General features: G+C 40.7%; 1 protein-coding gene and 3 long non-coding RNA genes across 16 annotated transcripts; 2 read left to right on the top strand and 2 right to left on the bottom strand.

Moving 5' to 3' along the window:
* Positions 1-85,038: 85,038 nt before the first annotated feature.
* Positions 85,039-126,703, bottom strand: LOC311596066. Its single transcript, XR_014778695.1, has 3 exons — positions 126,379-126,703; positions 91,535-91,612; positions 85,039-85,941 (listed from the first exon to the last, which is right to left on the bottom strand). It is a non-coding gene; the product is annotated as an uncharacterized lncRNA (long non-coding RNA).
* A 47,387-nt stretch (positions 126,704-174,090) lies between these two features.
* Positions 174,091-180,332, top strand: LOC311596149. The gene is made up of 3 exons (XR_014778733.1): positions 174,091-174,273; positions 175,092-175,184; positions 180,086-180,332. It is a non-coding gene; the product is annotated as an uncharacterized lncRNA (long non-coding RNA).
* Positions 180,333-210,304: 29,972 nt separating this feature from the next.
* On the top strand, positions 210,305-562,416 carry DTNA (dystrobrevin alpha). Of its 12 annotated transcripts, none has more exons than XM_084780871.1 (23): positions 306,441-306,556; positions 306,783-306,924; positions 376,948-377,074; positions 440,897-440,964; positions 445,327-445,407; positions 469,167-469,380; positions 484,566-484,651; positions 492,513-492,667; positions 496,306-496,411; positions 498,552-498,718; positions 500,652-500,776; positions 505,794-505,877; positions 513,687-513,764; positions 514,358-514,450; positions 523,226-523,313; positions 523,806-523,903; positions 527,360-527,473; positions 534,154-534,250; positions 545,551-545,710; positions 548,781-548,870; positions 549,427-549,592; positions 553,625-553,760; positions 561,282-562,416. In XM_084780871.1, the coding sequence occupies exons 4-23, from the start codon at positions 440,898-440,900 to the stop codon at positions 561,420-561,422; spliced, it is 2,346 nt and encodes a 781-aa protein (XP_084636997.1). In that variant the 5' UTR covers positions 306,441-306,556; positions 306,783-306,924; positions 376,948-377,074; position 440,897; the 3' UTR covers positions 561,423-562,416. The 12 variants fall into 12 exon arrangements, with proteins under 12 accessions (XP_084637004.1, XP_084637001.1, XP_084637002.1 ...); XM_084780881.1 differs by lacking the exon at positions 306,441-306,556 and adding an exon at positions 555,986-556,034 and having other exon boundaries at positions 306,591-306,924; positions 561,282-561,422; XM_084780880.1 differs by lacking the exons at positions 306,441-306,556; positions 561,282-562,416 and adding exons at positions 555,986-556,034; positions 558,487-558,651 and having other exon boundaries at positions 306,591-306,924.
* LOC311596963 lies at positions 410,900-419,409 on the bottom strand. 2 transcript variants are annotated; one of them, XR_014779044.1, is made up of 3 exons: positions 419,316-419,409; positions 418,039-418,229; positions 410,900-413,436 (listed from the first exon to the last, which is right to left on the bottom strand). It is a non-coding gene; the product is annotated as an uncharacterized lncRNA (long non-coding RNA). The 2 variants fall into 2 exon arrangements; XR_014779045.1 differs by lacking the exon at positions 410,900-413,436 and adding an exon at positions 416,188-417,011.
* Positions 562,417-576,716: the final 14,300 nt, after the last annotated feature.

The raw sequence follows: 576,716 nt of genomic DNA, 5'->3' as shown, positions 1-576,716 counted from the left end.
ATGCATAGCTTTAATTGTGTATCTGGGATCAGAAGATGTGAGCCAAGAAACACGCAGCAGACACACACACACACACACACACACACAAAAACACACAAAGTCATCTGAAAACAAAACAGTCAGAAGTCAACATACATAGAAGTTCTAAATGATTCTGTGAGCAGTGTTAATATCAACATTTTTTATTAATTTATTCATATTACATCTCGACTGTTAGCCCTTCCCTTGTTTCCTCCTATTCCTCCCTCCCTCCCACTTCCCCCCTTCTCCCCTCCCCTATGTCTGTGATTGAGGGAGACCTCATCCGGAGAATATAGGCAGTAAACTTCGAACCCCTACCAAAACCTAGCCACGAACAGGATATTCTCCACCATTGAGTGGAGAGGGAGATCTGACTCTCACATGAACTCTGGTGCCCCTTTCCTGACCACGTCCCCTGGATGGGGAGGCCTGGCGGCACTCAAAGGAAGGATAGTAAGTTACCAAGAAGAGACTCGATATTCTAATATCAACTTTTTAAGTAGTGTGTGTTATTTTTTGAAAATGTCATACTTTTTATAATGCATATCGATCACACCCGTCCACCACTACTGCTTCCAACATCCCCTAATGCTCCCAACAAATGTCCCTCTCTGCTTCACACCCTCTTTTCATTTTTTATTTACTTTTGTTTTAGATTTTGTTATTAATAACCCCAAGACTAATTATTTTTTTTCATGTGTACGTGAGTTCTTTCTCATACACAGGGGCATGAACAACACACAAACTCCCATATCCATAAAGTGACATACCCGCCCTCCTTCACAGCAATTTCAATTGCCAACATCTCCTCCTTTAGGGGCAATGCCTTGGGCTCCTCCCAATTCATGTTGGATTTTTGATCTTGTGCTGTGCAGGTTTTGTACAAGTAACTACAGCTGCTATGAGATACAGCATTCAACAGCCATGTCATGTCCAGAAGTCAACATTGCACAGCTCTCTTCATTATCATCTGGCTCTTACATTTTTTATATGCCTTCCTCTACAAAGTTCCCTAAGCCTTGGTTGATGGACATAAGTGACCTATGGGCTGATCCATATTCAGACTTATTTATTCTTGGCACTTTGGCCAGTTATGAGTCTCTGCATTGACTACTCCCCACTTAAAAATCAAACTTCTCTGACTGAAGTTCAGAGCAGCACAAATCTACATGGTATACACATAAATATTTAGGGTGCACTTTGGCTACCTGACCATTTAGCAAAACAAAAACAATAGGTTTCCACCTAGAACCTATGCTCTCCCCAGTCATGGGCTTTTGATGAGGTCGTAATACCAGGCATGAAATCCTTCCTATGGAGCAAGCTTCATGTCCAAACAGAAAAGGGTTGGTTCTCCCTGTAATTATTGCCCACTATTGCACCAGTGACCACATCTTACAATCCAGTGCTGCATAAGACAATAGGTGGATTTTCTTCCCTAGAGCAGCCTACCTAGTGTTTTAGGATACTATGTAAGCTAGTCAGCAAGGAATGAATTTCCTGGTCAGTTATAGGTTGATTTTTGTATGTCCTACATCCAAAGTGAACCACAGTAGGGTCTTTTCATCTACTTATGACAGGCAATCGAGGGCAGTGGCAATAACCTGTGTGTATTTGGGTGCCTGGTGCCTCCCGGACCAGTAACTCATAGGGATGCATCCGATACTGGGTACTAAGATATATATATATATATATATATATATATATATATATATATATATATATATATATATATATATATATATATATATTCTTGTTACATCTCAATGGTTATGCCATCCCTTCTATCCTCCCATTCCTCCCTCCCTCCCATTTTCCCCTTACTCCCCTCCCCTATGACTGTTCCTGAGGGGGACTTCCTCCACCTATATATACTCATAGGGTATCAAGTCTCTTCTTGGTAGCCTGCTATCCTTCCTCTGAGTGCCACCAGATCTCCCCCTCCAGGGGACATGGTCAAATATGAAGCACCAGAGTACGTGTGAAAGTCATACCCCACTCTCCACTCAACTGTGGAGTGTGTTCTGTCCATTGGCTAGATCTGTGTAGGGGTTTGAAGTTTATGGCCTGTATTGTCCTTGGCTGGTGCCATAGTTTGAGTGGGACCTCTGGGCTCAAATCTGCCTATCATAATGTTCTTTTTGTAGGTTTCTAGGACCCTCTGGATCCTTCAACTTTGCTATTCTCCCATGCTTCTCTCATCTAGAGTCCCAATAGGATGTCCTCCCCTCTGTCCCAGACTTTCATTGAATAATTACTTTTTCCTGGGAGCAGTATTGTGCACTATGGCTCAATATTAATTTTACAGATAGTCAGTAGGCTTGGGATTTGAGCAAAGTTCTGGGGATGTGACTGAAAAGTCTGTAGCAGCATAATACCTTGAAACTAAAACAGTCATGAACTTGACCTTGACATCTACCTTTGGTTAAAACAAATTGACACTCTGTGTGCAGAGGGAAATATCGACATTTTAAGGTATCTATTTTTTTATGCCATATTAGTATCAACAAACTGTAAACACATCACCAGAGATGACCAAACTTACTAAAATAACCAACCATCATCTTGACATGCTGGAACAAGTAACAAATAAGACTAAGCTGTTAGGATGTCTTTTCAATGTCAACACTGGAGTAAACTCAGGACAGTAGCTGCTGTTGTGTGCTGGGTAAAGGGAAGTTGTGCTTTCTCCCTGAGGTAGCAATGACACATGAGGCATACTCTGTGAAAACTCATTAAGCTCTATCATTATTATCAGCAAGCTTTCCGCATATCTGTCAGCCTTCAATTTAAACTTTTACTTTAAATAAATAAGAAAGTCTAGAGTCATTGATAACAAATCTTAAAGGTATAATAATGTGCTAAAAGGGGAGGTAAAAATGGAATCATAGAAAATGAGTAATTAGAATTAGAGAACAGAAAAGGGAGAAAAAGAGAAGATGAGAGAGAGCCAGCAAAAATAAAAACAGTATTAATGGCACAAGAATACAAATATGGAAAATATCGAACCAGTTCTATCGATTAATCTCCTTAAGTGTGAGCTGTGTAAATGCACAAAAATCAAAGACCCAAACAGTCACAGGGGAGAGAAGATTGAGAGCCAATTGCTTATAGCCCACATGAAACTCATCTAAACTAATGAGTATACACATAGGCTAAATTAAAGAGTTGAGAAAACATAAGCCATGTTAAAAGTATCAGAATAAAGTTGGACAACTACATTATTGTCTAGCAAATATGTTTTAAATGTGTTCTCAGGATTACTGTGGGCCATTTGCAATGCTGGAGTGGATTGTTCTTCAAGCACACACCCTTTATACATGGTACCTAAGAAGAGGGCATTAAAAGTGTCAGTAAAAACTCTATGAGCATATACAGGGGGAGGTAATCCCCCTCAGGAACAGTCATAGGGGAGGGGAATAAGGGGAAAATGGGACGGAGGGAAGAATGTGAGGATGCAAGGGATGGGATAACCATTGAGATGTAACAAGAATAAATTAATAAAAAAAAACTCAGTACAAGTATTGAATGGGTAAGCTAAGCCACTGTGAAGGGGGGGATCCACCCCATGACTTCCGCATCCCAGTCAGTTACTCAGAGATAAACAGTAAAGAAAGCAAATGACCCGAACAATACTATAAACCAACTTGACCCAAGTGACATTATCAGACTGCTTGCCCCAACCACAGCCAGACACACATTCATTTCACTCTCTCATGGAACACTGCTCAAGGTGCGCCAAAGTCCAGGGTGGAGGACAAGCCTTTTAAAAAATGCTAAAATAAAAATATATTGCCAAACCCAATTAACTTAAGTTGTACATCAGGAACAGAGGACCTTGGGAAATGGCTCAGTGGGTAAAATTCCTGCCCCACACATAAGCAAGAGGACTTGAATTCAGATCTCCAAAACCCATGTGAAAAACCAAAAGTGCATGTTCAGGAGTCCAGCCTCACAGGAGCAGAGAAGGGCAGATGTCAGAACCTCATTGATTGAATCCAAATTGTCAAGTGTCAGTTTTAGTAATAGACAAAAAAATTAAAAATATTTGGGAGCTGGAGAGATGCTTTCCAAAGGACCCAGGTTCAATTCTCTGGGTAAAGGCTCCTATTTTGTTCATCTTCTAGTAGCCAGTATCTCATCCAGAAACTGCTACAGAAAAGGTCTCAAAACACCTTCTCAAACATCTTGTTTGCATAATTTAAAACAAATTATCACAGTCTTAATCTTAAAATAAATTTCTGTATTTTATTTAAGCCAGGTTAATATATTAAAGGTGCTCTCTTAATTTCTTTTCCTATCTCTGTGATAAATTACCTTGATAAAAGCAACTTTGATGAGATAGGCTTTATTTCAGGTTACAGTTCAAGTTCATCACATCATGGAAGTCAAGGCAGCTGAATCTTGAAGCAGCTGGTCATATCAAATCCATAGTCAAGAAACAAGGATGAACAAACACTAGTGCATCTTGCCTTCTCTATTTTTGCAGACAATCCAGGATTCCCTGCCACTAAGACAGCATCTTTCATTTACCTGATTGAAATCAAATCAAGACTTTCATTTTAGGATTAAGACTGTGATACTTTGATTTAAATTATATAAACAAGTTGGCTGTAAAGCAGGCCTTATTCCATGGCAGTGTCTGGGTGTCACAATGGGCTATGATTCTCAACTCAATTAATATAATCAGAATAATCAGTAACAGCCACACACCCTTGTAACCTTGTAGACTCTGTCAAGTTAGCCATCAACCCCAACTATTACTGATCTGGAGTAAAACCCACTTTATCTAGTATGACATAAGTAGAATGCTAAAGTGCATACATTTTGAAAAAGAGCTGATACATCCAAACCATTGTGTGTGCTAGATTCATCATTACTTTTTAAGAAAAGAAGTGGAGCATACAACATAGTCCTATTCCAACTTACTGTGTAAGATGGACCTGAAAAAGGTGACCTTCATTCACACTGTATTAAGGTGTGTCTGTGTATATTTGACTGTTAATTACTGAATGGCAGTGAGCTAAATGCTAACAGATTCTGGCATTGTCACTGCTATTGAGGAATCTCTTGTCTGTGTGTTGTGTAAAAAAACATTCACCAATTATCTCTGATTGGTTAATAAAAAAGCTGAAGAGCCTATGACTGGGCTGAGGAGACAGTTGTTGGGACATCCATTCCCAGTAGGGAATGGGGCAACACTGGGCCTAGGGAAGACCCTACCTCCCTATAAGAACTCAGCCAATGAACACTAAGAGTCCCTATGAGGACAAAGATGGAGCTCAAATGGCCAGGGAAAGACTAGACAGCAAGTAGCATGGGACTCACGGCTAGCAAGCCGCCAGGATAGGATAGATGGGCAAGAATAGATCAGTATCTGCCCAGTTATAGTGCTCTAAAGCTTAATAATAAATACAATAGTTCTCGGTCTCATTATTTTGGGAGCTAGAGCTGGTATAGAAAAACTATTCATTCCAACATGGACCTACGTGTTCTTAGAACCAAAGGGACTCACTTCTGAAGCAGGTTTAAAATAGTATTTTTATACTTCTCCTAGGTCTTGTGATAGTTAAAAGAGATGACATAGGAAAGGACAGTGCAAAAATCACACAAGAATAGCTTACCATTTACAACCCACAAAGCATCTCTGTAGGTTCCATTTGGTATTTGCAGAGAGAGGTTGACTTACCCAGGTACCTAAGGTCTTAGGGAAAATAATCTACTTTTTAAAAATGTAATTCTGATTTCTCTGTTCTGTTCTTTAACAGATGGGTATCTATTCTTTGACCATGACTGTGCTTTTTTATTGTTGTTTTCTGTGTAAAGATATACATATTTATATATTTGTGTACTTTGCTTTATTTGGAGTAAACTCATTCTATCAAATCTCCATCTTTTAGTGTTAACTTATGTGAGCATTCATATTTAAAGTAAACTATGTGTAAAGGAAGACACATCCTTGAGTATCTTTGGTTATTTACTCTGCCATTTGTTTATACATTTCAATATCTATATGTAAGTGATTAAGGATGTAATTGAGCTATTTTATGCCATTTTAAACTCTTGTTATTTTACTTACTTACTTACTTAATTAATTAATTTGCATCCCAGCTGCAGATTCCCCACTCTCCTGTCCTTCCACCCACTTCCTCTCTCCTTATCCATTACTTCTCCGTTTTCCTTCAGAAAAGGAGAGTTGTCCCTTGGTTATCAGCCAGCCTTGGCATACCAAGTCTCAGTAAGACTAAGGAATCTTCCCCTGTTGATGCTTCTCCTTTCCCCCAGATCCCAGTATGGGGAAAGGGTCCCAAAAGCAAGCAACAGAGTCAGAGACAGCCCCTGCTCCAGCTGTTAGGAGTCCCACATGAGGACTCAACTATTGCAGTTAATTTATTAGTAGGAATAATAATGTTTATCATTAGCCCTAACATATTATTACAGGGGTATTTTCTAACACACTGACAGTCAATGAAGACACAAACACCTGTTATTTTTAAAATAGCCTTTGTTAACCTGTGGCAGGGCAGATTAATCCCCTAAACTACCTCTCATAGAGGGGCAGGTAGCCCATAACAGCCCCAATCCCATTCAATCTGCTTCTAATAATTTCTATCAATCTACCTCCCATCCGTAATACTAAATACTTACTAATTATCATCATCTGGGCCAAATCTCCATCCACGCTGGCCTTGTGTTTCTTATTGGACCTCACCCATGGTGCCAGACCCTTTCTTCCTCTTCTCTCCTCTGGTCTCTCCTCCCAAGATTTTCTCTACCTCTCACAGCCCAGGAACCTTAGCTACACCTGTCCTATTTTCCATGCCCAGGTTTCATGTCCTTTTATTGATCAAACAGGAATAAGCTCTTAGACGAGGTACTAGTTGGGGCACAAAGACAGCAAGCAGTAATTAGCATCAAAGTATGTCAGACCAATCTCCAACATCCAGCTACACACAACAGTTACACATGTGCACTGGGCCTACTCAGTCTCATGCACGGCCTCTGGTTGGCATTTCAGTCTCTGTGAGGCCTTATGGGCCCAGGTCAGTTGATTCTATAGGTTTTCTTGTGTCCTTGATCCATTTGGCTCCTACCGTCCTTCCTCCCCATATTCTGCAGGATTCCCCAAGCTCTGCCTAATGTTTGCTGTGGGTCTCTGTGCATCTGTTTCTCTCAGTTGCTAGGTGAAGCCTCTCAGATGACAGTTATGCTTGGCTCCTGTCTGCAAATATAGCAAAATATCATTAGCACTGTCAGGGGTGGGCTCCTTCTCACAACATGTATCTCAAGCTGGACCAAGTGGTTGCGTTGGGTAGCCATTCTCTAAATTTCTGCTCCATCTTTACCCCTGTACGTCCTGTAGGCAGCAGGACAAATTGTAGGTCAAAGGTTTTGTGTTTGGATTGGTGTCCCAGTTCCTCCTTGCCTGGTTACAGGAGATCGCCAGTTCAGGCGTTATATCCCTCATTCTAGGAGTCTTAGCTAGGGTCACCCTCACAGATTCCTGGAATTTTCCACTGCCCTGGGTTTCTAGCTTGTCCCAGAGATGCCCCCTCCCCCACCCTGACTCCAGTTGTCTCTCCCTCAATCTTGGTGGTTCAGTGTCTGTCCTGTCTTGTCCTGTTCATGTTGTTCCAACCTCTCCCCATCCAACCACTAAATATCCTCTATTTCCCTATCTCAGTGAGATTCACACATAGTCCCTTGGGTCTTTTTTTTTTTTATTTAGCTTCTTTAGGTCTATAGATTGTAGCTTGGTTATTCTTTATTTTATAGCTAATATTTACTTATACATGAATGCATATCATGTTTGTCTTCTTGGGTCTGGCTTACCTCACTCAGGATGATCCTTTCTAGTTCTACCTATTTGCCTGCAAATTTCATAATGTCACTTTTTAACAGCTGAGTAGTACCCCATTTTGTAAAAGTACGACATTTTATTTATCCATTCTTCAGCTGAGAGACATCTAGATTGTTCCCAGTTTGTGGTCTGCCATGTTTTTATTCTCTATTCATCCTATTTGTCTTGAGCATTTTTCTCTGCTTTTTTTTGAAGTTTAGTTGCATGTGAATCCTTTTGTATTTCTTCTCTTAACATACCAAGTATGCTCCTTTAAAAGTTTGAATTATGGCTGTAGTAAATAATGTACACTTACATATACAAAACATACTATACTTAGACATATGTTCATATTTAAATACTCTAATTTACCTACAGGTAAAATTAAACTTAATGTATCCCGAAAATGTCTGATATAATACAATAGAATATCACCAATTCTTCTCTCATGTCATTCAAAACTTGGCATTTGTCTGTATAGTAAACTAACCAATACCATGTTATTAATATTGCTTTAATAATAATTTTGCTTATGATCAATTAAGAATGATACAAATGTGTCATTTCATCTTAATTCTTCTCTTTATCATTATTTTCAATATGTCTGGGTTTATGACTTCTAAAATTTCCCTTCATTATGAACAGACCATTTTGGTATTTCTTTTAAAGAAGATTTATTAGCTATGAACTACCTTAGACCTTCTTGGAAAAGTTTTTATTTATTTTTGATCATGGATTTTGTTGTATATAAAATTCTAGGCTGGTAGGTTTGTTGCACCACCACTCCCACAGCATTCACCAATGTTTTTTTAATTCTCCTGCACAGATAACATGCATTTTAATTCCCTGGTCTCTTTCAAGATAGTCTCTTTGTCTCTGGTTTTCCCTAGTTTTATTTGGTGTTCATGGGTTTTTTTCTTGGCCTTTTGTTTTCTTTATACTCTTTGTGCTTTTTGAACTCCCTTTCTTTTTAGATTATTTGTATTTCACTAGTTTGGGAAAATTTGTGGTCACTGTTACTTCAGTCATTTATTGTGAATGAAACATGATTTCTTCCTTCTTCCTACTTAGTAATGTGTATGCTGTACTTCCCTGTTCTAAGCTGCTAGCTTTCCCTTGCTATTATTTCAGACCGAGTGGACTGGACTGTCAGTCTCCAAGTACAACAGTTCTTACCTGAAGATGATCATGCAACTGGTAACCTAGCAAAGGACTTCCCCATTTGTTTCTAACATTTCCTTATGCTTCTTTGTTTCTTAGAATTCTTATCTCTGTCCTTATAGTTCTTCTTGCCCATTTTTTGAATCAATATTTTTTACCATAATCATCATTAATTATATTAAATTTTGCATTTGTCATCTCTAATTCTGGCTATAATGATAACTTTAACTCTTTGTATTTAATTTTTCTTGCTTTTGTTAGCACAATTTTTTATTGTTTTAAAAAGTGGACAAAGATTAGGAGTGGAGAAAAGAGGTCTTTAGCATGTGATATCCTTGGTGGCAGTCAGGCTATATTTAATGTTTTCTGTAGCTGCACAAGCTAGAAACTTCATAATCTTCTTGCTCCATTTCTTGTTTCATTCCTTTTGTTTCCCCTCTTGAATTTTATCTTCCCTAAGTACTGTTTCTTGGTGATAATCTGTTTACAGCTCTCAGCAGTAGGCATTGATATTATACTTTCCTGTGTGGAAGATGGAAAGGTGAGACTAGGGACTTGTTAAAAGTTTGAAATTAGATATTACTACTTTTTATCATCTTGTATCTTGAGGATGTGATCATTCATAGTGGTTTGTAGTGGTGGACTTTAATTTTCTTTACTATATCATTCATTTCCTTTATCTAGCTTTGACAGTGTGTGTGTGTGTGTGTGTGTGTGTGTGTGTGTGTGTGTGTACATGTGTGTGTGCATGTATGTGTGTGTGTTCAAGTATTACAGATGAACCTCCTTTTTTTTTCTTCTTTTAGAGATTGTGTGTACATGTGTGCATGTATGTGTGTGTGCATGTATTGTGTGTGTTCAAGTGTTACAGATGAACCTCCTTTTTTTTTTCTTCTTTTAGAGATACATCTTTTATTGAATGGAGCTTGCAAAAGAATTAGACTAAGCTCATCTGCCTGGTTGGGAATTTTGAGAGATTTGTCTGTGTATGCCACCCCCCACCCCAGTCCTGGGATTACAACCATGTGGCATAATACCTGCCTCTTTTCAATGTATGCTCTGGCATTTGAACTCAGGCTTTCATATGTACAAGGCAACTAAGTCATCTCTCTGTAGCAACATTCTTAATCTATCTTCCCGATGCCTTAACTTCTACTAGCTGTTTTCTTTCCCGTCCTTAAGAAAGACTGATAGGCTAAAACAGTGGTTCTCAACCTTCCTAATGCTGCGAGCCTTTAATATAGATCCTCACGTTGTGAGGACCCCAACCATAAAATTATTCTGTTGCTACTTCATAACTGTAATTTTGCTATTGAATGTAAATATCTGTTATGCAGAATATCTGATTTGCTATCCCCAAAGAGTCAGGACCAACAGGTTTAGAACTGCTGAGTTAAAAAGAGCTGTAACCAAGGAGCAATCTTTGCTGCCAGGATAAGTGTCTGAGAAAGTCAACCTTTGTTTTAAAGTATGCTGATTATTTTTGCAATATTTTTTTCTTTCTCATTATTCTCCCAATCTTTCAAGTCTATATTTATAAGACCTTCACTTTGACATACGGATTCTTTTGTAATTTTTTTTTAATTTTTGAGATTACAATTACATCATTTTCCCCTTATCTTTCCATGCTCTATTCCCCCATGCCTATCATTTCCCTCTTTCAAATCCATGGCCTCCTTTTCATTAAATGTTGTTACACACGTACATGTATACATAGTCATGCCTAAATATAACCTGCTCAGCCTGTATGCTAATTGGATGTTTTCAGGGTCGACCATTTGATATTGGATGACCAATTGGTGTGCTTTTGGCTGGATAAGACTATTTCTCCTACTCTCAGAATTTCTTAGCTGTCTATTTAGTTCTTTATGCAGGTCTGAGGCCTCATGGTCTTTCTTCCATCCACTTTGGCATGCCTGTTGTTGTTTGTCTCTCTTTAGCGCATGTTCAGGTAGCCATGTTGATGAGAATCTATAGGCACAGTTACCGACATTACCAGAGACACATTTGTTAGCCAGCACTGTTCAAGAGAATATCAAAACACTACAGACTGTTGCTATCTTACTTGGTTGCCCTGAAAAGGTTCAAGGTAAATCCCTATTGGTGAAGGTGCCTTTATTTCAGACACAGGGCCAAGAAGTTACTAATCTGGAGCTGACCTGAATGCCTTCTCTCTGAGGACTAGATTTCATGGTACCAGAAGATACCTATGCATTCAAGTGCCCATGGAGGCCAGAGTCATCAATTCCCCTGGAGTTGGAGTCAAGGTGTTTGTAAGCCACCATGCCAGCCTGGGTGCTGGCAACTGAAATAAATCCCTTTGCAAGAGCAGTAAATACTCTTGAATGCTGAGCCATCTTCCTAGCTCCCTGTTTTGTAATATTTTTTACTCTTTATTAGTTCTGGGGTAATAATGGCTGCCTAAACAATATCCAGAAATGACCATATTAATCGACATACTAATGAGGAAGGGGAAAAATTCTCAGAGCACCTCACCTCCAGACAAAGAACTACAGACAACTAATGTCACTGAGAATTAGCCTCTCCCAGTGATGATACCCTAATATTTTACACAATACAAAGTGGTCAGCCCTGAAATCACATACCCACAAGTAACAGAACCAGTTAGCAAGCTGTGTTTATGTATTAGTGCATATCTATCTATCTATCTATCTATCTATCTATCTATCTATCTATCCATCTGTATATATCTCAATACATATATAACAACAACAATAATATGTATTTACTTTGAGATAGAAACAAGGAATAACATGGGAGGGGATGGAAAGAAGGGACATGAGAAAGATGGGGGAGAAAAGGAAGGGAGAAATGATGTAATTTTATTTTAATAAAAATATGTTTTCTAAAAATGCCATTAGAATAAGTGTTCTTAGATTTGCTTGCAATTTTCTAGACTACTCAGTGCAGCCTGAAGTGATGATAAATCAACTCTATAATTTCAAACCCGTCTTCTACACCAATGTTTGTCCAAGTGAGGTCCCAAGATTAGTCTTGTCAATTTTACTAGAAGCATAATAGGAATGCCCATTCTCAGTCTACATTCTGACCTGCTGAATAAGAGACTCACAGGTGGCCCAAAGGTATATGCATTTTAAACAGCCTTCCACCACCCACGGGAGAGCAACTGAGGCTTGGAAAGTACCTTTAAGGTGCTGGGGCTGTAGTTTTGTGGTAAAATATGTGTTTAACTTGAGGAAGTTCAGAGATCAACCCTAGCACCACCTCCCCCCTAAAACAACCTCTACTAATAAATACTAAATTATAACAGCATTTGTCTATTCCTGTTACAGTGTGCAAATTAAACTGACTGTTAGTTTTGTACCTGTTATAAAAATGTGTTACTCAATTAGTCACTATTAATGATTCTATTACTCGAGGGATTAACACACACACTCACAAAGAAAGCTCCTTTTACAAAATTTTACAAAAATTTGAATGTGTGAAAATAGATGACAGATTTGCAAGTTTTAAGTCATACAGGGATTGGAAAGGAAAGTTAACTTTCAAGAGACAAAATGTTTTAAAACTAAAATACAAATTTAATTTTTATTCTCAATCATTTTCTTTTGTAATAAATATGTACTTCCAAAAATAGTACAAAGAATTGTCATTCAGTCTCCATTAGGTTTCCCTCCTAGTTAATATTTATATAATCATAGTTATGATACTACCAAAAAGTAAAAATGCATATGAATAACCTGCCTATATTTAAATTTCATCAATTCTTCCACTCTTGTCTATAATAAGAACAACTTTTTTTAATTAATTTTTATTTTTTTAAATTAATTTATTCATATTACATCTCAGTTGTTAGCCCATCCCATGTATCCTCCCATTCCTCCCTTCCTCCCACTTCCCCCCTACTCCCCTCCCCTCCCCTAAGTCTGTGTATGAGGGGGACCTCCTCCCCCTGAATATGCTCATAGGGTATCAAGTCTCTCCTTGGTGACCTATTATCTTTCCTCTGAGTGCCACCAGGCATCTCCATCCAAGGGACATGTTCAAATATGGGGCATCAGAGTTTGTGTGAAAGTTAGATCTCCTTCTCCACTCACCAGTGGAGAATGTCCTGTCCATCGGCAAGTCTGGGTAGGGGTTCGAGGTTTACTGCCTATTTTTTCCTTGGCTGTTGCCATAGTTTGTGGAGGACCCCAGGGCCCAGACTCGCCTGTAGTTTTCCAGGACCCGCTGGAATAAGAACAACTTTAAAAGAGCGTGATCCCCCTCCTCTGTGTTGTCCTCCTTTTCACCACTGTGACAAAAAGCTTTTAACAATCAACTTAAGAAGAAGAAATATTTATTTTGCTTCACAGTGCCAGACAATGTGTGGCCTATTGGCCTCATTGGCTTTGGACCTAGGGAAAAGAAAAAGGACAACATAACAGGAGTCAGGGGCCATAGTAGCAGAGAGTTTCTGCTGGATTCTTGGTGGCAAGAAACAAATAGACAGACAAATCTAAAGACAGGGCTTAGACTCCCATTTCCTTCAAGGGCATGCCTCAGCAATCCAACTTCCTTCCATTAGGCCTCTGAGAAGTTCACGACGATCCAGCATGGCCTTCCTCATCTAAAGAACTGGCTCTCAATATCTGAGTCTTTGCGGGAAGATCTGTGATCCCAACAACCACCCTCGACAGCAACGGATTGCTAAGAGAGCTTCTAATGTTGGTCCCTAAAATAAAGGAAAAATGTATGCCTTCCCCACCCATGTCAACCATTTCCCTACAATAAGTAAACTATCATGTATGAAATGCTTTTAAATGTATCAAAGTGTTTTTTCCCCATGATTCTTGTTCTGTTCATTTTAGCTTCCATTAATGATCCTCAATGGCAGGTATTACTGTATTACTCAAGAATATTAAAACGTGTCTTTTCTACTTTGTTTTGAATTTTTAAAATAATATTAGAAAGGTAACTTTCCTTCCTTTCAATTGGTATTCAATTACATGTAGATCGTAGAGTGCTATCGCAGCAACATTTTGCTCTATGCATTATTCTTGCTTGACATCATTTATCCTGGTTCTCTGATTGTCAGAGATGTAGCCACTGGGTGTTCTAGCCTTTCCAATGGGATCTTATTGTGTTCTGAGCATTTCTTTACCATCTGACACCAAAGATACTGCAAGTTTGTTTTATATTTTCACTGTCTCAACGCTGGAATCAGCAATTTCTTAACTAGTCACAGGTTTATTTTTACTAAATAATGTTGTTTAGAAAGTGATCTTGGCATTATGTGTGCACGTTGCTGCTAGCTGATTCGCACTCCTAGAAACTATTGAAATGCAGACAGCTGAGAAACATTCTTACAACATCTGTGTCTTATTTTCATGTCTGTAAATTAGTCGGTCTGTTTATCTACCCACCTATCATCATCATCATCATGATGTATTTATCTATCATTCAACATCTATGTATCAACTATCATCTGTTATCTAACACTATCCTCTATCATTTACTTAATTATGCATATATCATTTTATACATAACATATTATCTATTTATTATCTATCATCTACCCATAATCACCATCTATTTATCTATTATTATACCATCTTTATCTACTTTTATCAGTCATAACTATCTATTGCCTATTATATATCTTCCTTTCAAAGTTAATTGATATTGATACTTCTGTAGTATTTGACGTTAACTACCACATGATTCATTCTTTTTTTTTATTATGTGTAACTGCTTCCCATTCTCATTATTTACAATGTAATTGTTATTTTTGATCCCAAATATACATAAATTAATTCAAACACTGCTAATATATACATCTGTGAAAAGTAAATCACAGTAGAAACAAACTACTATGGAGTCCTACTTGATTTATATTCAGACAATTACATGTCTGTTTCTAGAATGTATGTTGCTCGTTTATTACTGCTATTTAAACTCATAGCTAACAATCTTTATTCTGGGGATCATTCATCTGGGCCAAAAATTCTCTACTTTCACTTCTAATTTTCTCAAGTATGTAAAAACTGTATTATTTTATACTTTTTATATTATCCTATTGGGACTCTAGATGAGAGAAGCATGGGAGAATGGCAAAGTTGAAGGATCCAGAGGTTCCTAGAAACCTACAAGAAGAACATTATGATAGGCAGATCTGGGCCCAGGGGTCCCGCTCAAACTATGGCACCAGCCAAGGACAATACAGGCCATAAACTTCAAACCCCTACACAGATCTAGCCAATGGACAGGACATTCTCCACAGTTGAGTGGAGAGTGGGGTCTGACTTTCATGTGAACTCTGGTACCTCATATTTAACCATGTTCCCTGAATGGGGAGGCCTGGTGGCACTCAGAGGAAGGATAGCAGGCTACCAAGAAGAGACTTGATACCCTATGAACATATACAGGGGAGGAAATCCCCCTCAGTCATAGGGGAGGGGAGTAAGGGGAAAATGGAAGGGAGGGAGGAATAGAAGGATACAAGGCAGGGGATAACCATTGAGATGTAATATGAATAAATTAATAAAATATAAAAAATTAGTTTTTCTATATTTTTCTCATCTTTGCCCTTTAAAGTACAAAGTGCAACAGAACATAATCAGCAGCTCCCTAGTTGGACTTAAGGTCTATTGGAAAAGATGAAAGTCATGCCTGGTACTGGAAATTTAGCCAGCTATCCAGGGCAGTGAAATCATGGATCTTGGAGAACTTACAACCATTACTTTAGTAAAACAACAAAACCCTTAACTACACGCCAGATATGTATTTGTATACAAACAGGTGAATGTAGTTTTCACTCCTCATCAAGGAAACTCCTCTTTACAGTAGATGTATATCATTACAGAAAACCACAATGTAAACGTAAATGAAACGCTGTGAAGTCTACCTCCAGTGGATACATCTGCAAAACACTCCCACACCTAAAACTCTAGGATCATTATGGAAGAAAGAGTGAAGAGCCAGAAGACAGAAAATTGCTGTGAGAGTGTCTCCTTGGAATGCCAGAACTACACTCAGAGAACATCACCAACATGATCTGAACAGGCACAGCCTGATAGGCCTGAGAATGGTAATGAGGACCCAGCTCTACACAAAGAACTACCTTTGACCAAGGAATGCAGAGAGCAAGAGAAATCATCTTCCTCAGGAAAAAGAACACCAGTTGAATATCCAATACCAAAATGTCCATCCCTAGAGACACATCTATTCAAGGAGTACTGTATAGGCTGTGGAACCTTATGAGTCCTGCTTATTGGATTTTGTGGGCTGTGTCCTTCTGACATCCTACACCTTTCCTCTCCCTTTTCTTTGAAGTTCCTGAGCTCCACCTAACATTTGGCTGTGGGTCTCTGCATGTTTCCATCAGCTGCCAGAGGAAGCTCCCCTAAAGATGATTGTGTTAGACACCAATCTGTGAGTATAGCAGAACATCATTAGGGATCATTTTATTGACTTTTTGTGTGCATATAAACAACTAATGAAAAAAAGGACATGAATTTGAAAGAGGACAGGTATGTGTGAGTGTCTGGACAAGGGAGAAGGGAAAAAAGAGTAAGAGTTTGGAGGAAGGAGAATGGAAAAAAAATGAAATGATGCAGTTATATTATAATCTAAAAATAAAAGAAAAAATTCAGAAAAATAAATTATTTAATTTGATTCATATGTCTGTGGGCCTGAGCGTATATGCACATGTGCATGCTCTTGCCTAGGCAAACCAGAAGGAGGTGTCAGGTAACCCCTGAAACAGGAGTTACAGGCACTGTAAGGTGCCTAAAGTGGGTCAGGAATTGAACCCAGGTCCTCTGCAAAAGCAGCAAGTGCTCTTAATCACTGTGCCGATTCTCCAGTTCCTCACACACTTTAAAAATGTTTATTAGCACAAGTAATGTCAGACACTTCAGAAGTTAGGTATTGGGGCTTCATTTGGTTCAAGGTAGTATGTTAGGCATTACTTCCTTTGCAAATCCTGGGCTACTTCACCATCCTTAAGGCTGCTTTTAATCCAGCCATAAAGATGGTGGGTCAATTATTTCTGGTATCCTTTTAGATACCTGAATTGTGCACAGCTGGTTCCCAGTTCACTGCAACATATCTTCATTCTTTCAGGGCTTATTTGGTTCCAACACTACAAGTTGTATGAGCCTCACTGTATATGTTCTTTGAGCCAGTATGTCAGCCACATTTCCAAAATGGTATGTAGACACCACAATCTAGTCATGAAATATACCCACAAATGTTGTTTTTAAGTGCATGGTTAGGTCATCAGAGAATTAGGAACTTCTAGAAGCATCTAGAGGCATGATGGAGCAGCTATGGTGACATATACTTCAGGCTTTAATGAACCACAAGCACTGAGAAAAATGAAAATCAGAAGGTGATTGTGGAAGCAAAATGACCAGACAGAGCCTAGAATTCTGACAAGCAGTGATATTTTTTTGAAATTGACAGCAGAGGAGGAGGAGCAAGGGTTATGGGAGAATATTTGCTCAACCTAGAAATTTCCTTCTGGTAACTTCCCAAATATGCATGCATCATTACTCATGACTGGAAAAGAAATTAACTAATACTGAGCACTTAGTCCACAAATCCTTAAGCCAACCATTAAGTGATCCCACTGCATATTTTACTACAGAAAGAACAGATATCTCTGAAGCAGTGACTTTTAAATTTCAGTCTCAAAAAATTATCACATAAATAGGAGAAGGAGAGAGAGAAGAGAGAGGGAGGAGGAGAAAGGAAACTCATGTGTGTCAGTCAATCATCCAACCACTGAGCTACATCACCAGCCATAGGAGGGCACACTACCTTAACAAAATAAAACTTCAATAACAGCAAATGTTGGTATCATCAGGCTAAGCATACCAGAGAAATAAGATGACAGGAAGACTGGCAAATGTATAATATAGAATATAAGATTGTTTTTAAAAATACTGACAAGATCTTCAAAACTTCAAAATAAAATTTTAGAAATGGAAAAAAATAATCAGAGAAATGAGAAATTCAGTAGAAGAGTTGAACACAAATTATTGGGCATTGAACAAAAAGGAAATTCATGAAGTAGAGTATTGAGTTTAAAACCAGCCAAATATAACGAGTTACAAAGAAGCAAAACATGAAGTGGAGCTTAAGAAATGCTGAGGACAGAGCTATAGGACTGCATCCCTAGTCTAAGTTCCTGAGGGAAGGACAGGAAGACAGGCTATAGACAATTTCACATTGAAAAGAGTCAAGAATTTTCTAGGACTAAAAAAAGGTACCAATTCTAAGATTTTAAAAGTCTTATAAGTTGGGGCTGGAGAGATGGCTCAGTGGTTAAGAGTGCTGCCTGCTCTTCCAGAGGTCCTGAGTTCAATTCCCAGCAACCACATGGTGGCTCACAATCATCTATAATGTAATCTGATACCCCCTTCTGCAGATAAAGTACTCATATCCAATAAATAAATCTTTTTTAAAAAGTCTTATAAGTTAAGTTCAGCTAGGGACTCTAAGTGAGAGAAGCATGGGCGAATGGGGAAATAGAAGGATCCAGGGGGTTCTAGAAACCTACAAGAAGAACATAATGATGGGCAGATCTGGGCCCACGGGTCCCGCTCAAACTATGGCACCAGCCAAGGACAATATGTGCAGTAAACTTAGAACTCCTACCCAGATCTAGCCAATGGACAGGACATTCTTCACAGTTGAGTGGACAGTGGGGATTGACTTTCACACGAACTCTGATGTCCCATATTTGACCACATCCCCTGGATAGGGAGGCCTGGTGGCACTCATAGGAAGGCTAGCAGGCTACCAAGAAGAGACTTGATACCCTATGAACATATACAGGGGGAAGAGGTCCCCATCAGTCACAGTCATAGGGGAGGGAAGTAAGGGGAAAATGGGAGGGAGGGAGGAATGGGAGGATACAAAGGATGCGATAACAATTGAGATGTAATATGAATAAAGTAATAAAACATATTAAAAAATAAAGAAGTCTAATAAATCCACAAAATTATTATTAAAAGAAATACACACCCTCACAGAGAACATAGGCACGACAGAGGAGTGGGAGAAGTCATGAAGGGCAAGCTAAAGGCAGTCTGAGGGAAATGGCACACTAAGAATGTATTTTTGTCTGTCTTTGTGAATGTGCATGAGTGTGTATGTGAGAGAGTGAGTTTGTATGTGTGTGAGTGTGAGTACGAGTGTTCCTGTGTTCAGGTGCACGCATATCATGATATGTATGCATAGGACAGCTGTGGTCCTATGGACAGTCAGTTTTCTCCTTCTATGTGTAATCTGGGACTGAAATCTAGTTGTTGCACTTGCAAAGAAAGGGCTTTGGCCCACTGAGCCTTCTAACCATTCACAAAAGACTTTCTCTTTTTTAGATAAAGGAAAACAAAACATCCTGAAAAGATAGCTGAATGTGGGTCTCTATGAAGAAGAGAAAGTATACATCAGCCAGAATGAGCATCCTCGGAAGCTGTGATGCAAGAGTGATGGCCCTACCATGGAAATATAGTTACAATACCTGATTTGAATTATAGTATCAGAAAGGCTTTGAATAATATGATATGATATGCTATATTCCACAAATAATGTGTAAAATTCTAGCCCTTACAGGGTAATGCACCTTCTCAATATCTAAAGTAAAGATTGATAAAAGCCTTCTAGTGAAATTGATACATCCCCATCATAGCAAGATATTTATTGTTGCTTTCTTGGTTATTGATAGACCAAGCTGACACAAAAACTAATGAAGATATGTAAGATTTATGCCCTTGTTTTCCTGTGCCGGGGATTAACCTGGATGTTATGCATGCTATGCAAGCATTCTGCCACTGAGTTATATTCCTCAACCCAAGATACATAAGATATAAATACATCCATTAGTAAGCATGCTCTATGGAACAGATACACTCTAAAATGCAAAATTCGGTTCTTACACACATAGAGAGCATTGGCAAAATACTGGTCACTTAATAAACCATACATTAGTATCCCTAAATTTCAAAACATCATGACATAACGACTGTATCTTTTAGTGACTATGTTTAAACTGAAAATAGGTTTACAAAATTAATTTTAATCACTTACACACTTGGATATTTAAAAATATGCTATTAAATAATTCAGATCATTGAGAAAATCCAAAATGAATTAGAAAATACACTGAAACAATGATAATAAAACTACTATTCACCAAAAAGTATGAGATGCTATAAAAGCATTACTAATGGATTTAATATTCTTATACTAATTAAGAGGCTATAAAAAGAATAACAAAATAAACTGAGATTAAAATTTAAAATGTAAGAAAAATGATATAAGACAGCTCCAAAATTAATGAAAAATAAATATAACTATAATTTTTGAATCACCATACTTGGAAAATACCAATATATGTTTTTTCTTATATTTATTCCTATGTGTATATTTAATTATATGCAATTTATATACAAGCATATACATAATTGATTTTTTTATCATGGCACATATGTTTCCACCCTGTTTGGTTCCAAGTGTAATCATTTGTGGTTTGATTTTCAGTTTCCATATGGTTTGAAGGGGTCAATGGTGCACAAGAGTTATAAATCACTCTTATAACTTAAGTATTGAATTTAATAGTTCTAGGATCATCATCTCTTCCTTTACCTGGAATACTAAAAAAAAAAAGGTGATGATTTTTATTATTTCAGAATTGCTGGAAAGGAACTAGTTGACAAAAACTATTACATTCCCCTAGTCACCACAAAAACATCACATTAAACTATGCACTTTTAATTTATCTGCAAGATCTCACATAATTACCACAATAGAAAACATAGTTAAAGTTTTCCTTAAAAATACAAAGTCTCTTAACTGTTGGTTCCTGTAAAACCAAAAACAAATTACATATTTTCTTATTCCAAAAAGGAAGAACCAGGGAACAGTTAGAGTCAAATCAAAAATCCAACAGAATAAATAGCTCAATGTCTAACACCTGGACCTCAATAATGACCTTCTCGGTCCCAATAGTCTTAGACACTCACATCTATGTCATACACAAAAGAGTTTGTCCAGTTGGCTCAGGTACTGACCCTGAAATTACTTGACAGGAAAGTGTGTCTCACTGATGCCAGCCTCCTTCAGAAGGTAGCAGTTATTGGACTAGCTGGATCACAATTTGTAAATCACTCTAGCAAATCATATGTATCATTATGTAGATATAGATAGATAATGGTAGATAGATAGATAATAGATAGGTAAATAGATGATTGATTGACTGATAGGTACATAGATAGATAGATAGATGGATGATAGACACATAGGTACATAGCTACATAGATACATAGATACACAGATAATCAGTTCTGTTCCTCTAGAGAACCCTGGCTAGTACAATATACAAGTCAGCCAGACCACCCCATTCTTTCGATCTCAGTAACCCACACAAGACAGAACTTATTCCAAAAAGTATACACTGATTTAAAAAAATAAATTACACCTCTCATAATAGGAAGCATATAATAACATAAACAAATCTCTATTAATGATTGCAATCTTTCATTTAAAATGTACAAAGCAATATCCAAGGATCAATACCTATTGGAAGAAAACCAATAGCAGCTCTGAACAGAATCAAAATGAAAAAAGCAAAAATTAATCTCATAGGAAACAAGAATGACTTAAGAACCCAAAGGAAAGTTAAAAATAATTCAATTAACCCCCTCAGAGAAGTGTAAGAAGATATTGAACCCATAAAGTAAAGACTGAAGCCACCAGAGAAAAAGGGTTAGTAGAAACCAAAAATTTAATTATAGTTACAAAAGAAATTAGTCAATGCACTTAAGAAAATATTCAAGCAAGACCAAATTTAACATTAAAAATAGTGAAGAAGTTTCTAACAAAGCCTGGTTTTTGTATTTATAAAAGTTGTATGTGTATAGCATATGTACATTTAGAGTGTATATTTTTATTCTGGAGAATCAATCCAACTATATTAAGATATTAATCTAATAAGTATTGTGGGTTTACAAGCATGGCAGATACAATGTAATATGCCATAAATCCACATACTGATAATTTCAGTGAAATTTCAAGCTTCAGAGACAATGAAGAGATCAGAAAATACTTCAGAGAAAATATAATAAAACGATGTATACAATAAATCTAATCAAATAGAAAAATGTATGCTCAAGGCATGTACAGCTATTTTTTGGCTCTCTATAAAGCCACATAAAGCAGGCAAAATTATGATATTTGAATGGGAATTTATTACTGTCAAGTAATTTCAGGGTCAGTGCCTGAGCCAACTTTGCATATAGTTAATCTTTCAATTAAGCCGTCCAAGAATAAGGAAGTTTTTAACAAAAAGAGCCAAGATCTGAAAAACTTATTACTCGCTGTGAAATATAAATATAAAAGTAAGAAAAATGCAAAGGAAAGAATTACAAAATGTTCACCATGGTTGTAATGTGTGGTTCCTCAAAATATAAGACATACTAAGACCTCATCTGCAGCTTTTACTAGGACTCATTTCTACTTAGAAAGAACATTAGTAGGGCTGGTTATGTTCCAGATTTTGCCAAGGAGTGTAGACATACAGACATGTTGATTTTGCTATGTTTAGTCATAAAACATATACGTACCTAAATTCTACTTTGTTTCATTAAATAAGAAAATTCTAGCATTCTGTTCAAATAAACCATGTTTTTAAACCTGTTCCTTAGGTCATTATAATTTGCACCTCAAAATTGAACAACTGTCCCCAGAGAACATATAATGAACCTAATTTTGTTTGAAGCATAGTATACAAGTTTAAGATAACCATATTCCTAAATTCATAGCATATTAAATATGCCTCCTATTTTTTGTTTTTTAAAGATTTCTTTATTCATTAGTATACAGTTTTCTGTCTGCATGTACACCTGCACAACAGAAGAGGGCACCAGATCTCATCACAGATGGTTATGAGCCACCATGTGGTTTCTGGGAATTGAACTCAGGACCTTTGGAAGAGCAGCCAGTGCTCTTAACCTCTGAGCCATCTTTCCAGTCCAATATGCACATACTTTTACATAAATGTGTGTATGTATGCATATGCGTATAATGACAGCTAGAGTAGTAGATAGATACATACATAGACAGTTGCTTGGTTTTTGTACATAGAGATAGAAAGCCAATAAATAGCTGTACATGCATACATACGCATTGTAATATAAAATAGTTACATAGATTCACAGATATATAGACAATTGTCCTGTAAAAGTGTGATGGAAGCAGGGCATGTAAACATGCAGCTCATGTTTAATTAAAGTTAAAGTTTAAATAAGTGTATTTAATAGTGAGTAAAATATAAAAAAATGAATGAAATACCACGGGAAGTGTGTGAGAGAGATAAGAAGGGGTAGGGAAGGAGAGAAGGAGAGAGAGAGAGAGAGAGAGAGAGAGAGAGAGAGAGAGAGAGAGAGAGAGAGAGAGAGAGAGAGAGAGAGAGAGAGAGAGAGAGAGAGAGAGAGAGAGAGAGAGAGAGAGAGAGAGAGGGATCCTTGGATACAGGAGAAGTGAAGAACCAATAGCCCAATATCAGAATGGAAAAGAAAAATGTGTTCACCTGCGTGGACTGCTATGTGTAACTAGCTTAAGGGAAGCAGGAGGGACGGAATGGCGGTAAGCAAGACAGAGGGGAAGGCTTAAAAGCTAGGACGTCCAGTATCACAGTGGAAATCCACTTGCCCCAGAAGGCGACTTGATGGGGACAGAAGCGTCCTTATCCATAGTGAACAGTGCAAAATCAGAGTGGAGACACAGGTTCCATCGTCTCTTTTGGTTTGGGTTTTGTTTTCAACCTCCTCCAGTGTGAGTGGGTGCAGTCCATGGCCTGCCCCTGAAGCTGGTGCTCTCCACTTATGAGGAGGCTCTCTGCAAGAGTCTGGACAAGCCAGGAACTCGTAGAGGTCCACATTGCACAGAGGTCACCTGTGAGGAAGGCAATGTTTGGGGACCCACTGGGTCTATCAGGTTGGGCTCTGGGGCCAGAGAGGAAGGCTTGGGAGCTGTGGAAAGAACGTGGCTCACAGACTTGGAAGTGGGAAAGGATGTGCCAGGAACAAGCAGCTTTAGTGGGTGACTGGACGGTTTTGAAGTCAGGGCATGGCCCAACCAGTATAAGGGTCCAAGAGTGTAGAGGGCGTAACCAGCGGCAGCCAAGCAGGCAGCAGACTGTACTAGGACCAGCAGGTGAGACCAAACTCTGTGTCCTCTGCCACAGAGACATACCTAGCCACTGCCCCAAGAAAGGAAGAAGCCCAGTTCACTGTGCTGCCCCCAAAGTGCCCAGTCCTGTCCTCAGCTATGGAGATGGAAGCAGGCTGGCATCTAGAAGCCCAGCAGAAGCTACGGGCCATGCAGGGAGATGGAACCGCACAAGCTCTACAAAACCCTGAAAAAACTCTCTTCTCTGCCCATCCTGTCCAACATCCTGGCAGAGATTGGTTTCAGGCAAACCATCAATGGCTTGAGGAAACAGCAGATCCTGGTGCCCTTTGCCAAGGACTCGGCGGCCAGGTGGTTACAGAGGTCTCTGCTGGACCCCAGCCTGAGGCCGACTCAGACCTGGACCGGTACCCACAGGACTCAGCCTTGGTGAGGAACCTGAATTCAGAGAGCCCGAGAACCTCTACAGAAGAAAAGGCACCTGCTCCCACATCCAGGAAACCCAAGATAACGTGAGAGAGGTCTTAGAGGTCAGCAGTGGCAGCCCTGGCCCCAGCAGGAAGAAAAGCGCACACACAAGCACAGAGGGGACCACAACTGGCAGTGGAAGTGTAGAGCCACGAGGAAAGAGGATCCGAGGATTCAGAAAGATCCCACTCTACTGGTCTAAGGAGGATGCCTTGGGTGGGTTTTTGAGGCATGACTCAACTATGAGAGGTCACCTTCTCCTCCATTGCTGGCTCTGCCTTCCCTGCAGCCCCTGCCACTCCTGCCACCCTACGAGAGGAAGAGGAAGAGGAAGAGCTCCTGGAAAGCTGAGGTCCAGAGCCCTGGGGCCAAGGTGCTTTTAGGCCAGTCTTTAAGCTGCAATGATTTTAATCCAAGTGCTCTGAGTCCCACCCCAGTCGCCAAGTCTGCATCCCGCTGCATGGATTGAGGCACTCTTCCTGGAACACTGACCAAGAGGCTGAACTGTGAGCTAGCAGGGTGAATTTCCAGGTCCCAGGCCTGTCGGTGGTCTCCCTCAGAAATCCCACCACGGGATGATGATCCCACTGGTACCTGGGGTGCTCACCACCGAGCAGCCCAAGCTAAGACCTAGGTAGCTAAATCTGGGCAGCCATAGGAGGACTCCCCGCCCCTGGAGACCCAGCCCTGCGAGCAAATCCACAGTCAGACTGAGACCCGAACACACCTGCAGCTCAAGGAGTCCTCCATCTAAAGCAGACAAGCCAAGGCAAGGCAAGGACGCCTACAAACCAAGATAGCCGCCTTCTACACCCAGGTCAAAAACCCAGACCAGCAGGAAGAGTCAGGACCCCAGGAGGGGGCACCTTTCTCTGAAAACCACCTGCTCCCTGAGGCCTCTATCCACAGCCTCATGCAGGGGGCTCCCTACTTGCCATCTGGGGTAGGCAGCAGCAACAACAAGAGAAAGGCGAAGAAGAGACTTGCACCTCTCATGGCAAAGGCCCTCCGAGATTATCAGAAGAGCTTCTTCATCAGGCGAACCTAGGTTGCTCTCTGCATGACACTGCTTGGGGATTCCACTGGATTGGACAGACCCAGTCTCCCCTCACGGAGCACCCAGACTTTCCAGCACATGCACCTGGGATCCAAGGGTCATTGGGTTCCTTGAGGGCCACTCCAATCCTCATTACAGGATATCTCTGACTTCTCATAAAATTGCATCAACAGCAACCAGGAGCAGCAGGGGCAAGAGGGCACCAGCAGCCTTTCTCTGAGCCCCCAATCTGGCATTTATTGGCACTGGAAAAGACCATGAGCCCCCACATGATGTAGTTCCCAGATGAGAAAGATCATGCACCCTCTCACGATGTATTTGTCAGTTGTGGACAAACTGGAGCAGCCTCAATATCCCACATCTGAAAGATTTTTCCATGAGGGCTTCTTCTGATAGTCATGAAAGATTTGAATACCACCATCAAGCTACTGTTGGTTCATAGCTCTTTCATGTACACTGTGATGCTCACATTTTTATCATCTCTGTATGGAATTAAGTAGTTGTGGTGGCCACTCTTGGTTGTCAGCTTGATATCTGGAATGAACTAAATGCAGAATCGGAGAACACACCTGTAAGAGATTTTCTTCTCGGTTTGAAGGGGATGAATGCACTTCTAGTCTGAAGTGGCGTTGAAGACACAGCTCTGATCTGAGTCGGAGGCTAGAAGACAGCACAATATGCCTTTGAAGCAAACCTTGAAGCAGGGAGACACACTTTTCATCCGGGCCACATCCTTGTGCCCATATAAATGCACGGAAGAAGCAAGGTCTCACTCTGCCTGCTTGCCCTTACCTTGCTAACACATTTATTCTTTTTTTTTCCTTGAAAAATTTTTATGTTTCTTTTTTAACGTATACATTTATATTATTACACACGAGTAAAATAAACTACATACAGCAGGAAGAACGATGAGACAATCAGAAATTATATAAATGTTACATTCATACTGACTTGGCCATTTGTATTTGGCAAACTTTAAGTAAACATCTTTCCTATATTGTTGGGTCTAAAATTCTGAATGAAAATCCATATTTGTCATATCTCATCTCTATTAACTTAAAACATCTATCTAGATCTAAAAAACATCTTTACCCCTAACTAACTAAGATTAACTATAAGAATAAACTATCTGGCTTTTAAGTCCATCAGAGACTTGAGAAGGAATAAAACATAATTACCGGGGTGAACAGGAAGTGCAGGTTAGCAGCTTCCAAAACAAACAAACAAACAAAATGACAGAGACAGTTTACTGCCTGAAAAATCATCCAAAACTCTCTACAACATTGGAGCATAATCTTTAGCCTTCTGGCCCAATATAACAGACAGACATATTTGCAACGCAGGAACTATTGAGGACTTGAATACCCTGTCTTGGCAGAGTTCAGCTGTCGACTCTGTCTGCATCCAAGCTTGCCCATTTTTAGGCAGAATTCTCTCTGTGGCAGAAACATGGACATTTTCCCCAGTTGCTGGTTTGCCACATTTGAAGCCATCTCCATAAGGAGGTTCTTAGATGCTCATCATCTTCTTTGAGGTAGATTGGGTGTTGCCAGGAGTTAGCCTGTCTTCTTGTCAAAGAATCTTTAGAATAATAAAAAACAACTTTAAATGCTATATTCTGTATGTCTCAGAGACTTTTGAAGACCTCATCTATTTTACATTATATATCTATAGAATCATCTATCTGTTAGACCTAGGATATATATTCTTGTGATAAAATAGACTAGTATTTGACATGACCATGATTTGTTCAACTAACAATTAGCTTGTATTACTTAATTATCTTAAGTGTCCTGCAGCACTACTTTCAAGGTATTGGAAGTAAACCTTGTATTATAATTGAATTGGTTGGGTACAATACCTCCTATTAGGAACCCACATTCTTAAAGTGAAGATAATTCTTAAGCATGGTGAAAGTGCTGAATTCTGGGTGCTGTGCTATGTGGCCAACCTGCCATTTCATGTCTCCTGCTTGCTTTGCTCTACCACAATAAGCAGAATGCTATTTGCTAGGTTGTATTTCTCAGGATTTGGTTATCTTACTTTTGCTGGATTCTTCCAAAAGAGGTTTTGGCAAAACATTGGAAAATGGCACAGTAGACTGAATGAATAAAAAAGTAAGGTGTTAAAAAGTTCATAGCTGGGGAAAATGAGTGTACGTAGGTAGTAGAGTTGGTGGCAGTATTCTAACCTACTCTTTCCTCATTATCCTATATATAACACAGACAGATCAGCTCATTCATCATCACTTATCAGGTCTGGAATTGGGACAGATTCACAGGTAAATTCTAAGGAGATGCTCAGAACAATGAAAGATCTTTGGACATGCAGAAAAAAGAGAACTTGATTTCTTATTTGGTATACTAAAACAATAAACTGCAAGACACATTAAGAGGCTTCAGATGAAGGCTGAGATGCTAAAGCGGGGGTAGGTTAGGGAGCGCTTAGGACTTACTGTGCCTAGAAGTGAAGAATTCTGTAAATTGCAATCACAAGAGAGGAACATTCCAAAGCTTCTGCGGGCATGATCCTGGGAGACAGAAGACTCTCTGCAGGATGGGAAGCCCTAATAGCAGATGTGTAGATGCCTCCTTTCATCTCATTGAATTCAGAACTGTTTCAGTGACAGGAGCTAGACACTGGACAGGCACTTTTCTCTGAGTTATATACTCCAGTGCCATTATGAAGAGTCTAAACTAGAGAAAATCTTCTCTGTAAAGGTATATAATAAATGAAAAATAGCCATTGATGTCTTTTTCTTTCCAGATTACACACTTTTTTTGCTGAGAAAAGGCAATGGAATAAAGATTATATAATTATAGGGATGTCATTTTAAATCAACAAACATGCTTCTTGTTGTGGTTTTTCTCAAATTTAAAACAATTCCTCCCCTCCCCCAGTTCCTACAAATCTTCCCCTACCCAATTTTAAGTTCTTTCTCAAACAACAAACCAAGAAAACTAAATAAAACTACTCCAAAAAACAAAACAAAAAATGTAACTATACCAAATAAAATTACACACATACACACACACACACACACACACACACACACACACACACACACACACCTGTGGAGACATACAATATGTTGGTCAGGTACTCTACTGGAACAGTTGTAATGCCCATTGTCAGTACACTAGAGAAAACTGATTTTTCCCTCTCCCATCAGTTGTTAAACAGTTCAGTTATTAAACTTTGCCCTTGTGGTTAGGTTTTCATTCATTCATTCTTTCTTTCATTTATTCATTTTAATGACTGCAAAATAAAATACATTATGATAAAACAAAAACTATCACTTTGGAGTTAAAACAAAAACTATCACTTTCGAGTTGGACAAGACAAACCAACAGAAGGAAAAGAGCCCAAGAGAAGGTACAAGAATCAGAGACCAACTTCTTTGCTCATTCAGGGAGCTCATAAAAGCACCAAACCAGAACCCTAACATATATGCAGAGAACCTAGTGCAGACCCATGCAGACCCTGGGCTTGCTGCTTCAGGCTCTGTGAGTCCACATGTGCCTTGATTAGTTTTTTTTTTTTTACCATTTTTTAATTAATTTATTCATATTACATCTTGATTGTTAGCCCTTCCCCTGTTTCCTCCCATTCTTCCCTCCCTCCCACTTCCCCCCTTCTCCCCTCCCCTATGTCTGTGATTGAGGGAGACTTCCACCCCCTATGTATGCTCTAAGATTATCGAGTCTCTTCTTGGTAACTTGCTATCCTTCCTCTAAGTGCCACCAGGCCTCCCCATCCAGGGGACATGGTCAGAAAAGGGGCACCAGAGTTCACATGAGAATTAGATCTCACTCTCCACTCAACAGTGGAGAATATCGTGTTCGTCAACTTGAAGATACAATCTTTATGCCTTGATTAGTTGTAAAAGGGCCTGTTCCCTGTTGCCCCCATTCCTGCTGCCTCTTACACTCTTTCCACCTTTTCTTCCTGAGTGCTCCCAGGTCTCTCATTTTCTGCATAATGTCTGGCTGTGGGTCTCTATATTTATTCCCATTTGTTGCTGGAGGAAATTTCTTTGATGATAACTGACCAAGGCATTGATCTTTTAGCAGAATATCATCAGGGATCATTTTATTACTATATTTTTCTTTATTTATTTCTTATTTTATTTATCTTTTTAGAGTAGTATTATTTTGTTTTCTCCTAGGTCTCTGGGCTACCTACTTTCAGGTTCTTGCTCACGCAAGCAATGTCAAGTATAGGTTACATCTCACAAAGTGGACCTTAAGCCTTTATTCAGATCACTTACTGGTTGGTTATTCTCTCAAGCTGGTGTGCCACCATTGCCCTAGCATTTCTTGCAGGCAAGCCACCATTGCACATAAAGGGTTAGTCTTTGCCTTGTTCTTTATGTTACTCATATCATGCAGATCTATGTAGGCAGCAGCTCCGCATCTCTATGTTCTATGCACATGTTGTCTTCAGCCTTAGGACCTCAGTGTATGAAGAGCAATCTACAGTCTTGGTAAACATCCTAGGTCGTTTGGGAGTTCCCAAGGGACACCTATGGCCAACATTTCAATTAGATATAACTCAATCCAGATGCTGGAATTTTCATTGGATGATAAGAAATGGCCAGTTGTGATTCTGTTTAGCTCATGTATTTAGTGATTTCATTTAGATTACCCATTTAGATTACTCTAACTGTGTTAGAGTTCCATACTATTCCTCAAATGTGCCTTAATTTCAGTTGTCTCTCCATGTATTCCCTCACACAACCCCCTTTCCCTCCCCTTCCGCACATGGTCCTCCTATTCCAAGTCCCTTCCACTATTTATTTTATTTTATTATTTCTATTTTATTTTATTTTTCTGATGAGATATTTCTGCTCCCTCTAGTCCTTTACTCTATATCTACTCTTTGTGGCTCTATGGATCATAGCTTGTTTATATCAACTAAACTGCTAATATCCACATAGAAGTGAATATATACCATATTTATCTTTCTGGGTCTTGGACATCTCATCCAGAGTGATTTTTTTTCTAGTTCTATCCATTTGTTTGCAAATTTCATGGTGTCATTTTTTAAATATCTGAATTATTGTGTATATGTACCACATTTTCTTTGTCTACTCTTCTATCAAGGCGCATCTAGCTATTATGAGTAGAGGAGTAATGAACATGGATGAGCAAGTGTCCTTGTGGGAAGCATCCTTTGAATTATGCCCAAGAGTGGTGTAGTGGATTTTGAGGTAGATCAATTCCCAAATCAACACACTGAATTCCATAGTTGCTGTGTAAGTTTGCAATCCTACCAGCAATGTGTGAGTGTCCTTCTGACTCCACCTTCTCACCAGCATGAGCTGTCCCTTGTTCTGTTGATCTTGGCTACCCGGTGAAATGAAATATCAAAGTAGTTTTAATTTGCATTTCCCTGATGCCTAAGGATGGTGAACATTTCTTCAAGTGTTTCTCACCCACTTGAGTTTTCTCTACTGAGAGCTCTCTGTTTGGAACTGCATTCCATTTCTAACTAGGTTATTTGTTTTCTTGATACCTAGTCTCTTGAGTTCTTTATACACTTTGGATATTAACCCTCTATCATATGTGTAGTTTATAAAGATCTTTTGCATTCTGTTGTTCTTTAAATGTGAGGGATGTTTGAAATTGATATAATCACAGAAAATTGTACCCAGAGTTCTGACTGGTTAGTATGTAAATTAAGAAAGGAAAAATTTATAGTTAACTGTGCCTATATAATAAAGACAGCAATAGGGATGGTGTTCTATATGACTTTATATACTCTAAGGTTATTACCCAACCAACAAAATCAATTAAACACTATAAAATTCTACAAATACATGATCATATGAAAGTATGATTAAGTGAACTGTGTTAGGTATCAAGTCCTGACTGTGCACTGCAAGTACCTTGAAGGGACTCGTTTGAAACACACGAAACAAACTTAAGTATTCTTACCCACCCAATGAGATACTCACAAAACCAGAACACATTCCAATGAAGTTCTTTTCCTCTTCACCCAAAAGTGTCTCCCAGAGATCACCAGACTGAGATAATGCTGCCATCTTGACAATTGAAACCATCCTTGCACCAGCTAGTCAAATGGATGACAGAGAAACCATCATTCATATAATTGTCATTGTGTAATGTTGGCAAGGAAAGAGACTAGGGTCCACGGACATTTTGGGATGTAATCTTCCAACAACCACAGTGCTGGCCAAGGTGGGCATAAGATTTACACAAATGCCCCACTGTCTTTGACCGTTTATTTCCTCCACCACTGTACCATTCCTCTCTTTTACCATTTTTCGCTCATAAAATTTCTGTCCTATAAATTCCAGGGCAATGGTTTTGTTTTCGTTTTTGTTTTTTGTTCGTTTGTTCGGCTTTGTTTTTTAATGGACAGCTCGTCCAGTTGCCTGATGCATGTTTCTTTATGTATGAATGTGTAGGGCCCTGAAATCTCTGCAGTTTTATCTTATCTGATGAGCCATGTGGGACCAAGGCTGCCCAGGCCTGGCTTTAATGACCTGATCACCATGAGGCCACCCCAGGAAAGCCAATAATTCCTTTTTTAAAAAATTTGTTCACTTTACATCCCAACTGTAGCCCCCTCCCTCATCGCCTCCCACTCCCATCCTCCCTCCCTCACACCCCCTCCCTCCCTCACATCCCCTCCCTCCATCCCCTAGTCCTCAGAAAGGGGAGCCTTCTTCCTCTAACATCTGACCACAGCTTATCCAGTCTCATGTGGACTACCTGTAGCCTCTTCTCTGAGGCCTCCCAAGCCTGCACACCAGGGGGAAGTGATCAACAGGTGGGGCCAGAGTCCATGTCAAAAGTAATCCCTACTCCCCATATTATGGAATCCCCGAGGAGACTGTGATGCCTATCTACTTCATCTGAACAGAGGGGCTAGATCCTCAGCATGCATGGTCCTTGATTGGTTTATCAATTTTTGTATCACCCCTCTCCTTTGCCCAGATTTTTTTTGGCTCCATTGGTCTCCTTGTGGAGCTTCTAACCCTTCCAGGTCCTTCTATTCCCTAACTTTTCCATAAGACTCCCTGTGTTATACCCCAGAGTTTGCTTGGATCTCCTGCTGGGTGGAGTCTTTCAGAGGACCTCTGTGGTAGGGCCCCTTCCTGGTTTTTCTCTTCACCTGCTTCCAATGTCTATTCTGTTTGTTATTCTGAATGAGAATTAAACATTCTCCCTAGGGTCCTTCTTGTCATTCAGTTTCTTTAGGTCTGTGTATTATAGTGTGGTTATCTTGTATTATGTGGCTAATATCCACTTATAAGTATACACCATGCATGTCTTTCTGAGTCTGAGTTACCTCACTCAGAATGATCTTTTCTAGTTCCATCCATTTGCCTGCAAGATTTACTTGTTTTTAATAGCTGAGTACTATTCCATTGTGTAATGCACCACAGTTTCTTTATCCATTCTTTGGTTGAGGGACATCTAGGTTGTTTCCAGACTCTGGCTATTGCGAAAAAAGCTGCTATGAACATGGTTGAGCAAATGCCAGCAATTCTTCAGTGGTTTTCTCCATGAGCACAGGGGAGGAGGGCTTTCAAGGAACAGAAGGAAGGGCCAACCTTCCCATTCTCCATCTTCAGTCTTATTACTGTTCCCCTCTAGTTCCTGGAGTCAGACGCTCTCTTCTGCTTTTTTTTTTTCCTGACAATAACATAAGAGGAATAACAAGCCCAGACCATGTAGAGGTCGAGTGAGAAAGAAAGAATGCCTAAAATGGCTCCCTAGTTAGCCTTGAGAATGCAAAGGGATGCCCAGCTTGGCATGACAGCACCAGCCTGGGTGGACAAAGACCTGCACAGACACAGATGCCCGAGCTATTGTATCCAGTCTATTTCCTGTCATTTAAACCCAGTGTCGTTTGTTATTCAACGCAGACTGTATTTTGGAGATTCAGTTTGTAGGGTCTATCCACACATGGTGAATTGGTGTAAATTATCTCAGTTCATTTGCTTGAGGACAGGTGTTCACATCTAAGAACCAACAGCCCATCAACAGTAATTGGTGCCTTGGCTGGCAGTCTGAGCCTAGAGGGCAAGGACTAAAAGTGCATGAAGAATGAACTAATAATAATTTCCACATGAAGCATGGCATATTTTACTTGAGGCTCTCAAAGTACATTTTTAGGCATTCATTCTTTCACACTCCAGCACTACCCGGCTGTGGCTTGCTATTCCTCTCATTCTGTTGCCAGAGGGGGAAAAAAAAAAGGAGCAGGGAGCAGGAAACTCCAGACACTGAAGGAACAGTCGCAGGACTGGGGACAGAAACTGGGCAAGCCTGCTCCTTCCTTCTGTCCCCTTAAAGCCCTCCTCTCCCATGCTCGCTGGGCTCACTTATTATTTAGTATCTTAGCGAGGGGACTGAGGGATGTAGGCTAGAGAATTCAATTTTGCTAAGGTTAATTAATCAGAAGCTGCTTGAAAGGCTGTAGAGTGGACAAAGCCATAAAAAAAAAAGTCACAAATAACAGACCCAAACACACAGTTTCTGAAAGCTTCAAATGTTTCTAAAATGTAAATAAAATCACTGTCACACATTGCACAAATTTGCAGTAACACACAGATTGTGTAAGTGTTCCAAAGTGATGGGATAATCAGTCAGTCTGAGTCACATCTAACGATCTGTGTGAAGAGAAGAAATTCCAGAACTGAGGTATTATCTTAACTACACTGCTAATGCCATTTCAGAATACTTTGCATGCTAAATTCACTTAAAATATGAAATTAGAAAGTCTGGTGCTAGTGGGTTCTATTAATAATGAGCAGAGAGAAAATGGAACTTGTGCCCTGCAGCTCAGGTGAAAAGACATAATTAAAAATACTGCACTGGAAAGTGGTTTTCCACTTCCCAGATGGCATCTGGCTTCTGCATACTTACAAATGGCCAGGTATAATACAACCAACACTTTCAATTAAGCTCTTTCTATTTGTAACAAGTGTAGTTATTTATCACGAATGGAGGAATTTCAGTGGATACACTGAACACATGGAGAAAAAAGAATTGATTGCCAACTTCTCTTTTCATGGTTAAGTGTACAAACATGAAATAAGAAATCCAAAGAAATGAAAATTGTCCAGGTATGGTAACCCAAATCTACGATACCCATATTTGCAAGGCTGGGGAGGAGGATTGCTGAGAGTTTAAGGCTAGCCTAGCCTGTGGGATGAAAACCTGTCTTTAAAAACGCAAAAAGATTTAAAAAGCCATAAAGAAAAATATATACAGTGACTAACAGCAGGAGCCTGTTTGCAGGCTAACGGGTGCATGCAATGCTAACCCGAAGAATGTCCCAGCACGCACCTGCCTGAGGATGAGGACTCTGGCACTGATGGGTAGTAATCAACTATTTAGGGAAAATAAAGTATCTTTTCCACTCCATCCGATTGACCTAGTTAAAGCTCAGAGCTTAAGTGGACAAGGGGAATATAAAATTATCCACATTTCTTCATAAAGATTAAAGGTTGTCAGTTTCTGTTTGGCATTAGTGTAGTGAAGGATCTCCACCATGAAGATATTAATCTAGTTCTCATTTAAATCTAAAACAAAGTGGGAAGAAAGGTAGAGGGCCAAATCCATGCATGGGAGAGTACAATTGTAGGTGGAGATGGAGGAAAGCCGAGTAATAGGTCCATACAGATAATCAGAGGATCTAGGAAAGTGTGGATATGCCCGTGGGCCATGTTTTCCCTTTGGCCTTACAGGTGCCACCTGTACAGGTTTCACACCATTGAGAGGTCTAGCCATCTTAACTAATGAGCTTCCTGGTAAGCTGGCTTCCACTGAGAAGCTAGAAGGAAGCTCTACTTGCAGCATAGGTCCCATCTCTGAGACCAGACAGCAAAGAGGGACTACACGCAAGTTCCTAGGAGCTCAGTGTTCTCAGCTTTGTATGGCATATATCGAATATCTGAGTTAAACCAGCAGAGACCATATAGGGTTTATTCATCTTGTGGGATTATTAGTTCCCATGTACAGTCACTTTGATGCATTGCTTTTGGGCCTGAGGTGGGCTAGAACACCACAGTAGAGATGATGCAAGTGTCAAGTGTAAAGTGATTTGTGTCTCACAATTTGTGTCTGTCTCACCTTAGGGAGAGAGAGAGTGGGGACGGGAAGAAGGAGAGGGCAAGAAGGAAGGAAGGAAGGAAGGAAGGAAGGAAGGAAGGAAGGAAGGAAGGAAGGAAGGAACCACTAGAACATTCCCTAGCTTTCTGAGGCACACAACCACTGACCCATTTCCTCCAGCTGGATGTTCCCACTACTTTGAAATAGCCCAACAGCACCACCAGCTGGTACCAAGCATTTAACAATGAAGACTTCTCACTGTGGCCTCAAACTTCTTGAAAGACTAAATGTGTTCCTAGTTCTGAGCACAGAGTACCCCCACATTATATCCCAGCTACTATGGTCACACATTCTGATTGCTCACGTCTCCCTCCCTCCCTTCCCCTTTTCAGGCGTTTGCTTTTTGCTTTGCTTTATTCCCTTGCCAGAACCTGCCTGTTTCTGGACCTCTACCTGGCACCATGTTTAGCTCCATTCAGCTTGCCAACACCGGCATCTGCCATCGGGGAAACTAGTTCCCTAACACACTCATGCACAGAAGAAGCAATTGAGAATTTGAAGAAAGAAACGGGAAGAAATCTGCTTATGTTTATTATAGTATTATCAACTTTACTGATAATCTCCCGCATTGTCTTTATCTTCATCCCCCACTTAGGTACCTGTAAGAAAGATAAATATGGAACTCACTTCCTGGCTCCATGTGGTTTTCCTTCCATCCTTTTTCCTTCTCCATCAACAGACCCATTTATATTCTCCTTAATTCAGCTGCCGTGGGTTTACGAGCATATGTTCGCTGTAAGGTATTTAAATGATTGTGACCTTAGATTGGAGTGAGTAAAACCCTCGTTATTTAAAGAATTTTATCATATTCAATGAGGTAAATGTTGAGTAAATCATGTGCAGACCAGGCATGTCTCTATTTATTGTTAATAAAAGTGTATAAAATGAATTTTGACGGCTGCTGTTTCTAATAAAAGAAGAAGACAGTCATGATAAGACACAGCTGTCATGTCTAGAGTAGCTCCAGGCACATACAAAGTTTAGTAAGCTATTGATGAATTCATATCCTAGTGTATTAGCCACTTTGTTGTTCCTGTAATAAAATTCCGTAAACAAAAGCAACGATGACCTCGTGTATACTATTCCAGAGCAATAGAATCCATAATGGCAGGGAAGACAGGCTGTACCAGCAGGGGCAGGAGGCTGGATTGTCACATGGCCATGCACATATAGGAAGCAGAGAAAGAACAGGAAGTGGGGTGAAGTTATAAACCCCCAGAGGCTTCCCCTAGTAATGTACTTCCTCCAGCAAGGCTCCACCTTCTCATGGTTTCGTGACCTATAAAAACAGTGCCACCAACAAAGGTCCAAGAATTACAATACGTGAGTCTTAAACCACCAGGTCTAGGTAACAGAAAGGGTTTAATTGCCATTTCTTCGATCTCCAGTGCTCCACCCCTCCCCCATATGAACAGAGTCAGAGCAGGAGGATGATACACAGCAGGTTAATGAATTAGTAAATGGAAGACCCAACAACACCAGCTATCCATTAGTGGTGATTCAAGTATATTTAAAGGGTGCATATGTAGACAGAAAATGGAAGGCAAAAAGTGGGAATGGAAATGGTTGCTACTCTGTGTTTATATTTTTGTTTTCATTCTCTGATTAGCATGAATACTTTTTACTATGAAGACAGTCACACCCATGATAAATGGAATTGAAACAATATTAAATTTGTGCAAATAAAAACACTGATTTCATTCTAAACCATGCTCCCCAGGACAAATATTTTTTAATATTTGCCACACACAGACACACACATGCACACACACACACACACACATTCACATTCACACACAGACATAAACACACTCAAACACAGAAATAGACACACACACACACATAGACACAGATGTTAGGGGATGGTCTGATGTATTTTTATGCTAGTTACAGCTTGCTGTCTCTGTGGCCCAACTTTTGCTTAATGAAAAGCCATCCCACCTGGGCTGGGAAGGAGATAGGTGGGGCTAGGAGAGAGAGGAATTCTGGGAAGAAAGACCACCACGAGGAGAAAGGAGAGAGACCTGAAGTAAAGAGAGGAAGGCTGCCATAGGTTAGATGGAGGAGAAGCACATGGCCCGTGGCATGGATGGGGAATCCAGCCCAGATGAAGAATTTGAGCAAGTATATCAGGTTATGGATGGGAAGTAGCTTGATAGAAGTTATTGGAAGCAGATGGCATGGGATTGAGGCAGGGATCCCATGCCTGTCCCACTGTGATTGGTAGTTTAGAGTCTTGCCCCAGGTTAACTAAGGCTATTTTAAAATATAACAAATGTCTGTGTCTTGATTAATTGCTACCTGGTCCTATAGATAATACAGATAATTTAAAAAAACAATACACAGACACACACATAGGCACAGACACACATAAACACATACTATTTATTTATATGTGTTTCCTTATTTAATGATCATGATTTACCTACATCTCAATGTTTTATTAGACCACAATTATTTTCTTGAATTGACACACTAAAAGTTATTCTATTTATGAGGATTAATTATGTCATTTAGAACTTTCTGACTGTCATTAATATAGCACTTCATGCTCGTCAAGTTATTGTGTCAAATATTTCTTTGAATGTGGATGCTATTTAAAAGTTCTGATCACAAAGATTTTTATGTGCTTTTGAGAAAGTTCCTCAGAAATAATATCAGTATGAAGACCAATGTACATTTCAATTTCTATTGGAGTGTTTTGCTTCTCTATAACATTAACTTAAATAAGACATCAAGAAACATATCATCTTTGTTTACTTGATGAATAAAAATATTTCATTCCTTTAATTAAAAATTTTAATTAGCATAAATTCGTGTCTTAATTTTATTTGGTTCTTATTTTATTGTCAATTTCACTTTATAGTTTGCTCAATGTTCTTCAAAGATTAAGTGGCTTTTTTCCTGGTTTAAATACCGTAAAAGGATGCTAACTTTATTTCCATAATATATATTAAAGATATTTTTCTCACTAATTCATTGCCACTCAACAAAGTCCTTCAAATTCTTTGTCATTCATAGATTAATTCTTCTTATTTTATACTGCAAGTTTATTAGCATTTTATGAGTTTAGCAAAAGTATTTTCTACATCAAGACTGTTAAAATACTCTAGTACTTTTATATAGTTATATTTTAAGTCTACATAAATTCGACATGTGTGTGTAATGAGATGCAGACATTTGAATTATTTTTCTTATCAAATGAGAATCCACCATTTTTATCATTAATTGAATAAATTGTTTCCAGGCACTTTCAAATGTTGCTGTACTGCACAGACGCATGTTCTGGCATCTACTCATCCTAAATCTATTACACTTTATATGAGTATGTATATTAACTGTGAATTTCAAAACATATTCAAGTGTTACATGAACAGTCAAACCACAAAACAATATGACTAATCCAAGACGCACAAAATTATGGGGTTTCTCAATGGCATTATATGTCTCAAGATCTCCTGCCTTTCTCTCTGCAACTTCCCCCCCACCGCACCCCCAGGTCATTTGTAATTTCTTATTCAGCAGCTATCTCCTCTGAAAATTATGCCTTTGAAGGCAGAACATCTAACTTCCTTATCAGTCCTTGAATCCCAATGCAGAAACTGCTTAACATTTATCAGTGACTTTATCTCACTTACATACTGAATGAATCAAATGACCTTGAGCTTGTGGAAGAATTAACAGCTGGATATATTTTTAACGTCTGAAAAGACAAAGCAAAGAGTCAAGATGGGCATTATAGTGAAAAGAAGGAGGAGTGCCAAAACATTTCAGAGAATTATTCAGCTTCTTACTTGATGATCTGGCCTGAAACCGAAGTAGTAGGTAATAAATTATAGAGGTATTTGATTAGATGCTACAACAAGGAATGGCATTGTTTGGCTAAACAACATAGTACAAACTTTCCCTTAGCATAACTTGAATCCCTGATAATACCAGAAAGGATGGGAAGAAACCACGCTCTATCGAGATGTCACAGGAACTGTGATGGAGAGACTATGACATATATTTGATCACTTCAGCAAGATCTGGATTACAGAGACACTTACAAGCTTAAACTGATGCCACTTTGCTAGGTAGTTCTGTTCTTAAGGGGAAAGCAACATTGTTAGAAAAGGAATGGTAGGGGCTGGAGAGACAGCTCAGGGGTTCAGAGTGCTTGTTGCTCTTACAGAAGATCTCAGTTCATTTCCCAACATCAATATCTGGAATTTCACAGTAATCTGTACCTAGCACCAAGGGATCCAGCAGCATAAGCAGTGCCCTCACATGCACATAATCCCACACACACACACATGTACATAATGTTAAGATGTTTTAAAAATGAAGCTAATATCCAAAACTCTTTGGAGAGCACAGCTGAGATTTGCTTCCCCATGATTTCTAAAAACAATCTTCTTGCCAGTGAAGAGTTCTCAAGACAGGTATGTTTACGTGTTGTAGGCTTAGTCAGGGCCTAAACAATAAAGACTAGGTTAAAAATAGATCTTCATTCCTGTCTGAAACTACAAAATTTAACTGGATTACACAATAAAACTAAGACTATGATTTTAAGGGATAATATAGAGATTTCTGTCCTTGAGAGAATGTTAAAAACAGTTTTTATAAAAACAATACTCTTAGAAATAACCACAAGATGTTGAATAATTGGAATTATCAAAGTTAAAATTCTGTGCTCTTAAAATATACTTTCAAGAGATCAAAAAGACATATCACAAGTTCAGAGGAAATAGTTAGAAATCATATGTTTCATAAAGCATATATATATATATATATATATATATATATATATATATATATATGTTTAATTTTGGGTGTACAAGAGGGCACAGTATACGGTACCTGTAGAAGTCAAACATGTCCAATCTCCTGCAACTGGTGTCACTAGCAGTTGTGAGCCATGTATGTTATGTATGTTTTGGGATCTGATCACCTCTGCAAGATATATATATATATATATATATATATATATATATATATATATATATATATACTTTTAACTGCTGAGCCATCTTTCCAACCCTAAGAACATCTTAACTAATGAAAATGTTCTGTATTTTGATTGTGTGAACACGATCATCATGAGCACAAATCATAAGACATAAATTTGTGACTCAGGTTTCTTCAAGAATGAATTTCACTATATAAATTGGGCCCTAATAGAGCAACAGTAGAGTGGAGAATAGGATATTACTTTCTCACATACTCTGGTGCCTCACATTTGAGCATGTCCCCTGGAGGGGGAAACCTGGTGGCACTCAGAGGAAGGACAGCAGGTTACCAAGAAGAGACTTGATACCCTATGAGCATATACAGGGGGAGGTAATCCCCCTCAGGAACAGTCATAGGGGAGGGGAATAAGGGGAAAATGGGAGGGAGGGAAGAATGGGAGGATACAAGGGATGGGATAAGCATTGAGATGTAACAAGAATAAATTAATAAAGGAGAAAAAATGCAAAAAAAAAAAAGCGGAAAGGCAAAGATAGACATCAGATCACACATGAGCTTGTCCAGCATGTAGGACTTCAGTAGTCCTCTAAGTGCAGTGAGAAGTGTATTAGCCTGTTTATACGCTCTAACAAAACAGCATAGACGTATGAACAATCAGGATTCACTGTTTGCTATTCCGGAGACTGAAGATGCTAAAATCAAACAGCCTGCAGACTCAAGAGTCCTGGGACAACTGGCTACTCATGCCTTCTTGTTGTCTTTTTGTCACATCCTCACAAGATTCCCCTAGGTGCTTTGACAAGGAAGAAGCCCACCCTTGTCACCTATGCACCTTAAAGGAATCCACCACATAATATTGTGCCCTTGATTGGTAGATTTCAGTAGATGAACTGTAAAGGGTCACATTTAGACTCTGAGAGATTTCACTCATACAAATACTGTAAGCCGCTGTACATTTTTAAAAGATCGGTTTGGATACTGCAGTGTGAGAGATTGAAAAGGGCACAAGATGGGATAGGAAATGATTATGAAACAAAAGCTAGGTAGGAAAGATAATGGAAACATGGTCTGGTGTGGTGCTGATGGAGTCAGAGAGGAAGCCAACCTTGGATGTACTTGGAACATCAACTATGTAAATGAAGCTAATAACAAAGTTATATCATGAGTTTGTTATGAAGATAAAATGCATAAATAATATTGTATTCTTGCTTCATTTGTTATCAGTGCTGAACACATGTTACCCATCGATTAAAATTATGAAAATAAATGGCTTTTCTTTATTCATTTTCACTCTCATATCCTTGTAAATGTCTACCAGACATGGAAATTCCCAATCTCTTACACATTTACTTCTCCTCTGGTCATTTTTTAAAACCATACATCTACTGGGAACTACACTCATAAAGAATACTGATTACTGAGTTTCTCACTCAAGTTATAGTAATAGTGCATCAAGATTCTTAAGACCTATATCTGAACCTCTAATTAAATTGAACAGTCACCACATGGTATCTAGATAATATTAAATTGATTTTATTTTGTTTTTCTCTCTCCTGAAGTCTTCTCTTCTGAAGGGGGCATAATGACCCCTTTGCATGACTCTTCAGTCATCTGTGTTTACTTTCGTGATACTATCAAACCTATTTTTCTTTTTTTAATGTTATTCCCACCAAGCCTATTATAATGACGGAAATGTAAATAATTATAGTCTTGGTAATGAATACAGAAGAAACGTGAGGTAGGAAAGAAAGATATTAAAATGAATTTGGAGAAAGCATGCAAAGAAAGCATAAGTACAATAGGATACAAAGGTCACGGACATAGAAAAGTCAACAACTCTATTTTCCACCTCTACTGGTCTAGGTGAAATGTGGTCCCACTGGTCATGGAAAAGTCAGGAAAATAATATTTTAGGGTATAGAAAACAAGTTAATAAATTATATTTTTGAGGCAACAGTAGAGTTTTCAAAGAGATGTATTTGGAGGCAACTGTAAGTTATTAGATGGGGGTGCTGTAGCTGAATGTGCTAAATGAGACGGCTGAAATCAGGTAGATCCCTCAAGGAAAATGGCCCTGCAAGGTTGATTGGTAGGAAGAACACACACTACCTATCAGGCAAAGGCAATGGTTGAGTCCTGCTCAAGGTTCTGAAGGCAGCTTGGCATATAAAGAGGGAAACAGTAGAAACCCCATTGCTAACAATTGCTAGCTGGAACCACTCACTCATTTTTAGAGAGTTTTAAATAATTATCTAGACATTTTTCAAGAGGCTACAGGGAATATGTACATAGAATTAGGCCAGTTAATCAAAAAGGCAACAGGAATCAATAATCCAACTGCACCCATATACATCCATGCACACACATGAACACAGTCGAACATGGACACACACACAAACACACACACACACACACACACACACACACACACATGCCATACACAGAAAGGATTACATGTATTTTAGCACAAAATGTGTGAAACACTAAGAAAACGTAATGTCAAAGAGCTAACATGTATTACTTTAAAACTGCAACAAGATTAGTCAGTCTTATTAAGACATGTATATAAGCGAAAATTTGAGAGAAAGATGGAAAAGTGGACATGGGAAAGTAAAAAACAACTCAGAAGAAAGCATATTTCATGGAAAAGTATGAATAATAACAATCACTTACCCAACAGGTATCACATATTCTGCTAAGCACAACAGTGAAATATATATTGAGAGGGGGGAGGGAAGGAGGGAGAAAGGGAGGGAGGGAGGGAGGGAGGGAGGGAGGGAGGAAAAGAGAGAGAGAGATTGAAACAGAGGATCAGCAGCAGGTAAGGTCACGTACTGCTTTTACAGGGACTCATGTTTGATTCCCAACACCCATTTCAGGATACATACAATCATCCATCACTCCAGCACTGGAAATCTGATGTCCTCTTCTTGACTCTGCAGGCACCTATACTCACACATGCACAAATCTAATGCAGACATGTACACATGTGCCTAATTAAAAATAAAACAAATCTCTTACAAAAAGGCCAACTTACTTATTATTATTAAAAGCCAAGGTTTGGTACTTATTTATAATGTTTCATTTACTAAAATGTTATCCACAATTTTATGAAGAAATAGCAGGAGACAGGCTACAACAAGGCTTTTTTTTAATGCCCTAACTTACTTGTGTAATTATAGGTTTTGATCTTTTTAAAACCTATTTTATTTGGGGTTCTGTAGTGAAAGTTTTTGTTTCTTTTATATGTTTTTATTTTCATTTTGGCCCCAATTGTGAGATGTAGAAACATTTTTAGCTCATTCCCACTTGAAAACAAACTTGTGAGAAGGCACACGGTCTTGGTCAGCTGAAAACAGACTCATGAGAGGCACGTATTTGTTAGCTAAAAACAGCCCCGTGAGAGGGCAAGAAAATGTTTTGCTGGAAGCTGTCTCATGAAAGGGGCATGGTTTTTTTGCCAGCTGGAAAAACATCCTTGTGTGGACTCCGTTATGGAATAAATAGACACCCATAGACAGTGAGAGAGCATTTTTGCATAGCTACACTTTGCAATGGTTCACATCACTTCACTGGTCTTCATTTTTCTACTTTGTTTTTTTGCTTTGCAGAGAGAAACATCCAGAAGGCTTCTCATGGCAGTTGAGCCTTGCCGCTTCTACTGACTTGCGCAGATTCGGTGGAGTCTCGCTCTCTCTGATGGATCACACTACTGCTGTTAATTCATGTTGCTGCTTTGATGTTTGCTATTTGATTGGACTTCTGGTATTCTGACAATGAAGAGTGAAATCATCCCAAGGAATTATTTCTACTAACCTTCGTTCTCCAGTACCTCTGATCAGTCAGTTGGTAAGGAGGTAAAAGCATTTAAGAACTCTAAATAAAGTAGGTTTTTTGAAAAATCTAAGTGTACAAAGCTCATTAAAGCATCTACCTACCTTCCAACCCATCAACCTTAGGTAGGAGAGAAAGATGGTTCATACGGACAGGAGACATAGACCTTTGTAGACTCAGTTCCCTGGGGGTGAATCCATTCTTTATGGTCAGGACTCCAGCAGACCTATTAAACAGCAGATTATAAGTTTAGCGAAGGTGACCACAACTACAGCAGCAGGAAACTCGAAACATTCTCTAGAAGCATTTCTCTCTAGGAGCAGCTCGAAGCGAAGAGGTGCAAAGTGAAGAAGCCAAGAGATGTGAAACGATGCAGCTTTGCTTTTTGAGCTATTTATATCCTCTTCTATATTCCATTCAAGATGATTTTTCAACTGGCGAAGACCATGCCCCCCCGCACGAGGCAGTTCCCTTTATTCTCCAATGCTATGAAGTATTCCCTTCCAATGGACTTATCAAACTAACTCGCCCATGATACTTAAGCTGAAGATCTACTAACAAGAAAATAAACCATGTGTTCTATGCTCTTCCTCTTCCTTTCTCACCATGCCAACAGGGCAGAATCATCACAAGCAATACCCTCCTGTGAAAAAAAAGGGAAATAGGATATGCACAGCAATCTGTGATTCAGAGTAATTCTGAAATCTTGGGGCACAAGTATTATAAAAGCCTTCCATTATCTACTTGCTTCTTGGGGTGCTTTTGGCTCTGGAGTGTAGCTCCCTAGCCAATAACTAAAAAAAAATCATTTATTTTTATTTCATGTGTATGAATGCTTGCCTATATATGTACATTTATGTATGTATGTATGCAAATGTGTATTATGTATGTATGTATGTACACCATGTACCTGAAACATTAAGAGAATTGCAGAAATTAAGATACAGGAGGTTGTGAGCCACCAAGTGGTTGATTGAAGTTGGCATAGGTACAGATCCCTTGCAAGAGCAGGAAGTACCCTTAATTGATGAGCCATGACTCCATGAGATGTGTATGTGCATGTGTGCATGTGTACTTGTGTGTGTGTGTGTGTGTGTGTGTGTGTGTGTGTGTGTGTCCACACTGTGCGTGTGGATGTCAGAGGGCTGCTTTGAGGAACTAGTTCTCTCCTTTCACCGTTGCATGAGTCCTAGGGGTTGCACTCAGGTTTGGGTGGCAAATGCTCTTACTCACTCACCCATTTCACCAAATGCAAAGCTTTTTAACTAATCGAGTTTTCTTCCATTGCACAGCAACCACATCAATGATGCGGCCTTTCAAAATAACTCTTTCTCTAGATATAATAAGACTAGCAATTCACCAGACATCCAGCTGTTTAGTCATTTTTGCCTGGACACTTGCTTGATTCTTCTAAAAAAAAAGATTAACTGTTTGTTATCACAGTCAATTTCAAGTTTTTAAAACTAGTATGAGTCTTTAAAATTAAATTTTATTTATTTATTGTGTGTGTGCACATGAGTGTGTGTACATATGTATGTGCATGTATGTGTTTACGTGTGTGTGTGTGTGAATGTGTGTGTATATTTTGTATATGTGCACACAAGTTTGTATGGGGCAGTATGGGTGTGTGTGTGTATGTGTGTACATATGTATGTGCATGTATGTGTTTACATGTGTGTGTGTGAATGTGTGTGTATATTTTGTATGTGTGCACACAAGTTTGTATGGGGCAGTATGGGTGTGTGTGTGTATGTGTGTACGTATGAGCATGACAAACAGAGGTAACAGGACAACTTGCAGGCTGGAGTAGGTTCTCTTCTTCCACCATGTGAACTATGGAGACAGAACTCACGTTGTCATGTTCAGCAGCAGGTGACTTTACCATCCCACAAGTACCAATACAAGTATTCTAACATTAAGACATCCTGGGATCTCTGGCTTGTTCATGTTCTCGTCTACTTTCTTATACAATGCATCGCTTTCTTCTTACAGGACATCTATTTTCTGAGAATCTAGAAAACAACGGAGGCACACATGCATCATAATTTCCTCAACATCTTGTAAAGCTGTCAGCTCCTCTGACATGCCACCTACTTTTAGGTAAGCCAGTGAAATGTATTCCCTTTGCATAATGTGTTTATGTTTTTGGTTTCATTATGTCTGCATCTAGCGTCCATATATCAGCTATTATGTATTATATATTATATATTATAAAGCATTGGTGATGCTGTAACAAATACTAAAGCCAGTACACAACAATAGAATCCTGGCCTAATAAGAATTCTGTTAGGATTTTGGGTGCAGGTTCTAATGGTGGGTGGTAAGGAAACTCTTTATGGGCCAAAAGTTTCCATTTTATAATAACCTTTAGTTTCTACTTATCCCACTAATAAATAGGACAAGAGAATTACAGAGTATTCATGATAATTACAGAGTATTCATAATAATTGATAATTACTAAGGCACATTATCCATCCAATTGTCAAAGGCTTCTGAGAAAACTTAACTGGACAAAATTAACCTTATAGTTGTTGGATCAAAATGTACTCTGGGAGTCATGAACCATTCATTCCAAGAGGCACAGGTTACAGAAGGCTGGGCAGCATTACTTGCTAAGCAGGGCACATTCTGTACTTAGAACGTAAGACAATTTACCCTGCTTTCCACACAAATCTGCAGAATTCTAGCCCCAGGTGAAGGGACCTGACAAAGTCCTGTGTTCCTCTGGGAAAGAATTTGCCATTGGTGAGCAGTTTAGAAATGGTGAGTCAGGAAGGCAATGGAAGTTTCCATCATCAGCTTTTTTTTTAACCTAAAATATTTGCACATTCAATAGCAGCCCAGCTTTCCTTATTCTTCTTATCCCCCCAGGCATTTAGTCTACTGGCCTCTGCTAGGTTATGATTTAGCAAACTTTGCCAAAATAGAACAATTTAATCAGCTTAAAAAATAGAATTAAAGAATGACAGACAGACAAGATTTTATTTTCAGGAGGAAAAGATGCAAAGTTGTGGCTTTTTAGCTTTGTTGCTGTTGTTGTTGAACAGGTACATCTACTTGGCTAATGTGTTTCACAGAGCCCAACAGAACATTTGCATATAAGATCCTTTGATGTCTTCCTGATGCCCTTAAATATGAGGAGAAATTTTTGCTGGCAGCTGGAGAAGTTTTGAATATAGGAAGGGATCGGGTCTATGCATTACCTGATTGCAGTCTACTGTGGGCAAGTTTCCTTTGAGCTGACGCCAGACAGCTGCTGAGTTGCCTTAAGTATGGCGCTATATGAATACAGATGCACTTTGAGCGAATGTACCAAATGGAATTGAGCTCCCTTCTCTCTAAATGCTTGCCATGGGGTACAAGAAGCCATCTGCACCCCTGCAGCCCCCGCCCCGAGAATTGCTATACTGCTTCACTGTGGGATCGCGATGCCCATAGGAGGAGGCTCTCACTGTGCAGTTAGTCTAGTGATGCCCTCACTCTTTTCACTTCCATCTCTGTAGCTTCATATTCCTTCCGTTCCTTCCTGTTTATTTTCTTTTGTGTTGATGTGGTTTTCCTATTCATCTCTTCACTTGAACATCAACAACTTGACTTTAGAATTGAGCTTATCCCTTCAGTTAGTGGAGGACTAGACAGACACAGACAGGGTCTCATACAGCCTTGGCTAGCCTTCAACTTGCGGTATAGCCAAGGACGATCTGAACTTTTAATCCCTGAAATCCACCTCCCAAGTGCTGGAAATATAGGCAAGTGCCATGCAGTTCAGTTTGGGTAATGAGAATTAGAGCCAGGGCTGCCTGGACCAGAAGCACTTCCTGTCCGTGTCTGTTTTCTTATCTGTAGTTTCACTTTCAAATTACACGCAAACTGATTTCTGAACTATTGAGGCTTCCATGTCTGTAGGCAACAGGGAATCATGTTTTCCAGTGCCCACAGAAGCTAGAGGGGAAGTTATATACTTGGAGGGAACATTATAAACTTATTATAATTTCCATCAGTAGAAGTATAGAGAGTATAAGAAAATCTCTATAATGTTATGTGTATGTGAGGTTTCCTTTATTCCAACTGCATTTGGTCCTCTACACCAGGCCTGAGCTGAATGTCTGGACATGGGAATGTTGTCTTTGTAGTGCTCAAGAATTTCAAGTTCATCTGGACATAAACATGGAAACAACTAGTATTTCACAATATTTTTCTAAAAGGTTCTGTTAGTTCAGTTATAAGAGTATAATTGAAACAGGTTTTGTTTCAATACGCTTTAGAAATATTTTTCAGATATTTTGAAAATTAAAATTTTAAGTAGTCTGCCAAAATATCATGTTCTCATATATGGGCATTATATATGTATCTTTTGAGGGTTTCTTATTGTAGGGGTTTGATATTGAACCTCATTTGAAAAAAATAGTAAGCAAGAACATTTCACAAAACCGAAGATATTAAATCTTTTTTACAGTGTTTGTAAGATGTAAGAAATGTTACCTTTAACTGGAACTGCTCAATTTATTTTAGTTGTTTTTTTTAATTTATATTTTACTCACTTTATATTATGGTCATAGCCCCATCCCTCTTTTCCTCCCAGATCCTTCCTCCCTCTCTCCCCTCCCCTATTCTCAGAAAAGGGGATCCCCTCTTCCTACCTACCCCAGTTCACCAATTCCCACCAAGACTGAGCTTGGCTTCTTCTCCTGTGGCCTGGCAATGCAGTCCCACAAGGCAAAGTGATCAAAAAGCTGGCATCAAGGTCCATATCACAAGCAGCCCCTGCTTCCCTTACTAGGGGACCCACACGAATCCTAAGCTGCCCATTGACCTCATCTGTGTAGAGGATCTAAGTTTAGTCCCTGCATGGTCCTTGGTTAGTGCTTCACACTCTACAAGCCAATCTGGACCCTGGTTAGTTGGCTCTGTTGGTCTTCTTGTGGCTCTCCAGTCACCTTCAGATCTTTTTCTCTTTTACTCCACTTTTCCATAATATTCCTTTTGCATCACCCAATGTTTAGCTGTAAGTCTCAGCATCTGTTTTGAACTGCTGCTGGGTGCAGCCTCTCAGAGGACAACTCTGCTATGCTCCTTTTCTGCAAGCATAGCAGATTATCTTTAAGTGTCGGGGGTTGGTTCTCTCTCATGGGGTGGGTCTTTGGTTGGGTCAGACATTGGTTGGATATTCTCTCAATCTCTGATCTATCTGTTCTATCTTTATTCCTACACAACATGAGAGCAGGGTAAATTCTGAGTGTATGTTTGTGGGTGGGCTGGTATCTCCCTCTTTCTACTAGGAGTCTTGTTTAGTTAGAGGGTATTCTCTTTAGCCACTATGGCCCTGCTACTAAAAGTCTTCACCAGAGTCCCCTTCATACTCTCCCAGGAGCCAGCCCTAACTTAAGTCACCAACGTGTCACAAAGATATCCCATCAACAGTTTCTCTTTTCTCTTTTCTGTCAGATCAGATCCTGACCCTCCTCTCTCTCTCCCCTCCTTCTCTCTCTCTCTCTCTCTCTCTCTCTCTCTCTCTCTCTCTCTCTCTCTCTCTCTCTCTCTCTCTCTCTCTCTCTCTCTCCTCCCCTCAATCTCCTACATTGTTTCCTCTCTTTAACCACTACCTCTGTGTTTTTAATTTCTCCATTTGAACATGCTCCCTTGGATCCTCTTTGATAGTTATCTTCTTTGGGTCTGTGGAGTTTAGTATGTTTATCCTGCACTATAAAATCCACTTATATATGAGTACATACCATGTGTATCTTTCTGAGTCTGGATTACCTTACTCATGGTGATCTTTTCTAGTTCCATCCATTTGCCTGCACATTGCAAGATTTCCTTGTTTCTAATAGCTTAGTAGTATTCCATTGTGTAAACGCACCACAGATTCTTTATCCATTCTTCAGTTAACAGATACCTAGTTTGTTTCCAGATTCTGGCTATTATGAATAAAGCTGCTAGGCACGTAGTTGCACAAGTGTCCTTGTTGTATAGTGGAGTGTCTCTTGGGTATATACCCAGGGGTGATATAGCTGGCTCTTGAGGTAGAACTATTCCCAATTTTATGAAAAAGCTCCAGATTTATTTGCAAAGTGGTTCAAATTTGCTCTCCCAACAGCAATGGAGGAGTGATCCCCTAGATCCACATCCTTGCAAGCATGTGCTGTCACTTGAGTTTTTTATCTTAGCCATTCTGTTGTGTGTAAGATGGAATCTCCATCATTTTGATTTACATTTTCCTGATGACTAAAGACTTTGAGCATTTCTTAAAGTGCTTCTCAGCCATTCAATATTCCTCTGTTGAGAATTCTGTGTTTAGCTCTGATCCTCATTTTTTAAATTGAGTTATTTTGTTTCTTGGTGTTTAATGTTTTGAGCTATTTATATACTTTGTATATTAGCTCTTTGTCAGATTGATGAGGCTCTTTTCCCAATCTGTATACTGTTGCTTTGTTTGTTGACAGTATCCTTTGTCTTACAGAAGCCTTTTAGTTTCAAGAGGTCCCATTTATTAATTGTTGATCTTAGAGCCTGAGCTGTTGGTGTTCTGTTCAAGAAGCTTTCTGTGCCAATGAGTTCAAGACTCTTCCCCCACTTACTCTTCTAATAGATTTAGTTTATCAGATAGTATGTTGGGGTCTTTGTTCCACTTGGACTTGAATTTTGTGCATGGTGATGAATATGGATCTATCTGCAATTTTGCTACATATACATATCAAGTGAGACCAGCACCATTTACTAAAGGTGCCAGTAAAATGAAGCTTTTATTACTTTGCTCTGTAGTATAATTAGAAGTCATGGACAGAGATACCTCCAGAAGGTTTTTATTGTATAGGATTGTTTTAGCTATTCTAGGGTTTTTGTTTTTCCATATGAAGTTTATATTTTTTCTTTCAAGGTCTGTAAAGAATTGTGTTGGTATTTTGATGGAAACTGCATTGGTTCTGTAAATTGTTTTTGGTAAGGTGAACATTTGTACTGTTAATCTTACCAGATTAACATGATCTCTGGATTAACATGAGCATGGGAGATCTTTCCATCTCCTGATAGTTTCTTCAATTTCTTTCTTCAGAGACTTGAAATTCTAGTCTTACAGGTTTTTTTACTTTCTTGGTTAGAGTTACATCAAGATACTCTATATTATATGTGGCTATTGTGAAGGGTGTTGTTTCCAGCCCTTTACTCTGAGGTAATGTCTATCTTTATTGCTGAGGTGTGTTTCTTGTGTGCAGCAGAATGATAGATCCTGTTGTTTCTGCATCCGTTCTGTTAGCCTGTGTCTTTTTATTGGGAAGTTGAGGCTATTGATATTGACAGATATTAATGAACAGTGATTGTTAGTTCCTGTTATTTTGATGTTGGTGGTGGTAGAGTGTGTGTGTGTGTCTGTGTGTGTGTGTGTGTGTGTGTGTGTGTGTGTGTGTGTGTGTGTGTGTATCCTTTATTTTGGTTTTACCGATGTGGGGTTATTTACTTCTTGTGTTTTACTGGGTGCAGTTATCCTCCTTCATTTGGATTTTTCCTTCTGATATCTTCTGTAGGGCTGTATTTGTGGATAGATACTGCTTAAATTTGTTTTTGTCATGGAATATCTTGTTTTCTCCCTCTATGGTGATTTAATGTTTTGCTGGGTATAGTAGTCTAGGCTGACATATGTGGTCTCTTAGTGTCTATAAGATATCTCTCCAAGCCCTTCTGGCGTTCAGTGTTTCTATGGAGAAGTCTGGTGTAATTCTGATAGGTTTGCCTTTATATGTGACTTGGAATTTTTCCCTTGTAGCTTTTAATATTTTTCTTTGTTCTGTATGTACATTTAGTGCTTTGATTTTATGTGGAAGTAGGATTTTCTTTTCTGGTCCAACTTATTTGATCTTCTATAAGCTTCTTGCATGTTTATAGGAATCTCTTTTAGATTGGGGAAGTTTTCTTATATCATCTTCTTGAAAATATTTCCTGGGCCTTGGAGCTGGGAGTTGTCTCCTTCTTCTATGTCTATTATCCTTAGATTTGATCTTTTCATAATGTCCCATATTTCTTGAGTGTTTTGTGTCAAAAACTTTTTAGATTTAACATTTTTCTTTGACTGATATAGTACTTTGTTCAATTGTATCTTCTACCCCTGAGACTTCCACATCTATTTCTTCTATTCTGTTGGTATCCTTGTGTCTGTATTTCCTGTTCTCTTCCCTGTTCTCAGGATTGCCTAAGATTATGTTTTCTTTATTGCTTCTATTTCCATTTTTAGGTCATGAACAGTTTTATTCATTTCCTTTCCCATTTTCTTGTATTTCTTTAAGGGATTTATTCAATTCCATCACCTGCTTGACTGTATCTTCCTTTTTGTTTTCCCCTCTAAGGCTTCTATTACTTTCATAACTTCAGATTTACGATTTTTTTTTTTTTTTGCTTCAAACATGATAGTGTCTTCAGAGCTTGTGGTCATAGGAGAGCTTGTTTCTGGTGATGTCATATTGCCCTGGGTTTTGTGCCTTGTGTTCTTACTCTGACCTCTAGCCATCTGGTTGTCTCTGGTGTTCCTCTCCTGGCCTTGTCCCAGGTGGGTCAGGCTCACCTCTGCTGGTTCGGCTGACTCTCTGCTGTCTGTGTCTCAGATGGGTCAGGCAGATTGAGTCAGCAGTAGAAAGGGCTCTAAGCTGAATGGTGCTAGGGCCAGACACCTATTTTAGTTTTTTTATGTTTTTTAATAAGCAATATATGATTGTGGCTAGAGAAATAAGGCCAGGTATGCAGTAATTTAATAATTGAGCAATATAAAACTGAAATTGATATTCATAAAATATGAGCATGTGAATGGAAAGTGTCTATGATGGCGATACAATAAATCAGATTTCAAATATCTGACTTAAGACAAAGTTATCAGATAAAATTATGGAGTACGATAAATCTTAGAACTTAGTTGCACAATTATTCTCAATGTGAAACAGATTCATATTTAATAGTTGTGTCTAAGGCAGTGGTTCTCAAACTTCCTAATATTACAGCCTTTTCAAACAGTTTCTCATGATGGGGAAGAACCCCCAACCATAAAATTATTTTGGTTGCTACTTTATGGCTGTATTTTGCTACTGTTATGAATTTTAATGAATTTTAAATATCTATGCTTTCTGATGATCTTAGGTGACCCCCACCCCCACCCCTGCTCAAGGGGTCATGACCCACAGGTTGAGAACCACTAGTCTAAGGAGCTATAAATGTTTTGTAGTTTCTTTTTTTTTTCTAACAAAAAAAACCCCACATGTTTTTCTTTGTTTTACCATGGGCAGACTGATATGGTAAAATAAAGAATAGAGTACCTTCAGTACCACTGGTAATGAACACATCTTTGCCTATGCTGCCTTAAAATACCATCCTAAAATATCTCTCTGAGGCTCATTTTGTGATGTTTTCTTCAATTTTATACTTGAAATCTGAACTTGAGTCACTCTAATTGACTTACATCCTTGTAAAAAAAATTCAGCATTAATTTTATCATCCATTTGCAACACACTCTGGTATTCATCACTTGAAGGATACTATTGAAGGGGAACTTAATTGGATGAGATTGATTTCCCTACACACATCATTACACATGCTATATAGAAATGTGTGTACAGCTAAAGGAGAAATGGGGGAATAGGCTTTTCTTTCTTTGGCATACTATTTAAATAATATTATTACCTTATTAATCAGTACCGAAAGTGACATGGAACATAGTGCTTTGATTTTTCTGAATTCTAATTGAAACTGAAAATCAACTAGTAGCTCTTTTGAATTGCTAGTCACTGATTTAGAATGAATGCAAATTTGTCTGGAATAAAATAAAATCTTCCTGAACAATCAATTCAGCACAATTATTTATGGAGAATCAGGCTGTTTCTATGAAACTCAAGTGATCACACTGAAGCAAGGGTAAGCTGATTATTCAAGTTTGTAGTCAATTACTAATCCCATGTTATCTATATATTTATCAGAATAATATACATTAAGTTATAAAATACTTGGGTGTATGTTTGTGTGTACACACATATTTCTTTTTAAATGCCTGTACGTTGTCTGTTGATATCTGGGAGTGGATAATGAAGGTAAAGTACGGTAATGTCATTTATTTTGCCTTCAAAAATGGATCTACAATTTACATAGACGTTGAAACCTAGCATTTTGGTGAATGGTAGGGAGACATCAGTCAGACAGGTAGTGAAACCAACTGCACACAAATTGAAGCAAAACCCAAGGCAGTAGAGTACAACACATACCTAATGCTGAAGAGTCTGAGCACAGTAAAGACAAGAATATATGAGTATGAGCCTGCATGGGCCACACAACATGACATGGAAAGGACACACAGAGAGGAAAGAAGTTATATTGGACAGCATCTGTTGCCATAGTTGCTCCACGATGCTGAGACCAAAGCAAAACTTGGAGTTGAGGTATTTTGAAAACCAAGTCAAAAGAAGGAAAGAAAGAAAGGAAGGAAGAAAGGAAGGAAGAGAGAGAGAGAGAGAGAAAGAGAGAGAGAGAGAGGAAGAATAGTGAAAATGGAAGGAATGAAAGCCAATTAGTGGGTCTGCATCAGACATGTTCCGGTGGGAGCTTCCTAAGCTCAGTTCTGTTTAGGTGCTTCAGTGGAAAAAGAAGTGTTATTCCGTTGGCTCCTAAACTCTGACTCAAGACATGCAAGTATCACCATAGTAACTGGGGCCAAAGATGGGCTGATCCAGAGCAAGTGGATATGTAGAATGACCTGCCCCTCATACCACAGAGACCTCACAGCTTCTCACATTGGACGTAACAGACGCCCATCACAGTGGTGGTTTCCTGCAGTATGTACAACTGACTTATCATAGTCTTGGCTATTGCAACTTAACACATTTCAATAGCTTGTCTTGCTCCTCTAGAACCTATCCAGAATGTTCTTTGAGTTTGGATTGCTTGCTTGATGGTTATGGGGGTGGGAGAGGGAAACTCAAATGGTTTTCTTAAAGGATACAACTTTTTAGTTTCTTTAGCCCTATGAGGACATGGTTGTTGACAATGCTCATTTGCTTTTATCAGCATGTGTTGCTTCACCAACATACACTCTGTGGGCTTCCCTGACTCCAGAAGAATTCTTGGTAGCAAACTTCTGTTAGCAGCACCAGATATCAACAGTAATCACATTCAAATACTCCATCCAATATGGCATCTCCTGTTTTAACCCTTAGCCTTCAACTTGATCCTACCCATCCATGAAGGATGATGGCATGGTGACAGTCCATTGTCAGATCCATCAATATGCATAGCCATTTATTTCCTGAACCACTTGTAGGCTTTTTATTTTATTACATGAAGTGAACATATATTTCCCTCTATAAGGTCATACTGTTAGTTGCAAGCAAGGGAAGGGGAATGTAAAAGAAGTGACTGGTGTGTGACTCTAAACCACACCTTCATGATACTTAATGATGCCTTCTGAACCTACTAAATCCAGTCCCAAGTTTGCCATTTCCACCCACGTCACATTTTGTTATTGCACCTGACCATTCTTCTCACCTGGTTGTTATGACAAAACCCACTTTTTGATATGATATATTTGCTATATAGTAATTCGATACCCCATGATCAGACACCCCTACTAGGACCAGGCAGCATGCTGGCAGCATTTGGTTTATATCACTTTATTCATGTTTCTCTGTCTTCCTGGCTGCATTCAAATGTCCAGTCATGCTCCCTTAGCTTCCTGAGTACTTTGGTCACCTTTGCCCCATCCACCTTGTATAGATGTAGGAGCCAGGCACTGTCTTTAGAAAGCATCTCTGGCCAGAGATAGGATATGTTGTTTCATTTCGGTGTTGGAATTCCTAGCCCTCAGAACTAGAGGAATTAATTTCTACAATGTATAAGCCATCCAGTTTATGGCATATGAGGTGCATTAGTTATTTTTCTGATGCTGTGTAAAACACCATGATCAAGATATCTTAGAGAAGGGAGGGTTTATTTAAGCTTATGCTTCTAGACGAATATGTGTCCATAACTGTCATAGGAAGAGGTAGGTATGGTAGCAGGTATAATAGTTGTAGCAGAAACCTTACAGCTTATATCATGGACCATAACCAGGAATGTGTGTGTGTATGTGTGTGTGTGTGTGTGTGTGTGAGAGAGAGAGAGAAAGAGAGAGAGAGAGAGAGAGAGAGAGAGAGAGAGAGAGAGAGAGAGAGAGAGAGAGAGAAGGGGGGGGAACTAGGGGTAGGGTTACACCTTGGGCTCTTAAAGTCTCCTCTTCAGTGCCATACTTACTCCAGCAAGGCTACACCTCCTAAACCTCCTCAGTGTCAACACCTGGAAACCAAGTGTTTAAAAGCCTATAGAGGAAGGGGAATTATCATCCAAATTACTACTCATAACAACACAAGTAGACCAAGAATGGCTTAAACTCTACAGTCCCTCCTATATTGTAATTTCTATTTTGGTGGGGCTGGGAATTTGGAGAGTGGTAAAACAATGACAGAAATTGGAACCTTCCCAATTGACCAGTTCCAATAATAATTCCTGTCCAATAATAATTCCATTCCAATAATAATTACTGTCACTTCACAGATCAGGGAAGCCTTCTATTATTTGTCAAGTTATAAATCTCCTAACTCTGCATCAGCTTGCTATTCTGAAGAATATCATCACATTATTTTAACATATTGATACCAATATCTTAATCCAAGAAGCATAAAATATCGTGTGATATTTACTCAGCGAAAACAGATCAGAAAGTAGAGGAGTGGAAGATGAGGAAAATTGTTCTTGTGTTGTTTGTCAACAGTGCTGCTAAGTTCTTCTTTAAGGGGACCGTTCTTGGACCTGAGTGATTGTCTTAGAACTGAAAACTGACAGAGACCTGTAAAGCAGTGTTGTCCTCTGCTGAACTATGTCTGGGAGCAGCATCAGTTACCAAGACTCTCATGGTTGATGGGTTGAGCTGAGTGTGGGGGAAGATGAAACAGTGGCTTTTGTAATAACAAGGGCACTTCATAGTACAAGGACAGTGGTGATTCAAAGGACTATGAATCTGCTTGCCTTATGTAAGAGCTTTTAGAGGCATTGGGAAGAGGAAACTGAAAACTTAGGTTGAACAGCTAAACAAAGAAAGATACATAAAAGTGCACAATAAGTGACAGTTTTTGACGTCAGTTGAAGGTTGTTTATTTAGACCTATACTTTCTACCTGACCCTACAGTAGTTCATGAGGTGGTTACTTGTTAAAACTACATAAATAAAAATATCATCTCAGATATAACTGACCTGTTTCCACAGTACTTTTCGTCATGTGACACCTATCTGGTTTTGTAGATATAGAAGAATGAGTGTTATTGCTAGTCTGTGTGCTTGGGTGTCATGGATAGAGGTTGTAACTGCATCTCTGAAATTAACATAAGCACATAATTTGGCAATATAACAAATGAATAGAGAAAAACGTGGGTTGTTTTGTGAAAAGACATTGTTGAATGTCTCAGAATAAGAGGTAAGAGAAGAGATTAGGTGAGTCTATTCTTGTGCACCCACCTCGTGGATTGGAGTTTCTTCATCTTAACCACAATTTCTGTGGTGTAATTTTTAAAAGCACAATGTGATTGACTCAATATCAGAGTAAAGGGGCTCTCAATATTGGATGGTGAGAATGCATGGAATTTATTGGTAGGGGAGAAACAGGTACAATAGACAAGAACACTTTCTGTTAATGTTTGGAATTTCCATAAGTGTATTACCTACTTTAAATAAAGAATCAACTTTGTTGACCATCTAAAGAGAACTGGTCAACCTTCTAGGAGACCCCTCATCACACATCTCAGCTACCATCCAGTAGAGAAAGTGTTTGTCAACCCTTGTTAAGTCTGCCTTTCCATCTGTAACTTAAGAAATATTTAAAAGTTTTAATTGGTTCATACATACAGCTTCTTCCAGCTCCAATGTCCAGGACCACCATGATTCCAAGAGGTCAACTTATATAAGCCCTGTAGAGATGACTTTTAGGCTTGGCCTGTGTGTCACAGAGTCTTCACTATTGTCTGTACGGTGGCAAGGTAACAGTTACTTTTGATGAGTTCTCATAAGTAAAAGATGAGTTGCTTTCCCACCTGAATCTTCTTGCTCCTAGACTGATTTGATTGCTGTCATACAGCCATTTCCTCTGAATGGTCTATCCCTTCCCTTCTAGCTCACCTGTGATCATAAATCAGAGCCCTGGCAAAGAATAATCCACCGTGGCAGAAATTAATAGCTCCTGGTTTGGCTGATAGGAATTTTATTTGATTGTTTGTTTATTAAATTATATTATTCAGATTACATCCCGATTGTTATCCCCTCACTTGCCCTTGCCTCTGAGATGGCTTCCTCTCTGTGCAGAATTTTCTCCTCTAATTACTTCTCTGACATTTTAATTTGTTCTCTTCACCATGCTTTCTTACACACAAAAAAAATCTCATCATCAGTATTGCTTTAAGAAGAGTCTTCTAGCCCTCCACAACAGCCTCTGTCCTTTGTGTACTTCCATGCCTGCATTCTGGTGGTCCTCAGGTGCATACCGTCACTCACAAGTCCCATTCCAGTACACCAAGACATTTCCTCTGCTAACACTAGTGTTCTGCTTGCAAAAGACAGAGTGCAAGCATACCAAGATTTTTTACCATCTCTCCCTCTTCTCAACCTATTGATTTCAAGCACAGCCTGTGGTAGATGTGACTTACAGTACCATGGCTCACTGTTACAAAGGTCAAGTCAATGTGGGAAGTATTCCTATTGAGGTCTCAGAATTCCTCATTAAATGACAAAAGAATCATTTCTGACCCAGAGAAGCTGAGTCATGTTGCTGGAGTAGACACCATAACCAGGGTCTATCATACAATTGTTTTGGATCTTTGCCAAGGCCTGCTAAAGCTTTGTACAGAGGCAGCCACACAGAGGCACACAGCAGAAGGGGAGCCAGGCTATCCAGATGAGACCTGATAAGCTGTGGTCATATGATGGGGGAAGAGGTCCCCTTCTGTCAGAGGTCTAGGGGAGGGGAATAGAATAGAAGAGGGAGGGAGGATAGAAAACAGAAAATACAAGTGAGGGGATAACAATTGGGGTGTAATCTGAATAAATTATAGTATTTTTAAAGGAGAAACACACACACACACACACACACACAGACATTCAAAACTTGATAAGATCTGACTGTGAATTTACATTAAGCAATTTTGCTTTTATAATCAACTGTTAATGAAATAGTAACTACTCTATTCTCTATTTAATGCATGCTCAAGACAGCAGATGAAAATAAGCTCCATTTAAAAAGTATTTTATATTCTAGGCCTAGTATTTCATTATTATTACATGAACACCTGCAAAATCAGTGGTTTATTTTAGATGATAAATATTAAGCTCAGTTTCTAAAGTAAATGTTGAGGCTGTGACTGAAGACTGGGGACAGGCTTATTTGGCAAAGTGCCCACCATGAGCATGAAGACCTAAGTTCAGATGCTCAGAAATCACACCAAAAGCTGGGCATGTGGAGCATGCTTGTGACCCCACATTGGCCTTGGGGTGGAGACAGGTAAACCAGTCAGCCAGTCTAGACAAAGTGATAAACAACAGGCTTGCTAAAAGACATTCTTAAAAAAACTGAAGGATAGCAGGCTACCAAGAAGAGACTTGATACCCTATGAGCATATGCGGGGGGAGGAAGTCCCCCTCAGGCACAGTCATAGGGGAGGGGAGTAAGGGAAAAATGGGAGGGAGGGAAGAATGGGAGGATACAAGGGATGGGATAGCCATTGAGATGTAACAAGAATAAATTAATAAAAAAATAAAAGGGAAAAAAAAGAAAGAAAAAAAAAACTGAGGTGACAAGGGATCAAGAAAGGACACTCAGTGTTGACCTTAGGCTCACTCCAAACATATACAGACATATGTGCATGCATACCCGTGAGCACAAGTACATAAAACACACACACACATACACACATGCACAAAACACACAACATACACATACATACACCACACAGACACACACATTACCACTACCAAAACAAACACCTTACACTCAGACCTCCCAAAGCTCAGTTGCATAAAATCAAATACTAGACAAACAGGCACCAGAGCCCCTCAGCTCTGTGTGTACAGTGAACACAAAAACTTAATTATGCCTGCCCCAGAGACTGAACCCCCTGGGAAGAGTCAGGTTTCCAGGTTCCTTGTCAAAATGAAAGGATTGTGAAATATATTTATCTTTTCATCAGCCTTGTTTGAAACTGTGAATTAATGCTATTTTTTTCCTGTGGGTTTCCCTCCTTTCATTCTGTTTGCAGTGTTCATAAGGACAATTAAGACTGGGGAATGTAATAAGGCATATGTTGTAAACAACTGCAGACAAAGGAAGTGGTTTCTCTGGCAAGTTGGGGGCTGAGGAAAAGGAGGGGACAGCTTACAGAAGCCATCCATCCCACTCAATAGAGAAGGGAGCTTTTTCATTCCCACACCACCCTGTACATACTGTGTGGCCTTGGGGCTAAAATGATTGGCTTTGTAAGTTGGCCTTGAAATCAGATGATAACTAACTTATTGTTAATATTCTAATTACTTCATTTAGGTTTTGACTATATGCATTCATAATTTTTTTTCCCAGTAACACTTCATTCTAAAGTAAGATCCAATAATTATAGCCCAGGGAATCAGCAAAAATTCACCGTACTGGGTTCCTTCCTTGGTACATTTTCAGAGTCACATACACATATTCACACACAGGTAAGTGTGAAACGCATGCGCACACACACACACACACACACACACACACACACATGCCCAAGAATATAGTGCATATGCCTGGGCACATTCACACTTGCATGTGTGTACACAATATGCATAAGCATACTTCCACATACACAAAAGTGTACCCTTAGACACATACAGACAAGTGCACATCCAAAAACACACACACACACACACACACAGAGAGAGAGAGAGAGAGAGAGAGAGAGAGAGAGACAGAGACAGAGACAGAGAGACAGAGACAGAGACAGAGACAGAGACAGAGACAGAGACAGAGACAGAGAGACAGAGAGACAGAGAGACAGAGACAGAGAGACAGAGACAGAGACAGAGAGACAGAGAGATGATACACAAACATACAGGCCAACACAGAAACACAGTGTCTAGACATGTATGAGACACCACACTCAGCTGTATCTATTATATGTACACAGCTAGACAATAACACACTGTCACTTAAAGACAGAAAAATACAGAGGCACACTGATACACATGCACATATGTTCATCAGCACACACATGTACACAGACGTGAGCACACAAAATATAGTTGCACTGTTAAACTAATAAAATGCATAGAGAAGTACAAGGAGATATAAAACATATATACACATATGTATCAATCATCACACACATGTCTAGACACACACCCTTAGGGATACTGACATGTGTACATGTACTTAAAAATACACATTCATACACCAATATGAACTTATCACAGTGACATCTATGTGCACACATGAGCACATGCATCCTACTTACATACATACACACACACACACACACACACACACACACACACGTGCTTTCACAGATGCTCAGTCCTATACAGCCTGCATGCTCATGCATGCACACGTGCACATTGAGAAGAGCTATGAAAAGAGCTGTCTGTCTTCTGGTTGCTGTTTCAGGTCACTAGGCTTCTGAGCTCAGGCTCATTTTCACTACTGAAAATAGTTATGTTCTACCTACCTCCTGGTGCCAGGGGAAGGCTCGGTCCTCCCCTGCTCCTCCCTTAGTGCTGGGGGAAGGCTCAGTACCCCTCTGGACAAGGGCAGGAGATAGCGTAAGCAGTCACATAACATGACATCTTCCTATCTTCTTGGGGGAAAAGCTCATTTAATTATCTTATGTTTCAAAAAAATATGATATTTGATGACAGTTAAAAGAACCTAAGCAATGCCATGCCTTCATGTAGTGCCCGAGCTTGGAAGATGGTTTAAGTTTCCTGCCTACCATTACCTAGAGACTGGATTTCTAGTAAGATTTTTTTAAGATGTTTTATTTTTAATTGCGCATAGGTGTGTGGGCGATGGCGGATATGTGCATGCAGGTGTAGGTGCCCATGGATGGCAGAGGTTTTTGATCACCCTCAAGTAGGAGCCACAAGTAGTTATGAGCAACATGACACAGGTATTTGGAACTACATTCAGCTTCATGTGTCAGTGTAGTATTCACTCTTAATGCTGAGCTATCTCTCCACTACCTTTAGTTGGGTTTTAAACCTTTATCCAAGCACTTCATTCTCATGTGTAAGTGGAGGTAATAGCTATTGCAGAAGCTTTGGAATTCAGGAAATAGACTGCATAGTTATTGTTAGTGTTGATCCTGGAGGCATTAGCAATAAAGGAGGTATGACTGATGGTGGGTGGTAATGCTGCGTTATGAACCAGGAGACAAAGGCTTAGAGAACATAAGAAGTGGTACTCAGACCTTCTGTCATGACTGGCAGTATCAAGTTGGGATCCACATCCCCAATTCCAGGTCTAGGATTTCTAGCACAGTAGATATTTCCTCTCAGAAAAAGCCATGTTGTGCATAGACTGCCCCCCACAGGTTCATGTATGAAAGTCTTGGCCTCATCTGGTAGTTATTATTTTTGGAAGTGTCTAAAATTATAGGTTGTAGGAGCTAGTTAGAGAAAAAAGGTCCCAGAGGAATGATACGCAGAGGACACGCATGGTTCTCAGTCTTCTCTTTGTTTCCTTTCTGGCTTCCAGGAATTGGGCAACTCTGTTCCAACGTCTCCTTTCTTCAACAATATGAAACCCTACATTCCATAAGATAATATTGTATGTATAACCATTTCTTCTGAATTGAAACGTTCCCTACAAGAGAGAGAATGGACATTCATAAGACTCAGGAAGTAAAGTCCCAAGTCACAGGAAACTCCCAGAATTCACAAGATTAACAAGGCTGCTCCCCTGTGTTATATACAGTAACAGCTGCTGAGGAGAGGAGACTCTGATGGCTGAAGTTACTGCTAGTTGTACAGAGAATTCTAGGTATGCAGGGCTCGTGAGTTATTGCCAATGCTGATATGCACAAGCCAGCAGTGCAATGGGTCATCTATGCTTCTGTAAGCAATCCCAAAAAACTAGTTCACTAATCTAGAGGTAAATGGAATTGTTTCTCTGGTATGTTTATCAGCTTCCCATCTTGGGTGTTCACATGAAAAGTCAGCAGTCAGAAGATAACAGTTAGAGGTAAAACTCTCCTTCTACTGTGGATGTCAGGGATAAAATTCAAGTAGTCAGGCATATGCCACAGGCAACTTTACCCACTGAGCCATCTTGCCAGCCCCAGCATATAATTATTATTCTGAGTAGCACTAAAAAGATCATAGTGGCCTATGGTAATTTATGTTTAACAAAATAAACCCAAACTATAGAATCCCAAAGTCAAATAACACCTATTATTTCTTATAGTTCAGACTGGCCATGTAATTTCATCTCTCATAATTGTCCACGTGTGAAGCCAAGAAGATAACACCTACCTTGCTGTGTGATGAATTAATTAAAGAATATAAATCAAAATGCTTTGCAATACACAGTAACAATGACTGGATGGTATTCTTTCATAAATGTATCCATTTTTATACAATAGCTAGTTCTTAATAATCCTTTCAGATACAGAATCTGATCCAGTAGGGGAGTAATTATCATATTCATAATGCATTCTGCATATGTCAGAACTCAGTATGAGAGACTAGCTCAGGAAACCAGAGGGTTCACTGCCTCTCTCTGACAACCACTATAGCCAGGGTAACACCTGGCTTTTCTAAGCTGTCAGTCTCATTACCCTGGCAACCAGAATGTGAAGGGTGTAAACGAAGCTGAAAGTTTAAAACACAAGGAATGGTCTTGATAACAAAAGCGAAAGTAACTAGAAAGTGGAGTAAACATTTGAAGAAGTTGGAGTCTGGTGTTCTGATCATGGAGGGTTTTTCTGTGTGTGTGTTTACCTCCTCTAGAAGGGCCTCCCTCACATACAGAGGACGAGGATGTCATATCTATCAGCCAACTCCTGACCTGGGTATCCAAAGGCCTGCACAACAGTCTTTCGTACAAAGTGAGCTTTGGGGAAAGAGAGATCGGGGAAGAATACTTGCTGCTCTTGCAGAGGACTTGCATTCGGTTTCCGCGAATACACGTTCAACTCCGGTTCCAGGGTACCCGGTACCCTTTCTGGCCTCTGGGTGTGTCTGACAAAATAAACTATGGGGCCATTTCAGAGCTCAGGCTTTACTGAGGCTAATCACAGATGTCAGACAAATTCCTTAGGCTGGGCCAGGGACAAGCAGAACCATGCAGAACCATGCAGTGGATGGCCTCTTGGGGGCCACATGGGAAAACTCTGGGAGTGGCCAAGAAGGGGCAAACTGGTCTCAGACTGACAGCCAGCAGAAACATGTGGAGCTCAGTGACCCCCAAGGAAAGAATGTCCTCAGCATCCCCTGAGCTAGGAAGCCAATTGACTCCAACCTTGAGCAATTCAATGCTGAATTCATATACAGTCATAAAGTCTTCTGACCTTACCATGCATACCCACTCTCCTGATCTACAAAATCTATGGTCTATGGAGTAATACACAGGTAATTGTTAAGTCAGTAAATTCACAAATCCTTTTATACTGCAGTGGGAATCGGAAACACTTCCACTAGAGAAAAACACAAAGAAATTAATAGGCTTATGTTTTACTTTTAAAAAAAAAAAAGCACCTTGAACAACTTAGCTGGATGTTCTGCTTTATAGGCAAACACCTTCTGCAAATGTCCTGTCAGAGATAGCCAAGTCTTTCTCCATGTGTTCATAGTCAGACCCTTCCTCCACCACCGGATAAATTTCCTCGGGGGAAAACGACGAATCCAGATTGTTCTCCATTCTAAGATAATTTGCTTTGTGGAGATTTAAGGTTTAAATATCCTCCTCTCATGAGTCCATCCATTCTCCCCTGTGTGATATTCACACATCTCATTTTAGGTTGGGGAGGAAGCAGTGAGAAGGGAGGGGCCAAGAATTCCCTGGGCAAGGTTCCTGAATGGGCAACAGAGGGGCAGTAGCAAGAAGACATCAGGAATGTCATTAAAGCAGCTTTCCATTGTTCAGAGTGAGGCAGGGTTTGCCAGCCCTTCCCATTTGCTTCTTGGTGGCTGCTGCAAATGCCTCAACAAAAATAAAGATCTTCTGCAGGCTTCTAAAGCAGAAAAACTATCACAAAAGGATCAGGGAGAGAGAATACTTCTTTCCTCACAGTTAACTGAGAAGTAAATCTATTTTAAATTATTATAATAATTATTATTATTTATTATTATTATTAATCTTCATATTTTGAACAACCATTTTTCTAAAAAGAAAATGAAAAAAAAAACAGGCAGTGTCACTAAAGGCACAACCACAGCGCCACCATGTGGAGGAGCCTTTATGGATTCACAGGTGCTCAGGAAGTTTGCACACTAAGATCAAACAGCAACTCAAAACAATCTATAAGATGGTGAAGAGAGTCAGAAAAATAAGTGATCAGGAACATACATGCCTTCAAAAGTTTGTGCATGCACTTGAATTTTTTAATCAGTTTATTTTTAAAAGATGTGACAATGACTCCGAACTCCAGGTTGTATGCTGTATACATTATGTATGCATAATATGTGTATATATGTGTATGTATTCATATATATTTGTATTTAAAGCCTAATTATTTTATTTAATATCCTTTGTTATACCTAGAGAAACGTAGTTGGAAACAGCCTCATCGTGCAGAAGAGTATTCTGTCTGGTTTATGAAAGGTACCATTTATTCAGCCCAATGCTGTCATCTGCTAATCTGTAAGCATTGTTCATAGTGGCATTGGTGGTTTCATATTGGTTTGAGTGTGGAGTTGTAGTTGTTGTTTTTGTTTGTCACTCAGTTCTCCCAATATAATAATCATTTCTAATGATTTTATGTCCTTGTATTGTTCTGCTGTGGGTTCTATTTCTGAAAATGAATCCTTGAACTTCCTTGCATGGCCCATTTTCCACAGGATTCTTGAGTTAGAAATACTCCATGTGATGGAAGTGTAAATCCTTCCAAAAAAAGGAAATGTAGGCTGAGAGGAGAAATGAGGAAGGAGATGAACAGTGAGCATGAAACATGCTGTCGTCTCACATGTTATCCCACCCAAGTCATTCCTGCAGAGCAAAAACAGCATACGTGCAGTGATTTCAGGTGTCTGCTTACTGGTGTATGCTGAGCCTCTTTCTACAGTGATGTTCTCTGGACCATGGGCAGTCAGCTGGTACAGTTTTCACCAGTGAGTATTTTGTCATCATCGCTGAAGTTACCTAACTGGTTGAAAGCTTCCTAGATAAATCTCAGAGTCATTCCTACATCAAGGTATATGTTTACCAAGTGTGTGCCTGATGCTACCAGAAGACAGAAGAGGGCATCAGACCCCCAGAAATTGAAGTTACAGATGGTTATGAGACACTATGTGGGAACTGTGAACCAAATAGATTCTCTGCGAGAGCAACATCTGCTGTTATCTACTGAGCCATCTCTACACCCTGCTGTATACTGTTTTTAGTGTTGTGTTTTGATTTGAGACTCAATTCCCATGCAGTGTCACAGGTGTTGCCTTTGTCCAGAGTGGCAATGCCATTGTGCTCTTTCCAAGGAAAAGCATGCTTGATGATAAGAAGAAGACTCTCATAGTGTCTGAAGATATTTTAATTATTTTCTTTGATATTCTGCATTTAAATAATTTTGCCTCAAATTTCCCCTTTCTTTGATGCCTTATGACTGTTTTTTTTCTTTTGATATTATCAATCTACTTATAGGTGGGAATGGACCCTTGTGATCAGTGTACTAAACTAGAGAAGGAGAGGCTACTGTATCTCTGATCTCTTTCACTACAATGAAAGTACCAACAGATGGTAACATCCTTCCACTGTATCTTTACATGATCCCCTCACCCAATGTATCTAGAATGACACCCATGCCTGGCACCACTATTGGGCTACGAACTTGTGGCTGGTCCTTATAGGAGAACCTACTGCAAAATGGGTGTAATAGTAAACTGACTCTTAATAACGTATACCCTAGGTCAGTGCACCTCCCACTCCTCATCTGAGAAGCTTTGATTTGCAGCAGATGATGTTAAGCACAATGACCCACAACTGGCCAAGATCCAAAGAATAACAGATTCAGGATGCTCAGCCCTGAATGTAAAATATATACCACCATCTCATTCCTAAGGCAAAAGGATCATTGCAGAAAATGAGCCGAAAGAGTGTAAGAGCCAGAGGCAGTAGATAACTACAAGAACCAATATCTGCTGGACACAACAGGGTACCAGCTCATCTTAGTTAAGGTTTCCATTGCTGGAAAGAGACACCATCATCACAGCAACTCTTATAAAGGCTAATATTTAATTGGGGCTGGCTTACAGTTTCAGAGGTTTAGTCCTTTACCAAGAAAAATAGCAGCTTACGGACAGAAATGGTACTAGAGGAGCAGCTGAGAGTTCTCCATCTTGATCTGAAGACAGCCAGGAAGAGAGTGGATTTGTCTTACTGTGGGTGTAGCTTGAGCATTTAAGATCTCAAATCCCTGCCTCCTCCCCAGTGACACACTTCCTCTAACAAGGCCACAACTCCTCCAATAAAAACCACACCTCCCAATAGTGAGTCTATGGGAGCCAAACCTATTCAAACCACCACATTGCTCACAATGAACTCACGGTGGTTATAACAGTATACATGCAAAGCCTGTAAAAGCCCAAACTAGACCCTATAACAGCAACCCCACGCCTAAAGCTCTAGAGCTACTGACAATTGAGAGATGCAAGGAGGGAGAGGTGGAGAGAGATGGAGGGGGCAGCGGGGAAGCAGAGTGGGCTCCTCTAACAGTGTGGTTCCTCCAGTGAAAGATCACACATGTAAGAACTTTTGGGCATCACAACTTACATTGAATGGTTCAAAAGGCAAACAAACAAAATTCAAACAAACATAAAAACCATTTTAAGAGACTGCATACTTCCAGGGACTCTGCCATTATTTGAAACTTATTCTACTATCCTTTGAGGGAAATTCCTTCTCATTGTATGGCAAAAGAATTTTTAAACTCATATTCACAGTCTTGAGAAAGAGGAAATCAGTTCTTTTATGCATTTTCCCTACTAACTTAGTAGCACATGCAATGAATAATACAGATAACAAATGGAAGATGTTAAGGCAAAAAAAATCATTAAAAAGAAATAGTCTGTTTAGACTTGAGATGGGATCACTCAAATTTGGAGTTCTTTTCCTGTATGAGATACATTTAGAATAATAAAAATATGATGTTTCAAAAATATTCTGGTTATACAAGACCAGAAGAACACAATCAAAGCCCTGTACACGTACAGCAAATGTTTACAGATTACATCCAGCCACACATTCTCGAAGTCCTAGAAAACAGATATGAACTCTTTCTTTGATCTTCAGACCAAACTGAGACCTAGGAGCATCAATCCTCATCACATATGCAGCACGGTGTCTCCTTGTAATCATAAAAGCAGCAGAAGGCAGTGCTGTACAGACGTGGGATCCAGAAGCAGAGGAAGATTTAGCTGGGACAAGGCTGAGGCCAGCAGTCGACTTGAGGATGGACAATGAAGTATGAATCAGAATGCACTTCTGGGGCAAGCGCTCAGCTATTGAAAGGAAGGCAGTGACTTTGGTGAGGGTCCAGTTGGTACAGCTCTTGCTTTCCCAGCATGAGGGTCCATAGAAAAAATTACTAGGCATGGGGGTAGGTGATTTGTGCCAGTACTGGGGAGGTGGAGACAAGAAAATCTCTGGGATTTGCTAGCCAGCCTAACTTAGTTAATGTTTTTTGGCCAGTGAAAGACCTTGTCTCAACAATAAAGTGAGGATGGTTATCCTCTGGACACTACATATATGGATGCCATGTGATCACGCAGTCATACACACAGGTGCATCTACACAGTAGCACGTGTACAAAAAGAATAAGCCAGGAGATCAGAGAACACGGAAGAAGACAGAGGCATTCTTGCTCTCCAATTTTTATCTTCAAACGTGGATTCCAATCATGATCTTGGGCTAAGTATTCCCTCAAAAAACGTTCCTAGGTTCTCTTTGTTCACAGAGGAGGGTCCCATTTAGGAAATAACTTCCTTAAACTGGGGCATATCATAAGTTTTTCTCTGCTGTCATGGCAGTCAGCAACATATCCGTCCATTGTGTTTACCTATGCCACTTCTGTCATTTTGTATTGGAGAAAGTATTTAAGTCCATATACTTACACTAGAGCTACTTTCTCAGGCCCGATAGTCACTGACTGACATCTGGGAAACTTCTTCAGTGACATTTTCTCTTCTGTTGCTCTCCTTCTCCCAGTGTCCATAAGAACACTACATGACAGATGTAGATGAGAACTTGCTAGGAGACACCCCCTGGAATAATGTTGATATTTACAGCCACAATCACCCAAGGTCCTGATTCATCCATACCCTCAGGAGAATTTGTAGTGAGGCCAGCCTCAAGGATACACATGTTGGGGACACAAATTAACCTTGTTCTTTCTTTTTTGTGATTCTCATGTGCAAATGAGAAGACAAAGAGCACTGCAATTCCAAAGCATAGGTCTCTGCATACTGGCAACATTGTTGTAGACACAAAAAGCTTTACCGAACATAACAGGCAGTAATGGTTGTTTTGCTGGCAGCTGAAATCACAAGCTCTTCCTGACATTCAACTGCCTGTAACATTGTTAAAGATGAAAAGGGGGGATCCAGAGTGCTGGGAGCATTAGGTGTGTTGTGTAGAAAAGGACCCTGGGAGCACCTGTGCTTTGAGCACTGTGGGCCACCTCGGACCCCAGCTGACATACATGTCAAGCAATGAAGAAAGGCTCTGTTTACAAGTTGGAAGCCCTTTCTTTCTGCCACCCCCTTTCTCATGCCTCTCTGAGAAAGAATGCAGCCCTTGTCCCATTCCTAACCAATTAACCTCTAAAATGAAGTAATCAGCAAGAAAGAGACATTTGGTGATAAGTTTCCAGATAGAATTATTAAACTGGAAGCCACAAAGGCTACAACAATAAAGGGAACCAGTGTCCTTCTCTACCCGCTAGATGACACAATCCAGAAACTGGACCAGCACTCAGACCTGTGTGCATAGGAGAACTCCCAGGTGACTTGGAAGATCAGCCAGCTTTAAGAAGCATTGCCAATTCTGTTCTCCCCACATTTAATGAGAAAGAAAAATAACTTCTTTAAAACAAAAACAAAGTTCCTTGGCTTGTCTATATAAGACATAGCTATGTCCATAATTTCATGAAGGCTGTTATAAAAAAAATAGGCTGTATATCTATATTCTACTTAAATGAACTTAGGTTAATGACTCGTTCAGAAAAGTCATTAATTAAAAAATTACAAAATGGTTTTCCTTTTGTGCTGAGGGGGCGAGGTTAAATCGAGGCTATCCCTGAGGCCCTGATGTGTGGAGAAGGAACATGGCTCCTTCTCTAAAACTACAAATATGCCTGGCAGGTCCAGTAATGGCGGATCTGTAACTTCAGATCCTTAGAAGCCAACTTTTCCAGCGTGATGGGCATGTAGTTATCAGTGCTAAGGCCACTGTGTGCACAGTCCGTGACATTTTTGAGATCTCCTGTGTTCTCCTTGTGCAATGTTGTTTGACTAGCCTCCGACTGACTCCATCCAGTTTGTCACAGCTTTTTGATGACATTGTCCCGTTTTTCTCCCTCTAAACAGTATATAAGATGCTGCACTTCTTAATAAACTTACCTGGTATACGATGTACCTTGGCAAGACCTCCTGAGTCTATCTGCTCATTCTTCTTCACCTCTGATCCCTTGGCCCCTCCCCCCAGGACCTAGTCACTGAAACGTGACCTGCTGTCCCTGGTCATTTCACTATTATTACATTGCATCTTGAAAGACATAGGTAAATATAACCGTATACAAATTCAAGAATATGTCACCCCCAAATGGAATATTAATGTTTTCACATCTAACGATCAAGAGTGAAACATGAGCCTTTGAGAAATATTTCATATCATCCCATAACAACTTAGATGGTTCTTACTGTTGTGTGGAAAAATAAAATATGGGAGCGATTCTTAAATTGCCCCTTTTTTCTCCATTCGGATCTGTTAATATGGCACTTTCTCTTTTCCACCATAATAAACTCTACCTAAAATTTACCATATGAACAGTTTTCAATTGTATACTTCCAACACGTGTCTATAACTAACACGAGTATATGCATATAATTTTTATAGTTACACAAGTATCACAGTGTAGCATTCTGAAACTTTAATTTTTCTTTGTTGGTACATATAATGAATTCATTTTTTAAAGATTTATTTACTTATTTTGTACACACTGTTCTGCCCACATAGATGCCTGCACACCAGAAGAGGGCACCAGATCTCATAGATGGTTGTGAGCCACCATGTGGTTGTTGAGGAATTGAACTCAGGATCTTTGGGACAGCAGCCAGTGCTCTTAACCTCTGAGTCATTTCTCCAGTCCAATATACTGAATTCTTTATTCTGAACCTTGTATGAGCATCTTTCCTTATAAATATACCACTATACCATATCTGTATTTTCTTACTTGAACATAAATTATTGACTGCGCAAAGAAAACTGCTGGACAATTGATACATTTCCTCATAATCACTCATATACAAGTTTGTCCAAGTATTGAGATAAATTATAAAATTGGACCATTTTTCAGACTTTTCACTTGAGAAATGTCTAGATCTAAGACTTTTTCCTTTTTTTTTGATGAACGCTTTCTCCTAGTTAGCATTTATTGCCAAAATCAATGGATTTATTTAAGACAAGAATTTGTCTTGATAAGAGGATCCTGAAATCAATGAAATGAAAACACTAAAGCACTTCATTTTATAACTTACCAAGTTCCTTAAAAATGACAATATGACATTATGTGCAGTTTAGGCTGGTGAACAATGAGGTTTTAAATGTTAGCTCCATCATTCAAAGCTGGATGTACAAGTACAGTTTCTTAACCTAGTACAGCATTCTGAGCACAGTGCATATCTTGTTCTAATGGCCATGAAGTTCTTGATGATGGTACAATGGTGGTGGTGACTGTGGCCATCTACATTCCCCACAGCACCAAATCAGAGTGAAGATGACAAGCTCGGGTTATTAGAAAGTGTTGAATGGAAGGAAAGACAAGGAGACTTGCCACATGGATAAATCATTAAAGGATCGTGATTTGCAACGACTGAGTTTCAACAGTTACAAATCAGATTATAAAATATTTTCTTTGATTTGTATGTAAATGTAAGGACAAGAATAAGGAGTAAGAGGTGGTATAGGCAGACTTTTAGAAAGGAAAAAGAAGGGAAGAAAAAAAATCAAAGAATGGTCCCTGAAGCTAAGCATGGTGGTACACGGATTTCATACCAGTACACGGGAGGGCATTCCAGCCTGGTATCCACAGCAACACCCTGTGTCTAATAAAAGATATTATACAAATGAAAAACAATCCTTAGAATAATTATAGGTATTTTTTCACTTTAACTAACACAATCCCCATGTAATTTGTAAAGACAATACGAGTTTACCCAATAGCCAACATGAAAGAATGTGAACAACTAGCTGACGGTCACATACCAGGAACTGATGTAGCAAAGATCTGAACTCATGAAATGAAATTTCAGAAATAACTTTTCAATCACAATGAAGGAATGTCAATAGAATGTCAATGTCATCATCAAGGCAAGTGTGTCTCTGCCATATTACTTTGCATTAATTGTTTAGTTTTGTTTTCCTTCTCTATCTGGTAATTGGCTAGCTTTTTCACTTACATATACATCCTCTCACTTACAATGTCCTACAGTGATCCATTAACTTATAATTTATTCCAATTTTGCATGTGAAGCAACCAGGAAGCATCAATTCAATACCCCAGAGTCAAGCAGTTACTAATAAAGCCAGGATTTTACTCCATATGTGTTTAGCTCTGGAATCCATTATAAAGGTGTTTCATTTTGTTGGTGGAAAGAAGGGACCTTACCATTATACCAATAAATCAATGCATTTCCCAACTTTCAATTAAGAGGATTCTATTCAAAATAGATGGTGATCTACATGTCTGGCCAATGTGCAGAGAACAAGAGAATACAGGATTCTCAGTTCTACAGAGAACAAATATATCACACACCTCTTCCACCCAAGTCTCTGGGATCATCATGAATAAGGGAACAGAGTGTAAGAGCCAGAGATGGTGGGCACCAATATTAACGTTCTCTTCTGCACACCACAGGGGAGCTGCACATATGAACTTACAACACTGTGTACAAAACCTGTCCAAGCCGCAGTCAGACTAAGTCCTAGTGTAGAGAGAGGATTTGAAAACACAATCCCAGCACTATCCTTGAAGACATTGACAACTGTTAGCTTCTGGGAGAGGGAGAGACAGTTTTCTCTGAGCCCCGGCAAGTTGACCATTCTCCAGTGGAAGGCCACACATTTGGGCAGAACAAATTGGTCTTGAAGGTTTAAAAAAAAAGACATAAAGATAAATGGGTAGGGAATGGGCGTGTTCTGGAAAGAGGGGAAGGGGTTGAATATGATGTAAATACATTGTATGAAACTAATTGATCTAAAAAAGAAAAATGTTTCAATTTGATAGAGGACTTCGTTTTCTGGCAACTTGATGGCCTTACCTCTTACGCCATGTCTTCTCTGAGATAAATATATCATTTTTTTAAAAGTCCTCATTGTTTATAGCATCTTATGCTAGGATCCTTTGAAAATTCTTCATGAACCTTGCCTTATCTAATTACTTGAGTTGGCATGCAGAGGTTTTTGGCAATTTTGAGAATCTAGTGGGAAATTTGCCCAGTGTCTCTTACATTCTGAATTCCCGTTTAGCTTGTCAATGCCATAATTACCCTGTTAAGAGCCGAATGACTGGACTTGCTTACGTTTAATGTGCTTCTGATGTGAACAATGGATTCTGCCTGTGCTCCCTTTATTTCTGACTTTCTACATTTTCTGTTTGTATAATTCGCTTTATGAGTATCTTAAGAATTATTACTTTTATCAAGCTTAAATAGTATGTTCTAATTGTTTGATTTTAAGTTCAAAGCACTTTAAATACATGCAATTAGTTAAAAATTTAAAACTTTTTCTAGCATATTTACCCAAGAGAAAAATTGTATGCAGACCACAGAGCATTTTGCATGAATTATAATTTTATTTCTTATCTCTATTGAAGAATACAACTTAAAGATTGTGGTTATGATGTCCCCTGGACAGGGAGACCTGGTGGCAATCAGAGGAAGGACAGCAGGTTACCAAGAAGAGACTTGATACCCTATGATCATATAGAGGGGGAGGTAATCCCCCTCAGGAACAGTCATAGGGGAGGGGAATAAGGGGAAATTGGGAGGGAGGGAAGAATGGGAGGATACAAGGGATGGGATAACCATTGAGATGTAACAAGAATAAATTAATAAAGGAGGAAAAAATAAAAAAAATAAAAAATAAAAAAAAGAAAAGGAAAAAAAAAGATTGTGGTTATGGGGATGAAGAGATGGCTCAGCAGTTACAGTTACAACCACTTTCTGTAATTGTAGAGGACCCAGAATCACTGCCTAGAATCCACCTGGTGGTTTACAAACCCCTGTAACTCCAGGTTCAGAGGATCTGAATTCGTCTTTTGGTCATCTTAGGAACCAGTGTATGTATGTATGAATATATATATATATATATATATATATATATTCATATATATTCATGCCAGCACATGGTGCACACATGTTTGCCAGCAGTCACTCATACACATAACAATAAACTATCTAGATGGTTTTTAAAGCTACACTGTTCTAATTCTTTTTTTATACTTTTATTTTATCACATATGTATAAAACAAACTACATACAGCAGGGAGAACCATGTGACAATCATGAGAATAATGAGTTCTATTTACGTTACATTCATAGTGACTTGGCCATCTGCATTCGTCTCGTTTGAAGTAAGTGTTTTTCCTGTCTTGTTGGGTCTAGATTTCAGAATGAGAATCAGTACCTATCTTATCTCAACTCTAATAACTTAACTTCTTTATCTTGATCTAAAACAATCTTGTCCCCTAACCAGCTAAACTTGGTTATAGAACCATATTATCTTGTCTTCATTGCCCCTCAGAGACTTGAGAAGAAATAAAACTTAAATTCCTGAGTGAATCAGCAGTGTGGGTTAGCAGTTTCCAAAATGTACAAATTGACTTAAGACAGTTTACCTCCTGACTAGTCCTCCAATATACTGTATAACATTGGAGCCTCATCTTCAGCTTTCTGGCCTAGTATTTCTGCCAGACTTGTTTGCAGGGCAGGAACTATTGAGGACTTGCTTACCCTCACTTGGCAGAGTGTGGCCATTGACTCTGCCTGCATCTAAGTTGACCATTTTTAGGCAGATTCTGTTAGTGGAGGAACGAGGATATTTTGCCCTTTGGTTATGGGCTACCTCAAGTATTGTTAGCAATGTATGAATGTCTATTTCTCACAAGCATGTAAAGTTATATAACAAAACTCTAAAAGCTAGAAGAATCTAAGCAACTTTCAAAGTTCATCCTCCTATAAATTCTTAAATATATTTTTGAAAATGTTTACCTCATTTTGTTGGAAAATCATCACATGAGCCTTTTATTTTTACAAAGATAAATCTAGTGTTACCCTGTTTTATTATGGAGACTTTATATGTACTATAATCTAAATAAAATTTTTGTGCTCTAAGCAATAAATAAATACACACGAACTCTGGAAGCCCATGTGAATTAGCCACAACATAGACTTTGGTCCTGTGTTTTAGTCTTTTTTGTATATGTTTAGTGATTTCTATATAATCATGAATACTCTGTGACTTCAAATGAAGTTTCATTTACTAGTATATATTAATTGAACAAAACCCACTTTCATTATGACATCTTCATGTATATAATTTGTATTAAGTATATCTCTAACAACCATAATTGTCTGTCCTTCTGGCTGACTTCCTGTGTGTATCATAGAAGTCTTCCTACTTTCAGTCTTTATTTTTTGAGTCCACACTTGATGAAAAACAGTCAATATTTGTCTTTCTAAGTCTGGCTTATTTTGTTTAACATGTTGACGTCTGGTTACATCCATTTTCCTACAAGGAACATGATTTTGTGTTTCATAATGGCTGAATGACTCTGCTTTGTGTATATTTACCACATCCTCATTATCTACTCATTCAGCTATGGACACATAAGGCAATCCTGTGCTTTGGCTATTGTGACTGAATAATACTGCCAAAATCATGTGTCTCCCTGTATCTCTATTGTTTACAGCCTTAATTCCTTTGGGTGTAACCCCAGGACTGATATCACTGTATCACAGGGTAGCTATACTATCATTTATATTATTGTATTTTCCTATTATGTCTTTTGCTTTTTGAGATTTACAACGTAAGTTATATTGTTTACTTCCTTCTATTTCCTGCATGTGAGTCCCTCTATATATACCTCCCCGTTCTCTTTCAAATTCCTCATATCTTTTTTCATTCATTGTTTTTACAAGCATACATTTTCCAGTTCTTAATACATTTTAAGAAGTAAGTTTTTAAAAAATTTAGTGTGTGTGCATGCATGTGGGTGTGTATGTGTGGGTGTGTATGTGTGGGTGTGTATGTGTGGGTGTGGGGGGGGATATGCGTACAAAGGTTAGAGGAGGGCATTGATTATCTGGAACTGAAGTTATATGTGGTTGTGAGCTACCTGACATGGGTGCTAAAACTGAATTCTTAACTACTGAGCTAGGTCTCCATTCCTTACTATAGTTTTTTACTTTTAACTTCTATATTGATTTTGACAGTGTGTATACTAATTTAAAGTCCCATTAATAGTAGTTAAGGATCCCCTTTTCTTTGTATTGTTGCCAATATCTATTATTCTTGTGTTCTTAACAACAGCCATTTTGACTGGTGTGAGATAGACTGCCAATATAGTTTTGATACCCATTTTTCTAAGAGCCAAGGCATTTTGTATTTCTTTGTAAAATGCCAGTCACACTCAAATTACAATTGCTTTCTTTTTCAGAGCTGTAAAATGCAATCCCAAAACTCATATGAAAGAGCAAAAGCACCCCCAAACAGCCAGAGCAACCTTAAAGGGAAAAAGGAATGAAGAAATGTGAGGTACCACATGCCTCAACTCAAATCATACCATAGATGCATTGTACAAAAACACCCTGATGCTTTCAGGAGTAATACTGACTGGTGAGATAGTACATAGAAGCCAAAAATAAAACCCATATACTATATACACCTGAGTATTTCAAAAATATATGTCTTGGTAAAAAAGACTATCTCTTTAAAGAGTTGAGCTGAGATGCCATCCTGAAAAATGTAGTTAAACCTTGTCTCAAACAATGACAATAAAATGTGATGCTGATCACAGCAGTCGATAGAGAGGGAAAGAACAGGAACTTAAACCTTGGACCTTCCAACTTAAAATCTGATGCTGTATTGACTGAGCTATCCAATAGCCTTGAGCTCATTGGCACAGGAGACTATTTCCTGCACAGAACACGAACAGCTCATAAACTAAGATCAACAATTGATAAATGGGACATAAAGCTTCTGTAAGGAAAAGGATACTGTCAATAGGACAAAATGGCAGCCTGCAGAATGAGAAAAAATCTTCGCCAACCCTACATCGGACAGAGGGCTAATATCCAAAATATATAAAGAACTCAAAAAATTAAACACCAACAAATCAAATAACCCCATTAAAATGGGGTACAGAGCTAAACAGAGGATTCTCAACAGAGGAAACTAATGACTAAGAAGCACTTAAAGAAATGGTCAAGGGATGCAGAGATGGCTCAGCCATTAAAGGTTAGACTCACAACCAAAAATATAAGAAATGTTCAAGTCTTTAGGCATTATGGAAATGCAAATCAAAACAACTATGAGATTACATTTTACGTTCATATGAACAGCTAAGATAAAAAAAAAAACTCAAGCAACAGCGCATGCTGGTGAGGATGTGGAGAAAGGGGAACACTCCTTCATTGCTGGTGGGAGTGCAAACTTGTACACCACTTTGGAAATCAATCTGGTGATTTCTCAAAAAACTGGGAATAGGGCTACCTCAGGACCCAGCTATTCTATTCCAAGGTTTGTAAGGAGGTAGGGGCATGGTGAGGGTAAGGGTATGTGAGGTTTCCTTTTCTGAGGAGGAGGGAAGGGCAAAGAGATGAGAGAAGGGAAAAAGATGAGGAAATGGGATGTGACTGGGATGTAAAATGAATGAATAAACAAATAAGCAAATAAATAAATACATTTAATAATTTTTAAAAGTGATCCTGAGCCTGCCTGTAGAGGCATAGCAGGTGTGGCTGTTGTGTCACATGTGTGTCAGTAGGTGGCAGAGAGGAGAGAGGCTATGTCTAAGCATAGTGCTCTGACCTGTGAACAATTGAATGATTAGGAATCTAACAATTCATAACCCTGCCTGAGGTCACAGGCCTCAGGCAGGAGTAAACCCAAGACAGACAACTGTAGCACTGGACCACTCAAGCAGGCACAGGAAGGAGCAAGCCTGAGATGACTACCCATCAATAATATGGGGCCTGGTGCCAGTGACATAATGCATCAGCAGAACATACTACTCCTGAGAGCACTCCTCAGACAACGCTAGACACTCAGAGACACAGGTACCACTAAGAGGAGCAAGTAAGTGATGGAGAAAGGGAAGAGAAAAAGAAACAGAAGAATGTGGGCAAAATGAAGAGAGTCAGAACTGGAGATCTGACATCCATGAGGAATAGCCTGATGTGAGTAGCCTGTGAAACCACCTGGGACCACGGTGGGGTGCTGGCCTGTGCTGCCACAGGGGGCCACGTCTTGATCCATGGCCCTGCAGCAGTAGGGTTCTGTTACCACCAAAGGCCAGGAAGACATCTCTGGTCTGGGCTGCCACCCAGGGCCATATTGATGTCTGAGGACTGTGCAGAACTGGCCCCACCCCTCACACTGTGGGCATCACGGGAGAGCTGGCCCGAGGGCCATGAAAGCAGGAGAGCTGGCCCTGCCCCTAGCCAGCTGCAGTACTCTGGAGATTGATCCCTGTACATAAAAGAAATTGTAAGTGAACCAGCCCCAAGGTTGTGAGCATGGAAGAGCTGGTCCTACAACTTGTCTGCTGAGTGGCACTGTGGGCAAGGGAGAGATGCCCTCCCTCCACCCTCTCCCCTTGCCATCAAAGGCAGGTGAGAGAGCTGGTCCTGGGGTCATGAAAGCAGGTAAGCTGGACCTGCCCCTCACCTACTACAGCACTAGAGAGAGTTAGCTCTGCACTTAGCCTGGGCAGTGCAGCACAGTAGAGCTGGCACTGGAGGGTGTGAGTGCAGGACAGTTGGCAAACTGACCAGTTCAGATACCTCTCAGGTCCAGATCCATGGATTTGAATTGGTCCATCCCAACATCTACCATATCAATGAACTGCAGGAGTGCATGAAAGGGCTGGTCCAACAGATAAAAAATACAGGATCTCCATGACACCAGGCAACAACAGGATGTCTGAGAGCAGTTTCAGTAAGGTTCTAGTATTGACAGAGTGGCAGAAGCCAGAGACCCTGTAGAGACCAACGACTCACTGCAATAAACACTGGTAAGCAAAGAAATGTGGGCAAAAGGTTATAGTGTGTGACACACTGTGATACAACTACAGCTTCCATAAGGAGATTGAGGGAGGGAGGTTGCAAAGGTCAAGAGTGGGTTTGAGAGGAGGGAAAGATATGTGGGATTGGAGTGCATGATGTGAAATTCACAAGAGGACATTCTAGTGGGACTCTAGATGAGAGAAGCATGGTAGAATGGCAAAGTAGAAGGATCCAGAGGGTCCTAGAAGCCTACAAGTAGAACATTATGATAGGCAGATTTGGGCCCAGGGGTCCCGCTCAAACTAAGGCACCAGCCAAGGACAATACAGGCGGTAAACCTTAAACCCCTACCCAGATCTAGACAATGGACAGAACATTCTCCACAGTTGAGTGGAGAGTGGGATATTACTTTCTCACATACTCTGGTGCCTCACCTTTGACCATGTCCCCTGGAGGGGTAGACCTGGTGGCACTCAGAGGAAGGACAGCAGGTTGCCAAGAAGAGACTTGATACCCTATGAACATATACAGGGGGAGGTAATCCCCCTCAGGAACAGTCATAGGGGAGGGGAATAAGGGGAAAATGGGAGGGAGGGAAGAATGGGAGGATACAAGGGATGGGATAGCCGTTGAGATGTAACAAGAATAAATTAATAAAGGAGAAAAAAATTGGTAACACTCAATTTTGACCTTAAAATTAAAAAAAAGAGACAATAAAACATTTTTAAAAAGTGATGTTGAGAAAAACTGGATATCTAAGTATAGAAAATGAAACTAGATTTCTACCCCTCAGCCTATGCAAATATCAACTCAAATTAAATTAAAGAACTTAATATAAAGTCCTACAACTTGGAAAGTAACACATGAGCCCAACCTCCGACATTGTGACATGAAACTGCCATCTACAAAGTTTGCACTTGAGAATCTCCCAAGTAATAAAAATCACATACACAAAAATCTCATAATGTTTTAAGTAACTTTTATAATTTTGTTTTGGGCCACATGTTTTACATGTCCAGGATGAAAAAAAATTGGTAAATGCTTTAAGATTTTAGCATATTCCACAATCCTCTAAGTAGGATTCTGATGTTTAGGAAGTAATTGAAAGAAATGACATCTAAAATTGCAAGAAGCTGAAACCTTCTCCCAAGAAAAGAAAACAATTGCTAAGACAGAGATGGTGTACAGAATGGGAGAAACCTTCTTCAGCTATGAGCCTTATGGGGGGGGGCATTAATATCCAGAATATATAAAGGGCACAATATTTCACAGCAAAAAAGAATATCCCATCCGATAAATAAGTGGGAAGATAAATTGCACTATGTCATTTATCTTACAAAAATCATATGTACAGCTGGTCACATGGAGTCTACATGGACATGAAGGCATATTCCTGACATTATACTGAAGGATGTAAGGAGTGTGCCTGATGATTGATGGACAGGCACAAGAGAAGCATTGGTTGGTTTCACCTTTCCTCAGAACTGCAAAGATAATCCTGAGATCAGGTTAGTTTATTCTAATAAGAGTTATTGTTTTCAGTATGGGTCCTAGAAGGCATAACTCTACAGCTAGAGGTATAGTTTATATAGTTTATTATAAAGAGGACAGATGGATTTGATGGCATGTCTAAGCTTGCCTTCTCTCTATATAATCAGTCCCATAATGACATTTAGTCCTGGGTTTTAAATGAAATATACACTCGGCCCTTTGAAATTTTTACCTTCAGTAGTTCAAACCCCTCCATATAAATTTGATATATTTATGACAATAAATATTCACTGGAATGTGTTTTAGTTCCACATAATTCTGTCTTTCTAGTCACAACCCAAAGCCCCAGGAACTATCTGAAATCCCTGTCTGTGCTCATAATCCACATCGGTTACATTTCTCAATTCCATCTTCAAACTATGTCTATGATCTGATCCGTACTTATCTTCCCTACTCCTACCACTTGGTCCAAAACACCAGCTACCCCTCCAGCCTGCGATGGCTTCCTAAATGATGTCAGTTCTTTGTCCTGCCTCCCGCTGTGGATCCTTGTTCACATGTCAGCCTGCCAAATCTCATTTACATGGTGCTCTCTGCTCAGTGCTCTCCCTGCTCCCTCGGTGAATTTACAATGATTCACACATTCCTGATGATTCACGTCTCCGCATGTCTATTATAGCCATGCTCAATCTCATCCAGCTGCATCTCTGACTTCTTCTTCTAAGATGCCCTTTGTATCACATCAGTACAGACACGTTGGCTTCTTTTGCTGTTCTTCACATAGTGGAATATTACTCAGATTGTGGCCATCACCCTGTCAACCCTTTCATCAAAAATGTGCTTCCTCCGTGCAATGAGGTGGCTGTTTTTGTCCTCCATGTGTTGAAATCCCGATCCTTAACACAGTGTATTCAGAAGCAAAGCCTTTGAGAAATAAGTCATGGGAATAGATCCTTCCGCATGCGTGTTCTAATTAGAACTTTCTACTTCAAACCATACTATAGAACTACTAAAATTAGATGTTCAAATATAGTCAATGTTATAACATTATTTCCATAGGCATATTCTACCAAGGAAACAGATGTTTGTTTGTTTTTTTTAAAGGCAAGGAACCCTCCAAGTTCCTTCATCAACGAAGTCAATTTATAAGGATGAATGGGGGCCACAGATGCTATAACAAAGCAATTATGAAGCCCTGGGTCCTATCCACACACTTGAAAGTAAGCAATTAAGTCAGGAAATGAATCAATGAGAAACCAAATAAATAACAATGATAAAGGGCACCAACATTGCTTTTCCTTATGATAATTGAAAAGGAAAAATTCACAACAAATAACAATCTCAACCCGAGTATCATCACCATTATCAGTCTAAAGGTTTTCCAGAATAATTCTGGATATCTGATCAAAAATCATGTCACCAATGTGACACTCAGGGCATGAACCATAATAGTTAGGTTACACTTGATGAGTGCTCTGACCACTGCAGTTGGTTGGCCTTACTCAGAATGGCATAGACTCATAGGGGAATTAGGATGAAGTATATATGAGTAATACATATGTAATCTCATGATTCTATAGGGAATGAGAATAGTGTGTCCATGGTAAGATACTGTGGGAGAAAACCTATGAATAGAGCTATAAACACAACTAAGCGAATGGAATCATTATCTCTCTTGCTAAAGAGAACAGTAAGAGAAGCTTAGGGCTCTGAAGTGGAGGACCAGATCCACTGGGCAGCTCACCTGCAAGTTAGGCTCGATGATGTTCTATGAACAAAGCTGTCATGTACTGTCTCCCTCTGTGAGTTTTACCCACTGTAATTGCCCTTGAACGTAGGTCCAGTTGTTTCTAGGTTTTGCTTAGTACTTTGCAAAAAGAGTTATATGGTCAAGGGTTTGTGCTTTGTTTCAATAAGCAGAGCAGATGAAAATCATTCATCAGACACAGGACAACCATTAACAATAATCCACTGACCACAGTGAAATCAGTGTCTTAAGTTTCACAAGGGTAGCAGGGCTCCACCAGTTTCTATGCTACGCAGAAAAAAAAAGGGTGGAGGAGGAAGGAAAACAAAAGGGATTAAGGAAAGTTGCTTCTGCTCTCTTATTCCAAGCATGCCCTTGGGATGCTGCCTGTCTTGCTTCCTGCCTACACAGTGGCCCTTGTGGGAGAGATGGAAGTTTCCCAGGAGGCAACACAGCAGCTATAACAGTATACAGGAAGCTCAGAGTCTCAGCCCACACCAGGGAACAGTTAATCTCCTGCGTGCTATAGCCTCCAGAGCACAAATGCCATCCCCTTAGGTCATCTCCTGTTTGTTCTCTCACTGGTGACTGCTCCACATGGCTCCTAGCTGAATCATCCATGGCCTACACTTCTCCCCTGGTTATCCTGATAACTAATGCTGAAATTTTATTGCATGCTGTGGACTGGGTCTTATGTCAAGGATTAGGCATGTTGGTTTTATGAAGTGTTTAGTTGTGAGGGAGAGATCATTAATTTTTCTGTTTAGCTTTGGCCTTTTTTTCTCTTTGAAACAGGGTCTCCTGTGAGACCCCAGCTGTCCTTGGATTCAGGAGCCTCCTTCTTTAGTCTCCAAAAAGAATAGTGTGAGACAATGTGCCTGGCCAGGGTGAAGTTTTAGAACTTCAAAGAGAGCAATCTAATGTTCCTCTAAGTAAGAATTGTGACCGTTCTGTCTTGGGCCTATCATAAGCTCTTAGCACTCTTTTCCTTTGTGTATTTTCCGCTCTGGAGTCTGTAGTTGCTTTCGTATTGTGGTGACCAAAATATCTGAGAGAAGCAGCTTAAGAGTGGAAGTGGTCATTTTGCATTTTGACTCACGGATTCAGAAGATCATAGTCCATCTCAGTAGGGAGGACATGGAAAATTGGTAGCTGTTCACCTGACAGCTGTCAGGAAGCAGAAGACAGCATACCTAGAGTGTGGATGACTAGTTTTCAAAGGCTCACCCATAGAGATTCATTTCTGCCTGCTGGACCTCCATCCTCCATGCTACACAGCTTTCAAATTGATACTAAAAGTTAGCAACCAAGCATTCGAACCAAGGTCCGTGGAGGACATTGATTTAACCAAGCAAATATTCTTTCTCATAAAGTTCACATGCTCAGGTTGAGGGATGAGGCTTCTGGTTAACTGTTACACAGGCCTCCTGCTGGGCATCAGCCATCCTTAGAGGACTGAGGTATCTGATCCCACACCGCCTTTTCTTCATGGATGAACTATCTCACACGCTATTCATTTTTATGCAACTATCTGCATTACTGTGGGGATTTCTACAAATATGCAAATAGGTGTATTTTTAAAATCTATTTTTATTTTGCTTTCTTCTATCTCATTCTCCACTCTCCACCCAAACCCTTTCCAGCACTCCAGCACCAAGTAGGAGAGAAAGCAGGTTAGGGGAGAGAAGGGGTCTAGTTTTCTTTGCCTACTTCCTGCTGCTTAGGGTCCTGAGGTTCTTTGGGCTAATACCAACCAATCTGCATGTTCAGGATATTCAGCCAGAAACAGCAAAAGCAGCAGCAGCCTTCTCTTCCTCCTCGAACCATCTCCTTCAGTTGTTCTTCTCACAGCCCTTCCCCCTTCTCAGATTTCATATTTTTTCCAACTGGAAAAGACCATCCTGTGCACGAGGAGGCACTTTCCTGTTGACAAAGATCACGTGCCTCCTCATGAGGCCATTAACAGCTGTGGACAAACTGGAGGAACCCCCATATCCCACACTAGGGATTGCAGTAAAACGTGTTTACATAACAGAACTGAGGTTTTAAAGAAAACCCAGAACTTCCACAACGTGTATAGAGCACATACGTCAATCTGGCTGCACAGTTCTTTGACTTGAGTCATTGTAATTATCCCCGCTATTCCTCTCTTCGGCACTATAATCATCACTGTGCCACTACAGAAAGCGTGTGCACCAACATCTACCGCAGTGAGTGAGTCTCCTTTGTGATGTCCTCTCAGCTCTTGCCTCCTAGAGCCTCAGCTGACTGGCTGTCCCATGGTTGCTCTTGTCCAATTTCTCATGTGTTCACCCTGCCAAGGGCTTCACTTCCTTCTGTGCTCTCCCTGGTCCACAAAGCACACTACGTTAGGCGTTATTCCCTACCCCTTTCAAATCCCTTTTCTTTTTATCTGTTCTTTTCTCATACAGTTCAACTCAATTGCAGTTTCTCCTCCATCCACTCTTCCCAGTAGTCCCCAACCTCCCCTCCCCCGCAGACCCACTGCTCCTTTTTCCCTTCAAAAAGAGCAGGACTCCCAGGAATAGCAACTGGTCATGGCATAACAAGAAACAATAAGACCAGGCACTAACCCACATAGCAAGGCTGGATGAGGTAACCCAGTGGGAGGTAAAGAGTCTCAAGAGCAGGCAAGAGTCAGAGACACCCTCACTCCCAGTGTTAAGAGTAACTCCAAGCTAAGTAACCATACTGTTTGTAGAGAGGCCCTAGCTCAGCCCATGCAGGCTCCATGACTTCCACTCACTTCAGTCTCTATGAGCCTCTGTGAGCCCTAATTACTTACTCTGTGGGCTGTGTTCTTGTGTTCTTCTTTACCCCTCTGGCTCCTACAATACTTGCTCCCCCTTTTCTACATGGTTCTCTGGGCTCTGCCTAATGTTTGGCTGTGGGTTTTTTTCATCAGTTCCCATCAGCTGTTAAAGGAAGCCTCTCTGGTGATGATTGGGCTAGGCACTGATCTAAGAGTATAGCAGAATATTACTAGGAATCATTTAATTGACCATTTTTGGCCAGCCATCTTTTGTTCTACTTTTGGGGTAGCTCCCACAAGTTCTGAGCCACCATGCCCCAGCGCACAAGAAAATGACGTTAAAAGCAACTTTGTGAATATTATGGAGGTCCTTAAAGAAGACGAGAAAAGAAAGTCTCCTCACCACATAATAATCAAAACACTAAGTATACAGAACGAATAAAGAATATTGAAAAGCTGTAAGGGAAAAGGCCAAGTAACATATAAAGGTGGACCTGTTAGAATTAGAATAACATCTAACTTCTTAATGGAAACTTTAAAGATCAGAAGGGTCTGAGCAGATGTCCTGCAGATGCCAAGAGACCACAGATGCCAGCTTAGACTACTATACTCAACAATACTTTTAATCACCATAGATGTAGAAAACAAGATATTCATGATAAAAATCAAATATAAACAATATCTATTCATAAAATCCAGCCTATCATCTGTGATCTTTGCATCTGTACTATCTTACTTTCATTTGTAAGTACTTATTTACATTGCAATGTATCTTATGAAATAAAAGTAAGTATAGTACTGGAACACCATTAATTACTTAATAATTGAGTCTGTTGAAGCCTCAACATTTCATTCATAAAAAGTCAATAGGTTTTATTTCTTTATAGCCTATAACTACTTCATCTGAGCTGACAAAAATTATGAATTTTCTAAAAGCAGAATGTGATTCAAGACTTCAAATCCACCTTTACCACATCCATATATTTTTGTAATATTTCAAAAATACTATTTTTAGTGTTGTAGATCAAATGCAGAGCCTCACATATGCTAGACATGTGTTCTATAACTAGGCTATATCTCTAGCTGTATTTTTCCTTTGATTAATTACATCTATCACCTATCTATCTATTTATTTATCCATCATCTATCTACATCTGTCTAGTGGCATGCCATAGCATACATGTATAAGTCATGGAACAAATCGCAACAATTAGTTGCCCCTTTCCACAGAGTGGGTCTCAAAGATCAGACTTAAATTCATAGACTTTGCCAAGCATGACTTTACTAAATGAGCCATCTGGCAAGCCATTGTGTTTTTTATTTGCTTTCTTGTTTGTTTGTTTGTTTAGTGGGATTTTTTTTATGTAGTTCAGTCTGGCTATAAGTGCTCAGATTTCTTTCTTTTGTCTCCCAATTGCAAGGATGACAAGTACTGTGCAGTTTCCTGGGGTGATGTGGAGAAAAATAATACTGTTCATGCCAGCTAGAATACTTAAAACAGACTAAAGGAAGGATTCCACCCAAATCTGCCTCGTTGAATCAACTAGTTTGTTGGGATTTGTGATGGATAGTTTTATATAAACTTGACACAAGCTAAAATAATCTGAGAATGGGGACTCTTAATTAAGGAAATGTATCAATAAGGTTTGTCTGTATGCTATTTTCTTAATTAGTCATTGATCAGGGAATAACCAGCCCATTATGGGTGCTGTTACCCTTCATATGGAAGATCTATAAGAAAGCAGGTTGAGTAAGCCTTAGGGAGCAAGTCAGTAAACAGTACCCCTCTGTGGCCTCTGTGTCAGCTCTTGACTGAGGCTCATGCCCTAATTGAGTTTCTGTCTTCACATCCTTTGATGAGGAACCATGAGTTGGAAGTATAAACCCAATAAACCCTTTCCTCTCCAAGTTGCTCTCATAATGGTGCTTCGCGACAGTAATAGTAACCCTAACTGAGCTCGGATTATTTACAGAGTGGGTGACTCGAGGCTATAATACCAAAAAAGTGAACCTCAACATGAACGGACTCTGGAATTCAAGGTGATTCTGTTACAACTTGGAGCCATTCTGGGTAACATAAGACTCTGTTTAAAAAAAAAATTCAATCCCCAAGCAGAACAGAATACAAATGAAGTGAACACACAAAGAGCCCAAGGTGGAGGGTCACGACTCCTGTAGCTTTCCGAGCTTTTGGAGTCTTACATGTTTCTATTCTTTCCTGAATCTCAGATATTCCCCTCCCCCTCTTTCTTCCTTCTTTCCTTCCTTTCCTCCTTCCTTCTCTTTTTAATTCACCTAAAACAGCGACACAGCCACAGTACACAACACACTCAACCATCCCTACCTCCACAATGTTTTAAAACGTTTTCTTTTCTAAGTTTCTAGTGGAAACTGCTTCGGAAGTAAAGTAACCGGTTGTAAAGGATGTAGAAAGCAATAAGACCACTCCTCCGACCTTGACAACAGTGTGTCTAACAGTTATACAAGCTAAGTTCTCAGACCTTCTCCATAGATTCCACGTTATCGTTGCTGGCAGGACACGGGCAGTGGATGCCTTCTAACTAAACTTTGTAAGCAGCCTCCCCATAAATCCCCAAAGTTAATCATGACAGAAACCAATCTTGTTCATTCCTTTTAAAAGCCTGAAGCAATTTGTTCAGCAACCACTTCCTCTGCTGAGGAAGAGATAAAGGAAAGACACATCGAGGGCAAGAAAAAGGATCCAAGCATGCGGGGGAAGGGTGGGTACAGAATGAAAACGGGGATGAGGAGGGACTGCTCAGGATCACGTCGTCATCTTTTTATTTCAGAAATCTGAAAAGTTATATTGTTAGTTTGTTAGGGGAAAATTCAGTAATGGAGACTTTAAGGTACTAAAGCCCGCCTCATTTCACTTTACTGAGAAACTTCTTTGATCGTCACTACTTCTGATTCAAAATCAAGGGAATGGAGCTCTTGTAGTCTGTAAATTTAAAAGCTAAGAAATGGTAAGCAGAAAAGAATGTGAAACAAAACACAGGCACTTTCTTCATATGAACAAGAAGCACTTGTTTTCCAATAATTAAAAAAAGACCAACAATCTCTACATGCCAGAGTCACTTCTTATCCTTATTGCCGAGCAGCTACCAATGCCCGGCTAACAGCAATTCCCTTGTTTCCCTGTTTAGTCAGCGATATGAAGTGTCCAAGGTTCTCAGTGACAATCTTGGATTCCGATTCAATGGAACTTTATCAAAGCTCTTGAAGAAGCGTGCCTCCCCTTTGAATTCATAAATGGTAACAAAGATAGCTAAAGTCACAGCAACAGAGAAGAAAACTTAGACTTCTAGGGTTAATAGTGAAAATTCCCTTTTTGTGCATCGTGTATCACGTATGTGATTCCTAGGTATTGGGTGGGTGATATTATCTTAGGTAGGGCTACTATTGCTGTGAAGAAACAGGACCAAAACAACAAATGGAGGAAAGGGTTAATCTAGCTTATGCTTTCACAACACTATGCATCACTGAAGGAAGTCAGAACCAGAACAAGGCCATGGAGTGGTGCTGGTTTCTGGATTTCCCCTCATGGCTGGCTCAGCATGCTTTCCTATAGAACCCTGGAGCCCCAGCTACATAGGACCAAGCACTACATACTGATCAGGACATACATCACGTTTTGTAGGGCACTGCTCCACCCCTACCGACTACCACATCCTAGCTGGTCCCATAAGAACATACACAGACCCATTTTAGCATTCTATAAAGCCAGCTTTTCTATGGCCCATTGGCAAGTCAGTGCATTCTGTAAACATGGTCTTACTGTTGAATTTAGTGTTCAGAGAAGTGATTTTCTAGGATATAAGCAACTCTTGTGGATGCCATCATTATGGCATAGCATTCTGTAAATCCATAGGTGGTAGTTTTATAAGAAACTTTCTCAGTAAGGAAGGACGGTTTTCAGGACAGGTGTAGTGCGCAGCAGTGGATATAACAAAGCTATGGCCAGGGAGTGAAAGGCCACAGAACCAAACCCACATATAACTTCTTCCATCACAATGATCTTGTATCCAGAGCTCAGTGATGGCAAAAGAATAAATGGACGGAGAGAGCATCTTACTGACATCTTCATACTGGGTTATCTTATCTACGTACCTATTAAAATATTCCCTTTAAAGAACGTTCATATGGGGCGCGCGTATCTTCTAATTATGTGGCACTCAGAGAGGTCTATCTAATGCATCTTCACTGGAACTCCGGGTTTATCTTGTCAATTTGGTTGGGCTAAGAAGAGGATAAGAGATTTGTAAATCCCACCTAGGGGATGCCTATAAGAGTATTTTCATAGAGGACTAATTAAGAGAGGAAAGACCATCCTGCATGAGAACAGAATACTTTTTACAGGCTGGGATAAAATGAAATTGGGAAAAGAGAAAGCCGACTACTACACGCATACTTTTTTTTTTTCTGATTTCTGGCTACAATCATGTGAGTTCCTCTGCTCTGCTCCACTCTCCTTACCACAAGGGGCTGAAACTGTGAGCTAAAACAAATACTCATTTCTGAAGTGGAACTTTCTGGTTTTTTTTAAAGACTCAGTTGTGTCATGTGATGTTTTCCTGGAAGAGATCTTGTGAGAAAGCACATGATGTTTTCCTTGGAGTAAAAACGTGAGAGGGCTGTGATGTTTGGAAGGGTATAAATACAACTCCATGGACAGGGGAAGAAGGCTTTTGTATTGCTACCCTGCTGTACAACACTTCACAGGTCTTTGCTGGTCTTTGTATCAGAAAAGGAAATGTTCCAGAGAGCTTGTTGAGGTACATAGGTTGATTCTGGCCACACGAGTCAGTGGAGCCTTGGGGTTTCTTCTGGATTGTGCCATCACTAAGGATTTGTGTGACTGTTTAGTGTTGATTACTGGACTGGACTGCTTGTATCTTGACAATGTAGAATGGTATTGGCCCGAGGAACTATGTTTAAATAGATCCACAACCCCCTTTTTCTATTACCATTCTTCATCCCCTTCCAGTTGGTGATTAGAATAAAGCGGTGTAGAAAATCTAAGCTTACAGTTTCTTAACTGATTTTCCTAAGTATTTTGCCACAGTAACTATAAAAATAATAAGTAAATTCCAATTAACATTATGTTCTGATTACATCCTTTCCAAAAGAAAGATTTCCAACCAACCTTTTAGGTAAGTCTAGGACTCAATATTGTTTTGCAGCACTAGCCTTAAGTGCAAGGCCCTGGGTTCGGTCCTCAGCTCTGGGGGGGGGGGGGGGGGAAGAAAAGAAAAGAAAAAAGCAATGAGCCATTTGAATGCATCTGTCTTTATAACTGCTTCTATGGGTGTCCCGAGGTTGGATTATCCTGTCATAATTATTTACATTTGAGTGTTGTCTCTACTCTACGTTTAGTAAAAGTATGTGTTAAGTCAAGTCTGCTTTATTTCTCTGGTGGCCACTTGTGGTTCTGGGATATGTGTAAAGCAATGTGAAACAAACAAAAAGAAGTGAGCAGCATGCATGTGTCTGTTCATGCTCCACTAGTTCATCAGACTTCTCTAAGAGATCACAAGCCAAAAACAAAACTATTAAGATTTTGAAGACAGAAACATGAGAGAATGAAATCAAATGGGAAGCCCATTTAGGGAGGAGACTCTGTGACACTGACTGCTGTCCACGGAGCTGTGACTAACATCAGGAGACGTTCCCTACTCCTACTGCACAGAAACTAAAGTTCATGCAAACCATTGTTACTACCAGGCTTCTAACAACTGAGAACTGAGCGTTTACCAAAACTAGGTGTGGTAGTACTGTAATCCCAGCACTCAGAGGGCTGAAGTGGGAGAATATTAAGATCTAGGCCAGCCTGGGCTTCACAGAAACACAGCAACACACACACACACACACACACACACACACACACACACACACACACACACACAAAGAGAGAGAGAGACAGACAGACAGACAGACAGACAGACAGAGACAGAGACAGAGAGGTGGAGGGGACTAAAATGTAATTTACTATCGACAAACAGTAAACAGACGAAAATGTTTATGGAGCCTGAATGACATTTTCATAATGTTAATATTTTCATCAATCATAAAAACTAGTTGAAATGCTAAATAGTGAGTAAATATAAATTTTAAAATATGAGCACATGTATTCATGAAAGCATTGAAAGGAGAAAAATTAGGTAAAAGGAGAAGGCTCACACATGAAAAAAAAAGTGTAAGAATGAAGTATTTAGGCTTGGATTTTGCAGTAGCCCAATCTAATATTGTGAGCAGACTCTTTTGTGAAAAGAGGAGACACAAGTGGGAGGGCCTGTTGGGAAGAAGAGTTTCAGTAGGAGGAGGAGGAGAGTGAGAAAGGTTTATGAGTGTTGCAAATGACTACAGTTCATTATAGACCTGTATGGGACTTCCAGTGAATAAAAATAAGCAAATAAAAAAGAAAAACAAAGGAGGAGCCCGGGCTGGCAGAATGAAGTGGTTGATAGACTCCCTGCGGGACAAGCCTAATGACACACTAATAAATACACAACATTTCAAATGGTGAAGTATAAGAAAAATTTAAAAATAAGCCCCAATAGCTAACAATTTAATTACTATTCTGTGGAAATGCTATGTTGAAAGATAAGGGTAACAGAGAACAAAATAACGAATAAAAATTGTCTCTAGTGATGTGACTGAACGTGAAAGGAGGTGAGTGCCCCAATGACAATCATTCTCAAAATTGTGTAGGAAACCCTTTAGAACTGAAACAGGTCAACTCATAAAATGTGGACATATTGATTATTTTATTTTGGGAAACATGCCTAGAGAAGTAAAAATTTAAGAAAAAAACTAAGCCGGGCGTGGTGGCGCACGCCTTTAATCCCAGCACTCGGGAGGCAGGGGCAGGCGGATCGCTGTGAGTTCGAGGCCAGCCTGGTCTACAAAGTGAGTCCAGGACAGCCAAGGCTACACAGAGAGACCCTGTCTCAAAAAACCAAAAAAAAAAAAAAAAAAAAAAAGAAAAAAAGAAAAAAAAAAGAAAAAAACTAAGCATAATGATGATTCTAACAACATTGTGAAAATTAAAATACTGAAAAAATTAACTCTAAAAGAATAGTTAATAAAGTATTATACATAGAATGCCATGCCAATTAGAAAATAACTGGGCTATGTTCACGTGCCACAAGGGCAGACAAAGAGAAGCAGCACATACTGTTCTGGAGGGCTGAGAACAGCCAACTTCCACACCATACAGCAATCAAGAATGGACAAAGAGAAGAGAAATAGTGTGGTGAGGCATGCTGCTGTATATGGAATAGTGCACTGTGGAACAGAAGCAGACAAAACGTTCACATGGCCTTCAACAAAGACAAAAGATATTCCATAGTGGATGGACAGCTGTTTGTTTGTTTGTTTGTTTGTTTGTTTAGCAAATGGCACTAAAACGCCTTAGTTAAGGTTTCCATTGCTGTGAACAGACACCATAGCCATGGCAACTCTTACAAAGGAAAACCTCTAATTGGTTCTGGCTTACAGTTTAGGAAGTTTAGTCCATTATCATCCTGGTGAGAAGCATGGCAGCATCCAGGCAGACACGGTGCTGGGAAAGCTGGAGAGTCCTACATCTGGATTCTCAGGCAGCAAGGAGGAGACTGCATTGGACACTAGCAGAGCTTGAGCATGTATATGAGACCTCAGAGCCCACCCTCACCGTGACACACTTCCTCCAATAAGGCCACCCTACTCCAACAAGGCCACACCTCCTAACGGTGCCACTCCCTAAGAGCCAAGCATCCAAACACACTAGCCTTTGGGGGCTATACCTATTTATTTACTACATAAAATGACCAGCTGCCCATACAAATAAATCAACAATCACCTTTACATCATTTCAAGATAGTCATCTTGAACAAATAATTCATAATTAAAATTTTTAACTGAATAACACAATAAACCACCTAGGCTGCAAGGACCACCAGTCCTGATGTATAAATCAGAGCCATATCTGAGGACATGTGTCCACGCTGACCGGGAAAAGTTAACAGACATCCTTTATGCTTAGCACTGGCCTCATAATGTAAGTAACAGAATTTTATCTCTCTAGCTTGTTTCAAATTAATCTAAAATTAGCTCATAGATCTTCATATGCACAAAGGTTGCCAATGAATCTGTGCTGCCCCTGGAACAAGAATGAGGAGAAAATATCACAGAAGCCTTACCTTTAAGGAAGGGATAATTCTGCATGATATTTTCAGCTGTTTCAAATGGAAGCACATCTTACACTGAGCATCTCCACATGGGATCCTTTACCCAAGGAAGTGTATGAAGAGTCTACATTTTCTATGCCCTACAATGTGGCATCAGATCTCTTTATTACTATCAAAGTTCCAGGAAATGATGCTGTTGGAAATAAGTAGCATTGCAAATGTCACCACACTGCAATTCACAGTGCACACATAGTCTAAGATGGAATGAAGGTCCCCATGCTGCAAATGCCATGAGAAACAAACTGAGACAAAGTTGTTCTATCGCATTTAGAAAGTATGAATGCCTGGGAAGGAGCTAGGAGATATCTCAGTTGGCCTGCGTTGAAGATCTAGAGTCCAGTTAAAGAAAAAAGAAAGACTCAGTTTAAGGGTTACACTTATCATTCCAGAGTTGGGGAGGTAGATGGAGAGTCCTAGCTTATGTGACTCCATTTTGAGACTGCCCTTACGTTTATCTCTGTTACTGGAAAACCCACAAACTGTTTCAGGAAGGAACCACCCTAGGCTATAACCAATGAAGTACGTACAGCCTCCAGATGTTATAGATAGAGTGTCTAAGCATTTCGAGGTCAGACTTGACCAATCGCCTAGTGCCAATTCAGTTTGGCTAAATTCCAGCCAGTCCTGTAACTACCAAACTGGAAACTCCAGTTCCTTGCTGTAAACATAATAAAAACCCTGCCTAACAATGGTTCAGGCTTCTCACTGCTGATCTGTTGCATCAGTAAGGTCTGAGGGCCCATGAACTCAAGCTTGAATAAAGGCTCCTTGCTTTGCATATGGCTTCAGTCTTCTGGTGGTCTTTGGGGATCTAGCATTCTGAGCATAACAGTAGAGCCAAGATGAAGTCTCAAGTCATTGAGACTTGCTGATCATTTCATCTAGACTAGTTGCATAGTTTCAAGCCAGTAAGCCAGTGAGACAGTGAATGACCCTGTACAGAAATTGGAGGATGTCTGAGAACTGACAGTAGAGGTTGTCCTCAATGCTTTTCAAGCTCACAAACATAGTCCATGCAGTCCCGAGGAAACTGAGCAAGTCATAATAAAGCACCTGCCAGTCTGACATCCATCTCTGATCTCCTTTAAACTGAATCCCCTTGAGAATTCGAGAGTCACCCTGAAAAGAATGTGATTCAGGAAGAAGCAAGCTGTTTCCCACTTAATATCTCATCAGACATTCCACACAAGCACATGAGTTGGCACAACTTGCGCATGGTTAGATGTGTCTCTTCCTTTGTCATCACTGACCTTATCTCTCAGATGTCCAAAGCAATTATAAACCAAAGGGTTTGGTATTTAATATTGTATAGTGCCTTCACTTTGTACATCAATTCTACACATCTGTAGTCACATAGACCTGAGTACCATATGGAGGGGTCTGATCATGTATTATTTCTTGCATATGACAATATCAATTTAACACAGGCAAGTTGGCAGATGGTTCCTTTCCTAGGGTCCCTTTCCCAGACCGTCACATTCTTCCTCAAAGTATGCACAATTGATGTTTGTATTGGAAAATAGTTCATTGACCCAATGACCTCTGAGAACATAGTGAACATGAAAAATAGCCTCATTTAGCTTCATAACTAGCAGGTTGAATGTAAAATTATACACCATCATTAGTGGCAGTAGACCTGTCTTGTGTTTTATTTACCATGCTCATTTGTCACCATTTAAGGAGAAATCAGAACCATGAACTCAGAGTAGTTTGTTCTGCCTTAACAAAGTCCCAGCTAAAATCTTGTGAAAGTGGTAATATTTGTTCAACAGATAGCAAACACTAAAAGAACATCCCATCATCCACTGAGGCACAGGGGGCAGCCTCTATCTTGTTTCTATTCCACTTAGAGCAGCTCACAAATATTCAGTGAACACAGTGTCTGCCAGGGGGCAGCAGAATGTAATGCTTTGTTTCCATGGGATTCCAGGCAGTTGTGAAAGCTGCTGCATGTTTGGACAACTAGCCAGAATTAAAGCCTCATGGTATCCATGTTGTATTACATATAGTAACAAAGATTTGTCTGAGGTTTTCATATTAATTCTCATTCACTAAAGCTAAATCTCCAGACATAAAATGAAATGCAAATCTGTTGGGTTGAGGTTGCTTATGTCATTTGTTTTCTAATTCTGCCCTTTGCAGCTCCCTTACTTCCCTTGCTCTCTTGAACCATTTTGCACATGTACATGACTTTCATGAGCAGACTATGATATTAGAAGGATGCTCTTTAAAGAGCACCAGATCCAGTCCTGTAGCCAGTTCCAGTTTTTGGAGCTGATTTCACAAAGTTTATAAAGTGAGCCTTCAGATTTACCTCTTTGTGAGTAATTAGTTTTAATCTATTTAAAGGAACTATTTATTTTGTCTACAGTGTTCTTCTCTGAGTAAAAACATCTTCTCAGAAAATGGCTTCAAGGGATTTCTGGTTCAAGGTAGAAAAAAAGTAATCCTTAAGAACCTTGAAAATCACAACACCAAAGAAACATGAGAGAAACTAATCAGAACAGGTTCTGAAGGCTGAAAAGCAGATTCATGGAGTAACTTCTTGGAAAACTCAGGAAGGATGAAACCTGAATTTCCATGGCAGGAATTGTACAGCAGTAGAATCTGACCACAGAGTCACAGAATGGTTCATAACAATAGCTAAAGGTGATGCCATGATTGTAGGACAGAGGTTCATCAGATACCACCATAAGAAGCAGTCAGACACTTCAGTGTATACATTTGCTGTGGCCCTAGGAGGTTGCCCATGCTCTGCCCAGACTGAGGCACTGCACTCTACTCTCTGGAAGGAAAAGAGATGGAACCTTAGACCAGTTATGCCTTTGGCTTTTAGTTTTGGTTTTAGGTATATTGATTTGTTTTGTTCTATTAAACACATTTTTAGAACCATCTATTTTGGCGTTAGTATGGAGAAAAGATCTCAGCCGATACGATTTTCTTTCTGATACACTTAACTATGCTGCCCAGGATGGAGGCCATGGAGAATGAATTGCTTAGATACTTTTAATGTATACCATCCTCATTTGCCTGGATATTCTGCTTGGATTGTTGGGCCAGCTAGGGAATACCTCCACCCACATTGCCACTCCACATAGTTACTTTGACTTCATCTACTTTGGGGGATCTGGAAGGTACGAAAGTTTTGCGGAATGGCCATCAAAGGGAATGTCTGGTCCTGGTGAGCACAGGGAAGTGTAAAGCCAAGAAATTAAATGAAATATTAAGGGACTTCCAGAATTCAAACACCTAAATTCTTATTCTCAAAATAATTTGGAAGAATTTTTTCCTCTGGAGTCATAAACACACAGACAATGGATGCCACCCACAGAAATGGCACAATAGGGCAGATCAGACCACTCAAAACAAAAATGTACCAGTTACCAAGTCCTAGTTATATACAAAATGCTTCAATTTAGTTTGTTATGGCCCATTATTAAGTAGATTGTGTAGATCCCCAAAGACTAAATTTTTTAAAACGGAAATGTATAAACAATTGAAAGTGAAGGAAATCTCAAAAATACCATTAACACTATGCAAGAAAAGGAGGGAGTCTAAGTGACTTTTTTATTACTGTGACAAAAGAACATGACCAAGGCGACACATAGAAGAAGGAATCTTGGTGATACTTAGAGTTTCAGAGGCCACCATGTTCATGATCGCCATGACGGGGAGCATGGCATCAGACAGGCACGCATGGCACTCGAGTGGTGCTGACACCTTATATACGCATATGCCACTAGAAGGAAGAATGAGCTAACTGAGAACAGCATGGACTTCTGAAACCTCAAAGCCCCACCATCAGTAAAGCACCTCCTCCGACAAGGCCACGCCCCCTAATCCTTCTCAGACAGTCTACTGGCTGGGCACCAAGTATTCAAACATATGAGCCAATGGGCGCCATTCTCATCCAAGCTACCACAGTGTGAATGGAGAATTCCTAGGAAACAAGAACAGAACAGTATAAAATTCACTACAGCCAGAGAACGAAAAGAAACGCATAGAAATTATATGCAGAGTCTTAATTAGTACGTGAGTAGGAGAGGTACTAAAAATGACAAATTAGAACACTGGAATATAAATAAACATACAGAGAAAAATGTTAGTGAGAAAGAAATTCATTCCTCGTGCTCTGTGATGTTCTAGAGAGAACAAACAACCACACGGAAAGCAGGTAGTACCTTTTTCCCCCAAAGGGTGGTGTTTGTGTGATTGTGACTCCCAAGAGATGCTGAAGAAGGGTGGAAGCGCACAGGTGGGTGAATGAAGACAAACACACCTATTGTGTAAGAAAGAAAATGTAATGTGCAGGATCGCCACAGCTACTGCAATGTATGCACTGAATAGTAATTTAAATAAAACTTGTAACGAATTAGAGGGGATTATGTGGGTGGTAGATAGAATTGAGAGCGCATTAAAGCTTAGAGTGAAAAGTTAGCAGATAATGCTTACAATTAAGAAAATGTTAGAAATGTAAAACTAATGTTCATGAGTATAAAACAACAATCTGAAAATGCTGAAACAGGAAGAGAAGAAAAGATCAGATGCTGTTATTTTTTTATCTCAAGTCTTGTAAGGTATTTTATACACATATTATATATGCACAATCTCGTGTGTGTGTGTGTGTGTGTGTGTGTGTGAGAGAGAGAGAGAGAGAGAGAGAGAGAGAGAGAGAGAGAGAGAGAGAGAGAGAGAGATTGCTGATGAGATGGCTCAGCACGTAAAGAAGCCTGACATCAAGCCTGGCAACCAGAGTTTGATCCCCCAGTGAGAAAACTAACTCCTGAAAGCAATCCTTTCACCTCTACACACATGTGGCAAGCACGCACACATGAACATGTATACACGGGCACTCACAATTAATAAATCAATTAAAACACATGAGATAAAGAGTTTAGACAGAATAAAGAAGAACTGATGACGTATAGAGGTCACTCTGTAAGGAGTTTCTCTAGGCCAGTGCATCTCAAAGCACAATATGACTAGAAAATTCCTGAGATTTTGATAAAAAGTACAAACTGAAGCAGAACTTCATATTGCCAATCAGCCACAGCCTCCTTACAGAAGCTGACCATGTTGATTTTTTTTATACATTTTGAACACCCAAGATTTAGAAAATTATTTTAAAGTTCAATATTCATATTTGAGTTATATGGTAAATGATTTAAAATCTGTGTGCAGGAAAGACAATTGATAAAAGACCAGAAAATGGGGACACTTACCCATTAGAAAGATTTAACAAGTGTGATTCAAGAATCCACAACTACTAGTACCCGAGTGCTATAACCTTCCAACTTTAGGACAATAAAGAAAAAAAATAAAGAATATTCCAAGTGATGGAGTGCTATCCCATGCTTGGATAAGCAGAAGCAACATCTGACAAAGGCTATATTATCAAAAAAATGACCAACAGATGCAATTCCTTTCAATATTTCAATGTTATTTTTAACAGACCTAGAAAAATTGTACCAAAACTTCTCTATAAACACAAAAGACACACACAGCCTAAGGAACCCTAAACAGAAAGCACACTGCTGAAAGAATACCTGACCTCAAATTAGTCTCTGCAACTATGATGACAAAGACTCCATATTACTGTCACCAAAGCAGCCATGTAGACCAAGGCAATAGAGTAGACCAGAATAGACCAGCCAGCTATGGTCATGTAAGTTTTTGACAAAAGCATAGAAAGCATGCAATGAAAAAGGCCTGTTCAACAAATGTGTTGGCAACACTGGATACCTGCAGAAAGGAATTCAATCTACATCTTGAACCATGCACTAAAATCAAATTTTAAAATGGATCAAAAACCTTCATTTAAAATACTAATACTGCCAGAGAAAACATTTCAAGTTACTGATGTATGTAAGAACTTTCTGAATACAGTTCCAGTGTACAGAATTGTCCCAAGGTCAACCAAAAAAAACTATATGAAATAAGCAGATTTTGACCATAAGAAAACAAACAAGCAACAACAAAAACCAGCTATCCACAGAGTTAACAGGCAGCCCAGACAGTGTGGAGATCTTTCCAGCTATGCCTCATGGAAGAGATGGCTCATTAGAGCATATTAAACAAACTACAAAAAAGAAAAGTACACTAACAGAACCTTACAACAATAAATGGGATAAAGAAATGAACAGATACTCCTCAAGTGAAGAAAGACAAATGGGCAATCATTTAAAACATGTTCAACATCCTTAAGCATAAGAGAAAGGAAAGTTAAGACAATCTTTTCAGAGTCTGTCCCAGTCAAAATGGTTATGATCAAGAAGGCAACGGATAACAAATGATGGCTGGTTGGAGGGGGAGGAGGAGCCCCTCATCACTCCCAGTGGATGTGTTAATTCATGAAGCCATGATAGAGCTCTGTTCTTCAAAAATTAAAAGTAGAACTGCGATATACGACAGTTCTATCACTTGTGGGTTTACATCCAAAGGACTCTCTATTCTTTCCATGAGGCATCCATGGCTATTTCTGCAGTATTCCCAATAGCAATAAAATTGGTGGCAGTCTAAATGCCTAGCCAAGGAGTAAATAACAAAAATGTGACATAGGTACAATAGAATTTTACTCAACTGAAAAGAAAAAAAAAGAAATGTATGAAAATTTCAAGAAAATTGGTGCATTTTGAAAGCATTATACTGTGAATTGTCTCAGACTCAAAAAGACAAAACCCTCATGTTTTCTCTCAGACACAGCTCCTAACCTTCAGCGTTTTGTATGTGTGCAAATAAGGATAATGAGAATAAATACAGACCAGCAATTTAAATAGAAGACCAGAGCAGAATTAGAGAACAAAGAAAGTGCACATATGGAGGGTGGGGCAAAAGGGACACATGATGTGAAAGTGGGGAAAGGCTGGCTACAGGGAACGTGAAGGCACAGGGAACAGAGGGAGATGGAGAAGAGAATTTTTGTAATACAGTTTTTGCTGGGAGATGGTGACACACACCTTTAATCCCATACTTGAGAGGCAAAGACAGGATTTCTATGTTCGAGGCCAGCCTGATCTACAGAGTGAGTTTCAGGATAGCCAGAGTTACACAGAGAAACCCTATCTTGAAAATCCAATAGATAGATAAGCAAATAAATACATAAATACATACATACATACATAAATGATAGATACATTTAATTATTTTTAATAGCCTTAATTTATTCAGATTACAACTCAATTGCCATCCCATCACTTGTATCCTCCCATTCCTCCCTCCCTCTCTCCCTTCCTCCCTCCCTCCCTCCCTCTTTTACCCTATTCCCCTCCCCTAGGTCTATGACCGAGGGGACCTCCTCCTCCACTATATGGTCATAGGCTATCAGATCTCATCTTGGTAGCCTGCTTATTCTTTCTTTGTGTGCTTGGAGAGATCAGGAATACAAAGCATATACCTAACAAAATAAATTAATTTTTTGTTAAAGTTTTGTTTAAAAATGCTATACTGAAACCCAATTTTAAAACCTAATTTGCATATTAATTTTAATTTTTTTTAAATGCTGCTACCTGACACCACAGAGCTGGCCTAGCACCCAGTGACCTGGCCTTTCCATCAGGGCTACCCTCCTCAGCATGACCCATATTTCATTTATTTTATTTTATTTTATTAATTTATTCATATTACATCTCCATAGTTATCCCATCCCTTGTATCTTCCCATTCCTCCCTCCCTCCCATTTTCCCCTTACTCTCCACCCCTATGACTGTGCCTGAGGGGCACTTCCTCCCCCTTTATATGCTCATAGGGTATCAAGTCTCTTCTTGGTAGCCTGCTGTCCTTCCTCTGAGTGCCACCAGGCCTCCCCATCCAGGGGACGTGGTCCAATATGATGACCCATATTTCTATGGCCCCTAATTGCATGGCAGAGGTTACACAACTGGAAAGCAGTACACAGCCACTCACATTAGTCCCCCCAGAACTGTATGCTGAGAGATCTAGATGTTCCCCCCACCATGGCATAAATTAGGCTCCAGGAAACAACACACAAAAATAACTCACTTGGACTGTGAACGTGCTTCTCCTGAACAGTGATTCCTACCAGCCACCATCTTATTCTATAAACTGTACTCTAGCTAGTGTCCAGACTGTTGTTCTCTGAAGTACACTGAATAAACTGTTTGTTCTACTCTAGCCTAAAGGCAGCATCCATTTACTTTCTACCAATCCTGCCTCTGCTACTGAAGTGATAGTGAGCCTGACAGAATGTGTGAGTAAAAGCATGGCAGTGTATGTTTGTAACTGAAATACTCAAGGTGAACTTCCCATATCAAGAACACCAAGGTTATCCTTAGCTATATACCAAGGTGACTATCAGCCTGGGCTACATGAAACTCTGGCTTAACAAGTAAAATCAACAAAATTATGTTCCTTCAATAACTTCTAAGCTCAGACTCTCTTATTCAGAAGCCAAGCGGTAATCTGCTTCTACAACCTTATTTCTTCCACTGATTCCAATAGTTTCCAGTTGTACCCAAATTTCCCAATTGGTCAGTCCAATGACTTAAATATCACCTATGCAAATACTTATGGAAATAGAGCCTTGTCTATGAATTGATGGTCAAGAATTAATCCTAAAATAATTGTAAATGAAGTTGAGAATACTACCTCAGGAGAAGAAATCATAGATCAAAAGTCCAGGCCACCAGAGCCGAATATGAGAAAAGACAAAAATAATTTAGTTTAGTTCTTGTAGCTAAGACTCTTTAGTCAATGCCAAAATCATGGCACCTGTGCTTTATAGTGGAAGCTTCAAGGTTCTGTGTTTGTTTATTTATGAATTAGATTTTCAAAGATGACTCAGGAGTGCTGCAAGCTCTGTTAAAGCTGCATCCTCCATAGGGATGATACTTGTCACATATATCAAGGGAGGTTATATTTTTATTTCAGTCACTTATTTCTTATCATAAGTGCAAATAGTCTAGAATAGATTGAAAATGTCATTAAGTTTAAATAATAATAAAAATCACCTATGAGCATTTTTACTCAACCATGCCTGACAGTTTATGGTCTTTCCCCTCCTTCGTTTTGATGTGTATGTAACAGGAAAGGTATTCTAGCAGTCACTTCATTGGTTGCCCTCTAGCCACAACCTTTCCAGAGTTATTGGTTCTGTTGCCATGGATAGATGTATACAGCACAAAAGAGAGAGTGTGATCACACACATTTGAATTAGCATTAAGGGAACTATTTGTCACTGAGTCTGTGTTTTTGTGTCCCCAGTGCTTGCAAGGAAAGGATGCTTTCCTCCCAAGTATTAAGGTCTCTCGGTTCCTTCCTCCTATCTGGTTTTCTCGAGGCCTTCTTCTCTATCCTGCCCAGCTCCAAGTCTTTCAAGCAGAAGAAAAAAAAACAGCTTCTCCAGCAAGCCCGAGAATATTTTTATGCAGCACTTCAGTAACTTGCAGATTCTGTCTTTGAGATTTATAGTCAGAGCTGTTTCTGAAGTGAGTATTCAGTGAAATTGGCTGGGAAAAGGGGTCCTTGGAATAACACAGTTCTGTGGGCTAAGGAGAAAGTCTCCAGTGAAGCATCCACTGATACAGAAGGATAATCTTTTGTGCATGCACACACTTTTATTTTATATAATCAAAGGCATGGATAGAGCCTCATATGTCAGGATGAATTTTTATGGACCTCTGTCTGTAAATAGCATTAGCTAAAGCATGAAATATTCTTTGAGGACTATTTTAATGCGTGTAGAATATTGCATCTCATGGTCTTTGACCTGCTTAACTGGTTGACAATCGGTAACGTCATGCAGTGGGAGAGAGCAGGGTCTGAATTCTGATGCCTAGTCCAAGATTCCAAATTCTTCACATATTTACACAAGCTTGTAATGGGTACTCCACACTTCCATGCCTTATCTGCAAAATTATTTCTTTGCCATACTAAAAATGTTAGTGTTTCAATAAATTTATCCTACAAAATAATTAAGAGATGTGAAAGACACACATAAATAGATATGCACAATTTATGTATGATTCTTGCTACAATTAAATTTTAATTTTTCTATTTTTATTTTTATAAATGTACCTTATAATATACGTACAAATATTTTCTCTCTTTTTGAAATTTATTTTTATTTTATATGTATGAGTCATTTGCCTGCTTGTATGTATGTGTATAATGTGAGTGTCTGCTGCCTCTGGAAGTCAAAATAGATGATGAGAACTCGAGGAAATGGTGTTGTGGGCAGTTAGGAGCTGTTATGTATGTGTTGGGAACAAAATCAGGGTCCTATGCAAGAGCAGCAAGTGCTCTCAACCAGCAAGCCATCTGTCTAGCACAATGTATTTTCCTTGTTTACCTTTTCAATAGACTTGAGAGGCAAAATTTAAATACGAAGGGCTGTAATATTTGAAGGATCTCTATTTATTTTTGAGAATCATTTATCAAAGATGCTATAAAAGTTTATGCCCATACAGTACCGAGTTGTTCTCCTCTCAATGAAATTCACAATCATTAAGAAAAGTAATCTGTTTAAAAATAATAAATCACAGTCATAGGGAAGGGGAGTAAGGGGAAATAGGAGGGAGGGAGGAATGAGAGGATACAAGGGAGGGGATAACCATTGGGATGTACTATGAATAAATTAATAAAATAAAATTTAAAAAAATAATAATAATAAATCAAGTCGTTCTACCAATCGTTAGCCTGGAACTGGCCACCCTTCTGAGGCTGCTTCCCTTGTCTTTCCAGCTCCTCTTCAGTTACTGTGTGTTGGCTCACTCTCTTCAAGAGTCTCAAGTTCCTTCCCATTATTCTATTTTCTTTTTAAAGTATTTTATTTAATATTAATAAACATATAACATGTGTTTTGAGGGTGTCTTGTTTATGTTTTCATTGTTGTTGTAAGATTCCAGGACTAAGGCAATAAATATGAGAGTTTGTTGGAGGCTTACTTACTGTTTCAGAGGGTGAGTCCATGATCACCGTGGCAGAGAACATGGCAGCACTCAAGCAGGCATGGTGCTGTAGCTGTGACTGAGGACTCACATCTTCAGACAACAAACATAAAGCACAGAGAGAGCTAATTGCAAATGGTATGGGCTTTGGAACTTTCAGAGCTCACCGCCAGAGTCATACAACCTCCAACAAGGCCATAAATCCTAATTCTTCCCAAACAGTTTTACCAAGTAGAGACCACACATGCCAATGTGCCTGTTGTACCATCCTCGTTCAAACCATCACAGGTTAACTCTCTCCCCTCAACGTCTCTCCCAAACCCCACTATGTTCTCTCTGTGTTTCTGTGTCTGTCTGTGTCTCTGTGTCTCTGTATCTCTGCCTGTCTATCTGTCTGTCTGTCTGTCTGTCTGTCTCTCTCTCTCTCTCTCTCTCTCTCTCTCTCTCTCCCTCCCTCTCTCTCCCTCCCTCCCTCTCCCTCCCTCTCTCTCTCTCTCTCCCTCCCTCCCTCTCTCTCTCCCTCCCTCTCTCTCTCCCTCCCTCTCTCTCCCTCCCTCTCTCTCCCTCCCTCCCTCTGTCTCCCTCCCTCCCTCTCTCTCTCTCCCTCCCTCTCTGTCTCCCTCTCTCCTTCTCTCTCCCTCCCTCCCTCTCTCTCTCTCTCCCTCCCTCTCTGTCTCCTTCTCTCCTTCTCTCTCCTTCCCTCCCTCCCTCTCCCTCCCTCTCTCCCTCCCTCTCTCTCCTTCCCCCCTCTCCCTCCCTCCCTCTCTCCCTCCCTCCCTCCTCCTCCCTCCCTCTCTCTCCCTCCCTCCCTCCCTCTCTCCCTCCCTAGTTCATAGGCTAGCCACCATGCCCATCTAGCTTCTCAGATAGATGTGGAACTTCAGGAGCCCCTCCCCCATCCACGCTGGGATACTTTTTTGTCTACATCTCTAGTTTTTTGTTTCCTGTTTAATATTGTTCTTGTTTATTATTTTATGAGAGAGATAGAGAAAGGGTGAAAGAACATAAAGTTGGATGGGTAGAAAAGTATGGAGAATCTGGGAAGAGTTGGGGAATGAGAAACAGGATAAAAACATATTACATTAGACATTTTAATACAAAATAAAAATTTTAAAAGATGCAGAAAGTAAGAGACCATTGAATGCTCTAAATGGAACATCTATACAATACTCTCTCTCTTCTCTCCAAAGCTTGGGGTTTCTTTCCATTCTTAAACAAGTCAAATATCTTAGAACCTATTTAAGGAGGTAGGCTTAGACACCCTATTTCCTGCCCCACACACACACATGAGAATGTTCTAGTCCCTCTTCTCCATACTCTCATCACAGTCTTTTTATACTTTCTAACATAAAGTACAAGTATAATTCATTATATAGTTGAGTAATGGTTCCTGCCCCATGTCCCACAGAACAGGACCTGAATGACCTCATGAGGAACAAGCTGTTCTTAGTCTGTGTAATTTAAAAATATGCCCCCTGGTGGGACAGTGCATGAATGCTATGGGGATAACCAACCACTTCTTAAGCTTGGATTTTAGTCCTGCTCCACAACATGTAGTGCATACCCAGCACTCACATCAGGGCCAAGAACCTGTTTCTAGACCAGTCACAAACACCAGGGAGAACCTACTACCAGTATTCTGCCAAATGGACACAGAATTAAACTAACTCCACTGGCTTTAATACACAAATACACAGTAGTAAAAATGTTAAAGCAAGGACACCTCTATGTCAAATGCAGGGCCTGGCTTAACAGATACTTGAGTTGAGTCACTGATAAAACACAGATGCCCTTGGATCTGTTAAATAAAACAATCAACATCAGACAAGAAATACAGGCTTCTCCACTCACTGGATTTTTTTAAAATACATCATCTACAGTTTTTGGAAACATATGTCAAATGAAGATCTATAGGTAACATGACACATTAGACATTAACTCTGTGAAACTCAGTGAAAGACAAAGCTAGTGTGTAAAGGCAATAGGCCCTCTTAATGTGACAAAGAACTGAAGAAGTAAGTCTGGGTGGGATTTTCAGCACATAAAATTAACTAAGCAGCCTTCCCCAGTCTGGGATCAGAGAAGTAAATGCAGTGAGGTGTTCTCCCAACATGGATAAGGATATTTCAAGGACACTGAGCTGAAGAGACAATGTTCCAGGTGTGGAGTTGAAACCAGGGCTGGATTCTTCATGTACAGACACTGATCCAGCAGGATAGACTGTGAAGACAGAGACAGATGCAGGGGAAGCCTGAGGCTGGGACTCTCCCCATGTGTCTAGAAGTTAGAAGTCTGAGAGGCATCATTTCTACTGCTGCTGAAGTGAGCTACACAGGAACAGGGGACATATTCTTTCTCAGTTCTGTCCAGTGTTCTGATGAGAATGACCCAGGAGAGGCCTCCCAGTGACAAAAGCAAACACAGAAAAGTTTACACATTGGTATTCCAGGTAAAGGGGACCTCCCACAAGGACCATGCATAGAGAGGACCTAAGCCCCATGCTCAGATGTATCCCATAGGCAGCACAGTTTCCATATAGGTCCTCTATAAAGGGGAGCAGGAGTTTTCTGTGACATGGACTCTGTTGCCTGGTCTTTGATCACTTCCCCCTGGCTGGGTGGCCTTAACAGGTGACAGAGGAAGAGGATGAAGGCAGTCCTGATGATACTTGATAGGCTGGGATCAGTTGGTAGGGGAGGAGGGCCCCCCCTTCTTGAGGGCTAGGGGAAAGGTATCGGAGGGGGGGAAGGGAAGGAAAGTAGAACCAGGAGAAGATGAAGAACGGGGCTACCACCAGATGTAGAGTGAATAAATTAAAGAAAATAAATTTAAGTTTAAAAAAAGAATTTTTTCTGAGACAGCGTTTCTCTGTGTAGCCCTGGCTGTCTTGGACTCACTTTGTAGACCAGGATGGCCTCAAACTCACAGAAATCCACCTGCCTTTGCCTTCTGAGTGCTGGGATTAAAGGTGAGCACCACCATGCCCAGTGTGGAATCTTTCTTTCTTTCTTTTTTTCTTTCTCTCATTCTTTCTTTCTTTTTTTTGTTGTTGTTGATTTAACTTTCAGTTTTTAATTTTGAATAGCAAGTTTCTTAGCAAAACTATTATCAGGGTTTGTACTTAATCCTCTTGTTTATTTTAAAACATTGATTTCATTTTCATCTATGTATGTCCATACATTTTTTTATTAATTCATTCATACTACATCTCAATAGTTATCCCATCCATTGTATCCTCCCATTCCTCCCTCCTTCCCGCTTTCTCCTTACTCCCTTCCCTTATGATTGTGACTGAGGAGGACCTCCTTCTCCTGTATATGCTCATAAGGTATCAAGTCTCTTCTTGGTAGCCTGCTATCTTTCCTCTGAGTACCACCAGGCCTCCCCATCCAGGGGACGTGGTCAAATATGGGGCACCAGAGTTCTTTAGGTGAGAGAAGCATGGGAGAATGGGGAAATAGAAGGATCCAGAGGGTTCTAGAAACCTACAAGACCACCATTATGACGGGCGGATCTGGGTCCAGGGGTTCTGCTCAAACTATGACACCAGCCAAGGAAAATACACGCAGTAAACTTCAAACCCCTACCCAGATCTAGCCAATGGACATGACATTCTCCACAGATGAGTGGAGAGTGGGGACTGACTTCCACAAGAACTCTGTTGGAATCTTTCTTATCAGGAAGGATGCACTGGCTTAAGTTGTTTGAGGGTCTGACAACAGCAGTTTTTCTTTTCACCTCTTGCTTTCAGACAATAATATAAAAATAACCTAATGGGCGAAGCCACACACACCCTGCCAGGAACAAACTCCGAGTGAGTTGTAATGCCTCTATTTTATTTTATTTCTCATTTTATTTTTAATTGTATGTTTTTATATTTTATTTATACATTTGTACTTTATAATTTTTACTTTTACATGTATGAGCGTTTTGCTTTTATGTTGGAGTCCGTGCAAGAGGAACAGCAAAGGGCTCTAGAACTCATGGAATGCAACCCACCAGTTAGCACATCCCCAATGGGCGTGGCTCAGTGTAGTGTAACGATAAGAACTACATGTCCTGAGGACGTTATGTTGCTATGGAGCATGGCTCTGCTGGTTGCCCCTGTGGTCTTCACAATCCTCCTAGTCTATGAATTCCGTGAAGAAGCTTCCAGTCCCTCACTGGGCAGTATCATTGGCACTCACAGTAATAATGCTTGATCTCCTTCAGGCATTGCTGCTGGAGCAGATTTTGACTCAACCACCACCCTTGAAAAGGACCTGCAGATGTAGATTGCTATCAATGACCACTACCCTTAGAAAGAATTTAGAAAAATAGATTGTCTAGCAAGGTTACATAAAGATGTGTTTGCTAGTGGCTCTGATGTAGAGAATGTTAGGAACAATTTGAAGTTCAGGAGTATGCTCTCAATAGTAAAGCTAGGGATCTTTTGAGGTTGGTGAACCAAGACAATACCCCGATTAGCATAGCTGATGTGACTCTCACTGAACCTGGAGTGACTAATTTCTTATACCTATCTTTGCCCTCAGCTTCCTGATATTATTTACTAAAAAAAAATATTGATGAGTAGATGTGCACCTTGAGGATTTAAAGTAGAAATGGCTGGTTGTTTTTTTGTGTAGAAGTTTAGATTTGTGATTCTTTTAAGAGTTTTATAAGATTACTGAAGTGGAAGTTTCTGGTTTCTTTCAAGACTCAGTTGTTCCACATGATGATTCTCTGGAAGATATCTTGTGAGAAGGCATGTGATGTTTTGCTGGGAGCAGCCAAGGGAGAAGTGGTGTGGTGTTTGGAAGGGTCTCGACAGAACCACGGACAGTGGGAGACGGCCTTTGCATTGCACAATGCCGCGTAATGGTCGTTGTTGGTCTTCACTGGTTTTTGCTTCACAGAAAGAAATGTTCCAGAGAACTTCTCATGGCGCTCCAGCTAGCTAATGCTGGCTGCTTCCACCGACTCATGCCGATTCGGCGGAACCTGGTGGTTTCCTCTGGGTTGTGCCACTGCTACAGATTCCTGTGGCTGTTTGATGTTGGCCACCGGACTGGGCTGCTGGCATCTTGACAAGGCAGAGTGGTACTGGCTCAAGGAACTACATCTAAACAAGCCTACAACCCATTTTCCTATTAACATTCTTTCTCCCCTTCCTCCTGTTGGTGGATTAGAAGTGATGGTGAAGTGTTTAAGAACTGTAAATAATGTAAATGTAGAAGATCTAAGCCTACAGATTACTTTTTAATAGAATTGGTTCTTTTTTTTTTTTGTAACCACAAGTTGCAGTATGCTGGTAAAGAAAAGCTGTCTGAGAAATTACCTTGCTTTTTCATACTCAGTTAATATAAACAAGTTGCTTAGTTACAAACTTATACGGGTTCTTGGAAATAACTTGTTCTTCGTGTTTATTTCTCACCCCTAATACATAAGACATTTGATCATGTGAGGGTACATGTTTATCTACATATACTCATTGTAATCATTCATGTACACAAAAATAAAATATAGCCACATTGTGAATTTTGTACTGCTTGAAATATTTTGCTAGGATATATAAGCTGTTGGACAAAGAATAAAAATATGGGCTGGAGCACACTCTTCGGAGTTTGTTCCATCCATCAAATGTATATATGTACATATGTGTATATGTACAGTAGCAGGCTATTGGAAATCACTCTTTGGAGATTGTTCCATTCACCAAGATGTCTGTATGTGTATATGTATGTGTATAAAGTTTTCGGAATCTGTGTCCATCCACCTAATATGTGAATATGTGAATATGTGTATGTATGTATGTATGTATGCATGTGTGTATGTATGTATGTATGTATGTATGTGTATGAGTAAAGTTAGATGAGCTTGTAGAAGAAGCTGGTTGAAACCGACCTGCTGAATTCTGTCTTATTTCATCATCAAATAGTGTGTGTGTGTGTGTGTGTGTGTGTGTGTGTGTGTGTGTGTTTTCTCTCCGTTCCTTTCTTTATTAGATGCTTTGCCACTACCAGGGTAAATCTTAAACTAGAGCCAACAGCCTTAGCACACACTTACATAACAGGTGTAAGCTCCCACCCCAAGTAGCTCTCGGCACCAGCTGATGCCAGCAATTTAATTCTGGCCCTTCAGTTTTACCACTATCAGTGGAAGCCGTGCTGGTAACAATCATTTCCAGCCTGGAAAATTGCCCTCTAAAAAGTCTGCAGGGTCACCAGCCAGCCACTGGACCTATGTTCTGCCTCAATTTCCCCAGCTGATCTCGAAGCGCATCTTTGATACCTTTATGTAAGTAATTGTATCACATGCATGCAATACCCACACAAGCCAGAAGGGGGCATAGGATCCTCAGTTACAGGAGGCTGTGAGCTCTGATTTATGTGCTGAAAACCAAACCTAGGTCCCCTGCCAGAGCATTTCATGTCCTTCACCACCTCTCCAGCCCCTATTTACACTTTTGTGCTTTAATTGTTAGTTACTGTTATTCCTTATCTGATTTTGAGACCTCAGTTATAAATAAAAAGATATAGGTAAAGAATCTCTAGACAGCATGAAACTCCAAATATTGATACCTTCTGAGTGCTGTGTGATTATACTGTACACTCATTTATGACATCCTTCAGCTAGCTGCATGGGTGGATACAAGTCCTTCAATCTCCCATAGGCTTCTTGACAGAACAGCCAACACTCACCATCCCCTACATCCATTGTCCACAACAGAGTGACTCAGGCTTTTCAGGAAAAGGCACCTACTGTTTTGAGGCACACTGAAGTTGAATAAAGATTTCAAAATCATGTACATGGCCTGAAGAACACAAAGACGATTGTGTCTTCAAATGGTTCTAACGCTTAAGTTTGAAGATCTCCTTCTGACTGCATCGTCTCTCTGTGTAAACTCCCACTCTGCCCTGCCCCACAGTGGCAAGTACAATGAACATGTTTCAGTCTGAAACATACCCGGTTTTACTGATGTAATCGCTCGTGTGGCATGAATTAGTCACCTTTTGAAATTATGCAGGGTGTCTCCTTAGACATCATTTAAACATCTCTCCCCGGCTCTCCCTCTGTATCTTTTGTCCAGGCCATGTGAGTAAGTTATACTGTACAGATGTACATTTAAGGAAGATATTTCTAATACCACAATAACAAAAATATGACAAAACCCTTTACAAATTGTCATATAACTTACAAACTATTATGACTGAAAGATAATTAATTCTACAATTTGTTCAGTAATGATTTTTACCTAGTTTTCTCAAACAATATTTTTATATACTAAAGGAAATTTATATTGTACATCCCAGTGCAATTTATAAAAACAATTTTATGATTCATACAGTATTTTTATGTGTTTTTACATATATATTACCCATTAAAAATAAATAACACTGAAAAATTAGGAGAATGACATTTATTGTGGGTATATTTCTGTTTCTCCAGTTATGTGGATGAAATTTTTATTTTTATGGAAATCAGTTTCATGGAACTCAAGTAAAAATATTGAAATATGGCAGATATATCTCCCTAAGCAGAAATCAATGTCTGAAAGAAAATCTCAACAAATGATGAGATTTCTTTTGCCTTCTCTGAGTTTTCTCATTTGTGCCACACAGAAATAGTTTCATTTTGTTGTAAATTATTTTCATGCTGGATTTTTTGAGGTTTATTTCTCTGTTTATCAAAAACAGGGAAATGTGTCTGAAGGCAAAGATAACTTTAAAATTCTTATTTTCTCTTTCTCTCAAAAATAGTCTTCTCTATTTGAAAATCCTCCTTGGTGTGTGATGACTTCAAATGGGAGATTAATCCTTACAAAAGAGTGAAATTCCTTATGAATAGAGCCTTGATGGCATCTATAGGGAAGCAATGATTTTTTTTTGTTCTTAAGCCCATATATTTTCCCTTGGGATGGTGAAATAAGAGTGCATGATCATATAGGAAATCCAAAGTTATAGCTGAGAAAGCAGGTGCTTAGGGAAGGCATTCCGTCGACTTCATCACGGAGTCCAATGCTGTCCTTGTGGTAGGATTCATTTAGAGAGTTGTTGTTTACACCAGGGAGGAAAAGGTTCCCCCTGTTTTTCCTTGACATTTCCCAGAAGTATATGTTTTGATTCATTCATCTTCTGCCCATAAAACAATGAGTCATGTTTCTCCTATGAGCCATAACTTCCTTAATAAACTCAACGGGCTTGTAACTCCTACAGAGTCATAAAAATTGGAAGTTAAGAGCATCAGTAGCTATTATAAAAATTTGTTTAGAATGAAAAATAAATTCTGAAAAAGTATAATGTATACTGAATCATTCAATAAATATTTATTTGCATTAGTCATAAGTTGTATAAGCTCATGCTGTACACATATTTAATTTAGGGAAATTCAAATCTACAATTTCAATAATAACTATAATTCTGTGTGAAGATGTTGACTATATTTTATGAGACTCAGCTTGGCCCCTGAAGTGCAAGCAAACGTGTTAATGTGCTCTGCAACCAGCTATCTGCTTTAGAGTTAAATAGAGGTATGGTGCAGATATTGAAAAATGTTGCTTTTTCTCATCTTCTATTAGTGATAAGTGTATTTACAGCAGCACATCACATGTTGAATTCCTGAGTGCCATAGCTATGGTCAAAGATTGGGAGATAGACTTCCATTCCTTCCTGATGCTGCCCAGTATTCAGATGATGAGTCTACTTACTGCATTAAACACTCAATGGGGAAGAGAGGAACATGAGAGAACAGCTGGAGCCAATGAGCTTATGATAAAAAGACACGCATTTTATGTTAGCTCTGAAAATGAGGCAATATTAGCTTAATAGTCACATAAATGGAGTCATGGCGACCTTAACATCACCTCTAGGTAGAAGATTAATTAACTTTTTAAAAATCTCAAGTAAAATTTTGAGGAAAAGAAAAATGATAATGAGAAAAATTTATAGTCATGTATATACAAATGATTAATGAAATGCCATCTCATATGTTTTATATATCTATAAACAGTTTCATCACTTGGAAATTGATTTAACCATAGCCATCTGCTTACCAGTATAACAGGTATATCTGAATACCAGCACAATTTTGTAAACAAATTTTATGTGATTATCTGTCTGATAGGTTGTAAAATAACATATATAATTACACTTATTATATCCAAAATTATGTCAAGAAACATCTCCATTAGAAAGGCACACAGAAAATCTGAGGACCCTTCTACCCTCCATGAATTTTTTAAAGCTCTATTTGTTATGGGAGAGATTGTATTTCTAAATTGCCTTTATGAAATTTTAACCCTAGCACAAAACAGTTGTGCTTTTTTTGCTTATTTCTGTTTGCTACATGAGTTTCAAAATTGGCTGTGAGGGAGGATACAAGGGATGGGATAACCATTGAGATGTAACAAGAATAAATTAATAAAGGAGAAAAAATTAAAAAAATTAAAAAAAAAAACAAAATTGGCTGTGAGATTTTACAAAAATTATGAAATGTTAGAAAAGGTTAATCATAAAGTTCCATTTGTGGAATTTAATAAAATTTAAGTTTCTGAAGAGTTTTCCATGTAATTTAAATGACTGCAAATGTCCAATTTAGTCTATCCTATTTCAAAGACCAGTCAAAACAATTTTATATCTTATTTAAATGCCTCATTCTTATCCAAAGCACTCATTTATACATATACTATAAATATAATAATTTTGAGGGAACCAGGTGTGGTGCCAGATGTCTTTAATCCCAGCAGTTGGGAGGCAGAGGCAGGCAGATCTCTGTAAGTTTGAGGTCACCCTGGTCTACAAAGCAAGTCCAGGACAGTCAGGGGTACACAAAGAAACCCTGTCTTGAAAAACCAGAAAGTAAAAAACAAAAAGTTTTGAGAATGTGACCAATGTGTTCATCTTTACAATATTAACATAAGAAAAATAGTTTAGTTTATATATATTGCAGTATTACTTATCCATAACTAGAACAATCAATAACAAACTGAGGTGTACACTATTAAGAGTTACATAAAGATGAACTTTCTGATATATTTTATCAGTTTCTGTAGTTAAAATAAAATTGAACATTTCTGTCATGTTGTCTAACACTGTTACTGTAGAGCTCGTTAGATTATTTTGAGAGTTGATTCCATTCTTATCATCACCTACCCAAAACTCTCATTAGTTAATTGTTATGAACAAAAGTCACTTTAGCTATGTTTGGGAATAACTCAACCCATTGAATATTTTTTTTTAATTAGCCATTTGTTCTTAGATTTTCCTATTAGTCTCATAAGGTAATTTCTTCAAGAGATGAGTGTCTCAGTGTAAATCTACCTTCTCTTGCCTCAATGTTATCATAATATCCTACATTTTGTGGGGAAGTAGTAGGTTTTGGTTTGAATATCTTGCAGTGCCCTGTAGTAGACAAACAAAGCCCTGACCTATTTAATACTTTTGTAAAAAGTCCTAGACAAACATATACTTGAATATCTTCAGAATGGGTTCAGGCACATGGTATCAGCCAATTCCAGGAGATACCCTTCAGTTTTAGTTGGGAAATCAGAAAGCCTCACCCGACATCCTGAGCTTGAGCAGCTCATGGGGTAATCACCTTTAAAGGTGGCCTTCTCTTCATGCTGTGATTTTCCACGATTGTCCTTTAAGAACAAGGGTGTTCAGTAGTTATTTATTCTAGAATTGGAAAGGTTAAAAAAAAAAAGATAAAAATAATCCGTGAAGCATGAAAGAGATGGAAAAGTAAGCAAGCAGTTGTGGTACACCAGGGGTAGGAAGAGGACAAAGCATACAAAAGAAAAGATCTGCACCTCAGTAGAGAGACAGTAACTATGGATGCCTTGGCAGAAACACTGAGTGTCATTTTTCCTTCAGCATCACTTAACAGAATTCTCTTAGTGCAAAAAGCAGGAACACATCAGGCCAAGAAAAACGCCCCCAGATCTTCATGTTCAGGACTTTTAGAATGATACAGCATAAAGGTCAGAAGACCTTTATGGCTCATGATTCCTGTAACATTTGAGTTGAGAATACCTTTAATATTTCATATTGTTGTGGGCCTGGGGAGAAGGAGAAGAATATGTCATGGCAAAACAACATTTTATGAAATTAAAGTTCAAATATTGGTGAAGTTTTATGGCTCTATGACCATGCTCTCTTCTGTATTACCTAATGCTGTGGTTTTGGTGATACAATGACAGTCAAGTAGCTGTAGCAAAGACTTTGGTTACAAAATCACAAATATTTACTAAGTTTGTAGCAGAGACTGGAGTACTGCTGTGATAGGCCTGACCATGTTATATGTTGGTGGAAGGTGGGATTCTGGACTTTGGATTAGGAAGCAATTAAATACTTTAAGGAGGCTTAATGGGCCATCCTAATAACATCATGGAAGACAGCGCTGAGGGTGATTTGAACTGTGGGGACCCAGCTTTAGAAGCTTCAGAGGGGAAGAATATGTGTATATGGCCTAGAGACCTTTCTTATGATATTTTGACAAAGACAGCTGCCTTTTGCCTTTGTCTGAAAAGTTTGCCTGAGGCTAAATTACAGAGTTTTGGTATTAATGACATTGGCAGAAGGAAGTATGATGGAGCTAACTCCTGTACTCAAGGAGATGACACTAAACAGGAATAAAGGGTGTGGTGACCTTAGGGCAAGAACCCAGCCAGGAGGCTCCCAACATATGAAAAGGAATTAAAGAAAAGTTCTAGCCAGGCATGATTGTGCATGTCTTTAATCCCAGCACTAGACAGGCAGAAGGAGGTGCATCTCTGGATTGGAAGCTAGTCTGGTACAGAGAGAAAGTCCCAGAACAGCAAAGCATAGGCAGTGAGATAAACTCCGTTATAGAGGGGAAGGCATGAGGGTGCTTAAGGAATCTGTCCCTTTCTATTTACAGTCAAGAAGCAGAAAGATAATCGTATTAGAGATCTATCTGCATCCTCTTTTATTTACAGTCTAAGGTCCTTCTTCACTCTATGATAGAGCTGACATTCATGGTGGGTTTCCCCTCTTAAATTAAGTGTTTCAGGAAATGCCTTCACAGACACACTCAAACATTATGTTACCAAGGTAGTTTTAAATACAGTCAAGTTAGCAATAAATAGTTATCATCATAGATGTCATTTATTGAAATTAGAAAGGGGTTGAGAGGCAAACTTCCTTTTCAGGTGGATTCATGGGTCTACATTTAAAAGGAGATATGTGATCTTATGCAGCAAAGGTGTAGCAACGGCCATAGTATAGCATAGGTCTAGGCATGAACACTAAGGGTCTTGGTAGCACAGGTCTTGAAGTGTGCACTAGAGAGCTGGGTAAGGAGACGACTGTGTTAAGTGAGATATCTTGAAAATACCTGCTGTTCGGGGAAGAAAGACACAGGGAAAATGAGAAATCAACGTGTCCTATCATTTGTGTTCCTGTCCCTCATGTTACTACCTCCTCTCAGCACTTCAGCAAGCTCAGACCCCCTACAATGAGAGAAACTCTTCTTTAACTATAGCTAACACAGATAAAATGCAATTCAGTCTTCAGAGCTCTGCTTAGAAAACCATAAATACGTACAAAATTGGAATAGTATAAATTAAATATTACAGTAATACGGTGTTGTGTTAAATACATACTGAATGTTAAGTATGTGCACACATGTGTGTGTGTGTATATGTATAGTACCTTCTTAAATAAGGAATTTAGATGTTAAGGAACCTAAAGTTATATGACTACTAAGAGTTAGAATCCCAACTGCCTGAGTCCAGAATCTACATGTGTCTGTATGTGTGTGTATGTTTGTATGTATGTATGTATGTATGTATGTATGTATGTATGTATGTATACTTATGTGTGGTTGCTGTTGTTTTATATTTAGGAGACAGAACCTTATGTATTCCAAGCTGACCTCAGACTCACTGTGGATCCAGTGGTGAACATAAACTCCTGATTCTCCTGCCTCTGCTCCAGAGTGAGAGGATTATAATAGCACACCACCAAACCTGCTGCTGCGCAGTGCTGAGAATCAAGTCCAGGTTTCATGTATGCTAGGAAATGACTGGGCCAACTGAGCTAGACTCTATGTGTACAGAACAGTTCTATAAAGAAGCCACCCCTGGAGATCTGTCCATAGTGCTTCCGAGTGAGTCAGCATTCCTCACAGCCTGTCTCTGCTTTCTCAGAACATGCAGCATTGGGGGCCTAGACTCAGTCTGCTCTAGAGCGCTGGAACTCCCCAAAGCCCCAGTGCCTAAGGGCAGAGTTTTCAAAGCCCAGCCAAAGACAGGTTAACTGGCTATACCTACACTACCTCAAACTGATCCTCGGACTGCAGAGCACGCACACTGGCCGCTTCTGACCCAGGGGGGAGCCCAGGGTGCAGAGCAAAGTCCCCTGGAACTGAAATCAGGTCACCTGCCTGAACCAGGGAAGGGCTCCCTGATCCCCACAGGTGAGGGTTATCAACCTATAGACACTCATCAATGAACTGCTCTCAATGACCAGTTAAGGACGCCAGAAACTACTTCCCAATGCCATAGACAGCAAGATGACTAAGCCAGCATAAAAAATGCAAACAAGACAAACCAAAACGATATGGCTTCTTCAGAACCCAGTTATCCCAAAGAATTCAACCCTGGAAACTCAAACACAACTGAAACACAAGAAAATGACCTCAAATCCTTAATAGTGAAGATGATAACGGAGGAAATCAATAAAATCCATAAACAAATGCAAGAAGATGCAGCCAAACAGATTAAAGACATTAAAGAGACCTATAGAGAGGAAATGAAGATATCACTGGAAGATTCAGGAAATACAAACAATCAGATGAAGAAAATCAATAAAACAGTTCAAGATCTGAACATGAAAATGGAAACAATGATAAAGGCACAGACAGAAGAAAGCCAAAAAGAGTGAACTTAGAGAAGAAAGCAGGATATGCAGAGGTAAGCTTCTCTAACATAATTCAATAGTTGGAGGAAAGAATCTAGGGAGTAGAAGACACAGTTAAAGCACATGATGCATCCATCAAAAAAAAGTTAAATGTGAAAAATTCCTGAAACAAAACATCCAAGAAATCAAGGACACCATGAAAAGATGAAAGATGAAGATAATAGGAATTGAGGACAGAGAAGAAACCTGGTTCCAAGGCCCAGAAAATATTTTCAACAAAATCATAGAAGAAAATTTCCCCAACGTCAAGAAAGAGGTGCATATAATCATATAAGAGGCTTACAGAACACCAAATATAATATATCAGAAAAGAAAGGCCTCCTGTCACATAATAAACAAAATACCAAATGAATAGAATAAAGAAAAATATTAAAAGTGGCAAGGAAAAAAGGCAAATAACATATAATGGAAAATCTATCAGAATTACACCAGATTTCTCAGCAGAGACCATAAAATCCAGAAGGGTCTGAGCAGAGGTCTTGAAAACACTAAGAGACCACAGATGCCAGTCCAGACTACTATACCCAGCAAAACTTTCAATAACCATTGATGGAGAAAACAAGATACTCCATGACAAAAACAAATTCAAACAGTACCTAGCCACAAATCCAGCCCTACAGAGTTACTAGAAGGAAAATTTCAACCCAAATTTATAAACTACAACCAAAATAACAAGGAAATAGGTAACTTCACTGTTACAAAACAGAACCACACAACCACTCTACAGCAACCAACATCAAAATCAAGGGACTTAGCAATCACTGGTCATTAATATCTTCCAACATCAATGGTCTAAATTTTCCAATAAAAAGACACAGATTAACTGAACAGATGCATAAACAAGACCCAATATTCTTCTACATTCAAGACACACATCTCAGCCACAAGGATATGCATTACCTCAGGGTAAAAAGCTGGAACAAGGTATTCCAAGTAAATGGACACAAGAAGCAAACTGGTATAACCATTTTAATATCTAATAAAATAGTCTTTCAACCAAAATTAATAAAAAGAGATGAGGAAGGACACTTGATATTCATCAAAGGTAAATTCAATCAACATGATATCACAATTCTGAACATCTATCCCCCCAATACAAGGACACCCACATTTGTAAAAAAAATGGTAACAAAGCTTAAACCACACATTGATCCCCACACATTAATAGTAGAAGATTTCAACATCCTACTTTCATCAAAGGATTGGTCAATGAAACAGAAACTAAACTGAGAAATAAGGACACTAAAAGATGTCATGAATCAAATGGATCTAACAGATATCTACAGAACTTTTTACCCAAACACAAAAGGTTATACCTTCTTCTCAACACTTCATGGAACCTTCTCCAAAATTGATCATAGTAGGTCACAAAACAAGCCCTAACAGATACAAGAAGATTGAAATGATACCTTGCATCCTATCAGATCACCGTGGACTAAAGCTGTACTTCAACAACAACAGAAATAACAAAAATCCTACACACACATGGAAACTAAACAACTCCCTACTTAATGACAACTGAGTCAGGGAGGAAATAAAGAAATTAAGGACTTCCTAAAATTTAATGAAAATGTACACCCAACACACCCAAATTTACGGGACACATTGAAAGCAGTAGTGCTAAGAGGAAAATGCATAGCACTAAGTGCCTTCATAAAGAAATTGGAAACATCTCATAGAGGCAACTTAACAACACATTTTGAAGCCCCAGGAAAAAAGAAGCAGAAACAACCCAAGAGCAGTAGATGGCTGGAAATAATCAAACTCGGGGCTGAAACAAATAAGTTAGAAACAAAAAGAGTAATTCAAAGAATCAACAAAACTAGGAGCTGATTTTTGAGAAAATCAACAAGATAGAGAAACTAACTAAAAAGCAGAGATAGACTACCCAAATCAACAAAATCAGAAATGAAAAGGGAGACATAACAATAGACACTCAAGAAATATAAATAGTCAGTGGCTGGAGAGATGGCTCAAAGGTTAAGAGTTTCATCTGTTCTTCCAAAGGTCCCAAGTTCAATTCCCAGCAACCATATAGTGGCTCATAACCATCTATAATGAGATCTGGTGTCCTCTTCTGGTATGCAGGCATACATGTAGACAGAATACTATATAAACAATAAATAAAAATAAATCTTAAAAAAAGAAATACAAAGAATCATTAGGTCTTACTTCAAAGGTTTATATGCCACAAAATTTGAAAATATAAGGGAAATGGACAATTTTCTTGATCAATTCCACTTGCCAAAGTTGAATAAAGGTCAGATAAACAAATTGAATAGTCTTATTTCTCCTACAGAAATAGAAGCAGTCATTAGAAGTCTCCCAACCAAAAAAAAAAAAAAAGCCTAAGAACACATGATTTCAGTGCAGAATTCTACCAGATCTTCAAAGAAGAGCTAATATCAATACTCTTCAAGCTGCTCCACAAAATAGAAATGGATAGAATATTACCAAACTCATTCTATGAGGCAACAGTCACATTGATAGCTAAACCTCACAAAGACTCAACAAAGAAAGATAATTTCAGACCAATTTCTCTAATGAACATTGATGCAAAAATACTCAATAAAATACTTGAAAACTGAATTCAAGAACACATCAAAGATATCATTCCCCATGACCACGTAGGTTTCATTCCAGGCATGCAGGGATGGTTCAATACACAGAAATATATCAATGTAATCCACCATAAAAACAAACTGAAAGAAAAAAAACCACATGATCATCTCCTTAGATGCTGAAAAAGCATTTGACAAAATCCAACACCCGTTCATGTTTAAAGTTTTGGAGAGATCAGAGATACAAGGCACATACATAAACATAATATAGGCTATATAAAGCAAGCCAATAGCCAACATCAAATTAAATGGAGAGATACTTAAGGAAATTTCTCTAAAATCAGGGACCAGCCAAGGTTGCCTACTTTCTCCATATTTCTTCAATATAGTTCTTGAAGTTCTAGCTAGAGCAATAAAACAACACAAGGAGATGAAGGGGATCCAAATGGAAAAGGAGGAAGTCAAAATATCCTTATTTGCAGATGAAATGATAGTGTACGTTAGTGGCCCCTAAATTCCACCAGAGAACTCCTACAGCCAATAAACACCTTCAGCAAAGTGACTGGATACAAAATTTACTCAAAAAAAAGTCAATAGCCTTCTTTTGTGCCAATAACAATCATGCTGAGAAACAAATTTGGGAAACTACATCCTTCAAGATAGCCACAAGTAATATAAAGTATCTAGGAGTAACTCTAACCAAGCAAATGAAAGACTTGTTTGAAAAAAAAACTTCAAATCGCTGAAGAAGGATATTCAAGATGACATCAGATGATGGAAAGATCTCCCTTGTTCATGGATCGAGAGAATTAACATAATAAAAGTGGCCATCTTACCAAAAGCAATCTACAGATTCAATGCAATCCCTATCAAAATACCTACACAATTTTTAAAGACATTGAAAGATCAATTATCACCTTTATATGAAAAAACAAAAAAACCCAGAATGCCTAAAGCAATCCTGTACAATAACAGATCCTCTGGAGGTATCTCCATACTTGATCTCAAAGTGTACTGTAGAGCAACAATAATTACAACAGCATGGTACTGGCATAGCAATAGGCTGGCTGATCAATGGAATTGAATCAAAGACCCAGAAATATTTCCACACACCTATGGAAGCTTGATACTTGACAAAGAAGCCAAATCTATTCAATGGAAAAAGGATGGGATCTTTGACAAATAGTGCTGGTCTAACTTGATATCTATATTTAGAAAAATGCAGGTGGATCCATATTTATCACCATGCACAAAACTCAAGTCCAAGTAGATTAAAGACCTCAACATAAAACCAGAGACACTAAATCTATTAGAAGAAAAAGTGGGGAAGAGCCTGGAACTCATTGGCATACGAGACAACTTCCTGATCAGAACACCAACAGCCCAGACTCTAAGGTCAACAATTAATAAATGGGACCTCATGAGGTTGTGAAGCTTCTCTAAGGCAAAAGACACTGTCCACAGAACAAAGAAACAGCCTACAGACTGTAAAAAGATCTTCACCAACCCTGTTTCTGACAAAGGACTAATATTCAAAATATATAAAGAACTCAAGAAATTAAACACCACCAAACCAAATAACCCAATTACAAAATGAGGTTCAGAATTAAACAAAGAATTTTCAACAGAGGAATATTGAATGGCTGAGAAACACTTAAAGAAATGCTCAATGTCCTTAGTCATCAGAGAAATGCAAATAAAAATGACTCTAAGATTCCATCTTACACCATAACAATAGCTAAGACCAAAGACTCAAGTGACAGCACATGCTGGTGAGGCTGTGGAGAAAGGGGAATACTCCTTCATTGCTGGTAGGAGTGCAAACTTGTACAACCACTTTGGAAATTATTCTGGCACTTTCTCAGAAAACTGGGAATAGGGCTACCTTAAGACTCAGCTATTCCACTCATTGGAGTACACCCAAAAGATGCTTTACCACACAAGGACATATGCTCAAGTATGTTCATAGCAGCCTTATTCATAATAGCCTGGAAATAACCTAAACATCCCTCAGTCAAAGAACAGATAAAGAAACTGTGGTACATTTACACTATGGAAAACAAAGAAATCTTGAAGTTTGCAGGCAAATGGATAGAACTAGAAATGATCATCCTCAGTGAGTTAACCCAGACCCAGAAAGATACACATGGTATAATTCTCTCACAATTGTACACTAGCACAACAGGGATGTCCCTGAAAGTCTTCACTTAGCAGGAGATTGGGATAGATGCTGGGACATCCTGTTGGGACTCCAGGTGAGAGAGCTATGGGACAATGGGGAAATAGAAGGATCCAAAGTGTCATAGAAAACTACAAGAAGACCATTAAGGCTGGCGCATCTGGACCTAAGCTCAAACTACTGTACCAAGCAAGAATGCTACATGCAGTAAACCTAGAAGCCGAGAGTAGCACTGACTCAGATATGAACTCTGATGCACCTTATCTGACCACCTCTCCTTTGTGGGGAGGCCTGTGGCACTCACAGGAAGCGAAAGCAGGCTACCAGGATGAGACCTGATAGGCTGAGATCATATGGTGGGGGAGGAGGTCCCCTTCTGTCACAGACCTAGGGGAAAGGAATAAGGTAAAAGAAGGAGGGAGGGGGAATGGGAAAATACAAGTGAGGGGATAACAATTGAGATGTTATCTGAATAAATTAGTTAAATAAAAAGCTGCTTTTGCACATGACTTTTCTTGGCTTCCTCTTTCCTTAAATAATAATCCTTGAAGTCTTTTTTAAAATTTATATTTTTTCTATTTCTCATGGTGCTTTGAATAAGAATGGCCTTCATAGCTTCATATATTTGAATGCTTAGTCATCAAGGAGTGGCACTATCTGAGAAGGATTAGTAGGTATGGTTTTTTGTTTGTTTGTTTTTGTTTTTGTTTTTGTTTTTTTGGAGGAAGTGTGTCACTGGTGGTGGGCTTTGAAATTTCAAAAGCCCACATCAGGACAAGTCTCTCTCTCTCTTTCTCTCATGTGTGTATTACAATGTAGAACTCTCAGTTACTTTTCTACCACCATGTCTACCTGCATGCTGCCATGTTCCCTAGCACGATGCTAACAGATGTAAGCCTCTAAAACTGTATCAAGCCCCCAACTAAATTACTTCTTTTATAAGAGTTGCCTTGGTCATATACACTTTACACAGCAATAGAACTGTGATTAGGACATTTCTTATAGATTTAGTGTTACTTTTGAAATTATTGTCGAGGGATGTGCATGTGAACACAAGTGCCCACAAAGGTCAAATGGTTTGGCTAACCCCTCCCCCCCTGGAACTGAGGTTACAGACAGTTGTGAGCTACCTAATATTGGTGCTTGAAACTGAACTCAGGTTCTGTGAAAAAACAGCAAGTGCTTTAAATCTCCAGATCCAGCCGGGCGTGGTGGCGCACGCCTTTAATCCCAGCACTCGGGAGGCAGAGGCGGGCGGATCGCTGTGAGTTCGAGGTCAGCCTGGTCTACAAAGGGAGTCCAGGACAGCCAAGGCTACACAGAGAAACCCGGTCTCGAAAAACCAAAAAAAAAAAAAAAAAAAAAAAAAAAAAAAAAAAAAAAAAAAATTAAATCTCCAGATCCAGAATTTCAGCCTCATAGTAATGCATGTATTTATATTAACTCTAACTCCTGTAACTTACTCTGCTAAAGTTCATTTTATGGCCTATACAATTTTATAGATTATATATACACATATTGAACACACAACTAAAGGTTACTTTGCTAGACATATATTTTAAAAATTACTCATTATGTTGAGTAGCTACATACTTATGTAAACAAATAACTATGACTTTAAAAATTCAGTGTGAAAATTTTTACAATGCATGAAAGGTTAATAGAATGGACAGCAAGACTGATGTGTCTTTTGAAATGAATATAAACATGCTTCTGTTTTGTGGGATGGAAACAGACTTGTGAGAGGACACGTGGTGTTTGTCCCCTAGAAAGGGAACTGCCTCATTAATAGTGCCTTGGGTTGGCTTCTGCTCAGGGGCCTATCAAAGTTTTCCTCTGAGAGGCTCTACCCAGCAGAAATTCAAAGCAGATGCTGAGACTCACAGCCAGACATTGGACAAAGCAAAGGGAGTCTAGTGCAAAAGTGCAGGAATGAAGGAAGGGACCTAGATGTGACAAGACCTCCACAAGAAGACCAATGCAGCCAACTAGCCAAGTGCCAGAAGGGCCTGTTGAGTCTGAGACACCAATCAAGGACCATACAAGGCCTGGACCTATGTCCTTTACATAGATGTAGCTGATGGGCAGATCAGGTTTCCTGTGGGTCCACTGGTAAGGGGAGTGGGGGACATCTCCGAAATCGACTCTGTTATCTGATTTTATTATCATTTCCCCTTAACAGGACTGACTTACCAGGTCACAAGGGAAGAGGACCAACTCAGTCGTGATGCAACTTGATGAGCTGGGGCAGGAGGGTGGGGGCTATCCTTTTCTGAGGAACAGGGGACAGGGAGGAGGAAGGGAAGGTGAGACTGGGAGGAGAGGAGGGAGGGGCCTATGACTGGGGTGTAAAATGAATAAGTCAATTAATAAAAAAAGTGGAAGTGCCTATTGTGCGGATATAATCTTTACCAGTTAAAAACCCATTCTGTACAGACTTTGGATAGTATAAATAGTCCAAATAAAAAGATCAATCACTTTCGCTTTGCTTCACATCACTTGGCTGCTCATCACTCCCAGTTAGAGACCTTCTAGGGAGAAACACTCCAGACAATGCTTTGAGGTTCTGAAGTTACAGCTGCTGTGGTTACGGTCCCTTTTCAGAATTGCTGGTTTGTTGTTTAATGGGTCTGCCGGAATCCTGAAGACAAAGAGTAGAATTACCCCCAAGAAACTGAATCTAAAAGGCGTACTTCTCCTGTCCCTTTTTCTCCTATCTAGAGTAGGTGGGTTGGAAGGGAAGTAGAGGTATTAAAAATCCACAGATAAAGTAGGCTTAAAAGATCAAAGCCTATAGCCTTTCTTACATAATAATACTATGAGGTTTATCTCCCTTACATATGAATGTTAGCAGTGTGGTCTAGTCAGCCTGGTCTGAACTGGTGAAATTGGATGAACTACTTCAAACTATTATTTCACTTTGTTCTTCATACATAAATTCTCTTTATTCACATTTCTACATCCAAATTTTTAAAAGAAAATAATTCACTGACACTGAAAATACAACAGTCCTAACATGTCACGGATGTCAAATTTTGAGAATATTAATAAACAGGTATTTAAATGCTTGTGAGGCATTTTCATGCTGAAAGGGAATCACAAAAATTATATCTTAGGAAATATTTGAAATTGTGGGCCCTTGGTTCTCTTTTATAATGGAATATGCCACCCATTGCATACTCAGCTTGATCCATTGACTGCCCAGAACTTTACCAAATAAAGAATTTTTTTCTTTTTTCTTTTTATTAATTTATTCTTGTTACATCTCAATGGTTATCCCATCCCTTGTATCCTCCCATTCTTCCCTCCCTCCCATTTTCCCCTTATTCCCCTCCTCTATGACTATTCTTGAGGGGGATTTTCTCCCCCTGTATATGCTCATTGGGTATCAAGTCTCTTCTTGGTAACCTGCTATCCTTCCTCTGAGTGCCACCAGGTCTCCCCCTCCAGGGGACATGGTCAAATATGAGGCACCAGAGTACGTGAGAAAGTCATATCCCACTCTCCACTCTACTGTGGAGAATGTTCTGACCATTGGCTAGAAGATGCTTGCTTCTCTGTCCTCAAGAGTATATCAGGTGCCTTGCCCGGTCTAACTATAGCTATAGTACCAGTCCCATGGCCTATCAAGGCAGCAAACATGTTGCAACTGCAAATCTATAATGATAGCATACTGAGAACCTCAGAAGAAATATCTCATTCCTTATCCTCTTGCCAGTGCCTAGAATATTCTGTGTCATAGGAGAAGCAATGAGCAGTCCTTGAATAGAGAGTAGCTGATGTCACTCTACAGACAACTGAACTGAACAGAAGATTAAACTCATCTACAAACTATGTCTCCTAGAAGCTCAAAAACGAGGTACTAAGTATAGAACATGCTGGATCGTTTTATATAAAAGACGGAGTTGCTTAAATGAAACTGGAGGCTCATTTTCCCTCTACTTTAACATCCATCAACAACATTCAAAGTAAGAAAGTCATTGCTGAGTATAACTGTGCAGCTCATTTGAACACAGAAGAAATGTATTGGAAGCAGTCACTTTAATATAGTATAAGCAATCAGATTTATGCAGAAATATGTTTAAGTTCTAGCTAGCTAGCTAGCCTGGATTATTTACTAGAATCTCTCTTTTTTTTTCTTTTCTTTTTTTATTAATTTATTCTTGTTACATCTCAATGGTTATCCCATCCCTTGTATCCTCCATTCCTCCCTCCTTCCCATTATCCGTCAACAAAACTATCAGCCTATCATTCAAAACAAAGATTTTTGTGAGCAATATGGCAACTATAAAATAAAATTTAAATGTTTAAAAACAGAAGGTAAAGTTAAACTAAGTATGTATCTAATTAATGGCATCTCTTGTGCCCATGGGACCAGGCACAAAATTTTCTATCTGTAACATCACATTACATCACATTTCCTACTTTTTCAATACATTCTAGATAGAGAGCATTTGGTACTTTAGCTTTGTATTAGAGATGCCCAACCTATACAACTGTTTCAGGTATAGAGAAAGTTATTCCAGCTTATCCAACACACTATAATTCTGCTACCCCACTGAGTTTAATTAAAGGACAATGAAAATTATTGAAAAAAAATTAAACTACTTCAACATTGTTCTTGACAGTATTACTGGGCAATTCCATGCTATTGCTTGGGAACACTATTTTATTTGTGAATTGTTGAGTAAAATAATTGAGCAGTGATGTAATTTTATTTTTATATATTCTAGTTTTATTATGTACAGTGTGGCCATAAACCAGCATTCCTGACTCATGCTGAGGGAGTATGGGAATGAAATTCAGAGAGAAGTTGTTAGATTATTTCTTTCATTTTGTAGTCTTAAATATTATTTATCCAGTCTCTTCTTGGTAACCTGCTGTCCTTCCTCTGAGTGTCACCAGGTCTCCCCCTCCAGGGGACATGGTCATATGTGAGGCACCAGAATACGAGCATATACAGGGGGAGGTAATCCCCCCTCAGGAACAGTCATAGGGGAGGGGAATAAGGGGCAATGGAAGGGAGGGAAGAATGGGAGGATACAAGAGATGGGATAACCACTGAGATGTAACAAGAATAAATTAATAAAAAATACAACAAAAAAGTAAAAAATGTTATTTATCCATATCAATAAAATTCACAGTGACATATACAGAAATATTTTTTACATGTGTCCCCATGTTTTCTTATTTCCTTAGAAAAATAGTTGCAATGGTGAAACCAGTAGAAATGAATGGCATGGCTTGAGACACTAATTTATAGTTGGAATCATAAAAGTAATAATAGTTAACTTCATAAGAGTAGTAAAAACTGTGCTCACCTTGGAGAATCATAAAATGTCACACCATTTCACTACCTAAAATATTGATAGATAATGAGGAAACACTTTACTTGTGTTTTCTATAAAAATTATTGCATTGAGAAACCAAGTGAGGGTACGTCTAACAAATTTCTGGAATGCATGTTTTTTAAAGAGATTGTATTAGGCACTAAGACAAATGATTGCTGACATCACCTAATGAGAGTCAGCTAGACGTAGAATGCCTGTTGGAAGAATTCACTCTTTTGCTGAGGCATTCAACCCTGAATGCAAGCAAACCTCCAGAGCTAACACTGCCTGACAGAAAATGAGCACCACAGTACTCTGTGATGTGTGCAGTACAGATTCAGTAAATTCCAGGAAAGCATATCAACTACCCACAAGATTAAACAAGTGGAGAGATGAAAAATATACATGTTATTGCAATGGCTATGAGTAATTAAAGCCCCTTCCCCACAAAATTTTATTTGCTTCTATTGTAAAAATATATGCCAAAGACATAGTAATTTTCTTCATAGTACTAATTAATATGGCCAGCATGAACTACATTCTTTTGGTAATACATTTTTTCTTTTATATTGTCCATGGAAGCTTTGTATTACTTATGGTAATTTATGCCTTTAATCTTTTAGTTAATATACCCAGAGGCCATGGAATTTGGGCAGCTAAGAAGACAGAAATAATATCATATATAAATCCCAACAGTTTACAGACTCTGTTTTTGCTTTCTAAACTTAAGCAGGTCAAGATCTCTCTCTCTCTCTCTCTCTCTCTCTCTCTCTCTCTCTCTCTCTCTCTCTCTCTCACACACACACACACACACACACACACACACACACACACACACACACACGTCCCATTTCCCCCTTTTACCACTAACTTTTGTTATCATTTATATGACTTGCAACTTTGAGTGATGATCCTACTGTTTATTTTGTTTTACTCAGTTTTTAAAAGCGAATATTTAAGCTCAGATTCAATTCATAAATCACATTTCAAACTTTCCAACCAGCACATTATTCTTATAGTGCTAGGGTCCTTGGAAATAATGCTTTAACTCTAGCATTTCTGGGAAGTTGATTTCCTGATCAAGCACTCACACAAATCCTAAGGCTCTGTGATCTACTTTGATCTAACTGCATCCTTTCCTTTCCTTCACATTCTCCTGCCGCAGCCTGTGGGAACTGCTATTTTCCTCTTTCCTTCTGAGTATGAGAACTTTTGGATTTCATATATGAGTGAGATGATAAGGTGTTTGCTTTTCTGTATCAGTTTATCTCCTAAGTATGATGTCATCTGCACTCATCACATTGCTACAAATGACAGGATTCCTGCACTTTTAAAGCTCATGTTCAATTAAAGATTCTCAGTACAAAAAATATTATATATGCTAATGAATACATTAATTGTCCTGCGCTGATAATTCCAGAGTATATACAAAGGTCAAAAACATCACTTAAATGCAAATAATTATTATCTATCAATGAAATATACAAATTAGTCATCCCACATAAGGTATCACTTAATGAGATTTCATTCATCTGCAACAAGCAGCACCATTAAATGGCCTCTCTGGCTATAAAGCTCAGGCTCCTCCAGACTCAGCAGAATAATTTCTGGATGGATTCTGGCTGATAACTCCCAGGTTTTTGACTGTGAGCCCTCGGTGTTTCAGAGAAAGGTAATCCTCTTCTCTTCTGAGTTATCAAGCCAATTTCCACTCCTGTACTTTACACTCATCCTTCTCCCTGAGAGGAAAAGATAACCATTATTCTCCTACCAGAACACCTTGATAGAAATAATTATATACATCAGGATGATGCTAGTTTCTGGTGTTGTGTTCTACAAGGAAATGGCAGCTCATGATCATACACAGGCATCTTCTCTACCTGTGCCACTCTTAACTCTTTCTGTGCCATTCAAATGATTTACACATACCTGAAAAACTTTTACCCTTCATTAATAAAATCAGTAGCAAACCACTTCTCTAAATGAACAGCAGGCAGATTCTTTTTTCTTTCTTTCTTTCTTTTTTTTATTAATTTATTCTTGTTACATCTCAATGGTTATCCCATCCCTTGTATCCTCCCATTCTTCCCTCCCTCCCATTTTCCCCTTATTCCCCTCCCCTATGACTGTGACTGAGGGGGATTACCTCCCCCTGTATATGCTCATAGGGTATCAAGTCTCTTCTTGGTAACCTGCTGTCCTTCCTCTGAGTGCCACCAGGTCTCCCCCTCCAGGGGACATGGTCAAATGTGAGGCACCAGAGTACGTGAGAAAGTCATATCCCACTCTCCACTACCCAGATCTAGCCAATGGTCAGGCAGATTCTTTTGAACTCCATTCAAACAAGTAAAACACCTTTATGCCCTTTCCAAGGATCAACTGGAAATGCAAATGATCCTCCTCTTCTAAGACTCTTAGACCATAACAGTGAGACAAATCCTGTTAGACTGAGTAAACCTTCATTGAGACCATTTTCTCCCTTACAGAATGAAAAAAAAATTGATTCTTGATGAAATGTCACTTATCATTGAAACTGATTAAATGACATCATTTTCCTGATCTCTAAACTCAAAGTAACTGATAAAAAAGATAAAGGGATTTAGCACAATTTACAAAGTCACAGAAGTAGAAAGCACAGCAGCCATTGTTCATGTGCCTACAGGGAGCATGCGCCTACATCTGCAGCACAGGGAGAGCTCAGTATTTATGGGTTGAATGCATACATGAATGAATATTATTGCGTAATATAACGTCTTGGGTTTTACTTCCACATCCTTCCAGCCAACCACATTGTGAGATCTTGGGAAGTAAGAAATGTGTCTGATGCCAGAATGCCATCTTAATCTTAGGAGTTAATACATTTTGAAGGATCAAATGCAATGAGCAAGCCTAGTTCAAGGAAGTTGAACTCTCTTGAACTTGTCAGACTGTCTCATCCATGCATATTGCTATTTTTGATTTTCTGATTCTTCCACACATAAAGAATTGCAATGATTACTATATATACACCTAATTCTTTAACATAATCATGTTGTAGTAGTTATATGTCCTTTAAAGTGGAAAAATAGAAAGAACTAGAAATGATCATACTGAGTGAGTTAACACAGAAGCAGAGACTCACATGGTATATACTCACTTATAATTGGACACTAGCCCAAAAGGCATGTCTCATGAAATTCTTCACTTACAAGGAGATTGAAATAGATGTGAGGACATCCTGTTGGGACTCTAGGTGAGAGAAATATAGGTAATAGGGAAATAGAAGGATCCAGAGGGTCCTAGAAACCTACAAGAAGAACATCATGATGGGTGGATCTGAACTCAGGGGAGTCTGCTCAGGCTACTGAACCAACTAAGGACAATGTATGCAATAAACACTGAACCCTTGCTCAGATCTAGCCAATGGGCAGGACATTCTCCACAGTTATGTGGAGAGTGAGGACTGACTCTGACATGAACTCTGGTGCCCCATATTTGACCACTTCCCCTTGGTGGGGAAGCCTGGTGGCACTCAGACAAAGAATAAGTAGGCAAACAAGATGAGACTTGATAGCCTATGACCATATAGTTGGGGAGTAGGTCCCTCTCAGTCATAGCCCTAGGGGAGGGGAATAGGGTGAAAGCAGGAAGGAGGGAGGAATGGGAGGATACAAGTGATGGGATAACAATTGAGATGTAATCTGAATAAATTAATTAAATTTTAAAAATTAAAAAATAAAGTCATCTAGTATTTACTACCATGAAATTAAGAGATGACAAAAATAATAAAATACTACAGAGTAATTTCCTAGTTACTATTTGTCTCATTTCTACATTGTGTAAGCTAAATCACTGAATTCATTTATTATTTCTAACCATATTTTATAGAGTCTTTAGGTACCTCACGATACAGAATCTGGTGATCCACAGATGGAAATAGTTTTTTTCTGATTTGGATGCTACTGATCAGTTGGTCGATTGATTAATTTTTCAGTACTAGGAAGCCCATTGTGATGGCTATTAGCCATGGTTAGATTCCACCCAGTCCTTGTTTCGTTTTCTTTACTTAACCAAGTCTTTAATTTTTTCATTTTTAGTACAATAAATATGAGTAAATTGACATAAATCAAAGCTTTGGAATCCCAAGGCACTGTTGAGGTTGTAAGGACATGCTGCGACTGACAATGGAAACCGATGTGTTGTAGCCAATTCCCTTTAGTCACACTGGCTGGACAGAGCCTCTGAATTCTCATGCACCTGACAATGACCTGGGCCAGGTGTGAGCATAGGGTCCCCTTTCTTTCCTTTGCTTCAGGCTAGTTTTGTTTTTTGACCCATCCGCTTGCAGAGTGGAGATGGACATCTAGGTTTTCTTAGTGAGCATGTCCCAGGGTTTGTTTCAGAGTGAAAACCAAGCCTACAGAAGATGAGCACAGAGCTCTTTCACAAACTCCACACACAACATCTTGACATGAGGCCTGCTGGGTGGCTTCTAAACCCCTCTTTGCAGCACAGAAAGAGAAGCCTGTAGAAGCTTCCATCATCGCCCAAGAGCATCCATACAGGTGACCAAGACCTGCCCAAAAAATATTTTGATTTCTGACTTTGTAATGATTCATGTGAGATAGTCATTAACAACCACACTGATTAAGCTAATTAAAAGTTTTAAGTCTCTTTTAATTGATGACCAGACCAAGAGCCAGCTTGCACCTCTGAAATTTCTCTTGGTACCCAAGTTCAGGTGTACAGGGCTATTAAAGGCAAAATTCACAAAGACCACAATTTACATCAAGTTAGAAAAGGGTCAGAGTAATTTTGCTATATTCATTCCTGGCAGAGCATAGCAGCTATTTTCAACATAGCATGCTGATTTATTTGGTTAATTCTTCTGGACCATGGTCAAGGCCATGGAAATCTCCAAGTGCTACTAAGGTAGACATGTCACTCTGGAGAAGGAGTACAGAGTTGTCTACGAAAACATAAAATGGACTCAGAACAGTGTGGTGTTACCTTAGTCATTTCAATTCCAAACATGAGAATTGGCATTCTCAACAAGTAGTCCAAATGATTGTAAAGCAGATACTATCTGGACCAGGTAAAGAAATCACTGCCTTGTTGAAAGTGTGTCTCTACTTTCTACAGGGAAAAATACAAGAGAAAAGTGCTACAGAGCTCAATGTTAAGGGCTATGGGATCACATGCAGAGCAACTGTTGACTGGTGACTTCACACAGAGCAAACAACAGAACAGATAATTGCTCTAGTTAAATTGGAGATGCAGAAAAAATCACTAACCAATCTGGACCCTATAGGTGGGTGAGTGGTGCCTTCAACCACGTTCACGGACACTAACACTGATGGGAAATGAATGCCAGTCTCCAGGTTCTGATGAGTTTGCCTGCCTTTCCTTAGCTGTGAAGTGTCACTTGCTGGCTGTACTTACATCAAGTGCCCATGACAGTAATATCTGAGTGCCCTTTACAGTCTTCAGAAGTGCATCATTCATTTAACTGTGGCGTGAAAGTGACTGCTGTCCCTCCTCCTCTTCACAGAAGCAGAGCAACAATGCAATTGCAGATAGAGTGGAAAAGCACTAACACTATGCCGTATCCCATTTAATTTGTGTGGATAATGATTTTCAGGATGAAAAAGCATCAATATCTCATTGTTGCCCTGTCATAAGTGATCAAATCAGCATTTTACTCCCTAGGTTTGGTTACTGTACTAAACTCTTAGAGTGTGGTTTTCTGCTGCTTCTTCTGTTTACCCTTATTTTCAGGCCTCACTCCAGTAAGCACATTCCAGGCCTCCTTATATTTTGCCACGCTAACACCACACTCCTCTTCACTGAGCCCTGTCTGATGCTTACGTTTCAGTCACGTGGCTCTCTTGAAATATCACTTCCATTTCCACATACCCACACTGTCAGTGTGTTCCCCACATTTTGAATGAAATGACCCACAACCGCTTAAAGACTTAATCTACTCTAAGAAACTGTGTTCATCTGTTTAGGATAGCCATGAAAGAGTCAGAGCCCAAGTCTGAGCATTTACTGGTACCTTACCTTGTAACTACCAGTTCCTTCTAACCTGTGAAACCCAGAGATTAGCTATTTCCCTAGAAGGTGCAATGCACTTTCCTAAATAAAAAGCAAAACAAATAAACAACAATGATAAAAAGCAAGCAAGCAAACAAACAGTAGAACAAAGCACAGGTCAGGACTGGTTAACGTGGATCGCCAAATTCCCATCAAACCAGTGGGGTGGGAGTGGTCACAGTTCCTCCAACCAGCCTTTGAATCACAATGAAAGTAGGAACAGCTAACAGATTTTTCTTTACTGTTACATCTGCCAAATACAAAAGTACCCAATAAGTCATGTGAAGCATAGTTAAAGGGGACTGCAAAGATGGCTCAGCAGTGATGGCTCAGCAGTGATGGCTCAGCAGTTCAGCCAGAAAACCATTCTCACCAAAGGCCTGAGTTTGGTTCCCATCAACTTCCTGAAACTGGAACTCTGAGAGTATCAAATACCTTTGGCCTCCATGGACAATATGTACACAAATATTTACATACACATTCATATACCACACACACACATACACACACACAATGCTACATATGTACACATACACACACATACTACACCACATGTGTACACATACCACACACATATGTTCATATGCCACACAGCACAAAACACATGCACACATCACCACCACACACACATATACTCACACACTCACAAATACACACACTACATAACGCATGCACATGCCACACACACATACACACAAATACCACACACATATACACACAGCAACATCACATACACACACCACAACTACCACACACACACACACACACACACACACACACACACACACACACATACACACACACATAATTAAATAACAAAAACAATCAAACGTTTAAAAGAGAAGTTCAAGGATGGATAACACACAGTGTGCACTGGTGAAAGACGTGGTGTTACAATTTAAGTTATAGACACCACAACGTCATACCATGCCCCAGATCTCACATGAGAGGTTTTTTGAGGTGGAAGGTATGCAAAGACTATCTCTGGGTGAGGGAAGGAAGGGAAAGAAGGGAAGAAGAGAAGACATTGTCTTTTTATAAGGGGACATAGCACATGCACATAGGGAGAATATTTCAAGTCTTGGTGACAGTGGAAGTGCGTCACATTTTGAGGCTGATGGTGAGGTGGCCCGCTAGGTTACTGAAAGCCAGCTTAGAGGTGGGGTTTTCCAACGTATGGTACCTGGAAGTCCCGATGTTCTGAAACCTTTTAGGTTCTGCCCCTTAATAATGCTGCGTGTTGTGCTTTGTCAGAGAAGAACCCAGCCATCCAATTTGAGAAGCTTGAATTATTAGAGCACTGTTCTCCAATGTGTTTTTAGCACAGAACTGGGGATTTTAAAAAAATAAACTGTATCGTTGGCACCCAGTCTCCTTCCTGACTCTACTTTTGAAGAGGTTAAGACAAAACTACATAGAACACTCTTCAGAAGGGAATTAATCAAACCCCCTCTGAAGTTGTTTCATCTTAACATTCTTCAAGTCAGAACACTGAAGAATGAGTCTCTTTATATCTATTATTTAATCAATAAGAAATAAAACTTCTAGCATTAACAAATTGCCATTTCTGCAAGAAGAGATTCATTTAGTTTGGCACTTGGTTCCTCAGCATTAACATAAATGCAAACAAGTTTGGATTTTTCACTCCACTGAACAAAAAGTATTTTTTTGCCAACCTAGGGAATTATTTTTCATTATATCGTATCTCTTTAATTAAAACTAGCCAGAAGAAATTCTCTACCCCACATCACTGTATGTATTAAATTTCTAAGAATCCTAAAGCAACTCAAGAGACTTTCAATTTTAGAAAACAGACAGACATTAAAATCAATAGATGAGCTCACACTGCAGTTACTATAGTAGAGGTCTCTGATGGAAAAGAGACAATCTGGTATTAACAACTTGGTATTGCTTCTGCCAGTTAAAGAAATGTCCATGTCTATGTTTTGTTAAATAAACTATATAACCAGGACCAGAGAGTAAGGACTTGTGTTTTCATTACAGTAATATTAATTAGCCTATTTATTTGGTACAAGAGGATCATTAATTCAGATGTGTGGATGCTGCTTCTGTATATAATTCACAAGCAAAGATACATCCACTGGTAAAGAGAGACCACGAAGGGTTATCCTGGACTTCTCAGGAGAGACCACGAAGGGTTATCCTGGATTTCTCAGGCAACAAAGTTCTGAATATTTACCACCATTAACTCCTGTGTTGCTTTTTCACAAAGATAGTTAAAAATGGAGGCATTTAATCCTCTGATATTTATGTTGTACTATAAATATATTCAGTTTATTTTAATCCCAAGTCAAATGTAAGATGTTTAAAGCTGTGTACTCATTTCTGCAAGGCCAGTAGGGGATACTCAGGTGATCTCACCTGGATCTTGGTACAAAGGAGACCACAGATTGTGTAGTTGGAAGATTCCTATCCAAATGCTATGACACCACAGGGATTCCTAGAGAGAGTTGTGTGCCAATCAAAGTAAGCAGTACCTTGGTTTATGTCTTACATAGTTTCAGAAAGATCTTGAGCAAAACACATGAAACTCAATGTCTCAAATTCCTAACTGAATACAGGAGTTATATCTACTGTGCAATGTTGTTTTGACAATAAATAGGCTTGTGACAAATAAATGGGATAAGGTGTTTCACGTATAATCACTGACAGAGAAGGACCTACTTTCCCATCATTATACAATATTCTAATTCCAAAGCTTATGCATGTTCCATTCAAGGAGCTAAATTATCTTCAAGGGCAGTCCATGCACTTATATGACTATGAAAACACACTACATTCTCACTAACTAATTACATTTGTTAGTACTTTGATATTTGTTTTTAGATTTAATGCTGGCTCTTTTATTTAATGCATTAATAACAAAATACATAAATAACTGTGGCTTACATTTTAAACATTTTAATAACTCTTTTCTAACATTATTAGTTCCCCTTATAGTATACGATTTTAGGTTATTAAAAGCATTATTTCAAGCAAAGCACCAAGATTACAACAACTTTTACAGAATGGTCCATGGTGAACAGTTAATCCTACCTTGTCACAAGGAAAGTTGATATCAAAATGGTACTAAGATCTGTCTGGGCAGAAAACCAAGAAGAGAAACCATACTACGATGCAGATATGATCGGGTATTTGTTAGACCTCTGGATGGATATGAAAGGCAAGAGTGGGAAGATAGAACTTGAAATACTTAAATAATCTTGGGTGAACTTTTTTAGATAACACTTCATCTCCTAGGCTCCAATTCCTTTTTTCCACTAGCTCAGTCCAAAACACATTAGAATCTTCCAACAGTTCCCTTCAAACCCTGGCTGCCCTGTCTTGAAATCATATTCAAGTTTCAAGTGCTGCACCCTTTCTGTCTCTGCTTCATGAATCCACATATGTAATCATAAGTCCTACCTGCTTATCAAAGAAGGTTGAGGCCCATTTAACAGAGATACAAGGCTAAAAATTCTTACAGAACCTGGGAGGGACTGCCTCTCGGAGCGCATTCTTAGAAATTTAAAATTTTCAAATGTTTGGGGTTTTGTTGTTGTTTTTGTTTTTTGAGACAGGGTTTCTGTGTGTAGCCTTGGCTGTCCTGGACTCACTTTGTAGACCAGGCTGGCCTCAAACTCACAGCGATCCACCTGCCTCTGCCTCCCTCCTGAGTGCTGAGATTAAAGGCATACGCCACCACCACCTGGCCAAAGATTGCAAATGTAACAATTTTTTTTTTAATCTCCAAATATAAGTAAATAAGCCCCTGTATGTGGCCTTGGAATCTTGAACTCAACTTTCTGAGCATATTACAGAGTCTGTTGCTATGGAATATCCAACCTAGCAGCATTCCTGGGAAGGCTACAAAGGCATGATGATTCTGAAGCAGCCTCAGGACCCTTGGGTCATGAGTTTTTCGCCAAAGGGATCCCGTGGGATCCTCAAGTCAGGCTGCTGCCAAGGCTGTCATTATCTCCCCACAAGCTGACAGCAGGACCCATTGACGAAGACAACACCTACACAGCTCATTAACGTGGAGAAGTCCAGCTGGTGCCTACCTGTGCGTTCACCTCTATGTGTCAGAACAGAAAGGTACCCTGCATGCTGCCAGAGGAGAAATGTAAACATCGACCCAGCTGCAAATGCTCTTACTAACGAGGATGCTCTACCTGTGAGATATGCTAGTGCAATGATGGCACAAATATTGTGGAAGAAACAGCTAATATCTGATTTGGCTGATAGAACCCATATCCAACATTGCTTGAATGACCAAGAAGCTGAAACTAGATACCTCAGGGACATAGGGGAAAACCAAATGCTACTATTCTACAAAAGGAATGCAGCAATAAAATGACTCTTACTGACACTCTGCTATACTCATAGACCAATGTCTTGCTCAGCCATCATCATAGAAAGTTCCTCCTGCAGCAGATGTATGTGTGAATATGTGTGTATACGTATATATGTAGTATATGTGTATATATGTACGCATACACACATGTGGCTTTAAGTATTTTGTGTTTTTTATGGAATTTCTGGGTGTACAAATGAGTGGATCTCTGCATCTATATCTGTCTCTTATGCCTTTTCTTGGGCTGTTTTCCTTCTGTTTGTTATTTTATTTCATTTTATTATTATCCCTGCACAGCCTATTGTCTAATGACAGAAAGGGGTGGATCTGAATAGAAAGGGAGGAAGGGAGAATCTAGGAGGAGTAAGGGAAAACAAAACCATAATCAGGATATATTAAAAGAGAAAAATCTATTTTCAGTAAAAGAAAAGGAAGAGAGAAATAGCCTCAGGAAGATGGGGAAGGAATTCTCAATTAGGTATGCTCCTGGCTTGATTTCAATTCTCCAAAAATGGCAAAAAGCAACTTGATAAGGAAATCAATTATATGTCTTAGTGGTTCGTGGAATCATGTAGGGAAACTGAGGCAGGAACTGAAGGAGAGACTATGGAGGAGCACCGCCTACTGCATTGCCTTTATGACTTGCTCAGCTACCTTTTGTTTGTTTGTTTGTTTTAGCTTATTTATTTATTCACTTTACATCCTGATTGCAGCCTCTCCGCCCTTGCAGTTCCCCAAATGAGGGACTCTGCTGGATAAGGTAAAAGTCGACTTCTCTGGATAAGCATTTCATGTTTGGTCTAAGAAGATGGACTCCCTTTCTTCTTCCACTCCCTGTCCTCAGTCCACCTGATCTGGTAACCTCAGATTTTGTTAGTGGTATCACATAGTCTTAGAAGTCATCCCCTTACACACAGGATAATTAGGTACTGTTTTCTCCTTCTTGTGATAGGGTACCATGGTATTGACTGTAAACAAGGCACTGTGTGTAGGTTAAGTATCGGGGCACCCTCAGCTCTAGCAATTCAGACACATTCACTCTCACAATCCCTCACCGCTGCCTAAGGATTACAAATCCCTGATTCACAAGTAAAGTTTGGCTTATTTTCTCACTCCACCACAACCCTCTCAGTCTCAAAGGGCTCTTGAGGGATGTGCCGGCTTGCAAAATTACCTGCTCCATCATGGCAAGACTGGTGCTGGGGGCTGGGGAAGCACCCACCAAGCCTGCATCTCACAGGGCTTTGCTTTGGACATCTGCCCACTTCCCTTGCTGTGCCTGGCAGCACAGACAGACCAGAGAGCTATAACACTGTTACACCATCATAGGTCTTTGGAATGTGTTCTGGTACTGACAATTTTGCTTCCTTTTGCCTGGTTTTAGGCATTTGTCCACTTTCTATGCCTTGACTTCAGCAGGAGGAGCTGTTACACTTGTGGAGCTCCTGAATCTCCACTGCCTTCCAAGACTTGTAGTCTTATTCTATAAAGAACTAAGTGTTAACATCTGGTGTAGGAACTCATTTCCCTCTTCCCCCGGAGAGACTGGGAACCTGGCTTTGTGCCCAAGCCACAAGCCTCACCCTCAAAGCGCTCTAGCTGCCCGAGTGGGAAACAGGACCTCTGAACTCCAGGTCTATTCGTTCTCATCTGGAAGCCAGCAGTGCCTGGACTGACTCTCCAGAAGTAGGACCCAGACCCACTGCCACCAGATGCAGAGGCAGAATGATACCCAAGCGTACCCCTTCCCCACACTCTCCCCTCTCCTTCTCCTTAGAGAAGGGGAGGCTTCCCAAGGGTACCATTCTGCCATGGCCCATTAACATTGTAGAATTAGGAGCATCCTCTCCCACTGAGGCTAGACAAGGCAGCCCAGCTAAATGATATGGATCCAAATTCAGGCAACAGAGTCAGAGATAGCCCTGCTCCCATTGTTAGGGGACCCACATGATGACCCAGGTGCATATCAGCTACATCTGTGTACGGGGTCTAGGTCCATGCTATGCATCCTCTTTGGTTGGTGGTTCAGTCTCTGTCACTTACCTTTCTTATATAGAGTTTCTACTTCCAAGGGGTGGCACTACCCAGTGTGCTGGCAATAAAGAAAATGCCCCCCACAGACATGCACAAAGGCCAACCTAACAAAAGTTAGCTCTCAATTGAGATTTCTTTATTTCAGGTATGTCTAGATTTGTGTTAACCTGACCAAACTATAACAGGTTCTGACTACTTTTCCAAAAGAGGGCAACATATGTCTTAATGATTAATAAATACATAATGATTAGACATGGTGCATTCAAAGATTTTTAGAAATCTAAGCAGTATTAATGAAGAAGAATGTGATTTTCATAAGAAGCTGTCATAAAATTTTATTTTTTTAATTTTGATTTATTATTATTAATTCCCATTATATCCCAGTTGTAATACACTCACTCTTGTCTTCCTTGTCCCCTCCCTTTTCCAGTCTATTTCCCTCCCCATGACCACTGATGTGTGGTGTCCTTCCTCCACCATCTGATCACAGCCTATCAGGTCTCATCTGGATAGTCTGCATCCCCTTCCTCCACGTTCCAACAGGTCCTCTCCCCTAAGGAGAATTGATCATATTGAAAGCACCTGAGTTCTCGTCAGAGGAATTCCTCTGTTCCACAACATGTAGAGAATGATCTGCTGCTCATTGGCTATATCTTGATCAAGGGGTCTGTGTCCTCTGCCTGCAATGTCTTTGGGTGGTGCATCAGTTTGTGCAGGCCCCCGGGTCCAGATCCTCCAGCTTTGATTGTTTCCTTATGAAGCTCCTAACAACTCTCCCTCCTGCTCTTCTCATCTTTCCATCCCCCAACTCTTGCATACAATTTGTAGTTCATTGCACAGAATCTGGCTGCATGTACCAGTGTCTGTCCCAATCCCCCACTGGGTAGAATTTCTCAGAGGACATCTATGTTGGGCTAATATCGACTTATCAGTGAGTATCAGTGAGTATATACCATGCTAGTCTTACTGGGTCTGGGTTACCTCATTCAGGATGATCATTTCTAGTTCCATGCATTTGCCTGCCAATTTCAAGATTCCCTTGGTCTTGGTAAGTGAATAGTATTCCATTGTGTAAATGTACCACAGTTTCTTTATCCATTCTTCAGGAGAGGGACATCTAGGTTGTTTTCAGATTCTGGCTATTACGAATAGAGCTGCTATGGACATAGTTGAGCAAATGTCCTTGTTGTATAGTGGGGCATCTTTCGAGCATATGCCCAGGAGTGGATTAGCTGGATCTTGAGGTAGCCCTGTTCCCAGTTTTCTGAGAAAGTGCTGGATTGATTTCCAAAGTGGTGTATAAGTTTGCACTCCCACCAACAATGAAGGGGTGTTCCCCTTTCTCCACATCTTTGCCAGCATGTGGTGTCACTTGAGTCTTTGACCTTAGCCATTCTGATGGGTGTAAGATGGAATCTCAGCGTCGTTTTGATTTGCATTTCTCTGATGACTAAGACCATTTCTTTAAGTGTTTCTCAGTCATTCAATATTCTTCTGTTGAGAATTCTCTGTTTAGCTCCCTACTACATTTCTCTATTGGGTTACTTGGTTTGGTGTTGTTTAATTTCTTGAATTCTTTATATATTTTGGATATTAGCCCTTTGTCAGATGTAGGCTTGGTGAAGATCTTTTCCCAGTCTATAGGCTGTTGCTTTGTTTTGTTGACAGTGTCTTTTGCCTTACAGTTTTTCAGTTTCATGAGGTCCCATTTATTAGAGACTGAGCTGTTGGTGTTCTGTTCAGGAAGTTGTCTCCTGTGTCAATGAGCTCAAGGCTCTTCCCTACTTCTTCTTCTAACAGATTTAGTTTCTCTGGTTTTATGTTGAGGGATTTAATCCATTGGACTTTATTTTTGTACAAAGTGATGAATATAGATCTATTTGCATTTTTCTACATGTAGCATCCAGTTAGACCAGCACCATTTGTTGAAGGTGCTTTTTTTCCCATTGTATGGATTTAGCTTACAAAATTTTCTTATGTCCTATATCACTTCCACCCTTTCACAAAACAGAGAAGTTACCCAATAGTGAGTATGAGCTATGAGCTAAGCATCCAAAGCCAAGTTCCTGTCTTCCTCTTTCATCTATTGAAAAAGAAAACATACTGTAATTACAGAGGTCACCCAATTGGTGATGGTGTTCTAGGAGGAGTGAATTTACTATTACCAGTCAGCAAGGAGCCACTTACCTTTCCCTTCTTCTTGGACTCATTTCTCACTGGTTGTAAATCTCCTGTAGAAAATACTTGTTTATTTGTTTTGTTCTCCTGCCAGCTACTTACAGAAAATTCTATTGTGTAGCTATTTCCTCTGACTTGAGATATTCCCTCCTGGTGGTTAGAGGGAACTCGTAAGACTCAGGAAGTTCATGAAACTTACAAGCCCAGGATGTTCAGCAGTCAGTTCCCTCCACAGGTAGTCGACAACCACTGCAGCTTCCTACAAGTTGTGCAGGGAGTTTCAGGGATGCAGCTTCTGTGCAGTGCTGGCTTGTCTTGTGCTTTTCAACAATATAGCTACCCTGGAGTCGTTCAAGTTCCTCTTAGTAACCCAAACAACCCTATTACAAACCTATCAGTTAACTAAACTACAATTGGACAGAGGGCTTTGTTTTTGTTTTGCTTGTTTGTTTTGGAAGTTTTTTTTTTCTAGTTTGTTTTTGATGCTCTATATGAAGTGCCTAGACCTTTGTCTTTGTCCCTCTAGGAAGTTACACACAGTTTCTGTAATAATTTATTATAGAAAAAAGTGAATGATACAAGAAAAACCATAAGGAACAAGTGCCATGACAGAGGAGAGAGAAGTGAGGTTAGTGTAAAGAAAGTGTCCTGAGAGAAAAGAGGCAGGTGTTCCATAATACAAGGATTTAGATAGGAAACAACCTAAGTAGCCAGACACCAGGTGGCCAAGAACAAATAAAAGTTGTGAGAATGCAAGCAGGCCATATATACACACATCTGACAGTTCCGTATGGCTGATCCACAGAGCAAGGACATAGGATCTAGCCCAGCTCCTGACACTGAATATGTAAAGAATAATATTCAGGTAGCAAACTGTCTCTGGCATCTTCTCATCTGGAAAGCTACTAACCTGAACTCCCAGTATACTCAGGTAATCAGGTTTATTTATTCTTTCTCAAGTCTCTGATGGGGTTGAAGACCAGGTAGTTTAGTCTTAAAATGAAGCTTAGATGTTTAGGGTTTAAGATGATCAGCTCTGGAGTACTGGGGACATAATCTTGCTGTCCTCCCCTGCAGGGTCTCTGCACCCACCTGCCCCACTTTGTCTCCTCTGTCCTGCGACTTTAAGAGAAGGGGCTTCTCAGATTTTATGTTTGTTTGTTTCCTCCCCTTAGCAGTAGGACTTGATATTTTGAATTTTGGAAGAACTAAAAGATAAATAAACTAAGATTTTTGTTTTGTTTTGTGTAAAAAAAATGTTAAAGATATTTTTAGGTCTATATGGGTTTGAAGACCATGTAGTTTAGTTTTACAATGAAGCTTAGTTGTTTAGGGGTTAAGCTGCTTTTAGGTCTAGATAGATGTTTTAAGTTGACAATGACAAAATGTGATTGAGATTGATTTACATTCAGAATTTTAGACTCACTGAGATAGGGAAGACATTTTATTCAAGGCGGTCAAATACAAATAGCCGAAACAGTAAGAATGTAACATTTATATAATTACTGATTGCATCATGGTTCTTCTTGCTGTAGGTAGTTTATTGTACATATGTATAAATGCATATGTAAAAAATAAGAAAATAGTTAAAAAATAAACGGATATTTAAAAATTCTCAAGTAAAAAAAAATCCACTGAGCACATGTCAAAAAGGCCTAGACATTGGAGTCAGAATCCATGCTGGGTGCTTCTTGAGATGTCACGGAAATCTTTAAAAGGCTGTGTTTACTGGACACAGTGCTACTTTTGGAGTTACAGGAAGTAATATGCCCTCCATGAAAAGATTCTGAAAAGCTCAGAAAGCTCTGTACTTCTAACTGTTATGACCAATGTCATGCAATCCAATACTACACAACTGATAACCATGAGGCTTTGTGTAGATTCCCACCACTGCCTGGTGTCACCTGATTTTAGACTAAAGAGGTCCTCATCCTGTCCCTCATTGAAATTATCTCACTTTTTGGTTTATACAGGACTACATTTTGCCTTCAGCTTTGAGCAATGCCTAGGGTGCACAAGAGTCTTGATTGACTAAAACAATTTTGCTTTAAGCACTTTGGCTGCACAGTTCAGCTTCCTTCTTTATATACAGATGGGAAGTATATTAGTAATTACATACAAGAATGCTTGTGAGAATTAAGTGGTGTTTTGGTCATTGTCTAAGCTACACTGAGAACCTGGAAATGCAGGCTTTCGGTTGGTTAGCCTTGAATGACACAGACAGAGAAGAAGATGATAAGCCATATATCCTCTACTGGAGCAGGAGGGACTGAATACTCCAGCATCAAGGTTAACACATGAGACGAGGCCACATGGCACAGAAAGACTGGAAACCTTCCTGCACCTGGACATCGTGTAATGAAAGAGGTATGCTTTAAAAACAACAAACAAACAAACAAACAAAAGCCTGTGCTTTGTAAACCCTAGGCAAGAAATGCTCTTGTATGTCATGTGAAGGGTCACATGACATGTTCTGTGAGCCCATGCTTCATAACAGACTCTGTTTCTCTGTCTCTAACTATGTCAGCCTGGTACAAGTCTTTGCTCTGAGACACAGACTCTAGACACAAGGGCCTCTTGTACATCCTGGTGGGTAGGCTCAGATTCAAATCTGCACCTCGAGGAATTCTTTTGTGTTTCATTTATAATTTTAAAAAATAAAGATTTTGGAAATCAATATGATGCTTTCTCAGAAAACTGGGAATTGATTTACCCCAAGACCCGGGCATACCACTCCTGGGCATATACCCAAAGGATGCTCCACCCTACCACGAGGACTCTCGCTCAGCTATGTTGATAGCAGCTTTATTCATAATAGCCAAAACTGGAAACAACCTACATGTCCCTAACTGAAAGATGGATAAAGAAACGTGGTACATTTACACAAATGAGTATTTCTCAGCTATCAAAAAAAAATGACTTCATGAAATTTGAAGGCAAATGGATGGAACTTGAAAAAAAATCATCCTGAGTAAGGTAGTCCAAACCCAGAAAGACACACATGGTATATACACACTTATAAGTGGATATTAGCTATAAGGTAAAAAAAAAAAATTCATGCTGCAATCCACAGATCCAGAGAGGCTAAGTAACAAGGAAAGCTTTAAGGGTGTGTGTGTGTGCAAGGATCTTCCTGGGAAGGAGAAATAGAATAGAGCAGACTGAGGCAGTTGGGGATGAGAATAGGAGGTGAGGGACCGGGGGGGGGGGGGGGCGGGGGGGGAGAGGATACTGGGAGTCATGCTGGGAATGGGGGTCACTTTGGGAGTGAGGTAGAAACATAGTGTAAAGGAATCTCCATGGAATCTATGAGGGTGACACTAGTGAAGACCCCTAGTAATGGGGGACACAGAACCTGACCAGTCATCCTCAGTAACCCAGTCTGACCTCAAGTAGAGGGATTGGGACACCAACCTAGCCACAGAAACTTTGGCCTAGGGTTTGTCATATCTTCATGATGTACTGGGATTAGAACCTAGCATAATCATCATCAGAGGGACCAGAGAGACCTCATCCAGAAACTGATGGAAGAAGGAGGGGAGGAAGGTATTGGAGGAGCCAGAGGTATCAAGGATACAAAGTGGCCTAACAGAGATCAGGGAGCCTGTATAAGTATGACCCAGGTCCTCCGCATACATGTTATAGGTGTGTAGCTCAGTGTTCTTATGGGATTCCTCACAGTGGAAATTGGAGCTGTCTCTGGCTCTTTTGCCTGCCTTTGGGATAATTTTCCTCCTACTGGGTCCCCTAATCCAGCCTTGATGTGAGACTGTATGACTGGTCTCACTGCAGTTTGTTGTACCATATTTGTTTGTTGTCCTGAGAACACCTGCTCTTTTCTAAGGAGAGGTGACGTGGGGAGTGGATGGTGTAGAAAGGGATGTGGGGAGATACTGGGGGAGGGGAAAGGAGGGGGGAGGGGAAGGGAGGGAGGGAGGGAGGGAAAACTGCAGGCCAGATGTAATATATGAGAGAAGAACAAATAAAAAGGAAAAGATGAAAAAATAAAGATTTATTTACAAAGCACATATGCTCAACACATATCAATTCCCACTTATAATTCTCTGTGTTGAGAAAAACCAAAGCGGAAGCGCAATGATTTAACCGAAATAGTCGTGGTGATAAATTGAATTGGCTTTAGATTTATTTAAATAAAATGTTCCTATTTTAAAATCTTCTCTCACCTTGAACTATCTTGGGTTCATACACAAGTCTTCTCCCCCATCTGTTTCCAGACTATTCTTAGCTGGTGTTAATTACTCAACCTTATCTGTCTTCTCAGCTCATATCAGAAGAAAGCATTTCTGCTGTATTCAAGCAAAATTGCATGTAGGCTTCCCAGAAACCGAGGATATGGAGCGGCTTCTTCTGCACTGCCTCACCAGCATGCTTCTGCAGTTGACTTAGATCCTCCAAGTAAGTGGAATACCATGGGTGGTGAGGGTTGGTCCTAGTCTGAGTAGACAACGACTCCAAACAATGTGTGTTCGGGTTTCCTTTCACACATCCGAAGGCCCACCTCTTAAGATGGAGTTCATGGCATTGAGCTTTCCCTTGGAAATGTCTTGGGATCAGAAAATCATGATGTTTCTTTGTTATTCTTATGTGCACTGACATCTTGGTGCCTGTCTTCAGCATGAGAAGAATGCCATATGATTATTCCATGATTCTTGTGAAAAAGCTGCCTCAAAAAAATGATGGTTCTTTGTTGTTTTAGAGTTTTAATGAAAGGGCAGGCGAGAGGATGCCTTGATACAGAAGCTCACTGAGTTTCATCCCTCAGTTGGCAGGAGTTCTGTGTTATAACTTTAAGTATAGACACCTAAGTTATGATGTGATCAAAGTGTTTGGGAAGACACTACTTAATTGTGATGAGAACTTCCTAGAAAAGACAGTTGTATCTCTTATGGCTTTATTTTGTTTGACTTAATAGAATATCTCTAATTATAGCAAGAAATATAATTTATGTATCACAGTTTACATATTTGTTATGTACATAGAGCACCTTTTAAATTTTTTACTACACTGTATTTATTGTGTGTGCGTGTGTATCTGAGAGTGCCTGCACAGCAAATACTGGCAAGTGGTGATCAGAGAATCCTGGGAATTGGTACTATCCTTTCACCCTGTGTCCCTGTGGAAATACTTAGGCTGTCAGGATTGGTGGCCAGCGACTCTCCAGCCTCAGTTTCAGTTGTACAGGAAAGAAGAACTGTATATCCTGTGACATCTGCAAATGATATTTTTTTATTATATGTGCCCTTCTCACACTATGATATTGTTAATGAATCTGTGTTTTTAAAATGTAAGTATAAATTTTAAATTTCAGTTAAAGAAAACAATAGTTCTTGCAGTTTCATTGTTTCTTTTTTTAAGGCAGAGTGTCTTATTATCTCATGTAGATGTCTCAGGAGGCTGGCCTTAAATAGGTGATCCTCCTGCCTCAGCATATAACATTTCACTAATTATTTTCTATTTGAAAGAGCAGAAACATGTGTGCTTAAAATCAGGAACTGGTTATTTGACCATGTAGTATAATACACAGATATAATGTCACCATCTTATTTCGTTCCTTTGATTTGATCCTTTGAAGTGCTTTGTTAAATTAACAACAATCAAAAATTCACATTTACTTTTCAAGCCTCCATAATTTTGAAAAGATTGGCCAGTTTTTTTTAACTCTCCCTTTTCAATTGGTCTTAAAAAGTACATCAACAGTGTTGTGAAGCTTCTATAATTTAGATCAGTTATTTAAAATATACCTATTCATTAGATTTTTATAAGTGATGTCTGCTAATTACTCTAGACTTACAAGTTTCTATGTTGTGGATTATAGTCATTGATGAACTAATTGTCTCCAAAAAGCTCCCACAGGCAGACTATATCTTTTATGAAGAAAAACTGAAGTTCACAGCCCTAGTACCATAGGAGCTCTCTGTTGAGAAAAACGCAAGCATTTGCAGTGTTTTCCCTCTAGCACATGCAACTATTAAGAAGGACACACTGTTAGTCAGAAATGGCGAAGTCTCTCCCTGTGATTTTTATTTGGTTCAGCAGTAGACGTTTTCCTTACATACTGACACTTGGGTCTTTGTCAACCTCCTGTCTGTATCTACTGTATGATTGTACATGTGTGACTAAAGAAAATGAACCATTAGAAGTGCTTATGCCTTTTTGATCTTCAAATACAGAATCACATGTTTATTATACACTTTGTGGGTCATAAAAGAAAAGGTCCACATAAGCCTTAGATAAATGACAACAGAGAAAGAAACCAAGGATTCCTATCCTTCCAGGAAGGAGTGTTCCTATTCAATCTGGAAACAAAGAGAAATTTATTATTACAAACCTTGAAGATGACAAAGACACATAGCTTTCAGGAGCATGGTGTTTTTCTTTTACATCATGGTAGTAAATACCCCTCATCCCACATTGTGGATTTACCTTCAGTCCTTAGAAATTGGAGCAATGATTGCAGGCTTTGGGCAGGAAATAGCTCCCTTTTTTTTATTCTTTCTCATAATAGGATATGGTTTTTTTTAAATGTGTACCTCTGCTGAACACAATATTTTAGAAATTAATGTAGCACATGCTACTGCTATTACTCAAGGTTATACTTTTATTACATTATAATTCTCCACAGTTATATATTTTAAAACATAAGCAATTCTCATCTAAAAACACATTTATGTTCCCAAACACGATTCTCTAATCTTACTCCATTTAAAATAAGAAATCTATTTACTGATAGAAATAATATTACAAATGGTTAATCAATCAATTATTTCCTAATTAACGCCAAAAAGACCTTATTTCATGATGCAGCCAATGTATAAATAGGCAGGTTCTAATTTCAAAAATATAAAGTTAAGTTCATTTTCATGTATTATTTTTATCCCAAGACTCCTTTAAAATAAATACCTATAAGAAACTCTTATCTGTGCCTAAGGCAATTGTGTCTGGGTTTTAAATACAGCAGTGTTGGTGATTCCAAAGCCTCAGAAAGTACATAATATTTGTTGACAAAGAACGGCAGGTAGATTGGTGATGTGTTTGTAATTTTTTACATGGAGTTATACATTGCAACATTAATGCAGCGAAGAGCTCTGAGGCCTCTAATGTAAAGGAGGTATATAATATACCAACATAGTTGAATTGCAATACCTATTATAAAAAGGAAAAAATGAGATGACTAATAATTCTTATAAAACAAGATAGGCTAGTATGGCATGGAACACAGGTGTAATTTGGATAAAGTTATAAACCATCTGATATGGTACATAACATAGATCAACATGCATTCATTAAGTAAAACTGTACACACACAGGATACAAGACTGCACACTCATAGTGGAATTTTAATCCAGTAACATGGCTGCTGCGATCACATCCAAAGACCTTCCCGGTCTGAGTAACGCACCTGGAGTGCAGAAATGCCCATAGTGCACACCGTTAATTTCCAACAATGGATGTAAGGTTGATGTGTAGGGGGAAGAAACCACCCATGTTCAAAAGTGATGTCTAATTGAGGGACGAAGGGGAGAAGTCAGAGAAAGATTTGACAGAATGAGTCAGAGATTCTGACTCTCATAGGAATCTCCCCAACTTTCATGAGAAGAGACAGAAAAGGGAAGCAAGCGAAGTGGAGGTGAGGGTAGGGAGAGGGGGGAGAAAAAGAGAGGGCAGTTTTATCAGGAGAGTTGTACAGGAAGAGAAAACAAGCTAGACACAGGTGAAGACAGGGTGAGCCAGAGAAAGAGGAGGAGCCAGAAGATTAGAGCAGATTGCCAAAGTTCGTACAAGGCCAAGCAGAGCAACTCAGTCAGAAGCCGAGAGAAGCCAGATTAGATCAGTGAGCACTTGGAGAGCAGTTTGAGGCAGAACACCTGAGTTGAATCAACCATCAAGAGTTCATAAATAGCTAAAAAGGATGAGCTTGTTGAGCAGAAAGTCTCAGAGGATGAAAACATTCTAAGCCTTTATATAATTCTATAATCTTTCAGGCCTTGAGTAGCATACAGAACCAGTACACCTCTGAGACAACAATTACATCTAGCAAATAAAAGTTATTTTTATGCTCACTTAAGGATAGAAGCACTGTCTAGAAAGAAAATATGATAAACTTTAGAGAAGAGAAAAATTTAAATATATCTGCAACATTTGCTTTTATAAAATCTTATGCTGAGTGTAGAGAAATGACTCAGCTGTTAAGAATACATCCTGAGCCAGACATGGTAGCACACGCCTGTAATTCCAGTATGCAAGGAGGCAGAGGCGGGTGGATCTCTGTGAGTTCGAGGCCAACCTGGTCTACAAAGTGACTCCAGGACAGCCAAGGCTACACAAAGAAACACTGTCTCAACACACACACACACACACACACACACACGCGCGCGCGCGCGCGCGCGCGCGCGCATTCTCTTCTTGCAGAAGACCTAATAAGTTCCTAATACCTATATCAGCTGGCTCACAACCTCCTTTAACTCCAGCTCCAGTCTCTGTTATGCCTTCTTCTGGGCCACAGAGGCACCTATACACACATGAATGACTACCCACTCCCTTGCCCGACAGGCACACAATTAAAACTTTTAAATCTTTAAATAAAATTGTATACTTTAGAGTGTCACGAGAGCTCAAACACTTTTCCTAATAGCGCTAAAGTTTCTTCTTTTTCATTGTACTACTCTTTAAAGATGATTTGCTTATTTAAGTTTATGTATTAAGTTTAGGTTGTGTGTGCCTGAGTGTTTAGACGTAAGCCCTGTGCATGGTAGAGGTCAGAAGAGGTTTCAGATCCGCTGGAACTAGTTTCAGATGGTTGTGAGCTGCCATGTGAGAGCTGACAATCAATCCCACATCTTCTAGAGGAGAAGCCAGTGCCCTTAAATACTGAACCACTTTTACAGAGCCCTGTCCTAGTCTTTTTATGTGTATACATTGTACAAATGATGCGTACAATACAAGCATCTCAGCTTGACTAAAGCAGTTGCACTACTTTATCAGTGTCTTCAGTGCTTATATAAAAAATTTTTTTAAACTTAGTTACATACCGCTGTATTCTTGGGCACAGGTTTAGCTTAACTTAGGGTTACCATGTTTTGATTAATGCCTACATTATATGATGCATGAATTAGGGTAACTTTGTAGACATCTACTGAAGATTGAATAAACATTAGTGTCTTATCTTTGGAAAATGAACAGATGATCTTCCTATTCAAAAGGATTATTCTTTTATGAAAAAGTTCGCCTTTTGGGTAAATTTTACACCTGTCATCATAACCATTGCTGCTTTCTTATCTGATAAGAGAAATAATGATTTTTACTATACTCAGTTAATAGAACCCTCGTCTACTGTATGAATCCCTGGGTTAAATCCTGTACAAAACACAAAGCTGGACATAGTGGTACATGCCTGTAATTCTGGTATCCAGGGAATATAAACAGTAGTCCAAGATCATCCTCTAGTCCATAAGGGTTTTGACACCAGCCTGTATCTACATAACATCCTGACCCCAAATAAAATACAATGTTGTATAATAAAATGTATCAACATTTCAAATATCTACAAAACTCTAACAACTAAGTTTATATAATGCTGAAAGAGAAGAATCCATTCCATTGTAACCAAGAATGTAAGAAACTGAGCTTTAGACAGCATATTGCAAATAATCTAGGAAATTACTAATTGTGTTTTGGTGTAGTGCCACTGGTTATTTATAACTTTCTGAGATTATTAGTAAAGTAGAGTTGAATTCTACTTTTCAACTGTTCATTATAGGGTATGGCCAGCACAACCAACCAAATTAGGTTTAATGTAGATGTGACAATCTGGCTGCATTTCAGTGACCAAAACACTAAAGAGACTCACAGACATAGGAAACAATGACAATCTCTTAACTAAAATGTCAAACTACAGAAATATTTGAAAGAAGAAAAATAAACTGTTGATGAATCCATTCCCCACAAAAGCCAGAACGACTTCTGGATATATTTCACTCCAAGCACCTTTGAACTCCAACAATGTTAGTCTCTTGTCCCTGTGGTAGGACCAAATTATGTTGTGGGTGGTTTTTCCTCCTGTCCCCAAGCTCCCCGAATAGCGACTCATGAAACTCAAGATAATTATTTACAAACACCTAGGCCATATAGCTAGGCTCTTCTCTTACTAGCTCATAACATAAATTAACTCATTGTACTAACCTAAGTTCTGCCACACGGCTGGTTACCTAAGCGTAGGCACCATGCACCATTTGGCTCACATCCTGCCAGCTGAATCCCATGCACCTGGCTCTATCCCAGAATCCCTTCTGCCTGCTGGAAGTCTCATTTCCTGACTCAGCCATAGGCCAGAGTTTTTTCTTAATTGCCAGTGTTGTAGCCAAACAATACACAACAGATTCCTTCTACATGTCCCCAGAGGCATCTTACATACCTGATATTAGCTGATAAAGAGTGGATGATGCCTTTCTTCAGGCAAGCCCACATGTAAGCAAGTTAGAGTTCCAGCCTATAGTGATCAAGAGTCTGCTAACCTCAGAGTCTACTGGAACTCTGTGGAAAGCTGGGCAGTGCAGACCTAATTGAACAACCTGGTCATTGAGCATCTTTTAAGAGTGTTCTGGCTGCCCTTTCTCTTAGCTCAATCCTCTCAAGGGTCTTGGAATACCCAGTGAGTCCCACAAGCCTGGCTTTTTGTCTTTACACCCACTGTATGTCTTCATTTGTATCTTTAGCACCATCATTCTTCTCATTACTTCCCAGCCTACACACACACACACACACACACACACACACACACACACACACACACTCATGCACGCACTCACAGACACACACACTCACACACACACCTACACACACACTCACACACATACACACTCACACACACACTCACACATACACACTCACACACATACATACTCACACACACAAACACACATACACACTCACACACACAAACACACACTTAAACACACACATACATACTCTCACACACTCACACACACAGACACACACACACCTACACACACACTCACACACATACACACTCACACACAAACACACATACACACTCACACACACACACACACACACTCACACACATACACACTCACACACATAAACACTCACACACATACACACTCACACACACTCACACATACACACTCACACACACAAACACACACACTCACACACATACACACTCACACACATACACACTCACACACACAAACACACATACACACACACACAAACACACACTTAAACACACATACACACTCTCACACACTCATACACACACACACATACACACACACACACACACACACACACACACACACATACACACACACACGACATTTTCCACAGCCACATCATTTTCCTTGTAGTTGTGGAACTTGTCATAGACTTCCTTTCAACCTCTACTCAGGGCCCGAGTCAATGGACAGGCTCACTTCCTCTTGTTCTTTGTTAAATGAAAAAGGAAAGAAAGGGTGATGGGCAAGAACAATGAATGAGGGGAGAATGAAAGGGGGAAACTATTCTGATTCTTACAGGCAATGGTTATCAGTTCTCCCAGCTTACCAAATGATACGTCTTCCTACTAGAGAAATTTTTTCACAGTGTACACAACATGTATTAGCAGGAACACAACTTCCTCCAATATTTCTATTCACTGTAAGTATCTAGATCCTAGGAAAGAGGAGATCTGTGCACTTTCACAGCAGCTGTGGTACTTGTGATGGGTGCCCCCAGCCAACTCTACCAGTCTATGCCCTCATGTGTGCTTCCTCCCCGCCACTGCATTCCCTGACTCTAGTACCTTGATTCCTTCAATCGCTGTAGCCTTTCACTCACTGAGGGCTGTGCAGAAGACTGGAAAGCCCTCCACCATGTTGATCGGCAACTGAATTGTGTATGTAGTTTGAGTACAGTTTCTTAACCAAGAATCCTTACCACTGTTTTGAACTTGTTATTTCTTCTTAATAAAGTGACAACACCCTCTCCGTGTTGTCCATCTTTCCATTAAGGACCCTCATTAACTCCCCTTAGAAGGGAAATGGCAGATGTTTATGGACAGCGTGATGAAGTAAAAAACCTGATGTCAAGTTATTTGCAAGGCTTCTGGATTAAGTTTCTTTCCTTTTCTTTCTGTTTTTCTTTCTTTCTTTCTTTCTTTCTTTCTTTCTTTCTTTCTTTCTTTCTTTGAATTGTTAGGACTCAGATTTGAATAACTGACAAGCCAATTCCAGTTTAAGAACAGAATGTCAGCTTATTAATTTCAATTAGGATCCACATCAATACTTTTGCCCAGTAGCTAGGACAAACCTTTTCCCATAAATCAGACCTTTAGGAAGTTAATCAGAAAAATCTATTCAGTGAAAGTAAAACAACTGATCACTGGGACACTCTTGGAAAGTGTTTCGCTCAGCCTGGAGCAAAGCCTATTAATCCTCCTTTACAGACAAGGTAGAAAATTCTACCAAACTGCTTTTCCCCTTTCCTTCTCAAAATGCTCTGTATGCATGTACACTTTGCCTGCCACTTGTTTGAATAGATAAGAAGAAAGCATATGTATATACGCACAATTTCAGTAGATTAAATTACACTGTGGCACAGTAGCACTTGGTTTTGTTTATATATGTATAAGTAGTCAATAGAAGTTATGCATAGTCATTAGACTTTTGAATATCATTGTCTATAATATAATTAAGATAACTTTCTTGAGCTGGAGAAATGAGTCAGCAATTAAGAGCACAGTCTCTTCTTCTAGAGGTCCTGAGTTTAATTCCCAGTAACCATGTGGTGGCTTACAACCATCTATATTGGGATCTAATGCCCTCTTCTGTCAGAAAAAAAAAGAAAGCTGGATGGTGGTGGTGCATGCCTTTAATCCCAGCACTTGGGAGGCAGAGGCTGATTGCTCTGAGTTCCAGGACAGCCTGGTCTACAGGTTCAGTTCCAGGACAGCCTGCTCTACAGGTTCAGTTCCAGGACAGCCAAAGAAAAACACTGTCTTGGAAAAAAAAGAGGAAAGAAAAAAGAAAGAAAAGGAAAAAAAGATACTTTCCTTTTCATATAAATCACAATATTCCAAGACGCATATCTGTTTCAAATTATTTAATCTAATTTCTCACTAAACTATAACCAAAAACATTCATTATATATTTGTATTTGCATATATATATAATGTAGGCAAAGATTTATCACTATTTTTACATCACTTTAATGTTAGCAATTTCTGTAGTATCAATTTAGATGATGGAATGATGTTTATGAGTCCTGTGAAAAGTGTCTATTATATTTGAGATAGAATTTCATGATGACCGAATTCTATGACTGATAATTTATCTCCCACTAGGTTCACGATTTTATAGTAAGTGGGCTAAGAGAGACATGTAAATATTAGAGATGAAATATCACACAATTTTGAACTTTACCGCATATATAAAGAGAACAAGAATGAGATACTTCAAAGTAATTCAAGAATAGCCTGAAAACTAGGCTATGACGCCATCTTAGCCTTCATCTGCGCCGACGTGCCCATCTATTTGAAAACGAACCCTCACAAGGCTGAAGAGGTGGCTGAGTGGCCAAAAACAGCCATTATAGAAGACTTGCGTTCAGTTTCCAGCACCCACACGGTGGCTCACGACCCTCTGAATTTCACTTCCATACACACCGGGCACCCATAAAGTACTTGTGCATGCAGGCAGACATAACACACAAGGACGTAAAACAAAACAAATAAATCTTTAAAAATAAGTAAGAAACACTGCCTAGTTTATTCTACTCCGTCTAATATTCCTCACAGATGAGCTAAATATTTCAGCCTGAAGTAATTTTATTGTAATGAACATGGATGTTCACTCCCCAGCACCCTGAGATGTGTTTCTCCTATTGTTTGTTTGTTACCAGAAACACTTCCTCATACCCAAGTCTCCCTCTCCTAAATCCTCACCCATGTGGCTGTAATCAAATAGACTCCTAGCTGAAGCATCTGAATTAAGATTTCTCACTAGCGCAGGTATGTAACCGTGTCCAGATGAGAGTCAATAAAAGTAGAGATGCCATAGCCAGCACAAATGCAATCACCATAGCTCTTCCTCGTGTCAGTGGATAAGAGGCAGCTACGCGAGGCTTGGGGGTACCTTAGATATCTTTATGGCTGGGACTGAATATACTACATGAAGGGATGTACGTGAACATGAACATGTACCACATGAAGGCTTCATGAGCTACAGGAAGGCGTGAGCAGAAGCACAAGGGAGAGAAAAGGAGTGAGGATCTTGGTCTTATCATTTAAACACGCAGATCATTTCTCATCCTACATCTGGACTTTAGGACTTTATATAAATGTAAAGCCAGTATCTAAGTTTTGTTCATTCATTTGAGCTTTGGCTATTGCATTCAGTCAAAATATTTCCAACACAGAAATGGACGGACTTGGCTTCAGAATTATATTAGCGTCATTATTTGCATATGCCCTTAAGAAAAGCATAGCACAGAAATTCATGTCTTCTTTTAACTTTTTGAATAGCTCTTTATTCAATTAAGGTCGCGGTGCTGAATCAGGCACAGAACACATGGGGTCCCTGCCCACAGAATCTCCTGCTTACACTCTGGCTGATAGGATGTTTCAAACTGAACTTTGATTCATACACTTTAATCTTGAAAAGCTTTTGACAGGAGGGAAAAGGTTTTAATGGGACTAGATCTCACCTGACGTGTGTTTTCTTTTTAGGAATTCCACGACAAATAAAAAATGACTTAAAAGAAACCAACTTGTCCTTAGCCTACACTCTCTCTGTTGGCTCTTAGAAAACGCTCTTTGGCCTTAGCTTCTGATGGTCTCCGGAAATTTCTGGCAGTCTTTGGATTGCAGCTTGAGGTCTCCTGTCTTTGATTTCCAATTATAATGTCCTCTTCCTTGTGTGCTTTTGTATCCTAATATCTCTCATCATGAGGTTAAAACTTTTAATTCATTAAGAGGAACAGCTTTCTCACAGTAGACTTCAGTGAAAAGAGTGTTGCCAGGAAGGGCCTGGCAGGTGCATAGACACGCATTTCCTGGTTTACACTGTGTTTGGTACCATTATACCTTTATGGCCTTTTAATCTTTCGCATCACCTGTGTTATCTTTAGGCTTCAATCCAGAGCACAACACTTTCTGGGAAAGTAATGCAACTAAAATTTTCTCCCTTTTTCTTGACAACAAGGCTACATTTAATCGTTGTGTGATTATTTTTCCCCTGTGCAGAAAACCAAACCCCGAAACTTGGCAATGTACTCCAGCCCTAGGCTAACCCCTAACCCCTTGCTGTACTCCAGCACTAGGCTAACCCCTAACCACTTGCTGTACTCCAGCACTAGGCTAACCCCTAACCCCTTGCTGTACTCCAGCACTAGGCTAATCCCTAACTCCCTGCTGTACTCCAGCACTAGGCTAGCCCCCTAACCCTCTGCTGTACTCCAGCACTAGGCTAGCCCCCTAACCCCCTGCTGTACTCCAGCTCTAGGCTAACCCGTAACCCTCTGCTGTACTCCAGCACTAGGCTAGCCCCTTAACCCCTGCTGTACTCCAACACTAGGCTAGCCCCCTAGTCCCCTGCTGTACTCTAGCACTAGGCTAGCCCCCTAACCCCTTGCTGTACTTCAGCACTAGGCTAGCCCCCTAACCCCTTGCTGTACTCCAGCACTAGGCTAGCCCCCTAACTCCCTGCTGTACTCCAGCACTAGGCTAGCCCCCTAACTCCCTGCTGTACTCCAGCACTAGGCTAACCCGTAACCCTCTGCTGTACTCCAGCACTAGGCTAGCCCCCTAACCCCTGCTGTACTCCAGCACTAGGCTAACCCCTAACCACTTGCTGTACTCCAGCACTAGGCTAACCCGTAACCCCCTGCTGTACTCCAGCACTAGGCTAGCCCCCTAACTCCCTGCTGTACTCCAGCACTAGGCTAACCCGTAACCCTCTGCTGTACTCCAGCACTAGGCTAGCCCCCTAACCCCTGCTGTACTCCAGCACTAGGCTAACCCCTAACCACTTGCTGTACTCCAGCACTAGGCTAACCCGTAACCCCCTGCTGTACTCCAGCACTAGGCTAGCCCCCTAACCCCTTGCTGTACTCCAGCACTAGGCTAGCCCCCAACCCCTTGCTGTACTCCAGCACTAGGCTAGCCCCCTAACCCTCTGCTGTACTCCAGCACTAGGCTAACCCCTAACCACTTGCTGTACTCCAGCACTAGGCTAACCCCTAACCACTTGCTGTACTCCAGCACTAGGCTAACCCCTAACCCCTTGCTGTACTCCAGCACTAGGCTAGCCCCCTAACCCTCTGCTGTACTCCAGCACTAGGCTAACCCCTAACCACTTGCTGTACTCCAGCACTAGGCTAACCCGTAATCCCCTGCTGTACTCCAGCACTAGGCTAGCCCCTAACCCCCTGCTGTACTCCAGCCCTAGGCTAGTCCCCTAACCCCTTGCTAGTTGTTTTTATCTTTGAAGAATATGCTTTTTCTCTCTTATTATATTTTCTACCTTTAATTTTCACTGTTACCCCTAAACTACTCATATGTAAATGTTGTAAATTGTGCAACCTATTTTTAAGTTTTTTCAACTAAATGTTTTCAAAACACAATTTAGAAATGTTGTTATTAACATTTCCCAAGGGATCCTGGGCTTAGTCACCCTAAATCAGAGATCCTGTTGCTGAATAACAGTGTCTATCGAGAAGACAATCTTTTTTTTTCATGAATTTTATTTTATTTAAACTTTAACACATTTCTTTATTATTTTTTAATTTTTTTATTAATTTATTCTTGTTACATCTCAATGGTTATCCCATCCATTGTATCCTCCCATTCCTTCCTCCCTCCCATTTTCCTCTTACTCCCCTCCCCTATGACTGCTCCTGAGGGGGATTTCCTCCCCCTGTGTATGCTCATGGTTACTAAGAAGAGACTTGAGAAGACAATCTTATCAACATGTAAACATGAAGCTTTCCTTCTCACCCACAGGAAGCTAAAGGTTCACCAAATTTTCTTCTATAAATAATTTGCTCATGTGCTTTACTTAACATATTACTACTTATAGATGATGAGGAAAAGTCAAAATTAACTTTGAAAATTAATATTGTGATTTTATAATCATAAAAATGAAATATTAAACTTTTTAAAAATTGTCACCATAAGTATAAATAGTATATTAGGCTATGAAATTTAAAAAAAGTGTTTCCTATTACTTATGAGCACAACCCAATTTGTCTCTATTGAACCAGGTGTTGGGTACATTCATTTTGCTGTCTAGTTGTTACACAGCTAAAACTGTCAGAACTATGGTGAAAAAAAAAAAAAACGGTTCTGTTCAAGCAGAGAATGCAAACCTCAGTTCGTCCATCTTTAACTTTTATGTTTATTTCATCAATGACACAACTCTCTCAAAATCTCCCATACAGAAAGAACAATACTTCAACATTTTAAAAGTATATATTTCATCTTCTTTTGACCTAAATCCATTTTCTCTTAGTTAAGTGCACAGATAAAACTAAAGTTACTAAATACAGCCTTTCTCCTCATCATTAATGAGCACATTTATTTACTACTTACTGTGAGCATAGCCTAAATGCTGATGTCATTCAGAGCACAGACTAATGGGTCCAGCCATCAAAGAACTTATAATTTGTAAAGGAAGTCAAAACATACTGCTTTACAATACGGGCACCTAAACTGACCGTCTCTGGGCCCTTGGGTGAAGTCTAACCATACATTGCTACATTATCCAATCTCACTCCTCTGCAATGATGCAGAGAAGCTATCAAAAGTTGGTTCTGGAATAAAAGCATAAGCACTCTCCTCTGTCCAGAGGGCTGAACATGTATTGATTGGACAGAGATGTTTATAGCAGAATGAGAAGCACTTTTAAATCTATACTTAGAAAACAACCAAAATAAATAAATAAAATTTAAGCCTGTGGCTATGATAATAGTAGCCTGTGCTTCACCAAGGCTAAATCAATAGCTTGTCATAAGTACATTGGTTAATATTAAACTTTGAACTCTTAACATCATAAGTATCATCTTGAAGGGTTTTTTTATATGCTTTAAATAAGTTTCTTAGATCTTTACAACCAACATAAATTTTAAACCTTTTTTCCACTTCATCTGGAAATATACAGTTATTTACCATGAGACATAGATGCTTGACTACTAAGAGCAGCCACTGAAAAACAAGTTTTATGTTTGTGTGTTTTAAGTGAAGTAAAATTAAGCAACAAGTTTGTAATTTTTTTTATTTTTCAATTCTTAAATGACTAGTTTTTAGTTAGTAAAACAGAATGATAGTTTGAGTTTGTCTTTTATTGAAACCTGTTTTGTATTTTACCCTCTCTAGCAAGAGGACTCTTAGCAAGGTAAACCTATGAGTTTAAATGCAGTGGCGCACACCTTTAGTCTCAGCACTCAGAAGGCAGAGGCAGGTGGATCTCTGTGAGTTCGAGGCCATTCTGGTCTGCAAAGAGTCCAGGACAGCCAAGGCTACACAGCCAAAGAAACAGTTGTCTCAAAAAACCTTAAATTATTTTTTCTAAAATTTTTATTTTGTATCATTAGCAAAGCAACTTGTACAACTTTTGCACCCAATGTTACTATAAAGACACAATGTTTTAAGGAGAAAGCAGACTCTATGAATGGGCTGAACTGGAGCTGCAGCCCAGGGCCAGAGGTTGGCTGAAGTCAGATTACGGATACTAAACTGTTTGATAAAGCTAGGGCCCACCATCAAGGCCATTACAAATGTCTGAGAAGGACAGGATCAGGGAGTAAAAACCAAATGGCCTCTGTATCACTTAAAATGACAGAGACTTGCCTGGACAGACAGCCTGGGCCTCTCCATGGTGTCTCAATGGCTTTGTTGGGGACCGAAGTTTTTTGTCTTTGACCATGTCACAGAGCAGTACTAAGTCTTAGGCTGTCACACAGGGCAGGCAGCATTAATCTTTGGCTGCTCTACCTAGAAGATCTATCTGAGAGATTTTTCTGTAAAGGAGGAACTTTCAGGACTGGCCTACTTTGGAGCAGAGTAGAACAGTTTATGCAACAGCATCCACAGTTTGGGCAGACCCTGCTGACTGTAAGGAAAGCATGGGGCATTTCTTTGTCCAGAGGCCATTTCCACACTAGACACAAGTTCAGGGGATTCTTCTTTGGAAATAACTATAGGGCTGCCAAGAGCTGATATTGATGTCTATCAGAGGGAGCCCTTTTCACCAGATAGTTTAAATGCCACATTCAGAGATCTGTCTGAGGGGTTTGAGGCCCATCATCTGATTAATTATGTCTATCTGCTTTTAAATAAACTACTTGTTTTTGTTACCTCCTCTAGGATTAATTTTGACAACATATGCAAACGGCTAAAGCCTGTCTCTGTAAATGAATGGCATTTGTATTTAGCATGACTACAAGTGTAGTTCTGAGCAGATTAAAGTATTTGATTAATGGGAACGTGACTGACCATTAACTTGTGTATGTTAATGATCTTTAACAGTTTATAACAAGTTAGTAGATTTTATAAGATTAGTATCTTATTGTCTTATCCCTGTTAAGTTTGAGCCTTAAATTTTTGAATTGAAGATTTAATCGGAGATCCTTTAGCACCAAAGTAAAACTTTGAATCACAATTACAGTTCACAAAGAGATTGGAAACTTACTTTCCTGATTTCCTTACAAAGTTAGCAAAGACAATCAGGATAGACATACATCTTTAAGTCTGTTTTGCTAGCCTGAAAGGACATTAGAAATTCATAAATCTTATTTATCAAACATATATTTTTTCTTATCTAAAATTTCATAGAAGCCCGATGTTGAATACAGCAAAGACACAAGTGATTAGACATACATCTCTGAGTCAGTTTCTGTTAACTTGAATAAGACCATTATAACTTTAGAAATTTATAAACCCTAAATGTCAGCCATATGTATGTTGTTTTTACGTTCTGTTTTCCATAAAACTTGTTAAAGGTTTTGTCCTCATCCATTATTTTTCAGTCTCATGGTAATAATTATTACATACAGAGTCACCATAATCCAAAATATCGTGGAGACCTGCTGGTACATCTTTAACATAAGGAAAATAAAATCAACAATCTCAGAAGTTGCCTGTGTTGTCTCCTGAATCTAAGAAAGATGATACAATGAGAAGCAGAGAGTTCGGTAGGATTAAGAAGTTTTATGAGTACTGTCATATTTGATTTATACCACATAGTCACTTTAATCTAGATGACAGTAAAGTCAAAAGCTATACTCACTCTGTGTAACCTTAGTAAAAATGGCTGCCAGTTACATGGTTGCTTCCATCCTGATGAGGTCATCAGCCAAGATGGTAACAAGCCACATGGCTGCTATTTACTCCAAGGCACACATCCTACTAATAGACACTCCATTTTCCTAAGTAAGTGTTGAATCCAAGTTACATACAAGCATGTTGTCACAAATTAAAAATACTCATGTACATACCTTTAAACAATTAATCTTTTCTGTTACAAGTTTAAGCTAATCTTCATCACGGATTTTTACAGATCTTTTAGGCAACCTGCAATGAATTTACAAATTCTGAGACACATAAAGTTTTCATAATGGTCTTAAAATCTGGACATTAAAGAAAATATATATTTTAGAAAAACATTTAGAGATATGGAGGTAGTTAGATAGTTAAACAAAACCCCCAAAAGGAGTATGAGAAAAGAAGCAGTAGTAATCCCTACAGAAAGTAATTTATTCTTTAGTTGCTTTTAAGCACAGAGCCTTATGTGTCTTCTGGATGTCTGCTTTGCTCTCCTCCTCCCTGTCAGGTGGCCTTCCTGACGCAGAACAGAGACTTTGGAAGATAATTTTAAATAAGTGTACTTGGATTTGGAGAGAGCAGGCCACAACGCAAACCCAGAGCCAGTTGTTTTCTTTTCAATAGAGTAGAAGAGCAGTTGACCATTTGAAATATTATTTATATGCTCAAAGCACTGACTATCTCTAAGACTGAATTCAGGGATCAGAGGGAAGGGCTAAAGTGAACAAGGAGGAAAGAAGACTCTGAGGAAAGATCAGCACATGGGCCACAAAAGGTGTGGGGCTAGATTTGGTTTGGTTTGGTTTGGTTTGGTTGGTTGGTTGGTTGGTTGGTTGGTTGTTGTTTTTGGTGAGATGGTTTTTATTTTTTTGTTTTTATTGAGTGGAGAGCAGAGAGATCTCAGAGATATAAGATTTGGGAGATCATTTGCTTGTATCATGACAGAAGTTATTTTAAACTTTTGGAATTTACAAATCAAGTGCACTCTTTTCTGGCCATTTAGACTGATTGTCTAGGTTGTATGGAGGCCAAGCCATTTGCAGCAAGACAGCAAAGTTTTAGTGAAGTCTCTGAACCCTAGGAGGAAAAGAGATTAGAGAAAACAATTGAGGAGTCAATGAATCTAATTATGACTGGTAAGACACCATGGTTAGAGAGATGAGTGATCTGAGAGATAAGCCAGGTAGGAAAGAAGACATTCTTCAGAAGCACAGCAAAGAAGAGGTGGGAGAGGTTTAGGGGAAAGGGTTGAAAGCAAGAACTCTGCCAGAGGGAGTATTCACACATCACAGAGGCCCAAGAGGACATAGTGAGGCTCCCTGCTGTACCTCTACAATGTAGAGTACGCTCTAGGATCTGAGAGAGGCAATGATAGCAAGCCAACAAGCAAGCCAACAAGAGAGGCAGGAGCAGAGCTTGCAACTACACCGTGGGATAGGGCAGACAGGTGGTTAGCCATGGTTAGAGACAAAGCAAGCTCCATTGGAGCTGAGAGACAGATGGGGATGGATCCAGGAGCAGAGCAAAGAGGAGATGGGAGAGATTTATGGGTGGTTTCAGTGCCATGGTAACAAGAATTTCAATCGAGGGTGTCCCCAACTGGACCACACACTTGTGGGAGAGGCTCAAGATCAGAGTAGGAGTGTCCCTCCTCCGCATGACGGGGCACCCCAAAGTGCACAGGGAGGCTAAAACACTGAGAGATGATTTGTGGTAGGATCAGGCAGTCTCCAAAAAGACACTTAGAAAGTAGGTGAGGAGAGACAAATAGAGCAGGTAGAGAAATGGCTAAAGAGACAGACTTTAAAATTTGGACTTGAATATGATGGGTGTCAGGAGCCAGCAAAGGCAAGTGATCTGTACTCAGGAAGGTTTTTTTTTTAAATCTGCAGTTTTATTTAGCTAGGAGAAGGGGTTTGGGGGCATCCAGTGTTTCTTCTGGGTTTCAGCACCAAATGTTAGTGATGGTGAAGAGAAACTTCTAAACTACTGCTCCAAGAGTAGAAAAGAAAGTCTTGTTGGGAGAGTCAAACTGCCAAAGCCATCTCTTGGGGAGGGGTACAGGGAGAAGAGCAACTTAAGCTCCTCGACCTTTTTTTTTTAATACCAGTACTTGTATTTATTGAGATCTTTTATATTTGGCAAGTGAAATAGGTACATGTAGAAGAATTTGAATTCAGAAGATGACTGCTCTGGCAAGAGATTACATCTGAAGAATTCTATGTTTGTGTGATCTGGCTGGAACACAAATTTACCTTTAGTCCAGGACATAAAGGCAAGAAGATCTGAGTTTGAGGCCAGCCTAGTATAGAGAAAATATCAGGTAAAGACAATCTTAGGTCCAGGTGTAATGGTACATGCCTTTAATCACAAACAATGAAGGTAAAGTTAGTTTGTAGAAGGAAGCACCCATGTTTAAAAGCGAGTGGCAGAAAAAGTGAAAAAGTGTTGACAGAATGTGATGCCCCCACTTCTCACAAGAACAGGGAGGAAAGGGAAACTACTTAAGGGAAAATAAATGCAGAGGGGGGGCAGGAGCAGTTTTACCAGGACAATAATAGAGAGACAGGTTACAGAGAGGAGAACTCAGGTGAAGACTGAAATGAGCCAGAGAATAAGACAGAACCAGGAGATTAGAGCAGATTACCAGAGTTAGTTTGAGGCCAAGAAGAGAGATTCAGGGGTTGAGATACAATCCAGATCAAAAAGTAGATGCAAGAAGAGTTTGATCCAGAATAGCTGAGTTGAACCAGCCAGATTTGAACTCAGAAAGAGCAAGAAATCGGGAGCTTATTACACAGTAAGTCTCAGAGGCTAAACACATTCTAGGCCTATAAGCTAGAAGCTAGAAACTTCCAGGACCAGCTCCTCAATCTTAACCCCCACCATACATGAGCCTCTTTCTCTTACATTCTAGCTAATGGCTATCCAGAAATACAAGTTTTTAGATTTCTCAGCCTCACTGAGATCACTGCCACCTCTTACAGCCACTTGACCAGGTTTATGGCAGTCCCCCTTGACTAAACAGTTGGTGCCATTAGAGCAGCAAGTAGAAGAAATATTGTCTCTTAAGCCAATAAACAGTTAATCCTGCTGGATGGTTTAAGCATGGTCAAGGTAGAACAAGAGTACTTGATGTCCTCTATTGATGTTACATTTTGATGGTTTGACTGATGGCTTTCTACCTATTGCTTGGTTGACTGCTCGATTGAACAGCCAGTTTCCTGGAGGAAGTCATCCTTTGAAAAATAGCTTGCTATAAGCAAGTATAGGAAATCTATGACTGCAGCTATAGTAGGATTTGAGGTGAGGGTCCTTTGTGATGTAATACTGTGTCCTAGGTAAAAAGAGATAAAGACTGTTGTGTGTTTTTATTGATAGAGCTCACAAGTAATTCTATATAATCAAAGATATATCCTTATGTGTCATAGAAATATCATATAGGTCTAGACACTCCATTAATTAAACAGAGTCATTGTGGTGGTTAGTTTTCTTTTCAACTTAACACAACCTCAGGTTACCTGGAAGAAGAAATCTCAACTGAGGAATTGTCTTGATGAGGCTGGCCTGTGGGCATGATATGGAACTTTTCCTTGATTAATTATTAATGTGCCCAGCCACTGAGAATAGTACCATGCCTGGGCAGGTGGTCCTGACATTAACTGAGCAAGCAATGGAGAGTAAGCTAGTAAGCATCCTTCCTCGGAGGCCTTTTGCTTCATTGGCTGCTTCAGGCTCTTGCATTCCTACCCAAAATTCTCCCAATGATGGACTTGAAATATCTTTCTTACCCTGAGTTGACTTGGTCAGTGTTTTAGGAAAACAGCAGAGAAGACAACTAACACAGTCATATGCATACCCATCTCTTCTAATTACACTCTTCATGTGAGGTGCTTTCAAAAAATGCTTAAAACATATTAACTAGTCTACTAACCATCATCCCTCATAGATTCCAGCATGGATGATGATGATGATGATGATGATGATGATGATGATGATGATTATGTAGCAGAAAACTGCAATGTAGATTCAATGACAAAATTTAGGAATTTTCAAACAACAATTTAATACCTTTTCTGTTCCATGGATGTTCACATTGTGCTTCTGTCAAATAAAGAATTGTGCTACATCTGAACATCTGACAACCAACTTTAATTTTATTTCTAATATTCAATATCTCCAGCAGATGTTCATACAGGATTTCTGTGACTCAGACTGAGACTTTGCAGGCTAACAACAATATAAGTGAGATTTTAACGAGAAAGACTCCATATAAAGCCTGTTCCTTGGTTGTGATCATGGGTTTACAACCTGTGCTTTCAGAAATCACTTCCTTGCAACTTTTTTGTCTTTTAAAATTGGTTCTTTCTTCCTCTTTTTCTTTTAATGGAAGTAGAATTTTTCAGACAATATTCTGACTATGGCTTCCCCATCACCAACAACTCCTCCCAGATCCTCCCCACCTCCCCACCTCCCCAGCTACACAAATCCACACAATTTCTTTCCCTTGCAGATTAGAAAACAAACAAATCAGAATAGAAAAAAAAACACCAGAAATAATGTCAAAGAAAAAGTACAAGAACCACATACAGATCCAAACATGCACATATTTGCATACACAAAATCTCATAAAGCATAAAATCATAAGCAATAATATATAAACAAGAGGCATGTAAAGTTAAAATACCCAGACAAATCATTATGTAATATATTCCAAGAATATCACTGAGTTTGTTTTGTATTGGCAGTCTACTACAGAATTCCACAACTGGACGATGTGCAGAAAGTGGGAGACCTGGGATCACTCATTCCTAACTAGGATGTCTCCATCAAGTCTTTCCTCCACTCAAGGCTTAGGGATTTCCTCTGGAGAGGAAACAGAAAGAATGCAAGAGCCAGGGGGTATGATGGCATCAAGGAAACAACCTAGGCACAATATGGCTGACACACAAGTAAATCACAGAGACTGTGCCAGCACGCACAAGTCTTTCATTGGTGTAAGCCAGCTGGGGTCCTAGGACTGAGAGGGAAGTGAACACAAGGCCACCCCTAGCTCAGAAACTATCCCCAACTGATGACCATTCACAAAGTAAAAATTAGTTTTCAGCTCCAGGATCTCACTGTTGTATAAACTACCTTTCTCTCCAACTTAAAGAGAAGGCAAAAGAATGCCTCAAGAAACATTCCTTAAAGTACTAAGGTTTCTCTTTTTCTACAAACTAAAATGACAAGACCCTGGGAAATCACAAGGTAACCAAGGAAAGGAGAGTTTGACAAAGTTGGTTGGAGGCTGTGTGCTGCTCAGCATTCCTTTTCGGAAATTAATGTCCAGAGGTCATCAACTCTCAAAAGTGAAAGTTTATCCGGACTCCTGTCTCCTCAGTTACCACTTGCTTGGCCCTGTTTGTTGCTTGGCTTGTTAACAGGACACTATGTTATAGTGGGTTAGGGCTAGCAGCCCATTTCATGAAAGGCATGCTATCCCCTTCAGTGTGCACCCTAATTCTAAGTGATGCTTCTTCTGGAGACCAAACTTTCAGTGCATGAGCCTTTGGGGAACTTTTAAAATCTAAACTATAGCAGCTGTGTGTGTCTTCCACCTTCAACACTATCCCCGCAGCAGTGCAGAACATTGTCTAACAGTGGGATCTCTATGCTGTGTTTGACTATATCCCACAGAATCTTAACCAACAGGAGAAAAACAGGAGGGATCTAATATAGTGCAACCTTGAGGCAAGGAAGCATGGTTCTTCTTTTGGATGGAGTAAATCTTTGGGAACAGGCTTTGAGTTCTTTGGGTTTTAAATGGATTTTTCTCCCAAAGAGCAGCTTTTCTGTAAAGCAGAGTCATTCTAGTGGATCTGTGTCAGGTGTGAGGCCAAAAGATGAAAGATAAATGTTCAAAATAAAGTGACAGCGTGTCATAAGAGGGACATTTCCTTGTTCAAGAGCTCCTACAGAAGGAGAGTTAAAAATAGAAAATAAAAAGCATCAATGGGAGGAAGCCTCAGCAGCAGTGCCTGGGTCCCCAAGAACCAGCCAGGAGAAGCGACATTCCCTTCAGTACCTTCTTACACGGCCTCAAGCTTAGTGAGACAAGAGTTCTAAACAGCCCACAAAGAACAACTTTGAAAAGCAACACAGAAGAAGAAGAAGAAGAATCATAAAGACTTTGTGAGGAGTAAATAATGCTTTCCTCCATGACTGTAGACTCTAAGCCTGACCAGAGAAAGCTTGAGTGACTTAACATTGGGCTCATTGCATTGGAGCAGATATTTATTGCTGAGATGAGGTTTGTTCTGCACCTAAAAGGAATGATAAAAGTTTTGTGGCATATTAGAGAGCTTATGAAGCAATGAATAAGAATAAATTTATTGGGAAATCTTAATAAGCAAGAGTAAAAATATATACCATTGATAAGTATCAAGTTATTCTAAATTATCTATATATATATATATATATAAGTTAATTACTATGTACCAGAAGGTAGGTGACTTAGAAATGTGGATATATGTATAAATACACATATAGATACCCCAAAGATACATGCTGATATATAATAGATAAATAATATACAGATGGTGGACAGAGAGAGGAAGATATATATTATAGATACATAGATTATAGATAGATGGTGATAGATGATAGACATAGATAGAAAAAGATTAATAAATCTTATATCTCCATGTCGACCTATTTCCCTGTCTGTTTACCTACCTCTGTTTATGTATCTATTTTCTCTTTATAGAAGAGCCAATTAGCTACTTTTACAGATTAAAACAAATTAGAACAAATTTAAAACAAATGTCAGAGATCTTACCCAAGTCCACTCAGATGATAAAATGCAGAGGCAGAAATCCTACAGATGCTGCCTCCACTCTGCCTAAAGCTCAGTGTATGAGATACTTCCATAGTCATTTTCCTCTTCCCACCTCTGAAATGTGGAGGAACAAGGAAGTAAAAGGATTATGAATTTTATGGCTTCACCTGCCCTAAACAAGTACTATTTGTGATACACTCTACATACCAACTGTGCTATCAAAATGCCACGAAAACATATTGATTGATGTGCCTGCTGTTATTTCACAACTAGTGAAACAGATCCAGAATTCAAATCCATGTCTGTGTAATAAAGAACTGCAAACTTTGCACTTATTGCCTCCCACTTATTTAGATGGCTATTTAGGATAAAGATTAATGAGGTCCTAAAATTCGTCCAGATTAATTAACAAAATAAGCCACTGAATGAATAATTTGGAAGGAGTAAGTGCCTTTCACATACTCAATACTTGAGATATAGAATAATTACCATTTTTTGTACGTTTCCCTAATGAGATAATCAAGTACCCTCCCCAGGTCAGAATCTCTGTGAGTGCAAAGCTAACAACAGAGAGAAAAACTACAGCCTCTATATGCTAAATCACATGCTAAGTCTATTAAAATACTTTATCTACTAATATAGAGCTTATTAGATGTGAGTGGCAAGGAACTCAGAGAGGGCTTTAAAGCCATGGAGTTCTTCTATCTGTTCACATAACATTATGTATAAGCACTATATCAATTCATCTATTTCATTCTCTAAAAAATGGATAGACAACTTCTAGTATATACTTCTATATAAAATTACAAGCTATTGACTGCTGATGAGGTATGTAGTTTTGTAGCACAACAACCAAATTATCTCCTTCACAAATTCTTAGATCAGAACCTATAACCTACAATGATTACCAAGACAATCTGAAAATTGAAGATAAGAAGCTAGAAATTATCCCTATGATTGACCCTTCATTACCTGCATTTACATAATATTTTACTGTAATTCTGCACAATTTTACTTATATGCAGAATTATAAAACAAATAGCTTTACTTATGTTAATAGCATTTTCTTCTTTCTTATAAAATGAAGCCCAAAGCACGCATCAATTTGTCTGGGTTTAAATTTGCTTAGTTACTTTTCAGTTTATGGCTTAAATTATATGGACATTCCTGAGGGGAGAAAAAACATCATATTCACTCTTTATATATATTCATATGTAATCTTCTCGCATGATCCACCAACTTACCTACTTTCCAGAATTCAAACAGGTATTATTTTCTTTGGCTTTGCTTAATAATGCACTGGAAGCACTGATGTTTCACAGGTGTGAATGGCAGGAGGTTAGCCTTGTCGTTTTAGACTCTCACAGCCAGTGATCCTCAGCTCCCCTGTGCTGTGGGTCCTACAATCATTCTGGGTCTCTGAATAAGCGTTGGCTCAGGCCAAGGTATCCACAGCCTTCTGGGTCCCCTGCCAAGTCCAGCCAGGGACACTGGGCCCGAACCAGGCACCGAGCTTAGCTAGATTCTCAGGGTCTGAACCATCTGCCAAGCTCAGCTAGGGATTCTGGGCCCAAAATGCACACAGGTTACAGCCAGAAATTTTGGGCTGGGACTGCGCACCAAGCTCAGCTAGGGGCTTTTGGCCCAAAGTGCATGCTGTGTTCAGTTATTGACTCAGGGCCTGAACTGTCTGCCAAGCGCAGCCAGGAATTCTGGATTCAAACTGCACACTGTGTCCAACCAAAGTCTTAGAGCCGGGACTGTGCCAAAAGCTCAGCTAGAGTCTCCAGGCCCAATCTGTCTGCCAAGCAGAGTTAGGGACTCTGGCCCCAAACTGCACGCCGAGCTCCACCCGAGTCTCCGGGGCGGAATTGTGCACCAAGCTCAGCCAGGGACTCTGGACTCACACGGAGCACTGAGTTCAGCCCAGGACTCAGGGCCTAAACTGTGTGGATAGTCCAGCCAGAGTCTTAGGGCCGCCAAGCCTGTGTGTACAGCTCAGCTAGAGTCTCTGGACCCAATTTGCCCGGCAATTCTAGCTAGGGCCTCTGGGCTGAATCTGTGTACTGACTTCAGCCTGCATCAGTGCCCCAGAACTGCCTGCTGAGCTGAGCTAGTGTCTTGAGCAGAACTGCTTGCTGAGGTGAGCTAGCACCTCCAGTGGTACTGAGTGCTCCACCTAGCCTGCATCACAGCAGGAGAACTGCGGCTGCGCTGAGCTAGCGTCTTCGGTGGAACTGAGTGCTCTGCCCAGCCTGTGTCACAGCAGGAGAACTGCGGCTGTGATGACCTAGCACCTCCGGTGGAACTGAGCGCTCCGCCCAGCCTGTGTCACAGCAGGGGAGCTGCCGCTGAGCTGAGCTGGTGCCTAGGGTGGAACTGAGCGCTCTGCCCAGCCTTCGTCACAGCAGGAGAACTGCGGCTGCACTGAGCTAGCTCCTCGGGCAGAATTGCTTGCTGAGTTAAGCCAGCGTCTCTACGGCACTTCGCACTGAGCTGAACCCAGGACTCTGGGGCTGAACTGTCCACCGAGTCCAGTTTGGATCTCAAGGCACCACGTGACCCAAATATTGTCCACAGTCCCCTCTCCCACAGCAACTCCCACCGGCCACCACACCAATCACCTCCACCGGAAGGCTCTGAGCTGCAAACCTCAGCCACCGCCGCTGCTGACACTGGTGCCGCTGGTGCCGCTGCTGCTGCTGCTGCTGTTGCTGCTGTTGCTGCTGCTGCTGCTCTGATCTGATCTGAGAAAATCCGAGCTCCTCCCGTGTGCAGGGGCATGCAGGTCCTCCACACCCTGGTCCCTCTAAACCGTGGAGCACTCCTGCTGCCGGCCGTGGTGTGGGGACCTTGGTGTTTCTGGCTCAGAAATCTGTGCAATTCCCTGAATTGTTCACTGGAGCTTCCAAACACAGTCCACACTGCTCGCTGCCATCTTGGATCCCCCAAGAATGTAAGTTTTAAATCTGTGTTACTCTCTCTAAAACTCAGTTCTTTTACTGCTACTGTTTGTCTCCTCAGAATTTATCATTCCTCCTACTCACAGACAACAGACTAGATAAAGGCAAGAAAACTGATATTTGATGTTCATTTTTACCCACCTCAAATTGCTATTAGCATTTTTGGACTATAAAAACATGAAGAACATTAAGGACAGCTTTAATGCTTCCTTGACAAATCATTATTTTATTGTCTTGCTTTATTACAGTGGCTGCATCTCCAGCACAATACTAAGCAGTAGTAGTAAGAAGAAACAGCACAACATTGGTCCTGCCTGAAGATTTTATTCTGGCTTTCACTATTAAGAATAGGATTAGATGGGCTGGAGAGATCTCTCAGCACATGCCACTCTCTCGGAGGACCAGTGTTCATTTCCTGGCACCTATGTTGGGAGGCTCACAACTGGCTTTATCTCCAACCCCATTGAATTTGATGCCCTTTTCTGGCCTCTGATGGTGCATGAAGACATAAAATAAATCTCTTTTAAAAACATAAAGCATCAACAAAAACAGTGTTTGAAGCATTGCATAGATGACTTTTAATAGGTAGAATAAAATTCTTTTCCATTCCTATGCTCTAAATAATTTGTATTAGGAATCCATGTTGAATCTTATTAATGTTTTTTCACACACCTATTAAGATAATAAAAGTTTATAGCATGAATTACAGTGACTGAAATTGGAGTACTATAAAAATCAAATAGTCCTTGGACAAAAGGCATTTGACCTTTCTTTCATTGTGCTGAGCTCAATTATCTACATTTCCGTTAAGGTTTTCATCTGCCCTCCTGGAAGATGCTGCTCTGGAGTATTCTACTCTTTAAATGCTTTTGTCTGCCTTCTGTATCAAGCTATCACCAGCCTTGTGAGTTTCATTTGTTTCATTTGCTCTATTTCTCATGCAAGTGTGTGTCATTTTGCAATTTCCTAAACATTTGGTAAAATTTATAAGAAAAGACATTTTGACCATAACTTTATTGATAGAATAATTGTACATAGTCACTGTAATTAAGTTTCTTTAATACATACACAATTGTTCAGCTTAATTAGTTTCTCATGAGTGAACTTAGGTAGTTTTGGATTTCAATATTTATGTTTTTACTTCTAATGTTTGATTTAGTTGGCAAATTTATTCATATTAATTCCTTACTACTTTTTCCTATTCATTTAGACATGCTAATATTTCCTTTTTTATTGTTGATACTTGCATTGTTATTGTGTCTGTTTTAGGTTAAACTGGTTTAATTGGAAATTTATCTTTTTTAACATCTTAGACTTTTTAGTTTTTTTTAATGTATTCTGTTTGTAAAATTTTTAATTGATTTTTAAATTTACCTTCTCTCTGTTTAGTGTGCTTATCTTCTCTTTTTTTCTAGTTTCTTATTTTTCTAGTTTCTTACAGGTGAGATTATTAACTTAAGACTTTCCTTTTCTTTGGTACATAGGTTATAATGCTGGGAGTTGTCCTTTAAGCCCTATTTTATCTGCATATTACAACTTTTGATAACTTGGGTGCCAAAACAAGCTTTTAAAGTGAAATTACACAGAGGAAAGACTTATTTGAGGCAAAGTATAGCTGGAAAGAAACTGAAGGCCTTGGAAGTTTTCAAACTAGGATGCAAATGTGACACTCTCCAAAGAGTGAGAAGGAAGGGAATACTGGTGGAGCACGGAGAAAAATCTCAGCAGACTGCGTTGAAGGACTCGGGGAGATGGGACCAAAAAACTCTTGACTCCAGACAGAGTCCCGGTGGCTGACCAAAGAAAGGATTTTCCAAAATCCAACTTGACAAACCAAGGAGTATTACAGTAACTTGTAGGAATATAGGTGAGGGCTTGCTTGCACAAATGTGGGTGACTCAACAGATTCCATCACCACTTCAGCAGATGTAACAATTCACGAAAGCAGAAACCATGGAGCCTTCTGCACCACTGGCAGGCATTACAACAAGTGGTTAGTCTTCCCTCCCAAGCTGTCATTTCTGCTTGTGTAACTATGGGGAATATTCTGCTTGTGTGGGGGCAGTATTAAGAACTTCCTGAGATGGGTGAGTTGTGTCTGTGTGTTGAGTCTTCAGGGTGGACTGTTTCAATATGGAAGAAAATGTTATACAACCAACTCTTGGGGAGCTTGGTCTTGGTACAAATATTGGCTGTTAGAGGACACTTCCATTGAGAAAGATAGACTGGATTTGTATCTTTTTCAATGTATTTTATTAATTTATTCATATTACATCTCAAATGTTATCCCATCCCTTGTATCCTCCCATTCCTCCCTACCTCCCATTTTCCCCTTACTCCCCTCCTCTATGACTGTGAATGAGGGGGACCTCTTTCCCCCTGTATATGCTCATAGGGTATCAAGTCTCTTCTTGGTAGCCTGCTATCCTTCCTCTGAATGCCACCGGGTCTCCCCATCCAGGGAATATGGTCAAATATGGGGCACCAGAGTTCATGTGAAAGTCAGTATTCACTCTCCACTCAACTGTGAAGAATGGTTTTGTATCTTGACTGGGTTTCTTAATAACATAGGAGGAACCTAGGAAATTACTGCCTTGGGAAAAAAAGAAATGCTGTTATTTGTTCTGAGTGAGTGTGTGTGTGTGTGCGTGTGTGTGTGTGTGTGTGTGTGTGTGTACACATGTGAAGGTGGGAATGTGGGAGTGGAAGGGAGTGTGGGACAGTGTCCTGAGGGGCTAGAAGGTGGCTGTCGATGCCCTGGTACTGGGGATATTGGTGCTTGTAAGCCATTGGATATTGGTGCTGAGAACCAAACTCAGGTCCTTTGTAAGAGCCCTGAGTGCTCTAAAGCACTGGCCATTTCTCCATCCCCTATTCTACATTCTTACTAAGTCTCAACAAGCCACACTTCTCATAGCCAGTTTTCTCTTGACCTGGGTAGTAAATTCCATTAGCTGCCCCACTTCTACCTTTGTCTAACATAAATATCCATATCTTCCTTTGTTTTCAGAGTATAACTTTGTCTTAATTTCCATGAATCTTTCTGCGTGTGTCAGAACACTAGAAGGATGCAAACGAGGTGAATAATAACCTTCATCTCTTTCTTAGTCATTGGACCATTGGCTCCAGTCTTTATCTATGCTATATACCTTGTCAAGATCACACCCCTTTGAGGAACAAGACATTCAACCAAGCAGGTCCCTGAGTTGCACTGATGGGCTGCACCAAGTCTTCTAGCTGGTCATTGAGAGCGATGAGAAACTACTTTTGTTTCGACCTTAGCTTTCCAATCCACATAGACACATGTACAAGGCCTGACAATTGATGAATCTTCCTCGTGGCAAAACAATGCCTTTTATCTGGTACCTCAACTGTGTGTTCAATAAGTCATCTCTATTCTTTTTTATATGTATATTTTTCACCAAACATTTTTAGCAATCCAGTTGTGATCTATCTGCTGTGTCTTGGTTCTTTCCACTTACCTGTTCAACGCCCTCTTCCATGGTGTTCTGGCTCAGTATCCTCTGACATCTTAACCTTGCTGTCTGTTTTCTCAGTTCAGCAGGTCTCTGATATGAGCTGGGGCCTCTCCTTTGAAACAGCAGCCTCACAGCAGCTGGATATATTATGGAGATAATTTCATCTGCTTCTCTTCTTTTAATACTCATAGCATTCTGGTCTCTTTTCTGATGCTGGAAAAGCATTGCTTTCATATTTGACTCGTTTTTCCTGCATTTTACAGAAGTGTGCCCCTGGCTATTAACTTTTGAGGCTTCAAGGAGAAATCCAGCTCAAATGAAAATATATTCACGAATAAATAAATGTACAAAATAAAAAGTCTTAAACCTCAGTTATGTCCAGAGGCATGGTAGATGCATGTCATTTGAAATTCTATTCTTATGTGAAAACAATCATATGAAAACACTCTTTTGTTTTTATAAAAGTGAAAGTATACACATATTTTTCTTAAAACAATTTTTCATCACTGCATTTTATCATGTTCGTTCTCTTCCTTTTCTCACTATGCCAAAACCATAAACAAACAAACAAACAAGAAACGACAAAACAAATAAAGACAAAAATATTCAAAACAAAATGAAAGACACACAGAGTCCATTTTGTGTTGGCAAAATACTCCTGGGCCTAGGGCATGCTCTGGAGTGTGGTTGATATATCTACTGACATTCCACTGGAGAAAACTGATGTTCTCTTCCTAAGGAGTTCTCAGCTGGAAACAGTGTCTTGATTTTGGGTGGGACTTTGTGTCTACCTCCAATTCTCTGTGCTAGAGATTTGTGTAGCTTGAACTTGTGCAGGGCTGTGCAAGCTGTCACAGTCTCTGTGAGTCCATGCACGCATCAGTCCTGTTGTGTCTGGATGATGCTGTTTCCTTGGTGTGATCCACCACCTGTGGCCCTTACAGTCTCTGTGGCCCCTAAGTCTCTCACTCTCTGCATACTGTCCAGATGTGAGTCTATGTGTTAAATAATTAAGAATAAGCTTCTCTGATAATGTTGGGCCATGAACTGATCTATGGGCATAGCAATATGGCATTAAGAGTTATAGATTTTTTTTTATTCAACCAGTTCTTAAATAAATGTATTATTGTTTTTTTGCTCAGTTGAGTCAAAACAACAATTTAAATATTATGAAATATCACTAGATAACCTAGGTTTTAATAACACAATACACATAAGTTTGCATGCATGTGGAACCACTCACTGATTTGACATAATTACAAAAAGTCACTCTTGCTATCCAAAATAAGCGTTCAAAATAATTGAGTAGACATGTTTAAACAAGTGATTAATGAAAGACAGATTTTCAACCTTGAAAGCCTTCTTTCTCTAATGGCAAGCGACTGCTTCATTGTCAATTATGTGTTTCTTAATATATCCCATCCCTTTTGTAGAATTTCCCATTTTGCCAGAACAGTACACCTTAATATATTCCTTTCATTTTAATAATACCTGTGCTGTGATTCCTTTCCTATTTTTATCTCAGAGTTCTATATATAAACCTGATCTCTCACCCTACATGCATAACAAATCTTTCATTGGACCAGCTGGAGTTCAAGCCTAGATGACTGTGCTGAATACACAGCATGCTAAAGCAATTCTTTAGCATTCTGCTAGGTGGGGGGGGGGGGTGATAAGGAATAAGGAGGCTGATTTCTGGCTTTTGGCATCCTTGTGAATGATCAAAAGAGATAAAGCACAGGAGATATTATATGAGAGCAGGTATTATCATTCAGTCCCTAGGCAATTCTGGCTTCACAATCAAGGTGATAAAAGGGGAAGCATCCACAGGGTACCACACTCCACAAGAACTATTTTCATGGATGGAGGAGGTGGCTCAGTAGGTAAAGGCACTTGCCATCCAACCCAAGAACTGGAGTTAGGTACCTGGAGCTGGATGGTGGAAGGAGAGGATCTATCCCCCATAACATGACCTTTGGCCTCCACACATGTGCCATGGCATGTATATGTACACACTCATACACACACACACACACACACACACGCATAAGGTAATTTTAAAAGAAATCATTACAGATTATAAAATATGTGAGCTTAAATGATATGTACTTACATTTTAGGACTCAGTTTCTAGTCCCCATCTTTAAAAAAGCTCTTTAAAGTTTATAGCAACCACTTATATTTGGCCATTTGATACATTCAAGAGACATTTGTAAAGCATATGTGATAACTCAAACATCATTTTTAGAATCACAAGAAAACAACAGTGAAATTAAACACATAAAAAAAATCTCAGTTCTCACAGTGTTCTCTGTCTCTTATACAGACACAAGGACCAATCAAAAGCACAGAAAACACTGAGAACTGAGGCTTCCTCCAGACAAAATTGCATCTAAAGTCTCCGCCAGCACAGCCATTGCCTTTGTGTGAACCCCCGAGCACTTGTGGAAGTGGAACCTATGAACGTGATACAGTATCACTCATGTGATTTTTAAAAACCTTATATGAAAATAAAAAAAATTTTATAGATGTAAGGATGGTCTGGACTCAACTGGACTTAAATTAGGGAGATTATCAGGGTAGACCCAAGCAACAATTCCCAAGTCCTTTTATATCTGGTTACTGGAATCCAAACCACAGAAGTTACTTGTTTAGGGGTGGCACACCTCAACGTGAAGACAAGACTCTGATACTGCCCAAGCACAGGCTACCTTGCAAACACTTCAAAGCAAATGCAGGAAGAGAGAATAAACACTTGTTGACAAGCAGAAAACAAAGACTTCTGCAACGGAAACAACTGGATTCTATGAGCAACCCAAGGCGAATTCCTCTAGAGCCTCCGTGAAAATTAGGCTTGCCAATACCTCAGTTCCAGCATCGGAAGAAATGGGCAAATCACTTAACTGCACTGTGCAAAAGTTGGGAGTAAGCAAGTGCTTGCTAATAAATGGTTACTGTTCAAGCTTGCTAAGTGATTGTAAATTGCCGTGCAGAAATAAAAATTGAATATGTTATTGTGGGGATTAATCAACTCTGTGTAAGAGAGTAAAAGACACGATAGGGCATGGTTGGGATGGGGTGTAATGAGCAACAAAATTGAATACAATGTAAATTGGCATGAGGGATGCAACCTTGTGCTGAGGCATTCAAAAGAATTCCCTAGCAGTGGCTACATCTACAAATGAGCTTTTACTACATGATTATGTTGTTCTAGGGGGCAGAAATACGAGGCTGGACATGGAGAATATGGCAGTGCTCTCTGAGCTGACTAGTGAAAGCCAAGGGGAAGTCAGTGTTGTTACAAATAAAACAAACCATAATAGAGAATGCACAGGAAGGGTGGCTGGCTCGGCTCTGATGACCTGGACACTGTTTGTCTAAATAAGGGAGGTCTCGGCTGAAGGCAGAGGAAAGGAGGCACAGGAATCCTTGGTTGTTAGTGGAGGGAGACTAAACGCCCCCCAGAGCTGATCAGAGTGGGGCATGCTCACAGGAGTTCCAAGGTAGAGCTGAAGTATGCAGGGCAGGAACATGAGGTGAGGAAATATTAAATAACAGAACGGGATATGTGGGGCTTAAATATAAATGAGCTTAAGTTTTACTCTAAGATAAGCAGAAAGCCACCAAAGATTTAAATGCAGTTTTGTTTTTGTTTGTTTTTCTCTTGGGTTTTTTTTTTTTTTTTTTTTTTTTTTTTTTTTTTTTGCTTATAAAGTTTCCGGTGATGACGTGCAGTGCAGACATTCAGGGGTTTTAATGATTTATCAAATGTCAACGTGATGGATTTAGAAACACTGATGAAATACGCCTCTGGGAGTGTCTAAGAACACGTTTCCAGAGAGACTGAATGCAGGAAGGAAGAGTCACCCTACAGATGAGCAGAAACATCTCCTCACCTGGAGAAATAGAAGGATTGAAAGGGAAACAGAAGAAAATGATCTGGGTACCATTGTCATGCCCCCCCCACACACACACACACACTGTTTTGTGACTGTGAACAGATGTGACTAGTGGACTAGTGTTCCTGCAGCCATGCCTTTTCCACCAGATTAGACTGTGTCCCCTCAACCCATGATCTAAAAGTAAAAACTGTCTCTTCCTTAAGCTTTTTGGGAGTTTTGATATTCTGACACAGAAACTAGGAAACCAACAAAGCATGAGAAGGAAATCCCACACGCCATGAAACATGGGTGTGCTTGTTGTATTGATTCACAGGAATTTATCAGGGAAGTTAAAAGTAATGTGGTGTGGAGGGATGAAAGATGATTCCATTGTGGGTCCCACATTTTTTATATGACCTACTGTGTGAACATCAATGATTGTACTGTGTCTAAACAGCTTAGTAAATATAAGGTATATCATCAAGGTAAATGGGACTGTAGAAACCTTGAACCAGCTAAGAAGACAGGGATTTGAACAGGGATGATGTTAATGGAGATGTTTAAGAAAGGGTGGAGCATCATTTGCGATTGTAGAGTAGGGAGCATTTGGTTGTAGAAGACAAAGGATCCTCCGATGAGCAGAACAGTCTAAGTAACTGTCCAATGCTGTTAAAGAATAGACCAAAAGAGGTGAGTGGAGACAGGCCTTTATTGGGGTGTCCAGTTTCAGTCAGCTGAATACTTAATGCACAAAACACATATCCAAAAACTGAGAGAGAAGATGTTGTTTCAAAAACTCCAAGGTCGTGTTAGTGACATCATTTGTCAAGGCACAGTTTTATATTTATTAACTAGGAAAGAAGAACAGACAGAGTCCAAATTGTGAACTACAGCCATACATTCAGAAAGAACAGACATTGGTGGGAAAAGCTCAGTAGCAGATCTGCAATGGAAGATCCCTGATGCTGCAGACAGAAAGCTCACGAAACAGTTGCATCATCTCCTCAACCCAGATGAGGTTTTCAAGGAATTCTGTGAGAAATCTGGGACCACATGATACTGAGAAGTTTGAGGACAGCAAGGATGATTCTTATCAGGAAAATCAGCCAGCAGTTGTCAGAGCAGCAACTAACAAGAAGTTAAAAGCCCAGATTCTAGAAAACATGTCACCAGGCACAAAGCAGAAACTCTGGTCAGGGCAGAGCAAGCTCACCAAGAAAGTCCAAGTGGTCAGGAAAAAGGAGAAAAACCAAGATCCACTTTCTTTAAGGAGAGATATTGTAAAAATTAGGGCCAGGGAAGAACACTAAAGGCTGGCCTAGAATCAGGACCCACCATCAGAAAGAGGGGAATGGTGTAATAGTTTACTTGGCAACTGCACTTCCTGGTTAAAGTGAGAATGGATTCTTGCAGACTTATAGACAGAGAGAGATCTGTTTGGAGTCACCTTGGGATACTGGTTTTTTGGTTAAGAATGGTTATAAACGCTGTAACAAACTATTGAGAACTGCATGAGTTCTGGCACTACAAGGCCTGAAAACAAACCCCACTTTAATAAGCATCTGCTATAATTTAGGGAGACAGCTGTTGTCAAGACCTTTATTATCTTTGGTACTAAAATAAACCTCACAAGAAACTAATGATATATAGATTTTTTTCCTTTATTAATTTATTCTTGTTACATCTCAATGGTTATCCCATCCCTTGTATCCTCCCATTCTTCCCTCCCTCCCATTTTCCCCTTATTCCCCTCCCCTATGACTGTTCCTGAGGGGGATTACCTCCCCCTGTATATGCTCATAGGGTATCAAGTCTCTTCTTGGTAACCTGCTGTCCTTCCTCTGAGTGCCACCAGGTCTCCCCCTCCAGGGGACATGGTCAAAGGTGAGGCACCAGAGTATGAGAGAAAGTCATATCCCACTCTCCACTCTACTGTGGAGACTGTTCTGACCATTGGCTAGATCTGGGTAGGGGTTTAAGGTTTACCGCCTGTATTGTCCTTGACAAGGAAAGTCCACATCAGAGAGATTAATTTAGTACATAAATGGCAAGTGGCAGAAGACCTGAAACAGAGCCCTTGGGAGTGGGGAGATGGCTCAGTGGGTAAAGTGTGGCTTACATGTGAAGACTGGGATTCATACCCCTGCACCCTTATTAGTGCTAAGTAGGCATGGATGCCAGTCTATAGTCCCACAGCTTGGCAGAAGTGGGACAGAGTGAGGGTGAGACTGGATCCCTAGGCAAGTCACATCACCCAGTCTTCAATGCAACTGTAGACCCTCCTTAAATATAGTATGTGGAAAGCAGCTGAGAAAGACACCCATTTCCAGTTTCTGACCTTCACATCCATATGCACATGTGTGCATGTACACTTGCATAGACATATGAACATGCATTCTCATTTCAAAAGAAAAGAAAGAAAACCTTTCTGGCTTCCAATTCTATATTTATTCCAACCAATACCTACAGTGCATGATTGATAAGCTAGAGTTACAAGTGAGAAAGCCATAGTGGAACTGGAGATTAAGAAATGAATCCACGAAATCTTCCCAAGAAATATGGAAGGGAAATATGGAAAAGAGAACAGTGGTCTGCGGCTGTCATATACTATGATAAAGTGGTTAGCCTGCCAGACTGAAAGACTGGAGTGGACCAAACAGAGAAACCTGGAGGGAAATTGTATTTAGTGATAAGTTTTGTGAGTAGGGGTTATCATATGATTTAAAGGAGGATAAAATATGCTGAAGGTGTATATTTTGAACATAATCAACTAACTGTAAGTTAAATGTTAACTTATATTAGTATTTTTACTAGCACTATATTTTTATTAGTTCTTTGAGAATTATTTTTAATTTTTGAGGCTACAGTATAATAACATTTCTTGTTTCTTTTTCTTTCTCCCAAAACCTCCCATGTATCCTTCCTTTTTTTTTTCTTCCAAATTCATGGCTTCCTCTTTCATTAATTGTTGATTAATGCCAAGAAGGTGCTGGAAGGTGTTGAGGTTTTCTAGTCTCCTTACAAACGCCGATGCCAGGCTCAATCAAGAGACTTCTCTTTGCAACAAGTGACAGTAAATGAGAGAGAACAGACTCATGGCTACTTAAGGGACTGAGAATAAGTGACAGTTGAATGCTTAGCCCTAAACAAGACATTACATCACCTTCTTTAAGGCTCTAAGGCTGGGTATCATCACAAAAGAGCAGGTAGGAAGGGTAGGCGAGGGCTGGAAGATAAGAAAAGAGCTGTAGGGGGACCTCCTCCCCCTGTATATGCTCATAGGGTATCAAGTCTCTCCTTGGTGACCTATTATCTTTCCTCTGAGTGCCACCAGGCATCTCCATCCAAAGGACATGTTCAAATATGGGGCACCAGAGTTTGTGTGAAAGTTAGATCTCCTTCTCCACTCAACAGTGGAAAATGTCCTGTCCATCGGCTAGTCTGGGTAAGGGTTCGAGGTTTACTGCCTATTTTTTCCTTGGCTGTTGCCATAGTTTGCGGGACCCCCTCAGACACAGACATAGGGGAGGGGAGGGGAGTAGGGGGAAGTGGGAGGAAGGGAGGAATGGGAGGATACATGGGATGGGCTAACAACTGAGATGTAATATGAATAAATTAATTTAAAAAAATAAAAATTAAAAAAAAGAGCTGTAAAATGCTGACTCCTGGACATAGAAGGGCCAATATAATCATGACCTCACAACAGGTGTGGTAGCCTGCAATATGTCTTTCCAAACAGCCAGCTGTAGATCATGATGGGGAACATGGGACCCTCCACTTCTTTTGAACGACTGAGAGGTTCTGAGCCAGGAGTAGTTACCTGTACTTAGCTACAGTTGTGCGTCCACTCAGGAGCCCACCAGACTCAAATGGATAGTTCCAAGCCCAGCCACAAATTGAATGCTCTGGCTAAAGTCAGTGTGTCTCCAAAAATAGATATGAATCCTGGAAAAAGGGCATATATTAAGGTTGGGAAAGCAATAAGGTTGAAGAGAAATTAGAGAAGTGAGCAGAGGTTACAGTAATCAAATGTACTTTATGTTATGAATTGCCAAAGGACAATTCAGTAAAGTAGTTTTAGGAATTCATATCTTTATGTGTGTGTGTGTGTGTGTGTGTGTGTGTGTGTGTGTGTGTGTGTATGTGTGTGTGTGTGTTTGCTTTCCTTCCTATATGTGTGTACACTATGTGTGTGCAGTTCCAAAGAAGGCTAAAAAGAGCACCATGTCCTCTGGTTGTGAGCTACCATGTGGGTTCTGGGAATTGAACTCCACTCCGGTGAAAAGGCAGAGTGTTCTTAACCACTGAGCCATCTATCCTGGCTTATGAATAAATTATTTTTAATAAAGAGAAGAGCTGTATATTGGAAGGCACATTTTAGTTTAATTCTATTTGTTAAATAAAAGTTGTACCTGCAGTAAATTAATAACTCCAGATCTCAGGATAATTTTTATTATTTAGACTGTAGGAATAATACACTCAGATTGTGTTTTGTGTATACTATCTTCAGATGACATATGTTGCCTTAATCATATACTATACATTTATGTGAACATGTTTGTGTGTATTGAATATACAGAAATTCTCAGTTTGTATGATATACAGGTTATATAATATACCCCACATATATGTTTTCTATACAATATTTTCAATTAAATTTATTATACTCCAAATCAAACCAATTTTTGCCCTTCATTTTCTATCCTATCAGTAAGATACATACATATCTCTATGACATATAGTCTGCTTTATGTAGTTTTAACTGTTTCCTTTAAGATATTATAAGAGCGTATCTAGCCTGAGCCAGAAATTGCTGGGTCTAAAGATTTCAAGATTCTGTATAGAATTAAGAACACACATATTCAAGTTCCGTGCAGATTTGAGAAGACAGATCTAGGGGTTAGAAAGGACTGCTGAATTCACTCCTGTCAGGGATGTCCTTGATTGGAAGAGTACAGTCATGTTAGCTGGAACGGGAGTCTGCCTCTTCCAGATAGGAAAAGACTGTTTGCAGGGCTCTCTTCTGTGAGAGATTTGCTTCAAGACTCAAAGTACTGTATGTGATAAGATGTCAGATAATGCTGCCTTTGACTCTGAGGCATATAAATTTTATGAGCATACCAGAACTTAAGGATGATGAGCTTTTCTGAAAAATCAAGGCAATGAGTTAGAAGAAAAGCAGAGGTTCTGAGGAGATGTCAACACCAGTACTCCTGGTTTGCACTTGAAACCTTTTAAGTGTTTTGTATTGCTACACAAGTAAACTGTTAAGAAAGCAGTGACCATAACATGAAACTGAACCTGAGTGAAACTGTGCTTTAGAGTGCAATCACACATGGAAGCACAAGTCCCAAGGATCCAATACATGCTGTTTTTACAAGTATATACATTAAGATCAAAATCACTGCATAGTAAAGAATTAGCCCTTTGTGTAAAAATGCTGCTGATGGGTGCGATGAACACACTTAATGGCCAACTCCATTAGACTGAAAAGCACTGAGAAGAATAAACCATATCTCCGGTGTGTCTGAGGTTGTTACAGAGGGGGTTGACTAAGGGCAAGACCTACCCTGAATGTGGGAAGGTGGCCATCACTGATCTAAAGGCTGAGGACCAAGATTAAAAAAAGAGAGGCAAATTCTCTCTGTGTGTCTCTCTCTTTCTTCTCCTTACCCTCCTCTTCCTTCTTCCTCTCTCCCACTTCCTCTCCATCTTCTTCCATCTCTTTTCTTCCCTCCCCCTGTCTGCACCCTGGAGGAAGCCACCCTGTTATGCCAATCCCTCCCCACCATGATAGACCAATGCCTTGATAGTAGAAGCCAAAATAAATTCTTGATTCTTTAAATTTCTTCCAGATATTTGTAAAGTGACAAAATTAAGCTGATTACATGAGGCAGAAGATTTACTAGAATTCTAAAATTAGTGTCAACACAACAAAACAAACAAGCAAAAATACATGTTGCTTTAATTTTTTGTTCCCAGAAACATTGAGACTAGGATTGAGAAAAGTAATTCAAATGTACCTGAAGATGAGGTAGAAACAATAAAACACCATTTTATTTTTCCCTTCCAATGGAAATATACCATGGTAAAATATGGATTCTGACCCTGAAAATAACACACACACACACACACACACACACACACACACACACACACACACATAAATTATTTGGAGTCAGGCAGTGAGTAAGGATTCTAGGAAGGGCATTAATCTCAGATGTGAACATCAGCAAAGAAGCTGCTGAAAGTTGTTTTAGTTTTGTGGACAAAACAGAGCCCAGTTTAAGGTCCCGTGAGCTACAGATGGAAGAAATTGGCTCTTGGTGAGGAAAACTGAAATACACCAATATTCAGAACACATAAATTCATAATAATATTACAATGAACTAATTGATCATGACTGCAATGTGTTGTAAACTAACTCAATACTTTAAAAAGAGAAAAGGTAATTTTACCATGGAGCATTTAATGAGAAGGTTTGCTTTGGTTCTTATGGGAATTCTCCAGCTGATAAAGGCAGAAGATAGACCCCACTGTATTTTGCAAAACTCAATGTATCTAGGCTTGGGAGACTGTGGATGTTGACAATATTTAAAGAAAAGAAACTGGAAATTAGGTATATTTCAAAGAGAAAATCTGCTATGATCATCTATGAAATAGTCCACAAAAACTAAGAAACAAGATATGATAAATGTCCTGTCACCTACAACATGTAATTTATAAGAAATACATAATTTAGAGAGATATGTTACAGAAAGAATCAAGATGAAAACAGGAAATTTCAAACTGTAGGAAATTACCTCTGCAATAGATTTCATACCATCAAAACATAATTGCAAAAATTTGAACAATATATTTGTGATATTAAGGAAATTTTTATTTGTAACAATGGTTCATAGATAGATAGTTTTGAAGATCTTGATCTTTTAGAGAAACCTGATGATATATTTAAGTTTGCTGAGACATAATATGAGAAAAAAAAAGCAAATGGATTAAGAAATAAACAAAATGAGATTGATAATGACTGAGACTGAGTAATGCACAGATGTGAACTGATTGTGTTATCCTGTCAGCTTTTGCATGTGTTTGAAATTCTCCAAAGTAAAAAACACTTCTATAAGATTGTGAACAGACATTTATTTTACATAACTGGTAAGAATTGATCTAAGCATCAGCTTGAATTTCAGATTGTATTTTCAGTGCAGATTATCTTTTCTAAGACATGAAAATGCTCAATATAGCACCAACTGGTATTGAAATCTACTCCTTGTGGAGGAAAAAGACAGATGATGCAGAATCTGACTTTTTTAAAAGGGGAGATTTGGACCCAAATCAGGAATGACATTTTCATAGCTGCTCTTAAATTAGTATGTTATTAGTGCTCTAATTAGAAGCCATGTCCAGCAGTATTCCTGCTGGGAACAAATGAGAGTCTCAAAATCACTTAACTAAAACAGGAAATTGTGAGACTAGAATGCAGTGAGAACCAGAAAGGAGCCTAGAGAAGATGGGGCAGATTATGAGCTTGTCTCTCTGGATGTCCTCATGCAACTTGTCCCATTCACCCGACCAGGCTAAAGCCACTCAGCCACCCAGGCTAAAGCCATTCACCCAAGAGAGAAGACAAGGACAGAATGTGAACAGTTAGGCAATGCAACCAGAGGCAGTAACTGACAGTAACAACCAGGTGCATATGCTAACACTATATTTAATGTATCTTCTATCTTAATGTTAATGTTTATACTTATGGAAGAGAGAGAGAGAGAGAGAGAGAGAGAGAGAGAGAGAGAGAGAGAGAGAGAGAGAAAGAGAGAGAGAGAGAGAGAGAGAGAGAAAGAGAGAGAGAGAGAGAGAGAGAGAGAGAGAGAGAGAGAGAGAGAGAGAGAGAGAGAGAGAGGTCCCAGAATGCGGAGTATGGACTCAGTTCATCTTTATGCCTAGTTTTTTAATGTATTAAGTCTAAATCATAAGAAAATAAAATATCTTATCGATTATGAAAGTATGCTCTGCTTTAACAAACATCTAAGGGATTAAGGATTAAAATAAAGAGTCTACTATTACCCATAAAAGCAACAGATTTTTCTATGGTTCTTTATACATATTGTTTTCCACAGTGAGGTGCCTTGTTCACACACATACACACACACACACACACACACACACACACACAGCACATACACACACACTCTTAATGAGAGCACAGATTTGTTTCACTATTTGTTCTGTAGGAGGCAACTATCACAGAGACACAGTCGCATCATTAATAAAATCTGAGGAATACTTAAGGCTTAAGCTCTTGCAGGCTCTGCCTGACCCACAGCACTCACTTATTCACTTTGGTGCTGCTTTTGAACATTTTTACATGTGCATGGGAGTTTGGCATGCATGTATGTGGTGCACTGAATATTTCATGGTTGAATATTCCAGAAAAAGTTATTACAGCCCCCCCCAAACTGGAGTTACACGCTGTTGTGAGCCCACATGTTGGTGTTGGGAATCAAATCCAGGACCTCTGGAAGACTATTCAGTGTTCTTAACTACTGAGCCATCTCTCCAGCCCTGATCTCCAACTTCTTATTCAAATTAATAAACTTGGGGCTGAAGATATTGCTCAGTGAGTGGATTTGAGCCTAGCATCCTAGTAAAATGCTACAGGAGAGGAAATAAGAGAACCTAGCTCCAACCTCAGTCATTGTCTCTCTCTCTGTGTCTCTCTGTGTCTCTCTGTCTCTCTGTCTCTCTCTCTCTCTATATATATATATATATATATATGTGTGTGTGTGTGTGTGTGTGTGTGTGTGTGTGTGTGTGTGTAACCAGAAGGAGAGTGATAGATCTGTCCTTCTTTGGTGTCTATGCAGCACATAGATGGGAACACTCACTTGTAAGCACACATAAACATACACCACACACACACACACACACACACACACACACACACACACACACACACATATATATATATATATATGTACTCACACATATGTATACACACACAAGAAATACACAATGAACTAACAGATGATGTCACACTATTCAGGGTGGTGAGTGCATAAGCACTCTGATAACATGAACCTGCCCATTGACTATAAGTCTGCATCACACCTCCTGTATTTGCACAGAGAAAGTGACATAAGAACATTTATTTCCCAGTAGTTGCAGCAATCACTTCAGCAAATAAACAGATATGAGCAATTGGGTTCATGGATAGTTTGGAAAAATCTTAATGCAAAAACTTGAATGAATAGATTATCAATAAAAATATATATTTCTCATGGAAGTCTGGTTATACACAAGCTAATAGTTATAGCATATTTATAGGAAATCTGTATTTGAAAAACCGTGGGAGAATATATCTGAACTGACAATAGTAAGTTCTCTAAAGTGACATAGGTTGGGGTAGGAAAAAGATGGTCAAAAGAGCTTTAGATTTATTATTGTATGTGGACTCACATTAGGAATATTTATTCATGAGGCATTTGTGTGATTAAAAATTTATACAGTTTTTAAAAAGAATAGAAGTCCGTCTGACCAGAAGCCAGTATAGGCATACAGAAATTACACATCAGAGAAACCTTTTAACTTACCAGGACCTTTCCTGGTTAGTGCTTCTTCATTTAAGCCAATACAGTTTTACCAATATTTAATGCCATTTTTGCTTATTGAATTATTGGAGTTTGGAATTAATCATTTATTTCCCACTAACTCTGAGTCATATCAAATGCTTGAATGGTAAGGATGCAAAGATCTGATCATTTGCACTGATCTGTGTCTGTTCATTCCAGACATAGTTTGCCCTGAAATGACAATTACTGACATAAATATATTTATGCTTTACAGTGACCCAATGTTTTTCTATGAATAAAAAAGGTATCAACAAGCAATTTTTAGTTTACTCTGAATAGTTATGTGTAGGATTTGAAATGTAAGTTATAAAATTAAAAATCACTGATGGAAACAGTACTCTTTGGAATAACTTAAAATTCAGAGTGGGAGATAATCCAAGCCTTAGATGAAAGTTGAAATAAAGCCACAAAGTGAAAGTAGACACAGTTTGGTGAAGGGACTGCCAAATTGTACTCAGAAACAGGGATTTATTTAATGGGCTTATGAATACACAATTGTTATATCTCTACACATGGTGAAAAGTACAATTATTACTGTTATCAGTTATGAATATTTCATGCTTCAGAGAAGGAGAAAATGATTTGGCTCCACGGCTATAGTCTTTTCTTGTTATCCCCAATTCAAGATACAACTATAAATTGACACTCATGGTTCATCTGAAGGTGGAAGGTAGACATCCATACTGGATGAAAATGGCCCCCATTTGATCAAGAAAGCCCAGTGGTAAATCCATATATCTGATGTCATCAAGATTCTCAGTCAACTCAAATCATCAGTTGGATATTACCATGCTCAGAGACTATCTATTATTAATGTAGCCATTTAAAAATTATGAAGTTATGTCATGCATTATGCATTGACCCTGACTTCAAATGTATCATTAAGTTGATTGGTTATATTTGCTCAGAATGACAGCATAGCATTTTAGAGTTAATAATAATATTGAATAAAAATTTAATTTCTATATAATTTTTCACATATTTTAGTCATTTGTATTTATCAGCAGTGATACCATAAAAACTACCATTTGCTTTTTATTTTTACCACCAACTCCAGATATTGTTCTCTATATTCAATAAAATCCTGCTAATAAAAATCCTACTAGTTTGAAAACTAATATTTTAAAATTCATTTTACTTTTAAAATATAGTAGCACTATTTAATATATTTCAAAACTGTAATTAGTGAACTTTTTCCAGTCCCTAATCACTATATTCTGCAAAAATCAATTGATTCTATTAGGAATAAAATATGAAAATTAAACTTTCAAACTAAATTAGTATCCATTTAACCTTCAGAAAGATGTGAACAAATTCCAAGTAGCATCTGTAAGCAAACTTAAAGATAATTGATTTTACTTTTCTGAAAAAACATCCAGGTGCAGTGATGTACACGTTTAATCCCAGCACTCAAGGAAGCAGAGGCACACAGATCACTGTGAGTTCTAGGCAGCCTGCTCTATTAAAAGAGTTCCAGGACAGCCAGGGCTACACAGAGAAATCCTGTCCTAAAATACCAAAAATAATTAATTAAATAAAATAAATAAAAACAGTTAAGTAGATGGTATAGCATTTTTCTTGATAAACTTCAACAATTCTAATGGTAGACCAGTTGACCAACCTTTCCATTCCTTTCCTCTGCTGTCACCAAGGGGCCTCAGCACTTTCTCATTTTTCCCTCCACTGGAGGCAACCTCATTCACTTCATTATTCTCATACTAGGCAGTATTGACAGAGAAAGGGAAAGTATGAACAAGTGTCTTTTTTTTTTATACTTGACCTTTACTTCTAGAATGTTATATATAGTTACTGTTTTTTTATTAATTTATTCATATTACATCTCAGTTGTTAGCCCATCCCATGTATCCTCCCATTCCTCCCTTCCTCCCACTTCCCCCCTACTCCCCTCCCCTCCCCTAAGTCTGTGTCTGAGAGGGACCTCCTCCCCCTGAATATGCTCATACGGTATCAAGTCTCTCCTTGGTGCCCTATTATCTTTCCTCTGAGTGCCACCAGGCATCTCCAACCAAGGGACATATGATGGACCAAGTAGCAGTCTTCAACTTGGCCAACATTCTGAGAAACTGTAAGATAAAAATGAGTCTCTTTGACCACATAGGTGTTTCAATGAAGCAGCCTTTCGAGTACATACATGAATTTTGAACACAAATGAATGAATTTAAATTTTTACAAATAAAACTTAATCTCAACATTAACTAAAGAGACTGTTAATTTTAACAGATTCCTCAGCCAATCAGATGTGTGCACATCTTCATAGAATCCCACTGTCACTACTAATAGCCATATTTTCCCTCCGCTAGACTTGGGGAACAGAATTTACCTTGGAATCTGTGGCTCATCGTGGACTCAGTGTTTCCTCATTGTTCATTTATACACTGAAAATTTACTGAACCTTTAAATGCAGTAGCAATGCCATCAATTTGGATGGTTACTAAGCAGTAAAACCTATTTTCCAGACCCCTTGACATCGCATTTTGTCAACAATTCCTCTTGGAATATCCTAGCTAACAAAAATGCTATACAATTGAGGATACATTAGAGAAAGGGGTTTTTAAAGACAAACTTATACCAAACATGCTAACCAAGTCTGAAAACAATCCACTCACCAGAAAACACACACCAATTGGGAGGAGATCGCCATTATATTGTTAACCATTTCTCTACTCAACAATACTCCTTTACTGCCTGGTATGTTCCTTGTACTATGCAGACTAAGTGGGAAGAAACATACACAGTCAGGTGCTCAGTACTGTGGCAGAGAGATACTCATAGCATTGCACAAATGCTAAGACAAATAATAGAATAGGAGAGTTGGGGTCATAGAGGAAGACATACTAAGAACACGTATGAGCGCTGAAGCTAGGAGCTGTGTATCTTAATGTGTTGTGAGACCATCAGGTTTCACTCTTCAAATGAAGGTCCTGAAAGAATGATCTAGTAGAAAAACAAGGAAGTCCTACACACATGTGGTTTCTCCTATTTGTTTGTAACCTATTGCATCAGGAGAGAGATCATCTTTAAGCACTAGAAATAGGCAAAGGTTGGAAATCCAAGGCCATCTCCAAGCTCATCTTCTTTGTAGGACACTTTTATGTGCTTTTATCAGAAGAAAAGTCATCAAGAGCCGTGATGTTTTTCTTTTGTCATAAGCATCTCCTAATCTTTGTGCTCTTGGATCAGCTCTTAATTCTGCACTTGATCAACTAGGACATTTTTCTCACTGTAAAAGCTGATGCAGGTTTCAATACTGAAGCGGGAGTTTGAATGCCGGCACATCCAAGCAGTGGCATATGAAAACTGCATTTAATACTAAACATTTCGATCTGAAAAAACAATGAGAAAAATATTGGACATGTTAATCTATTAGCCCAATATTGTATAACCTTTGTGATTAATTTAAAATGCTCTGTTTATAATCTTGGGCTCTGCTCAGTGTCTGCTCCAGACATGCTAATAAAAACCTAATCTTCTATTCAACTAAGTTCATTTCTAGTTAATAAACAAATTTTGTGGGATAACATAACTTAGAAAGCATTAGACAGATATTTTATTTGTAGACATAATTAGTATTTTAGGCCCTTATATAATCCATGTGTAAGTAGCAACCCTAAGTGCTTCTACAGCTTAATACCTGCATTGGTTTCTTATTCTTTCTGTAACAAATCACTCTATGTCATCCAACAAAAAATTTATTGTTCTACTACCGGGTCCAAAATTTCCTGATAGGTCAACAGTGTGAGCCTCTATCTACACAGCTGGAATATTTCTCTAGCCTTTCTATTGGATAGAGGCTATGCCAACTGGTTGTCACATGTCTCCCCCACCCTCTTCACTCATGCCTTCGCTTTATTTCCCCTTAAAGAAACAGAATAATCAAATTGAGACTTCCTGGATAATCCAGAGCAATGCTACTCTATCATTTACTCTATATGACTGCAACCAAACACAACAAATTAAGGGAAGAAAGACTTATGTTTACCTCCTGGCAGGAAAGGAGCATAAAAGGCCAGGGGGAGCTATAGTCGCCAAGAACAGGGCCCAGGGATGTTTCCTTGAACTAGGCAATACCCTTACCTCTCATTAACTCTCCAATATATCTTCCTGTTCTAAGTGGACCTATGGATCAATCCACACATCACACCTAGGTCAAACGGAACTGTGCCTCGCTAGACCCCTAGGTTTGCTCAGTCTATTGAGGAGCCCACAGAACCCCAATTCCAGGTCCTTGTTTGTATTTTAAAACTCTCCTTTTTTCCCCTCACAGTTAGAATCTACAGGTCTAGAGTTAGGAAATTATACTGCCTTTGCAAATCAGTCACAGGCCTTAAGTTCAGATGTTGATGTCATAACATCTAGCAGCCCACAATGCACTTGTCTTTGGTAAATAAACTTAAATACAATCACTACAGTAGACCTTAAAAGCAATATGGCTGATGAACTTATGAAAGAAGACTCTGTGTGTGTGTAAACAGAGGAAAGGCAGTGAGCACCCGGTCATCGTATCTATAGCTAAGAGCAGTGAGGTGAATGTGCATGAGAGCGATTGGAGGGGAGGATGGAAAAGGATGCTGCAATTATATTATAATTCAAAAACTAAAAGGTATTACATATTTTATATATTTAATATATATGTAACATATAATTTCCAGTACATGAAATTGGGAAGGAAAGTAGTAGAGAACTAAGGAAGAACTAGAGAGGAGAAATTGTGGCTAGATTTAACCAAAACAATTATGTGCATATATAAAATTCTCAAATAATAAAAAAAAAACTAAGAACCAAATTAGTTACCCTGGTCCTCTCAGCTTAATAGCTTATTTCCAACCATTCGTGAATAATTATTTCATGGCGTGGGTCTATTCAGTTTGTTCATTTTCTTATTGATTTTTTTTCAGTTTGAAGTAAATATGACTAAAATTGTTAGAGAATTCAAATGCAGATTGCAGTGGTCATGAATCTTCATTGGGTTTTGATATCAGTGCCATTACTGGCCTCGACTAATGAATTACCACGTATTTCCTCTGCTTCTCTTTCCTGGGCCAGATTGTGAATACCTGATGCCGTCTCCTCTTTCCACCCTTTTTTGCCTTTTAAAAAAAGACTATTATATAATTATAACATTTCCCTTTTCCTCCCTTCACACCTTCCCCATGCCCCAGCCCCCATGCTCTTTTTCACATTCATGGCCTCTTTTTTCATTAATTGTTGTCGCATGCTTGCATGTACATGCATAAAGATTCCTAAATAAAACCTTCTCATCTGTCTGATGTTACCTATAGGTATTTTTCAGGGATTACATAGTGGATAGCCACTTGGTATGTTTTTCTCTGTGGAGGATTATTTCCTTTTCTGTCAGTATTCCTTAGTTGCCTGTAGTTCTTTGTGTAGGACTGGGGCCTCATGACTTTTGCTTAGTCTACATTGGCATGTCTATTGGTGTCTTTATTCAGCTCACTTCTTCTGTAAGCATTCAGTAGTCCTCACACAGGAAACCTACTTTGAACCACTTTCCCTAACAAGTTACTAGTACTTATTCTGTTTCTTTAGTAGATACAAGCTGATTCAAATGATCCAATCTCCGCAGTCATAGTTGCTTATCTTGGATCTTTCGAGAAAGTTGCAATTCTATTAAAGCTACCCTTCTTAGGTACATGGATGTAAGCTGTGCCCAGTACAGGTGTGTGTCTCTATCACTGTAACTTGTCTTTCCAGAGACAGAAAGCTTAGCAGAAGTTGGTGTGGAGCTGCAGGCATATTTGGCCCAGCTGAAGAGAGGCTGCGTGGGAGAAAGGGACTTTGTTACAAGTGCTTGCAGGCAGGTGTATTGCACGGTGGTATCTTTCCCTTTCCCCTTTCTAGAGTCATGGTTGGGGGGAGGGACCATTCATAGAGGTAATAATAATCATAATCTGTGGGCCCCTCAAAGTGCAGCTCCCATGAATACTCTCTCACACCCAGCCTCCAATGACTCAACAAAATCCCCACTCAAACCCTTTCACAAACTCAGTTTTTAAAACATTATGCATTCATGGAGTAAAGTGTGAAGGTTTACTATATGTTTACATTGTTGAAGGATTGATTATTCTGTCCTGCTAACTAACCTCTCACCTAACTTTCCTCATTTTTGTGGATGGTGGCATGTTTCTTAAATCCAAGCACTCTCAGGAAGTAGGCAAGGGCAGGTCTCAGTAAGTCTGAGTCTAGCCTGCTATATGTGGTTAGTTCTAGGCTAGCCATGGCTACTCAGTATGACCATGCCATATATATATATATCATTGGTGATGTGTTATATTTAATAATGCTCACCATGCTCTGAAGGGCATTCTGATTCTTCCTTTTCAGCTGAAACTGGACCTTTAACCAAATCTTCTCTTACCCCAACTCCCCCTATTCAAGCCAGTGCCAGCTATTTATATTTTACATATGCTATCATTTTGTATTTGTTTTCTGTATATGATTTATACTGTGATGTCCTCCAGGTTCATCAATACCAAGAGTGACAGGGTGACCTCTGTTTCAGGAAACGGATGCTGTTTCATTGTATATGTGTACTACATTCTCTTCTTCCATTCGCCAATAAGTTACAACTTCAATTCTGATGGACCCAAGAGATGATATCAATTATACATCCACACACAATATGTATAAGCATGTACGTGTGCATATGTATATGTACCACTGTTCATGTTTAGGATTTTTGGATTAAGAGACTGTAAAAAGTTTTGACCCATTAGGAATAAAACTGTTGTGAATATCTTTTTCAGCAATTTAAGGTTTATTAATCTTCAGTTTTATAATTCCAGGCCCAAATTGAACAGTGCTCTCAACAATGTACCTAGATATAATTGAAGCTTGTTATAGAAAATTTGTCACCAGCAGCATAATCAGTGATGTAACTCACTAAACGGAATGACTAGATTCACTGCAAAAAATTAGAGTTGAGTTGAATCCCTAACTTATTGATTGCTAGCCAATTTCTTCCTGAGAACCATCATTTTTTATAGCATGCGCTATGGACTTGGGTGTTATATTACAAGTCTCTAAAGGACCAAATCTATAGGATGAATCTACTGTATGAAAGAGACTTATTAAATTGGATTGTGTGATAATTCAAAATGTCTGTCAACATTTTGGAGCAGCTGGGAACCTGGGAGATACTCAGAGTGTTCAGTCCAGGAGGCTGGATCACCTTTCATTCCTAATCTGGCCCTCAGTGCCTTTTGGCTCCCTGAAGAATCTCCGATCTTCAATCCACATTAGAAAGCCTAAGAATCTGGGTTCTAATGTCTGTAAAGGATGACAGCCATAACAATAGTAGTATAGACATACTTACCAGCAAGCAGTGAAAACTGTGTTTTATCTACTTTCTGTTGCCGTGATAATGTGTTTTGACCAAAAGTAAAGCTGAGAAGGAAATCATTTATCTAGATTATACTTTCAGGTCATAATCCATAAATTGAAGAAAGTTAGGGCCAGAACTCACACAGGGCAGAAACCCCCAACAGGGCAAAAACTTAAAGCAGACAGCGTGGAGGGATGCTGCTTACTGGCTTGCTCTCACCTTACATTCAGGTACCTTTCTTGTGGATCAGAGCTACCTGCCTAGAAATGGTACCACCCACAGTGGACTGATCCCTCCTCTATCCATTAGCAATTAAGAAACTACCCAAAGACATACCAATAGTCCAAGCTGGTGGAGGGAAGTTTTTAGCTGAGGCTCCTTATTCTCAGATATGTCAAGCTGACAACCAAGATCAACCATAACAGTAAGGGAGAATCACTGTTTTCCCCTCAGAGTTGTTTCTATCTGGACCACCACTGGAAAGTTCTCATCTACTCCGCTTGGTTAAGCATTCAGGTAACACCCTGACAGGCACACCCAGAGGCTTGTCCCTTTGTTCCTTCTGCATTCCATCAAGTTGATAATTAAGATCAACATCCTAGATATGCAAACTCCTTTATTTTCCTAGAAATATGTTTCTATTGGGTCCTTGTTTAACAGCATGTACAACCTTAGCCATTTTCAAATAGGTTCTATTGATTCAAAAATTTGTAGTCAATAAGCATGACAAATACACCTGATTCCCATTGTCTCTGCCATATGCCTCCCCAGTTCTAAGTTCTGGGGAGTAATAATGTCACTAAAGTGCAGAGGAAGTGGCATCTGATGTGCTACACTGACATTCACTGAGCAGAACATTTTCTTGCAAGTATCGTTCTCTCACTGGTGTTGATTATTTTCTGAAAATTTGCATACCATTTTATTATAGATTGTCAACGGAAGGCATTATGTCCATAAATTCTAAAATGTTAATATTAAATACATACAAACGTTGTGTTTAAGATTCAAGCCATGGTCCACCAGGTGTCTGAAAGCCTTGCCTCTTCTAAACTCAAGTCAGACAAAATCGTGACACTTGCCAGTGATTCATTCTATAATAATGCCACATGTGTAACAAAATACTGCATGAGAAAAAAAATGTCATCGGGCTCACGATACTGTAGGGTGAGTGAAGAATATTTGTGTTTGGCATATTCCATTTTCTTCATTATAGGAGAATAATCCTCTTTTCCTCTCTAGATCCTTTAGAAAGTGCTATTCTTACTACTTATTAGTAGACCAATTTTTATAATTAATTTTTACCACAGATCTACAAACTAATGAGTTCGGGGGTTGTAAATGGCACTAAAAGTACTCCTTCTACACCTGACTGGACTGTAATCATGATACTGTTGGTGTATGAAAATGAACACCTGCTTAGGACCAAGAAAGATCTTTCAATAAACAGTGAGTTCAGAGCTTATCTCTGTCAAGTTTAGTGAATATGTGGGAAATCTGGCTTCATTTAAATTTTCTTGAAATAGCTAATGAGTCATATTTATTAAATCTGGAAAAAATCTTTAAAATCTTTAATTTAATATAAAATTATATAATTTGTTAGATAAGGAATGAACACAAACTTCAAAATAAATTATTTTCCATAGCAGTGTCTATCAGCTATTAGAAATTACTGAAATTTTATACGTTTTCATTTCCACAGTGCTAAAATGGTGAAGACAGTAAGACCCTAAGCTAAATTAACTCTAAGGTACAATTGCTTCAGGGTTTAGCTCCATCTAAGTTTATCTCCACAGGGATAACATAGGAGATAGTCTATACAAGGCTAGAAAGAATGGCAAAATACACAGAGGGGAGAAAGAGCATGCACATCTGCATACAGTCAGGAGACAAAAGGAGGGGATCTGTGTTAAAGTTAGAATGAGGAGTAAGTCCACACTGTGGCCAATGGCAGCCAAATTACAAAGATACTTGAATAGAAGGGAGGCTCCGGAATCTGTGTTTCATGCTACAGATAAGGGGGAATTCTTGCAAGGTTTTAAAGTTATAATGGTTTTTCAAAGGACTGACTTGGTGTTTCGCATCAGGGCTGAAATAAAAGTGAAGTGGTTCAGGAGAGCAAAGAATCAATAGAGGGGATGTTTTCTAGAATAGGTGTGAGCTAATGATAGCTCGAGCAAGGTGATGTCAGTGAGATTCAGGGTAAAAAGCTTTGAGAACAAAGGGACCTAGTGCAGCTAGCTGGCACACCAGGCTAACAGAAAGAGGCCATGACCAGTCTGATTTTGTGTTGGGGGAGGGGACTGCATTTCAGTTAGTTCAAGTGAGAAGTGTATAGGGAACAGAGAAATAAGATTTGAAGCATAAGCAGATATGAGAAAAATATATTGTGCACAGTGGAAAATACAAGCCTAGGTGATGAGCACCCAGGGACATATCCATTCTAATTTGAAATAAAACATTGCTTTAAAAAGTAGACAAAAGATGTTGAGGTAAGGTTTCAAGCTAGACATCACACTAGAAAAGAAAAGTCCTAGTCATTTGTATGTGTTGCTGGTTGTGCTTTTAATTTATTCTCAGGCGTACTTCATTTAATAATGTCTGTCTTATGTCAGTGCCTTGCTGAACCACTGTAAGCCAGGTCTTCTGATTTGACAGAGCTTACCTCCTTTTTTATGTAGGAAGCTTTTTATCAAGACACTTAAAGTGTTCTTGGTTGCAGTAATCAGGAATTTAAAAGAGAGGCAGCAGTAGAAAACATCCAGTTAACAGAGCAAATCGATGGTAAGACAGCAAACTAAGTGTATTATCAAAAGATAAGCTTTGTTGTGTGACTAAATGTATACTCGACCACTAGCAAGCTGAACTGTTCAAACTTTGTTTGATTTATTGTAGAGAAAACAGAAATGGCACTGTTAATAAAGCAATATTTCCTGAGTTTAAGAGCAATCTGCTCTACCTAGTAAGTCAGAGGCCAGGCAGGGGTCCCCAGTGAGACCTTGTCTTAAAGAAAGATATGGAGGGGGCGGTTCCCATGCTTCAGGAGATAATCCAACACCCCACACACATATGCAGGTAGCACTAAATGTATTCAGTGGGTACTGAAGTAGAGAGAGTGAAGAAGAAAGAGACAGAGACAAAGAAAGACACAGGAAGTTCATTGAGTTGGGAGGAAGAAGTGGTAGAGCATATACGGGGAAGAACTGAAGGGGAGGAAACGTAGGGGTGGACTTGAACAAAACACATTGAATGTATGTATGTATGAATGTTAAACAAAATATATTTAGAAGCAAGCCTGACAGCTTCTGAAGAAACTCAGCTGAGGCTGTTCTCTGACCTACATGCACACACACACACACACACACACACAAAGTACATAAAACAAATAAAACAGAAAACTTGAAACTAGTACTCTAATTATATTGATACAGCACCATGGTTGGTTACAATGTACAAAGCTTTGCTATCGTTGATTGTTGTCTGCATGTTTACAATTTTGATTTGTTGTAGAATAATAATATTTAAACCCTCCCCACATCTCCAATTTAACACTACTCAGGAAATCACATACGAAGCTCAGAGGAAACACTTTTCCAAGGTATTCATAGTGAGTTTTTATTTATGATACTGAGGGTACAAATTCAGGCCTTGCATAAGTCAGGCAAGTAAGCCCCAGAAGGAAAAATATGAAAAACAATCCTTATCTGCATATCACAGATAAACTGGTAAAAAACCAACAAGAGAAAAAAATCTTAACAGAAACTAGTTAAGTGGATTAAATGAGTAGCTTTACCACAGAAATTACAGAGGACAGACAATGGCACAGTGCATTTAATGCATTTGAGAAGAACAAAAAACAAAATTGACAAAACTTGGCCTCATAACAGCAGAAAACTACCTTTATCACTAAGGGAACAACAAAGCTAAGTAATTTTGTCAGTGACAGCAGGGTGGAGGTGCAGGCTTACTCTGTTGCCCAAAGCAGCCAGTTGAATAACTTCCTTTAACCTTTTATGGACCACAACTCAGGTAAAACTGGATATTTCATTTTGACATAGAGAATTTCAGGATGAGCTAGTATAAGGTAGAATTAGAGTTTAGTAAAAGACAATATTATATTTTAATAATAAGAGCTACTCAGAAAAACAGTAAGATGTTCTCAAGTGTAGATATGTATAAATGTAAAATGAGAAATTATACATAAACTTCAAATTATTATACATAACTTTAATGCTGTCATAGGAATATATTTTAAATTAATACTTTCAAGAGATTAATAATGAATAGAAAAATTACTCTCTCCTACTTGGAGCAAGATCATGTCAAAACTATCCATTTTCATTTAACTATGAAAGCAGACACTGTTTTTTAATATATTTTATTAATTTATTCATATCACATCTCAATTGTTATCCCATCCCTTGTATCCTCCCATTCCTCCCTTCTTCCCATTTCCCCTTACTCCCCTCCCGTATGACTGTGACTGAGGGGGACTTCCTCCCCCTGTATATGCTTATAGGGTATCAAGTCTCTTTTTGGTAGTCTGATATCCTTCCTCTGAGTGCCACCAGGCCTCCCCATCCAAGGGACATGGTCAAATATGGGGCAACAGAGTCTGTGTGAAAGTCAGACCCCACTCTCCACTCAACTGTAAAGAATGCCCTGTCCATTGGCTAAATCTGGGTAGGGGTTGGAAGTTTACTGCACATATTGTCCTTGGCTGGTGCCATAGTTTGAGCAGGACCCCTGGGCCCAGATCTGCCCATCATAATGTTCTTCTTGTAGGTTTCTAGGTTCTAGGTTTCTCTGGATCCTTCTATTTCCCCCTTCTCCCATACTTCTCTCACCTAGAGTCCCCATAGAATGTCCTCCCCTCTGTCGCACTTTCCTGGTAAGTGAAGACTTTCATGGGACATGCCTCTTGGGCTAGTGTCCAGATATAAGTGAGTATATACCATTTGACTCTTTCTGCTTCTGGGTTAACTCACTCATTATGATCATTTCTAGTGTAATATATTTGTCCACAAATTTTGGGAATTCCTTGTTTTTAAAAGCTGAGTAGTATTCCATAGTGTAAATGTACCACAGTTTCTGAGGGACACCTAGGTTGTTTCCATGTTCTGGCTATTATGAATAAAGCTGCTATGAACATGGTTGAGCAAATTTTCTTGTTGTGTGCTGGATCATCTTCTGGGTATATTCCAAGGAGTGGAATAGCTGGGTCTTGAGGAAGCCTTATTCTCAGTTTTCTGAGATTGTGCCAGATAGATTTCCAAAGTGGCTGTACTAGTTTGCATTCCCACCAGCAATGAAGGAGTGTTCCTCTCTCTCCACATCCTCACCAGCATGTGGTGTCACTTGAGGTTTTTATCTTAACTATTCTGATGGGTGTAAGATGGAATCTCAGAGTTGTTTTTATTTGAAAGCAGACACTTTGTATTGATGGAATTGTAGATTCTGAACAGGGTACAAATGATGGGTTAAAATGGGACGGTTATAATGTCTAATAGGCAAGAAATATCTGTATTATTACCACATATTTTTAGACGATGTCCAATCATGAGTTTTTTCAGAGAATGAGTAAGATGGGCTAGTGAATGCTCTTAGAGTGGTGGTAGAAGAAAAAGTAGTAATCATGTGGGATGGACTATCGTAATCACATACTTAATATATTCCTTAAAGTAGACACTTTTCAAATACACTCCATTTCCTCTAATGTAAACTATAAACTATGTTTAATGCCTTTTCCTCCAGTCATTTGAGATCCAAATACAAATAAGAGAACTTACAATATTGTAGGTATTAAGTTGGAAAACATATAACAAGGAGAAATAGCTCCTGGTCTAAAATATTTAACCTAATACCTTTATACATACACAACCATGTCATTCAAATCTCACTTTTTTGTTGAAAAAATATTTTCATGTTATTTTGATCATGCTTTCCTCTACCCCAACTCCTTTCAGATCCTAAACATATGCATAAACAAAAAATCCAAGAAGTACACACAAACCACAACAGAACATAAACATGAAAGCCAAAATATACAAGCAAAGGATAAATAAGACATCAAAAACTGCCCAAACAAAGCAATATGAAACAAAAAAAATCCACAAACTATCACTGAGTTCACTTTGTGTTGACCAATGTCTCCTGGGCATGGGCCTACCCTGAGAAGAGGCCTCCGCACATCATTCAGTGGTCCCCAAACATGCTGCTCGGTGTCACAGGTATGTTTCCACTTCCTAGGAACATACTTTGGGTTACTCAAAATCTGTACCCTAGAATCTTTTCAATAATAAGTTGAAAATATGGGTGTGTGTACATATTTATTACTCACTGGCAAAGATCACAATTAGGTCATCACAATTTAACTTTATCTCCTTTATTCCTTTTTTTTTTTTCCTGTATGTACATTCCATAAAATGTAGGGCTTTTCAGCATAAAATAAGTTGCCTGGTATTTACAGCAAGCAGTTTCTATCAAATTAAAAAGTATCATAATCAACATAGGTGCTAACAGTCTGCAGATGTTTGGGCCGTTGTCTACATGATATTTAAAGCCTCACTGGCTGAGCATGGTAATGCACACCCGTAAGCCTAGCAGTAAAAAAGTGAAGGGTTGGAGGTCTGAGGCAGCATCCTTGACATAGCAAGTTCAAGGCCAGTCTGGATGACCTGAGACAGTCTTAAATCCCCATCTGCCTCCTGTCTAGGAGGAATCATGATTAGATTTTATTTATAAATGATCACTAAAACATGTGACATCTCCTTAGAATGCGTGAGTGTTGATTAAGTTAATTAATTCACAGTAATATCACAGTCTTTTCTTGGTCTTTACCAACTTAGATAAGTCCATTACATTGAGAAAATTTATTTTCTATTTATATTCCTGACTTAACCTAATATTATCCTTGGTTATATGTATTGATATATTTTATATTCTTGTCCATACAGTTCCCGTAACTCAACCAAGAAGCAATTAAAATAGGGATAAACAGTTTTAGCAGCAGTGCAGATACTTTCCAAGCATCCTCCAAAGACTGGTATTTAGTAAGAAGCTTTTCCTCTATATATCCTCATTGTGAGAGTGCATTAAAGTTTCACCTAAAACATTTGTGTTTTGTTTATGGACCATTGAGAAAATAAATGCTCCCTGGAATAAGAGAATGCTGGCATAATGCCACTGAGAGATGTGAGCCACCATAATGTGTATTTAATAAATTGCCACCATAAGGTAGAACTATAGCTGCTCTAAGTGACAACTTTTTATTATAACACTAGAAAATAAAAATACCTGATCACACATACCTGTATTTAATTTGTATTCTCCCCTTTATTCACATACACTAAAGTCTCAAGAGAATATGAGAGAGAGAAATAGTCAGCTTCCTGAAGGTATTAGTTGAGAAGGGAAGACCCTGGCTGAGCAGATCACTAGACACCAACAACAGCTCAACAGTAAGGCACTGCCTGTGAATAGAAACCATCTTTATCTAAGAGAGAAGAGCCTAGGAGGGTAAAAGTAAGCCTGGAACACTGTCCTTTTACCTGAGATTTCCCTTTGTATGGTTTCAGTTACCCGAAGTCAGCCGTGACTGTTTAATTCCAGAAACCAGCAGCTCACCAAGTTTAAATTGCATCCCATGGAAAGTAGCTTAACGAAACCTTACACCACCTAACTGTCCTGCCCGGAATGTGAACTACCCTGCTATGTCAATCCTGCATGTGGCACCCACTTATCCATCACTTGGTAGCCCTCTGGGCTTCTGATTAGTTCAGGAGGCATTTCTGTTTCATCTTTAAATAATGTATATTTCCTTTCTAAAGGCCCCAAACTACAAGAATAGTTAGACAGCTAATTCACATATGCCAATGAGAAATCCTAAAATGTGTCCTGTAAGTGAAAAGGAGAAAGTTGGTTGTTATAAGTCTGTAAGGTAGAGGAATAAAATCATAGTGTATAAATGACTCAGTCATAAGGGAGGGAAGGAAGGGGAAAATGGGAGGGAGGGAGGAATGGGAGGATACAGGGGATAGGATAACAATTTATATGTAATATGAATAAATTAATAAAATATACTTAAAAAAGAAATTGTGTCAGGTTTCCCCAATTATCCATGTTAATATGTAATTATTATACTGAATGTGAACAAGTCTGAGAAATGGTAAATAGGAAAATAAAATCTGTCCTCTCTAAAAAAAAAATGGCTTAGTACATTTCAGTTTCCCACATTGATTAGGGGACTTGGAAAGTGACCACAAGAAAAACAAGGGGGCACTGGCTGCCTTAGCACTGGCTGCCTAACAGCTGACTGGACCAGGCTTCACTGGAGAGTTTTTCCAGAAAATGTATATTAACTTTATATACATATGCATCTTGAGGTGACACATAAGAAAGCAGAGGGGACACCCTTGCTGTTTATTAACGAGACACTCAGATGCGCTTCACAATTATGAGTGCTTCAGGCATGACTGAACCACGTCAGGTGTGGGTCAGAAGGCGATGCCCTAAGTCTGATGGGTCCCATAGTAGAAGCTAAAAGGAAGCAAACAGGTGAAGGCTGCTGAACATTTTAGGTATCAGAAAGAATTCAGAGCATCTGCCAGAAGAGGCTGAACAATTTTTACAATGCAGAAGGATAATGTCAGTCTTCAGAAATATGCTAGGAGCCTGCCTTGGCCTCAAAACATTGTATCTCACACACATGGGCAAAAGCCCTGTAAGTGTATTAAACCACTGTCCAGTTGGTTGATTTATTTCCTTTGTTTGTGTTGAGCTTAGTGTGCTTTTCATTCTTGAGATCTAGTTAGTAGCTAAGAAGAACAGAATTTGTGTTGTAGCCTTCACTTGTGGGGCAGGAGACTTCCTAACTCATAGAGTAGGTATGTCTCTGCATTTTTTTTAAGTCTTCTGAATTCTTTTTCTTGTCATGTGTCTGAAACACTCCAAAACTATTAATTCTGTAAGCCTATAAATGATTAACAGTTCATAGATAATAATTACCATCATATATGGCCTATAACACACCTATTATGTAGAAGCATATACTTAATATTCAACAAGTTTTCTTGGGCATAAAGTAAAGCAAGTTATATAGTAACTATCACCTGTTTTCCAAAAATGAGGATTATATATAAAAGCCCTTTATTTTCCAGGGTAAATGTAACCAGAAATCGTATTTTTGTTAACATTGTTAACATTAAAAATGTTGCCCAGGGTCTGAAGATATGGCTCAGCATTACAGAACTTTCCAGAGGACCCAACTTCAGTTCCCAGCACTCATACTTTGTAGCTCACAACCACTTGCGACTTCCTTGGGCATCCACATACATGTATCATGTACGCACAGAGAAACATTTACACAAATAAAAATAAATCTTAGAAATATTTCCACCATTAAATATCTCTATTGCACATGTAGAAGAAGAAAGAGAATTATCATATTGCTTGTAAGTCAAGCACACAGGGATGTCTACTTCAACTTATTTCAAGTCTCAGGAAATACTTCTAAAAAGCAATGGAAAAAGTCTGCAATTTTTTTAAAAGTACGAACTACCATTGTTTTGCTTTAAGCTTGAGAGCCTGCCTTTTCATTAGGAACATGTACTTTATGCTTTGGGGTTCGATTCTTCTCCCTGGATCTTAGTGTTCACTTCTTCTACTATGGCTTTGCCTTGATTTCCACTGTCATTCTTCCTCACACACCTCATTGGTAGACCGGCCTATTCATTTCCTTCTTTTTTTCACTTCCATCCTTTAACATTTGAATCACGCAGAGGGGCCTCTTCATGGGTAGCCTTGTCAGCAAATTCCCACGAGATTATAAAACAAACCAACCAAAGGTTGATTAAGAAAAGTAAGAGACTCTACCATTTCCTGAATTTACTTTTCATGCATCAAAATTTAGAAAGCACTTACACTCACACGAAACTTGTTCTTCTGTTTTTATTTTTTGAGATTATGACATAATTATACTCTCCTCATAGCCTTCCTTGCTCTCTTAAATCCATGTCCTCTCTTTTCGTTAATTATTGTTACATGCATATACATTCCTGCATACAAACAAGCTTGTCCATCCGTGTGGTGTTACTTGTGGGGATGTTTTCAGAGCTGACCGCTGTGCACTTGATAACCAGCTAGTGAGCCCTAACAAGAGAAGACTGTTTTACTATTCCTCCCTTCAACTCCGACTCCTTTCCAGTGGTTTTATCACTCTACTACCGTCACAAAGCCTCGCTCTTACCGTTTTTCTTATCATTTGATTATCAGAAGTCCAATTTGCTGCTATTTTTGTTTTATGTACACCTGAATAGAAACAACCGAATGTGCTTTTCCCAAGAACTTTTATAATGGTAACGCTTGGTGTTTGTGTCAGCCTGGCTCACCCACAGAGGGATGTCAAGGGGAAACACGCTGTCTGGGCGTTTGGAAGCCAGGTCTTAACTGACAAACATGGGACACAGAAGATTGACAGGATTGGACCAGGAAACCGGCATCATCAAGTGAAAGGAGAGGCTGCGTTTTGCGATGAATCATAATACCCAAAATACTGAAGCCTGTCATCTCCAGTCAGTCGGCATATGCACTGCAGTATGAGCTGGTGGAGAAGAGTTTCCATGCACCAAAGTTTTTCATCTACTTCAAACACAACACAGCTCTCCACATAATGCCAGGCATTAAAAAGGGTTTGCATGAAACACAATTCTGAAATTGGTGACTACTTCAAATGCTTTGACTGAAATTGCTCGAAATTGCTATCTAGGTAATTTTAAAATGCAAATGAGTATGGAAGCACACATACAAAAGAAATCAAATTATATATAGATATAAAACTGGAGATATATGCAAATACACAAAAAGGATTATATGCAAGCATACATACAGTAAAATGAATTTCTAATTTCAGTTGATAGAAAACAAAAAATAATATTGTCATTATTTTCAGTAATCTATCTTCTAGGAATTGATTATGATGAATAAGGAGCCTTTGGGTGGGAGTATAATTAATATTTATGGTAAGATATTGACTTGTGTGCTTGCATAGGTTATGTTCCCTTACCTATGCCTCCCTGTATCTGAAGTGCCAATACTATTCGCCTTCACAGGCACCTCCTCTGCAAAGATGTTCTGTAAATAAATGAGGTAATGCTTGGGAAATCTTTGCAGCTTGGGATAGAAAACCACCGCACACATACAAGATATACTTGCTATTCCATATTCAAGCCTGGCATGCCCTTGCCTCTATTTTAAATGGTAATTGCATTGTTTGAGTCCTTCAGATTGGATCAAAATCTGGGTCAATATAAAAGGACCATTATTTTTAATTTTAATATGAACGCTGTTTCAAAACCCTGCACGTGAGGATAGAAAACTGTAGGAAATAAACAAAGCACATAAATCAAGCTTTGAAGGAGAAAAATCTTCATCTGAAAGGATTTTCTCTTTTTTTTCAGTGAGTATAAACACTGTATTTCCCAGGAGAAATATTTGGGTCCAGAGAAGAGGCTTGTACCACATAGTGTGAGTGCGTGCACGCGCGGGGGTGTGCACGCGTGTGTGTGTGTGTGTGTGTGTGTGTGTGTGTGTGTGTGTGTGTGTGCTGTGCGTGCGCGTCCGTGGAGAGGGGCGGGGGAGGCGGATGAGGAGGATGAGATCATAGCTTCAGGATCCTCAGGAAACCCTGGTACAGGCAGCAGCCAGCCTCCGCTGTGCCCACATGACCCACAACTCTGGCAGCGGACCCGGCACTTCCAACATTACTAAATAATCAGAGAGCGGCTCCCACTCTGGGCCCACACCTCCCTGCAGACGATGGACACCTTCTAAGAGTTTGGCGAATAGGTGACCCAGGCGCCTGACCATTGCAAGGTGTGTGTGCACGTTGACTGCTCCCTTGAGGGCTTCGGGTGAGAGAGAGCTCAGGGGTTCAGGGGGTCGGGGTGCCAGGCGAGGAGCCGGTGCAGGGACTATGCTGTGGCGCTGTCCCTCACCCAGAGCCTCTGATCCTTGGAGGCGCCAGGACCCGCGGCAGCCTCTGCGCAGGGACCCGGCGCCCTAGCAAGGGCAGGCGCCAGGCAAAGTCTGGAGCCGGGGCGGCGGGGAAGGGCTGCGCCCCGGCGCCCACTCTTGGGTTTCCCACCTGTGCGCCCGCTCCCGGCGTAAGCGGGGTACCCGGACTGCGGCGGCACCTCCCAGGGCGGCGGGGCGGCGCCTTGGGCCCGCGGGGCGGCGGCGGCTGCGGCGGGATGCGCGTGGCAGGTGGATCCCCCTCGCTGCAGCCCACCCGAAGCCAGGGCTGCCCATGGCTCCCCGCGCGGGCTCCGCGGGATGAGGTGTTCCGTCGGGATCTGCCCTCGGGGTCGCTGTCGTCTTGGGCTGTGTTGCGGGGAGGCAGAGTAGCCAGCCCCCGCTAGGGATAGCACCGAGGCTGGGGAAGTCTGGAGGAGAGTGGGGGAGGCGCCGGGGTTGACCGGGAAACCCGCGAGCCGGTCTCTCCCGCGGCGGCGTGGGGCGGGCTTTGCAGTGCGGCGCGGGGCCGCGCGGAGCGCCAAGCACGAGTGGGCAGTGGGGATTGCGGGGGGGGGGCTTCCCGTTTGCCTCCAGCCTTCCTAGCCTGTTGCCCACTTTGGAGTTCTGGGCTGGACAGAGGGCAGCTGGGAGGGTCATTCTGGTACCTAAAGTGGGAGGTAGAGAGATGACTTTGTTGAGTGCCCAAACCAGAGGAGACTGGCAAAGGCATGCTGGGAGGCAGAGGTATCATTAGGTCTTGACCTTATAATTCGGCTCTTGGATGGCCTTGGGACTCGGTGGCTTTGGGAAGATAAGAGAGGAACTTGGGACTGAGGGTGGGACGTGTACTAGCAATAGATAGCCCCAATGGGTTCATTTTTGCTCCAAAACAGAGCTTTTGAGTTGAGTTTTACACTACAGCCTTCCTTTTTCTTCTCATCTCTACTGGTGTTTACTGTGGTTCTGTGTCCGTTTGACATAAATACCTATATTGTTGCAACATTATGTAGTATATGAAATTGTTTTTGTTCTTGTTCTTATTATTTTATTATACTTGGCTTATTTCAGTGAGTTCACATAAACAGTTTGGTGTTGTTTAGTTTAATACTTTTCTGAGTTCTCCCACTGGCATAAGAGGTAGGCTATATTATAGCAGCCACCTTTTTTTTTTTCTTTCCCACAAAGGATATCCAGACAAAATCTCTTTCACAGGGTTGAATTGCTATTAGCTGCCTGAGCTTTGAGTGGCGAGGAGATGCTCAGTAACCGAAAACTTCCTAAAGATGAATCCCTTCTAATTCTTTTTTGTAATTCTTTTGCCATGATTACAGCAAATATCCATTGGCTAGTCTACTCTTGACACAGTTCACCAAGTTTCATAAAATTATTATAGATCAATGCAGGATGCCACAACAAGATTAAACCCGGTAGTTGCTATCTCTCAGTGACATAATTGATCAAGTAGGTGGCTCAACCTATGTGTTTGTTTACAGTCTACTTGTTTAAAGAGCATATTTTCCTTACCTCATTTTCTTGTTCATGATTTTCTTTCGAATACCATTTTCATTTTGCAGAACATTTTTAATAAGTTTCACTATCTTTCATGCAATCAAGCTGACAAGGGTTTGGGCAGCCAAGTAAAACGGCTTATGAAATTCTCTTTCAACTGCCACTGATAAGAGGACAGGCTGTATTCTGAGGGCATTTATGTATGTCCTGTCTTTTAACCAGTTGTCTGTACTGTCTACACAATTCTGTAGAAATGAAGACCGAAACCACGTTTTCTCGTTAGTTCTAAGTCGGCATACTTTTAAGCACATCCACTTGTTTGAAATGAGCCATGATGAAAAGGAAAAAGTCTCTGAGGGCTCAACCCTGTTTCACGTGTGTAGAGCGTAACTCTTCATTTGAGTTGATCATGGAGTTTTTTATAAGATACGCTTTTGGGGACAGACGTCTCTCATAAGTCTTCATCTGTTACTTTTAAAGTAAGTTTAATTGCTTCTTCACGTAACAAGTTTCTAACTTATTTTGACATTCATGGATTGCCTTTCATTCTTTCACTTGAATCAAACTCGGCTTGCATAACTTCAAACTCACACTCTCAAAATTGTGAGTAAAAGATCCTTATAACCCAACTGAATTATGCAATCATGAAAACAAGCTCTGTAGGTGTGAGCTCTAACCCAGCTCTGCAGTGGCCAGCGCTCCTGTGCCTCCACACCCCTAGTTGCAGCCTCATGTTTATTTGTGACACTGGAACCCAACATTGTGATCAGAGCATTGCATGCCACCAGGAGCAAATATTGTGATGCTGAAGGTTCTTTTCTTTTTTTTTTTTTTTTAACATTTTTTCATTTCATTGAAAATATATTTTTCTTACAAAATAGATCCTGATTATGGATGCCCCTCCCTCTACTCCTCCCAGTTTCTCCCCACCCCTCTTTCCATCCACACCTACCCATTTCTGTTACTCATTAGAAAACAAACAAGCTTCTAAGGGATAATGATAAAATATATATACTATAATAAGGTATAATAAGGTAAAAGAAAAAACTAATACATCAGAATGGATCAAAGAAGACAAACAGAAGGAAAAGAGCTCAAGAAAGGGCAAAAGAAACAGATATAGATGCATAGATTCTCTTTGTTATTCAAACAACACACTAGGAATCCCATAAAAACACTAAATTAGAAGCCATAATATATACACGAAGGACCTCGTAAGGTGAAAAAAAGAGGGGAAAGTAAAATAAAATAACAGCATAAATAAAATTAAAATAAATAAAAATTAATTTTAATTAAATTTTTAAAATTAATTTTTAAAAAAAGTCCTGACATGATAGCATGAGATTTCTCAAAGTCTTTATATCAAATGCTGGTTGTTCTGAAGGCATAAATACCCTGATGTATATCAGTATCATTTTATAACTGATTCAAAAATGTTCCAGTTTTCTGGCCTCTGATACTTATTTTAGAGATGCATTCTCTTGCTACTTTTATCTAGTGTTGGGGTTCTGACCTGGTTTCCATTCACTGTCCCACCCCTCTGGTTTGGGGAAGACTTTTGTATTACTTCTTGTGGGGATCAGAGTGCCCTCTCTGCCTGGTGCTGGGTAGAGGACACTGCATACAGGGAGGGATGGGTTGATGTGTGAGCCCTGGCCCATCAGAGGTGCCACTTTTAGAAGGTCGTCAGAAAAAAAAATGGTCTTGTTAAATAAATGATTTTCTTCAAGAGGAAATGTTAACTGAGTGACAATCCTCATTCCAGGACCCCTGGATAGGTCACAGAAGTCAAGATAGGGCCCAGGAATAAGTGAAAAGTGACCATGTTTGTAGAGAAGTTGTGTGCCAAGAGGTGATCAGGTCCAGTTTTCTTCCGCAGAGCTTGCAGAGCAACTTTCTGAATCATCTTCTGAGTCAGAGACATGAGTTTCCCTTTAGTTATCCCTTAACCTTTCTTTTCGTTCTCCCCTGTGGACATGGTGGGGGACTGCAGAACTCCTATTACTTTTCAAAGCACACGGAGAAATTGCTACCTTTATTCGGTTATTACGCCATTCCCAAAAATCTATGTAAGTTTAATCAACAACAGTCATTTTCTTTCCTTGCAGAAACAACTGCTTTCAAACTAAATGGTGGTTTTCTTTTTCAGCTGTGGTTAAGGTCACAAAATGTCTCAAATAGAATTTTAATTGATTCATCACTTGGTTCTTAAGATTTGCTGAAATGCCCAAGGGCAGTGTAGAAGTTTCAGAGTCAGAGAGGGAGGGAGGGAGGGAGGGAGGAAGGAAGGGAGGAGGAGGGGGAGAGAAGGAAGAGAGAGAGAGAGGGAGGCAGGGAGGGAGAGAGAGAGAGAGAGAGAGAGAGAGAGAGAGAGAAGAGAAAAGAAGAGAAGAGAAGAGAAGAGAAGAGAAGGGAAGAGAAGAGAAGAGAAGAGAAGGGAAGGGAAGGGAAGGGAAGGGAAGGGAAGGGAAGAGAAGGGAAGGGAAGGGAAGGGAAAATGCGTGTGTGTTAAAGTAACAATACCGAAATATTTATTGAACATTTTCTATGAGATGAATATTATCCTATGAGCTCTGTATATTTTAATTGACATTTACTTCATAAAGCATCCACATAATGTTTGCATTTGTTGTAATTATCTACCTTCCTTTATTTAAAGAAGGGAAGACTGAAGCGTAAGAACAGTAGCCATGACCTCAGTCAAAGAGTTAGACAGGAGCTTTACACTTGAGTGTGGAGGCTCCGGGAGGCACTTCCATCAGTGCTGGAAAACATGAGCCCTCAGAATTGGTTTCTTTGTTCCCTTAATACAACTTAATGGAAAGAAAACAATGTTTTTTTATATCAACACATTTTGCTCATATTTTACCAGTTAAATATGTAATATATATATATTGTATGTATATATATATGTATGTATATATGTGTGTATATATGTATATATATATAAATGATATATATGATTTTATATACAATATCATGCCTGAATAAGAAGAGATGAGTGCTAAATTGTGAGAAATTTCCCATTTCATATTATGTGTATGTTTAAATTTTAAACATGACCCCTTGAGTACTATAAACAGTGATGTTCTCTAAGTTAAGAGTTTGACATTTAGCATTTCAAATTATTCAGGAAATATCTGTAATAGCTAGAGCCTCTATGACTGGGAATAAACTCAGACTTTGCAACCACTTGTACCATTTTCCCTAATGTCTGTCTAGACTGAGTACTGCAAAGAGATTATAGAGTACAATGTAAAACTTCCATTAAATTATCTTGTTAATTTGTACATTGAGATCTTTTGACATAAATCAATGTAATTGTTGTGGTAAGAAGTAGAGAAAATTCCAAATAAGGTTAACCTAATTCTGTGGGACATATCATTAACAAAGAGAAATGATGATTAGCTAAACATGGTAATGCAATCAAAGGCCTTAGCACCTAATGATAAATGTTAGTGAATGTTGCTGAGAAGCTGATAGGATTAATATCAAGCATGAGTTCATGCATGGTGAACATGTGCAGTGTTTGTGTCTCCTCTTTGAAGTTCTTGGAAATGCTGAAGGTAGCAGATATATTTCCCATGACTTATGTGTCCCCTAGAAGCCTGTGATATATTATTTCTTTGTGTGCTCTGCTTATACAAAGCCTGGTATCACAGAGTAATTGTGGTTCTCACTTATTTAAAATAAATAAGTTTACTGTAAGTAATTTATTCACTGTAAATAATAATACACAAGACTTGAATTTTACATTTTTCTTGGTTTTATAGTATGTATGTCTTGGAGTAAACAATGCTAGGAATAGCACTGTTGAATAATACATTAAATGTAATTTACAGCTTAATGCTATAGCACAGTGTCCTTTTGTAGGGTTTTATGTATAATATATAAGTAATTAGCACAGCTATGTTGTAGTAATAACCACAAAATCTCAGCGAGTGAAAAATGACAGTTTTTTTCTTGCTAATGTTATAATTCATAGTGGGCAATGTGAGCTTCTATCTTGCATCTTCCTCATTCAAGTATACAAATGTATAAATCCCTGAATATCAATATCTTTCACCATGGCACACAAGATTATGTTTAAACACTACCATTTGGAAAAGTCTTCACCAGAAAGTGGCACTCAATGATTCCTGTATTTCACTGGCCTAGAAAAGTCATATGACCATGTCCAACCCAACACCAACCCCCAGAAGTGCAATTCGTTCCTATCCTTGTTAAAAAAACAAAATAAAACCTGAGTGGATACATCTAATGAGTACCACATAAAAATTACCGAGTTTCCCTCATCTAATGTTATTTATTATTTAAAGTAAAAGTAGACTTATTAGTGCCTGTGTCATAGAACTTAGCAACTGGGGTATTACAGAAAACCTCAGCAAGGAAGTCAAAGGATACCAATTGTGAAATCTGTGCTGCCAGTGTTTTCCAGCAGTGTCTTTCATTGGGGAATGATGATAGAAGCTATGCTTTAGGAGAATGTATTAGACAGCCTATCTGAAAACCAGTACAGGCTAAGACCAAAAGGATCAAGCCTGGATCTACTGAACTTCTTTGATTCTACCAACATTATGCAGAAATCAAAACATGTATCTGGCCACTTCACTCATGTGGACAAAATAGTTTTGCTACCATGTATTTTCTATAAAAAGAAATGCATGTTAAAAAAAAATCCCAATTCATGCTGTGACTGTACTCTTTGTTGGTAGATATAACTTGCACAGTTAGAATGTGACCAGTCACAGTTTAGACCAAGCTTTATATGTTAAGATAACCCAGCACTTGCAGTTGTAAGGAGTGGCACAACAAGAACCCATTGCCCCATGGCCTATCTACCCAGCCTTTCAACAGATTGCAACAACTTGCAAAACCACAGCACTATATTACAGCAGAATTCTGACACTGATATAATGACAAGCAGATTTCATCACCATGTGGCTAACTCACGCTGTGCTTTCATGGCCATAACAACTTTACTCCATTTTCCTCCTTTCCCAGTTCCTTGAAGTGAATAACTTATTGCCACATCTGCAATTTTGCCATTTCAGGAATGCAACGTAAGTGGAGTTGCACTATATGCAATTTCAAGGTTTGCTTGTGCATTCTATTCATTTCTCTCAAGATTTGTGTGTGTAGATGAGTATGTCTCACAAGCTTTCTAACTTTTATGGATAAGAAGTATTTTATGGCATGCATGGTGACAGTTTAGACATTCAAATATCAAAAGCACCCATTTTCTCAGATTTTTTTACTACTAAAATAAAAATTACTGTGACTATGCATACACACATACACGTGTGTGTGTGTGTGTGTGTGTGTGTGTGTGTGTATGTGTGTCTGAATGTAGGTGCTATTTTGAGGGAATAAAATATCAGGAATTGCTTGTACATTTTTATTTGAAACTGTCAAACTCTTCCAACAGTATGGAGATGAACTTATACTGTTAACAATAATGCATGAAGGACTGACTTTGATTCTTCACCGGAATCAAACAATATTGTTTTTATGACAATTTTATTGATTCTGTTATGTAGGTAGTAATGTCTTACTGTGGTTTTCACTGGCATTTTTAAATGTCTAGTGATATTAACTATGTTTTCATGTCTTGAAATCATGTAGACGGAGTCTTTCCACTTTAACCTCAAGTTTCTTCAGCTACTCTAGTTCCTTTGTTTTTACATGCAAATTTCAGAATGATTTGTCTGTCAGTCTCCAGGTCACATTTCATTAATGAGCTACTGTCAGTGGGTAGTTGCTGGAAGATGGAGAATTATTCTTTTTAAAGATGTGACCATTCATAGGTTTCCCATGCGGCAATAGATAGCCACACCCTTATGCACACTGGTCAACACTGATTGGACTTTGTGAATAATGGGGCGGAGGAGGAAACGATGAAGTTAGGATGCTGACATGTCAATAGGAATGTGGAGGAGAAAACTGGTAGCAGGTTGCTATCATACTGCATTGCATACATGTATGAAATTCTCAAAAATAAAGACAGAAACCATAATAAACTAAAAAAACAGAGCAATAGAAAATCCTATTTGTTAATGAAGTGTTTCTATTTGTGGGAATAACACATTCCATTTCTTCATCGTTCTGTCTTTCATCATTGGTTTCTTTTTACATTATTATTTAAAACTTCCAAATTCTTTTATTCTCATCATATTCATAACCAATATTGTATGTACTTTGTGGTGCTGTTATCAATATTCGTGTCAGGAGCAAGAGGGATGCTCTTTTATCAGAATTTAAATTATTAAATCAGTCATTTTAGTACTTGTGTGATGCTTAATACTTATCAACCTGACGGGGTCTAGAATCACTGAAGAAACAACATATTCATATCTACAACCTAATCATATCTGTAAAGGATTCTCTATATCAGCTTACCTGAGGGGGGAGGATCTGCCTTCAGTGCGTGAGGTACAATTCCATGGGCCACGGTGTCCTGCGCCCAATCAAAAGGAGAGAGAGAGTCATCCAAGCACAAGCATTCATAGCTCTTCTTCCGCATTGTGGATACAATGTGGCAGCTGTCTTGAGCACTTGGCCCAATGACTTCATGGCTATGATGGGTTACACCTTCAAACTGAGCCAAGACAAGCCCTTCCTCCCTCAGGCTGCCTCTTGTCAGGTATTTGATGACAGCTGTGAGGAAATGCAACCTACATCATTAGTCTAGGGCTGCCATAGGAAAATACTACAGACTGAGTGACCAAATTACCATAAAGATCCTCTAGCCAGTTGGTGGTGATGCACTTCTTTAGTACCAGCTCTTGGGAGGTAGAGGCAGGTGGATCTCTGAATTTAAGGCCATCCTGGTCTACAAATCAAGTTCCAGGACAGCCTAGCCTAGACAAAGAAATCTTGTCTTGAAAAAAGAAGGAAAGAGAGAGAGAGAGAGAGAGAGAGAGAGAGAGAGAGAGAGAGAGAGAGAGAGAGAGAGAGAGAAGGAAAAGAAAAAATCCTCACAGTTCAGGAGGCTGACAGGTCACTATCAAGCTTTTGGCATATTTTATTTTGTTGGTCTTGGGGTTTCTTGCTTTGATTAGCAAATGACTGGTTTTTCCTTGCTGTCTCCTAACAGGAGCTTTTCTCTACACGCCAGCAGCCAGGGCTCCCTTTACAAACACTCCTGTGCTCCTATGGACACGTGTCACATTGCATTAGGATCCTCCGTAACAACTGAATTTTAACTCAACCACCTCTTCAGAGGACTGAGGCTTCTGCACTGTCACATCCTGAAATGCTCAGAGTTAAGGCGTCATGGTGTGGATAAAGTCAGATGCTCAATAAGGCAGTGTTAGTCACAGTACAATTCTAGCGTCCTTCATGCTGTGTTAGCTGTGGAAATTTAAATTTGGGAGGAATTTGTCCACTTTATTTAACATATTGAGTATATTTGTATAAAATAATTCAAGTGCTTTTTTAATATTATTTTGAAGTCAGCAGAGTCTCAAGCGATATCTTTTGTCTAATTACAGCTGTAGTTAATTTGTGTTTTCTGTCTTCTTTTAGCCTTATGAGAGGTTGCTCAATTTATTTCTGTTGTAATGAAACATATTACTTCATTTACTTCCCCCTGCCCTCTGTGGTTTTTGTTTGTTTGTTTTTGGTTTTTTTGTTTGTTTGTATTTTGAGACAGGGCTCTCTGTGTCAGCATTGAGCCTAGGCTGTCATGGTATACCAGGCTGGCCTCAAACTTGCCACCATGCTCGGCTTCCCTGTTGTTTTATCAGTGTGTTTTGTTTCACTAATTTCTGCTTGTATAATAATTTTCCAGTTTTCTTTCCTTGAGTTTGTAGTGCCCACATTTTTTATAATTCTGGTGAGAAAACACAAGGTATCACTTTAAAGTTTTGTCTACTCCTCAATTATATGCATTTAGTGTCATAAATTTCTCGTTATTTCCCTCTTTGACACATGTGTTGTTCAGAAGTGTCTCTGCATTGCGGGTGCTCACCGATTTTCTGCTAACTGTTCTGGTTTGGGTTTCTGGTTTCATCCATTATGTCATAGAAAACACTTTGCATGGTTTCCATTCTTCTAATTTGATTGACACTTATATTTTGTATTTTTTATTAATTCTTGGCTGAGTTCTCCTGAGTATGAGCCTACTCTGGAGTGTTATCAATATATCAGTGGTCACACCGTTAAAGAAAACTTCCATTCCCTATTCCAGCAGCAATCACGTGCCAAAGGCTCTGTTGAGGGCTATTTTATGTTTGAACATGTGGTGCATTTGGGTGTATGCACCAAAGAATCTGGAGTGGACTGTTTCAGTGAGGTGATCTGTTGACACATAGAAAATCATGCTGGCTGACTGTATTATTGTATTATCTCCATTTTACTTCAATTAATTGTCTACACTAGTGAAAACGTGCAATGCTTGCAGTTACTTCTCCTTTAACTTCTACCAATTTGGATTTGTATATTTTATAACTCTTATTTGGTGCATATACACTTAAGATTGCTAAACTTTCCTGATATGTTTACTTTACTCATTACATAATATTCTTTGTTGTATCTAACAATTTTGTTTTCTTTGATATGTATTTTATTGACAAGAATATTCACTAGTTTCACATTTCTTTTCCCATCATCATACTTTGTGTCTGCTTAAGTTGTTGCAATCCATTTAAGCTCTTTATAGATAAATATGATTGGATCTTTTTATTGCTGCAAATCTATATTTTAGTTTGTTTATTGTGCCATTTATATTTATTACAAAATTTTAAATATATTTTATTAATTTATCCATATTACATCTCACTTGTTATCCCATCCCTTGTATCCTCCCATTCCTCCCTCCCTCCCAGTCTCCCCTTACTCCCTTCCCCTATGACTGTGACTGAGGGGGACTTTCTCCCCCTGTATATGCTCATAGGGTATCAAGTCTCTTCTTGGTAGCCTGCTATCCTTCCTCTGAGTGCCACCAGGCCCATCTGTTTTTTTTTAAACCTACTGTTTTAGTTTCTGTTTGTTCTTTCTTTTTATTTTCTCTGGTGATTTTTCTACTGTCCTCCTAGCTATTAGGACACTTCCTTTTTCTTTGTGCGCAGTGCTCCAAATGTACAGCTTTTCATAATAGGTTTTTAGCAACTGTGCTAAGCATCAAATCATAGTTATAGAATACTTCAATGTCTATTGCTCTGATTTTTAAATTTGAGTAAAACATAGAAGTTTTACATCCCTCTACATATCTCATTTATACTTATGTTAGCTATTTCCTTTGCACATATTTAACACATCAGAGAGTGTTGCAGTTTATGCCTCAACTGTAAAATGTTATTTAGAAAGTTCAAGAAGACAGTAAAGACTCCATCTTATTTAGCCATATTTTTGTTTGCCATGTAATTTTTAACCACCATTGATGTTCCAAGATTACTTACTTCTTCTTTCTTTTTGTTGTTTGTGTGATGAGGGGTGTGTGTGTGTGTGTGTGTGTGTGTGTGTGTGTGTGTGTGTGTGTGTGTGTGTGTGTGTGTAGGTCAGAAGCTGATATGGCTTCCTGGCTTCCTGGATACTTCTCCACCATATCACCCTATCTCCTTGTCTTTGGAGATGCTCTCTTACTAATACTGCTCATAGATTAGTCAGATTGGCTTCTCAGTGAGCTCTAAGGATCCTCCTGTCCGCAGTACCATCCCACTGTCACTACACTTACAGATATACATGACCATGCCTGGAATTTTATATGCTGTTGGGCATCTGAACTTAGATTCTTGATTCTTTATTATTTCTTCTGCTTTTCCTTTTATTTGGAGTGCTTCCTTAGGCTGTTCTTTTGTTTTGTCTCGGTTTTTGTTTGTTTGTTTGTTTGTGTACAAGAGATTTACCGTATTCCTAATTTTGAATACAGAGTTACAGACTAGTGATTTTTTTCCCTCTTTCTACCCCTCCCCCTAAACATACGCACATATTATGGAGAAAATTTGCTTTTCAAATCATTTGCTCTTTAAAACCATGGCCTCATTTTTCATTGATTGTTGTTACATGCATATATGTACATACATTATATTTCTAAATATATCCTGCTCAGTCTGTATAATGTAGCTTGTATATGTTTTTAGGGCTGACTGTTTGGGTGCGCTCTCCCCTGGCAAAGAATATTCCTCCCGCTCTCAGCATTTCTTAGGTGCCTGCAGTTCTTCCCAGCGGTCTGAGGCCTCTTAGTGATCCCCGTCCACTTGGGCATGTCTGCTGTCCTGAGTCAGCTCATGTCTGGGCAGTCATGTTGGGGAGACTTTACATGAATAGTTTCTGATGTTAGCAGGAGACACAACCTCATGGCCACCTTCCACATTCTAGCCCTTCCAGTCTTTCCACCCATCTCACGTCAACGTTCCTTGAGCCTTAGATGTCTTATAAATGTGTCCATTGCAACCGAGCCCCACAACTCTGTATTTTGATTGGTAACAGTTTTCTGCAATTGGCCTCCATATATGTTGAAAAGAGAAACTTCCTTGATGATGGGTGAGGCTTAATACTTACCCATATACAAGGACAAATATTTAGAGTGTAGTTAGAGATTGTGCTGTTTTAGTAAAGTGGCGGTTGTAGGATCTTCTCCAAGATCCATGGCACTACTAGTCCTGGCTAGTTAGCTAGATTTCCAGTACTGGGAATGATTTCCCTCTTGTTGAGTAGATCTTAAGTCCAATTAGAGAGTTCTTGGTTACCTCTAAGGTGTGTGTGGCACTATTACACCCTATAGTTATTGTGCCTAAGGCCATCCTTCAAAAGCACATCACATCTGTTAGTAACAAAATAAAAATCTTTGCTTTCCTAGAAACACCTTGTTCCTTTCCTGGCTTGGAGATTGTTTTGCTAGATAGTACTCTATGATAATGATTCTCATTTGACAGTGCTTAAAGTGTGTTATGTTCCTTCTTGTGCCCGGAAGCTCTTTGATAATGAATCCATCCCATCCTTGTTGGTTTTCTCCAGTAGGAAAAGAGATTCTTGGCTGAAGTTTTTAAGAGATTTCACTCTGATATGCCAAGATAGTATTTCTTTATTTGGGGTGGGACAATACTGAGTCTATTCCTTAATTCCTGAGTTTTATGTCTTTTCTCAAATTTGGGAAGAATTCAAGCCATCAGTTTTTAATCAGTTTTTCAATCTGATAATTTGGGTTTCTTTCCTTCCCTGTCTCTGAGGCATGGTTCTTAGATCTGTTGTCATAGTCCTACAATATGGAAGTCTCTTGTGCCTGAAGTAGCTGATGACTACTTGCTTGTGCCTGACAATAGACTTGCTCAGTTCGGGCCAAAGTGAGAAATCAGGCTCGCAGGCTAAAGTCGAGCTGTCGGTAGGGCTTCTCCCGGTGCAGGCTTTAGGGTACAGCCTGGTCCCTGCCCTGATGCTGAAGGTCACCTGAGTTCTTTAACTTTACATTCACGTCTTTGGATCCCTTCAACCTACAGCTGTTGTCATCATAGCCCCCATTCTCTTGCCACAGCCAATTCTTCTCTACTTCTTTAAGGCCATTGTGTTTAAAGCAGTAAAGGTTCCCATGAGTAACCCAAGACATTCTCCTTGGACAAGATCTGTAACTTAATATATCTACAAACTTCCTTTATCTGTAAAAGACAACATCCATTGTTTCTCTGGATTATAATCTAATATAAATCTCTGAACCCTTATCTGGCCCACCACACATTTCCTTACTTTTCTTCTTCAGTCTGATTTCTCTTTATTATTAAAATTTGATGATCCCTATGATTCTATTTTCCAGCTCTGAAAATATTTCCTGTCACTTCCATCCTGCTATTGAGCCAACCCACTAAATCCTATACCATTCTATTGGTTTAGCTTTTTTTTTCATTCTAAATCTTCTATTCTGTTCTTCCTTATATTTATTTTTCTTATCTGAACTTTCCACTTATGTCCATTTATAATGAACATAGTTGCAGTAGTCAGCATTACCTGTCAGCTTGACACAACCCCAGAATGACCTGGCAAGAGTTGCAATGAAAGACTGTCTACATTGCTGTGGTCTATGGGCATTTCTGTGTGGAATTTTGTTTTCTTAATGAAGTTAATTGACATGGGAAGACCCAGCTCAATGTGAGTGCACCCCTCTTCAGGCAGGGAGTCTTAGAATGTATAGGAACGGAGAAACTGGGCAGAACCACAAGCAAGAGAAAATGTCTTTTGATGTATGAAGCAACAGAAAAGATCAAGGAATTTCATTTCTTGGACTTTTCGGCCCTACAGCTAGCTTTCCTTCTTTTCTCCAACTCTCAGGGTCTGTATGTCTGTCTTATGTATAGAATCCGTGGTTTTGAGTTGTAAGAAGAACAAGCAAAGTTTCCATTACATCACTGTAGACATAAAATCTATGCATTTCTGTAAATGTAAACTGAAAATTAGCACTCTATATGACTTGGGGGATGAATCTCAAAAGAGACACAGCTGGTCTAGTTCCAATTAACAACAGCTTTATAGATCTGTGCCTTGGTATAAATGAGTGGTTAGATGCTGATGTTAGGAGGTTTGCAGGGCATGCCACCACTCTAGGCTGCATAGACCACAAGGAAAGACTCCAACCACTCCATAACACTGGCCCCACCCCACCCAACCCACACCCCAGTGCCAAGTCAGTGATCTTCCCTGGGCCACTGTACCTGCATAGTGTAGTAAGTAAGCCTGGACATCTCCTCTGCTCCAGTGGCTGCCTTCTCCTGCAGCATCCCGGAAGCATGCTGTTCTGGGTTGTCCTGTGTTCTCAGTTAGAGCTGTCCATTCCTGGAAACATCATTTAAAACTAAAAGTAACACTAAAACAGAAAGAAAAGAACTAAACACCAAAAACAACAAAACCAGTAGTGAGTAGAAATCCGTGTTCAAATTCATAACACCACCTAGCCATAAGCATCCTTTTTCCCTTTCTTTTATATAAAATTATATATTGAAAATATATAGAGAGATTTTTTTCAAGTTGTTGGACCACTCCTTGTTGGATTAAATACAAAATATGTGGCATAAGAGCCCAGTAGGCTGACCAGTAACCAAAGATAGTAAAAAAGATCTCAAAAGCAATGGTCTTATGAATTTCTCTCCAGAGACAATGTAAGTGACATTGTTGCTGGCCCCGGAATTCTCCCTGTATTAGAGCAACTAATCTCAAAGTCTGATCTAGAAAGAAGCTTCAGTGCAGATGAGGAACTCTGAGAATGCAAACTCTAAGAGACTACCCCTCAGGGAGAGGACCTAGCATCTGCTTTGTAGATGCTTTCTAGGCAACTCTCACGTCTATGAATTCCCCAACCTACTGTACTAGAATTAACTTTTCCGATTATTATAGACTATACCAAAATCATGCCCTTAACAACCCTCCGCTCATTAAGTTTGGAGACATTTTATCAATTGAAATTAACATTATCTGCTTTGATGATTAATGTCTTTTCAAGGGACTATAGTAAAGAAGTTTAAAATGAATTCACCCCAAAGCCATCTTTCTGGTTAAATACATATTATTTGCATAATTGGTTCCTATTCTCAAATCAAGTCTATTTCATGTCTGATTTTTGGCAGTTGTCATCAGAAACAATGAGCTACACTTAGCATACTGCTCCTGTTCCCCATAGCTTCCATGTCTTTGGGCATCACAGCTGCTCTTGTGTTTTCTAGAGCTGACAGCGGTCTTGAAGGTCTTTGGAGGTGAGGGTGGTGGCATCTTTGCATCCTATAAAGAATACGCTTTTGGGGAGGCCTTGTCACCGTTTATTGTTAGTGACAGATGCATATGCAGATGACTGAACTCATCACTGTCAGGACCACATCAGATCCACCCCGGGGGATTCTCTGTCTCCCACACTCTAGCAGGTTCCCCTGGAGTCATGTAAGATTAAAAGAAGTCTTAGCTACAAGACCGCCCTGAAGAAAAAAAATAAAGTACATTTTCCAAATAGAGCTTTAATTATTGGTGAACAGTTCCAAACCCTACAACAGGGAAAGACAAAACTGACATGAAGTCAAAGGTTAAAATATTTTAAAGTGTCCTGTGAGCATAAAAAAAGAGAGACGCATACGAAGTTGGGAAGTAGTCAATGTCTCCTACCTGCCACAAGATGTCGTTCAATTTTATTTTAGGACGTGTTACATAACTTTATGCTGTCAAGAAGCAAATAGCTAAGCCTAGAAAATATAACAGGTATATGTTTTCTTGATATCTACTCCCATGACCAATATTTCAGGTTTTTGATTAGTAAATAACAGTTTCCTAGGCGTAACTTTAGGCTGAAATTTTAAAATTTTCTTTAAATCATTTACATTTAAGTTTCAATATTACCTTTTAATAGACTATTTCTATTGGGTTTTGAGATGATAATATAATTTGATCATTTTCCATCTTTCTTTTTCTACCTCCAAATCCTCCCATACCTGTGCTTGGTCTCTTTCAAATTCATTGCCTATATTCTCAAGTATATGAATATGACCTGCTCAGTCTATATAATGTTATGTGTATGTATGTTTTCAAAGCTCAACATTAGTATTGGATAACCAATCAGTGTGGTCTTCCTTGGGACGGAGTAGTTCTCACCTGTCAGCATTCCTTGGCTCCTTGCAGTTTCTTGTGTGAGGTCGGGGCCTTCTGAGCTTTCTCTCCATGTTAGCAGGGCTACTGATATAGTCCTTGTTCTGATCACAGTTGGGCGGCCATGCTGGTGGGTCACTATCGAGGTAACTCCTGAGATTACAAGGGGATGGAGTCTCACCACAAACTCACTGATCCTCTGGCTTTTATTTTTTTTATTTATTTATTCAATCACTTTACAGCCTGATCCCAGCCCCTCCTTCCGCTCCTACCAGTACCACCCTCACACCCCCTTCCCTCAATGCCCCACCTCTTTCCTCTGGCTCTTATCATCTTTCTGCCCTCTCTTCTGCAATGTTCCCTGAGCATTAGATATGTCAGTGGTTCTCAGCCTCTGGGACACGACCCCTTCGGAGGTGGGTGTAAAAACAAGTATTTTGAATGTAGTTAGGAATTATCTTGGTTTAGTAAAGTAGCTGTCATAGATTCTCCTCCAAGATCCATGACTTCCCTAGCCTTGGTAGTGGGCTAGTTTTCTTACACTAGGCATGACTTCCATCTTGTTGAAAGTTCTTAAGTCCAACTAGAGAGCTGGTGGTTACCACCAGAGTATGTGTGCCACTACTGAATCCTTAGAATTATTGTATCATGCTGGTTTCTGATGTGGTTTAGAGGATTCATAACTGCATAGAACTGTTGGTTCCCACCCTCCTTTGGAAGGTTGCATGACACTTTCTGGTACCATGAAAGCTAGTCCTCGGGGAGGGAGCATTCAGGTCAGTACCAGCTCAGGGCCCTTGGTGACCTATGTCTAAAGTGTGCGGTGTACTCAGGATTTACCTTCCACCTATGGGGAGCAAGCATCAATAGCAATAGTCTGTAATGTTTCAGAAGCTTTTGGGATAACCCTGACCAACACCTCAACAAAGGTCTTCTCCTGCCTGTTGTTGTTGTTGTTGTTGTTGTTGTTGTTGTTGTTGTTGTTGTTAGATGAACTTTGGCACTTGACAGGATTATTGTCATTCCAAATGAGAAAATTCCATTTAAACTATATGTGTTGACATGCATTATAAGAAAATATAAGAGTTTAAAAGTATATCATTAATAGTTTGGTTCCTAATGACTTTTCAGACATCCTTACTACATTTTACTCTCCTTTTTCTTCTATCTTTATTTATCTTTCCATCTCTAATACAGTCCATTTTTTCCCTATTTTTCCCTCCTTTTAAAAGCTGACTTTTAAGTAAGTTGAAAGAATAGCTTGTGACTAACTTACTTGCCTTCCATTGAACATTTTACACATTTTTGGATGATCAAAATACGACTGTCTTATTCTTTCACTGTTTTTTTATTTAAACACATTTTTATTGAAAAATAAAATAATTCATACTACATCTCATTTGTTATCCCATCCCATGCATCCTCCCATTCCTCCCCCCTCCCGCTTTCCCCCAATTCCCCTTCCCTATGATTGCACTGAGGAGTGCTTCCTCCCCCTGAATATGATGCTATGGTATCAAGTCTCTTCTTGGTAGTCTGCTATCCTTCCTCTGAGTGCCATTAGGCCTCCCCATCAAGGGGACATGGCCAAATATGGAGCACCAGAGTTCATGTGAAAGTCAGTTCCAAGTCTCCACTTAACTGTGGAGAATGTTCTGTCCCTTGGCTAGATCTGGGTAGAGGTTTGATGATGACTGCACGTATTGTCCTTGGCTAGTGCCTTAGATCGAGCAGAACCCCTGGTTGCATATTTGATTCATCCTTTCAGGTGTGTTTGTGTGTGTGTGTGTGTCTGTCTGTCTGTCTGTCTGTGTCCGTCTGTTTGTGTGTATGTTTGTGTGTGTGTGTGTGTGTGTGTGTGTGTGTGTGTGTATGCATGCATGCACACATTCTGCCTAATTATATAGTGCCTATTTACTTACTTTGTTTGGGTGTTTAAATGTTTGGCTTTCTACAGCATTTAGGGATTAGACTTCCCAATCACCATTATGTTGTGTCTATTCAATGGCACTGTGTGGGAGGCAAATCCTTTTATTTGGAGCAATGAGTCTAACACAAAGACTCATTGGTTCTAAAATAAGGGCCCCAGCTCTAGTGGGACTAATGAAATGTCTTCTTTCTTAAAGTAATTGCTTGCTTGGCAGTTTTCAACTATGGCAAGCAAATCACACTCACAACCCTTAGGCAAGGCTTTAATAAAAAAAGAGAACAAGAAAATTCAGATCTTATGTCATCATTATAAAAAAAAAGGTCAAGAAAAAAGGAATTCAGAAAGGTAAAAGATGCTCATGGTATGTGTGTGTGTGTGCATTTGTGTACATAGTTACATATTGGTGGGTGACTTGCACATGTGTGCACATGCCTCTGTAGTCTAGAGGACAACCTTGAGTAAATGCCTCACGATCCATCCTACTTACTTTGAGAGGCAGGGTCTCTCAGTAGCCTAAAACCAACCAAATAGGCTACACTAGATGGCCAGTGAGGCCCAGAGATCCTCGTGTCTCTGCCTCCCTAGCACTGTGATTATAAGTGCATGCCTCCACTCCTGACGATCTACATGGGTTCTGAGGAGTGAACCCTCACGCTTGCACAGAAAGCACTTTATCTACAGACCATGTCTCAGCCCATCACAAGATCCTCTGTTGGTAAATACAGCTTCCCTGCTGCAATGTCAACTTTTATTTATAAGCAATAAATGCATTTTCTTTCCAGTATGACAATAAGTTCCTCTTGTCCCTTTAACCAAAACACTCTAAAAGTAATATTTACTGCTATAATGTAGATAACATAAAGGTTCTGTTTTTATATCTCCTATCTGGTCAAATTGATTTTGAGGACTTTATCTATATTTTCAAAGTAGAACAACATTTCAAAGAAGAGGGCTATTTTCTTCAGTATCAATGCGGTGCTCACATCCTTTGTTTTTGTGTTTTCACTGCCTTGCTTGTGGTTTTTTGTTTGTTTGTTTGTTTGTTTTGAGTTGTTTTTCTTCCTGCATCTTCATGGTGGCTGGAAAGTGAATGTTTTCTAACAATCATGTTAAAGTTAGGCATCAGGTTGGGACTTTGTTCCGTGTTCTTACAGCTTAGGCCTTGTTGAGAAAACAACAGTGACTAAAGTGAGACCAAAGGAATGAGTATCTCATAACCACTCTGCTGTGACATAAGTTTTTTTAATTAACAAAAAGCTGGAGACAATGGTGCCCATGTGTAGAACCAGCATCCTGAGGAAACAACTGATGGTGAGGAGTCCAGATCCAGCTTGGGATACACAGGAATCTTCTCCGAAACAAACAATGAAAAGATCCAAGTTCAAATTGAAGTGTAAAGGACTTTTTTTTAAGTCCTGCATTTCCCATGACAGGTGTGTGTTTTGAGGCTCTGGCTATTGAGTAGGGTGGAAGAAGGTGACAGACATCAGGGCTTCATTGTTTTTACCCATATGGGAACAGATGATTATCTAGGCCAGTTGTCCTTCTTTCTCTTATCAGTTTATCTGTCCTCTCTACTTAATCCATTTTTCTGTTTCTATGAGAAAATTCCCTGGAGTTGAGTAACTTTGTAAAGAAAATGCTTTCGTTCAACTTACATCTCTTGAAGTGCGCGGGCATGCTGCCAAGTTCTGCTGCCTCTGGCCAGAAAATTTTGATGGATGGCATCACAGCGGTAGGGATGTGCCAGGAGGACATGGCAGAAAGAGACTCTGGATGAGGCAGGCTGGCAATGGCCTCCCACTGAGCTCTATCTCTTAACAGCTTAACCAGTTGTTAATATCAACTCCTATCTGGGGAGCTGTTGGCCACAGGTAGCATTGAGGAGAGGGAAAATCAGTTTTCTCATGGTTTTCCCATGCTCCAGCTGGTAGCCTGAGCCGTGTATGTGTGAGTGTGTGTGTGCGCGCGCGTGCGCACGCGCACGCAGCAATACTTAGATTTCATGAACTATTAAAAACTAATGAAGAAGACATGGAGTTGGGAAAGGGGAATGATGAGGGTGGCCAGACAGAGGTGGAAGGGAGAACAGAAGATCAATATGACCAAAATACATCATGTAGGTGTATGATGTTCTCAACCGACACATTCTAAAATAAAGAGTAAAGGTACATGAGCCTCATCTTTTCTCCTTTTTTCCCTTTTTTATTATTTTTACATATACATTTATATTGTTGCACATATATACAATAACCTACCTATAGGAAGAAGAACCATGACATAATCAGGAATTATATAAATGTTACATTTTTAGTGTATTTGCTATTTGTATTTGGCAGCCATGAAGAAAACATCTTTCCTATCTTAGTGTGTGTAAAATTCTGAATGTAAACTAATATCTATCATATGCCGTCATTATCAACTTAAAACATCCATCTAGACCTGAAAACATCTTAACCCTTAAACAACTAAGCTTATTTGTAAAACTAAACTATCTAGTCTTCAACCCCATCAGAGACTTGAGAAGGAATAAAATTGGCTACATGTGTATACCAGGAGAGCAGGTCTTCATCTTAATGTCATCTGTTGTCAGAATTTCTCCTTCTGGCCTTAGGACCTGAAGGCTAACACTAATGATGGGAAATGGTCCATGCCTGTGAAGACCTCAGCCCCATGGCATGCATTTAAATAGCCCGGAAGATTCAAATAAGCATTTGTTTCAATGTAACAACCACAAAAGAGCTGTGGACGTTCAGGGGTAAGAATGACAGCTGGTACTTTCATTGAATTCATGAAAACCCAAGGATGGATAGTGTATAAAGCAATAAACCAATGCTTGCTCTCAAGGGCATCAATATAATCAGCAAATTCATGAAGACCTGGGTACCAAATTATTCTAATTGATATGGCAATTAGAAGGGCTGTTGCCTGTGAGACTGGCATGAGTGTAGCATACTGAAGTATACTAAAGGATGATAAACATGGCATAGCCTCCTTGCAGAAGGCATCTCCACGAACTGGCACTAGGATAATGTAAAACAGCTATACACAAATAATGGTCACACACTGAAAACTTAATACATATCTGGTACTGTCCTAAACATTTCATCTGTGTTACCAGCTCATTTCTTGCCTCCCAGAAGCCCTTGGTGTAGTAGTTGCTCTGATTTCCAGGAGAAGAAAATGACAGAAGAGAAGCTTGGCAACTTGTTCAATATGACAATGTACCATGTGGCACAGCTGAAATCTTAGGCTCTGTGGCTATATTATTAGTGAAAAAGGAAAGACAGTTCTGTATAACCTCGTAACTAGCTGGTTAGTGAAGAGCAAGCATGGGGGCTTCTAACTTGAGAAAGAAAAAATAATAATGTACAAACTATTGCTTGTATGGACAAGATGATTTCAAGTCACAAGTGGTGAGGATAACACACTCCTGGGAGGATGGAGAATGTGATGCCACAGCCAGAAGCTTGTGGTTTAAAACCAAACAGTCGTCTTGAAGAGAGATATCTACATAACCAAATTAACTCTGAAATATTTTAAATTTATTTTAGGTAAAGTTGTGTTCCTCTGTAATCCTAGCAGGACTTGAAGACTGAAGCAGGAGAAGTTAAAGGCCAATCTTGGATACATAGCAAGTTTTAAGCAAGGGCTACATGAAGCTCTGTCTCAACAAACCAAAATGTTGATTGATTAATGATAATAGAGTAACAGAACATGGCTAAAAGCTCAGTTAAAATAACTAGCTGTAACTATGAAGAAGAAAAAGGGGCATATACAAAGTTAATAGTTATGTGTCTGTGTGTCAGTTTTCAAGATGTCTACAAAACCTGAGACACGTTGTCTCTGAACATTTCAGCAACTGGCTCAAGTCACAAGGCCAACTCAGGCATCCTTCTTGTTGTTTTAAGAGATTTCCATGAAGCACACAGCTCTCACATGTCTCTGTTCTACGTCTCTGCACCTTATGAGGGCTTACTACTCATCCTGAGTCTTGTTCTAAATCATAACACCAACTTTAATAATGCTGTTGAATATTACCCTGGATCCCTCCAATCCTAAAGCACCACCAACTAAACGTTAGGCAGGAAATAGGCTATGCTGTAGGTTTAGGGCAATGGAGCTGAGTGACGGGACAGCAACATATTGGATTTTCCAGAACTATAACTCACCTCAGCCATCTCATGGCTTTTGTCTTTGACTTTGATTTTTCTGAAAAATCAGAATGTGTCTTTTAAACTTCTTTCTTGGCACCTTAGGCTGTGAGAAATGGTGTTATTTCTAAGTGTACAGATTTATCTCTAAATGCCAGGAAACGCTAATAAATCATATTTCTGACATACGGTTTTCTCTAGTTGGTTTGCTGGGAAATGTCTGTCTGATTCTTAGATACTATTGAAATGTAACCTTTACTTACATGCATGCACAAAGACTCAGCCACTGGTGCTAACTCTAGTGGGCAAATGATATAACTACAGCATGTTGCCCTGGAAACCTGTGTTTTAACATCTTTTAAATCAGGGACAGTAACCGTAATTCCACAGTGATGTTGCCGCTAGTGTTTACATGCACTTTGGAAGTTTGTGATCAGCTAAAAGTGGAAAGCATTGGGATCCAACATGTGAAATTGACTTCTTTCAAAAGCAAATCCAGGGGCTGGAGAGATGGGTTCTCAACAAGCCTGAAAACCTGAGTCTGTATCCTCGGAACCAGTAACACTCAGCTGTGACCGTAGGACTCCTGCAGGAGAATGCTCCTGGAAGCTCACAGGCTAGCTAGCATGGAGTAAGTGACAAAACAACAAGAGACACACAGCCCCAAAACAAGGAGATAACCCATTCAACCCATCCTCGGACCCCACATGCATACAATGTCACACAAGAGCCTAAACTGACAATCACACCATACACACATACATACATACATGAGGGAAGAGAGAGGAGCAAAGGAGAAGAAAAGAGAAGATGATGGTAAGGAAGGGGAAAGGAGAGGAGGGGAGGGGAGGGGAGAGAAGAGAAGAGGAGGGGAGAAAAGAGGGAACAAATGCAATTTGAAACAATCCTTGCCAACATTAGAAAAGACTCTTATGAATGCTTAAATAACCAATGTTTATATCTGTCAGTCATGGTTTGCATATTTGTAGCAAAATATGCACTGCCCTACTATCATAGAACGTAATCAATACTTGAAGACATTTCGCAAAGCAGTGGGGAATCACAACAACATGTCGCTAAGAATGACCACCAGTCTAATGATCATGATGACAGTGAATGAGCTTCACTTGTACAGTGGGAAACTTTAGTGGCTGCTTAAGATGAACAGGAAGTGTAAACTTGACACCATTTCAAATTGCCTTGCATTTCTACAACTACGGTTTTTAGAACTCATTTTGCTTTCCAAAAATAAACTCCTATGTCTTAAAGCTGCCAAAGCGTGCACTGCTGTGGATTCTTTCTTTCCATCTCCATGTCCTCGGCCCCTGAAACTACTAATGGAGACTGATGCCAATTCATAAGACAGACATAGCTTAGAACATTCCACACTCAACTCCTGCAGCACCAAGGAGTTTGCATCTTTACATAGTGATAATGTAAGAAGAAAATGCTGCAGAGCCCAGGTGTAAAAGTATTTTATTGATGGCATAATTTGTCTTAGCCATGCTTGGAATCTTACTCAAGCTTTGCCAGATGCTGAGTTGACAGAGGAATGATTTACTCGAAGTTCTCATTAGAAAATCCATCAGTCGGTTGCAAGGTGACATCCCACCTGCCTGCATAACCCATTATTGGACAGGGAGAAGGAGGAAGCATCCATTCATCAACATTGACATGGAGTCTGGACCACACTTAGCAAGTGAAGAGGACATCATCCATTTCTCCTCAGGAGCTTAGGTTCAACTTAGAAGAAGTGACTGCAAAGAAATAATTAGGCCTGGAAAGATGGCAAGTGGATGAAGTGCTTACTGCATAAGCATAAAAACCAGAATTAAAATACCCAGAACCATATAAAAGCCTGACAGGTGTGGCCACCCAATTATAAATCCAGCACTCAGGAGGCAGTGATGGGTGAGGGTCCCCAGGCAGCTTGCCTGCTAGACCAATAAAGTCAACATGCTCTGGGTTAGTTGAGGTACCTAGCCTCAGTAAATAAAGTGGACTGGTCTCACAAAAGACACTCAACATCAGATTGTAGCCTCCACACACATGTGTGAATCCACACCTTCGCACACATGCACACACATCATACAGTGAAGAAGCAGCAAACAAGAGCTCTCTGCCCTTCAGATGCTCTTTGTGTGACTGACTGTATCTGGCTGACTGACATAATACATCTTAGCCACATCCATAACTGCTAAAGACATTAACACAACTGCTGGAGGTCATTTGATGCTGAGTTTTTTTTTCATGTGGAGACTGACCTGCAGTTTTAGGAGATGTCAATTTTAAGAACATTGAACAATCTCTACATCTTGAAGAATTTTTTTTTATTATCTTTCAAAAAGTTTGAGTAATTCACATTTAGGTTCATGATCTACTTAGAGTTTGGTTTTAGTATAAGGTATGAGATTTCTTTTGAAGGTTTAATTTTCTACCCCCGAATTATCTTCTAATTTGAAATGAAGGCCATTCAGTGAACATTTACGTATGAGAAGCAGCTGTATCATGAAGACAGAAAAACTGTCTGGAGTACCCCCAGGGTAGCTGGGGGAGACGTAGGCAATTTCAAATTTGTAGATCAAATTATAAGTCGGTTGATCACACAGGGGAAAATGCTAGAAGGACACCGCAGTAGAGACAGGAGAACAAGAGCAAGCTGCTATAATACTCACCCGAGAGATACCATAGGTCAAATAGAGAAATAAATAAGTCAGGAGAGCTGGAGCATAGGGAAAGGGAAAAGGGAGCACATACTTGCCCAGGATCATTTCAGAAGAGACTTTGACTCTAGACAGTCAGGTGCTTGGTACGGTCCCAGAAAGAGAACAGAGGGACGTGGCTGAGATGATGGGGATAATGTTTCATAAGCTGACAAGACCCCCACAGACACAGAGGTGGATGTGAAATAGTAATAGCCTTTGCATCTGAGGCTGGTGTTTGTGCGAGAATTTGATGGGAGGTAGTTATGGAAAACTCTCTGAAAATTCAGTTTTTATTGATTCAGTTCAAAAAGCAAAAACCTAGATGAGAGAAGCATGGGAGAATGGCAAAGTTGAAGGGTCCAGAGGGTCCTAGAAACCTACAAGTAGAACATTATGATAGGCAGATTTGGGCCCAGGGGTCCCACTCAAACTAAGGCACCAGCCAAGGACAATACAGGCCGTAAACTTCAAACCCCTACCCAGATCTAGACAATGGACAGGACACTCTCCACAGCTGAGTGGAGAGTAGGGTCTGACTTTCACATGTACTCTGGTGCCTCATATTTGACCTGAATGGGGAGACCTGGGGGTCAGAGGAAGGATAGCAGGCTACCAAGAAGAGACTTGATACCCTATGAGCATATACAAAGGGAGGAAGTCCCCCTCAGTCATAGTCATAGGGGAGGGTAGTAAGGGGAAAATGGGAGGGAGGGAGGAATGGGAGGATACAAGGGAGGGGATGACAATTGAGATGTAATATGAATAAATTAATAAAATAAAATTTAAAGAAAAGAAAAAGCAGAAACTAAGAAATACTGGAAGAACAAAAGAAAATATTACCTTTCATGTAAAAACTGTGGATGTTGTTTCATGTTAAGTCTGATGAAGAAATAAGATATTTCATTTCTAGTTATGAATATGGATCAAAGAATGGTTCCTATACATGTAAGCCTCCATTTCCTTTACCTGAGATGGATACATTTGTAAGCAAAGTTCAGATGACACTCCAGTGAAGTCTGGAGATGACAAGTCTGTGAGGCTTTACTGTTTGGCATCTCAGCTCACAATCACTCCCGTTCCTTATATGAGACTTCTCACATGATGGTGATGTCTTTCAGCATCTTTTGTAATGAAGAGAAATGTTTCCCCAAGTTATATCTGTCACCATTTTATCTTTACAACAAAACATGTAAGAAAACCAACTCATAGAATTAAAAGGCTCATTTTGGCTCCCAATTTTGAGGCCACAGTCTCTGACTTAATGGCTTCATTGCTTTGAATCCATTGAGAGGTAGCACATCCTAGTGGAAACACGTGAAAGGAAATGCTAATTGATCAGCAAGCAGAAAAAGAAGAAAGGAGGTAGATAAGGATCCCACAGTCTTAATCTAGGATCTGTTCCAATGACAAAAAGACATATCCTAAAGGCTGACTACTCCTCAATAGTATCACCTGAGTATCCAACATCTAATGTGTGGCCTTCTTAGAAACATTATCCAGACAAATGGAAGACTGTTAAATCCAAAACTGTCTCCTCATTGACCAACTTTATTATTGAAGCAATAATATGGGAAATTGGACATTGTGACTGTCATCAATACAGTAGAACTCTGAATTTATGAATGAAATAGTTGTATTCAAAAGAAGTAAAGGTGAGCAAGATGGCTCAGCAGGTTAAGGTGTTTGCTGCCACTCCTGATGACTTGTGTTCAATCTCTACGATTCATATGGTAGGAGGAGAGAAACAGCTCCTGCAAGTTGTCCCTTGCAGAATATATGCATGCTTGCCATGGTGTACTCACATACACACAAACATACACGTACACACACACACATGTACACACACATGCACATACACACACAATGTAGTAAGAACTGAAAAAAGGAATGATTAGTCTTCCATGATTTGTGATCTGTTGAAGACAGACCCTGATCTCAGCTAGTTAACCTAGTCCCTGCCTTATCTTGTATGAATTCCCATGGTACCTAAAACTAAATAATATACATGGTTATGGGCAACTGTAACCACATCTACAAAGGAAATTGGTGCCTCTGCTATTCCTTGAGAAATGATGCCGTTGCCATCACTCATGGCTTAGAAAAAGCACAATTCTAAGCAAGCAACCCTCATTTTGATCGGATTGTTGTGTTCTATTTAAGACCTAAGCTTTGTGTGTCTGTACCATATAAAAGACAGACAACACAATGTTCTTTCTATCCTTCTCTTTGACAGACAATTTTGGCAAGCATTGCATGTCTTGGTTTAGAAATGTGTGTCCTTGGACAGTGGTCCCAAGCACACAGTTACCCAGGCAACACACTAAAATGGTCTATTCTAGGACTTGCTCCTAAAAGATTCTGCAAAGCAACACAAAGTACATCTTTTCCACTGTGGTTTTTACAGATTCCTAGACAAGGCTAGACCAGCCAAGTGACTTTGCACTGGACCATATATTTGGTTCTTTTTATGGGAGAAGAACATGTATTTGTAGCCGTCCTTCACCATGTTAGCTTAATCTATTCATCTACCATTGCCTGAGAAACATTCCAGAAGCCAAAGATGGTGAGTGAGTGAGTGAGTGAGTGAGTGAGTGAGTGAGTGTAGTGGTGTGTGTGTGTGTATGTGTGTGTGTGTGTGAGAGAGAGAGAGAGAGGGGGGGGAGAGACAGAGAGACAGAGAGACAGAGAGACAGAGGCAGAGAGAGACAGAGAGAGACAGAGACAGGTTACTTACTGAGCGTTCACTATGAGACAGATGCTCTATTAGTTTTTTGACTATATTTCTGGTTGATAGAAGCCAGAGCTATAGGTTTTTATTTACAAGTGCCTAATCAGTCTTTCAAGTGTGAATTCTGGTGACTCCCTTTTCCTGTACTCCCTGTCTTCGCTCTTGTCTTTTCTTATCTCACTACCCCGCGACAACCAGCCAATTGCTGATCCCCAACACTGAGTGTTACTCTTCTCTTCTTTCTCCCAGTGCCCCATCTTCCGTGCCGCAGAAGACTCTGTCAAATGTGCCCTCAATCACACCACTTCTCTCAAACTCTAAGACTCATGCGGTAGTGTAAGACACCATTGTCTCTCACCTTCATTTGGTTTTCCTGTCATTTCCCATGGTTATCAAGAATATCAAGGTTAAAAATAATGGTTGGAGGTGATGCCACTCATCCTGAGGCCCTTCAGTCAGCTGCTGTTACACTATGCCACAAATGGAAGCCTTTACAAACACGCTGATGAGTCCTGGACGGCCTTATTTAGTCCTCTGTCTCTATTTCCATCCCCTGCCCCTTTATTCTTTGCCTGTCTGCCTTCAAATTCATTTCCGCTCCTAAATAAACTGAACATGTGTTTACCTCAGGGCCTTTGCACTTTCTATTTCTCCTCACTGGCCCACTCTTTCCTCAGAGCTCCCCCATGGCTCCTGGTTTTGCCTCATGTAAATGTCTGTTCTCATACCATCTGCAGAGCAGCCTTCTAACTGGGGCCCGAGCTCTCCAGCTACTGTTCCTCCTTCACGTTTTCTTTTATTGTAAGTATATTTTTCTCATATAATGTACTCTTATTATGATTTCCCCACCCACTGCTCTTCCCAGTTCCTCCCTACCTCCCCTCTTATCTACATCCATCTCTTTTCTGTCTCTCATTAGAAAGTAAACAAGTTTCTAATAATAAAATAAAATGAAATCAAACAAAAACTAACACACCAGATATGACAAAAACAAATAAACAAAAAACAGAAGGAAGAGAGCCCAAGAAAAGACAGAAGAAACAGATATAAACAAAGACATACTTGTTTGCACACTCAGGAATCCCATGAAGAGACTAAAAGAACATTATAATATCTAAAATTAGAGGAAAAAATTAAAACATGTAAATAAAATACAGATAAGATTTAAAAAATTTTAAAAGCCATGACACATTATGAGACACTGAAACTCCAAAGATGCTATTGAGTGTGCTCCATTTTATTTTGTTTTGTTTTGTTGTTGGCTATCTCTTAACAGTGATTTGTTTCCTCAGTGAGACTACTTTGGAGGAAACTACATTTTCATTTGCAAGAGGTTATCAACTGAAGATAGCTTCCAGGTTAAGGATGTGGACATGTGTCCACTTCTTTCAGCTCTAGGACCCCATCTCGTGCAGACCAGTGCAGGGACTGTGCATGCTACCTCAGTCTGTGCGTTCAAATGTGCATCAATTCTGCTAATAGGCCTTGGTGTCCTCCATCCCCTCTGGCTTTTACACTCTCCCTTCCTCCGTTTCCACAGTGTTCCCAGACCCCTGAGGGGAGAGATTTGATGGAGTGATACTGTTCAGGGCTAAGTACTCCAAGGTCTCTCACTCTCTACGTTTTGTCGTTCTGTGGGTCACTGTGTTTGTTCCAATCTGCTGCAGGAGGAAGCTTCTCTGATGATGACTGAGCAAGTTATTGATCCAAGAGTGTAGCAGAATGTTATTAGGAGCCATTTTATTGTTAGATTCTTTTGGTAGAACAATAATATTTGCTTCTACTTTGGGTCCCTGGACTAATTAGTTTCAGGTTCCTGGTCACCTAAGCAGTATCAGGTTTGGGTTCTGTCTAGTGGAGTGAGTCTTAGATCAAATCAAATATTAGCTGGCCACTCCCCACAAGCTTTGTGCCACTATTGAACTAGCTTATCTTGTAGGCAGGACATGATTGTAGATCAAAGAGCTTGTGACTGGGTTGGTATTTACATTTCTCATTTGGTAGCTTACAGAATATCTTCCTGCACCAAGAGGGATAGAGTTGGGTCTTGACATAGGATCAATGCCCATTTTCCTGGTGAACCGCCACACTAATTTCCACAGTGGCTGGACAAGTTTGCACTCCCATGAACAATAAATGTATATTTCCCTTACTCCACATCTTCACCAGCATGAGCTATCATGTGTTTTACTGATCTCAGCCATTCTGAAGGATGCAAGACCAAATCTCAAAGTAGTTTTGACTTGTACTTCCCTGATGACTAAGATTGCTGAACACTGATTTAAGTTTTTCTCAGCCATTTGAGTTTCCTCTTTGAGAATTCATTGTTTAGATCTCTACCCCATTTTTAATTTAATTTATTTATTCAGATTACAACTTAATTGTTATCCCATCACTTGTATCCTCCTGTTCCTCCCTCCCTCCCGTTTTTACCCTATTCCCCTCCCCTAGGTCTAAAACTGAGAAGGACCTCCTCCCCTCTATATGATCATAGGCTATCAAGTCTCTCTTGGTAGACTGCTTATTCTTTCTTTGAGTGACAGCAAGCTCCCCACCAAGGGGAGGTGGTCAAATAGGGGGCACCAGAGTTCATGTCAGAGTCAGTCTCCACTCTCCACATAACTGTGAAGAATGTCCTGTCCATTGGGTAGATCGGAGTAGGGGTTTGATGTTTACTACTTGTATTGTCCTTGGTTAGTGCAATAGTTTGAACACACCCCTCTGGTCCCAGATATACCCGTCATGATGTTCTTCTTATAGGTTTCTAGAACCCTCTGGGTCCTTCTATTTCCCCATCTCCTATATTTCCTCTTACCTAGAGTCCCAGTAGGATGTCCTCACATCTATCCCAATCTACCCCATTTTTTTTTAACTTCGATTATTTGTCTTCTTAGTATCTAGATTTTGAGTTATTTATATATTTTAGATTGTTGTAGAATAAGGCTGTAAAAACTCTAGAGGAATTCTCTACCCCAGCCAGTCCCCAGATAATCAAGGCAAAGACCTCTTGGAATTTTAAAAGCTTTAAAGCACCACAATTGGCCAGTGATCAACACTGTAAGCTATTTTTACTATTTCCTAGATTATTTGCCATAATTGTTCCTGCCTGGGCTGCTTCTTTTCCATCAGGTCAGCCCTCATTGCCACATGTTCATGGTCAACTCTACCCATGGTAACTTCCTTCTCACCTCTGCTTCAGCTTCCCCTTCCTCTCTCTCCTCAGGGCCTCGTGGCCCCTGTCTAACCACAAGCCTGAGACCCTAACCTATCTGCCTATTTCTCTCCTGTCCAGCTCTACGCCATCAGTTTCTTTCTTTAACCAGTCAGAGAATATTAGAAAGTAAAGTTTGTACTCTTCTAGGCAGCAACCAGATCTTAGAGACCAGTCATTAGCATTAGAATACATAGCACAAGACCAACCTCAACATAGGATTATCCCACTATTGAACATGTAGTTGACAAAAATCTTTTCCCATCCTTTATGTTGTTTTTTTATCAGAATGAAAGTGTCATTTGCCATATAGAAGCTTTTCAGTTTGATGAGGGTCCATTTTTTACTTATTGATTAGTGCCTGTGCTAGTGGTGTTCTGTTCAGAAAGTCTTCTCCTGTGTCAATGAGTGCAAAACAATTCCCCACTTTCTCTTCTATCAGGTTCAAGTGTATCTGGTTTTATGTTGAGATCTTTGGTCCATTTAGAGTTGCATTTTATACAGGGTAATAAATATGCATCTCTTTGCATTCATCTATGTGCAGCCATCTGTCAGCACCACTTGTTGAAGTTTTTTTTTTTTTTCTGCAGTGTGTATGTCCGGCTTCCTTAGCAAAAATCAGGTGTTCATAAAGTGTGTGTATTTAAGTATTGGTCTTCAACTTAATTCCACTGATCATTGTTTCTGGTTTTTGTGCTAGTACTATGTTGTCTTTATTATTATAGGTCTGTAACCCAACTTGATATCTGGGATAGAGATACCGCCTTCTTTAATTGTCCAGAAATGCTTTGAGTTCCTGGGTTTTTTATTTCCCCATTTAAAGGTGAGACTTGTCCTTTCAAGGTCTGTAAAGAATTGTGTTGGAATTTTAATGGAGATTACATTGAGTCTCTAGATTGCTTTTGGTAGGACAGCCATCTTTACTATATTACTCCTACTGATCCATGAGCATGGGACATCTTTCCATCTTCTAATATCTTCTCCAATGTCTTGATGTTTTTATCATTCAAGCCACGTTTTTTTTGTTTGGTTTCAGTTACTTATTACATTATTTGGGGATATTGTGTAAGGTGTGGTTTTCCTATTTCTTTTTCAGTCCATTTGTTGTTTGTATATAGGAAGGCTACTGAGTTTTGTGGGTTAACATTTTACCCATTTTAATTGTTGAATGTGCTTATCAGCTGTAGGAGTTTCTCAGTGGAATTTTTAGGGTCGTTTATGTATACTATCATATCATCTGCAAACAAAGATACTTTAACTTTTTTCTTTCCACTCTCATTCTCCTCTAGTCCTCTCAGTGCTTTATCTAAGGCTTCAAGTACTATATTGAATAGGCATGGGGAGAGCAGAAAGCCTTGTCTTGTTCCTGATTCAGTAGAATTGCTTTGAGTTTCTCACCATTGAAGTTGATGTGGCTACTGGCTTGCTGTAACCTACCTTTATTATGTTGAGGTATGTCCCTTGTGTCCTTAATCTCCCCAGGACTTTTATCATAAACAAGTGTTGGATTTTGTCAAATAACTTTTCCACATCTAATAAGATATCTTTCAGTCTTTCCGTCTATTTATATTGTGGATTACATTTATCAGTTTACATATGTTGGACCATTCCTATATCTCTTATCAAGTGATGAAGAGTACTTGACTGTGGTGGATGATTTTTTTTTTGACAGGTTCTTAGATTTGATTTGCAAGACTTTTTATGAGAATTTTTGCTTTTGTGTTTATAGGTAAATTGGTCTGTAATTCTCTTTCTTTCTTTGATCTTTATGCGGTATGGGTATGAAAGTAACTATGGACTCCTAAAAAGTACTGGGCAATGTCCCTTCTATTTTCATTTGTGGAATAAATTAAGGAGGGTTGCCATTAATTCTTTCTCAAAAGTCTGGTAGAGCTGTTGACTAAACCATCTGATCCAGCCTTTTTTTTTGGGGGGGGGGGAACTTTAAATTACTACTTCTACATCACAAGGAGTTTAGGTCTGTTAAATTGCTTAACTGATCTTGATATAACTTTGGTAAGTGGTGGTATGTCTTGAGTAAGTTATACATTTCACTTAGATTTTTCCAAGTTGGAAGATTACAGATTTTTAAAATATGTCATTATGATTCTCTGGATTTCCTCAGTGTCTATTGTTAATTCCCCCTTTTCATCTATAATTTGTAGATTTAGACATGCTCAGCTTTTTAGTCAATTTAGATAATGTTTTTTAATCTTGTTGATGTTTCTTTAAGAACTATTTTAATGGTTTTAGCTCTGAGTTTTATTATTTTCTTCAGTCTTCACCTTTGAGGTGTGACTTCTTTTTGTTCTAGAGATTTTAGGTGTGCTGTCAAAGTGTGTTTCATGTAGGCACTTAGTGCTATCAGCTTGCCTCTTAGAGCATGCTTCATTTTGTCCCATAAGTTTGGACATGATGTATATTCATTTTCATTCAATTTTAGAAAGTCTTTCATTTGGTTTTTTTTTTTAATTTCTGTCTTGACCCATTTTTCATTCAGTAGAATGTTGGTCAGTTTCCAGGAATATGAAAATGTTCTGTTGTTTCTGCTCTTGTTGATATCCAGCTTTAATCCTTGGTGGCCTGATAGGATGCAATGAGTTATTTCCATTTTCTTATATCCACTGAGATTTGCTTTGTGTCCAAGTATGTGGTTAATTTTGGAGAAGCTTCCATGAAGTGCTGAGAAAATGGTATATTCTTTTGTTCTTGGATAAAATATTCTGAAATATATGTTAGGTTCATTTGGTTTATAATATGAGTTGGCTTCCACATTTCCCTATTTAGCTTCTGTCTGGATGATTTGTCTATTGGTGGAATGAGGAATTAAAGTCTCCCACTATCAGTGTGTGAGAGCCAATATGTGACTTAAACTTCAATAGTGTTCCTTTTATGAACTTGGGTGCTCTTGTATTTCGTTGAGACTTGAAATGTCATGTTGGTGGATTTTCCCTTTGATGCATATGTAGTGTCCTTCCCTGTTTCCTCTGATTAGTTTTACTTTGAAGTCTATTTTGTTAGATATTAAAATTACAATACCATCTTGCTTTGTAGGTCCATTTGTTTAGAATAACTTTTTCATGCTTTACTCTGAGGTGGTGTCTGTCATTGATGTTAAGGTGTGTGCTTTTGGCTTTGGTTTTGGTTTTTGATTCAGCAGAAGTATAAATCCTGTTTTGCATCCATTCGGTTAGTCTGTATCATTTTTAAGGTTTATTTATTTATTTTATGTATATGAGTTCTTTGTTTTCATGGGCACCAGAAGATGGAATCAGATTCCATTATATTAATTGGTGTCTTTTTATTGGAGAATTGAGAAGACCAAGGTTAAGAGATATGGTGTGTGTGTGTGTGTGTGTGTGTGTGTGTGTGTGTGTGTGTGGTGTTACCCTTCTTTTTTAAAATTAATTTTATTTACTTAATTGCTTTATTTACAGTCTGACCCTAGCCCCACTGTCCTCTCCTCCTAGTTCCTCCCTTAAGTCCTCCATCCCACCACCTCCCCCTCTCCTTCTAAGAGAAAGGGAGGCCCCCTAGCGGGTACCAACCCACCTTGGTACCTCAAGTCACAGCAGAACTAAACAGATTTTCTTTCACTTAGGCCAAACAAGGCAACCTAGTTGGGGAAAGGGATCCAAAGGTAGGCAATAGTCAGAGATAGCCCCTATTCCTGTTGTTAGGGAACCCATGTCCCCTAGAGATATGTAGGGAGTCTAGATCCAGTCCTTGCAAGGTTTTGTTTTTGTTTTGTTTTGTTTTGTTATTGTTGGTTTGTGCGTGCGTGTGTGTGTGTGTGTGTGTGTGTGTGTGTGTGTGTGTGTGTGTGTTTTGTTTTGTTTGTGGTTTAGGTTCCATGAGACTCCATTGGGTGAGTCCAGCTTAGTTTACTCTGTAGGTCTTCTTGTGGTGCCCTCCAGTTCCCTCAATCTTTCCTCCCACTCTTCCACAAAGCTCCCTGAGCTTGACCTATTTGGCCATGGGTCTCTGCATCTGTTTGCATCAGCTGCTGGATGAAGCCTCTCAGAATGCAGTTATCCAAAGCTCCTGTCTGCAAGCATAGCAGAATATCCTTAAGATTGTTAGAGGTTGGCTCTCTCCCGTGGGGTGGGCCTCAAGTTGGGCCAGTCATTGGTTTGCCATTTATTCAATCTCTGCTCCATCTTTATTCTTATACTTATAGGAAAGGCAGATTTGGGGTCAAAGGTTATAAGAGAGGGTTGTTGTCCACATACCTCCACCAGAATTCCCACCTGGTTGCAAGAGGTGGCTACTTCAGGTTCCATGTCCCCTGGTGTTAGGAACTCTGCTAGGGTCGCCTTCTCTCCCAGAGATGCTCCCTCACGGATTCCCATTCTCTCTCCAGCTCCTCCCTGTCCAGATCACTACCACCACCCCCATTCTCCCCAAGCCTGCTGCCTTCCCCCATTACCTTCCCCACCCTTTCTCCCATACAGCTCCCTCCCTCTCTCTACTTCATATGTCCGTTTTATTTATTTTTCTGCATGACATTCCAGGTACAGGATAACCATGCTACAACCCACAGACCCAAAGAAGTCTTCCCCCTCTTTGATATGCTGGTCCAAGATTTGTTTCTGTCTTGTGTTTTCTTGGAGGTGGTTAACCTCTTTAAGTTGGTTTTCCTGCAAGCACCTTCTGTAAGGATGGACTTGTATATAGATATTGCTTAAATTATGTTTTATACTGGAATGTTTTATTTTCTTCATCTATTACTACTGAAATTTTTGCTGGGTATGGTTATCTGGGCTGGCATCTGTGGTCTCTTAGAGTCTTCAGGGCATATGTCCAGGCCCTTCTAGGCTTTAGTCTCCACTGAAGTTAGATTAATTGTAATAGATTCGTCTTTCCATGACACTAGGTCTTTTTCCCTTCCAGCTTTCAATGCGTTTTCCTTGTTCTGTACATTTAGTTTTTGACTGTTATGTGCTGAGAGGAATTTCTTTTCTGGTCCAATCTATTTGGTTTTCTGTTTGCCGCTTGTACCTTCCTAGGCATCTTCTGTAGGTTAGGGACATTTTCTTCTTTGATTCTGTTGAAAATGTTTTCTGTGTCTTTGACCTATTTCTCTGTCTTCTGTTTCCTCTGTTCCTATTATTCTCAGATTTAGTCTTGCCATAGTGTCCCACATTTCCTAGATGTTTTCTGCTAGGATGTATTCAGATTTAACATTTTGTTTGACCAAGGCGTCATTTCTTCTATCATTTCTTCAATGCCTGAAAGTCTTTCTTCCATCTCTTGGATTCTGTTGCCTCTGTGGTTCCTGTTTGTGTTGCTAAATTTTTCACTTCCATATTTCCCTCAGGTTAGGTTTTCCTCATTGATTCTATTTCTAGTTTCAGGTCTTGCAGTGTTTTATTTCTTCTCCTCCACTGTTTGTTTGTTCATTTGTGTTTTCATAGATTTCTTTAAGGGATTTCTTCATTTCGTCTTTAAGGACCTCTATCAGAGCTATAAAGGCTTTTTAAAGGTCTTTGTCTTGTGGTTCATCTGTGTTATAATTATTGGACCTACTGTTGTAGGGTTGCTGGGCTGCAGTGGAAATACATTGTCCTGGCATTTAATAATTGTGTTTTTACACTAGCATCTAGGCAGCTGTGTTTGGGATGATGGTAATCCTAGGTGCTGGTATGTGGTCTTGTCTTTGTTGGGTGAGTGGTTTGTTCCTAGGGTTCTGCTGCCTTCTCTAGTTTTTAGGCTAGTGTTCCTTGGAAAGGAATTCTGAGAATCTGCTAGGTTGAGCCACTGGGGTTTCCAGGTAAAATGTATTTCTAGGAATTAGAAGCTGACACCTAGGAATGGGAGTGGGAATGGGGTTGCTGAAGGGATTCGCCAGGAGTGAGGAGAGCTCAGTGTCCCAACAGGATCTGCATAGCCTCCCAGTAGTAGGCAGAGAATGAAGAAAGGACACAGCATGTGGTCTGCTACAAAGCTGGAGATGAGACTGGGGCGCTGGATTTGGAAGAGAGAAGGGAGAACAGACGGTCTGTAGTTAGCCTACCTGCATCCTTGGCTGGAGTTTTCACTTTTTAAAATAGTGTTTATTGTTATTTGTGTCATGCATTCATTCATTGTTTTATATATGTCATGTTATCATTTCTAGTCTTGGCCTTTGTAGTGAGTGTTCATCAGACCCATGCAAGGATGAATATTTTAGCCCATATCATCTGGACGTCCAGTAACAATGCTGTCAGTTTGTGGGCCCCAGACTTCTATGACATCTCTGCATATCTTTCTCTGTGTCGTTCATTTTATTTAGGATCTTGTTTGCTGTTTGCTATTGTGCTTCATGTTTATAAAGAGCAGGGCTATTCCTACAGCAGTGAGTCCTTGATGTCCTCCACTGTAATCTCACTATTCTAGAGTCTCTCAGTGTAATTTTCCATCCTTTTACTTGATGTTTTCAGATTTATAGTAAAACTTTTCACATATAATCTAATTTCTAGAGCTTTTACTAAAGAAGAGCTAAAACAAATCAAAAGACTAAAAACAATAAAAATGCTCAGGAAGATTGACCAAAAATAAATAAATAAATCAAGCAAACAATGAATAAAATAAAATGACAAATGTCAGTATTGTTGATGGCATTAAATATGTTCAGAGTATAGGTCAGTGGTATAGTACATATGAAGTGTTAATTTACAGGTGTCATGTATATTGAGTTGTTATGTATGTTAAAGCTAATTGAAAGAAAGACATGATATGTATGTTATATCTGGGCATAATTGACTATTACTTATATATTAAAATATATGATCTTAACCCCAAAGAGCTGAAGCTAGAAAGAAGACATGTTACACGGGGCCTCAGTGCTCCACACTTCAGATATTCTTTTATCTGTCCTAGACATCCACACAACCCTGCGATAAAGAAGCGTGAACCTTTATGCAGAGCAGGGAGGTTTGCGCATGTTCCACCTTCACCAGTGCCTGAGAGGCTAGTGCAGTCTGCCCCCTTTTGACCTACCCCAGGTGCATTTGTCTTATGACACACGAGCACCAACATGCGTGCTCAAGTGTAAACAGATCCATATGCAGGCTGATGGAGGGCTTTCTGTGCAAATCTAGCTCTCTGCACACTGTACATACTCACAGCCCCTCGGAAAGCTGGCAGCGCTGTAGCAGTGAAATGGGCCAGGTTGCCCATGGGCATCTTGCCAACAGAGCAGATGGGCCCAGCAGGGGCAGGCAACAGAGCACGCATGTTCTTTCTGGACACATGTATATTTAGCATTGTGTCTTTCATTTACAAGAGAAAAATACTTGAAGAGAAAGGCTGAGTTTATAAAAATAAGAGTCAGAAAGGGTGAGCTCTTAGCCTGAATTAAAACATTCTCGTAACGGATCTTGGAGAACTCCTCTCACTAAGAACTCTTACAGAGGAACATGGTACACACCTGCCGTAAATCTCTCCTCACAACAGGGAGTGATGCTGTGTCCTTTCTACTTTAGGACCTCACAAACTCTTAAGGAAGCTCAATCTTCTCTTGGTTTTAAAGACCAAATATGTTGGAGAATCATGGCTGGCAATGAAAATGTTCTCATCAAGTATCCGTTATTTGAAAATATTATTAGAATAAGTCTCTAAAACTTTTTTATTTGTTTATTTTAATAAAGAATTAAATCTCTCACTTCCTTTTCCTGGAGGTGACACCGTGGAGAGAAGACACATGCTGGAGAATAAGCAAACATATTTACACAATGAGAGCCTATTTCACTATCTTCTGAGTCATGTTCCATTTGTGCCAGGCAAAAACTGGAAAATCAGAACAAGAGATTTGAAGATATGGAAATTACCTTAATGCCTAAACATCTTATCATTCTAAAGAAAATAATCTCCACTGATAATCCATACTCACCCTACACAAAATTCAAGGATATTGAGTGTATGTGTGTGTGCACATGTATGTACATGTGGTGTTCATAAGTGTATGCGCATGTGGTATGTGTATTCATGTGTGTGTAAGTGTTTGCAGGTATGCATGTATGTGGAGGTCAGAGGTTGACATTTGGTATCTTCTTTTCCACTCTCCTCTTATGTCTTCAGACGGTCGCTCTTGCTGAATCTGGAAGCCACTGATGCTGGCTGGCTCACAAGCCACAGGGACCCTCCTGTCTCCGCTCCCTGTCCGGGAGGCAGGGACATGCTTTCCTTGTAGGTGCTGGGCACATGAACTCATGTCTTCTTGTTTGAACAACAAACACATTATTGACTGAGCCATTTGCTTAGCCCTTGGTGATAGCTGATCATAATTCTGCACTTTAATAGAACCTTTACCTACCTGACACAGACTTCATAGACACCAGTTCCTCAGTCTTCAAATAACTCATGAGGGGTTAAGGCAGCCTGGGGATTCTTATGTTACAAGTAGGAAACCAGGGATCAAACAGGCAAAATGATTCAGACTGCAAGATCATCTAGCATTTATCATATTGACTTCATTTTTTAAATGTTTGTTTATTTATTTGTATTTGTGCATGTGTTTTGTGTGTATATGTGCATGTATGTGTGTGTGTGTGTGCTCATCTGTATGAATTTATCTGCACCACATGCATGAAGGTGCCTGAAGGTACCAGAATAAAGAACCAGATTCTCTAGAACAGAAGTTACCAATAGTTATGTGCCACGATATGGGCGCTAGGAACTAAGCCAAGGTCCACTGCAAGAGCAGCCTGTGTTCCTAATAGATAAAGCCATCCCTTCAGCCATAAGCTCTTATTTTGACATGCGAGAAACAGCACACCCAAATTGTTTACAATTGAAAAACACACTCCTCTGCTTTTGGACAAGAGGCTGCTAATGCGATATCAAATCTTAAGAATCAATAAAAAATCTTTTGAAAATTGGCTCAAGCATATTTCAGTTAAATGCTATCTTTGGGATAAGATGTGGCCATTGTGATATTAGAATTGATATCTGATGTTGGGTTTGGGCAAAGCAAATGCTCTCTTGTGGCCGGTGCTGTAGCATGCAAAGTTAATGTGGCTGTCTCTTGTTGGGGGCTTGAAGAAAAAAATCAGTTTAAAATGTTGTAAAGATGCAAAGAGGATTTCTTTTAAAGGTTTATACATTTCACAGAATCTGAAAGAAAAAAAATTCTAGCAAGCAGTGGTGTATGATACAGAACTAAACTTGATCACTTACGCAGAGAGCTTGGCGCTCAGAGACAAACGAGTTTGGGGCACAACGAAGCTGGACACACAAGATAAGCTACTGTGTGGCTGGGATGAAAACTCAACCTCTGAAACCCACTAACTCTGTAATTCTGCCTCGAGGTCATGAAAAGAGAGACAATTAAATAAAAAAAAAAAACAGCATGACATGTGTATGAAAAAGGTCAGATTCTGTGGTAGCTTCTGAGTAAGTACAGAGACAACTGTTCTCCTGGGTGCTGAGATGGAGCTACTCACTGTCCACTCCGTCATACACACAACCCCCCAAGAAGAGTGAGAAGTGGAACATGGCCAGGGCACCCAGAGCTTTAGGCACACTCAGACCATCCTCATACCATTTGCTTCTAGGTCGTCAAAACCTGGGGGAAGCATCCTGAGCTGTCGGTCCTCCCTCCACTGTGCTGTGTCCTCTCTCATCCTCTTTGCTGTCTGTTTCTGTGTTTCCCCAGTTTGCTTCCACCTTTCACCCTCTGATGACCCCTCAGCTGCTTCTGAAGCTCAGTTTATCAGCATCTACCTGACGGGATGCTGAATGCTGCGCACACTTGCTTTCAGGAATGTTTGATTCCTTTGCAAAGTTTGAAAAAGGCTTTGTGACATCAAAGACTACTCCCTGGCCTTCAGATCTTTTGTTAAAGGGCCAGAATCAGCAAGGAGAGTCCTTTGAGTAGACAGTGCCACTATTCCAATAAAGCCACTCCTCCAGCAGAGAGTGGGAGAATCCCTTAACCAATTTGTGAACCTATGAGCAACAAGTAGGTTTTATAAGACTCCAAAGAGAGTGACGATTATAATACCGTCTGTGGAATCCTTTTTGGACATGGAGACAAAAATGAAATGAGTTAGCTAGTCAAGTTATCTTACAAGAAGCTGAAATTAACCGTGGCGATTAGTTCTTTTATGACAGCTTTTCCCTTAGAATTACTTGGGAAGAGGGTCCCAGTGAGGATTTTCCAGAGAAGGCTGGCCTGTGAGCCTGTCTGGGGTGGGTTATTGCATTAACCTACATGGGAAGTGGCTCATAGACTCTGCAGGTGAGATGAGCAGTAGGCACGCTTGCATGCATTTTTCTCTCTGCTCTTGTCCAGCCTTCACTCCCCTGCAATGATAAACTGGAGGTGGGAATTGTGAACTAAACAAACCATTTTCCTATTAGAGTTTTAGCTCTTGTGCTGGATATTTTATCAAGCAATGGGAATAAAGCTAAACATTAGCAGGTGTTCATCATGCCTGCCAGTGGGCTACTATTGCTTCTGCACTCTAAGCTGAGGCTGAGTTTCATGTCCCTTGTGACCTGCCCAGTTGCTCTTTTTTGCTGGTCCCCCGGGGTCACAAGGGTAAGGACAGACCCTTGAACTCAGCGCTCCTTTCAAACTCCGATCCACAGCCTTTAACTGAATGTCCACCACTAGACAGAAGTGGATGTGATTCACGGCAAAAGAGTATGGCCACATCCTGTTCAGTGGGAGAGCCAACATTTCATTATTTACTTGGACATCTGCTGTTTGAGTCCTGAAAGATAGCCATAATGTCATAACACTTTGTTTTATATTAAAAAAAATAGAACACGAAAAAAAATAGTTGTGGCTTGTCTTCTTGGCTTCTCTGCCAGTATTGAGCTTTTGGCTCATTGATTTAAATTTTGTGTCTTTGAAATCTGAATAATCACAGTACAAATATCAGGCATGTGAGGATCAGACATACACTGAATGGAAAAATAATGTGAATGGTGTCTGGTGTGCATTTCCATAAACATTAGCTATTCTTAATGTGATTGTTAACAGGAAACCATTAAATCCCCATGTTGATATTAAAAATATTAATTACAATACCAGGAACGTGCAAGATTATAGTTTTGTAAAACTATACTTATTGGGTCAAGTCGATCTGATGAAAATGACATCTGACTACTTCCAGGATAATATGTTGATCTTGTTGCTTATTTAAGACACACAGCTTTTGCTTCTTGTCCATTTTCAATTTTTATTAGTAAGTGTTTACGTTGAGTATTTTCTGCCTCAGTAGGTAAGTCCTCACCAGAGAGATGGCCCAGTCAGAAAAATGCAGGCATGAAGACCTGAGCTGACTGCCCAGCACACAGCACACTGGCAGACATGGGGAACCACGTGTAATTTTAGCACTCTAAATGGAAACGCAAGATCCCCGGAACAAGCTGGATCCATTATCTCTGGGTTCAACTGAAGGACCATGTCTCGAAAATCAAAATCAAAAACAAAAAACAAAGTAGAGAAGGATTGAGAAGGACTCCTAATGTCAGCATGTAGGCCTCTACCTACATGCACACACACACACACACACACACACACACACACACACACACACACACACACCACAATTGTTACAAACACAAGGGGGAAGTAAACTGTTTTTATGGAGGCTGCTTCTTCCCTTTGGCTTATCTCTGTGACTTAGGATTGGAGTCTCGCGTTTCACAAGCTCTCTTGGCTTTCATCTGTGAAAGGCACAGCAAAGAATTCCCAGTGCTGGTCACTTGGCTCCACGAAGACAGACCCTGAAGTCTGATACCCAAAAGTGTCTCGTGCTGCTTTCCTCAGCCTTGCTGTTTTCTGCGCATGTCCTTGTGGTTTTGAGTGTCCTTCTTTTTGCACGTCCATCCTTTCTGTGACTCCCTAAAGGTCTTCCGCAAAGGTTCAAAACCAGGAATATATAAAAGCAGGAATACGTGTGAGTGCGGAGGTGGGCACCTTGGAGTCCACTAGGCCTTGATTGATGAAAGAATGCAACCGTATGACAATTCAGACAGGGATTCAAAAGACCACCCAGTCGGACCTTCTCAATCTCAAGTCAAGCCTCCCCCAAACTAAAGAGAATTGTCATCCTTTAGTCCCAGATGAAAGGATATTTTCAGTGGTTCACCAGGAGCTGGGACAAATTGATGAAGAGTGACATTTTAATGCTAGACTTTCTAGACAAAGACAGAAACCTCAGCAAAACAAGGCAGTGTTTCATTTTGTTTTTCTTCAAGGCCCAGAGCTTCCCACATAAAAATGAAGTCATTTAAGTGGCAGAACAAGTCAGTTATTTCAGGTCCAAAATAGGATAAGACACTGGGGAAGCTACATTGTTGCTAGCTTAAGCCTCCCAGACGCCTTGCCTGTATGACCCACTATTTCTTAAGGTTACTGCTGTCTTAGACAACAAAGGCAAATGTCTGGAAAGGCAGTTCTAGAGCCAAGCAACTAGTCCAAGGTCTGAGAAAAAAAAAATCATCCAGAGGACTGTGTTTGGAACAACCAGTTTATGCCATCGAATGCTTACTTAGATGACAATGACATGAGGAATTAAAAACACTATGCCATTGAGCAGTGTTCTGGTCTCTGCTTGAGTCTGCATCAAGCTAAACAAAGTCTCCTGTCTGAAAACTCTGCGGATTCCTCCTAAAGGTACACTGACATCCATCTGTTGAATATTGAAAGGGAATTTTCCCCCCAACCTTCCGAAGACAATTGCAACATGAGTGATTACTTTTCTCTTTGAAGTATACAAGAGTATTGATTTATTATTTAGTTTAATTTAGTTACTTCCTGGGTCATGAAGTGAGAGTTCAGGCTGCTGTTTCCAAAGCTCATCTATTTCTGATAGAGAGCTGCTCTGAGAAAGAGCGTGGGAATCTGAATTTGCTCCGTAGAGATGGCATATTGTGCAAAGCCTTCAAGTTAGATAAGTGACTGAGCTTGGGGAAATCCTGCCAGGTCTGTCAGAATGCACAGCGACATGAACTGAAGAAGAGCATTCATTTCAGGGCTAGGATTTGGTTCTACCAAAAGAAAAACAGCATATACATTTAAAATTACGTTTTCAAAAATTTGAGAATTGGCCGCCATGGCTTGAAGTCTCATCTTTGTAGTCTTGGGTACTTTGTGTGAAAGGTACTGGCCACTACACAAAACATGGCAATTGCAACGAAATGATAACTCCTGGTCATGGGTTCCTACCAGCTTTACCTGCAGTGGTTCAAACACGTTCAACGTGTTTCTGATTTGACTAAAGTTACCTGCATTAGGATTTCACTTTGGGTCGCTGGAAGAGGCTCATGGGATGAGGACATGGCTCTGTGGATAAAGAGCCTGCTGTGCCAGTGGGGAAGACCCACTTGTACAGGTCTCTACTGCTGGCTGTAGTGGCTTATATCTGTAGTCCCCGTGCCCCTATTGCAAAATGGGAGGCAAATATAAAAGATCTAATTATTAAGGCTGTAGACAGATAATAAAGGCGGCGTAATACCTTCCTTAGCTTCAGTTCTGTTTGCTTTGATTTTTGTCAGGTGAGGGTTTAATTTTTGTGGTTGTTTGTTTATTTTTTGTTGTTGCTGTTATTGTTTTTTACCTTAAATTCATTATTCTGTTTATTGGGCAAGCATTTTAAGCTATCTGTGGCTTTGAGCGTCATTTTTAAGAGCTAAGGAGCTATGTTAGTCTGTGAAATGTCTTATGAAATGCCACACAACCATGAGGACCTGAGTCAGATCCCCTAGAATGCATGGAAAAAGAGGCTGTGTCAATGTGGTCCTGTAAGGTAAGAGCTGGAGAGGCAGAGACAAGTGGATCTTCCAGGTAGCTTCATGGAATCAGAGGCTGTAAGTTCAGTGAGAGACACTACCTCAAAACCTAAGTGATGGGGTGATTAAAGTACCTGGCATCAACCTCTGGCTTCCCAGTGCATGTGCACGCACAAATGCACTTACTTGAACATATACTCAAAACACACATGTACACACAGGCATTACACATACACATTTTTTAAAACTGAAAATCTCCAAAACAAAATAAATTAATAGTTTGCACATGCTTTTTTATGTTGCCAAACTGATATTTCCCCATTCCTGTTAATACTCAACTCCCTCGGGAAGAAGAAAAAAGAATCAAAGTTCTTTCACCAGGGAGCTTTTCCTCAAAAAAAAAAAAAAGGTACCCAAAGAAAGGGAAGAGTGAAAATGCCTTCCCAACCACTTAATATTCAGTTCTGGCAGCAGTTGCTGAACACTTTCTAGGCACCCATAGTTGTGAAATTCTCTCTAGTGGGTAGACAGTGAAGGAGATCCTGGTGCTCTGTGGTGGGAGGGAAGGATGCATTCGGACACAGACCCCTCCAAAGCAGAACTCACTCACGGGGTAATGCTACATCCAGTGACCAAGGAGGAAACTTGAAATACGGGAAGTATTAAGCTGTTCTTTGAGAACTGACTAAAGGAAGAGAGCCTGGGCCCCGGGAAGTAAATGAGTAGAGAAATAAGAAGAGAGAGGCGTGGGAAGAAAAGAAAAGAAGCCTAGCATTTGTGCTCAGGGCATCTTGCATAACTTTGAAGATCAGGCTCAGGTTGGCTCACTTTAGGGAGATGATTGGCTGATTGCAAAACTGCAGCTGGAAACAGGTAATGGATTCTGTTTTGTTCTGTGTTTGACAGTAACTAAGAGGTAGAGTAGGAAGGCTTTATTGTTATGACCTTGCCTCACTCTGTTGCTGCCCCTTCCCCAAGTCCACAGACCCCTGTGTGTGACAGTACAATAATAGCAGGTATCACATGGCTAAATTCACGTCACAGACCTGCCTCCCTGAAAGACCTGCTTCCATCAAGAGCTGGAACTTCAATTTGCATTTCTCTGATGCCTACGGGTGATGGCTGGAAAACAACATCCACACACATTCACAGAAGCACTCAAAATAAGAAGCCACGAGGTCAGGGTTGTGAGTTAAGAAGAGGAATTTGGTGACAGTGCATAAGATGGAAAGAAGTGGGCATGGGGAGAAGAGTTGAACACAGGGAGCAGCTCTGCATCTCTTTGGAGGGGGAGGGAAGAAGATTCTGAGCCAGGTATGCCATATGGACAAGATTCAGTGATGCCTTAGGTTCAGAGCAGAAAGGGCTTGGGAGAGTAAAACCTTTTGGGAGTTTTCTCCTTATGTGGCTGGGAACTACCAGATTGGTGGGGAGCTGGATAAAGTGAGCACACAAAGGAGCAACACGAATAGAGGGAGATGAGAATTCCATCTTGGGTGTGGTACTCTGGGTTCTCATGCTGTATTACCTCATCTTTGCAAAACCTGCTGGCTACCTCCCACTTCCCAAAACCCCCCATCTACAATTGTATAGGTATATTTACATATTTAAATAAGTATTTCTAAATAAGCACATGACAGTTATCTTTCTGAGTCTTCCTTGATCTTCTTAACATGATAGTATTCAGTCCCACCCAGGAAAAGGATGAATTTTAAAGAATAAGAATTTGTTTGGGTTTTAGTCTTATATGAATTTAATGATTTTGGACCTTAGTCTCCAAAGCTCAAAGCAGGAATAGAGGGAACTTCAAAAGTAGACTCATTATTAAGACAGCTGATTGGGTGGGGCTTTTATAAATATGGTTTTGTATGTCATTTGGAAAAAGGTTTTAAGCTTAAGTACAACACTCAACTTATAGGTAAGAGAAATGCAAAGCAAGGAGGCCACATGAGTTCAGCATTTTCTTTACCATCATTATAGAATTAATATAGGGCCAGCTAGGGCCAGGTGGCTCATCATAAAGACACTTGCAGTACAAGCCTGAAGATCTGAGTTCAATTCCCAGATCCCTTGCAAAGGTAGATGAGAGCTGATAACCTAAAATTGTTCTTTGGCCTTCACACAGATGTGTGTACCCACATACACACGATATCATACAGAAAAATATAATCAAGTTTAATGCATTGCATTGCATTGCATTAAGTACATCTATCTACACAGATACCTTGGGAGGAAATATACTATTATTTCAAAGTCTGTTACAATATTAGCAGTGAGGCAAGAATAGGTCAGTTCCTTTCCTTCTGCCCATGTTTTCCTCCCCAGCCTTGTCGGTCCCATGTCTAAGAATATTCTGGGTCGCAATATTGATGGTGCTGATAAAGACAGTGACAATCCTAAGGACATCATGTCTCTTCCCATTTTTAAAATCTGTCTTTGCACAGATTTTCCAGGGCATTTTCAGAAAGTTGAATTTCAACCATTTCCTATAACAGAAACATTTCCCTCAAATACTGAGCATTTTTTAAAGATTTACTTACGTATTATTATTATTATTATACAGTGTTCTGCCGCCATGTACACCTGCACACTAGAAGAGGACATCAGATCACATTATAGATGGTTGTGAGCCACCATGTAGCTGCTGGGAATTGAACTCAGGACCTTTGGAAGAGCAGGGGGAGCTCCTAACCTCTGAGCCATCTCTCCAGCCCCATACTGAGCATTTATAAGCAGTGGTGTTTCATGAAAATGTTGGCCTTCATTATAGTCTAAAGCATGCAACAGGTGACAAGATATGTGTTTCTGTTTACTCATTATGGGGGTGCAGAATTGGAGATGACAGTTATATTATGTAGGATAATTTGTGTAATGAGCTACTTTTCTAGAATTTGCTTTCCTACCCATCCCTATTGCTTTCCATTCTCAGACTTTCTCCCACCTCCCTCATAGCTACAAGCTTTAAAGACTAAGATGGCATAGTCCTAGTCACCAAATCAGTTACCAAAGGACTGGCAGCCTTTGAACCAGTTGCTCTTCCAATCCCCACTTGTCCTTCCCCGTTCACTTCCTCGGATTCTCTTCTGTAATCACTGGGGGGCGTGGTGTTCTGAAAATACTCCTCAGAGTTGTCACTGGGTTTGAAGTTTGAATAAGATTCAACCACAAGCATGTAGTTGAATTTCTGAGCCCTGTGGCTATGTATCTCCGTGTGTTGAGTAAAGGCTGTTTGCACTTTTCAGTTACCCAATTCTTTTCTTCTTCAGATACTGGCCAATACTCAGCCTGACTGAGACTCACACCCCCTTCATCTTTTCCTCTTAGGTTTTACTAAGCGGCCGATCAAGCTCTTGAGTTTAGACATGCTGTGATTCTTAAGTCTATCAAAAATCAAAATCCAAGCCAATGTTCCAACAGAGAGCAAGAAGGTGCCCATGCAGTCAATCCCTACCTGAGCAGCTATTGACAATTGATTGTTACAGAGAGAGGGAGAGCCAGTTTTCTTCAGTAGTGTGTGCCCCGGTGGTAGTTTGTGCCTAGATTCATGAACCTGTGGGTAAGACTAATTGGGCACAGTGACTAAATAAAAGGAGGGGGAAGGAGGGGAGTTGAGAGGGAGTTTGGGGGGGGCGGTCAGAGTCAGAAGCAGTTGGAGGGAGAAGGGGGAGGAGTGTATATGATCTACATACATTGTATTCATGTGTGAAAAAAAAAGATAAATGATCATTTTAGCTTGCAGCTTAAGAACTCCTGTAATTTTGAAAATCCATTGCTATGCCTTCTTCTCCTAAAGTGACTTTCATAGCCCATTTACACACAGTTCAAGCAAAGCATCCTCTTGATATACTTCGGTAGACAAAGCTGAGAGCTGGTCACAGATACACCATGGATGTGACAGCAACCGAGACAGGCTGACACCCACATGTTGCTGCGCACATCTTACACTGAGAACTCACAGCACCTAAGAGGCTCTGTGATCAACTGTATGACTTTCCAGAGTGGAGGATGCAACTTTTTTTTCACAAAGTGTCCTCAATTCCCATGACATATTTCCCTGCTTGTGCATTAAATCTGCTTTATGTTTTGACTATAGTACCAGATAACAGTAAATAATAGGTCACTGATATGAATGGCTCACAAGTAATTTAAATATCTTGCGGAGTTAGGGGAAAAAAACCATGTGAAAGGCTAATACTGAATTCTGAATTATAAACCGAAGGAGGGTCCCTGTCTCCTAAGAACTGCTCAACTAGTCAAACATACTACTTTTCTCTAATTTCAAGCAAAGTTTTCTGCTATAGCGTTGTTTTGTGCTATTGAGTTGACGAATTATTTTACTTGTGTTGTGATGCTAAGTTGTTTTGAGCCATCTAATCAGGGAGGAACATTGGCTATTGTTACTTTTCTCTGTGCACTAAAATAAAAATATTTATATTTTAAAAGGTGAGATGGCTTATCTTTTGGCCTTTACTTATGTGTACTATAAGAGGAAAAAAGAGCAGTCAACAATGTAACAAATCCAAGCAAGCAAAGGAATAAACTGTGCTTGTGAGCTATGGTTTTTTAAAGAAAATGGAGCATAAATACATTTCCCATTATTATTATGTGTATTAGGCACTAGTACCATTTTATTCTCAATTATGCAAATCATTCTACATGTAACATTTTCCCACTAAGCTGGAAATACATGCTTTTAATTTATAAAGACATTCTCCTATTAAACAATATATTAATTTATCCTAATTATTTCAATGAAGAGAATGTGGATTTGTCTGCTTCGGACAAGCATCTTTCATTGTTCTTTTTAATTGATTACTGGAAGTGGAATTTCACGGATACAACCAACCTTTCCAGTAAAGTAATTTTTCCTAGGGGAACCACAGGAAGAGCAGACTGTACTGTGTGTTTACTGCTGCACCATAAGCACACATTACTGATGCATTTTCCTGTCCTGTCAATCAAATCATGAATAGCAATGGCTCATTATTGTAAATCCTATTGACTCATGATACTGAGCATCTTTTCATATATTTGTTTTCTTTTGTATCTCCATTTTGATCTAATAAGTTATTTTCTTTCACAATGTCATTATATTTTTACTTTTCTTGAGTGTCTTAGACTGGAAACTTTTGAATTTTATATAAGCAAATGAGTAAAGGTTGGCTTTCATATACCAGGATCTTCCTTATCCAAAGAAGACATATAATACAACCAATGTGCTAATAGAGATGTGAATTTAGGTCTTAAACTGCATAGATTTCAGTCTGTTACATGGAAAGAGTGTCCAAATATAATCAGCAGTTATATATGGCTATTTACCATAACCTAGGCATTACACTAAACATATAAATGAACTATCAGATTTAATTCTCCTGGCATTTCATACAAGAAGCCCTTATTTTTCCCACCTGCGTATGAGAAAATTCAAACACATATAACTTACTCAGGGACCTAAAAGCCAGTGTCAATGCTGATGTGAGCTGAAACATGGAACCATGGGGCCACATCTATTCCACTGTAAGACTCCAGGACACTGCAAAAGTTGCACTGGTTTATTTGTACACAGGGTCGTTGTCGGTCAATTTGTAAAAACTCTGCTGTGGTCACGTGATCTATGTCCTAATCCACAACCTTTGGAGAAACCTTGGATCCAGGATATGTATACAGAAAAGTCACTCCCAAGCTTCTGAAGGAACCACACCCCCTTCTGTAGCTTATTAGAGCACGGATGATGGGACCTAGCCTTGCTATTGCTTTCGGCAGGTCTGAGGTGCTGCCCAGGGACCTTCCAGCTGTTTGGTATTTAGAAGCCAAACTTGTTTTCTTTACAACAGCACCAGCTATTTGTTTTCCTTCTTTTCTATTTCAGTCTCCATTTGCAGGAATGTAGCTTTTGGTAAACAACAGAGAACCGCATATCGAAAGCAAAAAAGAAAAAAACTTGGACTAGTGATTTTATCTACTCAGAGCAGTTATGATTGAAGTTAATACAGACTTATTCCTTACTTTAAAAGGCTCAGCCGGGCACAGTGGCTCATGCCTATAATCCCAGCACTCAGGAGGCAGAGACAGGCAGATCTCTGTGAGTCCAAGGCTAGCCTGGTCTACCAAGAGAGTCCAGGACAGCCAGGGCTCTGTATAACAGAGAAACCCTATCTGAAAAAAAAAGAAGGTTCTCTTTTGCTGCTCTTTGCCTGCTTCTATATATGTATATATAGGCATACACATAATTTAAATATATATTCTAACATTCTATACTAATGAATATATTTAAACTGTGTGCATATATTCATATATATTTAAATTTGTGTGTATGTGTGTCTGTGTGCACATGCATGATTTCGTGCATGTAGGTGCTTGCAGAGGCCAGAAGAGGGCACTGGATAGCTCAGTATGAGTGCTAAGATTTGAACTCTGGTCCTCTGCAAAAGCAGCAAGCCCTCTAAACTGCTGAGCCATCTCTGAAGCCCCTGTTTCTTATCATTTTTTTACATTAACCAATTTAAGCTAGGTGGAGGCTACTCCTGAGTCCCAGGTGCTAAAAAATCTGAAGCAGCAAGAGTCTTTGAATCTAATAGTTCCAGATCAGCCTGGCAATATGGTTCAGACCTTATTTCAAAATTAATACTACTAGTAAGTATAAATCAGTCACTTTATATTTATTTGGTATTAGACCACTGATGTGTATATATATAACATTTTAATAATTACTTTTAAACTTAAATTCTATTTTTCAATGCTATAGAAAAGAGTTTTACATCATGATTGCCAATGTCGTGCTTATTGCCTCTGCATATTTACTTTTATCTGCCCAAGCTACTTGGCCTTTTTTAAAGCAACTAACTGGCTTGGTTATGTGATTTCTGTACCTGAAACTAAACAACGAATCCTTTCCCTTCTTTTTATCATTCATATATGTGACCACATTTTCATGAGTTGTAAGTATATTACTGGCGTAGCATAGAGAAGTGAATAATTTGGCATATGGGTTTTTTCCTTCTTTAATAAATGGAATGTGCATTTTCTAATACACCATTGAACAGAATCTCCAAATTAGGTAATACCTATACTTCATTATCACATAGGAGATTCACTCCTAAATAGAAGAATATAAACAGAATATATTTATTTGGAATTGAAAAAAATCTGTTGGTTTATTGATTGGTTGGTTGGTTGGTTTTAGGAGATCAAAATAAACTTAAGAAAATAGAGGCATGAAAATCATTGCTCAGGCATGTATTTATCTGTCGTATTAATAACCACCATAACATGATCTCTATCTGAGCAGTCTTCAGACCTGTACCTCTACTCATTCAGACAAACCCCATGTCTCACAGTGTCGCAGCCCCGGAAGCTCACTGTAACCACCATCAGCTAAACCAGTGCTACCTGGGCTGGAAAGGCTTCTCTCTGACCTCCACATAAACACTGTGGTAAGCATGTGGTCACATCCATGCACCTCGCTCACATTCACACATACACATATGTGTGTACACACACACACACAGTAAAATTACACATGTATACACACAATAAAAATAATAAATACATTTTTTAAAGAAAAAGTAATAGTATAAAGACAAAGCTTAGGGCTACTTTGCAGAGACTTCGAGACATAACTGCAAGCCATGCAAAGGGCCTTGAGAACGGCAGCTGTAGAGTGTATATGGGTTTTAAAGAAATCTGAGAATAATTCTGCACTGCATTCCTTACCTAAGAGAATTCTAGGAGTCATTTTTGTTTCTTTGATTGACATTTATTGTTTAGGTAGATAGAAAATATAAATTCATGTGTCTCTTTCATGACTGCACCACGTACAGATTAAATGATCCAGAACATTTTTAATTTGTTCATTTTTTTTAATTCAAAAAAGTAGAAATTACAAGTAGATGCTTGAGACTGTGTGAGCTAGGATATTATCAATTAATGCACCATTAGCTGTGGTCTGAATCCCCAGGTACGTACCCTCTGTCCTAAGGGAGTGTTGACATGAGAAATGCAGTGCATACAGCTCACTGATTCCGTGAAATGGCAACAGCTCAACACTGGCAAACTGGAAGCCACACAAAGAACATTAGGCATACAAGGAAGGAACAAATTATTCCCAGTTCCAGAAACAAACATGTTTACTTTTGTATATTTTTTGTAAGGCTTTTTTTTTTCAAATAGTACTTTCACAGATTTGAGATCATTAATTTTTATTTATTTTTACAAAAAAAAAGCAAAATTAGGAGTTTTGCTAGTGATATTTTAATATACCGTTAAACATGGTGGTTAGAGAAAAAGAAGTGAGAAAGTAAGACAAGCATGGGTGTGGGCTCTCCATGAGGTAGCTAAGTGACTCTAAGCTCCTCTCCATGAGGTAGCTAAGTGACTCTAGGCTGGGATTGCATTGACATCCCCAATATGTGGCCCCTTTTATGGGTTCAAGGTGTTCTTACTATTTCCAAGCTTGGAGAAAAGAATGGGATTAGGGAAGTGTGCACTCATATTTTAAGAGAAGACCCACACAGTATGTAAATATAAAAAGTGGCCCTCATCACTCCTGCTCTACCATGTTAGCTGGGTGTGGCTGGCTGAGCCTCGCCATGAAGCAAGCTGAGTTTCGTAGATGAGTACATATATGGCCACATAGCTAATGTAAAAGAAAGAGAAAAAAGATTCTGAGTTAATTACATCTTCAATTAGGATATTGAGGGGCTCTCCAAATATAAGCCAGTGTGCAGGCTCACTTGGAGTGACCTCTTACAATCAGCTCATTTAAATTCCTATATCCAGAGAATTTTCTTAAAATCGATTTTGTTTTACAATTCAGTTGATGACTTGAAAAAATGTATTGATTTGGCCTTAATTAAAGAATTTTTGCTTCTTACCCTGGGGAGAATTTTAAATTGGGCTACAGTTTCTTCCATTTAGGCTTAGAAAAAATGCTTTTAAAAAACAAAAACAAAGATTTCTTCAATGGCCACTAGAAATACATGAGCAAGGTCCTTTCAAGTACTATAACAAAAGGAAGGACCAGAGCCAGAAGTTACAGGATACCCAGGGCTGTTCAGTCACAGCTGCCAGGCTGACATTGTGCTGAAATGCTGAAAACTTCATTTCTCCTAACAGGGTGTGTGTGTGTGTGTGTGTGTGTGTGTGTGTGTGTGTGTGTGTGTGTGTTATGATGTATTATATTTTATATTTAAAATGCATTTTTCTTCCTAGAATTTGAACTCACAAGAGATCTCCTCCTGCCTCTGCATCCTGAGAGATAGGAGTAAACGTGTGTGCTACCATGCACATTCTTCCCTAGAATCCAGTTTAGTATTTATGGACCATATTCTAACAGTCTCAATGGAGTGGGAAAAGAGATCAGTTTGAGTTAAAGGGAATATAGGTAAGGAGCGCAGTAGCTGGAGGACACAATATGCATGGGCTCTGTGTGTGTGTGTGTGTGTGTGTGTGTGTGTGTGTGTGTGTGTGTGTGTGTGTCTGTGTGTGTGTGTGTGAACATTCACAGTATGTTTGGTTTATTAATGAGTAGAAATAGTAAAATTAAGGACAAGGAAAGTTATTGCAGAATCATTATCTTTGTCCTTACAATGTATCATTCACTATAGTGGAAGAGAAAATAAATTGCATGGCTTTAGATAGAGTGGAACTGATAAAAGTTCTGGGTCACACAACAAGGATGCTCTGTCGTATTGTTTGTGTAATTTCAATGGAATCAAAAGCAAGGCCCTGAGCTTGAAGTAGAGGAATGGGGAGAAGGGAGAAGAGTTGGACAAAAAATAATAATAGTGAATAACTTGCACATGTGAAAGTGAAAACTAACCATAGAAAAGAAGTGATATCAAAGACCATTCGCGATTGCACATCAAGAGGCGAGTATACCTGACTTCTGGTCAGTAGTCCAATTTCAAGTTGAGTCAGGCAAAAGATTTTATCAAATGAAGACTTTGAAACGGGTAAGCCAGGAAACATGGTGAATCTCATAACTTATGGCATATGCCCCCAAAACTGTTGAGTTAGTTAATTACCTAGTTAGGTCATTCATTCATTCCTTTGCTACCATTGCTCTCTTTAAGGATAAAATGGCCTGGAAGACATGGTAGCACATTGATTATTCTACTGCGGCCAGGGTGGAGAGCTACTCTTTCTATTGGAATCATTTCAACCACTACAGGTAATAGGAACATTTAAGAAAGGCATTAAAATTACAGTTTCACTTCTGTTTTGTTGCTTTAAGGCAGATCCTAATGTATCCAATGATCAGACCAGCAGAGGTCAGGATGAGTATGAACCAGTCTTCCATCTCCAAGGCCTGCGTGCATCTACAACATCATCTTAGGAAGTCTGGGGATCCAACCCAGGACATCTGTTATGCTAGGCTGGTCCTCTACACCCCAAGATATATCCACAACACCATTTAAATTAGGTACAAAGGTTTTTAAAGTTGGTGGAAGGAAAGGTTCGAAGGCTCATTAAAAGATAAAAATAAGATAGCACGCAAAGCTACATAGAGGAAATGGAGGATGGTGCGCTACAGGAGAGCAATGACAGGAGCTGTGACTTCTGGTGACAACTAGAGTAAAAATGATCAGTAATCCTGGCGGTAGATTTGGAAGTGCAAGTAATACTGAATGCTGCTTCTTTCTGTCAAGTAAGTTCATCTTAGAATACTGCAGCATAGAGAACAGGGAGAGGCCAGGTTGGGGGGTGGGGATGGGAAAGGGTCATCTATCTCATAGGAGGAGAAAGAAATCTGTGGGTCTTCCTGAGTCTAGCTGTGGGCAATTCTTGGCTTGGCTTGGGAGTAGTGGGTAGAAAGAAAACTCTCTAGAAATGTAGAAAGCTGTGATATTTTTGCTGCCATCCCATAATTTCTATTCATTATTTCTGCCTTGTATTTTAAAAAGTATCGTCTGGTAGCATAAATCTAAAACTCTGTAAAAAAAATCACTTTTATCATAGTAATTTGCCACTGAGACCCCACAATGTAGGCCTGCAGAGGGATTTCAATTGCTCCCATGGTTCTGTGCTTACAAGCATTTCCCAACTCCCTGAACGGAAATTTCACAAAATTGGACAGGGCTGAATCTGTTCTGTGGTGACAAATTCTCACCCACGGACCATTTTACTTCCTCCTGAATTGAGCACTTCCTTGATTTAATGTCTATTCATTGGTGCCTACATGATTACTCACTTTTGATGAAGTCTAATCTACTTAGCCAGAGTACGTCAACTCACCATACACCCAGATGCAGAGATGAAATCCCAGGTTGCTTACAATGATCATTCATGCTTCTGATGCCTTAGAGCTGCTGCAGACGCATGCAGGAATTATGGAAGTTCTACTTCCTGTACACTCACAAGTGAAGAATTGGGAGCTAATGTTAGTGGGAAGGCACATAGATAATCATCACCAGACGTGGGATGGGGGTATATACCTAAATAACTCTCTAAAGTATAGATTGATGCTGAAGAGATGACTAAATGTATAAAGTGCTTGCCATGCAACTATGAGGATCTGAGTTTGGTTCTGGGCACCTACATAAATGGTGGGCACTTCATCACACACCTGTAATCCAGCACTGGGGAGGCACAGCCAGGGGAGGCCCTGGGCCTTGCAGAACAGCTGGTCTAGCCCTACCACCAAGCTCCACGTTCAGAGACTCTGTATCAAACAGTAAGGTGGAGAGCAATTGAATAAGACACCTGACTTTGACCTCTGATCTCCACAAGCCTGAGGACAGACATGCTCATACACATGCATGCACAAGTGCACACACAAATGAGCACGTGTACAGACATAGGCACACAGCTTAAAAATGGGCAAATGGGAGCAAAGCCACTAATTGCTTTGAAGACAACACCCATTTTCATCAACATTTCAGAACTTCATTAAGGAATTCGTTTGCCTTTTAAACTGACCACCTATCATTAAGAAAAGCACATGATTCCCTTAATTATTATCTTCCTTATAATTTAGTACTTCAAAATCTCGGGGTGGCATACAACAAACATCAATCCAAAGTCAAACTGATACTTCTGGCCTTGGACATATTCACAAATATGATCTCTGATGATATTAGGTTGTGATATGATGCAACATTACGTCCTCCACCGTTCTGTCTACCTTGTTATGACCTCTTGGAGCTTCAGTAAAATTTCCAGAAATGTCCATGGGATCTATTTTAAGATGTCCTCCATGAGGAGATCTATTGTAAGAATGTGCTTTCTATTCCTCAGAGAGTTATAGCATGCATGTCTGTTATAATTCACACACCACATATTTATCTTAAGTATAATTCTATAAAAACACCAAATTAATGTTGAAAGAAAATAGCAAACAAAACATTCTGCTTCCTTAATATTTTCTTTTCTTATATTTCATTTTATTTTCTTGAGAATAAATGTCCATGTTGTAACCATTATGTGTACCCCCATGTTGGCCAGCTTTGCTACATCTACATAATATGATAGCAGATTCCCTGGGCATATAGTCTCAGGTTTAAGAAATGCCTAAAAATTACTACATTTTTAGTTCCACTGAGAATGGACACCAACTTTCCTGTTAACATCATTCTGACAATCTCAGATGATGGGGAGTTGGTTATTTTTCTATGAAGATGTATTATCTGTTGTTGTACATGAAGTTAACTCTATGTTTTCTATAGGCAGTACAGCATTGTATAATTTCTACATATCCTTCTATTTTTAGGAACTGAGCCATGTTAATAAACTCAATGTATATCCATATAATGGCTTTTGACTATACATAATTCCTCCTGATAGGTTTCTTCCAGGTTCAATTTCTTCAATTATTTTATATTTACCGCAACATTGAAGTTGAGACTAAGGACGTGTGCTATTCCACAGACAGTACTTCAGTTCCCTCTCTGTGGCTTGAATTCCTTAATGTGCACCATGTAGATGTAGCCCCCAGAAGTCTTATATTCCTGTCAGCACAAATCTGGTTCACGTTTTAAATTTTTCTACGATTGTCATGATGGTCAACTTGATTAGGTTAAGCCAAGACTTAAAGGAGCACACTTCCGGCTGTGTGTGTGGCGGTTTTCTGGAGGTAATTAGAGCACACTTCTGCCTGTGTGTGTGGTAGTTTTCCGGAGGCAGTTAGAGCACACTTCCGGCTGTGTGTGTGGTGGTTTTCCAGAGGCAGCTAGAGCACACTTCCGGCTGTGTGTGTGACGGTTTTCCAGAGGCAGATAGAGCACACTTCTGGCTGTGTGTGTGGCAGTTTTCCAGAGACAGTTAGAGCACAAGGGCTCTGGAAATGAATGACTTGGTTCCTGATAGCTTTAGAGTATGAGAGCTCCACTGGGAGACGCTAAAGGAAGAGACTTAGGGCCAAGTCGGAGGACGTATAGCATTGGAGGAGTATCTTTTATGTCCTCTATCTGGTCCCATCCTGAGTGCCCCTTTCTCTGTGTCCATCACGATAACATCCATTCTGTCTTCCAGTCTCCTCCATTATGGTGGCCTGACACCATTGATACCATGAGCGTATCCCTTTAAAAGTTATTTTTCTAGGCGTTTGGTCACATTGACTTTAAAAGAACTAATACAAGTATTTGTCAATGTAAAAGAATATGTTAGGTGCTGTGTGATACTAAAGTGATTGGGGAACAGATTTTTATTGATTCCCCACCCTCAGGAGATGTGCTTAAATGCTCCATTAGATGCCTGAAGATGTACATATTACTATTTTACTCCACATTCATACTTGAGATAATATTTTATGTTTTCTCTGTCTTAACTAAGCTTTTGTATACTGTGGCCCTAACACTTGCAGCTTGCCATGTTTGCATATCCTGGGATTTCTTCCAGTCTTCACAACTTAGCCTATAGAATTGGCTTCCCTAAAGCATTGTCAACTCTGCAATTTCAGAGATATCCTTAACTTACTCAAACCGTCAACCTCTCTTGCGCTTTGAACTATTATTTAGTATACTGAGGGTAAATTAATCATAAGTGTGCAATGTCATGGCAGTTTATCTGACTATCAACATGGCTCAGTGACTAATAGACAAGCAGCACACACACAGAGTGGATGCACTGTACAGAGAAGTTGGGACATCCATATAGGGTAAAATTACAAAAAAAAAAAAGGAATGTGGGATTTCATCAATCTAGTGACTTAAGAAAATGAACCATTTTGTATTATTTTATCCTCCAGAAATCCTTCCTCTAGGTAATGCCCACCATTTCATGATGAGGTTTTATGTGGGATCTATTTCATTGCTAGGCTTTAGTCTGCTTTATAATGGTAAAATGATCATTTGACTACTTACACACAACTTAACAAAACTTACAGTCTGTTGCTGATTACACAAGTCACATTTGGTTGATTATCCTGTAAGTAATTTGAACATATTATCTCACTTAAGACACCTGATAATCCTATCAGCATGCTCATTTTGCACATGACACAATTTTCGGGATCTAGGGAGCTGGCTCAGTGGTTCAGTGCCCTGGCCATGAACGCGGAGAATCCACGTTCAATTCCCATCATCTACATGGTGGCTCACGTCTACCTGTGATTCCAAGTCCAAGGCAACTGATTACTTTTTATGCCTTCTGAGAGCAGTAGATTCACAGGGTACGTATATGTGAATTCATACATTCATACATACACATAAAATAAAAATAAATAATTCTAAAACCCTGAGACCCAGAATGGTTCCTACACAGTCAAGGCTACCAAGGATTGAATCCAAGATCTAACCCAATGCTAAACTTTTGGAAAGATGCTGCCTTGGATATTTCAAATTCCTACATACAGCTGCAGAATTTCAAGAAGCACAGAGCCATCAACCAGCACACAGACAATGCATTATTTCTTCCACAAGTTAAATAGATTACAAAGGGATTTATGAGAAATCTGTCTTTTTTAGGGGACAGTAATCAAATGCAGAGCACGAATTTCCAAAGATAGCTAAAAGGCTCATGTGATGCAATGAGCAAACAGCATTTCTCTTCTTGAGAAAAGCTCTCCATAGGTGCATTACCTACACCGCGATTGACTTCATGCATACTTATTATGGCTCTTGTCTGTAGATGAGCCAAGAAAACGGTGCATTGCCCCATGATGTAGCTATCTGTGGCACAGGGAAAGAGGATATGGAAGCTCCTAGCCACATTCCTGAACATGGTGAACCATGAATGTACATGTATTAAGTCTAGAATACCACTGATGCACTGTATTTAGAAGGCATAAATGACTGATAATAAGATGAGTCACACCAGATAGAAATATAACTATACATTGTAGTGTGTGTTATAGTCATGTAAATACGACAGAATACTTAGAATTTAGTATTTTATTCACTGAACATGATCTTCAAACCCAGAACCAGAAGACACCTGGGAACATATTGAAAAAATGAGGAAAAACTACCTTTCACCATGGCAATCAGATGGGACAATATGGAAGTTTCCTGTACATGAAACAGGACCAGCGGTTAACCTTAAGAGGCGGCTTGCTGCAGAGTGATGGGTGTGGCAGCAACAGATTCACTTAAAAGCTCATTGCATGTGTAAATAAATAACTACTGTGTCAGGTGGAAATCATTTTCTTCCTGCGTTGGTGTTTGTCAGCTATACTGTAGCTTCTGGCCATGTGGCACTCATCCCCGCTGACACCAAGGACAGACACAAGGGACATGAGAGGTAAAGCCAAACTAGAATCTGTCTTGGAAGCCATCTTGAACTACACTCTTTGCATCCTAAACTACACACTGAAATTCATAATGTGTCCTTTTCCCATGTCTACAGTTACTGTCCTGAGCCAATGATTTAATAGGACACTTTTTGTGGTGGTAGAAAGTCTTGTTCTATCCAACTGTATCATTCAGCAATAAGAGAATTTTGCTTCAAAGAGCCTCATCCCTTTACACAGGAGACAGCATGATGCTTGAGGCTAAAAAGTCACAGGGGAACTTCTCTTAGATCATAAGACAGCTAGAATAAAAGCCAAGGGACGCAGTCTCAGTGGAGTTCTCCATGTAGTTGTAATCCTTTTACAGAAAGTAAAGTTCACATTTAGTTATGGTAGCAGGTGTTTCAAGTCAGGGTATATGTAATTAGATTGCATGATATATAACTACATTGGCATTTATATCTCATCTAGAAAAATTACCTTTTCCAGACAGCCATTTTCACATGTGAGAATCCAGTAAATGCCCAGTACCTCTGCCGTGCATTTGGCCGTGGTAATAATGCTGTTCCCAGTGGTGATCATTGCTCAGACTGCTGGGAGAAAGAATTCTTGGACTTTAGTACCAAGGCTGACCTCTGGAGACTTGAGCAGATAAAATGTCCACTGATTAAAACCCTTTCAGACAAAATTCAAGCAGTTGATACTGGTCACGTTACCCCAAACTATAGCAGCAACTTCAAAAGAATGTAGCATTGCCAAAAAGTGTGTTACCGGCAAGTGGCAGGGATAATGAATTAACCTTTTTTGTATAGCAGGATTGCCTAGAGATGAGTGTGGAAATCAGGAGTGACTGGAAGAAAATGCACACATCATTAGCAGGATAGCAGATTTGTTGTTGTATATTTACTATTATGTGATGAACTCAACTAGGTACTGCAGTGATTAACAAGAAAGAAATGTTAATTGGTTAAAAAATATAGACTACATAACAATAGGCAAATATAGAAATTTATTCTCACAGTATCATGCAAAGCTGAAATGGTCAACAATTCGCCTTTTATTTGTCGTTTAGCAACAGGGTGTCACATGTACAAGTCTGAATGCTAGAGCTATTCCTACCTTCAGCTCAGTCTTCTGCCCAACTCTCAGACTTGACAAGTTACATTTGAGGATATAAAACGTAAAGATATTGTTATGAATGACAACAGGCAGACGTTGATGAGGTTTGCTCAACTCACCGCCCAGCCCACTATTATTATTATTTTATAGTATTATTCTAAAGAAAGATAGAGAAACTGTGTTTTGTTTTCTTTTAGGTTGTTAAGCAAAGTAAATAATCTGAGGAGGAGTTAGTTCCCTTGGTGTCAACCCTCTCAGCCTCCAGGCCCCAAGTGTGCAGGGCTTTCTCAGAGCATGGTGTGTGTGTGTGTGTGTGTGTGTGTGTGTGTGTGTGTGTGTGTGTGTTTATTCTGCAATTGTTCTTTAAGGCAAATGGAAAGCCCAGGGCTCTACAACACACAGCCAGAACACTTTGTAAAATATGACTTTCCTGTAAAATGCTCATGAGAGCATAAAAGATGAGCAAACTCTTTATGAAATGATTCTATTGTCCCACGATAAGGAAATCACAGAGTCCCCTCCCTTAGCAGTGGGAATATGTCTCACCTCATGCATTATTTAAGCAAAGCATGAATTTGAAGTTACCCTAAGTTGACTCTGAAACCAAGGAAAGACCCATGGCTCTGGTTAGATTAGCTGGAGATGTGCCCAGTTAGTTCAATGCTGGGACAGCATACATTCTTCACCCTAGAACACTCCCCTTCCTTTAAGCTGTGCCTAGTTTCTTAAGCCACCCTCTTTACCCAAATCAGGGGCTGTCTACTAACCATCTTCACCTTCTCAGGCATAGCTATGAGCAAGTCTGTACTAATCTGTCACGGGTTCTGCTAGAGCCGAATTTCTCCTGCCCTGCTCATATGTCAGTAGACAGCCCTGTTCACTGGATGCTCTGTAGCTCTGTGTTAATCAGGCCTTGGCAATTAATGAGAGAAATCACTAGGGGATTCATTTCACTCACCAAGGATGCAGGATAATGCCTACTTGGTGCCTGTCTAACTCTGTGAGTGCACAAAGGTACAACTAAACATATTTCTGGCACCATTTTAACTTCTTCCAAAGGGCTCAATACCAATCGTATAATCAATGCCTATCACATTGTGTCATAAACCAAAATGATCAACCAAACCTTCAAATACATCTGCAGAAACTTCTGGTAGGTAAAATGTATGTCACTAAGAAAGCACCATGAGAAAGAGGAATCTGTGCAGTAATTGCCTGACATTATTTTTGTTCTAATTACTGCCGTTATACACCTGTTACTATTTATATTGTCTAAAACTGTGTACAGAGCAAAACTGCAATATAAATTAATATGTACTGTGGACTGAAGTCAAATTGTGACAATTTTCATAAAAACGGAAGATTTCATTTTATTTTTAGAAATAAAGTCTCATATAGTTGGCATGTGTCAAATTTACTGTATGATGTAGGATGACCTTGAACTTTTCATCTCCTGCTTCCACCTTTGGTGTACTGGGATTATAGGCATGTGCCACCATATCCAAGTTGTGTGGTGCTAGTGACTAAATCCAGGCATTCTTCCAAGTGAACTATATCCCTAGGCCAAGACTGGAGGGTTTTCTTTATAAGAATTGTTTTTTAGGGAAACTGCTTCTTTGCCTTTTTAAAATTTAATCCTAAGGTCCCTCTGGATCACCAGTAATATCTTTTTCCTCTCTCTCTCTCTCTCTCTCTCTCTCTCTCTCTCTCTCTCTCTCTCTGTGTGTGTGTGTGTGTGTGTGTCTGTCTGTCTGTCTGTCTCTCTCTCTCTCTGTCTCTCTCTCTCTCTCTCTCTCTCTCTCTCTCTCTCTCTCTCTCTCTCTCTCTCGTGTGTGTGTGTAAAAATGATAAAAATTATTCTTATTCTATCATAAGGGTACTGGAAAGTCAGAACAGGAAAATCAGACATCAGCCTGGACAAAAGGCAAGAGAGGCTGGTGTGCCTGTCACAGAAGAACAGGTTTTATATCCCTAATGACATTTCTATGCATCTCTAAGTTTTCTCTTTTTTAATTTTTAAATTAAATGTATTTATTTACTTTATATCCCAACCGCAGTTCCTCCTCCTTCCTCTCCTCCCAGTCCTTGCCCCCTCCCCACCTTTTCTACCCCCTCATCCATTTCTCCTTCCTTTCTCTTCAGAAAAGGGGAGACCTCTCCTGGATATGCACCAGCCTTGGCATAGCTAGTTGCAGTAAGCCTAGAGGCATCTTCTGCTGAGGATAGACAAGTATACTCAGTATACAGAAAAGGATACAAAGGCAGGAAACAGAGTCAGAGACAGCCCCTGCTCCTGCTGTTAGGAGTACCATATGAATTCCCAGCTGTACAACTGTTCCATGTGTGAAAAGGGCCTAGTTGTTTAGTCCTGTAGGTTTTCTTGTGGTGTTCTTGACCCCTCTGGCTCCTAGAACCTTTCTTCCCCCTTTTCTGCAGGACTCCCCAAGCTCTCCCTGGTGTTTGTGGGTCTCTGCATCTGTTTCTACCAGTTGCTGAGTTCTTTTGACATTTATGCTGGGCTCCTGCCTACAAGGATAGCAGAATACCATTAACAGTATCAGGGGTGGGCTCCCTCTCGTGGTATGGGTCGCAAACTGGGATAGGCATTGGCTGGTCACTCCTTCAACTTCTGTTCCATCTTTACCCCCCAATACATCTTGAGGCAGGACAAATTGTAGGTCGAACATTTTCTGGCTGGGTTGGTGTCCCAGTTCCTCCATTGGAAGTCTTTCCTGGTTACAGAATATGGCCAGTTCCTGTTCTGTATCCCCCATTACTAGGAGTCTGAGTTAGGGTCACCCTCACCCTCACAAATTCCTGGGAGTTTCCATTGCCTTAGTCCTCTAGCTCATCCCAGAGATGCCCCCCCCCCAATTCCAGTCGTTGCTCCAAGTACTCTCTCTCTCTCTCTCTCTCTCTCTCTCTCTCTCTCTCTCTCTCTCTCTCTCTCTCTCTCTCTCTCTCTCTCTCTCTCTCTGCCCTTCCCTAGCCTCATCTCTCCTGTCCCCGTTCCCTGCCCCTGTCCACCCATGGTGTCTGTACTTCAAAAACTTGTCCTCCACAAAATTGGAAAAATCTAAAATAAATGGACAATTTTCTTGAAGTGCTTCAGTTTTTTATTGGCTGAGTTCTTTTAGAGGGGAAATATCTTCTCTGGGCCTAGTGTTGTCCAATTCCCAAAGTCCTAAAGTCCCAAAGTCAGTCTCTCTCCCTCTCCGCCCCCGACTCTCTCTCTCTCTCTCTCTCTCTCTCTCTCTCTCTCTCTCTCTCTCTCTCTCTCTCATACAGAAAATATATTTTTTAAATTATGACAGTATTCACTGATGTTGTTTAGGTAGAGTCTTACTGTATTTCCCACTATAGCTTTGAACTTATAATATTCCTGCCTTAGCATCCTAGGTGTTAGCATTACAAGAAACTTGTATGTAAACTTGGCATATTTGTATATTTTTAATGATTAAATCTCTAATTCTTCTTGCCACAGAGCCTCAGTCAACCTGACTTTGTCTCACCTTTCCTCCCTTCCCAATTCCCCAAGTCCACCAGAAAAAATAAAGCCAAGCAGAACAACAACAAAAATGATCTTGCTACACATTTTTCTCCGAGCTGCAACCACTCAGAGTCAAAGAATTCCACTATTGTGTCACTCCCGGGTTTCCTTAGAGAAGTTTTACAAGGCAAGATTTACTTTGTGTGCTGACCTGTAAGCATAAGGCCCAACTCCATGAAAATTATAGGCTGTCTTTTTGCTACATGAGTTTATAAAAGACATCCATTATTATGTTTAAACTGCACTGGGCTCTTACAGTTTCCCTTGAGAGAATTGTTTTCCATTTTTCTTAGTCACAAAACAAAACACTCTTGTGTTATTCCTTTGAAGATATATTCAGACAACTTCAACATATTAAAAGGTCACTTCTAAAAAGGCGTAGTCCTGAGCTGAGATGACAAAAGTGAGAGTGGATCATTAGAACAAGGAATAGGAATTATCCTGCTTTAGCCTTGTGAACATGAATTTTAATTTATGGCAGTTGCAATATGCCAGTCACAGCAAGCAAATGGGGTGACCACCTGCCCAGAAATTCTCTTAGATGCATGAGAGCAAGAGAGACAGAGACAGATAGCTAAAGAGAGAGCAAAAGCAAACATAAGACAGAGAGAGAAAAAACAGACACAGAGGAGTCACAGACCAGACAAGGTGTTGGTGACAACAGCTGGCATTGTTCTTTGTGCTCATCTTAGAGGCCCTTTATGCTTACACAAGAAGGAATTTGGACTAGGGTTGGGTTTTTTTTCTGTAAAGAATGTGCTGGAATGTGAGGACTAGATTTATCTGTAGATCCGGTTTTATAATATAGCCATTTTCACAATATCTGTCCTTTAGCAGAGGAGGTCCAGTGTCTATAATTTCTTTCTTCAGCCTTCTAAGATCCTTTTCACCTCACTTATTCAGCTTGTTTCTAGTTGTTTTTCTTGTTGTTTTGTTTTGTTTTGACAATATTGGGATTGTTTATTGTTTTCCTATTAATTTTGTATCCTGCCACTTTTCTAAAACTGTTTATCACTTCTAAGAGTTTTCTAGTGCAATCTTTAGGCTCTCATATGTTTAGAATTTTATTCTTGACAAGTAGACATACTTTGACTTCTTCCTTTTATTTCTTCTCATGTCCAGTTTTTCTAGAGAAGGCTACCAGTACTGTACTGAACAAAGATGAGAAATGTGGGTACTCTTGTTAATAAGTCTTCCATATTTGTTATAATACTGGCTAATGATTAGTCACAAAACACCTTATGTGTTTAAGACAAAATCTTCCTATTCTTAGTCATTTCTGAACTTTATTATGAAGAAATGCCTGATTTTGTCAAGGACCTTTTTGTGTCCATTTAGATGAGCATGTGATTTCTTTCTTTGAGTCTATTGGTGGGATATGTTACAGTTATTGATCTGTATATCTTTGCATCCATGGAATTAATCTGACTTGAAAATCATTAATTGCATTTTGATGTGTAGTTGAATTTCATTTTCAAACATTTGATTGAGAATCTTTGTGTCTATGTTCATCAGAGACAATGACCTATAGCTTCAATATTTTGTTGTTCTTGTGTCTTTTTGTATTCTGGCTATCAGGATAATATTTCTTTATGAAATTTGAGCTTGATAGTATTTCTTCTATTTTTATATTAAGAGTAGTTTAAAGAGAATTCATATTAGTTCTTTTGTAAGGGCTCATGGAATTAAACGAGGAATCTCCATGGGCCTCAACAATTTTTTAGCTGGAAGAATATCATTGTTTTGTTTTTTCTACTTGTCATAGATCTGTTTAAGTTGTTTATGTCCTCTTCAATCAATTTTAGTAGATCTCATGTAGCTAAAAAATTATTCTTGTCTATTTTTAGTTTATTGGAATATAAGTTTCAAAATATGTCCTAGTGATCCTCGGAATTTCATTAGTGGCTGTTGTGATGTCTCCTTTTTCATCTGTAATTGTATTTTTGGGTCTACTCTTTCCTTTTTATATTAGTTGACAGCTTGGCTTATGTTTGTTATCTCTTGTAAGAGCTGTGAGCTTCATTGGCTCCATGTGCTGTTCTTCTCATTTCCATGTCAATAATTGCTATACTGGTTGTTAATTATTTCTTTCCATTAGCTGACTTGGAGTTTGGCTTTTTCTTGTTTTTCTAAGATAATGAAATGCATCCTAATTTACTTGCAGTTTCTATAATGCCCCTCAAAGGCACATCCAGTGAACAGGGCTTTAATTCCTAAATTTCTACCATCTCTCGAAATAATGTTACCGGCTGTGGATCAAGCTATCGACCTGTGCACTTATAGGGGTTATTTCATGTTCAAACTGTGACAACTCTTTAAAATCAGTCAGTTCACAACTACAAAAGTTTTCCAAGTCATAGGTAACTCTGTCATCATACCTGCAGGCTTTTGTTTCAGTTTTTATTATTTAATCAATTAGGTTAATATTTATCAAGTGCTGGTTAGGAGCCATTCACCTCTCCAGGCAGAGCACACTTTTGCAGGAGCAAGCTAAAGGTCTTGCTTTCAAAAGCTTACACGCTTCTCAGCAGTGAAAACCAGCAAATGCACAAGAAGTAGATGTGTAAGAGAGCGTGCAGTGACCATACAATTGGCAGTGATGCAGAAGGGGGAAGTGACTGGGGCCTACTAGGGAGAGAGAAGAGACGCACATACAGAGAAGGGTATGAAAGAATCCTTTGTTATAAGGTGGTATTTGAGCAGAGATTAAAAAAAAAAAGTAAAGGGTCAAACCATGCAACTATCTAGGAGATACAGCAGGATTAGAAAAGTACACTTGTCCTGAGAGTGACCATGTGCGTCATCACTGAGGAACAGCAAGACTTGGCGATGGAGAAGGTCACGCTAAATGACGAGGTCACTGCTAGAGTGGCCACACTAAGACTTGTGATGAGCATCTCTGATGCCTGTGATCAGGACAGACTGCTTGTCACAACTAGGCCTAGCCACCTTTAATGTTGGAGCATGCGGACTCCATCACCAGGCCGGGGGAGCTACACAGTGAGCTTTACAAGTGAGTGTAACAAAGACAAGGCATCTTCCTGCTTTCCCCGGTTTGCTCTTGGAAGGCAGACAGAGTGAAGAGAAAATGAAAGGAACTAGGGCATATTATTTTTTAAAAAGGTAATTACAAATAACCCTAAAAGGAAGTGAAATAATTGTTTCAATGTTATTTAAAATTGCAAACTCATTCATTTGTTCTCCTATAAGGCAAAGTCACCTGGGTAAGTAGCAGGGCCAGGTTCTGTAGATAGGTGGGGGGTGGGGGGAAGAGAACAGATAGTGAAGATTCCAGAAACAATGAACTGACATTTAAATATATAGGCTTTTCATTTTTACTTTTTAACTGAAATATGAAAAGTGAACTTAGGCTATGTTTGTGAAGGACTGTGTTTTCAGTATCTAGATAAAAGACAAAAATTAACTGCCATGTCTACGCCTGCAAAGAGATCCAGTGACCACTCAGAGGGAGGAGGAGTTCAACCCCTAGAATGTTCTCAAATTCTGTCCGTGTATCCAGGTTTCTACAGTGGAGAACTACAAATACAATGTGGACTAAGCACTACACTTGGCTGAAGCAGAAAGTAAAACGTTCTCTCCCCTTTCTCACGCAAGTCCACCTGAATCAGAACGAGGCGCTGGCACTTTGTTGAGTCTTTGGTGAGGATGGTCCCTCTGAGGTCCTTGGTGAGGATGGTCCCTCTGAGGTCCTTGGTGAGGATGGTCCCTCTGAGGTCCTTGGTGAGGATGGTCCCTCTGAGGTCCTTGGTGAGGATGGTCCCTCTGAGGTCCTTGGTGAGGATGGTCCCTCTGAGGTCCTGGGTGAGGATGGTCCCTCTGAGGTCCTTGGTGAGGATGGTCCCTCTGAGGTCTTTGGTGAGGATGGTCCCCCTGAGGTCCTTGGTGAGGATGGTCCCTCTGAGGTCCTCAGTGAGGATGGCCCCTCTGAGGTCCCTGCTGAGGATGGTCTCTCTGAGGTCTTTGGTGAGGATGGTCCCTCTGAGGTCCTCGGTGAGGATGGTCCCCCTCAGAGACAAGCTTCTCATACTCTTCACCACACATTTATTTCTCTCCTAATTAATTAAGATGAACATTCTATGCTTTCTGTCACTATAAACATCATGCCACCAAATATTGTAGAAAGCCACAAAAATACAGTGCATTTTGTAAGATGTGTTTATTTTATAACTGTCATGTACAATGTAAGGATGCTCACCTTAGAAAATGGAAGGGGAGCCTCTAATGGCTCTGATCTTTATTAGTAACAAGATATGGACCATTCACCTCCACTCTTCCCAGTTGGCCTCCCTGGACTGAAGGTTTTTGTAACCCCTCCCATAAAATGACCATATTGTGGAGAGCTAATGCTGATTTGGGGTGTTTGTTTGTTTATTTGTTTGTTTTTTGGTTCTGTGTTGCTCTGCTTCAGATATGTCTTCTTTAGTAAACGCCAAGCCACTGGAAAACAAGCGATGGTGTATGATAATATTAGGACCACATAATGATCATGGGTATAGTAATCCAACATGCCAGTCTTTTAATATGGGGACACAATGCTCTCATCTGCTTAATTTATTTTTATGTGAAACTGAGTGACCAAAAAAAAAAAAAAACCAAACAAACGAACAAACAAAGTAAAATAAATCACCCAATATTTTCAGTAAGTTTAGGATTTTGTGAGGGCTACACTCATAGCTGTTCTGGAGCAGATGTCACATTCAGGCCAAAGATAGAATGTGCCAGATACAACCTCAAAAACAAGAATTATATTATTAAACAAAAACAAAACAGTGAGACAGTTCTGGTAAATCCTAAGGCTATTTACTACTTGTAATTCCTTTTTTAAAAAATCAACTAAGTATTATAAATAACAGAAATGAACGCACATATTTCTCATAATTATTCGGATATCACTACAGATGAATCAACTCTGCAAAATTTACAGCAGATAAATTCATCTTACTTTTTTATGATTACTCAGTAGGAATCTACAGCAACTTAAAATCTGAATAAAATTTCTCGGTGCTAATTGTTCATTAAGTATTAACATAAATCAAAACAAAGTACAATTATTTGATGTGACATGTTAAGTACTGTATTATCCTTGTCTACCTGTCTGAGTTGAATACTAATTATAATCTACACATGTATTTGGGAGTTATAAAATATGTCATGAGCTAATGAAAAAGAAGGCATTACTAGAAATAAAAGAATGTATTTCTTTGCTCAGTATGTAAAAATAACTTTGTAAACACATTCCAGTTAACATGACCATGTAAATTTCAGATTTGGGCATGGATTTGAAAGATAAAATGGATTTCCCTAAAAATATTCTGCTTTTCTAGCGTCCTTAAAAATACATCAAGATGCAATTTGAGACACTGTTATTCTTGGACTTTTTATGAACTTTGTGGAAGTCCTCATTACTGAAGCCACAGCCTTCTTGGTGTGTGTTTCCATGTATTCTAAAGCACACATTAGATACAAGATTACACTGCAGAAGGATGAAGGCCTACCAAAGGAGCTACTTCTTTTCTTTTCTTTAATTATACGCTCTATTTTCCTGCCTTTGCAACATCATGTTAGAGTCTAAATGGGTGAAGGTTTCCTACAATGCTCTTCAAATTTAAATTTGCTTTGATTTAGTAGTTTAGAAAATAAGTCACTCATGTTTTACCTCGTAGGGGCTAGAAAAAATATTACAATGTTGTTATGCACATTTATTTTTCATGTTAGAGGAAAAAAATTATAAAAGGATGCTAAAAAACAGCATCTGGACATAGCCCGTTCATTTGTTCAAATGTTATAACTAGTATGGGTTTACGAAGAACTTTAATATTTTTAAACTATGTTTATCTACTTACATTTGTGCAGGGAGTCAATAAAAATACTGTGCTGCTACTATTTAATTACAACACATTTAAATTTTAAATCAAGTTAAATGGTTGCCTACTTTTTAAACTTTTATTCTCCAAATGGTCTTCACTTGTGTTTAAAGCTACTGCCTTTTAAGAAGCTCTTCTCATACCCTATATTAGCGCTTATGTTTAAGTTGTATTATATTTTCTGTGAAACAAGTGGGTAAACAGTAACTCTTCCTCTTGCTTCATTGTTGAAGGATAGTAACTTATTCAACAATGTTGTCTAAGATAAATAAAATGTATCAAAACACTTCAAAGGCTAAAAGTCTTTTAAAACATCACACACATTAATAGACTTAAGTTAATAAGAGAATAAATAACCATGGCCACAGTTTCATGGTATTTGTACTCTCTACTGAGAAGTTCTTAAAGACCCCTACCCTAGATTTTGAGAAGTAAAACTATACACAGAAAGTATGAAAAAGAACTCTTCGTGTTTTGTAGACATAAATTAAAGCAAACTAGCGAGAGGTTGGTGTGCCCCACTACATTGTGTTCTTAGGAGTTTTTACTGTCAGAAGCTAGTGGTGGGTGTATTTCATCACCAGTCATGGTACCGCCCTCCTTTTCTTTCTTTCCTTTTCTTTCTTTTTTTGGTTTTTCGAGATAGAGTTTCTCTATGTAGCCTTGGCTCACTTTTAGATCAGGTTGGCCTCGAACTCACAGAAATCTACCACCTCTGCCTCCCAAGAGCTGGAATTATAGGTGTGTGCCGCCACGTCTGGCTCCCTCTCTCCTTTTCTTTCTTTGTTAAACTTGTTTTGCCTTTGAAAATTGTCATGGAAGCAAGGAACATGGCCATGAGTGAGGAAGCCTTCTTTCCTTCAAGTAAGAGCCACTAAAGCTACATATAGGATAAGACAGTGACTCTTGAAGGGTCATCAGCAACTTCACACCAGCTTCACTTGAGACTTGTTAGGAGCACAAATATCTGCCTCCTGGGTGGGACCCACAAGATCTGTACTTTAATAAGCCTCCAATTAATCGAGGAGTCTCTTAAAGTCAGAGGATCACTCGTTTATAAGACAATTCCCATAAGAATCAAGTACTAGTTGCTTAAGACAAAGAGTTCGCTTTCCTTGAAACACAATAAAGAATGAAGGATCTTGCCTTGGACATATTGCAAGTTAGAAAAATGTGCCCCTGACTGAGTTTAACTGTGCCCCTCAATAAGTTTAAGTTAAGTTTCATGATGAAGTATAATGTGAGATTTGAGAATTTGGAAAACTTGAAAGGGCACTAGATTGAGTAGCACACCCCTGAGCCATGTCCATGATGAATTGAGACTGGGGACTGACTTTCACACGAACTCTGTGCCTCTTATTTGGCTATGTCCCCTTGATAGGGAGGCCCGATGGCACTCGGAGGAGGAAGGATAGCAGACTATCAAGAAGAAACTTGATACCCTAGCATCATATTCAAGGGGAGGAGGTCCCCATCAGTCACAGTCATAGGGAAGGGAAATGGGGTAAAAGTGAGAGGGAGGGAAGAATGGGAGGATGCACGGGATAGGATAGCAATTGAACTGGAATATGAATGATTTTATTTTTCAATTAAAAAAAAAGAAGTAGGGTCTTTGCAGATGTCAGTTACGATGAGATCCCATTGGCCTGTGAAGGACCACCAGCTCAGACACACGGGATCAGGACCATGTAAGATAGAGGTACAAACTGGACTCAGGCTGCCACAAGCTAAGGAGACCTCCAGAACTGTGATGATATACATTTTATGCCATTTGCTTTCTATTTCATGAAAACTTCCTCTTCCTCCTCTTCCTTCTCCTCCTCCTCCTCCTCCTCCTCCTCCTCCTCCTCCTCCTCCTCCTCCTCCTCTTCTTCTTCTTCTTCTTCTTCTTCTTCTTCTTCTTCTTCTTCTTCTTCTTCTTCTTTGACATTATAGTTTGCATGTACCCCTGGTTATTTTCTTGGCCTTACAAAGACCTTCTTTTATATATGCACTAAAAAGAAGTTGGCCAACTTTCTCATGAGCTCCACCTTATTCATTGGCCACATCCACCCTATAGCTGTTTTTTTCCTCCAGCATCACCAGCTATAATTCATAAAAATGTTATGTCAAGGTATATAAATTGATGTTTTGATATATATGTATTATGAAATAATTTTCACAATCAAGCTAATTGACATGTCTTGTCACTTGAGCATGAGAGCATGTGGTTGAGTGTGTGTGTGTTTGTGTGTTTGTGTGTGTTTTGAGAACAGTTAACGTCTATTTTCTTAGCAAACTTTAAGTATAAATATATAATGACTGCTCAGTATAACCGAATTAGGTCTCTAGTGTATTATCATCTTGGATCTGAAAGTTTGTTTCCTTTGACCAACATCTCCATATTTTCAAAAGATATTTCAAAAGTTCAGCTTCAGCTGGCAAAGTCAAATTCTTATTTATTATTGTTAAGGAGAAAACTCTGCTAGGCGAATACAAAGTACAAAACACATTTTATTGTAGAGAAATAAAGCATGCGTGTATTTTTGGTTAGAAATTATGCTTATTATCTCCATCCATCTGTCTTTCAATAAAATTTCAGATTGAAGAGGATTATGCCTTTTAAGCTGCTTTATATGCACATTTGTTCAAACACACAGCAAGCCTTTTAATTAGACCATTTGACCATTTTATATGCAAATAACTAATACCGTTAAGTGTATCTGGGTCTCCTTCTGTTGCTGCTCTGATGTGTCAGAGATGCACTGACCCTTCTCCAACAGGGTTAATGAGAGAGCATGCACGTGAGTGTGTGAGCGCGTGGAAGCTGCCAGCTGTAGATCTAAGATAAAGACATGAGATTTTCCTGGCAGAGCTTTTTGTGTCCTAAACAAAACACATGCAATTATGAACAGCATATTTAGGGAGCCTGCCTTAAGGAAATGAATTCACAGTCTCTGTTCTTTATAGTAACAGCTCTTGAGTTCTTTTGTTGCCTTTCCCGGCCAACTGACTTAGCAAAGTGTCTGTGGTTTTAATATATAAGTAGGAATTTTAAATTGGGAATAAGTGGAATGTTTAACAAGACAGCTTTCTTTTTATTAAATGTATGTTTTATTTATCTGTGTGTATATGAATGGGAGTTTATTCTCTCTTTTTACCATCTGAGTCCTGGGGAATTGAACTCAGGGTGTCAGGCTTGGAGGCAAGCATGTTTACTGGCTGAGCCACCATGCTAACCCAGATAATAACTTCCTAAAATAATTTTTATGACTTGAAATAATGACTTTTACCAAGCATACATTTGTGCTAACTCTGCAACACTTCAAATAAATAAATATACGAGCCCCCCAATAGTTATTGATTTGTATCAAGCGTGAGCTAAATGTTAGGTAAAATGGTGAAAAACAAAATCCACAATCCTGTATTGAAGCAATAGATGTCTAAAGAGAAAAATATGCTTTAAAAAAAAACAATTTAAGAAGTATAGAAGGCAACCCTGGAGCGTGGGTAAGCTAAGTAAGAGCACCATGTGAGTCCCTCAATCTGAAACATCAATCACCACCAATGCAATGGGTTGAAATAATAGAAATGTATTTGTTCTTAACCAGGAAGCTACATGTTAAAGTAGTTAAAATTGTCAATGAGGCAATGCTCCCTGAGGGCTGTAAGGAGGGTGGTGGCCACATCCTGGTGCATCTGAACCTTTCTTTGCCAGTGTCAAAGCACCTCCAGTCCTTGACTCCATGTTCATGAAACACCTCTGTCTCTCAATGTCTTTTCCTTTTCTGTTTCTTGGAATAGAAAGTGTCAGTGGGTTCATTGTCCATCTTAATCCAGGAGGGTTTCACCATGAAAGATCTTAATTCAATATTACATTATTTGTAATGACCTTTTCTCCAGATAGAATGCTTTTCTGGATTCTAGATGAGATATTACTGGTGAGCAAGGTTAAATGACCTGAGTTCAGAAGAGAAGGTGACATGTCCATTATGGAACACATTTGAGGAGGGAAGGGAGACAGGTAATGAGTCACCCTTATGCATCACTGCACAGTGCCAAGCAGCAAGCAATGACAGGGAAATTAGGAACGGAACAGCTCATGAAAATGTTCCCTGGTCAGGTGCACAGAGGAGTCTACACTTCAGGAAAAGACTGACAAATGGGTAAGGTTACCAAAGAAGATACATAAGGACCGGAAGACAAAAATAGGCTCTAGACACTGTGGAATTCTGCAGAACTCTCTGAAGGAGACCTTGAGTGACAGTTTAGGAAAAACTAAACAGAGGGGAAACTATCAGAGGATGGTATAGGAAACAAGAAAGAAATCATCTTTAAGAAATCAGATCAAACCAAAAAGAGCATTGGTTTCAACAGGCTAAGTAATAAAGCCTGAATTTTAGGTCTTTGATATTTGACAAAAGCACTTTTAGAAGTCAGAAATTCAATTATGAATGGATGAATATCAAAAAAAATCTGACAGGCTTTTCAAAACTGCACCCTGGTGAAAGCAAACAAGTTAATCTAGTACCAGTGTAAATCACTCAACTTGTAACTTCTGGCTTTTTTGATGGTTTGATAGAGGTAAACTCTATCAGGAAAAACTCTCTTTTGATTTGTAGTCTTTTCCTGACCTACTGATATATGGTGATAACTCCTTGCAACACACAGCAGCAATGAGCCATGGCTCCCAGACAGACACAGGACCAAGATGGGGGACCATCAGACTCTCCTGCATACTTAGGAGAGGATAGTGCCTGCATTTCCATTTAAAAATATTTTCAACCTACACTGGATAGATGCATCTCACTGTAGCCTCCTTTTGTGTTAAGGAGTATTTTTTGTAGTCTCTCCTTCATAATGCCCATTATATGTGTCTATGCAAGGACCTCTGACCTTTAAGCCACAGAGACTTATTGCACATGTTTCAAGATCTTTAGAGTTGCCACATAGGATGGAGTCTTAAATCCTTAACATTGCTGCTCATCATAAGATAACCTGTCACAGTCCCACTGTAAGAACATAGTTTCCCTGCTCTGATTCTCCCTCTGGCATTTCATATAAAAGAATCCCTTCAGCCATCTCACTGTATCCACTGTAATGACTTTGGGGGTCAAGAATACGTAGCATGAAATGTAGAGAGGTGGTTAAGGGGTTATAAGTACTACCTGCTCTTTAAGAGGACCAAGTGTAGCTCCTAACCATCTGTAACTCCTGTTCAAGGGAAACTGACATCATCTTCTGACCTTTGTGAGCATCGAACACATGTGGTAAATATGTATACATGCAGGCAAACTCTCATAAAATAATAAAGGTAGATAAATCTATTTTGAAAGGAATATATAGCACAGGTGTGATACCTTCTTGACCAGGAATGCGGTATGTGTTAACCATACAAGAAGGCTTTATGCTCACATGAGAATAAGGTATAAAATCATATTTATTTAAAGCCATTATTGGTTCTGATCTTTACAGTAGAGAAAGCTGTTTTCCTTAAGTTAATATATGAAATAATCTAGTGATTCTAATTTTATCTTCCAGAAAACTATTTAAAAAACTCTTCTAAGGGCCTAGGTATGCAGTTGATAAGTCATAAATTTAGTTTTTCAATTCTATGTAAGGAATGGCTGACACTTTCATGTCATATTTATGTTTATTTCTTAATTTTAAATTCCTCCTGAACACTCTTGGATTGGTAACAGTGGTGACCATGCACTGGCTTATTCGTATCAACTGTTTTATTTTAATTGAAGGGAGGTAACTTTAGGCAGGACTTTAATTAACCACAGTCATTAGTAAGTCTTAAATAATTTTCTTAGATTTATGGGCTGAGGTCACAGCAAGTGCCTTAATTTTCACAAACTACAACATTTTACACTCTTCACCTTAACAACTTAAGCTTTTAAAATCAGGTAAAATTCAATATCACATTTAAAATAAACAATTTCCAGGCTGTATTCTTAAATGTAAATCTTGATGATTTGGATAGGGAATTTTTATAAGTTAGTGTTTTTCAAATATATTTTATTAATTTATTCATATTATATCTCAATTGTTATCCCATCCCTTGTATCCTCCCATTCTTCCCTCCCTCCCATGTTCCCCTTACTCCCCTCCCTTATGACTGTGACTGAGGTGGACCTCCTCCCCCTGTATATGCTCATAGGTTATCAAGTCTCTTCTTCATAGCCTGCTATCCTTCCTCTGAGTGCCACCAGGTCTCCCAATCCAGGGGACCTGATCAAATATGTGGCACCAGAGTTCATGTGAAAGTCAGTCCCCACTCTCCATTCAATTGTGAAGAATGTCCTGTCCATTGGGTAGATCTGGGTGGAGTTGGAAGTTTACTGTATGTATTGTCCTTGGCTGGTGCCATAGTTTGAGCAGGACCCCTGGGCCCAGATCTGCCCATCATAACGTTCTTCTTATAGATTTCTAGGATACTCTGGATCCTTCTATTTCCCCATTTTCCCTTGCTTCTTTCACCTAAAGTCCCAATAAGAAGTCTTCCCCTCTGTCCCACTTTCCTGGTAAGTGAAGACTTTCATGGGACATGCCTCTTGGGCTAGTGTTCAGATATAAGTGAGTATATACCACTTGACTCTTTCTGCTTCTGGGTTAACTCACTCATTATGATCATTTCTAGTTCAATCCATTTGTCCACAAATTTGGGGAATTCCTTGTTTTTAATAGCTGAATAGTATTCCATTGTATAAATGTACCACAGTTTATTTACCCATTCTTCTACTGAGGGACACTTAGGCTGCTTCCATGTTCTGGCTACTACGAACACCAACAGCCCAGGCCTTAAGGTCAACAATTAACAAATAGGACTTCATGAGACTGAGAAGCTTCTGTAATGCAGAAGACACTGTCAATAGAACAAAGCAACTCTACAACTGGCAAAGGTCCAATATCCAAAATATATAAAGAACTCAAGAAATTAAACATCACCAAACCAAATAATCCAATTGAGAAATGGAGCTCAGAACTAAACAGAGAATTCGCAACAGAGCAATATCAAATGGCAGAGAAACACTTAAAGAAATGCTCAGCCTCCTTAGCCATCAGGGAAATGCAAATCAAAACAACTCTGAGATTTCATCTTACACCCATCAGAATGGTTAAGATAAAAAACTCAGGTGACACCACATGCTGGCAAGGATGTGGAGAAAGAGGAACACTCCTTCATTGCTGGTGGGAATGCAAACTAGTGCAGCCACTGTGGGAATCTATCTGACGTTCTCTCAGAAAACTGGGAATAAGGCTTCCTCAAGACCCAGAAGATGCTCCAGCACACAACAAGAACATTTGCTCAACCATGTTCATAGCAGCCTTATTCATGTTAGTGTCTTTTAAATACGTGGTGGCAGACTTTGAAAAGCAAAACTTTAAAGTATGTGGGTTTATACAAAATTAAGTTGTAGTGTGCACAAAATCTGCCTATGCATTTCTGTGTCACATTTACAAGTGAGATATATTAGGCCCTGTAATCTAACATGAATACTACCAGGTCAGTAGATAAACAAACAGTATTGCAGTCTTCTTCTTGTCTGCCTAACTGCTATTTTGGCATCACATTCAATTGGGAAGTAAATTTAATCTATTTGTCTATTCTTTTAGCATGTCTATTCACAAACTACCTATATTGACTAATTAGAATTTAATAATCCTTTCATACAAAAAAGCTAAAGGCTCTTCTGTGAAGCCTTTATCCTTGCCCTGCCGATAATGTCACCATCGGGTTCTTTATGTTTCACGTTTAGTTTTTAAAGATGTAATTAAGTGTTATTTTCCTGCATGTTGCAATTAGACAACCCTCTTCACATGAATGTAGCTCTCTACAGAGAATATGCTTTGAAATTTCAGAAAAAAAATAGCTATTGTCTCTACAAAAATAGGGATTCTCTGTGTACAATGGGTTGAAAATGAGGCACTGTCAGTGTAAGGCTGAGACTATGTTGGTCATATTAGATGAAGTGATTTTATAAAAACAAGGCCACGGGAAATGAAACCTGGGGTCTCTTGGTTTATTGTCAGTCTGACATTTTATGTCAGTAATTTAATATATTATAACTTCAAAGTCCAGTCTGCGTGTGTGTGTGTGTGCATGCATGCATTTGCACACATACACACACGTGTAATATGATTTTTAATACATCCAAACAATGACACAGTGAATGGATATTAAGATTTCCACTGGACTTCGGCTCTAAGTATTATGATTTTATAAAGAAAAAAATAGTCAGGGTTTAGAGAAAAGTTAGTTTTTTTCTGCCTGTGTTACTCTGCCTCCTGATATTACAAACACCTGACCAGGCTGACTTTAAGAAGAACGCAGGATTACTTTGCTCTAATTTCTACAGGTCCAAAAAACACAAGCTGGACTCCAGTGAGAGCCTCACAGTGATGAGGTCTTACGTGGAAAAAAAAGAACATTTCTCCAGACATAAAGCCAGAGAAGTACTCAGGGATCAAATGTATCCTCAATATTTGCCCTATCTAGAGAGAGAGCTAGGGTCCCAAAAGAACCTAATCACCTCAAAAGATGATGCTCCCAGAGTCTTGAGGCACCCCCAGTTTAGCTCCACCTAAGGCTCACACTTCCAGCAGTACCATGCAAATGACCAAGTCACCAATACACAAACCCCTGAGAAGTACAAGATATTACAATCATGCCAGGTCCCTGCTTCGGTTCACCCTGCCCATCCCAACCTTGTGCCACTTACGCTGCTTCTGTCCCCTGAACCTCTTTCCCTTCTCTCGTTTGTTCTGTGTTTTCCTTTCTCTGATTTAGTTTCACCATGCATACTTACAGGGGGCAACATTTATTATAACGCTTATAAAAATGAGTCTCCAATATCATTGGGTTATTTACTTCTCTCATCACTCGGTTGAATACCTAACAAGCAATTCCAGGGAGGACGGGTGTACTAAGGCTCACAGTTTGGGGTATGAGAGTATCATCAACTCTTTTTTAAAATTTGTTTGTTAATTCATTCATTTTACATCTCAATAGTTATCCCATCCTTTATATCCTCCCATTCCTCCCTCTCTCCCGCTTTCACCCTACTCCCCTCCCCTATGACTGTGACTGAGGGGGGCCTCCTCCCCCTGTATATGCTCATAGGGTATCAAGTCTCTTCTTGGTAGCCTGCTGATTATAGCATCAACTCTTGACTCTGGTGACAGGACCTGGAGGCTCCTTGCTTTGCCTAGGCAGATCAGGAAGCAGAAGTGAGACAGGAAGTGGGGTCCATCTATAAAATACAAGTCCAATTCCCCCAAAATACACTTTTTCCAGAGAGGTCCTTCCTATGAATTTTTCACCACCTCCCTGAACAGTATGACTAGCTAGGAACCAAACGTTCAAACATATGACCTTATGGGGAACATGTTACATCCAATCCATAAGGGCAATCATTTATTATGTGATAACTCATTAAAGATGTCAATTAATCATGTAGATCAAGGCAAACTCATGTTACTGTGTTGAACTCAGGATCTTTCTAGCTACAAACTGTGACCCTTAACAGTAACTGCAGTAGTGAGAATTCAAGTAAAATGCACATGCAGCTTGTGGAATGGCTCAGTAGGATCTTTTATCAGTTACATTTCCTTGTTGCTGTGATGAAATGCTTGACAAAAGCAACTAACTTGTAGCTAGAGTGATGGCTCAGCAGTTAAGAGTACTGGCTACTCTTGCAGAGGACCTAGGTTCAGTTCCCAGTACCGACATGGTGACTCAATCATCTGTAACTCTAGTTCAAGGGGATCCAGCGCCATCTTCTGACCTCCGTGGGCACACATGTGACACATGTACTTACATGCAGGCAAAACGCTCACACATGTAAAATAAAAATAAATCTTGTTTTAAAGAAACATAAGGATAGAAGGATTTATGCTGGCTTACAGTTCACTCAAAGGCACAGTCCACCAAGGTGGGTAAGTCATAACATCAGGAATATGGGTAGCTGATTGTACTGTATCCATACCAAGGAAACACAGAGAGATGCAGGCTGCTGCTGCTCCTGTCACCTTCTTCATAGTCACCCTAAAAGCTTAGCCAGGGGCAGTGCCACCTACCTCTAGGATAGGTGTGTCTTCTTCACTTGAGTCTTGCTGGGGAAACCCTCCTAGACACATTGAGGTGTGCTTCGTGGCCATTCTAAATCCAGCTAGCAATGAAGCTTAGCAACCACAGAGTTGATGAACTCTGTGTGCAAAAGTCTGTGATCTCAGGAAGGCTCAGAACATTCTCTCTGTGTTCTTAAACTACGGAGGGAGTGAAGGCCTTTCAAAGAGAACAGATCTGAGCAGAGTGTGCCTTTCAGTTTTCAACAATGTGAGGCCAGATTGTCCATGAAAGAAACCTTGCTTTTCTTAGTGCTATAATGGTCAGACTAATCAAATCACAGTGCAGCGGTTTTTACTACTTAAAGAGTGCAACAAGAAGGAAATAATCCGTCTCTACAAGCATCCAGCTTCTGCGGGCCTGTCTGATGGGTCCGCCTGATGTAAAACACTCACCCTCTCACTCTAAACTCTGTCTGCCCTGAGCAGTTAACTTCCTGTGAGTGTTCCTTTCATTTTATTGGCACCATTCCACCTTTTGGCTTTCGTTGAGAATTCAAGCTTCTCTTTCTGTGCTTGCCCTCAAGACTGTCAATAGAAATTGTACAGAAACATCCGCCTTAGCTAACCTCACCCATCTGTTTGGTTGTTGTTTTGTTATGTTTCTATTCTGTAAGAAAATATCTGATTGGGGGTATACATTCCTTCAGAGATTCCCACCTAAGGGAATTTTGGACCCTTTGGTAACATCCAGTGGCCATCTTTTATGTCACCTCCAACAAACACTGTTCCCTCCATACACTGACTTCCCTCTGTCTGTCCTTACATCCTCAGCTCCATGAGTGAGTAGGATTCCATTTCCTAAGGACTGGATCCTGGGTTTAACCTTTTCTTAAATGATATCTATAGCTATGTTTTATACTCTGGTATGAATTAGAAGTTCAGTTTGCTGTGAGCCGGTGAGAGAGGATGGATTCCAGTGTACTCGATCCATCTTGAATGGCAGCTCTGCCTCATGCGGGCCTGTGTGTTTACATTTCTCTTCCTTGTTTTTCCCTATAAGTCTATTTTAACTTCAATAAAGAATGGAGCCTATTCAGTTTTTAGATAACTGTCTGCAGTCGCAGCATTTTAAATGGCTTTTTTTTTCTTCCTTTTTGGTCTGACCTTCAGTAAATGGCTCTCCTGGGCTTCATAAACTTCCTTAAAGTGACGGAGCCAATCATAAATGTTAACATTTTCTTCATACAAGACTGAAAACACAGGCAGGCTCCTTCTTCCTCCATTATATGATGATCTGGTTGCTGTGAGAGCACACTGCTATTACCTTTCTATTCTGCCCATGCAAGGGGGGAAATCTCCAAGCCCTGTGCTTGGGCAGGGCTCATGTAACCATGGAGACCCCAGCCCCAGCAGCACTGTACCAGAGGAAGCTATAGCCAAACCTGTGCCTGTAGTGAGGGTTTCCATGGCACAAGTTGCAGTCACACAACTACCTCAGGTTACTGCCTCCTGTTGGCTACAGCTCATGGCAGGAAATCCAGAACATTCTAGTATGAACCCAAGTCAACAACTGACAACAAAGACAGGTCATCAGGGAGACTGTCAAGCCAGCAGTCTTGATGAGTGGCAGGGGTTAGGGTTGTAATGCTACATGTATAGAGACATATAGGCCCAGAGCAAGGAGGAAGCGATCCTATTCCCGCCAGTCTCGGGATGAGATTTTCAAGGTTTGGACAGGTCCAGACCTCACTCTTACTGCAGATTGGCTCCCCTGGTTGCACAGCTTCCTGGGCCTATCCCACACTTACCACTCTCCCAAAAGAGTAAGAGCCTAGACTAAGAGCCATCGAAGAGAACTCTTTAAAAATTGTGATAAAGATGCTGAAGTGTAGCTCTCCACAATTGATGGCTTCTGGCAGGGCTGTAGGTGAGGAGAGACTCCATTTTCTTTAAGAGGCTGGCCACTAAGAGTTTGACCATGCTCCAGTGAGTTTATGGGCAATACAAGTTGCATTTGTTTGTGTTTGTTTCGTTTTTCTTCTTCTGTTTTGTGGGGAGGGGGGCTTACAAGAGAGAAGGTAAATGTGGGAAGACTGGGAAGTGTGGTCAGGGTTCATGATACAAAAATCCCAAATAATAAAAATATAATATAATTCACACACACACACACACACGTGTGTATATATGTATATATAATATTTCTCACCAACAATATAATTTAATTTACGGTTTTTTTCAGATTGTTAATAGAATGTTGAGTACTTTTGCATTTGATAAAATATTCACTACCAGTAGATTTGAGTCTTGCCATTGTTTCCTACTTATATTATCTGTTTTATGTCCACATGTTCTTATTTCTTTACCTTACTTAAGATTAATTCCATACTTTAGTCTCCCATCTTATCTTTCCTGTGAATTTTATTTTAATTTAAATTTAGTTTCTAGTAAGAACTAGAAACCTACAACTTCATTGGAGTGAAATTTTTGTTCCTTGAGATCCTTAAGAAGAGAAAATATGCGTCTTGGTCACTCACTATCTTTAAGTTATATTATTAAACTAATAGTATAAACCATAAGTTGTGTAATTCTATTTAACTTCTGCCATTTGTTCTTTGCCATTGATTTTATTTTATGCACCAGAATATAACACAAACAATTTAATTTTGCTTTATTGTTCACTAGTTTTAAAAATGTAGATAAGAACATAGAGGGGAGGTTACAAGGGAGTAAGTAGGTGATAGTTTTCAAAATATTTATTTTTGTGTATGTGTTTGTGTGTATGTGTGTGTGTGCATACATGTACATGTGTACATATTTACATCCATGTGGACACAAGAGATCCATGTTGGGCATCTTCCTCTGTCACTCTTCATCTAATACTTTTAGGAGATGGTATCTCACTGAATTTTAAGCTTAGGAGTTCAGCTAGGCTGGCTGGCTACAAACCTCTGGAGACCTACTGGTTTCCTCTCCTCCATGGGTACACAGATGCACATGCCCATCCTAGGCTTTAATGTGTACTCTGGGGAATCTAATCTCGACTCACCATGCTTATATCACAAACAATTCAACTACCGAGCCATCTTCCTGGTCCTTACTCTAAGAGTTTTTATATTTACCCAAATATTTAACCATTTCTCTATTCTTCTCAGGCTGTTTATATTCTTTCCAATAAATCCAAGAATAATTTCGCTTTAAAAATTTTCCACTTATCGGGTATCAAGTCTCTTGTTGGTAACCTGCTGTCCTTCCTCTGAGTGCCACCAGGTCTCTCCCTCCAGGGGACATAGTCAAAGGTGAGGCACCAGAGTATGTGAGAAAGTAATATCCCACTCTCCACTCTACTGTGGAGAATGTTCATAGGGGAAGGGAATAAGGGGAAAAGAGGAGGGAGGGAAGAATGAGAGAATACAAGAGATGGGATAACCATTGAGATGTAACAAGAATAAATTAATAAAGGGAAAAAAATGAAAAAAAATTCCACTTATCATCTTTTCATAGCATTTATCTCCTGGAATAAGCTCCCAACTCTCATCTTCCTGTTGGAAATATTTTGCTGAACATGGAGTTATGTGTTAATAGATATTCATCTCTTTTTCTTGGTTAAAAAAACAGGATACTGTCTTAATAAATCTAATTTTGTGGATGAAAACTCAGGACTCATTCTAAAGGTTCTCCTCACAGATGCCTCTGGCACTGTGAGCTACTGGTCATGTGTGCAGCGAACTGAACTTGAATCTTCTGCAAGAGGAGTGTGTACTGGCACCTGACGAGCCCTCCCCAGCACTGCCACTGCATATCTTTAAATGTGCTCACTATCTTTAAAACCCAGATTCTTGTCCACTAACCCCACCACTTGGATGAATGATAGATTGACTTTGGTTTCTCATTGTCTATTTAAATAGCACATTACTCTACTTTTTCGTGTCTTGTTTTAATCATCTATCAGCCTTTGTGGAAGAAACACAGTGGTCACTAAAATTTAGAAAAAGGCTTACCTCTTTCTCTCCCAAGCTGCTGATATGTGTATGTGTGTATGGACAAAAAGAAGAACTGAGTCAAGGTAATCTGCAATATATCTAGAACCACTTTTACCTGAGCTACAGTTAGATTTGCTTCAGTGATTTTAGATCTGTTAAGGGAGGGAAAGGACTTTTTTTTTTAGCAAGATGGATTGGTAATACTCCAGAGAAGTCTTCAATCTTAAATCCTAGCTGCCAACATATCTGAAACGCAGAAGACCCCTCTACTTCTCTGCCCAGTCCAGGCCTAAGAACACTCAATAAAACTTTGGAGAGCTGGACCATGCATTAAATCAAGGCCAGTCAATTACAATAGCCCTCATCCCTTAACTTTGACGTGCAGTAGAGGACTGTGGGAAAGAATGGAAGGGCAGATTCTGTCTCTGTCTGTGGTTGTGGTACCCAGGATCTTCAGAGAGAGAGAGCTTTCAGCCATTAAGGTTTTGGTTTGGTTTGGTTTGGTTTTGGGTTTTTCAACACAGGGTTTCTCTATGTTATCTTATCCTTTCTTGACTCGATTTGTAGACCAGGCTGGCCTTGAACTCACAGTGATCTGCCTGCATCTGCCTCCCAAGTGCTGGGATTAAAGGCGGCGTGCCCCACCATGCCCAGCTATTAAGGTTTTACCAGTTGAGCAATATATTCTTTTATGTCCCTGTAACGAGTGTCCTCTGGAATTTCAAGAACTACAGAATTTTTCTCTACAAAAAGAATTAACCCCATTAATATATTCATTTTATGGGGGGTCTTTGGTTCTCTAGTGGCTTAAAGACATGACTGTGAGGCTTCTTTCTTGGGGCAGATATTCTTGCAAGGCAAACGTGGGAGCTGCGGTTGTCAAGCCCACTTAAGACATTCCCAGGGTCTGGAGCAGAAGTAAAAACTAGGAACCTACATAGACAAAGTATCTAAATATTTAAAAGTTATAAATCAGACGTACAATCCATCAAGTCATATTGTTTATCCTTCTCTAATAAATGTGCCTTGATAATGATTTTTAGAGTGCAAGCTCAAATTGAAATTGTCTTAAAGTGGCAGCTCAAAGGAGGCATCCAGACACCACTTCTCTTCCTGCTCCCAGTTGCCTGCCCACTGCTCCTAGGATGATTGGAGCGCTCAGCACACACATTGTACTGAGTCACCATCCCCTGGGTTTCAATATATGTGTATGAGAGGCAGATCCACCCTGGACGACACTTAAAAGCATTCAGTGCCTGATGAGCAGGAAGCCCTGCATCTTAAGACCTTGTAAAGGAGTATGGAAGAAACCTCTGGCTCTTCTATCTCAGCTTTGTAAGGAAGGGACTCTATACAACGTAAGAGACAAGAGCAAGCTCCTCCCTCCCAGCTTCTCACCCTGTCCAGTATTGATGGAAATATAGTATGTTGGAGATGGGTGCACAAGCTTCATAGAAGGTAAATACAGAAAAGAGGTAGAAGATGCTAAAGATGCCATTGGATTCTTTGTAATGATTTTTATAGCTATAGAAATAATAAGATGCATAATCCCCCCAAGAGCTCTATTATTGATAATGATTAAAATCATTATCAAGGCACATTTATCAAAGTAGGATAAATAATATGACTTAATGGATGGTAAGTTTGGTTTATAACTTTAAAATATTTAGACACTTTGTGTACATTTGTTCCTAGTTTTCACTTCTGCTCCAGACCCAGGGAATGCCATAAGTAGGCTCAACAACCATAGCTCCCACATTTGCCTTGCAAGCATATCTGTCTTCAAAAGCAAGCTGCACAATCATGTTTTTAAGCCACTAGAGAACCTTAGACATAACTTAATGTTGACTGAGTAGAGCACAATGAATCTTCTGGAAATCTGATATCACCAAATTGTCGTGGAAAGCAGAGCTCATATACAAAACCATTCAAGACAAAACTCATCTCAAATATTAAACATACAATGTGTCTATATGCTAAGGGCCATGAAAATTGACAAGGAAAATTATTTCATTATGAAAATTTTTTATTGTCATTCAATCAAATAGAAGCACAAAGAGACTGCCAAGGCTACTTTAAGATCATTTTTTTTTTAATCTTGAATTTGTTGAGGTCTGTTCAATAATTTGAGTAGAACTTCAGGGACAAAAATGTATCTTTACTTCTTAAAATGCAGAGATTTTACAAATGAGAGAGTTGTTCATAATTATATATGTGCTTGCAGATTTAATGTCACAGAGATGTGATGAAAGCGTTAACACAGGGGACCACAAGAAACTTCAGAACAAAATGATTTCTTTAATTAAATGTTATGCTTCAACATGTCTTAAACAGATAATTATATACCTTGTAGTGCTTAGCTTTAGTGTGAGCATTGAATGTGCTTGTGAAGAAATATAAAGTATTACACTGCACCCTCACTCAAACACACACACACACACACACACACACACACACACACACACACACACACCTGCTAATTTTACTTGGCGGAATCTTTCTGGAGCAACACTTGCACATCAGTTCACCATCAGTTCCTTTGTTGAGACCATACTGAAGAGTAAAGGCAGAGAATTCAGGTAAATTGGTGATGGGACACACTCAGTTTCACCATGACCCTCACTGAGCAGCACTTATAGTGACTCTCTAAGAATTCACTAGGATAAACAAAAGGGGAAAACGCAAAAACCCAAAACAATTGACATCTTTCAATGAGGAAGAAATGCATAGACAGTACTTGATTATTTAGCTATCAATATGGACACATGGGTGCCTGCAGAAGAAAGGCTGCCAAGAAACGAGCCGAGGCTCCACAGAGCATCTTAAGAAGACACAATGACTGGAGGCAAAAGGATAATTGAATCCAGGGGAGGCTTTCGGCGGCGGGGGGGGGGGAGGGGGATCAAAGCAAGAAATGTGGAAAATCAGAAAGAATAGGTGGATGTCAATACTTCCCCCAAACCCACGGAGGCCAACAGCTACCTTCCTATCCCCTGTACAAAACACAGATTTGGAATTGCTGTCTAGATTAACTCAAACAGAGCTGCGGACTCAGCAGTGCTGGGGAGATCAGCAGCAGGGAGATGTGGGATGAGATCTTGGGGGCTGGGCAGTCAGGTGGGACTCTGAACCCTGAATAAGTACCAAATGCCCCTATCTGTTTCAGGACATCTCAGTTAGCTCCGACCTTAAGGTTGCAGCATGGGGGGTGTACTTCTAGAGCGTCCCGAGACAGGCAGGTGGGACACTTGTGTGGAATGCCCAACTATCTAAAGGGGTAGAAATCCAGCGGCTGCTGACGGCACCGGCACCATCGTGAAATAGGTCAGCATTCTAAACCATTCTATGACATCATTCCACCCAGAATAGTGCGTGGCTTACGCAGAAGCTAAGGAACACCCGGATGTAGAAAAGTTCTAACATAAAGAAACCAAAGAAGTTAAATGAACTAACAAAAAAGTAAAATAAGCAGATTTTACAGCAAACACACACACACACACACACACACACACACACACACAATTCTAAAATCTATGCTACTACAAATATTAGAAAAGAAAATGTGCCCATGAAACTAAACACGTCAGTGTAGTGGAAAAGGAGCATTTAGAGACAAAATTCTTAGAAATTTAAAATATGTTCATAGAAATAACATATTCATCAGAAAAGAGATGAGAAAAAGAAAATGAATAAAAGAGAAGTTACTAGGAAATGGGGACAAGAGTTTCAGAACAAAAGCACAGAGGATGGGAGCCATAATTTGATTTAAAAGTAAATAAAATTTCCCAGAACTGGAATAATGAGAAAAAAATGCCTTGAGTTTTCAACACCATAAGCTGGATGATAAAAATGAGTGTTATACGAACGCGCGCCATCAGGAGCTTTTTCCACGTTGAGAGGAGGAGAGATGAAAGAGAGACAGAATGGCAGCGGGGTGGGGGTGGGGAGGCGGGAGAGGGCAGGGATGGGGAGGGGGGAATGGAAAGCCAATAAAACAAATCAAGTCAACGAAAATTTCTCTAAGATAGAAGTTGTTTAAACATTTTAAAACTTAGCTACTATGTAGTATTTGTGAGGCACAAAGTATCGCCTCAATCATGTGCATAATATAAAATACTTAATGTAGGTCTCATGCCATCACCCAGGTGTCATTTCTTTACATTAGAAACATCCACAATGCTACTCCTAGCTTTTTGAAATGCTCTATTCAGCACTGTCAGCCATGGTTATCCCACTGTATTTTTTAAAAGTATGCATTCTATAAAAAACATAATGTAGAGAAAAGATTTGAAAATAATTTCAAGCGTGCGAGGTCTCTACACACCGGTCTCCCCATTGAGCATCTGTTGAAGAATCTGAGTCTTGTCGCTGTTAAACAATCCTTTTGAAGGAAAAGGCTCCACAGCCAAGCAAGCAGCAAGTCCGAAGCATGCTCACAGGATGTGCTCACCTGATAAAACCTGCTCCCACATGGCAGCTGGATGTGACCACAACACATCTGCTCTGCTACCAACTGGCAGTTTATTTGATCACAGAAAACAGAATTGTCCTATTTCTACCCTGATGTCATTAGACACTCAGATTAGAACCAATTATTCAGTTGGGGCGTAAGTGTAGACCAGATATTTGATTATGAAAAATGAAGCAAGATTATAACGAAGACATTACATGAATGTACACACTTTACATCCCGATTACAGCCCCCTCCTCTCTTCCCAGTGCCTGTCTCGCACACCCCTCCCACCATCCTCCCTCTCCTTCTCCTCAAAGAAAGGGGATGTCCCCCATGGGTACCAACCTATCCTGGCACATTAAGTTGCTGCAGGACTAGGCTCATCCTCTCCCACTGAGGCCAGATATGTCAGCATAGTTAGGGGGCTGGACTTAAAGAGAGACATCAAAGTAAGAAGACAGCCCCCTCTCCAGTTGTTGGGGGAATCCACAGGAAGGCCAAGGTATGCATCTGCTACATACGTGCATGGAGCCTAGGACCAGTCCATGCATGCTCATTGGTTGGTGGTTCAGTCTCTGGGAGCTCCCATGAACCCAGATTAATTGACTGTGTAGGTCTTCTTGTGGAGTCCTTGACCTCTCTCGCTCCTTCAGCTGTTCCTCCAACTCTTCCATAGAACTCTCCAAGCTCCGCCTAATGTCAGGCTGTAGGTCTCTGCATCTGTTTCCATGAGGTGCTGGGTGAAGCCTCTCAGAGGAGTTATGCTAGAACAAAGTTTTACCCTAGGGTTATAAGAGGCATTGAACATTGTATGTGCTGACAGAGTTCCACATACAGAAAGCGTCTCTATGGCCAGGGTGAGGTCAGATCCTCTACTTTCATCCAGAGGTGGCTATGATGACCAGACTCCAGCTAGGGTTGACTTTAGATGAGCCAAGGAAAACTACAACCCTATTCAGTGGGAAAATACAATAATTACAACCCAGTTAAACAGAGAATATTGTAAAGATTTTAATTTTAATTTTTGCCTACGTGTGTATGTCTCTCTGTATGTATGTACATGCAAGCACAGTACCCACAGAAACAAGAGGAGGGTGTAGAGTCCTCTGGAGCTGGAGTTACAGAGGGTTGGTTGTGAGCTGCTCCGCATGAGTGTTAGGAATAAAACTCAGATTCTCTGTAAAAAAAACATTGCATGCTCTTGAGCACTGATCCACCTCCCAGCCTCTAGACAAACATATGAGCCCATTTGTACATGTAGCCTTGTCATGACTGGAGTTACTTTCACATGACGGGCACCTGAAGGGGAATCTACTTCACCCAATTTTGTCTGATGATGTCTACTGATTGTACAGAACACTGCTGTTTTCATTTTTGTTGTATAGCTTAAAGTGTGTAACATGAAATGCTTGATAATATAGAGCTGTAGAGATGTGGCTACTAAAGTCATGCAAATACGTGCACCGCCATCTCATGTAGTTAATGTTCTTTTGGTAAAGTAACAGCTTCTAAAACAATATTATTAACTGTAAGTCTTCTGCTCTGTGGTAGGCCTTTAAACTTATTCCTACAACACGACACGTGTCTTTCAACCTACTTTTTCTTACCATACCCTGCTCTCTTTCTACCCTTGTGACCACATCATTTTGTGTTCTACGGTTTGTGTTTGTTCTTGGTTTATTTTCTTAGATTTCTTATTAAGATAAGATTTTACAGTATTTTTCTACTTGGCTCATTTTCTTAGCAGAAAGTCCTCTGGATTAATGTTGCCTTCCAATGAACGGTTCTCCCTTCTTGTTTGCACAATACAGTATAACAAGGACGTACTCTAGAATATCTTTGTTAATTCATCCGCTGGTTCTCACTGCAGTTGTTTGCCGCATCTTGGTTCATAGTGAGTCAGAGGCAACGTTGGCCATGTGGGTATCTTTGTAAGTTCATAACTCCATTGCCTTCGGGTGTCTACCCCACAGAGACGCTGTAAAGCATAATGCCAGTACTCTGAATGCCTTCTCACTCGGGCTCCTGTTTTCTAATGCTGGTGATGTATAGTTTTTCTATTGTCTTGGGTAGAGTCTACTTCAATTACTTTTCTTTCTTCCTTCCTTCCTTCCTTCCTTCCTTCCATTCTTACTTTTTTCTTCTCCTTTCTTTCTTTCTTTCTTTCTTTTTTTAAACAGGATTTCTCAGCTTAGTCCTGAACTGGAACTTTCTCTATAGACCAGGCTGCCCTTGGACTTAAAGATCTGCCTGCATATGCCTTCCAAGTGCTGGGTTGAAAGGCATGCACCACTGTGCCCGGCTTTAGTTACTTTCTAATACCTCTGTTCATAATTATTTCTTTGCTTTGGGAAGAAAGTCCTTATTATTACATTAATACTATATGTTTTTAAATTTTTTATTAAAATTATGAGTTGCATAATAAAATGTGACATTTGTATCCATTTGTAGTTTCATTTTTTTCTTAAATCAAAATATGTGTCTCTTGTAAATAAATGTAAATTTATGTTAGCACAATAAATAAGATACAAAAAAAATTAAACCAACGGCAGTAATGTACAGTGGCACATGTGAGAGAAGCAGGCAGGTCTCTGAATTTGAGGCCAGCCTCGGTTATACAGCAAGTCTCAGGACATCTAGGAATACATAGTAAGACCCTATCCCCCAAAAAGGAAAACAATTGGAAAGTTATCATATCTAAATACTAACTCCATTCATTCGTCTCTTAAGGCAGCGGTGAAGAAAAATAGTGGTCATGTCCATCTGCTTTTGAGTTACCCAAATTTAGATATACATAGACACCTCACAGATCAGTGAATACCTGAGCTTGAGCCATTGTCATCTACTGTGAGGGAGTCATGAGTGCTACTTCCCCTCAAAACTATACTAGTACATTCTATTCTGGAGAATGGAGCAACGATTAGCTGCATGTTCCAGATAAGCCAAAGGCACAGGACTTGCCAGTTCTGTGCCCAGGGTGCTTTTGGAAGCAAGCCCTGGAAGCTATTTTCCTGATCAATCCCATGTCTCGGGTTAGGGCTCACAAAAGAGCAAAACAACATTTACTCATGATAAAGACCCAGTTCCCGCCATTGTAAATCTTATCAATTGCCTTGTGAAGGTTAGTGGAGAAAAGAAAATCACTTCATTGTGTTCACTTAACCTTGGGTCTGAACTTAGACTCTGATACTGCGTGGGGGACTTCTAGGATGTGTGGAGACCAAACTGTAAGTCTGGATAAAGTTAGGAACTTTAATTCATTCTTTTATAACATAATTCATCCAATTAAAGAACATTATACTCTGAATAATAAGTCAGTAACAATTCAATTAGAAACATCTCCTTTTCTCTCAGTTTGTCTTACAAGCCCAGCACAAGGAACTTTAATAAATATGTATGGCAGGCATTTGGAGTAATGCACATGCTCAAACTTATATAATGAACAGGGTCCCCTGCAAAGTGCTACACAATACACAATTCAATATACACTTCATACGATCTCAGTTTGTTGCTCAAGAACAGGGGTGTTTGTCCTAGAATTAGGTAGAACAATGTAGGAGCTAAAAAGATGCTCAGACATTAAGGGCACTCACTACTCTCACCGAGGCCCCAGATTCAGTTCCCAGCACTCACATGGCAGACTATCAACATCCACAACTCCAGTTATATGGGATCCAGTAACTTCTGGCTTCCAAAGGCACCAGAAGTGCACAGAACACACCACATATATGTACAAAAATACACTTAAAAGTAAAATTCAAAAAAATAAAGAAAAAAACAAATAAATTTGCAACAGAGAAGACCAACATAGTCATTTTCCCCACAGGCTAACATACAGATTTTGCACAGGATGTGTTTTGGGTTCAACAGGAGCCTTTTTGGAATCATTTTTGCAGTAGTAGCATCTAAAGACACAGCAGAAACCAGCATTGTCCTGGCCATGAACCAGGGCTGGTGACAAACCCCAGGCATTCTTCTTTTTTTAATATATATTTTTTATTAATTTATTCATATTATATCTCAATTGTTATTCCATTCCTTGTACCTTCCCATTCTTCCCTCCCTCCCGTTTTCCCCTTACTCCCCTCCCCTATGACTGTGACTGAGGGGGACCTCCTCCCCCTGTATATGCTCATAGGATATCAGGTCTCTTCTTGGTAGCCTGCTATTCTTCCTGTGAGTGCCACCAGGCCTCCCCATCCAGGGGACTTGGTCAAATATGGGGCACCAGAGTTCATGTGAAAGTCAGTCCCCACTCTCCACTCAACTGTGGGGAATGTCCTGTTCACTGGCTAGATCTGGGTAGGGGTTCGATGTTACTGCACGTACTGTCCTTGGCTGGTGCCATAGTTTGAGCAGGACCCCTGAGCCTAGATCCGCCCATCATAATGTTCTTCTTGTAGGTTTCTAGGACCCTCTGGAGCCTTCTATTTCCCTATTCTCCCTTGCTTCTCTCACCTAGAGTCTCAATAGGAAGTCTTCCCCTCTGTCTCACTTTTCTGGTAAGTGAAGGCTTTCATGGGACATGCCCCTTGGGCTAATGTGTAGATATAAGTGACTATATAGCGCACCGTGTAGCAGAAAAGGAGTCTGGGACAGAAACGGCTCCTCTCTGCACCAGGGATTTATATTCCTCTCCTCATATGTGATCTGGTTTATGAATTTTACAAGTGTGAACACAGCACGGACACTCAAGGAATGTTTCTCGAAACCAAAACCTGCTGCTGTGTGACTGTGGGGCTTTTCAACCACAGGAGGCAAAATCGTAGATGCTCCCATTTTGCCTGTAGTTTCCCTAATTAACTTTGAGGCTAAAGTATAAAATGTTTCCTTCTCCTTTTCCTCCCTTCTAATGCTTTTGTTTAAACATGTAGGAACGGAGTTAGACGAAGTAGCAAGTAGTTGGCAGGCCACCAACATATAGAGGCATCAAGTATGAGTGACGTAAGTTCATACTGTAGTAAGCAGTCAAGCAGGTCTTCCCTCATGATTTCTTACACGTGGAAGAAAATAACAAAACAAACAAACAGAAACCTAAAGGATTTAAAGCCAAGGAAATCAGGAAAGCTGTCCTCTGGGGTCCAGCATTTGCCATTGAAAATGTTTTTGAGATGTTCCTGTGAGCCCCGGGGAGCAGCTGCTGTCACGGCACCATGAGCCCAGCCAGCTGACAGTTGCCCAGATCTGGCAATGCTTCATCCTGTGATGCATCAACCACCAAAGTTACAGTGCCTTCACCAGGCCTTTGAAGAGGCTGCGTGGTCCATCAAGTTGCATACAGCACCCTGAACATAAAGAAGCATATTCTCAGTAACAGACAACATTTGGGACCCAGTGACCAAGAAGTGAATGCCCAGCATAGGTTATTTGTTCTGTTAAAGAGACTTCACATTCCTAATCACTGTCAGGCTCTCTTTGATGGGTTTGATGAGTATTTTGCAGGGGCGAGGGGTTGGCTTGGTTGACTTTTCTTTTGTTGTTGCTGCTGCTGCTGTTTTTTAATTTATCAGCTTGACACACAAGAGAGTCATCATGGAAAAAGAAATGTCAGTTGAGGAATTTTCACCATCAGATTGGCTTGTAGGCAAGTCTGTGGGGCATTGGTGTGGAAAGACTTAACCCTTTTAGGCAGCACCATCCCAGGGCAGTTGGTGTTGGGTTAAATAAGAAAGCAGGCTGTGCATGGCGTAGGGGGAGCAAGCCAGTAAGCAGCACCCCTCCATAGCTTCTACCTCCAGGTTTCTGCTTGATTCCTGCCTTGATTTCTCTAAAACAACAATAACAACAACAACAATCAGGCTGTGATTGCAACATGTGAGCCAGTTAAATCCTTTCCTCGCCAGATTAGTTTTGGTCATGGTGTTTATCATAGCAATAGAAAGCAAAGTAGGACACTTAGTTTCCCTTCACACACACACACACCTCCCTGTCTCTCTCTCTCTCTCTCTCTCTCTCTCTCTCTCTCTCTCTCTCTCTCTCTCTCTCTCTCTCTCTCTCAGTCTGTACTAAAGTGTTATAAGACAACCCTGAAAAAAGAAGGCTTTCTGGGAAAAAAGAAGTGTCCCTTCCATGTTCCTTTATGCTCCATGTCAAAGCATAAAACAGAAGCCAATGGAAGTTCATTTCCCCACAATTCCTATAAGCACTTATTTCTCAGGAAATCCACCCATTGGCCAGTGGTCCTCAGGACACTGTGAAATGTCGTTTGTGACACTTTTCTTTTTCTAGTGAGTCCCAAAACAAGATTTATTCCATGTTTGATAATAGTTCTGCTAGCTTGCAGTTTCACTGTAGCCCTAGACATCCTGGGTAAAATGATAAGTGGGTAGAAAAAAACATGAATGTTGAGCTTCAACAGAAATATCTTTAATGTCTCAACATAGTTGTTAGTTTCCTTAAACTGAAAATTTTTTTTAAAAAAATCCAGGAAAGTTACTTGTTTGTGTTGTGTATTCCTGGGAAGCCATTTGCCAAGCTCTGGCTGCCTGGCTGCCTGCCTCCAGGAATGCCAATCAGAGGACATTCTTTTTCAGGCAGCCAAGTTTGGAAGTCAGTTGGTTTCTGTCCGTGAGGTGGGGGTGGGGTGACGGCAGAGGAAGCCAGCGAGTCCTCAGCTGATCTGCAGCTTGCAAAGGTTTCTGTAATAGCCTTCAATGAAAGCAGTTCCTTTTACCCAGGAGGAGACAGGTAACAGGACAGCTGAGTAAATCAGCTTTAGAAGAAATGGGCGGAAGCTCCCTGCGAGGGAGGGGTGGAGGGAGACCTTTGAGAGCCTGCCATTGGTGAGTTTACCGAAGGCATCTGCCAGTGGGACTTCAGTGGAATGTGAAACCAAATCGTTTTCAAGTTAAAGATAGACACAGTGGACGCCAGAATCTGGAAGCCGGGTTTTTAAACTCCTGTCTCTCCCTAGAATTTCAGAGTTGGTTATGATCTCGGGGGCAATTAGCAATTTGGCTAAATCTGACCTTTCATGAACGTGCTAGCCATCACTGTGTGCTCTAGGTGATCTGGCACCAAAAGGATTGAAGAGAGGGTGCTGTACCTGAGCCTGGGTAAGTGAGAACACCAAAACTTGGAGGTGCACCTCTGGGAAGGTGGATATTGACTTTTGCTTTGTGGGTAGCATGAATGAAAGATTGTGGAGATGTCCTTGTGTCTGGATGAAGCTGTTTTCCCTTCTGGAAGTAGGTGGCCTTGGGCACTTTGAGTGGCAGAAGGAAGCCCAGTACTTGTGCAAGGCTGTTTCCAAGTTTGTGTATCAGAGTTGTCACTTGAGCTCTTTCTCATTAACCCTCAAGCACCCAAGGCTTACGGAGTTAGGAATTATGGAGGGGAGTACGCTGTGAGATGGAGCGCAGCTTTCCTGGCATGGCACTGTGTTCAATGTAGATGATGCAGGAAAAAATGTTTCTAAGGGATACATTAGAAAAAATGTTTCTAATTAGTGGCTCTTTTTATAGTGTTCTAAGACCATTCGAATGTACCCCATCTTTAAAGATATGGCAGAGAAAAAGCAGGCAGCCTCTATCCAAGAAAAAATGTATTAATAGCAGTTGTTTGGGGCATTACCTCATTAATTCTAAGCAGCTCTTCGCCAAAAGCGCTGGTATCTGCTAAGTGAAGGGAGGCGTTCCGATTATAAAGAACTCCAGAGAAGAGGAGGGAGGGACAGGTCGTTACATCTGCAATTGCCGCGCGTTGTGCTTTGGCTGTTTTAAATGTTTCATCACAAGGAAAAGGGCAAACTTCGGTTCCTTGTGTTTTGCCCATGTATAGGATTTGTTTCTTGTTTGGTCAAGCGACCTCTCCCTCTCCTCTTGGCGACAGCTTTTCCAAACTCACACAGCATTCCTTCTGAATAAATAGTGTTCATAATAGTCACAGAGTACATGGTGCGAATTGGATATTCTCCTTTGTATGGGGAAAATAAGCCTGCTGACGCTCTCCTGACAGAGTATGGGGCTGAACAGTAGTTCCAGGTAACTGGCCCGGTTTTGCTCTGCCAAATAGACGAGAGTGAAGTCAAGGTGACTGAAGTGGGTACAAGTTTAACATGGCTCTTTCACACAGCTTTGGTAATAAATAATGCAGGAACTCGCTCTTCTGAGCCGAAAGGTAGGCATTGTAGCGACAGAGTTGAACTTATGGCTGCTGAACAGTGTGGCAAGGATAAACAAAATGTGAAATTAACAGAGCCCAGGACTGGTCCTGCCCAGCCTCGTGTGCCCAGTTCCCCCCTCCTCGCTTCCTTTTCCTTTAAAGTCCCTGAGAAGTAATGAGGCTCAGTGCCCCAGACTGCAACCTGACCCCAGCACTGTGAAGTCCTCTATGAGTTGGAAATGTAACCACTTTGTAATACTTCCTTGGAAGTTAGAAAAACTCTCCTTCAAGAGTTTAGGCAGTTTGTTAAATTGTAACTAATGTTTAGTGATCCTTAGAATTAACCCATTAAATTGCACAAACGGCAAGTAATTCTCCATTCTCTATAAGTAGACAGTAACTTAGCAATTTTTTTTTCCTAGTCACATCAAGCGACTGACAATATTGTATGGGTAGCTGTGCCCTGAATGGCTGACATTAAGAATGAAGCTGGCAGAAATTGGCAGTACACACAGAGCCATGTGTAGGCAAACCTGTCATTTATACATCTGGTGTTATACCAGTATTTAATGCTTTTTTTTTCCTGAGTTTTGGCTTTTGGTTTCCAATGTGATAAAAGAAAAACTTCAAGGTTCAAAATTCTAACATGTAAGAATTGTTAACAATGAGGCCAATACTGGCTGAGAAAAGTGAAATTATTGTGTCTCCCACTGTTGTGTCACTGTTAGAGTTCCTCGGTCCATGATGGGGCTGATAACTTAGATTTTCTTTCTTTGAATACAGAGAAGATTGTTGTCGTTTTATTTTTATGTATATGAATGCTCTATCTGCATGCCAAAAGAGAGTATCAGATCCCAGTTGTGAGCCACCATGTAGTTGCTGGGAATTGAACTCAGGACCTCTGGAAAAGCAGACAGTGCTCTTAACCTCTGAGCCGTATCTGCAACACAGGTTGTAGTCTTATGATATGTGTCTGCTAGCTATAGTTTCCACGTTACTGGGTGTGTCTCTGTTATTACTGCCTACCTCACCTTCATTCTCGGTGTCTTGTCTTTTTAACATATGAAATAATTTTGCTTTCTGTCGAAAATGCATCTTGACAATCACTCATTGAACCTGGCATGGTGGCACCAACCTACAGTCCCAGCATTTGGTGATCAAAGTTCAGAAACTCACTGCAAGCTCAAGTAGCTGGGGCTACTTATGTTTCAAAATGAAAAAAGAAAAACAAAAAGATGATAAAAAAAAAAAAACACTTGTAAGGGTGATCGGTGGTGGTTTCCTGCAGTGGTGGCAGCAAGCGGCTGACTAGCAATACCTTAGGCAAGGCACAGGGGCCTTGAGCTCTCTGCGACAGAAGCCGGCTTGAGGCAGGATGAGCAAAGGTTCACTCTAGGTTCATTCTGTCCCTGTGGAAGATACAGCCTTTGCAGTTCCTGGCGTATGCTTGGCCCAAGACTTTGACATTTTAATGAAGCCGGTCAGGCCACAAGAGGGAACTGTGTTTGCCAGGCTTGTTTGCCTGGGCAGTCAGATGCCGAGGGGCAAAACCGCTGTGCTTAAAAGTCTAACTTCCATCTCTGATTTCTAATGTTTACATTTCTACTTATTATCTTTGTGTGTGTGTGTGTGTGTGTATACCTGGCGGGGTGCACACATGCCATGACACCTGTGCGGAAGCCGGGGGGATCGGCCTTGGTGGAGTCGGTTCTCTCTTTCCATCTTCATGTGAGTTGCAGGAGTCAAACTCAAGCAGCCAGGCTCACATGACAAGTGACTTTTATCCACGGAGCTGTCTCCCAGTGCCCTGCTCTCTAAGTTTTCGTTTGCTAAGTTCTCAGGTTGTGATTGACTCTGCCCTGGTTTTGTATTTCTGATACTTCTTACTTGACTAGAGCTATGCCGTGACCACTGCAAGAGATGAACTCCACTGAACTAATTAATAGCTACCATTCATTAAAAACACATCTTTTTTTTTTAAAAAAAAGGATTATTTATTATGTATACAGTGTTCTGTCTGCACGAACACCTGCAGGCTGGAAAAGGGCACCAGATCTCACTATAGATGGTGGTGAGCCACCATGTGGTTGCTGGGAATTGAACTCAGGACTTTTTGGAAGAACAGGCCAGTGCTCTTAATCTCTGAGCCATCTCTCCAGCCCCTAAAAACACATCTTCATCCTGCACAACATATTGCATGGTCTGCTGTTGCCATTGATAGTTTCAGGCACGGGTTTTTTGTTTGTTTGTTTTTTGGTTTTTTTTTTTTTTTCTGATTCATCTTTTCCTTTTTGGTTGTGTTCTGATTGGTTCAAGACTTCTTGGAGAAAACCACGTATGCTCGCTGACTGAAGAACGTATGTTCTCCAGCTTCATACGCGCTGTCTACAAGACTCAGCAATCCTTCTGCTTGTCCCTCGTGGGCCACTTTCCTTGATAATCTCTTTAATCTCGACTCCACCCACTCGAGTCACTTCAGCTGTTCACCAAACCTGACTCTTCCGGCTTTCTTCCTGCCAGTGCTCAGCATCACCATATCTTTCTAGCTTATCGTCAACTAACCCTCTCTGCTCCCTCCTGCCTCTGTTGGGACTCTCCATTGGGCGTCCGCCATCGTACTTGCTTGATGTTTCATTCTTTTTTTTTAAATACATTTTATTAATTTATTCATATAACATCTCAATTGTTATCCCATCCCTTGTATCCTCCCATTCCTCCCTCCCTCCCATTTTCTCCTTACTCCCCTCCCCTATGATTGTGAATGAGGGGGACCTCCTCCCCCTGTTTCATTCTTACAGTTACTCTTCTGCCTGTAGACCCTACCCACACCACCACCAACCCGATGTCCATCTCTCATACTGGACAAATACATCTGTCTTCTAAGGACCACAGCTGCTGGTAATTAGAGAACTCCAGCGTCCTTCAAAAATAAAAACGTTCCATGTTTCCCACAGTCTGCGAGGCCTGTCACAAAGCGTCAACCTTTACCATCTCTCCACCCCTTTGCCGGTCACCACCGACACTTCAGTCAAACCTAACTACAGCCCCTGGGATCTGCCATATGCTAGAGCAGTCTGGGGGGCCTCAGGATCATTTTTCTTTTCCCAGAATGCTTGTTGCTCCTTGAATTTCATTTCAGATGTGACTCGTCCCTTGTTTTCCTCCCTGGAGTTCCGTTCCCAGTCTCTAATGGCAGGAACTGTGCCTTACTGGTTTCTATACTCCGAGTAAGCAAACACCCAGAAACCACTCACTACAGGGTAAGGAATGAATAATCGATTGTTTCCAGGGCTGTTGTTGCTGGACCGTCCCTTTTCTTCTCCATTCTATATGTTTCGACCTCAGCATAATTATCGCTAATGGTGCTAAACACCCAGTAGAACCAGGAAATACTTGCTTGTCTGGTGGGGGCATTTCTTCTGGAGAAGCAGGGTTAATGTTCATTTTATTGCCAAGTGCGGCCAACTGATGATGAGACGTGTGTTAGCAGTGAAGTGGGATGAGTCAGCTGCACACTATCCAAGAGGCTTTTAGTCAAAGGAGAGTCACGGCGTGCGGAAGCTAATAGCTTCAACCTCTCCTGCTCGGGCTGTGTAGATAGCCCAGTTGGTAAAATGCTTACCCTGTAAGCAGGAGGTTTACAATATTTTATATCCACAACCCAGCAATTAAAAAAGAAAGTCAAGTGTGGAGGCATGAGCATGGAATCCCAGTTCTGGAAAGCCAGAAACAAGAAAATCCCTGGGGCTTCATGGCAAGCCAGCCTATATGGTGAGTCCAGGCCAATGAGAGCCCTAGTCACAAGCCAATAAAAAAGGCAGGTGGCACCTGTGAAATGACACCCATGCTTGGCTTTTGGTCTCTGCATGGCCCCCCAACACACACATACACACACACACACACACACACACACACACACACACACACACACGCATGCGCATATGTGTGACCTCTCATCAGGAACACTCAATAGCATACCAGGAAAAAAAATCACCAAGAAACTATATTAAAACAAATTACCTGGCATGCTGTCTGAATATCAATTATGAGAAAACACCAGATTTTCAGATCGCCATGTAGCTTGAGAAGGAAAATATTTGATAGCTTATGTGCTATGACTTCATGAGCCTAAATTTTTAAAGTTGTTTGGTTTGGTTTGGTTTGGTTTGGTTTTTCATAAAATTTAAGTCCTTGAAGTACAACACTGATGTTGTATTACTGTCAGCATATGCTAAGGAAACAAAGTTCTCTCTAACTAATGAAGAATTTTATATTATTGGTGGAGACAAAAGAAGCTGGGTTTTGGTAAAGCTGCTTAACCGGTGCTGACTCTTTGGACTATTCGTAAGTTTTTCAAACATTTATTGTGTGCCCTTGACATGCCAAGTCTTAAGTTGAAGGACATGAGGACGTTTGCCTCATGTTATTTTCACATAGTGCTCTTCTTCCTCCACAGAGAAAAGAGCTTCAATATAGATGGGATTCAAGTTTCACTTTAAACAAGTATCTGACTCTAAGAAAAATGTTCAGATCCCATATCTAAAATGTGAACCCCAAAATTCCCAGAAGAACATGTAAAGATGCTATGGTGTCCTTTCGATTCCATCTACATGAGAAACAAACTAATTCAACAGTAATCAGCTGTTAGTTAGCAACAAGGGGGCAAGTGCTTGTCTTTTCCCTTAGGCAGTGGGCTTACTTATTTATGCTTCCCACTGGACCATGGCCTTAGTTATCTTATGCCCTTAAATGGGCTTTCAGTTATAATCTTCCCCTGAGTTGATCTCACACTGTTTAATAAAATTCATTTTTTTTCCTTCTCTGCATTTAGTACTCCCCATTTACAGCAAGTCAAGTCTTAGGATTGCTTGGTATTATCTTGACTCTTAAAAATGCTCACGTCTTGACACGATGACTCACACTTGCAATCCCAGCATTGAGGAGACAGCTTGAACCATAAAATGAGTCCCAAGTCAGCCTGAGCTACAAAAGGCGACCATGTCTCAGAAGTAAAAACAAATGACGATTGAAGGAAAATCATGCCTAAAGATATTTTTACGAGACATTAACATCAAGACACCTGAAAGTGCTCAAATTTCTTACCTGCCATTTAATATCAAAAAGCAGTGTTTGTTTGCATATGGAAAGCTGGACTTTGCAGTTGCATGAAATAAATGTGATGTGAAGATCACTGAGTCACTCAGAGCTATGAAAGATCTACGAATATCACATATGTTTTCAAAGAATAACAGACTTCTTTTTATTACTTCCCCCCTTTAAATCCCAGTTACGTTTTTGTCCATTCCTATGCGACTTTCACAAATCTGTGGACACTGGAAAAAACAAATTCACCAAAATAATCACAATTCAGGAGTATAAATACCTCACTGTTTTGTAAAAAGGTGTAGAATAATATTTTAAATGAACCTCTAAATCTCAGTTTCTTGCTACACATTTATAGAAACACATTCACTCACAGAATTATCTGTTAAAGCCTGGTGTGGTGGCACATGCCTTTAATTCCAGCACTCGGGATGCAGAGACAGATGGATCTCTGTGAGTTCAAGGCCAGCCTGGTCTATAAAGCAAGTCCAGGACAGCCATGGCTACACAGAGAAACCTTGTCTCAACCCCCCCCCCCAAAAATCCCTCATGTAACTGTAAGGATTGACTCTCAGTGCCCTGACTAGAGGGGTAACTCACTGGCTAAGAGCACTTACTGCTGTCCAATAGGATCTGGGTGTACTCTGCAGCACCTGCAGGGTGGCACACATATGTACATGCAGGCAAAACAATCATATACATAAAAAGTAAAATGTCTCTAAAATGTACCTTCTAAAGTAAATTCAATATTGCAAACTGTTTTTTAGGCAAGACTCGTGTGTTGTTTTCTTACTACATATGTTTAAATTGAGGTATAAAGACATACACGGAGTATGGTTTCCTGAGAAAACAAGCTCCAATCTCAGAGTGATATAAAAAGCTAGGATCTCCTCCCATGTGAGCCACTTAGTTGTCATGTGTTGGCTGAAGGCTTTCTCCACACAGCCGGCCTCATCTCTTCTTCCTATGCTCACACTTGGCCAAGGTATACCACACAGCCACACTTAGCTCCAGCAGGGTAGGAAACGCAGCCCTACCAGCATGTCTGAGAAGAGAAAGGACTGAAATGTCTATGGAGAGTTCCAGTAAATTTCCAAGCTCACAAATGATTGAGCATCCCCAAGTCTCCAGAGCTAGATAACGTATTATTCATCTCTGTGCACACTGGTTGATGCTGGTACCCTGATTCACACTGGGGAATCTGCAAGCATGTGATGTGATGCGATGCTGACATCTTTTGTCCCGTTCACATCTTCTGATTCACCTCCACTTAGGTCTCTTTTGGCTCTCTGAATTCCTACCATTTCTGCAATGCTCTCATGTTATGCAATGATAGAATTCTAGCCCTCCTCCTGCCAATCAATAGATACTCCTGACCATGAATAATTTGGGGAATTCAAAGAAACTTCTATTAAGAAAATCCTACAGAATGTGGAGAGCAACTATGAAATGTTCAGTTTTCCTATCTCTACAAACTGCTCATGCATATACAGAATTGGATGAAAAATAATTGGATGCAAGTTTAATCCCCCTACCTTTACTAATAAGTGAGGTAAAAGAGACAGAGGAACAGTAACACAGTGTATTTTAGAAATGCATAGACTCGGATAACGCTAATATCACTCGAATGCTATCGAATTCTATGTGTGCTTAGCATTCATCTGTGAGCACTGAGATAAAATCTGGGAAATATAAAAGTAATGGGACATTTAAAGGTTGACATGTTTTAAGGCCATTTGCAGTGGTCCTTGGGACTGTAATTAGTCAGCAAATCGAATTTGTGTTCTTGGAAGCAGTAATTCTAGGAAACGCTTCACAGGGTGTTTAAGGATTCTGAATCAAGCAAATTGCTATAGATTTTATCTTTCTCTTAGAAATTCTGCCAAATACTTACAATAAGGTGTAGGCATAAGGTTAACTTGTAATTCAAATGCTGATTTCCGTACCCACCGCCCCCCTCATATCTGGTTGCAATCCTTGCTCTGAGAATCTCCTGTCTTAATGTTGTGTAAACACTGCTCCCCAATTGTCCCCTGATATGTCAATAAAGCAGCTTACAGCCAATCTCTTAGCAGGGGAGAGGATAGGGGAGGACTTCCTGCCATGCAGGTGAGGAGGAGTAAAAAGAGGAAGTAGGAGATGCAGCCACAGGAGGGGTTCAGGAAACATGAGGTAAGGGAGTCAGAGCAGGAAGCTACAAAGTGCCACGTATCTCTGGGATGTACACGCGGAGGAAACCAAGTTGGCTTATAGGGTTAAGAATATAGTAACCACTGCTCAGTTCTTGTGCTGTGAACTTGTTTAAATAATATAATAGAGTATTAATTGTTTGTGTGATATCTGGGTTAAGAGAGAAACTAAGAGAAACAAACACAGTTTTATTTAAAAAAAAAAAACCTTAACAACAAGGCTGTTCCATGTGTACAGGTTCAGCTTGCTTAAGTCTGTTGTTTTCTAACATGGAGTTTGAGAGAGCAGAGAAAAAGACACACAAAAAGAATGTTTCACATCATCAAACATAGCTTGGTAAATTCTACTTCAACTATACTTGTTATGTTGTATTAAGAATTTCTAGTGGGAATAGAGAGATGGTTTAGTGAGAAAGAAAAATATGCTCTGGCGGGAGACCCTGGTCCGTTCCTGGAACCCATATCTAGGAGTTCATAACTTCCTGTAACTCCAGCTCCAGAGGATTCAATACTCCTAGGCTCTGTGAGTAATGCACTCATGCATGTGCATGAGCACACATGCACACACACACACACACATACACACACACACACACACACACACACACACACACTTTTAAAATAAAATAAATATATCTATAAAACAATTTATGATATGGTAGTATTGTAGCCCTGTAACACCTTTATAGCATAAAGCTAAGGATTTTAAAGGGCTTCTGTAAATATCTTCACTATTTGCTAATTTCTTTTCATTCTCTTGACAAAAGGCGTTGTTTTTATATTGACACACCATTCAGTAACATTTAGTGCTTTGGGGGCATGTTATTCGTGATACAACTTTTTGCAATATGGCCATACATTATTAATCCGTTTACTTAGTTTTTATATGAAGAGAAAGGCCTCCCTCAACTTAAACACTGGCTGGTGAGTGAGATCCCAACAGCTATCCATCTCCTGCCTCCCCAGGGCTGTGATAACAAGTGTGCTACACTCTGGTTTTTTTTTTTTTTTCTGGGGGTTATGGGAAATTCAACTCAAGTCCTCATGATTGTACAACAGCATTTTTCTACCTTAGCCTGGTAGAAGAAATTCTTACCAGACATGTTTTCCCTGTGATCAAGTTTTGTTTATATTTTACCTTGGGGTTAAAGCAAAAGTCAGAAAGCCTGATGATATCTTCAACACCTCTAAAGGTTCATTGCGGGAGCATCTGCAGGTTTCTTTTGAGCACTGTGGGTTCCTCCCAACCAACTCTTAAGAGCCTCTTCGAAGAACCACACAACTGTATCCTTCTTGTTTACTATGTTATGAAGCCAGTTATAATCCACACTTATTTATTTATTTTAATTTACTATATTCTGATTGTTATCCTCTCATCTGTATCTTCCCCTTCCCACCCTTCCGCCCTATTCCTCTCCCCTAGACCTTTGATGGATGGGGGCGTGGGGGATCCTCCTCCACTGTCTGATGCCCACAGCCTATGAGGTCTCATACAGATAGCCTGCATCCCCTTCCTGTGTATGTCCACAGGCTGTCCCACCAAGGGGGGACGTGATCAAATCACAGGCACCAGCGTTCATGTCAGAGGCCGTGCCTTCTCTCCTTCCTCCCCCACACACACATAGAGCATGAGCTGTCCATCAGCTACATCTGAACGGAGGGTCTTGGTTCTCTGCATGCATTGTTCTTGGTTGGTGCATCAGTTTGTGCAGGCCCCCCTAGGTCCAGATCCACCAGCCTTGATGCTCTCCCTGTGGAGCTCCTGACCCCTCCAGGTCTTTCCATCCCCCACCTCTTCCATAGGACTCTTATCACTCCTCCCAGAGCTCTGCTGTGAGTCGCAGCACCTGTCCCAATTCCCTGCTGGGTGGAGTCTCTCAGAGGACATCTATGTTGGTCTAGTGTGCACTTATAAGTGAGTACATACCACGCATGTCTTTCTGAGTCTGGGTTACCTCACTCGGGATGATCTTTTCTAGTTCCATCCATTTGCCTGCAAATTTCATGATTTCCTTGTTTTTAATAGCTGAATAGTATTTCACTGCATAAATGTACCGTCGTTTGTTTATCCATTCTTCAGTTGAAGGACATCTAGGTTGTTTCTAGATTCTGGCTATTACGAATAAAGCTGTCACATTTTGAAACTTCCTAGCACCTAAAACATTTAGGAGGCTAGGGAATATCTTGTGTAACCATTCGCTAAACACAGGAACATAAATCTCAATTACTTAGACTTACAGTATCACAATCTCTCCTTTAAAATAACATGGGGGAAGCGTTTAACATGATGAGGCAAAAAGGTCCTAGTGTGCAAGTTACATTATATTTTTCATTGCATAGGAGAAAATTATTGCTTCAGTTTCTACACGATACCCCAGTGGCCTCCTAGACACAGTACAGCTTGCAGAAAGGCCTGCTTTTGTCTTAGGCAATAACTCATTGTCTGAGTGTGCTTTCTGAGAATTACCCATACCGTTTCTCACTGCAGGCAGAATTTCATCAAGGTCATTCACATATAACTACTGAACTTCGCCGTGTTTTTGTATTTTACCTTAAGAAGGTCAACTGCAGTCTGATATATTGCTGCAACAGGAAAAAAAAAACCAACAAAATCTTATATCTATAGCATTCAGAAAACAAGAAGAAATTATGGGTATGAAATTAAATCACTGGGTATAGATTTTGGTTGGCATTTCTTTGCTTTTGAAAACTTTAAAAAATATCTAAGCTTGGCCATGACATGGCTCAGTGAGTAAAGGCACTTGCTGCCAGACTTGACCTAAGTTGAATTCCTAGGATCCACAGAAGAGAAGGAAAGCACCATCCCATGCAAGCCGAGTGCCACATGTGTACTGAGGCATGCACACTCATACACAAAAACACACAACTAAAATAACTAATGTAGTAAAATATTTCGAAGTAAGCATGGATCTTTGGAAGAGGTCCTTGGAGACCCACCACTGATCATCAAAGAGACCTCTGTAGTTTCATTGAGCTTTTTCATTCTATTTTGAACACTAAGTATAGACACCTAAATGTCAAACTGTAAGAAAAATGTATAAATAAGTTGTATTTCCTAATGAGGTAAGATAAGAATTAATTAAAACAAAAACATCTCTTCAAAATGCGCTCACTGATCAGTGTTGCTGCCACTGGGGAGGGCTGCCTCCGGCTTTCTGCCAAACCATTACTGGTACTCTCACGACCAGAGATGAAAAAAAATTCAGATCCTGCTGTCTGCCTTAGCTAGATATGAAATTGCTAAAAGAGAAGCCAACATTTTTCCTACACACCTTTTCAAGGCTGCTTGTGTGCACGTGAGCTCATGTGTATACACACACACACACACACACACACACACACACACACACACACAAATGCTTTTACACATCCAAGAATATACACATTAAATACAATTCTGCTCCAAGCAAACAGCAATAACAGACACCACTGCCCTTGACTGAATTGTTTTCTATGTTTTGAGCAGGTTCAGTATAGAGCAACATTTCCTTCAATGGAGGCAGCAGATAGGATTAAATTATTTATAGATGAACAAGATTTATCATCCCCTCTATGTGGATAAGTTCTGGTGATGGCTCAGAATCATTCATTCATAAAGGAGAGAGATGGGCCACTATAGTCTGTGGTTTCTTTAAATTATTTAAATGAAAGCCTGTTTTCTACATAAGGCTAAAGTGAATGTAAAATAAGATATAGGAAAGTAAAAAAAAATCACGCATTTTCAAAGGATTTTTGAAATGCTGAAGTTCTGTTGTGAGACAAAACGCTAGGAAACCGAACTGTGAACATTTGCAACTGTAAGTGTGGGCCACTGGGTGGGTGGGAGGCTCCCATCTTTTTTTTTTTAACTAATTCTTTAAATATCTACTAGAAATAGCTACACTTTGGTGTCTTAGTTATAACGTTGATCTTATCTCCCCGTTCATATGAAAGCACACATTTTCAAAATAAAATTGCAGGTAGTTCTCTGTGTTCTTTTGTTATCTCCCAACAATACAAGAACAACTGGCAGCACGCCACAGTTACATGGTTGGTCGGCTGTCTGTTAGAGCAGGGCTTTACCAAACCGTGGCATTCGATTGTGCTTCAGTGGTAATCCATGCAGTGCTTCGGAGGAGGGCACTGCCTAGCGAAATGACCTCGACACATGGAGCCAATGGCAGTGCTACTACAGAGAGTGACAAGAGAACGACTGTCCCACGGAGGTGTCCAGAACAGAGGGGTGCTGGTGCTGAGTCACAATAAGGGGATACACGTTCCCTGGAGAAGGAAAGATGGCAAGACGGACCAGGATGGAAGTTCTCATGGCCCAAAGACGGGAGACTTCATGGTATACAGAGCCACCAGCAGTTTGATGTAACTATAGGGTGAAGTGTGAGGCTAAAGAGAATGAATTTGAAGAGAAAAATATGTAAATACCATACACAGCCCTTTTACGTTATCCCAAAGGGCTTTCTCTCTAGTCCTTACAGGACAGAGAACTCATGAAATCGAAATCTCTCCCTGAAAATAAGCAATGATGATGATGATGATGATGATGATGATGATGATAATAATAATAATAATAATAATAACAATAATAATAATAATAAAAAATGAATATTGGTTCATGGGGGGGTGATCTGAATCCAGAGCTCAAAATGTTCCTCATGCATAGAAGTGTTTTGGGCACCTGTGTACTTCCACTCTACTTCGTAAAGCCATTTGTGTCTCTTCTGTCTAATAAACACCATCTTCTCCAAATTTCAAAGAAGCTACGCATCTTATCCATTAGCTCCTCTCCATTCCCAGTACTGTAGCATCCTTACAATTCACATTGGTTGTAAATCCCCTTGGACTGAAAAGCAAAGGACTGTATAGCAAAGGCAATTTAAAATAAACATTATACAAAACAAGACTACATCAATCATTAGCTCTGAACAAGAGTTGTAAAGGAAATGAAGAATGGGGCACAGGAGAGGGAGAACATAGTGCAATGAGTCGCTCATAAATATTAAAATGTAAGTTAATGCATGAGGTAGAGATAGATGGAATATAAGGTAGCCCTCTAAGGAAAGCTCCCATAGTTTTTATAATTTTGATTATGTAGAAATCTGTTTAGTCTAGCTGAATAATTCTCCAGATTATATTCAAGTGTATATTCTATAAAAAAAAATAGTTATTTGACCACCTCCCCTTGGTGGGGAGGCCTGATGGCACTCAAAGAAGAAGTAGCAGGCTACCAAGATGAGATTTGTCGATAGCCTATGACCATATGTGGGGGAGGAGGTCCCCCTGGGTCTTAGACTTAGGGGAGGGGAATAGGGTGAAAGTGGGAGGGAGGGAGGGAGGGATGGGAGGATACAAGGGATGGGATAACAATTGAGTTGTGATCTGAATAAATTAATAAAATTAAAAATTTTTAAATAGTTCACGTTACGATTCTCTCCTGGTTTCAGCCTTTCACTGGCTAAGAAGGAGCGATAGGTAAGTTGTTCAGTGCTGTGAAGACGAGTTCCTGTTAGACAGGGACATTGTTCTAAAAAGAATCCCTGTCTCTCCTGACCTTGACTTTTGGTGGCAGTTTTCCAGAAAGTTCCGTGTTTTCCTAGAAGTTTCTGTACTTTCTTTCTCTATCTTATCCAGCGTTAGTAGTTCAGAGCACACACACACACACACACACACACACACACACACACACACACAAGTGTAGAGATCAGTCAAAAGGAAAGCAAAAACAAGAAACATACTTTTGAAGATCAAGAATGTTCTTCCAGCTGGCTCTGTTAGGGGTAAAATTCAAGAGAGAAGATTGCGCTCATGCCATGGCTGAGCCTGTGACGCCAAGGCCCTTCTGCTTTGAATTTTAAGTTCCTGCAACATCACTAAAGGGAATTCCAGAAGCCCTACCCGGTCCCTAAACCCGTGTGATGAACAGCCATCCATTTTAAATCCTTTTTAAAAGGACTGTGCTGTGGCATCCATATTTTCCACACCTAAGTCCTCGGTTGGCATTCTGGTGAGTTGGAGATGGCTGCATGTGCCCAAGTGCACAAGAAGATAGGCGAAAGCCATGAATTCCTTCTGTTATCAAAATCAGAAGTGAGCCTCATCAGGAGCCCTGTCTGCTACTAACTGCCTCCCAGGCAAAGGGGTTTTACCAAAGCGAGCCAAAAAATAAAAATACATCCTTTAGTGCTCAAATATAGATGCTGGACAGTCCTTTTTTTTTTTCCAGTTAAACCATGGAGTGCCTGCCAAAATGTGTTTCTACTTAAGTGTTCAGGTGTACTTTCTCACAAGGTTATTTCCTAGGCTTTTTGTGAATTCTTGGTGGCGTAATGATAAGAGCTTCCAAAATATTTTTTCTAAGCCTAAAGTGTTACTCACAAGAGTAATTAATGCATCTGTACTAACACCAGAAGAAGAGACTCAGAAATGCTTTTAATAATTGAAATAGAGTTTTCCCATCTCTTTCCTCACTGTAGTGATCAATCTCTTGTGCTTATGAGAATAAAACACAAATTCCTCCATCTTTCCATCACAAAGACAGGTTGGCTGCCTTTTCATCTACTATTTAGATCTTCTTCAGACACAGGGTATATCAACACTTGTAGGGGATATCAACAAAACAAATTTGAACTGGCTGTTGAGAATGACACTCTCTCTCTCTGCGTACTGTCACAGAGCATCATAAGGCCAGCACGTGTCTATGCAGCCCTCCCTTGCATCTTCTCATCTAAGTGCAATGTCATGACCGGCACTGCTTACAAAATACCCCTAGGACTTTTGAATTTTTATTTGTTCATTCATTATTCTCAGTCCTCTTGCTAACCCTTCCTGGTCTCATGAAATTTCACTCCCTATTTTCGAAATGAGATCATCATTAAAAATATAAGACAGTTGATATAAGATGTCTTTTACCTGACATGGTGCTTTGACTGCGGTTGCAGTCCAAATGGCTTCATTTCTTTTGAGAAAATGGTGACTCCGGCGCTGGGACTATAGCTCAGTTGGTAGGATGCTTCTCTACCATTCATAGAACATGGTGAGGTTTCCTGTAACTTCAGCACTCAGGAGATGAGGGAGGAAGATGAGACATGTATAATCAGCTTGGCTCCATAACAAGTCTTATGCAAAGCTGAGATACAGGACACCGTGTTTTAAAAAAAAAAAAAATGACTGCAGGCACACAATGGAAAATCCTACTTTTTTCTTTCAAAGTGGGAGCTATGCTGTGTAGCTCATAAGAGCTTGTGCTTGGAAGAAGCTTACCTCTCAAGATTAGCTTGTAGACTTTCCTGTGAGAAAAAGCATAAAGTATGCCAAGTTCCACTGTCCTTCTGACTTCCTCAGTTTTCACTGCAGATGTTACGTTGAACTAAACCTAGGAGATAAACTCAATACCAAATTGTTAGTAACCTGAACATTGGTGCCTCCTATTACTTTTGCCTTATGTCTAAATGGAAGTCTAAAGACTGGGTCTCCTGAGATGGACACTCTAGAACTCTTTCCAAGATGTTTCATTGAAATTTTAGTTCTCTAACATAATAGCAAGACAAAATAAGGAACTGGGGATATCGTCACTTTCGTTATGGCCATATAGAGCACTGTTTTAAAGTGAGGTCACTTGTGTCTCACCCCATTGGCGTAGGCAGTTGGATTTGAGGTATGTTTACAAGGCCCAAGGGAATGGGACAGGTGGAACTTCATGAATGCTTAAACATGTACACACACAAGAACACACAAAAAAACACATAAGCATATATAGCCATACACAAAAAAATTAGAAATAGGAAAAGAAATGAAATGATTGAGAAAATATAATAAATACTCTCAGCAAAACACTAGATGGTCATGTATGTGATAAAGTGGTCATATACTCTCATAGGTCAAGTATGTTTTTATAAACTGTGATGTTGGCTTAGCATCCTTATCCTCCTATTCTCATGTATTGCATTGGGATACCAACAGGATGAAAATCCCCAGGTGCCAAGCTGAGATGAGGTGAGCTCTATTCACGGTAGTGCTCGTGGTGCGTTGATGTCCCTATAAAGGTCTCATAATTTGGAGAAATGGTGATGTCATTATTTACAATAGTAACGCATACAAAACTATGCAGTTTGTTGCACTGTGTAGACACAGTATTAGAAGAAGCTAGAAAAAAAACAACTTTTGTGGTGATCTTGGAGTCAGGAGACACTGAGATTATTTTTTTCTTCCTACCTACCTGAAACTTGCAAATTCTCCACAGATAACCTAGAAAATATGAATTCTCTGTGATAAACCTAAAGTCTCTTCTCTTGGATCTTAATAGTTCTCAAACTTAGTTTTTAAACCTTCACCTTGAAAAGGTGAACATGTCAGAAACACGGCTTCTTATAGTCTACCAGAAATCCTTTCATTCGCCAGTTCATTTGCCTGGGATGACAACTGGGTGTGTAGGGTGATATAAATCTGTTCTCCAGTGTTTCAGACCTCGAGGCTTAGGTACTGAGCCTTGCAAATCCTGATCCATGGAAGTTCATTTCTTTCCTCTGAATCTACATTATTCTCTCAGGGAAGAACATTCTGAGAATGATTGCAGACTCTTGAAGGGCACAAGGGTGTGCAACTTCAGAGAAGTGGTCCCAGAGCCTTGAAGCATACACTCTCTAGTGCTTCATATGACAGAAATGCAAAGCACCGGGGAGACACCTTTGCACCTAGACCTTGATTAATTGTTCCTTGCCCATTGTTTCTCAGGTTCACTCTTGTCATAATTCTGCGGTGTTTGCCTTGAACGGTGAACCTTATTATACTCTGGCATTTCACAGATCCTCAGCTTACCTGTAAATATTTTCCTAACGGCTCATCTTCTCCTTGTCTTATAAGCATCAAATATTGTATGTGTTAACGTGACTGAAGAAACAATGCCCTTGAGAAATAATCATGCCTGGGAGAGTTTTCTATGCATAAGAATTTATAGCCATCCTTTATGTTAGGCCTGTTGCTTTTAAAAATAACTGTCCACATTACATAACTTATCCAACTGCATACCTAATTCATCTTATTTGTAATATAATTTGGGGGAGGGGGTTGAGACATGGTTTCTCTGTGCAGCTCTGGCTGACCTGAAACTTGCTTTGTAGACCAGGCTGGCTTCAAACTCAGAAATCCACCTGCCTCTGCCTCCCAAGTGCTGGGATTAAAGGTGTTCACCATCACTGCCAAGCTGTAATATAATTTTCTAATATCATGATGGATTCATCTCATCTTTGGCCAAAGCCAACAAATATTAGAGTGGAAAGCAGCCCTAGATTACATGCATGTAATACTCACATCTGTTAGTTTCACAGGAGAGAAGAAACTTTGTCCACAGGGGAAAAAAAGCAAAAAGTCCACTCAATCTATTTAGTTATATTGTGGGGTCTTTGGGAAATTCATACCAAATATTATTTGATACAAATAACAGTAACTGTCCAGACTTGGCTGTATTAGTCTGTAGAGTTCACATTGTTGCAGAATGTTTGTTGTCAGTGCATGAGAGCATTTTGGGGTGACATCTAGGGACTTCGTTGAAGCATTAAGAGTCTGAGAAGCATTTTAAATCAACAGGGACTTATAACCATCATTTCATTCAAACACAATGTTCAATAATTCTCTGTACCTCAAATAAAGAATAGTGATGTGTAGGGCTTCATGCAGTTCAGCCATAATCCTGTGACTGAAATATACTCCTCTCATGTCTGAACCACTTGATCCTGCAGCTTTCATTCATGATACTTTTGAAGGCTTATGCCAAACCTTCCTTATCAGGAAACGGGATTTTGAGAGGTTTTCAGTGGTCTTTTGCTACTTATAAAGAGAAAAGTTTACAGGAGGTCAGGGTGAAGCAGAAGAAAATATTTATGAGCGATTGATCCAGTATTTGCAACTTTTATAAAAAGTAGTAATCAAATGAGTTGCTTTGTCATTCATCTATCTGGCAGCCATGGACCAATTGCTGGAAACTATCTGAAAAGTATCCCCACAGGAAGCTTACAGAGGATGGATTAAAAAAAAAAAAAGAAGAAGAAGATTATCATAGCTTCATGTAGCAGGCACAACAGGACCTGACAAAAGAAGGGAGAAGATTCATACATAAAGAAAAATGAACTGAAAAGATGTTTTAAGGCCACAAGTTTAAGAAGCAGACTGAGAGTGGGATGTAGAGTGTGGACACAGAATACTACTCTGGAACACTTTATAAGCACTTTAAGATACACCGAAGAGAAAAGAGAGTATGGCATCTTTAGATAACTGCAAATGTGTTTGATTTGCTAGAAGATAAATGTTTTATAATGAGTGGTACAACTTAAGGCTTGGACAGACAGGGAACAGTATCATAAGTGGATTCTGAGACTATTAAGAAGGCAAAGGAGTTAAAATTTGTACTGGAACAATAAACCATGCAAGAATTGTGAGTAGGCAGTGGAGTACAGGGCATTGATTCCTCGAGCAGGAAGAATAAAAAAGGCAAGTCACCATAGATTACAAGAAAAAATGTAGTCTAAAGGAATCACCATGATAGTGGTAAACCAGGATCATTTCATGAATAGATTCACACTAGTTAGAGCTTTAGTGAGGAGTCAAGAGTGAAAAAGACATGCAGACTTTCAGAGGCTCATCTGGTAGTGGAATGTATGTTGGCTCTCACAAAGCAAGGGTCATATTTTGAAGGGCAAAAGGATGACTCAATGGTTTTTGTAAGAGCAGCTGCTACACACAAGCCTGGCAACCTGAATTGTACCGCCAGAACCCACATGCAGGCAGAGGGAAAGAGCCAACTCCACAGTGTTGTCCTCTTACCTCCACATACACAAGCCAAGGCACACACATGCACAAACATATACACAATAATAATAGCAACAACAATAAATATTTTTATTAAAATTATTATTTTGGGTTAGTGGTTTGGATTGGATGTTTATAGAAAATGCCCAGTAGGCACCTGGGGATGTGGGTCTGAAACCTTGTGTGTGGTGACTAATTTAAAAGTTCTGTGTGCATACGCAGTAAGTGTCAATAAAAGATATGTTGTCCTAACACAGTTGTGTGCCCATAGGTAAGAGACACCAGAGGAAGGATGCCAATGAACCACGGTCATTTTGGTTAAGAAAAGGGAGTTGCATCATCAAGCAATGATGGGAACGATGAGCCTGAGACAGGAAGAGAAAACAAGGGGGAATTGTATTACAGAAGCCAGACCCATGTAGGGAAGTAATGCTGAGTAGCATTGGAAGAAACAGAGAGGGAGGTGTCTGTTGGACTTTGTGTGGACTTGTCTTTCAAAGGACAGTGGTCTGTGTAATGGTGGGAAAGACAGCTGGGATACATGAGGGTAAGATGTAAAGGAGGGAAGTCTACATGAGACAACTCCTCTAGCACCTTGATGATATAAACGAGAAAATAGGAGGCGGCCAAATCAAACCCGCACTAGAGATTACATCATAAAAATACCACTCTTCATAAAGTAGCCTAGAAATTATCCAGATGTCTACATATTAAAATGTAAGAATAAGTAATCTGGAGACTTAGAATAGAGGACTCTGTAATGGCTCCAAACGTAGGGAAGAGGTGTGGGCTAAGAAACAAGGATAGATTCTCCCCTTCCTGACTTGTTACAGAGCAGAAACACACTGCTATTGCATCTGGCCTGTGACTTAAATCTCCTAGTTGAAATCACTTGGTGACTGAGTTGCACTTGGAGGCTCTTTAATAAAAACATCCCTTTAAAGTTTTGGTCACTTATTCAGATTTCTAGACTACTATTTTGTATGCATTGCTAGAGCACTTGAACAAATGATCGCACCATGTTCAAAACAAGGTTACTTCAAAATCATTGTATGGAACAAATACATATAATGAAAATCATTGTATTAGATGTAATATGTAATCTATAGATTCAGCAAAAAAGAGCTTTAGAAAGAGCTAAATTATGTGGAAACCAATACTATACTCTTAAGAGATCACAAACAGGAACTGGGAGTAACTTTAGGGAAGCATGGGAGGAAACAACCAAAACTAAATATGTACAAGAATACTGGCAGCAACCCTATTACTGGATATGCTAGCTAAAAATAAGAAAAACATTAATTAAACATAGTAAGAGATTAACACAAATTTTAAAAATGCAGTGCAGAAAAGGAGATATAAATGGATTAGGAGTATTAAAGAAAGAAAGAAAGAAAAAGATGGGCATGAGAGTAAATGTAACTCCCTATTCATTACAGCACTATCCACAGTGGTCAAGATGGGGAATCAACCCACATGCCTATCAGTAAATGAGCAAATGGTAAAAATGTAGTGCAAATATATATATGAATACTTTTTGATGACAACAAGAATGACCGTGGACATTAGATACAGAAACATAAAATGTTGTCCAACCTTTTATTCAACAGACGTAATTGTTATCTCAAAGACTTACTGGCTTACTGTCTGTTAATTTAGGCCTAGTCCTGGAAGCTTCTGGCCTCCATACAATTTAACCTAGGCCTAGAACACTTTCAGCATCTGAGACTTACTGCTGAATAAGATCCTAGCTCTTTCTGAACTCTGGCTGGCTGGTTCAACTCAGCTGTCCTGGCGCAAACTCTTCTCCAAGTTGACTGATTCCATCTGGCTTCTCTTTTGGCTCTGACTGAATTGCTCTGCTTGGCCTCAAACTAACTCTAGCAATCTGCTCTAATCTTCTGGCTCCTTCTCATTCCCTGGCTCATTCTATCTTTACCTGTGACTAGCTTGTTCTCTCTTCAACCTCTCTCTGTACAACTCTCCAGTAAAACTTGCCACTGAATTTCATGAACTGCCACAAACTCAACTCCTCTGCACTGCCTCTCAACTCATTGACTCAAGAGAACTACCTGAACAGCATGCCTCTGTCTCCTGAGTGCTGGGATTAAAGGTGTGCACCACCACACCTGAACGTAAGCTTTTCTTTACCTGAAACTTGCTCTATACTAGTCTGTCCTTGAACTCAAGAGATTTGCTTGCCTCCATCTCCTGGGATTAAAGGCATGTCTGTATTCCAGTCAGATCACACAGAACTAGAAAGTCTTTGGATATGATCTCTTGCCACAGCAGCATGCTCTGAATTAAAATTCCTCTACATAAACCATTCCTATATGAAGAACTTCAAAAAGGTGGCCATAGGCTGAAGTGGAATGCGTTAGTGTAGAGCAATTTGGGTAAAGGATATAAATTTTCTGTTAGAACCAATACATTCTTTTGGACAGCGTGGATACTGGGATGGTCAGTTTTAATTCTCCACGTAACAGTGCAGTGTCAGGCAGGAAGAGAATCTTGACAAAGGGTTGTCTACGTCAGGTTGGTCTGTAGGCTTGCCTGTGAGAGACTTTGTTTATTGGGTTAATTCATATGAGAGGACTCAGCCTGAAGTAAGAGGCACCATTCTCTAGGCTTGGGTCCTGGAGTGTGTGAGAATTAAAGGAAACTAGCTGAGCATGCTTGCATGTATTTATTGTCTCTCTGTTTGTCACTGGAATGCTATGTGACTAGTTTCTTTAGGTCCCTTTTTTTATTTCCCTGCAATGGTGAACTGTACCTTAGAATTGTGAGCTTAAAAAAAAACTTTCCCCCCAAAGATACTTTTCATCAGGGTATTCTATCACAGCAACAAGAATGAAACTGGGACAGTTACTATAGTTAATAATAATATATATGTGGCATTTTCTGAGACCTTAAATGTTCCTATAAAAAATCCAAGTGTATAAATTATCCTAAGCTAATTACTTTGATTTAATCATATCACAATATATATACATATATATGAAAATGTCAAAAATTATAAATGTCTATAATTTTATTTGTTTATTATGCTTAGTAAGATGGGGTTAGAAATCAGAACTGGATGCCTATCTAATTCAAATTTGCCATTACTATATTTTATTATGAAAAGAGAAACTTGAGAGATGTAAGTTAGTGGTAGAATTCTTGCCAATTATGTGGAAGTTTCTGGCGTTGAGCCCCAGTACCACAGAAAGAATGTTTTTAATTGTTTTCACTAATTCACATTGGTGTAATCAAAAACTCACTCTTTTGGTGTATAATATTGGTGTAGATTGTGTTTTATGATATCAAAAACTATGACATATGTTTTCTAGTGAGTGCCACAAGGCAGTGAATATGGCTGTATGTTGAGCCCTGTGCCAGGACCTCAGTGAGACAAAACTCCTGGACTTCCAGTCACATGGACCGCGCCAGCTACATCATACAAGTGCCATCCCAATGCCCAGTTAGGGACTCAAAGCTGCAGCCCTTTCAGAGACAGCCAGAAGATCTAACTCAAAAATCAGGATTATTGCCTCAAACAAGACCAGACTGGATGACTGTTCTGGAGAATACTTTCATTTGGGCTAATTAGTGGCTACAATAGTCAGTATAATGTACCCAAAGGGAGCTCTAGTCATGATTTGATAACTAGAATTACAGATTTTAAAAAATTTCCTGGAAGATAGAAGTGATCTTTCCAAAGAATAAAAATACTTTGCAACAATTATTTTATTATTTGTACAAAACACTTCAATTTCTGGATCTTCGGCTACTCTACTTAGTTTCTACCAATGAGTCTCTGTATTGGAAGAGCATTCTAGGCTAGACTAGGGCCAGTAACCACAGATAATAAAATGACAAGAAATAAATGGACAAAGGCAAGGTTTTTTTATGTCCAATCACGTATCAGCTTCATTCATTCACCCAAAAATAATAATAGGGGTGTATGTTGTAGTAAACACATCTATAGCTAATAATGTTTATTATTAAAAGCCTATAATTATTACAGTGGTTTTATTTAACCTGCTAATAAACAATAATAGACACAGACAGGTGATAGATTTTTAAATAAGCCTTATTTTACCTGGGGCTGGGCAGGTACTAACCCCCTAAACTACTTTATTTCCCAGTCCCACATCCCATGTCAATTGCTGTAATCATTCCTATCTGGGCCACTTCCTATCCATACTCCATAAATACTGGCTCATATTTTTCATCTGGGATTCTTCCCTTCATCCACGCTGATCTGGCCATGTGCTTCTGTCTTTCTCCTCCGGCTCTCTCCATCTCCCATGATCCTCCTGCCCTCAAAGTCCAAACCTTAGCTCCGCCTCTCACTTCTTCCCTGCCCAACCTTCAGCATTTTTTTTTTATTAACCAATCACCTTTAAATGAGCTAGGGCAAGGTTTATGCAACAATGACAGGTGTACGTGAGAATGTGCTCACTGGGGAGCAAAATAATTAACAACCAAATACAAAGTACCAGAGGAGAAATATATATAACTCCTGTTGTATGGTAAGCATTATACTATTTACTTGATCTGTGTCATACTAAAGAACCCAGAGGTTCAAGGGATTAACTTTGCATGCTGGGAGAGAAGTCATTACGTCATAAAGCAGGTCCCAGAAGGCATCAGCGCTGTTGTCTGAAAGTTGCATTTTAAAACCATAATTCTCCAAAAATGTGTTGAAAATTGTCCTCTGACGCTATTTTAACTTCACACAGATGCAGCATTTTTATAACAGGAAAAAAATGCTCATATTTTCAGCTCAAGTTCTTAAGTGGGGGAAACATGGCAGATGCTTTTTCCAAGCATAAGGGTTGATTTGAGCTGAATTTTAATTAAAATTACTCAAAGGCTTAGTGACTAATTCTCCATAAAAATATTCCATCCTATAAGGAATTAAATACTGCCGGAGTAAACCAAAGTAGAAAGACAAACAGGAAAAGATAACCCTGTTACTAGCTGGCTCCGTCTTGAGGTTATCTTAAGTGTGGATGAAAAATAAATGATAGTTACACTAATATTATTCCATGATGGCATTAACAATGAGGTAAAATCTTTTACTGAAAACAGCAAAATAAATTGATAGACTAACATTTATATTGTAAGTACCTATATTTAACATCTGTCGTTGGGCTGCATACAGCAACTGCTTCCTGTTCACTGAAGGTTTGACAACTGTTTAAATTTAGACTGCAGCGCTCTTTTTAAATAATGAATTAGAAAAGAATCAAGCCATTATTTCCCTCCTGCATGTGCCAAATGTCAATACAGTTTTTTTTCCCCAGCATAATCATCTTTGACTTTGAAAATCTCTGTTCCTAAAAATGAAGGTATACTGAATACTGGGGAAAGTTAAAATTTAATAGAAACTTAATTAGCCAGTATTGTTGAGTTCTTTTTATAAAGAGTGCTATCTTGGGTACTTTGCAAGATAAAAAGATGAACTGGATAGGACTGTGAGTCCCACAGACCTCACACAATGCACTTCAAAACACCTGTGATAAATGTTTTAATGGCTGAGTAAACAGTGTCCAGGCGGAAAGTACTTCAGGGACTAAGGGGCTGAATTCCAGACAAGGATGTCTTTTATGTGATAGGTGTGCAGAGGATAATAAAACATGTGGCATGATATTATCCTTTAAAGACCTTATCTTCTTCAGAGAGACAGACCCACGCTAAAATAGAAACTATATAAACACACAAAATTACTGTAAACTCTAAAACTGCATACCAAAACCAATAAAATAAAATAAAAAGCCAGTACATGCTGAGAGTTTGCTCAGGTGACAAACTGGTATTGACTGGAGAGGACAGACCATAATATGTATTGAAGAAGATCTACAGAAGAAGAAGAAGCAGAGATTTGAAATGACAAACGTGATGCCTGAAGACAGGAGAGACTGTCTTGGCAGAAAAAGCAGATCATCTTGCTCTGCTGCTGATGCTGATGCTGATGCTGATGCTGATGCTGATGCTGATGCTGATGCTGAAGCTGAAGCTGATGCTGTTGATGCTGCTGATGCTGCTGATGCTGATGCTGATGCTCACCACCATTCTCTTCCTCCTGCCTTTTCTCCTTCTCCTTGTTTCCTCTTCACCCTCTTCCTCTCCTCCTTCTTTTATCTCTGTCTCCCTCCTTCACCTTCTCCTTCTCTTTCTCCTGTTCTTCCTCATTTTGTCCTTCCTCCCTAAGCTCCCCTTCCTCTTCTTCTTCTTCCTCTTCCTCCCTTTCCTCTTCCCCCATGTAGAAGACAGACTTCATTAGAGTCAAGCAGAGCACTCTCCAGAGGGGAAGAGCACACAGCTGGGTGTTGTGCATGAAGGAGATGATTGAGGCGCGTACGTAGATATTACGTATTGGTTTAAAGCATCTCACGATTAATGTGAAATATTATCCAGTGGCCAAAGCAGCCTTTGTCAGCATCAAGACCTCTTTGAAGATCCCAAAAAGAACAGATCCGATTCACTAGTGCATAATTGGATGGGATACCTCCCTTAAGATTCAAGATAGGGAACCTGACTGAACAGATAGGAACATAGTTTAGTTTGTCAAGAAGCCTTGGGACACATGAGATTAATAAAACAGCTGTCGCTTTTCTGGGGGATTATTCTATAAAAGTTTTACTAAGCAGTGTGGCATCTGTAGAGCATTAGACAGATGTTCAATGTTCTGGTAACGTCCAACATGTGCTGAGAACTAATGGGTGTGTATTCAACCCTGGTGCTTACAGGTGTGTTCTATAAAACCTTATGAGACATCAGAGAAATAATGTAGTTGGCTTGCTTTGCCATAAAGGAGTATATTTTTAAAAAGAAAAAAAAAACAAAATGATCAGCATTCCTTAAAACATGAAAGACCCTGAAACATGAATGTATCCGTGAAAAGAAAGACCTATCTCAGAACTAGTTAGATGGGACAAAGGGTAAAGGCTTCTGCCAGCAAGCCCAGAGGCAAAGCTAGGGAGGCTCAGTCTAATTTCCGACCAGGGAAAACAGATAGATCTCGGTGACAAGGACTTTCCATGAGATTAGATCTCTCTACCGGACACCCTTTTGTACCTCTATCCAGGCACACAGTTGGGTGTTGTGCCTGAGGGAAGATGATGGGAATTCATACGCAGATGTTGCACACTGATTTAAAACATCTTACCATGAGCCGGGTGTGGCAACGCATGCCTGTAATCCCAGAACTCAGAGAGGCAGAGGCAGGTGGATCACTATGAGTTCGAGGCCAGCCTGGTCTACAAAGCAAGTGCAGTACATCCAGGGCCACACAGAAAAACACTGTCTTAAAAAGAAAAAACCAAAATAAATAAATAAATAAGAACATGTTACGATGAATGTGGAAACATTGGTCTATAGCTGATAGTTGGACGATATCAGGAATAGTATTAGTAATAGAACTGACCTGAGGGTAGGCTGAACTACATCATGGCTCACTACTCCCACTGATGATAAATATAGATCTTTTGCATTTTTCTGCATGTAGACATCCAGTTAGACCAGCATCATTTGTTGAAGATGCTATCTTTTTCTACTATATGGTTTTGACTTCTTTCTCAAAAGTCAAATGTCCATAGATATGTGGTTTCTTTCTTGGTCTTCGATTCGATTCATTGATCATCCAGCCTATTGCTATGCCAGTACTATGCCGATTTTATTACTGTTGCTCTGTAGGACAGCTTGAGATCAGCCATGGAGATTCCTCTGGAAGATGTTTTATTGTACAGGATTGTTTTAGCTATCCTGGCTTTTTTGTTTTTCCATATGAAGTTGAGAGTTGATCTTTCAAGTCTGTAAAGAATTGTGTAGGCATTTTGATAGGGATTGCATTGAATCTGTAGATTGCTTTTGGTAGGATGGCCATTTTTATTATTTTAATCATACTGATCCATGATCATGGGAGATCTTTCTGTCTTCTGATATATTCTTCAATTTCTTTCTTCAGAGACTTGAAATTTTTTTTCATACAAGCCTTACACTTGCTCGGTTAGAATTGTATGAGAAAAAGAACAGCTTCAAGTCTCTGAGGTAGAGTTTTGTTGACTTCCGTTACCTGTTTGAATTTTCCTGAAAATCATCTAGTGAATTCTTCATTTCCCCTCTATAGGCCTCTCTCAGGCCTCTCTAAGAGCCTCAGTCTGTTTGACTGTATCCTCTTGTATTTCTTTGTGGATTTCCTTCATTATCATCTTCATAATGAAAGATATACGGTCATTTTCTTGTGTTGCGGTTGTGTTAGAGTATCCAGGGCTGACTGCTTCAAGATAACTGGGCTCTGGAGATGCCATATTACCTTGGCTTTTGTGGTTTGTGTTTTTCCTGTTGGCCTTTAATCATCTGGCTGTCTCTGGCATTGGGTGGCAGTTTACCATGTCCTTTACTGTATGTTGAGAGCAACCAGAAGTCGGATGTCTAGAGGCCAAGACCCCTTGCCTGCAGGGATCAGGGAACCCTTCCATGGATCAGCCAGGTGACCTGTAGTCATACCCTGGAACTTTCCATGCATTATCTGGGTGACCTGAGGTCAGATCCACTTGTGCTCTACACTATGGGGGCTCCTCTGGGCTGGAAGACTGAGACACTGGTCTTCTGTGGCCCACAGTTTAGTCTGATACTCTGAGTGCATGAGCGCTGGTATGTGGCAAGCAACTGGAGACTGCATGCCTGCGGGTATTTGGAAACATTTCCATGTGATCTGGGGTGAGATCCACTTGTGACCCACACTGTGAGGTCTCCGCTTGGCTGGGAGTGCCAGACACTGGTCTTTTGTGACCCACAAGTCAGTCTGGACACTGAGCGCTGTGTGCTGCACCCTGGTGTGTGGTTAGACACTGGGGACTGCACCCACGCCAGGAAGGACCCAGGGACTTTTCTTTGGATTAGCTGGCTGATCCAAAGCTGTACCCATCTGTGTTCCACACTGTGTGGTCCCCTCTCACCTGGGAAACACCAGTACTAGTATTTTGGATCTTTCAATATGATCCTTTGGTTGCTGTGCAGTCACTGCTGTGCTGCTGATCAGACACAGAGTATGACCATAGCTGCCGTCTTGGGTCCCCCACACCAATTATTTAAAATATATGATATCTAAATATAATACTTATTCACTAAAATAATTTTACCCAGCATCTTCCTTCATAATAGCAAATTTTCATATATTTTATTATACTGAGTGTCTATTTGTATTATGAAATAGCATATTCTAAATATCTAATCAGTAAAACAGCTCTCCACTATGCTGGACCAGCTCTTCTATTTTAACCTTGAGAAAGCCATTCATTTCTTCCTACATTTTAGTTTCAACTAACCCCTCCCCCAAATCTTATCTCAATATTTACATCAATAAATACCCCAGATTTTGCATACTGCTTGAAATTTTTCTTGCTCTGAATTATTTTCTTCCCATGCTTTCAAAAGACGAATTCCATACATTACTCTCCTTGGGTAGGAAAAACGCTCTTTTTTTGAGAACATGGTGTCATGGTGTCATGTTTTTACCTCTCTGCCCATGATCGCTGTTACCACCTCCATGCTAAAGAGCTTAGAAGCCAGTGGGTGGGACTTTGCACACCCCTTACAACTGCCAGTAATACAAGAGAACATCAGCATCTCAGGGGTTTACAGTCCCTAACTCCAATCACTTCTGCCTCCCACTCTGACACTCTGCAGTCTAGCCAAATCCTGGGACACTGTGTGTCTAGCTCTTTTGAATGTCTAAAATGACAGATCTACCCCTGGTTGACTGTGATCACTGATTGGTAAACTGCCTAAATTCTTTGTGTGTCCACAGATGAGGACTGTTACAGGTCAGGATGCTACAGAGGCCAAAGCCATAATGCAGCATGTGCCTGACTCCCAGGGGGCCCTATGTCGAGGTACTGTTTGATAAGGGAAAGCAAGATTCAGTAGAGTCATGTCATTGTGATGAATGTGTATTGAGGTTGGAGCTGAAAGTAATCGGCCCAACTGGGGACCCTGGGTGTTTAAAGGAGAGAGAGGACAATGGAAGTCACTAATAGTGTTGGCTGCAACAATACTGGTAGATTCTCCTTAGAGCATGCTCTCCTACCCCTACTTGTAAACTCATCCACACCCCAAGACTCAATCTGCTCAATGAAATGACTGCCTACTTCATACACACACAGGACCAAATGGCTTGTCCCAGAATTTACTCAACACTACTCCTGTTACAATTTCACATTTTCATTCAATATTTGATTCTTTTTATCTTGAAATTCATCTTCTCTAGCCATTATATTGTGTTATTTTTTTAAGCATTTTTGAAAGAATCTGTTCATTTCTACTAAGCAATTTAAAGGGCTTTTATGCCAACCACTCTCCATGCAGATGAAGTTGATTTATTTAATAAAAATCATAGCCTACCTCTCATAATGCTTCCAACCTAATACTCTTTTTGTAGAAGAAATTGGGACTTTATAAGCTTTTCGAGGAAGTGTATTTCCTTTGACATGACCATCTCATGTGGCTTTGTGCCTTTCCCTAGTGTGTGGTGGCACACTCATAAGTGACCTGCATATCTGAGACACTGTGTTTCATTTTTCTCTAAACTGGTCCACAAAGCTTAGTTTACTCTCTTAATGGTGGTCTGAGGGGAGGAGCGTGTAGAAAGCAACACAGGTGTTTCCCATCGCATCACGTCGCTCTCTTTCTAACCTGACTGCTAAGCTATGCTGGAATGCTTTGTTTTAGACTTCTATGTGACTCTGGGCACAGTGCCCCATTTTACAGTTCCCCAGTGTTATTTTGGAAACGTCCCTTGGAGAAAATGCCAGAACACAGCTTGAACCCTTGTCCCCTGTTGGGGAGAATCTTTCTGTCAACAGGATTACTCAGCTCTCTTAAAACCCATTCAGTCCTTCAGTGGTGAGTTCTTTTCTGTGAACTGTACTAACTAACTGTAGCTTGCCCTAATTTGGCTCCCTCTACCAGCTCTAAAGGTAAGTAAGGAGCCTCATCTGGAAAGGCCGGCCTTTGCTACAAGCATTTATGTAGAGAGTCTGAAGGGCAGTCCATTGACTTCCAAACTCACCTTTTAGGAACATGTTTCTTACTTTCATTCCCTCAGCAAAATGAAATTTTCTTTAACGACACTAACTTGCTGTTAATGATTGATGCTGTGTCTATAGATGTGACAGGACCTTTCCATAAATTAGTAAAGTGGTAAAATATTTGATGCCCATCAGTCTCACTCCCTGCAGAGACTTTTAAGTCAGTATGCCATTCCTGCCTGTGACAAGGATAACTATGCTAATATCTGGGTTAAGACACCCCTTCACAAGCAAACTGAGTTACTATAGCCCACTTCAAGTTACTTATTGGAAGTGAAGAAGACCTTCACCCCGCCCTCAAGAGCCTACTAAAATCTAAAGTCATTTAAATTCAATATATTTACAAAGTAACCTACATGGAAATTATGGTTTTGCAATGCCAGAAATAAAAAATAAAGAAATTTCAGAAAGTTAATAGTTTTTCTTAGTTAAAGTTAAATTCATTTGCAAAATAAAAATGAGTATAAGGATCTTAGATACCAAGGAAATGAAATAAATCTAGTACATTATACAAATTGTGATCACTTTTAATAAATTAAAAATGTGGCAAATTGAGAACAGAAGGGTAGGCAGGAATGGAGAGGAAGTGTGGCCTGCAGACATCTTGGAAGACGCACAGTATTTCTTCATATGTGGCTTTGATTGATAATAATGAAGAAAAATTAATCTTATCTAAATGTGTATTTGGAAAATATAAAAGTGTTTTCATGGGCTTTTCAGGTTACCATGAGTATGTTTTGGTGTATCTAAAATTGACAATTTTTGGTTCATCCCTGGTATACTGACAGGATTTCCTTCCTAAGGTCAAGTAGTACTCGTATGTGTGTGAGTGTGTATGTGTATGTGTGTGTGTGTGTGTGTGTGTGTGTGTGTGTGTGTGTGTGTGTGCATGCGTGCCACATGTCCTTATCCACTCATCCATTGGTCTAAATTCAGATTGAGTCCATCTTTTAGTGATGATGAATAAAGCTGTAGTGAATGTTGGAAGTGCACACATCTGCTTGTAAATGCTGGAGTGCACATATCTGATTGTGAATTTGGAGTGCATACATCTACTTGTAAGTGCTGGAGTACACTCATCCATGAATTTGGAGTGCATACATCTGTTTGTGAGTGCTGGGGTGCACATATCTCTTTGGCATGCCTTTTCATTTCATTTGCACACACACACACACACACACACACACACACACACACACACACACTAGTGAGATTCTGGCTCTCAAAAATCATTCTACTGGAAACTGTTGAAGTCCATATTATATGTTCCAATATAACACCTTTCTGACTTACATTCAATGTGGGGTCAGTTCTCAAAGGCAAACTCTAATGTGAAACCTTCCATCAATTTACCACTGTTTATTTCATTAATATCTTTATCTACTCAGACTCTGTGTAGATCTTCTCAGCTGTGTGTAGCTTATGACATCATGTGTTTGTTGCTTAGAAAATATGTTTACTCAGTCATATTCTTTTACTTTAAATTTTTTACTTCACAATAACAGAATTACACTTCTTGTAAAATACCATTAGCACTCTTATTAGAAATGTCTTTTTAGTTTTAGGGAAGGCTTTGCATTCTTGGTAACAGATGTAATCATTCCAAAATTCTATTTTTGCTTTAAAATATCCATTTGTGTCATTGGCAACATATGCTGCCATTTGTTTCGCTTAATATGACAGCTCACTTCATTCATTTTCAGGAAGAAAAAATATAAAACCCGTGGGCTTGAATCGTTTTAGTTTGCCAGTCTTCCTTAAGTAAAAACAATGTTGTAGTGGAAGCCACTGGCTCAGTTTGCCACCTATGTTCACTATCATTTACACAACTCCTCAATGTGTGTGAGCTGCTAGCCCAGTTCCCCATCATTTGTACATGAACCATCTCACACATGAGTGTTTTACCTAGCTTTCCTGTTTGGGCATACAAACATTAAAAGGACATGCATTTGATGTTGAGATTCAGAAATAACAAAATTTTCTATTCCACCAAAGAAACTGAGTGGAACGCTTTTTATCATAATTAAAAATGGCTAGCACAGATTGCGGCAATCCCCTCAATTCTTGCAGAGATGGCACAGACTTCATTCAAGATTGCTCTTGCAATGAAAGGGTCAATGGGGACCAGGGTTGCTACCATGACAGTATTACCATGAAAATAGTATTGAACTTGTTGATGTCATGAAAAGGTTCCAATGCATCATGCCGAGAAGTGCTCCTTCATTAAACTATTTTTAAATTACTATAACACTTTTTTCATTTATTTATTTACTTTACATCCTGATTGGAACTTCCCCTCCCGCCTCTCCTTCTGTTTCCTTCCTCTCACCTCTCCTCTCCCTGCCCCCTCCCTTTCTTCCCCAAGAAGGGGAGCCCTCCCATGGATATCAACCCACCTTGGCATGTCATGTTGTAGTAGGACTGGGAGCACCATCTTCTATTGAGGCTAGACAAGGCCATCCAGTTAGGGGAAAGAGATCCAAAGGTAGGCAGCAGAGTCAGAGACAGCCTCTGCTCCTGCTGTTAGAGATCCCACATGAGGACCAAGCTGAACTTCTGCTACATATGCGGGGGGGGGGGGGGGGAGGGACAAGGTCTGTCCCACGGATGCTCTCTGGTTGGTGGTTCAGACTCTGTGAGCCCCAATGGCCCCAGGTTCGTTGATTCTGTAGGTGTCCCTGGCCTCTCTGGCTCTTTCAATCATTCTTCCCCCTTTTCCATAAATTTCCCCCCATGGGTCTCTGCGTCAGTTTTCATCAGCCGCTGGGTGAAGCCACTCAGATGACAGTTACGCTAGCCTTCTGTCTGCAAGTATAGAAGATGATTAGTAGTAGTGTCAGGGATGGGCTCTTTCTCATGGCATTGGACTCAAGTTAGGCCAGTCACTTGCCAGCTGTTCCCTCACTTTATCCCTGACCCTCTTACAGACAGGAACAATTGTGGGTGGGATGTTTTGTGGCTGGGTGGGTGTCCCCATCGCTCTATGGGAGGTAACTATTTCATGCTCCATGTCCCCTGTTGATGGGAGTTTCCATTGTCCTAGATTTCTAGCTTGTTCCAGAGATACTGCCCCACTGGTTTCAGTTCTCTCTCATGCCATCCTCCACATACACGATTCCTCCCTTCCCCTTCCCACCCCCTCTCCTACCTAGTTTCCTCACTCTACCCGCCCCAGATATTTATTTTATTTCTCCTTCTCAGTGAGATTCAAGCATCTTCCCTTGGGCCGCATTTGTCACTTGGCTTCTTTGGGTCTGTGGATTATAGCATGGTTACCCTGTGCTTTATGGCTAAATTACACTTACACATATAAATGAATACATACCATTTTGTCTTTCTGGGTCTGGGTTACCTCACACAGGATGATCTTTTCTAGTTCCATCCATTTGCCTCCAAATTGCATGATGCCATTGACTTTTATAGCAGAGAAATGTTCCGTTGTGTAAATGTACCACACTTTCCTTATCCATTCTTCAGTTGAGGGACATCTAGGTTGTTTCCAGTTTCTGGCTATTACAAATAAAGCTGCTATGAACATAGTTGAGCAAGTGTCCTTGTGGTATGGTGGAGCACCTTTTGGGTATATGCCCAGGACTGATACACCTGGGTTTTTTGAGGTAGATCTATTCCCAGTTTTCTGGGAAACCTCCAGATTGATTTCCAAAGTGGTTTTTCAAGTTTGCTCTCCTACCAGCAATGGAGGAGTGTTCCCCTTTCTCCACATCCTCACCAGCATGTGCTGTCACTTGAGTTTTTGATCTTAGCTTTTCAGATAGGTGTAAGATGGAATCTCAGAGACATTTTGATTTGCATATTCCTGGTGACTAAGGATTTTGAGCATTTCTTTGAGTGGTTCTCAGACATTAAAGATACCTCTGTCTCAAAATCTGTATTTAGCTCTGTACCTCATTTTTAAATTTTAATTTGGGAGAGAAACTGAAATCAATTCCATTAAAATCATGGATATGACAACATTTCCCACTTTCTCCAAATCTATTCAATATAGTACTTGAAGTTTTATGTACAGCAATAAGACAACTAAAGGAGATCAAGAGGATACAAATTGGAAAGAAGTCAACGTATTGCTATTCACAGATGATATGACAGTATATATAAGTGACCCCAAAAATTTTACTAGACAGATCCTACCAATAAACACCTTCAGCAAAGTGGCTGGATACAAAAATAACTAAAAAAAATCAGTAGCCCTCCTTTGTACAAATGATAAACAGGCTGTAGAAGAAATTAGGAAAAGAACATCTTTTACAATAGTCACAAATAATATATCTTGGTATAACTCTAACCAAACAAGTGAAAAACCTGTATGACAAGACCTTCCAGTCTTTGAAGAAAGAAATTGAAGAAGATACCAGATAATGGAAAAAATCTCCCATGGTCTTGGATCTGAAGGATTAACATAACAAAAACAGCCATTTTACCCAAATCAATCTATGAATTTAACGCAATGCTAAATTCCAACACAATTATTTAAATATCTTGAGAGAACAATTCTCAAGTTCATATGGAAAAACAAAAACACAGGGTACGTAAAACAATCCTGAACAATAAAAGAACTTCTGGAGGCATCATTACCCGTGATCTCAAGTTGTATTGCAGAAGAATTGTAATAAAAACCACATGGTATTGCCCTAAAAACAAACTGGTTAATAAAGTGAATGAAATTGAAGACCCAGAAGTAAACCCATATACCTATGAACATTTCATTTTTGACAAAGCAGTGGGAACTGTACAATGGAGCAAAGAAACCATATTTAAAAATGATGCTGGACTGGCCATCTGCATATAGAAGAATGCAAATAGATACGTATCAACCACCCTGAACAAAACTTAAATCCAAGTGGATAGAGACACCAATATAAAGCCAGATACACTAAATGTGATAGAAGATAAAGTGAGGAATATAGCCTTGAACTCATTGGCACAGGAAACAACTTCTTGAACAGAACACCAGCAGCTCAGGCACTGAGTTTAACAATTAATAAATGGGACCTCATGACACTGAAAAGACTCTGTAAGGCAAAGGACGAAACAGAACAGGAAAAGCTCTTCACCAACACTACATCCAACAGAGGGCTGAAATCCAAAATACATAAAGAACTGGAGAAATTAGCAACAAATTAAACTTTTTTATTCTTCAATAGCCTTTATAAAAATTTACAAACAAATAAAAGACATCACACACCAACATTAATAAACCCAAAGTCTATACGACCTAATGAACTTATAAAAGTTTAAAACGGAAGTTGTGCTACATTAAGTCTTACACTGTTGGCACTGAATGTATTTTATACAATTAATCTACCACCAAAACAACAAAAAAAAAAGTGACAGAATTAGAACTAGAAAAACAATTAGCTTTATACCCTCTGCATAGAACTCCTCATTCCAAATTTATTCTGTGATGTCTTATTTTAAAATATCTCCTTTCCCCACCCACAGCTTTGAAGTCACCACATTACAGGATCCAAATCGTGACTTGGTTGCGAGAGCGTTCACTTGTCAGCTGAAGCGTAGACCGTCTGTGCTGATGAAAACGAATTAAGAAATTTGTCTTCTGGTCACTTCGAAATTCCAGCAGAGAATCTGATTACCAATTGCTACTTAACAAAAGGAGCCATGTGGCTCATCCGCCCAACCCCCAGGCCACTTCTAACTGGTGCCTAGAAAAAGTAATAAGAAGAATTGGCACCAAGTGCCAGGCTGAGCTTCTAAAAATGAATAAATGACACGTTTGCTTATACAATATCCTGCTTACTTAAGTGTTGATATTTTCCACTTACATTATTTCAACAGAAAGGAAATAGGTGGAGCTGTGTACAAATATTATGCCAAGAATAAAGACACCAGGTGTAGCAGGGGGAAGCATGATTTTTCTCGCAGCCAGCGGTTGTGACTATTAGTGGCATATTCTTCTGTTTACTTCTAGCAAACAGGATTTAATTAAGTTCAACTCATTGCTCCTCCAGAAGCTCTTATTAGATCTGTTATTACAGGGGCTTTAGCTGCTAGTGATGAAGAACGTTTCTTGGGGGAGGAGAGTTATATTTCCACCCTAGGACTAAGTAAAAGGAAGTGTCCCAAAAGAGGTAAATCTCCCATGCATGAGTGATTGTCCATTTTCCATTGCTATAACAGGACGGCTAACACCGAGGAAGTGTGATGGCTGAGAAGACCAATGATGTAGCAGAGCTGTCTTCTCAGCCTCCGGCGAGGACCACTCGCCTCATGGTGATGTGATGAGACAGATGAAAGGGAAGGTGTGAAAGAAACAAAACGTACGGGGAGAGAGAGGGAGAGACATCACTTTGTCCCTCAGTCTCAAGCAAGAATTAGCCTCCTTGCTGGAGAAAAGTATTAATTCTTTTTTTTAAAAAATCTTTTCAAAAACTTAGCATGCACGCTATTATATATCATCAGGCAGTTTTCAAAGCATGTGTAGCCTAGTGGCTTGTCCATGCCACGCGTCCCTCCCAGCCTTCTGCTTGTCTCTGTTTCCCCTGCACCACATCCTGCTGAGTCTGTGCCCTTTGAGCATCCCATCCTTCATCACCACCTGTCTCCACCTTCTCTTGCTCTCCTTTCTAGTTTTTAGGCTTTGCCAACATTTACACACACACACACACACACACACACACACACACACACACACACACACTCGCTCACACATGCATATTCATACATGATTTCATGTGTATCAGGCATGAGTCTACATATAGATAGAACATGTAGGGGATTTTTGTTGTTCTGACCTTACCCAATATTATATTTTTCCAGATTCACCCATTTTCCTACAGATCTCATTATTTCAGTTTCCTTTAAAGAAGAATAAAGTTTCCCAGTGCTTATAGACTGGTCATTATACATTCATCGCCTGACAGGAGTGACTGCATCACCTCTTAAAGGTTCACTTCCCAGCACCGCCACAATGATCATCTGCCACAAGATTTTCACTGACATCAAACCATATCGTTTTTACCTTGTTGAAAATGGGGGGTTTTTTTCAACCAGTATATTCTGAGAATTGTTTAGTAAGGTTAATTCAGAGTAGAAGCAGTTCCTTGGATTGCTCAAATGCCGCAAGGATACTGTTAAGCTTACATTTCTACAGCAATGGTAACTTGTACATCAGAACCCTGGGTCATGTGACTTGGTCACTGTCATTTTTGACCCCAGCATCCCCCCTTCCGTGCACAGGAAGGGTGAGCACTGTCACTGTCAGGGAGCCGCACACCTCAATCAAAGGCTGGATGTCCTTTGATTAGCTACTCACTTAGTCCCCTTCGGCTGAAGAGCATCCTGAGGAATTAAAAGAGAGAATGGATATGGAACACTTAATAAAGCGCCTGGCATATGGCGGGGAAGCAGTCGGCATTAATTTCCTCTCTGACTTGCTTTGCAGTGCTTCTGCTGCCTTGTCCCCCGCAGTCCTAATTAACACTTAATTCCTTTCAGGCAGCTAATGGCCTAGGTGAGGCTACGAACTCCTTTTGTAAATAGTAACTGCTTTTTACTGTGCACCCTATGTTCTAGGCGTTGTACTTACTAAATTTTTAAAATATATTTTCATTTACTCCTTACAGCCACCCTGTGGCCAGTATTTTACTTAGGCTTGTGTTACAGATGAGAACACCACAACGGGCTAATCCGTCTTTCTGGAGAGTGCTGGAGCTGGGAATGGAATCTGGGCGGTAGGATTCCACACCCATGTTTTCAGCTGGTGGCTCATGCTGCCACTGAAGTGTTTACCTTTTAGGTACCTTCCTTCATCATCAAGAGAACTTGGCATGTCCTGGCCCTACTTCATCATGTGTAGATAGGTGTATAGTTTACTTCTCAGAGGATATCTTAGTTCCTAGAGTTCTAAACTCTGCGTGAGGTTATGCAAGCTTTCATTCATCATCTAAACATTTCTACCTCCTTAATTCAGAGATCAGAAAGACAAGGTGCCATGGCTTAATGAATCTAGAGCTGTATTCCTTTAACTTCAATCACTGTCTTGAGTAATTAATTGTACACTGATTATATTTTGGATAATTTTTATTGATCACCTACTTTTTTGTATTGTTATTATATATATTTTTAATTGAAAATTAAATCATTCATATTACATCTCAATTGCTATCCCATCCAGTCCATCCTCCCATTCCTCCCTCCCTCCTGCTTTCACCCTATTCCCCTTCCCTATAACTGTGACTGAGGGAGACCTCCTCCCCTTGAATATGATGCTAAGGTATCAAGTTTCTTCTTGGTAGTCTGCTATCCTTCCTCCGTGTTAACAAGGTATTTTTATAGGATACCTTAGGATAATGTCTGCACCTGAGATTTTCAGCCTAGACACAATACTTCAGCAAATAACCACTGATTGTAGGGAGAGATTCTGTGCCTGTCTGTGCCACCTACCCCAGATGCCAGCAGCAGACCCTCTGTCCAGCCTGACATTGCCCAAATGCCCAAGAGTCCCCCAGACTGAGACCCACTCACCTCACCGCAACTTTCATGGCACTTATAAGCAAGCAGGCTAAGAAGGGGTAGAAATAACATTATGATCTTGGAGAATCCCAAGGGACAGTGCCAGTGTGCCTGGAGAGGAGCATATTTCAGCCAAGTCCACAGAGACCCCAACTTTCTTCACACCCCAGGCTGCCCCCCCCCCCCGCTTGGCAATGGAGCAGGAAGGCTGAAGTTCATTCCAGCCATGGTTTTCAGAGTTCCCTTGGGTTAAAAATCCTAATTTGTGCTCAAACCATCACTTCTGATCTACTCTGTCCTGAAGGAGGGAGCAAATAAAGTTGAAAGACGGTAGCATTTGCATTCTCCCAATTCCATCCCAATCCCATGGAGTCCTGGCATGTCCCTCTACTTGGAAATGAGGCCAGCGAGCAGGCTGACAGACACCAACAGCAGGACTTGTAACCTAATAAGCTCTGTTACTGTGTGTGCGCATGTGTATTTGCATAATGTGTGGTCATATTTGTGCATCAGCGCACACTGCGGCCAGAGCAGAAGAGAATTTCCAGTGCTGTTCTGCACCACTCTTCACGTCATTGCCCTGAGACAGGCTTTTTCTGAACCTGGAACTAGGCTGGTGGCCAGCAACCTCCAAGGACCCTCCTCCATCTGCTCCCATCCCCACCCCCATAGTATTGGAGTTACAAGCGTGCGAGGCCACGCCCAGCTTTTGATGTGTGTACTGTGGATTTGAACTCAAATCCTCATGCTTGCACACCAGGTGTACACTTACCTGCTCAGCCGTCTCCTTGGATCCTGGTTGTTTATTTAATTAGTCTATGTACAAAATAAAGAGAGTCACTATAACATTTCCGTAGATGTTTACAGTGTAGCCGTTGTATCTGCTCTTTACCACTTGGCATATTTATCGGCATAAGCCCCCTGGGATTTATGGGGGAGGATTAGGATCATAGTCCAGATCTTTTTCTGCATAATCCAGTGAATTAAACCACCATAATTGCATTTTTTTACATTCCATTAAAGGCCTTCAGTACAGACCTCTGCTGATCTAAGTTTCAAGCTCTCAGAAATATGTATTGACCTACAGTTGAACAATCAGAGATAATAGTCATTTTTATATCGCTGTATTATTATCAGCACTGTTTGGTCAGCATCTTCTTCCTGTCTGTACCTTGAAGACTGTTCCATTTCTTCTACCAATAACAGCTGTTTGGTTCTTCAGCTGGCTTCCTCCCTGAATGCCTCCCCAGCTTAATCTAGCCTACCTAGCTCCTTGGCAGTCTCAAGCAGAAGTACATCTACGGGTAGACTTACACTGTTCACTTTAGTGTACATCAACTATTGTATAAACTGTTGTACTAATGTACCAACCATCCTTCTGGCTTTGCCCTGTACTGGTCTCTGATCTGCCATGCTTCCTGCCTCTGCCTGTCCTATTGGGGATGCTCACCTTGCCTGTAACAGCCAGCGTTGTCGAAGACCTTCACTGCCTGTGAAGGCACTCATTCTTTTTCCTATAAACACATATCAAACAGTGATACACAGTGGCCTCAGGCTAGGCGCAGATTCCCACTCTATGATGCTCTGGCCAGCGTTATAGGCTTGCTTATCAGGTAGCATGCTTTGCCCACCTGCCTCTCAGCTCCCAGAGCTGAGAGTCCTAACAGTCTTAGATCTCACCTTAGCCTAGGAAGGACTATTCTCTATTTTGTATTAAATATTAAATCAGAGGGTTTGTGGCTTTTGTTTGTTTGTTTCATATTGACTTTTAAGTGATTGGCATCATATAGAGGACTGATTCACTTTAGGACGGTTGACTGTTTTGTTGTTGCTCTTGCTTGATTTGGCTCTTTTTAATTTCATTAAGAAAGAAGTTGACATAGGGGAAGAGAGTAAGGAGAAAATAGGAGGGAGGGAGGGATGGGAGGATACAAGGGATGGGATAACAATTGAGATGTAATATGAATAAATTAATAGAATATATCTTTTAAAAAAAGAAAAAAGTTGACATTGTACTAGCCATTGTGTATGTGTTGGCTGAGGGTAAAGGTTTCACTATAACTGAATAACTAATATGGTAAAAATACACTGGCTGCCGCGGTTAGTAAAATCAACATGAATATCAATGTACGTGTAGAAAATGTAAAGAACTCGGGGTACGGAGGGACAGGGTAACCCAGTGCAGATGACTATGGCTGCCTGCTAAAGACACTCAGAGACCTATGGAAACCAATCAGTCAGAAAATCCTATGCCCTAAAATAACCATAATGATTTCTTGTTTTATAGCTAATACTACTTATGAAACACTGTCTGTGCGCACTAATTGATGGAAAAATCTTTAAGGTAATTAAATTCTGACAACTGTCCTCTCCAGTGCTGAGAACTCACCACAGATCCTAATAGAGCAACACTTAGTGCTACAAAGTTCTTCCGCTTGTTATTTTCAGCCTTGGCTCGCTGAAACCTGACGAAATAGCTCCCCGCCCTTTCCCGAGGTAATCCTTAAAGCATGTGTTCCCAGCAATCATGAAACGTGGGCCCTCTCTGAGAACAACACTCTGAGTAGTTCGCCTGTCTGATTTACCCACCTGCAGCAGGACATTCTTCTGAAAGAAGTCTGTCAACCCCTTAGCCAAGTCTCTCCCTCCTATCAGATGTCATTGCTTCCTGACACTACGGCACAGGTAGCCAAACGCTTTGAACAAGAATTGGGAATTTCTCTCTCTGTCGCTGTCTCTCTCTCTGTCTCTGTCTCTGTCTCTCTGTCTCTCTGTCTGTCTCTCTCTCTCTCTCTCTCTCTCTCTCTCTCTCTCTCTCTCGTTCTTTGTTTTGTTTTAGCATAAAAGTCACACACTTGGTTTGTAACGAAGAAGAAGCAGAATGAAAGGACAGGCATTGTCCATTAGATAATCTAACAACTTATATCACAAAGTTTGGCTTATTTATCATATACAATTCTGAGAATTAAAAAACTAATGCCTGCCAGAAGGTCAAATAGAGCAAATCCCTGGCACCCCTCCTTCAGTCAAACTAGGCATGAGTATCGCACCCGGAGGCTGCTACTATGCAAGACTCATCCCACCACCTGAACTCTCGTTCATAGCTGCTTCTTAAGCAATGCACATGGGTTATCCCTGAGTACGAGTTGACGCAGCATGTTTGGAGCCCCTGTAGCATTCTGGGAACCTGCTGAGGTATCTGCAACAGAATCAAATGTAGCCCCAGGATAACCAGAATGAATACACTTGGAACTGACAGAGGGACCTTAACGGTCACCCAAATCAAGCGCGAGAGTCTCTACTCAGCCAGCTCCTGTCCCCTCTGTTGGGATTCTATGGGCAGCAAAGGGGCTTCTGGTTTGAAGACAAGCATTTCTCTACTGCTTAAACATATCTACTTATTTATCATCTATTCATTGATTACATATTGGGTTGGAGATGTCAAAGCTTGTATGTGGAAGCCAGAGGACAAGTAGAGTCCTCTCATTCAATCCGTACATAGATTCTAGGTATAAAACTTACCTCACAGGCTTGTGTGGCAAGGGTCTTTATCTTTGGAGCCATTTCAATAGCCTCTACTGGAATGCCATTTAAATCTCTACTCATAACTGCCTCAGTGGAGGGAACTCAGTCGCATGAAAGGAACACAGTTTCCCCTTAGCCTCAGGGGAATCATATTTCTTGACTGCATTACTAAGTCTATCCACAGAGCTTCAACCTTCCCTGTAATGTCACAGCATGCCCCCTGTCCCAAGCTTGTCATCACTGGAACCCATGCCTTAAGTAGTGTGCCATAGCTCAGCACAGGCTGTTTCAAAACATCTCCGGGTATTAGGTTCAGCTGAAGCCGTGGTCGGTGACTATTTCTGGCAACATTCTTTTAATCCGGGGCGTGGCCAGTCTTTAGTGAGTAAAGGGAGTGTGAACTCAGAGTTCAAGGTTTATCATGATTTCAGTGCCTCAGGACGTCTCTGCTTCAGCCCCTGGTGCCAGCGCTCACATTTCTTTCCTAAGTTGCTAACCCGTGTACCCGCCTAGTTTGAATCTTTACCGTTAGAAGAATGCATGTTCCAGTTTCAGCTTTCACTATTAGAGCTCGTTAAAATATATATGCTTGCATCCCTATGCTCTTATTGTATGATGGGAATCTACCAGGATGGCTCTTGACTGACAGTGGTTTCTCCCCAGTCCCTGGGTTCAAGTACAGTATGATGTGCAGCTTCATTTGGTTCTTATTTGTCTTCATTCCCACAAATGTTGTGCCTTTAAGAAAATATGTTTGTTGTTATTCCTCTGTGAAGAGCCTTTGGAAACATATTAAACTGAACTGTTGGCACCAAAAATCACCCATTTCCACAATTTCATTGTCTAGGCTATAGGCCAAAGCATTTGAATTGCATCCCATTTTTGTCCTTAAACATAATTTACATTTTACTATTAAAAAGAAATAGGAAAAAACTGAGCGTGTAGCTCTGTAGTAGCCATGCTCTAAACTATGAAAAGCACAGACCTTGGCTTCTTTCTTCGCTCCACTGTTTAAAGCTAATTGCCAATATGAAATTGCACTATAATTGCTATTATATAAATCAGAACAGTCACAATGTATGCTCTTTAATTACATAATTCATTAAATCTAGAAACATTACTAAGTATTCTTTCCTAATACCTGTGAAAATAAAACTCAGCTTGTGAGGACTGGAGTGATGGCTCAGTGGTTAGAGACTAGAGTGATGGCTCAGTGGTTAGGGACTGGCGTGACAGCTCAGTGGTTAGGGACTGGCGTGACGGCTCAGTGGTTAGGGACTGGCGTGATGACTCAGTGGTTAGGGACTGGCGTGATGGCTCAGTGGTTAGGGACTGGCGTGATGACTCAGGGGTTAGGGACTGGCGTGATGACTCAGTGGTTAGAAACTGGCGTGATCGCTCAGTGGTTAGGGACTGGCGTGATAGCTCAGGGGTTAGGAGCACTTACTCCTCTGATGGAGACTCAGAATTTGGTTCCTGGCACCCATGGCAGGCGGTTTACAATCACCTGTAACTCCAGTTCCAGAGAACCCAACACCTTCTTCTGAACTCTATGGGTACCTGTACTCATGTGCATATACCCACACGCAGAAATGTACATAATTTAAAAGCAATACAAAGAAACATGTTTTTGGTCAGCTTCTGTCCCCCAAAGCCAAGCTGCCGCCATCCGACTTCAGCACCTATCAGCTGGTGCCTTTTTCTTCAGTATGCTTTCCAATGTTCTCCCCTAATTGCCTGCCTCTCGCCGTGGCCAATCTGATTAGGAGGATAATGGGGCAGAGGAAAAACAGATATTTTAAATCCACAACTAAGCCAGATTCCATTTGTGTAAGTCATTCGGGCTCTCTTTGCCAGATCCTAGCCTGTTTTAGCTGTCCTGTTTAGCTGCCACGGAATCCTGGGACGCGCTGGCCATACTCACACAGGGGTGAAAAGTGTAGAGAAACCAAGGGGAGAGCTAAGGTGCCCGCCACGCCCAGTGGAACATTAAGGGGCTACTATTGAAAGGATCTTTTCGTAAATGCCAATTATTTATGACAATTTATAACTTTATTATGTGAAATATAGAGAGAATAAAGTTATACAACAAGGAATGAAATAATTTTGGAGTGCTGGGCATATGGCTCAAGTGTTAAGAGCGCCTACTGCACGCCTAGTGGACCCAAGTTTAGTTCCCCTCACCCAGTGAGGCAGCTCTGCAGCTTCAGCTTCAGAGGGAATTTGATACCTCTGGCCCCACAGGGTACCACCGGGAGACATGTGCGCAAAGCTGGACACACACACACACACTTTAAAATAAAACCTTAAAATGATTGTCTAAAGGCTGTAGCTGAAATGGTCATCAGTTGAAAAGGCCGTCTGGGCTGACAGGTTTTGCAGTATCTCCAAAAACCCTACAGGGAACCAAATGACTCCCAAGGATTTCTGTAGTCACTTAAGCATCTCTGAATTTATTTTTGAGCTCTGATTTTTTTTTTTTTTTTTTAGTTGTTGTAGATGTGTACTTGGAACTCTCAGGGAGAATCCAGAAATACACAGCTCAGTGCCTCACTTCAGAATCAGAGGGGATGTCACGATTTTCATTCTGCTTCACCCAGGCTTTGCTCTTCAGCCTAATATGGAATAAAATGTATCTGGTATGACTGTTTCCAGTGTTCCTGGGGCTTGCCAGAGTGCTTAGGCCTTTCCACAACGAGCCCTTTATTGCAGTAAGCATAAAAAGATAGAATATTCTGAACAGCTCCTCACATTCCTTCTAGTGTCCCTTGTACACAAGAGCATAGTTTAATGTATAATACATAGTTGACTGTATTTTTCAAAGTGGCAAATGTTCTTTTAATTGTCCCCTTTTAGGAGTTCTTAGCTCATGTTGCTGAAGGTGTTAACCAGGCATGTTAATTTTCGTCACTTTGGCACTGAAAGAAAATACTGCCCTTGCCCAAATTTCTCAAGCCTGCTTCCTCCATAGATTTTTTTAACACAGTGTAAACATTGCTATATTAAGAAGAATAATTTTCATAAAGCTGGAGTAATGCTTGTATATTCTGAAAGATGTTGGTAGATTTTTACACTGTGTGAGGGAAGGTCTTAGTTTTAAAAGTGGTTTGATTTTAGAGTTGTTTATTATCCTTTATATATATACATATACATATATGTGTGTGTGTGTATATATATATATATATATATATATATATATATATATATATATATATATATATATATATATGTGCGCTACGGTGACCTGGATACAGCCACCACAGTAGTGCTCGTGACTGCTAACAAAATTTGTATTTGGGTCTTTGAGTCCAAACATGATTAGAAAAGTCTAGGAAGTATTATTAACCCTACCCTGAAATGTAAGCAAGCAATTGAGAATCACCTGTTTTCTATTAGGCTCAGTGAGGGAACAAGAAGCAGCTGGGTAAAGAAGTCCTTGCTTCCTATTTTTGTTGTTAAAAAGCAGAACACAGACTAGTTGTTTTAGTTGTTTTCAGTAGATGATACATGTATTTACATAGCTCGTAATTCTCCATGTGTTGGGTTTTTTTTGGTCCTTGTTGTTGGTTTGGAGTTTTGTTTTTGTTTTCTGGCATTTTCAAACAGGATCTCACTATGTAGCCCAGGCTGTCCTTGAATTCAGAGTCCTTAGAGGATCTACAAAGTCCTTTGACGGTAGGTATATGACATCACACTAGCATAGTTGAAAATTTTAGGTCATGTGTGATTCTACTTCCTATTTTCTTAGCAGCTGTTAAATCTGTATGTTAAAAGATTGCTGTAGTGACACTTCATAACAACCAAATATAGATATAAAATTATTCATTAGATGTTGAAATTTTTCACCCTGAAAATTGCACACATTACTTGAGTTGCTGCTAGGTCTTTAATACACATAAATGACAGTTTTTACAATTACCAATAAACTTGATTTTAGATGAGCAGTTTTATTTTTATTTTTAAATTAGGAAGCTGCAGCTCATATAAACAACAAGAAATTATGTCATATTTTACACATTATTAGGGATAAGGTTTTATTTTATATCTAGTGTTAATTATGTAATGCTCCACAGTCAATCCTGAGTATTAGGTAAATTATTAGTAGCAATTTTTACAACATGATTTTCCACAAGCTTTTGCTGTCTGGATTAGGCTGAATGTTTTAAATTGCTCTTACTTTAGTAATCATTTGATAAAAACAAATTTAAGGCATGGCCCATGCACTCAACCTGTCTATTGTTCCCTACAAATTTCTGTTTGTCGTTAACAATTTTTATGATCTCAAAGTTCATAGATTCTGCTGGGAATAAAGACATTTGATTTCTATTCACCAAATGGGACTATAACTAAGAGGAGCTGTACTCAGGCCCTGATTTCAGGGATGCACCTAGGATACAAACATGGGGTGACTCAGTACCCCTTTGGCTCACGTCCTTAAATTCTAACCGTAGCCAGTCCACATGCATTAAAGAATGCAGTGATTGAGGTGTGTCTCCCTCCAGACCCAAGCTACCCCATAACCAGGAGACCCTTCTCCATGAAAGAACAGCAGTGGGGCCCCTTTCCTTATAGGATTTTCCCCATCTTCTAGGATGGCAGAGCCCTTTGATTCTAGCCCAAAATCAGGAGAAGAAAGTGTAGAATGCACACAGGGAAACCTCACAGGGGCATGTGTAGACGTGGTGTAGAAGTGGCTGCTGTCACCTGTGTACCCTTTCCATTGCCTGGAAATTTATCAAATGATTTACTGCACAGAAGTCAGAGAAACGCCAGACAGCTGTACCACAGGAAGAGAGTCAGTGGTCCTTGTCAGCCTGCCGCTTCATCCACTTCTACAAGGAGGAAAAATACCAAGTTGTTTGGCACTAGTTTCAACAGCTTTCACAGTCACGTAGGCACTGTTAAAACCTCTATCAGATTTTACCTCCTCACACCCTTAAAGAAAGGACACTAGCTATCAGATAAGCACACGGATAAATGGATGGTTACACATGGAGACTAATGTGAATCTCATGAGCACTTGGGCTGGGCCGTTCTGCCTCTCAGAACAGTTGCTTGGTACCTCCTGGGTGCTTAATGACATTACTGAGTACACACCAACGTGAATGCATGCATCTGAAGGCAGCGAGTAAATTTCACGAACAAAATAGTAAGGAAACGTAAGCTACCTTGGAGCAAGAGAAAATATTTCTGACGATAATCCTGAAGGATGATGGGAGGTAGCAAGCAGAAAAGATGGATGACGGACAAGTTCTCAGGCAAAGGAAACGGTGTATCAAAGGATGAGCTGGAGGATCTTCTAAAGGATCTTCATTGGTGCCCCATATTTGACCACGTTCCCTTGATGGGGAGGCCTGGTGGCACTCAGAGGAAGGATAGCAGGCTACCAAGAAGAGACTTGATACCCTATGAACATATACAGGGGGAGGAAATCCCCCTCAGTCACAGTCATAGGGGAAGGGAGTAAGGGGAAAATGGGAGGGAGGGAGGAATGGGAGGATACAAGGGATGGGATAACAATTGAGATGTAATATAAATAAATTAATAAAATACATATTTTTTAAAAGACAGTGTTTCCAGTGCACAGAGGGTCTGCGTGTCAACAGTGGAGATGATGTTAGCAGAGTAGGCGAGGGTTTATATGACCAGCTTAGCCTTTTGGGTTTTTTTTTCTGAAGGCACAAGTAGGAATTCAATAAAAAGCATCATGAGCGTCAATTTTTTTCCTCTTGCACCACCTTTATATAAAGGATGGATTGAATTGAGAAATGAGTGAAAGTGGAGAGACTGATTAAGAAACTATTTTAAATATCCAAGTGAGGTGACTAGTACAGTGCAGGGCGTGGGGTGGAGGAGGGCGGGCGAGGGGGGGAGCACAGCAGTAACGGCAGAGCAAACAGAGATGTTAAATGGATTGTGTAGACTCCGTGAGTGGGGTGGAGGCACACACGTGCATACCCATGCAGCATTGAGGCCTACTGCAGTCTTCCCACGTGTTGCTGCTGAAATAGCAGACCCATCAAGACACTGAATGTTGCTTCCCCCAGATCCTCAGGAAGCTACGTCCCAGTTCCCGATTAGTGCAAATACTGAGCAAATAGCAGGCATTCCTATTGGAACTACGTTCTTGCTTCGATTTCATTTCCTTTGCTAAAAGAAGTGAATTAAGGCCCGGCGTAATTTATACCTGTAGTTACAGCACTTAGGAGACAGAGGCCTGCGGATCAGGAGTTCAGCACCAAGTCAGCTACGCAGTAAGTTCAAGGTCAGCCTGCGCATGAGAACTTGTCTCAAAAAAACTGGAACTAATATGCAAATAAATAAATAGTAAATTATGAAAATTCATAATTATGTTGAAGGGCTTGTAGGCAAATATAACTTCAAAACTACCTTTAAAATATTTCTATTAAAGTTTTGTCTTTAATAATATATTTTTGAGACTGGAGAGCTGCCGCAGCAGTCAAGAGAAGGCACTGTCCTTGCAAAGGACCCAGGTTAGTCACCAGTTCCTACTTGGGTGGCTCACAATTGCCCCCGAGCCTCAGAGCAGTCAACACAATATTCTGGCCTCTCAGAATACCTGTGCTTGCATGCACACAAACACACACAGCTTGAATATATATGTAAAAATGTATTTATTAAAACAAATTTTGGACCTTTTTAAATTTTTATTTTATTAATTTATTCTTATTACATCTCAATGGTTATCCCATCCCTTGTATCCTCCCATTCTTCCCTCCCTCCCATTTTCCCCTTACTCCCCCCTATGTCTGTGACTGAGGGGGATTTCCTCCCCCTGTATGTGCTCATAGGGTATCAAGTCTCTTCTTGGTAGCCTGCTGTCCTTCCTCTGGGTGCCACCAGGACCTCTTTTTACATCTTGCTAACATAGTATTGTTTATTCTGTTTTAATTCCTTGCTTTAATTTTAAGAAGTGATCCATAGATTGTACCATTGTTAAAACCTTGTCATTGAAGCCAGTAGTGTTCTGCTCTCTCAGACCCAGTTCCTATGATTCAGGCTTTGTTGCAGTTTTTCTGGAAAAAAATTTCTGCGTCCATTATGCTCTGCCCACTTCCTGTCCTTCACTCGCAGATTTATCTGTTTGCATTTACCATCCAGAAGGCAGATATCATTGTGATTTCCCAGAGGTACTAGAGACGCTGCTCCCCTGTCTGTTTATTAGCTGTTAAGACAGAATGCTGATTTGGGTAAAGGAATATCCTGAGCTCAGAGATAAATGTAGTGGCTTCTCATGGGTCCACATGCTGTGAAGACCTGGCAGGTTTCCTAGAGGGATGTTAAAGCCGTGGCCAAAGAAATGCTTCCGGAATGTTCCTTCCTTCATTCTACTAAAGATAGAGCCTAATTTCCGGGACTCTCTGCCAAAGACATTTACATGTGTTAAATGTTGTTCCAATTTTAAATAGTTTATGCGAATAATTTTCACCTCAAATGCACTATTTTAGCTACTTATGGAGAAAATTCTTTAATTGCCTGTTGCACTCTAGAGAAAAGGATTGTGGAAGTAATGAGTTTTGCAAAAATATATTTTATTATTTTTTACAAACAGCCTATACTTATAATCTTGTCTTTTCTATTCTTGACTACTGGCAAGTGCCACCTCTTCTCTTTCATGCATATTCCAGATTCACTTTTATTTGCATTCTGATTTAAATTCTTTTACCGGAAATCTTTACAACCCTGATTTGTTTTCCTCCCAGTCCTCTCTAAGTCACTGAGCAGTCTCTCTTCAATACTACACTGCCACTAACTCAACTCATGGACGATGGAGGAAGTCTTTAATTTGCTTTGCTGTACCGACTTCCATCTGTATTGGAAGTAGGGTAAGATATAAACATGTCATGAGCCTGAAGACAAATTCCAGAGTCTTACTTACCATTTGGACAGGCATTCGCATATTTTACTTAACTCCAACTGGGCACTTGTCACTGCCTTATAAAAAGAGCCACTGGAGCAAGAGAAATTGCTCAGCAGGTCGTTCCGGCTCTCCCAGTGGACCCAGGTAATATTCCCAGAACACAGGTTGGACAGCCCACAGCCACTTGTAACTCCAGCTCTACGTGATCTGGCCTGACACCCTGGCCCAGCCTCCGCAAGCACCCAATATGCACATGCACACAAATAAACCAGAAAGAAACCTTTTAAAAGGAAAATAGAAGCAGCCTGTGGGTGTGGAATAAAGTCACTTGCACAGAGGGACCCTCGGGTCAAATGGTTGCTGCCCCTAAGACTTGTTAGTGCACGGAATCTGTGTCACACTGCTTTCAGGCACAGAAGATGAAAGTACTCACTTGTTGAAAACAGTATTATTGAAGAGAAAGCTTTGACCTTGCAAGCATCTAGATGCATACCAAAAACTAAAGAAGAAACTCTGCCAACAGCCGAAGAGTCGGGTGTATCTTCTACTTCAAGGGTGAAGCACCAGTTATGTAGATCCACTTGAGAAAGGAGGCTTGGGAGCAGGTGTGTGCTTCTCTCTGGGTGGCCTTCCCACACCTGCCTTGATCCTGTTCCCCCCCCCCACCTTGGAACATGATCTTTTTATAGCAATGATGGTAATTAGATCTTGTCCCTTTTAGACACTCTTAGTCATCTTCTGGACTTGTAACCAATATCTCTAATCCCAAAAATAGAATGAAAATTCAGTTTCTTAGCCTGTGGCTTTGCTGCTCATTTTTTCTAGAAATGGAACGAACATTTCCTGATCTTCAAAATGCCATGCCAGGCCCTGATGACAATGCTGCTGCATCTAAGTGCTAATGAACATCCGTTCTAATGCCACTTAAGAGCAGAAAAATCAGTGTATAAAGTCAGGAGATGTGCTAGCAATGAACAATGGTTTTCTTACCATAAAATAAGAAATTGCTTCTAATCTGAATGTGGTGGTATACACCTTTAATCCCAGCACTCAGGAGGGGAAACAGAGTTCAAGACCAGCCTGGTTTAGAGAGTTCAGGGACAGTCAGAGTGACACAGAGAAACACTGTATCAGAAAGAAAAAAAGAAAGAGAGAGAGAGAGAAAAAAAAAACTTTCCTAAATCCTAATACACATTAGTAATTTATAATCCTGAGAATCCAGAGTCATCTGTATATTTAATTATTTTTATTTTCAACCTTCTTTTCATGGTACTATTACAACATCCTTTTATGGGGCTAAGGCCCAACCCCTTGCATCTGTGATCAGTGTCAGGTAGATAATTCTGTTATCCTCTTTTCCAGACCACAAAAGCTTCGGCGACTTCACACCTTTTTTTCCAGAATACCCAGTTTTGTGGCCATTGTATTCATCCTTGTCTTATGAGCTTTGGAAAACACTAGTTGAAGCAGTGTATCAGATGCAGACACGATATTTTGTACAATGATGAGATGCCAATTAGGTATAACTGCATTTACAGTCTCATTTCCTTATTAGCAATACTTTTATAATAAGGCTGGTCTGGAGGATTAAATGAGCTGAAGCTTCAAAAGTATTTAGGAAGTGCTCGGTGTGATAAGCATGCAATAAATATTTCTAATCAGTGCTAATTAGCGAATTTTATATCTTAATGACCATATACTATACTCCAGGCATGATTGTGTTTTAAAGGGACACCTTTCTCGTTGAGTAGCGCGACAGTGTGTCTAATACTCATCCAATCTGTTTCACTAATTCAGCAATTAATACTCCAGGCACTGGGGATGCCCTAACAACTAGGAAAGGTCTTTGAGTTCAAATATCTTCTTCGAGCCGGGCGGTGGTGGCGCACGCCTTTAATCCCAGCCCTCGGGAGGCAAAGGCAGGTGGATCGCTGTGAGTTCAAGGCCAGCCTGGTCTACAAAGTGAGTCCAGGACACCCAAGGCTACACAGAGAGACCCTGTCTTGAAAAACTAAAAAATAAAATAAAATAAAATAAAATAAAATAAAATAAAATAAAATAAAATAAAATATCTTCGACAAGCCAGCAAGACTGATAATATTTAGGCGATTACAATATGACACAAAGGGGACTGCAGGGTGAGTGAGCAGCGCAGAAAGGAGAGGCACAGAACACCGGGTGGTCTTCCTGGAAGAGGGGTAGTAGCACTGACACCTGAGAGTGAATGAGGCATGGCCAGAAAGTGGAGCAGAAGCAGAGATAACGTCACTGCTCGCAGATCCTGCCATCACCACTAGGATCATCAGTGCCATTCTCTTCACAGATCCAGTGTCATTCCATCTTAGCTGCGCTCTGCATGAATAGACTTACCCCCTCCCTTTGCTATCATGTCCTTAGATAGCCACCAAGTGTGTGCTGGTTTACTGTCCTCAAACCCTGTTATCCAATCCAGGATACACTTAATGAGTCATTGTCTTCTCCAATGTCCATTCATCCGTTCTGTCTACAAATGCTTATAGCTTTGTAAAATACGTGGGTGTTATGCACCTTAACTGCTGTGAAGACCTCACCTGACATAAGCTCTTCTGCTATTCCTTCTCCTCTTAACGTGACACATGTGCCACGATTGCTGCCCTTGCCACTTGTATAATGTATGGGAGCTAAGCTAGTGCAGGTTTCTGAGCCTAGGTGACCTCTGTTTTGGGGACTGAATGCCAGTCCCTCTGGCTTTCATCAGGGTTCCTGCTCACACATGAATCTAGGAGCTCAACGTACTTAGCAAGTATTCAAATATTAAATTAAATACTAAACTACTTGTTTTGCAGTCATTAAATGTGCATCTAATATAATTTCTCTTAAGATTCATCATTTCTTACAGGGTTTCACGATTAGATGAAAATGGAATAAATTACATGTGATCTAAATAACAGAGCACCAGAGACTGGGTGACACGTAAAAGAAAATGGTCCCTTAGAAGGACAAGTCCAAGAGCATGATGCCAGCATCCTGTCCTCTCTGCTATGGCTGTGGGCTGTTTAATCATGATTTCACAGCAAGTCTGGGAAGAAAATGTAGACTAGGCTTTACCAGTTGATGGCTCACGGAAAGTCTGTCTGTCCCCCACCTCACCTCCCCCGACCCACCCCCACCCCCACTTTCCATTTTCTCAGTTTTACAGTTCTCTTCACAAATTTATGGTCAGCATTTTTAGTGACTGTTTCTTTCTTTTCTAGGCATTGTCTTCCTCCTTCTGGTAGGTTCTATAATTCATAGTAAGTTTTATAGTTGGATCCTAATTGTCTCCACATTGAATAGGATCCTGCAGGCTTAATTCTTTCCAGCGTGTACTGATCTACATGAGTAAAAAGACAAGGAAACACCGCTTAACAGTGAGGGATTTCTTAATCTCACAGAGGAATCTGTACAATGTAGACTGGTACTCTGTGTTTTCAGATGTGTTGTTTTGCTTTGGCCTGCTGCTCTGCACTGATGGGAGCTCAGTTACCTTGCTAGACATCAGATGAATTTTGAAAGATGCTTTCTCCTGCCCATCACAGACAATGCACCGAAACCAACAACTGGAGTATACGAGAGGAGGCACTGGGAGGGTGAGGGCTTCTCGGGGAACAGCAGGTTTGGATATAGGCTAATTTTCTCCGTAATGCACCTGGTCATCTCCAATTTTCTCATCCATAATTGGTCCACAAGTCTCCAAGGAAGCTCACTGATATTCTCAAATAGCTGGCATGGCAGAGACTGGTCAAAGGAGAGGGATGAAGTTTTCACTTTGGGTTGTTCTTCTCTCATTTCTATTTATTTCTTTCCTGCCTCTTACCCAATTAGTTGTAGAATGATCATTAATGTGGTGTAACGCGTAAAATTAATAAGGTGGCAGTTACTCTTTAGCCAACTGTTTCCCTGAAAAGCCACACAGAAAGACTATGATTTATTTAATTATTGAATATAATGAATTATTCCATTCTAAACCTCCAAACTAGTCTAGCTTCCTCTCAGCCAAAATCTCCATCATGCTTGTGTTTTTGCATTCCAACCAATCTTTTGTCCATTATTTTTTTTAATTTTTATTTCTATTTAATCAATTTATCATCTTCTGGCTCTGGTTCACTTCTCCTGATACCTCCTGGACCACTCATCATGACTCAATCTTCTACTTCCTCTCTCATTCGCTGGACTCAGGTGTCCCGTGCTAGTCTCTTCTCTGTCATTCAGCATCTGCTCGTCAACCTTTTATTGACAATACAGAGAACAAATGGTGGGCATGTTTACACAAACTTGAGACAGGAGATACTTAGAGTAAATAATACAAGGGTTGAAAGCAGATGGTGGGGTAGAGAAGTCATCATCTGAATGAACGAGGGTAAAGTTTACACAGTGCACAATATAATTATACCAACAATTAGTATTCTTGGAGCACTTACCCGCTATTGAGTGACACTTGTCTACTAGGCACAGCACGTTCATTTTCCACATGAAAACTCGACATTACTCTGAGCAATTAAGGATGAGCGAGCATGTTTAATAAAGGAAAGAAACAATAGATGCATCTTCATGCTCTGAGTGACCCATGCTGTCCTTTCTCAACACCCCAGGGTATTCCAAGCTCCCAAAGAACCTATCATACTAGCTGAAAGAAAATGCTGGATGGTGAAAGCTAGCTTCAAACAGCACCATATTCTGGATCTGCGTGCAAACTTTGGAACTTGTTTTCAGTACAGCATAATCTATTTTCACTTTTGTGCAGAGGAAAGTTGAACTCAAGTTTGAGTCAGATCATCCCAGTCTCTGGGGCTGCTTTACCCCAATCCCAGAGGCCCAAGCCTGAAAATGTGCAGGCTCTACTTCAGCAAGATAAGTAACTTGACTTTTAGTTTAAAAACAAATTGTCTTTAAAAGCTATGGCTGACCGAGGAAGACCCTTACCAAGCGGACTGAATACTTTATTCATTCTTCTGTTAAGTTATTCATTTATTTCTACTCCATAGCCAGGAGCTTTATATATTTTTAAATTGTATCAATTTAGATATCTACAAATATACAAGTTAAATAATCCGTTTTCTGCCAGCTTACCATTCATAACTAATAGTAAATTACCTTTTCTGGCAGTTGTGTTTTCCAAGTATTTATTTCTTTTTTTTAACTAAAGAACTGGATCTATGTGGGAAAGGTCAAAGATAAGTTCTTATAATCATTGCACTTGGTGGGGGTGTGGGTATCGGAGGATCTTGGGGCACGATGACAAGGCAGCTTAGCCTACTCTTCCAATTCCAGGCCAATCAGAGTCTGCCTCAAACGTAAACAAACAAACAAACTTGCACGGCACCTAAGGAATGACTTCAAGGTTGTCCTTTCACCTCCACATAAATGTGCGCACATGTGCATGCATACTTACACATATGAACCTATATACATATAACATACATGTAAATATGCATACCCAGGCGACTTTTATTTTGCTTCAGTGTGAAGAGAATCTTACAATCTCGAAGTTGCAGAAGTTGACCTTGACAAAAATAATCAGTACTCATTTACACGAGGAAATCAGCAGTTTCGTTTGTCCTTATTCTCAAACTCTTTTTACATTTTGAATGAGCAAATTAGGTGGCTTTGCCTACACACACACACACACACACACACACACACACACACACACACACACTTGTTTTCACTTACAAGCATACACACGTGTGAGTTATATTTGTCAACTCCTTGCTGCAGAATCAAATATTTGATTTGTTCTTGGGGGTCACTCGCCTTTCATAGGCTTCTGTCATTAGAACAGCCTTGCAGTTTTTAAGTTCCTTTCCTGCAGATGCCTCATCTTGTTTCTTTTATTGCATGACATATTTCAGTCATCACGTATTTTATTTCCCCTTATAGCATTACTGAATGCTAGGAACTGAGCATGGGTGGGCAGCCTTAGCAAAGCACAGTCCGCCATTGTTGAAGTGATTCGCCTTGGGCAAGCCAGCTATGATGGGACACTTTGGATTCTTATTTTCCACACATAAATGTGCTGGGAATTGCACTGCAAGGAGAGAGGGGCTTTTCTTATTTAAAATGGCTGAGTTGTATTGTGTTTTTTTCTTCTCTTGAGACCAGCAGGCGCTAAAAGGTGAGAGCTGAGCTGCTGGTCACCACTAAGAGAGGGACCCCACCTTCTCTCTCCCTGAAGTCATCCCAGCCACATCAGAACTCAAATTCCATGGGTGGAAGGCCTTTAGCAGTGTGGCTTCTGTTTCTTTCCTCCAAAGGGGCTTTCTTAAGAGTCTGTGAAATCTTAGAGTATACTACAATTTTATATGCATTATATTTCTTGGTAAATTTAGAAAAGAACAAACAGAATTCTACTGGTTGTTAAAAATACATTTTTAAAAAGTACTGTAATGCAGTTATCTTAAAACATGGTGTATTCTACATGATCTTTCCACGTTTGCAAGCTGTATTCAATATTATTTTAATCCCAGCCATTGGAATCAGATATTTAAAGGTGTTATTGTAAGAAAAAAACTGTAAACATGTCTTAGCTTCCTTGAACCTTTGTATATTTTCAAGATATGAGCACTATTTTTACTGCTAAGAAATACTTGTCAGGAATTTAGATTTAAATCAGTCATGGTGATAAACACGTATCATCCTAGAATGTGGGAAGCCAAGGAGGACCACAAGTTCAAGACCAGCCTGGGCTACACAAGAAATTTCAGGCAAACCTGCCCTACATGGAGCTCTGTGTTTAAATTTTTTACTTTAAAAAAGTAAAAGGGAAAAAAGCAAAAATGTGATATAAATCAGGAAATTTTCTTTCAACAGCAAAACTGAAAGGACCCAAAATGATTACCATGAGAATGGCAAAAGTATTTTGTCTACTTTAATACTCTATGTAAATGTTTGTATTATCCTTCTTGGGATGTTTTAATAAGAAAGAAAAATATGTAACTTGTCTTTGAAGTATTAGCCAGTTAAAATGTTTTTTAAAATATTCCCATAACTTCAAATGAGTGTAGTAACTTTCACATGTCACTCTGCTTGGAGGGGAAAAGGCAACTGTAGCTATGTGTGGAGCTCTTCTTCGGAAGTCTCCCCAGAGACCGTCATAATCTCTGAATCTAACGGGCACAGAGACGCTATTCAGCTGTGACAGAGTGGAGACAGTACACGGATCTGAATGAACATCATGTGGACTTTCTTCATTCTGCCAGCTACTGCAGGAAACATGCACTTAGTCCTTTAACTTTAAATTTTTTATACAGTGTATATATCTGTGAATGGCTCTCCACCAGGATGATACCTCTGCCCGGTTATTTATTTTTGGTTGTGCTCACAATAATAAAAATCAAGAATTAATGTTAAAATGAATGAAAGAAATGTAAGGATAGGAGGGAGTGATTTTGGAGTCCCAAAATTGTTTCTTTTCTTCTTCAGGACACCCAAGCTCTCAAGGTATATGTTGGAGATGTTAGAAGCTGAGTGAGGTGGTTCCAGGACCAAGGTAAAGCCAGAAAGCTTAGGGTTCCCAGCATGGGACAGGAGCTGTGCAGGCATGGGAGGGCAGTTGGGGGCCTCTGGACACTACACCGATTCAGGACTACAACTGAGTAGCAGTGACACACTATGCAAGACAACAGCCAAGCAAATCTAGGACTGCCTTCCCCCTATTTCCCTCCCCACATCCACTCCTGTCCAGTTCCCTCTCTACTTCCACTTCCACTGTCTATTCTATTTCCTAGCCTGAGTGAGGTTCAAGCATCCTCCCTTGGTCCCTCCTTGTTACTTGGCTTCTTTGGGTCTGTGGATTATAGTATGGTTATAGTGTACTTTATGGCTAATATCCACTTAAAAGTGAGTACATACCATATGTGTCCTTCTGGGTCTGGGTTATCTCACTCCAAATGATCCTTTCTAGTTCCATCCATTTGCCTGAAATTTTAATGATGTGCTTGTTTTTAACAGCTGAGTAGTATTCCATTGTGTAAATGCACCACAGTTACTTTATCCATTCTTTGATTGAGGGATGTCTAGGTCGTTTCCAGTTTCCGACTATTATGAATAAATCTGCTGTGAACATAGCTGAGCAAATGTCCCTGTTGTATGGTGGAGCATCTTTCAGGTATATGCCAAGGAGTGCGTACAATAGCTGGGTCTTGAGACAGTAAATCTTCCCAATTTTCTGAGAAAGTGCTAGATTAAGTTCCATAGTGGATGTACAAGTTTGCACTCCCACCAGCAATGAAGGAGTGTTCCCATTTTTCCACATCTTCACCAGCATGTGCTGTCACTTGAGTTTTTAATCTTAGCCATTCTGACAGGTGTAAGATGAAACCCCAGAGCCATTTGATTTGCATTTCTCTGATGATTAAGGGCATTGAATATTTCTTGAAGTGCCTCTCAGCCGTTAGAGATTCCTCTGTTGAGAATTCTCCATTCAGCTCTGTACCCCATTTTTTATTTGGATTATTTGCTTAGTTGGTGTTTAAGTCCTTGAGTTCTTCATATATTTTGGGCATTATCCCTTTGTCAGGTATTAGGTTGGTGTAAATCTTTTCCCAGTCTGTAGGCTGTCGTTCTGTCCTGTTGACAGTGTCCATTGTCTTACAAAAGCTTTTCAGTTTCATGATGTCTTAGCATTTTCACAGCAGCCTTTGCTTTTAGCGGAAGCGGCTGGAATTAAGTGAGTGTCATTGTGCTGGGACTGACGTCTATTGGCAATTCAAGGTTCCTGGCTCCACAAGGCTTTGGCCTCCAGGCATGGGGTCTCTGAATTAGCCCCGTAAGTGGGATGCTGGCATCTGTTAATATTTTAGTGTCCAGTATTAATTTTCATTTATTTTTGAGAGAGTGAGAGAAGGAGGAGGAGGAGAGACAGCATGTGTGTGGTGTAGCATGCATGTGGAGTTCAGAGAACAATCCTCTGGGGTCAGCTCTTTCCTTCTTCCAGGAGTTCCAGATGTTGACCATAGGCCACCAGGCCTCGGTGACAACATTCTCCCTGCTGAGCTATTTCACTGACCTTTGGGGCTCACTATTATAATTGTTTTTCTTAACCTATCCCCAAATTCATACTGTGTGTCTGTCTGTCTGTCTGTCTGTCTGTCTGTCTGTCTGTCTGTCTGTCTGTGTCTATGTGTGTGCATCTTCAGAAGCACCATAATAAAGGAGGCAATACCTACTTCCTCCTAAAGCAACATTGCTGGAGATAAAATGTGAGCTATATATGGAATCCTAAGACCTTCTAGAAGCTACATTTTTAAATAAGTAAAGAGAAATAAGTGAGATTAATTTAAATAATATATTTTACTTAGCCTAATATGTCAAAAATATCATTTCAACATATACCAGATACACAGAGCTATCAATGAAAGTCGCTCTTGTTCAGCGCTGTGCCAGTGATAACGGATGTAGATTTTACACTAAGAGCTTATCCCAATTCAAACTGCCCACGTCTCAGCTACCCAGGAGCCATGTGGGTTCATCTAGCTCTTGGCGATGTCTCCTGTGGAACTGCTACCTTCTCACATCTCAGCTCTTCAACTGCATATGTTCCACTTTGCAGAAGACATCCATGTGCATAAATACTTTAATGTAGATTCTAAGTCTCACAAATGCACACACATATACAAATGCACACACAAATTCCTAATGTGGCTATTGACAACCAATATATTTCCTTCTGAGTTAACCTGGAAAATGAAATAAAGTATTGCCTTTTGCTGGTGCTTTCTGAAAGTGTGTATGTGTTCACCAGTGTGATAAGCGATTGGTGGTGTCAGTGCCGCTGGCTCATGACCCTGGATGGCAATGACAGCCATGGTAACCATTTTAACACATGGTAACTAGTAATGGCCATCTTATTGCATTTGAAAAGCTGACCTTGTAACAATATTCATATCCTCTTGTTGTTTCTACTGACATATTCTCAACCCCAAAACTGTTTTCAAAATGAAAGGATAACCAAGTCCTCTGGGTTCATTAAATTGTCCTACAGTGTCAAGGAGGGCAAAACACAAAGAAATGAATAGCCAAAGGGAATCATCCTTGAATGTTGGCATTTGAGCTACAGGCATATAATACCTGGAGGCAGTGATCTAAGATAACAAGGGTATCCAGATGAAACAATGCTCCCAGGACCCCTGAATTACTGTATAACTGAAATAATTTAAGATCAACTTAATTGTTGAAACCTGAGAGAGACTTATCTCATTTCTACCACACTAAAAATATTTTCTGCTGAAATGAAACTCTGCAGCAAAGGATCTAAATTCCTCTCCATTAATTAGTAAGAGCTAAGATACCGTTAAATACTTAAAACAGGAATCAAGTGACCAGATACGCTCTAGCTGGTGGGTAAGTTGATCATGGGCACTGAACTCATTTGCTTAAGTAAAACTCTGTATGCATCATCCAGCTGGTGTGAGGGAACTGCTGGCCCCACATTCCTGCTCAGCACTCAGTCTTAGACTCTTCTCTCCCTGCTAGTGGCTTCTCAGGGAAGTTTTTCTGAAGTGTTTGTTCTTGGCCTTAGACAAAAGGCAAGGCTCAGACTCTTTCTGTTCTACCAAGCTTGTTATAGGGTCACCCCCTGAACATTTCTGCTCCCCAAACAGACAGCACGTCAGGGCTAGATGACTGGGAGGGGCATCAAAATGCACCATTTCATTCCCCATTACAGTAAACTTTAACCTCCAATAAATAATTGCCATTATTGACTTCACAGTGATTGCAAACTCAACAAGCAAGGACCAAAATGTCAGCGTTGTATTCAGCACATCAGGGGACAAATGTATCTTCAATGGTTCTGGTGCCCACAGAGGAAATATGAGAGGAAGTGTGAGTCTGGGTCAGATAAGCAAATCCCAAGAACTGATAGTCATATCTGCTCTATTTTTATCACTTTTTTTACACAAATATTTATATTATTACACATATATACACTAAACTACCTACAGCAAGAAGAAGCACCAACTATCAGGAATTCTCCTCTTAATCGGATAATAAAGCCGATAATCACATCATTGCCTCCTCATCTCGGCAAGTGTTCGTGTAACCCTTAGCAACCACGGGTAACATTATCTTGGAAAAGAATTCAGTGAAGAAAGCCGGCTTTGGAGGTGCAGTGGTGGGGAAACAGGGACTGGGGTGATAAGGCACTTGCTCAAAAATGGGATGAAGTCAATGAGACAAGAGTCGGCAGTGAGCAAGCCCTGCCCTGTCTCAGGGCATCCACTCAGCCACTCACCTATGACCCTTCCTTCCAAAGCAACGCTTTTCCATGGGAAGTCGCCAAGAGTCAGCCAGGGTTGCTGGACATTTGAACTATTTTAGTCACTACCTAACGTAGTGTTTTCCTTGATGACATGAAAGTTGTAGTGAGTAAAAGTCTTGGATCCATATTGTAAATGAAGGTGTCATGGTCTTTATGGGGAGTCCCTATATTCCTTCCTCCATTGAATATAGAGGAGGGGGGGGGAAGCAAGCAGCAGGAAAAAAATGAAGCCTTGCTAAATCTTGCAGCCTAAATGCATAGCTTTTGCTAATTGTGAGGAGATGCAACACGTGAGTGAAATGCTTTCAAGTACGTTGAGGTATTATAATTGTCTTCAAGCCTGATTGCAGTGGCATGAATTGTTCCAGAAACTTCTCACACAGAAAACATATTTACTTGGAAGACCAACTGGCTCACTAACTATGATTGTTCAAATATGAAAATCTAACAAACACTTTAATGGAAATAATCGAAGTGAGTTCTATACTTCAGGGAAAAAGTCAAATGAAAAATATCTGACAATTGAACAACTCAAACCTTCGGTGGATATCAAAAGTTCGGGGGAAGCTCACATCTGCTGCTGTAAGCTTGGCAGCTTCCCAATTCTAGAAACACTTTTTGATGACAGGGATGACGATATTAACAAAAATAAATTTTTATCGTTGGAAATGAACTTTATCGTCATTTAAAATGTTTGTAGTGCTGAGAGAACCAATATTTTCCAAGTGGCAAAGGCATGATCTTATATAATCATACAGGGACTGAAAATCTATACAAACTCTGTCACCCACTAATAGATTTGCACGTAATGAGTAAATTACTCAGTTCTTTGACTACTTTTAGATGACTCAAGAAGCAATCTGTTGTTGAGTTTCCATTGAGTGTTATATCAAAAATCAATGAATGGTCCTCAACCCGGGGTCACGCGGAAAGCCCCCATTAAACTCAGGAGAAGTCAGGAATAAGAGAAAGAGGTTTGCATGGATGAGGGAGGGTCTGGCAAGAGTTGGAGGGAGATGGTGTTGGTAACCAGATTGTAATGTACATGTGCGTGAAACTGTCAAAGGACAAAGTGTATTCGTAAAGTAAACGTGCTTCTGTCTTCGTTTAAAGGGCTGTGGAAACTCTTTGTTCCAAGTTGCTTTCCTCACTGCTGTAATCAAATACCTGACAGGGGGCAGTTCAAAGCAGGAGGGGCTTACTGTGGCTCATGGCTTGAGGAACTGCTCCCCCACAGCGGGGAAAGCTCGGTAGCCAGAGCAGGAAGCCAGACATTGAGGAGCTTCCCAACTGTGTGAAAGTGTTTCAAAAAATTTTTTTTGCTTTGAAAAAATGTTTTTCTTATTATTACACTATCTGTAATGTAACTATGACTTTTATAAATGAACTGCTAGGTAAATATTTTGATGTGTGAATTTGAACGTAGACTAAGGTAACTATTGAGAGCTGTAGCTGCCATTTTCTGGAGTTCTTGGAAAGTCTTCAGAACACAGTGTTTGAGAACCTTGGTATCGCGTTCTTTAACCCCAGAGTCTCAAAGCAGTTCGCTGACATAAATAAAAGAAAAAAAATTGTTAAAAGGAATGCTTTCCTCTTAATCACATGAAAATGATAGCTTAGACAGTGATTTTTCCATCAAGTGAGATGCTGAGGCACAAGGCACATGCAAGACCACCAGTCCAGCCAGAGATAACCTCTAAGGATAAAGCCTGAACAGACCCCCGAGGATCAATATGTTTTTGTTCCGTGACTTCCACAAACATAAATGCAGTCCCTCGTCTAAGACAATACCTACCCAGATTCTGCACATAAATACAGTTCTCCTACTGAATCCAGATATGAAATGCAAGTGACAACATGAGAATCTGGTTTTCAAGCCACAAATAAAAAAAAGCATCAAATAACTGTTCCATTTGTGCACCCGGGCTATTTTATGAGGATATGTTTTGTGGTTGAGTTTTATGAAGATCGTGTTTACAGCTACATGGAATCCCATGTGCTCAGCCCAAGCTTAATTTACTTTATATTAATTAATTTACTTAATCACTTAACAGCCTGATGGCAGCCCCCTCCCTTCCCTTCTCCCAGTCCCCCCCACACCTTCCCCCCAAATTCCTTCTTTCCCTTCTCTGAGAAAGGGAGCCCCCACTCCGTGGGTACCAATCCACCCTGGCAAATCAAGCTGCAGCAAGAATAAGCGCATCCTCTTCCTCTGGGGCCAAACAAGGCAGCCCAGCTAGGGAAAGTGATCCAAAGTCAGAGACAGTCAGAGACAGCCCCTTACTCCCATTGTTAGGGGACCCACATGAAGATCAAGCCGCATACCTGCTACATATGTGTAGGGGGCTTAGGCCCAGCCCGAGCACGTTCTTCAGTTAGCGGTTCAGTCCCTGTGAGCCCCCGCGGGCCCAGGGTAGTTTACTCTGTAGATTTTCTTGTGGTGTCCTTGACCCCTCCAGTTTAGTCTTTCCTCCCACTCTTACACAAGACTCCGGAGCCCAGCCTGTTATTTGACTGTGGCTCTCAGCGTCTATTTTCATCAGATCCTGGAGGAAGCCTTAATTTAGTTGCAGGAAGAAAGAACTGAAATGCACTCTGCATGGATGTATTATAATGTGTAAGGGCAAAATAAGGAAGCACACATCTTACACATATCATATCTTTTCATAAAAATAATCTCATGCCACAAGGAGGAAATATTTGTGTTGAGTATCCTGAGTGTGCAAGCATCTACTTTTCTCTCCTGTCCTTCTTAAATGCCACCACTGTAACTGATAAAATGTTTTCTACAATAATTTTATTTTAAAATTTTCTCTACATTTCTATAACCAAGTTTATAAGATTCTTATCTCTTCCTTTTTTTTTTTCTTCTTCCTTGGTTTCCAGTTATTTTTATAGTTACACAATGGTAAAATCAAAACACAGTTTTACTGGGTCAAATTGTATTACTAGCCTCTTAGAAGTTTGTTATGGAGCTCTCTGTCAAATGAACATATATAAATTCTTAGCAAGATTTGAAGGTCACATTTTGCCAGGAGATTTCAATAGAATCTGCGCTGTGCCTGTATGTGGCTAATTAAAAAATTGTCTTCTAAAAAATTAATTAGACTAATCTTTAACACACTGGTTCTTAATGTTAAAAAAAAATCCACCTTAATTTTCTTTGGATCAATTTGAGTGGTACTGAGAGGCAAGAGACAAAAGGCTGAGGTGGGTAATTTTTTTCTAATCAGCATAAAGTGTGTTAATCTTTCTTCTTTGCCTGGAATGAATTTCAGCATGGGGGTATTTCAAGGCATAATGAGTTCCTCACTATGGAGAGCTTCCGCTGGCACACAGCTCTGGTTCACAGTGTCCTTCATAAAAGATTTTAATCTTAAGAAAACTTAAGATAAATAAATCTGATAGTGATGTAAGCAAATGAGACTTTCATTAGCTTTATACTCATATATTCCATAAATACACATCACAAGAAGCTGAGGAAATGCCTCAGCAGCTAAGATCACTCACTCTGCAATTATGAGGCCCAGTGTGCAGATCCCAGCACCTGCGTGACAAGCTGGCTTCCAGCCTACCCAAGAAAATATGAGCCCCAGAAGTATAAGCTCAGGGATATAAAGGAGGATGCTTTCCTCTGGCCTCCACACCCCCACATAGGCACGTGGACCCCCGCAATCCACACCTACATCTAACTCACACAGACACTTATGAATAGACAGATAGGTAAGTAAGTCTGTCTTAAAGAATACAAAATAAGATAATCAGTGTTTCTAACAATGTTTTTGTAGAAAAACAGCCTCTATATTTTCCCGATGTTTGGGATTCATACATTTTAGACTTTAAAGTTTCTATTACAAAATAAGCTCTTATAAAGGTAAAATGAGGGCCTTCTGCCTTGCTTCCAGATGGAACTGAAATGCACTCTGCACGAATGTTTTATAATGTATAAAATAAAGAAGCACATATCTTACATATATATCCTTTAATAAAAGTAATCTCGTGTCAAAATGGGAACACTCTCCAGTGCTGGTGGGAATGCAAACTTGTACAACCACTTTGGAAATCAATCTGGCACTTTCTCAGAAAATTGGAAATAGTACTATCTCAAGACCCAGCCATAACCACTCCTGGGCATATGCCCAAACAAGGATATTTGTTCAACTATGTTCATAGCAGCTTTATTTGTAATATCCAGGAACTAGAAACAACCTAGATGTCCCTCAACCAAAGAACAGATAAAGAAACTGTGGTACATTTCCACAATGAAATACTACTCAGCTATTAAAAGCAAGAAAATCTTAAAATTTATAGTCAAATGGATGAAAATAGAAAAGATCATCCTGAGTGAGGTAACCCAGAACCTGGAAGACACACATGGTATATACTCACTTACAAGTGGATTTTAGCCATATAGCACTGGACAACATTCTACAATTCACAGACCCAAAGAAGATAAGTAACAAGGAGGATCCAAGGGAAGATGCTTAAATCTCACTCAGAAGGGGAAATAAGATAGAGGTAGTGATGGAAGAGAAGGAACAGTGTAGAAGAAGAAACATAGAGTGATATGAGGGTGGAGATCAGACCTGTGGAGAGTGGGGACAGGACAGAGGCCTGCAGAGAAAAGAGAAACTGTGGGAGGGGGCATCTCTGTGACAAGCTGGAGACCTAAGTCAGGGTAGGCTCCTGAGAGGACATGAGAAGACTCTAGCAGAGACTCATAGTATCAGGGGTTATAGAGACTGAAGAGGACACCCTCTAACTAGACAAGACTCCTAGCAGAAGGAGGAGAACACCAACCTACCCACAAAAACTTGAACTCAACATTCATCATGCCTATAAGATGTGCAGGGATAAAGATAGAGCAGACAGAGCAGAGATTGAGGGAATGTCCAACCCTCAATACCTGGCCCAACCCAAGACCCACCCCACATCTGACACTATTAAGGATAATCCGCTATCCTTTCAGACAGGAGACTATCAGAGTTGTCCTCTGAGAGGCTCTACCCAGCAGCAGTTTAAAATAGATGCTGAGACTCACGGCCAAACATTAGGCGATAAGTAGGGAATCCTGTGGGAAAGTGGGGGAGAGGAGAAAAGGACCTGGAAGTCACGGGAACTTCATAATAAGACCAACAGAGCCAACTAACCAGGGCCCAGAGACGCCTGCTGACACTCAAGCACCAACCAAGGACTTTGCATGGACTGGGCCTAGAACCCCCCCCACACACACACACACAAAGATGTAACCAATGGGCATAGATCAGGCTTCATATGTGTCCCATAGTAAGGGGAGCAGGGGCTGTCTCTGAAATGGACTCTCTGGTCAACTTTTTTATCACTTCCCCCAGGGGACCATCTTGCCAGGCCACAGGGGAAGAGGACCTGCTCAGTCCTAATGCCGCTTGATGATCTGGAGTGAATGGGAAGGGACGTCTTTTCTGAGGAATAGGGGACAGGGGAGGAGGAGAGGGAGGGAGGGTGGGGCCATGAGGTGAGGAGTGATGGGGCTATGACCAGGTTGTAAAGGGAACAAATAATAAATAATCCCATATCACAAAGAGGAAATATTTGTGCTGATTACGTGTAAATCACTAGTAAGTATGAGATGCAAAAATTAAACTTTACATGCATTATAATGCCTTAGTGTAACATAAAGCTATGTGTTGTATGGATGTGTGTGTTTATATACATGTTTGTAGCTGTAGCCATACAAGGCCCACACATGTATATTCAAGACGTAAACAAAATTTGCCTCCTTCAGCTTTTTTCAATATCATATGCCCAAGATAGGGCATCAAAAGCTAACAAAATGGATGGTTCTCCTACGGCAGGCTGTGGTACAATACTGACTTCTAATTCCATCCTGCATCCTGGCTACAAGTATACCAGGCAGCTAAGTAAAAGAAATAGTACTCATTTTAGTTTACGCATATATGTGCACCACATGTGTGGAGGTCAGAAGAGGGTATAAGATCCTGTTGAACTTGAGTTCCGGGTGGTTGGGAGCTCCCTGGTGTAGATGCTGGAAATTAAACTCAGAGCCTCTACATGACTAGTAAGTGTTCCCAATTTCTGAACCACCTCTCCAGCACAAGAGACAGTGTTTTTATTTGATGTCCTACCACTAACTTTTAACTTCAACTCACACTAGACATTCTGAGTTTCTGAGTTAGGCAACCTAGAATTTAAGTTAGCTGACATATAATTTAAATAAAAATATAAAGAGAGAAAGTTATCATTTTCTGTTTCCACGTAGTGGCTCATGTGGGAATGTTGCTTCTCAATGTCCTGTAGGCTTCAGCATGCCAGGGGCATGGGATTGATGACTTTAATTCACAGTGACTTGGGAGGCAGCCACTCTCGGGTTCAAGAGGGAAAAGAATTGTCTGCATTCATTTCTGCACATCCTGGGTGTGCCGAGGGAGTCAGTAACGGAGGAGATGGATCTACTTCTACGTTGGACATTGGTATTTAATCATTGTCCCTGAGATGCAGGCTGAAGTGGGGCCACATCACCGTGGAAGAAGAATGGAGGACACTAAAGCCACCTTGCAATCAGTATATCATCCAAGGTAGAAGTTTTATTAAAACTATGAATCTCAGTCAAGGTGAGCCACCTGAGAGATACCTCAACACAGTGACTCTATGCGAATGCCACCTGGTGTCCTTCTCAGCCTGCTGCAATCAGAGGTGACCAGGGACCAAATAACACAAACAAACATGCAAAACATTCAGTTTAAGACTGACAGGGAGAGGAAAATAGCTAGAAACAGAACCCTAAGAAATCACTAATGACCGTACATTGTCAGTTAAATCTATATATAAACTCATGCATTTGTGTGTATGAAATGGGGGAGAGAGAGAGAGAGAGAGAGAGAGAGAGAGAGAGAGAGAGAGAGAGAGAGAGTGTGTGTGTGTGTGTGTGTGTGTGTGTGTATGTACTTGCAATGTAATGTGCACCAAATACAGAAAATACAAGAGTTTTTTTTGTTTGGTAGATTGGGTTGGTTTAGTTCGGGTTGGTTTTTTGAGACAGGGTTTCTCTGTATAACCTTGGCTGTCCTAGACTCACTTTGTAGAGCAGGCTGGCCTCGAACTCACAGCGATCCACCTGCCTCTGCCTCTCAAGTGCTGGGATTAAAGGCGTGCGCCACCACACCTGGCCCCGGAGAAATTTTTTGATGAGCTCGGGGATAATATTTTTATGTAACTAATTTCCAAACACATGGAAATTATTAGTCTATCCAAATACCAATTTCCCCCCTCCCAAATAATTAAGGCATGTACTTTAAGAAAACAAAAAATTGCAAAGTAGGTCAACTGCAGTAACACATTCAATTCAAATAATTCCGGATTGTGTGTTCTCAGAATGTAATACAGGGCAAGGATGGTGGCCTAGAGTGGCCACAAGGGGTAATCGCCCTGTGAGGCGTTATCTACTAATAAATCTTAAAAAATAAGCAACGCTGAGAAATCTAAATAGGGGAAGGAAAGGTTATGGTTAGACACTTTTCAGTGTGGATCCAAAATCAAAAGACATCTAAAGTCAGGCCTGAAAGCTCATGTCACTATGGTGTCGTTTTAGACAAGCAGGTTAAAGAAAGCCGAAGAGGAAACTAAAGGGCTGGCACTGGGCACAGAGGGCACCCAGAATCCTCTGCGATCCTTTCTTCTCTTCGCTTGCCATCCCCAGTCTCATCTGACACCTTCTGCCCTTCGCTTCACTTCCTCGCTTTATCTCAGTACTGGGATTATGGAGCTTCAGATTGCTGCTGCTCCAATCGTCTGGCACCTAGAATAATAATGTCAGCTGTGGGGAGACGGGTGGGGAGAAGAAAGTGATACAGGAAACAAGCTGGGGAACAGTGTTGGAAAAGAAATGTTGATGGAGACGCATGTAGTGTACCCGGTCACTCCCAGGGTAAGGCTCAGGGAACCTTAGACATCGGGTGCTCCTTTCTCTTAGTTCTAATCTGTAAATTCTCTCAGGAAGTAACATCTTTGAAAAGCATTCACCTCTCAGAGATAAGAACTATTTGCTATTTATATGTGAGTATTCTATATCACAATAATCATATGGATTATTAAATAACGGCTCCCTTTGCTATCGTCAGCTCCTGTGGAACATCTATTTAAAACTGCTGGAGTTTACACTCTCACAGAACATGTTATTCTGAGACATCTGACCTCTGCAGTAATTTCCTTGGCTTTAGTAGAAATTATGATGGTGCAATATTCTAGAAAATTGCCTATTCAGAAAACAGAAGAATCCATGTTCTTTCATTTCTCATTCTTAATCAACTGAAAATAAAGGGCTATATTAAGAACTCGTGGCTGTTGCTAACCAGCTGCTTCATCCTGCATGGTGACTTCATGCCTCCAGGCCTGGCCATCCTCCTCTGTCAAAGATCTTCTCGAATAAAAGTCCATTTGTCCTGGGCTAAATGAGCTTCTTAGTAGGATATTCCAAGTTGTTAATAGTGTAGGAGGGTTTATAAGAGGCCTATATTCTAGAACGTCCAACTCAGGCCCCTATTTCTATAATAAATGTGTTAGTGTAAATGGATCAATATAGTTGGGTTTTTGTTTTGTTTTGTTTTTTATTACAGGTAAATAGGAATTACAAGTCCAGGGAAGCACTTGAGAAGTCTTCAAATGCCACAATCAACTGCTATTTCAAAGAAAACAAAATAGATGGTTCTGGAAAGTCAATGCTGTTTCTTCATTGAATTTTAGGTAAGTGTTTAAGACAAAAATTTCAAGATAGACATATCTAATCTCTCAAAATGTGGTTTTCTTCTTTGTATAAAAATAGAGGTAAATAGTATCAGTATCTTTTATTAGTTGTGTACCTTCGCTGAATTTCCAACTGAAGACTTCATTTATTTACTTTTGCTTTCCTTTTTTATTAATTTACTTGTTTGTTCAGTTTATATCCCAATAACAACCCCATTCCCTCTTCTCCTCCCGGTCCCACCCACTTGCGCCATACCCACCTCCACCCCACCCTACCCTGGGTACCAACCCACCCTGGCACATCAAGTCACATCAGGACTAAGTACCTCCTCTTTCACTGAGGCAAAACAAGGCAGCCCTGTTAGGGAAACGGGATCCAGAGGGAGGCAATAGAGTTCAAGTCAGAGACAGCCTCTGCTCTAATTGTTAGGGGACCCATATGAGGACCAGGCAGCCCAGCAGCTTCACATGTGTAGGGGGCCGAGGTCCAGTCCATGCCTGCTCTTTGGTTGGTGGTTCAGTCTCTATGAGCCCTCATGTGCCCAGGTTAGTTGGCTACATAGGTCTTCTTGTGGTGTCCTTGGCCCCTCTAGCTCCCCCAATCGTTCCGGTAACTCTTCCACAAGACTCTCTGAGTTCTACCTAATGGTGAAGGCGTGTGTGTCACCACTGGCCAGCTTGCTTGCTTTCTATTAACAGAAACCATCTGAACTGGATTTATGTAAGAGGTGGCTTATGTTGAGGGAAAACCTGCAATACTTTATTATAAAAGTTATCTAAGATTTTAAATATAGAAAATATATACTTAATATCAAAGATTAAGTCAGGATGACATAGCATATAACCAGATTATAGTGACATGAAATGAAAGGAAGGTAGATACTGTCTGTATGTTGGCATACTAGCATGTCAGGGTGGGACCTGAGTGATTTCAGAACCTTCCTCTTGGGCGGTTTTACAACATCTAAATTAGAGGTGCAGAGCAATAAGATTCAGGTACACTCAATTTTGCAGTGCCACATACAATAAAACACAGAGAGAGAGAGAGAGAGAGTGAGAGAGAGAGAGAGAGAGAGAGAGAGAGAGAGAGAGAGAGAGAGAGAGAGTGAGAGAAGAGGGAGAGATTGCTTTGTTTTACCTAGCTATGAAATACATAAACAAATCAGTGTTGGCCTACCCTCCAATGCTACAAAAGGCAGTGATAGCAACGTACTTATATAGTGTTTTCCTGAAATGAACTGTTGTTACACTTATGCAAGACAGAGAAGAATCAGCAAGTTGAGTAGTGGTCATGTTGAGAATTCCCGCTTCAGCCTAAGACCACCTTCCACACAAGTATTATTTGTTTTATTATCTGCTTTAAGGAACGGCCATGTCCAGAACCTCAGAACAGAGTAGTGTTTAGTTCTTAACTAAATGCAGCTGACTGGACGCCTACCGCTGTCTCGGTCTAATCCAATAGGCACCCAGGCTTCCTTCCCGCATTAAAAGCTATGCAAGTGAAAACTGTTTATCACTTCAAATCAGTGAAAGTACAGTATAAGTCAGAAAACAACTTTGATTAAAATTCAGATTTAGAGTCACCATCCAGTCTAGGTAAACGAGATAAAAGATCAGAATCCTATGTATGGTAAAACGACAACTTTCAGACACCAAGATACCCTTTGTTACTTTGATTAACTTCAAAATGAAAACAAAAGATTCTCTCATGTTCTTAAGTTTGTATAAATTTTCTTTACTGAGATTAGATGTAGAACTAAAACAGTGATTTCCTTTATTTTCAAGTGATTTGTTAGCTGGAATTCCCAAAAGCTAAACTGAGCACGTTTCAAAAATCTTAGTAAGTCAATTTGCCTTATGTAGCCATTACTTTAGAAAAGAAAATGAACGTGACAAATGTGTTTCTGAGCTCCTTATTCTGCAGTTGTGTCTGAGTGTGTCCATCTTTGTCCTCAGGCCACTTACTGGTGTTGTTCAATGCTATCTATAATGGGGACTATTGCCTGTTGGACTATAATTTATTCTAATCATTGACCCCAGCTACTCCAAGTGACTTTGAACCCTGGCGTCCTGTGACACCACCTCTTCCTAAAACCCATGTTCCTACATACACAATATTAAAAGAATTTGTTGCTATTAAAAAGAAATGTTGTCACATTTCCCATTCCAAACAAATGGAAAGATCGTTTTAAATTCTTAAGAATACTCTGTGATTTTTTTTTAATTTAATGTTCAGATATCATAAGCAGCATTATATTTGACATAAGAACATCCTTGTGGGGCACAGCCTAATCTAGAATTATAGTTCCATAGATTTTCACCTATAAGTTGGATCTTACTTCTCCCTCTTAATACTGGCTGTTTGCTGCCTTAAGATTTTTTTTTTTATCATCTTAACATTTCCCAATTCCTATGGTGGATATATTGAAAATCAAAGTGGTCTGGAGGCCAGTGTCTTGCTTAAAAGATAACCCTTTTGCCCTGTCTCCACCCCCCTAACCTTCTCACAGGCTTTCTGGCATTAAAGCGTCTGCTCACTTGATCATTTCAGTGCCTGCCTTCGTTTTGTTAAATAGAAGGGCCTCACTGTTCTCATTTCCTTCTCATTTATTTATGTAGCCATTTTCTTTTCTGTCTTATCTCAGAGGCTATCACAGCTGCTCATCTCTCCATTCTAATGCACTTGTGGCTACCCTCAAAAGGACACACTGTCCCTTCTACCAATGTTTTTCATCTATTCAACCAATGTTAATGTTGGCTCTGAACGCTCTAATTTAGAATCCTTTCAAACAATGTCATCCTGGACAGAGTAGAAGTGCTTGGACCCTCTCACACTCCTGAAGCTGAAAGGCACAGTGCTGAGTGGTTTCTGCGGCTTAAAAGGCAGTAAATAACACATCTCTTCCTTAGTTTGGTAAAACACTGAAAATTCTGATCACAAGCATTAATCTCCAGATTATAGAAATGAGACTTTGTACAGTTAATTTAACTTTAAAAAAAAAGACAACTGGAAAAGAAAACATTGTCACTAATAAAATATGTGACATAATACGTAAGTCTAAAGAATTGGCCAGGATGACACAGTTGGACAATGGGATAGACACTCAGCCTGGGAACAATTGGTACTCATACATGAAGGAAGGCTACAAAAATATTGTTACTGACTTCATGGGGTTCCCTAGAGTGGGAAACACCCATCATCAAAGGTCACTTGAGCCAACCAGCTGCTAGTGAGTTCATTGGAAGGGAGGAGTAGGAGAGTTAAGGGGCTGGTTCTTAGACTGAGGAATACATTTTGATAAAGATTTGTATCCACTGTTTCTAAAAACAGTTCAAGGAAATGTTCTAAAAATGATATAGTCTGTAATAGAATGATGCTGAATCAAAAAGTACGGTGTTTGGGCAGGTAAGTGGCACTTCAAAATAGAAATCATCCTTTATCTATCTTTGTAACCCTATAAGCTAGCATAGTATGTGTATGTGACACACTATGGTAGTTTCTAGAGAAATGCCTGACGATTGATGAAGATGACCAAGTTTCAGTAAGTTGGGTATAAACATTCAAACCTAGACATTCTAAGCCTGTGGACTTCATGAGTATGTTCCACTTCTTCTTCTGTGGCATAAATCATGGATAGTTTTAAGACACAGAAGCAATGTGGTTATGATTTTTAAATATTATTTTATAGTACACCAATATCAAGAGATCCCTCCTACATCTTAAGCAATTGTCCATTAAGTACAAGTTCCCTTTTCAATGTCTTTTCTCCCCTTTTCTTTTAAAACTACCAAAACCTGCTTTCTAATTTACATTTAAGTCTAGTCATGTCCATTCTCTAGTGCTTTACTCTTAAGTTAATATTTCAAAAAAAAATGCTGCTTTTATGCCATTTAAAATGTGAAATTTTGACCAAGTTATTAAACTTCTGTGCCTAAAAGATGCATTCATTTCATTTCAAGAACTAGGAAGCCATACCCATGAAACAGCAGAACATCAAGTCTGGTACATAATTAATAGCTTACGAATAGCAGATGACAGGATCCAGTTGCCCTTGCTGACCGCTGACTTCTACCTCATGGACACTCTCACCTGCTCCATCAACCACAGAACAATATCTGTGCCCCGAGTTCTTTAGAATTCCATTATGTGAGCACAGTAGATTTCTGTGGGACTCAGGACCTCTGTACCCTCACATTTGATCATTGCAAGGATATGGGTATCTTCGTCTCTTCTGAACTGTGTCCTTCATGCCCTTCCTTTTACATGCATGGGTTCCTCTGCCCAGTCTCTACTCCCATCCACACCTCTCTTCGCCTAAATGTACTCACTCTTAAGCAACATCAAAATCCTGTAGGGCTTTGGCTGCTACTTTTTCACAGAGGCTATTGATGAACACTCTGGGGCTAACAACTGCCAGGCTTACCTATGAGCTTCAAGCCTCTGTGATGTCCCTAGTTCTGAGCCTGGTGTAGACAACAGAAAGAAAAGCAAGCTTTTTCCAGTTATTCACACAATCATATCCTAATTTCTCCTATTATCTGTTTCCCTTCTTAGTTTTTCATGAAGGATAAATGCCAGATCTTTTCAGTTTCTGTGACACTCCTGTGCCAAGCACGATGAGATCTTGCTTTCCAGTTTGTTGAGCGTGGGGAAGTCTCCTACTTGGAGATGGGCATGCGTGTTCCCAGTGTAGTCAATTAAAAGGCTTTATGTAGCCCCTGTAATAGATGAGGAGGCCTCCAACCTGTGAAGGAGATGTCCCAGAGAGGATTGTGGCCATCTGCCAAAACCAAAGCAGATGCTCCCTGCCCCTCATGACATTTAATCTTCATAATTATCCTTCTGATTAGCTGCCATTGTTTTTGCTGTTCCAATGTAATAACTAAGGATCCAGTAGTTTGGTAACTTACCAAGGACATATTTCTGATAAAGACATCTCTTTCTTCTATAGCAAACTCTCCCCTTACATCAGTTTTCCCATTGGGTCCTATAAGAAGATGACGCATGGTAGACACATTTATAATATTTTCCAGATGCTATTTATAAGCCCACAGATTCTTTCTTATTAGCAAGTGAATATATGTTTAAGTTGATGTTAAAATAAACATCATGTCTGTTAAACAAGAGTTTAAGAGGAAGCACAGTATGGTTCTAAGACCTCTTTGTGTAAAATCCTCCTTTATTTCTAGACTCATATTCTATAAATGACATTGCTTGAAGCTATAAACTGATAGAAATTTAGGCTAACTTTCCTGGGCTCACCCCTGGGGCCAGGGTCTTTCACATCAAGAATTTCATTCTTCCCCTTTTCTCCTGAAGAAACTTTATAAAGTGAATATCTATGAATACTTGTGAAAGGTTTGTAAAGATGGAAAATAAAATTTGCCCTAGACTTTAGGATACTATCAGCGCTTCTATAGGAGTCTATAGGGCTGTAGTAGCATTGGATCAGCATTTTAGGGCACTGGCTGCTCTTGTGGAGGGTGCAGGTTCAATTCCCAGCACCAGCATGACAGCTTACAATCTGTAACTTCAATTCTGGCCCTCTTCTGGCCTCAGCAGGCACCGGGCACACACGTGCTGCACAAAAACACATGCAGGCAAAGCGCACATACACACAAAATGAAAGTAGATAACCCTTAAATGCACACATCAAACTGTTATGGATTTCAGATTGTCTCAAATGAATCAAGCATGCCTGTAGTACAATTCTCAGTTCTGGGGATTTCTAACAATTTTCTAACAACGGGCTACTGTTGTTTGTTTTCACTGTTTGTTTTCAGATGACTCACACAAATAGTTGCAGAGTCTCTCTCAGTCCATTTGCATAAAGGAGTAGGATGGCTGTCTTTTTTTTTTTAATATGAAAACATTTTCTGACTATCCCATGTCTTCTTAGTATGTAAGCAGACCCAGAGGTACATGGCTTCTGTTCTGAAGTTGAGATTTTTCTGTGGGTAGTATACTCCATAAAGGGTCTATTTGCAGGAAAACAGCATCAGCACAGTTGAGCTAAGGTCACATTCTTCTCACCCAGGCACAGAAAATGAGCTCAGTTAACTAGTCTATGTTCCATCTTGCAACACGTTTAGCAGCAGCCAGTTCATGGACTTTGTGTTGATGGTGCCTCCACTTGTAAGACACAGGACAACACCTCTTGAATCCCTGGCACATTCCCACTGCCCCTATGCTCTCCTTTCCCATGAAAGTTTCCTCAGGAAAGATTTGCAGACATTTAAACATAGGGTAATGTTTAAAATACCCTAACACAAAAGCATTTCCATCTACTCCCAGATTCTCTTCTATTTTCTTGTGGTTCCTGAATAAGACATCTAAAAATTAAAGCTTAAGTCTTTCTGCCACTTGGTTCTGACTAGGAACTCTTCCCTGGTGTAGAAAGGATGTCTGTGCCCTCTAGTTCTAAGGCCATAGTGTGTATAGCTATAACCTGCAAGCACAAAAGGCTCCTGAAGGATATAAAGTCCCTCAGAATTTGATGTGGCTCTAATGTCACTCAAGACAGCTCATGGTTGCCTTCTTATGAAAATATGCAGAATCTCTTTCATAGCTATACCCAGGGGCCATGCTTAATGTATACAATCTACAATACTCTATGGTTGCCAAGTAACCAGTAAAGGTACGTCGAGCTCTGCAGTGCATCATGGATAACTGAAACGCTGGCGTTCTTTTCATCTGTGACCTTAGCCTCAGGTCTATGTTCAGCAATGCCAGATGTTTGTAGCAGCAGGTAAAGCTCATCCAATGATACAAATGAGAACACTTGTCGTAATGTCCTTCTCTGATCTGGTAGAGATTTTGAGACGAGCCACAGTAGGGAAGTGGATCCATTCTACCCTGTCTAAATGCTTTGCGTTAAAAAGCCGTGACTTTAAAAGGTGATGTGGAAATGAGGAAAACATGAGTAAAGAAAGATGACTGAGCAAGGACGCAGCTGTATACACGTAAGAGTGATTGCGGGCGTAAGAGGAAGTCATAGCCACTATTTCCTGCCTGGGATATTTAGTCCATGGAGGTGACAGCTTCCAAAGCCCCAGGAGTGAAGACCACCTCTTCTTTAAAGTTTTACATTTTAAAAGTTGAGGCTGTTGTATTTTTATGAAACCAGTAACAAATCTATGATTGAGTTGAAATAAAAATGACCATTCATTTTCTAGGGTGAAAAATACAATATAAAGGAAATGTCAGTTCAGGGGTCCCGCAGCCTTCACTCCTATGACCTTCTGTGGCTTCATGTCCCCAGCCAAGGAAGAGAAGCCAAGAGCCGGACCTTCACTTCCGGGAGTGGGTCTTACTTTTCTTTAAACAAGAAACTCTTCCTCACTGTGTGAATCTTCCTGTGCAGATGTGAACAAGCATCTCTCCACCCCAGACACATCACACACAACAAAACAAAGATAGGATCCCTCTCCAGTCAGCTGTAGTGAGCCAGTGAGTTTATGGTGATGATTTCTGGGAGGATGGGGGATTACCTAAAGGATCACACTTGTCCGAAGGGGAGGTGCCTCCCCAAACCCACCAGAGCGTGAGCAACACTGATGAAAGCTGTCGCTCTGGCAACCCCTGCACAGCATCTCCCTCCTGTCTCCAGGAAAGAACGCTTCCGTTTTGTAGAAATAGCTGTTCAACATTGCCTATTCATAACAAAATTAGTTGTGTAACATCTGAGACACACAAAACACATGGGAGAGGGAGAGGAAAGGAAGGAGGGAGGGAAAGGAGGGAGAGAGAGGGTGGGATAGAAAACCAACCATCCATCGCTAGTTCTTGGGTGGTGTTCAGAAGTCTTCCAACTCTACTCCAAGCAGGGTATATCAGTTGCATACAATTCCACCTCAGAGAACATTAGGCAATACCCGTTAATATTTTTATGGTCGAAGTTAGTAGTGGGAAGGTTACAAGCGTTCAGGGGGCATAGTCTGAAGTGCTGATAAATGTCCTACTACGCTTTGAAGTGCCAGATTATAGACATTGCCAGAATTGAGAAATTTTGCTCAAAAACATTAAAGGCTACAGTTACTATCCACTGGGCATAGAAGCACCAGGTACTTTCCACCGGTCATTCATTTAATCCTTGGCTCTGGTCCACTAAGCATGTCATCCTGCATTGCTTGGGGGATGCTCAGGTGGGTGGTCAAGAGCTTAAATGGCTTACTTAAGGCGATGCAGTCAACAAGCAGAGAACCGAATCTGAGCAAGGACGACTCAAGCTCAGCTGCTATCAGGTCGCCATGTCCCTTCCCTCTTCTGTATTCCCTAAACCTCTTTGTCTCCATGGTGTTCCTATCAAAATACATGCGTGTCATCTCAGCATTCTGACAGGATGGTTAACTGTGGCCATGTACTCCATTCCTAGAGTGAATGATTGGTTTTGTGAACGAGGGCTAGAGAAGAGATCATGGGGTTAGAAGCAAAAAACAAAGAGTTCTTTTAAAAAAGAGAGAAACGTGCAGAGAACACTTCATAAGGTAACGTTGATGAGGAAAGTGAAATTTCAGAGCAAGAATTAAGAAGTTAAATGAAAACAAACCAGCCAGGTGTAGAGGTGTATGCTTGTAATCCCAGTTCCTGGGGTGACAGGCGGGAGGGTCAGCAGCCTGGTCAGCATGAAACCCTGTCTCTAACATACAAGACAAAACAAAAAAGCCAAATACTGCACCAGATAGATACGTGATGCATCGGGTGGTAACTGGCAGCGGGCATTACAGGGGCAGGGAGTGCAACTCCATCTATGTTCTTAAAGGGATGACAAGTTACTTCTTCTTGCCTGAGGCGTTTACCACACTGCTTGTTGCCTGCTATATGAGCAAGAAACCCAGGAAGTGTCTGTCATCAGGAAACCGGGAGGCAGGCAGCTCACTGTAGACAGCACTTGCCAAGACACAACAAATGACCACCCTACCCATGCCCATCGACAGCAAGTGAGAAAAAGGTAAAAAGCAGTATTTTCAGAGAATGACTTTGCTGAGCAATGATTCCCTTGCCCTTCTGCTTCAGTGGTTCTAGAATCTGCCTTCAGCACTTCGTGGTCACTAGCTGGCCTCTGGCCCTTTGCAGGTTTCTATTGGCCTCAGCCTGTGCCTCAGTGTTACACAATTATTCACCATTCTCCCACCATGTCACCATTTTCATTTCTTCCCTGTGAGACTTTTCTGGGTGAAGAGATCTTTCCCATAAGCCCCTCTGAGTTTTCTGAAACAAATCACTGTGCGTTTTGTGAGTTGCACCAACGAAGTTTGTTTTCCCACAGTCAGAAGCCTGAAATCAAAGTGTTAGCTGGGTAAGCCTCCCTCTGAAAGCTTCAGGCAAGAGCCCTTCTGATTCTTCAATGTTCTGAAACTTCTAGGCCTTTTTTGAGCTGGCATCATTCAAATCTATGCCTACGTAGTCACATGACTTTCTGAGCTCTGCGTGCCCTCACTATGATCCTTCTTGCTCCTTGAAGACTGTTCTTAATGAGTTCTGGGTTTTCTAGTAAATAAGGATTATTTTAGAGATTTACTTTGTGTGTGTGTGTGTGTGTGTGTGTGTGTGTATGTGTGTGTGGTGTGTATGCATGTTCACTCAAGTGGGTGTCCACGAGCCCAAAGAGGATGTCAGATCCCTGGAGCTGGAATTATGGGCAGTTGTGAGCCACCTGACATGGGTGCTGGAAACCAAACATGGCTCCCCTGCAAGAGCAGCAAACACTCTTAACCTCTGAGTCTCTCTAGCCCTTGACATGACTTCTTCTAGGGACATCTCTTGTAGATTAGTCAAGGTTCTCCAAGAAACAGAACTAATATACACACATTTACAGATGTACACACACACACACACACACACACACACACACACACACACACATAAAGAAAGATTTGTTAGTAAGAATGACCCAGACAATTATGGAGAGTTGTCTCCAAATTTGTAAACTAAGTGGCTGAGAAATCAGGGGAGATGGTGGTATGAGTTCCATCTGTGTACAAAGGGAGGCAAAGACCGATGTCCCAACTGAAAAACAAACTATCAGGCAGAGAGGACTATTTTCTCCTGTTCTTCCTTTTAGTCTGTTCAGGTTGCCAAGGGATTAGATAAGCGAAGTCAACACTGGTAAAAAGCAATCATGTTTATCTCACTCATAAGTAGCCTCAGCAAATACTGAGAACAATATTTGACCAAATATCTGTGCCCTGAGCATCCTAGTTAAGTAGACACACAAGTGAAGTGCCACACATTCATCTCACTATGCCACCCACAGCAGTTTTTCTACACATTCCAGTGACATGACACTGGCAGTGGGCTACCAGTGACTGGCATAGATACTTCCCTGAGATCTATAGCAGAAGACAGAGGAAATAAAAACACTTAGTGTTCTGTTAGCAAACAAAAACAAGAGAATGCGTATTGGGTACATAAACAGCACATGCATTTCAGGTCCACATATTTATTTATATATTTTTCTTGAGAGTCTCATCCTATAGTCCAGATTGACCTCAACCTTATAGCAATTTCCTTTCATCAGCCCCATCATCAAATGCCAGAATTACAAGCATGAGTGCCATGGACGACTATTTCTTTGTTGCTATAACTATGTGTATTTGTATATTTTTATAGCTTAGCTTGCAAGACAATGAGCTTTATTGTGGAATTTTCATACCTTTATTTTTGGGTCTCGCCAGCTCCCTTCCACTAACCCTTGACCCCCTTGCTGTCTTCCTTCTTCCTCCACGCTGTACCCCAACTCAGCATTCGTGCTGCATGGATTCTAAAATTCATTCTTCTGCGTGATGTCTTCTATGGATTCCTCCAAGGGACCTTTTTTGTCTGATTGATTGATTCTTCCATTTCCAACATTTCTAGTTGTTTCATCTTTTTTGGTCATGGTGTCCTTACTTAGTTGTCCCTAAATGTACGTTATTTTCTCCTCAAAGTTAGAAGCTGTTTCATCCAGTTCAGTGACCTTCTTGTCAAAGTCCTGAACTGACTCTTCCTTGATTCATTCATCTGCTTATTTGAGTCCTTTATGTGGTTGAAGATCCTTTAAAATACTTCTTGTAAGTTTCAACTTTCTCTTAATATTTGGTTTCTGTGTTGAGGAACTATAAGCCTGTGGATTACAATCTGACATTTTCCTTGTTTTGTTTTGTTTTGTATATATTTTTGCTTGTGGAATACACACACACACACACACACACACACACACACACACACACACACACACAGCTCCCGCTGCTCCTGGCATGGTTGTGTTTTCCAGTTTTTATTTTCCTCACTCTTTTGCTTGTTTTGATGTGCATTTCATGTGCATCCTCCTGACCAGTTGTCTTTACTTATATTTCCTTCTCCTATTGCTGTTCAGTGGCAGCAACAGACAAGATGATGTGACAAGAATCCAAGTGTTAAATTGCAGCAGAAGACATGTGGGCCCTTCACATGTGTCCTCTGTATGGCTCAGAGACAGACACTCTGGAGTCTGGCTGGGAGAGCATAGATTATGGATTTGCTTTAGTGCTAAGAGTATGAAGATTTATCTAAGGAAGTTGAGAGTGAGTTGAAGAATGGAGGATCGTCTAGGGGCTATAGGCATGAAATACGGTAGAGAATCTCTTGTTAATATAGAGAGACTGTTGTATTTTAGAAAGAAAAAGGACAATCATAAGAACCTCTTCTGATGAGATAAGTTAAAACACCACAACTTAATAAAGGACAAAATTTCTAAGTTATAGTACAAGATTAATAAAAATAAGCAATTTCATAAAATGCAAGATGGTGCACCCTCCATCAAAATGCCTTCCTCACTAACATGATGCAGTTTCTTTCTCCTGTTGGCTTGCCTTTTGTGTTCATTTCCATGGGGAGACAAGATGGCTGTTAGTCTTAGTAATTTAAACAAGTCCTGTATCCTTCCAGATAGCAAGGATGGCTGTGACCAAGCCCCTCTCTGCCACATTTGACAGGTCTGAGCCTCCCTCACCGTAAATTACAACCATGTCTATGGCGTGAGGTTTCTCCATGCTCTTTCTGTCACTGGTATTTGGGGTGGAAGTGAGAAGGTGTGAAAACTCTGCCTTCTGAGTTTCACTGAGACTTCACTGACAGCACAGTTCTGTGTCCTAGGGCACAGCTTCCTCCCCTCCTGTGTGCCAACCCAGGCAAGGTAGGCTGAAGGGCCAGTATTCGTGTCTCAGTTTCATTTCTCATACCAGGCTTTGCCCTCTCCTGTTCCAGAGCCTGCTCTACTCTCTGTCTCTCCACGCACACCTTCTCTAGCTCTGGTAGTGGATCCCTCCCAGGTGGGATCCTGACCTGTCCATTTTCTCCCAGGACGCTGTATCTTAATACCTGTTCTCCCCTCAGAGGGAGCTTCTCTTGCTCTGTGTCCGACTCTCCCAACCAGAGTGTCCATGCACACTCTCCCTGGCCCTATTCACTAATCCTTTCTTCATTTCAACTGCTAATGTACAAGCCATAATAACTACATTTATCTAGCCTCCTACCAAGAAAGGCTTCATTCTCTTCCCACAGGAGTCTAACCTGCAGCCACTCCAAGCTGATTGTGCAGAGAGCGAGAAGAGCCTTTGCTCAAATATCACACAACAAGTTGTACCTTCCTTAGACTGTGAGAAATGATTAATTAATTTCAAAATTAACCATTCCTTTTGCAATCAATATATATTGTTCATATTAGGACAGATAATAGCAAGTAAACTTCTAATGTTAACTCTGGCTAGTGGGTTTATAAAATATTAGAAATATTTTTGCTAATTTTAGTTTCTAATTGTCCTGCCGTATTTAGAGATCATTACTAGGCTGGGAGGTCACTCAGCCAGTGAAGTGCTTGCCTTGCTCAGATGCGAAGACCTGGGCTCAACCCCTAGAGTCCACGGTCTTTAGTAAAAGCAGGATATTATGGTGTAAGTTTGGGATCCTAGTACTTGGGAGACGAAAACCAACAAATTCCTGGAGCTCACATCTAGACATTTTTACACCATGTGGTGAGTTCTGTGCTGGTGAGAGACACTGCCTCAAAAATCAACAATGGACAGAACTTGAGGAGATGCAACAGTGTATCAGGAGATACACACACACACACACACACACACACACACACACATGCATATGCACACGCACATGCACATACACACATGTACACACACATGTACACACGTACACCACACGTATGCACACACACATATGCACATGCACGCACATGCACATGCACACACATACACATATGTACACACACACACATGCATGCGTGCACACACACACACATGCACCAGTACACAAAGTGACCTCCAAATTTATGTGCACTTACACACACATATACACATACACAAACAAAGGAGATCCCATAAAGCTTGAAACCAACAAGACAATCAGAACTTGCTCTCGAGATTTTGGTTATTACTGTTTGAGCACGACCTTACTGGTGGGCAAACCAAAGCACAGCATGGAATACCGAGGATTTCCCTAACTGTGTGTGCCTTCATGAAAATGTTAAATTCTGTGATACATATGGCAAAAAAGAAACATTGGGCCAGTATCTTCTAGAAACAAGTCTCATGTTAACGTGCGTCAGTGTCTTTCCACCTGCTGGTTTATAAGCCAGAAATCTAATGTTACATCAGGACGCTCTTCCGGTGTCTAACCTGGCCAAGGTAGATTGTGTTGGCTTCAATAAGAAATGACAAACACCTGTTCAGCATTGTTTACTCACTGATATCCTTTCAGAAGCTCAAGTGCCTCCCTGATGGCTCCTATTCCAGCTCCCTTCCTGTTCATTGTTCCTTCCCTGCTCTGCCTTCTCCAATTTCCCCGATGCCCATGTCCCTGTGAGGTTCTAAAAACAATGCACTGGCTTAGTGAGGAGTTGGCCAGGCTGACACATGGAGCAAGCACCTTGCCTCCCAAGCGACCCCAAGGAGCCCCTCAGCAAGGCAGGTCAGCCTCTGCAGTGTCAGGTGACAGTGGCTTCTGACAGTTGCCATAGGCGCTCTGAAGGATTGGATGTGCCACATATACATAGTGTGAGTCAAACTGTACAAAGTGCTTAACTCTAGAGGAAAGGGGACCTTTACATCCACTCTAACAATGGAATTCAATTACGGGTACTGAGCAAATTCTCAGGTGTCAGCTGGTCAGTAGTTTCCACTCACACAATTTTCTCCATAGTATACAATTCTTTTAGGATGCTCCTGAGTCTCCCTTGGGTAGTTTTGCTATGTGGACTCTTCAGCATATATGCTTGTCTTTTTCTCTTTCTCCATAAACCACCATGTGTCCCTTACATTGTTTTGATTAATCCCTGTTTGTTCATAATAATTTATCATCCTACCCTATTGACTTCCTTTTTCTAGCTCGCTTCGTTTTCTGAAAGCTTATTTTTTTTATCATAGTCGTCATCAACAATTAATTTCCCCTAAGCCCACAGTTTGCATCGGCTTCCTAGACTCTCCAGTTCATTGTCAGGTGCAGAGTCCACTCTTTCTGCCTACTGACTGATAAGCCGCCTGCCATTTAATAGCACGGTTATGGAAAGAAGATGCTTAGTAGGTCCTGTCATTCCTACACAGAAACTTGGTAACCAGCTATGCTGTGAAGGACCGGCAGCATCCTCCCGCAGAGCACAAGCATGGCGGGAGTTCTATATGGGTGATTTCCTGCCTAAGCATTCTGCCTAGTTTGACCTTATTTTCCACCCACCTGCTCTCCTCTGTTGATTATATTCTTTCCTGTATACTGATATCCAAAGTTGAATTTTCTCTCTCTGTATTCTTATTCCCCATCTACCTCTTAGCACCATTCATATTTCTTTGGATCTAGTACAGAAAGTGCAATCAGGATGCGTTTAATTAAAGTTCGTTGTAGTCAAGGAGGGCACCTCATTCAGCGCAAGCCACACAGAGGAAGGAAACCGTAAAGCGGTGATGTGTGTCACTGTGCATGCAGAGTAAGAAAAGGAATTCTTCTAGGAATGAGGCTTCACGGGATTGCGGAAGTAGCTCGGTCAGCACATCGCTTGCCTTGAGTCATGAAGACTTGAGTGTGACTCCCAGAACCATGTTGAGAACACAACACAACAAAAACTAGGTGTGGTAGCGGCTCATGTTTGTAATCCTAGTGCTGGGGAGAAAGGGGCAAGCAGATCCCTTGGGATCCATGATGGATAATGATGGATCCAGGAGCCAAACTCCGCCTTTTCTCTCCTAAGCTGCTTCTTGGGCAGGTATTTGGTTACAGAAAAGTAGTTAATACAATAGCCCAGAGGTGTTGGTGTGGATGACGCTGATTGATAGACAAAGAAACAACAAAAATTCAGTCACTTTCAAATAATTCTTTATTCCTGACCCAGAATCCAGAGCGTATCCCAGGTAACACCTAAGAAACTACCCACCTGCACATGGCAAGCAAATAGTGTCAGTTGTCGGTTACATCGGATGCCTGAATTATGATTGTTCTTAATTTTATTTCACATTTTCTTTGGTTTTCTTTTTCAACTTCTCCGCAGCAAGCAGCATATACTGCTGCCCTCCATGAGAAAACGGGCACAAAGTAAGACTTTTCGTGATTAAGTTTAAAGCACCATTTTAAAATGTTGCCTTGCTGAGAATGAATCTAGAAGTAACTATTGAATGAGAAGTTCAGAGAGCCGCTCCATCGTGAGCCCGCACAGGGCTTCCCATAGAGCCGCCAAGTTCACAGTGTTATTTAAGAATAGATCTTTTCTGACATGTTCATAAGTGGAAAAAAAAACTTTTTCTTTACAAATCTATTAATACATCTCAAAAAAATAGTGTATTTTTAAAACATATGAAGTGCTATTCATATGAATTGACACAGCCAGCAACAGCCCCATTCTTTGCTTTAAAAACATCAAGAATAAACAGATATTAATATCTAAAGAACACGTTAGGTCAGCTTCTCCATGCAGCCCAAGAAACTATGTGCTTGCAAAAACCATTCAATAGATTGCAATCTTCCCGAGTTATTGTTAACAAGATTTCTCACTTAATATAAACCAGCACCCTAGCAATAAAGGACTTTGTGGCATTCAGACGACATTCAGAATGTGATTTTAAAAAAAAAAAAAAGGACGTTTGCATGAACTCAAACTGTGGTTTTTGTTTTGTTTTGTTTTGTTTTTAGAGGCAGGGTTTCTCTGTGTAGCCTTGGCTGTCCTGGACTCACTTTGTAGACCAGGCTGGCCCTTAAACTCACAGTGATCTGCCTGCATCTGCCTCCCGAGTGCTGGGATTAAAGGGGTGAGCCACCACACCCAGCCTTCAAACTGTTTTGACTTGTTTTAGTTTTAGTAGCTTCAACAGCCAGTGTTTGGGGAGGCTGAACTGCCTAGTTCAAACTTGGGGCCTCCAGCAGCAGTGTTTACTTTGAGTGCGTGGGAAATTGAACACAGTCCCCTCCAATGAGGAGTGAAGCATGTGGCCTCCTCAGCTTCCTCAAACCTCTTTGGAGCCACAGCCTGGCAGAAACTTTCTGGGGGGGGGGGGGTCCCTTCCTAACATGGTTTCTGGCCAAATGGTTGGATTCTTCCTGAGCAGTTAAGTGAGCCCCATCAGCATAGATGGGTGGTCTTACAAGTTCTGACCACAACACACAGAGAGGTACATTCATCTTAACATGCATGAGAAGGGATTTAGAACACAGCTCGTAAGCAGAAAACACTGGCCTCACGTTTCCTCATGTTTAAAGATAGTCAAGCAAGATGCTTTCACACATCTTTTTTCACATTTCTTTCTGGCAGCTTTCCTGCGCTGAAAAGTTGTGGGTTTGTTTTTGTTGTTATTTGCCCCCTGCTCTACGGCTTTTTTGAACCTTGCTGCTGTTTTACTGCATAGTCTTCAAAAAGTTTTTTTTTCACACCAGAGTTTCTATGCATTTAGATCTGTTGCCCAATAATTTCCTGACTTTTATGAAGGTAGAGAAATGCAGCCATGTGTCTTTAACAGCTTACGATATGTGTTACAGATAGATCAAGGTGAGCTTGTAAAGGCCACTGTTAATATAACTTGCTTAAAATGCTCAAAACATGCATAGTTTGTGTTCTGAAATTTTTTTTTTTGGTGAATACTTCTTATGTTCCATTTCATTTGCAAAACTGTCAGCAATAAACAGCGTGGCCACAACAGCTTGTTTTAGCACTGATTTGGGTATTGGAAGAAGTAGGGGGCCACATGGACCAGGGTGGTGTGGAGAGGTCAGGGAACCACTTTCAAGATTCTGGTCTTTCTGAGTCATGCGGTATCCAGGGACTTGAACTCATGCGCTAAGCTTAGCGGCAAGCCCCTTCACCCATTAGCCATATTGTCAGCCCAAGGTGGGCAAATTTTAAGAATCCAACGTGAATATTGCACTGAATTTTGTTCAAAATGTTTTTTTCCCATAATTATAGTGTGTAAAACATCAGCTCCCGAACTGAACCCTTTTGCTCAGTCCATTTCAGACTTCCCACTGCTCAGTGGCTCCTATTTAACATGCTGCAGGTAGGAAGGAGCATGTTACATGTAAACATCCTAAATCATACTAGCCGGAAACTGTTGAGCACTTAGTATGTTTTCAGCTTTGAGTTCAGTGTGTCCCTTTAAATAAACTGCAAAAGGCTGCAGAGGATTAAGCTAAGGCCTGAAGAGGTTATATGTGGTATCGATGATCAAAACATGTAATGAGTTAGAGACAGAGTTTTTATTGGCTTTAAATATATATACACACACATATATATATATATATAATAGTTTGTCATTGCCATCTCCAACTTCCAGACCTCCCTCACCTCATTCCTCACCCAACATTATGTTCCTATGTCCTTGTTTTCTCTTCCTCCCTCCCTCTGTCAGCCTCTAAGGGGGACTTCTGAGGGCAGGCCCACACAGCCCTTGATGCTCTCTCTACAGCAGAAGTGCTGGGCACACAGTCCAGGAGAGCCTTCTCCTGCAGGACACTGAGACATAAAACACACATGCCGCCCTCCCGCTCCCTGCTTTGCCCTATGTATTTTAATGGCTAGTAGGCATGGAAAGACGGATGAGGCAACATAAGTGACACTGAGAGATTAAACAAGGCTGTGAAGCATCAAGAAAAAGCCAGAGGGACAAATCCACAGCCCCAGAGGACAGGGTTTCAACTGGAGGCAGCGGAGGCAGTCAGTGGGAGGGAAGGAAAGACCTGACTCTGCCCCGAGAGGTCTCCAGCAACCTTCCCTTAAAGGAAAAGGTGTCCACTAGCCCCTCACCGTGCCCTCATAACAGTGGTTTGGCCATCCTCGGGAGAGCTAAGAATTGCTGTTGTCCCAGCTCTGAGTCCTCACTAGTAGTCTCAAGCCCCCAGGCTTACTTTAGTTTGTTCTGGCTCACGAGCTGTGTCACCACAGATCCATTGAGATAGAAACCCATAGAGAGGACACACAGGATTTTTTTTTCCCCTCCCACATCTAAGCTGGTATTAAAGTTTGCATTAGGAAAAAAAAAATAAGCTTTGAAACTAGCCTTCTGTGTAGTGTTGTATGTTTTCAGCCCGTTTACCAACTAAATTAATGTGTTTTTAATGGTTTGAAAGGGGCTGTGGGAATATTCCCCACTGCGCTGGTAACTGGTATTTAAAAATATCCAGTAGGCGGAAGTGAAGGGGTAAGGGTTAGTATTTGGAGACTTCAGTGGTGTTTTAAAAACTGTTCCTTCCAAGAGTAAATTAATAAAAAAAGGAAAAAAATAAAAAATAAATAAATAAAAATAAAATAAAATAAAAAATAAATAAATAAAAATAAAAACTGTTCCTTCCAAAGCTTTGAGGAACCCTGCATTCTTATATCTGTTACTTCTTTCCATCTCTTTTTTCTATTTCCTAGAGTTGAGTCAGCAAGAGAAAAATATTCAAATTCGACTTGTCATACAGGGGGAAAGAATCTGACTCTGCCGTGGTGGGTGGAGGGGGAGAAAGCAACTTTTTGTCAGTCTTTTGTATCTCAGCAGCTGGATTCATTGCTACCATGGCAACAGACCACATGATGAGGTGTATTAGATTGCTGTGTTGAGCACAAGGGGGGGGAAGAATGAACACAGCTTTTGATTGAAGTTAAAGGTTACTTTGGAGTTTCTGCTGTGGAAGTGTGTACGGTCCGGTTCCGTAGCATTCAGCAGAGGTAGCACTTTTGCAGAAGAATTAAGGGCAATGTGGGAGCATCCAACTACAAACCCAGGTAAGGGACAATCAGAACTTCGGATCTGAACTCTCTTACCTCTGAGGCAGCAGCAACTTGCCGGGTGGAATTTCACTGTTGGCTTCACTCCCACCCCACCCCCCACCCCCCACCCCCATCCCCACATGGGCACAGGGAATTTTTCTGTTGTCCCCTTCCCAAGTTTTCCACCTTGGTTTCAACCTGTTCCCACGTTCTAATGCATTGTGAACTTGTAGAGTTCTGTGTCCCTCCCTCCCTCCCTTCCTTCTTCCCTCCCTCTCCCTCTCCTTCTCTCTCTCTCTCTCTCTCTCTCTCTCTCTCTCTCTCTCTCTCTCTCTCTCTCTCTCTCTGTGTGTGTGTGTGTGTAAGAAAGAAACACAGAAAAGGAAGCAGAAAGAGCGTTGTCTTCAGATCAGTGTGTGACTGAGCTAAGCATTTCCTTGTTTGTCCTTTGCAAACCCTCTCCTTTCCTCAGAGGCGTTGGTCTAAAGCTACTTGTCTCCTGCTAAGTTAAGCAGGAAGACCAGTTTCCCTAGCGTGAACTCACAGTGTGCAGGCTTTTCTTCCCTCTTGCATCACCCTGACTTCCAGCCCCATCCAGCATTAGAGTTCTGTTTTACCCTTAGTTTTTACCTTACGGTCAATGTATTAGCATTCTTTTTCTTTTACGTATTGCAACTGTATGTGTGCTATGAGAGGAATTAAAAACAGAAGTAAATACAATATGGGTGAGTGCAAAATGAACTCTTTTGCTTAGAGTTAGCTGCTAGAACTGAATGTAAACAATGCAATGTGGTTTGGTGCACCCTGGAATCCCAGAGCACAGAAGCCTCCTACTGATTGGCTCACACGCCACTCTGGCAGCTTGCATGAGGGGGAGGCTTTGAGATGCTCCAAGCAAGCCCAGGAACAAGGGAAAATGTCCTTATTGATAGCTTGCTCTGGTTCCTTGTTCACAGATTGTACTAACGTTTCATGTTTCATTCCTTGAATAGAATCTCTTTTAACTTTTAGCCAAGGGCAAACCATACAACTTCTCTTGTTTGTTCAAAGTTGTCTTGGCAGCTTGCAAAGACAAAAATCTGACTAAATAATTGCAAAGTTTACTGATATTATAGCCTATTTTCCGACTATTAAGGGCAATTTTTGAAAAACACTTTCTTGGTAAGATAAAATCAATTATCTGTCAGTGATTGACATTCAGGACAAAAACCAACATTATTCCAAGCCATGTAGTATGCTTTCTTCAAAAAGAGAAACTTGGGTTTTGTTAGATTCACTTATGCTCTGTTTTTATTGTTGTTTCCTTAGTTTACAGTTTTAATGTTTCCAAACTAACTCCCAAATTTCACCTAGGCATTACAATCACTATTCTGAACACACTTAGCCATGCTTTTGTTAAGAGGGGACTGTTTTCCATGATAACAAATACCAAAGCATCATAATCACAATTCACATTTGTAAAAGAGTAATGCTCCTCTCAGCTTCGCTGTGTTATTTATAAGACAGAACAATTTTTCAGCATGTCCTTCAAGATGTGAACTATTTCACAGCCGTGGGCTGTTGTTACTAAAGAACAGGAAGTTTACCCCAAATCAGTGAAAAATCAGACCTCAAAAAATATTTTAAAATGTGAAATTCTCAAAGCTGCCAGCACCTTAGGGCTAAAAAAAGAATGACCTATAATAAAAAAAAAGAATGATTTGTATGTATTGAAAGAAAAAAAGAGGGTGAAAGGGTTTATATCAGCTTGCAGTTTGCAGTTCATCATGAACGGAAGTCACAGCAGAAACTCAAGGCTGAACACTGGTGATGGGAACTGCAGCAGAGCCCATGGAGGAATGCCATTTACTGCCTTGCTCAACCTGCTTTCTTATATGGCCCAGGACTGTGGATGGCTTGTCCACGGTAGCACCCACAGATGAGTGGGCCCTATCACATCAACCATAATCGAGAAAATGTCCTACGGATTTGCCTACAGGTCAATATTATGGAGGCAATTTTTTTTCAATTAAGATTTCTTCTCCCCAGTTACATGTAAGTTGATAAAAAAAAAAAAAAAGTACAGTGTATTTTAAAGAAAAGCACTGAGTTGTATAGATAAGATAGAATTGGGAAAAAAAACATTCTCGCTTAACTATTCCAAGTTTAAAAGGTCATTCTTTTAGGGAGCAGGGGCCAGTCCAAAACAGGGCTTCTCTGTGTGCCTCTGGCTGCCTTGAACCTGCTTTATGGACTAGGCTGGCCTTGAACTCAGAGATCCACATGCCTCTGCCTCAGGAATGTTGGGATTAAAGGCACATGCCACCACTACCTGGCTCAACATATAATGCGTTCTAGTAGTTTATATAACATAAACATACATACACACACACACACACACACACACACACACACACACACACACACCTTTAGTTAAATGATCTCAGCCCTGTTGTAAGCTAACACTTAGCAAGAAGTGTGCACAGAAAACAAAAATCTATATCCAAATGTCAGTTTGTCATATCACCTGACACCAGACCATACGTAAGCATCCATCTCTGCAGCCATTGTCACAGAATGGTCAGAAGATAGAAGCTTTCGTTTAAGTGGCCAGCAAGATGGCTGAGAGGGTAAAGGCATTTGACATATAAGTGTGCTCACTTGAATTTGAAGGGAATAATCAACCCCACAAACTTGTCCTCTGATCTCCATACTTGTCATGGCATTGGTCCTTGCACACACACACACACACACACACACACACACACACACACACACACATGCACGCATGCACACACACATAAATAACAACTAAATTTTAAGACTGTTTTTAAAAAAAACCAGCTTCCTCTATAGAGCCACTTGGTGCCCACATTCTCAATATGCAGAATGATTTCTTGGGGCACTCACTGCATTGCACTGAGTATTGTCATCTGCCTGTGTCCATCTTGGGCATCCTGTTTATGTGAGTGAGTGGTAGTGTGTTCTAAATTGTGTCTCTAGTGTCTGGTCCCTCATAGATGCTCAAATGGCCTTTCCCTCTATGAAGGATTTATAACCAACAGACCCATGCTGGAAAATCAGAGACTCATATAGAATCTTCTAGAACACCAATGACTGTTCTGAGCACCAAGGCAATACTCTTAAGGTAGTTGACAATTATCTAGTGAATGAGGATTCACTATCAGCTCTTATACCATTATCAAGGGCTATTTTTTAACAATACTTTATTAAAATGTTTTTTGATGGAGTAATTACATAAAAATGGTAATTTTATGTGAAAATTTGGACTTTCAACTCTTTTTAATGGTTCTTAAGCTTTTCAAATGAAAAAGAAAGTACTGATGTCATGGTCATAATGCTGGTGAGGACAACATTGGGAATAGTGACTAATTTGGGAAGTGGGAAATATGTCTCTACATCTCATAAAAGGAGCAACTCTTTCTAGAAAGAAAATAGAAATCTCTAATGCATTGTATGATTCTCAAGAATGAATTTCAAAATTTAATTAATTCCATTAATAGCATTTATAAATCACTAATAACTGGTGTGTTTTGTTGTGTTTTTAAAGGGATGTATTACAGGATGATGCTGGTTTTGTTATATAAACACTAGAGGCTTTCATAAAAAATGACTGAGCTCTTCAGATATTGGACAATCAATATATTATAAGAAAGAATAAACTTATTTCTAGGAAAAAGTCACTTGTTACACCTTTAGTGTATAAAGAACATTCACAAGGTTTCATTTTCATAATAATTTCAGAGTCACATTGTAATTCCTGACTCTAGTATAAGTGCAATGAAATGTTCACAATCTATGCACCTTTAACATTTCAATTATCTTTCCTTTTAAACTTTTAGTTCTTAACAGTATTTTACGTCTGAAACCTCTTGGTTTTGGATTATTTGAGGAAAGATTATACTCAAGAAAAATTCCCACCCCTCTGCCTATTTCACACATGAGAGACAATGCTAAATGGATTCGCAATTCCGGTAGTCAGTGAGGATCCATGAAAGTAGCAGAAAATACAGAATGGGGATTAGAAGAGACTGACCTCAGTGCCAGGAGCATTACAAGAGTGATGACATTACTTCTGGGAAACGTTTTAAGAAAAATGAAAAGACAAAGGACAAGCTAGGAACAGCGCTCATGAGACCAAGAGAAGAGAATGGCGTTCAGGTGTGGTGCCGTGTGCCTGCAACCCCAGCACTTAATGATCTGAAGCAGGACCATTATAAGCTTAACAAGTCTCTGTCTCAAGAAACAGGGAAGGGAGAGCGGGGGAGGGAAGAAGAAAAGGAACTAAGAAAGAATAAGTGAGGGGGAAGAGAAAAGGGTAAGGTGGGAAGAGAAGGGAGGACGCATATGGGAAGAGATTTATGATGTGGACTCAAAACAAGGAACAATAAATGAAAGAAACTTGCTGATTATTTTTTCAAACAGCTACAATGTAAACCAATGGAAGAACTCATAAAAGCATGTAGGTAGGTCATCAGCATCACCACCACCACTGTCACCACCATTGTCACCCCCACCACCACCACAATAACCATACACAGACAACTTGGCATCAGGCATTCGCCATGTGCTACTTAATTCTTACCACGACCTAGGATGCAAACATGGTGCTGACTTCTTAATGAGGGGAGTCCCAGTAATTGCAGGTCTAGGATGTGGGATCAGGGTCAGCTCACCCACCATGCTGGGTCTCCACCTTCCTGCCCAAACTAATTTACCATGAGTGCCCTGAAGCCATGTGCACATGAAGATTTAAATGGCAGCCACATGGACAGGAGGCCATACCAAAAGGGCAAAAGGAATCACCCAGTCAAAGGTACCATCCAAAACAAAGATGAGAATAGTTGGGAGTCTAGCAGACTTTGTCGAGAGAAGACCTGAGAAGGGTCTTTATCAGTTGTGTGTCTTTCCAATAAGCTGTGTAGGAAACATCTGACTTGGATTTTTGTTTTGTTTTGTGTTTTTGTTTTTTTTCTCCTTTATTAATTTATTCTTGTTACATCTCAATGGTTATCCCATCCCTTGTATCCTCCCATTCTTCCCTCCCTCCCATTTTCCCCTTATTACCCTCCACTATGACTGTTCCTGAGGGGGATTACCTCCCCCTGTATATGTTCATAGGGTATCAAGTCTTTTCTTGGTAACCTGCTGTCCTTCCTCTGAGTGCCACCAGGTCTCCCCCTTCAGGGGACATGGTCAAAGGTGAGGCACCAGAGTATGTGAGAAAGTCATATCCCACTCTCCACTCTACTGTGGAGAGTGTTCTGTTTATTGGTTAGATCTGCATAAGGCACTTCAGCAAGATCATTATGGTCAAAAAATCCTGAGCATATCTTATAATATACAAGCTTTCTTAACAAGAATAGCCACAGCCATTCTGTTAGAAGGAAATTCTAGTACATCAGTATATTCTTCAACTATGTGGCCCATCACACATCTGTGTCTGTCATGTAAATGAGATGAGATCTTTATGAATTTTTGTCATTAAAACCTTTATCCTTTTATTTTTACAAAAGTGATTGTTTTCGTTTCATAGGCATGTTCCCCTTACAAACTGAAGGAACTTCTTTCTGTTGACGTTCTGTCAATCAACTTGACAGACACAGTTAAGTCCCTACCTCAAATAATATGCTTCATTGAAATAATCCATAAAGACACCTGCAGGAATCTGACCTTCTGACAGGGACCGTGTGTTGCTCGTGGGAGTAATGAGAGAAAATAAAACCTCTCTCATACTTGGGATTTGAAGAATACATCACTTTGTTCATTGCCATCTTGCTAGGAACTAAATGCTCTAATATTTTCATAACCTAAGGGAGCAATTGAGAGGTTAGAATAGCAAGCCAGAGGCTGGCCAAAACCTAATCCCAAACCACTAGGTAGGGAGTAGTCACCAAGGTCAAGTGAGTGACTCCAGGCAGAACTCAATTAGACCCAAGTACAAACTTGGACTTGCTCTCTTTCCTCATGACGCACATCTCTGGGTGTGGGTAGACAATCAGCCTCTGTACCAGAGTCCCATGGACAGTTAGTTGGCTTGAAATTGAGCTGAAACATACATGCTGACCAGTGCAGAATTAAAGATAGGGAAACAGGGAAACATGGAGACACAGGCCAGGCAAGGACAACACCTTCCTTGTACTCAGTTCCCAGGGAAGGCGCTGCTGCTGGGGGCTGTGCTTGAAGAATAAGCCACATGTGGAGGCAAAGGAGATTTGAGGACACTGTAAGCTCTAGAGAGCACAAATTGGGGGAGGGGCATCTAGAAGTATACAGAAGAATGCAGAATAGGAGGTAAGCAAAGGCCTAAGTCTGAACAATCTTCATACCTCCGTCTATAACTCCTCTGCAAGAAGACTGCAATGTGCTGACTAATGACGTCACTGGGCAAATGTGCTGGCTGACTTCTACAGAAAAATGGCAAGGAAAGGGGATTAGGAGATCATTCTGACTTCTTACCCCTCAATTGCTGAGGAAAGACACCCAAGGGGAACAGGAGAGGAGATCATCTCTAGAAGCCTGTCCACTCTTCGAGCATTTCAGATGGATGCTTCTCTGTGACCAAGTGGCCATTTTTCTTTTATGTTGCTTTATCTACTCAGGAAGTTGTAATGTGTACACATCTGAAAGTATCTCTGCAAATGTGTTTGTGTGTGTGTGTATGTGTGCACAGGTGTATGGAGACCAGAGGCCAGCCTTTGGTACTGTTCTCTGGTACTGTGTCCTAATTAATACTAACTGTCACTTTGACAAAGCCTAAAATCATCACCTAAAAGAATATGTACTAGATAATTATCTTCATCAGGTTGGCCTGTGAGTGTGTCTGTAAAGAATTGTCTTAATTACTAATTAATGCAGGAAGGCCTAGCCCAGTGTGGGTGATACGATTTCCTAGGCAGATGGTCTGAGAGGTTTAAGAAAGCTGGCTAAGTGTGAACACAGAGTAAGCCATCGAGCAGTGTTCCTCCATCATTTCTGCTTATGATACCTGCTTGAATTCCTGCCCTGGCTTCCTTCCCTTAAAGTGCTTTTGGTCAGAATGTTGTATTGAAGGAATAGAGATAAAACTAAAATATGCTATTTCTGGTTTGGTTTAGTTTGGTTTGGTTTGGTTTGGTTTGGTTTGGTTTGGCTTGGCTTGGCTTGGCTTCATTTGGTTTGGTTTGGTTTGGTTTGGTTTGGTTTGGTTTGGTTTGGTTTGGTTTGGTTTGGTTTGGCTTGGCTTGGCTTGGCTTGGCTTGGTTTGGTTTGGTTTGGTTTGGTTTGGTTTGGCTTGGCTTGGCTTGGCTTGGCTTGGCTTGGCTTGGCTTGGCTTGGCTTGGTTTGGTTTGGGTTGGTTTGGGTTGGTTTGGGTTGAGTTGGTTTGGGTTGGGTTGGGTTGAGATCTGAACCTTGTTGAGTAAGCTAAGGCAGGCCATTGAGCCCAGGGGTGTACCTGTCTTCTTCGCAGGTCATGATAGGAAGCAGGCACCATCATGCATAGCTTTTTACATGGTTCTAGGTATTGAACTCATGCCGTCACGCTTGCAAGGCAAGCACTGTACCAACAGAGCCTTCACCAGCTCCCTATGCAGATATTGTCCATACTTTACTGTCCAGACATGTAATGGACTTTTAGCAATAGTAATAACTGACATTTGTATGGTGATTCACAGTTCATAAAGTATCTTTATTCCATTATAGCTGAATCTCCTATAATTATAGAAAGAATAAATTACCACCACTTCCTTTTTTAATGTATTTATTCATTTGCTGGTTTTTTTAAAATTTTAATTAAAATAGAATTGCATCACTATTTCCTCCTTTTCTTTTCTCCCTCTTGTTGCTCCCATTCTCAACACTCCCCAAATTCATGGCCTCCTCTTTTTTAACCATTGTTATCACATATACTTAAATTCAAATAAGCATATAAATACAACCTGAGTCTATTCATGTTGTGTGACTGTAAATGTCTCTATGGTTGACCACTAGGTGCCAGATAACTAGCCAGGGCACTCACGCCTGGGTAAGACTAATGCTCCCTCTCTCAACATTTATTCATTACTTTATCTATTTTCTTTTTAAAGATGAAAGAAAACAGCCTGACATAGTGGTGCACGCCTTTAATCACAGCACTTAGGAGGCAAAGGCAGGCAGATCTCTGTGAGTTTGAGGCCAGCCTGGTCTATATAGTGAGTTCCAAGCCAGCCACATCTATATAATGAGACTCCGTCTCAAAAACAAACAAAAAGGATAAAGGAAATCAAGCTCCATGATTTCAGTAATTTAGATAACAAAGCACAGGTTCTAACCTACCCATTTACGTCACTAAGAAGCCTCTCGCCTTTAACAGTTTCACCAAGGATAGCTATCTACTGCTAGAACTTGCTACTCCTAGGCTAGAGCAATGACTAAAGCACTTGCCTTGCAAGCTTGAGATCTTGAATTCAATAAAAAAGAATCCACACAAAAGCCAAGCATGCTTGTAAACTCAGTCCTGAGGAGACAGAGATGGAGACAGGCGTAACTTTGAGTTTGCTAGCCAGGTAGATTGGCCTCCTTAGTGAATTTCCAGGCCAGCAAAAACCCTCTCAAACAAAAAGTGGAAGTCACCTCTGACCACACATGCACACACACACACACACACACACACACACACACACACACACATGCACACACAGACACCATACACACACACTTATATACATGCCACACTCATGGCCAGATGTGCATGCATGCATGACACTGTTATTTACCAATAAATAGCTCTTTCATCTCTTCAGAATCTTTTTTTTCTCTCCTTTATTAATTTATTCTTGTTACATCTTAATGGTTATCCCATCCCTTGTATCCTCCCATTCTTCCCTCCCTCCCATTTTCCCCTTATTACCCTCCCCTATGACTGTTCCTGAGGGGGATTACCTCCCCCTCTATATACTCATAGGGTATCAAGTCTCTTCTTGGTAACCTGCTGTCCTTCCTCTGAGTGCCACCAGGTCTCCCCCTCCAGGGGACATGGTCAAAGGTGAGGCACTAGAGTATGTGAGAAAGTAATATCCTACTCTCCACTCTACCGTGGAGAATGTTCTGTCCATTGTCTAGATCTGGGTAGGGGTTTAAGGTTTACCGCCTGTATTGTCCTTGGCTGGTGCCTTAGTTTGAGTGGGACCCCTGAGCCCAAATCTGCCTATCATAATGTTCTACTTGTAGGCTTCTAGGACCCTCTGGATCCTTCTACTTTGCCATTCTCCCATGCTTCTCTCATCTAGAGTCCCACTAGAATGTCCTCTCCTCTGTCTCAGTTTCCTGGTAAGTGAAGGCTTTCGTGGGACATGCCCCTTGGGCTAGTATGCAGATATAAGTGAGTATATACCATTTGAGTCTTTCTGCTTCTGGGTTAACTCACTCATTATGATCATTTCTAGCTCAATCCATTTATCCACAAATTTTGGGAATTCCTTGTTTTTAATAGCTGAATAGCAATCTTGTTCAAGTTAAATCTTCTTAAAGATATTTCCAAGTTACTCTATATACATACAGGTATTTAAAATGGCAGCTGCCTGACCACTGGTGCTCTGTACCCCTCCAAGTTACGATTCTGATATGCACACGTTTCTGGAAAGTTTGCTTATTTTGGAATAGAAAAGAAAAGTCATCAATAACAAATTCTGATATGGCACAGTAATATGAAGGAATGAGAAATTCTAGATGGGTAAACTCAAATGAGCAAAACACGATGATGGGCCAGACATGTTAAACTTACACTAAGTTAATTTTTAAAAATACATTATTATGGCCCCAAACCATTGTGTCATCCATATACATGTAATAATCAATATGTAGCCCAATTTTGCCTATGAAATGCTTACTGTCCTCCTAGATGTATTATCTTTGCATCATATAGCATGTCAATTTCTCACACCTTTTAGCCAACATTGCCCTTGAGTTTAGATGCCTTTTTTTTTTTTTTTTTTTTTTTTTTTTTTTTTTTGCCTCCCTGATCGCTCATAAATCCTCCTACCCTTACTAATTCTCCATGAGAACCAGTTTTTAAAAGCTGGCCAGGAGGGGGGGGCAGGGGGAAAACAGACACGTGACTGTCAGGAACAAGTTGTTCCAATTTGGCTAAACTCAGAAGTTCTCCAACTAGTGTGACTGAATATATATATATATATATATATATATATTGTGTGTGTGTGTGTGTGGTGTGCATGTGTGTGTGTATGCAGTGTGTGCATGTGTGTGTGTGTGTATGTGTGTGTTTCTTTAAAGTGTAAATAAAATTCTCAATTTCAGCATCTATCACTTAGAGTATTTAACATTCTATTAAAACAATGCTTTGAATTTGAATGTTCTCTTCTGATGTAATCCTTTGATTAGGGCAGGCTTGAGCAAGAGAGGAAGACTAAATCAAAGAGAAAACTTATCTTACCAACTTTTGAGTATTTCATACAGTTACAGTTAAGTTATACTACAATTAGAGAGGGCATTAATATAGACAAAATCCTGGAATATAGTATGGACAGCGTGAGCAATACTTGCATATAGATTAGTGTATAATGGGCAAGATAGAATTTATCAATAACGAAGAGATTTATTATGCAGTTATGCAGTTATAATATTAGGAAGATGTAATATTAGTAAGGTGTAAAAAATGACAACTAAGTCACTCATAATTAGGTATAATGAAGCAAGTTTAGGAATTTATAGAGAAAAATAGGAGTTTTCAAACAACTTTATTGTGATATCACTGGTAATAAACTATACTACTTACATTACACAATAAAATTGTTGATATATTGTACACAGCCCAAGCCATCTCTAGAATCAATACACTGAAAACATAAATCGTCCACAATGTCTCCTCGAGCCCACTGGGATTGCCTCCCACGCTCTCCTTCCTGTCCAGGCAAACACAGAGCTGCCCTTAGTCACTACTGCTTGATTGATTTTCTAAAACTGATGTGCGCAACGTTACATAGGGAGTATATTTTTGTCTTGTTTCTTTTATTCAGTACATTCATTTTGTGATACATCCACATTGCTGTATGTATCAAAACATCGTTATTTTTTATTAATTTAATCACTTCTTGTTTGTCCATTCACCTGTTAATTCTACGTCGGGTTGTTTACAGCCTATGACTATGCAAATAAAACTGCTATGGAAATTCGTGTAAACATCTTTCAGCACACTGTTTCCTTCTGAGCAAATATCTACAATTTTTAATGATCTATGAGAGAAAGGGGATTTATGGCATAAAATCCAGGTTACAGTTTACAACATTAACATTTAAGTTACTCCAACATCAAAGAAATGGCACTAGGAACATTTTTTTAAATGTGTAAGTAACAGGCAATGATGGTGAGGAGATTCTTAAAAAGACACCTAGAAATGGACATATCATTAACACCAGGACAACACTGACAGAGGGATGTTGCTGTTCCTGCTCAAGCTGGTCCAGGGCCACAGGCTGTGTGCTGAGCCACTGCTGCGCTGCCTCCCTGTGTGAAGGAGCACACAGGGTGTAAAGACAGCCATGTCTTTCCATAAGGCATGGGGATGGGGGGGAGGGTGTCAGTGGCTTAAAGTACAAGTGCAAATTAACAACAATAGTCTGTAAAATGTATGTCTAATGTACATACATGAGATGATAGGTCCATAACCCAATATAAAGAATTTGTGTAAAATATGTGGGAAAATATTAAAACTTGTAAAATAGGAATGGGATCTAGACAGCAGCTCTCAAGCACATAAAAGGAAAAGTATATGAACTCTGGTAAACTTCACTTTAATCAAAAAAATAATAAGAAGAATGCGCTCCCAGTGGACATCTATCAAAGCATGGCTATTTTTTGATGTGTTGTTGGCTAGTTTTCATTCAATCTTAATAGCAGTAATACACCGTGTTAGAGAGGCCACTCTCTTAGCTTGTTGGTGGGAACAGAACTGACCGCAGTGCAGTAGTTCTGGCAAGTCATGTGGCATATCAGTGTGTAGTAGTGACTTGAAATAATTACAGCCTTTGGTTAACACAATAGTTTTGTTGGCCCCTCCTGAAGAAATAGTCTGAAATGGGCACAAAGACTTATATACAAATGATCTTTTGATAGCATCACGAATAATGATAAAAAAATAGTAAAAGGAAATGTCTCATAATAGGAAAATGTGTAGACAAAATCACCCTGTGGATAATAAACACTATGCGGCTATGAAATGGAAGTTTACTAAACATTATTTTACAATAATGAGATTTACTGCCAATTTCCTGGAGAAGAGTTTTAATTCATTTAAAATGTTTATGACCGTTGACCCAATAATTCTACTTCTAGGAACTCCTAATGCTGAAATCGTTTTACTCTAAATTTATAATCACTGATCATGATTATTATTTAAAGCATTAAAATGTTAGGGAAAAGTGAATACCCAACAATGGAGAAATGGTTAAATAAATTGTGACATATCCTCATAATGAAAAACTATACAAGGTACTTTTTTTTTTAAGTTTCCTGAGCGACAACATGTTTTTTATTTGTGGGGTGGGTTTGTTTGTTTGTTTGTTTGTTTTGTTTTGTTTTTTTGTTTTATGGGGGTTGGTTTTTTTCAAGACAAGGTTTCTCTGTGTAACCTGGCTGTCCTGGACTCGCTTTGTAGACTAGGCTGGCCTCACAGAGATCCACCCGCCTCTGCCTCCCCAGTGCTGGAATTACAGGCGTGCACCGTCACGCTCAGCTACAGTATGCTTTTATAAAACAGTACGTGGCACACCACAGCGATAGCGGAAAAGAGGGCTGGCAGGGGCAAGAGGAAATGGAGCGCAGTGTTAGAGATGGCTACGGCACATGGTGGGCTGTCATGCTTCTGTTCTGACTGACTCAGAACCCCCAGCATGAGCAGAGGTGCGCCTGCTGCTTTTCCTGTTGCTGTGATAAGACGCCTGGCAGGACACAGACTTAAGGAAAAGGAGGTTCATTTGGGCTCAGAATTCCATGGTGCAGTTGTCATGTTGGGGACGTCATATTGACTGGAGTTTGAGACACACGGGCAAGTTTCATCTCCAGTCAGCAAACAGAAAATGATGAGCGCACAGGGACAACCAGATGTCTCCTTTTTATGCTGTCCAGAAACCAGGCTTAGGGAATGGTGGTGCCCAACCGTAGGGTGGCTAGTCCCACCTCAGTTAACCTAACCAAGACAATCCTTAACAGGCACGGCATGGGTAGCCTAGACAATTCTAGATCCTGACTGGCGGACAGTCATTACTAAGCATCACAAAGGAGAAGAGGTTTGTGTTGGCTCCTGGCTTGAGGAGCAGTCCCTTGTGGTGGGAGAAGATGTGACTGCGGGAGCCATTGTGGCCATGGTGACAAGAGCATACGGCTGTTTTCTCACATCTGAGCAGATGTGAAGTGCACAGAGACCAATGTGGGTTGTCAGATGACTTCCTCCCTGTCACTCTTGGCTCCATCTGGAATCCCAGCCCATGAGGCGATGCAGCAGCCCACCTCCAGGGCAAAGATTCTCTCTGGGCCCTCTTTAATCCTCTCTGGAAATCCTCTCAAAGACATACTCAAAGCTGTGCCTCCTTAACACATAGACGTTTCTTAATCCAGTTGAGTTGACAAGTGAGGTTAGCCATAGCACTTGGATTTATTTTCGGTTTGCCTTCCTGTGTTTTATAAATGGTTCCCAGAAGATATTCAGTGTGATACATCTGTGAGAACAAACAAGGCCAGAAGCCATCGGAAATAGTGTGGATTTTATCTTCCTTTCAATGGTCTTTGGAATTTGGTTGTTGCTTCTTTACTTGTTTGAGACAGGGTCTCACGGTGTAGACTTAGCTTTTCTGCAACTCTGTAAGTCAGGCTGACCTAGAACTCAGAGAGACTTGCTAGACTCTGCTTCTTGGTGTTAAGACTAAGGGTATGAGTCACCATGTCTGGCTTAGAGCTTTCCTAAATAGTAAGAAATCAGAGCAAAAGTTCTTGATAGCATGAGTGGACCCCTGCAGTAGCGATTCTGAGCTCACAGCAACTGTGGTTACCTGCTTCAGGTGTACAGAAGACTGACCTTGTCAACCATCAGTTACAAGTGGGATAGGGACCCTTGGGATCTTATTCCTCCCTGCTGAACTATAAGCTACTGAAGATTCTGGCCGAAGAGGCATCATTGTCTAGTTCTGGGCCCACTGGTGTACCCAGTAGGCTCTAGTGGGCAGGTCCAAATCTTCTATCATACGCATGGCCCTGGTTTAAAGTCAGTGAGTCTCAAAGCAAAGCAAACGCACATGAATGTGGGAAAGGTATTCGCAGAGGGGTTGACAGGGATGGGATGTTAGAGTAATTAGAATGTATTTTGAATGTGTAAATATGTCAAATAGCAATTTTAATTCACTAAAAACTGACACAAGCAAATTACTTCTTGAAAAAGAAGGAAAAAGAAGGCCTCTATGTGTGACAAGAAATAAAAATTACAAAGAATCCATCAGGCTTTTCCTAATGAAGGCTCCATTACTCTATAGGCTGTGGTGGAGCCAAAGGTTTATAGCACCTGTCTTCCTTGTGTGAGGCCTTGGGTTTGGTTTCCGGTGTAATGGCGATGGTGTTGCTGCTCATTGTCGGTGGTGGTGGTGGTGGTCGTGGTGGTGGTGGTGGTGGTGGCAGCGGCGGCCATGGTGGTGATGGTGCCATCGTCACAGTCATTGCCATCATCATCCCACTCTAGCCATGTCAAAAGGTGAGACTGGCTTAGGTAAACAAGAAGACCCCACACACAGGTCATCTCAGCCTGCTTTGGATCCAATGTCAGAGGACAATCCTGAAATGTTACCACTCCATTTCTAGGCTTTGCTTGTTTCTGCCTAGGCCTTTCACAGTGACTACAACTCAAACAAACAAAAACAAAAAAACAGATGCTGTGTCTTTCACTACCTCCCAGACAGGGGCTTTCCAACTAACAGTGAGTGATGCCATTGCATCCCCCTTACATACTTAAGACTTCAGCAAAGTAAGTAGCAAATCCTGGCTTAGCTTATGTATCTAGCCGTGGATGTTCAGTTTGGCCAGGTGAAGGCATTCTGACCTCACGGCCCGGTGCATTTGTCTGCCTTTCTGTCTGGAGGGAAGCAAAGTCAATGCCCAGCTGCCGTTGGGAATATTGGAAGGAGAGTATGACAGATATCAAGTGACAAAAACTAGAATGTGCAACACCAAACATGGTACATTACCCATCTTGTTTTACCTTTATGGATATTTACAGACGGTTGTCTCTACCTTCAAATAAGGAACTTGAAAGTCAGGGAAATGCAACTTACTTCTAGGACCTGACATCACTGCACAGTTGAGAGTTTAAACCAAGAGTATCTGACTCCCTGGCCAAACACTCTCTCTAAAACGTGTGCCTTTCTTAACCTCCTACAATTACTGTATGTTCAGGAAAGACAGAGAGCTTCTCTGTTTCTATGAGTGAGAAACACAAAGAAAGCATACACCAATTTTATACCTTTCTGGATTAAGCCCCTAGGTATCAGGTTGCTTCTCTGGCCCTGGGAAACAATGCTTGGAGAAGTGCTTACAAGGCAAATGTCAGAGCATAGCCCTTAGGGAAAATATTTATTCCTTTCTGAACATTAAAATCAAAGGCTATGGGATAACGTGATAAAGCTCTTGCTACAAAAGCATGAGGACCTGAGTTTTATGCCCAGAACCCACAGGGAAAAAAAACAAAAACAAAAACAAACAAAAAAGCCACCTGACTATGGTGCCCCCAGTTTGTAATCCCAGCAGAGAGGAGGCAGATAAAAAGCAGATCACTGGTACTCTCTGGCCAGTCAGTCTAGACGACTTGGTGAGGTTCAGGTCCATGGGAGAAACTTTCTCTAAGAATAAGGTGAGCAACAACTGACAAACAACACCCATGGCTGGCCTCTAGTGTCTCTTTGAATGCACATATGTGTGTACACACACACACACACACACACACACACACACACACACACATATGCACGCATGCACATGCACACAGTGTGAGTTTGTCTCATACTCTGACACTGATGTTTTTAAAGTGACTGAACACAATCCATGCTTGGTCCCTAAAGAATATTTTTGAGAGCATGCTAGATATTCTGAAGAAACTTAAAAAAAAAACTCAGCCCAACTTAGGGCACAAAGGAAAGGTGGGGCTTTCAAAGTAGGAGAGGAATAAAGGGCACCCCAGAAACAATGGTCTTCATCGGTCTGGCAGTTCCCCAACCACAGCAGACAGACTAAGAGAAGCCTTGGGTTATTTATACCTGCTGAGGGTTCGCTGTGCCTAGTGATTAAGACTCCAGGACATGCTAGATACATTCAACGGAACCATAAGCCTTCAGGTTTGTGTTTCCTTAACCTTTGTGTTTCCTGTCCTTGGTTCTGAATGAAAATAAAAAGCAAAGCCCTCACCTTTTCACAGTTCTGTGGGGGTAGTTCCAAAAATAAATAGAAGCGCTTGCTTCTGCCAGGACATCATGTCCCCTGTTTTCTGTCCAGAACCCACAGGACGCACACATTGCTCTTGAAGTCTGTCCACAGCACACCAAATGCAAGGTCTGCACTTGTGCCCTGCTGAGCGGCTGCACTTGCCAACGCTGCACTTTGTAGATAATTCCCATGGAACAACTGCTGGATGAGTAATTTGTAGTCACAGCACTGGTGAAGCCTTGAGATTTATTTAGTACCATGTATTCAGTTCCTCATTCAAAAGAAGTAAAACTCTGTGTGTCGGGTGAGGTTGTAATTGGGCCTTGAACGTTCAGCATGGAAGCAGACCGCAGTTGCTGGGGCTCCGGGTGAAAACGGTGATACTCTGGCCAAGCAGGAACTAAGTCCTTCAGAGCCAGGAAAAAAAAAAAGGTAACAAGAGAAAGAAGTTGTTACCTTGTGGCTCTTTGTGTCTTATTTTTTAAACAAGAGTTTTAAAAAATGTCTTATGGTTTTTAATTATGTGGACTTTTATGTCTGTGTGTGGGTTTGTGCATGTGACTGCAGTGCCCGTGGAGTCCAGAGTAGGTATAGGATTCCCTGGGGTTGCAGTGACACAGTTGTAAATCAGAGGATGATGGTACAGGTAACCAAACTCAGGCCCTCTGAAGGAATAGTGTGTGCCCTTGACTGCTGAGCCATCTCTTCACCCTTGTGCCTTTGTCACGGAATCTGTTGAAACACACCAAATAAGACTATAGTGAGCCGTGAGGTTGGATGTGGTTCAAATACCATGTTGGCACTAGAACTGGTATAGAGCCACGCACCTACATGTACAGAATGCCACTGTCACCCACAACTGCCTGGTCTCTTCAGAACTAATGCAAAGTTGAACTATTCCCATAAGCCTGGGTGCTCTCAGGATTGCTGTCCTCTACAGCACTGTTGTTCCTCTGGCCCTAATGTCTGTGCAAGGTGAAGCCTCTTCTTCTGCTTTATCAGTCTCCAAAGTCTGCCCCTTGCCAGCGGTCACCAAGCATCCTGCTCATGCTGGTACATCCAGCAGCATCACTAAAGGTTAGAGGTCAGCAAGGGTGAGAGAAGGAGTCACGGCTTTCTCTATCATCTCAGCAACCTGTCTTCTCTACTTTAGTCCATTTTGGCCTCATCCGGCTTGTTAGAGGTGCAAATGCTCTTAGTCACACCATATCAAGAAACATCGCTCCCTTCTGTATTTGTTCCCAACTTGTATTTTCAAATACATCAAGATGCTAATATACTAAGGGTCTTCCAGCAGCCTCTTTGGAAGAAAGTGGAGGCGACGCCTACAAAAAATGGAAGTCTCCTGTTATATACTTCAAAACACTCAGTTTTCTGTTTTCCAAGATTTGTGTGAATTCCTGAAGTAGCTAAATTTTATTGCCAAATGTATTAGTAGATAAAGGATTTGTAGAACTTTCCACAATATCTGATATATAGTGCATAATTGGTGGAGATGATGATGGTGGTGACAGTGATGATGATGGTGGTGGTGAATGTTATTGGATAATTAGTGTCTCTAATAACTGTACTTCTTTGAATAACAGTTATAGAAATTATAAGAATTATTTTTGTAATCATTTTTAATGCCTCTTCTCCATTGTGACTGCTTGGATCCCTGAGGGTAGAAACTATTTCTGTCTTGTTTACCACTGTGTGTTACCAATGTGTCATCTTGAGTCTGGCCCACATATTTAACTCTTTGCTGTGTTCATGAACAGATAGGTGAACAATTGCATGGATATTAGTCACAGGGGATTTTTTTCTCTCTTTCACATTGTAGCTTTGTAGAAATAAGCGTCTGGGCAGATAAGGAGTGCTGAGCACACTTTAGATGCTGTTGAAACCTTGTCAGTTCTGTTAGAGTTTGGGAACAACCAGCAGAAACAATTTCATTATTTACTTCTTGCTTGAATATAATTTCTGCTCTTACAGGACATTAGCCTCCTCCTTATTAGGGTTACCAGTATCCTAAAAGCTTTTACAAAACAACAGAGCATTCATCTGTGTCTCACTAATATAAACCTTGGCCATTAGGTTTTCAAGAGACTCCAGAAAACCCATGATGGCCATAGTTCATTTGAAATAGTTGGGAATTTTCTGTACTGTTTTCCAGAACAAGTGTTTTAGGTTTTATCTACTCTGTTGAGTGACCTGTGGATCAGATCAACTTTCTGAATGGGAAGGTTCTCTTTGTGCAGTGATGAAGTTTTTGGATTTACTCACAGTACAGAGTGCAATACAGTCACTTGTGTGTACCTGCTGGAAAACCACAGAATACTGGCTTCACACTGAACACACAGCTGAGAATGTGTGTGTTCAGCAGGGTTCTGCCTGCCTTCCCTGACCAGAACATCTCCTGCTGACTTAGGCTGAGGAATCCATCCTAATAAAAGATGTGTTACAGAAATAAAGGCTAGAAAACTGGAGAAAAAACTTTTCCTTTGTCCCAAGCAAAGAAGGTGAAATCACAACAAATATTTTCCAAGTCTAATGTGTAATTAAATACAGAATACCATGTGTGTGTGTGTAAGTGTGTGTGTGTGTGTGTGTGTGTGTGTGTGTGTGTGTGTGTGTGTGTGTGTTGAGCTATAGCCTCAGTCTCTTTTATATTTTTTATTTTGAGACAAAAGCTCATTAAGTTGTCTAAGCAGGGAGCAACTTTTCTATCCTCCTGCCTCAGCCTTCCCAGTAGTTTGGATTATACAACTGTAACACCAGGTTCTCCTTAAGTTTCATTTTCAGGTAAGCAATGAGTAAGTTTAGTCCCTGTATATACTATTCAACATTTGGATCATACTTAGACTTTAAAATATATTTGCTAAGCCTGGTACCTTGAATGCACATTGAGCTTTGGGGGAATGAAACATCATACACCAAAAAAAACCCCACAAAGGCATTATACAGTTGAAATATTCATTATGGACTTTATCCATCCATCCATCTATCTATCTATCTATCTATCTATCTATCTATCTATCTATCTATTTGCTAATGGAACCTAGGTCTTGTGCAGTCCTAAGTAAGCAGTTGATGACAGTCCCAGACCAGATTCTTGGAAACTAATTCCATTTACTTCTTGTCTTGTTTCATGTGGCAGCCCACTGTCATTCGGCTTGCCAACCAAAAGAAGCAACTCGCCCTGGACCTCAATTTTACGATGTTCTGTACACAAGGTCAATAAAATATCTTCCTCTTTGTCACTTCATTTTCTCTCAGGCAGGGTCCTCGCCTCCGCCAACCACAAAGATACAAATCCCTATGGCTTTAATCCCTTTGGAATTTCTCATTTAAAAAGTGAAGTCATTGAAAAATTACTGATGATCTCTAGAACTGGTTTGCCAGCAGACTCCCGGGAGAGCTCTTACAAACACAAACACAAATACACATGCATTGTGTACTGAGCTTTGCAGGTCTGTGTCCTAGTTGGCATACACTGATTTTTTTAAAATCCTACTCTTTCTAATATATGCTCACACAGAATGTATGTGGACATGTGCTCTACCGAATGCTCACACAATATGTACACAGACACGCACTACCTAATGCTCATTTGCATTGCTTGGAGACTTTGTTTCCAATGAATTATGCATAAGCCTTAATTAATATGAATAAAGCCATCCAGAAAAGCACTTTTGAAAGGGTCTTTTCTGTTGATATTATTGTAATTGTCATCCAACAGGGAACTTAATGATTTTTCTCTAAGAGTTGGATCATGAGCTTAATGTAGAGTCGCAGGGAGCATACCCAATGAATTGTACAGACAGAACTGAATTCTGGGTCCTTTCGCCACTACAGTGGATGGAGAAAACCAGTCAGCAATATGAAAGGGGGATATCAATAACCCGAAGTTTCAGATAATATTTTCACACCTTGAGATACATTTCTCAAAATCATGCCTTCATAATAGGAATGAGACTACAAACTGTCAGGACATTTTTGTGCTAAACAGTGTGAAGTTTAGCCCAAAATTCACAAGTCACTTGAATTCGATTTGACAATAGTGATAGGGAGTTCAGCAGTGACTTTCTTTTTTTTTTAAGATTTTTATTATTTTATATATATGAGTGATCTATCTACATGTACATCTGCAGGCCAGAAGAGAGCATTAGAGAATACAAATGGTTATGGGCCATCATGTGAGTGCTGGGAATCGAACTCAGGACCTCTGGAAGATCAGACAGTGCTCTTAACCACTGAGCCACCTCTCAAGCCCTCAGTTGTGACTTCCAACATCTTGAAGAGTTAGCTGGCCATAGTAGTGCCCACTTGTAATTGGAAAACAGAGGAAAAAGGATTAATGAGTGTTTATGGCAAGCCTAGGATACATAGTGAGTAGCCTGGGCTACATAGCAAGATCTTGTCTCCAAAACAAATCAATAAATAAGAAGTAAATTTATCTATCTAGTAATAGAAATTATAAGCGCTGAGGAAGAACTCCATTATGTTCCTCATGCAATTTTATCTTCCTGCTTTGCTGCATAGACAGCTTCAATTTTGCCAGAAATGCATAAAAGTCCACAAGAATAAAGGGACACATGGGACTTAATGGGAAAAGAAACCAGGAAGGAGGGCCACAGGCAGGAAATCCGGAGTGATGGGAGAGTCACAAAAACACACTTTGTTAAAAATGTCATCATACTATCTAACACTTGATACACTGGCTTAAATTAAAAAGTCTTAATCTCCTTCATACAGATTTGTTTGCTTCATAAAATATATTTATGTCATCTTCATTTAAATTAAAAATTATAAAAGTAACTTATTCTCCTGTCTCAGTTGTGGTCTGGGAGGCTTACTACCTCCTTCTGCTGGCCTAGTCCTAGTCCTGGAAGCTTCTAGACTCTATACAATCTACTCCTGGCCTGAACTGTTTTCAGCCTCTGAGACTTACTGCTTAATAAGCTCACCCTTTCTTGTTCTTTCTGAGCTCTGAGCTGGCTGGTTCAACTCAGCTGTTCTGGCTCAAACTCTTCTCCCAGCTGACTAATTGCCTCAAACTAACTCAGCAGTCTGCTCTAATCTTCTGGTTTCTTCTCATTTTCTGGCTCATTCTGTCTTTACCTGAGTTCTTTCTCTGCAACCCATCTCTCTATCACTGTCCTGGTAAAAATTGCCTCCTCTCTCTGAAAAACTGCCCCCTAAGTCTGTCAAATCTTCTTTGATTTGCCACCTTTTCTGCCACTCAACTAGACATCACTTTGAAACATGGGAGCTTCCTTCTACAAACTAACTTTACCCTTGTTTGGGATCAAAGGCATGTACCACCAAGCCTGGACCTCAGCTTTTCTTTACCTGATATTTGCTCTCAGATCTGTTTGCTTCTGTCTTCTGGAGTGAAGGCGTGTTTGTACTCCACCGAGATCACACAGATCTAGAAGATCTTTGGATGTGATCTCTTGCCAGCTGGATCATATAGATCTAGAAGGTCTTTGAATGTTCAGCCATGTTCTGAATTAACATACTACAAGGTCACACTCCTTAACCTGTGAATTACAGAAAAAATACCTTCATTCTCATCATGCAATGTAAACTGGGAAGTAAAAAGTAATTTGTTCATTTCTAAACAGCCCTGTAGTGGAATTATTAATATTCTAAGGGCATTTGACCTCTTTTAAAAAATATTTTATTAATTTATTCATATTGCATCTCAATTGTTAGCCCATCCCTTGTATCCTCCCATTCCTCCCTCCCTCCCATTTTCCCTTTACTCCCCTCTCCTATGACTGTGACTGAGGGGGACCTCCTCCCCCTGTATATGCTCATACGGTATCAAGTCTCTTCTTGGTAGCCTGCTATCCTTCTTCTGAGTGCCACCATGCCTCCCCATCAAGGAGACATGGTCAAAAATCAGACACCAGAGTTCGCATGGAAGTCAGACCCCACTCTCCACTCAGCGGTGGAGAATGTCCTGTCCATTGGCTAGATCTGGATAGAGGTTCAAAGTTTGCTGCCTATCTTGGGCATTTGACCTCTTTAAGGTTCTTTATAGTTGCCAAAATGTACTGTTTTACCTAAAACAGAACTGTATATCCTCAATGTCTGTTTAAAAAAAAAAAAGCTCTCACAAGGAAAAGGCTACACAACACATATTACAGAAACTGAGTCTAATTGAATGAGTGATGGCCATTGTATAAGTTCACATCCACAAACAACATAGTTTAAATTTTTTAAATGTTATATATCAGCAAAGTTATTTTGTAAGGTGATGGTGAAACGTTATTTAAGTGAAATCTTAATCATTTCCTCTAAGAGAATCTCATTTTCCCATCTCTGCAGATTAAGAGAAGCTGTAAGGACAATAAAATGAAGGCCTCCTCTCCTTTTCTTCTTAAGTATTAATTGGGCATCACCTGAGCTCCCTGTGCAGTTTCCTTCTCACACACTGGGTACCTCCAACCAGGAGCTACGTAGAGCTGGGAGCCTTCCCAGTTCCCACCTGAGTTCCCACGGCTCGCCTTCCCCTAAGGTTTGAGTCTCTCCCCATCTGGACCCACTCCCACATTAATATCCCTCGGTGACTGCTCTCACTAGCTGCTGCTCAACAGAAATCTGTTCGTGTTCCTTCGCACCTTTTCCTATGATGCATCAGCCACTCTGCGGGCCTGAGGTCACTGCGGTGTTGTAACCAACCCTTATTTCAGGTGTTCATGATGCTGTGAATCTGACAGCCCTCTGAGTGATAGGAAATAAAATAAATTAAACACAACCATTCATGTGGCCATTATGATGATACTTATAGGCAGACAAGATGGTGTTGCAGAAGTGTAGATGTGGACAGTGGGCGCACATCAGAGAATTAGAAAATGCTGCCCAAGAGCTGAGATACTAATTTGAACTGGAATCTGGGACTGAACCAACAGAAGGGAGGGCCTTGGGGCACATGGGACCACAGCACAGTGTGTGAATAGAGACCCTGGCTAATAATAAACCTAGAAGGCAGGTGGCTCAGGACCTCAAGGCAGCTTTAAGGATCTGGGACTTTAAATTAAAGGCAGTAGGCAGTCCGTCCTGCTTATAATTGCTGTTCTCTTAGAAGCATCTTAATTGACCACAGAGGCCTCTTAGACACAGCAGGCAGAGCGGCTAGATTAGATCATGTAATACAAGCTGCAATAACAGGGGCAACGTGTCTTAACAAAGAAGGGCACTTAGAGCACAGTCCAGCTGAAGAGGAGAGTCCCCAGGATGTCCGCAATGGGATCGCACAGCATGGTTCCTACACTAGCAGTGACCATGTCCGCTGCCCCACCCCACCCCGCCCCTGCCCATGGGATTTTTGCAGTTCAGAAGATAGAATCCACCAAGTGCAGCAGGCTGGTGTGGACACCTTTCTAAAGCTGAGATACAATCACCCTCCTCTGAAGTCCTGTCTTCCTTCTTCTTCTCTTATTATGTTTAGGCTTTTGTGCACTCTCCTTCTCCCTGCTGTCCTGGTAGGACAGTCTCTCCCCTCTGCTGTCCTATGGCCTTGGTCTCTTAGGATAACGAGTGAGGGATGTGAGCGCTCAAACTCCTTAGACTTAGGCTCGGGTGCATTATTAAGAACTCTAGAAGAAACTTGTCTCTGAGAACTCAGCCAAAGCACAGAGGCAACGGAGGGTTGGTGGAGAGTGCTGCCTGCCTAAGGAACATTTCCAAGGTTATCTTGAAAATAATTCCCAATGGTTTTGTGAGGGGAAAATGTTGTTTATGTGTATATGGTTTCAAAACTAAAAGCGGACTCAGAAGGTTGTATTTGTATACTTATGCATACTTATAAATGTAACAATAACAAGTAAGACGAGATAGTTAATTTGAGGGAAGATAAGGGGAAAAATGGATGAAGAGAACCCGGAACGGGCTGGAGGGAGCAAAGGGATGTAAATAGATTTTAATATATCAAATCATATTGATTTATAATTTAATACATGGTATATCACATGTAATTTATAATATAATATAAATTATATTAAGATGCATAGATAAAAAGGCAGGTGTATAATTAACTTGAAATTTTTGAATGAGGAAACACCACACTTTGATTCTATGCAATAATAATAACATATATATGTTTCATATTTAATCAATTTCTCATACTCAGCAACGTATTTATAACTGAAAATGACTCTCAGTTTTTCTCTGTGTTCGCGTTCTTCTCTGCAGTACGACGAACATCTTCCTTGGTACCCTTTCACAAAATACTGCCATAAACCAAAGGTCTCATTCGCTTGAGTCCCTTGAAGCCAATGCATAGGCCTTAGAAGATCATTGCACAATTTTGAAGCATTTTTTTCCCTATCAGATGAATCCCGAGGCTGTCTTGTTTGGAAGAATATCTGTAGGCCCTGGTGTGGGCGACAATCACTTGTCAATTCTAGGAGTCTCGTGCCAGCGCCCCTGTTCCTGAAACCCCGTAACCATTTCCTTCTCAGAGTTCTAAACTGTGTTCATAAGAGAGACTGGCTCAATCTGAGAAGGAAAAGCCATTTCTACCCAGGAGCCATGAACTCGGGGCCTGGAGGCAGCTTTGCTACTTGCCCAGGCAGCTCTGCCTTTGCCTCTGGACTTCAGAGTTTTTCAGATCTTAGCAGGTAAGATGCAAAGCTGAGAAAAGTAGGAAAGACCCACTGCTAACAGGAACTGGTTGCTAAGGAGCTTCTTGGTGGGACTCTCCTTTGTGCATCATTCATATTTGTTCCCAAACATGATCCATGTTTTGAGATTTACTGTAATGACCTGATATTATGTGCCCGTATAAGACATGAGAGTCACTTCATACTCCAAGTCCAACACTGTGACAGCTCACGGGTGGAAGGGGACAACTCTGAAACTGGTTTCTAGATGATCTGAGCTCAAATTATACTATCCTTCACACATGTAGGAGCCTTCTCAGATCCCAGAATCCCTTTCACTGGTCCTTTGGAGCCTGTAAATACCAGATTTAGTAATCATTTCTCTCCATACCTAATTACTTCCGGGCATTAGTTTGGACTCATTCAGGCTTGGAAGTCACTAGGTGCAATTAAATTCATCCATGCATTGACTAACAGTGGAGTGCCCGGCACCTCCAGGAAATGGCTTGAGTAAGTACCCTTAGGAAAAAGGCTTTATTTTAAAAAAACAAACAAACTAAACTGCTTGTTCAGTCCGGGACACAGCCTCCTGCTTGTTTGCTTGTGCTGTGCTCCCAATGGGTCCAGCGACACTTTTTCCCAGCATTCACAATCCCAAAGCAAAGAGAGAATCTAGACTGAGTATTCAGTGTCCCAGAAGGTGCATGATGCATGGACGCATCACCAATGTGGGGATTTGAACTCACTAACGTATACTCAGGTGCTACTAGGGATGGGTGGTTACAAATGGCTTTGTGTTTTGTCCAGAGGTGTATCTGTGATTACAGCATAGTCCTCATGAATTAGAGAAATCGTGTGTGTGTGTGTGTGTGTGTGTGTGTGTGTGTGTGTGTGTGTGCGTTTATCTGTGTCTATCTGTGTGAGTTGTGTGTGTATCTCTGTGTGCATCTGTGTGTGTATATGTGTATGTATTCATATCTGTGTGTGAATTTGTATGTGTGTATCTGTATATATCTGTGTATATCTATATGTGTGTATCTGTGTGAATATTTGTATTTGTAATGGTATATGTATCCATTATGTGCATGTATCTGTGTAAATCTGCACATATCTGTATGTGTATCTGGGTACATCTGTGTGTAGCTGTGTATGTATCTGTGTACACGTATCTATGTAATGTCTATGTGTATCTCTATGTACTTGTATGTATTGGTGTGTATCTATGTGTACCTGTATCTGTATGTGTCTTTGTGTACCTGTGTGTATGTATCTGTGTGTGTGTGTGTCTGTGCATATATCTGTGTATATCTGTGTGTGTCTGTTTTTATGTATCTGTATTATATCTGTGTGTTCCTGTGTGTATGTATCTGTGTATATCTGTGTGCACCTGTACTATGTATCTGCATGTATATTTGTCTTTGTTCCATTTATAAGCCCTAACTTTGAAAATATTATAATTCAAAATTTAGATTTGTTTTCTGGTTCTCTATGTAGGTTCATTTCTATTTACATGTGTTTTTTATTATTTTGTCCTTGAGAGCATGGTAATAAAAAGATACCGTATGAAGAACTCTGTCATAGCTACACTAACACAGGTCACTGTAGTCTAGTTCTGTGGATCATAAAGTCTTATTATCTTCATTTGCACATGTTTCAGTCAGACAGTTAATCTTATGCTTTATAATGTTTATTTATGGCCCCACTCAGGTAGCCTCATATTATATTGGTGTATTGATCATTTTATTGTGATGTCTTGTGACCTTAAGTTCCCATAAAAATAGCTATGCTTGTGCTAACGTGTCCACCAGGCAGATTGGAACTTTGATTGTGGTAAGTTGGAATGTTGCAGATCCAGACTCAAATTGTCACAGGCTACCTTGAGTCCCCTTCATAGCCTGTCACTGCCATATCTGTTACCTAACATCCTCGTTGCTGTCATGTGACCCTTTGGGGGGGGGCAGTATTAACAGAATATTAGCTTTCAACAATCCAAAATTTAGAGAACCGTCAGCCAGCATCTGAAACCCATAGCAGAGACTGCCACACCTTGCTGAGACCTGCCTGCCTGATAGCCCACCAATCTATCTGAAAAGGGCCTTGATTTATGACTTTCTCTTCTTCTGTCACTACAAAAACAAACAAACAAACTCCACAAAACCATTGCTACACTGGAAAATGGTATTTGGGGTAAACTAAACTCATGTTCCCAGGCCATGACCTCTCAGATTTGGCTCCAGAAGAACTAATCAAAACCTATTAAGTGTATTTATAAGAAATGTTATCAGATGATATATGCCCTGGCTGATTTTCATCAAGAAGCATCTAAGATTGGAAGAGTTATGTCATAAAGACCTTGCTCACGACCCTCTGGTGTGAACTGTACTTGTAGCATAGGTGGTATGGTGACCCCTGGATAGCCTACTCAGGAGTCTTCAAGAATACTCAACTTTGAGTTTATGTTTTATACTAGCGTTAGCATAGTCTATAGTCAATAAATACTGGTCAAATATACATGGTAACAGGATAGAGGGATCAAAATGTTGGCCTAGAGGTCATTTAGATTAGTCTAAGTTCAAATTTTAGTACTTTAACATCTGTCTGCCTTCTTCTCATCATCTGGAAAGAAATAAGCAAGTGGCCAGCAGGGTGACCAATTTAGTATGCTGTCTCCAGATAGGCTCCTTAAATGCACACACACACACACACACACACACACACACACACACACACCCTCCCCCCCCCCCCATTCTGGGGCTCCTGGCAGTGTGAGCCTGTAAATGTTTCTTAGCTTCTTGCAACGTCAGTGATTTAACTCAAAGCACACTACTGCCTTATAGTTTTCTAGGTTCAAATATTGGAAATGAGGCACAGCATACAAAGCCAGGGTGTCAGCAGGGCCGCCACAAAGGCACCTGTACTCTAGGGTTTGAACATCCTTTCTCCAGTCTGTACAGACTGCCTGGTCTTGTGGGCTGTCATAATTACTCTCCACCCAGTAATTAGTTAAAAGATAATGTCCCTACCTCAATCTCTTTAAATTTTATTACATTTAGTTCAGTGTGTGTGTGTGTGTGTGTGTGTGTGTGTGTGTGTGTGTGTGTACATGCCAAGGCACATTCATGATCAGAGGACAAGCTATGGGGTTAGTTCTCATCTTACACTATGGGGGACCCAGGCATAGCACTCGGGTCAGACTTGATAGCAAGCATCTTTGCCACGGGAGCATCTCGCTGGCACCCAACTTCTTTAAAGTAACTAGGTCTGCTAAGTCCTTTCTGCCATAGAAAATACCACAGTCAGGTGAGGTAGAGTGCATCTGGTGCTGAGGGACTCTGTGTCATCTCACTCATCAGCTGTCACCTTCTGAGCTGTAAGGCATGGTGAAGGCCAGGGGGGAGGGGAGGGGAGGCAGCTACATGGTGAAGGCCAGGGTGGAGGGGAGGGGAGGCAGTTACGTGGTGAAGGCCAGGGGGAGGGGAGGGGAGGCAGCTACATGGTGAAGGCCAGGGTGGAGGGGAGGGGAGGCAGCTACATGGTGAAGGCCAGGGTGGAGGGGAGGGGAGGCAGCTACATGGTGAAGGCCAGGGGGAGGGGAGGCAGTTACATGGTGAAGGCCAGGGGGGAGGGGAGGCAGCTACATGGTGAAGGCCAGGGGGGAGGGGAGGCAGCTACATGGTGAAGGCCAGGGGGGAGGGGAGGCAGCTACATGGTGAAGGCCAGAGGGGAGGGGAGGCAGTTACATGGTGAAGGCCAGGGGGGAAGGGAGGCAGTTACATGGTGAAGGCCAGGGGGGAGGGGAGGCAGTTACATGGTGAAGGCCAGAGGGGAGGGGAGGCAGTTACATGGTGAAGGCCAGAGGGGAGGGGGGGGAGGCAGTTACATGGTGAAGGCCAGAGGGGAGGGGAGGCAGCTACATGGTGAAGGCCAGGGGGGAGGGGAGGGGAGACAGTTACATGGTGAAGGCCAGGGGGGAGGGGAGGCAGTTACATGGTGAAGGCCAGGGGGGAGGGGAGACAGCTACATGGTGAAGGCCAGGGGGGAGGGGAGGCAGCTACATGGTGAAGGCCAGAGCGGAGGGAAGGCAGTTACATGGTGAAGGCCAGAGGGGAGGGGAGGCAGTTACATGGTGAAGGCCAGGGGGGAGGGGAGGGGAGGCAGTTACATGGTGAAAGCCAGAGGGGAGGGGAGGCAGTTACATGGTGAAGGCCAGGGGGGAGGGGAGACAGTTACATGGTGAAGGCCAGGGGGGAGGGGAGGCAGTTACATGGTGAAGGCCAGGGGGGAGGGGAGGCAGTTACATGGTGAAGGCCAGGGGGGAGGGGAGGGGAGACAGTTACATGGTGAAAGCCAGGGGGGAGGGGAGACAGTTACATGGTGAAGGCCAGGGGGGAGGGGAGGCAGTTACATGGTGAAGGCCAGGGGGGAGGGGAGGCAGTTACATGGTGAAGGCCAGAGGGTAGGGGAGGCAGTTACATGGTGAAGGCCAGAGGGGAGGGGAGGCAGTTACATGGTGAAGGCCAGGGGGGAGGGGAGGCAGTTACATGGTGAAGGCCATGGGGGAGGGGAGGCAGTTACATGGTGAAGGCCAGGGGGGAGGGGAGGCAGTTACATGGTGAAGGCCAGAGGGGAGGGGAGGCAGTTACATGGTGAAGGCCAGAGGGGAGGGGAGGCAGTTACATGGTGAAGGCCAGAGGGGAGGGGAGGCAGCTACATGGTGAAGGCCAGGGGGGAGGGGAGACAGCTACATGGTGAAGGCCAGGGGGAGGCTCAGTGGTTAAGAGCACATACTGATCTTTCAGAGGACTAGAGATGCATCTGCAGTACCCTTGTCAGGTACCTGTAACTCCCGCGCCAGGTGTCTGAACTCTGGGTCCCTGAACTCACATGTGCACATACCCCACAGACACATACACACAGGCACAGAATTTCAATTTTTTAACTAATCATAAAACACGGTGATGAAATATGAGCTGCCTCACAGCTCAGATAAGAAATCAACAGTTGAGTGGAGAGTGGGGTATGACTTTCACACGAACTCTGGTACCTCGTATTTGACCATGTTCCCTGGAGGTGGAGACCTGGTGGCACTCAGAGGAAGGACAGCAGGTTACCAAGAAGAGACTTGATACCCTATGAGCATATACAGGGGGAGGAAGTCCCCCTCAGTCACAGTCATAGGGGAGGGGAGTAAGGGGAAAATGGGAGGGAGGAATGGGAGGATACAAGGGATGGGATAACCATCGAAATGTAATATGAATAAATTAATAAAAAAAATAAAAAGAAAAGAAAACAATAAAACGAGTGATGTTAAACAGTTCATTTTGAGCCTAGACATACAGAGGAGGCATCTGCATGGTGGTCATTATTATCACCACACTAAGTTCAGAAACCTGAGATGCCCTTCCTGCTACATAAGCCAGGGCCATGCAGGCCTCTGCTTCACCAGGATGACTCGGGGATGCCTGGACAACGCAGACTGAGGAGGCGGCTGTATTCCCAGGAGCTGTTCTGTAGTGCTCAGATTCTTGGCAGTCACCAACTGCGAGCCATGGCTCTCTCAGTGAACAGATTCTTTTTTTAAGTGCTCCCTCAATTTGAGATCGGATTGTCCTCAGTGGAAGGGTTCTAACTGAAGGCCTTATAACTCAGAGGAACAGATCCAGAGGCAAAAAATAAAGGGCCACTTCTGCTGTTTCTCTTCCCTGTCTATGCCCCCTCCCATCAGGACACTCAACCCTCATCTAGAAGAAAGGGCCATGGTGTGCAAAATGTGCCTGTTTACTGTTGCAGATCTTGTGCATGACTCTTGGCTGCTCGTGCCATCGGCCTGGTTCTGCTCTGGGTGACCTATTTAATTTTGGCATCTAAATGTGTTAACTCTCTATGCCCAGCAGTAGTTTCACTGCGTTGATATCCTCAGTGCCCCCTCCATGCCCCTGCTGTCTTCTAAGTTGTCAATATGCTATCATTCTCGGATATTACCATGGACAGAATTTAAATAGGCAAAAGAAAAAATTAGTATGATATTTAACTGCAGTTAAACTATTCCATATGTTGTTGATAAAGTAAGATAGAGTGAAATTTTGTGAGACCCAGAATGGTGCCTCAGACCTCTGACTTCAGTATTTCTTCTTTTAAAAAAATTTTTTTGTTTCTTTTTAACATATACATTTATATTATTACACATGAATGAAATAAACTACATACATCAGGAAGAACCACGAGACAATCAGGAATTATATAAATGTTACGTTCATAGTGATTTGGCTATTTGTATTTGAAAAACTTGAAGTAAACATCTTTCCTATCTTGTTAGATCTAAATTTCTGAATGAAGATCAATATCTATCATATCTCATCTCTTTTAACTTAAAACATCTATCTTGATTTTAAAACATCTTAACCCCTAACCTACTAAGCTTAATTGAAAGACTAAACTATCTGGTCTTCAACCCCATCAGAGACTTGAAAAGGAGTAAAACTTAAATACCTGAGTGAACCAGAAGTGCAGGTTAGCAGTTCCAAAAATGAAAAACTGACTGAGACAGGTTACTGCCTGAACAGTCGCCCAACACTCTCTATAACGTTGGAGCATCATCTTCAGCCTTCTAGCCCAATATATTTGACAGACATTGAATTAAAGAGGCTTCAGCATTTCAAGATCCGAAGGAAGAGGAGTGCCATGAGACCCAGAACAGCCTAGAATAAAGAGTAAGACATTCTCAGAACCAACAAAAATATTATGAGGTGTATGCTTGCTTGCGTCCTAAATTTAAGTGTGTTCTAACATATTTAAATGTGTGTGTGTTTGTCTGTGTGCCTGCGTGTCTGTGTATGTATTGTGTCTGTGTCTACGTGCATGTGTGTTTGTGTTTGTGTCTGTGTGTGGTTGTCTGCCTGTGTATCTCTGTGTGTCTGTGTGTTTGGGGGTTGAGGGTCACATGACAACTTTCTTCCACCTTTGTATGAGTTCTGGGAATGAAATTAGGTTGCCTGTCTTGCCTGGCAAGCACCGTGCATGCTGAGCCATTACCTGATAGTTTAAATGTATGTTTATTAAGAAACAGAAAAGAATTCTAGTGTGCTGGTGTGTGCCTTTCCCCCCAGCACTTAGAAGGGAGAGATAAGTGGATCTCTGTGAGTTCCTGGCCAGCTTGGACTATATGGTGAATCCCAGGGCAGGCATAACTACATGGCAAGACTCTGTCTCAAAGAGCAGATAAAATGTTTCATCTGGTAGATAAAGGTGCTTGCCGAACCTAGGACCCACCTGGTAGAAGGAGAGAACCAGCTCCTGAGATTCGTCCTCTGACTTCCATGTGCACACGTTCCCCCCTCCATCTTCCTCTCCCCTTCTCCCGCCCCCCACCCTCTAATGCGCATGCGCACACACTAAATAAAGAAAATATAATTCTAACAAATCGCTCTTTCTACACTATAGGATTTGTAAAACGTTCACTTTAAAAATAACTGTTCTGACCCAACTAGATTTTTAGAAACATGTAGCCAGATCAATGGGCAACAAGGAGAGGGATTCAAAAAAAAAAAATCAGTAGGCACATCTTCTGTCTTTGATACTCTTCCTTTCCCTGGGTGGAAGCATCTGTCCAGCAGCAGGATGGGTACTGACGCCTCGCATGCCTGCCTTGAGCCTCTTCTCCTATTTCCCTCCCCCTTCTGCCCCCTCACAGCCAGCTCTGTGTGCCGCCTCTGAGGAGCACCCGTACACACCCGCCCTCCCCGGAAAGCACACAAGAACATCCTCTCTTCCTTCTTCCAGTGACTCAAAATCACCACCTGCTCCCCGCACGCTCCTGGGCCAGGAGTGAAGAAGGAAGCATCTAACTTAGTTACACGGTGAACTTCCTCATTTTCCCAAAGAAATGTGTCCTTTATAGGGCATGGGGTACAAATCCTGCAATGAAAGGTTAAGATACATTTTAATGACACATCCAGAATGCAGCCATTTGAGAACTTTCTACTTCCACAACGTGACCCCCGAAACAAGTGACCATGGCCCCCTCTCTCTGTGTATCCAAAGTCCCATGTGGATGCAGGCACCTCTGAAAAGTGCCAGGAGGCTTCTCCAGGGAACTGACTGTAAGAACTCACAGGTCCCGCCGCTCTGTTATTTCTCTTCCCCCCCTGCTTGCCTGATCTTTCTCAAGATGAAAATGGTTAATTTGGGGGAAGGATTTGACTCATATTTCCCAACACACACACATGCACGCGCTCGCGCGCGCGCACACACACACACACACACACACACAAGGGGATAAACGAGGAAGAGAAGGAAGAAAACAAAATTAAATGTAAATAAGAATAATTAAATAAAAGAGCATTCAGAACAGTAAGAAAGAAAGAGAAAGGATGGCTTAGAAAGTGAGATTAAAGTGCAAAGAAATGGAAGCCGATGAAGGGGGATGAAATGCCGAGGGAACAAGACCAGTGCTCAAGGGTCCCGTTCCTTAGCTAAATTGCTTTGTACACAGCACACCAAGCCCCGTCCGTCCTGTCCACCCACCTCTGGCAGTCACCAGCACATCTTTTTTACTTCAGCTCATTCCAGTGCATACTGAAGGCAATGCCCCTGCACGACTCGCTCTGAGAAAACAGAGGCATCTCTCTGAGCCTTCCTTCACGCAATTCCATTTGAACTGTATGAATTCTTAAGAATTCAGGCAGAATTCATACTGAATCCTTAAGAAGCTTGATGTGCCTGTAATCTGACAAATAGTTTTAAACTTTCAATAGCCCACAAGGGCAACTGGGAACTCTCTCTAAACCGTAGCTTGACCTTCGTGAAATGGGACTGATTAAACCGTCAGACTTGTGAGGTTGAACATGACTATGCATCACTGCTTGGTACATAGTTAAGCTGGTTTGTAAAGTGGCAATTGCTTTGAGTAACATCGTAGCTCACATCACTGTTGTTATCTCTTCTCTCAGTAGAAGTCTGACATTAGTGTCCTGCTGCAGGAAACAGCATAGTTTCTCCCTTGGCTATTGCTCACACTCTGTACACCTCCACCTCAATAAAGAAGAAGAAGATGTAGATGAGGAAGAAGAGGAGGAGGAAGAGGAGGAGGAGGGGGTGGCTAGGAATCTATGTCGGTCTGTATAGTGCTTGTCGATCATGCACAAAGCCCCGTTTGACTCCCCTGACTCACACAGACCAGACACGGTGATGCAAGTCTTCAACCTTAGGAGTTGGAGATGAAATAATCAAAACCCCAAGGTCATCTCCGGCTATTCAGGGAGGCTGAGGCCAGCCTGGGCCTACAAGAGCCTCTGTCTCAAACAAAAGAGAGCCAAGTGTGTAAAGGCCACAGGCTTCCCTGGACTGCCTGGCAAATACAACTCTGTCCTGCTCTTTTATTTCACTTACTTTTTCCTCCCAGAAGTCCAGATAACAGTTAACCAGAGAAGACATACGTACATACATACATACATACATACATACATACATACGTGTGTGTGTGTGTGTGTGTGTGTGTGTGTGTGTGTGTGTGTGTGTACATCTTCGGCACATTAGAGTTGATCAAGGGAAGACCTATTTTTTTCCTACTACCCCTTCCTATTACTTTCTAATCAAAAGAACAAATTCTCTGAGTGCAAAGAGACATGCTGATATCATAAATAATTTTAGATTTTCCATATATCCATCTGCTTGATATATAAATACTAGGCTTGTGCATGCATGGACTCCAACCCCTACAACATGAGAAGCCCCTTGGTACTTTTTGCATCAGGGTTGGACCACCTTGGCCCTGCAGCTGCACTTCCCATCTTCTCGCAGACAGATGCTCTGCCATGGCTTATTGGTAGACTAATGAAAAATAACCTGATTTTGCTGGAAGGAACTCTCACCTGTTTATTTTTGTTTATTAGATGTTTAGAAAAGTAGTCAGAAATATGTTTAAGAGTAGTGACACCAAACAGTAAGATGAGAAAGTAATGGGTACTTTGAAGGTTGACATTTCCTAATTTCTGCACGGAAGCTAAAAAAAAAATGACCATCCATGCTGTGGATATGGCTCAAGGGTTGTCACCTACACCTGAAAACCACTTGGTCCAGTACCATATAGTGATTTTTTTAATGTGAAAGCTGAGAAGAGTCAATTGATACCAGTCTGTCATCCCAACCCTCAGAAGACAAAGGTGGAAAAGCAACAAGCTTGAGGCTAGCCTGGGCTACACAGCAAGGCCCTGACTCGAAAATTAATGCAGACATATATAAATGTTTCAAAAATACTTAGCATCCCACAAGAAAGACAAGGAACTCTCCATCATGATGTTCATCTATCAGAACAAAATAGGCCAATTCCTATGACATCTTCACTCAGGCCAAAACACAGACACAGACTGTAAGCATTGTCCAAGGCACATGCCACCTAGAAGGGACCTCAGGTCCCAGTGGCAGACTCACAGGTCAGAGGACTTCCTCCTCACAGTCATCTCCCCTTAGGGAGCCTTGAATTACTTTATGATTGGCCTCACCCTCATCTCTTGGGTTCTTTGGAGACATCCGGAAACTGAACCCCACACTGAGGAGTCTGAGCAGTACCGTTCTTCTAAAAGCCTCCCTTTGGCTGTGCCAGCTTGTTCCCAGCCCTCCTCTGCAGCCTGCACGAGTCAGGTTACAGGCATCCTCTCTTGCCATCTAAAATTAGATGGAACCGAACGGAAGCTCTCCTGAAACATCTTGTACAGCCTTAGTACTGGAGGCTCCTTCCTGACTCAGAAGAAAGATGGAGAGTGGTTCTTTCTAGAAGAAGAATGGCCTTCTTGCTTTTTTTTTTTTTTTTAATTTTTAACTTAGTTACTTTACATCCCAATTGTAGCCCCCTCCCTTTCTGCCTTCTGATTTCTCCTTCCTTCCTTCCTTCCCTCCCTCTCTCCCTCCCTCCTTCCCTCCCTCCCTCATACCTTCTCTCTCCCTCCCCTGGTCCTCAGAAAGGGGAGCCCTCTTCCTCTAACATCTGACCTCAGCCTATCAAATCACGTGTGTACTGCCTGTATCCTCTTCCTCTGTGGCCTGGCAAGGCTGCCCCACTAGGGGAAGTGATCAGCATGTGGGGCCAGAGTCTATGTCCGAAGTAGTGCCTACTCTCCACATTACAGGACCCACAAGGAGACTGTGCTGCCTATCTGCTACATCTGAGCCCTCACCGTGCACAGTCCTTGATTAATGCATCTGTCTCTGCAGCATCCCCCTCCTCTGCCCAGATTTGTTGGCTCCATTGGCTTCCTTGTGGAGCTCCTGATCCCTCCAGGTCCCTCTATTCCCCAACTCCTCTGTAAGACTCCCTGTGCTCCACCCCAGAGTTTGGCTGTGAGTCTCAGCATCTGCTTGGATCTCCTGCTGTGTGGAGTCTTCCAGAGGACCTCTATGGTAGGCTCTCTTCCTGTTCCTTCTCTTCAACTGCTTCCAGTGTTTATTCTATTTGTCCTACTGAATGAGAATTAGGCATCCTCCCTAGAGTCCTCCTTGTTATTTAGTTTCCTTAGGTCTGCATCTTGTAGTGTGGTTATCCTGTATTTGTTGGCTGATACCCTCTTATAAGTGAATATCTTTCTGGGTCTGGGTTACCTCACTCATGATGATCATTTCTAGTTCCACCCATTTGCCTGCAAATTTCAAGATTTCCTTGTTTTTGATAGCTTAGTAGTAATCTATTGTGTAAATGTACCCGTTTCTTTATCCATTCTTCAGTTGAGGGATATCAAGGTTGTTTCCAGATTCTGGCTATTATGAATACAGCTGCTATGAACATAATTGAGCAAATATCCTATTATATAGTGGAACATCTTTCAGGTATACGCCCAGGAGTGGTATTGTTGGGTCTTGAAGTAGTATTATTCCCAGTTCTCTAGAAAGCACCAGGTTGATTTCCAAAGTGGCTGCACAGGTTTGCACTCCCACCAGCAATGAAAGAGTGTTCCCCTTTTCCACATCCTCACCAGCATGTGCTGACACTTGAGTTTTAGATCTTAGCCATTCTGACAGGTCTAAGTAAGATGGCATTGTCATTGTCATTTTGATTTGCAGTTCCCTGATGACTAGGGATGTTGAGCATTTCTTTAAGCATTTCTCAGACATTCAATATTCTTCTGTTGCGAATTCTCTGTTTAGGTCTGTACCCCATTTTTAATTGAATTATTTGGTTTGGTAGTGTTTAATTTCTTGAGTTCTTTGTATAGTTTGGATATTAGCCCTTGATCAGATGTACAGTTGGTAAAGATCTTTCCCCAGTCTGTAGGCTCTCACTCTGTTCTGTTGGCAGTGTCTTTTTTCTTACAGAAGCTTTCCAGTTTCATGAGATCTTATTTATTAATTGTTGATCTTAGAGCCTGAGCTATTGTTTAAGAAATTGTCTCCTGTGCCAATGAGCTTAAGGCTCTTCCCCACTTTTTCTTCTAACAAATTTAGTGTGTCTGATTTTATGATGAAATATTTAAAACACTTGCACTTTAGTTTTGTGAACGGTGATAAATAAGAGTCTATTTGCATTTTCCTACATGTAGACATCCAGTTAAAGCATCATCATTTGTTGAAGACACTATATTTTTTCCATTGTATGGTTTTGGCTCCTTTGTCAAAACTCAAGTGTCCATAGGTGTGTAGTTTTATTTCTGGGTCTTCAATTTTATTCCATTGATGCACTTGTCTGGTTCTATGACGGTACCGTGCCATTCTTACTGCTGTTTCTCTATAGTACAGCTCAGAATCAGGCATGGAGAGTCCTCCAAGAAGATGTTTTATTGTATAGGATTGTCTTAGCTATTCGGGTTTGTTTTGTTTTGTTTTGTTTTTCCAAACAAAGTTGAGAATTGATCTTTCGAGGTCTGTAAAGAGTTGTGTTGGCATTTTCAAGGGAATTGCATTGAATCTATAGATGGCTTTTGGTAAGATGGACATTTTTACTAGGCCCTCTTGCTTTTCAATGGAATATTTTCCATTTGTAAAGCCTGCCTGCTTAGGTACCTTTGTCAATATATGTATATGTTTCTGCATAGTTGCATTGCCCAAAGGAATTAATTATCTTCTCCGTTTGGCTCAAGGTACATTTTACAAGCTCTTATGAGAAATAAATATACAAAAATAAATAACAAGATAACCTAAGAATGCCACTCTAATACACAAATAAGTTCATACTCAAAACGAGCAGCGTCATAATTCTAGTTCTGTTACCAGGGTTTTTAAGGTGAAAGCTCAGGCTCCAGCAGCCCCATCAGGAGAGGCTCAATCACTGTCCCTAACCAGCCAATTAGACAGACTAGGAACAGCTGAAGCCCGAGGCTTATTCAGTATGGCTACACTGGGAAGAGGTTCAGATGACTCCAAGCCTGTGTTTTCGGGAAACTGAAATGAGGTTTACATTTAAACAAAAAGCAAACAACAACAACAGCAATACAGCAACAACAGAACCTGGTCAAGGCATGGTCCCACCCATCCTTGACCCATCATTGTCTCAGTCCTTGTCTATATCACAAAGTGGTACAATGGACTGCAAAACCATGATCCATTATTGGCTGAGGATACATCCTTGCTCTTACAAATAATTGCCCTCATATGGGGATATGGGCTTTGTAACATGAAGTGTCACTTTTCTTGAAATTCAAGGTGACTCAAGTAAAGCTGAAGGACAGTGGCTTAGCTTTGTGTTCTCACCTAAGCACAGACAGAGAATGAGGTCAGTGACATGTGGCCTTCGTCCTGTTTGTAGTATCTTATGGGCCCAAGTGAGGTGTAGATGCTTTTTAGCAAAGGCAGGCTCTAAATGTCTGTTTCAAACTCTAGCTATGTATTCAAAATATCTGGGATACACCTGAAAGATCCAAGTGTTCACTGTGACCCCACATTCAGTAGACACAGAATTGGTACTCTGGGTAAGGACTCTGGACTTGGCTGATTAGCAGCAGAGCTTAGACGAGCTACAATGGATACTTCAGAGAGAACAAATTGCTGAGAACCCACCTGGCTGGTCATTACACTAGAGGGCATATCTGCCCCTCCTAGGTAGGTAGGTACATAGGTAGGTAGGTAGGTAGGTAGGTAGACAGACAGACAGACAGACAGATAAATTATAGATGGGTAGATTATAGAGAGATGATAGATAAAAATAGAGAACAGATTGAAGACAAATAGATAATTGATAAATGAATGATAGAAGATAGGTCATAGATAGATCAAAGATACAAAGATAGATAGTCCATCAAACATTTACGTTAACCACGGTATTGCCCTACTCATTAGATAAAGCTCTGAGGAGGAAAGACAAACACAATTACAGTTGGACCCAAAAAAAAGTTCTGAATACTTTTTTTTTTAATGTTGGCAAAGGTTCAGACTAGAATGTAATCTGAAAAAGCTGAGAAGCCTTCCTTCTTAACAAAAGTGAAAGCAGGTGTTCATATGGTGCCAATAAACCAGCTTAAAGGAGGAGAGGAGCTAGAGGTGGGATCCGTGGTTGTCATGAATTCCTGGCTTGCAGTAAGGCAGGATTGCTGACCCTGGCACTTTTTTTCACCCACCTGGAACAAATGGGAAGGAAATAATCTGTTGGGTGAGTGTCACCATATTAAACACGCAGGCTGCAAGTACTTGCTAAAGCGGAGCAAAGGCAGAGGCAAGGCAGACTGTTGTACAAACACTGCGGGCTTATGCCGCTTTAAACTGTGAATGAGAATTCGTGTGTGACCTGGCATGTTTACATGTGTCCGGGGTTATATAAACCTGGACGCCTGGGATTGTTTTGCTCTCCACAATTATTTCCAGCGTAACAATACCTTCTAACAGGAGGCAACCATGAAGACACACAACCGCCTTTCCCAGCAAATTTGAGAGGTCTGGCACTCTTTTCCATTAAGTCTCTCTGTCTCATTACCTTTTTTTTTTTTTTTTCCAGCTTTCCAACTTCAGGAGATCTTAATCTGCACTGTGTAGAAATATCTAGAGTGAGGTTACTGGCAGTTGGACCCCACGCAAGCCTGATTTTTAACTTAAAAATTAAAAATAAAATATAAATGGAGTTGATGATCTGCCTGACAGGAGCCTCTGCATTATTTAACTTTACCTGCCTGAGTCTCAAGATGTTTAGTTATAACTCAGGAACCACAATGTGCTTCTGTTTTCTCTCAAGGTTGTGACTTTTAGAAAGCTATGCAAATGTAAGACACCATTAGCTCAAGTTGTTCCTTTCAAATGTCTTATATACCATGTGTAATGAACTAAGTATTTAATGTGAATGGTGTTAATTAAAGAGATGTCACTCCAGAAATACCTTAAAGGTGTGGCATTTCAATATGAATTTATCCCCATATGCTAAAAGATAATTTGTATTTCTTCCAAAATTCTGCATTTACATGTATTATTTTTCATACTTCTTTCAATCAAATTTGTTCTTTGAAGGTTTCATACATGTATAGAATGCATTCTGTTTACTCTGTCTACTCTCACCCACTACCCTCTTGAATCTCTCTCCAGCATCTGTCATCCCCCTCCTTTCTATAAGGCCTTTTACTACATTTCAGTCTGTTTGTCTTGTGACCCACTGATTTACCAGGGCCTTCTGTGTGACCATGTCTTGAAACTGGCCATTGGCACTGTTGAGTATACAACTAGAGACAACTGTCCTTCCCCAAGAACCCATCAGTTGCTAATGGATCAGCAGGGAAATATATGGCCCCATGAGCCCCTCTGTGATTGGCTGTTGACAGCAGAGTCAGTTCAGAGGGCCAGAATTACCACGAAACCATATATACACAGGCTGTGTCTTACCTGGAAAACAGCATCCTGAAGCCCTTCTCCTTATATAGCCTCTACGTATTTATTTTTTATTTCTTACTGGATCCCAAGCTGTTTGATGGTTCATTTCAAACCTCCCCACACAGACAGAGTTAGGACCCTTCTCATCATGTTGTAGTTTCCTTATCTTTAAAAATAATTAGCATAGATTAATTTTATAAAACAATAGGTTTTGTTTTGACATAGCATGCCTGTGTATAATATATTTTGACAATATTTAAGCCCCTAGTGTCGTTCTTGTGCCTCTTAATAACTTCCATCATTTGCTTTATGTTTTCATGTTTTTAAAAACAAAGATCTCAATTCCACATCTGAAAGAAAAATCTGCAGTACGTGTCCTCACAAATCTGGCTTCTTTTGCTTAACATAGCAACCTCCAGTTCATCTATTCTCCTGCAAATGAGCTAACATAATCCTCCTTATGGATGAAAAGCACTCCACCATTTATATGTGCCTCATTTTGTTTATCTGTTCATCTGTTGATGGGCACTGCCTTGAATGGAGTTGCTATTGCAACAGTGAATCACTGTGACCAAAATGCAGGTTGGGGAGGAAAGGGTTTATGAGGCTTACACTTCCACATTGCAGTTCATCACCAAATGAAGTTGGGACAGAATCTCAAGCAGGGAAGAAACCTAGAGGCAGGAGCTGATGCAGAGGGCATGGAGGGGTGCTGATTACTGGCTTGCTCCTCACAGCTTGCTTAGCCTGTTTATTGTAGAACACCCAGGACCACCAACCAAAGCATGGCACCATCCGCAATGGGCTGAGCCCTCTCACATCAGTCACTAATCAAGAAGATGTCCTACAGCCAGATCTTATGGAACATCTTTTTTCTTTTTTCTTTTTCTCCTTTATTAATTTATTCTTGTTACATCTCAATGGTTATCCCATCCCTTGTATCCTCCCATTCTTCCCTCCCTCCCATTTTCCCCTTATTCCCCTCCCCTATGACTGTTCCTGAGGGGGATTACCTCCCCCTGTATATGCTCATATGGTATCAAGTCTCTTCTTGGTAACCTGCTGTCCTTCCTCTGAGTGCCACCAGGTCTCCCCCTCCAGGGGACATGGTCAAAGTTGAGGCACCAGAGTATGTGAGAAAGTAATATCCCACTCTCCACTCTACTGTTCAGCTACCTCTAGCTTATGTCAAGTTGACATAAAACTAGCAAGCACAGGCTCCTGGGTGAAACCTCATTTAATAATTATGTGCATACAAGCCTTGTTCTAAGACACTGAAGTGTGCCGCCAACCAGACACTTCCTGTAGCCACAAGCTCCCACACCTACTTTGCTCACTACTCACTCTTTCTTCCACTTAATTGAGTCGCATTGCCAAGATCGAAACCTCCATGTGTGAAGTCTCTGCTTAACCCTTAGGTGATGCCCTGGTTCTCTCCTGTAGGCAGAAAGCCCCTATCTGGTCTAGACATCAGACTTTCCAGCTCTGGTGTTGCTTCATTCCTCTATACCTCCACTAACACTTGGACCTAGAGATGCTGGCTAATTCCCAGTTACCCAGTGGGCCGTACCTCTCAAAATCTATGTGCTTGCCCACACTTCTAGCTGTGATTATTTTTCCTACACTCTTCCGTCTAAAAAAAAAAAAAGGTACTATTTGTTCTTGATTATCCTATGCCAGACTTGTCGTTTCTTTGATGTCATTCTCAGATCTCACAAGCAAACTACTACATCTAGCAGTGCATGCTTTCATATGGTAAATATTACACTAAGCTATAAATAGTTACTAGAGAAATTTTCCCATTTCTAAACTGAGATCTTAGAAAGCACAGAGCTCCATAAGGTCAAAGGTCACATCCTCTTATCTTTGGATCATAGAAGATTGTCAAGGTGTCTTACAACTTACAGCTGCTTTTTAGTTTTTTTTTTTTTTGTTTTGTTTTTTGTTTTTTTTTTTTAAGGAAGGGGATTTATTTGGGCTTGTGGTTTTCAGGAGAAGTTGTCTGTCATGGTTCGAAGACATGATGGTAGCAGCAGGAGATGGCTGCTCACAGTGTGTCTGCAGTCAGGAAGCAGGGGCAGGGGAGTGCCAAAGCTCCTGCTTTCTAAGTGTTGCTTAAATACACAGGGTTAGGGTTATGAGTGAAGATACCAGGCACTCGGTATAACCCCAGGGGCTGAGCTTTAGTCAAGGACATAAGAGAAAGAGCCCCACCACCACCACTCCCTTAGCTCTGCTCTTTCCTTTCACTCTAGCAACACTCACATGAGCGTCTAAGTTTGTAAGTGTCCTACCTACAAGAAGGAGAGCCACAAATTGAACAAATGAGACATGTAACTGAGCCATGAACCTTGTGACAAACAGTAATACTGTCCCTTCGCCTCTGCCATATGACTTTGGACGACTGCTGTTGTACTGAAAATTCATGGAAACTAGTGATCTTTGCATTGAATGGATGACTGTTGCCATGGCAACACACCATAACCAAGGAGACTTATAAAAGAAAACATTTATTAGGCTTTATGGTTTCAGGGAGTGGGAATTCAGGCTCACGAGGAAGGGAGAATGGCAGCAGGAAGGTGGCTATGGTACCAGATCAGTAGCTGAAAGCTTACATCTGATCCACAAGTGGGAGACAGAGAGAGAGAAATCTACCTGGGAATGCCATGGGCTTTTGAAAGCTCAAAACCCACCTGCAGTGACATGACACCACCTCCAACAAGGCCACACCTCCTATTCCTCCCCCAAAAGTTCCACCAATTCATTCAAATATATGAGCTTATGGGGGTTATTCCATTTTCACCACCATAACGGTTGTATTTAGTTATAGTATTTGATCGTATGGTGCTTAGCAATTTTTATGTTGTGGTAAGCACCAGGGCTTACTTGGTGAGCCAGTGTTTCCTCACTCTGGTCAGAGGGCCTGTCAATCCATCTGGGCCAGAGGGGTCACAGCAAGACTGAGCTGAGACAAGTTTATTCCAAGCACTCAGACTTTTTTATACACTTATCAAAGCAGATCAAAATGATGGTGGCCAGGAGGCAATGACTGTTGTAAGCAAAGACAGGGTACAGAAGCTTACTGTCTAAGATCATTGTCCAGCCAATGACATCAAGACTTAACAGGACACAGAAAAACACAGGTGGCCTGACTGCTTCCCTGCCTGGGGGAGTGCTTTGGATTCCAGGGAGCTGAAAGGCACACAGTCCCCCAGGAGCCATGGACTCTAATCTAATATACCTATGAGTCATACTTCTTAAGGTAGCTAGACCAGACCAACTCTGTAATTCCCTCCAAGTTGGAAAATAAAAACATTTATACACCCTCCAACAACTATATGGCATATGGGATGTCAGTAGTACATACAATTATCTAAATGCATGATATATTTCATTTATAAATAGGTAAAAGTAGAAAAGACATACTTTTGTGGTATACATATATACCACATATATCCAAATGGAGGCCCTAAGTTGCCATTGAGCATCTTCCTCAGTTGGTCTCCACTTTGTTTCTTGGCACAGTATCTCTTGTTAAACCTGGAGTGCTCCAGTGAGGCTCATCAGCCTATCAAGCTTGCCCCAGGGATCGCCCGCATCTATATCCCAAGTAGTGAGAAAAGAGGCTGTGGCAGCCCTGCTGTTCTTGTACTGGGGTGCTGAGGGCCCACACTCAGGTCATCACACCTACAGGCCAGCTCCTTCTCTGCTGCTCTAATGATTTATTTCCATCTGTGGCACAAGTGAGTGTAATGTGCTTCCATAGGAATGGCTGTTAGCCTGCCTGGTGTGAAAATAACACGTGTTGTCACAATTTTGTCCCGCAGAATGATTGAAGATAGTGGAAAAAGAGGAAATACCATGGCAGAAAGAAGACAGCTGTTTGCAGAGATGAGTAAGTATGGAACTTTTAAGGAACTCCCTACAGCGTTCATTGAATATTCATGAGTAGCCAGAAATAGCTATGAAGTCCTTAGGGCCTCTGGACTTCTCCAGATCCTCAATTCCTTGCATAAACTATGCATTTGGCCATTTCAGCCTCTCATTAGGTGAGAATTAAATTAGTCAGTGATTTATTATAATCTGCTTCTACACTCTATATTTCATAGGTTTTTTTTAAAGCATTTCTGGGCAGACACACTTGACAGCCCTGCTCAGCACTAACTTTAATCCAGCCCACTGGCAGCCAAAGTCTGCACTCACCTGCCTGCCCTACCAAGTGGCTGCCGTAGTGTGAAATCTATACAACACATCTTTGAACGTCTTCCCTGGAAAACGATAGAATGTGTTTAAAATGAGAAAGAGGGACTAAATAGAAGTATTGACCAAAGTGGACCAAAGTAATATCATACTGCTTGCTGTCGTTTGGACCTCCTTTGGAAGACAGTCTGTCCCAAAACAATTTTTAAAAATAACAAAGCAAAGTATAACCAAAGATAAAAGCAGTTTAGGGTGACCTGTATAAGGGACCCCAAACGCAGATGGTATTTCCTGATGGTTGGTCTATGAAAGTGTGGGAGTGCTGTGTAACTGGCCCTAGAAGCATCTCCTTTATGGGCCTGCTCTATTGTTCATAAAAAGAAGGGAAAACATTCTTCTCAAAGTAAATGTTATAAAGAAAAACATTTCAAGGCTCTTGTTCTGTGTGTTTTATTTTTGATCTTCTGAGTAAAAGTATGACTACTCAGGGGTGACCTGTAAGCTCTTCCCCTTGAGAGGAAAAAGTGATAGGAAGAAATTCATACTGAAAATAAGGTATGGTTGGCAAGAAGAGGGTCTAGGAAGTAAAAGAAAAGTTCCCAGATAATTTTCCAATCATCTGGTGGCACCTGTGCACTGTTTGAAATAGCAGAGGAAAGAGAGTTAAAAGTGATGTGGGGATTCCCAGACATCTGCCCGCCTCTTGCGCTTATAGCATCTTAAGTGTCTGGGAGAGCTTCAGCAGACTTGCTAGCATCCCCTGCCGTGTTTGACACCGCCATCTTTACTTTGCCATGACTCACTGATCCCCTGGAATTATGGCCTTTTTATAGACACACATCTGGTTATGGACTTTCAAGGACTTGGTTAGACCAGAGGAATAAATTTCAATGAACTAATGTACTGCTGTTAATGATGTCTTGCATCTTTCAATTTTCTATATGGAATAGATGTTTTATATTACCCCCCCCAAATAAATAAATAAATAGTGGAATATTAGTTGGCTAAACTAAATTTTTTTCTACATGGATCACAACAGTGTACTGTATGTCACAAATGTACAGAATTATTTTTTAATTGAAAACAAAGTTTTTAAAAAGGAAAAATCTATTTGCATAATTAAGATACAGGGGAGAATGTTGAAGAGCAATTATTTGGTGATGGAGATAGCCTGTCTGAACATCTGAGTAAACTCCATCATGGGCAAATAAATTGATTGACACAGAAAGAGGACTAATACTTTCTATTTAAAAAAAAAAAAAGGAAACCTGTCAAATTTTTCAACTTACCTTTGAAAGACTAATTATTTATTGGCTGGCACACCATGAAAATTACTCGTTTAATAATTTTAGCAACATTTATCGATGTCTATGTGTTCAGTTTCTTCCTTAGCTGGTGCAGCTCTGGCACAAGTCAATAGCAATGTTATACATGTCTACTAAATTAAAACTGTAAGATTCAAGGAAAGCTTGACACAAATCTTACGTTCATACACACGGAACAGCTAGCTGCCAGACACGTTGATGCTTGTTTGCAATCTTAGCATCAGGGAGACAGAGGCAGGAGGATCAGGAGCCCAGCATCTTTAGCTATATAGTGGATGGGAGGCCAGCCTGGGCTACATGAGACTCTGTCAAGGGTATGGGACACAGGGAACAACTCTAAAACTTTTCTTCAGCTAGGTAAAAGAGACATGGGAGAACTATGACTCTATTACAAGTTTCCCTTTACCTAAAAATATCACAGGACTGCTGAGGTGCTTTGTTAAATAGCTTGGTAAGCTCTACCGATTAGTAATCAGAATAAACAAGCAAGTCAACTACGTAGGCGTCATTCTTCCCACGTGGGTCAAGGGCTGTGAAAGATACCTGGCCTTCATAGTCCATTGGCTTCACCAGCATGTTTAGCCCATCACTGAAACACATCACCAGAAGCAGGGAAACAACTCCCTGAAAACAGAAGAGAGAAATGCTGTTGATGGGTGGACTGTCACACAGGCAAAGAAGATCTTCTCAAGAATGTGTTTTTAAAAAATAGCCAATATTTGGAAAGTAACATTGTCCGGGAATCTGTGATGTCCACACAGCGAGCAAAAGCAGACTAGGAATTCACAAGTATGGTTAATTATCATTTATCCAGAAATAATCTTTTTTTAAAAAAAAAAAAAAGCAAAAGAGAAAAGGTGAAAAGGAGGCAGGTTTGTTGTTCTGAATATTGCATATATAAAAAATAGTCTCATCTCATGATCACGTGAGCTAAATGCACAACTGAAGAGTTATTAAAGTATTGCAGTAAGGACAAAAGTTCACTCTTTCACTCTCCTCTATCTGAAGAGTTTGTGCACTGAAGGCGGCTACTAGAAAATTACTGACCTGATTTAACTAAGTTAGTTAACATGACTAGGCCAGCTGATTGCTAATGATAACAATTAAAGAGTTAGGCTCTGGAATGTATTATACAAGAGAAGAATAAGTTAGAAAAGAGGAGGAGGAGAAAGGAGGTGGAGGAGAGAAAGATGAGAAAGAGCAGGAAGGGGAAGAAGGGGAGGAGGAAGAGGAGGTAGTTCTTCCACTTCCAAGGAGACTGAGAAATAGGGATATCTCTCTCAAGGATTATGTTCTCTGGGGCAGACTTCCAAGGTCCTTAGAAAGACACTCACTCTTTGGGGTTATAAAACTGCCAAAGATTGTGAAATTTACATCTCAGAGGACCCCTAGTTAGGATTAACAATGAAAAGCTGTTCTAAGGGTAAATGTTCCTGGGGTGGGGGAGGGGGGGAGGGGGGAGGGCAGGGGCGGGGGAGGGGGTCGGGAATAGAAGCTCCAAGGCCTAAAGACGGGAAGAGACAGTTCTCAGGTTAGGCAGAGAAAGGGAAAGTTTCAGGCCCAGTTGGCCTGACAAAGACTAGGGAGCAGGGAAACGGTTTAGCAACCGGCCCAACTATGAAGGGTAGGAGGGACACTAGAAGCTCAGTGGACTGTAAGGGGTCACCCTAAGCCCAGTGGGGCCCTAGGTATGTTGTGGAGAACCATTAACGGGTGAGTAAGATGGTAAAACTGTGTGTGGAGGGGCTTGGACCCTGAGCAAGGTTTTCGGATCTGGTGTCTTGGCACCGAGAGCCATACTGGTCTCCTGAGTGGAAGGGTAGACTAAGAATTGCTTATTGGGGGCATGTTTCTCCAATGCTAAACTACAACTAGGCCACAGCATGAAAGAAGTTGGCTTTGGAAAGGAGTCTTCCCTATGAAGTTTCAAGAGAGAGAGAGAGAGAGAGAGAGAGAGAGAGAGATACATGATAGGATAGATAGATAGAGATATGCACAAAGATATAGATATAGATGGATATATTAGTACGCAAAGGGTGGTGGTGCACCACTCAGAAGGCAGAGGCAGGCAGATCTCTGTGAGTTCGAGGCCAGCCTGGTCTACAAAGCAAGTCCAGGACAGGACTACAAGAGAAACCGTGTCTCGGAAAGGGGAAAAAAAGTACAGAACTTAGTACAAATATGAACCACCTCCACTAGAGCATTAGGAGCACACGCTCACCTGCTTTACAGCAATCCTGTGAAGTAGCGACTATATCACCATCCTGACCTTGCGAATGGGAAAGCTAAGGCTTCTTGAAGAAGTTGGTTAAAGGTCTCACGGAGAAAATGCTTACTATTTAATGTGCAGTCACCTAACAACTATGTTCGAATGACAATAACAACGAGTTGAAACGTTTATTTATCCAGTGATGATTTCTGATGTCATCTTGCTGTTACTTGAGTCATAGCTCGTGCAGATCATTCTAGAAAGTGGCAGACATAGAAGTGAGAGGTTGTGTCCTTGGTCCAGCATCATGGTTGGCAATCTGATTGAACACTAGAGCTTTCTTGCCTACGAAGTTGAACATTGCACAGACCTTTCTGATCCTTAAACTAATATTTATATTCCAATGAAAGTATCAATAAGCGTATGGATTATATCTGCAATTGTTTTATTTGCAAACATTACAAGCTCCTATCCACACACATGGCATACCATATGTATACTCTGTTCCCCCCACCACCACCAGGGGCTCAAGATCTGGATCGCATCCGACTCTCCACCTACAGAACAGCATGCAAGCTGAGATTTGTGCAGAAGAAATGCAATTGTAAGTGTGCCATTTGTTTGTGCTAATTACCTGCCTGAGTACTATCATTTACGCTTGTTACTGGGTTTATTAAAACCCGGTTGTTCTACAAGGATTGAAAAACATATGTTTAAACAAGAATAAAGGGGGAACTGTGATCATGAATGGTAGAGAAAAATGTTGCTAAGCAACTCTAAGGTCTGATTTAGTCTTAACTACCAACCTCTTAGAATGCATGAGCCTCTTGAGATCTAGATCTATATGTTTCCTCTGTATTTTTTCTCTATCTTTCCTCTCTCTCTCTCTCTCTCTCTCTCTCTCTCTCTCTCTCTCTCTCTCTCTCTGTGTGTGTGTGTGTGTGTGTGTGTGTGTGTGTATGTGTGTGTAGATATATATATAGATATATAGATACATGATAGGATAAATATAGATATGTACAAATATATAGATATAGATAGATGATTGATAGATAAATGATAGACATAGATAAATATCATATATAGATAGAAAGACGGGTAGATAGATGATAGATAAATCAATCTAGAGAGAAAGATTTGTGAACTCGGAGAAGCGTTTTCTTTCTTCCCTACCTGTGGCATTTTAAATGCCACCCAATTGCTTTATAAACCCTCACTCAAAAAATCCTCTCTACATGCCTGTTTATAACTGTCAGTGCTTGTAGGCTTCTAGGACCCTCTGGATCCTTCTACTTTGCCATTCGCCCATGCTTCTCTCATCTAGAGTCCCACTAGAATGTCCTCCCCTCTGTCTCAGTTTCCTGGTAAGTGAAGGCTTTCGTGGGACATGCCCCTTGGGCTAATATGCAGATATAAGTGAGTATATACCATTTGAGTCTTTCTGCTTCTGGGTTAACTCACTCATTATGATCATTTCTAGCTCAATTCATTTATCCACAAATTTCGGGAATTCCTTGTTTTTAATAGCTGAATAGTATTCCAAGTAGAACATTATGATAGGCAGATTTGGGCACAGGGGTCCCGCTCAAACTAAGGCACCAGCCAAGGACAATACAGGCGGTAAACCTTAAACCCCTACCCAGATCTAGCCAATGGACAGAACACTCTCCACAGTAGAGTGGAGAGTGGGATATGACTTTCTCACATACTCTGGTGCCTCAACTTTGACCATGTCCCCTGGAGGGGGAGACCTGGTGGCACTCAGAGGAAGGACAGCAGGTTACCAAGAAGAGACTTGATACCCTATGAACATATACAGGGGGAGGTAATCCCCCTCAGGAACAGTCATAGTGGAGGGGAATAAGGGGAAAATGGGAGGGAGGGAAGAATGGGAGGATACAAGGGATGGGATAACCATTGAGATGTAACAAGAATAAATTAATAAAGTAAAAAAAATACGAGATATGGCTGAAATCTTAAAAAAAAATAACTATCAGTGCTTACAAATATCTGGAAAATATGAAGCCTTCTTTCTGAAACTATATAACCAGCCAAAGTAATAAATGTTCTGATTACATCTGTGGACATAGCTTTTAAAAACGCAGAGACCAGCTTCTACTTGGTGTTGACCCTAAACTCCACACAGCAAGCTGGCGGCCAATCACATGAGCCTGTCAGTGCTCCCTGTGGGTCACCACGCCCCTTTGTAATACCACAACTGTTTTCTCTAGCAAAAAATATTACTTCATGGTTCGTTTGTGTCAATTTATCCTTTTCTTTTCAATGAATTGACTCTTTATAACTTGTATTTATAGAGTTATAAAAGTTATAAGGTTCAAAAAGTTAGGGCCTCAGCTCAGATGTAGCCGATAGGCAGCTTAGTCTCCATGTGGGTCCCCTAGTAAAGGGAGCAGGGGCTGTCTTGGTTATGGACTCTGTTGTCTGGCCTTCGATCACTTCTTCCTAGCAGGGCGGCCTTGCCAGGCCACAGAGGAAGAGGATGCAAGCAGTTCAGATGAAACTTGATAGTCGGGGTCAGTTGGTATAGGAGGGGGCTCCCCCTTTCTGAGGACTAGGGGAGGGGGATGTGGTGGAAGAAGGACGGAGGGTGGGACCGGGAAGAGAGGAGCGAGAGGGCTACGATTGGGATATACAATGAATTAATTAATTTTTAAAAAGCACTAAAAAAAAGTTAAAAATGTTAAGTCCTCAAAATCTTATTCCTAGAATGTTCCTCAGCTCCAGGTGGACCAGGAGGAGACTAGGAAAGGGGCTACAAACAAGATGTAAAGTGATTAAATTTAATTTAAAAGTTATAAGGTTAAAACACTTAACTTGTAACTTCTCATCTTCTAATTAATAAGGAACAGCTTCTTTTAGAAACTATAAGCCATAACGTTCTACCCATAATGTACAGATAGTTCTTGGATTCCTAACGTGGGAATTAGACTCTTAGGGAATACGGGAGCAGCCACTTCCCCAGGTGTACCCAGCCAGAGTCTCCACAGCTATTTCCCAGGGCCCTGGGCAAGCCACCAGTCCCGTACTTCTGGGTATACAGTTGATCACAACTACGCAGATGGTACGCTGATTCATTCCTTCAACATACTTGTTTAAAGCCAGTTCTCCAGCCAATGCATAAGTAATAGGCTAAAGTTTAGGGCAGGATGTAAGAGGGGGAAACACACATGAACACACACACACACACACACACTCAAAGCAAACCGTGTGATGTGTGTGTGTGTGTGTGTGTGTGTGTGTGTGTGTGTGTGTGTGTGTGTGTGTGTAAAACAGGAGCTGTGGCCAAGGCTGGAGCGGCATCTTAGTTGGTAGGGTTCTTGCTTGGCATACATGACGTCACCATAACCACATTAACCAGGTGGTGCACTGGGCAGAAAGATAAGAAATCCAAGTTCGTTGTGAGACACATGACAATTTTGAGGCTATCCTGAACTATAACAGACCTTGTTTCCAATAATCAATCAATCAATTAAACTGAATGTTCAAAAGGAGATGTAGCTGTATTTGTATTCTCAGGCATGAATGAACCAGTAAACACCTTTTAGGTGCTGATGTCAAGGGGTAAGGAAAAGACTTCCACAGAGAAAGAGCCCCTCTTTCCCCTCAGTGCCATCCAAAAGAAAACAAACGAGGAATCTCCAAAGGGAAGAAATTCACCTACATCTCTATGACTTATTCCCATCCCATGGCCTTTCTGACTGGGGAGGAGTAGAGAGACTGGGGTAAGAGCTCCATGCCCCTTAAAACTTTGACAAGCTTTTTGTAGGCTTCTGTCAGTAAAGGTGGGGTCTTCTGGAAAGACCACAAAATGGTTAGGAGGAATGAGAAAATGAACCAGAGAGAATGGAGAGGAAGGAATGAAGGAGGGAGCAAAGTATGGATTCACGGTGATTGGCAGCCCTGTACCCAACATTACAGCATGCACACACTGTGCCATCCCTGGCCGGCACTGCAGCATCCTGTGGGTCACATTGCATTTCGCCTTCTCTGAAAAAGACTATTCTCATTCTTGCACATTCCTTTTGGTTTTTTTTTCCTCATCCTGTCCTTTTTTGTTTCATCTTCAATCTGCATTAAAAAAAAAATAAAATAAAAAATATGGCCCTCTTGGAAAATAATATGGAACCAGAGGGGACAATAGTCCATCTAAGGGGAGCCTAGAAACTCCAAACCTGTCTAGTGTCCCCTTGCCGCATCCACTCAGTTTCCTCTTAATTTAGTAAGTATGTATGCATTCCTGCTACGTATCTGGCCCTGGGTCAGGAAGCAGAGACAACATGACTGACCATGACTGAACAACCTCGAAGTTGTTCAGAGTCTAACTGGGCAGCTGGATTATTGAGAGGTGCATAAGTCCACATTAGGAATACAAACATGGTACTTGGGGGTCCTGAGGAAACAGTGCATTAATGTGAGAGTGAGACTTGATAAAAAATCTGGACTGGATACAAAGGACTTGCTAAGCATTAAGCAAACAGAAAAGGAAAACAATTATGTGCTCTACAATGTATAGGCTTCATGCATTTTAGGATAAGAAAAAAAAATCACAGTCTAAAATAACTAGTTAAAAGAAAAGCTCAGAAAAGAAAAGCATGACTGGATCGCTGTGCTAAAAGTAAGCTTTTTAAAATGGTTTCCACGTTGATCAGAGGATCAACTCCAGGGCTTTCCAGCACTTGCTCTGTTTTCTCTCCTAACAATCAGTGAAAGAGTGTGGTGTTCACAATTGCTTATGAAATGCTAGCACAGTTGGTCTTGGCGTATCTTAATCAGTGTTGGAATCTTCTAGAAAAGTAACCAAAAGGAGCTGAGAGAAAGAGCAGAGGTCCACTACTCACAGCAAGGACCACAAAAAAGATGAAGCCTCTTAGATCAAACGACACAAAGGGCAAGTCTGATCTCCAACACAAAGCAACTCCAAGCTTCCTTACAGCAAGGGCAAAGAAGGGACTGTCCCAACTGTAGCTATCTAGCACCTGCTAATCGAGAGTTATTAAGATACCTTGGCCTGCCTGCGATGCTGTAACAAAAACATCAAAATCTGGGTGGTTTGTGGATAATAGAAAATTTTTTCATAGATACAGCGGCTGGGAAGTTCAAGATGAAAGGCATCAGTTTACTTGTGTCTGCTCTAGGCCCAATTTCTGAGTCCTAGATGGTGTCTTCCCTTCCAGAAGACCTCATATGACTGAGAGGGGCAGTGGCACATACTAGGGCCTCCTTCAGAGGGACCTTAGTCCCACTGTGAGGCTCCACTTTAAGGACTTAATCACTTTCCTAAAGCTCCAACCCCCCATTACTGTTGCATTGGGGATTAAGTTTCCACATGTAGTTGGAGGAGGGGAGATAAGTACAATCAGGCCACGCATAGGACAGCCCATTATGGCATTGATTTCATAGAAATCAATGGATCAAAACCAAGCACAGGTTGTTTATTTTTAGGCACAGAAACTCCTTACAGGTAAAATTTATTCTGCATATTAGCAAATCTAAATTTGAAACCCACAGCATAGAAGAAAAGCATATAAAATTGGCTGTTATGAAATCATCCCATAGAGGGAAAATTGCCAGAATACAGCAGGAAGGTATGGATTTTTTTAATACTGAAATCAGAGACCACACATGTTAATTGCCCATCCTTCACACAGAGTACAGATTCCCAATCAGATGCCACGCCCATCTCCTTTGATAGAAGTCTTGGTGGATGCTGAGAATAAAGGCTCCCATTGCTGCAAAAAGGACTGAAAGACAGATTAGTGACTCTTTTTGTATAGACCAAGAACTAAAAATGGTTTTTAGAGCTAGATATTTGTAATACATTTGGTAATGAGGAACAGTAATATGTTGCCCCAATTAAGCAAATTGTTGCCCCCAAAAAGATTAACCCTACTTAGAAGCTACCATTTAGAGAAAACTTCTACTCACTCATTATATGCTTGATTTTATCAATAAAAAAATATTGTGGACATTCATTCTCTCTTACACGTGGCTGTGTAACACTGCCCCCCCATTCTCCCTAGTCTCTCGGGCTTACAGGAACCTATTCTTGCCTAGGTCTCTTGATCCATCAAAGACATGTACCAACCTTGATGATAAAAGAATAGCTGTAAGACCAAGAAGAGACTTGATACCCTATGAGCATATAGAGGGGGAGGTAATCCCCCTCAGGAACAGTCATAGGGGAGGGGAATAAGGGGAAATTGGGAGGGAGGGAAGAATGGGAGGATTCAAGGGATGGGATAACCATTGAGATGTAACAAGAATAAATTAATAAAGGAGGAAAAAAAAAGAAAATAAAGTTTTTCCCACACACACACACACACAAAAAAAAAAGAATAGCTGTAAGAAAGCCATCTCATTTTTACAGGCAAGAGACTTTCAGCCTTCCCTCCATCTGAATTATCCACATCACTACATCTGCTAAGTGTTCCTCCTTGTATTCCTTTATAACTTCTCTCCCATGACACAGCTAACACACTCCCTAACAGAGTAGGAGGATGGTTGTCTCTAAAACTCCAGGGGCATCACAATTAAGACACTCCCTAACAGAGTAGAAGGATGGTTGTCTCTAGAACTCCAGGGGCATCAAACTGGCTGTCTTATGTCCTGGAAAGAAAGGGACAGAAATGAAGAGAACAGGATTTCTTACACTCTGCTAAGTCACAATCCTTTCTTTAGTTTCCAGATTATTTAAATTTCTGCAAAAGCAAACAGCCTGTAAACTATGCATAAACTGTGTAAAATGATTCCCCTCAGCCCTTACTTTAAGAAAATATATCCTTCCTTTGGTCAGCAATGGCATGTTTAATGATCCAGGTACCCTGCAATGTCAGCACTTTTTTTTTTTCCTTCCAAACTTATTTTGAAGTCAATGAAACATAGCTTCAAGTTCATGACCAACAGAAAGGCAACATGAGAAGCAAATCAGAAACACCACAGAATCACTCCTGTTTAATAAAGGGAAAGAGATATGGCAGCGGGATGCCCCCTCCTACACCCATAGCAAGAGCTGCCAATCCCTTAATCCCACTGGTCTCGGCTTTGATTTTCTTTCAGTCAGGAGCAGCAATTAAATTTTTCTTTGAAAGGAAAAGAAGTGAGAGTCCCTATAATTGCATCTTGTCTTTCATAATTTCTCAGAATTTCTGTTCTCTGCTAAGTGAAATGCCTTTTGAAAATGCCCCCCATTCAGAATTTGTTGGAACATATACTTTTGTCTACATTAAAGTCTATAAACATTTTTTAAAGATTTTGTAGGCACCAAGAACCATAGATACCTGTTGTTCTGTTTCTTTATCACAGCAAAACTAACCTCAGAATATCACATCGTGAGTAGTTCCTAATAAAATTTCTTAGATGAGCTGGTGGATATAAAGTAGATTCATTTTTTTCCACTGGCTAGTGACTAGTCTACACAAGAAGAGAAATTCAAAGAGTTGTTCTTAGTTGTAAGCACTTGTTCCTGCTTGCTTTCTTCAGAGGGGTCACTAGTGTCTCCTGTCTCCCCGCCTTGCTGTTCAGTGCATGCATTTATGGCTTTCTGGGTCAGTTTTCTGTTGCTGCGCACTCAATCCATAGCATCACATTGGGCTGAGATCTGCAGCTCGCACTCAGGACTTGAGGTCCTCTTCCAGATGCATCGGCTATTGGTGGGATTCTCACCCTTGTGGCTGCAGGACTGGTGCCCCTACACTCTAGCCGGTTGCCGGCTGAGCACTTCTTTCCGTTCTTAGAACCTTGATTCCTTGCTACACTACCCCTGTGGACTGGGATACGTCAACAACCACTCAGATGACCGCTGCTGAAGTGGGTCTGACTTCTTCTTCTGTGACCAAACAGCCTTCGCTTTTAGAAGGGAGAGTTAGCTGTTTATGCCAGGAGTAACCAGATGATCTTCAGATTTTAAGGTTACCCAATTTAAAGCCAAAATCTCACCTGTACAAATCCCCTCACACAAATATCAGAATTAAGGTTCCTTTGAAGAACTAGGGGGAAACAAGTGACCCTAATGGACAAGGAATCTTTTTTTATTAAATATTTTATTATTAACATATGCAGTGGTATTTCTACACATATATACAATAAACTACCTACAGTAAGAAGAACTATGACACAATCAGGAATTATATAGATGTTACATTCTTAGTGTTTTGGCTATTTGTGTTTGACAGCCTTGAAGAAAACATCTTTCCTATCTCGATGCATCTAAAATTCTGAATGTAAATTAATATCTATCATATATCGTCATTATCAACTTAAAACATCTATTTAGACCTAAAAACACCTTAACTCCTAAAAAGAGAAAACTAAGATTAATTATAAGACTAAACTACCTGGTCTTCAACCTCATCAGAGACTTGAGAAGGAATAAAATTAATTACCTGAGTATACAAGGAGTGCAGGTTGGCAGCTTCCCAAAATGAGAAGATGACAGATACAGTTTGCTACCTCAGCAGTCACCCAAAACTCTCTATAATGTTGGAGCATCATCTTCAGCCTTCTGGCCCCATATATGTGGCAGACATATTTGTGAGGCAGGAACTATTGAGGACTTGCTGAGCAAGCAATCTTAAGAAGATAATCTTGGGAGTCCACTTACCAAGATGCCCAAGAACATGGATTTTTCTTATTTCTAAATAATGACCTTGAATATAAAATAAATTTTAATTAAAAGAAGAAAAGAGAAGGAGAGCGGGTGCATCCCCCTGGTCGAAGAGTGGGAGGAAGGGCAGGAAGCATAACAATTAGGCACATAAGGGCAAATGACTAACATGGAGCAGAACCTTCTTTGTGTTGTTTCAAATGTTTTCCACGCATGTTTTGGTTACTGATGCTCAGTATTCTAGTCACTTGTTTAGAATAAAGAAAAGTGCATTGCGCAAGAATGCAACGTTCTCAAAAATCCCTGTGGGGGAAGTTGCTGGCAGCAAAGCATAAACAGTTATTAATGACGCCCATTTAAGCCAAGCCTAGGGGAGGGGAAACCTCTCCAGGAGCCAAGCACCTATGGCGAACTGATTTCCCTTTCATCAGAGCAAATCTCTGACAGAATACAGCTATGACTTTAAATCCTGACAATTTAGATGTCAGTTTCAACATAGTTACTTTTATTTATTTGTTTGTTATTTGATACAGGAGGTGGAGGGGTTTTTATGGCATTCTTTAGTTTTACAGAATGTTGACTGTTTTGCTCAGGGTCTCATGGTATATCAGTCTGTGGACTCAACCAGGACCTGCATTCTTCTTTCTAAAGGTGAAATACTGCAGACAGCAACTCCCTTGCCTCTTGTCCACTCCTAGGTGGCACCTGGATGCTCTGCACTGAGACAAGTCATCTTTAATGACTTTGTAGTTGGGGACAACTATGCATTCCTATTGTTTTAAACTTTCCCCACCCATGTTTAACAGATGCCAAGGCAAGATTCAGGGATCTTCCCCTTGAGGTTTCCTAGCTCACTTTCTGGAAGCTTCTGCCACAAACACAAAGTCACTCAACAGAATGATAAAGGGGGCCCAGAAAGTGTTCTCCCATGGGGAACACATTATGGAACTCCGGGGCACACTAAAAGAAAGTGGAGGCTTCTCGGAAGGTCTGGGACAGAAGTGGTCTCTCCCATGAAGCCACACTGGTTGTTCCAAAGGGAATTCAGCCCCAGTGTCACCCTGGGTTGCTCTCCACTGAGGCTTCCTTAATGCTTATTGTTGTTGTTAACAAAACACTTCAATAGTTGTGCATTCAATGACTAGGGACGGAGGAGCACTTACAGTCACCACGCTTGACACCAGACCAAAGTGTGTGGGTGAAAAGAAGAGAATTCAGAAGTTCCTGCCCCCTGCCCTGGCATATTTCTCTTTCATAAAATTTAAATGAGTGATTTTTCTCTTCCAATCTGTTATGGTCACCTATTAAAAATTAGAGGGGGTGGGAGGAGAGAGAGAGAGAGAGAGAGAGAGAGAGAGAGAGAGAGAGAGAGAGAGAGAGAGAGAGAGAGAGAGAGAGAGAGAGAAGCTGGTAAGCTGGGAGGTCATCTGCCCAGGTCATAAATTTGGGAATCATTTTAAAACTCTTCTCCCTCTCAAAATGTAAACATTGTAGCATCTCACCAGCTGTGTGTGTACATGCCTGGTCAGTTCCTCAGAAGCTTTCTGAGATAACCCTACATCCACATCTGATCACAAAACACGGGGTAAACTGACCCTCAACCTTTCCCATCCACTGGATAACCCCAGACACCATCCGCGGGACTCCAAGTGTGAGAGAACTTACTATACATTTTTATAGTTTATACATTATTTTATTATACAGTTGATCTTAATGTACAGGGACTATCTGGCTTATCCTGATCTTTATATGAGCCATTTAAAAGCAAAGAGTTTTCACTGGCAGCGTGAAACTATAATTTTAACATCCTGACAATTTAAATGTGTTCATAAGTGCGGTTGCTTTAAGTTTTAAAATTACGTGAATTACAGTCCAAAATAGCCCTCAAGATATCTTATCTTATCCCCTGAGTAGTAATGCCTCAGGAAAGCCAGGGATTTCAAAGGTTGAACACGCCACTGCTGTCTTGAAGATAAAGAGAAAAGGGTGTTTAATTCCTAACTGTCGAAAGGTACCTAGCAAGAAAGGCCACAAGACACGGATAATAAAAAGAATAAATATTTGGAACAAGTTTTCTCCAGAGAATTTAAATGAGAATTCAATTCATCCTCCAGTCCTATTGTTTGTCTTTCTTTTCTCCCTAAAATACTTACCACATTCTAATATACTCTATGTTGTATGATTTACTTCATTGCTATGTTTATTGTGAACTTTTCTGGGACAGAGATCTCTGTGTATGTCCTATATATCAACATATCAACAATCCTTGGCACACAAGTGTTTACAGAATCTTTTTCAGCTGAGCAAAACTTTTAAGACATTGAAGAGAATCCTATCATTAAGTAAATGATGGCAGTACCACACATGGTTTCATACTTATTAATATAAATCAGTAAAATGGCATTGATATATGACTCAGTAGTCAGAGCCCGGTGCAGTGGCATACACCTGTAATCCCAGCACTCAGAGAAAGACGGCAGGCAGATCTCAGTGAGTTCAAGAGCCAGCCTGGTCTACAAAGCAAGTCCAGGCCAGCCAGGGCTCTGTTAAACAGAGAAACCCTGTGTCAAAAAACAAGACTATTATTATTATTATTATTATTATTATTATTATTATTATTATTATTATTATACATTATCATTATTATTGTTGTTACTGTTACTATATTTCAGAAATGAGAGGTACTTATTGGGGCTGAGGCATGGCTCAGTGGTTATTGAGAATACTGTGCTTCCAGAGGGACAAACATCCGATCCCACGATCAGCACTGAGTGGTTCATAACCTCTTGTAACTCCAGCTCCCGGAGATCCAACACCATTTTCCGATCACCCCTGCCAGTGCACTCGCATGCACAAATCCACATGCAGACCCATACATATACACAGAACTAAAACACAAAAATAAAACCTGAAGGAAAGTATTTGTCAATATCTCTAGATTTACCTCAATATGGGGTAACTCAACTTCCGTTTTCCTATTAAACCATCCTAAGTTTTCAACTTTAATTTTCTTGTGACAAGGGTTTTCAAACCTGCAACCTTCATCTCCATGTTTGTAAGGGCAGATGTATGAAGCTATGAATGAAAGAGTGTGTCCCAGAAAAACCCACAGAGAAAGCCCCGTGGATTTCTGAGTTTCATGGGGTGAAAGCCATATAGCAAACTGAGATCCCTTTTCCATGATCTTAGAAATGTCAGAACATGACTAAATCTTCAGTGTGTTCTACAGTTTGACACACAGATGTTATTACAGAAAGTGCAGATGAGTACAGTAACCACAGAAGTGTGCATGCCCATAGAAGAGGCTGACGTCACAGTTAGGTTCCCAAGGTCTTTCTGTGGCCCTGATTGCAATCAGCCTCAATTTGGGTGTGCTTTAACTCAGCAAACCACCAATATCTCACTGAAAAGAAAAGGGGTTTTGTTTTGTTTTGTTTCGTTTAGTTTGGCTCACGGTCTGAAGGCTGACAGTCACTAAGGCAGAGAATATATGATAGTGAGTAGTTCTGTGGTGGTCGAGGCACGAGACTCCTTGCCCACTTCTCAACACCTCAGGAGGTGGAGAAAGGGGAACTCTGGGTCTCAGCTAGGGATTGCTTATTTTATATTTTTCCTTGGACCCCTGACATTCTGAGTCAGTCTCGCTTCTTCAGTTGATCCCCTCTGGAAAAGTTGTAAAAGATGCACCTAAAAGTGTGTCTTTTTGATACCCTAGACATTTTTAATCTAGTCAAATTAACCGTCACACAGACCTAAGATGTATTTCTGATGAAAACATCTAAAATACACTCATTTAGAAGCTTTTATCCCCACAATACTTCAATTGACTTCAGCCATTCTAATTGGCAATGTGTGATTAAAACTTGTTCCACGCCTTTTTAATGCTAGAGATCAAACCCAGGCCTGATATATGAGAGACAAGCACTCTAACACAAAGCTGCATCATTTATCTCATGACTTTTGAATTTTTTCATAGTCTATATGCTATGGGACTATATCTATGACCTCACCAAGATGGCTATAGATCCCTATTCTTCTGATTAGCCACCTACAGGCCTCTTCAATCCGGTGAAGTCCATTACCCAGGCAACGCTGTTTGCACTAGTAAGCTAGACATTGGCAAGTTTCTGAGTAGATAAATGAAATACTACTTGTTTTATTAGTTACTCTTACTGTACAAACAATGATATATTTAAAGGATATAGTTTTAGTGCAGGAAAACTAAGACTTCTAGATGCTATTTACTTGTGACTGATTCCCAGTGTCCCCTATAATGTGTCTTGTTTTCATGTTGGCCAGATGGGCACTTCATACATAGTCAAAGAGACCCAAAGCTGTAAAGAGATAGCAGATGACAATTTCTCATGTGGGACAGAGCTGCAGCTGCTCTTTCTTTCTGAACGTGGCCTCTAGCATCTAGGATTCTGGCCATCTTGAGCCATAGTGCATAGGGAATAGGACATAAACTAGAAAGCCACATTCAACAAAAACGACAAGAGCTTGTAGAATACCAAGCTAACTGAAAGATTTCCAGGGATTTTATATGGTGCCTGATTTGTTGCAGGTGCTCTGATCTACTCAATTCACCAAGCATTACTGACCATCTTGTTTGAACAAGGTATTATAAAGATTATGAACTTAAGCAAGGCATAGTGTCCTCAAGGTACTTATTTGGTTCTCAGGTCCACAACTTGCTTCCCAGCTATCTTTTGGATAATCTGATGAAATCCATACATGTTCCTTCCCAAAAATACATATGACCATAACACACAACATTTAGTTCATAAATCCTTCTCCTCCAAACTCCAATCTGAAGAGATAAAGAACAAAATTATGTGCATAAATGACTGGAAAATTCAACATGCTATAAATGGTCTAATAGATGTGTGAAAGTTACTGGGAACTTCAAAAGAAAGAGTGATTGACTGTCTGGAGGTAGCAGAATGGGCCTTTCTATTCTGGGGTATGGTGTGTCAAGGATGATGGATCAAAGGCTACATCCTGTGGGAGGAGCAGACTCAGTACAGGCATACATAAAAATATCAAGGGTGTCCCAAGCTGAGCTCTTGCCCCCTCAAGGGTAAAGTAACTCGTAGCCAATCATTTTAAAGGTCAACTAACCAATAATGTTTGTACTAAATTCTGTTTCTGTAAGAGTATAAAAGACCCAAGCTTTGCTTATTCGGGGTCTCCAGCTCAATAGAGCTTGGTAGACCCCCCATCGCGATGGATCAATAAAGCATCCCTTGCTGTTTGCATCGGAAAAAAAAAATATCAAGGGCACATTCCGGCACTGTTAGGAGTCTGGTGCACCTGGAACATAGGATACTTTGAAGAAGCTGAAGAGCAGTGAGGGAGGAGACCAACAATCAGTAAGCCAGAGTTCAAACACTGGCTCTCATTGTCAGCCTCTTGGATATTATTCAATGGAGAATGGAGAATAAGCTGGCCGTAACTGAGCCTCACACTCTTTCCTGGGATGAATAGAAAGGGAAAGAAATTAGATGTGAATGGGGGGATGCTTTTGGAATGCTTGCTTCCAAAAAGGCAGTAGAATCCCAACCTGGGGCATTAACAATATATAGAGTGGGAAAGCTACATAAAATCAATCTATACAGAATTCCCCAATAATGACTAAAAGCCCTAAACAAAGTGACCAGCCACAAGGGAGATAATGTCTTAAGGACTCTTGCTTCTAAAGTTATTAAACATACTCTGCACAAGTTAAACTGGCCAAGGAGAAGTTAGATATTATTCTTTTTTCCATTTAATTCTCTTATTATTTTTTACAATTTCTGGTACCACACTTTGAAAATAATAGGCATAATAAGTGCCTGATTGGATTGAATTTAGCTAAATTTAATTTATAGTGTGATGCTTACTGAGCCAATAATTATTATCTCATTTTGGATAATGATGTCAGTCTCTAAACATAATTTAAGAAGCATGGAATAATTTTTTTTTCCTGACAGGCAGTGTATGTTCTGGCAGGACCTTTGGGGATTGGCAGAATGCTCAGTTTGATTCTACATGAAAATGTGCTGTAGACCTTTTTCACGAAGCTTTATTACAACACCTTAACCAGGAAATTAGAATGAAGCTGAGATGTTATCTCTGTGAAATGTGATGTTTCTTTCTGAGGACTCTTAGGAGATTAAAAAAAAAAAGTGTCTCCCTCTGTGATAAACTTGTGCTCCAGGAACGCACAAGCGGTGGAGACTGGCAAGCATAAACAAAACTGGTAAGCCTCTGAGGGCCTATTTGTTTTCACATCTTATAAGGGCTTTACCTCAAGACCACTAATCAAAAGCAAATCTAAGCACTGTGCTCCTACTAATATTTTCTCTCCCAGCAAAATGCTTGGTAGATGTGAGTGGTGCCCCGTATCTGCATTGTAATTGCACAAAACACCTCTGTTGACTCTGCCAGGGCAGCCCATTGAACTAGTTCTTTCCTCCCACTGAGCTCCTGAACCTTATTTTGAGAAGAGGCCTTAGAAAGGCATAGAAATCGATTCCTTGAGAAAGGCCTCAGTAACTGACTAATTTGTACATGGCTTTTCTTGATGGCAATGCTTCCAAGATTTTAAGAATATCTTTCAAATAAATTCCTCTGCATCAAATGAGCACCAGTCTCCTGTCCTTTCATTTCCATCTCCATCTTTTAAGCCTTTTCCCTCTCACTGGTTCTCAGTCTATGTAGTGATGTTGTCACAATCACCTGGAGTGATGCTTGAACATAGAGATACTCTGGCCACAGCACGGCCCGTGGTAGGAGTTAGCATAGTTTGAAGTCTCCCACTCCTCTGAACAGGCCTGCTTTACACCACCAATTCATTGCCTGCGGTTGTGGATCCGAGGTAGCTGCCATGACTGTCAGAAAAGGAAAATAAGTGTTAAAAATGTATAAGGATGCAAATTCTTGATTAAACATAGAAATAGATGTGCATAAAACTTTAAATGGAAGCATTTTTATTATAATGAGTATGAGGTATTTCTTAGTTATAGACCTTGCTTTGCTCTAAGTTGCAGATTATACCTCTAGTTAGGTCATGTCAGGCCAGATTTCTGAGCCACCGTCACTTCTCCATGTTTTATGCGTTTCACCGCTGTGTGTTCTTCATCCGGGGGCATGACCCTTCTTCACCTCCAGCTGTACTTTCCCACTTTGCTTTAGGAGTCAACATGAGGTTTGCCTTCTCCTCCAAGTACTCCCAAGTTTCCAGTCCATGGCGGCACTTAGAGCTGCATTTAGAGCTCTTGTGGCAGTTTAATTTTTTCACTCTGGAGACAGACGTGTCATGACTCAAGGGTTTTGTGTCAACTTTCACTTGAGTCTGACTGTGATTCTCCGCATGGGAATTACCACCTCTGTGGTCATGGATAACAGCAGCCACGGTGCATCTCAGGTCCTTAAAATTTACCTGTTGGGTTTTATTTCTTTTCAAACCATTATGGAATCTTGTTTCTTTTTCCTACTCTGTAAATATAAGCATATGGCAGCCTGTCTCCATATGCTGCAGCCACCGTGTGCAATAGATATATGGTTGGTAATGATGCATTAAAATATCCTGCCTTCTCATGAATGACTTAAGCTTGTAAATCCCAAGCAAAATGTTTTTTTAAATATGCGGTTTGTTTGCTTGCTTGCTTGCTTACTAGGGGTGTTTCACATGCTCCCACATACTTGTGGAAGTCAGAGGACAACTTCATGGAGTTTTTTCTCTCCTCCCACCATATGGGTTCCAGAACTGAACTTAGGTGAGCCATTGCAGTAGCACATGCCTTCGCCTGCTGCTCCACCTTACTGGCCCTGGACGGGTATGTGACCTGAAGTTGAACTTAACCAGGGATCACTGTGACAAGTGTCATCTTTATAACACAGTTGTACCTGTTCAAATCAGAACCAAAAATGAAGTCACTAAAGACAGCTTATTACCATATGAGGTAAATATCTCTGTAACTGGAGGAAAGAACTGAAAGAATTTGAGGGGGAAGGAAAAGAACAGTAAATTCCAGTGATTCTCTGTTTTCTCTCAAAAACTACTACACTAAATGTAATAGTGATTTATCGTTCACTGTTTTCCTATGAAACTTTTCATTGCTCTTCCAGTGTCTGCAAACTGAGAAAGGCGTATCTGTTTTTCACTGTGAAACGAAGGCACAACCTGCTCTCTGAACCTCCTTTTCCTATAGGAGAAAATAGACCTCAGCGTAGAGTATTGACTGCCAAAAACAAAAAAAAATCACTGTGTAGTTGCATTAGCCAGGCTTTCTGTTGCTTTGATGAAACACCACGAATACAAACAAGTTAGGAAGGAAAAGGCTTGCTTTGTTTACACTTCCATATCACTGTCCATTACCGAGGAAGTTGAGGCAGGAGCCTGGAAGCAGAGGCTGATGCAGGGTCTACGAAGGAATAATGAATACTGGCTTCTTCCTTATGGCTTGCAGATCCTGCTCTCTTATAAAACCCAGGACCACCACCCCAGAGGTGGCCTCACCCACAATGGACCACCCCATATACATCAATCGCTTACTAAAAAAATGCCCTACAGGCTTGCCTAGGCAATCTTATAGAGGCAGTTCTCTCAATAGAGGTTCCTTTCTCTCAGATGGCTTTAGCTTGTGTCAAGTTGACAGAAAAGCTAACTAGCACAGTTGTATACACTTCATTATTACATCTTCCATTTGTTTCCCTTCCTCCCTCCCTCCTTCCCCCTTCATCTTTCCTTACTATACTTAAGTTCTGGGAAGTCAGGAATATGCTATTTTGCATATTATAATTCTAGAACCCGGGACATCTTCTCTGAAAAAGGCCTGAATATTTACTGAAAGGAGGAAGTTTTAAGTCTCTGAGCTGGAAGACTAAGCTGAGGGTGAGAAGGAGCCTTCATTAGGTCCTGACAACACACCCACATGACTAGGGGGTGAGCTCTTATGGCTGCCTCTTACTCCTCCTCTATGAGGCATGTGAAGATTCTTGAGTCATTTTTACTTGATGCCTACTTGTTCCTTAGAATACTGCATGAAAATTTTCATTTGAGAATTGTGATGGGTAAAAGACAATACCTATGTGGTGTGTGTGTGTGTGTGTGTGTGAGAGAGAGAGAGAGAGAGAGAGAGAGAGAGAGAGAGAGAGAGAGAGAGAGAGAGAGAGAGAGATCTTTCAGTCAGTATATGAGAATTCTTTGTTGTGGTTACTTTTCTCACTGATATGACAGAATATCTGACAGAAACAAACTAAGGAAAGAAAGATTGGTTTGGAATCACAGTTTCAGGAGATTTCAGCCTGTCATGGTGACAAAAGCAGGGAGCAGTGGCTCTGATCACAGAAGCCAATCATTTCTACTGACCTACATTAGTCAGAAGAGCCTCACCTCTAAAAGGCTCCACAACCTTCAAAATCATGTCACAATCTGGGGACATAGCATTCAAAACATGAGCCTGTGGGAATATTTCAGCTTCACACCATAGCAGGTAAGAAATAGAATACATAGCTATAGTTAAGTTTTCTATAAGCTCACAACCTACGGTGGCACATGCCTTTAATCCCAGCACTTGGGAGGCAGAGGGAGGCGGATCACTGTGAGTTTGAGGCCAACCTGGTCTACAAAGTGAGTCTAGGACAGCCAAGGCTACACAGAGAAATCCTGTCTTGAAAAAAAAAAAAAAAAGAATATACAATGTGTTGAGTGGAGCATAGCTCAGTTTTTAAGTGCTTGATTAACATGCTCAAAGGCATGTTCTCGGTCCCATATAAACCAGGCTTAGTAGCACACACCTGTAATTCCAGCACACAGAAGGTAGAGGCAGGAGGATCAGAAAAAAAATTCAACCTTATCCTCAGTTACATACATAAAATGTTTAATGACAACTTGGAATACATGAGACCCTGTCTCAAACCAAAACACAAACAAATGAAAAATGTACAAATCAAAGAATACATATTGGTATTTCAAATCCAGCATGCAGACTAACCAGAATGATTTCTTCATCTTAAATCTGATACTCCGAAGATTATGGTTGCCTTGGAAAATCCCTGTGGGCAGAATTGCACAGAAGCTTAGGGAGTTAACACTTAGGGAGGGGAGAATTGCATGGATTTTGAGGGAAAACAACTTGTCCCTGTGGTTATGGAACTTGGCTGGGTAATTTATAAACAGAACTCTGCTTGCACATACCTGCGAGTGTGGGATATGGGGTCAATACCACCTCACATCGCAGTCCCCACCACTTTAAACATGAAGGCCAGGAGCAAGTGTTGAAGGGACATATTAATAGGTGGGTAAACATGTGTGTATATACACCATGTGATTGGAGGATGTATATATTGACAAGTCATATACGGTCTCAGTCTAACTGCAATTTTCTTTTTCTAATTAAGAAAATCATAATGTAATGGATGCCATTCTTATAGTTATGAATATTAAATCTGTCTAAAATAATATACACATACTTACATAAATCATTCCTGAATTGCCTGAGTCGATAACAATCAGATCCTTACAACAAGGCCTATTAGGGCTTACCCGGCTGCTTTATGCCAAAGGACTGAAGAAGACAGACATCAGGCAGTGCTTCGTGTGCTCCAGTGTGAGTGTGTTTGCCTGGAGATGTTGTTAAGGGGTAACTTGTGGTTCTCTGAGTATGGAGTGGGGATTTCTGAGAAATCTGAGCTTTGCTACTTTAAGTATGCTACAGGGCTATATATAACAGGAGCATCCCCAGGGAGCTATTTTACAGCCTTGTAAGTGAGCCCAGTGTGCAGCCAAAGTTACCATCCTCTACTTCAAAGTGGTGGAAACTATGGCAGTCTAAATCATTAGTGTCTTCCATCCCCAGCCATAAGCTCTTTGAGAATCTTAAAGGGCCTGTAGCTCTGTGGCTGTGAGACTTTTCTGGAGAGCTTCAGGTAACATCTCCCTAGTCTCCTGCATCTTAGACTTGAGATCATAAGGAAATCTGCAAGTGCTTTAGGAAAAAACTATAACGCACACAGAGTCAGTGATGCAGACCCATCCTCTGCCGGACCCATGAAAAGCTGCCTGCAGTAGCATCATGACATGCACTAAATCCTGAAGTTCTTTTTTTATATTTCTCTCATTCTGTACCTTCTCCCTCTGGCATTTATGATATTAGGCGTCCCTGTCTGGACATAAGCGGGCACACATTATAAATTATAAGGTTATAAATTAGTACCTTGGCGATGCTGCTATGGCTGTTCAGGACCTCACCTGAAGCAGCAAAGCCAGGGCCTCTCAGAAATACAGTATCTCCAGCTCCACCCAAAGGGGGCTTTGGATCAGAGGGGGTGTGGTTATTTTAACACGGGTAACTGTTTCTTTATCTCTTCCTTCCTTTCTCTCTTCCTTTTTAGTATCTGTCATTAGTAGTTTCCCTCGGATACTCATATATGTATCAATATATTAATTGATTAATATATTAATAAAATATATATTAATTAATATATATATATATATTGAGCCTAGCTGTGGACTTAGACTCCATCTCCTATTTAAAAGGTGTGTGATGTCAGCAAACAGATTACATACATCTCTATAGCAACAAATTCCGCTACTTCTTTCACCCCCAACCTGAAGTTTCTACCTGCAAGTGCCTGGATATATAGAAAAGCAGTGAGCTGTGTCTGTGCACATTGATTTATAAAGTCAAACTCTTGAGTGTTAACCGCTTATCAGTGAAATCAGTAGATGATATGAAGTAGGATTGCCTTAAGAATATCTTTTTCTTCATTCTCGAGATGGTTAATGCAGGGAGTTTTGTTATTCCGAACGCTGCCTCACCAAGTAGAACAATATAAAACGCATGCTGTTGCGTAGACAAGGAAGCCCAACTTCCTCTCTTTTTTGCCAAGTAGCAGGTGCTCTTGAGAGCTCTTAATGGGTGATAGCTGTTTCGTAAAATGTTTACAGTGCCATCTAGTGGTCGGTTGTCATGATTGCATATCCTAAATCATACCCTGGAATTGCGATCACAACAGAAAGTAACCCATACATAAAAAACGCTAGGCCTGAAACAGAATTCCTGCTGACTTCCCACTGAATCCCAAACCTAACATTTCTCAGTGCTCCTATTTAAATTAGAAAAGGACTGATGATACTTTTTTTTCAATAAGTAATATGGATCTGGAGAGGTGGTTCAGCAGTTAACAGTACCGGCTGTTGCTCCAGAGGACCTGGGTTCAATTCCCAGCACCCACATGACTATTCAGAAGTGACTATGCTTCTGGTCCTAGAGGATCCAACACCCTCTTCTAACCTCTGTGGGTATCAGACACACATGTGGTACACGGGCATACATGTAGGCAAAGCGTCCATAAACACTGAAAATAAACAATAGTAACCAGAAAACTACAGACATATTGTGATCCAGTAAAAACTAAGAAGAAACGTGTAATCCTGGTGCCAGTAGCATGTACACACTAAAATGGACTGGGTTAGACTGGGCACAGTAGCATGAGTCTTCAATCCCAGAAGTCCTTTGAGTTTGTTGCCAGCCTGGTCTGCACAGCAAGTTCCAGGCCAGTGACAACTGTTTCTGCTCAACAACAGACCCTGTGTTGTTTACATGATCCCCAGCAACAGGCTTTAGCTATTCTAGGGTCTTGCCTATCCATCGCTGTTTTCTTCTTCCCTTAGACTCAGAAGTGATATTTTTCATGCTGGACCTGATCAAGTAGCTCTCCGCAAAGCCTGTGTCTTCATCCTTGGCACAGGAGACAAATCCTGCTCTTGGCTGCAGTGTTTCTCCATTCCAACCTTGTCCTTCTGGCTCCACCACAACTCGCTGATGATTCCATTCTGTGCCCGGCACTCTGAGTCTTACTGTAGGCCATAAATTATTACTATCTGTGTCACTGAGTGACACTTGTGTCCTCACCAGACTATTGGCTCCATGAGGCAAGAACTACATTTTTTCTCTTTCTTTCTTTCTTTCTTTCTTTCTTTCTTTTCTGTACAACTTTGAGCCTTACCATTCCTTAATAATAATTATAATCCCAGTTTTACTTAAATAATGTATAATTATCTATCCTAGACCCAATGCTTTGCGGTTCAGTGAATCAAGGCCCTGGGTGTAGGAAAACTCACATACTAAGCACATTTACTTTAAATGACTTCAATATGACATCTAGATGTTTTATTTGCCCATAACAATAAGTCATTGTTTTCTGTGACATGCCAATTGTTGTACAGGGAATGGCTCTTTTAATCCATATTGTGATCAAATGAGGGTATTAATAATACTGTTAAAATTGACTGGACTGAAGTACTGAGGACTCAAGCCATCAGGTGACTCTTCCCAACTGTGCCATGTTGTCTCCTTGAACTCAAATATGTCCCTGAGAAGCCCTACTTCATTGGTAAGTTACTTGGGCATTTTCTCACTTAGTCATCAGATGTGTGATTATGCTCGGATGATATGAAGGGGCTGTGATAAGTGCTACACGGATGAGCAGTTATCACAGTGCGCACAGACTTCCTGTGCTGTGTACACTACAGAAACAAGACAGCCAAGTTCAAAGGAGGCACATGGCAGAGGTACAAAAGTTGGAGATGGAGAAGCCACAAAGACATCCTTGAAGACATGGTGCTGATGCTGGGGTGTGATGAGTGAGACAGAGATGAGGAGTAAGCAGAGGCTGGATTTAGACAGACAAAAGCCTTTGCAAGCCATGTCTGGATTTCAAATTAATGGGGAAATATGAAAGAACTTTACACAGCAGGCAAGTGACATGTCATAGTGCTGTTCAACAATGAAGTCAGCCCAGCCTAATTACTGTTCTCTTTACATCTTGCAGTCACACTCTGAGGACCAGACTCACAGAGTGCACAAGTAATAGTGACAGGAACTATAAATATTACACTCAAGAGTAAAAATAAGCCCTCCCAAAGCCTTTCATTGATAAATGCTGCTTCCCTGCGAGTGCCTCACAATGCTAATTAAGACTTAGATAAAAGCAGGGCTGGACAGAAGACTTGCAGCTCTTTTAGGAGACCCGGCTGGAGTTTTCAAATCCAACATGGCAGCTCACAACCGTGTAAACATTCAGTTCCAGGGGACCCAGCACCTTCTTCTGGCTTTCATGGGCATTGCATGCACATAGTGCACACATATATGTAAGCAAAACACCATATGCATGAAATGAAAGTAAATAAATCTTTTTAAAATAATAACAACTATTCTTTTTAAATCATAAAATATTGCATAAACAGAAGACATTATATTTATAAGAGATAAATTATTAAATAATGCAGGAAAGACACTAGTTTCTGCCCACCACACACACACACACACACACACACACACACACACACACATAAACATTGGCTTCCAGCCAGTCCAATCTTTTCACTTCTAAGTATTTAATAAGAAAATGGAAGCACGTGACAATTTTGTGCACCATTACTCATAATAACTCCATTTGTTTCAGCCACAACCTGAACCAACTCAAATACCCATCAACAGATGAGGACCAAACCATGGTACTTCCATGCAGGATAGCACTGCCCAGCAATAAGAAGAGTGGATTATAGATGGCTCTTAAAGTAGTTATGCTAAGTAGAAGCAACCAGACGAACAAATAGAATTCTAGTTATTTAGAGTTCAATAAACTTGTAATAGAGCACATGAAAATCAGCCACCCGATTGCGTAGGATGGGCTACAGGGGCACACAAGAATGTCTTCAGTGATGATGGCTACTGGGGCATCATAGTGATAGTTCAGGGCAAACAGGAATATGTCAGGAGAGTAACCACGATTATAATTTCTGACTAGGTTTCATAAGTGATCTGTGACTTAGTTCCACTATGATTTGGCCTTGTCCTTCTCTGCTTTCCTTTCTTTCTTCTCTCTTATTTCAACCTGTGTGTGTGTGTGTGTGTGTGTGTGTGTGTGTGTGTGTGTAAATACATATATATGGAAATGAATTTACTTCATATACTCAAGAAGAATGCTTATGTCCTTTAGGTATTCAGAATTTAGGTTCTTATCTTCTTGTCATTTCAAACAGTCACTGTGCTCTGTGGGGAAATTTTTTAAGCCCAATCGACTTGAATTTGACTACCACCTTTGCCAGTGACTGTTCTTACATTGACCGTTAACTCCCTGTTCCTCGGTTTTCCTGCATGTTATATAGGAATAATGACCATATGTAAAGGGTCGAGTGGAGCTGGGAATGTGATGGTTTGGTGTTAACTGCCAACTTGGCAAGCTCTACCCTCATCTAGGAGATACACCTGTAGACATGTGTATGAAGGAGTTTCTAGTTGAGTTCATCGACATAGGAAGTCTATTTGTGTGCACCGCCCTGCAGGAGGTGGTCCTCGACTGAATAACATGGAGAAATTGAACAGCGCCGCTGGTCGCTTCATGCTTTCTAATTGTGGATGCAATGTGACTAGCCACACAGGCTTTTCCACCATCACAGACTGCGCCCCTAAACCGTATCTTCCCAAAGGTGCTTTTCTTGGGGATTTTGCCACACTGAGAAAGTAACGATACAGTTGGTATCTGGTACGTCAGTGTTGCTAAGTGGATGGTCTTCAAGGCCTGGAGACAGAGGTCTGCTCATCCACACCACCACAGCAGCTGAGCTTGTATGCAGAGCCCAGTCAAGTCTGGGTAGCGTAAGGGAGCCCACTGCCCTCCGTGTGCTTTGGGCTGATGGCTGCCCTTCATGTGCTTGGGCTGATGTGTTCACTCTGCTTCCACTGCAGTGCACCTGGTGGACATTTGGAACGTCATCGAGGCACTGCGGGAGAATGCGTTGAATAACCTGGATCCAAACACAGAGCTCAACGTGGCCCGCCTGGAGGCCGTGCTCTCCACCATTTTTTACCAGCTCAACAAACGGATGCCAACGACTCACCAGATCCACGTGGAGCAGTCAATCAGCCTCCTGCTGAACTTCCTGCTTGCTGCCTTTGACCCGTGAGCCCCCTGTGACTGTCCATTGCTCTCTCTGTCCTTGGGTTCTGTCTTCCTTTTGTACTCTTCTTATTTTTCCCAAATAATGTTCTAGATTCATTATATTTTTTTTTTCTCTATCAGATACTATGTTCATAAATAAATCTTTAAAGGCTGTGGAGACAACTAGAAAGTAAACTAATATGCAGGAATAAGGGGGCAGTTGCATCTTATGAGAAAACCTTTGTTTACCTCATCACCCCACGTGTTATGGTGTGTTGAGGGTCGGGGAGGCTCCCAGAATATGTAGTGATGGCTTTCGTGCAGAGTAATTTGACAAAGCATGGATGGGAGATGTGTCTAACTTGATTCTCTGTCATTTAACCTAAGACTGTGGTTTCTGCGGTGTCATAAAAAGCACACTAGCTGACAGGAAAGAAGTTAAAGAGTTTCTTCGCTAGCATAGAGAAGTAACAATGATTGGTCTTACATGGACTGGTCAGCTGTGCGCCACAGTGAAACAGTGTGTCCCTGTCATGAAGCACAGCTCAAACGTAGCCTCGTTATCTCAAAACTGCCCCCTCATAGAATCTGAGGACCTCAGAGCCAGCTGACGTCTTAAAGAGTGTTCACACAATCTCATTTCACAGATGAAGTCCCTGAAGCACAAAGAGGTTGTCACTTATCCAGTTCTTTGTGGCATGTTAGTGGAAGGGACATGGGGATTCTGCTAAGGCTTTTTCTGTGCTGTACATGACAGGTGATCTGCCTGGGATTTCAAAAGGCTTTTTCCCTCAGCCCCCAGTCTGGGCATGACATCTCCACCTCAGCGTTTACTGTGTTTTGAATATTAAGGGGGAAAGTACAAAGTTGACCTTTACACAATGCAGTTTAACTCTGAAGACTTTACTTGGCCCCCTCCCCCACATACAAGGGCATAGAAATGTGTACGGTGGCAATGGAGATATCCCAGCCACTATGATGGCATGGGCTTACTCACCAAAGCCACCGGCTGCCACTGTGCAACCTAAAATGGTCATGGAATTGTCCCTGCTCGGTTTGATCAGCATATATTATTGTCTCTGCGATGACAATACTGTGAGAAATTTGCAAGCTGGAAACAAATGCTTTTAAAATCAGCTGCCCAAATAGGTGTCTTTGTGCATATTTCAGAACCAGGTGATCTGTTCTGTTCAGACCATGGTAGAAATCAGGAAGAGACAGCGAGAGAGGGCTATGGTTTCTCATGGCAGGCGATAGAATGGAACTAGGTCATGGAATTTCTGTAACAGAACTCCCATCCTGGCCCCTTAACAAGAACACAGTATTGTCTAGACTTGCAGACACGAGCCTAGCATAACTGTCTTCTGAGAGGCTCCATCCAGCAGCTGATGGAAACAGATGCAGAGATGCACAGCCAAACAATAGGCTGAGGTCGGCTAGTAGAAGAGTGAGAGGAAGGATTGAGGGAGCCAGAGGGGACAAGGACACCATAAGAAGACCTGGGCCTATGGGAGCTCACAGGGACTGAACAACCAACCAAAGAGCTTGCATGAGCCGTATCTAGACCCCTCCCCTAGGCAAACGTAACAGCTATGCAGCTTGGTCTTCGTGTAGGCTCCCTAACAATTACAGCAGGGCCTGTCTCTGACTCTCTTGCCTGTCTTTAGATCTCTTTTCCCTAGCTGGGCTGCCTTATCTGACCTCAATGGGAAAGGATGTGTTTAGTTCTGCTGTGACATGAGGTGCCAGGGTGGCTTGGTACCCCTTAGGGCCCTGCTTTCTCTGGGAAGGAGAGGGGAGAATGGGGGAAGGCTCAGGACTGAGAGGAAAGGGGGAGGAGGCTGAGATCAGGCTGCAAAGTGATTTGTTAATACAAAAAAAAATGAAAGAAAGGAAAGGAAAGACATTGATTACAAGCCTTGTAGAATAAGAATTTGCATTCAAAGAAATGTGCTCATTCTTTTTGAGAAGGCCTTAAAATTCATCAGACTCAGCCATCCGGACCCTGAGCTGATCACTAACGCCCACTTCACTTGGAAGTATCCTTGGAAACCACATTGACCTTCCTACAACCCCAGCTCCTGGAGAGTGGCACTTCCCCCCACAGCTCAAAATTCTGAATCTTAGTTCTCACACAGTGTGCTTCCCACAGACAACAACAGGCTCCGGCCTGTAGCCACACGACATCTCTGCTGTAGGTCCAGGTGTTCCTCATGAGAGACACCTCCTTCCAAGGGCAACTGGCACATCAGGGCTCACCGGCCAACGCCCACACTCACCAGTCTGTCACTGAGGAGATGAGGCGCGAGTCTAACAGTTCTTCTCGACTTTCGATCTCAAGATGGCTATTTCCCCAGAAGCTCTCACAACCAACTTCTAGACAGATCTGTTCCACAGCCACAGTCTCACTTCCCTAGAGAAATGCATGCATGTTGGTCCTTGAAAGAATGGGGAAAGAAGTGTCAAAAGGTGGTGACAGAGCTATAAAGGAAGAAGACTTATTAAGATGGAGCCAGGCCGTAGACAAGACCTGGTGGCACTCAGAGGAAGGATAGCAGGTTACCAAGAAAAGACTTGATACCCTATGAGCATATACAGGGGGAGGAGGTCCCCCTCAGTCACAGTCATAGGGAGGGGAATAAGGGGAAATGGGAGGGAGGGAGGAATGAGAGGATACAAGGGATGGGATAACCATTGAGATGTAACAAGAATAAATTAATAAAAAAAAAGATGGAGCCAGGCTCTTCCTCCTCTCCCTCCTTTCTATAAACCCTCAGGAGGTGGCCTGCCACCTGGCTTCTGTTTCTATGAACCATCTATCTTCCTTCAGAATTCACCATCAGATGCCAACCAGCTACCACAGTCGGTTACCTTTTGTCCGTGTCCCAATTGAGGGAATCCCTTTGAAGAGCTTGAAGGAGCTTTCTTGCTGCTGTTATATTTTTATACTAGGATAGAGTAAAGCAACAACAAGAGAAATCATATGGGAGAAAGCTGAAAATCGTTCTGAGATTTCTAAGATATGCAGCCTTTGTGAGGGGTCCCTGGCTCTGATGCTGTGTAGCCCTCTGCCTTTCATGGGCAAGTTGACCATCACTGTCTGGTCCTATTGCTCATTGTGCAAGATTCTCCTACTCTCATATAGAGCAAGTCTGACACTTCACTTGGTCATCTCCCACAAGCTAGCTATGGGGTGGGGCTGTAACTCATTCCCATAAACAGCTCTTGAGACCATACACAACATGAGGATGGGTCAAGCAACAGTCAATGGTTGGCCTCTCTCAGCTCTTGCCATGTCCAGTCCTCTTCATAACCATTGGTTTAGATTAATGTCTCTCTAGTACCCCCGCCCACTGCAGAAACTAGCCAATTCTAATAGCATGAAGTCCATACCCTATACACCATGTGTTCCTGGCTACTGATATGGATAATTTTTTACGCTTACTTAGCATCGTTGCCTCGGGGCCTGCGGATAAAGCAGGATATCAGAAGAGATGTCTGGGAAGCTGGGAGAGGGCATTGGAGTCCCATCATCCCCTCTAGGGGCTCATGCTTAGTGACGTGACTTCTGTCCCCTCAGTGCTACTTTCCAAAGCTTCCATCACCTCCTAAGAGGGCTGTGGTCTGGCAACCAAGCCTTTATTAGTACATGAACATGAAGGAAATGGTTTAAGTTCTAAATCACAACCAAATGTAATTGGTGGAAAGTATTCAAAATAAATATGGTACTGGGGAGATATCTTGGTGGTGAAGAGAACTTGCTGCTTTTGTAGATGACCTAGGTTCAGTTCCCCACACCCACATGGTGTCTCACAACTGTCTATAACTCCACTTCCAAGGGATCCTCAGTGGCACACATACATAAAAGCAGGATAAACACTCTAAGACATAAGATAATTTTAAAAAAAAACAACAAGAAATACCATTTCCTACTCAGTTCTACATTGTTTCTGGAAGTGCATAGAGAGTCAAAGTTAAAGCACACTTTGTACCCCACCTCATAAATATAGAAACAGAGCCAGTAATAAAGAAGGGACTGTTTTATGAAATCAGTGTCATCCGGCTCATGCGCTTAGAAGGTCCCCCTATGTTCAAAAGCATCAGTTAGATTATTTTACAAAGCAAAGCCACGTGTTCCCTAAATAGCTGCTGATGACATTGCAGAATCATTTCAAGGCAGTTGAGTTCTAAGTTGACTACTTCGCTATGGCAAGAAGTAATTCGCCAGGTATAGATTAGAGGCCCCTGAACACATGACGGGTCTCCACTGAAAGACATTTATAAACATATAGAACTGACACTCTCTCCTGGAAGGATTTGCCCTTTCTCTCCCAGCATAGAATATCTATGTGGAGCGTTTCACTGGTACGAGGTTTTCCATTCAATAGTTTTTAGAATTCCAACATGAAACACAAGCCAGCAGGAAGTTCCGTTCACTTCAGACGCAGCTTCAGTGAGTATAAGAGGAGAAATGAAAGAATAAGACAAATGTTGATTTCTATCTCTTAGAATAGTAAACTTATGCTTACCCAAATGAGCTCCAGTGTGGAGGCATGATGTCACTTCCTACCACCCACTACAGGGCCCACGTTTAAAGCAATGTGTTCTATTTTGGCAGATAAGAATAAGCGTGGTCCTAGTAAAACAAAGGCGTGCTGTTGCTGTTGTACGCTCGCTGACATCTCTCGGGGGTTATCTCCCATTGTAAATGAACATGTTTTTAAATTGGAAAATCTGATATGAGAAAACAGGGGTGTCTTAAGACCCTGCACTCTAAAGAGGTCTCTTTTTTTTTTTTATTCTCAATGAGTTTCTCTTATTTTCTTCCCATTTCTCTAAAAAAAAAAATACCAATACCAATGTAATCGTGATATTATTAGCTTCCAATCAGTCTTTCCCCTTAGGATGCTTTCCCACAAGGTTGGTTACATGATGACAGTGGCCTGGATTTTGTTTTTTAGGCAATATCCTTCCCATGCATGAATGACACTCAATCATCCTGCTACATCAGAGACAGATATTACAGGAGCGGTGTTTCCAGTTTTCAAAAACAAAGCCGCGTTTTTAATACGAACTCTCCAATGATAACATATACTTTTCTCGTTTCTATGACAACATACCTGGTAGAAGCAGCCTAAGCGGAGGAGAGGTTTACTTTGACTCACAGTGTTAGCCGACGCCGCCATCCACCATGGAGGATGCAGCTGCGCTCTCAGTAACTGCAGGAGTTTGCAGCACAGATGGTTTGATGTACTAACCAGGACACAGGGACACAGGGTGAGTTCCAGATGCAGGGCTGACCATAATCCTCAAGGCTGGCTTCCTTTCCTCCAACTAGGCACCGCCTTCTATCTATAACCTCCCCCAGACAGTGTCGCCAGCTGGCAATCTAATATGCAAACACATGAACCTGTCGGGAGCACTTGACAAGCAAATATCACTGATGATAACAATGTAGTGGTTGTAATAAGAGGTAAGAAGCATACAGTATTAACCGTGGGCCATCAATGGGACTGATTTGACACTGTTATCAGAATGTTCCAGGGGATGAGGTGATGCTTCTGAGACACACAGAGACTGAACAGTTTCAGGTGTTATAGACAAAGTGAATGAAAAATGACAGGATCATTTTCTTTTAGAAGTTGACTTAAATTAATCTGTCCTTATATTTTTTAATTTCATATTTTAAATATGAGAATTACTGTACATCTCAGACTCAGTCTGTGTGCTTGATAATATTAGGAAAATGTTCACATGTGTAGCTTCTTCAGTTGTACTGGCAGAGTGTATGGCAAAGAAATATCTGACCTGTTGTACATTACACCATTGGAGTCTATCTTGTGACCACGATGCAGGCCTGCCTACCATATGATGATCTCATATAGAGAACACTGAATCCAGGCCGACTTTGCCCTGTGTCACATGTCACACCTTGCAGAATCTACTGAACAGCCATGCCTAGTACTGAACCCTGTGTGCTTTGGGGAAAGGATCAGGGCACCCCCAGTTTCTGGGATGTAAAATTATCCTAGAATTATGCCAACATCTGTGGCGCCTGCGCCACCACGGTACCGAGTCGAGGGCGAGGGACTTCGGATTTAACTCATGCACACACACACACACACACACACACACACACACACACACGCACACACACACACGCACACAGACACAATAACACAGCGGGTCCTTCGTGCTAAGAGAGCAGCAGCCGCAGCAATAGTTTATTATCCGTTGTTCCAGAGTTCCAAAGAGCCTTCTTATAGGCAGCCAAACAGGAATCCTCCTCCCAAGTGAAATCCCTCAAGAGGTGATTGCACACAGGAGGACAAGTCTCGAGGAAGGGAGGGGTGCGTTCTCAGAGCAGTAAACACGACTAGCTAACCAAGATAAACACAGACATGGAAGCTGCTAGAAACAGGACATGGAACAGCAAGACAGGCAGGCAGCCCAGTCGGGCCTGGTTCTTACAAACATCTTTCTGCCTTTTGAATTAAAAAATAAAAATTCTCATATCTAATCCAAATAAACTATAAAGCACATAACCAGTAAAACATATTGCTCAGTCATAGAGTGCAAGGACATGTGACAGAAAAGGCAGCACAGAGGAGTGGCATACACCCAAGTGTTCCTTGTTTCTCCTGCTATCCCTGTGACTATAACTTGGAGTTGAGAACAGTGTTGTTGGTTTTACTTAGCACATCCTAAGTTCAAGATAACCATAGCGTGTCCTCTAGTGACAGCCACCATTTGTATGTGTGTGTGTGTGTGTGGAAAACCTTTTGTTTGAGCATGACTAAAGTCTTTTCCCAAAGAATATTTATAGCAGTAAATAAATTGAATGCCTTTACTATGGCTCATCTTTTGTCAGGCTTACTCTTTGAGTAGAGAGAAGATAGAATTCCAAAGGAGTAAAAGAGTCACAAATCATTGGCCCATCCCCAGTTGGAGAACTCCCAGCAAACGCACCTTGCCCAGGACTAGAAGCGTTTTCCTGCTGTTCCACTAACTTCACAGGAAGCCCAGAGAGATTCCAGGACCAATTGGAGGACTTGTGTTTGTTCGTACGCTAATACTTCCAATAGCCTCAAGAAAACAAATATAGATATCATCACATCCAAATTTGAGGCATTAAGGGGCTCAAAGTCCATCTCTTAAGTTTTACTCAAACATTTCTGACACTGTAAGTCGGAAGGTTTCTTTTCTATTTATGCATTCACTATTTTAGCTAGCATGCTAAGAGCTTCCTGTGAGATGTGTGCTGTGATGAGCCTGAGCCAGACAAGCAACAAGAGGATGTAAAGTGAGGTGCCATTTATAAAACGTGTGCGCAAAACAGGCCCTCCCTGCTTCAGAAATCCTAAATGAGGGATAATGTGTTCTGCCTGTTCAACACAGCATTCGTCACAATTCAGAGCTCGCTCGTGGAGGTGAATTTTTGGCATGGGATTCTGTAACCTCAGACAGGAAGCTCCCCTGGCAAGGTGGAGAAAGTGAGCGCTGAGCTGAGGCCAGGCTGGCCGGGCAAGGCTTTCTCCTTCTCAAAACCACATTTTCCTTGCCAGGACCTTTCCCTAAAAGCACCTGAAGCCAGTCAGCTTGTCTCTAGATAGAGTCACGAAAAACCCAGCCCAGAGGAAAACACTTGCTTACTTTTCATTATAATGAGGTCACCTTAACATAATTCAAGGTTTTTAACATAGATCCACAGTTACCCATGTATATTTTAGACAAAGAGCATTGTGCGCTGTCTCCTCTCCATTGTCTAGAGTGCTCCCGGAGACTGGCAACAAAGTACCAAGGAAAACAAAAGACTAAAGAAAACGTGGATTTACGAAGCAATTTCAGATTGTACCTTTGGTAATTGTTCTCGGGTTTATCTGACTCTCAGAAATATCTTGTTGGGTTTTAAGCAATAAGAAAACAATTTGATGGGATATTTTGACATCAAGCTGTAACAGAAAAGAACAGTTTGCAAAAGGCAAATGTCTGGGATAATTGACATAAAAGCACAATGTTTTCGATTGTGCCTAAAGACAATAGTTAAGAAATATGAGCGAGCATGCATCATGAGCTGTCTACTGTATGTTGAAAAGGAAACCACTACAGCAAGCACAATTTTATCACTTTATTGTACAAATGAAACTTTTAATAAGAAAGGAAACATACTTGTAATTTTAGGGCATTTTCTGTGCCTTTCACACTAGTGAGGGATCAGCTGCACTCGGAGCTTGAATTTGCAGTGCTGGTGCGGTTATCTCTAATTACTGTCCCTGCAGTCAGATTCCAGCGTGTCTGCCGGGAGGCATGCAGTGCTCTCGGGCACAGCCAGCCCTGCTCTCTCCAGATCACTCCTTTTGTCATCCTTAAGAGGAGCAGCCCTCATGGCCATGAATATCAAATGTGATGTTTTTATGGTTCTACTGATATGGGAAGGAACAATTTATTCCAGATGGGATATAGTTTCAGTGACACACTGCACTCCAAATATTCCTTATGCATTTTGTGAATGGCTTGTTCATTATACTCCCCAAATCATGATTTGGCAGCATCTCTGTTAGTTCTGGAAGAAATGAGACAGCCCAAACAGAGCTCCTACTTTTATAAATGCCATGGCCACGTGTACATGTTCCTGAGGGTGAATGTGTGTGTGTGTGTGTGTATGTGTGTGTTTGTGTGAGTGTGTATGTGAGAGAGAGAGAATATGTGTGTGAGAATGTGTGTCTATGTGTAAGTGACTGTGAGTGTGTATGCATTTGTGTGTAAGAGTGAATATTAATGTATGAATATGCATGTCTGTGTGTCATGCCTGTGAGTGAGAGTGTGTATGTGTGTGTGCATGTGTGTGAATGTGTAAAAGTATTGTGTGAGTACGTGTGTGTGCATGTCTGTGAGTATGTGAGAGTGAGCATGAGTGTGTGTGAGTATGTATGTGTCTACATGTGTGCATGTCTGTGAGTGTGGGTGTGTCTATGAGTGTGTGAGTGTGTGTATGTATCTGTGTGTGTGTGAGTTTGTGAGAGTGAGTGTGCGTGCATGTATGTGAGTGTGTGAGAATGAGTGTGTGTGCATGTGTGTGAGTGTGTGAGTGAATGTGTGTGTGAGTGTGTGTGCATGTGTGTAGGTGTGTAGGTGTGTAGGTGTGTAGGTGTGTAGGTGAGCATGTGTGCAGGTCAGAGCTTGATATTAAGGGCCTTCCTGTTTTACTCTCCACCTTATTTTTTGACAATTTTTGTACTCATTGGCTTTTAATTTTTTTTTTCATACAATGTATTTGATGATGTCATTTCCCCTCCACCAGCTCCTCCCACATCCTCCATCCTTATCCACCCAACTTCATCTTCTTCTTTCCTCTCAAAAAAAAAAAATTTCAAACCAAACAAAAAGGCGAAAATACCAACAACAACAAAAATAAAAGCACAGAAAAACCATGGAATCTGTTGGTGTTGACCAACTTGTCCTGATCAAAGGCTCTAGCTTGGAGTGTGGTTGATACACCCAGTGTGTCATTGTCCCTCGCCAGCAGGTATCGGTCACAAGCAGCTTTCTTAGTTATGGGCGGAGCTTCCTGCTTACTGCCCCTCCTCTGTGCTGGGATTTTTGTCTGGTTTGGCTTGTGCGGGTCTTGTACACGCTGTGCTGTCACAGACTCCGTGAATTCATGTGTGCAGCAGTCCTCTTGGGTCTGAATGACAGTCCCCTTGGAGTCCACCACCACCTCTGGCTCTTAAATATTTTTCTGCCTCCACTTCCATGTACATTTTTGAGGCTTCACCAGAGGGTTTGATGAAGACATCCCATTTAGGGCTGAGTGCTCCAAACCCTGCCACTCCACACATTGTCCTCTGTGGGTCTCTGTGTTAATTACCATCTACTGCAATATAGGTATAGCACTGATGTATAGATATAGCATTATGTCACCAGGAGGCATTGAATTGCTGTGTTCCTTTAATAGAATCATAGTAGCAGGATTCCCCCTGCGGCTCACAGCCTAACTTAGTCTCAGATTCGTGGTCACTTTAGCAGTGTCAGGTATGGGTTTCATCTTATGGAGTGTACCTTTAATCAAAAAAAAAAAAAAAAAAAAAAGAAAACAATTGGTTGCCCACACACATTTTGTGTCACTATTGGACCAGCGGATCTTGCAGGCAGATGCTGTTGTAGGTCACATGGTTTCTGGTTGTATGAAACTGATAATAGTTTCTCTTCTTCCACAGCATGCATAGTAACTTCCAGAACCATGAACACTAGTCAGCAGAGATGACACTTCTAGCTGGACACAAGCTCAGTGATATATATATATATATATATATATATATATATATATATATATATATATATATATATATGTGCTATCTTGAGCAACAGGGATTTGCAGTCATGTTGTGGTGGGTCACCAACAGCACTGACAGTCGTCTGTGGTGTTGGGCAGGGTCTGTGGGTCTCCTTTAGCCAACAGATCCACATCGCAGGTTTTATTTGGTAGTCGATGGGCTCCATTTGGGCATTGTCTTCCCCATTATATGATGATTCCATTTAACTTCCTTTAATATATATATATATATATATATATATATATATATATATATATATATATATATATTCTATAGTAGTAAGTTTCCATACATTTTTTCTAAATAACTTTGGTGTTAGCTGCCTCTCCCCCATAGTCCCTTTTTTATCCTGTTCTCTCACTCTCTCTCCCATTTAATCCTCCTATTCTAGTTTACAGAGAGAGAGAGAGAAAGAGAGAGAGAGAGAGAGAGAGAGAGAGAGAGAGAGAGAGAGAGAGATCACTGTATTCTGTGTTCCCTTTCTTAAAAGCTCCCCTCCTCCTCCTCCCTGGTTCATTACAAGGTCCCTAACCTTTGTGCTTATTCAGATTATAGCACACATATTATTAAAAGCTTAAAACTAACAATTATATGTAAGAAAACATACATAATATTTGTCTTTGGGGGTCTGGGTTGCCTCACTCAGAGTGATTGCTTCTAGCTCCATCTATTTACCTGCAAATTTTATAATTTCCTTTTTAGGTTTGTTTTCTTTCTTTTTTTGTTTTGTTTTGTTTTGTTTTGTGTTTGTTTTGGGGGGTAGGATTTCTGTGTATAGTTTGGCTGCCCTGGAACTTGCTTTGTAGGTCAGGCTGGCCTCGAAGTCACAGAGATCTTCTGCCTCTGCTTTCAAGTGCACCACTATGCCCAACCATAATTCCATTTTTTAATAATTAAATAACATTTCATTGTGTAAATGTAGCATATTTTAATTGTTCATTCATCAGCTGCTGAACATCTAGGCTGGTTCCAGTTTGTGGCTATTATGAATAAAGCAGCAATGAACACGAGGGAGCAAATGAGTGTCTCCGTGGCGACACGGAGTTCTTTGGGTGTGTACCCAAGACTGACAAAGCTCAATTTTGAGGTAGATTGTTTTGCAGCTTTTAGAGAAACTTCCACAAAGATTTCCCCATGAAGGGTACCAGCTTTCACTCCTACTAGCAATGAGTAAGTGTTTCCTTTTTCCTGCATCCCTGCTGATGTGAGGCATCATTTGTTTTACTGATCTTGGCCATCCTGCTTGATGTAAGATGAAATCTCAAAGTAGTGTGAATTTTTATTTCTCTGGTGGCTACAGATATTAAAATATTCAAGTGAAATATTTACGTGTCAGCCATCTGGGTTTGGTTTTGTTTTGGGGTTTTTATTTATTTATTTATTTATTCATTCATTCATATTACATCTCAATGGTTATCCCATCCCTTGTATCCTCCCATTCCTCCTTCCCTCCCATTTCCCCTTACTCCCCTCCCCTATGACTATGACTAAGGGGGACCTCCTCCCCCTGTATATGCTCATAGGGTATCAAGTCTCTTCTTGGTAGCCTGCTATCCTTCCCCTGAGTGCCACCAGGCCTCCCCATCAAGGGGATCTGGTCAAATATGGGGCATCAGAGTTCGTGTGAAAGTCAGTCCCCACTCTTCACTCATCTGTATAGAATGACCTGTCCATTAGCTAGATCTGGGTAGGGGTTCAATGTTTACTGCATGTATTGTCCTTGGCTGGTGCCATAGTTTGAGCAGGACCTCTGAGCCCAGATCTGCTTGCCATTTGTATTTCATCTTTTGAGAACAGGAAACTCTGTTTAGTGCTGTGGCCCTTTTTTTTTTAAGTTGAATTGCTTTCTAGGTGTTCAGAGCTTTTTGTTGTTGTTGTTGTTTTGTTGTTGTTGTTGTTGTTGTTGTTGTTGGTAGGATTTTTTGGTTTTGTTTTGTTAATGATGGGTGTTTGTTTGTTTGTGTTTAGTTCTTTGTGTATTCTAGAAACAAAGCCCCTGTCAGATGGATAATTGGTAAAGAATTCTTTCCACTCTCTAGGCTTCGGCTTTGCTTGAACAAGGATGTACTTTGCTATACAGAAGCAGTTTTGCTTCAAGAGTTGTCATTTATTCATTGCTGTCCCTAGTACCTAGTGTTTTATGCCTTTCTTGAGTCAATGAGATCAAATGAATGCCCTACTTTCTTTCCAATGTGCTTCAGGGAATCTGTGCTTGTGTTTAGATCCTCTAGCTACTTGGAGTTGAGCTTTTCATGCAGGGTGATAGTTTAAGGCTTTCATTTTGACCAACACCATTTATTGAAGATGCTGTGTTCTCTCTAGTGTATATTTTGGCTTCTTTCTGAAGCTCAAGTGTCTATAGCTATGTAGTCATGGTTGAGTCTTCAATTTTATTTCATTGATCAGTGTGTGTGTCTGTTTTTGTGAAATATCATACTGATTTTATTACTATAGTTCTGTCGTATGGTGGGAATTGGTAATGGTGACGCCTGCTAGCCATTCTTTTATTATTCAGGTTTGCTTTTGCTCTCTGGGTTTATTAAGTTTCCATACAAAATTGGAAGTTCTTCAACTGTGAAGAATTTTGTTGGAGTTTTGATGGGGATCATATTGAACCTGTAGATTGCTTTTGATAGGATGACCATTTCACAGTATTAATCCTACAGATCCATGAGAGTGGGAGATCTATCCATCTCCTGGAGTATTCATTTCTTTAATGTCTTAATGTTTTTAGTATACGGCTCTGTCACACCCCTGAGTACAGTTGTTTTAATGGATTTTTTGCAGCTATTGTGAAAGGTACTGTTTCCATGATTTGTTTTTCAGTATGTTTGTCATTTGTATGGAAGAAGGCTGCTGATTTCATGTGTTAATTTCATATATTGCTACTTAGCTGAAAGTGATTATCAGCTATGGAAGCATCCTGCTGGAGTCTTTAGAGTCTTAAATATTTTTTAAAAAGTGCATATAAGGATATTTTTCTCCTTCCTATTTGTATCTCTTGGTCTTTTTCAGATTTCCTATTGCTATAGCTAAGACCTTAAGTCATATATTGAATAGGAAATGGGACAGTGGATACGCTTATCCATTTCCTGATTTTAGTAGAAATGTTTTGAGTTTCTCTCTGTTTCGGTTGATGCTGACTGTGGATTTGCTGTGTTGCCTTTTATTATTTTGAGGTATGTCCCTGCATCCCTAAGCTCCCCCAGATGCTTAGCAAAAAGCGGTGATGGATTTTGTCAAAGGCCCTTTGAGATGGAATGTTGTCTATCTTTCAGTTCATTTAAGTGGTGGATTACAATTATCAATTTATGTATGTTAATCATCCCCGCATCTCGGAGATGAAGCCAACTTGGTCATGGTAGAAAATCTTTTTGATGTGTTCTTGGGTTCTGTTTGCAAGTATTTTATTGAAAAATCCTACATGTGCTTTCACATAGGGATATTGATCTATATTTTAGGCAAGTTCTCTCACTGATCCCAAAGTTCATTGATTTGCCTAGACTGGCCAATGATCCTTCTGGCTCTGCCTCTTTGTGATGATAGCATTACAAGTTTATAGCACCATACCCAGCCTTGATGTAGGGGTAGGGGACCAACTTTAGGTCCTCATACTCTCATGGCAAACACGTCACTGAGCCATCTCTATTTTTTTTTTTGGAGTCTTAAAATGTTAGCTGTCTTTTTAATGTAAATGTGTTACATGCAAACAATTGTTTAGAAAACGGTAGTTAGAAACAATGTGGGGTTTTTGCTTGTTTTATGTATGTTTTCTTTTTTTAAAAAAATATTATGATTTATTTATACTATATCCTGATCATTGTCCCTTCCCTTGTACCTTTCCATTGCCACCCCCTCCCTCTCTCTTTTATCCTATTTCCCTACCCTAAACCTCTGATGGGGGAGGGAGGGCTCCACCCTCACCATCTGACCACAGCTTATCAGGTCTCATCCAGATCGCCTGCATCCCCTTACTTTGTGTGCCTGCAGGACCTCCCTGCCAAGGGGGGGAGGGGTGATCAAATCACAGGCACCAGAGTTCATGTCAGAGGCAGTCCCCGCTCCCCCCACAACCTTGGAGAATGAGCTATCCATTGGCTAGATCTAAACAGGGCTCTAGGTTCTCTGTATGCATTGTCCTTTGTTGGGGTATCAGTTTGTGCAGACCCTCCTGGGTCCAGATCAGCCTGCCTTGATGGTCTCTTTTACGGGGCTCCCGAATGCGCTGGGCCTTTGAGTGTATTTTAAAGGTTGTCTCTTGGAGGCCTGCTCTTTTCTGAAGGGAAACAGAGGAGGAGTGGACCAGGGAGAGAGGAGTTGGGGGGGGGGAGGGGGTGGCCAGGAGGCATAGAGGGAGGGGAAACTGTGCTTGGGATATATTATATGAGAAAAGACTCTCTTCGATTTAAAAATATATCAAAGAATAAAAGTTGAACTTTTTAAAAGTCCACATAGTTAACCTAACTTTTTAAAATTCTCTAAGGAAATAAAATATGAACTTTCTGAAGTCTGTTTGAATAAATTATAGAGACTGGAATCATGCATAGAATTATTTCATGAAACCCACAGGGGAAAAAAAAAAGCATGATCTGTTACTTAAACCGATAGCTATCTAGAGCATATTTCTCAGACTTAGCAAGTGACATATACAAGGAAAAAAACTAGAAGATTCTGATGTCTCTTGGAAAAACAACAGCATCAAATAGACAGTTTATCAGCAATATGCATTGAATTGTATTCACAACCTTTTCTAAAGTGTGTCTGCATAATGCATGCAGCCGTGCAGCCTACAATTTCTACAGGGTAGAAAATGCCAACATTCTCAGCAGTACCTTAAATAACATCATTTTTTTTTCTGTTATCATTAAACAGGGAAGGCCATGGTAAAATCTCAGTATTTGCTGTCAAAATGGCTTTGGCTACCTTGTGTGGCGGGAAGATCATGGACAAGCTGCGATGTAAGTTATCCTCTGCCCCCGCTCCGCGTGTGTCTACCTTACGCCCTCGCTCTGATTCTTGCCATAGCCCTGTGTATCTCTACGCCCCCTCGGTTCTGGGAGGCCTGGTTCAAATGCACTCTTCTTTGTTCTTTAAGTTTTGTAATAAAACTACTCCCCCACTAGATACATTTTAACAGAATGCACGATCCCCCTCTACTTTTGAGTGATCTTTATTTGCAGCCTGCTGAGTACCTCCAGCTAGAGTCTTTCTGATATTAAAAGTACTCGATTTTCTCTAATTTAAAATGATGCTGGCATTGGGATTTCACTTTGTCTTCTCTAAACATTCTGAGTTTGCCGTGGACTGCTGTGTTAGAAGGAACCTGGCCACTGGCACTGATAATCCAGGTTGTCAGCGCAGCCATGCCCTTGTTTTGCTAAATTGCACCTTGGACAGGATTACACTTCTTTAATCCTTAGTTTCTTTCTACATCTTATCCAAGGGTGGGGGGATATTAAACCCACAGGATGCCTCTAGCTGTGTCAGCCATGCGGTACCGTCCTCTCTTTCTCCTTGTTAGATTCTGGGTGGTCAAAAGGGAAAACATAAAAGCAGGAAAGCGTTGCTCCTTAGGAATCTAGCCTGACGTACTGCATGGACATTTTCTCACTGACTAACCAGATTAGACAAAGGGTGGCAAAACTGAGGTGTCATCACTTCCTTCACTTTCATAATGTCCCCCCCCCCCCCCCCCCGTGGAATAGCCAATGCGCCGAGAATTCAGAGAAGCCCACCCAGACCTGGGGCCAGTTCGCTTCTCTTAGGTTAGCCTAGGAAATAAAGAAATCGAAAACTACTCCATTGTTTGACTAGAGGATAAAAATTTAGAGGGTCCAGGAGCCAGTGGCTTTCTCTTCGTTCTTTAAATGCCTTCAGGTTTGTCCACGAGGCATTTTCCTCAAGATTACGCTAAGACAAGAAGTTTAACATGAGGAATCAAACCAGAGGTTAAAACCCAGAGGCACCCGACTGCTGCTTTCATGTCACAATTGGCCACTTATACTCAGGACCTGAGAGAAATGTCTAAAGAATTAAAAACTTCAAAAGCATCTTCTGAATACAACTCAATGTTGTATTCCTAGGCAAATGAATAAGAGTCCTATATTAGGATAATTTCGAGACCAACTGATGAAAGGAGGTTCTCTAAACATTAGGACCCTCTGGCCCTTTCCTGAAGCCAGTGAGTCCTCGTCCTGGAGGACCCAGGCTCCTCTACTCAGCTTTCCTGGGAGTCAGATGCTGCCCTTCTTTGGGGCCGGCATCTCAGCAACCTCCTGTCTGTCACTCTGTAGCCTGTCCCGTCTCACTGCCCATCTCAGGACAGTCACTAAAGCAGTTACTGTCACAAGAGAAACAGAGCAGACACAGCACTCATCTTCACATCCTGGCCTGAGTAGAGCTGCTCCTCCTTTAAGGCACAATCAGGTTTGCAAGATGGCAGCGGGCAGAGGTGAGTGTGCGCAGGCCAGCAGACCTCAGCTTAATCCCAGGGTGGCACGAAGCAGAGGAAGACAACAGGTTTCTAGGATCTGTCCTCTGATCTCCAAACCACAGAAGACATTAACATACACACAGGTACACACGTGTATACACACACACACACACACACACACACACACACACACACGCACGCACTCGCGAGCGCACACACACACTAAAAATTTTTAAATATACATCAAATGTGTGGTTGCTAGGCAAGCAACTCAAAACATGACCACAGTTTAAAAGCTGAGGCTTGTTTTAAGTAGGTTTGCTTGCTTGTTTGTTTTCTGTTTTATTTTGTGGTTCTCCGAGTCCCTGCAGTTCTCCGGCAGGCCCAACAATTCAAAGAAAGCAGAATAGTGCTACAGTTTGTTCCTCCACCCTGTCCATCACCCTCCAAGGAGCCAGGGGAGCAAAGCAGGCCTCCTGTCTACTGACAGCCTGTCTTCCTCACTGCAGTGAAGGAAGCAACTACAGCAAGAATCCCATTGGAGACACAGGTCACCACGTCACAAATTCTAATGAAAAGTACATGGTGTGACCACTGTGCATCACACTCCTAGCTCAAGAGTCCTGGACCTGCATCACCATCTTACATCCCTAATTCTCTGGCTGAAGAGTCACTCTTATATTGGTAATCCCAGGAAGATGCTTTTAGTGGCGTCTGGGTAACTATGTTAAGGGCAACTTGGCCTTGAACATAGATGGAAGCAATTCAGTTTGAAAAAAATCTCTCCAAAATATTAGTACAAAATAAATATCTTTCATCACCAATATTTCCAGTTTGAATGATTGTTATGGCCTGAACGAGACAGTCCATTCACAGACAGCAAAGATTGGCTTCTGGTAAATGGCATTGTAGGTTGTTTTTTTTTTTAATGCAGTTTTTCTTTGCTGACTCTCTTTTTATCAGTAACAGATATGTCATGATTTCTGGTGTTGCTTTTGTGATAAGAAAAAGTAAAATGAAAGTAGGTGAAGTTTTTCAAGATTTGAATTTTTTGTTTTAGCATCTATAAAATTTTCTAGTGTATTTAAGCTAACTTCTCAGCCCCGCTTGTTTAGCAATATGTCTGTTTGTGTGTGTGTAAAAGGATAGTTACTTTGTCCCAACTTGTCCCTTTTTATTGGAGAGAACAAAGCAAGAATAATCTGCTGGAAAAAAATGTAAATGCAAAAGAGAGAAACAACAGAAAAATAAAGCAAATATCATTAAATGCTTACAATTGCAGTAAAGGAGGCACTAACTGCACTTTACATCTTAGTGTCTACTCCTTGGGGGCCACTGGCAACCGATACGCATGGTGCTTACTGTGTGACTCCTGGTGGCACAGTTGGTACAGCTTATGGACTTCTTGTGGGTACATAGCAGAGTGCCATAAATAAACTTTAGGTGACCTAAAATATGCCTTTTCTGCTTAATAGTTCTCATCTTATACTTAAGTGCTCTAATGGCTTAGAACAGATGTCTCTTGGACAGTCCTATTGATCGGTTGTTGTTGTTGTTTTTAAGTGTGTCCAGTGTGTCTGCATGCAAGCACGTGTGCGTATATGCATCCTCCCATCTGTGTGTGTGAGTGTGCTTAGGTGCAAGTGTGATGGAAGCCAAAAGATAACCTTAGAGGTCATATGAAGGAGTTTTGAGACAGGATTACCCATTGGCCTTGGGCTCACTAATTAAACTCTAGGCTGCCTGGCAAGTGAGTTTGAAGGGTCCTCCTGCCTCTGCCCTCCTAGTTAGTGCTAAAATTACAAGCATGCACCACCCCACCCCACATTGTTAAATAGTTCTAGGGGGCAAACTAAGGTCGAATGCTTACAAGCCAAACACTGTACAAACTCAGCCGACTCTCCAATCCCAACAGTCCAGATCTTAAAGAAATCTCAAGCCCAAGGCCATAAGCCTGGGACTCTATTTTGTCTATAGTTCCTGGGTACTTTTTCTTTTTCTTTTTTCTTTAGTTCAGAAGACCCACACTATGGCAGACACTTTGCGTTTCTCAAATTTATTAGATTTTTCTCTCTAATTCGGTTGATCGGCCTCCACAACTGCCCTCCGGGGCTGTCTCTCTCTAACTGTAAATCCTCCGTTATCTCCTTGCTTTAAATCCTTGCTTTATCTCCCTTGACATCTTCCAGACACAATTTGAACTCCACAGCAGACGTGTCAAGGCTTTTTTTTTAATCATTTTTTAATTATTTTTATTTTTTAAATATATTTTATTAATTTATTCATATTACATCTCAATGGTTATCCCCTCCCTTGTATCCTCCCATTCCTCCCTCCCTCCCATTTTTCCCTTACTCCCCTCCCCTATGACTGTGACTGAGGGGGATTTCCTCCCCCTGTATATGCTCATAGGGTATCAAGTCTCTTCTTGGTAGGCTTTTATATCAGGTGTCACCGTCCACCTTGCCCCGGTGCTCGCACCCCACTCCCAGATCCTTGAGAGCACTGTGCTTGCGTGCGCCCCCTTCTCCTGACCCTGTTTCCTTAAGCAGACTCCCTCCTCAGTACTGACTGTGCTCACTTTGCCCTGACAAGCTCCCCCCACTGCATCCCATCCACCCTGCCCCTCCAGTACTCACACCGCAGTGTCACAGTCTGTGCTAGTCTATGAGGCATCCTTCAAGCTTTTCTCAACCCACAGAGCCTCCCAGAAGGCAAGAGCTGCATCCTAGTACCCTGTACGCTCACTGATTTGCACACTGCTACCCAGCCATTTCGTACCTGTCAGCTTCATTGTAGCTGAGTGAACCAGTGAAAGCGAATTCATGTTGTGGTGCTGTAGGAAACACAAAAGGGGGTTATAATACGAATGGGAGCCACAAGGAAAACTCCCACTGGGGATATCATATGAATGAATGATTTCAGCAGCAATGAAAATATATGAAATGTAAACACTGTGTCCCACATGTGAAGTGTTAGTCTGAATGGTTCATATCTATTAACTGATTTAATCTTTGAAATAATCCCTTTTATTATGTGTACATTCTCATACACCTTGCATGTTTATCATCTAAAACTCAAAACTAAAAGACAAACTTGTATTATTTTCATATTTACTTCAGAGTTGCTTCATGATGACCTGAGTAAGCCATCCACAGCCACTTCCTGATAATCTCTGAGGTCCACACTTATTTCGGCTTTTGCTTAGCAACCAACCTCAACACAAATTAAGCTCCCTTTAGTGTCATGTGGATAGAAGGTCACTGCAGGTGCTCCTGGTTCTGCTCCAGTTAGAGATTAAATCCCCCACTTGACACTGTGTCCAAACATTTGACACTTATGAGGGAATGACTCACTTGGGTTTGCAGTTCAGGGAAAACACTCCACTACGTTGAGCAAGGCATGGTGGCAGGACAGGGTTCTGTCCATGGCAGTGAGACAGAGATGACGTGTTCATATTGTGGCCAATCAGGAGGCATGAGGAGCCTGAAGTAGAGCTGGAGATGGGGTACCCTTTACGGTCCATCCCTGACAGCTTATATCTGCCCCATGCCTCCCCACCCCTGAAGTCCCACAACCTATCAAAGCAGCACCAACAGCTGCATGAAAATGAGTGTGGGGGAGGGGTAGGCCCCATTCAAACCAGAACAGAAAGGTTGCCTAAATTCTTTCCCTATGTGATTTGAGAAGCCTGGGTAACATTTTAAAAGGCACCCTGGTTTTGAAAAATTACAACCTCAAGGAGACTCATGGTGGCCCTGTTAGAGCAAGACAGCCTCTCCCATGGGAAAGCCGGTCCGGTTTTACCAAGTTTTCTTTTCTCCCTGTCAGTTGGAAGCTTCTACATGTAAAATTAATCAACATGTTTTCATGCCAGCAGCTTCTTTTTGGTTTATTTGTTCTTGTCCAATTTGACTAGAGCCTGAGATAAAACTCAGCAAGCAAACAACATTGCAGAGATGACGGGAACACTTTGGTTCAAAGTGAATTTCATTTTTAGCTGCCATAAAATTGTATGTATCAATTATTTCTAATATATTTTGCACATAAGTACTCTGTGAAATGGTTAAACTCTCAGGTTAATACACGTGCCATTTTATACAGTATGTTATGATGAGAACACATCAACTGTATTGACACACATGTCATTGCCTCGTCATCCTGCTGTGCAGCCAGCCTGTCTCTTGGACCTGCACCTTCACTATAATTCCATATTCTTCAATGACATAATTTCTACATGGACAGTTTTTTTTTAAGTACTCCAGGCTCCATACTCACCATCTACACTCTACATCTGAAAGCAACATGCCTCTTAGCCCACATGGGTCTGACTGCAGGATATTTGTATGTATGTGTGTGTGGCTCATTTCACTTAACAGAATGTCCTCTGGGCTCATCAGCATTGTTGCAGATGGTAGGATTTCCTCCTTTTATGGCTGACCAATACTCCACTGAGGACGAGCCACCCTTATCTATTCACTCATTTGTTAATGGACACTTGGGCTGATTGTACATCTTTACTGTTATATGGACATTAGCATAAAGATGGAAGCACTGCCAGTTCATCAGTAAACTAGTCTCATTTAATCCACCTTTAAGATGCATACCCAATCTATACCTTTAGATGTATGCCCAGTCATAGAACTGCTGGATCGTGTAGTAATTTGATTTTTTCTAATTGTGTTACTCACCTCCTTAATGGCTGCAATTTTTATTCCCACCAACAGTTTACAACTAATTCTTCATCTCCACTTTCTCTTCCCTACTTGCTCTCTTTCTACTCTTTTCATTTTTACTAGTGAATCCACCTGATTTTCATTTGCATTCACTGTGTCATGTTGACATTGAGCATTTCTACAAACTTCTGACCAGTTGTATGCCTTCTTTCAGGGGATACCCACTTGGCTCCTCCGCCCATTTTTAGTCAGTTTGTTTCCTTACTGTTAAGTTTTTTGAGTTTCCTATATATTTTGGATATAAACCTCAGAATTTCTACACTATCACTGTTAATATCAACTGTGAAACACCATTTCATCTCGAAGACCTAAAATGAAGAGATTCAATGAACATCCTAAAGACATAATCCAGCAAAATCTTGTAATATGTTTAGCGTGTAATTACAGTATAAATGGGATATCCTCAGGTTACACTTTGACCTTGAAAACTGACCCTCAAAGTGAACAGACGTAGCACAGGAGCTTACTTTTCCCCACAGCAGTGACACTGGCTGAGTGACATCTACTTAGCGTTAGATAAACTAATGGCAAATCCTTTCATTCTGACAATTCCAGCGGGATTATGAATCACCTTGGGAATTGAGCTGGTAAGTGTTCATTAAGCCCACATCATGGCAGGATGAAGCACGAAGGACCAGTAAAGCCAACAGCACTCTGGGAAATAATCTGAAGCCTGGACCTTACCTCATAATTATCTACAGGGCAAGGCCCCTTTTTCACTGCACAGAGATCCTACACATTCCTCCCACTCTGTCGGACAGTGTGGTTTATAACACTTTTCTGCCTCTGTGGGAAGTTACTCAAAGTGTTGGCTTTTTTTTTATTTCCTCCTTATCTCTGTTGTACCATTTATTTTTAAAATATATTAAGTCAAACCCTAAAGCTTTGATAATGATACAAATGGATAAATTGCTAACAAGATAAATGACACATGTACCTCCCCATTTCTATAGTAACAATTTCGTTCCGTTTCCTAAGAGGTTGGCAATTTTGCCTTTCTTTCCCGTTGCCATGGTAAAATGTTGACAGAAACAACTTGAGGGAGAAAGGCTTTATTTTGATTCATGGTTCCTGAGGGGATTCGTCTGTCATGGTAGAGAGCACATGACCGCAGGAGCAAGAGACCAGCTGGGTACATTCCATCAGCAGTTCCGTAGCAGAAAAGGAATAGGAAGAAGGCCCAGGCGAGAGAACCCCTAAGTCTGCCCTTACTGACAGGCTACACCCAACAAGACTCCACTTCTTCAGGATTCCACAATCTTCCCAAACAGCATCCCCGAAGGTAGATGAGAGCCAGGTGTTCAGACACATGAGCCTGTGGGGCACTTCTGACAGTGTCTGTCACATGTACAAAACTTACCTTTACAGCATTATATGTGAGTCGATAATTAATCTCAACACAAAAATATGACATTCTCTGTCTTATCAGAATATGTTAAGATTACCTAAATTGCAAATCACCTTTAAAAAGGCAGCAGACACACAGCAAGAGCCTGTCTTGTAACGACACCAAGAAAACACTGGATATCACTCTGAGACCATTTCAGGAAAAAAAAAATAACATGTGTATTATGTTTTCATAAATAATACACTTATTCTGCATTATTTGTAGCAGTGATGGTAAACATCTTCATCCTTTCTTTCCACTAGATATTTTCTCAATGATCTCTGACTCCAGCGGAGTGATGGTTTATGGGAGATATGACCAGTTCCTTCGGGAAGTTCTCAAACTACCCACAGCAGTTTTTGAAGGTCCTTCATTTGGTTACACAGAGCAGTCAGCCAGATCCTGTTTCTCCCAACAGGTAAGTTCCAAAATAAACCTTTCAAACACTGCTATTCTCTCTCTTTGAGTAACTTCCGGGCTTAGATGCCCAAATTCTTCTTGATAACAGAAGCTCGGAATATATTTCTCCAGCCTTAGATGAATGCCCTGTGACCGAGCAACTAACATACCTAAATAGTAATAATAACTAGTGCTTGCTGCCCAAGAAGCAGACACAATGCTAATTATTCCTACTATCTAATTTAGTATTTGCTGCAACATATACCCTCAGCATCCTTGTCATCAATATTGCTATATTATCTAAAGGACTGGATTGCCATTCAGCCCCCAAATGAGGTATGCTTGACCCCACACTAAGTCTTACCAACGTTCATCAAAGGAGAGGGGTCTCCTCGCATACCACATCACTGTCTGGGTAGTCCAACACATGATGAACTGCTGCCTAAATCTTTCACAATATGACATAGTAATGTTTGCAATAGATCTTGTTGCCAGGGAAGGCTTAGTTTACAGTATCTCCAGCTTAGACCTCTATGGAAGGACCATGTGTTCATTCCTCAGTACGATACAGTGGCAGTTTCTAAATTGGTGCACATAATATTCATTTACACTGGTATAAAGTTTAAACTAACCAAGTGTGCCCTCTAGAGCAGTCTGTGCAAGTAAAATATGAAATAAAGTTTACAAGGAAAAGAAACATATCCAGCAGCTACTGGAAGACCACACTGCTCACCCAGCTAGTGACATCATCAGTCTGCGTTCACGAGACCACCTGCAAAGTCGGAACTGCACCGGAGTCCCTCCTAGCATACATTGGTAGAAGTACAGCTATCTATCCTCCTCATGAGTAAAGACACAGCTGTCTGGACTCTACGCTAACTGCTCCTGGGCCATCTAGACTAGGGAAATCTTTGTGAAATCTTCAACATCCAAACTTCAACATCCAGGAGTTCCTTCCCGTCCATTCCTCCTCCTGTGGCCTGAGCCAGTGCAGTCTCCTCTCAGTGACTCCCTGGGCTTGGCATTTCTCCTAGCTGCATTCTGATACCCAATGTCCATTGCCTCTCTATCCCTCTTCCTCCTCTTCCTCTCCTCCTCCTTTGTCTTGCCTTCTTCCTCCTTTTCCTCCTCTTCTTCCCCTTCCTAGTCTCTACGGAATTACTGTTTACTCTCTGAGACCAGCATTTTTAGCTTCTATGTGAGTGAAAACACGTAGTATTTGTCTTTCTATATCTGACCTCCAACCATAAAAAGACTTGTATGTTCAAAAACAATCAAATATGATATTCTCGTGCTAAAAATTTATTTCAAAATATCCTAAATATTGTCCCATGACATCATTGTTTATTTATTCTTAATGATGACATATTTATACACATCCAGATTATAACAACATCTTGGAAACTTTAGGACCGATTATAATTTAGCTAATACAATTAAGTAACCAAAGTGGATACAATCACCTGAAAATTTTTAAAGTGAAACATATAAATACAAGTCCACTTTATTTTTGCTTTAATATTTCCCATAGCCTTTGTTTAAAAGGCTAGCATTTGGGGTCAGGGAGGAGGTGCACTGGAGAGATGGCTTAGAGGTTAGGAGCACTTGTTGCTTTTACAAAGGACCTATGTTCGATTCCCACCACCCACATGGAAGCTTCCAACTGTCTGTAATTCCAGTCATAAGGGATCTGACTCCTTATTCTGGACTCCCTGGGCACCAGGCACCTATGTGGAACACAGACAAAGATGCAGGCAAAGTACCCATGCACCTACATACATAATGTAAATAAATAAATAAATAAATAAACAAACAAACAAACATTTTCTTCTAGACATATAAATTATTATATCTTTTTAAAAATATTGTCTCCTTACTAATACTTCATACAATGCATTTTTCTCCATTATTTTGTTTACTTATTCACTTTACATCCTAATCTCAGTGTCACCCACACACACTCCTGGAGGTCCCCCATGGGTACCAACCTGCCGGGGCACACTAAGTTGCTGTAGGACTAAGTGCATCCTCTCCCACTGGGGCCAGACAAAGCAGTCCAGTTAGGGAAACGGAATCCAATGGCAGGCATCAGAGTCAGAGAGGACCCCACTCCAGTTATTGGGGAGACCCACATGATGACCAAGCTGCACATCTGCTACACGTGTGCAGGGGGCTTAGGACCAGTCCATGCATGCTCTTTGGTTGGTGGCTCAGTCTCTGTGAACCTCCACGGACCTAGGTTAATTGACTCTGTAGGTCTTCTGGTGGAATCCTTAACCCCTATGGCTCCCTCAGTCATTCCTCCAACAATTCCATAGGACTCTCAAGCTCTGTCTAATGTTTGCATGTGGGCCTCTGCATCTGTTTTCATCAGCTGCTGGGTAAAGCCTCTCAGAGGAGTTACGCTGGGCTCCTGTCTACAAGCACACAGCATAACATTAATAGTGTCAGGAATTGGCTCTCTCCCATGGCATGGGTCTCAAGTAGGACCTGTCTTTGGTTTGTCATTCCCTCAGACTTTGCCCCATCTTTGTCCCTGCACATCTTGTCCCTGCCCATCAGTCAAAGGCCTTGTGGGTGGATTGAAGTCTTTATCTCTCCACTGTAAGTACTGCCTGACTACAGGAGGTGGTCACTCCAGGTTCCTCATCCCCCACTGTTAGGAGTCTCAGCTAGGGTGACACATAGACTTTCTGGAGCTTCCTCTATCCCATGGCTCTGGCATATCCCAGAGATGCTCCCCACCTCCAATTTCTGTTCTCTCCCCTGTCCCTTTCTCCCCTGCTCTCCCTACTCCTAATCCCCACCCCTGCCCCCACCCCATCCCTTCTCCTACCCAGTTTCCTCCATCCATCCACCTCCAGTGCCTATTTTCTTTCCCCTTCTGAGGGAAATTCAAGCATCCTCCCTTGGGCCCTCCTTGAAGCTAAGTAACAATGTATATCTTAACAGCAATATACATATAAACCCAATAGAAAGCTCAAACATTATGAGGAAAGACTAAAACTAAGTTCCTATTAATAAGAGATTCAACGGAGCCAGAATCAGTTATTAGTGAGGCACAGGGTTTACCCAGAGCTATGGGCTTCAAAGACACTAGACCTCTTTGGGACTCATTACTACTAAACTATTAAGGTTCTATCCACCTTGCTGTCCTGGTTCAAATATTCATATAAGATAATTTCAGCAATTGACCACACAATTCCTGCTCTTCCCAAATTTCGGCAGAACCAAACACATTAGCCACTAACTACTCAGTGTGTAAGAGCTTGAGGAAACTCTGAAGGGAAGTCACTCACAAACAGCTCACCCAGAGGGGAGCTGCATACAGCCTGTGTCCTGAGGCACCTCTGAGCCAGTGGAGAGATTTCAGCTCTTCACCTGTCCTTGTTTTCACACTGTCCCTTATCGCTGAGAGTGAAGCTGGCAGACCCTCTGACCTGCTTCTGACTCGGGTTCAGTGGAGACGATCTGGTGTCATGTACATTTAGGCACAAGAAGCATTGGATGTTTTCACTTCTAAACTAGTGCAGCCACACCCTTGGGCAAGTTCTGTATCTCCCGATATGAGGGGTCAACTGAATGCTTTGTTCCTTTGTTATCAAAGGCCATTCTCTGACTTATACTTCTGTCATCATTTTTCCTTTTCTGGTGCAGAAAAAGGTCACATTAAATGGCTTTCTGGACACGCTCATGTCAGACCCTCCCCCACAGTGTCTGGTGTGGCTGCCTCTTCTGCATCGACTGGCAAATGTAGAAAATGGTGAGTGGTTACTGATGAGCCAAAACAGGATTTAAATTGTTCAAATTAGACCATCAAAACTATAGTTACCTCAGCCATGACAGTTTTAGAAAATTTCGCTTAGTGGATCATTTAACTAACTTACCCCCTGACTATCCAACCTTTAATGCTACAAAATTAGAAAAAATAATAATAATAATAATAATAATAATAATAATATTATTATTATTATTATTATTATTATTATTATTAATAGTAATTCATTGTAGACTCAATTACAAACTACCTGTGTTCAATATTAAGATCTCAGTAAAGGATATTTTGTTTTAGAGGTGAATTTCTCATGTTGGCATTTATGACATTAATCATTTTTTTCCAAGCAATCAGCCAGGAATAGGTGAAAGAAATGGCAAAGAAATAAGTGAAAACAGAAAATGACAGCAACTTGCTCGCTTTAAGGCATCTATTAAATGTTCTAAGTGTCCACTAAGTAATTGAACTAATATTGAAGTAATATTACTTAGTTGAATATAAGAAAAGTATAAATTTCACTGCTTGTTTCTTTTCAAAAATAGCAAAGGTTTCTAATATAAGACATGTTTACCATTGATATGTCCACATTTAAATGGGACAGGGTTTAAGGAAATTTAACATAGAACAGACTAGAGCCTCTATTTAATATTTGTAGGTTTGTCAAACTGTAAAATTTTCTCCAATTTGAAGAGAAAATAACCTATTCCATGTCTATGCATTGCCTTAATGTACTGGAGATCAAGTTGGCTTCATTTTAAATTCTCGTTTGGAATTTTCACCGTCTGACTGTTGTCTCTCAAAGTTTACTCTGTTTTGCTTTGGGAGAAAATTTAAAGAATAAACTTACTAATTCCTTTGCAATTACTAAGAGTCACACATATGCAAGAGCCAGGAAATGCCTGCTGTGGGACAGAGGGGTGCAGAATCTGGGCAGCATTCCCAAAGGAGTCCTGTGCCAGTCATAAGCTGTGATTTCAGTTCTGACATCAGCATTTCCTGTTCCTGGAGTTGTTTCTTAGGCTCCTGTCCAGAGCAGTTCCCCAGACTCACCTCACACCCTTAGCTTTCTCAGGAGCCAGAAGAGGGGCTGTGGATAGTCTTTAAACAGCAGTACACACAGAAGACATTGTGTCCTTTTCTCGCATTTTACTGTTTTTTTCTGCATTTTACTTTTTATCATCACTTATTGTCATCTGTATTACTTGTCTTGCCCAATTAGTCAGATAGTAATTTATAAACACAAAAAAAGAATGCTGTTGTTGTTGTTGTTGTTGTTGTTGTTGTTGCTGCTGCTGCTGCTGCTGCTGCTACTGTTTCAGTATTTTTTACCCACAGCTTGAAGACAATTTAGATTTGATTTAAAATCAACTTTAAGTCTCAAAGATGTTACTTGTTCATCTTGGCAGGTCACATTTCCTTGTAAAACAAGTAAAGTGTCTCTCAAACAGACAAAGTCAGAACTGTGTTCAAATAATTTGTTCATCTTTTAGAGACCTATTTTTCTTCCTCAGAAAAGAGAGAGAGAGAGACAGAGAGAGAGAGAGAGAGAGAGAGAGAGAGAGAGAGAGAGAGCGTACATTAGATAAAGGCAATGTCACTTATTAAATAAGCCCATTAGCTATTCTATTTTTTCAAGGAACTCAGTTCTCTCATCTAGTTTTTCTATTCCCCCATTTAATTTCTTTTTTTCTTTCTCCCATTTTCTATCACATTAACATTTGCCCCTGCCTATTGGGTACTTAACTGCGTTCATCCATTATGCTTCCCTGTCCTCACGACCTCTGCTGGCGTCCAGGGAATGATGTGGGGGAAGGACTAGTCAGTTTGGGTAATTTACATTCTTATGACATAAGAAATAGGGGTCAAAAGAGCAAAAGGCATTTCGGAGATTTGTGTTGCCAAAGGACACTCATTTTTCACCCCACTTTATACCTACCCCTCGCCCCACCCCCACATACACACACGCACATGCTTGGAAAGTACAGTTCCAGGAAACACTGCTCTCAGTCTAAATTGATCACAGTCTGAAGTCAGCAAAGTGCACCGCTGAAGAAGAGAATTCCTTGTAGGTGGTGTTTTTCTTTAGTCTAGTTTACACTTTTCCTAGTTTTATTTTTTCCCCCCCTAGTCTTCCATCCTGTCGAGTGTTCCTACTGCCACAGTGAAAGCATGATGGGCTTTCGCTACCGATGCCAACAGTGTCACAACTACCAGCTTTGCCAGGACTGCTTCTGGAGGGGCCACGCAGGAGGTTCCCATAGCAACCAGCACCAAATGAAAGAGTATACATCATGGGTAAGTGAGGGCCAGCTGTGTTTAATGTTGGGCGTGTGTTACCCAGCATGAAAAGGAACGTTAAAGCGTGGAGTATTGGTGAGGTGTCTTCTCTGTTGCTGTGATAAAGATCAAAACAAAAAGTAGCTCATGGGAGGAACTCCCAGGTGACAATTCATCACTGAGGGACATCAGGGCACGAACTCCAATAGGAACCTAGAGGCAGCAGCAGAAGCAGAGGCTGTGGAGGAACCTTGTTTATTGGCTTGCTCTCATGGCTTGCTTTTCCTATAACACCCAGGACCACCTACCTCCCCAAGGTGGCATTCTCCACAGAGGGCTGGACCCTCCCACAGCAATCATTAACCAGGAAAACCCTCCACTGACTTGTCAGTAGTTAGATTTGATGGCGGCATTTCCTCAGTTGTGGTTCCTTCTTCCCAGAGGACCTTGACTTGTGCCGAGTTGATTTTTTAAACAAATAAACAAACCTACCAGGACAGCCATTGCTCATCTTCCTCGAATCTCTTACCATTTGTATCTGAGACTTAAAATACTGAAAGAACCAAATCATGGTTCTTCTCAGGATATGGACAGGTCAGCTCTAATCTAATCAACAGAAAGGCTGGCAGCCTTGGGTTAGTCTTATTTTACTATAAAGTGTGCATTTTGCTAAGTTTCACATTGCTTTGTTTCTATGCAAATTAGAAAGAAAAAAGATAGATAGATAGATAGATAGATAGATAGGTAGAAAGAAAGAATTTCCTAAGATCCCTAATCTCTTTCAGCTGGATGACTAAACAGGAGTATGAGAACGTGTGCTTAACAACAGTGGTGCAATTTCAGATATTTTACAGAAGGAGAGGGAAATATATAGTTTTAAAGTCATCTTTTCTTAGTATGTGTAGTTAGTTGTTAGTAAAAGTGACCTGTGAGTGTCCAAGTGGCAGTAGCCTGTGGCACCTGGTCTGCAGAGGAATAACACTGGTGTGGTCACTGATTGTGCGGCTCCCTTTTTTCTGATCTACCTCAACTAAGTTCAGTTCTCACTCAGTCGCCTGTGTTTGTTGGTTTGGGTCGGGATTGGTTGCTGTTGGCTGTATCATCAGCTAAAGCCACTTGAGCTACTTAAAATAGTTCAATCGCAGGAATGCAAAGTTGTACGTGTCATTACCTTCAAACATACCTCGTAGGCTCTATGTAAAGAGTAACTTGCGAAAGTCAGTCCCCGCTCTCCACTCAACGGTGGAGACTTTGACTCGAACTCTGGTGCCGCATTTTTTACAACCTCCCCTTGATGGGAAGGCCTGGTGGTACTCAGAAGAAGGATAGCAACTTACCAAGAAGAGACTTGATACCCTATGAGCATATACAGGGGGTGAAGGTCCCCCTCAGTCACAGACATAGGGGAGGGGAAAGTGTCAAGGAGAAAGGAATGGGAGGATACAAAGGATGGGCTAACAATGGAGATGTGATATGAATAAATTAATAAAATATTTTTTAAAATAGTAACTTGCTAACCATCTTTATAGTCATACATCTTGTGTGACTTCCTGAGGAGACAGGAGCGAACATCTGCCTACCCACTGGGAATCTGGATGCCTCCTACTTTCCTGTCTAGAAAGGCTTCTTATCATCTTCCTCCCTTTACAGTTGTTAGTCCTCCCATCCCCGAAGATTTTCTGAGATGGTTTGAGTGGTCCCCTAAACCTCAACACATTTCCCGCCGCAGAGGGGCTGCTTCCACTCAGCATAGCATCTGCAGGACTTTGCTCCAGCATGCAGTCACGGCCTCTGCCCAGCTTCCTCTCACTGAGAGGGCAGGTGCTCCAAGCAGAATCATTCAAGAAATGAATCAATCAAGAAATGAGTGAACGCATACGCAACTATTAGTAAAAATGTTAAACTCATCTGATAAGGTATATGATCAAGGATGTCATGTTGTTCTTTCTAGAAATCGCCTGCTAAGAAGCTAACGAATGCACTAAGCAAGTCCCTGAGCTGTGCTTCAAGCCGTGAGCCTTTGCACCCCATGTTCCCAGATCAGCCCGAAAAGCCACTCAACTTGGCTCATATCGTGTGAGTATCTCTGGCCCCAGACTGAGATGTGATTTCTTTCACTCACACGTGTCTGGAGCACTCATACCAAGACAATTTCAAATCATTTGTCAGGGACCAAGGTTTATTCAGTCTTTTTGATTAGTATACAAAGAAATGAGTCTCAATTTAAACTTTTTCACATATATATATGTGACATATATATATATATATATCAGTACACTTTGTTCTTATTCATCCCCCAAGACCTTCCCCTGTACCTGTTTGCCTTTGTTGCTGGTCCCTTCACCCCAAAAATTTCCCCTTCTGTTTTCAACACACACACACACACACACACACACACACGCTTAATATATTTTTAAGTATAAAAGCAATATAATGCCAGCATAGGCCAAACACCCACAAAACCAATGTAAAACCCACTCTGTATAATGTGGCTAAATCATTTTTAAACGTTTTTTAAAAATCAGGCTCCAATAAATAAATCAAGAGTACATAAACCTGAGAACTATCCCAAGGGGACACATTCTAGTGATTACCACACAGGAGCCGCTGGGCTAAAGTCTGCTCTTGTCCTTGGCATCACCAAGGAGACACAACATCCGAGTTGCTCATGAAGGACCACAGGTGGAGCGAGTCTGTGCTGTGTGAGCTCTGCCAAGGCTCACTTTCCACTTGCTGCTCTCACCTCCATGCTGCTGGGCAGAGTGAGTGCAAGGCCTGGTCCTGAGAGCATTGCAGTACAGCAGAGTGAGGGTGCTGCCACAGAAAACTGAGTCACAGTGAGCCTCACTGAACTTACCCATCTAGGGCCTTATACACACAGCAGTTGGATTGTGTGTGTGTGTGTGTGTGTGTGTGTGTGTGTGTGTGTGTGTGTGTGTATGTGTGTATGTGTCTCTGTGTCTGTGTATCTGTGTGTGTGTCTGTGTATGTCTGTGTGTATGTCTGTATGTGTATGTCTGTGTGCATGTGTGTCTGTGTATATGTCTGTGTGTATCTGTGTGAATGTATTTGTGCACATATACATGTGTGTACATGTGTGTGAATATGTATGTATATGTGTATTCACGTATGTATTAGTGTGTATGTGTATACATATATGTGCATGGACATATGTGTGTATTGTGGGTATGTGCATATCCATGTGTGTATTTGTGCATATGTGCATGTGGGATATGTGTGTATGCATGTGCATATATGTATATGTGTATGTGTGTATGCATCTGTGTATCTATGTATGTGTGTGCATGTGTATATGTGTGTACACATGTGTATATGTGTATATATGTGTCTGTATGTACGCACATATATTTTAATGTGCTTTAAGAAATGTATGACAGTTAGTAGCAGGTTCTTTCATCACAAGTCTTTTATCAAGCACAATACACTGAAAATACGAGAAGGAACACTTTAATAACTACCAAACGCTAATACCTCGCTGCGCACTTAACGCTTTTAATGTGTTGTTTCCAAATATGGCTTAAAACAGAAAAGGCTGGAGAGACGACTCAGTAGTTAAGAGCACTGACTGCTCTTGAGAGGACAAGTTTGGCTCCCAGCACCTACCCAGCAGCTCACAATTATCTAGAACTAACTCCAGTTTCAGGGCCCAGTTCTCACCTCTGGCCTCCCCTGGCATCAGGCATGCATGTGGCATACTTACATACATGTAGGCAAATACTCATACACAGAAAATAAAAAATTAATAAAATATCTTTTTAAAGAACATAAAGAGGACTGTGGCCATAGCACAAAAACAAATAGTATGGTTTTTAAACATTTTTATTTTCTAGAAAAGACCATCCTGAAATAATTTACGAATCGCTTTATTGATTGTGGTATAAGCCACATCTTTTCATTGTTTGGACATGTGTGCATATTCATCTGCCAGTATAGAAGTATCCAGTGCACAAAGTAAGCAAACAGACAGAGGCAGGGAAGAGGTGACAGCGGGAGGAATATGAGCGGGCACGTTGTGTCATGCACTGTGTGTCCAAGAGGTCGAAGCATTGAGAATTAGAGCGAAAACTCAGAAAAAAAAGCATTTGTTATTTGTTAGTATGAATGTATGTTAATTTGTAAATTACTATCAATTCCTCAAAGTTACTATTTAGGGGAAAAATCACGTAAAGTGAATATTTACAAAAAGATAATTACACATCCTGGTGTGGCATGGACCACGTCTGTGTTAGGAAGCCCATGCACTGGAATGTAATACTGTTGTCTTCAAGGCATGTCTTGCTGTGCTTGTGTTAAAACTTGATATTACTTTTCCAAAAAGTGTATAGAGTCGTGAGCAGAGAAAAGTCATTCTAAGGTCCGTAAGTATAAACTGAGGCAAAAACACATGGCATATACTTAACTATACATAATAAATTAATTAGAAAATATTTTCATTAGGACTTTTTAAAGGTCCGACTTTTAACTATGGAAAACGCAAACGAAAAAATATGATGTTGGTAAGACTGTGTAGCCAATTAAACATTTCACAAGAAGCCTGAGAGAGAGTAAAGAGAGACTAACTCACTAGAACTTTTAAACAGCCAGGTGGGCTAGCACCCACCTTCAGCCTCAGCACTCAAGAGGCAGTGGTGGGTAGATCTCTGTGAGTTGGAGACCAACCTGGACTACTTAGCAAATTCCAGGCCAGCCAGGGTTACATAGTGAGACCCTGTCTCAAAAACAACAACAACAACAACAACAACAACAACAACAACAACAACAAATCAGGCTGTGGTAGTACTAACTTAAATACAAGCACAAGCACATTTGCATATTGAAATGAAACATGACAAAGAAAATGCTATTGCCTTCAGGAGCCAGGGGATTTTATGTACATATACTGCCAGCAAACAATACTGCCAGTCATGAATCGGTTCCTAAACAGAAGTGGGCAGGCGGTGGCATTTTTGTATTACTCGTGTGTGCTTGACTATGGCATTGCTTATAAATGTTGCCATGATTAACACTGTCTATTCTGTTCCACTTCCTTGCTGCCAAAAGTGACACTTGGTAAGTGATTAACACCCCCACTCACACTTCCACTAATTTACAGTCATAATGCTAAGTAGTTATGAGACGGAAAACAAGTGAGCCACATAAGGCTAGTTTAAAACCTGTCCTGCCTTGAGTGGAACCTTTGCGGTTATAAGGAGGCTGTCAGTGTTAGATTTTTATAATTTCCCGGCTAAGATTTATAGAAAGAAAAAAATTCTTTGTGTGTTGCTTCTGAGACTCACTGTTCATGTGGGGCTCTTTCACTTTAGCAAGAATAAGCACACTTACCACCTCCCACGTGGTGCCTGTGCCAAGGAAAGTAACTTGTCATTGGGTGATGGCGGGAGGCAGGAACTTTTATCACTTTCAAAGCTGCCATTTTCTGCTCCAAGTTCAATGTATTGATTGGTGACCCTTACTTAACCATGAAACAATTTGCTAATAAACCTCATTTTTAGTTTTGTGGTGACCAGTTTCAATAAAGAAAACTGGCCAGGCTAATTAAAAAGCATTCTCAATCCATTTGTTTTCCATCTCCTAGATCTAGAGCAAAACGGAAATGGGTTTTGTTTTTCAGCTGTCATAACAAAACAAGAAGTGTGGGGCCAACTTCTACTTTTTAAAAAGCTACAATGAACATACTTCATCCCAAGTGCTGGTTTAAGACTCACTGTGCCCACCTTCCTAATTAAAGGGCATCTGGATGCACTGATCATCCTGCCTATAAAATTAAGTTGTTTACGTTAAAGCCCAATTGGTTTTAACTACTTTTGTGTTGCTCCCTTGTCACAAAGGTGCATCCTAGGTAAGTATCTGAGCTCTGAGATTGCTTTCTGAAGCCCAGGGTGGATGACATTGTGAATTTTGTGTCCTCATCCAAGAAGTAAGGTGACACACAAAACCTTAGAATGTCGTGCAGCTACTGATACCAGGAAGAGGCTTCGATGAATTTTCACAGGCAGGGCTGCTATTTTAAAGACCTGCAGTACTTCACACCACACAAGATGAACAAGTCCACACGTTGTTGTAAAAAGCAAACATCCAAATCCAACTTGGGTTAATGGAAGGCATTTACATTAACTAACTGTTAATCGGCTCTCTTAGACTACTGCAACTAATGTGTCATCTCTCAAATACTCTACATTGTCCATTTAAAATGTAGGATTATGGTAAAAACTAAACGTTCCTCTTTCCAAGTAGAATGCTTGCCTAGCATACTCACAGCCCTGAGTTGGGTTCTCGGCACCACATAAACCCAGCTTCATGGCAAACGTGTGATCCCCGCTATCCAGGAGGCAAAGGTGGGAAGGTCAGAATGTCAAGGTCATCCTCAGCAACATATCAAGGCTAGTGTGTGGCTAGTCGAGGCTGTGTGACTCAATAGGTAAAAAAATACCAGCTCAGTGGGCCAAGTAAATAAATGTTCCCTCTCACTATGAATGATGGCCAAGTAGGTCCTATATCTTCTGAGCTCTAAATTATTATTCAAGATCTAACATTAACCTAAAATAATACCCCCAAAAATGTCTAGGGGATGAGATAGGGACCTGGGCTCTATGGTTTTATCTGATGTGGGACATACGTGATAAGATGAAATGGAAATAAAACAGAGGAAGACAGACCCAGTACACTTGCTGTGGGCAGTAGTGAGGCGCATTGGTCCCTATTTTCCCTCACCCTTGTTATGAATACAATAAAACCTACAGAACGGTTGACAGCCCGCACATACCCTTCCACGTGGTCAGCCAGCGAGCCTGAACGGGACTCCTGGTGCTGCGACATTGCGCATGCGCACAGAGGCCAGCCCTCATTACTCCCATGTCTCCTAATAGCTCCCTTCAGTTTAGCTAACCCTCTGCGCTGTGGAGGACCTGTGTCTGTAAGCTGCCATTAAAGTGACTCCATTGGCGTTTAGATATTATTGGCGGATCTTGTTCTAGAAGCAATTCTGACTCTTGTACCTTTTCTCCGTGGACGACGGGAAGCTCTCGTCTGTAACTTTGCCTTAGCTTTTCACACGTGTTGCGCTCTGTTTCAGGCCTCCGAGACCTGTGACCAGCATGAACGACACACTCTTCTCGCACTCTGTTCCCTCCTCAGGAAGTCCCTTCATCACCAGGAGGTGAGTCCGCAACGCTGCCAGTAAATAAGCCTCTCCTTCCTAAATAAACTTGATGCTATTGGTGAGAAGAAGAAAAAAATATCCTACTGGAGACCAAACGCAGAGCATTATTGTTATTATTGGAAACAAGCTTGTAAATGCCCATTACTTGTTCTCAGTTTTTCTCATATGGACATATGGAGGTCTGGGTTGGTTCTGGAGGCTTATGTACGTTCTGGAAATCTGCGTTATATCCTCCCCCAGGGTAAGAATTTGGGGTACAGTTCAATTGTAGCAGTTTTACATATGATTTCTGTCTTACTGAGCAAATCATCCAATGACCTGGGGAAGCAAGGCGTTGGAGTTACATGCGCAGTGGTGTATTATGACAAACAGTCTGAAATAACTCATTATCTAAGACTGCAGATGTGAGCGCGTGTTCTTCCGGGTCACCTCTGCAGTTCCTGTGGCCAGGGCTAAAGGCCAAACCTAGAATACCGTTTCCATATACATAATTGCACGGGTACTATCAAGAAGTGTTCAAAGGTGTGGTTTTGTGTCTCATCCTTTTTTTTAACGAAGTCCACCCTGTGTGTTCAAGGAACAGGAAACCCATGCACCCCTTTGAGGGTTAGTATAGGAGCACACAGGGCCCATTTTATGAAACATCACAAATCAACAGCAGTAAGTTATTTGGTGAACACATCGAGAGTCTCACAGGAAAGCAGGGAGAAAGGTAGGGAAACAACCAAAAGATTGGCCATCAGACGCCAACTGCCTTGCAGCACAATCCTCCTTTTCCCTGAGAGGCTGAGCAGGTGCCAAGGTCACTGCACAATGTTCTGGTTCACTCTACAGAGGGTCTAAGTGAGAAAAACTTATCAACTGCATTTTGAATTCTTCCTCTTGCATCCCCATCGGCGGGAGCCTGGGGTGGAAAAGTTCCCCTTAAATATCATAAGCAGAACAAGGAGAATGTGTTTCTCCATGGTGTTTTCAATATCTAAGTTAAATCTGAAATAAACAATGAGACCTTTATACCACTGAACATGCACAGCAAAAAAAAAAAAAATGACATTTAGGCATTCCATCACTTCTCACGGCCATCTCTGCTGAGAACCACCCACACATAAATCCATCTTTCCTGAAGGAAATCATGTGGTCAGTAGGAGACACAGGCCTGGGTGTCCCTCTAGGGAAGACTTGATGCGCTTCCTAGAACGATGCTGTGAATTTTAGGAAGTGCTGCATTCTGCAAACGCCACACCGAGGCAGACCCCATCCTTACCGAAGGTCGTTTTATATCATTTCAGCTCGGACGGCGCTTATGGTGGATGCGTCTAGATGGATAACATGACTTCCTGTTCCCTAAAAATATCCCTAAATACTTTGCGCTTTTCTGCCTCCTTTATTAACCTAGAATGCGGTCGCTTCCCTTTCTTCCCATCCTACTTCCTGTGAACCACAGATTTGTATAAAAACTTGTGGCTCTTCTCACTGCCGACACTGGACTTCAGCTTCTGGTTTTAGGGTGTTGCTCAATAAAGCTGTGTACACTGAACGTCTATTCTCTCTGAGTGGGCCTCGCTCTGTCCATGGGAGGTTTCATTGCCTGCCCGCCTCAGGTCCCTTGAGCAGTTAATAGCATCCAGCCCTGTGGCTAAGCACTCACCCAGAAAGCTGTATGCAAACAGCTTAACCTTTTGGGCATGGTCCGTAGGCCCATTCTGAGTCTTTAAACAGGTTGCTAGGAGGCTGCTGTTTCCACCTCAGTATGAAAATCCTTAGTCTTGTAGTGGAGACAGTGGGTCTTCAAGAGAAGGCTGGACTGTTTCTCAGCTCTTCCTCTTTGTTCTCATTATATTGTATAACTTGCACAGCCTTGTGATAGTAGGAGGCGCCTGCATTGCCAGGGAGTAGGGGTGATTCCTAAGACCTGTGAATTAAGGATCCTTGAGGAGTGGTCCATCACTGGATGAACAAGGGCCTCCAGCTAGACCTTAGTGCTACTAAAGGGCTCACAGCATTTCGATGCCATTGAGCCAGGGCTACTTTCTTGTCAAAGAAAGATCATCTGGTTCCCACCGGAGAGGTGATTTTGGAGCCAGTTTCCCACTGCTGAGGCTTCATTTCTCCCGCTTCGTGCTGCTGTCAATGACTAGCTTCCGCTTTCGTTACCACAACACACACTAAAGTTGGTGCAACGTGCAACTACATCATGCCAGAGGCATACGTGAAAGGCCCCCTTCCTTCTATAGCTAGAGCCAGATTAGTAAAACATGACCTACAACTTGAGCCCCATTTGCATCACATCGCAGTGGCCCCTTTGTAGTTAGTCCCAGTCAGCTTGAGGGGAAACTTACACATCTGTTTTATTCGGCCTGTGCTGTCAGTCACTTGTAATGTGACTTAAGCATCTTAGCTATCTGAGAATGATGAGTCAGGCCAAGGGCAAGCTGGAATCGTCACAGCAAGAGCCTCGCTAAAGACCACTGGCGTCACCTCCTCTGGTCCTTTACAAGCCTGGCACTTTGATCTTCAGAAGGCACTAGGAAGGGTCTTTGAAGTCCTTTCGCATTCTAATGATCCACCTCATGCAGATTTACAAGTGTGGAGCTCTGGTCCCACCACCGTCTGTTGCATCTCCCTGTTCTTACATCCCTTTCCAGCTAGATACTCAATTCACTTTCCCATTAGCCAAAAGGAAGATGGAATTCTTCAAGTCCTGGGAATTCTAAAGGCTCATCTGTGTGTCATATGAGCAAATCTATACTCAATGCCAGTTAGCAATTGGTAGGAAGTGGGTCAGACAACAACAAATTCATAGACCAGTTCACCTCATTCATTTTCCCGACCATAAATGACATCCCTAAACCCGGATTGTTTTCTTGTAAATTCACATGAAAGCGTGGTTGTATCAGTGAAAGTCTATCATCAACAGAAGAGCATGACAGGCCAGCAGTGTTGGCTAAGCTTATGAGAGATGGTACAGCAGCACCATTGCAAAGACAGCCAACAAAGACTGACCACAGAGCCAGGCTCAAAATCCCTTTCTCCTCTTGGCTGTTCACAGTGTATTAATTCATAATGTCAGCTATCTCTCTTGGCATCCTGCCTTCTCTGCAAAATCTTAAGTATCTGCCCAAATCCCCTGCTTATTGTGTAAGCAAGACTAATCTACCTCTTTCCCATGTTAAATAAGCAGCTTTAATTACGGCCCATCTTCTTCCCTAGCCACTTAAAATTACGAATGGCTGGTGTCTTTTGCTTTCAATATTAAGAGCATGATTTAAAGATTTCACAAGCATTTCCATAGTCATAACTTCTAAAGGGGTAATATTCACAAAAATAGCTACATTGGCTATTATATATGGTATCTAGCTAGTTCTTCTCCTTCTTTAAATATTACAAAATTGTTTGTATAAATTATATAGTGTTCTGAATACAATCTAATGTACTTTTTCCCATTTTCCGTTTTTTTTTATTACTGTCACTGCATGAAGCCCTGCAGTTCCTGTGAGAAGGGCACCCACAGACTCACCCCAACCACCTCCCAAGTCCTGCCTTTTCCCAGCAGGATAGCCTTTCCATGATATTTTCCTTGCCTGCCTTGTTGGTCATTTTGTTTTCTGCCTCATGTTTTCAGTCAAAAAAAAGAAAAAAAGCAAAAAAAAAATGAACTAATTCCCTGTGTCTGCTTTTATTCTTCTCAAACATTTCTGCTCACCCAAAGATTCTTCCCTTAAGGGCCAACCCTTAATCTGATTTAAAAGGGTCAAACCATATTATAGGCATCCATGTGGGTAACAAGTTCAGCCTCTGCTTCTGAGAGGCAAAGCTCCCCCATGGCTGACGTTTGTCTAAGGTTAGATCTCAGCCATCTCCAGTAACAAAACCTGGCAAATTCAGGGCATCACCTTGATGGTTTCCTCAGGACCTTCACTATTTCAGTGCACATTGCATGAAATTCTACGAATACAATAACTACACTCTGTAGGTAATCTCTATTTCAAGTCATTTATAAGCTAGAATTAACACAATCTTCAACCAAAGTTCTGATTTCCATAGAAACATGTTGGCACATCATTAAAACCATGGTTGTCCCACGTCACTGACCTTTCTTCTCTTATCAGGATCCTTAGTGTTTGAGCATGTTCCTTACACAGAAGACTTCACTATAGATTCTCTTGACAAACATACAATCAATACAACTTGATGATATTAAGGAAAAACATAACATATGAGGTCCAGCAAGACTGACCTCAGAACGTCTTCTGCAATGCTGATTTGAGATGGCTTACTGTTTATGCCAGCCTAAACTGATGGGTAGTCAAGTTCCTCGTTTTAAAGTGTGTTCATTTATAATTTTTTTCATGTGAATGTGCATGTGCCTGTGTGAGTTTGTATGCATCAAGTGCTTGCAGATGCCCATGGAGGCAAAGGGAGGGCATCAGATCCTTGGGAAGTGCAGTCTGTTGGGAGCTACTACGTGCGTGTTAAGCCCAGGTTGTCTGCCGGAGCAGTAAAAGCTCGTAACTACTGAGCTATTTCTCCAGCCCCATGGACAGCTAAACTTCCTGGTGGTACGCTACCCTATTTTTATACATAATTTTGATTTGCATAAACCAGCATTTTATATTTCAGATCTGAGCAGTTGAGTCATAGGAATGAAAACTCGGATGTTTTAAGAAACTTTCTCTTCACTAAAGTGATAAGAAGATTCTAATTATTGAGTTTAAGTCAGCTTGATGACCTCATCAATATTGAATAAATTTGATAAGAAGCAGCTTCTCACTATTGAAATTGACTTGACGAAGGAGCTTATTTTACAAGCATTCTTCAGCCTGTCAGTTATTTAAGAATTAATAAAATTAGATTTGTGCTTTTTAAAGAAAATACGATGGTTTAAAAGATTATCTCCCTTTTAACCACTGTAGTAATAAATATTCCACATTCCATAAGGTCAAATGCAATCCTTTGGTGCTATGTTCATTAAGAGAAAAACAAATTTCCTTGATCGGGGCTTAATGGAGCGCCCCCAACATAAGCAGAGTTATTATAAAACACAAATTTGAGGTTTCAGCAAAGTCCAACAAGTATTTATGTGGAATTTCACCTTAAGACTTCTCAGAAATGCTCTCATTAAAGGTTGTCAACTGTCAACCTTCAAAATTAACAGAGGAGCTTTAACTGTATGTGAAATATTTTGAAAATATTTGATCCTCCAAAACCCATTAGTACCTTGTCTCTCCTGAGACTTTGTTTTAATCTTGCGTTCGTCATCAGAAGATACACCTGAATAACTTAGCAAGCCTAATAGTTCCTTGGTTTAAGGAGATATTGGTATAATTTTGGATATTCCATGAGCAAGGAAACATTCAGAGGCAGAGATGTGGAGGAGGAGTCACTGATATCTCTCTCAGTGTCATGAACGGTTTTCTGGACATCTGAGATCGATTCTGTAGCAGATATACCTGCAATTCAGCTAGAGGAAAGGGTTGGGGAAACACTGAGAAGAAGGAAGAAAACAGTCGTTATTTGGTAAGGAATGCATACAGAGTTGCTTCAGGGGACAAGTTTAGAGAGCTGTTTTGGTGGAATGATGGGACGTTACAGTAAACACCAACTTCCATGAGTCACGGTGGCTATTGGCCATGACGGGAAGCTCCCATCTTAGAGGACAAAGACCAATATCCTGAAAAATATCATTAGGACCATAGGGAAACCAGGTCCTCCTAGAACATTGATCTAATGCATCAGCTTTAAAGTCTCAATGACCTGTCATGGGCATGGTGACAATCAATAATAATGTACTGCCTACTTCAATGTTGCTGGAGGAGCAGATCTTAAATATTACAAGCATACAACGTAAATATGCGAAGTGATACCTATGCTGATTAGTTTGATTTAATCATTTCACAATATGCATATGCACCAAAACATCACGTTCTACCCTCTCCTCTGATTTATCTTTAAAGTTGGTTTTATGTATGTATAGTTGTCCTTTTTAAACACATCAGTACTTAATGTAACGGGTGCTTTCCTAGCAGCTGAGTGGCAACATCATAACTTCAGCATGCATGGCTATCTGCTGGACTCTTAGTGAGTCAAATCTGATTTAAATGTAGCAGATACATTACTGTTCAAGAAATCCTTAGTATATAGTCCTGTAAACCACAAAATTCCATCCTATGTGTAACGTACATAATTCTGATGTGATAGTCATAAGTGGCTGAGGTTTTAGATTTCAGTCTGAAAGAATGATACTTTGTGATACAATCTTTAAAAATATGTACATTTTTCATTGTTTTCATTGTTTTGTAATAACGGATCAATTCATGCCTATGATATATATGTGACATACATATATGATGCAGTTGTAACTTAGAACTTCCTAGAAATTTGTGACATCTCATGGTATAGATACCAATTGTTAAGTACTTGTGTTTAGAGTAGTCAGGTGGCAAGAGAGATGGGTCAGTAGTTAGAGGATTTGCTGCTCCTGCAGAGGACTGGAGCTTGGTTCCCACACCCACGTGGTGGCTCACAGCCACCTGTAACCCCAGGGACGGGGACCCAAACCCCTCTTCTGGCCTTAAGGCTAATGTATGAATGTGGTGCATAGACATACATGCAGATAAAATATCAATTCTAAAAGTGAATCTTTTAAACACAGTCTGAAATTACTCTTGTAAGCAAAGACAGTTTAATTTTGTATTTCCCACAAATGTGGGGACTCAGTTTTTAAATTATTTTAATAATATTTTTTACATATACGTATATATTATTGTACATATATAAAATAAACTATATAGTGTAAGAAGAACCACCTAACAATCAGGAATTATATTCATGTTACATTCATAGTGTATTGGTTAGTTTTAAGCACACTCTTATATAGATTACATTGCAAATGTTGGCCTTTAGTAAAAAACCATATTTAAATCTTTAAAACTATCATTTAAATTACTAAACAAAAATTTTCCTCTTAATAAATGTAAAATGTTAAGTTACTTTAATCAACTTGTTGGATATCTACTAATATTCACACTAGAAATGTCAGCATTATTAAAAATTGCTCCAAAATGTATTTCTTTTTATCTGAAATTTTTCTCCGTAGCTTCATAGCCAAGAGCAGATAACTAACATCGTTGAGAACATTGAAACGCAGCTCTGGTATGGCTGCCGTCTATAGGCAATGCTCAAGTTTATTTTCGAAAGATGACCCAAGAACTTAGCCACCAGAAAAACAACCTTCTCTATTAACAGATTTATTTTCTCTTTAGTTATATGGATGGGCGTGTGCCCATGTGTGAGCATGTTCACCTGTGTGCTGGTGATCCTCCCAGACCTGGAGTCACTGATGGCTGTGAGCCACCTGCCGTGGGTGTTTGGAACCAAACGTGGGTCCTCTGAAGAAGCTGGCCATGCTTTTTAACAGCTCAGCTGTCTCTCCAGCCTAGATGCGAACTTCTCGAGAGGCATCTAGATGCCAACAGCACTTCATGAAGTATTAGGATGTTCCCATCATGCACTGAAATAGACGGGAGATGGATGCTCTTGATGGCTACCCGTGTGCTATACGTATTCCTCATTTAGCAAATAGCAGAGGTCAAGTATGACGTCACGGTAGTGGTTATGGCTCTCAGCTAGGTTTCGTCCCTTCGATAAACTCTATCAAAGTGTAGAAATACCTTGAGCATTTTAAAATCCTAAGCCATCTGCCCACATAGAGTGTGGGTCTAGACTAGGGAGTTTCTGACGCCGGCTTCTGTTCTCGATGCGTCGCCGTGTTTACGCTGTTCTTGGCTTTCCCATCTTATTAACCAGCTCTCCTCCCAAGGACAGTGAAGTAGAACAGAGCAAAATGCTGGCTAGGGCTGCTCCAGCCTTTCTGAAGGGCAAAGGGTAAGTTCAAGCCCGAGTGTGCTGGGATCCCGAACTAACTCAACTAAAGATGGAGCTTCTTTTCTTGTAAATGGCTTGCATGTGGAAGACCATTTGCCATGGTGGAACAGCAGCCGCCTTATAACTCACTAATAGCACCAAGTTGTTATTCCAAGTGGACACACTTGTGTTGTTACTTTCTCCACTTCCCTTTTTTTTCTTTTATTTTATTTTAATTTTATATCGCTAACCCAATTTTCCAGAATATAGTTAATTTCTGCTGTAATGAGTTTTTCTATCTTTTTTGTGCAGAAAGTTTCCTTGGACTTTGTGGTCAAAGAACGCAAAGCTTTTTTTTTTTTTCCTAAAAAGTTACTTAGTGTTTTGAAAGTTAGCAGAATGAAGTTGTGGATTTCCTTGCCTGGGTTTTGCTTGGGTTTGTTGTTGTTGTTGTTGTTGTTGTTGTTGTTTTGTTTTGTTTTGTTTTGTTTTTCGTAGACATCACATATAGTCTCCCTTTATTGCCGTGGTTTTCCTACCATAAACTCACCCCTACTGTATCTGCTCATTTCTGTCACCTCTCTTAATTCTTCTTTCCTCCTACCCTGTTTTAGGATACAGTACAGCCTGAACGTGGCAGACAGGCTAGCTGACGAACACGTTCTCATTGGGTTGTATGTCAACATGCTCCGGAACAACCCGCCATGGTTAGTGCATCATGGTTAACACGTCATGGTTAAGCCTGGCCGCTAGCCTGCCCCTGCAGAGGGGAACAGCCTGGGTCACTGACATAGCAGTCTTAGCCAGGAGCTAAGACACTGCAAGGCAGAGGGGAACCAGGAACTTTCCACCTAGGTCAACTACCCAAGTCCTTTGAAGTGTTGTCCTGGGTATTTGTCACCACTGTATCTCGGAGCACTCACCCTTGCTTTGTCTCAGCTAAAGTGGAACCTGTTGTGGACAAGCTCAGTGGCTCTATTACCACCTAGTAATCACAGGCACCACAGGCCTGCTAGAAGGTTCTAGTCCAAGTGTCCTGTGATTACACAATGGAGGTGGTTCTAACTTCAAGGGTGCGGAGGTCTCCACTGATCTGAGGAAACGATGCATTTCTTATAGGAGCAAAAAATAGGGAAAACTATGTGATCATAAGAGAGAAAACATTTAACGACGATAACCTGGGAGCAATGGTTCTCTCACGAACAAATGTAGCCATCATGATGAAAGCTGCTGTCAAGTCACAGACGCCGTGAAGCTGAGTTTAGGTAAACCCAGCATTTGCACAGCTCTAGTATTAAGATAAAGCATTTGCAAAGTTTTTCTCTATTTTAATCCTGACACTGGAGGTTGATTAAAGTCATCACTTTAATAATATTCATTTGAAATTTGAATAAAAGTATAAGCAGACTATATTTTAGTGTATGTATGTTTCAATTCAGCTTAAACTACTATTGCACAAACTTATTTAGCAAATAAATCCTTTAAAACATTTTAATTCTTATTACTTTAATCTTATTTACAAGATCTCTCAGTGTCACACTGTGACTAAAAGATTGAAGCTTAATACTGAATTGCTAAAAACAAAAAACAAAAAACAAAACAACAACAACAACAACAACAAAAAAAACCCCTATAAGTCGTCTTCAAATACCGCCAGTACAGAGCCAGTGAGAAAACAGCGACGCTGAAGTCGCCCTGTCCTGACCTGGAAAAGCTCTATGCATGCCCCAATCATTTCCATCGCATTCCTTTGTCCTTTCCTTTACGAAGGTTGCAACAAGGGCATCTTTGAAGAACAAAGATCAGAGTTTGTCACTTCCCATCATTTTCCCTGCTCAAGTGATTAATTATACTGACTCGATGGTCACCTTAAACCATAAAACTGCCCCGCAAAGACAGCTGACATCTGCTTGGCAAAAGCAAGGAGAAGCTTGCGCTGGGAAACGGAGCAGACCTCAAGGCTGATGAATGAGGTGGATTCTCAGAGCTGCTGCCTCCGTCTTACTTCCAGTTTGTTTATGTCCTTGCGGAGTTCCAGCATCTTCAGACTTTTCCTATTTTTCTCCCTTTCCTTTGTGTTGAGTAAGAAATTAGCATCTCATGCCTGTCCTGATTAACAGAGGTGAGACAACGAACGATCTCTCATCAGTGTAGCCAGAACCCGTGACCATCAGGTAGGGCAAGACGCAACGCTGAAATGCGTGATAACAAGTAGCTAAACTTCATGGACCTGACTTCTCCTGATCCTCAGAGTAAGTCCACAGAGTCAATGTGCTCGTTCCCTTTTATAAATAAGATACCATTTTAGAGCGTTTACCTCAACTCCCACCCTAGTTACACAGATTATAGCGTACAGATTTTAAAGCCTGTCCACCCCATTTCATAATCGCTGTGCTACACATCGCTTGCTATCAAACCTTTGTCAACTCGTGTCCTCCAACAGCTTCTGTAGACAGAGACTCCACCGAGCTGACAGCCTCCGCATGTCTAGTTACCAAATCTGCATTTCTTACCATACGATTTTTATTTTTTAACAAAAATCTTAATACATTATCAATAAGCATAGTAGCTGCTAACATGTTAGTTAGCCTTTATGAATTAGACCCTTGATTTTGATTTTGATTCATTTCATCATAATATTAAGATTTAAAATAGGCAAGAATTTTCTTTTTGATCTCTTTTACAGACAAAACAGCCAAAATAGTAATAAGTCTTAAATTTATAAGATAGTTTCAATAATTATAGGTCTGTTGGCAGTACCTCACTATCTAACTTGCATCTTTGGAAGGCTAAATATTCTTATTTCCATTTTACCAATAAGAAAATGTGGGCCTAATGTAATATGCAAAGAGTGCTCCAGGACTGACTGCTGGCGAGGGCTTGCACACAGGCTCTCTGACAGAGAAGCTCATCCTCTTGTCACCCTTTGTGAGACGTGAGTTACCCGATTCTAACTACTTAACACAAGGTGAAACTGGCTTGTTTATAAATACTCTGCTTCCAAGTTAAAGAAACACTTATGCTGCAGGTGGTTCTAATATAAGGTAAGCCAAACAAGTCCTTAGCAGCTCAGTGAAAGTACATGTTGTCTTTCTGATTGACCTAACACTGCACATCTATCTGTAAGGGCCTTCTCCAATGAGGGAAGAGAGCGTCTCACTAGGGAACACACTGACACCTCTCGAAAGCTTATCAATTATCTGGGCTTACTGGTGATTTGTGGAAATATCTCGAGGAGGCAGAACAAAAGACTAAAACAAATCTAGATTCCATCTGTACGCCTACTATTCCATCTAGAATGCTTCTCCAGACTCTGTAAGGGAGGAAGGGAAACAGCTAAAGGCTATAGAGTGTCATTTGCTGTCACAATCAGTTGCTGTCTCTTGCTTAGATTCTCGATCTCCTGTAACTAGGTTAAAATTGTCTGTTCCTATTCTCAAGTAGAAGCAATTGTATATTGTATAATGAGCAGCCTTATTGTTAAGTGAATTTGTAGTCCATCTTATTTAAAATTGTCCCCCGGGGCTGGTGATGTCACTCAGCTGGTGGAATGCTTGCCTAGTGTGCACACATCCCCAAGTTTTACCCCAGTGTCACACAAGTAGACATAGTGGCATAGACTCGTAATCTTAACTCCCCTGGGAACGGAGGCAGAAAGACCAGAGGTTCAAGGTCATACTTAACCGGTCAGTGGGTTTGAAACCAGTCTAGGATCCATAAGACTTTGTCTCAAAAAAAAAAAAACAGTAAAATCAAATAGTTCTATATCTTATAATGTGGAAACTTCTTTTTTTTCAGTTAAACAATTTTATTATATAAAGAGATTGTGTATGTTAATATGAAAAACAAAACAATTCCAAAAGGCATCACAAGGAAAAGAACACAAACATTTGACCAAAGAAAAAATGTAGCTACTCAAAGTACACAAGAATTCAATCTTGCTATTAAAAAAAAGAAAAGAAAAAGAAATTTTAAAAAATTGGGATGCCACTTCTTGTTTATTTACATCTACAGGAAACTTCTTAAAGGGCACCAGACATGTTGAATTAGCACCTATGGCTTATGAATTTCATGTAACTGTAGGTATTGCTTTAAAGGCCTTGTCTACAAAGATAGTCACAGTCTAAAGTTAGTGGGGTACTGGGGTTATAATGAATAAATTCAGAAGAAAATGCAATTTACTCCATAACATACTTCAATCTTTAATCCACTTACCTTATGTGTTTGTATTTTTAATGTGTAGGCTAAAATTTGATTGAAAGTGTAATTTTATTTTAACTTCTCAGGTTGTAAGGTTAAGGTGAATTTTTTGGGGGGGTTGGTTTTTTGTTTTTTGAGACAGGGTTTCTCTGTGTAGCCCTGGCTGTCCTGGACTCACTTTGTAGACTAGGCTGGCCTCGAACTCACAGCGATCGACCTGCCTCTGCCTCCCGAGTGCTGGGATTAAAGGTGTGTGCCGCCACCACCACCTGGCATGGTGAAAACTTTCTTAAGAGAAGCCACTGTAACACTGTATACTGTGTGACCTAGTAATATTGTTTCCTGGGTTCCTGCCTTTTCCTTGCAAACAACTCACTCAAGAGTCCTGATAATAAATGTCAAGACAGCTCTTTCCCTCCCCACTCTTTAGTCACTCAACTCAACTCTCTGATGTCTTCCCATTTCTTGGACGGCATTGTCTATCGACAACATATATTCTCATCCACCTATAAAATATAGGATATAATCTGATTTAAAAACAACAACAACCTTGCAGACTGGTGAGATAGTTCAGCAGGTACTTGCCACCAGGCTCCATGGTCTGACTTTGATCCCAGGAGTCCACATGATGGGAGAAATCTGACTTCCACCTATTGTCTTGTGATCTCCACATGTGGGCTGTGGCGTACATGTGAACACACACCACATACATATATACAGACACACACACATACACACATACACATGCACACACTCAAACACACCTTTTTTTTAAATCTTCCACTTATGAGCTAACAAATAATACCTTCTTGTGTGAGCCTTCCATTAGCTCAGCAGTTGTCAGTCAGCCTGTGGGTCACTACTATTTTGGGGGGCAAACAACTCTTCCACAGGGTCACCTAAGGCCATCAGAAAACACAGATATTTACATTACAGTTCATAAATGTAGAAAATTACCATTATAAAGTAACTACAAAACAATTTGATAGTTGGAGGGGGCATTCAGCACACCACGAGGAACTGTATTAAAGGGGCACAGCAATTAGGAAGGTTGAGAACCACTGCATTAGCTATTTATTTTTTTAATGTTATTTTATTAATTTATTCATATTACATCTCAATGGTTATCCCATCCCTTGTATCCTCCCATTCCTCCCTCCCTCCCATTTTCCCCTTACTCCCCTCCCCTACGACTGTGACTGAGGGGGACCTCCTCCCCCTGTATATGCTCATAGGGTATCAAGTCTCTTCTTGGTAGTTAGCTATTTAATTTTAACAGAAGAGTAACACATCAGACTTGATAACCTGAAAATTAATCTGCACTGTCTTTATTCAAACAAATAGAAAAGAAAGGGCCATTCAGAGAGAACATGGAAGAATTTATACTGCCTTATTCTACTGCCTTCTGTTGCATCATGTTCCACCCTGGAAGTCAAATCTGCCCTGCCCACCTCAAAAAGAATCAAAGAAATGAGACAAACCTGAGTTCCCAGAAATCTTTGCAAAACCTCAATTTGCTAAGCCTTGACCCGTCTGGGTGTCACCTGGAATCCCACGTAAGAACACTGGCCGTGCCTTTAAGGTGGGCACCAAAGAGCTTTCACAGAAACAGTTCCCCTCATTACAAAAGCAGCCAACAGAGCGCAGTACCCCTTTCAGCATGCCGTGGCCTTCTAGGCTGCAGACTTTAGAGTCCTCAAATGAACAGTTAGTGCTAGAGAAAGTGCTGGGGTTGGTATTTATTTTAATAATTTACAGGTTATTGGTCATTTATTTTCAACTATATATACCTGTGGTCTTGAAATAATGGAATTTATCAGAGGAATGTCCCATTCGCCTGTGTAATTTGGACATCTTGAAAGGCTCACATCGGCTCACAAATCATTTGTTCGCATCACACCAGTGCTCATTTACAGCTCGTTGGGGGAAGAGAGGCATGGAATATAAGTTATAACTTATAAAACAGGATCTCATATCTCTGTGGCTTACATTGCCAGGAGGCCTTTTTATATAACCTTCATACTTTATTTGCTTGCAGGTCAGTCATAATAAAAAATATGTTTACCATGAAGTCTTTTATCAAGGTTTTTCATTACATATTTATCAAAGCTCTAGAAGGTGTTCATGACAAAGTCACTTTCGAGCCCTCAGATAGCTGATCTCTCAGCTCAGAGCACTGGGTACCTGAACCTGCACAAACCATATCAATTGGGCAGTTACTCTCTAACATACCAACCAGCAATGACAGGCATGTTCAAATCAAACTAAATGGTCTCTTACTAGGTTAGGCAACTGTCTAAAGCAAAGGCAGTGTAACTTTCCCTTTCTCTTGAAGTTTTAATATGAAATGTGGGCCATCTTAAACCCTTCGTAATGTAGACATTGCTTTATAAAGATATACATCTACTTTCAAGAATCCACTTTTCACAAATAAATCTGGCTTATTCTATTAAATTTTATGTTCAGTCGACTTTGGGCTTGATATTAAATATCATGTGAGTTCTGTATTCTAGAATTTTCTTGTCTCAAGAAAATGTCTGTAAAGTACCCAGCAGTTATGTGAATATCAGTTAAATGCTCACCAAATGTATATTTATGTGGTTTAGACATGGTCCTTATTTCTTTTTACAGATGTTCTATTTAAATTTTTAGATCTTTCTGCTAAAGATATAGACCATGAATATAATCTTTTCAGATGATGAACATAATCTTCTGAAACTTCATCAGAAACTCAGATTCTCAGATTATACCCTCAAACCTCAGCGAGCCCCACCAACCTCACTAGAGGGTTTAGAAACTGCAGGTTTAGACTATAAAGTGTGAGATGCCCTGCTCTGGATGGTTCAGATAGTGGCTGAGATTTTTAAAGAGACAAGAATCATTAATGTGACTCATGAAGTTACCAAGAGACAAGATAATGTAGGTGTTAATATTTTTAGCACATGGTGTGTTCTAGAAAGTATGCCGACTGGACCCCCTATTGCATCTCTTATTACCTCAGTTGAACCATCAAGAAGAAAAGACTCTTCCTGTGGGTAGAGAGGGACTGGTGAATTGGAGAATTCAGGATTGCTTACTTGCGGTAGTCCACAGAAAAGGGCTAAGCCTGGAATGGAGCCGCTCAAGATGGAAGCAGCTAGGGTTGGCAGGTGTGAGGGATATAGACATCGTCAGAGGCAAGAGCCGTGGAGGATGTTCCAGATGCACAGGCAAGAATGTTACAAGGACAAACCCAACAAAACAGGAACAAGATCCTGGCTTAGTAGACATGAAAAAATCCACTCATCTTCTCACTTTAAAATGAAGTTTTAAGACACCATGTTATACATTATCTTTATATGTAAATATATGTGTAGAACAATTATGTATGACTTTATGAATCTGAGTCTTCACAATGGAAAACTCTTAGTGATACTGGCCTAGAAGTGAGTGTTTTCATAAGCTATCATGATTTCATTATTATTTCATTTTTATTTATTTGTTTTATGTATATGAGTGTTTTGCCTGCATGTATGTCTGTGTAGTGTGTGTGTGTGTGTGTGTGTGTGTGTGTGTGTGTGTGTGTGTGTGTGTGTGTGTGTTTCCAGAGGTCAGAAATGGGCATCAAGTCCCCTGGAACTGGAGTTATACATGGTTATGGATGTCATGTGAATACAGAGAATTAAATCTGAGACCTCTGGGAGAGTAGCCAGTGCTCTTAACCGCTGAACAATCTCTCTGGTTCTTACTATTTTTATTTTAAAAATAAAAGTGGAAGGGTCAGTGGAGAATGACATAAATACGCTTCGGAATGAGAAACAGTTTCTAAGCATAGACACATCATAATAACGGATTAAAAACAAACCAAGTTTAATCTGTTAACACGATTGGTGTTGTTAGTGTGTCTCACTGAACTTTTCTTAACATCACACAAAATGTAGCCATATGTTAAAAGTTTTAGAAGATGGTGTTTTATGATATGGTCCATAGTACTTGTGTTTGCATTAATTTTCAGGGACTCGGGCAGCCTTATTTTTGTGTGAGCAGTCTCTATAATTTGATAGGAGCCACTAAATATTTTCTATCCATGCCATTGGGAGCCACCACTTAATCCTGTGTCTTTGGAAGCAAATAAAAGACATGGGTTGTCTGGGAGGTGGCACTATTGACAGCCGTATAAGCCATCCCTTGCAATGTAACATATTACCCTAGAGATTAGCCAATTAAAGCACCGAACATCATCTCACGGTTTCATGAAGGAATCTGGGCTTGGCTTAACAAGATGCTTTTGACTCAAGAATGTTTCTGGGGTGATGGTCCAGCTGTCCTCTCTTGCTCTGGGATCAACTGCAGCCTCAACCCAGTAGGGATTCATTCTCATGGCTCCTGGTTGGTTTGGCCCCTCATCATACTTACAGATTTATGACATGTGACCCAATTTCCCTCAAGAAAATTATCATAAGAGACTAGAACTCCCAAGAGATAGAACACCCAAAATGGAAGCCACACTCTTTTTAAACTATATATTAGAAGTGATTTTCTATTCCTCTGCCCTCTTCTGTTCGTTAAATGGAAGTTAGTGAGTGCAGGCCACAGGGAAGGGAGGAGATTACGTAAGGACGTGAGTGCCAGCAGGCAGGAATCACTGAATCAACACCAATACAGCTGGTCTTTGCCCTCTCCCCTACTTCCCTATTTTCTGACGTTGTCACTTTTTGACACGAATTATTTGTGAAAAGAAAATTTAAAAACATTAAAAGCAATCAAATTAAATTAAAGAGAAAGTAGTCTTATATCTGAGACATCAGAAAAGTCGCGTCACTTCTCATTGGAGCTTTCTTAATAAGATGACCGGACTGACTGGGCAGAGGACCTATTTTTGACCTTGCCAGCCACACATGAGCCCAAGTTGAATATCATTAATCTAAGAGACATTTGGGGAGCTTGAAAATATTTGGCAGTCCCTATTTGACCACTCCCCATTGGTGAGGAGGCTTGGTGGTACCCAGAGGAAGGGTAAGCAGGCTACCAGGATGAGACCTGACAGGCTGCGACCATGTGGTGGGGGAAGAGGTCCCCTTCTGTCACAGACCTAAGGGAGGGGAATATGGTGAAGAAGGGAGGGAGAAGGGAATGGGAAGATACAAGTGAGGGGATAACAAATGAGATGTAATCTGAATAAGCTACTCAAATTAAAAAAAAAAAATATTTGGCAGTGAAATGGCCAAAGCCACAGCGGTGATAGGAATACACCAGTCTCTCCCAGTGACCTGAAAGTATCCTGTGTACTTTGCTCCCTATAGTATGCTTGAGAGTTCAAACCGGCTTGATGAAGAACACAGGCTGATCGCCAGGTACGCCGCACGGCTGGCAGCAGAGTCCTCCTCACCTGTAAGTAGAAGGAAGGGATCCGCCTGTTGTCCTCCGTGGCCCTTGAGTTTCAAATGCCCCTAGTCCATTGTTATCAGAATGCCTGGTGCTAATTAAGAAAAGTGTTGCCTTTTTATTGTTCTTATCTTTGTTGCTATAATTACTGTGCCTCGGTAACGCATTCCTCGCTCTAGCAATATGATGGACAAAGGAAAAAAACTTCTACAGTGGTGTGATACTCCCAATTGGAAGCCCCACACACCTCCACTTTACCCAATCTTATTTCCACAGCTGAGACCCTGCGGAAGGGATGTTGGCTCTCCATTGTGTGGGTATATTTCAGATCTGTAGAACAGTTCACTTTCCGAAGAGATAGCTATTTGATTTTCTGCTCTTGCCCACCCATCCCCAATGGAATGCTTCCTTCATCCTTGTCTGCATAGCCCATGATTCTCATGTTACAGGTGTGTTCACATTCCTAACATTAAATAGTGTCAACTACATGTTTTACAGCAGCCAACGCAGCAGCGGACTGCCCCTGACATCTCCTTCACCATTGATGCAAATAAACAGCAAAGGCAGCTGATTGCAGAGCTCGAAAACAAGAACAGGTAGGGCCTGGGGACATGGCCCTTAAGTCTTTGGGATTTACTCACGTGCCTGTTTAAGCCATCTTCAGTCTCTGAAGATGGCTTCTGGAGTTGTGCCTGTGTGGTGTGAGGGGGTGTGAGTGTGCACGCACGCCTCTGTGTTTGCCTGTGTGGGTGGTGTGTGAATATTTCAGAAACATCAACAAGATTGAAGATACCCCTCTGGACTGTCTCGTTTCCTTTTCCATGGTTTTCTTGGCAGGCTGTAGTTCAGGGGGATCTTCCTGGGCACACAGAGGAACGTGTCTCTGTTGCTCAGGGATGAGTGAGAAATCTCCTACAAGGCTAAAGAAACACTGAGGGCAGCTCCGCCATCATCCCACGTTCAATCCAAATAGCTCTGCATCAGCAGGTCTCATTTCTGCTCAGCACAGAGGAATCCTGCAGATACGAACTCCGCAGCCCCTCCCCAAAGCTGCCCACTTCGTCCCCACCACCAGCTCCCAACCAACCTTTTTGAAACATAAGTCACATCATATTTTTTCCAAGACAAAACCCTCCTGATTTTCCATGGCAACTGGATTAAACCCCTCTCTTGTCACCACGACATGCAAGGTGTCAATTCTCCTGACCATCACACTCTGGCACCGTGTAGCTTTTTTTTTTTCTTTCTTCCTAATATTGCTCCTTCAGCCTGGAAAGCTTTCACATGGAGTTCTGCGGCATAGCTCCTCATCACGCCCTAACATTACTTCCCATGTGTGTGTCTATGTGTGTGTGACTTGAGTGTGTGCATGTGTGTGTGATTTCTGTGTATCTGTTCATGAATGCGCATGTTCATGTGTGTGATTTCTGTACGAGTGTGTACACATGCATGCCTGAATGTATTTATATGGGAGTATGCAAGTATGTGTGTGCACGTATTTGTGCATGTGCACATGTATGTGTGTGTATGTTCAGTGTGTGTGCATATGTATGTGGTTTGTGTGTGTGTGTTATTGTGCAAACATGTGTGTGCTTGAACACCTGTGTGTGCGTGTGCCATCTGTGTATATGTGTGTGATTTGTGTGTGTCCATGGGTGTGCATGTGTGATTTATGTGTCTTTGTGTCTATGTGTGCATGAGTGCTTGTGTTGTATAGTGTGATGTGTTTGAGCATGTATGTGTACATGACTTTTCTGTGTGTGAGCATGTGTGTGAGTATGTGTCTATACATCATGCATGTGTGTGTGTGTCCATGTGAATGTGTGTATGCACGTGTGTAAGTGTGTGTAGATGTGTTGTTTTGTGTGTGTACATATATGTGTGTGTGACCTCAATGTCTGTAGTAATCTTATTTATTCCTCTATGTCTTATTTTAACCCCACTTTCCATGAATAAAATAAAAATTCTCTAAGAACAGAGGTTATGACAAAGCCTGCATGGGCCCAAGAGTGTGCCTAAAATTGTAGGCGCTAGGTAAACTAAGTTCTGAGTAAGTGCATCATGGGAACAACTTGCACGGTCTATAGTCCTTGGAACAACACAAAATGTCTTAATTCCTCACCCCATTCTTAGGCTGACATCACATTTGATGCTGTGGTGGGAAAGAAGGAAACTGGTCACTTTAACTACCTGGGCTGTGCATTGACACCATTTTACTGCTTGTTTCTGGATGTTATTGCATTGTGCACCCCTAAGCACAAGCTTATAAACCTGGGGGGAGGAAAGGGAAGGGGTGGGGGAGAGGAGAGCACAGAGGAGTGGGGAGCGGTGAGGGGGGAGAGAAGACAAGGGGAGCAGAGGAATAAAGGAAAGGAGAGCAGTGAGGGGGGAGAGAAGAGAAGGGGAGAAGAAAGGAGGACAGGAGGGGAGGGGAGGGGAGGGGGAGGGGAGAGAAGGGGAGGGGAATAAAGGAGAGGAGAGGAGAGGAGGGGAGGGGAGAGGGGAGGAGGAGAGGAGAGCGTCATCCTGCCCTTGAGCATGAAGATTCCTAAAATCCTCTGCCCCATCCTGAGGAACAGCTCATCCATCCTGAACTCACCCCTCTTAACCCAGCAGCCCTACTCCTGCACACACACTTATTTGGGGGCTCAGCTTTCTGGCACCCTAGGAACCCTGAAGAGTGGCAGAAGAAGGAGGGGGAAAAAGCTAAGAGCACATGGACCTACCCTTTCTATAACTTCAGTGGCTCCCTCCTCTCTTTTATATGGAAGATGAGTTTCCACCAAAAAAAAATCCTTTAAAGAAATATGTCTACCTAGATCACCAGGGAGAAAGCAAAGAATGGTTAACAGCCATTGCAGTCGTCCAAACTTCTCACCATACCCAGGAAAGGTAGACTGGCCTCTCAATTCTCAAATCATTGTTCAAAACTATAACTACCCTGCTGTGTTATTGGGTATTCCAACTTGTCCTGTACTGTCTGTATTTTGGTACCCATTACCTGACTCAGGGAAATCTAATACTCCCAAGAAGAAGAAAAAATGTTCATTAGCCTAATTTAATTATTGCTCAGTGTAAAAATGTATCACGCTATTATATTACTCCATATAATGGACACTTTTATGTCTGTTTACATTTCTGAAACATGGAAAGCCACCCCACCCCTCCCCAGCCCACCCCCAACTTGCTCAACAAATCTGTTCTTCTTTCTCCATGTATCCTGCTGTCATACAGGCCTGACACATCCAGAATGCACAGGAGTATATCACTGCTAATCATACCCAGTGGCCTCAAATATACTCACATATAACTTGGTTTGCACAGTTGCATGTCACTGATGGCCGGCCTAATATTCCCCCATATGGAGGGCAGCCTGGCATCACTAATAGTCTGACATACCTCACTGCCTGGCAGAACTTCTACCAATAGCACTCTGTGTCACAGAATTAATCACAATGAATCCTTTTAAAAAGCTTTTCCTTGTAAGGCTGCCTTCTTTGTGATTTGTTATTAAAACTGAAGATGTAAAGTTTTTTTTTAAAAAAACAATCATAATATTGAGATTTCTCTGATAATTTCAGTAAGAAAATTTTTCTCAGTAAGAAAATAAGGATATTTATTTTTGTTCAATGAGCATCTCTTTTACTTTCTTCTCACTCCAAGCACATCTCATTTTGTATTCATGGGAATTTGATGGTGTCAGAGTGTGATCATAAATAATGGGAGATAGCAAATGCTGCACTCACCGATGCTGGACCTGTGACCGCAGCAGCAGCACATGACTTACTGGAGAGAGCAGAGGCCCTAGGGATAACATTCAGCTACACGCTACACGACCTGCATGGTTCCAATGTGCTAGAGATGGAGTGGGCCTTGCGCTCCTTCATCCCAACAGAGATGGCTGCAGGCCATCCCCGGGTGAGGAAGGTCAGCTGTGCTCTTAACCACAGACAAGCCCACTTCTCTCTGCTCTTCCGGCCTGGTGTATTCTTAGTCGGTATCCTGGGAGGCCACTGACGCTGGTTCTTACCCTCCTCCTCCTCTCCCCCAAGAGAAATCTTACAAGAGATCCAGAGACTTCGGGTGGAACATGAGCAAGCTTCACAGCCCACGCCAGAGAAGGCTCAACAGAACCCCACCTTGCTGGCAGAACTCCGGCTCCTCAGGTAAGGGAAGGACGCCTAAATGTCCCCGAGGAATGTAAATGTTTAAGATCTGTTTTGTTTTTAATGCATCCCATGGAAGGGTCTGTGTGCACGCATGCATGTATACATGTTTAGGGGTGCATAGGTAGAAGCCTGAGGTGAACAGTCCAGAATCTTCCATTACTCCCAGCCTTATGTTTCCCTGATGTGGCTGGTGTGCCTAGTCAGCTTGCTCCAAGGATCTCCTGCCTCTGCCCAAAGAGTATTGAGATTACAAGGGTTGCACTGTGCTTCTCTGGCATTTGTGTGAGGGCAGGGGATATGAAATCTAGCTCTCGTGCTTGTGTGACAAGTTCTGAGCCGCCCCCACGCCCCACCCCATGTTTGAGCTTTTTAAGACTGTCTGGCAGCAGCTGGCCAGCACACAGTCCTGACCCCATTGTAGCTGCTGGTCTTTGTTTTTCCCTAAAAACACACTTGATCACTGAGATTTGGGCAATTTTAAGAGACTATCCTTTTTCTTTTTCTTTTCTTTTCTTTTTCTTTTTTTTTCTTTCTTTTTTTTTTTAACTAGACAAAGAGGAAAGGACAGTGTGCGTTAGATCAAAAGCAAAATCTCTTCACTAGGAAAAAATGTTTCATTTGGCTGTTTTTAGTCATTTGCTCTATCAAAATGTGTGTAGACTAACACCAAACACATATCCCGCTAAATAAACATCCCTGGTTTCTAAATTGAAAGCTTTATATATAGGCCACAAGCCAGAATCTGGTTTTCTCTAAATCATGTCTTCAAAAGAGTCCTACTTGGGTGGTACAGGCCTGTAACCCCAGCCAGTGAAGATGCTGAGGCAGAGGGTCATGAGTTCAAGACTAGCCTGGGTAACGTAATGGACCTTGTCTCAATTTTTTATTAAAGTGACCTAGTCAGCTCACTGGACGAACTCATGCAGCACCTGTGAGGCCTGGGGGCTGACTCCCCCAGAACCGCCTTTAAAACAGCTGCCACACCTCTCTGTTCTTCCTTTGGTGGGAAGCCTCAAATTGTGTAATCTGTCACCTCAGGACATTTGGTTTGGAAGGTCATGACTGCTCTCTTCCGGTGCAGAAAGCTAAGTGGCTGCAGCTTTCCCACCACTTCTATGCTGCAAAGTGCAGATATTATCATAGGTTCCTCTCATGAAACTGACAGCGCCATGCCTTGGATGTGACAAGGATTCTGGTGTATTGATGGAGAAAACAGAGGAGAAGTCAGTTCTCTCAATGCAGATCGCATTGGTCTTCACCTCTAGAGGGATTACACGCTCTCAGTCTTTGGTCTCTGGGTTGCGTCTCCTCCACGTGTCCCTCTAACTCTGTGAGCAACAGTTGCTATGAGTCAGGCGCCTCTTCCCTCCCTCCAAACCGAGACTAAACTCAAGAGGTGCCTCCTGCCTGCCGCTGTTGTTAAGCTCCTGTTGCATGCGTACCCACAGATGCTTCTTGGGGTCCCAGCCGAGATCAGCTCTTCAGACACGTGAGGACCAGAGAAGCGCTGCAGCCTACCTGGCCCAGGTGCAAGCCTTGCCTCTCCCATCGCTATCACTAGAGCAGACATGTCAAAGGCCTGACTTGAAAGGAGATTAGCAGAACTTTCAGATGCTGCTTTATGTAGAGGGATGCCTTGTACTCTTAAATATTAATCACAATTTTGTCTTTTTGGGTTTTTTTTTTCCGAGACAGGGTTTCTCTGTGTAGCCTTGGCTGTCCTGGACTCGCTTTGTAGACCAGGCTGGCCTCAAACTCACAGAGATCCACCTGCCTCTGCCTCCCAAGTGCTGGGATTAAAGGTGTGCGCCATCACATCTGGCTCGATGATGATTTTTTTTATAATCTTCATAGAATATCTTTTTAAAGCAAATGACTGCTTGACATGTCTTTTGCCAAACTGCATCATGGAGAGCCTCCACAATTTAAGGTTCAAGGTTAAAGCTAATGTTCAAAGACATAGGACAGAATAAGCGAACATGGAGGTAGGATGCTCATTGGTCCGCCAGCATCAGAGTAGCACCTTGCGGCTGCCTGAAATGCCCATTCACCTCTCCTCCACTGGCCATCATATTCTTTATAGGAGGGATTGGGGAAGGAATTCTCATAATCATTTTTGATGCCCCTCCTGTATAGCATTTGCTTCTCGGAGTGTTCTGTTCCATGTGAAGGACAGACCGGGAAGATGGTGGCATGAGCCTGGGTCACTGACAATGTTGTTCCAATTGATAGTTTCCCGTCCCTGATGGAGCCATCATGGAACAGGGACAGTTCTAACCGCCGTCCTATGACCTCAGCTGAGCATTAAGCCTTACTTCCTAAGGAGTCTGGAACCACCATCAGCATCTTTGTTGCTGCCACTCCCTGTCGGCTGGTGCCCAGCTGCCCAGAGTCCGCCCCCTCCATATTTTATACAGTTCTTTCTCCTAAAGGAAGAGCTGTCCTCTCTCGAAGGCTGGTTCTCTAGATATTTGTGCACTTGCCACACATGCCAGGTGCTGCAGATTTAACTCATGCGCACACACGCACACACACACACAATAACACAACGGGTCCTTCGTGCTAAGAGAGCAGCAGCCACAGCAGAATTTTATTATCCGTTGTTCCAGAGTTCCAAAGAGCCTTCTTATAGGCAGCCAAACAGGAATCCTCCTCCCAGGTGAAATCCCTCAAGAGGTGATCGCACACAGGAGGACAAAGTCTTGAGGAAGGGAGGGGCGCGTTCTCAGAGCAGTAAACATGACTAGCTAACCAAGATAAACACAGACATGGAAGCTGCTAGAAACAGGACATGAAACAGCAAGACAGGCAGGCAGCCCAGTCGGGCCTGGTTCCTACAAGGTTCCTCTTCTTTCTCTGTGCTAAGCATTTCCAGAATTTGGAGATTACACAGATACACTGACAGCCAGATTTAAATCAAGAAAACCTGGGAAATCTGCCTTTTAGTCTTGTTATTTCAGACTGTCAAGAGGGCTCTAAGACAATGAGCTCTCCCAAAGTTACTTTGGACACAACTGGCAGCAATGAACAGCACTCACGGGAGCCCGTACTGCGTCTTTGCTTCTCTACCCTTCCAGAACTTTTCTTGAGAAAACACGGAATCATGGACTTGCTTTAATTAATGCTCAACTTTGTTTTTATCTTAAGATCAGATGGCCTTTCTAATTGATTACGCTTCCCTTTTTACTTAAGCACCAAGGAGACTGAAAGGCACACTTGCAGAGCAGATGTGGTTATGACCAGGCACTTCCTGTGTGTTCATCACCTGACTCATATTGGATGCTAAGCTCCGAATATGCTCTGCCACTAAACTCAATAACAAGCCTAAGAGAAAGGCTCTATTATTTGCTCCTTTTATAAATGTGGAAACTGAGATTCTCTAGTGTTAAATAAATGTGGCATACATCATGGCCCTAAACCACTAAAAATGCATGAATATGCTTCCTAAGAATATCATTTTCTCTTATAACCATGGTCCAATCATATTCAGGAAGTTACTGTGGATATATGTTATTATCTCATATTTAATTCATATTAAGATATTATTGGCCTAATACTATCATAAAAGAAAATAGATTACAACACATAGACACTAAATTAAAAATAACCACACAGAATTTCAGAATAACAAGCATTAATTTAGGGCTGGAGAGATAGCTCAGAGGTTAAGAGCACTGCCTGCTCTTCCAGAGGTCCTGGGTTCAATTCCCAGCAACCACATGGTGGCTCACAACCATCTATAATGAGATCTAATGCCTCTTCTGGCCTGCAGGTGTATACTGTATGCAAAATAACTAAATAAATCTTTTTCTAAAAGCACTAATCTAGAGATGCATACACTTAGCAGAAGAAAATCAAAATCATTATTCAGTCTTTATGTTGTTTGACCACCTTGGACATGGAAGCCATACCACAGATTTGATGACTGTTGCTCTAAACAGTTGGATAGAAGACTGAACAAAGGCATTATTAAATTACTTAAATAGAGTTAAATTCCATGTTTTCAAGATTACTATTATAATGTGAATGTACAATAACACTGATTTATGTTGGCTAATGCTAAGTTAATCCTAGTTCCCTTTTTCTAAGGTTTTAAATGCCTCTCCTAAAATTTCTTACCTACAATAGTAAAATTCTTCACTGACCTTCTCAATAGATTCTTGTAGCCCAAAATTATAGGGCCATCATGAGGTGAAAACTAAGTGTAAGTTACCAACTCTTGTCCCAAGCCCTACTGTAAATGTCCGGAGACTGCTGTGTGCTGACAAGGCTAAAGAAAAACAGTCTTTGTGTGTGTCACTGAAGGATACTTTGGAATAATTTGAAAGCCACAAAATTAGAAAGCTTCTGCCCAAGGAGGCAGCAAACAAAATAAGCTGCCTATAACTTGTGATGTTTCCCTTCCTCTGGATTCAGAAAAAGAAGTTAAAGAAGAACTAGTTAAGGAGTCAATCACTGTGTCAAAAAAAAAAAAAAAAAAAGAGGCTGGAGAGGTGGCTCAGCAGTTAAGAGCACTGGCTGCTCATCCAGCAGACCTGGGTTCAATTCCCAGCACCTACATCATGGCTCACAATCGTCTGTAACTACAGTTCCAGGGGATCCAATGGCTTCTCCTGGCCTCCAGGGCACCAGGCATACACATGATGCACAGACATGTGCATGTGTGTTATTATATATGTGTAGCAAAGGTTGAGATATTTTATACTTTTGACTCATTGTAAAGAATGTCTATATAAAAGCAGATTTAAAGTGTTCCTAACCTGTCCACCTATAAATAAATGTCTTTCAACCCAATACATCACAGCCTAACTTACTGTGATATCCCTCACACTGTCAGTTATTTTATTTCACAGACCCAGCTAGAAGCGAGCATGGTGTGGCGTCTGTGCCATTGAGACGCATGTTTCTAAGGAATCCAGGCGTTTGTAAAACATAAGCTCTGATATTTCCATCTGAGCAAAAGACCCCTTTGGGGACAAGGAAAATATATAGCTTTAAATTGTGTGTGTGTGTGTGTGTGTGTGTGTGTGTGTGTGTGTGTGTATGCTGGTTCATTTTTTCTAAGGTCTTACATGCCTCTCTTAATATTTCTTACGTACAATAGTAGAATTATTCACTGACCTTCTCGATAGGATTCTGTGACAAAAATTATAGAGATATCATGAGGTGAAAACTAAGTGTAAATCAGAAATATTGCCAACTCTTGTCCCAAGTCCTACTGTAAATGTCCAGAGACTACTGTGTGCTGAAAAGGCTAAAGAAGAACAGTCCATGTGTGTGTCACTGAAGGATACATTGGAATGAGATGAAACCTACAGAATATATACAATATATTTACAATATATTATATATATATTACATATATACTTTAAGTTTTATATATATATATAATTTGCTCATTAATTATCATGAAATAATGAAGCTGATTTCAGTTTGAAAATATGCATATATGTCACAAATATAAAGCATTATTTTGTTGCTTAATATTTATGTTTCGTGTTTTATATTTGTTAATTTTATTTAGTTTTATTTTATTTTGCACACATGGGTGTTCACCTGCATGTATGTACTACATGTTTACAGTGCCTGCAGAAGTCAATAGGGTGTATTCCATCCCTAGGCACTGTAGTTTCATGTGGTTTTGAGGCATAATGTGGGTGCTGGAATTGAACCCAGGTCCTCTGGAAGTGAAACAAGTGCGTTTGTAACTGGTCCAACTCTCCGGTCTCATGTTTTATGTTATTTTTGCAGTCCTGGAAACTGAGCATAAAAGTTTCAGCTTGCTAGGCAAGTGCTTTCCCACTAAGCTGCAACCCAAGCCCTCTTTTTACTCTCACCGTGAGACAAGGTTTGACTAGCTTACCCAGCCTGGCCTTGGACCCACACTGTACCCCAGGCAGCCTTGAGTTTGTGATCCTCCTGTCTCAACCTCCCAGGTGCCTGAGATTACAAGTCTGGACCCCTGAGGCTTAGCTAATATTTCTTTTCCTGCTGTTTCATTTCCACCCCTTTTAGGGATCTTTTTTCATGCCTCTTAATGTCAACAAAAATTATAGAGTGCAGGTTAATAAACTGCTGACTGTTTAATAGAAGTTATGTAAAACAAACACAAGCCTTAGTCATCGTTTTCAGTTACAGAGCAAGTACGTGGGAAGTCAGTTATCCTGACTTCCCTTCATGAAACCAAGCCCAAACCAAATAGTTGAGAATGCATAACCAGTATGGCCATTACTATTTCACCTCAGAAGGGCACTGATTGCATCCATGCTAGAACAGATGTTAAATCGCATCCATACATCAGATTTCCAAAGGCCACGGTAAATTTTATATGAATGTATAGTAATTGCTTTGGACTGTGAAGATTTGTAGGGCTGGCCCTTTTTGTTTGATTTCTGAAGCCAATAGTACAGACCAAAGCTGGCCAGATCGTAAGCAAAGCACTGGAAATGCCAAAAGAGATTTCCATCCTGCTTAAACTTAGTGCGGCTTCTCTCAAATAAAAGCGCCCCTCACACTGAAACCCTTTGCCCATTTGAAGACAGGTATGTACCTGGAAACATTATCAAAAGTCTAGACACGCCCTCTTAGAGACGGCCCAGGACACACCCACAAAATCAGGAAGTAGAATTAGCTCCACCTGAATGGTTTTCTGATAGCGGTGGCGTCTTTTCTCTCAGACAGCGCAAGGACGAGCTAGAACAGAGGATGTCTGCTCTCCAGGAAAGCCGGAGAGAGCTGATGGTGCAGTTGGAAGGTCTCATGAAGCTGCTGAAGGTAAGGCATTTCAAAGCGATGGTTCTGACCTACAATTGTGGTGTCTTGCAACTATTTACATACCAGTTGCTTTTCCAATTACGACATGCGATTTCCTCCCAGAATGTTGCAGACCCAAATATGGAACTACGTTTTAGGCCCGAGAAACGGTAGCAGTCGGTCAGTGATATGTCTCATTCTCACCCACTTCCTGGAATTAGGCTGCTAAGGACCATAAGGCAAACCCTTTGCTCATATTGAGTCTCTTTGTGCCCTTGAAAGTTACAAAACTGGATTTGTTTATAAGTGCTTTTTATCAATTAATCAATTTATCAATATCAGTCTAGATTGAACAGAGACTAATGTATAACTCAGGATATTAAGAAATAGTGACTTAACACGTCTTGGCAATAATAGTAAATATTTTATTGCATTTGTACGGCTCTAACAAGTCACATGACTTCCATGGGTCTCAGGTGCAAAATGTAAGTGGGATATTTCCTCTCTCTTCTGAGGGAGAAGTAGTAAATGGTAGAAGTCCTGCCGAGGGCAGTGTTATTTGATGGGAAGGAGCACCCTCCTTGAATGAGGCCTTGTTTCTGTTGCCAGTACATCTTAATTGATTTCCACGTTGACAGGCAGATGGACACACGGCCACTTAGGGCAGTAGCAGTGTCAGTACTCCATGGTCATCTGGTCTGAGGGAAACAAGTGGGAACCAATACAAACAAGAACTGCCAGGTGCCAAAGGCAGCAGCTGGGACTTCTGATAGGATGCTTGTCCACAGATGAAATGTCCGTATGCATTCCCTGCGGGACAAGAATTTCAGGCTGCCTTTCAGTCCGTCCATTTTCCATCCCTCCCTACCACCCGAGTGTGTGGTATCTCTGTTGCTTTCTTTTCCTTTACTTTCTCCTTCTCCCAAACTCCCCCTTCTCTTTCCTTGCTTCCTCTTTCTTTCTTTGTTTAAATTCTTTTTAAAGACAATTTTGTAGAGCTTTCTGTCATTGACACTGTACTTGCTACATTTCTACCATTAGTTTTCTTTGCTCCGTTTTAGAACTTAGCCAACAGTGTTGGCCATCAGTCCCTTCTTTAATAATTGATTTGGAAAATGCTTTGTTGTTACTCAACCAAATGTACTTTCTAGTGTGTTAGACATAAGAAGTATAGAACTCGGGGGCGGGTTGGTTGGGGTTGGTTCTGTCTGTGGTAAGACTAGATCGTTGGTAACCTGCTGCTGTTTCTAGCCTATTGTCTCATTTGATGCAACAGAAAATCTCTTTTCTGCTTCCCTTTGAAAAAAAAATGTCAGATGAAAAGACCTGACCCCATCTTGCCCTTCCCCTGAATGGCAGGAAATTTTGACAAATCTCTCTGCTGGTGACCCCGTGCCTCTTCCACTATAGCAATGAGATAGAAGCCTACTGACCAGCAGCCTCACGGGAGCAAGCCCTCCCAACTGAACACAGACTTTGTACCAAGACATACAAGTACTAGGACAAGCAGACAGGTCAGACAAAAGGAGGGAAGGAATGAGTCTGTTGAATCAAATATCTAAATAGGCTTGGAACTAAAGTGACAGGGGTGGCAAAGGCCAGGAGAGGTGTTCAAAGCCGTGCTAATGCCTCCCCTCTCTTGCCTTCCTTCGCTGTGTACGTGCTCTCGTTGGAACCCTGGGTAATCTAATTGTTATTGGTTCAATCTTTCTGTAGGAAGAAGAATTGAAGCAGGGAGTAAGTTATGTCCCCTACTGCAGGTCTTAACTAACAGTGGAGGGCTGCTGTCCTGCTGGCGTTCTCATTGCTTTGGCCTCTAATGTATGTTCGTGCTTCCGTTTGGAAAGAAAAAAAAATTTCATACTAATTCGCTTCCATTTCAACGTAGTGCTTGAATTGAGATTATAAAATTCAGCATTCTGTTATAACTGTCACTGCTGTCGGGCAACAAGTGAAGACCTGTGTCATGTTTAGAAGGGAGAAGAACTTGTGATTTACTGGGAAAGGTTTAGATCCCCAAAGGTGTTAAGTATCAAATCAAAGTTATGCTCCTTGAAGTTAGTGACAGAGCCCTTCTCTTGATAGAAGGCCAGTCACTAGAGCTACACAGAGGTCAATGTTGTCTCCCAAGCTGCAGCCCACAAGAGCAAACCTCCACACTGTGAACATTCAGTTCGCCTTCCATTTCCCTGAAAAGGTATAGAAACTCTGCTTGTAGGATTCAGGTAACGGAGCCCTTTCCATGACATGTCTATGAGTCCATGCTCTCCACCCTGTGCTCAGAGATGTGGTTAATCCTGTGAGGCTATGCTTGGTAGCTGACTGTCCACTTCACATCTCTTTAGTTTTCCTCCAAAGCTGTTGGTTAACACGAGTCTATGAAGAATCGGTCACTTCCTCCCCTTCCATTCTCACCCTTTCTGCTCTGTGATTTCATAAGCTCATTTCACACGTATTTTTCTGGAGATGGGGGAATCATGGCTGTGTGACCGTGTCATACTCTGAAGCCCTGTGTGTGACCTTGTGATCAGGTTCAGAAGCAAACAGAAGAAGCAGCTCACTGAGAGAAATTAAACTAGAGCAAAAGAAAAACAGCTCGCATACTCTGTGCATGTACCAAAGTGTATGATGACATATCCCAGTTACATTATTTAAAGATTTAACTTTGTATCTGTGGTTAATTAGAACTTCAACCTTTCCAGTTTTAACAAATCTGTTAACTCTTCTGTATGCTCTTTTCTATTATTCATTCTGTGTGTTTGTGTGTAACAACGAATGTTTGCAAAACACTGGAAACTTCTTAAGTCTTCATTCCCAAGGTCTGTAAAAAAAAAAAAAAAGATAAGAAAAGAAATATGTTAAATCAATCTGTATTTCAGACAATAAAGACAATGTGCAGCATTATTTTGTATATTATGAAAAAATACTTTATTGAGCTGTCGCCAAATTTTCCCCAGGGATGACTCCCTTGTCTTAAAGATGCACTGTATTTGTAGCCTCCATCACTGTCCATCCCTGCATCCCTGGGGTGTGGCCACTGGACATAGATCATGGCAGAGCAAATGCCTATCCCTTGATATCTCTCCTCAACCAGGGTTTTCCCCCTACCTCTTATTTTGCATGAACATAGCAACAGAAAATCATGCTCCATTTTAAGCTCCCTCCTTCCACTGCACAGACAGGGCAATTGTCTTCCTTTAACATTCATTTCCCATGGGACCTTCTTTCCATTCCCCAAGCAGTATATTCTGGAAGACTTCTGCGGATTCACAGGGCCAGTGGGAGGACACGTTAGGTAGATCTTTGTCACTTCCCTTCCTACCGTTTTCCTGTGGAGCTCCTCCCATCCTCTGCACTTTGAAGGGTGACACAGTAGGGACTGCAGCATTGGCAGAGGTCATCTGTCCTTGATACCCAAATGTAGGTAACACTCATTTACTCTTATCTACTTGGTTTCTGCTCAAGCTTCTCTTTAAACTTACACCACTTACACCACAGCATATAATCAGCAGCTTCGTGAACCTGAAATAGAAGAACATGGAACTAACGAAGAGAAAATGTGACTGTGTCCCCTAAGGGGACCCTTAGCAACAAAACAAAAGAGGGAAATACAATCCAGGGTTTTATCAGCATAGAAATACCACTTCTTGGAAGCTCAGGACATCTCCAGCATTGACTACTAAGGCAAGCCTTCATTCGGAGCTTTATAGAAAAGTGTTGAACAATACAATAGAAAAATGCAGTCATAGATTGCATGTGGCCTGATCTTTAGTCAATAGTAAGCATAGAACCCCATTAAACCCAGCCCAACTGAGATGGTTCTATGAGAAAATGAGCAATTCCTTCCAAGTGGAGTGCTCATGGTATAACATGATCTAAGGAGAGAATTTAGAGGTTTTAGATTGGCATCTACTTCTAAATTCTGTTTTATGAGCCTTTCCCCTTCGGGAACATTCTCTTTGTAAAAACCAAACTCAAAATACCCCATACAACAAATTGTGCTTGATTTAATAACCTCTACTTGCTTTATCATAAATCTCTGTGGTACAATGTAGTGTTTTATTATGCTGGCATCTATAGTCCCTACATATACTGTTTCTTGTTATAGGTAATGCATGAAATTATCCCCCTTGAGGAGAGAACATGAATTTAAAAAAACATAGTGCCTGTAATATAATATGATTATGGTATCACAAGCAATAAATTGTGTTTTTTACAAAACTTGAATCAAAGTTATCCTACCCTCTTTCTTCCTTGTGTACCCTGAAGATTTATTGGAGGAGCTATAAAATGAGCACACATTAAAAAATGCCTTAAGAGTGAAAGCAGATGGGCTGTCTGGCAGTAACAATATGTCCTAGAGTTTCTGATATAGTCCCACTTCCAACTATTATGGATAAGTCCAAAACCAAGTATCTTAACATTGAGTTTGCAAAATAAAGCCTTAGTAACTTTCTTAGAAAGATTACAGCAGATGGCCCTGAATTACAGGGGCCCCTTCTCTAGCTCACTGCATTTAAGATGTTGAGAAAGTAAACTAACTTCCTGATCGATCATTCCAAACACCCTGGTAGTGTGTGCCTCACACCAGAGGCACTGTGGGAATTTTAAACCAATAGTGGCTGTGAAAACGTTCTGTGAAAATGCTGTCTGGATACTGAACAGGAAGCAAATATCTGTAGACACGTGCATACTGTTATATATGAACTTTTCAATTTTTGAACATATGCATTCACTTTTTTCCCCCTAACAGTTAACTAATAGTGTGGGGAAGAAATGTAAGCCCAACTTTCAGTTTGTTTACATCTCTTGTAATTGCTTTTAACAGGAGAAAACATTCATTATGTTTTAGAAGTTACAGAAACTTGATAATCCAATAAGATTGTCTTGTTCCTGTTGACATGAAATATATCCCTAGATATACTAATATCCTCGCTGTTCATTGTCAACACATTCCTACTTAGATTGTTTTTAAAGACGGTAGGGTTAATGGCTGAGAGTGTCGACACCCTGTACGTTGTACAACACACCCTAGATAATTCCTGGAGGCTTAATATATACATTGTATAAAAGAGGTCATTGGTATATGGCACTTAATAGTCAGGAATCAAAATTGGGTTTGTGTTTATTTCGAGGAATCTTTCTTTCTTTGGATTTGCAACAAGGATAAATTTGAAGACTATTGCATCTTAAACCTTGGGCTCAAACTGGTCCCTATTCAGTTGGGAGCAGAGTCTAGTATCATTGAAAATTTCACCTCTTGCTCCCATTCAAATGCAATACAGAATACAAGCAGGCCACAAAGACCCAATTTTTGAGGAGCCTTGGTTTCACCTTCCTTTATCAGCCTTCCTCATCCTGTTGGTGGCCTTTTTTACAGAGTTGATAATTCCTCCATAGAAAGGGAAGGGAGAAATGTTTATCTTGAGGTGATTTCTGCATATAGAAATTAGAATCTAGTTTTCAAAAGTATACAATGTACGTTATTGGAACACACACACACACACACACACACACATCTTATTTTTAAAGTGTGGTTGATTAAATCTAAAGGAATGAAAAAATGATATCCCTGTTCAAAATCAGTGGACACTAACCCTCTCATTAAAGACTCCATCTATACTGTAGGCTCTTAAGCCTGTCTCGTCATTTTAACTTCCTCATTTTCCTCTACTCCTCATATGGAGCCTGGTACTAGCTTGAGCCCCAGTGGCCTCTCTGCCATGTTTCTGATGTCCTCACAAGTTCTAACTCTAGCTCAAGCTTTTCCCGAAACTCAGACCGGCTTCTCTCATCTCCATGTTATCACCTTGCCTGCCCGGATATCTTTACTATGAAAACCTGAGTCAAGCAATGCCTCCTTCCTGACCAGTCAGAACCAATTACGGCCTCAGTCTTCCATTGCATTCTGTACACAGAATTCTTTAAGAAGCCCAATAACCAAAATCATGATGATGATGATGATGATGATGATGATGATGATGATGGTGATGATGGTGATGATAGTTAGAGACTTTGTGCTGCTTCATTTTCCCAGAATGTTAGGTAAAACTGTCAGAGCCAGGGAGCCAGGTTTCAAGATGCAGGGCCAGGCAGCATCCTCAGCCAGACTTTGGAGGCAGACTTTTTGCAGGTTATGGTGGGAAAATGGGAAACAAACACTCTGCACCTCTCCAGGGTGAGTTCGTTCAGCACTAGCTATTTGCCCCTTTCCCTGAAGCACCTTTTCTCTCTAGAGATGAATAGAAACCAAAATACTTCCTATTTAAAAATGTGAAATATATGGGTCTTACCAGGCTCTTTAAAAATTGATGTGATAGCAGGTGGAGTGAAGTAGAGGATGCATGCAGACATTAAATTTTCATTTATTACCTAGGAAGAGAGCTACTTTAAATTGCCAGCTGTGATATATGTTTTCCGTCACCCATAAATCAACCTTCCTTGGGAATGTTGGATCCATATATTGATCTGCATGGACCATTGTCCCTTCTGTCTTTCCACCATTAATCATTGAGTAATTTCGAGGGAAGGGTTTTCTTGGGAAATTTGCTAAAACTCATTCTAAAGGTCATAGAAGGCAGCTATGCTGGATGACCAAGCTACAGAGAACCTGTGAAAATGAAGCTCAGTGAGCTGTCCCATTGCCAAGGGGCAGCTGCCCTGTCCTGTTGGTCCTGCTAAGGGTGGGAGAGAAGGAACTCCAGAGAAGCCATTTCCTATAGTAGGTGCTAAGTATCAAACTGGGGTAGTGTCCTAACATAGAGAGATCGGGGCATTGTTACCAAGCAACCAGATGGGCATGACTTGGAAGGTGCAAGCTACAGAAATGATGAAGCTAAATCTTTCTGTCAACCACAGGATCTCCCATCCAACTTCTTCACACCATCAGACTACTTGAAGTTGCAGCAATTGGATATCCACTTGGATATGACTTGGGCATGATAGCTGTTAGCCATCACTGGTGTAACTTAGATTCAGTGGGCGGTTTCTATCTTAACAAATAGCCACAGTCAGTTATTTTCCTCTAATACAGAACCTCTGTTGGGAGTATGGGGGACAGGAAACAGAAAAAAAGGGGGAAAGTTGACCATGAAGAATGGGTACTAAGCAGGGAGATGTGGGGCTGGGAATGCTTCCAGTGTGCAAACTCCTCAAGAAAGCCCAGTGCACAATACGAGTTAGGCTCTTGGAGGGTGGTGCACTCTATGGGGCAGGCTAGGGCAAGGATTAGCGGGGTGCACTGTACAGGGCGGGATGGGGAAGAGGTGCACCATACGGGGTGTGCTCTGGGTGGGGAGAATAAAGTACAGCCCTCCCTAAGGATGTCAAGAAAAGTAAAAGCCCCATGAGGACTGTGTGCTAAAGAACTTGGCACAGCAGACCTGGGTGGTACAACCCTAGCACGGCCTGGCAAATACTGTAGTGTGGCCACAACCCCCTTAGCTGAAAGCACAGGGTGCAACTCTTCTTCATTTTCCAGGCTTTTCAAAGACTAACATAATGTAACCACATCAGTCGTCCCTCGTCAGATTGAGGCCAAATTTACAGGGAAACATGTGTGTGTTAGACTTGTTTAGATTTCAGACTTACAGACAAGAGCTTATAGATCTGACCAATAGCCCAAAGGCCCTCATGCCACACTGGACACCCACACCCTCTCCACAACCCAGGATGTAAAGTATGTTAACTGATCTACCACGAGGCCCAGGACACCGTGCTGTGACCATAGTGGAAGCTTTTCAGCCTTCAGCTGCTGTGTTTTCTAAATTTAACGAATATAGTTGCCAGTGCGTGATGCTGGTAACATCCTGAGATGACCCCGGGAAGCCATGGGAAAACCCCAGACTCGCCATCTAAACTTAACCTCTGCCACCCATTGGCCTGAAGGCCTTGCATACGCCACCCGTTCCCTCTGAGCTTCCATGTGTTCACCTACTAAAGGAGAATAATAACACCTCATATGACTGTCAAGAGGGTTAAAGTCTCTAGGATTAAAGTGCTTCACAGATTTCATACTGCTATTGAAATACAGTTTTATCTCTCTCTTTTTTTTTTTAACTATATTAGGACAACCAAATAGAACAATGTATGGTAAAGTGTTCTCACTATACCCTGTAAAGTGCATACCAAAAAAAAAAAGTGGAGACATTTTACTAGTGGGAACTTTCTAAGAAGGAAGATCTGGCTTCCCAGGATTGAATTGGTGACCCATGTTGGACAGCTGTTGGACAGCCAATTTCTACATCCTCTGTCCCTCTTCACGTCCCACCCCCTGTCACCAACCCCTCCTGTGACTGGAGTCTTTTGATAATAAAGACAGATTTTTTTAAAAGTCCAGACATGCTTCCAAATCCCTTCCTAGGACTGGGTGTGCAGGAGGGGTGTCCAGCACTAGGTGTCCCCAAGACACCTGATCAACATGGCCCCTTCCCCAGCCATGGTTCGTCAAGCGTTCTCAGAGTTCCTGGGCTCAGCCTGGAGCCCAGCCACCATTCTCCGTCTCCCTCGGGGCACTTGTTTTCACTCTCCAGAGCCCTGGGATCCACACGTGCATGCCTAGAGTGCATGGGGAAGAGATCCACAGGATGTACATAAAACTCATTGGGCAGGAGAAAGCTCAGCTCCACGGGGAGATTGTTCATCGCTGACATGGGAACTTGAGGTGCAGGGTTAGCTCAGGCACAGACAGTCTCCCGAAAATGGGGCTGAACTACTGTTTCCTGGGAACCCCAGGCCCCTCTTTGAGCAGGCTGAGGAAAGCAGGCAAAAGCGTCAATACCCAAGCCCTCCTCCTGGACAGAGCATTACAAAACAGGTACTGTTCCAAGTGTGAGACTGAAATTCACAGCCCCCAGGGCAGCACATGAGTTCTGTGCTGTGCTGTGCTGTGCTCTGGTTTGCTTTGTGTTTTGGTTCTGGGTTTCTTCACTTTATAGAGTTGACAATTATGTATGATCCTGAGCCCTAGAGAGCTAACAGCATGGCATTTTACAGGAATGGGGGTGGGTGGGTGGGTGTGTTCGTGTGTGTGTGTGTGTGTGTGTGTGTGTGTGTGTGTGTGTGTGTATGTGTGTGTGCGTGTTGGGTGACGGGATGCAAGTAGCCAAACCCGAAGCAAAGGCCTAAGTAAAAGATTGCCGAGCGGTGCTCTCATGCTGCAGGTCTAAGATATGGAAGTTGCCCTCTGGGTTTTTCTGTAGAAGAGTTTGCACTATGGCTGGCCAGAGGCAACAGGCTGGGAGGGGACTGCTAAGCGGCGTGCATGGTTGACTACATGTGTGCTCCAGGATCTCCCTGCATGTTTAACATGCATGTTCGGCTGTCTTCCTTTTCTGGTAGTTATTAAAACCAAGAGTCTGTTTTCAAGTGGACTCATTGTCAAAAACAAATTTTAACATTCAAGGTCTCAATGCAGAAAAAGAAGTGTTCTAGCTGTTTTCTACTCTTTTTTTTTCTCCCCACTCCTTTATGAGTCCTGCCAATCTTATTCCTTCCACTAAACTGCAGTTTTCTTGAAGGGCTAGAGAAAAAAATGTGTTTCTCTCAGAAAACAGTAACCAAAAACTACGATTCTTGCAAATCAAAACCTCAATGAGATAGGACCTCCTTCTAGTAAGGATTATAATAATAATAATAATAAAAGACAAAATCTGACAACCATGGGCAAGGATGTAAAGAGTAAGGAACAGTGTTGGAGGGAATGTAAGTTAGTACAGCCATGTAGAAAATAGTAACTTAAGAGTTGCCGTGATTCGTCAATAACACTGATGACTGAAATATCCAAAGGAACTGACGTCAATATAGTAAAGAGGTGTTTGCACTCCCAGTTCTGTTCACAGTAGCCAAAGACCAAAAGTGACCATCAGCCATGAATGGAGAAAGAAAATGTATAGCGTGTGTGTGTGCGCGTGTGTGTGTGTGTGCGCGCGTGCGTGCATATGTGTGTGTGTGCGTGTGTGTGTGCGTGCGTGTGTGTGTGTGTGTGTGCGTGTGTGTGTGTGTGCGTGCGCGCGTGTGTGTGTGTGTGTGTGTGTGTGTGTGTGTGCGCGCGTGCACGTGTGTGTTGGAATATGATTCAGCCCACAATAGCAATGACATCCTGTCATTGCAACAGCAGGGGTATAAATGAAGATCACATGTTAGATGAAATAAGTCTGGTTGAGAAAGACACACCCTACATAGGCTCACACATATGTGAAATATGAAAAGTTAATGCTAAGAAATGGAAAGTGGAATAGTAGTTACCAGAATCTGGGAAGGCTAGAGCAACGGAAACGATGGGGAAATGTTGATGAGTGGACACCAAGATGCAGTTAGAGAGGAGTAAGATGCTCTGCATGCTGCTGCATAGCAGGGTAACTAACTACAAATAACAACAGTATGCCGATCACTACAAAAGAGGCCACGACTTTGAGAGAGAGCAAGGGGTGGGAAACCATGACAAGGGTTGAAGGAAGCAAATGGAGGGAGAAATAATATAATCATATTATAATTCCAAAAACTAAAAATTATTTTTAAAAAGCTAGAAGAAAGCATTTAATATGTTCATCATAAAGAAATATAGACACTTGAGGAGTAGATTTGTTCACGTGGAATTGGGCATTGCACGACATGTACATATGTAAAGTCATCGTGTGGGATCCCATTAGTAAGTACAGTTTTAACATATCAGTTAAAATTATTAATGAAGAAAAGAGAAAAGGACACCAAGATTACTTTTTCTTCTTCCCCATGCAGATCACTGATTTGAGGCATAATTTCACAGTCTCAGCTTTACCGTAAAACAGAGACTAGCAGCATTCATCTGAACACAATTATTTAAGACATAGGAAATACTGTTAAGACGTGATCTAAATTGTGTCTAAAGATGAGACCAAAGCAGGCTGAAAATTAGGGGGCAAATGTACTATATCTGTACTGAAAAGTTTCCTAGTGTGCATTGAGAACTTTCTCCTTTGGTCTTTTATTCTGTGTAGGACTTGCTTCAAGGAGAAGTGCATACCTTGAAACTATCTGTTGAACAGCAGCTGTCAAGAACAAAGTTATTGGACAATGCTGCACTAATATTCTTAGGCTCCCGTATGAACACAGACTTTAGATCATGAATAACAGATTCCTAAATTAATCTATGCCAGCATCTAGGCTTGGAGTAATCTCCTCGGATTCCTAAGATTTGCTCCTGTTTTGGAATATTGTTATCACTGTTTTTGTTTGTTTGTTTGTTTTTGTTTTTGTTTTTTAACATGGGACCTGAGACTTTAGAGAAGGCATGTGGATTTTTCTTGTGAAAGCCAATTTAATGATGTGTCTTGTTTCTGCAGACCCAGGGGGCAGGGTCGCCTCGCTCTTCCCCCAGCCACACCATCAGCAGGCCAATCCCCATGCCCATCAGGTCAGCATCTGCCTGCTCCACACCAACGCACGCCCCACAGGACTCCCTCACTGGGGTAGGGGGAGATGTGCAGGAGGCGTTTGCACAAAGTAAGTGCTCTCTCCTTTACTGTCTTCTGCTTGTGCCTGGCAAAGAGTTCCCCAAGATCCATTGAGCAGTGGACAGTTGAGAGTCATCATAGCCACGTGCGGGCATCCACAGGAGTGCCCAACCTTTTGGCTTCTCGGGGTCACGTTCGTCATGTACACAATTTACACTTGAAAACTGTGCAGTCAAGCTACCAATAAAACCTCATAATTGCAGTAAGTTTGTAGTTTGGGGTTGTACCATGTTCACAGATATCCTGAGCGACATACGGTCATCTCTGCTAGGGTGTCCTATACCTGTGTCAGAGCCTGGCATGTGCATTTTAGAAAGCCCCTATGGAGTGCTTCCTTGCTTCCCCAATTCTACCTTCTTTTAGCTTTTATTGCCCTGCCCCAGTTTTTAGCCAATCTTGGAGTCTCCGGGCACAAGAACTTCTTTAAAATGCTTCGTGAAAACATTATAACTTCAATCCATCCTGAAACTCTTATATCATCATCAAAGTCAAGACTCAGATGAAACAATCCCAGTGCTTCAGCTTTGAGGTGATGAAGGCAAGTTATCACTTTACGGATTTGACATCGGGATGCTGTAAAGAGATGTCCTGGCTTCTGCAGTCAGCTCCAAGGTGACGGCTGTTATGATCAGTAGAAAAGAGAGGAGCTGGTGACTGGCCTTCTCCTCCATAGAGGACCGCTGTTTCTGTTTCTTTTCCCATTGCTACATAAACAGTTTGACAAAGACAACAGAAGGCATAAAGCAGTTATTTTTATTTCACAGATCTCCACAAAGGTGGAGAAGTCAAGCAGCAGGTGCTTAAAGCAACTGGTCCCATCATAGCCCCAGCCAGGAAGCAGGAAGTAAATGTACGCGTGCTAGGGTTATGTCACCCTTTCTACTTCACACAATCTAGAATCCCCTTCCCAGGAAATGGCCCTAACCACAATTAAGATGGGTCTTCCTAAATCAATTCTTAAAAATCAAGATGAGCCCTCGTAAACAGTCTTGGAGGCCAATTTAATCTAGATAATTCTTCAAGTGCCTCAAGGTCCATTTGTGGGATGACTCTATGTTCTGTCTCATCAAAAAGTAACACTAACCACAGCAGGCACCCCAAACCAAGTGTCTCAAACATCCTCCTTCCATCATTGTACAAGTTTACAGATATTAAGAAATCCCCCTCCTGTGCACCTTTCCAGCCAGGCGTGCATCGCTGCTGCAAGTGACCATTACTAAGGCATGGGCCCCTCTCAACATTTTCCTAAGTATAGATAGTTGTGTTCCTGTGTGCTTGTAGTTCATAGACTCTTCTTCCCTCACACAAATTAGGTGTATGTTGCACTTTGGTCTGCAATTTGCTTTTTCTTTAAATTAGAAATTTATCATGATTATCCTCCAAGTAATCAAGTGAAGACATAAGGCAGAGAGACATTTGGCTGGGTATTTTAAAGCAAAGAAAAACATAAAGATAGAAACCAAATAATAGATTCCATGGAACCACTCTGGTGTGTGTGCCAATCAAATTTCATAACCTCAGCTATGCATAAAAATGTGGAGACATTTTCCCAAACAAAAACAGATGAAGAGAATCAGCAAACAGAATAAGTATAAATGCGAATAAAGGAAAGATGTGCAACCTACTAGTGATTGCAGAAATACACACTTTAATCAGAATCATCATTTGCCTAGCAGATTTTTTTTTAATCTATGTCAACCATGTCTATGGCTAGTAACCATGTGTGGAAACAAACCGTATTAGCCACCATATATGAGGATAAAATCTTAGCACATTATACTGGGCAACGCTAACAGAATATTTTCTGCTGTGGTGGAAAATGGAGGCTCCATTTCAGGCCTCTTCCTTCCAAAGATGAATATCATTAAGAGCTACCTATGTAATTCACAAAATACCTTTGTTTTTTAGAAGGGTCACTGTCCTTCTAAATCAGATTTTAAAGAACCTATAGTATGTTAAAACAACTAGCGTTTTATATTACGGTTAATGGTTTTTCTTAGTTTCTTTGGTTTTTCTAGTTTAAATATATTTATTGTTTTATTCACTTAAAATATTACTTTGTGAGAAATGACAATGATACGTCACCTACAGGAAACCCCTAGCCCACGAAACAGTCACACTATGTAACTTTTTTTGTAATTGGTATATTTGGAATCTTGAACCCTTTCTTTTAAAGATAGTGTGGTAATTAATTCAATTCTCCTTCTTCACCCTAACTACTCCCATGCCATGCTACAAAAGCCCATTTAACCCTTAGTGTGCCTGCTATGTAAGAATAATCTTTTTCTACCATGGACGACCGTCCAACAGTCTAAGTCCAGGGTAAGGCACCAGGCATGCATGCATCCACTATCTTAAGAGCAGACACAAAAATCCTCACCCCTTTCCCACTCTCTGGTGGCATTCAAACATGGCATCCCAGTGTCAAGAGGCACCTGTCCGGGAATGGGGTTCTATGGCAGCCCTGATGAGAGACAGAGCCTGTGCTGCTAGAGGGCAGGCTCCAGTGTGCTCAGACACAAGATAACAATGGCTGGGACCATTACAGCTGCTTGAAATGGACAGCTGCCCTGGCAAGCCAAGCTTTGCTTCTGTGTGGGTTGTCCTCAGTAGGATGTCCACCCATTCTGTGTGGGTTGTCCTCAGTAGAATGCCCACCCATTCTGAGTGGGTTGTCCTCAGTAGGATGTTCACCTATTCTGATTCACTGGGGGTGTCAGCTCGTGCCAAGTCATCATGCCTTATCAATGCTGATACTTTTTCATTTCCAAAAACTCACAACTGAAATAATGAAATCTATGGACCACCATCATTCTTCCAGTCTGTTCATGACTTATGTCAGGGCCAGTGTACTCTTTTTCTTTCTTTTTTTCTTTCTTTCTTTCTTTCTTTCTTTCTTTCTTTTACTCATTCTTTCTAACTTTCTTTGCATTCCAAGCATGAACCAAACCTCATGTTCTGGCTCTAGGTTATCAGAAGGGTTGGTAGACAAGCAACGTAAAAACTGGATGCGAGGGGGAAAGCTGTGGCGTTTTTAAATTATTGCTTCTTTGTTGAAGGTTCAAGAAGGAATTTAAGGAATGACTTGCTAGTAGCTGCAGATTCCATCACCAACACCATGTCCTCCCTGGTGAAAGAGCTGAATTCAGGTGCGTTTTGGAGCCTCTAGCTTGTGAGTTTGTTGTGCAAGGATCTTTATGCTAGGAGGTCCCTCGTGGATGCCTGATCATTGTCAAATATAAAATTTTTAAGGGAAATTTTTCATTTATGTGTGTGCATGTATGTGTGCCCACACATACGTGCGCGCATGTGTGTGTGCGTGCCTGTACTCATGCTTTGTCTATGTGGGGGCCAGAAGAAGGCTTCTGATCCCCTGGAGCTTGGGCTGTAGCTGGTTGTCAGTCATTGGACATGGGAGCTGGGAACAGAATCCAGTCTTATACAACAGCAGGAAGCTCTCTCTTAATTACCGAGTCACCTCTACAGCCCTGAATAAAAGAAAAGAAAATGCTATAAACCCAACTAGTTTATAGATACTCACTTCAGTATTAACTTTCATGTTAGATGGGGTGGGGGAAAACTGACTGGTGTGTGGTAGAACCTGGGGATTGTTTCTAGGCCCTTAGCTTCCTGTGGAGCCTGGGCCTTTATTTCTGAGTCGTAAGCTTCCTAAGGAGTCACTCTGTTTCTTCAATTGCCCACTAGAGGTGGCGAGTGAAACCGAAAGCACTGTGGATTCTGAATTTGCAAGAACCCAGTTTGAGGATCTGGTTCCATCACCCACCTCTGAGAAGGCTTTTCTAGCCCAAATCCATGCCCGAAAACCCGGGTACCTTCACGGTGGAGCTTCAAGTACCATGCACGGTGACACGTGAGTATCTTGTTCTTGGAGACATTTTCTCAGTTGCACAACAATTGATAGGCAGCCTTGAGAAAATTTAAAAAACAAAAACAAAACCTGAAAGGCTGCAGTTCCCCCTTTGTGCCAGAAGAGACAGAAGAGTGCTGCATTTAAGTTTGGTGCAGGGTGGAGGTGAAACTGGGGCTCTTCTTGATTTCCAGAGCGGATCAGTAACCTAAAACAATCAGTGCTTAATGAAAGCCTGGCTCACCCGAGGCACTGTGCTTGGATGGCCCTCAAATTACGATGAAGACATAAGTATCTAATACAACCAAGCTGTAGTGCATTGCCACCGAGCAACACTGCACACTAGAGGGTGTCAATCAAGCATTAGCCTTCTGCCCCACGTGACTGACAGACAGCTACAACTTGTTGATGCCACGAAATCCCAAGACAGTGTCATACACATATTGCTAGTGTGGGGGAGATACTAATTCAAAACTCAAAGTATGGGCTCTGGTGAATGCACATCACATTTGTATCATGGTAAAACTATAAAACAAACCCTACGTCGCAAGTCAATTGTCATAGTAAGAGGGAAAGCGTTCTCCCAGGCCACGTATGCCACTTCAGAAGTTGCCTTGTCTTCTTAATTTACTAGTCTTTCACTTAGGGGACAACCATGGTGTTGGAATGGCCTGTGAGCAAACACTACCCAAGCATTGGATAGAAGTCATTGAACACATGGGATCTTTTATAAAGGAGCCCAGTTTGATTGACTCAATAGATACGTATACAGCTGTCCTTCAGAAACTATTTGCCGGGGTTGTTATCACAAACAGCTAGAGATTCTTTTCCTCTATATGAATAAAAGTCACAGATGCTCAAGAGGCAGATCCCTAAGCACTGGTGGCCCCAAGTTCCAGGGTATGAATTCCAAAGCTGTGGCTCTAAGCCTTGAGACCTAAAAGCACCACACTTAGAGCTCTGGGCTTACAGATCCATGCTCAGGTGCTACAGTGACACTTCCTAAGCTTGGCGTCAAGACCCTCAGATTTTTGACCCTTGACGGCTCTCTCAAACGATAGTCCTTGTCCTATTAGCTAGTGTTGTCGGCTCGTCACAGGTTCTCATCTTCCACACTTTAAGCTTCTCCACAGTCTGTCTCTTCGCAATTCCTCCACCATCTGTTCTGCTCTGAGTTTTGCATAGCTTTTGCCCTTGGTCACTTTCTGGAACTCTTCAGAAGCCTCCCAGTGACCATTGCATCCAGGGCCTCAGTCCCTGGTGACTTCCATCAACCCTTCAAGCCACCACTTTATTATTGATACCACTACAGGGTTTGGCTCTTTATGCAACCAACACAGCCCACCCGACTTATGATAAAGGTTGGAAGTAGGCAAAAGACCATCAGGAGAAGCATTTATTAGGTTAACGCCCAAGAGAGATGCCTTCCAAGAAAGACTATCTGTCTGTATACATGTACACACACATACACACGTACACACGCACTTGTATATTTCTCACAAACCTTACTTGCCAGCCAACCCCAAGCCTCAAGTTGCGCCAAACACGCACTCTTTGCTGTGTCGTGGGACAGCTGTCTCCTTTCTGTCCTGAGCGAATATTGTTGCCAGGTGAACAGAGTGATTTAGAGTTCATAGAACTCGGTCTTCCAAAGCTGGTGGGAGTGGCCTAGAGGGTATGTGATGAGAGCAAGGACTCTTCAAACAAGAACTGCGGCTCTTGGAGCCCCTGTGGTTGCAGTAACCTTCGGCTGCTGCAGTGCTGTTCCTTCAGAGCAATGACACAGAGTTCCCAGGAGTCAGACTTCCAGAATTGCAGGCTGGCCGCTTGTCAAAGACAGTGCTGTTTTGCTGATTGCGTCCCACGGCAGACAGCAATGACAAGAGGGGGCTTCTGTTGGCTGTCATTCGGAGCGCAAAACAGCCCAATCCCGGCAGTTTGCGCACTCATAGGAGCACAGGTGAAGCCTGCTTGTGCTAAAGACTAAGAATTCACATTCCCAATAGTATCAAAGAATGTGTGACTCCAAACCATGGACCTTTACAGCTGGTACCTCTCACCTGTCTCATTACCTGACTAGACAGATTCGTGTCATTTGACCAAAGCCAGCAGCATCAGTGACACTCCCGCTAGGCTTGCCGTGACCCTCCATCAACAGCAGAAACTGAGGCTGAAATTTGAGGGCAAATTGGGGAACTAGCTGAAGAGCTCTGCTGGGGAAGAGACAAAGGAAGCAAAGGAAGTGGGGGGGGGGGGAGCGAGGGTTAGGATGAATGTGGGGCAAGGGCTGCGAGCACTAAAATACAACAGAAGGATATAACCTTAATGTGAAAAGTGCTTCAAACTCTTCAAGCCTGCAAAAGAGACTGGCTGTTTTCCAGAGCCAGCGAAGAGACTAACCAGAAGCGTTTCTGGTGCTCTGGCTGTCATTCTAGGTAATAAGTGAAAGACCAGATGTAAGGGAGTTATAAAGAGGCCTGTTTTGAAAGCCAGCTGTGAAGCAGCAGCCTGTAAGAACACACAAAAATGGTTACAGCGTCATTTAAAACGACAGTGTGTGAGCGGTTCTGTTTTTAGTTTGTTTTCTTGTCCTTTCCTATAAAATCTAGAATTGCTTGCTGTGTAATTCAAAGCGGCGAATTCATTTGTCATATTTTTCTAGTAAATATATGTGGGAATACTTACTTTTATTATTATGCACTTTATAGCATCTGCCTAACACATCTTTACCCCCAGTCCTAAAACCCAAGGCTAGGAAAAGCCTCCGCACTCCTGACCAGCTCTCCCTTGGTAGCCAGGGACCAGGACCAGCTTCCAGCTAATGATTTGGTAGTTGAAAATGGAGGGTTCATAGGAGCCTCACGGACTCTTTTAGATTGGCCCCAAACCTCCAAAAATAATTTGCCCCATAGATAAGATAACCATGAACAATGACTGTTAACGTCTCTCCCAAACTCTCCTGAACTCATCTGTTCATCTTGGACGGTGTTTTAGTATCAGCACTGCCTAAAAACATGCTGTGTCAGCCCCAAGAACGTGGTTTGATTTAGGAGGCGAATCTGTGTTCAGCCCTGTAAGTCCTTTAGGGGTGGGAGGGAAAGGTGGGGAGAGTCCCTGCTGGCAAGGAGGTCATTCCTATCCGCTTATTTGGTAATGAAATTGGGCAATGCAAATGGATTCTTCAGATTCCGGGCCAGTAAAAATGTGTAAGGCCAAGAGCTCTACGGGTATGATATCTGGGTATCAAGTCACTGATATTATAAGACTTACTTTACTATAAAATGTGCTTAAATGTGTGTGTGTGTGTGTGTGTGTGTGTGTGTGTGTGTATGTGTGTGTATGTGTGTGTGTGTATGTGTGTGTGTGTATGTGTGTGTATGTGTGTGTATATGTGTGTATATGTGTGTGTATGTGTGTGTATGTGTGTGTGTATGTGTATGTGTGTATGTGTGTGTATGTGTGTGTGTGTATGTGTGTGTGTATGTGTGTGTATGTGTGTGTATGTGTGTGTGTATGTGTGTGTATGTGTATATGTATGTGTGTGTGTGTATGTGTGTGTGTGTGTGTGTGTGTGTGTGTGTGTGTGTGTGTGTGTGTGTGTTTAAGCATGTGGTGCAGCACAAAGAGAATTAAATTATGTTCACATTTCCTTAAGGATTGTTTCACTAGAGGGCTCACTCTCCTTTCTGAAAGGATAAAAAAAGAACCTCCCATGCTCTGAAACTACGCATTCCTTCTAAAGACAAGTTTGCCTTGCAGAGCAGTTTAAGGGCTATCATCTCTGTATACCATAAACAAAAACCATAAATGGCCAATGACTTCCTCGCCAGGTTTGATTAAAAAAACGAAAACATTTTGTTTGCATATTTCTCCAGGCCTTTTCCCTTTATTAATGTTTTCCTTTGGGTCAAGGAAGATCCGAGCGTGAGCTGGGGGCTCGGGGAAAACACCTGAGGGGAGAACGAGAGCACAGGAGTGCCGCGGGCTCTGCTCTGCGGAGACGTCACTCCAAACCCCGGCTGTGGTTTTTCCCAGAGTCCCGGAAGACGGGGACCCTTACGTGCAGCAGCCGGAGGATGAGAACTACGAGAACGAGTCTGTGCGGCAGCTGGAGAGCGAGCTGCAGATGGAGGAGTTCCTGAAGCACAAGCTACAGGACGAGGCTTACCAGGTACACAGGCAGTGAGGCGGCCCTGCCCCTCTCCACAGCCCTCCACCGCTGGGTCCCGCCCCCTCCCTGAAAATGCAGGCCTTCCTCCCTCTTTCTCCCCTACTTTCCCAGCCCATTCTGGTAGCATCCCAGATGGCAGTGTTTTAAATGCCTCCTCACTGTCTATTCTTCCAAATTATGATCTGGAAAGTGCAAAAGACCTTTGTGATGCTGGCCGGGTCGTGGTGACAACCAATACAAACACCTCAGGACTGTGAGGAAACAAGTTTTTTTTCCCCTCCTAAGTTAAAATATAGAGGCCGGGGGAGATGGTTCAGTTGATAAGGCACCTGCAGAGCAGGCGTGAAGACTGCACTTTGGGTTTCCAAAATCCGTTTAAATATCAGGAAGGCATTGATGGCCTAGACTATAATCCCAGCAGCAGAAAAATGGGGATCCCTGGATTGAGCTGGCTAGCCAAACTAGCCAATCAATGAGTCCTGGGTTCACTTAAGAAACATCAGGGAATAAGGTGGGGAGCAATCCTGGGCTTCCCTATGCTCGCACCCGTATGCGTACCCACAAACATATGTACACTCATACGTGCATGCACACACACCACACATGCAAATGTATGCAAAAATAGAAGTCCGCATATCAGATATAAAGCTGAAAAATAGTGTTAATTATATAAAGAACAAGAAACAGAGAAAACAAATACACACCAATACAGATCCTCCCTTGAATTGTCTCTGACTTCCTCGTTGTCTATGTCACGACAAACACAAGTAAAAAGATGACAAAACTTACTGAGAAACAATGAGGAAACTGTAAGCCTCTGCTCAGCAAGGTTCAGATAGACAGACACTGAAACAGGCTGAAGTATACTACCCCATCTGAGAATTCACAGAACATAGCTCATGCAATCAGGAATAATATCATTACTTACTCTTGCCAGAAGTAATGAGTTTGCCCCTTGGGGACATTCCACTGCCTGCTTCTCCACAGGTGTGTTATTGGGCTTTGGGGGCTCAGGGGTGTTTGTCTGGCAAAGACCAGCTGGTCTCAGCCCCGGCAGGTTATTGTTTTTCTATCAGACTCTTTGTCTAGTGGCCACACAAGCTTTCTCCACAGCCTTAGGTCACCAGTGGGCCTCTCTCTCCCCCTTCCCCCCTCCCCTCTCTCTGACTCTGTCAGTGAAGGACAGAGAGTCAGGGAGAGGCAACTATCTCTTGGTTCTGTGTTATTTATAGACAGAGCCGTGAAATGTTCCCAAGCAGCAGAGACACTGATTTCCAAGGTCACCCAATCAAATTGTTGCTTTAAAATGTTCCTTTAAAAAAAAGAAAAGAAAAATAAAATAAAATAAAATAAAATAAAATGTTCCTTTAGCTTTTCCAGCCTAGCAACTGCCTTTCAGGAGCAATGAAAATGTTTTTCAAGCCATTTCAATAATAATAATAATAGAATTATTATGCTCCTGTGCTACAAATACGTTCAGCTGATTACAGAGCCCTGGTGAATGTTCATTCTCTGTGACTGCTGTGGCTCATCCACAGAAAGAATCTAGCCTTCTATGAGGCAGTCACTGATCTCTGGGCAGTCCAAGCAGTGGCATCCTCTATGCATCTCCTGTGGGTCTATGGAGGGTGAAACGCAGCCAGATCAGCAGTCTGATTTGGGCTATTAAAGAGGCTTGCTTATCTTGCTCTTAGAGCTTAGCATCCATTTCTAGGGTTTAGTGACAACAGTAACTATAATTCTAGATTTTTTAGGTGACTTCTCCTGTCTACAACAAATATTAGGTTCTTAATGAATTAGTAATTAATTTTACATGAGTAAAGTAATGGGGGGTTCTATTAATGAAAAGATGTAGCTGGAGTTTTGCAGTACCCAATGAGTCTCTGGCTCCTCTCTCTCTCTCTCTCTCTCTCTCTCTCTCTCTCTCTCTCTCTCTCTCTCTCTCCTTGCCTTCCCATGCTTGGTGATCCCATGGAAATGCGTGGGGGAGAGGCCGTGTGTTCTCCCTCAAATGCGTATCCTGGAGTATGCTGGAGTGGTTTTCCTCAAAGGCTGTGTCATCTGGAGGTGACAGGGTGGGTGGATGAAGTGCACCTGTCGATCTCTGGACTCTCTCCTTCTCTCTGTGTCTCTGTGCATGGCTTCCCGCCAAATAATTCACCAGCTTGACCGGCTCACGGACTTGACATGTCACCTTTCTTGTTTGTGTCCTTTGTCACCCACAGGTCAGCTTGCAAGGTTGAATGCAATATCCTTTTCTCACTCTCCTCTCAAGTAAGTACCCTGTTGTTTGGGAGGAGGCATGGACACTGGAGGCTGAGCTGAGATGACCCTTAGCCTAAGCTCACTGTCACTCTCTCTATGTAATATAGTACACTGCTTCCCTGCTTCCCCAGAGTGGTAACTCCAACCACAGAGGTCACTATAACCCCACGTCAATCCCCCAGACATCCCTGGAGTTGACTTTTTAACCTGTCGGTTAGGACAGTTGTCATAGAAACAGCCATGGCCCCTGAGATGTGCCAGACTCTCTGTGTCCACATGACCAATGACATCAGAGAAGGAAAGCACAAAGGTACTTCGGCATCTCTGTATGCCAGCATCTTAGTCCCCAAAACACTAATGCGTGCACCTTAGCAAGGGACAGCACAGCCGAAGGAAAGCAACCCTGCAGCCATGTGTTTTGAGGGCGACTAATTAAATCCCACTGAGGGGTTCAGCATGATGGCAGTTAACTTAAGGTATCATTTGGGTTAGTCCATCCCACTCTAAAGCTTTACCTAGACATAGGACAAATTCTCAAATCAAAAAGTTTTTAATCATTGAGAGACTGGTACTTGACTGTCAAGATCACTTGAGTATCATGGTCTACGTCTTGGGATCTGGTTTTTATTAGACCCACTTTGAAATACGAATCTCACCAAAACTTAGCTTAATTTAGACAAATTATTAAACCTTTATGAGTTTCATTTTTCTCTGTACTCATGATATTATACCTACCTCACATGCAAGAGGTGGCCATGTGTGTGTAGTTTTAAAGAGCTTACGCACAGCATAATTAGCTGTGGTCATGCGCTTGTATGCATCCCTCCACTAGGTCCCAGCCTTAGCTCCCATGCAGTACTGGGGAGCTGCTGCAGTCCTTACAGAAGTATGGGGGAGTCACAGGACTCAGAACTACTTTGTTACTTCAGCTTCTATAAACAGGCCAAGACTCAGCTACCTGCAATGATGGAGGGACCCACTGTCCCCTAAGTCTAGATGGTTTCTCTAGCTCTAGCTAATGGCCATTTGGTGGTCCCTCCTCATGACCTAGGCTAATACACTTCCTACAGCAATCGGGCTGGCCTGGCCGTAGGACTTGTGTCTAGTGTAGTTACATAACCCTCCCAACTGTGGAACCACATGAGTCTACAGAGTAGCCTTCCAATGCACTCTGCCAACCCTGGTTGCTAATTTTAGGAACGAACATATTTTTCTTCAGCAACATATCAAGTAGTAAAGGATACACACCAGCTCAAACACTGCAAACATGCTAGCTCCACGCCCAGGTTCGCAGCAAGTGAATAAGATTACACTGAGAGGGTAGACCTCCTGAGCTATTAGGAGAGATCTTATAACTACAATGTTCACTCTCCCTTGCATTTGAAAATGAAATCCCACACAATGTCCAAATTACAGTGACTACAGTGAAAAGATTTTTCAGGAGCTGTTTTTTAAAATATTCACTCCAACTATAGAAAATCTAGTCCCAAAAGAAAACCCTTTTCCTTAATAGCATTTTCTTTCTAATAGCTCCAACAATTTAATCATTTTTGCTCTGTGTATTATTTAAATATTAGGGGCTTGTTCTTAAGAAAACATTTATTTTTTTTAAAAAGTAATAAAAATGGCCTTGATATAAACCGACATTAAAAACTCTTATCTATTTTCTTTTCCAAAAGGTCTTTTTTTTTTTCATTTTTTATTTTCTTGGAAATTTGGCAGTGAAAATGAGACAGGTGTGTCCTCTGTCATTACTGCAGGGGTACTCCAACTAGAGGGCACTCCACAGGAGCTAAGCACTAGCTAGCTTGTTGCTAAATCAGCCAGTTGGGCAAAATGCATCTAAAAATCTTACAGAGTACTACAAAAAAAAAATAGTGGTATTCCCCTTATGACTCCTTTTACCCTACAATAATGTTCTTAGTGCGGTCAATACAATTGAAATTTTAAGATTAACTATATAATCACTATGTTTTTACTTGAACTTTCTGACTATACTGAAATACCAAAATTATCCCAAAGTACATGCCTCTCTTACCCAAGGGTCCCGAACCAACTTCAATAGCTTGACATCAGTCAGCCAGCCACTGAGGCAGAGACGTTCATGAATAAGGACAGAATGTGGGACCTACTGAGTAAGAAAGATTCTTCCTTGGTTCCAGGCAGGGTATAGGCCTGTTTGTGGGCAATAACATGCCTCCAATTCCTCACAAGCTTCAGACGTACCCCAGGGGTCCCTTCAGAAGGAGGTTCAGTGAAGAGAACTTCACTTCTCTTCCAGAGGACACACAGTGTCCAAGACATTGATCCCTGGAGGGAAATACAATAAGTGTGTGTGTGTGTGTGTGTGTGTGTGTGTGTGTGTGTGTGTAAGGGTAGGGTGGGGGACTCAAAGCTACTTTTCCCTAATTTAGAAACAGTTTTCACCTGTTAAAAAAAATTACACACTCCTTATTCCCAGGCAAGCTATAGTCAGACAGATGAAAGTAACATGGTACCCGGTGATGGAGAGAGCTGCACCTACAAAGAGGAGGAAGACAGCAGCCTGGAAGCAGCCTCACCCTCGCCTGGAGAGAGGAGCCACCTCACCCAGCAGCTCCAACAATCCCCTCCCCTAAAGATGTGTTCTGATGCCTATAGGGCAGCTAGCTTTCTGTTCTAAAATTTGTAGTTCATAGGTGTGTGTCTTAGAAGGGGGGTGGGGGCACGAGACTTCTGTTCCTAGATAACTTATCAACTCCATCTTCTGTAACATGGCTCATCCTTGGTACAAGGCAAATATCCACAGGCCAAGAGCCTGCTGCTGTTACACAGGACAGTAGTATTAACGAGCGTTTTAAACCTTTGCACACAATAGTGAACCCGTTCAGTTTACAATGACAATATTAATACTGTTTGTAGCTAGAATTTTCCTTTCTGGATTCTTTGGGATTTTAGCAAAGACAGTTTTATTATATACTATACATTCCCCCCCCCCATAGCAATTTGGGGGGGGGGAAACAACAACCTTCAATAGGATTTGGTTTCTGAGTGTCCAAACTCAGAATCCAGGAGCCAAGAAGGATCCTTGGCCTGCCCACGTCCCCAAGTCCCTCTGAGAAACATCTTAAACATACCAACAGGAATAAAGAGTCCTTGGGGGGGCTTATTTCCAACTTGGGTTGTTTTCCTTCCAAATACTCTAAAGAGTCAGCCATAGAATTTAGTGTAAATACTTTTTCCAAATAGATATCATATACAAAAAGAAAGAGAGACAACATTCAAATGATATATAATCTAGTTTTTAAAATCAGCACAGATCTTCTTTTAAAAAAAAAACTGTGAACTATGTTTTGGAATACTCGTTACTAAAGCTGTTTATAAACCACAGGTGCCATAAGATCCCCCTACGGACTACAGTTACCTGACCTCCTCCAGGTCTCGCTCTCCACAGTGTATCCTTAGAAGCATGTCTTATGTCTTATACAGCTCTGCTCATTGACAAGTTCCCTCGTCGGGTAGTTCCGAGGCCTTCAGCTTTCCATGTCTGGGCTTAAAGTGCGCTTGCTCTGCTTTCCTTTCTGAATGTTGATTGCCTTACCTGGCCACCTGTTGTTCTGCATGCAGCGCTGTGTGGTCACGTGAAAGGAGATGGTGGGCTCTTCCGTGTGCTGTTGGAGTTTCACACTCAGGCGGAAGCCGGTGTGTGAGAGAACTGTCACAGGCAAAAGAGGATGAAAGCCTGCGGATGGTCCTTGGTCTTTTGAGAGGCCTCTCATTAGAGAGACCTCAAGATGGCCGCCCTTAGAGATTCTGGGGAGAAATGAAAAAGTTAATCCGTTGTTTCAAGATCTGATGTGTAAGGAAACGAAAAGGCCAGGCACCTGCTGGGTGTCTTAAACTTCAAGCCTCTCTGGAATTCCTGGGGTTGTTTTATCTCCTAAAAGAAAGAAGGGAACATCACTGCAGAACAGTGATTCTCAGAATGGGTCCCTCGGACCAGCAATCTTAGTGTCACCCAAAAGTCTTAGCAATTGGCGGATTCCTGGGCCCCAACCCAGACTCACTGAATCTGAAACTCTGGGGTTTAGACCTAGTGATCCCTGTTTTAATCAGCCCTCCTAACCGTCCTGATGCACACTATGAGATGGAAATCATTGTTCTAGAATACAGTTGTGTACCACAGAGACTGAAGAAGTCCTTCTCCAGGCTAGGGTGTGACTCAGTTGGCAGAGTGCTTGCCTCGCTTACACAAAACCCTGGGTTCAGACTTCCAGAGCTGTATTAAACTTGGCATGGTGCCACATGCCTATGATCCCAGCACTCAGGAGATGGAGGCAGGAAGATCGGGAGTTCAAGGCTATCCTCACTACATATGTGAATTTGAGGCCAGCCTGGGATACATGCGACCCTGTCTTGAAGGAAGCGGGGAAAGTGTTCAGAATAAGTAAGGTACGGTCTAAGTGGGCCTCAGATTTAATTTTGCTCACCAGGCTGCCAACAGCCTTCTCCCACCCCACACACCTGGTCTGTAATTGAGTGGCTAAGATCTCGCTTTCTGCCCCCACGGTCTGCAGAAGGCTGTTCCATGTGCTTTCTTCTGCATTTGGTCAGAAGCTATCTCCTTGGCTACCCTTTCAACAAAATCGTTTGCCTCTCGAGGATAGCCAAGGGCTTGGCCGGCATCAGTAGAGGACCTCATGCTGTCCCTGGGTATTCTCAGTCTATTTTGTTCCCGAAAACCCGCCTCACAAAATTCCCTGAGCATAGGCTAGCACCAAAGTCGCACAACTGCACAGTTCCCCGGTTTCTTTGCACAGGTGGATTTTCTTGCGGGTTTTGTTGGTGTGTCTTAACGCTCATCTCTCTCCCCCTGCCCATCATCCTCTGTGAAATCACACCTCTCTAGATGGTGCAGGTGGCCATCGGTGCCTCATACTCAGTACTGAAAACCACTACATCCCAGAAAACTGCATCTCCGTCAGTTCTGATCAGAGCTACATAGTACTTACATCAGAGCTCAGACCCTGCCAGTGCCCCTCAGCCACTGGCTGGAACGAGCTGGTCCATGTTGTCTCTTTGGTCCCCTACATCGCAATGTGTGTCTAAGGTTGAAACCATTCTACTGAAAACCTTCCCTCTTGTCACAGCCTCCATTGCTAAGCAGCTCCATGCCACGGTATTGAGTCCATCGTACAAAGCCATCCCAAGAACTCTCTGGAAAACCACAACCAGTGAGCAATTTCTCACTAACCAGCCACCTTTTCTTTCTCTTAGCTCCACGTCAGCACTGAGACCAGACTCGAACACCCCTGTCCTGTAACCGAGACAAAATGGCGTGTGTTGTTTTGGGGTTTTGTGATTGTTGGTGGGTTTCTTTCCTTGGCTCTCCAAATTTACTTTTGGGGCCCGTTCTAAATGCAAACCCAGCAGGTGTTGTCTGTCCTGTCCATTCTATTCAACTATATCCCGAAGGGGTTGCTCTTTCTTATTCCACAATGACTTGCACACCCATGTCCGTAAGAGCTGATGGCCCATGAACAAGCACTGGTCTAACACAGCCACCCCTCGCCCACAGCACTGTGGGCAAAGGAGGCAGGTGAAATCTACTGTATAGGATTCAGGAATTGGTTGTGGTTTGTCAGGATGCAAGTTGGGGTAAGTTTGGTTGGTCAGAGGGAGACGTGTTGGAGGTTATGAAGATGGATTACCGGATGATCTATATTAAGGCAGGGAAGGTTCATTTGTAAGTAGTGATGTGAACTGAATTGCATTAAGATTGTGGCCTTTGTGTGATATATACTATGTATTTTCTTATATGCATGAGCCAAACTGTTGCAATATAATTTAGCACTGATGTCTGCTCTTATTTTGACCATCTTCGTCCACTGTTATTAGTTCTTGGCTGTTAAGTGTAGATAGGTCTTGTAAATATGGCAACTTTTGGTTGCTGCATTCACTTTGGTTCGATTCCATGCAAGGAGCCACAAGCAAAGAACTCCACTGTGTCCTCAGAAGACAGGGCGTTTTTACTTTGAACCAAAAAGAAATAGAAAAAAATCAGAAGCACTCATTACATCTTGAGGCTAATTAACATAAGACATTTTAAATTGTGACTACTGTTATTTTACCCCATTTGAAATAACCCATTCAGAAACACTAAAGAGTTCACAATATTCATTGGTATTGTAACAAATCTACTATAGTATGTTGTTTTGTTTTGTTGATATTGCTGTTAAGTAGTGTGTGTGTGTGTGTATGTGTGTGTGTGTGTGTATGTGTGTGTGTGTGTGTGTGTGTGTTGGAACCTCCTGGGGACATGTTATATTTTGAAGTGATTAAACTATTTAATTGTGTGTCTATATTTTGGAATGGAATTATTTCTTCATTAAAAATGTTTTTTAAAACACTATTATCTTGTGGGTTTGTTGTTATTGATGGTGGTGGTGGTGGTGGTGGTGGTGGTGGTGGTGGTGGTGAAGGTGTTTGTTCTGACACATGGTTTCTCTGTGTATCCCTGTCTGTTCTGGAACTCCCTCTATAGATCAGGCTGTCCTCCAACTCGGGGATCTGCCTACCTCTGCCTCTTGAGTGCTGAGGCTAGAGTGCTGAGCCACTACCGTCCTGCTTACCTTATGGTTTTTTATTCCTTGGTCTTAATACACCTTTTTTTTTTACAGCAACATTGAATCTTTTCAAGGAAGAAAGACATGTCAGTTCCCACCACATAGAACATGAACCACTCGTAGGATGTTGAACAACTAAAGCAAATAGCTCCCCTATTCCCATTTTACAAAATACAACAACAAAAAGCTAATAATTAAAGTCTAAACTGTAGAGTTATGGAAGATATTCTAAGTTGGTTAATTAAGCTACTATATTGTGCCCAGGCTCCCTGGCACAGATGTTTACAGTGGTTGGGCAGATGGATAAGAAGTATTTGTGTTAGACAGGCTTTGATTTGCTCACAACTCTTCCTGCATCTGCATACACCTCTAGAGAGCATGTCTGATGACAGATATTGTCTCTCAATAGTGAACTGCTCTCTTTCACTGGATTGTTAGACCACACAGCATTGGAGATTATGTGAGTGCACTCTTTATTTTAAAGAAAACATTAAAAATATCAATGGCTTATGGGTCAATTTACATAACAAATTTTTGTTCCCGCTTTCCAATGCTAACTAGTTTAGCTGTGGCTAGAGCAAAGCATGTGATATCATCCAGGTTACACATATTCTGCATCTCTGGTGCCCAAGTTGCTTTTTAAAAAGTGCTTCTGGCTGACCCTGTCACCACCCGGTGCCTGCCTGTACCACCACCACAGAGGTAATGATGCAAAGAAGGGCTATCCGGCCATTGGACATAAATGGTACAAAGCAAATGACTTCTTTTACATCCCCTTCTCCAGCATTCTCTTGTGGCTACTCTAGTTTAGAAGCAGGTGCACCCTGAAAATATAAGGGTAGAGCCAATTAGACCAGCTCTGTGGTCTAGAACCCCAGGGGAATCTGTGGCTGCTTTCCCTGGAGCCATTTCTTGGCAACCACTTTTCCACTTGTCAGATGGCAAGAAGAAAACTATGCCCACACATATTCCCACTCTATACTCAAGTCTCCTCTGGGGTATCAGGCAAAACCTTTCGGTAATAATGAGATTTATTTGCGGCAGCCAGTATTTCATACATTATTTGCCGATTACCTTATATTTATAATCAATGTTACACATCTATCTTTTATGTAGTGTAAGAAATTAAACAGATGCTGAGACCCCCAGCAAAACATTGGGTGAAGCACAGGGAGTCTAGTGGAAAAGTAGGCGCGGTGGGGGAGGATAATAAAAGGACCTAGAGGCTACAAGAGCTCCTCAAGACAACCAACAGAGCTAACTAACCAGGGCCCAAAGGGGCCTGTGGAGTCTTAAGCACTATGCAAGGACCATGCATGGACTGGACCTAGGTCATCTACATAGATGTAGCTGATGGGCATCTCAGGCTTCACATCCACTAGTGTGGGGGCGGGGGGGAGCGGTCTCTGACATGGACTCTGTTGCCTGCTTTTCTATCACTTCCCCCCTTACAGGAAGGACTACGTTGCTAGGCTACAGGAGAAGAGGATACACTCAGTCATGATGAGACTTGATGAGCTGGGATGGGAGGGTGAGGGGGCTCCCCTTTTCTGAGGAACAGAGGAGGGGAAAGGAGGAAGGGACTACAACTGGGATTTAAAGTGAATAAATTAATTAATTTTTTTTAAAAAATAAGAAAAAGAGGTGGTGTTACCAAAACAAAGCAGTGTGTTCAGTTTCTAGCACATGTGTTACCGGTATCTGGACCACCAAGATTTTTTTTTTATGTATTTTTGTTTTTAACTGTGTGTGTGCAGGTATGTTGGTATGTGTATACGTGCATGTGAGTTTAGTGCCTACAGAGGCCAGACGACAACATCAGATTGGAGTTACCCATGGTTGTCTTTCCTCCTGTTGAATTAACACTGTTTAATATTACCACATTTTGTTACATTTTAATAAATATTTTATTATATTAGTACTAATTTAGTTCAGTTTTTTTTTTTTTACTGCTCTAAAAACTGGGTGTGTCTTATGGTCAGGTGCGTCTTATGGTCTTAAAAATACGGTATACGCTTTACAAGTGACTATTCTGAGATTGAATTCTGACAGTAACTATTCAGAGTTAGAGCAGGATGTTTAGTGAGGGGGACTGAAGATAACCATCACAAGTCTGTAGGACCATCCACACTTCCTACTGATGAGCTGTGAATTCAGGAGTTCCCACAGCCTCCTAAGTTTAGGTGATCCTTCAAAACAGTTCACTGAAGCATCCACTGGAAGGGCTGTAGCCTCAGTTACAGTTTTAGTATAAAGACTACACATCAGAAGTAGCTAAAGAGGACACTTGAAGGGCAAGCTGGTGGGACAGACACATAGCAACCATGTCCTCTGCTTGAGGACTCTGATCATGCCACTGCCCCATCACAAGAATGCATTTGCCATCAAGGAACCCTCTGGGCCCTTTGTGTCCAGAGACTTAAAGAGAGATTTACATGACAAAAGCAAGATTGATGAAGTCAGTCTCCAGCCTCCCTCCCTTCAGGTTGGCCTTGCCCAGAGTTTCACTGATATAATCAGGCATATGGTGGCCCACAGTGGGCTGTCTCATTAGCCTCACAAGAATGTTCCTGTCACACAGAAATTCCAACAGTGTTTGAAGTTCCATACTAGCAGCCAGATGCAAAGACCAGGTATAGCATCCCTGCGGTAGGATGTGCTTGTCCATGTGGTTCCCTCTACTGAAGTCTTTGTTTCCTTGTACATCTTCAAGTTACTGTTTAATATCCTTACATTCCAACTTGGTGGTCCCCTTTGGGATATATGGTAGACCGAGTAAAGTCCCAGGCTTTTGTTCATCTGGGAATATATTAGCATCCTCAGTTTTGTCAGATAGAGATTCTTGGTGGATGGGTATCTACTGGCCTTTGACCGCTATGGGTTTGGATGAATAATCAGCTGTTAACCATATGGCTTCTCCTTTATAGCTAACAATATCTTTTATTTTGCTACTCCCAAGAATCTCTCTTTATCTTTGTCTTTGCATGGTTTGGTTATAATGTGTCTTAATTTGGATTTCACCGAGTTTATCCCATGTGGAATCTATAGAGCTTCTTGTGGATACAGGAAGAAACTCTGCAGACAATACTGAAAGGAAATGACTTCGTATACCATTGCAATAATCGATGCAAAAGAAGCAATGGCACAGTAGAGTGAAGCTCTAGCTATAGATATTATCTGCGGGTGGAACCAGGTTTCATAGATGGACAAGAAAAAAGCAGAAATGAAGAAGATGCTGAAAAGCGGTGTTGGGTAGGGAGTGAGAAATCAGACACAATGCCCCCCTCATTAAACTACCACATCCTTGTTTTGCACCTACTGCACCTACTGAGACAAACCATCAGATTCTAGAAAGGGGGAGCATTGTCCTCATACATACTCACCTGGATACTTAACCAGATCTTCAAGGCACTGACAGCTACAACAACCCAGAGCATACACAGACCCCCTAAAACCTCCAGCAGCTGACTACTATATGACCTACTGCTGGTAAACAATTCAGGGCAAATGTGAGAGAAAACTGGTTCCACTGAACAGGACTCCTGGCTGCACAAGTCATTGCTAATATAAACTTGACGATTAAATGCCTCTACCCTCAAAACACCTTTCAATTGTCACACCCCAAAACACAAGAAAAATGTCACTCCATTGTTTCACAGCACAGTTCTTATCCTGATATCAGCTGTTAGCCAGCATGTAGTTGCACTTTCTAAACAAAACCTTTGCTTGCTGGCCTTCTCTCTCCTTTGTAAATTCTTTTATTGACTAAACCAAGAACCTAGCCATAAAGAGTCTGAACCTCCTAAGCTAGCCTCCCTTGTAACACCATATATGAGAGCTTAAGTAACTGGGAGAAAATCATTTTACTTCTGAAGTGGATGAAACTAGAAGACAGAGCCTTTGGATGTAAATCTTCAGTAGCTTGGATCTGGACGTTATATTTGAAATGCAGATTAAACATACAAGAGGCTAGAGGAGTCCTATAGTGATAAACTAGGCTTGAGATCACAGAGTAGAGTGTGATGACAAATAAATTTTAGAATTACTTGCTGTAGTCTATACAGGAGACTAATAAGGAATAGTCAGAATAGTCAGTCAGGGGGAAAATCAAGAGCCATAGACTTGACTTAGATAGATGGCCAATGGTTACCAGTGTTTGCTGTTCTTGATGAGGTCTTGGTTTTGGTTCCCAGCACCCACACTGTGGCTCAAACCAACTGTAACTCCAGTTCTTGGGGACCTGGTGTTATCTTCTGCCTGCCTCAAGTTCTCACACATGCACACACACACACACGCACACGCACACGCGCACACACACACACACACACACACACACACACAGATACACACACATACACACACACTCATGGCCCACATACACTTACTCAGGCACACACTCATACAGTTAAATAAAATAAGTATCTTTTTTTTTAAAGGAGCCAAATGATATATGTTTTAAAATGAGTGAAGCAAGTGCCTTGAACAGGTAAGGTAAAAACAAGGGCACATCCCCCCCCAAAACACACACTCATGTGTTCAAATGAATCAGCATAATAACTTCCCAGAACACCTTTGCTCTTATGGTACTGTCAGATCTCCTACATGGTCAATGACACCTTGAACAAGGGGTGACTATGTCCTCTCACTGAGGGCCAAACAGAAGATGTGAAGCTGCCTAATGAATCCACTCTTGCCCATTTCTACCCCCACCTCCACCGAGCCAGCTCCACATCTGCCTTAACATTTGCAGATATTAATCCACAGACAACTCTGAAAATTTACACGTTGTGACCCAGCTTGTAACAACTGAGTCAAAGAAGACGATGCTCCCCCATAGATCCAGGGAAAGGGATGGGAGGTGTTAGGTTTTCTTTTCTTTCTTTCTTTTTTTTTTTTCTTTCATTACTTTTGACATTCCATTTACCTCCACTATTCTCAAAGGGATAAAATTGCAATACCCTCTTTCTCTCTGAGCATGTACAAATAAAATTTCAAATACGATTTTGTTTATGGTACTATGACTCTGCACGATGACAGTACCTATTGGTTGCTATGGAACCAGTGAAAGGAACCAATGCATGTGAAGCCCATGGCAAAAAAAAAAAAAAATGAGGGTGTTAGAAGTGCACTGGAGTCGGTTCTCCCTCCTTTTTCTTGGGTACTGTTCCATTCCCATCCACAAAACTGGGGCAAAAAGTTTTTCATTTCAGACAACCCACACAAAACTGAATTGACTTATGTAGAAATCAAACAAAATCTATCCGACCTCATTAGAAGACCAGGCAAAAGCACTGAATATCCGTTACCCAGGAACTCAAAAAGCTGAGACAAATGGATGCCGCTAAGAATACTGGGGTGGGATGGGGGAGGGGAGAAGAAAGGTTTGAAAACATCTTCACTGTGTCACCCAACAAAACCTCAGCAAGGGTTTCCTTTTATCTTCACTTCCATCTTCACTTCCCGGCGCACAGTTGTTCAACTGCAGGACAGATGTTTCTTCAGTCATTCCTAAGAGTACAGTCATCTCTTAGGAGTACATATAATAAAGGCTTACATCATCATTGATAAACATAAGGGACCACTATCCGTTCTTAATAAGACACAGAATCCTACATATGATGACGTTTCACAATACTAAAACAGGTGTCTATGGGGATAAGCAGTGGAGAACGGCTCACTGGAGGACGGCAGTTTTGCTGGCCCAAAGAGGAGACTTGTTGATAGTTCTGCTCACTTTCTAGCTATATGAGAACACAAATCCCAATTCCTGACGCACATACTGAGGGCTAAGTAGAGAGGAAAGTAAGATGGCTGCAACATTCATCAGCTTTCTCTTCTACATAGCAGAAGTCATGGTCAGGATTTTTCGTGAGTTTGGACTAGATGACCCTCTGTTTGGAACAGACTTTGTGCACACTAGGAAAGGGCTGCCCAGGTTATTCCATGTTCTGAAACTCAGTGGACATCATGTCTGTGTTAGGATAGAAAAAAAGGCTGTGGTGTATTTTCTGATTTCAAGCCAGCATTTTTTTAAACAGCACATAGCGCAATATCTTTGGACCTAACTCTGTTTTAGTATTGAAAATCCTAAAACCTGAGAAACTCGCTAAGTGCCTTAGATATCAGAATGATTTGTCTTCCCCTCTCCACCCCCCAAAAAAGGAGCAATTAAATTCTGTGTTTAAATCTGTAGAATAAAGCAATTACAATCAGGACCATTGAGATGATTCAGGGGGTGAAAGTGTTTGCCACAATGCTTCATGACCCGAGCTTGGTCACTAGGACCCACACAGTGGCAGAGGAGGAAAGTTAGCCTGTGATCTCTGTATATATGGAGTGCCAAAGTAGATACACACACACAAAACAGAGGAGGGAGGGGGAGAGAGAGAGAGAGAAAGAGAGAGAGAGAGAGAGAGAGAGAGAGAGAGAGAGAGAGAGAGAGAGAGAGACTCATGCATATAAATAAATTAAAACAATTTAAAATTTTAGGCATATAAGATTACGTTAGAATAGGACTCTTTAAGAATAATGTTTATTCCACTATAAATGAATCTTTTTTTTTTTTAAGCCAGGACTCTACTCTGACATCCTTCCAGAGTATGCCACTTGTGGAATTCCCTTTGTATCCTCTAAGCTGAGGACACCTGTGGATTCCATGGGGGCTTAGGAGTGAAATAGCTCTGGGTTAGAACTATTCCTACATCTATTTGTTAAAGAACTTAAGTTAAACTGAATTTTGGAATAACTAATGTTATTTTAAAACTAATATTTTTTTTAATTCACAGATTGACTATGAGAATTAATGTGCTTGCAAAAATGTTGCCCTGGAAAATGTTTCCCAGTTGCTCACTAGTGTTCTTATTTCCTTTGAAAGGAAGGCACTGGTCAGCCTATTGGGAGTGGAAGCAGGTGCCTTAGATGTGCATTAGGCAGAGGGAGTCAGGGTCCGGTCTTGTTTCTACTGATGTTGAACCATCGCATTACTTTACCCTGTTAGACAAAGACACAGTCTGGGAAGAAACATATGAACTTGATCTGAGCTCTGCTATTTATTTTTCTCATTTCTGCAACAATAAAGCCCACATAAATTAATGGAGGGAATAGCTAACTTGGCTAGTCAGAGGGTTCAGGTCACCCTGTAAGGGAGGCTGGAGAAGCGGCTTGCCTCTTGGTGGCAGGAATGTGAAGTAAAGGACTCAACATCCTGACAAAGTAAGAAGCAGAGCTAAGGACAGGAAGAGGACAAATACATCCTCACTAACGTCTGACCCCAGTGACCTCCTTCTTCCAGAGAGTCCCCAACATCTAAAGGTCCCACAGTCTCCACCAGCATTCAGAACACAAACTTGTGGGTGACATTTAAAATCCAAGCTGTAGCAGGCTCAGGGTGGGAACACAAAATGTGCCCCGCAGAGATTTTCTCCATTGGTTCCATCAAAGGAGAATAACCAGTGTGAAGACGCCTATATGCCATGAGGCAAGGAAGGGGCCGTCTCCACACATGTTGGATAGCTACTACCATATAGCGATTTTTGTATGAGATTATAGCATTCTAGAGTAGACAAGTTCTGAAGGAAACTTGTTATTATATTGATTTGATATGTGAGTAACTCAAGCCTTAAAATATGTATCAAATAAATTATGGCAGCCCTAGAAACTAGAACCCAACATAGAGCATACATGATGTTGCAGAGACTTCCTGGGAACGTGGTATTAGAGTTACCAGGAGGTCACCTTTGAGTGTTCACCACTAGTGAGGCATATGCCAGATATTCATCTGAAAATGACTTCAGCAGAGTGACAACTGCCAATAAAGACTTATTGTTTTTGTCTGGATATTTAAGCCAGTACAGACCAGTCTTGTGCCAGTTGACTAGGGTTATGATCCATGTAGAAGATTGTCCTTGAATGTGCATACACACACACACACACACACACACACACACACACACACACACACATACACACACACATACACACACTGAAAATCTCTGATACTGTCATGTCAGCTACATTATCTTCCTGCTATACATATAGTGACATTCACACAGTGGTTAAAGGCTGTTATAATCAAGGTGTTGCTATGAGCCCTAATTTTAAGGAAATCATCAATGGAATTGCCCCTTCTGGGATTTGGTATCATTAGCCCACTTGGAGTTGTTGTTGTTGTTATTGTTGTTGTTGTTGTTGTTGTTCTTGCTCTTGCTCTTGCTCTTGCTCTTGTTCTTGTTGAAAGAAACAATTTTAAAATCACAAGAGCCAAGTTTATATTTAGATGGTAGATAATATTGCTAGCTGGACCAGCGAGACATCTCCATGGGTAAGGGCACTTTCTGCCAAGCCTGATGACCTGAGTTCGGTCCCACAATTTCTCCCACTGACTGGAACACTTGCATCATCATGTCCATATGCCTGTACATACATGCACAAATAAGTTAGTATGTGAATAAATGCTTGAAAGAGAAGGAAATGTGGCTAATATTTACAAGTTATTCATCTGCGTGCTAACGTAGGCATTTCTTACAGGGGAGGAGATAGGTAATTTCTCCCTAGCAAAGCCTTATTTGTAAAATGAAAAATACTGCTAGAAAAAGGGGGAATCCATGTTCTAGAAATTGCTTTATTCCTCCTCAAAAAAGCATATCCCCCAAGGAAGTGTTCCTAGCCATAACTTAAAGCTCATACTTTCCACAATTAACATTTACTAAACAAATGTAAGCGGAGCTGTGATAACCATCCCTCTGTAGGAACATCTGTTTCCAAAGGAATGTTGTCAGGATGAATAAGTGATGTCAGTCTGCCAGGCTCAGGGATTACAATCTGCTTCATTCTTGCCCTGGCATTCGTTGCTCCGGAAACCCTTGTTGAGAGGCACGCAAGCCAGAGTTTGAAATGGGTTACTGTATAATCTCACTGGAGAATAAACAAGAGATTGGAAGCAGGAAGTTCTTATAAGTTTGTACCTTAAATATTTATGTTTAATGTCCACAAAAATGTTCATTTATAAAACTGTTTGGAAAAATAAGATACAACTCCAAAGAAAACTATTCCTAGCCATGATGCCCACCACCAGCCAATGTTTAGTGAGATAACTAATTCCTGTGAGTTGAAGTTGTCATTAAGCTCTTTCTTTAAGGCCCAATGCCCTCCACATTTTCCATAGGATCATTATACTTTATCCATCTAGTTGACTAGCTGGAATTTCACAAGATCCTCCAATGACCTTCTCTACTCATCAGCTTTTATTGGATTTTCAAGTATTTGGGCACCAAAAAGTTTTGTGTAGAATACTTAGGCTAGGGGATCTACAACAAAGTCCAACTTAAGAAGATGATGTAGTTCTAATATTTATGGAAGGACACAGTTCTTGGGTTTGATTGCAACTTGTAAAAATAATGTCAATAGAGAACTTAACTCCTTCAAAGTTAAGATTTGATGGATGATGGGGCTGGAGAGATGGCTCAGAGGTTAAGAGCACTGACTGCTCTTCCAGAGGTCCTGAGTTCAATTCCCAGCAACCACATGTGGCTCACAGCCATCTATAATATGATCTGATGTGCACTGTATACATAATAATAAACAAATCTTTTTTTAAAAAAAAGATTTGATGGATGAGAGAGACTTTGCTTAAAGCTAACTTAACACAAAATTACATGAATGGTTCTTGGAGCCAAGAGAAAAACAGTGTTAATGGCCAAAAATAGAACAAAAAAGAACGCTGCAAACTATATGCCATTGCTTATATCAATAAGAAGTATTGCAGAAATATTATCTAGACTTGATGCAGCCATGAACTAAAACAACTACCAGGAACCCATAGCAATGTAAGACTATTTTGACAATTGGCCAGCCATTCAATTTCTTAGATTCAACAAAATTCCCACTGAGAGTATAACTAAGTTATTTAGTTATGACAACCAGGTAAGGGAATGATGTGAAACAGAAATACATGCAAATGAAAAGAATTTCTCTCTCATCCTTTAAGAAGTTGTACTGGCCAGTTTTATATGAACTTGAAACAAGCTGGAGTCATCAGAGAGGCAGGAGCCTCCATTGAGGAAGAGCTTCCATGAGATCCAGTTGTAGAGCGTTTTTTCAATTAGTTTTCTATGTAGGATGACCCAACCCATTGTAGGTGGTGCCCTCCCTGGGCTGGTAGTCTTGAGTTCTATAACAAAGCAGGCTGAGCAAGCCAGGGGGAGCAAGCCAGTAAGCAACATCCCTCCCTGGCCTCTGCATCAGCTCCTGCCTCCAGGTTCCTGCCTTGTTTGAGTTTCTGTCCTGTCTCCCTTTGATGATAAACAGCAACGTTGACATATGAGCTGAATAAAACGCTTTCCTCAGCTTGCTTTTAGGGTTTTGTGTTTGGTAACAGCAATAGAACCCCTAAGACAGAAGTCAAATGTGTAGGGCATTTCAGTGAGCCTATTCTGCTCCATAGCAAGCCTTGCACACACTGGGCACAGTGGCGTACACCTGTAAATCCCAGCACTCTGGGAAGCAGAGGCAGGTGGATTTCTGTGCGCTCAAGCCTGATCTATAAAGTGAGTCCAGAACAGCCAAGGCTACACAGAGAAACCTTATCTCAAAAACACAATAATAATAATAATAATAATGATGATGATGATGATGATGATGATGATAAATGTTGCCCACTTGCAGGTTTACTGTCACCACTACCCTCTCTAGCTCTTATTCACCAAGTACTTAGAGTAAAGCTGACATGACTGTGGCAGTTCCTCTCCCAAGACCCATGGAGCTACTACTAAGATGAAGAGGCAAATTCCACGATGACCACACATACACACACACAAACACACACACAAATACACATAATACACACACACATACAGTTTGACAAGAAATGCCCACACAACCAAAACCATGAGAGCACAGGAAAACGTGACTCCGCAGCAAAAGAATGCTGTCCCCTTCCTCCAGGCAAACCCAAATGTGTATCTGCTTATGAACGAACTGTCCAGAAGGGTTAGCAGGCTCTAGGTTCAAGAAGCCCTCAGAGCTACCATGTGGCACCACCTTCCCAGGTCAGAGATTCATACAAGAAGTCACAGGACACATGAGTAGAAACGTTAGAGATGGTGCTGTTTTGGTTTCTGCTTTCTTTTTCTTTTTGTTTTTCTAGGAGTGAGATGCCCCTGTTTCGTGGCTGTGGGCCTTCCTCTAAATATAAAATATAAAAAATATAAAATATAAAAAACACCAAGCACAGAAAATGACGGCCACACTGGAATGCCAAACAAACACAAGATGACAAGCACATATTTTTGGCTTCATATTAAAGCTTAGTTTTCCAACAAACCCCTTTGTTGCCTCTGGAGACAATGGTCTCAGTGTTTCTGAGCCAAGTTCTCTATGACCCTGGGCTGAGCCTCCCTCTTCCACAACCCAACAGAGATCACTGAACACACGGAGCTAGTGTCCTCTTTGGTTTGAAAGCCAGCCATCACTTCCCTCCTGGCCTGCTGCTGCTGAAGGGTGTGTTTACCGAGACTAAAGGGCTGTGCTGTATAAACCTTGCATTTTGCAGACCAAGCCCAGTGTAGTATGTGTGATGAGCTTTGTGCTTGGGGCTTTCTGCTGGGGCAACAAACGGAAGCTTCATTGTGGCCTCTGTTAGAGGAAGCTGAGAGTTTTTTCACCTCATTAACTCACTGAAGGTTTCACTTTTAATTGGTGTTCTGTGCTACACAGTAGTATCAATAATTGGCTTGACTTGATGGGAGCGCTGGGTATCTATCTTACTCTCTGTCCTGTCCACAGTTAAGAGGATGAGTGTTTCTGAGCATCCACAGCATGCATACACATAAGAAGATGAGCGTAGATGGCGAGTCTCTCATCTAAGATGAGGGGTGGTCCTCTATGTCTCTGTGATGGCTAATCATGACTTGACAAGTGGGAAGAGGAAACGTCAGTTGAGGAATTGTCTCCAACATATTGGCCCATGAGCATGTCTGTGGAGGCATTTTCTTAATTAATGATTAATGTGGAAGGGTCAAGTCCACTACATTACTGTATTCCTATCACTTTTTTGATACTAAAAACCTGCTGGAGAGATGGCTTAGAGGTTAAGAGCACATGATGCTCTTGCAGAGGACCAGTTGTTATACCAATTTTGCTCAGTGTAAACCTGAGATCACCCAGATCGCAAGACCCCCAAAAAAGATCACCAGGACTCAATACCAGGGTTCTGTATTACAGGCTCGGGCCTCTGATCACAATCCTTCCTGACTCAGCAGAAGAGGAGAGTGACCACGAGCTTCAAGGGCAATGGGCTTATAAAGGGAAGCAGGGGGTTGTGGGTCACAGGAATGTCGACCCTTAGGCAGGTTGGGTGGAGGCTGGATCTTCAGGGAAGCTGTAGGTCACAGAAACATTGATCTTCAGGCAGGTTGGGTGGAGGCTGAGTCTGGAGGGGAAGTCTTTTTATCTTAGAGGAACACTGGGAGCTAATTGTATGTAATCACTTTGGTGGAGTTTCTAGGGACTGCTGGCAGGTGTCACTCCCAGAATGCAGGGAGAAGGGTCACCTAGGGGACAAGTTCTCATACAGAACATCATTAATTGCAGAATATACATTACATATAGACTATGGCATTAATTTTGCCCTTACACAGTGTTTGGTTTCCAGCACCCATTCCAGGCGGGTCACAACTACCTGAAACTCTCGCTGCCGAGATCCAACACCTGTAGTCATGTGTAGGCAGGCACACACACACACACACACACACACACACACACACACACACACACACACTCACATAGACACACACAACTTAAAACTAATAAAAATAAACCTTAAAAAATAACTGATGGGCATCACACTAAGCCAATGCCACAATGACCTTGTACATACACAGAAAATAATGATCCAAGTGTGGCAAGAATGTGACCTTGCCTTAGGCTGGGCCCAAGGTGAAAGAAATCTTGGGCAGCTTGACCCCACTGAGACATTATTTCTACAAAGTGATAAAGATCTTAGAAAGACTCAGAGAGAGAGGTAGTTTCAGTCCAAGACAAAAAAAAAAAGACAGACTCTGATGACTCTGCTTAGGATATTCTATTACAAAAAGGACCATTGATTAGGAGGAGAAAGACTTTGGAGAATTGGAGTGAGAGCGCTCAGAGGAGTTGGAGGATTTGGCAGCAGATGTCAAGCTTGGTGGATTCCTCCAGCTTTGGTCTACAGAAGGTACGGCTTCTTCTGTCCAATAGAGGATCTGCTAGACCCCTGAAAATTACGCCAGAGGACTTGCCCTGCAGAACTGATACCCAGACGGTTTCATTCTTGTTCTCCTTAGTCTCCTTTCCCTACTATTTAGTGTAGTCGGGGTATAAGGGAGGTACATGCCTTTAATAAATTCATCATAAAGTAGAATTGTTAAGGAATCAGAGCCAATAGCCGGGCATGGTGGCTCTTGCCTTTAATCACAGCACTCAGGAGGCAGAGATAAGTCCAAGGCAAGCCTGCTTTACATATTGCATTCCAGGCTAGCCGGGCTACATGAGAGACCTTGTCTAGGAAAACAAAGAAACAATACCAACAAAAATGACAGGGCAAAAAGAAACTGATGATCATCAATACCTGTTAACTTCTCCCCACTTCCACAGCCCTGTGGTCCACAGTACAGCCATTGTCAGCTTTCATCTCCAAAACTCTTCCTGACAAGAGGTTATTGTCATTTGTTTTATATATGAAAAAAAAAGACTAAGTGAGAAAATTAGATGATTTAATGGTAGTCATACAAATAATACGGCATAAGGGACTTTGATTTCTGGTACCCTTACTATGAGGCCATCCCTCATTTAGTGGAGCACGCTGGATGAGATAGAAATATAAATAACACAGTGTACACAAGCCACCTGGTAGGCCAAGACATGAGACTGTGTTGATTGTTGAATCTTAAGAAAGAATCCATTTATTCTTCAAGTACAATGAGCCATTTTCTAAGAAACTGTAGCTCCTTGGTCATGACATCATGGCTGGGTCACTGTGAGAATTACTGAAGAAGTCATTTCCACTATGCTTCCATTCATTCATTCATTCATTCATTCATTCATGCTACCC

This window comes from Acomys minous, assembly GCF_964271855.1.
Source record: "Acomys minous genome assembly, chromosome: 4".
NCBI lineage: Eukaryota > Metazoa > Chordata > Mammalia > Rodentia > Muridae > Acomys > Acomys minous.
This window is presented reverse-complemented; position numbering and strand designations above follow the sequence as displayed.

Excerpts from the sequence above, each read along its gene's own strand:
- DTNA (XM_084780878.1), top strand. The coding sequence starts at position 440,898 with ATGATTGAAGATAGTGGAAAAAGAGGAAATACCATGGCAGAAAGAAGA. Across the intron at positions 534,251-545,550 it reads GTCTCATGAAGCTGCTGAAG|ACCCAGGGGGCAGGGTCGCC; the intron begins GTAAGGCATTTC and ends TTGTTTCTGCAG. Across the intron at positions 545,711-548,780 it reads GCAGGAGGCGTTTGCACAAA|GTTCAAGAAGGAATTTAAGG; the intron begins GTAAGTGCTCTC and ends TCTTTGTTGAAG.